Raw genomic sequence first — 445,269 nt, 5'->3', positions numbered from 1 at the left:
ATAAACCTATGCACACAAAATCTATACACGATATGTATAAATGTATAAAGCAGTTTTACATATGCTAAAATATTTCTAATACAGTACTACAATTCCACAGTTGGGTTAAGTTCATGTTAAGTGGAACTATCCAAGAAGGAGCAGTAGTAGCCATGGTTGTTGATCCATGAAAGATATTTTTAGCAAAGTTCTGTAAAGCCTCAAAAGTCAAGACATTGATTACTAGGTTAGACCCATTTCCAAATGACGAGTTATAAACTTCCGATTTAAGAATATCCATACAGTCCTCATACAAGTGACAGGAGAACAAAAGATACTGTGATTTTTAGCGTTTCTTACCAATCATTGAAGTAAAAACGAAAACCAAAAGAAGGAAAACCAACACAGGCTCTCAAATAGAAGTCCCTGACTTAACTGATGCAACCAAACACAGAATCAACACATATTAGATTCCACCCTGCCCGAGGGCACTGCCCTAGAGTAGATGTTGACCCTCAGACACAGCTCGAGGATTTAATGAAGGACTCTTGTAACAGTAGCACCACGGTCCTGCGTGGAGACATCGTGATCCTTTGGAGCAAATTAGAAGCAATCATACTAAATACTGTACTCACCTAGAGTCCGAAAACGGGATTCCACTCCGTGACAGGTACTGTTACCAAGTACACAGGGTGGTTGTAATGTCTAGTGTTACTGTTGGTCGAGGAACTCTCTGACTATCCTACAGGTGTTCAGGATTGAGATTTTCTGGGAGTTCCTTGTAGGTATTCTTTGGGCGACCTATTGCTGCTAGGCCGCTATGTAGAGTCTTTGGCACCATACCGGTGGTTGACACGATGATTGGGATTATTATTATTATTATTTTCTTTTCTTTTTTTTTATTTCATAACCTGCACCACGGGTGTTTTCTCTCTCTCTCTCTCTCTCTCTCTCTCTCTCTCTCTCTCTCTCTCTCTTTCTCTCTCTCTCTCTCTCTCTCTCTCTTTTCTGTTTTGTTTTTCCCTCTGGAATGGGCCCCCAGAGCATACTGGCAACAACAGGTGGGTCAGAGTCTCTTTTGAGACAGTATGTACTTTACTGGGACTGGCCCACCTTCCCGTGATGTGGACGAGTACCCAGAATCATCTCTCCAAGTGATTGATGCTTCTGGGTAGCCAAGCGGCCAGAACAGAACAACAGAATACACACATGATATACACAAACCTACACCAACACATTTCTGTCCCTTTTACAGTTGATTCTGCTCTTCAGAGTGAAACGACGCTGAGTTGATCAGACGTTCTAGGTGCCGCCCTTTACAAAACCACATGTCGACATGTTATGAGTAAAACAGTCTGCGTGGTAGCACAGTGGTATCGTCACCGTTCACCACACACCGGGTGGAAAAGGCCCGGGTTCGAATCCCGTCGATGACGCGAGGAACTTTAATGGCTTTTTTCCTTCCGTGGCTGAGTTGGTCAGACGTAGATAGGAAGGTTTTCCTCCCAGAAATTGGGTTTTTTCATCCAGCAAAACAGGAAAATCGACCAGAGAATACACGTAATTTACAGACATAATATATATACGGGCATATACACTGAGTGATCACTGAATTATGACCATCTACCTAATACTTCGTAGGTCCTCCTTTTGTTCTCAGTACAGCAGCTATCCAACGTGGCATTGATTCAACAAGATGTCGGAAGCGTTCGGGAGGTACGGCCAACCAAGCTGTGTGTAATGCGGTCAGCAATGCAGGTATGGAGGTGATTGTTGTACCCAGACGACTGATTTGCCTTTCCATAATGTCCCACAAGTGCTCTATGGGATTGATATTGATGGAGTTCTGAGGCCAATCGATATGCTCGAGGTCAGAACTGTGTTCCTCTAACCATTCCTCCACAACAATTGCCTGATGGCTCGGCGCATTATCATTTTGGAAGACACCTGCTAATAGGGAAAAAGTGTAAAATAGCGGGTTGTACACAGTCAGCAAGCATTTGACGAAAGCGGACACCAGTGATACGTTGTTCCACATGCACCAGGGGTACAAGTTCCTGCCAGTGAATCATGCCCCACATCATACAACTGCCCCCACCGGTCTGCACGTTTGATACCAGCATGATGGATGAAGCGCTTCATGTTGTTGACGCCAAATCCGTACACGACCATTCACGGTGTGGAGTAAATAACGTGACTCATCCAACCAGCACACCTTCTTCCTGTCTTCTAACGTCCAACTTGTGTGCTTTTTGCCCCAAGCGAGTCTTTTACGCCGATGAACCTTGGTTAGGAGAGGATGCCGTAGGGGTCGTCTGCTGGTATAGCCCATACGTGAGAGAGTGTGTGTGTGTGGTGCATGGTCATGCCAGATATTGTTCTCGATTGGCCCATGTTGCATTGGGCAGTCCACTCTTGAACAGTGCCGCGCCTGTTCGCCTGTACGAGTCGTCGAACCCGGCGCTCACCTCTAACATCAACCTTTCCCTGACCTTTGCAGTTTTGCTGTCGAGTAGTTGTTTGACCATTTTGATGCCAGTCCAGGTACACTTTAACTACGGCTGCTCTCGAACACTGCACCAGTTTAGTCGTTTGTAAAATCGAGGAACCAGCTCGTCAAGCACCCACAATCTGTCCTTTATCAAAGTTTGATTAATCATTCCTTTTACCCATCACGCTCGGAATGTTACCACCAACTGAACCACTGACACCTTATCTATGCTATGTAGGTAGACTAACTGCGCACTCTCGTACCTCACGTGGTCGCATTCAGTTTTCATAGGGTCATAATTCAGTGATCACTCAGTGTATATAAGAAATTATGGGTGGCCCTAATATAATAGCTTGAATTTTTTTTATGAGCAAAACGGTCTGCGCAGGTAGCACAGTCGTATCGTCACCATTCTCCCCAGACCAGGTGGAAAAGGCCCGTGTTCAGATCTCGTCGATGACGCGAGGAACTTTAATGGGCTTTTTTCACTCAGTGGCTGAGTTAGTTGGTCTCAGGCGTAGATAGCGAGATTTTTTCCCAGAAATTCGGTTTTTTTTTCGTCCAGCAAAACAGGCAAATCGACCAGAGAACACACGCCATTTACAGACGTAATACATATATGGGTATATGTTATAAATTACGGATGGCTCTAATATATTAATTTTAGTTGGAGTTTGTTTTATATATTGTCAATGCTGGATTCCGCGTTTGCATCTAGCATAATAATGACATTTTTGCCTGACATCTAAGTAATTCGCAAATGGTTGATTCGAGTCTCTATATCGGGAGCATTGACAATATAATGACGTAACATAAATCTGTATTATTAGAAAAGAATAGCGAAAGCTTAAAAAGCGGTACTCACCTTGAAATTAATCTGCGATGGTTTCCTTAGATAGAGTGGTTAATGTTTAAGTTGAATTGTTAAATTGAAAAATTAAAAGGCAGACTAGGTAGATTTCGGTTCCATTATCCGAAATCTACCTAGCCGCCATTGAAGGCCAAATTCTACACCCCTTTCCCCCTGAACTAAAACTATACATGCGCTATGCCGACGACATTCTTGTAATAGGCAACAGATCCATTATTGATAACCTCTTCGTAAAACTTAACTCTGTACACGATAGACTTAAATTCACCCTTGAAATTGGACAAAATAATCAGATAAATTTCCTTAATCTTACTATCTATATAACAGGCACAAAATTAAATACGAAAATTTTCAGGAAAAATACAAACACCGGCAAATACTTATATTTTTCTTCTCATCACCCTCTAAACACTAAAAAGGCAGTTTTATATAACCAAATTCACAATGCACTAAAGTATAGTTCCTTACCCACTGACTTCACAATGAAATACAGTATATTACTGACAAATTTATATCCAGAGGTTACCCCACCAACTTATTTTAAATACAATCCTTAACGCTAAAAATAAAATTAAATCTAACACCCCAACTAAAGACAAAAATAAAACAAACATCCGCATAGTTCTCCCTTACCACAATGAACTAGCAGGACAGTTCCGACGCCTATTTAACAACACTGATATCTCCCTTGTTTTTTCCACCTAACAAATTAGGATCCTTCTTCAGCACCTATAAAGACACATACAAATATCCTACAAACGACCTTAATAATATTATATACCTCATTAATTGTCAACAAAACTGCGACACATGTTATATCGGAAGTACCACTACTAAATTTGGCTCATCAAAAACATCCAACACCCGTGCCTACTACCATTTCCATAGTCTCATGTCTAACCAATCTGTCACAGAACTTACAACTCATGCCCAGACTCACAACCACAACCCGCTCATCGACTCTGCCATTTCCATCATTAAACTAAAATCCAGCTACAGAATACGTCAATATGAAGCCCTAGTTATTGAATGGTACAAGCACCACTCTAACCTCAAAATTCTAAATTCTAAACTCCCCTTCAATCTTCCCCCAATTTGGAACCTCCCGAGATTAAAGTTCCCACATGTCAAAAAAGGAATCACGAGAGTATAATTTTTTATTCTTAAAATACCATGCGCGTTCTCTCCCCACACATTGCCAACTGAAGACGTTCTTTAACTAACGAAAGTCCTCGTAAAGACTATTGGCTTCACCGGATTCACTTACAGTTTTTAACTATTCTATTCTTTTCTTTTATTTCGATGACAACCAAGGATTGGATGTGTACACTTCTATTTCCTTGCGCCTATTTAACTCAGTCAACTTTTACCTACTTCCCTCCCTTTTAATTTTTCAATTTAACAATTCAACTTAAACATTAACCACGCTACCTAAGTAAACCATCGCAGATTAATTTCAAGGTGAGTACCGCTTTTTAAGCTTTCGCTATTCTTTTCTAGTCTATTAACATGGTACTTGAAGATTTCTAAAAATTTCGTATCTGTATTATTAGCATTAGCATTAGCATTAGTGGAGGCATTTGATGCAAGAAAGCAAGCTTATGCAGCATCAGCCAAAAAAAAAAAAAAAAACCCACTTCCACTTCACCCCTCTGTTCGTTCAAAATATCTGTCCAGCTGAGCCTTAAACTTATTTAGGCTATCAACTTCCACGACAAGGGATGGAAATCTGTTCCACCAACCAACCACACGCTGGCTAAAGGCAAATTTCCGTACGTCTATCCTACATCTGTCTTTCCTCAATTTGAATTTATGCGCTCTCAGGTGATTATTCTGAGCGAGAGGAAGAATCCCATCAGCATTGAGCATGCTCAAACCATTCAAGGCTTTATACACCTCTATCAGATCATCTCGCTGGTGCCTAGTCTCCAGACACTGTAATTTGCAAAACTTAAGCCTTTCTTCATAAGAGCACCCCTTTGTTCCATTCACTAATCTTGTTGCCCTTCTCTGTACCCAGCTCTACATCCTTCTTGAAATGAGGCCTCCAGACCTGTATACAGTACTCTAGGTGTGGCCTGACCATTGCCTTATACAAGGAATAATCTCCTCCTTATCCCTGCTAGAAAAATTCCTATATATCATTGACAATACACCATGAGCTACTCTTGCAGCCCGTCTGCACTGCTCAGAGAACTTCATATTTGCTTGCACAACCACCCCCAGGTCCCTTTCATTCTCTACCACTGTCAGTGTAGTACCACAGAGTTGATACGTTGCTCTGGGCTTGCTGTTTCCCATGTGTAGTACTTTACATTTGTCAATGTTAAACTTCATTTGCCACCTCTCAGCCCATCTGCTCAACCTTTCCAGATCCTGTTGCAGCAGCATAGTGTCTGTAGTGTCCTTGACAAACCTGCCTACCTTTGTATCGTCTGCAAACTTCGTCTGCAAAAATCTGCCCGAACCATCCCTCCAAACAAATGCAGAGAACATGAGAGGAACAAAGGCTAGGATTGATTGATTTAAGAATTCTTGGCGCAAGAGCTACTGCGGCTAAAATTCGCCTGGAAGATTTTAAACAACAGTCTTGTTCTTATTCTTATTTTGCTGTAAATAGTTTTGAAGGGTCACAAAGTGACTATAGCTTGCTTTAGAGATAATATTCGGTTTCATATTTGATTGTAGTAATATATTTTCTTGAGGAACTGAAAAACACCTGCTATTTTTTTCTATCTTCCAGTGTGGTTTTGAGAGTGAGGAAGTGATGTTTGATTAACTCTTTGAAGCAGTTTCGGCGCTCATCTGCAATACCTGGACATATTTGATATTGATATTTATTACTTAAAACGGTCCCAGCCAACCAATGGCAACTCCGCTGTCAGTTACATAAAATTTAGCAGTACTCTTATATACTCCCTCTCCTGTTTGCCCAAGTACAGGGGTGGGGGGAACCTGCCATGACCAAAAAAGATTGATATGAACAAATTGAAAATAATCAAATTACATGAAAAATAAATATACATATAATTATCAGTACATGTTCTACTGTTTGTTATGTGTGACAAATACGACACAGAGGGGAATCCTCTCCTCGCAAAAGGTGAGAGTGGCTAAAATGCATGTGTCCTATTCTTAACCTTGCAAGTATCACTTCATCATGCCTATTTTGCTGTATGCTGGATTTCCATGGTTGTAGTAAACATTTAATCTGATGCTATTTGTTGTTGGTTAGTACTTGCCATTGCTGTTGCCAGTGATATATTCCACTGTTATGAATGTGAGAAAGGCTATGATGAAGAAATGTTGTTGGCTTCTTTAGCAGGTCTGTATGCTTCCTCGTTACCATGTATTCCAACATGACTTGGTATCCAGCAAAATCTAATGATACGACGTTGTTCAAGGAGTTTTGATACTCGGTATTGAATTTGCTGTTGTAGTGAATGTTTGTTAGAATTGAAATTTTGTATTGCCGTCATTGAACTAAGGGAGTGAATGAAATTTATGCTGTTTTGGGAAGTTGAATGGTCAATTTGGTTTAGTGCTAACATAATGGCTTGCAGTTCTACAGTATAAATTTTGCAGTCATTTGAGAGTTTTTGAGCAAATGCGATATCAGAAAAGTTAACTGCTGCTCCATGAGATTCATTTTCGATTCATCTATATATAGAAAGCAATGATCTGAAAGTTGTGCCTTATAAGTAGCATACAGCTGTTGATAGTTTATATGAGAGAGGGTTTGTTTGCTCCAAAAGTGGAAGGAGAAGTCGCATGAAGGCTGTCTGATTATCCATGGTGGTGTAGACTGTTTCGTCAGTGGCGTTGTATTATCCAAGTTAAGCTCTCTACTGAGAAGAAGATTTTTTAATCTCACACTCGCAGGTTTATTGATTATTTGTTGTTGTTGATAATGTTGTTTCCATTCAGATGTAAAAAGAGTTTTCTGTAGGGGGTGACCTGGTAATGATTTTATTTTAGCTGCATAAAAAAGTAATTGATTTTGTTTTCTGATTTGCAAAGGAGGTTTTTGGGCCTCAGCGTACACGCTGTGCACAAGACGAGGTACGGAAAGCTCCAAGGGCTAATCGGTGTGAGCAGTGATGTACCGGGTCGATCCATCTCAGAGCACTAGGTCTTGACGAGTCATCGACTGGGGTACCATAGTCTAGTCTAGACCGAATGAGTAAGCGATGTAAACGTAGTAGGATTGTCCTGTCTGCTCCCCAGCATATAGCGGATAGGGCCTTTAAGATATTCATTTTCTTCAGACAGTGGACTCTTGTGTGACTGATATGCTCTAGAAAAGTCAATTTTTTTCTCAAAAATAAGTTCTAAGGAACGGACACTATTTTTAACTGGAATGATCTATTCTTTCAGCCTGAGTTCGGGGTCAGGATGGAGATTCCTTTTTCTGCAGAAATGTATATATACGGTGTTTTGTACTAAAATTCTATATCCATTTCTTTCTGTTCATTTTATGACTCTGTTTATGGCTACTTGTAATTGTCGTTCTGTTGTCCCTATATGCTGCGGTTAATAAGAAATGCTGAAATCATCAGCATAAACGGACGGTTGTAAAGATGTTGTTAGGGATTTGTTCTATTATTGTGCTGAAGTGGACTGCAAAAAGTGTGGCACTTAATACAGATCCTTGAGGGACCCCTTCTTCCTGATATGTTTTGGAAAGTGTATCGCTCATTCGAACTTGGAAGGACAGATTCTTAAGGAAATTGAATATGTAGAGGGGTAGATGTCCTTTAAGGCCAAGTTGATGTAAACTTCATAGCGCCACGTGGTATTATATGCCTTATCGATATCAAAATTAGCCAATACTTGATTTTGTTTTCTGAGAAAATCATTTCTTACTTGATTTTCCAGTTTTGTATAAGTACATCTAAGGTACAGCGTTTTTTCTGAAAGCCATATTGTGCTTGGTTGAGAAGATCATTATTTTCTAGATACCATGTTAGTCTATTGTTGACCATTTTCTCTAAGATCTTACCTAAGCAGCTAGTCAAAGCTATGGGGCGATGCGATAGTTCTGTGGATCTAATAGGTCTTTTCCCTGTTTTGGGAAAGCTAGTATTATTGCGTAGTACCATTTGTCTGGAAAAGAATTTTCAAGGTATATCTTGTTGAATAGATCTAACAGGGCTAACTGGGATTCTTCATCTAATTGTTGTATCCTTGCATAATGTATTTCATCAGGACCAACTGCGCTGTGTTTCGCCTGTGGCAGAGTTTATTTTAGTTCTGCTATTGTGAGCTGCAAGTTGTATTTTTCGCACTGATTGATGGAAAAGTTTAGTTTTATTTTTTCGGCCTCATTCTTGTGCGTTTTGAAAGCGGCCGAGTATGCACAATTAGCAGATGTGTTGGCAAAATTTTCACAAAGCAAATTGACAATATCTAAGGTAATTGTAATCAACTGTCCTTTCCAGTTTAGGAATGGAGAGGGGTATATTTGAAAATTGTTTGCCATCTTTCGGATCTTTTTCCCGATAAATGTAGTTGGTGTGGTAATCAACTATCCTTTCCAATTTAGCAATGGAGAGGGGTTTATTTGAAAATTATTTGCGATCTTTCTGATCTTTTTCCAGATAAGTGTAATTGGTGTGGAAATGGTTATAGTGGATGCTAATTTCATCCAAGTCGCTTTTTAGCTGATTTTTTGCACTTTCCTGACATTAGCTCTGGCTCTCTTGAATTGTATCAGATTGTCTGTTGTTGGATTTTTGCGAAAGAGGTTCCAAGCTATATTTCTCTCTTTTTTTTAGCTTCCCACCACTCTGTGTTTCACCACGGGTTTGGATATATTCTAATGTTAGAAGATGTCTTTTCTGCAGCTTGAAGAATATTACCTGTAACATAAGCCACTGATACTTGTATTGATTCTCGTTTAATAATGTTGCAGTCTAACTTTATTAGACTCATGAATGTTTCCCAATCTGTATCATATATTTTTCATTTGGGATGCCTACTGGCTTGGCATGGCGTTTTCTTCATGATTTTCAAAATTATGGGGTAGTGGTAGCTGCTCAATGGAGTCTCGTGCACCTCCATTGTGTCATCGGGACAGTGTTGGGGAACAGATTAATAAGTCTATTGCAGAACTGCTTTTTGATGGAATGTGGAAATATGTGTGTGCCATCATTCAAATCATTAGGTTGTTCTTAACTACTAATTTTTCAATTTGCTTTCCCTTCTGGTCTATTTTGGGATCGCCCCATAGTGGATGATGTCCATTTAGGTCACATAAAATGCAGAACGGAGGTAGTAGTTGAGCGATCAGCTCTTCGAAATCTTTCAATCGGAATTCTTGATTAGGGGTAGATATATTGTGCCTATGGTAATATTGAAGCCCATTGCTAGACAGGCTGCGACTGCTTCTAATGGTGTGTTCAATGATATTGTTTGGGAAGGTACATGTCTGATAACTAATATTGCAACTCTCCTCGCGTTGTTCCAGCCATTATGCGATCCTTTCTATATGTGATATAATTTTTTATTATACTGTCATCTTGTGGTTTTAAATAGGTTTCTTGTAGGCAGATGCTTAGCGGATGGTACTGGGTAATGAGGTATATAACATCATTAATGTTTGAGTGAAAACCTCGACAGTTCCACAGGATGATCGTGTCTATCATTTCTGTTTGGATGGTCCCTCGGATTGGTTCCTTGGGGCTGGTTTCACTTTGTCTGCCTTGGTTTTGTCTTTCTTTGAAAAATAGGGTCTAGCCGAACCATTTCTTTTTCAACGTAAATTTGTTCTGACATCTGTTTTCCTGTACTATCTATCCTCTCTCTTTGTTTATTTTTCTTCTCACACTTTCTGCATTATCTGGTGGAAAAGATAAAGGCATATTGATAATTTTTTCTGATTGGTTTTGTGACTGAGATGGTTTGTAAAATTCACGAAACCATTGTGAGATGGATTCTACTGGGGGAATTGTAACATGAACTCAAATCCGTTTGTGTGCCACAACATTTTGAATTAAGCAGTTTCATTTCCGGAGTATTTTTGATTGTGGTAATAAGACGGTTTGATTGCTATGTTTATTGCAATCGCCTTTTTAGCTTCTTGATATGAAACTCCATTTTCTGCTTTGTATTCTTTTTTCTTTCTTCCAAATTCACACTCTCTTGAGTATGCAGTATGTGCCCCTTTACAATTTACGCATTTATGGTTTTCAGCTGTGCAAATAGAAGTGGCATGTTCTTGAGAACCAGAGTTTGCATACGTTAATTTTCCTCTACATACTGTGTGCGAGTGACTACGCTTCTAAGAGTTGAAATAGCGGAGAGGGTTTGGGATATATGGCTTTATATTGCAGTGTAGGTATCCTGTTTTTACTGATCTGGGTATCTTCGGTGTGTTAAAAGTATCAGATTCCGGGTGGGTGTGATTATCCCTTCTTTCTTAATCGTAATTCTTTTAACTCTAGTGACTCCTTGTTCCTGAAGCTCAATTTGAATTTCCTCCTGGGGCACATTTAGATTCCATTCTGTAATGACACCTTTTGATGTATTTAATGTATTTTGTAGGGATACCATCACTGGAGGCCTCCGTAGCCGAGTGGTCAGGAGCGGGAGTGCAGTAGCGCATGCTCTTTCAGTAGACCGGTGTTCAAGCCCCTGACTGCTGAATACGGTCAATCTGCGAACCTGCACTGTACCAGTGTGGCAGATTATGGTCCATTTCCCACAGCATGAATTGTTGAGGAGGCTTCCATCCAGTGGATTGATAATAGCTGCACTTTACTTTTACCGTCACTGGTGTTCCTGCAAAGGTTTTTTAGCGTGTCATTTGTAATAATCTTCCAGTGTGTTTAGCTTTGGCTGTTTCTACCAAAATATAACCTGATTTTAATCTTTTAACGTTTTTTGGTGGGCCGACAACTCTCAAGTCTTTTGCACGAGAAAGGGTGACAATTGGTCCACCGCTTTCTCAGTGTTTGAATGTATAATAATATATGTTGGATAATTTAAAGCTTTAACATCAGTTTTTAATCTATTTGTGGAGACAGAGTCATTTCTATTGTCTTTTCTGGTTTCCTTAGAAGTATCTCTGAAAGAACTTGATTCCTCATATCTTGGATCAGTTGAATTCGGATCCATTGACCTAGTGAATTCCTGTGTATTTGAGTCAGTTCGCTACATTTCACCCTGGAAGGGAAGCAGGAGCAGTGCCACCCTGTGACCAAACACAAGGTTAGCAATTAAGAAATATAAAAGAAAAGAAAAGGACAAGCGGTTGCTTTCCATCTTAATCTAGTAAAGTTGATTTCTTTACTATAGATTATTTAATTGTGAATTAATAAATACTTTAAATAAGGAAACGATTTCTACTTCAAGAAAGAGCGCTAATTCAGATAAAAGTCACTTGATCACAGAATTGCTTGGCACCTGTGGCCAAGGAATTCTGGTAACAGTTATGGTTGTATCCAATATGACAACAGCTGCCCAAATCCAGCATCGAGCACTGCCACCAGAGCAAACAGTAATTGGATCAGATTGGACAGCTCTGTATCGGACAGGAACACCCTTGACTAAGCCTTTATAAGAATAAGGCTCTTGAAGAGCCATAATATGAATTAGTTTTTCTTGAGAGACCCTTGTTAGGTCATTGGTGAGACACATAGACCTTTGGCAGTTTAACTGCAAGAATCTTAACTGATCATGTTATAAAGTTCTTAAATCTGAATCTCGTGTGTTGTACTTATCAATAAGTTTTAGCATGTACAGCTTCAATGGCCTTCAAATATTCTTAGCAACGTGAGTCTTTATATGAGATTGCACTATTTTTCTTCCTTTTACGACAATTAGGGCAATCTGGTGGCTTTTTCTTGTTTGGAAAATTCAAATTATGGCCAACTTGGTGAAGTGACAACGTCTGTTCATCCTGGGAGCAGATTCTGGCAGAATGCCCGTAACCCAGGCATCTGAATCACCTGGGAACAATAGGGTAATCCTTAACCAAGTGCGAGGTTCAACCAAGATAAATTCTAGCTGTCAGCAAGTACTTTCAGAATTCAATTGACCGTAGATTCATTAGGGTTAGGCCCAGTAGTAAAGAGGTTTTATATGGTTCTTATTATCAAGAGTACAAGATTTTCATGGTATACGTCTTCTAAAACTTCTTCAAATTTATAGTCCTGAACATTGTAGTCCACGATAATCGGGCCTTTTTCTAGGCAATTCGGGTTTACGTCCACATTAACGTAATTTATTAAAATTCTGTATCATCTCACCATCCCGTGGCAAGGCAGTTTCAATTAAAACAGTTGGCTTTGATTTTTCACACATATTTTATTTTGACATCTTTTATATCTATAGTCAATTTGGTCTTAATCTTCTGTTTTACTTCACTTGTGGAGAAAGAACTCCCCTCTTGGGCTTTGATGAAAATGACGTGTCATGGACTTACCTGAGACTTCCTTGTTACCAACTTTGTGTTGGGATATAACTGAGTTGCTTGAGCATATGACAGTCTCGGCAGGGTGGTAAAAATCCTGAGAGTGAGCAGGACTTTGAAGTAATTTGTCCAAATGGATTTCCCATTTCCAATTATTTGGAACAGACAGGAGGGTGCATATCTGGCAGAAACTTCACAAAACTATGCACTGTCATGTCAACAAAGAACTGTTCAGGCAGGTGGATGGTACGTAATGGTCTGGGGCGTGTTAAACTGGCACACATTGGGACCTCTAGATACATCTCTGAACGGTCCAGATTATATGTCCATCCTTGCAGACCATCTGCATCCCTTCATGGTCATTGTGCACCCACAGCACAACGGATTCTTCCAGCAGGACAAGCGCCTCCCCACAGAGCCGTGGCGACTAGAACTTGGTTAAAAGAGCATTCTGCAGATTTTAACAGCATGGAATAGTCTCCCCATTCACCGGACATGAACCCCAAGGAGCATCTTTGGGCTGCTGTGGAAAGGTCCATTCGAGCTTCGGATCCTCCACCCAGGAATTATGGACAGCGGTGCAGCAAGCATGGATGGCAATACCTGTGGAGCACTTTCATGAACTAGTGGACTCAATGCCTCACCAAGTGATTGCCCTTATCTGGGAAAAGGTGATGTGTAATAGAGCCACAGAAAAGGTTCGACAGGCAAAAGCAGTTTATGAGAAATTATTAGCAAACAGAGCAAAGAGGGGTGATAAAGAATTCTTCACATATATATATGCCAAGAAGAGCAGGATAAACCAGATCGGACCTTTACGTAAGGGAAAGGGGATAGTAATAAATACACCAGCTGCCGTTGCAGATGAACTCAACAGTTATTTTGCATCGATATTTACAAATGAAAAGCCTTTTGTGGCAATGGGAAATTGTGGGAGCGAAGTTAAAAAATATGTAATTAATGATATTGAAATTTCGCAAGATTATTTAATGAAAAAACTTTCGACCTGTCAGTCTGACTTCAGTAGTAGGGAAAATCATGGAGGCAATGATCAAGGGTGGAATTCAGGATCATTTGGATCGAATTGAAATTCTCAAGGATACCCAGCATGGTTTTGTAAAGGGAAAATCATGTTTAACAAATCTGATTCGCTATTTAGAAAGGGTCACTCACGTGCTGGATTTAGGGAATAATTTCGACATTGTTTATTTAGATTTCAGCAAAGCTTTTGACTCAGTCCCACATGAGCGGTTGCTTTATAAGCTGGAACAGGTTGGAATCACTGGGAAAATCCTTAGATGGAGAGAAGGATGGCTTCAGGGCAGGAGGCAGAGGGTTGTGATAAATGGCTATTCCTCAGATTGGGTTGATGTAAGAAGTGGGGTTTCCCCAAGGATCAGTATTAGGACCACTGTTGTTTTTAATTTTCATAAACGACATTGATGAAGGGATAGATGGCGTGATGTCTAAATTTGCAGATGATGTTAAAATTGGTAGAGTAGTTAATGATCACTGTCTGATCATTGGCAACCAACTGAGCTTCTTCAGAGACCTAGATAGACTTCAAGAATGATCAGAAAAATGGCAGCTGTGCTTTAATCCAACAAAGTGTAAGGTATTACACCTGGGAAACAGTAATCCCAAAAAAACTTATTCACTTGGTGGAGTTCAACTAAACCCAGTACTGGAGGAAAGGGACTTGGGTGTTACAATACGGTCAGACATGAAATTCTCTGAGCATTGTAAACAGGTTGCAAGGAAGGCCCATGGTGTCCTATCGATGATCTATCGAACTTTTGCAAGTAGAGATAGGGTCGCGATAATCCCATTATATAAGGCTTATGTTAGACCACACTTGGAATACTGTGTTCAAGTATGGAGACCGCACCTAAAGAAAGACATCGAGCTTCTTGAAAGGGTGCAAAGAAGGGTAACTCGCATGGTGAGATCGGCAAAAGGGCGTCCTTATGAAGAAAGACTTCGAATATGTGGGTTGCAGAGTTTGGAAACTAGACACCTTAGAGGAGATTTGATTGAGGTGTTTACGGCTCTGAGAGGCATCAGTAAAATGAATGAGGACAAAATTTTCAAGATTATAAATGATGCTAGAACTAGGGGACATAAATTCAAGTTACGGGGGGAAATGTTTAGTTTGGACTGCAGGAAGTTTTATTTTAGCCAGCGAGTTATAAATTACTGGAATAAGTTGCCTTCATGGGTGGTAGAAGCCAACAGTTTGGGGAAATTCAAAGGTCATCTGGATAGTACTTTCGGGTAAGGGAAGCGCATAGGATGATAGGTTTAATTTCCTTTGTATTTTATTTTATTTATTTATTAATTATTATTATTTAGTTATTTATTTTTATCAGTTTTGTTCGCATTTTTTTTTTTTTTTTTTGGCTGGTGCAGCATAAGCCATAGGCTTTCTTGCACCATGCGGCCGTTACTAATACTAAAAACTTGGGTCTACCCATTACTGGGTAGGTATCCCATGATTTGTCCACTCTGTACTATAGGCTATAGCTTCAACAGTATTCAATTCAGAGCACACTTGTCTGCGACCAACACTCATAAATCAATAGCCATAGCTACTCTGTTACACCAAATACTGAAGATATATGAATGTTCTGCTCTTCCAAGACCATACTGCTCACAGGGAAGAATGGCTGGAAGCTCCTAGTCTACAGAAAAGTTCAGATCTCTGGTGGCAATTGTTATAATCAGAAACCTAGATATTGTCATCCCATATATACATTTCCTTACGACATGACAACCAACTGCAACCCTGGCAGACAACTTTGGTCAACTCAGTCCTCTCTTTGGATCCTGTGGGTAGTGAATGCAGTTGGTAGAATTGCTGTCTTCCCCACACAAGGTGGAGAATATCTGAGTTCGAGTTCCATCGATGATGAGGAATTTTTATCAGCCCTTTTCACGACATGGCTGAGTTAAGTCAATAGTATAGTTTTTCATCCTGTAAACTTGTATTTTTGTCCAGCAAACGGAAAATTGAACTCAGAACACACGCAATTTATACAGCATGTAGAGCAATATGGCCTTAGTCGCCAATGCTCAGCAATCATAGCTTAATCACCGATTAGGACTTCAGTGATCAGCATGCCAACCATCGTTGCAAAAATGATATGGTTCAATATGCCACAAGATCTGCAAGACGGAAGATATTCAACAATACTGTCTGGCAAATCCTCCAAGAACTCTCACCAGAAGGCCTGCTGACCATGAGAGAAAGAGGACTTTCTGATTAAACCAATGGCTTAATTTAATTGATTAAATTAAACCAACCAATTTCTGATTAGCATTGCCTGATATGCCTCAATGTAGAGGCATATGATGCAAGAAAGCAAGCTTATGCAGCATCAGCCAAAAAAAAAACAACCCCTTCCACTTCACCCCTCCATTCGTTCGAAATACCTGTCCAGCTGAGCTTTAAATTTATTTAGGCTATCAACTTCCACAACAAGGGATGGAAGTCTGTTCCACCATCCAACTACCCGCTGGCTAAAGGCAAATTTCCGCACATCTATCCTACATCTGTCTTTCCTCAATTTGAATTTATGCCCTCTCAGGTGATTATTCTGAGCAAGAGGCAGAATCCCATCAGCATTGAGCATGCTCAAACCATTCAAGGCTTCATACACCTCTATCAGATCACCTCGCTGGTGCCTAATTTGCAAAACCTAAGCCTTTCTTTGTAAGAGCAACCCTTCGTTCCGTTCACTAACCTTGTTGCCCTTCTCTGTACTCGTTCCAGGAGCTCTACATCCTTCTTGAAATGAGGCCTCCAGACCTGTATACAGTACTCAAGGTGCGGCCTGACCATTGCCTTATACAAGGGAATAATCACCTCCCTATCCCTGCTAGAAAAATTCCTGTATATCATTGACAAGACACCATGAGCTACTCTTGCCGCCTGTCTGCACTGCTCAGAGAACTTCATATCTGTCTGCAAAATTACCACCAGGTCCTTTTCATTCTCTACCACTGTCAGTGTAGTACCACAGAGTTGATATGTTGCTCTGGGGTTGCTGTTTCCCATATGTAGTACTTTACATTTGTCAATGTTAAACTTCATTTGCCACCTCTCAGCCCATCTGCTCAACCTTTCCAGATCCTGTTGCAGCAGCATAGCGTCAGTAGCGTCCTTAACAACCCTGCCAACCTTTGTATCGTCTGCAAACTTGGACATTAAGCTTGATATACCATCATCAATATTATTTATAAATACAGAAAACAACAATGGACCCAACACTGAACCCTGAGGGACTCCACTAATAACATTAGTCCACGATGAGCAGTGTCCATTAATTACCACTCTGTCTTCTGCCACTCAACCATCCCTTTATCCATAGCAACAATTTGCCACCAATGCCACACTGCTCCAATTTGTGCAGCAGTCTTCCGTGTGCAACAGTATCAAAAGCATCATATATTAAATAGCATAATAGCATAAATAGCATAATTAAAGCATCATATGCAGCTTTCAGGCTGAGGAAGCACATCTCAAGTTGCCTTGGTGGACATAAGACTTGTGTACCTTGAATTTGACCTGGAAGCTGTAAAAAAGAAATATCAAAGGATGTATAGAGCAGGCTGGCAAGCAGCCACGCTATTTGAAAGCTTTATAGCTTTCACAGCAGTCAGACTGAGATACTGCAATAATGTTTACCTGCCTACCTCATCTGTCCTTCCCCACTAATATTGATTCCATAAATTGATGCCAGCTAATCACTTCTACACCAAATGAAAGTTTTTTTCAAAGTATCAGTCTCTCTCTCTCTGAATGAAAGCAAATTTTTGTACATCTTTCCAATGACCACCCTTATTCAATTTAAATTTGTCTCTTTTTTTTTTTGTTGTCAAAGAAAGAGTAAGGATGTCATTCTAACATTTAGATATCTCAATAAGATCTCCTTGCTGGCATCTGGTGTCCAAGCCTTGTAATTTGCAGAACTGGACTTTCAGTGTAGGTATTCCCTTCTGTGCATTAAAATAATCATGTTCTTTTCTCTGCACGCATTCCAACCATTCCACATTTTAAAATGTCTTCCAGACCGGTATGCAGAGGTTTAACTGCATCTACTCAACATGCGGCATAACCACTAATTTGTACAATGGGATATTCACATCGCTTTCCCCACTGCCAAAATTTCTGCTTATTATTGACCCCATGAGCTGTCCTAGAAGCCTGTCTGCATTGCTCAGAGAATTTCATGTCAGACTGTACAATTACCACTAAGTCTCTTTCATCCTCCATCACCAAGTATTGTACCACTCAATTGTTATACTATTCTGAGATTACTCATTATGAAATTCCTTGCATTTGTCAATGTTAAACTTTGTCACTTCTCAGCCCATCTGTCTAAAAGTTTCTAGGTCGTGTTGTATTAGAATAGTTTGATTCCTATCATTAACAACCTGCAATCACATATATACAAATGTGATTGCTTACAAGTTATCCCCTTCAAATAATTGGGCTTGCACAGTGTTCCAAATGTTTCTTTAAAGCACGGAAAGATTTTTGGAAGTCATTTTCTGTAAGCACTTTTAACACCTTGGTAATATTTTTTCCTGAATGTTTTCAATGGGCTAAAAATTTCTTTTCTGTTTAGGGAAGAGAAAAATTGACAAGGGCCTAGGTCTCGAGGGTAGGGTGCACTTTCATGCACAGGAATTTATTTTAGCCAGAAGCTGGCAAACAGAGTGCACTGCATGCTGGAGCCATTGTCTTGATGGAACATCTAACCATTGTAAAGAGAATGCTATATTAAACTTGAGAAATGTGGCATTAAGGGCAAGTAACTGCTATAGATAAAAGGATGGTTAAATAAAAGAAGACAGAAAATAGTTATCAAAGGGCACTGCTCTTTCTCGACTGATGTTAATAGTGGAGTCTCCCAGGGTTCAGCACTGGGCCCACTGTTGTTTTCAATATTTATTAATGATACTGATGAAGGTTACCAAACTTAATGTCAAAGTATACAAATACTAGGTTGGGAAGGTTAGCTACTGCAACAAGATCCAAGAAAAGTGGGTCAATGGGCTGAGAAATGGCAGTTGGAGTTTAACATTAACAAATGCAAGGTATTGCATATGGCTAGCAGTAATCCCAGAGTAACTTATCAACTATGTGGTACTACACTTAGGTAGTGGAAAATAAAAAAAAAACTGGGGGTGTGTAGTTAGATATGAAATTCTCTGAGCAGTGTCGACAAAGCTAGTTCAAGGGGTTTTGTCAATGATATACAGAAACTTTGTTAGCAGGGATAAGGTGATTATCCCTTTGTACAAGGCCATGGTTATGCTGCATCTCGAGTATTGTATACAGGTCTAGAGGCCTCACTTTAAGAAAGATGTAGATCTGCTGGAACAGGTACAAAGAAGGGCACAATAGTCTATTCTTACCTAGAAAAGTTCAGTGCTGCAAATTGCAGTTTTTGGAGCCTCTATTTAGGAGGATATCTTCTAAATAGAAGATATCCTCCTTTCACCCACCTGCAGGGTGAAAGTAGGATATCTTCTATTTAGACTATATCCTTCTAAAACTCAGATATCTGAGTTTTAGAAGGTCATGTATCTCTAATGGGGATTACCCTGAACTCCTAATCTCTCTTGACATAAGCACAACACAAATATTGCTTCCGCTGTATCTAAAAAACTGGGTTTTCTCCTTTGCTTTCGGCATTACTTTTCTTCCCAACAGTTGTTCACTCTGTACAAATCATAAATCTGTTCCCTAACATGGAATATTGTTCCCACATCTGGGGCAGTGTCCCCAAAACCTTTGTCAGGATTCTAGATCCCATTCAACATGGGTGGTTAGGTTAATTAATGACTCATCTCAAACAGTCTCTCCACTCTCTGTCTCATGGACATTGTTTCTGCTGCATGCCTTTTCTCCAGATACTTCCATGGGTACTGTTTTGAATTGGCTTCTATAATTCCTGCTCTCCCTTCCAAAGCAGTTTGAACATGTGCCAAAACTAGTCAACATCCTTTTACTGTCCAACTTCAAACTCACAGAACCATCTTTTCTTCTTCTTCAATTATAAATTCAACTTTTGTTTTTTCGAACAACTTCATATGTATTTCCTGAAAATTACAATCTACAGAAATTCAAGTCAATGTCAACAAGTATCTTCTTTCATCTCTTCAATCTTAAGCCCATGTATGGTACTAAGTACTATAGGTGCTGATACTTCTCATGTTTGGGATTTCATTTAAAAAATAAATAAATAAAATCAAATAAAATAAAATGAAGAAATAGATAGAATAACCCTAGGGGCTTATTCTAGCATCATCATTCTACTTCTGACTGTTGTTTTCTATCTCTCTTTCAGGGCAACTCAAGAATTTTTTTTTTTTTTTTTTTTGGCTGGTGCAGCAAAAGCCTCAGGCTTCCTTGCACCAAATGGCTAATGTTGATATACACAAGTTTTATAATCCAATATATTAAACTATAATTCAATTGGATCAATCATTCTTCTATTGCATGTAATTAATGCTGAAATGACAACATATTTCACAGGCAATTACTGCTGTTACCTTATGAAGGGGGGGGATCATGATTAATTTTCAAATCAATAAGAAAATAATGAAAGCATACCCTTACCATGGGAAGAACATCCAGAAATATGCAACATTGGCACAAAGCTGTTGCTGCTGCTGCTGCTTTACAAAGACTATGGAAGCATCCTACAGACAGTGTTGACTCTAAATAAAGAAAATAATAAATAGGAAGAAAGGAAAATTGAAAGATTAAATGGACCACAGACACAATTTCTCCCCTGAAGAAGTCTAAAAAACTCTGTATTTCCATAATGAAATGCTGAAAAGCAGCTAAGTGTTCAAGTGTGCCCATATGACTTGTAACAGAGCAAACCAAAGAATGCATGAACTTAATAGGAAAACTAAGGAAAACACAAATTTAAATATGGCAAGCCCTCTTCAGTTGAACACAAGAATATGAAGTATACAGAATGCAAATATTTATAAAAACAATAAACCGCTAAAGAGAAATCCAATAATTCAACAAAATTTAAATGCCGCACTGCTTTTTCAGTTCAGTATGGAAATAATACCTTTTGGGTATCTAGAGGTGTGAATTCTCCTTTGAAAAAATCATGCATATGATTCCTTAGTCTTTCAATTTTCTTTTCTTATATTTTATTTGAGAGTCAGCACTTGTCTGTAGGATGTGTGTCTATAGTCTTTGTACAGCAGCAGCAGTATCACACGAACCTCAAGGATTTCTGGGATTTTTCCCATGGTAAAGGTAAGTTTTCTTTATTTTCTTATTGATTTGTTAATTAATCATGCTTATTATAGTTATCAAATTGTTCATTGTTCTGCTCTCAGATACGTTATTAATAGTTATCTGTTGTGCAGCTTGTTTTCAATAATATAAAATAAAATACAACGAACCCCCAATGTGGTAATGTGCTGTAGTTTCAGCATTAACTTCACACAGTAGAAGAGTGATTAATCCAATTGAATTATGGTCCATTTATGTCGCTTTCTTCTTCTTAAATATAATTAGTAAATTAATAGGTGATCACGACAGTCGGTCGAAAAGCATTGTCAGCTTCAGGAAGGAAAATCGTTTTGAATATTTTCGTTAGATTCTTTTAATTGCGTTAATTTGAATTTTATTGTTTTGAATTGATTATTTAATTATTTATAATTTACTTTAATTATTTATATTTTACTTTAATGTACCGGTAAGTTGTCGATTTTTTCGTTTTTTCCGTTTTAATTTCTGGAGGGTATCATACGGAAGTGTTCCACGTACTATATTGAGGTAAACTCCTCTTATTAATTTACTAATATCATTATCAACGTAGAACATATTGAGTATTACAGCTCTGATTCATACTATCTAATTAATTTTCATACTCTTATTGACTATTTCATTCACTTCCTGTCTCTCCAGTAGTATACAATCGATACACACAATTATGGGAGATTTTTTGAATGGCTTGGTACAAAATTACATTAAATCTACACTAAGGTACTCGGCCCAAAGTTACCATATTTCTTTCCTAAAATATTGCCTTCAAAACAACATCGTTCCGAAGTTTGCCAGGGTGAATTTAAATCAAAAAATTTCAGGCATAAAACAACTATCACTGGCGACATCACGTAATATTGTCAAGCTTGCCTTAAAATCTCGATATTCGGATAAACAAAAATACCTTTCCCAGGTTAGGAAGCTTCGCGATAAATTAAAAAATTATCTACATCCGAACGATTGGTCTGTATTGAAGACCTCCATAGATTTGCGACGGGAAGCACAAGCCTCAGAAATAAAAAACAGACACGTTAATAAGTTGCAAACATTATCGAATAGTTCAAGACACGTTCATACGAATTCTAACACATTGTCGCGAGCTTGCGACCAAGTTCACACGAGTTGGGTGACATCCCCCCCACAGACACATAACGCACTACCACAGAATATGTCGGCTAGTTCACGAACACCCCCTCACCCAGTATCCAACGAACCGACACATCAACAGGTTACAAATCTTTCCTCGTGTACACTATCGCAGGACCAGATTTCACTTTTATCCAAAGGATTAAATTATAATTTACCACCTCGAAAGCTGCCAAAAAAACAATGCGTAATTGATTTTGAATTTGGACTTCGTAGTGTTCCACAAAAAGATGTATTTATTCAACAAGTTAACCAAGTAGTGAATAACATAAAAGAAACACGACTTCCTAAATTGAATACACATGACAGTTCAGCTTTACGAGAACTTCGAGAAAATAAGGACATTATTATACAGAGGGCAGATAAAGGAGATACAGTGGTAATACTAGATAAACATGATTATATTAATAAGTTAGATTCAGTTGTATCTGATAGCTCCACTTATTGTGAAGTGGACCCGACACTGTTTACCAATTTGGTAAATCGATACAATAAAACGTTAACCACATATCGTAAAAACGACTACATTACTATGGTTCAGTTGAAGGAATTGAAGTCCAGAACATACAATATTCCTGCACTTTTTGGTCAGGTAAAATTACACAAGCCTGGATTTCCGATTCGACCTATTGTTTCCTACAGGAACTCGGCATTTTCAGCCTTAGCCACACATGTATATAACATTATAAAACCTTTTAGACAGGTTATACAATTTGGGATTAAGAATTACGATACATTATTTAATAATCTTAAAGACTGTAGACTCGGCGACAATGACAATTTATTCTCATTAGATGTTACATCATTATATACGAATGTAAACGTTGAATACACATTAGATATTATTTGGGATATGTTAAATAAAAACTCGACACCGATTAATTATACGAAGCTGCCTATAAAGGAGATTTTTCACTTAATTAAACTATTAGTTGAGGCTAACTACATCACCTTTCGAGACAAGGTGTACAAACAAATTTTTGGATTACCAATGGGTTTGAGCCTGAGTGGCTTAATGTCAGAGATCTATCTCTCAACGATTGAGCAGATACATTTGACACCTTTTCGTCCCCGTATCACATACTATGGGAGGTATTTAGACGATGTTCTAGTTATTACCGATAGTAGTACTATCCAAGATATTTTACATTCGTTTAACAATATTCATTCTAGACTCAAATTTACATTGGAAAGGGAAGATACGGATACTAAGTCATTAAACTTTCTAAATTTCACGCTTACCCGGGACTCGAACAAAATACAATTTAGCATCTATCGAAAACCCACAAACACCGGTATGCTTCTACATTATAATAGCTACCACCCGTTCACCTACAAAAGATCGATTATCTTTAATCAATTTCTAAATGCCTATAAATATTCAACGACGGATTCTGCTTTAGACTCAGAAATACAAATATTAACTAGCAGATTCTTGAACAGGGGTTATCCCATTAACACTATAAATCGAATTAGGGTACAAGCTAAGGATAGGATACAAAATACTGCACCAATCAACAATAGTAATATCAAAAAATACTTTATTTCTGTCCCATATGTTGAACAGTGGCACAAACAGCTTAACAGATTCTTTAAAGATACCGAATTTAAAATTATAGCTAGGCCTATACGGAAGTTACACACTATACTGAACAATCGCTCGGTTCTTTCGGCGTTCGCAACACAAATTAATGATCTAGTATACAACATTTCTTGCGGTGATTGCGACTCGTCTTATCAGGGTTCCACGCGGTTTTCTCTTAATATCCGTGTAAATCAACACGAAGCCTCTGTTCGTGCTTCTCGTTCAGCAGCGTCAGAATTAGCCTTTCATGCCATTAACGAAAAACATACTTTTTTATTTAACGAGGCCAAAATACTTAACGTTCAACGTAATTATACGCGACTATTAATTGCAGAAACCGTTGAAATTAAATTACACGAGAATTCTGTTAATGTTCGGCGGCCATATTTGATCTCCGATGCGTGGACCTTTACGCGCATGCGCGAAGACACATAATCACTATTTAAGTTGCAGGTTTAGCCTGATTCGATAATTTTCATTCCTGTGATCACGACAGTCGGTCGAAAAGCATTGTCAGCTTCAAGGTGATCACGACAGTCGGTCGAAAAGCATTGTCAGCTTCAGGAAGGAAAATCGTTTTGAATATTTTCGTTAGATTCTTTTAATTGCGTTAATTTGAATTTTATTGTTTTGAATTGATTTTGAATTGATTATTTAATTATTTATAATTTACTTTAATTATTTATATTTTACTTTAATGTACCGGTAAGTTGTCGATTTTTTCGTTTTTTCCGTTTTAATTTCTGGAGGGTATCATACGGAAGTGTTCCACGTACTATATTGAGGTAAACTCCTCTTATTAATTTACTAATATCATTATCAACGTAGAACATATTGAGTATTACAGCTCTGATTCATACTATCTTAAATATAATAGAAATTGCAAACTATTGAAAACAAAAAAGTTTAAGTTATTTGGCTAAAGAAGATAAATTGCAACATCTGAAATACTATTTTTAGTTTGTACAGCACTGCAACAACTTTTCTTTACAAGTTGCTGCTTTTAATCTTTTTAAAGCAAAATGAAGCCACGTGTCGAAATATATATTTTTTTATTTTCTTTCTATTTTCAAGGCCTTATGAAACAGAAGCACTAGCTGCATAGTCAATGCTGCTGTTTACTGCAAATTATCTACATTAATACTCCTCATTATTCATATCATTTTCTTTTTATGTCAGGGGGTGTCAAGGACTGCAGCCACTGAATTTAAAAGTAGCATGTACAGTTTCAGAATGATTTTTAACTAAGCTGTAAATATATAATTCTGGAATAACCCAGCTTCTGATGAACTTAGGAAGGTGATTCCATTTTTCAAAATTCTCCCTATTCTGTAGTGATGTAAATCAGAAATAATATAAATAAAAAAAGTTTTTAATTAGTATATATAAACTGAAGTATGGAAGTCAGTTGTCCTCCTTCCATATAATGCAAACCAGTTTGGTTCCCCTGAACACATTAAATGTTGCTTGCTGATGTTGGTTCAGGGACCATCAGGAGGGGAATTTTGTAATCCAAATACCATCAGATTAAGAGCTGACAGTACATATCACACTTCCTTATCAAAGGTTTGAAGTATTCAGTCACAGCTAACTCTGTATTGCATTTTGCATTCTAATGCAATACCAAACATAACAAAAATCAAGCCTTCTTAACATTCAATCCATGCATGGTACCAAGTAGTATTGGCTCTAATATCTTTCATGTTTGGGGTTTTCATAAAAAAGAAAAGAAAAAAAAAAAAAACCAATTGCACTACTCAAGAGGAGCTATTAGGCAATACATTACTTAACCAATTTGAACATGAATATGATTTCTGAGTGTGGACTCCTTGTGTTATGTATACAGGCAACCCCCGTATAACACGATACTTCTACAACATGGTTTTGCTCTAACATGGTTAGAGAATTGTGGCAAACCTTGAATAACACGGTATTTTTTAGCTTTTGTGTGGGGAAAACTCTGTTATTATGTTGGATGAAATTTTTGAACATTTCCATTCTTTTTTGTGAATCTACACTTTTGGCTCGCTAATTGTTATGCAAAAAAAAAAAAAATTATTGAGAAGTCCCCGTATTTTACTTTGTTGGGAAATCCCTGTGCTATTGAACTTGTGCTTGTTGAACTTATGGAAAAATCTAGATTTCAAAGTTTTATTACTATTGGATAACATGCCAGTCCATCCAAAAGATTTTTAAGTCATCCAAACTTTGAAGTAATGTTCCTACCACCTAATACAACTTCTTTAATTAGATCAAGGCATTATATCTACTTTTAAAACTCATTACATAAGAAAATCGTTACAATGGATTTTGGAAAAAATTGATTCCGAATTGAACTGATGTAAAATTGCAGTGATAGAGGCATGGAAACATTATTCAATTATGGACTGTATCGGAATCATAGCTTATCACTCAAAAAAGTAAAAGCGTCAACATTAAATGTGCATTGGAAAAATGTATGGCCAGAGTCAGTTCATTCAGGAAATATAATCGAACCCACAGAAAACAGAATCTATGTGATAGTAGAACTTGCTAAGTCAGTAGGAGGGGAAGATTTTGATGATATGACTACTGAAGTCCTTGTGAGTAGCACAGTTGGTAGAATCGGAATCATCCCCATACCTGGTGGAAAAGACCTAAGTTTGAATCCCGTCGATGATGGGAGGAATTTTTATGGGTATTTTTCGCAATGTGGCTGAGTTAGTTGGTCTCAGGCCAGGGTATCATGGTTTTATCTTCGGAAACTCAGGTTTTTCATCCAGAAAACCGACCTCAGAATACACAGAGCAACATAGCCTTAGTTGCCGATGCTCCTAAAAAAAAAATATTATTACTGAAGACGTTCAAGAATTACTGGTAGAAAAGGCTGGCGAAGCAGATTTGGTGGAAATGGCATCAGAGGCAAATCAAATTAATTTAGAGGATGACAGCACATATGAAAATTCTGAACTTACAAATTTTACACTAAAAAGTATACAAAATAGTGGAGCAATTAGAATTTTATTTTTTGAATTCAGATTCTTCGACTGAAAGGAGCCCAAAGTTCAAAAGGGAGCTTCAAAAATGCTTAGTTCCATATGAAGAAATTACAAAGATCTATCAAGCAAAAGCAAACAAACGCAGTTTAATGATTTTTTAAAAAGAGCAGAAGATATACGAAATCTAGAATGGTGTATTTTTGTTAGCTCTTGGAACATAACCCCCTTTTTTGTACTGGTTCTTAGTCCTGTATAACATGGTTTCACACTACAAGAGAATTCATAGGAACCTAACTACCGTGTTATACGAGGGTTACCTGTATATATGTTTTGAAGTACATTTCAAATACTTGTAATGTCTGTTTAGATATCAATTGCCTGGAAACCTTCAACTTGGTGTTGCCATATCTTATCTGTATTTCCACGTAATTGCAGCAATGATTTATAATAAATGGCAGTCAGAAATGGTTTTGGAAATCTGAAGAGAAGATCATGCCTCATAAGTTGTGTGATTTGGGCTTACAAAAACTGGAACACTGATCTATCTAGAGGTTGATGAAATTGGATCACGTGATACACAGATGTAGAGGATATTACTGCTTCAACAAAAAGAACTTTTTTCAAGATTTCTTGATAAGATTTTATTTTATTTTGAATTATGACAATTTCACTAAAGTTGGGCTATCAATTCAAAATAAGAACAAAGTAATATTTAAAAACATTTATGTGAAAAATTTAATTTTTACAAAGCTTCAAAATTCCATAAAGAAACATGGTCTGCAGCACTTGCAAAAAACTTGCTGCAACCCATGGGTGTCCTAATAACTTACTGCCATGAGCATTCTGGGATCTTGCCAATGAAAGAGTTACTATGTCTATACAAAAGGTTTTAAAATAAGTAGCTGTATTCCTGTATTTTAAGAAATCAGAGGTCAAAAAGTTCAATAAGCAGTTTTGTTCTCCATGTTTTTGAAACATGGATCCTAAAAGAGTATTTGTGGGGGATAGGGGAAATTCATTCTGATGACAGATCAAATTAATAGTTCTGTTTTTATTTTTATGTTCTTAAATTTATGCATATACAAGTAGGTACTTATGTTACTTAAAAACATTAAAATGAATTCGCAAAATTTTTACAAAAATGCAATTCTCTGGAATCAACCACTGAGGCAGTAAAAACAATCCACTTAATATTAATATGAATAAATATGAATAAAAATTGCTTACTGTTCAAAGTATGATTCTCAAACATTTTTTTTAAGCCAATAAAATAATTACATATAACTGAGAGGAAAAAAAATTGATTTCTGTCATAAAATTTATAACAGAATAATTATATTTAAGACTATTAAGCAACTCAATTTAGAACAGGAATGCCCTGGTAATTACTTTTTTGCAGTGGAATAAGTTACATCTATACATAAAAATGTCATTATTTAAAGTCCAATTAGTATTTTATATAGAGTTAAAAAAAAAAAAAAGTAAGAAAAGTGCACTCATTCAAAAGTAAGTTGGATTATGGCTACCTTCTACAGCCACAACATTCTCACACTACAGTTATATATGTGATGCAAAATGAGTTGATCTACCAAAGATATATGCTGCCCCATTAAGTCCTAAAGCTTTTTCAGTGTTCAAGCAATTTAGATGGAGTTAGTTTGTTTTCACATATTTTAGTTTCTTGGTGCAGTGCTATTTCCTGGAGTCATGGCCATTTCTCCTCCTTGAGATCCATCTCTTGGGGGGCTCTGTAAATATCAGAACAAAAAACTATTAGTGCATTGTTACTTTTAAAATTGAAACAAGTGACAATTAAAAATATTTCCAATTTGATATGGGTATTTCATATTTCTCAAATTCTTTTGGGTTAGCATAAGGTTGAAGATTTTAACAATAATTTCATAATAGCTAAAATTCTCAATAGTTAAAACATTTTTCATCGTGAAATTTTTCTAATTTTCATGTGTTTTATACTGTACTAGCATTAGTATTAGCAAATGGTACAAGGAAGTAAGCTCATATAGCATCAGCAAAAAAAAAAAAAAAAAAACACTTCCCACATCATCTGTCCAACTCCTCTAATAATTTGTCTAGTTCCTCATTAGATTTATTCAAACTGCTCTTTCATACAGCTAATATCCTGCAACCATCCTTCAATTTAAATTTATGTCCCACTACCTATGTGTATTGTCTGAGCAAGTGGAAAGATGATATCAGCATATAGCTTGCTCAATCCATTCAAAGCTTTCTCAATCAGATCTCCTTTCCAGTGCCCAATTTCCAAACATTATAATTTGCAGACTGAAACTTTTCTTGGTAAGAGTGCCCTTTGTTCTTCCCTCGCTAATCTCACTGTCCTTCTTTGCACCCATTCCAACGTCCTTCCTAAAACGAGGCTTCCAGCCCTGCATGTACTGAAGTTGTAGCCTAACAATTGTCTTATACAAGGGGACAATCAGCCTAAAGCTAGAGAATCTTGCAATAACTGAGAGTAAAGTGGAGGAGAAATTGTTGACGATAAACACAAGAAAGGCACCCGGGGTGGATGGGATCTATCCAGTTATATTAAAGGAGGCAGCAAAGGAAGTAAGCAAACCCTTAGCCATAATTATGAGAGCTTCCTTGGACTCAGGGGAGGTACCCATGGACTGGAAATGTGCAAATGTGACCCCAATTCACAAAGGAGGATCAAAGGCTGACACAAGTAATTATAGACCTGTGAGTTTAACTTCTGTTCCCGGAAAATTAATGGAGGCACTGGTTAAAGAAGCACTGCAGGATCATCTAGACAAGACTTCAGTTATAGCTCAGACACAGCATGGTTTTGTTAAGGGGAAGTCTTGCCTGACCAATTTGATTGGATACTATGATGCAGTCACAAAAGAACTGGATGCAGGGAATAACTTTGATATTATATACTTGGATCTTAGAAAGGCTTTTGATACTGTTGCACATGGAAGACTGCTACACAAATTGGAGCAGTGGGACATTGGAGGCAAATTGCTGCTATGGATAAAGGGGTGGTTGAGGGGGAGAAGACAGAGAGTGGTAATCAATGGACACTGCTCATCGTGGACTGATGTTATTAGTGGAGTCCCTCAGGGCTCAGTGTTGGGTCCATTATTGTTTTCTGTATTTATAAATGATATTGATGATGGTATATCCGGCTTAATGTCCAAGTTTGCAGACGATACAAAGGTTGGCAGGGTTGTCAAGGACACTACGGACACTATGCTGCTGCAACAGGATCTGGAAAGGTTGAGCAGATGGGCTGAGAGGTGGCAAATGAAGTTTAACATTGACAAATGTAAAGTACTACACATGGGAAACAGCAACCCTAGAGCAACGTATCAACTCTGTGGTACAACACTGACAGTGGTAGAGAATGAAAGGGACTTAGGGGTGGTTGTGCAGGCAGATATGAAGTTCTCTGAGCAGTGCAGACGGGCTGCAAGAGTAGCTCATGGAGTATTGTCAATGATATACAGGAATTTTTCCAGCAGGGATAAGGAGGTGATTATTCCATTGTATAAGGCGATGGTCAGGCCACACCTAGAGTACTGTATACAGGTCTGGAGGCCTCATTTCAAGAAGGATGTAGAGCTGCTGGAACGAGTACAGAGAAGGGCAACAAGATTAGTGAACGGAACAAAGGGGTGCTCTTACGAAGAAAAGCTTAAGTTTTGCAAATTACAGTGTCTGGAGACTAGGCACCAGCGAGGTGATCTGATAGAGGTGTATAAAGCCTTGAATGGTTTAAGCATGCTCAATGCTGATGGGATTCTTCCTCTAGCTCAGAAAAATCACCTGAGAGGGCATAAATTCAAATTGAGGAAAGACAGATGTAGGATAGACGTGCAGAAATTTGCCTTTAGCCAGCGGGTGGTTGGTTGGTGGAACAGACTTCCATCCCTTGTGGTGGAGGTTGATAGCCTAAATAAGTTTAAGGCTCAGCTGGACATGTATTTTGAACGAACAGAGGGGTGAAGTGGAAGTGGGTTTTTTTTTTTTTTTTTTTTTGGCTGATGCTGCATAAGCTTGCTTTCTTGCATCAAATGCCTCTACTAATGCTAATGCTAATAATAACTCGCTATCTTCTTCCACTCAAGCATCCCTTTATCCACAGTAGTAGCTTGACCCTAATTCCACGCTGCTCTAATTGTACAGCAGCATCTTTCATGTTGAACAGTATTGAGATGCTGCACCTAAAAATATAATTTTGTGTCTGTATAAATAGTGAACAGAATTCCAGTTCTAGTGACTGGGCTGGGTGCTTATCCAAATCTCTTCTGGATAAGTACTCAGGCAAAAATGGCCAAATGTCTATAAATTCCAGTCAGTTTACTTTCTGCTGGGTGATAAATCCAAATTTCTGGGAGAAAATGTTGCAAGAGTTCCTGCCCAGTAAATGTATCTGAACCAATACTTTTCCCAAAGGGAAAGGAGTAAGTGGCACAATCATTATAAAACAAGGAAAGCAAGTTCTAGCAAGCTATAACAAGAAATACAGAAAAGTGTAATTTATATTAGTCTACTTTTGTAGTTGAAAGACGTATAGATATAAAATACTTAAAGAAGACCAGAAGTTATTTTCTATATAATATGGTTATAAAATGAGTAGAACTTCTTAGAATGTTTAAATGAAACAAACTTTTAAAATAAACAGCTGATGGAGAAAACTGGTTAAAAGCACTTGCAACACTAAGAAATCAATCCTGTTGTTATTAGGCAAAACACATTATCAGCAAAGGTCACTGATAGCAAAACCAATACACGGCAGTCTCCTTCATTTCAACCAAGTGAAAGTGATGCTGTTCTCTAAGTGCCTTCTTAAGAAATCTCGGTATGCAGCACTAATAGGGGGAGGGGGGTCAGGACTGAAGGCTGGTTGTTGTTGTTGGAGCTGAGCTGGAATGTCACAGTGTGAGGTTTGCCTTATCATGGAACTATGCCACACATTAACCTGTTCAGCTTATTTTCCCCACCGCTTTGTTGCGGATGGGTTTTGACTATGGTACCATTCAGCAACAAAGCCATCTAGAGTGATGGCATCAATAGAAAAAGAATATTAAAATCATCTTCTTCAGATATGGAGCAATTTGTTTTTGCTGGTGGTGATGGTTGGATTCAGTATACTTCCACTTCTGACTATGGTATTTGGTCTCTGGGTCAATGACCTGTAATGATGACATTACAGGTCATTTCCTGTGCCAATTTGATCCAATGTTTGCCCTCCTTGTGATATGTTCACTCACTCTCTGGACTCAAAGAATGGCATCTCTGTATGCTGGGCATAATTGGACGTATCCATGATATTCACAGCATGTAAACTGCAACTACCATTCCCATTTATTTTCAGCACATATTGGATATCTGACAATTACACAGCAGGCCTAGAGAGTATTATTACCTGTTTTGTGAAGACAGTCAATTAGTCATTCATTCTGTGTGGATCACAACTGTTTATTCCACAAGCCCATGTTTCATCTGGCCTAGCTGACTCTTAGTAAACAGTACTATATGTGATTACTTATAGTATTAAATTGGTTTTTGAATTTGTTTGAATTAAATTGTCAGCTCATTTCTTTGAATTGTTATTGGACTAAGAATCAACATTACTCAGCAACTGTAAAAAAACCTTGAACCACTATGCATAAATATAAAGTCTCTAAAGCTTTCTCAGATAAATGTTCAACATTACTTTTAAAACATATGGTATAAATTTATTTATTGTAAAAATATTCAGCATTTATAACTTAATAATCATCTGCTAAGAGTTTCCTGAGCATAGTAATAAGTAGAAAACTGAAAAAGGATACCTGTTTGATGTTATAAATTGGGAAATCAGTCAGTATATGTTTAACTGATAGGATTACTTTATAAGTTATGTTAGGGTGTTTTGTTTTTAACAGACATGAGTTTATTAAGTAACTGTGACTGATCTGATGCAGTGCTAATATTACTGTTTCTTGTCACACTTTTCAGAGTCCATTTCCCCATTACTTCAAGTCTCTAGACTATTATAATAATAACAATTTCAACTTTTTTTTTTATATGATTTTTTTTTATGCTTTGTACTGGGATTCTTGTCATTATAAATGGCCATGCAACTGAGTTCTCCTTTTTTACTCTGTTCATGAAACTGTAACATGTTTCTAAAGTAATTGCTGTATTGGCTAATTCACTTTCTTTAATTCCATATATTGGATTTTGAACCATATGAAATGGTTCAAAATGCAATATATATTATTTCCCTATGAGAAGATATAAATTATCCTCTCACAGATACAAAATATTTTAATTGGATGAGAATGAATTTTAATGTCTTGTAAGGTGTGGAGTAAATAGTTTTTATTTATTATTTTTTTTTTAACAGCACCAGAGCCAGTCACTCATATCTGTCTGAGGAAATATGTGTTTGTGGGCTGATTTATGCATTGTGCAGGCTGGAAAACCTGGAATAGGGAAAAATCTTTACTTCTGTCTGAGAGTGGATAACTACAGCCTCAAATAAGAGGACTTCATTGAGGTGAATAAAACTAGACTTTTTCAAAACAAGTGGTATATTGTGGCAACTACACTGCTAAACAGAAGACTAGGTGCAGAGTATAATCAAGAAGTTAATATGGTATACATTCTATTATATATTTCTTTGCTACATTGTTTAAAGAGAATAGTTTCAAAATTAATTTTATTCAGTTGCTAATTCTGCTCTGAAGATTCACTGGAATGTAACATCTTCATATTCCAATGAACCTGATGATATTGTTATTTTGGAAGTAGGCACTAAGGAGTATATAACTGTTGAAAAATTAACATACATATCCTGATTTGCTTCCAATTCAGAAGAGAAAAGTTACAGAAAGGTGGATGTACATTGTTCAGTCAAAATATTATGACCACTCCCTGTGTTTCAGCAATCGGCCATTTCTCCCTGCCTGGTGGCACATGTCACAGTGAGAACCGGTAAATGTGATACTGCAGATTCATAGCATGTGTTCTATATGAGGTAGTTGATTGACATAGGCAAGATATGTGATCTGATGGACTTCAAGGGTGGCAATATTACGGAAATTGAACCTCGTGGGCTGTTCACTGAGTGCTGTAGTTAAGGTGTTTCAAGAGTGGATGGATAGCAGACAAAGCATCGGTCACAAGGCCAATGGCAGGAGCTCAAGCCTCATCAATGGCTGTGGTGAACAACTGCGGAACTCTGCATAAGTCGAATTTTATGTAAGTTGGAATTTCCCTAAATGCTTATGCAGCACTCACAACTATGCTTGCTGAATTTGATTGAAGCAAAAAAGAAATGTTCGACGAACATGTAAATAGAATTATTTATTCAATTTTTTTTTATCTCATATAGGAAAAATTGCAAAAGTGTGCAATTACAAAAATTTCGAAATTATAAAATTACGAAAAAAGGGAGCGGACAGGCATAACGTCATCAAGTTTTACCTTTCAAGCATCGTTGCCAGAATCAATATCTCCAGCTGATAAGTATGCCACTGCAAAGATTTAGAAGGGTTTTTTCCAACACATCACAAAATTTCTCTGCTGTTGCAGGATCAGCAGTGGCGACTTCACTGCATACATACATTGTGGAAACAAGTGTGATGCTTGAATCTATTAAACCACTCGTTGCTTGCCATGAACTTGACTTGGGATTTGCCGTACTTATACTTAATCTTCATAAATACTTGTTGCTTTTTCTTTAATGGCCACTAAACTCAGGATCACTCGCTTCTGAATCTCATTTCCCATCCATATTATTAACACCTTTTCTATCTTCTATATAGCAACTGAACACTGTTTTGTGATCACTGTTGATCTTAAATGCATTGTCCTTTAACATGTTCTTTTATATGCGCAGTCCTTTGAAATAGCATTCTCTGTTGAAGCAGCGAGACCTAATTCCCATGCAATAGATGACAAACTTTGTTCTGCTTCTTACTTCTCAATCATTTTCATCTTCATTTCTAAATCAATTTTGTTTGGTTTCCTAGCACTGACACCACTTGCACTTTCCACTGGTCACTTTCCCTTCATCATTGTAATAAGTAAATAGGAATGAAGAGAAGATGCTGAAAATTTATTTATGTTTCTTATATGACTGAAGATTTCAATGAAGGGGAACACATTTCACCATAATAACGTAAAAACCCACACAATTCCAGTTATCAGGATTATTGAAAATGCAACAAGATCGAGTTTACTACCCGTTTATAATTAGATGCACTAACAGAAAAGCCCAATAAACCAGAAAGTGCAAATTGCTTTGTTTTATGGTTGTGACTTCCAGAAATGTGCTTTAGAAAAATATCAACTAAGCCATTCAAAATTGATTCTTATAATAGAACATATGATGATGAAAGGGTGGTGCTTCATTATAAAAATTATCTTTTAGAGAGATAATTAGCTTAGTTATATAGTGAACATTCAACTTCCAAGGTCTTGGAACGAATTACCAAAAAAAAAACAAAAAAAAAAAACACCACAATGTGTTATTGGGTTCGCATTGTGATGTTTTCACAATAGCTCCATTTATTTCTACGGGATGCAAATTGCATCCATGGTTTTTTTAAGTTTGTACCGGGGAGGGCCTATATATACTGATTTTTTCTATGAATAAGGCTTTTACAAAAAGTTAACTTTCGGTCTGGTGCAATCCTAATAATTTAATTTCGGAGTAACAAAACTAGTTTTCCAATAAACTTTTAAATATGGACCAGGATGAAAAGTTCCTTTTATAACAAAAGTGGATACAAACTGTTCTTTGCATTGATATCACAGCAAAAGAATATTAAAATTATCTGACTTTAATCAACTCAGTATAAAAAAATTATAATTAGTTTTTCATTTATACTTGGATGACAGAAGCATAGTAGTCTGATTGTAATCAAAGTATTATGCATCCGTCCCAAAGTAATCAGAATTATTCTTATAATTTAACTTGTCAAGGTCATTAGCAAACAAGCTATTTGCATAAAAATATGCAAATAACCTGTCTGCTACATCTCCATGTGCATGTTATATTTAGCAATTGATAAAAATAATGGATACCAAAACCGAAAACTCAACTATAACAAAAACATTATTTATTATTTATTATTTTTTTTTTAAACAGAAAAAAACTTAAAATTATCAGTCAAGGAGCTAAGAAATATTGTACTGTAAAGTATTTCTGATTTACACGATAGATATGTTCCTGTAAAGTGCAGCATAAAACAATTAAAACTGTTACATTAAGAGCTTATTTCTCAGAAGAAATAATGAAAAGGGGAAGAAGTTTCATAAAAAAAATTTTTTTTAAGCTAAGTTTTTTTGAAACGTACACTGATTGCACAGGCAGGGATGGCAAACAATTGGCAAATTTGTACAGGAAAATATAAGAGGGATGCAGTAACCCACCATAAATAGTTTATACAATGAACTATTTATAGTGGGTTGCAAAATTTTTTTAAAATCCGGCCTCTCTTGGAAGTGAAATATATCATATTTTTAAATTTTTTGGATTTTAGAGAGGTGCACAGTGGTTAAACAGTTTTGGAGAAGCACATTCTAATGAATATTAAGGAATAATTTATGAGATATGCCCTATCTTTATCAATTTACATAGCATTTTATTTGAATGTACTGTGGAGAAATTCAACCAATTTGTTTGTACATAATAATGAAGATTGCGTTTGTTTTTGTGCCAATGTAACTATAATTATCAAGGATCATTCAAAAGACATGCAGTTTACAGTATATTTGCAATTTTATTTCAATTATTATTGTTAATATAATTATAACAGGGCATTTAATAAAAGTTGAAAGTATCTTCCTTTCCAAATTTAATCAAACTCTTTTTATAATCTCACTCATCTTTGATGAAACTTGACAGTGTCTGAGCAGTTATTACTGAAATTTCTCATTCAATTTTTAATTTTTCAAATATGTGAAGGTTGTTAGTGTTATACTATTCTTTTAAGCAGTCCAAAAAATTAAAATCCAGGTATTGTGGATGTTCAATTATGAACATGAGCTATGCCAGGGAGTGTTATGTGCTGCCTTCATTGTAAACAAAACACTACTAATGAGTAACTGAACACTAATATATAACAAAAACTGTTGGACATTTAGGGATGACCAATGGAATTTGATTCTAACTGCTAATAATAGCAGTTAGAATAAAACTGTATCAAGTTTTTAATGATAAATAACACTTACAGCTGGGGCTGCATGAATATTAGACCCTGTAGTGATGCAGCTAATGAGCTATATGTCAAATGTGTCTAAAATGCTTTGTGGCAGATGCAGGGTTTCTCCCATTGACTGCTGTAGTGCCGGTTGTATATATGTAATGTGTAATTATCACTTTGGTGCAGTGTCGTGTTGGAGTGTTGTGTGACCAGTGCCTGGCATCTTAGCAGACAGGGTGCATCCAACACCCAGTCGGATGCTCCCTGCCTCCTCCTGTCCCTTGCCGCTGTATGTTAAAATAAGTGTCACATTGATTATCACGTATAATTGTGTATACCTGCTAAAGGGAGAGTATCCACATCTTTGGATATTATTTTCTGTTTTAATCCATACAAAAAAAAGGTGACAATTCTCTCTCTCTCTCAGTGCTTTTATTTATTCTGTAGACTTTGTACCTTAGTGTGCACTTTTCTTGTCAATGAGCTTTGACTAGTTTGATATCACTTCAGACAGTTATGAGTAAAGAGATTATAATTGCAGAATTAATTTTTTTTTTGCATGTTTCAATAAGCTGTTATTAATGGAATAGATAATCATGGATTTAATCAAATCACACATTTTTCCGGCCATACCCACACTCCAATGGGCATTTTTTCTGTCTTTTTGCAGAGCACTTTGCAGTAAGTTAGTTTACTGAATGCAATAGCACAAAGAGAAATATCACCCTTTTCTGAAATTAAAGATGAGTGTCAAACAAGGCTAGATTTGTTAATGTGCACTGGATCAAGTTTCACAAGTTACCCAGACAAATGTGACTACTGTAAAGAGGAAGAGGAAAGGTTTTTAGCTTTTAATATTTGTGTGTGTCAGGGCTGACACTACTTAAATTTGGTATGGTGCTGAACTGCTTTCTTAATATTTGTGGATTTTAAAATTATGATGATTACTGTTTTTTTTTTTTTTTTTTTTTGAAAAATATGAGTAAACAAAAGGTTTTTTTTTTTTTTTTTTTTTTTGTTATGACATCTGTTTTACTGTCACATGTGGTGGTGGTGAAACCCATAAGTTTAAAACTATGGGCAGAATTATTCAGCATTGAAGTACTCATTGGAAAACTTACGTATTTTCACCTATTTATAATAATAAATGAATAATAATTTTAATTAGTTTTTTTTTTTTTTTTTTAACTTATGGCATGCAATTCTTTTCTTTTAGCATATTTTTGTCATATTTTTGTTTCAGCCTGTTTTTGGCAACAGAGTGGAAAAGGTTTATAATTCTTGCACAGAGAATACTAAATACAGTATTAAATTATAAATTACAGTTTTAAATAAAGTTATGCTATTTTTTGTTGCTTTTAATTTCATGTTTTCTTTTAGACTTTTGCCCTGCCCTTAGGTTTAACAAAAAGAAAGTCAGAAAGCAATTATATGAGCTATATTTTGAGAACACAATTTTACACACAGAAATTATATGCCAGAGAAACAAATGCAATTTAATACAAGGAAATAATGAATACACGTTGTAATCACCACATTATTTAACTACTGTTAACTGTACTATGCCTAGCAAAGATAACTGTCACCTGGAGGACTGCAAAGGTTGTGTTACCTCCATAGAGAAAGCTGAACTGCCCAATTAGCTAGAGTAGTGCACTACTTGCAGGAGGGTTATAACCTCTTGGTAAATGATGATTACATCATCAATTCTGCACATGGTTTTAAGATCCGATGCTGGTTGGAATCTGCTCCATATGCAGTTCCAGACATAGCCCTAAAGCCTGATAACCCACGAACAACATAGAGGTTACTAATCTCAAGATGTTTCCAACTTTTCTTTCTTCTTGATCCTTTGATATCTATATCCTGTCAAATGGTTGGGTTGATATTCATATTGTATCTTTCCCTCAGCCAATTTTCTTTTCAATTTCTTATAAGTTCTTGAACTATACCTGTCACAATTCCAAGCCACATACATGTATTTATAGTCATTGTTCTGGTGGATTGCTACAGCTAATAAAGTCAGAATACTGACAGAAAGCTCATAGACTTTAGTTTTAATTTTAATACTTAATTTAACATATTTTATTTAACTTAATATATTTTATACACCTTTTAAAAGTTTTTATGCAATATAATACAAGTCTACAACCTGTATTATTTTTTGGTTTTACTGCATATATTTTTATCATAGATACTATTAAGTATGGTTGGTGTTTACAGGAATTATTCATGTATACAGTTTGCAACCTTCACGGGATTGTCAGTCCTCTACTAAAATTTTGATTTCCAAACTACAAACCTTGATGTTATAAACTTTGTTCAACTTCAGCAATTAGAATGGAAAAAAACCTCTGAAGTAAAGGTACCTCTGAAGTAAAGGTACTTTACTTTTTTCAATTTATTTTACTTTTCTTGTAAAATGAACAAGAAGTATTTTCAATATTTATGTTATTGTTTCCCTTATTTTCTTTTACAAAAACCAAAAGGCATTCTGCTACATGAAAAAAAATCCAAGTTTCCAAGAGAGGAAACCATGCAATGCTCACCCGAGACCAATTAAAAAGCCTACAAAAATTCTTCCTGCCTTGACGACATTTGAACCTAGACCTTTCCATGTGGGGTGGGCGGTAAGCAATGATAACCACTGTGTTACTCAAAAGGATCAACATTTATGCATTTGACCTACATTGTACAATAACAACACAGTACAGCAAATTTTATTTGCTTTTGTTGTTACTATGATATTTTCTTTGTCTTGCTAATCAGACTGGTAAATTCTTATGACACTGAGTGAGATAAAAATTCATGAAACAAATAACAACACAAATTAAGTATTGATTCAGTATTATTTAACATTGTAGTATACCTATCATTTTTGAGAAGATAGGGACAACTTCCACTGGTTCTGTTTAGCAAGAAAAATGCTTAATTGATAACCAATATGCAGTACAGTACATCATTATTACAACTAAGAAACTTCAGAAAAGAAATAAATTTTAAATTTATAAATACAGTAAACCCTCGCTATTTGCGGGGGTAACGTTCCTGAGAAATGTCGCGAATACCGAAAACGCAAATACTGAGTTATGGCTCCCATAGTAATAAAGGGGTTCCTTTCCAAACTATGAAATATATAAGAAAAACTAGTTTAAAATTTTGTCTATGTATGTATTATATGTACTTTCATAATATGACTATGTATATAGTGAAATGCAAGCATATGACATCGAAATGAAAATAAGAAACAATTTAATATTAAATGAATATTTATTAGAAATTTCAAACAAATCTTTCAAACCAGCGTCTTTGCTAGCTAAAAAACTTATCCCGGCAGTGCTATCACCAGTTTCGCTAAAGTGTTGATAAAGGAGTTTTGCCTTTTCACGAATGATGAGTGAACTTAACGGAATTTTATTTTGAGTTCGGTCTTCTATCCACAGATTTAAAGCCTTTTCCATTTTTTCTAATTTAACATCACGAGTTACAGAGCAAATTTTTGAAGCAATTAGCACGTTTTCATGGACACTATGGCGGATTTATTCTTCCGATTTTTTGATTGATCGTACCGGAGGCCTCCGTAGCCGAGTGGTCAGGAGCGGGAGTGCAGTGGCACATGCTCTTTGAGTAGACCGGGGTTCAAGCCCCTGACTGCTGAATACGGTCGATCTGCCAACCCGCACTGGACCAGCGTGGTAGATTATGGTCCATTTCCCTCAGCATGAATTGTTGAGGAGGCTTCCATCCTGCAGTGGGTTGATAATGGCTGCACTTATATACTTTTTTTTTTTACCGTTGACTCATTGATTTTATAATGTTTTGCCACTGAGGAGACACTTTCACCATTAGAAATTTTGTCTAAAAACTCAATTTTATTCGCTAATGTCATCACCTTCTTTGATATTTTCACATTTCTCTTGTTATTCATAGCCATATTTTTGGTAGGGGTTAGAAAGAACTTGTCCACAATAAAGTCACTTTCTTCCATTAACACACTCGAAAAAGTCTGTTTTACACTGCAAAACGGTAGATTTATCATTTTTGTAAGCATATCAATTGATATGCGTATAAAAAAGATATGACATTTATAAATATCAATTTATAAATTGATAAATTTATTCAATTTATAATTGATAAATATCAATTAATTGATATTTATCAATTGAAATATCAATTGATAAAAAATTGATAAATTTATTCAATTTATAAGCATATAAATTAAAAGCAAACGACGAAACCTTCCATGACAAGTGCATAACACATACTGAACAAGGATTAACGAGAAACATCCACGCTGGCGATTTTGTCACCCCTCTCCCTCCACCGAGCGCAAAAGATAATTTTAGCCACGCCCATGTTTTTTTATGGTGGAAAATATTCACGGCGCTTTAAAATTCACATTTTTTTAGGTTTCATTTTATATTAAATCGGCGATTGCGAATACGCGAATAGCGGGGGTTTACTGTACACCACAAATTTTCAAATCTGGAAAAATTAGGGCAAGTCACAGCTAGGTTCAGAAAGAAATATTAGTTTGTTATTATTATGTTTTCTCATCATTTTTAAGTTTATGGTGCATCAGCATCTTAGACCTTAAATAATACTTGCTCCACCCGAAATCAGTTAATTACAGATTAAAATGATCTTTAAGACTTCCTCATGTTCTCTGAGAGGGATATTCAAACCCAGGCCTTTCCAAAATAAGTGACAAATCCTTACTGTTATGGAGGACAGGTACTGCCCTATTTATCATAGTGCAATATAAACTATATTGCTAAAAAGTAACCAGACAAGGGCAATAATGTGTTGATCCACCAGTGACCTTAATTATACACTATCCTCATTGCTAGACTCCAAACCACTTTTTAATAACAGGAAGAGGGCAGTATTTTGGTCTGATCCTCCTTCAACATAGCAGTCCATTCAATGGAGTTCAGGTTGGGCTCTGGGCAGGTCAACATGTCGTTGAATGAAGTCATGAGAGGCTATGCAGTGTGACATGGTGCACTGTCATGCTGAAATAAAAAAAGGGCACTTTCCCAATACTATATTGCAGGAAAGAGTGGAACTGTCCAGAATGTCAATGTATTGCATAGCCATTTTTCCAAGAATGATGACGAACAGTCCAATTAAGAGACAACTCTCAAATTAACAGCATCTCCACCAAACTTTGCAGTTGGATAACACACTGGTAATTTTCACCAGGATTCACCAGGCCTAAACCCACAGCCATCAAACTGGAAAACTGTATGTGTGTGTTTCATCACTCCATAATATAGCTTTCCAATGTTCCAGGGAACAAATATGTTGCTTTATGCAACTGGCAAGTCAATGTGTGCTGTGATGTTTGGTTTTTGTGCTGCAGTACATGAAAAAATCTAAAGCTATGCAGTTCCCTATGTTTGTTCTTATCAGTTCCTGTGGCCTTCAAACATTTGGTTGTCAATATTTGATGAGGACTGACGGGATCTATCATTGTTCTGAGTGCCTTCTGATCTCTTTTGGTTCATTTTTACAGCATATCTTAACAGATGTAGCAGCATCAACAGAATACCTATTATGGCATTCCACAATGTCTCTACACTGGAAGTTACTAAGCTTAACACTTTGACCTGTCTACTATATTTTGTTGATCTGCTTACTTCTAGCATTAGCATACTTGCTTTTATACCTATTCTTGACATGTGGATGGAGAATGGGGTTCATTTTGTCCAATTTCCATTGTTTATCAATTATGTTTGGCAATATTTCCAATGCAATATAATGCTGTACTGTATATAGAAATAAAGTACATTAGCACATTTGCTGCCACCTATACTTGAGAGAGTTTATCTAATGTGTTGTAATTTCCAGAATGTTCATGAACAACATTCTGAAATCCTTAACAATACAAAAATTGAAAATAATGGTTGAAAAGTAAAAGTCTGGAATTCGTAGTAAAAGCAGATATTTCTGGGGCCGAGCTTAAATCATAACAAACCTCAAAATTTTATGAAAAGTTTATTTCATGTATATAAATTGAACTCAATGCAAGCAAAGAACAAATAAAACTGTGTGCCAAGTCAATAACAAAAACCAAGTATTGCTGCATATAGCAAAGAGTTAAATCACTGTGTATTCAGCAATTGTTAATTTCATGTGCCTTTACATATACAGCACTCATTTATTGACTGCTTAAGAATGACCATCATACACACTACTGCTTGGATGCCTTTTTAACACTTATATGTGTAATGACTCACTTCTATTGCTGTTGGAAGTGCTCTTTTCATCAAAGAACACTTCCAACAGTTTCCTTGCATCATTTTTTCATTCTAATACTAACCATAACATAACAAAGACATAAAAATTTTTTTGACACACATCTTTCCATTATAACTTTAGTAAGGCCAAATGATGCAAGGAAGCAAACTTTTTCTGCATCACACACACACACACACATATAAACTACTATTCCTATTCCCACAAGGTAAACATCCAATTTTGCTTTAAACAAATTCACTGCTTCTGCCACATTGGGAGGCAACTTATTCAAATGTTTGGTAACCCAAACTGCCATAAGATGAATTCATAAGATCTTCTATTATTCCCTGAGATTTTATATTTGTTTAGTCCACTAGGGAGACCAAAGCTTTGGAAAACTTATACTATATGTATGGAAAAATCACTCTCAATTCATTCTCAACAGACTCCATGCATTTCCATGCACAGTGTTTGTGAAGTTGGAAATTACTGTAGGTTTAACCCACTAATGGATACACTTGATTTTTTTTTTATATACCAAAAACAATTTAAATTTATATTTAAACAATTTTAAGTTATAATTAAAACTTATAAATTTAATTATTTATTAGAATTATATTAGGGTGAATTTAGTATTCCTCCAGTGTGGTATTCATTTTCCATCTCAATTATTATTTTTAAAATGGGAAGCACAGCCTGGAAAAATGTGTCAATGGCACCATGTTTGTCAAAAAAAAAAAAAAAAAAAAAAATACAGCAGTTGTTATGGTAACTCCACAGAGTTTTGGTTCCCTTTAGATGTTTTTTGATCTCATTATACAATTTATAAGAATTAAGATTTTCCATTCTATATTTTTCTTGCTTCCCTTCCCCATAAAAACTAATTGGTGAAAAAGTCATTAAGTTGCCTGTTAATGGTGGTGAACTGACATTAATCACACAGTACAAGGAAGCCACACTTTTTCTGCTACAGCAAAAAAAAAAAAAAAAAAAAAAAAAGCAAAGCAAGCCACTGTTACCTCTGTGATTTGAATATTGGCTTTATTGGTAACTCATTACTGATATAGCCAAAATTCAATTTCTCTAATCATCAGCCTAAATTACCCACAGAGGAAATTTATTCTAATGATTAATAACACACTGACTAAACTAAAATTTGCTGCAATCTGGTCTACTTTAACTCCTTCCTCTTAGTTTGAATTGCAACCCCCCATCATTTATATAATTAATTAATACTATGAAATTTCAACATCATTCATTTTACTATCCTCTGTAACATACCTAGTTACTGTGTGCAACTGACATATTCACACAGCATCCCAAATGCAGTCTTACATCAGTAGGATACCGTGGACACTACTTGTTACCTGTCTGCACTGCACACAGAGAACTTTGTGCTTGCCTGATAGCAACATTCTAAATCGTTTTTCTTCCTCTCCTGCTTTTAATTCGACACCCACAAGTGTAAAAATTATTTAGGAGTTGTAATTTCATAAGTGTAAAACCTCAAGTTTTACAAGATTAATCTATTTTTAAGCTCTGCCAATTTTCACATCAGGTGAAAATTTTGATATCACACCCTGTATCCTTTTGGTAGCGTAATTTAAAAATATTAGCAACAGAAACGATAATCAAGGGATCCCTATTTTATCGTAACACATTTAACAATTGCAACTGACAACTGCAACGTCATGTATTTCATCACCTATTTGCCTCATAATCCATCTAAGGATTTATTCACGATACCAATATTCATAATGCTAATAGAGGCAGAATATACAGCAATCTCTCATGCAAGACTAAGTCCAATGCATTACTGAAGTGAAAATAAACAATAAAAAAAATAAAATTATTTTATGCTTCCAACTTAAGACTGACAACTTCCTAATGGTTTATCAACTAACTAACTAACTTGCATTAACTAACTTGTTCTTCACTGTGAAGAGACATTCCTCTGGAAAGACCAATACAAAATGCAAAGTATCCATTCAATTCATTAGGATACATCAGCTGGGTTAACAGCAACTTTCTCCCTTCATCCATTATTTAGGGATCTGCTCTTACATAACGTGCCAACCTGATTTACTTTTTCTGATTCAACTCTCTGAGTGCAGTGATAGTGCTGGAAAACCATTTTCAAATTTCACATCCACTGTTGAGAGACAAAACAGTCACTAATATTTCAACTCAATGATAATAAACAGAACATTACATTTTGCTGGACTCCAGAGCACAGTGGAATATTGGGAAACGAACATGCAGATCAAGCAGAAAAAAAAAACACTATGGACACTGTGACCCCATTCCAATTCCCTCTACTGATTATAAACCGATTGTGCAATTATGTAATGAACTGTGGAGCACCCAAACTTGTAATAAATTATTAGAAATAAAGCAGAAACCACAATTATGGAAATTCAGCTCCCGACAGAACAGGCCACATTCATTTAACACATCTCTTTTTACTGTTCAGGGATGATCCACCACACTGTTTACATTGTCATTCTCCACTTATTGAAAAACACATTCTTCTGGAATGTGCTCACTACTAACTACTAGAACCTCTTCCTTCCAATCACTTGTTAACCTAACAGAACCACTAAGACTTTTTTTTTTTTTTTTTTAGTATTGTGCTTGGGTTGGAGGTTGAGAAGACGAAAGAAGATATTTGTTGACATTAGATTTCAACTTCTGTAGATTGTAATTTTCAGGGAATATATGTATGAAGGAAGGTTGTTCCAGAAAATGGCAGTTGAATGAATAAACGAGGAAGATGAAAAGTTGGTTCTATGAGTTTGAAGTTGGACAGTAAATGGATGTTGGATGGTGGTGGTACGCATTTGAAATGCTTTGAAAGAGATAGCGGGAATTATAGAAGCCAATTCCGAAGAACAGTGCTCATGGAAGTATCTGTAGAAAAGGCATGCAGCAGAAACAGCATGTCAATGAGACAGCGAGTACAGAGGCTCTGTTAGAGAGGAGTCATTATTTAACCTAACTGTCCACTTCTGAATGGAATCTAGAAGCCTGAGAGAGGTTTTAGAAGCACCACCCCAGATGTGGGAACAATATTCCACGGTAGGACGGATTTGCAATTTGTACAAAGTGAACAGCTGTTTGGAAGAAAAGTAACACCGAGTGCAAAAGAGAAAACCAAGTTTTTCAGATGCAGAGGAGGCCTATATTTGAAATGTGCTTGTGCCAGATAGATTAGAAGTCAAGGTAATCCCCAAAAGAGATACAGTGGTACCTCGGTATACGTCCGTTTTGGAATAAGTCCAACTTGATATACGTCCTGTTTGGACGCAAAAAATTTTGTTTGATATACAACCTTTGTTTGGAATACAACTCGCGTGCATCAAAATGAGTCACGACACCGCACTCTACCCTTTACCTCTCTCGAGACAAAGCCACAACTCAGAGATGCCAGATCTTACCCCCTCTCCAAAAACCGAATAAAAGCTGACCGGGACGGACGCTAGCAAAGTATGCGTGCCCGTCCTCATTCGGCTTTCCGAATAAAACCGACCAAGGACATATGTGCACACAGTACGCGCTTACATCCTCGATCGACTAAATTCGGTTTTTGGAGAGGGGGTAAGATCTGGCATCTCTGCCATGACTGCCCACGAACGTTAGTATGACAGTTTCTACCATTCAGTGAACAACCCACGCTATAACTCTGTGAATTTTCACGTGATTTTGTGTTTTTTTGCGTAAATTTTTTGTAAATTCATTAACCATGAGTTATAAGAAAGTTAATGAGAAGAGCCAAGCAATGAAGAAAATGGTTAGGATCACCATGGAGGTGAAAAAAAGAGATTGTTGAAAAGTATGAAGGTGGCATGCGTATCCGGGACTTGGCTGCTGCATACCGTATGCCGAGAACGATGGTATCTACGATTGTGAAAAACAAAGATCAGGGACATTAAAGTATGTTGAGAATTTGTTTTTGATCTCGATAACAGAAAAACAGTGTGCTGGCGATAGCATATCGGAGGCAATGATTTGCGAAAAGGCAAAACTGATGCATGCCGATCTTTTGAAAAACAAGGCAGGAACAAGCCAAGAAAGTGAAGTGTTTAAAGCCAGCCATGGCTGGTTTGATAATTTTAAGAAGAAGACTGGCATTCACAGTGTTGTGAGGCATGCAGAGGGAGCCAGTGCTGATAAAGATGCTGCCAATGATTTTGTTACAGAGTTTGGGGAATTTGTGGAGGCTGAGGGTTTTTGTTCTCCAACAAGTTTTTAATTGTGACGAAACAGGCCTGTTTTGGAAGAAAATGCCTAACAGGACCTATATTACACAAGAGAAGAAGGCACTGCCAGGGCACAAGCCAATGAAGGACAGGCTAACTCTCTTGTTCTGTGGCAATGCAAGTGGGGATTGCAAACTGAAGCCTCTACTGATCTACCACTCTGAAAACCCGAGGGCCTTTAAGAAACATAATGTGCAGAAAACTCAGTAACCTGTGATGTGGTGGACAAACAGCAAGGATTGGGTAACCAGAGAATATTTCAGCTAGTGGTTTAATGTTATGTTTGGGCCAAGTGTAAAAAGTTATTTAGAGGAGAAAAACCTGCCTCTGAAGGCCCTCCTCATAATGGACAATGCTCCCGCTCACCCTCCAAGCTTGCAGGACTATGTGCTGCCGGAGTTTGACTTCATTACTGTAAAGTTCCTCCGCCCTAACACAACTCCTCTCATTCAGCCCATGTACCAGCAGGTCATCAGTAATTTCAAGAAACTCTACACTAAAGCACTATTCCAGAGGTGCTTTGAAGTGACCTCTGACATAGAATTAACCCTGAGGGAGTTTTGGAAAGATCACTTTATTATCGTCCATTGCATATCTCTCACTGACAAAGCCTGGCAGTAAGTTTCCTATAGTACAATGAACTCTGCTTGGAGGAATTTGTGGCCAGAAGCAGTGACTGAAAGGGACTTTGAGGCTGTGCCTATAGTGGAGGATATTGTCTCTCTGGGCAGATCCATGGGTCTGGATGTGAGTGATGGTGATGTGGAGGGGCACAGGGAAGAGCTAACCACTGAGGATCTGCAGGAACTTGAGAAGGAGGAGCACAAGACTAAGATGGATACACTCTCTTCAAGCTCAGAAGAGGAGGAGATAGAGGAAGCCCCTACATCATTAATCAAGGAAATCTTTGCCAAATGGATGGATGTCAAAAACTTTGCAGAGAAGTACCACCCCAACAAAGCCCAAACAAGCCGTAATGACATTGTCTGGAATGACCAGACAATGTCACATTTCCGAAACATCCTGAGAAGGCAGAAGCAAAGTTCTTTGAACGGATTTTTAGTAAATGTCAAACCTGGCGATCCTCAACCAGATCCAAGTAGGGAAAAGAGACAGAAAAGAGAAAATTAAAGTTTGTTAAATTTTAATTTATTTCATCTAATTGCTTTTGTATTTATGTATTTTAGTATTAAGCAGTGTTTAAATTATTTTATACAACCCCATCAATGTATAATATGCCAATAACAATAGGATTGTTTTTCGTGGGAACGGATTAATCATTTTCCCTTTATTTCTTATGGGAAAAATTCGTTTGGTATACGTCCTGTTCGGTATAAGTCCAAGGATCTGGAACGGATTAAGGACGTATACCAAGGTACCACTGTATATCATTTTGCCTAGAAATTGGAGGGGCACCAAAGATATGCATAGGAACAGAAGAATCCTTTTTGCAAGATATAATAGAAGACTGAGTTTTTGTAGGATTATAATCAACTAAGTTGTCTTTGCCCCACTGGAGAATTACCTGGAGATTGACATTTAAGGAATTGGTAGCGGATATTCAAGAAGTTGAAGCTGATTGAGCAGGACAAGGTTTCTCAAAATGGAAAGTGGAATGCAGTGTGCTATCATCGGCAAAACTAAGGATAAGATTTCCAGTCAATGGAAGAAGATCATTAATATATACAAGAGGAAAAGAGTGGGGGGAAAGAACTGAACCTTGGGGGGCACCGGCATTAGTGGAGAATTTAGAAGACAGAGAGCCATCTACCATCACCCTCAGTGAGCGATCAAAGAGAAAACTGGATAACGAATTACAAAAAACAGTTGGCAAACCATAAGATGGAAGCTTGTTTAGATCGAAACAAGCTTCCATTAAACACAATCGAAAGCCTTTGAGATGTCAAGAGAGCAACTGCTTGTGTTTCACCACACTATTCCATTGAATTTTCCCACAAATGGGTAACATAAGCCAGGATAGACTGACAGAATCCATACTAGATCAGACAGAAGGTTTCTAGGTAGTTTAAGAGTTGGCTGTTAATTGATTTCTCCACTGACGTAATCCATAATAGATCAGATGGAAGGTTTCTGGGTAGTTTAAGAGTTGGCAGTTAATTGATTTTTCCATTATTTTAGAAAGAGTGGAAGTAGTTGCAATGGGACGATAACTGGATGGGAGGGATTTGTCACCCTTTTTAGGAACTGGCTGGATATGAACAAATTTCCAAGCAGAAGGAAAAACACCTTTGGAATAAGAAAGTGAAAAGAGGCAGCAAAGAACAGGTGTAAGTTCAGGAGCACAGATTTTGAGAACAAGTGGAGAAATACCATCAGGACCTGGAGCTTTCTTAGCATCAAGATTCTTCAAAATCCTTCTAACATTCTTTTGATGGAAGATCACAGGAGGCATTGAATGGAGCATGTTGGGAATGGTGGGAGGTGTTTTACCAAGATCATTAATACATGAGTTGGAAGAAAAATGGGATTCTAGCAGGTCAGCTTTATCCTTGGCTGAAGTGACAACAGAACCATCTGGTTTTGAGAGAAGTGGGAGCAGAGATGGGCAAAAGATGCGGCCAATAGCTTTGGCAAGAGACCAGAATGCTTGGCTACCATTAGGGCAAGCAAATGAAACTGAAGAATTGGAAACAAGCCAATTACGATATGCAACATTCTTCTCTTGAACAGCTTAGGCACACTTATCGGAAAACCAAGGTTTAGATAAAGGATGAGATTATTATTATTATTAATAGCTATATAGTGCAAGGAAGCCTGAGGCTCAAGCTGCACCTGCCAAAAAAAAAAAATTCCCTAGTCACCCTGAGAGAGAGAGAGAGAGAGAGAGAGAGAGAGAGAGAGAGAGAGAGAGAGAGAGAGAGAGTGTCAAAAGTAGAAGGGAATCACCAAAAGAGTGTGAAATAAAGGATTCCATTCCTACAAGAATAATTTCACTAACACAATCTGAGCAAACATTGACATCAGAAGTTTTGAAACAGCAATCCGACCAAGGAAAAGAAATCTCACAAGTCATCCCATTTTGAGTTCTTGTAATGCCAAACAATATGAGGCTGGGAATAGCCATGAGATAAAGACTCCATTGGAGAAGAGACAATCACCAAGTTGTGATCTGAGGTGCCTAAAGTACCACTCACTTTGACCATGTACTTAAAAGGGTTGTTTGTGAGAAAAAGATCAAGGGTGTTGGCTGTATGGTTAGGATTGTCCGGTATTCTTGTAAGTAAATGAACAATCTGTGCAGGTCATTAGTAATTGCAAAAGCCTCAGAATTTCGACCATCTGGGTCAGTGTGACTAGAAAATGGAAGGCAGCTGGAGTTGTGAACATTAAAATCATCAAAGAAAATTACCTCACTGTTAGGAAAGTTGGACTGGAGAAAGTCAAGGTGCAAAGAGAGGAAGTGAAAGTGCTCCAAGTGATTAGTGGAGTTGGGAGAATGGTAAAGACAACAGATGAATTTGACACAATGAGGTAGAGAGATTTTAAGCCAGAGAAGATCGAAAAGAGGAGATTTCAAATTACCAAGTCTCTGACAGGGAACATCGGAATGGACATATGCACAAGTACCACCTTTGAGGCAAAACGAATCATACAGCGAATAATTTGGGCAACTGAGATGAGCAGTAGTTGAATCAACCGATAAATGAGATTCTGTCAGAAAAAGTACATGGGGTTTGGCAGACTGCAAGTGGAAATGGACATCGTTGAGATTTAGAATTGCGACCACGTATATTTCTGAAACGAACTAGGAAGTGTTTACTATGAACTAGGAACTAAGACTAAGCCACATTATTGGAGATGACACCAATTTAAACATACTGTTCACTTATCTAAAAAGCAATCAATTTATATAATTACTTCTAAATTCTTTTCTTTACCATCACTTCAAAGTTGGAGGTTTAATTTGGCCATTGCAGCCCTTGCACCATTAAACCTCCACTACAACAACTTTTTCTGAGCAATCAGCTGATTGCTCAGAGCAATTAAAAGAACAGAAAAATATAATATGTCGGGGAAGGGAGAATCCTTGAATGTTTCGATTTAAAGAAAAGATTGGGAAAAGATTTAAACTAAATTTTGAGGATACTCTGAAGGACATTTCAAATTACTTTAGACAACCATTTCTAACAATTTACTCAATTCAATATGATTTTTCAAGATAGCTGCTTTATACAAATTTTGATTTATGATCATGTGTAGACAGGACTAATGTTAGTAAATTTTCAGTGAATTTACTGCCAGTGAAAAATCTTAATGCAGACAACTGGATCCTTTGTAGCAATGACTATTAACAAAAAAATATGGATTTATTTTGTTCTTCTCAATACATACAGATTTTAAGTAATTTAATTAATTTTTTTTATAAGGCCACTAAACTTTTTTAGTCAGAATTCTATCCATTTCACAGATACAATTTTGGACTATTTCACTGACAACATTAAACCTAGAGCAATGCTGGAATTCAAAGAACAGAAAATTGTAATAATCAACAGCAGTGGTCCTTGAATTTCAAAACTTCTTACATTTGAATAGTTGTATCATGTTTTGATTACTGCATAAATCATGAAATCTTGAGACCTCCAGCTCTCAAGATATTTGTTCTGAAACTGAACATTTCCACACTTTTGTTTACTGCAAGGTGTTCAAGACCATTATGGTCTTCTTAACCTAAATATTAAACTTTACTGAAATGATTACCTGTAATGGTGTGCATCTCACCGATGTCTTCAAAAAATTCCTGGAAAGTGTCTACTTCTCAACATTAAAATGGTGTTCGAGATTTGGAGGGTAACTATCTTTATCCAAATAACAGTACAGCTGATGTAATCAGAGTTGTCAATTCTGTAATAAGAACAAAGTCCTATAACAGTTTCTTGAATTTTTGTGGCAAATGATATCACAGAGTTGTGCTGATCAATGGAATGTGTAATACCAGTCCATGTATTAAAAAAAAAAAAAAAAACTATTTTGTACTGTCCTTTCTCTGCTATGTAAAGGAGGGGAAAAAAATATATCAACAATAATTACACTTAAAGGAATTTCACGAATGACAAACAGGCGATTCTTAATTTATTCTTGTAATATAATACTTCCTCACTTCATGTTCTGAGCATACAAACTCAGAGGCTGTGAAGTTAATTGTGTACTGTAACATTTGACCATTAAAAGTTTGTAAAAAAAACAATGATTTTATTTTTAATTTCAGTTCAATTTGTTTCAACTCAGAATATAATACTACCAAATTTAAGCTGGTAACAGTAAAGCCATACTCATGGTGAAGATAAAAACTGGCACAGGTGTTACTTGGTTGAAAAGTAACTTACACTTAAATTGAATATATACGACATACATAATGAATAACAACAATTTCTGTATGCAAAGGTGAACCATATAAGTATGTTAAATCAGGAATTTTAGAATGTAAAAACTGCTAGTTTCCAGTGAATGTATAAGAATTAACAATTTATGATATGCAAATGGCAATGTTAGAATAGACAAAATCTTTGAGAGGGTACGAATGGGTGAATTTTTTTTTTTTTTTGGCTGATGCTATATAAGCTTGCTTTCTTGCATCATTTTTGCCATTGCTACTACTTTCTATACTCTAATCTCATCTAAATATACACTGTTTTCAAACATGCTGTTATAAAAACAAACAGTGTTTCACACTGTTATAAAAACAAAAAAAAAAAAAAAAAAAAAAATTCTTACACAGGTATGCTAATATAAAAATCAAAGTGAATTAAGGATGCCTTTGGTATGCTACAATAACATTCTTACTCTATAGTGATGTCAAAAGAATGTTACATCATTGTTTGTGATGTAACATAAGCATCACAGTGATGTTCATTAGCACAAAATGCTGTGTCATTATTAGTGATGGGCATAATCAATTATGGATTTTTGATAACTGAATGGAAAGGTATAAATGATAAATGTGGGGTGGGGGTAGACATGCACAAAGACAGAGTCTCTACTCAAATATTACTTATATAATATTTGTTATTTTTATTCATTACTGCTATGTTGTGTACATACACATTATATGTAATAACTACAGTAAACCCCCGCTATTTGGGGGGATTACGTTCCTGAGAAATGTCGCGAATACCGAAAATGCGAATACTGAGTTATGGCTCCCATAGTAAAAAAGGGGTTCCGTTCCAAAGTATGAAATACAGTATATAAGAAACACTAGTCTAAAATTTTGTCTATGTATGTATTATACGTACCTTCATAATATGACTATGTACATAGACAGTACATAGTGAAATGCAAGCATATGGCATTGAAATGAAAATAAGAAACAATTTAATATTAAATGTAATATTTATTAGAAATTTCAAACCAGCGCCTTTGCTAGCAAAAAAAAAACTTATCCCGCCAGTGCCATCACCAGTTTTGCTAAAGTGTTGATAAAGGAGTTTTGCCTTTTCACGAATGATGAGTGAACTTAATGGAATTTTATTTTGAGTTCGGTCTTCTATCCACAGATTTAAAGCCTTTTCCATTTTTTCTAATTTAACATCACGAGTTACAGAGCAAATTTTTGAAGCAATTAGCACGTTTTCACGGACACTACGGCGGATTTTTTCTTCCGATTTCTTGATTGATCGTACCGTTGAATCATTGATTTTATAATGTTTTGCCACTGAGGAGACACTTTCACCATTAGAAATTTTGTCTAATAACTCAATTTTATTCGCTAATGTCATCACCTTTGATATTTTCACATTTCTCTTGTTATTCATAGCCATATTTTTGTAAGGGTTAGAAAGAACTTGTCCACAATAAAGTCACGTTCTTCCGTTAACACACTCGAAAAAGTCTGTTTTACACTGCAAAACGGTAGATTTATCACTTTTGTAAGCATATCAATTTATAAATTGATAAATTTATTCAATTTATAAGCGTATAAATTAAAAACAAACGACGAAACCTCCCATGGCAAGCGTATACCACATACTGAACAAGGATTAGCGAGAAACATCCACGCTCGTGATTTTGTCACCTCTCACCTCCCACCCACTGAGCGCTGTTTTGACCGGGAAAGATAATTTTAGCCACGGCCATGTTTTTTTATGGTGGAAAATGTTCACGGCGCTTTAAAATTCACATTTTTTTAGGTTTCATTTTATATTAAATCGGCGATCGCGAATACAGATACCGCGAATAGCGGGAGTTTACTGTATTATGTTATTACATTTTTAACTGTTTTCAATAATAAATATAATTATAATGTAATGCATGAAATAGATTCAAAAAGTTCAGAGAATTTTACTATAAAAGTTTATTGAGTGAATAGTTGAGCCTAGTAACCTAATCACCTTCAAAGTATCTTTCTTTGGCACATACAAAAACACACTTGCTTCACTGGTATTCCCAAGCTTTGAAACATTCTCTAAAATTGTATTTTTTTAGTGCATGTAGGTCACTTTGGTGCTTTCTTTAATGTCATCCACTGTACCAAAACAAAAGTGCCAATTTCAGTTTAGGGAACAACCAGAAGTCAGATGGTGCAAAATCAAGGAAGAAGGGAGGCTGTTGCATTGCCATAGCTGTGTGACTGTGCACATTGTCATGGTGAAGTATCTAGCCATCATTCCATTTTTGTGATTGTCTTCACCTCACATTTTCATGCAAACATGTCAAAACCTCCATGCAGTAATGCTTGTCCCCTTTGTCACAAATTTGTGGTGCACTATGCCCTCATTGTCAGGGAGAAAAAAAAGAAAAAAAAAAACTATCAAATGTCTGTGGGGGACATTTTTGTGCATCACTCAAATGATTTCAACTTGGTTTTGGAGTTGTTGGCAGGCACCCAACTCTCATTCCCAGTGACCACTTTTCTTAGGAAGCTTGGATTCCGTGTAGATTTTTCAAGCATATCACCTGCAATGGCTTTCCCGCAGGTCATTTCATCATGCAACAGCAAGTGTGGAACAAACTTTGCACACATGACACATCCCTAGATCTTCCGTCAGTATTGTGTATACTGAGCCTACAAACAGTCCAACTTCACAAGCAATGTCAACAACAGTCATTCGCCTATTATTTCACACGAGTTCCTTCACCTTCAAGACATTTTTATTGTTTCATGATATTGAAGAGGACATTCACTGTGGGATTCATCTTCCAGTGTTTCTAAACAAATCAAACCACCCATAAACTGCTGTTATCTTCAAAGCATCACCTTTCAAAAACTTTCTGTAATGCTAGCAGAATCTCTATAGCACTTTTCCCTAGTTCAAATTGTGACATTTCACATTCAATCAGCTGTGACACAAGGGTAAATGGGTCAAGCAAGTTCCCACTTGTATGTGTGCACATAAGGTAAATGTCAAAGTCCTGTGAAAACTTATGGTCATAGCACAAATCACTTAAATACTAGCATGTGATTCCGGGAACTTTTTGAATCATAGTCATCATCATAGGTTGACGTCCCATCTGGGGTTGGTGATCAGCATCTGTTGTAAACATTATGAAATAATTGCATGTCCATTCCTTCAAATTATTCAGCCATGATATTCTTTTTCCTCCTCCTCTCACCATTAATTCTTCTTGATATCTCATAATGTGCCCAAAAAAAGAAGTTTTTCGTTTCTTGATTAGAGATGGCAATTTCTCTGCTGACTGAACTCAACACGTCCACATTTGTAACTTTAGCTGTCTATAGTATACGTAATATTTTATACACATACATCTTGAATGACTCCAATTTCTTAATTATTGCTTTCGTTAATGTCCAAGTTAAAGGTCTGTATGGGCCAGGCCTGTCCCTCAGGCCAGTCCGGGTAACATGAAAACACACGACCTCAGCCCAAACATCATGAATGATGTTTGGGCTGAGGTCGGATACAACTATTCATAATAAATTGTTATTTCACACATTTCAGGCTATTTCTTACATACATATATTTCTTAATTTTTTTTATGTATTTAAATTCTTAAAGGCTTTTAGAAAAAAATGTTTATTATTTGTCTGTTGACATTTAAATGACTGGTAAGGTGCACTTCGCCAACGTCTGCAAAATTCACCAAAAAAAAAAATTTGTACTCTTTCGTGGAAATGAGTCGGCAATAGTGCAAGCTCTGAAAGAAGTTTCAGTGCAGCTGGAATAGCAGTGTAAGAGCGTTGAACCAATTTAAGTAGCGACAGTGTTGACTCTATATTTTATTTCTGCACAACAATTTGCAATAAAAAGTGTGTGAAGAGAAGGTGGCTGGTAGAGTTGGATATTGATATTCATTTTGGAATTATATTAAATATGGTAAATCGAAAATTTAATACATTTTTACATTTTCTTTTTTTAATAATTATTTTGGATAGTTATTATTGTTATATAATTATCAATATTGAATTTTGAATCTGAAAGTATGTTTATAATAATAATTATGAAAATTCAAAAACTAATGCTGGCAATTTTATTTATATAAAAAGTTTCAGTCGGGCTGGGACTAAAATCAGCTCGGGTATGGGTAATGATTTTGAAAAACAAATTCGGGTTTGGGTCGGCCCGTCTGGACTTTGGGCCGAGCTGGGTAAAAACAAAAAAAATCGGTCAACTACTGAATGCTGGGCACTCAGGATGAAGGGTCCGTAGTGTAGTATTTCAAATAGAGAGCTTTATGGTAACTGAAAAAAGTTTCTAGTACCTCGGCTTGGCCTAAAACTGAGGAACTAATGAAAACGTTGTCTATTTGAGTCTTTCCAGTTGTTGTGAATGGACAGTGGTGGGAGAAGTGATTAAGATCTTGGGGGAGAAGTGACTGGCAGGTAAGGGCCATGCAAGACTCCACGCAGGCACCTCCCCACCACTGCCGCCTCAACACCGACTCTCTGAGTTCCTCCTTACCAAGACAACACTAGTTTTGAAAATTGTTAAAAAATACTTCTCGTTGCAAAATTTATAAATGACCTTTATAGAATTATTAACTAACTATTTAGCAACCTTTTTTTCGCCAAAAGGAGAGTTACTTAGTACAAAGAAGCGCGCTATCGAAGTGCAATAAAATATTGTTTTTTTTTATTATTTTTTTATTTTTTATTTTAACACAAAAAGTAAATGATAGATTTCAATCGGAATAGTTTTCCCTTTATAAGCATCGAATAACACATAGCAAATGTGATTTTTAAATTTTTAGCTCCATTAGCAACAGAAATAGAGGGGGGGGACACCAAAATTACTCACATTTTCCTGTCTGGTGCCGCCATTTTTAATTCGTTGAGCTCTACTCGTTGAGTCACCTACTCGTTGAGCTCTTTCAAACGGTGTATAAGCTCTAGGTTGTTGACATTTTTTTTGTTCCCCCAACTTCTCAGACAGATTTTTGTCAACAACGATTAATACGCCGTTATGTTGGCTCACATGATGTACAAACCCATGCAAAATTTCAAGCCAATAGGTTGAGTGGTTCCAGAGATACAATACTATGACAGACGGATGGATAAATAGACAACCGAGTGACATTATAAGGGTCCTTCGTTAGACTACGGACCCGAAAAACGTAGGCTGGTGCAGACCTCTAGTCCAAGTCTTGCAACCATAGAGTAGTGTGGACCAGATGTAGCACTCCATTACTCTTAGTCAAAGATTTAGATCCAATTGCAGATTACATAAAACACCTATCATTTTGCAAAAGGCCAATCTTGCTATTGCAACTCTTCTTTTAATTTCAGTTGAATTATCCTCCTTTGTCATTAATTTCTCTTCCTAAATAGACATAACTTTTTCAGTCTCCCATTGAATTTTTGAACTTTTTTCATTCTCTCATTGAACTTTTTGAATAGACTACATATATTTACTTATTTAAGTATTTATCTAATCAACCAGAGTTCTGAGTGTGCTAGACTGATAAGTTTCAAAATTCATGAAATGGAAGGGATGCTAATATTTATTTTCACTTGGGTGACAGAATACCTTGGCATGGTCCTAATCACAAGGAATGTTCGTGCCACAGCTGGAAGAACTGTCCAGCAAAGATTTAATCGAATTGTGTCAACAGGAGGGAAAGATGATGAAAAGGTAAGATTAAAACAATTAAAAGTTAAAACAATTAAGAAAACAACATTCCAAGACCTAGAAATTCACTATCACACCACTAATTTCCTTGCTAGTTTTTTTAAAAATGTGAGAACATTCAGAAAATCACTTGAGATTCATCAAAAATTAGTTCTTGGGTTGTCCACTTACCCAAGTGGCTTGTCAGAGCCACCTTCCAAATTAATACTTGCAGTTGGCCAGTGTGACATTTGTTTTTCATTGATGTTTCTCATGTTTACATTTATTTTTGTGCCTAAAAGAAAAGCAAATTGCAGAGAGGACTGCAGTGTTCAAAAGGCAAAAATAAGTCACTATTTACTGTGGGAATGTTACATTGTTCAAGAAACTTGACAGTGAAACTTTGGTGATGTGTACAATTTCACATTACTTCATGTTCTGTGTATAACATTCAAAAAGCTTGGGGTCCGACTTTGTATGTTGAAATTGTGACATCATTTCAATTATTGAATGTCGCAACATATTCAGTGACTCACGACAATGAGTGCAATTTGAATAGGTGTTTTGTTGCATATTAAAGCAAACAAGCACTTTTATTGAGAAGTGAATTTTGCTTCACATTTTGTTTCAAGGGAAAAGTGAAACAAAAACCACCAAATGTTAAAAACGACATTTAGACCTTTTAGAGGTCTAATCTATTATGAATGGTCTTTTGTCTTTGTACATGAAAGACCCTTCACAGTGAGTAGGGACTGTGCGAGTTTTTGCTGAACAATTGCTCAGAATTAGCATACTGACTGAACTGGTATATTGCAATGCTTGGTTTTTGTTTATAGATTTGGCACAGTTTTATTTGTTCTTTGCTTGTATTAAGATTAGTACATGTACATGGAATAAACTTTTAAGGTTTGTTCTGAGTTACAGGTTAGCCCAAAAGTAAGTGTTTGCTTTTAGCCGTCAATTATAAACATTTACTTTTCAACCATCATTTATGAAGTTTCAGGCTGCTGATGAATTTGGAATGTTGTTATTCCTCAACATTCTAAAAATTATAGCATATTGGATAAACTCGCTCAAATATAGACATTAGTGAATGTATTAAGGCATATGCTAATGCTTATAATTACATAATAATGCAAAGACGTTTCTTTCAATTTTGCAATGCAAATGAACAATCATGCCTCTCAAGTGTGTGTTTCCTGATGAACAGCTTCTCTTCCAAGAAACCTTGTAAGAAATTTACACGTATCTTCAGGTCTGGACTCAAGATTCGACCAAAAATATCCACAACTGCAACGATCAGAATAATAGTATGACAATGTATGAAGGACAAAAAATTGTGTGTAAAAAATCTATCATGATATTAGTAGTATTTAGGGATGATGCCATCTAGCATAAAGAATTTGGTGTGCATGGGAAGATGAGTTGTCATGGTATAGCAGAGAATCAATCTGAAGCATATGTGAGTACTGCTGCAAGTTAAGTTTCACTGAAAAAGATAAACCGTAACTTGACATGGTCTAACTAGATCCTTCTTCTACCCACACTTCTGGTCACTTCCCTCCTTGGCTACTTTACTTTTCTCATGAAGATAGCAAAGAAATTCTGTTTGTTCACAGTTCTATCCAAATGAAAATAAGCTTCACTTGAAAACTAGGTGTCATGTAACACATTTTTCCTCTTTGTCCATACAGAAAATTTAAGTCTTCTCTACTTATCATTTCTGGAAAGTTTATGCAGAACTGAAATCTTGTATGGAAATATTTACAAATCCAGTTGAGGCATTCAACAGAATGAAAAGATATTCCAAGTTCATGAGTTGCTTTTCTTGTTTATTTTCCTGGACTACACTGCATTGCAACTGAGAGGGCTTCAAACTTTTTGGAGAATAACCACTAGAGTTTCCAAAAGAGTTTTGGTTTCTCCTTTAATTTATCTTAGATAACAAGATTGTTGCTATTGAAGATATTATTTGTTTTCATTATTCGATATAGTATCAGAACAAAGAAGAATAGAATTATAAAACATGCACCATTTAAAATATTTTCTTGCCATTTCTCCAAAAAATATTTAGCAAACTAGTGTAACTTTCTTTGCACAACCCTGCTACAGAGGTTTGTTTTTCCACTAACAATAATAAAATAAATCCATGCCAATGGCACAGTAATTGATTGAATCATGCCTACTCTGTCTCAAACGGCACTGCTGCCATTCCCCATAAAGCAGAATGAATCCTCTGTGCATATATTACAAGTGACAGTGAAATATGCTTGCCACTGTTGCTGGTATTAAAAAGCAAAGTATGCAAAATTAGTTGTTGTTGTTATTTGGTTTTTAGGAGCATTAGCAACTAAGGCCATATTGCTCCAGGGATATGCGGTGGTCATTCCCTGACCTTTCTCCATCCTCCAAATTTAGTGGTCACGGGCTCGAACCCCAGTCTAATCAAGAAGCGTGTGCTACGCACTGCTGCCCTGCCCACCTGGCTACGGAGGCACCGCAAAATTAGTAGAGCAGCACTGAATAAAATGCTCAAAGAATTTAGTAATAAATCAATCTCTTCTGGCACTTATGAGGAAAAAGCTGCCAAGAGCATATTGAAAATTTTTTTATTTTCATCTTTTACTACTAAATAGTTAACTAGATGAAAGAATTTCTATAGGTGGATCAAGGTCATTTGCTAGCTACTCACTTCTCATTCAGTATACCTTACACCCACATAATTTGTGGTATCAATTGCTTACAAAAGGAGCACGTTTCTTAGAATAATGGCTGTGGATGAGAAGGGATGGAACTGCTTAAATACAGTGCATATGTGAAAGCAAATGACCTTGACTGCCTATAGAAATTCTTGACTACAGATACCCCCACTCCAACATTTCTGACTGAAGTAGCCAGGACAGCGCTATCAGTGGGAATGCAATGGTTTATTTTATAGTTTCCCTCGCTCTTGTCCTAATTCAATAACCATTTCATGGTTGGTTGAAATGAGGGTGTTTTAGTACAACGGCTTCTAAAGCCAAGATTTGTCTATTGAAAAGTTTCCTGTGAAATGGGACTGTTTACTTTCAAAGCTGTCTTACATTACAGTTGGTTATATAACTGGATTGATTTTAGATATCTGAAAAAATTCATTTAATTTGCATTGTTCCCTATTATGTCAGTGACTGCTGTAAGGTGGGTGAAAAATACAAAGCAGCTCTTCAGATGCTGTTATAGTGACTGCAGTCAACAAGGATGTCTGTATTGTAAATTACCTACAATATTGACACTGGGGTGAATTATCTCCTTTTAACAGAAACAGATGGGTTATATGTGTATGATCAATACACTTGTTTTTTTCTGAAGCTGGAAAGTCAAAGTTGTGATTTCTCCTTTACCTGGAATAGTTTGTTACTAGTTTGTGTTTGCCAGATTTGGAACCACTTTTCTCTCAAAGTTTTTTCTATGATCAATTTATAGTCTGTATGTGGCACTAGAAACTCTGCTGCAGTTAAGGTTGTGGGATGTTTCGTTGCTTTACCTACTAGCTCATTCCCTGGATCTAGCAAAAAGTAATGGACTGATTTGTTGTACTTAACTGCATCAACTAGGATCACACTTGTTTAACACTGTCATGTGAAGATGACACAGTATTTTGCAAGGCAGATATTGTACTTAAGGAATCAGTGTATAAGGTCTGTGGGATTGATAAGTTGTTAACGCATTCCAATGCTAACTGAATTGCATATAATTGTGCAGTATAAACACTGAATTCTACTGGAAGGGAGATAGCACTGTACAATGAATGAGGTATTGCTGCTGCTGCTGCTCCTCCCACGGTAGTTTGAGCTTTTGATCCGTCATTGTATATCTACTTTCTGAGAATTGTCTAGGGAATAGACATGCAACTGCTGGATGCTGAGTGTTTAGCAATTTTTTTTTTTCCCATTGCTGAAAGTAGACATCACATGTCTACCTTCAGCCATGGAAAATGTGAGTGTTCTTGTGTTCCAAGATGGATCTGGTTCATCTGTTTCTTGGTATATACTGTGAAGGCATATGTTCCAGATTTCCATTATTTCTTGTAGTCATATTCCAGCTGACTTGGTTTCATTGGATTTTTTGTTGTAGTAATGAACAAATTAACTAAGGATCCAAGAGATATTTTCGTACTGGATAGGAACAAAGACTGTGGATTTTTGCCACATAATTCAGTAGTAGCATTTCCCTCCTAAGGTGACGTGGGGTATAGGCTTTGAAGTGTTTGTGAAAGCTCCCAAGACAATTCACAGAGCACTGTGTTGTATGGCATGTTTTTCTGGCAGAGTCAAACTGGGGAACCTTAATCTGTGCGGGGTCTGATTAAGGCACAATATAAATGGAATAGCATATACTGATCAGTACTCCATGCCACTGCAAAGAGACTTCTAAGAATGTCCAATTTTTTCATATAAACCATTCATAAATATGTAATATTTGCAGCAGTAGCGTAACTACCCTTTTTTGGGCCCGGAGGCAAAGAACATGTTCGGGCTCCTACTTAATTAATGAAAATTGCAAAAAGAGGACAGAGCGAAAGATGCCAGGCCCCTAAAGGGCCCGGAGGCAACTGCCTTGCCTGTCTACATGGTAGCTAAGCCACTGATGTGCAGAAAACTTAAGTTTACTGCCTAGGATAAATCCTAAGAGGAAGACAGCAGTACTGGTGACCAGAATGACTTGGGCATTCAACCTGAGTTTGGGTCTGGAATGTATGCTGCAATTTTTACAAAAGGGAATTACTGTCACTTTCTGTTCTGAAAGGTGGTAAGTATCACATTTCATACAAAATTCCATTTTGTTAATTGCAGTTTGAAGTTGTCTCTCAATGGTTGCCATGTTCTGCAAAAGGCATGAGATAGTAAGATCATCTGAATATAGATGGTTCTATGGTATTTGGTATATTTTTTATCCAGAGAGCGAGCAGTGTCATGCTGAGTACTGAACCTTGCCAAACACCTTCTTCTTGTACAATTAAGACAAAGCATTCCAATAGCATACCTTGAAGGTTTTGTACAATAAAAAACATTTGTAAAAGCCAAGGAAATTTTCCATGGTACCCAATGGCATTAAAGTCTTGAAGAATGTGAAATCTCCACTTGCTGCCAAAAGCATTTTTTACAATAAAACTCGCCATGACTTGATATTCCTTTCTAATGAACATGTTGTGGATATTTGACTAACTTTGCCCATCATGTTCAGTGTAGATCAATTTTGTCTGAAACCATACTGGTTTTTGTCATTAAATTTTTAGTTTAATGAAACCATGTAAACCACTTAAGTATAATTTTTTTTCTAATACCTTGAATTACTTTATGACTGAGTTTGTCACAGCCTCTCAAATCCAGTTCTGTGACAGACTTTAGTGGTTACTAAAAATGCTTCCTCCTCCATTTACTAAAATCTTATGATTCTTGATAAGATTGGTCTCAAGAAACCAAATCCTTTTTTATATAATTTCTAGTGATTTTATATTGGTTGGCATTTAGTTTTATTAAATTTTATTAAGTTTGACTGTTGTACTAATCAGGATTTACTGAGTAACTGAAATACCCTGACATGCTAGTGGCATTAAAATTTGTTTCAATTTATAAAAAATTTTCGTACTTCTTGAATGCACTAGTTGCAGAGGAGATAAGCCAGTCTCAGCAAGCAAACATGTTTTTTTGCTAGTACTTCTCTCAGAAATATTGTTACAAATAATCTTTCAAAAGGAATTTAGTATAAAACATATACTTTTGTCATTCCTGCATTTTTTTTTTTTAATGTAAACCCCAAACAAGAGAGATTTTTTTTTTTTGTTATTTGGGAGCATTAGCAACTAAGGCCATATGCGGTGGTCATTCCCTGACCTTTCCGCATCCTCCGTATTTGGTGGTGACGGGCTCGAACCCCGGTCTAATCAAGAAACGTGTGCTAAGCACTGCTACTCCTTCCCACCTGGCGGAGGTGCCTGCACAAGAGGTATTAGAACCTATAGTACTGTGCTTGGGTTGGAGGTTGAGAAGACGAAAGAAGATATTTGTTGACATTGGACTTGTAGACTGTAATTTTCAGGAAATACGTATGAAGGAAGGTTGTTCCAGAAAACAGCAGTTGAATGAATAAACGAGGAAGATGAAAAATTGGTTCTGTGAGTTTGAAGTTGGACAGTAAATGGATGTTGGCTGGTGGCGGCATGTGTTCGGACTGTTTTGAAAGAGAGAGCGGGAATTATAGAAGCCAATTCAGAAGAACAGTGCCCATGGAAGTATCTGTAGAAGAGGCATGCAGCAGAAACAGTACGTCTATGAGACAGCGAGTGGAGAGACTCTGTTAGAGATGAATCATTAATTAACCTAACTGCCCTCTTCTGAACGGAATCAAGAAGCCTGAGAGAGGATTTGGGGGCACCGCCCCAGATGTGAGAACAATATTCCATGGCAGGGCAGATTTGCGATTTGTAAAGAGTGAATAGCTGTTTGGAAGAAAAGTAACGCCAAGAGCGAAAGAGAAAACCAAGTTTTTTAGATGCAGAGAAAGCAATATTTGTAATGTGCTTGTGCCATGCAATGAAAGAAAAGGGTTTCTCTTTGGATGTTGGGCAAATAATGCCAAAGTGCAGTGCAGGAGTGAAAGACTATCAAAATTTCTTTGTTTTAAGCCACAGAAGAAAATCTGAAAGTGGTAGTCCAATATGGCCTTTGTTATTTGTAATCCATGGTTGATTGTGTAGTCTTTCCTAAATTCTAAATATTTACCTAACTTTCTTCTATCAAAAGTTATTGTAAACTCAACTGAGCAGTTATCTTTCCATTAAACTTTTGTTACTTACCAAAGAAGTAAGTTTTTCGTGATCCACACTGCACTACAAATTAAATTCCACTGAAACACATATTTTATATTAAAATATACACACAGGATTGTTTACTGTACAGTATGATTTCAAAAATGAGCCTACCTAGGGTTTTTCTACCTGAAGATTTAGGTTTGGATTTTCCATTAGACAAACTAATTTGACTGCTTCAAGAAAGATAGTTTGCAGACTTTGCTCTCTTCAGAAATGTTGAATAAAAGTTTTGTTCCCAACAATGGCCCTACTGTATAGACTTAGTGGCAAGGGCATTTCCAAAGCTTCACCAGAAATAGGAGATTCCACTTGTTTTTCTAACTGGCTCAATATTCTTTCACACTCAACATTTCTATGAGGAACTGTTAAAATGCCAAGTATGGCTAGGTTTAATTTGTTATATTTTAAGCTTGCTTGTGCATTTGCTAGTTCCCCAATCAAGGACCACTGTACATGAAATCTTTCTTCTTTCATAATAACATATATCATTTCTCAGACTGAAACTGACAGAACTGATGCTGCAAAATGCCTATTGAATCTTTTTTTTATCCTTAAAAAACACTAAGTAGTACTGGAATTTTCATAAAAATGTTTTAAAATTTAAAAATGATGCACTGACAATTGATTATATTTGTGCATCACAGTCACATGTGGCAGTAAAATACTTTCTCACTGAACAAAAGAACAGAACCTCTTGTTTTAGGCCAGTGGTTTTCAACCAGGGGTGCTGCAACAACATTTCAGCAGTGTCACGTAATTTGGGTTTAAGTTACTTAAACTTATTATTATTTTAAAATTTATATGTTTATTTCATTATAAAAAGGTGCACAGTATCTTTTTAATTTTCTGGTGATCTATAAATGTGTTTAGTTAGTACCTCTATATAAAGAATAAAATTATTATATACTGTATATATACAATTTGTATTATGCAATGTAATTTTTATAATTACATTACTGTAATAAGTATCATGTACCATATATTTTTTAATATTATATATATATAACCGATAATTCATATAAAAATAAAAACATAAAATAAGAAAATAAATAAATAAATATTAAGCTACCATTAGAGGCAGCAAAATGCACATCCACCATATGATCCCCAGGTATAACTGATAATTCATATAAAAATAAAACATATGCCAGTAGTATGGCAAAAAACAGTAGAGCGAAAGTTAACATAAAAATAAAACAACAGGGAGGGGGGAAGTAAAGGTAACAAGACAGAAACTGTAGCCGACAGTCCCCAAATTATTTAGAGCTTTAAATCCAATTAATAATAATTCCAATTTAAATTTAAAATAATGCCAATTATATGATAATTTAGCGGTACCCTCCTGAAAGGTACCAGTTCCAAAAAATGTGGTGTGGCTCTCTAGAGTGCTGTCTGTTCTATAGTTTATTTCTCGCTGCATAAGGACCACCGCTATGCAAATCCTCTGCATTTGTGGATCGATCAGAGGATGAAGGGATGGTTTGGTTCTTCGATCTGTTTGCCTTTGCGACGATTTGTATAGCGATTGAAATGCAGGAATTCCATGACCATTTTTGGCCTCTTGGTCCTCTGTCGATATGGAGCATAATGGTCAGTCTATATTTTGTTATTTTGTTTTCTTTAATAGTTCTTTTTAGTGATATTTCACGTTTTTTGCAACTTGTTTATTATATAATTGGCATTATATAATAATTTAGCTCTGTCGTTGTGAAAGTTGATAGGTTGAATAAATTTAAGGAGGAACTGGACAGGCATTTGGAGGGAATGGTGTGATTTTTTTTTTTTTGGCTGATTCTGCATAAGCTCATACGCTTGCTTTCTTGCATCACATGCCACTACTACTACTACTACTACTGTTATTTTAAATTTAAATTGGAATTATCATTATTACTAATTGGATTTAAAGCTCTAAATTATTTGGGCCTGTCGGCTAAGGTTTCTGTCTTGTAACCTTTACTTCCCCCTCCCTTTTGATTTATTTTTATGTTAACTTTTGCTCTATTTTTTGCCATACTACTGGCTTATGTTTTATTTTTATATGAATTATCGGTTATCTCTCTCTCTCTCTCTCTCTCTCTCTCTCTCTCTCTCTCTCTCTCTCTATTTTATATATATATATATATATATAGAGAGAGAGAGAGAGAGAATCGGATCTAACAGGCAGAAAATTTTTTTAGAAGTTTTTTAGCCATATTTAGCCGCTTTATTGAATATTTTTTACATCAAATTATTTTCTGTAAGTAGCTTATAGACCTAGTAAGGATCGTTAGTTTATTCTGAATTGAGACAGCGAGATTTGAAAGTTAATTAATACTTAAGTGTCCATAGATTTACCGTTCGTAACTTGCCGCCTTTGTCATATGATACATTATATACCGAACTAGATAGCATTAGTATAGTTATAATATTGTCAGTTGATCGGTAGAATCTATTAAACTTCGCTGCCAATTAAATTGTACTTTTAACTAAATACATATAACAACTTAGATTACAAATGTAACATAATTAATTAATACATAACTGATACGGAAGTTATATAAAGGGAACTTGTAGATAATTAATACTTGACACTGAAAAATATATATACCGTTATAACTGTGTTGGGATACAAGTTCAGGGTTATAATTTTGAACTGAAATTGAAATTAACAGAAATCATGACTCAGGCCAGAGCAGCAAAGCAAAAGGCTCAAGCTAATGGAAGTACTGTGGCTCAGAGGAGAACTGAGGGGAGCAGTTGCCTTCTGAATCACAGCCTTTTAAAATGCACTGCGTGCATTATGTTTGTGGAGCATTCAGGTACGGGACATGATACTGCCATGGGGGATGTCTTTGTGTGTGCGCGATGCAAGGAGTCTATCGAAATCAGGCAACAACTCAGCGTTGTTATGGGCCTATATGAGAGCTTGAAGGATAGGGTGGATGCCCTCGAAGGAACTAAATTGAGGGGCCCCATCAAGCTCTCAGCTGCCCACATCAATGCCAGAGCTTGCACTTGGTCATCACGCAACACAGTGGCAACCTTCAAGGCAGAATGCACTGGTCCCACAGGAACTAGTAGTTGTTGGTGACTCTATTGTCAGGGAAACGGGGAACATGCTTTGTAAAAAGGACAGGTAGAACAGGACCAGGATATGTCTCCCAGGGGTAAAGGTTGATGACGTTGTAGAGCGGATATGATCTTTTAAGGGCACAAAAGGTGATATAGTTGTACACGTTGGCACTAATGATAAAAAGAGTAGGAGACCGGCAGAATAACTTAACAAGTACAGGTCACTGTTGAAAAAAAAGCCGTGAATTAGGGTTGAATTTGAAAGCGTCTGCAATTCTGGCCAGACACGATAGGAGGGAATATATGATGAGAGCCTTGTCGATCAATTCGGCCATGGAAAGATTGTGCAAGGCTCAAGGGGTAGAATTCTTTTCAGCCTGGACTGTACTTGTTAACAGGAGAGACTGCTTCTACAGGGATGGGATACACTTAAATAGAAAGGGTGCTAGAATATTTCCTGATGCTATCGAGGCAGTGTTAGGTGGGTCGGAAAACTGCTAGCTTGGAGTGTGCTATAGTTGTGTTAGAGTAGCTAAGAATAGAAACAGGTGCATGTATACTTGCGTGTACACCAATGCTAGGAGTTTAGTAAATAAATTTGATGAATTTGAGGTATTGCTCAAAACATCAAAGGCAGACATTGTTGGCATATAAGAGAAGTGGTGTCAGACAGATATAAGGAATGCAGAACTGGAATTTGGGGAGTACAATGTGTACAGAAAGAATAGACTGGATAGGATGGGAGGAGGGGTTATGCTATGGGTTAAGAAACACATAAAATCCAAGGAAGTGAAGCCAGTGGACATCGCTGGACAGTGCAGTGTCGATTCAGTTTGGTGTGACATAAGCATTGGGAGATCAAAATTGAGAGTAGGAGTGTGCTATAGGCCTAATGACTCTGATGAGTATAATAAGAAACTGTACAGGGAAATTGATTGGGTCAGTAAATCAGAGAGTCTGATAATGGGGGATTTTAATTTCCCAGATATTGATTGGAATTTGGGGGATGGTCACTCACACACTAGCAAGGCTTTTGTGGATTTATTGGATGATTGTTTTCTACATCAGCATGTTCGGGAGGCAACCAGAGGGAGTAATAGCCTTGATTTGATTATCAGTAGTGATTCTTCATGCATTAAGAATCTGCAGATAAATGAACCACTAGGTGGCAGTGATCACAGTGTGCTGAAGAGGGATTTACTCAAAGAGGTAAATACCATTAGGGGTAAAGGGAAGGGTTATTTCTTTCTTCTTTCGTAAAGGTGACTACGATGGACTGAGACAGTATTTAAATTCTATACAGTGGGACCAACTGATGATGTTACCAACAGCAAATTCAAAATGGGAAGCATTCAAAGAACTTATCTTGGAAGCTACTAGGCTTTACATACCAACTAAGAAATATTGTTCAAGGTTTAGGCCTAAATGGATGTCAGATGAACTAATGAGACATATGGCAGAGAAGAAAAATGCATGGGATACATACAAATTAACATGTGACACAGAAGCCTATGATAGATACAAGTTGATCTGTAACCAAGTTACAAAGGAGGTTAGGCAGGCGAAGGCAGATTACGAGAAATCTTTGGCAAGGGATGCAAAGAAAAACAGCAGAGAGCTGTTTATTTATGTAAACTCCAGAACGAAGGGGATGAATCAGATTGGTCCACTTGATATCGATGGGTCAACTGTTGATGATCCTGCTCAGGTAGCTAACAAACTAAATGAATATTTTGCATCGACATTCACACATGAGGAGTTATTCAGCAAGAGCTATATCAGGAGTGTATTCAACTCTGGCAGTAAACTAGAGAATCTTGAAATAACTGAGAGTAAAGTGGAGGAGAAATTGTTGAAGATAAACACAAGAAAGGCACCTGGGGTGGATGGGATCTATCCAGTTATATTAAAGGAGGCAGCAAAGGAAGTAAGCAAACCCTTAGCCATAATTATGAGAGCTTCCTTGGACTCAGGGGAGGTACCCACAGACTGGAGATGTGCAAATGTGACCCCAATTCACAAAGGAGGATCAAAGGCTGACACAAGTAATTGTAGACCTGTGAGTTTAACTTCTGTTCCAGGAAAATTAATGGAGGCACTGGTTAAAGAAGCACTGCAGGATCATCTAGGCAAGACTTCAGTTATAGCTCGGACACAGCATGGTTTTATTAAGGGGAAGTCTTGCCTGACCAATTTGATTGGATATTATGATGCAGTCACAAAAGAGCTGGATGCAGGGAATAACTTTGATATTATATACTTGGATCTTTGAAAGGCTTTTGATACTGTTGCACATGGAAGACTGCTGCACAAATTGGAGCAGTGTGGCATTGGAGGCAAATTGCTGCTATGGATAAAGGGGTGGTTGAGGGGGAGAAGACAGAGAGGGGTAAGCAATGGACACTGCTCATCGTGGACTAATGTTATTAGTGGAGTCCCTCAGGGTTCAGTGTTGGGTCCATTATTGTTTTCTGTATTTATAAATGATATTGATGATGGTATATCAAGCTTAATGTCGAAGTTTGCAGATGATACAAAGGTTGGCAGGGTTGTCAAGGACACTATTGACACTATGCTGCTGCAACAGGATCTGGAAAGGCTGAGAGATGGCAAATGAAGTTTAACATTGACAAATGTAAAGTATTACATATGGGAAACAACAACCCGAGAGCAACGTATCAACTCTGTGGTACTACACTGACAGTGGTAGAAAATGAAAAGGACCTGGGGATAATTGTGCAGGCAGATATGAAGTTCTCTGAGCAGTGCAGACAGGCTGCAAGAGTAACTCATGGTGTATTGTCAATGATATATAGGAATTTTTCTAGCAGGGATAAGGTGGTGATTATTCCCTTGTATAGGGCAATGGTCAGGCCACACCTAGAGCTGCTGGAACGAGTACAGAGAAGGGCAAAAAGATTAGTGAATGGAACAAAGGGGTGCTCTTACGAAGAAAGGCTTAAGTTTTGCAAATTAGTGTCTGGAGACTAGGCACCAGTGAGGTGATCTGATAGAGGTGTATAAAGCTTTGCATGGTTTGAGCATGCTCAATGCTGATGGGCTTCATCCTCTTGCTCAGAATAATCACCTGAGAGGGCATAAATTCAAATTGAGGAAAGACAGATGTAGGATAGATGTGCGGAAATTTGCCTTTAGCCAGTGGGTGGGTGGTTGGTTGGTTGGTTGGTGGAACAGAGTTCCACCCCTTGTGTGGGAGTTGATAGCCTAAATAAGTTGGACAGGTATTTCGAACAAACAGAGGGGTGAAATGGAAGTGGTTTTTTTTTTTTTTTTATTTTGCTGATGCTGCATAAGCTTGCTTTCTTGCATCAAATGCCTCTACTAATGCTAAAATTGTGTAGGGGTGCCACAAAATAAAATAAATTACTTAGGGGTGACATTATTAAAAAAAAAAAAACGGCCAAAAACCGTTGTTTTAGGCTCTGCATGAACTTGCCAGAAGATATGCCTATGACTAAGTAAGAATCAACTTCCAAAATGAAAGTTGAAGAAGTTTGTGGTTCAATTACCGTATTTCCCCATGTATAAGATGCACGTTTTTTCAAAAACTTTGGGGTTAAAAAACTGTTTGCGTCTTATACGGTGGTTGTAGATTTTTTTACTTGGATTTCCTGCTTTTTCACGTTTGTTGTCTTTGCGCTCATTGTTTCGCACTTGTTACCGGTATATTAGGTTACGTTTTGCCAAGTTCTGCTCAGAAATGGCTCAAAAAAGATTTTTGTACAGTGCTGAATTCAAGTTATGAGGAGTTGTATGCATTTTATGATGAATAAAACTTGAGTTCAATAACTTTATGTAATACATTTTTTTTCAAATTTCGGGCCCCAAAATTAAGGTGCATCTTATACATGGGGAAAAACAGTAATTATCTTGGGAAGTTCATTAATTTGTCAGTTTGTCTTCTTTGAAAACTTTTGGATCATGAAGTGGATTGGGATATGAGTCAATGGCACTCACTATTGATCACTTGCTGTACTTTTCAATTTTGTAACTCTATAAAATACTCATATGGCTTTTCTCACCACTTCTAATCTTTTCTTTAAATATACTTTTCAAAGTTTGTAATTGTTCTAACAGTCTTGTTACATATTTATCCAAATTAAGCCAACATGCTTCTAATCTTTTTTACTTTTGTGTGCGCATCAGTTGAAGTAGTTTAAATCTATCTTTTTCTTTAGCACTTTTTTTTATATAGTATTAAATGTCTAACAAATATTCATCCACTTACACAGCTTCCCTTTTCATCACAAATTAATAAGACGACAAGGATAGCCTATTACTACCAAGTGCTTAATCTCCTCTTTTCTTTGTCAGACAGTTTTGTAAAAGAATCCCACAGACCTCCTAGTTGTTTAGAAGAATATGCCCAATGCTATACCCTGCTAAATCACCATACAATGCTCATACTGAAAACAAGCTGCTTTCAATTTTTTGATTATTTTTGTTGTTTGTTTGTTATTTGGTTTTTTAGGAACATTAGCAACTAAGGCCATATTGCTCCGGGGATATGCGGTGGTCATTCCCTGACCTTTCCGCATCCTCCGTATTTGGTGGTCATGGGCTCGAACCCTGGTCTAATCAAGAAATGTGTACTATGCACTGCTGCTCCTGCCACCTTGAGGCACTATGATTATTTTTATTATGAAAGATCATCACAATGGGATTATAACTAAGAATCATTTTGATTACTTCATTTGTAGCAATCAAAAATGGCCCAATTTACAGAGCCATTATTCCCTCTTATTTCCTATTTGTGAAATTTCACTAACAATTTTTTTGCTATTTTGCTATCAGGATACCTATTTCCGAACAATGCACCTGCATGATCAGCACAACTCAAGGATGATTATATTCTATCACAAAAGATGCAAATAAACATTTGGCATGTATGATATCCTCATCACTACGAAATGCTTCATTTTATAATGAAGATTTTTTTTTTGTTTACAACACTATAAAGGCATGTTTACAACTAGAAGACTGGATTCAAATGGCCACAGTACGATTTTTGCTAGGAGAGTTATCACTGGCAGTACTTGAGGCTTACCATCTGCATGTTAATTAATGATTAAGCACTCTGTAGCCATTCATCCAAGACAAAAATCTAGGACAAGCACCTTAATTACATTGCATGCCCCACTGTTGGAAATTGAAAAAGCACATCTACGTACAGTACACAAAGAGCTAACATGTTACTTTTTCACATTTTATGATGTACTGAAAATCTTACACGTCTTCTGAAAATTTACAGTTTGTTTTTTACATCTTACTGAAAGATATTTTTAATTAACACTGCACTAAAAAAGTACTATAAAACTATTTTAGATCAGCTAATTCATTAATGAAAATAACCAGAAATTTTCAAAATTTAAAATTTTTAACAATTTATTTTTTTGTGAAAACGTAAGGAAAAAAAAAAAAAAAAATCAAGGTTTTGCAAAAAAAAGGGTGAGAAAGCATTGTCAACTACATTACAATAGCTAGACAGAGAAGGGGAGTTGCTAGCTGTGATGATTACATGTTTAATGCACCATTCAATACACAAAGAGGTATTTAAACTATACAGGCACTCCTTGGCTTATGCAATACTTGACTTATGGAAATTCGATTTTATGTAAGTTTTTACCAGCTGGTGCAAACTTAAAAAAATCGTGGAAACGTATTTTGCATCCTGTAGGAATAAATGGAGGTATCGAGAAAATATAATACTATGAATCCAATAACACATTGTTTTTTATTTGGTACTTCTTTCCAAGACTCAGGGCTATTTAACTAAGCTATTTATCTCTCTCAAAGGTCATTTTTATAATGGAAATTGCACTACGCTTTCATTGTTATCATATGTTCATTTATAAGAATAAATTTTGAACACCTTTGTGATATTTTTCTAAAACACATTGCTGGAGGTCACTACCATAAAACAATAAAAACAATTTGCACTTTCTGGTTTATTGGGCTTTTCTGTTAGTGCAATCTATTATAAACAGGTAATAAACTCAATCTTATTGCATTTGCGATAACAGCAATAACTGGAATTCTGTGGGTTTTTATGTTACGGCAGTATGATGAAATGAGTTCCCCTTCACTGAAATATTAATCATATAAAAAACAAATACATTTTCGGAATCTTCCCTTCATTCCTATTTACTTATTACAATGGTGAAAGGAAATGGACCAATGGTGCAAGTGCTGGCAGTGCTAGGAAACAAAACAAAATTGATTTAGAAATGAAGATGATTAATTAAGAAGTACAAAGCAGGACAAAGTTGTTGTTATTATTATTAACTATATGGTGCAAGGAAGCCTGAGGCTTAGGCTGCACCAGCCAAAAATTTCACAGTTACCCTGTGAGAGAGAGAGACAAAAGTAGAAGGGAATCACCAAGAAAGAGAAGAATGATGATATCCAGCTCAGGACCCTGGGTGTGCCAAGCCCATACTCACCAGATGTGAGCCCCTGGGGCTCATCTTATTGCACGAAATTAGTTCTCGCTGCTTCAACAGTGAATAGTATTTTAAGAGACAGTGCACATATAAAAGAACATGTTAAAGGATCAACGCATTCAAGATCAACAGTGATCACAAAACAGCGTTCCGGTGCTATATCGAAGATGGAAAGGCTATTAATAATATGGATGGAAAATCATATTCAGAAGCAAGTGCCCCTGAGTCCAATGGCCATTCAAGCAAAAGCAAGAAGTATTTATGAAGATATTACGGATAAGTACGGTGAATCCCAAGCCAAGTTCGTGGCAAGCGACGGGTGGTTTAATAGGTTCAAGCATTGCACTGGTTTCCAAAACATTCAAGTATGTGGTGATGTCGCCAGTGCCGATTCTGCAGCTGCAGAGAAATTGTGATATGTTGGGAAAAACCCCTCTAAATCTCCACAGCCCTCAACTTCCGCAGCAGCGTGCTTATCAGCAGGAGAGTTAATTCTGGCAACGATGCTCGAAAGGTAAAACTTGCTGACCTTATGCCTGTCTCCTCTCTCTTTTTGTAATTTTATAATTTTGAAATTTTTGTAATTTTGTACACTTTTGTAATTATTCCTGTGCATGAGATAAAAAAAATTGAATAAATAATTCTATTTATATATTTATTGAGCATTTATTTTTTGCTTCAATCAAATTCAGTGCACATAGTTGCGAGTGCTGAATTTAAGCATTTAGGGAAATTCCGACTTATGTAAAATTCAACTTATGTTGAGTTTCGTGGAATGCAACTCTTACGCAATTCGGGGAGTGGTTGTACTGCTCTATACACATTTAAACTACTGGCCAGTGATACCTGGAACACCATATATTTCAGGTAATTCAACAAAAGTTAGTGTGGATGTAGTCCTCAACATACATATGATGGCACTGAGAAAAAATTAATTTAGTCAAAAAATAACCACCAAGGCAAAAGTGGCACAGTCACATATAGAAGAAATTGATCCATACATTGTTTGGTATGATTGCTTCTGTTTAGTACAATCTACTTCAATTGAGTAACATGATTTTCTACAGCAGGGCATGGTATATCTGGTGCAGTGTCCTTCGTATGGCATGTGATACATCTTTCAGATTTGCCAGTTTGTTGTTCTCTCTCAGCACTGTCGTTCATATAAACACACAGCCAAAAGTAAGTGGGGATGAGATCAAATGAATGGGGCTGCCATGTTATCTGACTAAAGTCGTATTCAGTGAAATATAAATTTTATTCACAAGATGTCCTCGCCTTTGAATTTCTGGAATGATTTTGCTCGCTAATATGTCTTTATACTACTGGACTCCAGGTCATGTAGAATGAATCTCTTTGTAAATGAAGGCCCATAATAAAAGTGACTGTAAAGCAACATCATACTCCAAGCTTTGTTCACTACAGGTGTGGGGGGGGGATTTATTCTTCTATACAACATGCAAACGTTCTATTGCCAAAATTTGGCCATTTTGGGTGCTGACATTTCCATTCAGATGGAAATGTATCTTATCTCCACCAAAGAAGGATGTACCAATGGAATGGAGGTAGACAACCAACATATCCAATGGTTGTCTGCTTCTGTGTCAGGAAACTGAGAGCAAATGCAAATCTAGCTTGTGCATTATTAGCTTCAGCTGTTCTGAAAAGTGTCTTGTATGGACTGAAGTACCCATTTTGCCCAATATTTTCCATGTAGCACAAAGCATATTCCTAGAACAGTCCTCTACTGCAGAAGAAGTTTCTTCAGTTTGCATTTGTGGCTAGTTTCCTCCCATTTACTGGCTTAACTGAAAGAAGTTTTCCTTAGCTTTCTTATATTATGCAGGGCACAAGGTATTGTGTGTGTGTGTGTGTGTGTGTGTGTGTGTGTGTGTGTGTGTGTGTGTGTGTGTGTGTGTGTGTGTGTGTGTGTGTGTGTTCATTCTGATAAATATAACTAACTGTGAGTAAATTTATGTGGGTGAACCCCCTTACAATTTGATAGTTAATCATATTTTGTTGCAGTGACATAATTAAATCAAAATTCAAAGTATGATATTTTGCTAAATTTTTATAAGTGCTTGCCATAGGAAAAATATCATCATAGTTAGAAAGCAGAGGTTTGTGTAACTTTATTCAGAAGCATATACAGGGTGTCTCAAAAATACACGGCATAACTTCAGGAATGAGTTCCTCATATGTAGACAATAAAAATATTTTATACCAACATTGTTCCGGAAATGCTTGGTTTCCGAGTTTTGAAGGTCTGTCTATGACACTTAACTGTTCACTTCACCTTATAGTAATTGTTCAAAATGTCCACCTTCTTGCCTGAATACAGGCCTCACATCGATGACTCATGGACTCGCGAAGACGATGCCAAATTGCTGGCATGTTTCGTATTGTCTCACAACCTGCCACAATTTTATTGCAGAGAGTTTCCACATCAGCTACCGGAGTCGAATACACCAATGACTTTAAATGGCCCCATGAGAAGAAATCTAGTGGGTTTAAATCAGGTGAGCATGGAGGCCAGGCAGTTGGTCTACCCTCTAGTTCAGGAGTCGTAGATCTTGGTTGTCCTCTGTCGGCAGCACCTCGTTCACAAAGGCGGTGATGGATACTTTCAAACGCTTTCCTGTCTGGACATCTTCATTTTGGGAACCTTTCGTGGTACAAACGATGAGCCTCCAGAGCATTGCCATCCTCCAAACTGTACATAAAGTGCATATCTGCTTGCTCCTTATTACATGGTCAGAATGGAAAACCAGGAGATTCTGTCAGTACCTTGTGATGAAGGAAATCACCTGCGGGAGATAAGACATTCTGGTCAATAACTCGAGACCCAAGCATTTCTGGAACTATGTTAATATAAAATATTTTTATTGTCTACATATGAGGAACTCATTCCTGAAGTTTTGCCGTGTATTTTTGAGACACCCTGTATATCTGCAATGAGGCCTTTAATCAATGTAATGTTAAGCAGGCAGGAGTGGTCACACCACAGATTGTAACAAAAGAGGTCATGCAGCACCTGACAGGTAACCAACTTTCTTTAAAGCATTTAGCATTTTTATTTCTACTTTGAGCTTGTTAGTTTTTATTTTCCAAATAAAATCAATATCAAGACTACTAAACCATTTTTATATAATAAATCAAACATAAAAAGAATACAATCGACTCTACTCAAAAGAGTTCAGTAGTTTCACATTAAAAAACAACAAAAACTGGGGTATAGTCATTTTTCCTTCACAAGGCTCAACACAATAATAATTACAAGAAGGGTGTTGCAAGGAACAACCTACAGAAAGTTCACACATGTTTCAGCTATTTATACTTGTGGGACTGAATCTACTTTTTTTTTGAAAAAAGAGCATAATGAGCTAAAATGGCAATCTTTTGACATGCAATCAAAATACTGGAGCGGAACATGTGAGGTGATGCACTGTCTAAGCACAAAAAAACGTAATGGAAGAGGTTGACACCTGACAGGTTCTTTTATGAAATTTCTCAGAGAAATTAAAAAAAAAAACAGTGCTTTAAAAACAACTTGTGGCGTAAAATTCTGTATATATTTAGGAAGCTACAGGAAGATTCAGGCATTTATATTGAACAACAAAAAAAATCTGCACTTTTCTCAAGAGTCACATGACAGGTCCTGTGAGACCAATACATGGTTAAGAAACAACAAGTCTGCAATTTTTATTATTATTTTTTTCAAATATATTTACACCACGACTAATCCAATAATAAAATAAAATTAACCTAGCAGATTGAAATATAATTAGGATCTGCCAAGACATTTAGATTCATTTTATATTCAAGAATAGTGTCTGTAAAATATAAAGCGTAAAACAGTAAAGCGAACTGTGACATGTTGTGACACAACATTCCATAAGTATAAAAATGCTTAAGAAACACTGAGACACAAATGTTGCTGATTAACATGTTAATGGGGTTGAAGAAATTAGTAAACTGGAACTGATATTCAGGTGAAAATCTAAGTTTGAATTCAATCATGCGAGCATCAACAATAAGTATCATAGTTGTTATTAAACTAATTTCAGTTTATACAAGCTCGACAATCAGATTAGTTGCCATATATTCCAATATATAAGTAAACCACCAAAGCACTAAAACTCATCTAAAATTTTAAGGTCAATTTACGTGTCAAGTATCAAATTCCAAATATGAATTAAAGTTGTGTGTTAAGCATTATAAAGACATGAATTATATGTCTTTATAATGCTATCAGTCAGGTCCTACTATAACATGCAACATATGTTTCAGCATATGTAGCAATGGCAGCTATAACATAGATACTTCACTGTAAGAGTCACGGTTAGGTTCCATAAAAGCTATAAATTGCTATTATTTAACTGATTTCCAAACTTACTTTTATCAATACACTACATATTATATACAGCACATATTAAAACTCAAAACTTATTAAATAAAATATTTGAGAAATACTGTTTCGTTTTTGATGACTAACTTTTCAATCAAAGGAAGTAGTGTGGGGGGGAAAACACTTTTGTATTTTTTAAGCCTGAATGTAAGGTTAGTTGCCTAGCTTGCTTTTTTCCCTCCCACTTCTAAAATTATACTGATTATAAATTATTAGAGGACACTGACACCTACAGTAAGTACAAACTATCTGCAAACAAGTCACTAAAGGGGTTAGGCAAGCAAAGGCAGATTACGAGAAGCCTGGCAAAGAATGCAAAAAAAAAAAAAAAAATCCCCAGCAGGAAAGAATTCTTTGCTCTTTTTTTTTTTTTTTTATGTAAACCCCAAACACGAGAGGTATTAGAACCTATAGTACTTAGTACCGTTCTTGGGTTGGAGGTTGAGAAGACAAAAGAAGATATTTGTTCACATTGGACTTGAACTTCTGTAGACTGTAATTTTCAGGAAAAGGAAGGTTGTTCCAGAAAACGGCAGTTGAATGAATAAACGAGGAAGATGAAAAGTTGGTTCTGTGAGTTTGAAGTTGGAAGTAAATGGATGTTGGCTGGTGGTGGCACATGTTCGGATTATTTTGAAAGAGAGAGCGGGAATTATAGAAGCCAATTCAGAAGAACAGTGCCCATGGAAGTATCTGTAGAAGAGGCATGTACGTCTATGAGGCAGTGAGTGGAGAGACTCTGTTAGAGATGAATCATTTTAACCTAACTGCTCTATTCTGAATGGAATCAAGAAGCCTGGGAGAGGTTTTGGGGGCACCACCCTAGATGTGGGAACAATATTCCATGGCAGGGCGGATTTGCGATTTATACAGAGTGAGCAGCTGTTTGGAAGAAAAGTAATGCCGAGAGCGAAAGAGAAAACCAAGTTTTTTAGATGCAGAGGAAGCAATATTTGTAATGTGCTTGTGCTATGAGAAATTAGAAGTGAGGGTAATCCCCAAAAGAGATATATCATTTTTCCTAGAAATCGGAGTGTCACTAAAGATAAGCAAAGGAGCAGAAGAATCCTTTTTGCGAGATATATGAGACAAGACTGAGTTTTAGAAGGGTTGAAATCAACTAAGTTGTCTTTGCCCCACTGGAGAATTACCTGAAGAGGGCAGATTTTCGAGAAGTTGAAGCTGATTGAACAGGGCAAGGTTTCTCAAAATGGAAAGTGGAATGCAATGTGCTATCATCGGCAAAACTATGGATAGGATTTCCAGTCAATGGAAGAAGGTCATTAATATACAAGAGGAAAAGAATGGGGGAAAGAACTGAACCTTGGGGGACACTGGCATTAGTGGAGAAGTTAGAAGACAGAGAGCCATCTACCATCACCCTCAGTGAGCGATCAGAGAGAAAATTGGATAACCAATTACTAAAAACAGTTGGCAAACCATAAGATGGAAGCTTGTTTAGAAGACCTTTATGCCAAACACGATCGAAAGCCTTTGAGATGTGAAGAGCAACTACTCGTGTTACACCAAACCTTTCCATTGAATTAGTCCATAAATGGGTAACATATGCCAGATTATCACCAGTGGATCGACACTGACGGAATCCATACTGGCGATCGTTGATCAGACGGAAGGTTTCTCGGTAGCTTATGTTAACATTAGAAGGAAAGGAAAGAATCACACTGGCTTTCTACATATAAATGGTATAATGACTGATGATCCTGTTCAAGTTACATACAAACAAGCCGACCGGGCTAGCCGGGTGGGTAAAGTGCCTACCTGGCAACTCAAAGGTCGTGGGTTCGAATCCTGCCTCAGGCTTGGATCAAAGTATAAAATGCAAAAACCTTGGGAGGTGCAATATGGCCACAGAAGCCAATGCACTAACAAAAAAAAAAAAAAAAAAAAAAAAAAACATACAAACAAAATATTAATAATGTAAATGCACAAGGCAAAATACGATACCAGCATGAAATAACTATATAATATCGGTGTAAATACACCATAGTTAGCTCATAAAAATAAACTACAATCATAGTATAAAAGCATCGATTTAATTGTATCTCATATTGTGACTCCCTTCACAATGAGTTATCATGTACTGAACTATCTTGAATTATAACGCTTCACTAATAGAGAAGACTATTGTTACTTATTCTCAGTGGGCACCACCACCCATTGTGAACACAAAATAAAGATTTTGAATTCACAATTACCTGCAAAGAAGTTTTTACGGATGAGAATAACAGAAGTATACAAAATTATAACTGTGATATAAATGCTTTTATATCTGAAAATAAAATGTTGAAGTCAAGAGTAAAATAAAGCACCTAGAACTGATACAATCTATCAATATATCCAATTACATTAAAAGTAGCAACAAGAAATGTAAGCAGGTCTTTGGCCATAATTATGATAGCATCCTTGGACTCAGGGGAGGCTCCTATAGAATGATGTGCAAATGTATTTTCTATTCTAAATGGGTATCAAAGTGAGCAATGGCTCACTTTGCACTCTGTAATCACAGACCAGTTATCATGACTTCTGTTCCAGGGAAAATAATGGAGTCAATGTTAAAGAAGTATTGCAGGATCATCGAGCATATGGTTATATATGCATGGATTTCTTAAGGAGGGACCTTGTCTAACCAATCTGATTGGATAGTAGGATACAGTAACAAAAAAATAATCTTGACACCATATACAGTAAACCCCCACTATTCGCGGGGGTTACGTTCCTGAGAAATGCCGCGAATACTGAGTTATGGCTCCCATAGTAATAAAGGGGTTACGTTCCAAAGTATGAAATATATAAGAAAAACTAGTCTAAAATTTTGTCTATGTATGTATTATATGTACCTTCATAATATGACTATGTACATAGACAGCACATAGTGAAATGCAAGCATATGGCATCGAAATGAAAATAAGAAACAATTTAATATTAAATGTAATATTTATTAGAAATTTCAAACAAATCTTTCAAACCAGCGTCTTTGCTAGCTAAAAAACTTATCCTGCCAGTGCTTTCAAATTTCGTTAAAGTGTTGATAAAGGAGTTTTGCCTTTTCACGAATGATGAGTGAACTTAACGGAATTTTATTTTGAGTTTGGTTTTCTATCCACAGATTTAAAGTTGTTCCCGTTTTTTCTAATTTAACATCACGAGTTACAGAGCAAATTTTTGAAGCAATTAGCGTGTTTTCACGGACACTACAGCGGATTTTTTCTTGATTGATCGTACCATTGACTCATTGATTTTATAATGTTTTGCCACTGAGGGGGCATTTTCACCATTAGAAATTTTATCTAATAAATCAATTTTATTCGCTAATGTCATCATCTTCTTTGATCTTTTCACATTTCCCTTGTAATTCGTAGCCACATTTTTGTAAGGGTTAGAAAGAACTTGTCCAAATAAAGTCACTTTCTTCCGTTAACACACTCAAAAAAGTCTGTTTTACACTGCAAAACGGTAGATTTATCACTTTTGTAAGCATATCAATTTATAAATTGATAAATTTATAAGCATATAAATTAAAAACGACGAAACCTCCCGTGGCAAGCGCATAACACATACTGAACAAGGATTAGCGAGAAACATCCACGCTAGCGATTTTGTCACTCCTTTCCCCCCATCCACTGAGCGCTGTTTTGACCGGGGAAGATAATTTTAGCAACCCCCATGTTCACGGCGATTTAAAATTCACATTTTGTTAGGTTTCATTTTATATTAAATCAGCGACCGCGAATAGCGGGGGTCTACTGTACCTTAGACTTCAGTAAAACTTATAACACAATTCCACATAAAAAAGACTTCTATACAAATTTGGAACAGTGTGATATTAGGGGCAAGTTACTGCTATGGATAAATGGATGGTTTAGTGGCAGAAGATTGAGCTGGTTATAAATGGACGCAGACAGACACTGCTCTTCTTGGACTATGTCATTAGTGGAGCCCCTCAAGTTCAGTGCTGAGCTGCTAACTTATTAATAATATTGATGAAAGCATATCAACGTACTGTCTAATTTTGCAGATGATACAAAGGTTAACAGGGTGGTTAATGGCAAGACTCAAGGTGGTCTGAGAAATGGCAATTGCAGTTTAACACTGATAAATGCAAGGTAATGCATGTGGGCAACAGTAAACCCAGAAAAAAATATTTAACAGATGGTACCACACTCAAGGTGGTGGAGATGTAGGGGTAATTGTACATTTTCACATATTTTTTAAGCAGTGCAGATAGGCTGCCAGCACAGCTCATAGGGTTTTGTCAATAATACATAAGAATTTTTTCAACATGGACAAGGATGTGATTATCCCATTGCATAAGGCTATGGTTAGGCCACATTTTGAATACTGCATACAGGGCTGGAAGCCTCATTTCAGGAAGAATGTGGACCTGTTGGAGGGTGCAGAGAAGAATAACAAGGTTGATGAGGGGAGCAAAAGGGTGCTCTTACCAGGAAAGGCTTCAATTTTGCAAATGTTAGTGTCTGGAGACCAGGCACCTGCAGGGGGATCTGATAGAAGTGTTCAAGGCTTTGAGTAAACTATAAAAATCCTAAAAACTAAACTAAAATTGAGTAAACTAAAAATGCCGATGGCCTCCTTACTAAGCAAGTTTCCATGAAGTAGAAAACCACAAAACTATAAATAGAATACAAAAACAGGTGTAATCTCATGGGGCACAGGTTATGAGAACAAGTGGAGAAATGCCCTCAAATCTGGAGATTTCCTGGCATCAAGATTGTTCAGAATTCTTCTAACATCCTTCTATCGGGAGGCCATGGGAAGCAACGAGTGGAGTGTAATACAGTACGGGCCAATTTGTAAAGATCATCAATATAAGTTAAAAGAAAAGCTGGATCTTAATAAATCAGCTTTATCTTTAGCTCACAATGCAATAGAGCCATCAGGTCGCAATATATGCAGAGGTATAGATGGAGAGAAAAAACTTTGGAAAAAAACCAGAATGCTCAACTATCACTTTGACAGGAAGACTTGCTTCTTGTCTAGATGACAGTCGAGTTTTGGAGAATTTTAATAGGCTGAGTTTCTTCTACTCTTAAGCTATTCAGAATTAAGCTTGGATTCATTAATAATTGTTTTAAGACTGTTAGAAGCTTCAGTGTAGGCAAAAAAAACTGGACATTTGTAAACAAGCCAATCAATTAGTATTGGCATATGATACAAGGAAACAAAATTATACAGTATCAGTGTAAAAAAAAAAAAAAATAAAGCCCTACTTCATCTATCCATTCCCCACTAATTCTTCCGTAAGGTAATTCGAACATGAAAATATGCCCTAAACTGGAGAGTGATTGCCAGAACAAACTTCCATTCGGTGTCATAGACGTGGGTAGTTACCCACGTGCATGACACCGAATGGAAGTTTGTTCTGGCAATCACTCTCCAGTTTAGAGCATATTTTCATGCCTCTATTTTATGACTGTTCCTTTTTCAATTAAAATTTATGTCCCTCTTAAGCCTGCTGTCAGAAAGATCAGCACTTTTTTTTTTTTTAATTCAATCAATTTAAAGACTAAAACGCTTCAATCAGTTGGTCTTACTGATGCCTAGTTTCCAAAATGCTGCAATCTTGCAAAACTGAAGTCTTTTAAGATAAGAATACCCTTTTGTGTCCTTAACCCTGTACCACACGATGGGTCTAAGAAACTCCATTCTGTCCAACTGATTTTCAGGAAGAAAAATCACCAAAAGGAATGTTCAGTTCAAAACACTGCGTAAAATTTATTTATTTTACTTTAAAGAACCATTCTTTTTGCCTACTCTTTCTTAATAATTTGTCCATTCCTTTCAATAACCTTTCTAGTTCACACAGGTTTATTATTATTATTATTTTTTTTTTTGTTTGGCCAATGGTATACTAATCTTGTTGCTCTTCTCTGCACCCAATTCCAAAAGATCTACATCCTTCTTAAAATGAGGCTTCCAGACTAGGATGCAGTACTCAAGATACAGCCTAATTTACCTTTACCTTACAGAATGGGATAATCTTCTCCTCTAACATTAGCATTAGTAGAGGCATATGATGCAAGAAAGCAAGCTTATATAGCATCAGCCAAAAAAAAAAAAAAAAAAAAAAACTTACTTTCAACCATCCACACTCCAAAAGATTTAGTTCAGCCTTGAATTTATTTAAGCTATCAAACTTCCACAACGACAGATGGAAGTTTGTTCCAGGATTCAACAACCTGCTGGCTAAATGAAAATTTCTGCACATCTATTCACCATCTTTTCTCAATTTGAAATTATGCTGCCCTAGGTGTGGAATTTAAGCAAGAGGAAGAATCCCAACAGCATTGAGCTTGCTAAAACCATTCAAGGCCTTATACACCTCAATCAGATCAACTTGCAGGTGCCTAGTCTCCAGACTCCACAATTGGCAGAACTTAAGCCTTTATTGGTAACAGCAACCCTTTGTTCCACTCACTAATCTCGTTGCCCTTCTCTGTACTCATTCCAGCAGCTCTACATCTTTCCTAAAATGAGGCCTCCAGACCTGTATGCAGTACTCAAGGTGTAACCTGACCACTGACTTTATAAAAGGGGCTAATCATCTCCCTGTCCCTGCTAGCAAAATTCCTATATATCATTGCAGAATATATCACAGAATCTTGAAATAACTGGGAGTAAAGTGGAGGAGAAACTGTTGAAGATAAACACAAGAAAGGCACCCGGGGTGGATGGGATCTATCCAGTTATATTAAAGGAGGCAGCAAAGGAAGTAAGCAAACCCATAGCCATAATTATGAGAGCTTCCTTGGACTCAGGGGAGGTACCCATAGACTGGAGATGTGCAAATGTGACCCCAATTCACAAAGGAGGATCAAAGGCTGACACAAGTAATTATAGACCTGTGAGCTTAACTTCTGTTCCAGGAAAATTAATGGAGGCACTGGTTAAAGAAGCACTGCAGGATCATTTAGGCAAGACTTCAGTTATAGCTCGGATACAGCATGGTTTTGTTAAGGGGAAGTCTTGCCTGACCAATTTGATTGGGTACTATGATGCAGTCACAAAAGAACTGGATGCAGGGAATAGCTTTGATATTATATACTTGGATCTTAGAAAGGCTTTTGATACTGTTGCACATGGAAGACTGCTACACAAATTGGAGCAGTGTGACATTGGAGGCAAGTTGCTGCTATGGATAAAGGGGTGGTTGAGGGGGAGAAGACAGAGAGTGGTAATCAATGGACACTGCTCAACGTGGACTAATGTTATTAGTGGAGTCCCTCAGGGCTCAGTGTTGGGTCCATTATTGTTTTCTGTATTTATAAATGATATTGATCATGGTATATCAAGCTTAATGTCCAAGTTTGCAGACGATACAACGGTTGGCAGGGTTGTCAAGGACACTGCTGACTCTATGCTGCTGCAACAGGATCTGGAAAGGTTGAGCAGATGGGCTGAGAGGTGGCAAATAAAGTTTAACATTGACAAATGTAAAGTACTACACATGGGAAACAGCAACCCCAGAGCAACGTATCAACTCTGTGGTACTACACTGACAGTGGTAGAGAATGAAAGGGACTTGGGGGTGGTTGTGCAGGCAGATATGAAGTTCTCTGAGCAGTGCAGACGGGCTGCAAGAGTAGCTCATGGAGTATTGTCAATGATATACAGGAATTTTTCCAGCAGGTATAAGGAGGTGATTATTCCCTTGTATAATGCAATGGTCAGGCCACACCTAGAGTACTGTATACAGGTCTGGAGGCCTCATTTCAAGAAGGATGTAGAGCTGCTGGAACGAGTACAGAGAAGGGCAACAAGATTAGTGAATGGAACAAAGGGGTGCTCTTACGAATAAAGGCTTAAGTTTTGCAAATTACAGTGTCTGAAGACTAGGCACCAGCGAGGTGATCTGATAGAGGTGTATAAAGCCTTGAATGGTTTGAGCATGCTCAATGCTGATGGGATTCTTCCTCTAGCTCAGAATAATCACCTGAGAGGGCATAAATTCAAATTGAGGAAAGACAGATGTAGGATAGACGTGCGGAAATTTGCCTTTAGCCAGCGGGTGGTTGGTTGGTGGAACAGACTTCCATCCCTTGTAGTGGAAGTTGATAGCCTAAATAAGTTTAAGGCTCAGCTGGACAGGTATTTTGAACGAACAGAGGGGTGAAGTGGAAGTGGGTTTTTTTTTTTTTTTTTGGCTGATGCTGCATAAGCTTGCTTTCTTGCATCAAATGCCTCTACTAATGCTAATGCTAATTGACAAGACCCCATGAGCAACTCTTCTAGCTTGTCTGCATTGCTCAGAAAACTTCATATCTGACTGCACAATTACCCTCAGGTCTTTTTCATTCTCCACTGCCCTGAGCAGTATGGCACAGTTGGTACATTTCCATTTCTTTGGGATTACTTCTACCCATATGCAGTACTTTACATTTGTCAATGTTAAACTTCAGTTGCCACCTCTCAGCCCATTTGCTCAACTTTTACATATCCTGTTCCAGTAGCGTACTGTCCTCACTGTCATTAACAACCCTACCAAACTTCATATCATCTACAGACTTGAACATTAAGCCTGATATTCCTTCATCAATATCATTGATAAATATACAAAACAACAATGGGCCCAACATGGACCCCTGGAGGAGTCACTAATAACAGTAGTCCATTCATTACCACTCTGTCTTCTCCACTTAACCACCCTTTTATCCACTGTAGCAACTAGCCCTTAATGCCATATACTGCTCCAATTTGTACATTAGTCTTCCATTTGTAACAGTATCAAAAGATTTTCCAAAATTCAAGTATATGATATCAAAATTATTTTTTTTTGCATCCACTTCCTTTGTAACCACATTATAGTATCTAATCAAATTGGTCAGACAAGACTCTCCCCTTAACAAACCCATGCCGTGTCTCAATAGTGCAGTTTTGTCTAGATCAATCGTGCAGTGCTTTTTTAACCGACTCCATTATTTTCACTGGAACTGAAGTTAAACTGACAGGTCTGTAATTACAAGTTGTCACCTTCGATTCCGCTTTGTGAATTGGATATATATCTGCACATCTCTAGTCTGTGTGAACCTCCCGAGTCCAAGGATGCTCTCATAATCATGGCAAAGGGCCCGCTTTGCTTTTCTGCCTTTTTTAATATAAATGGAAAGATCCAATCCACCCCAGGTGCTTTTCCTATGTTTCAACAATTTCTCCTCCACTTTGCTCTCATTTATTACAAAATCATTTAACTCCCTGTTAGAGTTTGATAAGCTTCTTGCCTCCACTTCCCTACAGAATTCCTCAGGTGTGAATGTAGTGCAAAATACTCATTCAGTTTGTCAACTAACTGAGCATCATCATCTACAATCAGACCATCAATATCAAGTGGACCAATCTGGTTCATCCCCTTTCTTCTAGATTTACATAAGTAAAGAAGTCCTGACCGTTTTTCTTTACAGCCAAAGATTTCTCGTAATCTGCCTTTGCCTGCTTAACCTCCTTTGTGACTTGGTTATATACTAGCTTATATCATTCATAGGCATAATTTACATGCATCCCATGGATTTTTCCTCTCTGCCACGAGTCTCATTAGTCCATCTGACATCCACTTAGGCCTAAACCTTGAACAGTATTTATTAGTTGGGGCAAAAAGCCTAGTAACTTCCAAGATTAATTCCTTGAATCTTCCCATTTAGAATTTGCTGTTGGTAACATCATCAGCTGGTCCCACCATATTGAATTTAAAAACTGTCTTGGACCACTGCAGTTCCCTTTACAAATCAAAAACCTTCCCTTTACCAATGATGGTAGTTACATCTTTGAGTAAATCCTACATTAGTAAACTGTGATCACTGCCACCCAGTGGTTTCTTTATCTGCAGATTCTTAATGCATGAAGAATCACTGCTGATAATCAGATCAAGAGTATTACTCCCTCTGGTTGCCTCTCAAACATGCTGCTGTAGAAAATAATCATCCTATAAATTCACAAAAGTTTTGCTGGTGTGTGAGTGACCAACCCACAAGTCCTAGTCTATATCTGGGAAGTATAAATCCCCCATTATACGACAATCTGATTTACTGGCCCACTCTACTTCTCTGTACAGCTGTTCACTGTACTCATCAGAGTCATTAGGCCTATAACACACTCCTACTCTCAATTTTGCTTTCCCAGTGCTTATGACACACCAAACTGACTCAACACTGCACTGTCCACCCACATTGACTGGATGCACTTCCTTAGATATTATGTGTTACTTAATTAACAGCATGATCCCTCCTCCATTTCAATCCTGTCTATCCTTTTTGTACACACTGTACTACCCAAATTCCAATTCTGCATTCCTGATATCTGTGACACCACAACTCTGATATCCCAATAATATTTGCTTTTGTTGTCTTGACCAGAAGCTCATATTTAGAAAATTGATTTAATATATTGTTGTTGTTATTTGGTTTTTAGGAGCATTAGCAACTAAGGCCATATTGCTCCGGGGATATGCGGTGGTCATTCCCTGACCTTTTCCGCATCCTCCGTATTTGGTGGCTCACGGGCTCGAACCCCAGTCTAATCAAGAAGCATGTGCTACGCAATGCTGTTCCTGCCCACCTGGCTACGGAGGCGCCTGATTTAATATACTCCCAGCATTGGTGTACATGCAAGTATACATGTATGTTACCCTAACACAGTCTATGTATTTACACATTCTATGATGACTCCCAGCAGTCCTTGAAATCCCCAGCACCTCGCTTTCCAGGCTGCTGTTCATTCCAATAGAAGCAGTGCAAGAATCCCTTTCACCTCTGCCTGCAGCTACTGTTAATCTATTTGTCTGTGAATCCCCCCAACCCAGCAGTTTTCTGACCCAACTAATAATGGTTCGATAGCATTGCCAAATATTCTTGCACACTTTCTATTTAAGTGTATCTCATCCCTGTAGAAACAATCTTTCCTGTTAGCAAGCACAGACCACAGTGAGAAAAATTCTACCCCATGAGCCTTGCTCTATTTCTCCAGGTCCAAATTGATTGATGAGGCTCTCATCATATACTCCCTCCTGTTGTGTCTGGGTAGAATTTCAGACACTTTCAAATTTAACCCTAACTCATGACTTTTTTCAACATTGACCTGTACTTATAAGTTTGCAGATCTTGTACTTTTAATGTCATTAGTGCCAACATGTACAATATTACCATTTGTGCCCTTAAAAAATGATATCTGCTCTACAACGTCATTAACTTTTTCTCTTGGCAGACATACCCTGGTCCTATTCCATCTATCCTTTTTGCACAATATATTTCCCGTCTCCCTGACAACAGAGTCACCAACAATAAATGGACCAGTGCATTCTGCCCTGATAATTGCTGCTGTGTTGCCTGATGCTGGGTTGGACAGCCGAGAGCTTGATGCCCCCATTTTAATTCCTTCAAGGACATCTACCCTACTCTGAAAACTCTCATAGATGCCCATCAGAATGCTGTGTTGCTGCCTCATTTCTTGACACTCTCTGCACCCAGCACACAAAGACATCCTCCTTGGCTAGATCATGTCCTGTTATAGAAAGATCCACAAACATGTCACTTTTCACATTTTTTTTGGCTGTGATGAGTTGGAGAATCGCCCCTTCGATTCTCCCCCAAAGCCACAGCACTCCTGCTACTTTGTGCAAGTTGCTTTGCAGCTCTAGTCTGAGGCATGATCTCCGTTTAAATACAATTTAATTAATTAACAATGAAAATTAATAATCCTTATCGCAGCTGGGAAAATTCCTGCATATCAGGAATGTTAGGCTACTGTGACTTGTTGGTGGTCTGTCTGCACTGATATTGGACTGCACAATTATCCTTAGGTCTCATTCTCCACTAACTTGAATGCACCACCATTTAGTTGTTATTCTACTGCTGCTCATATGCAGTACCTTATATAAATCAATGTTAAACCTTGATTGCCATCTCTCAAGCACATCTGTCCAATTTTTCCGGGTCTTATTGCAGTAGTCGTATGCCTCAATTTCTGTCATTAACTACACTGCTGACCTTAGTATCATCTGCAAACTTTGAAAATTAGCATGATATGCCTTCTTCATTACCATTATTAAATACTGAAAACAGTAAGAGGACCTGGCACTAAACCCTGAGGGACTCTACTAATAATATTAGTCCAAGAAGAGCAGTGTTCATTTATAACCACCCTCTTCTGCCACCCAACTATCCCATTATTCAGAGCACCAACTTGTACATCTAATGCCATAATGCATACCAATTTGTAGATCAGTCTTTCATGTAGAAACAGTGTCAAATGCTTCACTGAACTCTAAACATACCAAAATTACTTTTTGCATTGAGTTCCTTTGTTAGTGTGGTCTAGTAGATATGCAAATTGGTCAGACGAGGTCTACTTGTAACAAATCTATGCTGTGATTTCCATATATAGTTACATGCCTGTTAAGATGATCCATCCTACAAGACCTCAAGAACTACTAACTCCATAATTTTCACCAGAACAGAAGTCAAGTTTATAGGTCTGTAATTATTCACTTCTTAATTCTGATCATTCTTTGTGAATAGGAAAGAGACATTTGTTCATCTCCAATCTTATAAGATCCTCCCCTGAACCCAAAGCTGCTCTTATAATTATGTCCAAAAGTCTGCTTACCTCTCTTGGAGATGGGCTAAGGTATGCCATTCATACCTAGTAGGCCAATGTTTTTCATCCTTTCTTCCTACAGTTAACAGAACAAAAGAATTCTTTCCTTTTTTTCTTTGTATTCTTAGTCAAAGACCTCTCAATCTGCCTTGGTCTGCCTAACTCCTTTAGTAACTTGAATGCAGACTAGTTAATGTATTTTTTATTCTCTGCCAGTGGTCTCATCAGGTCTTGTGATATCCATTTAGGTCTAAACCTTAAACAATATCTCTTGGTATGAAAAGTTTAGTAGTTTCTATGATTATTTCTCCAAATGCCTACCATTTAGAATCTGCAGCTGGTAATGTCATCAGTTGGTCCAACCAAAACAAATTTAAAAACTATCTAATGCCATTATAGTTAGTTTGACAATGGCAGTATCCCCATTCCCTTGGCCTGCCTTGACAGTAATTATATCCTTAAGTAAATCCTACATCAATATATTATGATCACTGCTACCTAGTGATTCCTTTGCCGGGAGATTCTTAATGTACAAAGGGTCATGGCTGATAATCAGATTAAGAGTAATGCTTTCTCTTGTTACTCTCTAACGTGCTGGTGTAGAAATCTGTTATCAAATACATCCAGAAAAGCTCTGTTACTGTGCAAGTCACCTACTCACAAGTTACAGCCAATATTTGGAAAGTCAAAATCCCCCATTTTGCTGGCCTATTCTGTATTGCTCATTGTACTCATCAGCCATTTGGCCTATAACGTATACCAATTATCATTTTTGTGCTTATGTTACACCACAATGACTCATTGCAACAGTCTGCAAGAGTAGCTCGTGGTGTCTTGTCAATGATATACAGGAATTTTTCTAGAAGGGATAAGGAGGTGATTAGCATTAGCATTAGTAGAGGCATATGATGCAAGAAAGCAAGCTTATTCAGCATCAGCCAAAAAAAAAAAAAAAAACAACCACTACTCCCACTTCACCCCTCCGTTCGTTCGAAATACCTGTTCAGCTGAGCCTTAAATTTGTTTAGGCTATCAACTTCAACAACAAGCGATGGGAGTCTATTCCACAAACCAACTGCCCGCTGGCTAAAGGCAAATTTCCGCACATCTATCCGACATCCGTCCTTCCTCAATTTGAATTTATGCCCTCTCAGGTGATTATTCTGAGCAAGAGGAAGAATCCCATCGGCATTGAGCATGCTCAAGCCATTCAAAGCCTTATACACCTCTATCAGATCACCTCGCCGATGCCTAGTCTCCAGGCTCTGTAATTTGCAAAACTTAAGCCTTTCTTCGTAAGAGCAACCCTTTGTTCCATTCACTAATCTTGTTGCCCTTCTCTGTACTCGTTCCAGCAGCTCTACATCCTTCTTGAAATGAGGCCTCCAGACCTGTATACAGTACTCAAGGTGTGGCCTGACCAATGCCTTATACAAGGGAATAATCACATCCCTGTCCCTGCTAGAAAAATTCCTGTATATCATTGACAAGACACCATGAGCTACTCTTGCAGCTCGTCTGCACTGCTCAGAGAACTTCATATCTGCCTGCACAATTACCCCCAGGTCCTTTTCATTCTCTACCACTGTCAGCGTAGTACCACAGAGTTGATATGTTGATCTGGGGTTACTGTTTCCCATATGTAGTACTTTACATTTGTCACCTCTCAGCCCATCTGCTCAACCTTTCCAGATCCTGTTGCAGCAGCATAGTATCAGTAGTGTCCTTAACAACCCTGCCAACCTTGGTATCGTCTGCAAACTTGGACATTAAGCCTGATACACCATCATCAATATCATTTATAAATACAGAAAACAACAATGGATCCAACACTGAACCCTGAGGAACTCCACTAATAACATTAGTCCACGTTGAGCAGTGTCCATTGATTACCACTCTCTGTCTTCTGCCACTCAACCATCCCTTTATCCATAGCAGCAATTTGCCTCCAATGCCACACTTCTCCAATTTGTGCAGCAGTCTTCCATGTGCAACAGTATCAAAAGCCTTTCTAAGATCCAAATATATAATATCAAAGTTATTCCCTGCATCCAGTTCTTTTGTGACTACATCATAGTATCCAATCAAATTGGTCAGACAAGACCTGCCCGTAACAAGATTATCCCCTTGTATACGGCAGTGGTCAGGCCACACCTTGAGTACTGTATATAGGTCTGGAGGCCTCATTTCAAGAAGGATGTAGAGCTGTTGGAATGAGTACAGAGAAGGGCAACAAGATTAGTGAATGGAACAAAGGGTTGCTCTTACGAAGAAAGGCTTAAGTTTTGCAAATTAGTGACTGGAGACTAGGCACCTGGGAGGTGATCTGATTGAGGTGTATAAAGCCTTGAATGGTTTGAGCATGCTCAATGCTGATGGGATTCTTCCTCTTGCTCAGAATAATCGCCTGAGAGGGCATAAATTCAAATTGAGGTAAGACGGTTGTAGGATAGCTGTGCGGAAGTTTTCCTTTAGCCAGCGGGTGGTTGATTGCTGGAACAAACTTCCATCTGTCGTTGTAGAAGTTGATAGCTTCAATAGATTCAATGCAGAACTTGACAAAAAAAAAAAAAAAAAAAACAACAACAAAAAAAAAAAAAAAAAAAAAAGTGTTATTTGGTTCACATTACGATATTTTCACGATACCTCCATTTATTCCTATGGGATGCAAAATACATTTCCACGATTTTTTAAAGTTTGTACTGGCTGGCAAAAACTTATAAAGTTGAATTTCTATAAGTCGAGTATTACGTAAGCTAGGAAGTGGCTGTATTAATAATACTATTTCTATGGTCACCATATTATTTTAGCCTGTTTGGCCTTCCTACTAATCCTGAAAAGTGTGCATTATCTCTTTCTCCATTTCAAATAGTTCTTTGTTGTAAAGATCTCGGTATACTATTCAATAGTAAACTTATTTTTCATTTGCACGTTTTAGAGCTCTAACTCTCCATAAGATGTGGCTTTTGAAACAACAGCTTCTTCACGGCTCCAGCCAGTTACTATCCTTCAATATATAAAAACCTATCTTCTTTCTTCAATCTTATATGCTGCTGAAACCTGGTCAGCTGTTGCAACCTCCTATAATAGTCTCCTCTCGGAAGAATATAGGCTAATAACATGAGCAATCTAAAAACTGGCCAAAAACACACTATCACCTGCACTACAATATTAGAAAACTTAGTTTGGGTTCCATTCAAGAAATTTCTTCAAATTAAATCTTTATAGCACATTCCAAAACCTTTCTCAAATGCATGTCACATACCTGCTATTTGGGATACGGTTGGCTGGCACATTCTTCCACATGAGTACTAGACAGACACTAATTAATCCTCCAATCTTTGCTCTTGACAGGTTCTTTCCATATCCATCGTTTAAACTTATTCAGCATCTCAATGTAGGACACCAATACCTAAAGGATGGCATCAATACCTATTGATGCCATCCTATCTTCTAACCCTTGGGGCTGTGTTTATGTGTCTATTATTATTATTATTTATGTACCTTGTGATCTCATGTAAACCCTTCTGGCCTCAGCTGTATCAGGTATATTATCTCCAGTCAATTATGTATTAACCTGGCACAACAAATAAATGGATATTTATTTATTTAAAAAAGGTGACATTGTACATTGGCACTAAAGATATTAATAGGAGATCTACAGATTTACTTTACAAGTACTGGGCAATGTTGAGAAAAAGTTAAGTTAGGACTGAAACTGAAAGTGTCTACAATTCTGTCCAGTCATGATAGGAGGGAGAATAAGATTAGAGAGACTTGTCAATCACTTTGGCCCTGGAGAGAATGCACAGGGCTCATGTGGTAGAATTTTTCATAGCATGGTCTGTGCTTGTTAACAAGAGACTGTTTTTACCGGGAATAGAAGACAACACTTAAATAGAAGAGGTGCAAGAATATTTGCTGCTGCTACTGTGGCAGTGTTAAGTGGGGTGACTGATTCTTGCATTGCTTCTAAAGGGACATGCAGTACCTTGGAAAACAAGGCCTACTGTAGCCCCTCATCGGTTAAGAAATATTATATGTGATGTGTTAGGGTTACTAAGGTTACATATAGGTGCATATAAATATACCTGTACATTAATGCTAGGCATATGGTAAATAAGCTTGATTAATTTGAATTACTGATTAAGTCATATAATGCAAACAATATAGGAGATATCAGAAACTGGTGCCGCATAGCCACAGGGGATGCGCAATTTGAATATGGCAAGTCAAGGTGTACAGAAAGGATATTGTGTATTTGTCAAGGCAGTGCCGGATGTTTCCCTTAACTGTGCAAGATTTCTCCAATAATGACACTGACAGTCTATAGAGTCAATCGGTGTGTATAGTAAGGGTATGTGTTATGTAACTGGCTTTTCAGCTACCAAAAAACCAACCAACTCAGACAGGAAGAACCACACTTACCAGGCAGAATGGATGGAGAGCAGTGCAGTTGGGGGAAAAATCACTGAACAGATAGAACAGGAAGGAGTTATGCACTTGGTTAAGAAGCACACAGACTCTAAGACAGTGCACCCAGTTGATGTGGGTGGCCAGTATGATGCTGAGTTAGTTTGGTGTGATGTAAGTACTGAGAAAACAAAAATGAGAGTAGGAGTCTGCTCTGCTATAGGCTAAGTAATTGATGAGTATAAGGAACAACTACACAGACAAACAGAATGGGCAAGTAAATCAGAATGTCTTATAATGGGTTAACATAAAGAATTCTTTGTTTATGTTAACAGTAGAAGCAAAGGTTTGAACAACATTGGCACACTAGACACAAATGACATACTTATATGATCCTGTTGTTGATGAACTGAAGAAATATTCTGCATCTACAGGGTGATTCTAAATTATTGTCAGAGGTTTCCATGGCTTATAATTTTTTAACCGGAAACAACAAAATAAAACTGCTTATGGAATATGAAAGTGCAACTCAAAAAGTTTATCTATAGAATCAATACTGCAGAATGCTAAACAACTTCAACGTGCGCACCTTTCATGGCACGTAAGATGTGCAAGTGATATTCAATTTCCCTTCAAATGTTCTCCAGCATTTGCAGTGTAACTGTTTTGATTGCAGTAACAATTCTGAGCTTCAGTTCGTTGAGGGAGGTCACAGGGGTCTTGTACACAATGTTCTTCACATATCCCCACAGGAAGAAATCAAGCGGTGTAAGATCGGGTGAGTGCGGAGGCCACGGAATTGGTCCACCACGCTCAACCCAGTGCCCAGGAATACGCATGTCAAGAAATTCTCAGACAATAAGAGCTCAATGTGGCGGTGCACCATCTTACTGGAACACCACATTTGGCCAATGATTTTCCAACTGGAGTAACAGATACAGCTGTAGCATGTCCAGATAGGTCACCACTGTCACTGTTTTTTCCACAAAGAAAATGGGCCCCAAAACTTCCGAACATGACAAAGCACACCAGACATTGACCTTTGGATTATCTCTTTCGAATTCTCAAATGGCGTGAGGGTTTTCTGATCCCCATATTCTGCAGTTATGATGATTTACTCTCCCTGATATGTAAAACGTTGCTTCATCACTAAATCTACATCTCCGAAGGTAATTTTCATCAGCTTCGACGTTTCACAAAATGTCTTGGGCAAATTGGAAACAGCAAAGTTCATCGTTCGGCTTTAAAACGTGCACAATCTGCAGTTTGTAGGCATGGAGGTGAAGGCGGTTATGAACAACCCTCCAAACAGTCCTTTGTAGTATACCTAACTGCAAAGAAGCTCATCTAGTTTAATTTTTGTGGGTTTTGAGAAAATGTTTCGTGGATTTGATCACCTTCCTGCAAAGTGCTCGGTCTTCCCACTCCTTTTCGGTACAGAACACTACCAGTCTCTTGAAATTGCTTTAACCAACGTCGGATAACATCAACTGAAAGTGGATCTTTTCCATACTGAGTTCTGTATGGAAAAGTGATAACGGCCTTGTTTCAAAAAATCAAAGTACGCACATTGCCTTCTCTTGAACAGTTGCCATTTTGAAGTAATGCCGTCAATATCTCCCAGACATCAATGCGGTGAGTACAGCGTTGCCAGAGGAGAGACAACTGGCAGATTGTTGTCTTCCAGTTGTCTCTTTTTTTATTGTTGTTGAAAAACAACAAAATAAAACTGTGTAAGCAGTTTTATTTTGTTCTTTCCGGTTTGAAAATTATAGGCCATAGAAACCTCGACAATAATTTAGAATGACCCTGTATATTCACACATGAAGTGTTTTGGAAATGAAAAATTGGTTGGGAAATTTTTCAACCTAAAAGTGAATAACATTTGGGGATAGCAAAATATTTCCAATTACACTAAAAGGAGCAAAAGAGATAAGCAAAACTTGAGCCATCAATGTGAGATCATTTTTGGGTTCAGGGGAGGTCCCTACAGAACTGCAGGTGCTCAGAAGTCTCACTTATTCTTAAACAGGGAAAATGAGTAATTATAGACTAAGTTTGATTTCTGTTCCAGGGAAAATAATGAATTCAGTGTTCAAGGAAACACGAGGTGCTACCCAAATGTTCTCGAAATATGAATGTTGCGTGGGAACTACATCTAGTACAGATTTGTGCCACTAGGTAACACTGCATGCATCCTTTATGAATCAGTGTGCCACACAGAGTCGGGCTGGACAGAGTCAATGAATATTTATGAGCAGTTTTTTGGTGATTTGCTTCACGTAGTTTGTGACTGTTGCGATGACTGATGTGAGAGAGCAACGTGCTTGCATCAAGTTGTTTCCTTCTTAATGATACAGCAGCAAAAACCCATAAGAAGTTGAAACAAGCTTTTGGTGACAATGCATTAGGCCAGATGTAGACTTACTACTGGTTTAACCGTTTTAAAAACGGTTGAATGTTGGTTGATGTCGATCGCTCTGGGCGTCCATCATCGAGCATCACCCAGGAAGATCATTCACGATTTTTGTGGCATTGTAGGACTATCATACGGCACGTGTCAGCAGATTTTGTCAGATGAGTTGAACATGAGACGGATTGTGGCCAAGTTCGTGCCATGGTTACTGAGTGAAGACCAAACGCATCATCGCATAATGCAGAGATCTTCAAGAATGGACCAGGAGTGACCAAAACTTCCTTTCTATGGTCATCACTGGTGATGAGAGTTGGGTATGACCCAAAATCCAAGCAACAATAATCCCAGTGGAAGAACCCATCTTCACCCTGACCGAAGAAAGCCTGACAAGGCTTTCTTCTTGAGGAGCAATGTGAAGTCCATGCTAATCTGTTTTTTGGTCATTGATGGGATTATCAATAAGGAATTTGTCCCTCCTGGCCAGACCATCAATGCAAAGTTCTACTGAGACGTCCTGAGGGAAGCTGTCAGGAGGAAATGTCCAGAGAAGTAGCACACAAAGAACTGGGTCCGTCATCATCAACGGGCTGGCCCACACATCTCTCACTGTGGTGCAGTTTTAGGCATACAACGTGACAATCATTCCCCGCTCCCTTATTTGCCTGACTTGGCCCTTTGCAACTTCTTCCTCTTCCCAAGAATGAAAATCAAGCTGAAGGGTTGAAGATTTGACAGCATACAATGATATCAAAACCAAATCGCAGGCAGTGCTGAACACTATGACGAAGGACTTTCAGGATGCATTCAAATCATGGGAGCAGCTCCAGTATCAGTGTTTACACTCTCAAAGGGACTACTTTGAAGGTGACAGAGGTGAATAAGACCCAGAGTGTGTCTAATTTATTTTATAAATACATTTTGGGAACTTTTGGGCAGCACCTCATAATGCAGGACCACCTTTACAGGAATGAAATTATATAGCAATCACAAATCGATTTGTTAAGTGGCAATCTTGTTTAGCCAGTGTGATTTACCAATTTGTCCTAATTATGAAAGCATTCTTGGATTCAGGGGAATTCCCTGTGGACTGGGGATGCACAAATGTATCCCCAATACACCAAGAGGATCAAAGAGTGATGAGTAATTACAGACCTGTTAGTTTAACTTACATTCCAAGGAAAATAATGGAGTCGCTGGTAAAAGAAGTAATGCAAGGTCATCTACACAAGGCTGCAATTATACTTCAAACACAGCATGGGTTTGTTAAGGGAGAATCTTGTTTGACCAATTTGATTCGTTATTATCATATGGTCACAAATGAACCAGATGCAAAAAATAATTTTGATATCATATAATTGGATTTCAGGAATGCTTTTGATACATTTGCACATAAAGGACTACTGCACAAATTGGTACAGTGTGGCATTAAGGGCAAGTTGCTGCTATGGATAAAGGGATGGTTGAGTGGGAGAAGACAGAGCGTGGCAATCAGTGAACATTGCTGCTCGTGGACTAATGTTCTGAGTACAGTCCTCCAGGTGTTCGGTGTTGGGCCCATTGTTGTCTTCTATATTTATCAAAGATACTGATGAAGGCATATTGGGCTTAATGTCCAAGTTTCCAGATGATACTAAGGTTGGCAGGGTGGTTAATGATAGTAATGACAGTATGCTACTACAACAGGTAGAAAAGTCATGCAGATGGGCTGAGAAATGGCAACTGAAGTTTAACACTGATAAATGCAAAGTGCTGCATATGGGTAGGAATAACCCCAGAATAATGTACCAACTGTTTGGTACGATATTCAGGATAGTGATATTGAGTATTGTTGATATAGTGATATGATGTAATTACAAACACAAATAGTTTAAAAATGATGTAAGGAAAGCTTATAAAGCATCAGCCGTGAGGTTATAAAAATATTAAATAAATAATAATAATAAAAATTCATTTTGTTTGGCTATTCCTTCTAATAAATTATGTCCAATTCTCCAAATTTCCATACATATATCTTCTTACATCCTGTTACAATATAAATTTATGTATACTTTGTTTTCTCCAAGAAAGATTAAGGATGCTGTTCGCATTTAGTTTACTCAGCTTTAAACAGTCCCAAATCGGGAGTCAACTTTTAGATTTAGTCAACTTTAAACACTCCCAAATCGGGCCTCTTGCAGATGCCTATTTCTAGACAGTATAATTTATAAACTTAAGTCTCCAAATTTGACTTGTCTTTATTGGTAAAAATACCGTTACCTAATAGTTTGTTCCCCACCCCTGTTGCTTTTCTCTGCATCAATTGTATGAGATATGAAGCAATGCAATCATAACTTGATTAATCAGTCCAATCCCACTAATGTAAGAGATATCTGCAACTACCATGTCCTGTTCTGACACAATTTAAGGTGTGCCACCAGTGCTTTAAGCAAATTTGAGTTAGCTGGTTTGTCTTTAAAGTCACTGATACAGAACCCATTGAAAACAGATGTAGCAAGCCCAGTTTTCTATAGCAGTGGTCTCAAACTGGCGGCCCGCGGACCGCATCCAGCCCCCGAAGCAATTTTACATGGCCCGCGAATACATTTCAATTATGTATTTGTTGTAAATACGGTGCTTATAGTTTTAGAGACAGAGATATGGACTGAGCTTATGTGCGCGACTGATATTGAAGGAAAAGGAGATAGAATGAATAGGTTGGGGCTTTGTCTTTGTCACTGTATGCTTGTATGTCAGGCCACGTAACTGGGGTAAGGTGGGAGAACTTCCCACGTCGGTACAATCAGTAAATTTAGTTCACCAGCCGACAGTTGGTGGCACTTCAGTATTCTGGTGTTTCCGTTTCTTTCTATTGAGTTGGTACTTCTGATATATATTTTCCTTGAGTCAGTCACTAGTTGGTTAGCTGGAGTTACAGCTGAAAAATTCCGGCCCGCCAGCTGCTTTCAGATCGTGCATTCGGCCCACATGCAATTTGAGTTTGAGACCACTGTTCTACAACCTTCCTGAACACTTTGTTTAGGGTGTGTCAACCATGGACTAGCTGTTATTTTCCTTCATACAGGGCATTAAATCCCTTCAATGGTGGCAGTACTATATCACAAAAGTTAAGAACCACTATAATGACACAAAGTTTGCTTGTAGGATTTTTTTATTATTATTATTATTATTAGCCATATTGTTATGAACAATGCCTCCCTGTGATGTCCCCTGAAACAGTACAAAGTCTATACTGTGATGGCACCAAACTGTCTCTCTGGATTCTATAGTGGGAACAAATAACATCAAGCAAAAATGTACTAAGGACATTTGATGACAAAATAAAAGGCCATAAGATTAGTCAAAAAAATTACTTTGTATCTAATTCTGTCCATACAGGAGAGGATAAGTTATATGGCTGTGGGAAAAACTCCACAGTCATTTCAGACCAATCTCTACAACTTCTACTCTGCTTAAGCTTCCAATCCTTACAAACCTTCTTCTACACAAGTTTGCACAAATTCATTATTCCATTCTGACAGCTTTGTACACCAAAGCAGAAATACAAGTTGTGCATGTTGACACAAGCAGAATATAACAGTATCAGTGTTCCAGCTCAATGTCCAGGAGACATGCTGAGATTCTTGAGTTCACTGCTTTATAACAGGATTACTCAGTTCAGAAGAGCTTCCCACCCACACACATTCATGCAGGAGTGTCTTCTTAGGCATTTACCTCAGTGCCATCATTGTGCCCATTGTTAATACAGATATGATAACCTCATTTATGATGGTGATCTAAAATTCCTAATCAAGATCACTCTGACACAGATAATCCAAAATGCACAACGAACAAAATCAGCAAAAAAACTCCTAGCCAGCTACCTATCTCACTCAATTAATGAATTTAAGCCCTTTCAAGATTGTGATGATGATGTTTTTTCTGAAACCTGCCAAAATCCAGCTATGCTTTGGAGGGGGGGGGGGATGAAAGAACAATCACCATAGTTAAGTCTCACATATGTTGGGTCACTTTTGATCTCAAAACAAAGGTTTTCCTTAAAACAAACAAATCTAATTACAAATCTGAGTCCCCACACTGTTTCTGAAGAAGTATGAACATTCCTGGCACCAAGCAAGAACCGACCTTTGATGTAGTCTATGGTTTGTAGAGAAGGGTCAGCACTGACTTCCTAGAAATATCACATTCTCTGGCAATCACAAACACTTGACTAACTATATATATATAAAGTAGTGAATTAAAACCAGTAGAGATAACAGAAAAATAAAAATCGTTTTGACAAATCATATGCATCAAAGCGTGCAAAGCAGCAGCAAAGGATGCAGATGTTAATAATAAATGCCAATGCTAGTAACACTACAGGCCACAAGGAAAAGTAAATTGTTTGTTTGTTCTTTGGTTTTTAGGAGCATTAGCAACTAAGGCCACATTGCTCGGGGGATATGCGGTGGTCATTCCCTGACCTTTCCTTTTGTATTTGGTGGACACGAGCTCATCAAGAAGCGTGTACTACACACTGCTACTCCTGCCCACCTGGCTACAGAAGTGCCTGGAAAGAGTAAATTAACTATAGGTTAAAGATTAAAGCCAGTAAATTAACTATAGGTTAAAGATTAAAGGCTAAATGGCAAAACGGAGTTACAAACAAGACCATCAAGACTGAAAAACATAAATAGGTATATTTTTAAGAATAGTATCGTGCAAAATAGATATCAGCTGCTTTGCACAATAGAGTGATTTTCATAGCTCTCTGTCACATTAGTTGCTGTATTATTTAACAGATTTGTCCCTATTTGTTACTGCTTGGCTTGCAGCTATTGGTTTGACCTCATGTATTTTTCTCGTCGCCATTTTCAGGTATAATTGTTTAATCTTCCAGCTTTTTATTTTCATTTTACTAATTTTTACTTGTATCTTCATTTTTAAAAACTGCGTAGGAACTACCTTGGCCATACTATGGCCAAAGAGATATCTTTGCATTTTTAAAATTTTCTCTTGCATCATCATCATCAGCCATTTTCAATCCACTGCAGGATGAAGGCCTCTCCAGCAACTTTCCAGTTCCTTCTGTTTTGTGCAATGGCCACCAACAAACTCATGAATTTCATTGGTCCATCTCCGTTGTTGTCTTCCAGGTTTTCTCTTAGCTCTTGTTGGGTACCATTCTGTTCCTTTCTTAGTCCATTTGTCATCATGTCTTCGAGCTATGTGTCCTGCCCAAGAAAATTTTAGTTCTTTGGTTTTGATAAGAATGTCCTTTACTTGAATTTGCTACCTAATCCATGTGTTTCTCTTCTTATCTAACAGTCTGATTCCCAATATAATTCGCTCCATTCTTCGCTGTGTGGTTCTCAGTTTCTTTTCCATTCTTTTGGTGAGTGCCCAAGTTTTACTTCCATAAGTCATGGTGGGGAGTATACATTGGTTCATTATTTTACGTTTCAGACAAACTGGGATATTGCTCCTCAGTATGTGACTATATTTCCTGAATGCTATCCATCTAAAAATTTATTCTTCTCTTGACTTCCATCCATTTATCATTATTACAGCTAATGACTTGTCCCAGTTAAGTATATGACTCCACCTTTTCAATTACTGCTCCTTCAATCATTATATCCCTTTCTGTGGCATACTTGTTCATCATTACTTTTGTTTTAGCCATATTCATCTTTAGTCCAAAATCCTAATTAACTGTGCATAACTGATTAAGATTTTACTCTAATTCTTTGGGATCGTGGCTTATGACCACAATGTCATCTGCAAATCGTAAATGGTTTAGGTACTCTACATTGACATTGACTAATTTCTGCTACCAGGCTAATATGAAAGCTTCCTCCAGGGCAGCAGTAAACAACTTCGGAGATATTATGTCGCCTCGTCGAACTCCTTTTTCAATTTTAAATTTGTTACTGTCTTTGTCTAGTCTAATAAAGGAGGTAGCATTCTCATATATTTTCTTCAAAATTATATTTGCTGATGCTATCGAGGCAGTGTTAGGTGGGTCGGAAAACTGCTAGCTTGGGGGAGGGGATACAAGGACTAATAGATTAACAGTAGCCACTGGCAGAGGTAAAAGTGATTCTTGCACTGCTTCTATTGGAATGAGCAGCAGCCTGGAAAATAAGATACAGGGTACTTCAGAGACTGCTGAGAGTCACTGCGGTACAAGTAAACACGTGGGTTGTGTTAGGGTAGCTAAGAATAGGAACAGGTGCATGTACATTTGCGTGTACACCAATGTTAGGAGTTTTGTAAATAAATTTGATGAATTTGAGGTATTGCTCAAAGCATCAAAGGCAGACAAAGCGGTAACTACCATCAGGGGTAAAGGGAAGGATTTTTGCTTTTGTAAAGGCGACTACGATGGTCTGAGACAATGTTCAAATTCTATACAGTGGGACCAACTGATGATGTTACCAACAGCAAATTCAAAATGGGAAGCATTCAAAGAACTTATCTTGGAAGCTACTAGATTTTACATACCAACTAAGAAATATTGTTCAAAGTTTAGGCCTAAATGGATGTCAGATGAACTAATGAGACATATGGCAGAGAAGAAAAATGCATGGGAATACATATAAATTAACATGTGACACAGAAGCCTATGACAGATATAAGTTGATCTGTAACAAAGTTACAAAGCAGGTTAGGCAGGCGAAGGCAGATTATGAGAAATCTTTGGCAAAGTATGCAAAGAAAAACGGCAAAGAGTTCTTTACTTATGTAAACTCTAGAAGGAAGGGGATGAATCAGATTGGTCCACTTGATATTGATGATCCTGCTCAGGTAGCTAACAAACTAAATAATTATTTTGCATCGACATTCACACATGAGGAGTTATTCAAGGAGGGGAATGCCAGAGGTGCATTCAACTCTGGCAGTAAGCTAGATAATCTTGATATTGATGATCCTGCTCAGGTAGCTAACAAACTAAATAATTATTTTGCATCGACATTCACACATGAGGAGTTATTCAGGGAGGGGAATGCCAGAGGTGTATTCAACTCTGGCAGTAAGCTAGATAATCTTGTAATAACTGAGAGTAAACTGCAGGAGAATTTCTTGAAGATAAACACAAGAAAGGCACCTGGCGTGGATGGGATCAATCCAGTTATATTAAAGGAGGCAGCAAAGGAAGTAAACAAACCCTTAGCCATAACTATGAGAGCTTCCTTGGACTCAAGGGAGGTACCCATAGACTGGAGATGTGCAAATGTGACCCCCAATTCACAAAGGAGGATCAAAGGCTGACACAAGTAATTATAGACCTGTGAGTTTAACTTCTGTTCCAGGAAAATTAATGGAAACACTGGTTAAAGAAGCACTGCAGGATCATCTAGACAAGACTTCAGTTATAGGTTGGACACAGCATGGTTTTGTTAAGGGAAAGTCTTGCCTGACAAATTTGATCGGATACTATGATGCAGTCACAAAAGAACTGGATGCAGGGAATAACTTTGATATTATATATTTGGATCTTAGAAAGGCTTTTGATACTGTTGCACATGGAAGACTGCTGCACAAATTGGAGCAGTGTGGCATTGGAGGCAAATTGCTGCTATGGATAAAGGGGTGGTTGAGGGGGAGAAGACAGAGAGTGGTAATCAATGGACACTGCTCAACGTGGACTAATGTTATTAGTGGAGTCCCTTAGGGTTCAGTGTTGGTCCACTGTTGTTTTCTGTATTTATAAATAATATTGATGATGGTTTATCAAGCTTAATGTCCAAGTTTGCAGACGATACAAAGGTTGGCAGGGTTGTTAAAGACACTACTGACGCTATGCTGCTGCAACAGGATTTGGAAAGGTTGAGCAGATGGGCTGAGAGGTGGCAAATGAAGTTTAACATTGACAAATGTAAAGTACTACATATGGGAAACAGTAACCCCAGATCAACGTATCAACTCTGTGGTACTACACTGACAGTGGTAGAGAATGAAAAGGACCTGGGGGTGGTTGTGCAGGCAGATATGACGCTCTCTGAGCAGTGCAGACGAGCTACAAGAGTAGCTCATGGTGTCTTGTCAATGATATACAGGAATTTTTCTAGCAGGGATAAGAAGGTGATTATTCCCTTGTATGTATAAGGCAATGGTCAGGCCACACCTTGAGTACTGTATATAGGTCTGGAGGCCTCATTTCAAGAAGGATGTAGAGCTGCTGGAATGAGTACAGAGAAGGGCAACAAGATTAGTGAATGGAACAAAGGGTTGCTCTTATGAAGAAAGGCTTAAGTTCTGCAAATTAGAGTGTCTGGAGACTAGGCACTGGCAAAGTGATCTGATAGAGGTGTATAAAGCCTTGAATGGTTTGAGCATGCTCAATGCCGATGAGATTCATCCTCTTGCTCAGAATAATCATCTGAGAGGGCATAAATTCAGATTGAGGAAGGACGGATGTCGGATAGATGTGTGGAAATTTGCCTTGATCAGCGGGTAGTTGGTTGGCGGAACAGACTTCCATCCCTTGTTGTGGAAGTTGATAGCCTAAATAAATTTAAGGCTCAGCTGGACAGGTATTTCGAACGAACTGAGGGGTGAAGTGGAAGTGGTTTATTTTATTTTTCCCTTTGGCTGATGCTGTATAAGCTTGCTTTCTTGCATCATATGCTTCTACTAATGCTAATGCTAATAATATATGGGGTATCTATGCCTTATCTTTCCAGTGCCTGAAACATTGCCTTATGCTGTATGGAGTCAAATGCCTTTTCATAATCCACAAATGCCAGGCATAATGGTGTTTTATATTCATTTGCCTTCTCCATTAGCTGTGACATTACGTGAAGGTGATCCGTAGTTGAGAATCCTGTCCTAAAGCCATGTTGCTCTTTCGGTTGATTCTCATCAAGTATTCTTTCTAATCTGTTAATAATGACCCTTGTGAACCACTTGTAGATTTGGGATAACAAGCCAATTGGTCTATAATTTCCAATTTCTGATTTATCTCCTTTCTGATGCAGCAAAACTATGATTCCATTATTCCACTGCTTAGGCATCACACTTTTTCTAATGCACTTTGTGAAGAGTCTTGCCAGTTTTTGTGTCATGTCTCTTCCTCCCAATTTTAACAACTCTATACAGCAACTTCATCTTCTCCCGGAGCTTTGATTCTTCATTTTCTTCAACCCATGTTATACCTCATCAGGAAGGATATCAGGTATTTGTATGTGTTACTAATTTGCGATCCATCTTCCCCACTGCTGGCATCATTCCCTCACTCTTTGTATAACTCTTTATAGTAGTCTTCTGCTATTTGAATTATGCCTTCTCTGCTATTCATAAGTACACCATCACTATTCTTCAGTTTCAGTATCATTTGTCTTTCTGTATTACTGCTCACGACTGCTGATTTAAATCCTTTGTTTTCCCTTAATGCTTGTTCTATTTTTCTCATGTTAAATTTTCTTATGTCCTCTCTGAGACTCTTTCTAATCGCTTTGCATAACTCAGTATACTCAATTTTCTCCCTGTCAGTGTTTTCCTTGCTCTTCATTTGTCGTCTTCGGTTCATCATGACAAGTGTTTCTTGACTGATTTTTTCGTCTTTGGATTTCTTTTTACCTATAGGTTTCTTGGGCTTTATCACTTTCAGAAAGTTGCAATATTCCTCATCGATACCTTGGTCCCAGAAGCTCAAACTTGTTCTTAAGTTCCAGTACATATTGCTTTTTCTCCTCTTCTGTTATCTCAAAGACTTTTGTATTATTTACTTGAGTCAGTTTTTTCCTTTCTTTTCTTACATCTATATCAAGTGTGCATTTTACCATTCTGTGATCACTTCCAACATTTACCTTGTTCAGGACATCATTCATGATATATCTTCTGTTAGTGATGATGAAGTCGATTTCATTAGTTGTTAATCCATTTGGGCTCTTCCATGTACACTTTCTGTTCGCCGTTTTCATGAAAAAGTGTTCATTACTGACATTCCTCTAGATTCTGCAAATTCCACAAGTCTTTCACCTCTTTCATTTCTTTCACCAATTCCAAAATTTCTTATAGTTTCCCTTTCTGCGATGTTCTGTCTCTTTCCAACCTTAGCATAATGATAGTGAAGTGAGTTTTCTGTTCATCTAGAAGACTCTCAATTTCGGTGTACATTTCTTCAACCTCTTCATAATCATGACTCGATGTTGGTGCATAAATTTAACCTTTAGCTTGTACATTTAACCTTTAGCATTATAACCTTTAGCTTGTACCTCTTAGAAATCCTGAGTATTAGTCTTGACACCCTTGGTGATGTACTTTTGAATTCCAAAATGTTGTTTTTTATATCTTTATGGACCAGAAAGCCAATCTACCTTCACTCCTTTCACTGTTTCCATTGGTGTACAGCAGATTTCCACTTGATAAACTTTTAAGTGATTCATTTCTTCTTCTTGTTTCAGCCAAACCAATGATATTCCAATTTACATTTTCTAATTCCTTTTCCAGCTCTAGTATCCTGTCTTCACCGATGAGCAATCTTAGGTTGTAACAGGTCAAGTTCAGTTTCTGCGCATGGCAGCCTGATCGTACCCAGAGATTCTTAGCACCCTCTGATCCTCTCGCTGCCATAAGAGGGGGGGGGGGGGGAGTGAAAGGCGCTGGGGACTGAGGGCCATTTCTCTTGCATAGCTATTGGCAAGTATGGAAATGGAGTCCCCTGATGAAATACCTGATCATGTATCAATATTCACTTTGCCATCATCAGATTTTATTTTAATTTTATTAATTGCTTATTTACTTTTCTTCCGTTTTAAAGTATTTTTGAAAAAAATTTTCCCGCTTTTATCTGATGTAGGCTACAGTTATTTTTTTTATTTTAAAGGTTACTACATTTTCAGCTATCTTCCTTTTTGGCTTTTGGCTTTCCAGATGTTTCATACTACCATCATCTTTATTTTTATTTGTCATATTTTTATAATATGCATATACTTACATTTGCATCCATTGTTGCTGCTTTGCATGCTTCAGTGCATTTGCCATATCTTATCCTGTTTATTTAACCTTCAAATATCTTATCTGTTTTCACTCGTTAATACTATCTCTTAAATATTTTATCAATTTAAGAATTAGTTATCTGCTGCTTTGCATGATACTATTCTTAAAAATACACCCATTTATGTTTTTCAGTCTTTTGATGGTCTTGTTTGTAACTCCGTTTTGCCATTTAGCCTATGCTGGCTTTAATCTTTAACCTAAGTTAATCTACTCTTTTTCTTGTGGCCTTTAGTGTTACTAGCATTGGCATTTATTTTATATATATATATATATATATATAGAGAGAGAGAGAGAGAGAGAAAGAAATGGAAGGGCCCTCCAAAGACAGTATTCACAGGCAGAATAGAGGTATGAAAAATTAGGGAAAATTAAGCTAATTGATGAGTAAAAATCTGTTAGCAAAAAACTATGACCAGAGCAATGTGGCTGGGATGGTGACTGCCGAAAAGGCCAGGAGATTACATGGGGGACCAACCACCCTAGGGATGGCTGATGGAAGAGGGTGAAATATAGAGATATGGTAGAAAAGTAGCACAGAGCCAAAAAAACTAAAACAAAGAGAGAATGACTCCCTATAATGAACAATAATGCAGAATACTAGAGAGCAGGGAGAAAGAATGGACTTTTCTATCATGTCACTATATTTCATCTCCTCCCTTGTAATCTCTGGGCCTTTCGATAGTCACTGTCCCAGCCACATTTGTGCCTTTCACAGTCTATAAAAAGATTTTCTGCTAATAGATTTTTTTTTTTTTTTTGCTCTGCACTTCCATTAGCTTAATTTTCACTAATTTGTTATACTTAAGTATTCTGTCTCTAAGTTTCTGAATTGATGTCAATCTTTTTAGGGTAAGTGTTCCACTGATATTATACTCAGTCATTAGTTTGTTTTATGTCATTGTGTTTTAGCATTTAAAGGATTGATTTTTGCTTGTAATTACTCATTTAATTTTTAATTTGTAAGTTATATTGTAACTCATCTTTGTATATTAGTATTTTTCTGTAAGAAATATTTTTGCAGCATGGAAAGAAGTCTCACTTCACTGCCTGAAAACCTCCGTAGCCAGCCATCCAGCAAAACTTGGAAGATAAGGCTAATACTGAATGAGAAATTATCTGTCTTGGTTATTGTTGTTATTTGGTTTTTAGGAGCATTAGCAACTAAGGCCATATTGCTCCGGGGATATGCGGTGGACATTCCCTGACCTTTCCGCATCCTCCGTATTTGGTGGTCACGGGCTCGAACTCTGGTCTAATCAAGAAGCGTGTGCTACGCACTGCTGCTCCTGCCCACCTGGCTATGGAGGCACCCATCTGTCTTGGTCAATTTATAGGGTATAAGATAGATAAGAAGGATACTGAAGACCTGGTTCAGTCCCATGAAAGGGAGCTCACCTTGAAGACCTGCAGCAGTTACAGTCTATGAGTGAACAGGACAGTGGAGTAGAGAAGAGGAGTTCACAAGATTGAAAGAATACAAGAAACAGCACTGTATTTAGAAGTGAACAGGACAGTGGAGTAGAGAAGAGGAACAAGAGTAGAATGATTATATGACTGCAGAGGTCAAGGAAATTATCACTTGAGCCGGGGGTCTACAGAAAGACATCAATGACCGGAAGCTGTTTACTGAATGTAGTTGCAATTTTTGGTCCTGCTGTGCAGCTAGATCTGAATAACCAACAAGTTGGCATTGAAGGCTCTGCTGCTTTGTACAATGCATTGTGCCATGGCACTAAACTTCATGCTTCTTTGGAATGCAAATTTGAATAGTGTTACTTCAAGGAGCTATTAAAGGAGAAAGGCTGCAACACAATTAAGATTGGATAGTTATTTTTTTACCAGGAAGAGGCCAACACTAGAATTACAAAAATTATATTTCTCCAATCTCATCTTTTCTATTAGCCCCCCCCCCCTTATATAAAATCTTTTTAGCTAAAGTTAAAATTTTTTTGTTGAATTACTGTATTAATTATGTTCACTGGCAAAACTACCATACTGCCAGGTCACCACTCCAGCAGATGGAAGTGGGTTAGCGTGGGAGCCCAACAGCTCTGATTGGTAAGGATGTTAAAGATCATGTGGTGGCAGTTGGAAGTGACAGGGACACAGAATTTATAGTTCTGCTTTATAGATTACATAAAATAAATAAATTTTTTGTTTATGCTCCTGGACAACCACACGTGTAGTCAGAGGAGTTCACAAGATTGAAAGAATACAAGAAACAGCACTGTATTTAGAAGTCAGGCTTGAACCCTGGTCACTCAAAGCATGTGTACTTACGAGTATATATCCTTGCACCTGACCACTGGGCTACCATACGTATTTAACAATGTTAGATACGATAATATTTATTTACTAATATGAAATGTTCAAATATTGTATAGTACTGTATTATAAATGTGGTTTTTGTGCAAAAAAGTTAAACTATCAATGGTCTTGGAATGGATTAAGCCATTAACGCATATTTCATATACAGGGGGTCCCCAGTATCTGAGTATTCATTGTTCGAATACCTGCAGTTATGAGAATTTGAAAATTAAAGCCTTTTTTCCCTTGAGAAAAATGACTAAGAACTTGAATATTTTTTGTGAGAACGATCTTCATGATCGTGCAACAAAAGTTAAGCATGATGTTAAAGACATAACTAAATGCTACGACACAATTTTATCTGAAAAAATACGGCAAAGAAAAAAAAAAAAAAAAAACACGAACAACTCTGGATTCATTCTTTATTCGTACAACTGAAAAATAGTGTAACTTCAATAAACATAAATTAATCTTACATTGTGCAACATATAATAAAAAATGGGTGCTACTATAGCGTGCGGTCTACCACATCTACCGGCTGCTATAGTGTGAGAATGCACTACATTACGCAGATTACCGGCACTATAGCATGCAGTCTACCGAACGCTATAGTGGATGATAAAAATATGATATATGAATGGGTTAAAAATGCAAAATTATGTGGTAAATGATTTTTAATAAAGACTAAATATTAACTTAAATGATATCCTTTATGAACTATAGACAATCTGGTTAAATAGTACATTTAAATGAATGACTTACATTTATTATATTTTTTTAACGATATACACTTCAAATATCATTTAAAAATGTCAAAAATAAATAATCTACATCTTTTCTTAGCACTTTCCAGCAAGGTGAGATTGAAAAAGCTCATTGTTAATGCCTCTCATTTTCTTTAGAATACATGTTTTGGAATCCAACTATGACCATTCAATCACTTGCGTGTTTGATCCTGTCACTGGAGCCGCATAATTTTCTTGATGGTTCACCATAAAATTGCGATAACCAATGACATTTAGACTGCTATATGCAGGCCATTCATCGGAATGAATCACTGAACCAGATTCACAGTTATGCTCAATGGTGGAGATCAAGGTGCCTCTGTCATGGCACTACACATAAAAATACCCACAATCAGGGCCTTGCCTGAGACCAAAAACCCAAGGCTCATCAATTCTTGGTCCATAGTGCCTATTGTTTTGTACAACTGCATTACTATCTTTGGAGAGAGGATCTTGGTCGGCATTTAGCATGCGCTGTACCAACCATCTTACCTTGTGCATTGTAAGAAATAGTTGCTCCAAACACTCTGCACATGTTATACCAGTCGGTTATAGAGTACTGTGTCCATTGGTATTTCCAGTACTAAAAGGACTCTTCTTCTTTCAGTCACACAACTCACTGAGGAGCTGTTGTGGCCACCAACAAATTCCTCCAACTGCATCGATCATGTGCTTTATGAGCAGAATCGCAAAGTGTCATGCCCAGAAGTTCACTAAAAAGACACCAGTTCTAATATTTCGCACACACTCAGATTGCAGCGTAATTTGTTGTTCATGTCCATATAATGGAAGAAGGCATTCCCTTTCTGGACAGAACATGAAGTTTGGAACACTTTTTTATGCAGACAACGAAGTATAGGCATATATTCTCCACCTCTGTCATGTTTTCTTTTTTCTCGCATGACACTACCACATCAATGACAAAGCCCTACATCTTCGGGTACATCCAAAAGATGGTGTTCACAATGAAATACAACTACAGAACCTTCTGTCACTTCTGTAGAAATCTTTCAACAGCATTGCATAGGGTAAAATTTTTAGACTTCTATTCTCAAACTTCAGATCTCTTATTTTTAGCTGAAGGTAGACTGCATGCTAGAGTGTAAATGTCACATCAAAAATCATTCAGTACATAACTTTGTGTTTTGATCATAATACAGCACTACATAAAATTAGAATAGCTAATATTTTAGTCTTTATTAAAAATCATTTAGCACATAATTTTTCATATTCATTCATATAACATATTTTTAGCATCCACTATTGCGCTAGTAGACCGCACACTATAGTGCCAGTAGCGTACTCTCACACGCTAGCATCTGGCAGATGCTGCTGCACCAAACAATGTCTAATAAAATAATTTTCTCATTTTCAGTTGCTTCATCCATTTTTTACTATGTACAAGTACATAAGCATTATGAAAATTCGGTCCCCATTTTAAGTGGAATTTTCTGGAACCAGTTATCCTAGGATAATGAGGATCCCCTGTACTCCATTAATAATAATAATTATGACCATTTTTGAGCAACCGATTATGGTTGTTAATCGAGGAACTATTGTATTATATTTAGCATCATTATGCCCAAATATATATATATATATATATATATTGTGTTCTTATTGAAGATTATGATAATGATATTTGGTTAAGTTTACAGTATTAGGTATTTGTCAGTTTTGCAACGTTAATGCTATTGTACATAGGGCAATTAGACATTATACGTGCATGAAATTATATTGGTCGATTTTATTTAATTAAATGGTATTTATCTGTAGGGAATTAGGTGTATATGGACCAGGCTACCAAGTTAGCAAATGTAAACTAGCTTTAGCCTGGGAGGCCTATAAACATTATATTAATGAAATGGTATTAAAAATAATGATGCTAAATAATGAAAATAACAATAAAAATGATAATAAACAATGTAAATTGCAAATAACATTCCCTCACTTGGCCATCTGTCTGCTACTACATCGGGGGCTTTGAGCAGAACAATAGCCAGCCAGACTAAAGGAATGTCTCATATCTACCCATTTCTGTTGTCCCATACCAGTTTTGCCAGTTATTAATTTTTAAGTGATAGTATTAAACTTAAATTTTAAATTTTACTAATGTAGTTTCAGAAACAGCAAACTGGGATAGCTGACACAAAGCCCAACAGGTATGTATCAGAATAAATGAGAAAGGTTCTTACTTCCTTCTTGTTCTGTGGTGGTCAGACAGAAAATGGGGTCAATTCCTGCCTTCAGGTTGTTTTATATGTTGATAAGATTATACTGCGCAGACATGCCTTTTGTAGATTATGGTGTGACGGTGAAATTGCTGTAAGCAATATATCCTGTGTCAATGCGAGTGTTTTGAAAGCCACGAGAGGGTTTATATTTGTGCTTGTGGGGGGGGGGGGGGTTGCTTCTGATGTCGGAAGGAACCTATATAAATGAAATGATGTGTTTATATCAGTACAAAATGTGTTGTAAAATACAAGAAGTATGTTAATAAAAATGGGTTGCTATCCCCTGGACAGGGCCAGTATAGCTTTTCAAAGGCATAACGACCCGTGTTTGTCAGGGGGGGGATAGCTATGTACATATTTACAGCCTCCTTCAATGTGAATTTTCACCCTGTGTCACCAGGTTTTATACTGTATTAAAATGAAGGGATATAAACGTTATGTGTACAGTATATCTTAGGCACAATTATTTTGTTGTTGGGAGTTTGTATTCGGTGATAATTTCCCATTATTTAGAAAGGGGGGAAGTGTTTGGTAGGCCGGGTTACAGTGCGGTCAGACGACGAGCCTCTTCTGAGCGCAATAAACTCAGGTATCAAAATTGGGAAGTTTTTATCTTATTTGATAATGGACACAGATATTTTTAGACAACCTAGTAGTGGTAAGCTACGGGCCATTTATAGTTCTAAACTGTTTCAGTGTATTTTCAATAAGTGTATAGTGGTTGGCGTTAGGGTGGTGTATGTTGAGGTTCGTAAATATGGCCGCTTTAATATGGTGTCTGCTGTAGTTGGTGGGTTTATTATTCTTGATGAGAGTTTCTATGAGTTTTTTAATTGCTTCCGTTGTGTTATCTAGATTATTGCAGATGTGTATTAACCTGTTTGTTTGATTTCTAATAGTGTTGCCATGGATATGCCTAGCTAGATTGCTCTCCCAGTTGATAAGCTTTATAGCTGGGAAGCTGAAATGGTCTCTCTTACCTAGTGTTGAGTGTAGACATTGTCTTTGGTGATGGTGATTTCGCTGTCGAGATAGTAAGCTTGTAAGTTGCTATTCGGGTTAGCGCGTTCTATGGTTAAATCTGTGGGATAAATTTCCTGGGCCAAAATGCCGAAATTGATGACCAGGACATCATCAATATATCTATAGAATATAATTTCTTCTATGATGTTGTTTTCGAAATAATGCAGGTAAAGGTTGGCCTTGGAGCAGGAACTGCTAACCCCCATGGCTACCCCCCCTAGTCTGTACGTAAATACTGTCTCCCATAAGCAAGTAATTGTTTTTGACATTAAGATTAATAAGGTCGTGCCAATATTGTTTATTGCATTTCATAATGTTTTGATGATTTTCGTAGTAGTGTAAAAGGACTTTAATTAAATTGCCGTGGGATATACTGGTGAAAAGGTTTTTAAAGTCGTAAGTGTATAGGCTTCTGATACTATTGTTTTTGTTTTTGATGTATTCTAAATATTTTTTGTTATTGGAAATAATTTTAGTATTAGTAATTTGGTTGGCTATATAATTTAATTTGTCCTCCATTAAATTACTGGATGGTTTTATGTAGCTGTTTTTACTTGAGGTGATGAACCTTTTTCCAATCGGGACTTTATGGAATTTGGGGATCCAATATATGAATGGGTATTGTGTATTATCTATTTTTAATTTGAGTTTTTTGTGCATAGCTATAATTTTTTTACTAATGCTGCTAAGTGTGTAATTCATAAGCTTGTATGTATCGCTGTGGTTCATCTCCTCTTTAAGCGTGTCAATGTAGAACTTTTTGCAAACAACGCTGAAGTTGTTATTGGCCTTATCTGTATTTGTGATGACGAATTTATTTTGCAGTTCTTTCGTTTTGTAATTAATATTTTTTAGGTTATATTGTTTAACGCATTTTTGTAGTGGTATGATTTCTTTGAATCTGGCCAGAATACATTCTTTGGAAGTATTTATACAACTTTGAAAAGCTTCTACTGGTGTGTTGAATTTGTATGCGGTTTTAAAGGCAAACTGTAGTAGATCCGTGTAAACAGACGTGTGTGTGTTTTTTAGGTTGGATGGGGTGTTGGGTCTAAATTTGGTTCCCTTTTCCATGATCTCTCTTAGTGTGTGATCCTCTACAATGTTAAGGTTGCCTGTGATGATATGGTTGTAATGTGGATCTATGTATTTTTTATATTTGTTTTCCTGGCAGTAGCAGGGTTGGTCTGTGGTGTTCATATTGGCAATGGTATTTTTATAGTTACATGTGGCCATACCACCTATAGGTTTGTTGTATCTGTTTCTAATTTTTATGTTGATGTTTTTAATAGGAAGGTATGTCTTGGTTTTATTGATATCTCTGACGTTGATGTGGTCAAATGAACGATTAAGGAATTTAATAATGCAGTATTCTTGTTTTGTTCTGTCTGGGTAATCAATGCTGATTCTGAATTTAAAAATATCTTCTAGAGTATGGCTGAGATGTATTGTTCTGGATATGGAGTTTTTGGTGAATCTTGATTAATGTTTTTAGTTTGCTGATTTTAAGAGCAAAAAGGGTATTGTGGATGTTTTTTACGTTGATAGGCTCCGTATCCCATTCTGTGAGAAGTTTATCAAAGTCGTTACGGTTTTGTGGCTTACTCCTATTGTTGTTGCTATGTTCTTGTCTAATTTTACAATGTTTTATCCCATTAGTGTGCCTGTTTTTAGTGAGTTGAAAGATAGTATATGTACATTGTTCGGGGCTAGTGTAAGTGAAATTTCTGCAATTAAATCTATTGTTTAATTCATATGGGTAGAAGGATTTATAGAGTAGTATAAACAGGTCTTCCATAATTTCTCTTTTGGCGGTGTTTTCCATTATTGCTAGCATTGCAATGGATATATTAGTGAATTTGTGTTTTTGGAAATGTTTGAGTTCAATTTCATTGGTGTATTTGTCTGTAATGTTGGAGCTGCTGTCTTTCGTGGGGTTTTCGCCGTATTTCTTTATTTGTGAAGGTTTTATCTTATGTGTAGCTCTGTGCTGGTTTGCCCTATATATATATTGTATTCCGCATATTTTGCATGTAATAAGGTATATGACATTTTTTGTATGGCAAAAAAATGGTGTATTATCGGAGGTTTGCTGATGCTGGCTATGCATGTATGGACATGTTTTGCATAGTTTACTGTTACATTTTTTAAATTTTAGCTGACTCTGGTGGCGTAGACTATCAACGTAGTCTTTGATGTGTGGGAAATTGTAGTCTTTAGTTTAAATTTGTAGTCAAAGGGTTTCATTTTATTCACTTGTAGTGTGGCAGCATTGTATGTTATATGACCATTTTCAGGAAATGTTGGGTCCTGTGTGGTCATGTCTAATCCCGAGGTACAATTTATGCTGTAGTACCCATACAGCATGTTGTTCCTATATATAGTATTGTTCATGTTTAATAAGAAATTATGATGTTTTTATGATATACGAAAATATAAGACCCAGGTTCCATGTAATTACACTTTATTACCTTTATTGATGGAGTTTTACAAATTTTGCTCAAATTATTAGTTTTAATTGTTAACCTCATTATCACTGTAGTCCCAGGAGCTGGCTAGCAAAGCTGGGTACTAGCAGAGTAAATTATATTGTGTTCTTATTGAAGATTATGATAATGATATCTAGTTAAGTTTACAGTATTAGGTATTTGTCAGTAGCAGACAGATGGCCAAGTGAGGGAATGTTATTTGCAATTCACATTTTTTATTATCATTTTATTGTTATTTTTATTATTTAGCATCATATTATTTTTAATACCATTTCATTAATATAACGTTTATAGGCCTCCCAGGCTAAAGCTAGTTTACATTTGCTAACTTGGTAGCCTGGTCCATATACACCTAATTCCCTACAGATAAATACCATTTAATTAAATTAAATTAAAACCAATATATATATATATATATATATATATATATATATATATAAAAAAACCCTCAATAGTTACTGGTCCTGTTATGATGTTTTAAGCCTGGCCCATATTTCTTTGGGATTTTTTTATATTAAATGACTTATTGAGATTGCAAAACAGAAATTTTACAAAACACAGACTCAAAGCAGGAAGGAAAAAAGAGGTTTAAGTTTTTTCATCTAATTCTACTTCACATTTCAATAACTATTTAAAACTGCATAAAAAAACATGGAGTCAAGTGTCAATTTTAATAAACTGAGTATTTATTTCACATAATGCCTTTCAGTATACATTTATAACTTGTTATAACTGTGCACCTTTTCAAATAATAAAATATTTTTTACAAATCACCTGTACTGACTGACTGAATTCCTAACTGAGGTAACTGAGGTAAAGAGAATACCAATAATTTTGAATCCTGTTTGTTTGTATCATTTTATATATATGAAACTGTACATTCACCTGGGAAAAACACTAAACCATATAAAGCAATGAATCTATAGTAATATGTGCCACATCTCTTGAGAAAATAAAATAACAGCCATAAAATTTTCCACAAAACCCATTTACACCAATGTGAGAGAGTTTACGATGGCAGAAAAGTATTGAATAAATACCAAAAAAGTACTAATATATGTAACGTTTAGGCCAGTAAAACTGTACACAACAGTAAATGGGACCAATATATTTTATAGAACCAAAAACCAAGTTGTTCAAGCTATGCAATACTCGATGTGAAAATGACTGGACTATATACTTACTACTTTAATTTTCATACCATGAAGAGCCTTATGATTACTTGGTTCCAGAAGATTTGTTTTACTGCAAAGTAAACGAATGTTAGAAGACTCGTTCAGTAGGATCTACAAGAATCTACATATAAAATAATGATAATATTATAACGAATTCCAATTTTCTCATTCAGAATCTGTAAATGAGAATGTGAATCCAAAAGTTAGAAATGGTGTGGTAATAAAAATCTCTTAGAGGAAATTTTTGCACCGAACCTAAAAATTGTGTATACGAAAAACCATGCCCTTACATGCATAAGAGAGTCCTTATCATAAAACAAAATTCAAGTCATTCATTTCATTTAGAAAAGCGGGTAGAAGTATACCCCGAATATTTTCTAACAGAATTTGAATGGAATGGTCATGACAAATGATGACGGTAAATTCTCAAGGTTAAAATGAACTTAAACAAAACTTGAAATAACTGAAATAAAGATGCAAACTCAGGATGTGATAAATACATAGTACAACACCTAAGAAGCAGAAAATACTTCAGTTAACTATTCACTGCATTAACTGGTGCAGAAGTTTAAATTTCAAAACTAAAGAGATCAATAAAATTTTGAAAATCTGCTGCACAAAGTTGAAAATTAAGAAACATTTCTATTTGCTACTAGCTAAGATCCTGGGATTAAAAAATTTTTTTTTCATTAATCAATACATTTCAGAGAAAAATGTTCAAGAGGAAAATACACACTCATCCCTTTTTTTAAATCTTGTTAAAATATACCAGTGCTGAACAAGCACTGGTGTATTTGAACAATGACCACTAGTTACTGACAGACAATAATTTACAACTTCTCACATTACTGTATTAATGTTGGACCACAGTAGTAAGGTATTCTTCTGCATTCTTCCTGAGGAGGGGGGAAGCAAACTATCCTTAGAAAATACATATCCTACAATATCCTACAGCGATAATACAAAACCAACATGTTGACATTTGATTTCAGCTGCTGCCTGTAGAAAAAAATTTCCAATTAGAGAAAGGCACAAACAGTAATAGAAAACTTTCCCTACCAATTTCAACAGATTCTCTAGGACAGTATAATAATGAATTCCAGATAAGAAAAACAAGTTAGTTAATCAACACAGTGCATTAGATTTCAGACACATCAACAAATAGTGATAATCCTTGATTTATAGTAAAAAAATATAAAAAAATAAATAAATAAAACTTTTATGCATGAACTGAGAACAAATATTTGGTTTTGGGCATCCAGCATATTGTCCATTCATTTCTCCAACCAGTACATGGCAACAAACATAATATCCAGCGCTTTAGCTACAATATATGGATAACCTATGCAATATATATGAAAAAAATTTATATATAATAACTGTCTGAATTCAATAAAATTTGGGAAGGCTCAACAAATTGTTCTAACAGTGTGAAATATAAAATTTCATGAAAATCTACCTGCTGGGAGTCAAATTATTACATGTGGATGGATGGGTAAAAAATAATAATTGTCAGGTTTCTATTGATCTGATTTTAATTAAATTTTGGATGGTTTGAAAAATCTAAAAGGCTCAAAGATAAAATTTTATGAAAATCAATGTATTAGGAGCTGAACTGCTACATGCAGGTGGATGGACAAACAAAATGTGAAGACAATAGGTGCATTACATACATATTCGAACATGCCTAAAAAAGCTGTTACATAAAAGTTCCTCTCTGAATACAAAGAACAGTTGATTATCAGTTAATCTCCAAGAAATTTAGGGCTATCCATGTAATATTTAACTTGCCAAAGAGTCTACTGTGTTCCTTGGAATTGGGCATGTGGAACAATTTTTTTGTACAAATTAAAATACTGCATTTATTATGTGGCTATTTACAAATATTTCTTATAATTTTTTCCCTGGTCAATATGACAAAATCTATAAATGAAATTACTTATAAATCAGATAATATGTACCAAAATGCTATTATATTAATTGAATTTCAATTTCTTTGTATTCAATATTTAAAAGTAGCAAAATTATTAAAAGTTTTAGAATAAGGATTATTTTACAACTCACATGTGGCATAACCTTTGTTACAGTCAACAAGACAGTTTTCAATGTGGTTCCATTGTAAATCTGTAGCACTTATTCTAGTCATTTTAAGCAGAGAACAATCTTTTCTCAAAGGAAGTGAAAAATCCTGTATTTGAAACGAATGTTTTTGTTCATTTTCATTAAAAAAGTAATCTATTTTCCTTAAAATATAATTTTTTTTTAAAAATTTGATAATGTAATTTTAAAATCACTTTAAAATTACATTATCAAATTTATTTGTTTTCTTTCCCGTGTCTGCAAAGATGGCTGAAATTTCTAACTTTACAAATGCACTGCTCAAAAAAGTTTCTATGCTTCAAGTTTGGTTTATAGAATTAGATAAACAAGAAAAATGAGTCATGATGGACAGCAAATAATTTCTAACCAAAGAATTTGAAAATATTGCCTTAGCAATGCCAACAGATATAACATCTACAGCATCCAAAGCATCAACATTTTTTAAAGAATCAAAGTTTTTTGGTATAAAACAGTGCTGGCCACAACTGCTCATTAATTTTTCAAAATGGGCTCAGGTAGAAGATGAAAACGCAGGTTGCATATCTGTATAAATGGCTATGCACGTAGAGGCTTTTATACAAGTCTTTTTTAACACAAGAATAAGGCAATGGTATTAGTCCACATCTTGAGTAATGTATACAGGTCTCAAAGTGTCATTTTAGGAACAATGCAGATCTGCTTAAATGGGTGAAGAGGACAACAAGATTAGTAAGAAAAACAAATGAGTACTCTTACCAAGAAAGTCTTCATTTCTGAAAATTGCAGAATCTGGAAACTAAGTACCTGAAGGAGTTCTGATTGAGGTGTTTAATGCTTTGAATAGATTGAATAAGCTACATATTGACAGCATCTTTACTTTTGCTAAGACAACACACACGCAAGTGAGCAAAAATTTAAATTGAAAAGGGGTAATTAGAATAAATTTAAGGATTAGACAAATCATCAGAGGGGATGGATAGATGATGAAAATTTTTTTTTGGTTGATGCTTTATTAGCCTACTTCTTATCATTTACCACTACTAATACTAAGAAAACTTAATTAACCTGACCAAATTTCTCCCAGCCCACATAAGCCTTGTACTAAGCAAGTAATATGGATTGGGTTTGAAGAGAAAGTCTGTAATGTAGCAGCTGCTTTTATCATAAACAGAGCAATGTCACTAACAAAGCTGTAGACTTTTTGAATAGGTTGATTCTAAGTCTGGCCAAAATAACTGCAAATAATCATTTGAAAATCTTGTAACTGTAGAATGACTCACCTTTCTGAGAACCTTACATGCAGGAAAATGCAAATTAAAAGGTTCTGCATCCATTTCCCTACACCAAATGCATAATAATATAACAGATACAAGCATCTATCATTTCATCAGCAGACATGCAGATGAACTTTCTCCGATATCTTGAAGAATTTTGATTTTGTGAATAATGTCATCACAAATAGAACTACAATATTTCTTCCTCAAGTATTTATCCGAAATGTTTTGATTTATATAATTTTTTTTATTCATCATCAAATGATTTTTAAAAACATCATTTGAAAACTCAACTGCTTTATTTATTGAAAGAAATACTACTGCTTACAAAAGTGATAAAGATTCACTGAAAATCATTTTTCTCTTTTCTTGAGATACATGGCAACTCTTCCTTGCTTTTTTTCCCTTTTTGTCGCTACAATCCACAATGTTGCTTTCACATGGATTGCTTGTTACAAACACAAAAAGGCCAACCGGGCTAGCCGGGTGGGTAAAGTGCCTACCTGGCAACCCAAAGGTCGCAGGTTTGATTCCCGCCTCGGGCTTGGATCAAGGTACTGCAAAAACCTTGGGAGGTGCATTATGGCCACAGAAGCCTATTCGCCAACAACTACCAAAAAAAAAAAAAAAAGATAATTACTGCCATCCACAGTAAAATCTTTTCCATGATTCTATAAGTTTAACAGCAGACTGAATTTTGGCATTTTGAAAGCAAGCTCAAACTGCCTATTCTGTTCTACTTTTTTTATAGCAAAAAGGAACTACTACAAATACATGTAAAAAGAATATGCTTTCATCATATGTTAAAATATGATGAAAATCATTCATGGTCGACATGAAAAAACACATTAGTGGTGAATGATCATGTTTTTCCAGAATGTTATTGCAACACTGTGATGTTTTCAATGGCTGAAATCATGATTTTGAGTTTAATATCTAAAAAACTATTCAAATTAAAAATCAAATATGTGGAATGTATTATAAGCATTTATATGCACTAAAGTTTAAAACAGCCATAATATACATTTAGATATGAAAATAAATGCCTAAAAATAACAAATACCCAATGACAGTAGTTTTTTCTATATAACATAAGTTATCACACTATCGATTTTCATACCCTCATTTCTAAGTTTGTAGCAGGGGTGGCCAATCTGTGGCACATGCAACTGTTGTTAGTGGCATGCCTCCTGATGGGAAAAAATAATATAAAATATTATACACCAAATTTAATGAATCAGAAATGAAGCCCCCCCTCCCCCCCACACAGTTTAAATTTTACTTTTATTGCCAGAAATTGTGGCCTGGGGCTTCAATGTGATGGGAATCTAAGACTTGCATCTACTGCCTTTTTAACATTAATTTAGAATAGGCAAGTGGGACCTTAGTAAGTGCCACATAACATCCATTCTGTAAGGACAAACATTTATTCATTAAACTAGATTAAATCGACTTTTTAAATATGAAATTGTTTCATGGTTAGTATTTACTGCTTTTTAGCATAAGTACACTGAAAGGACAGAATTCAAAAGATACCTGGTTCCTGAGCAATGTGCCGCTGTCATCCCTCTCGCTAGTAGACGAACCCACCGCTTGGCAGGTATATAGGTACACTGCATTCACATAGATGGTAATTTGATGTCAAAATGGATAAACGTCGTGAGTTACTGACTTAGAACGATGGATGATAGCGAGTACCCGAAGCACGGGTCACTATCGTGGAGGTGGTACAGAAATTGCACTATCCCCAATCGACAGTATCAAGGGTGTATCGGAAATATGCCACTTCCAGAATAATATCTCATCGTGGACAGCGCTGTGGGTGGAGAAAGGTGGTGGATGAACGTGGTCTGTCTCTCATTGCTTCAGCCAACAGGAGAGCAACAGTCACACAAATCCGCTGACTTCAATGAGGGAGGTGTCAGAAATGTCACCACCAAGACCATCAGGCAATCAGTAGTTGCAATAGGTTATGGGAGCAGCCTACTCACCAGTGCCCCATTGCTAACACCATGACACAGGACTCTAAGCCTCAATTGGGCAAAAGAACAGTGGCATTGGACCTTGGATGATTGGAGACAGGTCTCCTGGTCTGATGAGTCCCGTTTCCAGTTATTTCAAACAGATGGGAGGGTGCATATCTGGCGGAAACTGCACAAAGCTATGCATCTGTCATGTCAACAAGGAACTATTCAGGCAGGTGGACGGTCGGTAATGGTATGGGGCATGTTCAACCGGCACATGTTGGGACCTCTGGCATGTCTAGTCGCATCTCTGAATAGTCCAGGTTACGTGCCCATCCTTGCAGGCCATCTGCATCCCTTCATGATCATCGTGCACCCACAGGGCAATGGACTCTTCCAGCAAGACAATGAGCCTCCCCACAGAGCCGTGGTGATTAGAACATGGTTCGAAGAGCATTCCATAGATTTTACCACCATGGAATGGCCTCCCCCATTCACCGGACATGAACCCTGTGGAAAGGTCTGTTCGAGCTTTGGATCCTCCACCAGGAATGTGATGGAATTATGGACAGCGGTGCAGCAAGCATGGATGGAAATACCTGTGTAATGCTTTCGTGAACTAGTGGACTCAATGCCACGCTGTGTGACTGCCCTTATCTGGGCAAAAGATGGACCTACACATTACTAGGTAGGTATCCCATGATTTCTGTCCACTGAGTGTAAGCAGGGCATTAGTGAGCTCCACATGTAAGGAGAAAAGTTCATTCATTAACAGATTAAATTTATTTCATCATTCATTTTAGTTCATTCATTAACAGATTTAAATTAAATTCATTCATTACCGATATTAAATTTATTTTCTAAATGTAATTTTTTTTACATTTGCTTAGCACAAAATTCCTTTACGTAATTAGAAAAAAAATCAAACCAGGTGGGGGGGGGGGGGTAGTGCACCCAGATATTTTTCTTGGAGGAGGGGAGTCATATGCTTCACATTGGCTGCTTTCACAAGCATCAACAAATTACAGTATAATTATATAATACAAAACAATGTTGTCTTGTGGATGGGAATATCAATTCCAGTTGGTTCTGGATCTGCCTCTAAGGCACTTAATGTATTTCCAATATATGGGGCACACTGCAAGAAAAGGGCAGCCACCCCTGGTTTATAACTTGGCCTCTAATACTATTTTTGCTGTAAAATAAAATATTATACTTAACAGGTTTTTTTCTTTAAACTTAACTTTCATAACCTGAGTTACAAGGTAGTTTTCTGCAGCATCTTGGAAAAACAAAATTATAGAAAAATATTCGTTATTATTATTTTTTTTTTCTCCCCAGAAATACCCATAGTTCTATAACTATTGCGAATCAGACGTTTTGAAAACAGAAAAAAGAGCTATCTGCATGCTGATATAACATTTTTCACTCAGAACAATCTCAGGAATAACCTCCTGAAGTTACATTTAGGTCACTTTGCTTTCTTTTTCTGGGCTGAGTAGCATACATAATAGCTTAAAAAGCACAACTTGACTGACCTATGTGAAGTGTATAACCCATGTAAATTGATTATACGCACTACCCCCCAACCTTCTACTAACTGCCTTACACATATACAATAATTTATTTTTTGATCTTTCTATATCTCACTTGTATCCTGTAGAAAATAAACACTAAATTTTACCATAAGTAATGGTGTGAGCCATCACTTATTATATCTGAAAACTTACATAACTCAAAATATGTCCTTTAAAAGAATTATCTGATATTTTATTCATTCGTTTATTTATATGCATTTAGAGCTGAGCTTCAAGTTTAAATAAATTAAATAAATTTTTGTTTATTCTTGTTATGGCCCAGGTCCAAAGAGTTTATATATTCATTGTGACTGCAAAAAAGTCTGAATGAATTATTCAGGGCAGCCAGGTTTTCAGCAAAACAGTTCACAACGGATCATGCATTTTTTGTGACAGCATATGGGACCAAAACCCAAAATCTCCTTACCTGTGGCTATACAAGCTAACCACTGCACCACATTCAGCCCAATATGGCATATGTGTAAAAAAACTAACTCACTTTGTAAACTGTTCATTTAGATGCGATGAAAGTTATATGAAATGAGTAAAAAGAATAAATTCAAAGTAAAAATTAAATATACATTTTAAGGCAACAAACAATACCAGTGAATGTCCTAATTCATCAAATAAAATTCTAAAAAAACTAGTGCCAATAGCTATTATTCTTTCAATAATACACATGCATATTTACATTTTGCACATTCTAGTACTGGTGAGGACATGTAAATTTATGTTTTCCAAGGTCATTTATATATGATTCAAATATGATTATAATTTGAATTATATATGAAATAACATTTCATATATGATACAAATAAGACATCTGTTAATGTTTTAAAATCTTTAAAAATTTGTTATTTAACTTCTGGCAATAATTTAACTCTAATGTTGAGCAATCAGATCCAAAGCCTTCTTCTTTACAAACTTTCAAAATTTTGTGAAGAAACTCATGAAATTCTGAAGAAACTGCTAATCGAAAAAAATATATGGGGGAAAAGGGGATATGCATGCATGCTACAAATTCACTTGTGAAAGTGACTAAAGTATAACAAAAGGCAACAGGGATTAAAAAAAAGCTATTCTGGTACATGGAGCTCCTCTCACTGGCTGTGGAAAAAGACACATTACACAACTGTGTTATGAAATCAACCTGACTGTACATTTTTAGCAACAATGAAAATTTAGTACAACAGTATTTTATTGTTATTGAAAATACTGAATATATTTAAAGTGTATTAAGACATATTTCACAACTGTCAGATGGGGAAATGTCTGTCTGACTGAGTTTTTACGAAAAAAAAAAAAAAAAAAACCATTCAGTAGATTAGTACTTTATTGACATCGAGATTTGTAAGTCAAAAGTAATCCAATATAAAAAATAATTTATTTGAAAAAGCAGGATGCGAAAGCCAAAGAAACATCAGTTTAATTTAAAGTTCCCCATGGTCAATATTAGGAGAATGTTCTTTTGAGATGCCATATAAACTGATCTTAGTATGACTATAACTAGACATGGAACTTCTTTTGTGGTATGCTAGTGTTTTGTGCATGTTTGGTGGATTTTGCTATCTTCACTATAAAAAAACAGTGAATGTTTCCAGAAGTTGCAAAAGTGCTGAAATTAGTATTATACAGTGTCAGGAAGCCAACTTTGAAGGAGATCCATCTGAATAGCTAGTAAGCTTCATGATTTCCAAAATATAAACTGTTTAATTACACCTCTTCTATTACAGTTAATTCCACTATGTAAAAATTTTCAATGAGGTTCTGCCTAATGCACTTCCTGGTTTTTGTGAATTTGGATATGTTGATTATGAATGACTTTAGATTTGCTTAGCATCAATGGTTTGCCTAGAAATGAAAAAAAAAGTAAATATGCAATAATAATATACCAAATTTATTAATAATGTTCAACTTCTTTCCAAAACAGAGTATTCATGTTTGCTAGAACAAAAAAAAAAAAAACCCTCAAAATTGTACATCTGAATATCTTTGCCTTTTGTGGTCAGTCCTGAACCAAGAACCAGATGTAGTCCCTCATTGTAGTTTTATTCCACCTCTCTGTTAACTCTTCTCCATTGATTGTATGTAATGGTGCAATCCCTCCCCATGCTCTTCACTATAACACTGTCCAGATTTGTCCTGAAAAACTTTTAGAATGACCATACTTGACTTTATTTAACACATGCCTCACATTTTTTTAGTCTTTAATATAAGCGTGAAACAGGAATCAGTGGGTTTGTATTCCCACTGTGAAGTAACACAGCTTTCACACTTTTACCTGAACTGTCTATACAGATTGAACCATTCTGGATTGTGACTAAATACCAATTTTTTTTGTATGTTGTTGTGGGTTTTGTGGTTTAACAGCACAAGGGGCTCTTTGGCCAAGCTGTGCCTGTTCAAGATTTGTTTAATTCTATTAGTCCAAAATATGGTTAGATACAGTTATAGAGATGGATGCACTTTAGATATTGAAACTAGTCATCAAGATGACCTCATTTCCAAGAACAGGTAAACAGGTCTGGAAAACAAGATGCAGGGTATTTCAGAGACTGTTGGGAGTTATTGCGGTACAAGTAAACACATGGGTTGTGTTAGGGTAGCTAAGAATAGGAACAAGTGCATGTATACTTGCGTATATGCCAATGCTAGGAGTTTGGTAAGTAAATTTGATAAATGTAAAGTACTACATATGGGAAACAGCAACCCCAGAGCAATGTATCACCTCTGTGGTACTACACTGACAGTGGCAGAGAATGAAAAGGACCTGGGGGTAATTGTGCAGGCAGATATGAAGTTCTCTGAGCAGTGCAGACGGGCTGCAAGAGTAACTCACGGTGTCTTGTCAATGATATACAGCAATTTTTCTAGCAGGGATAAGGAGTGATTATCCCCTTGTATAAGGCAGTGGTGAGGCCACACCTTGAGTACTGTATACAGGTCTGGAGGCTTCATTTCAAGAAGGATGTAGAGCTGCTGGAACGAATACAGAGAAGGGCAACAAGATTAGTGAATGGAACAAAGGGTTGCTATTACGAAGAAAGGCTTAAGCTCTGCAAATTGCAGCTTCTGGAGACTAGGCACCTGGCGATCTGATTGAGGTGTATAAGGCCTTGAATGGATTGAGCATGCTCAATGCTGATGGGATTCTTCCTCTTGCTTAGATTAAAAACCTGAGGGGGGCAGAGATTCAAACTGAGGAAAGACAGTTGTACAATAGATGTGTGGAAGTTGCCTTTAGCCAGCGTGTAGTTGATTGCTGGAACAAACTTCTATCTGTTGTGTGTGTGTGGAAGTTGACAGCTTAAATAAATTCAAGGCAGAACTAGATAAACATTTGGAACAAATGGATCAGTGAAATGGGAAGGGTTTTTTTTTTTTTTTTTTTTTTGGCAGATGCTGTATAAGCTTGCTTTCTTGCATCATGTGCCTCTACTAATGCTAATCTGATCTACCATACTACATTAAAAACACATGTTTAAAACTAATTATGGATTGCATTAATGGGATGATTTTGTCTTTTAACAGTCCCAGGTAGCTTTCACCTGTCACATTTACTCGGAAGGAAAAAAGTGCAAGAAGACCTCATGTTCAAATTCCAGCACAGACTGTCAAAGCTAGAAGTGCTTAAATCCTTAAATCTTTATTAAAGAATAAACAGGAATTGTTAAAAGAGTAATAAACACAATTATGGAGATTAATAGTTCCAATTAGTTTAACAATTGTTTCATCAGTTGACAAAATGTCAATAATATGTGGGTTTGTAATAATACTCATGGCCAAAAACCGTGCAGCAATTCCACTCTTCTATCTGGGTTCTCCTCATTCAAACTTTGTAGCAATGTGGGATGGGATGATAAACCTCGTATTTAAGTTTCTTTATGATTCTATTTAAGCTTATTTTGGGTATGTATTAGTTCCAAACTTCACTTTCCTTGAGATTTTTCTGGACTTCTTTAATATCATCTCTTACAAGTTTCAAATTGGAATATGTCTTTGAGATATAAGGTCTACCAAGTTCTGGTAGACTGTGCACTGTTTCCACTTCACACGTTGTCATGGTCTTTACTGTGGGAGGTTTATGTTCAAAAAATTTGTTGATTTGGTGTGCAACTTCTGTAGCACTGTCACATTTTGCATACCACTTCACAATTTCAATCCTTTCCATCATTGTGAGGCTCATAGTAATTTCCCTATGTTCCAATTATTCTAAATCAATTTAAAAAAAAGATTTAAAGCAATTTTTCAAATAATTTACACATATTTACATCAGCAGTTATTCAAAAATAATTTTCTTACTTATGGACCATCCTGTATATTTTCTTGGATTCAGCCCAAGAAAACATTTATAGTTACTGCGAAATAACCGAACTGCCAAGTAGTCACTGCTAAAATAACATCCATAATTTTATTACTGCTAATCTTCTGAAAATGGAAAATGGCTGGGAGGACTAACTTGTCTTTCTTATGCTTCTGTGGCTAACAGGATTTGAATTATGTTAAAAAAATAATGCAATGGTCTTATTGCTCATAACAGAATAAAAACTTTGCCTCCTGGCCTTGAAATACTCTCATACAGATTAACAAAAGTAGTGATCACTCATTGTGAAGACAAAGTTTATTTATATTACATGAAGTAGGCAGTTTAAATGCTGTTGGCTTCAAAACACATAGTAATAGTGGCATGTGATACAAGAAAGCAAGTGTATGAGCTTATGTAGCATTAGCCAAAAAATAAATAAATAAATAAAATAATAATAAAAAAAAACAAGAAAACAATTTCACGCAACCATTCCCTCTAAAAGTTTGTCCAGTTCCTCCTTGAATTTATTTAAGATATCAACTTCCACGACAGATGGAAGTTTGTTCCAGCAATTAACCACCAGCTGGCTAAATTCAAATTTCCACACGTCTATTCTATATGAAACAGTACAAAGTCTACACTTGGTAGACCTTATGATAATTTCAACAGATTAACCTTCTGGTAATGCCATTTGTTAGCTTAGCCATTAGTTACTGGTAAACCACCAGTTTAAAAGGATTTAGTTCTAATGAGAGATTCCATTGTCAAGGAAATAGATAATGTTTTTGTAGTAAGGGCACGTGGAATAAAAACAGTGTGAATTAATGATGTCGCCAACAGATTTTCAGATTTGAAAGGAGTAAAGAGAGCATTATAATTCATGTGGGGGTCTAATGATATTTGTTGGATAAATATCATAGAACCATGTTGAAAAATGACATGACCCAGGTCAGAACATGTCCACAATTCTGCCCAAGCACGATAGGACAGAATACATGCTGAAAGGTGGGGCAAGGTATTTTGCCAGTATATTGGCGATACCTTAAGGGTTTAGGGAAACTAATAGTTGGGTGGGGGGGGGAGAAGGGATGATATGAGTCAAAGTAATGCTTGAAGGCATTAGCATTAGTAGAGGCATTTGATGCAAGAAAGCAAGCTTATGTAGCATCAGCGAAAAAAAAAAAAAAAAAACCACTTCCACTTCACCCCCCTGTTCGTTCAAAATACATGTCCAGCTGAGCCTTAAACTTATTTAGGCTATCAACCTCCACCACAAGGGATGGAAGTCTGTTCCACCAACCAACCACCCGCTGGCTAAAGGCAAATTTCCGCACGTCTATCCTACATCTGTCTTTCCTCAATTTGAATTTATGCCCTCTCAGGTGATTTTTCTGAGCTAGAGGAAGAATCCCATCAGCATTGAGCATGCTTAAACCATTCAAGGCTTTATACACCTCTATCAGATCACCTCGCTGGTGCCTAGTCTCCAGACACTGTAATTTGCAAAACTTAAGCCTTTCTTCGTAAGAGCACCCCTTTGTTCCATTCACTAATCTTGTTGCCCTTCTCTGTACTCGTTCCAGCAGCTCTACATCCTTCTTGAAATGAGGCCTCCAGACCTGTATACAGTACTCTAGGTGTGGCCTGACCATCGCCTTATACAATGGAATAATCACCTCCTTATCCCTGCTGGAAAAATTCCTGTATATCATTGACAATACTCCATGAGCTACTCTTGCAGCCCGTCTGCACTGCTCAGAGAACTTCATATCTGCCTGCACAACCACCCCCAAGTCCCTTTCATTCTCTACCACTGTCAGTGTTGTACCACAGAGTTGATACGTTGCTCTGGGGTTGCTGTTTCCCATGTGTAGTACTTTACATTTGTCAATGTTAAACTTCATTTGCCACCTCTCAGCCCATCTGCTCAACCTTTCCAGATCCTGTTGCAGCAGCATAGTGTCAGTAGTGTCCTTGACAACCCTGCCAACCTTTGTATCGTCTGCAAACTTGGACATTAAGCCCGATATACCATCATCAATATCATTTATAAATACAGAAAACAATAATGGACCCAACACTGAGCCCTGAGGGACTCCACTAATAACATCAGTCCACGATGAGCAGTGTCCATTGATTACCACTCTCTGTCTTCTCCCCCTCAACCACCCCTTTATCCATAGCAGCAATTTGCCTCCAATGTCACACTGCTCCAATTTGTGTAGCAGTCTTCCATGTGCAACAGTATCAAAAGCCTTTCTAAGATCTAAGTATATAATATCAAAGTTATTCCCTGCATCCAGTTCTTTTGTGACTGCATCATAGTATCCAATCAAGTTGGTCAGGCAAGACTTCCCCTTAACAAAACCATGCTGTGTCTGAGCTATAACTGAAGTCTTGTCTAAATGATCCTGCAGTGCTTCTTTAACCAGTGCCTCCATTAATTTTCCTGGAACAGACGTTAAGCTCACAGGTCTATAATTACTTGTGTCAGCCTTTGATCCTCCTTTGTGAATTGGGGTCACATTTGCACATTTCCAGTCTATGGGTACCTCCTCTGAGTCCAAGGAAGCTCTCATAATTATGGCTAAGGGTTTGCTTACTTCCTTTGCTGCCTCCTTTAATATAACTGGATAGATCCCATCCACCCCGGGTGCCTTTCTTGTGTTTATCTTCAACAGTTTCTCCTCCACTTTACTCCCAGTTATTTCAAGATTCTGTAGCTTACTGCTAGAGTTGAATACACCTCTGGCATTCCCCTCGCTGAATACCTCCTCATGTGTGAATGTCGATGCAAAATATTCATTTAGTTTGTTAGCTACCTTAGCAGGATCATCAACACTTGACCCATCAATATCAAGTGGACCAATCTGATTCATCCCCTTCCTTCTAGAGTTTACATAAGTAAAGAACTCTTTGCTGTTTTTCTTTGCATCCCTTGCCAAAGATTTCTCGTAATCTGCCTTCGCCTGCCTAACCTCCTTTGTAACTTGGTTACAGATCAACTTGTATCTATCATAGGCTTCTGTGTCATGTGTTAATTTGTATGTATCCCATGCATTTTTCTTCTCTGCCATATGCCTCATTAGTTCATCTGACATCCATTTTGGCCTAAACCTTGAACAATATTTCTTAGTTGGTATGTAAAGCCTAGTAGCTTCCAAGATAAGTTCTTTGAATGCTTCCCATTTTGAATTTGCTGTTGGTAACATCATCAGTTGGTCCCACTGTATAGAATTTAAATACTGTCTCAGTCCATCGTAGTCGCCTTTACGGAAGCAATAACCCTTCCCTTTACCCCTAATGGTAGTTACCTCTTTGAGTAAATCCCACTTCAGCACACTGTGATCACTGCCACCTAGTGGTTCATTTATCTGCAGATTCTTAATGCATGAAGAATCACTGCTGATAATCAAATCAAGAGTATTACTCCCTCTAGTTGCCTCCCGAACATGCTGATGTAGAAAACAATCATCCAATAAATCCACAAAAGCCCTGCTAGTGTGTGAGTAACCAGCCCCCAAAATCCAGTCAATATCTGGGAAATTAAAATCTCCCATTATAAGACACTCTGATTTACTGGCCCACTCTATTTCCCTGTACAGTTCCTTATTATACTCATCAGAGTCATTAGGCCTATAGCACACTCCTACTCTCAATTTTGATCTCCCAATGTTTATGTCACACCAAACTGACTCCACACTGCACTGTCCAGCGATGTCGACTGGCTTCACTTCCTTGGTTTTTATGTGTTTCTTAACTAATAGCATAACACCTCCCCCCTTCCTATCCTTTCTGTAGACGTTGTACTCCCCAAATTGCAATTCCGCATCCCTTATATCTGTGTGACACCACGTCTCTGATATCCCAACAATATCTGCCTTCGATGTTTTGAGCAATACCTCAAATTCATCAAATTTATTTACTAAACTCCTAGCATTGGTGTACACGAAAGTATACCTGCACCTGTTTCTATTCTTAGCTACCCTAACACAACCCATGTGTTTACTTGTATCGCAATGACTCCCAGCAGTCTCTGAAATATCCTGCATCTTGTTTTTCAGGCTTCTGCCCATTCTAATAGAAGCAGTGCAAGAATCTCTTTCACCTCTGCCAGTGGCTACTGTCAATCTATTGGTCTTTGTCTCCCCCCAAGCTAGCAGTTTTCCGACCCACCTAACACTGCCTCGATAGCATCAGCAAATATTCTTGCACCCTTTCTATTTAAGTGTATCCCATCCCTGTAGAAGCAATCTCTCCTGTTAACAAGTACAGTCCAGGCTGAAAAAAATTCTACCCCTTGAGCCTTGCACAATCTTTCCAGGGCCGAATTGATCGACAAGGCTCTCATCATATACTCCCTCCTATCGTGACATCTCAGGAGTTCTTGTTTGCCATTTAAATTAAGCAAGGGGTCAGAAGGTAAAGCTTGGAAACAAGTATAAATAACTACTCTAGAAATTGTTAAAATTAAACAGAGAAAAGGAACGCAGATTGAATGGGATCCATCCAGTTATATTAGGCAGTAAAGGCAGCAAGCAAACCATTAGCCATAATTATGAGTGCATTCTCGGACTCGGGGAAAGTCTCCATGGACTGGGGGATGTGCAAATGTATCCCCAATTCACAAAGGAGGGGAGGATTTCGAAGGGTAACATGAGTAATTACAGCACTGTTAGTTTAACTTCTGTTCCTGGGAAAATAATGGAGTCACTGGTTAAAGATGCATTGCAGGATCATCTAGACAAGACTGCAATAATAATTCAGACTCAGCATGGGTATTTTAAAGGGAAGTCTTGTCTGACCAATTTGATTGGATACTATGATGTGTTTACAAAGGAACTGGATGCAAAAAATAATTTTGATATCATATACTTGGATTTCAGGAACAGTGGGCCCAACACGGATTTCAACAGTGGGCCCAACACCAGGATCCGGTGTTGGGCCCACTGTTGTTTTGTATATTTATAAATGATATTGATGAAGGTCTATCAGGCATAATGCCCAACTTTGCAGATGATACAAAGGTTGGTACAGGAATTTTGTTTGTAGGGAAAAGGCGGCATTATCCCTTTGTATAAGGCAATGGTCAGGCCACACCTTGAGTACTGCATACAGGTCTGGAGGCCTCATTTTAGGAAAGATGTAGAGTTGTTTGAGTGAGTACAGAGAAGGGCAACAAGATTGGTGAGGGGAACGAAGGGGTCCTGTTACTAAGAAAGGCTTACGTTCTGCAAACTGAAGTGTCTGGAGACTAGGCACCTGCAAGGTGATCTGATTGAGGTGTATAAGGCCTTGAATGGGCTGAGCAGACTCAATTCTGATGGGATTCTTCCTCTTGCTCAGATTATAAACCTGAAGGGGCATAAATTCAAATTGAGGAAACAGAAATTTGCCTTTAGCCAGCAGGTAGTTGATTACCGGAACAAACTTCCATCTGCTGTTTTGGAAGTTGATAGTTTAAATAAATTCAAGGAGGAACTGGACAAACTCTTAGAGATAATGGATATGTGAAATGGTTTTTTTCCCCCCCTCCGACTGATGCTATATAATCATGCATCACATGCCTCAACTACTGCTACTTTAGCTTTTAAGAGCTAGAACATTCCACAATTTAGTGATGTCTGTAAAACCAATACAACTGCTTCTACTGTACTGAGAAGCCACACTGGCGAACTGCTATCTGTGTCCACAGCCATTGGCAAAAATTGAGGCAAAATCTGATGTGGACATTGGCTCTTGTCAATACCTGTTTTCTACAGTAAGCATCCTATTAGAGAATTAGGAGAGAGTGATTTTTCTTCATTCCTGAAATTCATCTATTGTTTTTCAGAAATGAGTCATCCACACTTTCACTAAATTTCACCTGTCTCTGTTTACATGGTCCCTAAATTAGTTTTGTTTTAGCTGTTGTGCAAGTAATCTTATAGTGCCTAAAAGAAAATCCTTTAATGTAGTGGAAAAAGTGGAAGTGTTTAATAGTATTGATTGAACTACAACAAAAAATTTTGGATGACAAGTGAAATTTTTGAGCAGTGGATTTTAAATTGCAACAGAAATATGACAAAATAAAAAAAAAAAAAAAATTGTGTTGATCGTCAACAACTGCCCTGCCCACCTTCGCTCAGTAATTTCGAAACTTATGAGTGTGAAACTTGTTTGTTTGTTATTTGGTTTTTAGGAGCATTAGCAACTAAGGCCATATTGCTCCGGGAATATGCGGTGGTCATTCCCTGACCTTTCTGCATCCTCCGTATTTGCTGCTGACGGGCTCAAACCCTGGTCTACTGTACTTTTTCAATAAGTGTGTGCTACGCACTGCTGCTCCTTCCCACCTGGCTATGGAGGCACCTGTGAAACTTGTTTTCTGCCCTCCGAATACCTTGTCTAAACTGCAGTCAATGGATCATGGCATTATAAAGAATCTGAAAAAGCACTACCAAAGGTGCATACTGAAAAAAATTATACTGACAATAGAAACTAACTAACCTGTAGATTCTGTTATAAATTGGCAGATGTGTGGAGTCAAGATGTGATGGAAAGAACGATTAAGAATTGTTTCACAAAAGCAGGTTTTGCTAAAATGCCAATTAACAGCGATGAGAGGATGAACACCTACATGATATTGAGAAATCTTGGGAAGAACTCAAAGAGAAGGGTTTGCTCAGTGGAGAAATTGTTTATTTTTAGTTGATAATGATGTCATAGTAGCTGAATATTTGAGTGACTCCAACATTTTGGAGAGCATTCAAAGAACAAGTGACAATATTGACGATTAATAGGATGAAAATGAGGGCAATATTAAACCTTCCATGAAATATTGGCAGAATTTAAAGCTTTGTGTTGAGGCCTTCAATGTGAAGAAAATGTGCCAGAAAATATGAGGGTTTAAACAAATGCAAATATTTTATGAAATAATTCTTAAAAGTGTACTAATACAAGTACTCATTTCTTATGTTTTAGCTATGTATGTATTAAAAATTAATTGCTTTAAAATGTTAGAAAATTTATTCAGTCTTACTTATTTCTGATTTATTTTCCATCTTTTACTATACAATAAACCCCCGCTATTCGCGGTATCTGTATTCGCGGTCGCTGATTTAACATAAAATGAAACCTAAAAAAATGTGAATTTTAAAGGGCCATGAACATTTTCCGCCATAAAAAAACATGGGCGTGGCTAAAATTATCTTTCCCTGTTAAAACAGCGCTCAGTGGGTGGGGGGGAGAGGGGATGACAAAATCGCGAGCGTGGATGTTTCTCGCTAATCCTTGTTCGGTATGTGTTATGCGCTTGCAATGGAAGGTTTCGTCGTTTGTTTTTAATTTATATGCTCACAAAATTGATAAATCTACCATTTTGCAGTGTAAAACAGACTTTTTTGAGTGTGTTAACGGAATAAAGAAACTTTATTTGGACAAGTTCTTTCTAACCCATACAAAAATATGGCTACGAATAACAAGGGTAATGTGAATGTGAAATTATCAAAGAAGGTGATGACATTGGCGAATAAAATTGCACTGTTTTAAAGTTGGAGGAAATTGTTTGGTAATGGAATTCAGTTTAGCAGCAAAAAGCATAACACTTAAAACTAATCCTTAAGGTCCTCCCTCCTCTTGACAAAAAAGCTGAGAGAGGGTGGTGGTTCCTACATGAAGTTAGAAATATTGACAGAATAAAAAGTTTTCAATAAAACACAGAGGTAACATCAAAGACAGAGGCTTAGAGGTCACCTCCTTAAAATACTCCAAGTTGTGTCGTATGTTTTATCCATATTGAAGGATATGGATACTTGTAAATTGTACATACTGAAAGAACATGTGCAACTTTATATAGCTTTAACATCTTTAGTGACCATGATTTTGCACTAACAGCTAGTCAGAGCAAAAGGGTGATAATTTGTTGGAACTTGAAGATCTTTCCTGGTTTAGGCAAGGATGGTTGCCTTGCATCAGAAATCTGGAAACTGCTCCTTAAGAAAGATTCTGTTATACAGAAAGAGCAGGTGGTTCATAGATTTTTTATGAAAGTTGCTTAATCATTTCACAATAGATGTCATCTGGTCCAACAGTACTAAGGGTTAGTGCTATTTTTAACTTTTCTTCAATAAATAGCCCATTATAAAGATGAAAATCTTTACACTTAAAGTTAATGTGCTTTTAAGATATGCTGAGAATGTCTCCCCAAGAGTACTGGCCATTGTAGTTGGATCTACAATAATGCATCCATTATATTCGAGGACCAATGAATGGTGCAATGTGTATTTTTCCTCATTTTCTGGATTTTTAACCCGCAGACTGTGTTAGTGCTGTCAACTGAGTAACAGAGAATGTAAAGCTGATCCACAATTCCCTTCAGTGTGGAGAGTAAATATAGCATGCTTTGAAACATGCACATTTAAAGGCCAAAAAATGGTCATGGCAGGATATCGTTGGAATATTCCTCAAGTTTTGTTTTGACTGATTTTTGCGGTTGTGCATTTCACCATGGTTTTGTAAAAGATGGAAATAAAGTAGGTGTATGGAATTGCAGTTGCATGGACAATATTTTCTGTGATGTATGTTACTGGACCAATGGCAACATACAGAAGGTTTTACTTCCCATGTTTAGAAGGAAGAAGTCATTGTCAGTGAACATAGAAAAAACAGGAAGGAGCAGCATTTATCCTATGGCACATCCATTTCCACTAATGTCAGCACTGCTCTACAGAGTGATACATCTTTTAAAATCAGAAGAAGAAAGATGGGAGAAGGCAATTGCATCACTAAAGTCTGTCTGGAGGATGTTTCAGGTGGCAAATAAATGGAGCAGGCCGTATAATAAAAGCCCTGCTATATATGTTGGGCATAGCCTCTTTCTGTAGGTGCAATTGGGTTTGCTACTTTGTGCACTACTCTCATAGTGTACTTTCTGTACATAATGAATTTATGTATTATGTTTTTTGTATAAAATGGATTTGCTCATAGCTACATACTGAAAGAATGTGCAAATTTATATATAGCTTTAATAGCTTGAGGCTTTTGCCCTAGACTTAACTATGTCTATAAAAATCCAACTGTAAGGTGAACTGCTAGTGCTGCTAAGTTGGTGGTAAGCATGGGATCTGGTTGCTCACAAGGATAGTGTAGAAAATTCCAACTACTTTCATTTGTATTTGAACTTTTCTGGACTATTAATTTTGACTGCCACAATAGAACTATATTTCTTGGAAGTTTCATAAATCAGCAATCAATATTGTTACATGTGTAGGCCTAGTGAGTGTAATAAAGAGACTCTGGACTGAAAATTACTTTAATATATAATTATATAGAAAAGCTTAACTTTAAATAGTGATGTAATAATTTTGAATTGTATCAGACAATTTATGAAGTATTTACCTGTAATAATATTAAGTATTTATTAGTTTAACTTGCTGAATTTGTGATTATAATTTCCATGCTATAATTTTAGCTGACTTACCTGTTTGTCACTCTAACCTCCATCCAGCACATTATTATTTTGAAACTGATCTCTAATCATTGCTAGCAGTGGAATGATTGAATCATTTAAAAGGTTTGTTTACTGATAATATGGGGAGGGGGAGTTTATGGAGATCATATTTGTATTCTACAGCTGTGAATGAATCAAAAGCTGGAAATGTACATAGAAGTGAAATAGGATTATTTCTTGTGTTATTATTAGACAGATGTAGGACAGACGTGCGGAAATTTGCCTTTAGCCAGCGGGTGGTTGGTTGGTTGGTGGAACAGACTTCCATCCCTTGTGGTGGAGGTTGATAGCCTAAATAAGTTTAAGGCTCAGCTGGACAGGTATTTTGAACGAACAGAGGGGTGAAGTGGAAGTGGTTTTTTTTTTTTTTTTTTTTTTTTTTGGGTGATGCTGCATAAGCTTGCTTTCTTGCATCAAATGCCTCTACTAATGCTAATGCTAATGTTTAGACTAATGTTATATCTCATATTGTGAATGCCTTCACAACGAGTTGCCATGATATTGCACTACTTCGAATAAGTAACGCTTCACCTAAGGAGAAGACTAGTGTTACTTATTCTCAGATAGGTACCACCACCCAGACAGCACTGTTTCAGGGCTATTTGGCCCTTGCCATCATTGCATCACTTGGGTACCTACCCACTCACTGACGAAGGGCCAAATAGCCCTGAAACAGTGCTGTCTGGGTGGTGGTACCTATCTGAGAATAAGTAACACTAGTCTTCTCCTTAGGTGAAGCGTTACTTATTCGAAGTAGTGCAATATCATGGCAACTCGTTGTGAAGGCATTCACAATATGAGATATAACCTAAAACGATGCCACCTTAAAAATTTTCTGTTTATTCAGAAATGGCTGTGTATTATTGATGCTAAGCACTTTATATACATAGTCTAAATTTGTTCGCAGCTTGAGGCTCTAGCCCTAAATGCGCCTTAGTCTAAATACATCATACACCATCAGGCATCTCTCATATTGTGGAGTTATACTTCACAACTGTTTTTGCCATCATTGCATCACTTGGGTACCTACCCACTCACTGACGAAGGGCCAAATAGCCCTGAAACAGTGCTGTCTGGGTGGTGGTACCTATCTGAGAATAAGTAACACTAGTCTTCTCCTTAGGTGAAGCGTTACTTATTCGAAGTAGTGCAATATCATGGCAACTCGTTGTGAAGGCATTCACAATATGAGATATAACCTAAAACGATGCCACCTTAAAAATTTTTTGTTTATTCAGAAATGGCTGTGTATTATTGATGCTAAGCACTTTATATACATAGTCTAAATTTGTTCGCAGCTTGAGGCTCTAGCCCTAAATGCGCCTTAGTCTAAATACATCATACACCATCAGGCATCTCTCATATTGTGGAGTTATACTTCACAACTGTTTTTGCCATCATTGCATCACTTGGGTACCTACCCACTCACTGACGAAGGGCCAAATAGCCCTGAAACAGTGCTGTCTGGGTGGTGGTACCTATCTGAGAATAAGTAACACTAGTCTTCTCCTTAGGTGAAGCGTTACTTATTCGAAGTAGTGCAATATCATGGCAACTCGTTGTGAAGGCATTCACAATATGAGATATAACCTAAAACGATGCCACCTTAAAAATTTTCTGTTTATTCAGAAATGGCTGTGTATTATTGATGCTAAGCACTTTATATACATAGTCTAAATTTGTTCGCAGCTTGAGGCTCTAGCCCTAAATGCGCCTTAGTCTAATGCTAATGTTATAAAAATTCTATTTATGAAAAATTTTGCTATTTTATATCTCTATAACATGGAAAGTAAGCAGTTTATTGAATTTTTCAAATGCAAATTGGTAGAATATTAATGTGGAAGTGATTTTCATGAATAATTGGAGTTGGAACATGATCGTTTGATGTTTTCTGAAAGTGAAATGTCCTGTTAAAAATGCAAGTTATAAAAAACATTGCTGTTCTATGATATTTTTATGTCAAGAGTGTAACAGATAACCTACAAGTAAAATAAAGTTTACTTTGTATTTACAACTTGATTCATTAAAGGATTTTTCTAATATTTGAGTGATGGCTGGAAAACATTCTCTGAGTAGTAAAGAACAATATAGCAAAGTTCTGCAGTAAAGTTTTGAAAGGGCACAAAATCTTTAACTGAACTATTTGTTAATGTTTTTCTCAGAACTTGATCATTTTAAACAAAATATTTTGTTGAATGTACAGATATTTTTATCGCAATATTAGTCACAATATAGATTAAATACTGATGGCCACTTCCTTTAAATGTAAAAGTTAATACACATTGAAAGAATTGTCTCTGAACTTAAAATTATAAAAGGCGTATATTTAAAACATGGAAATTAAGATTATAATGTTTTATTTTGTTTATTTTAGGGAGGCTGTCAAGACCGGGATATTAAAAAGAGACTAAGGATACTCTGAGCTGTGTTGAAGTTTTGGGAATCCATGGGCTAGAACACCACTTAGAACAGTTTAATTTATTTTATATGTTAACTGAAATAAACACACCTACTATTTTTCATAATGGCAAGAGAGGTGCAGTTGATAGTTTAAGACCTTTAGTAAGTTTAGGAACCTGTTCTTTATTATTGTGTTTCTTATCTCAGCTGAATCATATTTTAAACAACACCTCCACACAATAGCAACTCCTTCATGTGCATTTCCATCCCAAATGAAGGATTTTAATTTGCTTTTAGGTATATCTCCTGCAAACACAAGCAAACTGGCTCCAGCTTTTGCAAGAGAGACTTGTCATTAGTATTTTGTTGGAATCCACAATTCCACTGTAGGAATTTAGCCATTATTTAGGCTTGGTGGATCAGCCAGCTTTCCAAGTACTGTGGGTTTGTTTTTCTCAGCTTTGGATTTATCTTTTTTGGGAAGTATGAACACTGTCCTATGTCCGTTTCTTCCTCTGCAAACAGTTCAAAGAGTGAATCATCTGGTGCCTCCTGAATCTCAAAATCCATTTTTTTCTTGTGTTATAGGGGATACAAATACTTCAGGAGATACAAATATAGGAGTGGTAGTTGATTGGTTCTTCTGTGCAGATTTTTGCAAGCTTAGTAAAAGTGTGCTTAGTAATGGGAGTAAACGACTCTTAGAATGAGAGAGTCATATCAGTTTGAGTTCTGATGGAGCATCTTCCCACTACCTTCTGGGCACACAAAGGTTTGTTGGTATTTAGGGGTTTCATAGGTCTTCTTTCCTCTTGGTATGATATGTTCATACTCTGCCTTAAGTCTCTATTTCTTTTTCTTTCTTCAATCTTTGTGGCACGCATGAGTATGCAGGGTGCTTTCCACAGCAGTTAATACAGGTGGATCTGTGGCTTTGATTTAATTTCATGGTCCGTCAACCACATAAAGCAAATGAAAGGACATCAAAATAGGGCATTTGCTTATGTCCATATTTTGGAACTTAAAGCACCTCAGTGGGTTAGAAATGCACAACATCACTGAGCAGTGCAAATACCCAGCTGATTGAATTATAATAGAAGTTGGTATATTAAAAGTATGGATGTGGTTTCTAGATTCACAAGCAAACTGACTCTGCAGATGAATATCACATCTCTACAGATGAATATTAGTTTTGCAGCTATCTCTACAGATGAATATTTGTAGCCGTCACTCCTAGAATTTTTACTTCAGTTTATTTCCACTTCAAACCCTTCAATATTTCATTCTGAGGCAGCAATTTGGCATAATTCAGTGTTTCATGGGGTGACCACAAGTAACCCTCACCCCCCTAATGGATGCAGCAACTCAGAGGAGCTGTTCTGAAATTTTGTCACCCCTAGTCTCCGCAAAGATGTCATATGAGTGAAGTTGCTTGAATGACTTAGTAGAGCCCACCAACCCATCTGGATAAAGAAAGGTTTTTCCCTATGGGCTTCTCACTAGTAGAGTGAATTATCAGGTATCAGAGTACTGGACCTAATGTTTCTTTAGTTCGCTGGCTCTTTTCCAAAGTGCCAGCGAACCATTTATTTATGTCATCTGGGCCATTTATTTGTTTTCTGGTAGGCACCATACTGGGGTTTCAGAAGAAGAATTTAGACTATCAGGATATTCTTAATTTTTTTTTTTTTTTTCTGATGCATGGGCTACCAGCCAACTACAGAGCCTAATGGAACACCTGCAACCTGGCAAAAAACAAATGCAATCAGAAGCAGGACACACCAGGGCTGCCCAGGCACTATATCTATACTACTGCCAGCCTGAATCCTCTCTCTCTCTCTCTCTCTCTCTCAGATCACGAGGGTAAGGGCATGACATTGACATGGTTAACCCTTGTGGACAAATCCACTGGCCAACTGATCCTGGACAAGCCATCCCAGGACCACCTGTTACTTCAGTAGCATCCCTGAGAAGTTTCCACACCATACAGGCACCCATATTGAAGGGCCACACTCCAAGACGCAACCAAATCGGATAGTATATAATCATGCTATCTCTAATCTAACAGGTATGTAATCAGAAGGATTCTGAGAAGTATGTAGGTAGAGAACACTGCTAAGGCCATTTTATGTTGAGGAACTTGGTGTGTCAAGCAAGACACACCAAGTTCCTCAACATGTGTAAATGATATTTAAAATTTTCATCAAAACATAAAACATGTTTCACTCCCAACCCCCCGACTTTTACATCTACATCAATGCATCATGAATAGTCAAATTAATGGAACCATTCAGTTGCAATCTTATTTAAAAAAAGAACTAAATCTCAAAAAACTCAATTCATTTCACAAAATTACACATCAGTTCTAAAACTCAATGATGTCCCACTTCCATCTCAAATCCACCGAAGCTCCACTTATTTTTCTTATAGAATCTTAATTATTGGTTGCCTGAAACACCACTCATTTCATTTGTCTTAATTATTTGCTCAATGACTGCTTCTGCATTACTTTAATAGATATGTTTACTCTGATATTCCTTTTCAGAGACCTTTTAATCTGGATTTCCTTTGCCTGAAAATTTCTTTACCCTGTTCTGTAAATTAACTTTTTGCCATTATTATTATCTTAATTTCACAAGTAATTTGAAAATTTTTGCCTTTCTTTCTCTAAAAATAGAACTGTTCCAATCTGATTCTTTTAACAGCAGTGTAATTTTCTTTGATGATTTAAATATTCACAACTCCAAATGGCAGAGATGGGCTTTTGATATTACTAATGACTCACATAACTTGTCTATTTATTCACTAGAATACCAGATCATCTTAACTGCCCACTTAAAATTTGACTTTTTCTCACTAACAACTCTTCAAAGTACACGATTAATGTTACTTATTGTCTAGATAAAGGGTGGGCAACCTCTGGCCCGCTGGCCAACTTCGGCCCGTGTCGTTTTCGAAATATATATAATAAATGGCCAAACTGAAGAATATATATCATGAAATTATGTTTATTGTAATATTTATTATATTTGCTGTTATCAAATTGTTTTTAACATTTTGATTGCATGATGTCTAATGAATCATTTGAATTTGTGCCATATATCACAACACGATTAGGCAGCAGTGTTGCCAAGCAGTAAGCAAGCATAGCTTCTGGCAACAGTGGTAAGCAGGCATAGACTTGCATGCAATCAGCAGTGGTTCCTGGACTCTCAGCTCTCCAGAACGTGACTGCAGGGCAAATGTATCATGTATTTCAACGGCAAATGTCAGTGAATAATTGACAGATAAAAGTAAATAATTTGGAGAGGATTTACCATTTTACTTTTATAAAGGCCTTTACTGAAACCTATCGCAATGCATAATTGAAAATTTAAGATTATTCAGGTCTTATAAAATCTTTGAAATTATAATAATTTTATTTTGAATTTGTATTTCGTTTTTCTTATTAATAAAATTAATTTTCTGTATGGGTAGGTATAAATATTACAATAAATAACATAACTGTTTATGACAATTTTTCCATTATACAGCATTTTAAAAATCACGGAAAGCTAAAAAAAAAAAAAAAAAAAAATTGGCCAATGTGTACCTCACAGATATTTTAGTTGGCCTGCCATTTAAAAAGGTTGTCCACCCCTGGTCTAGATATCTTGGATTAAAACTTGATGTTTTCTTCTCTAGAGGCACTCTGTCCTATGGCCATTCATTGTCTCTTGCCATTTGGTAACACAAAGGTACAAAATGGGATGATTTTTCATGATTTCTCTGTCTCGTTTCGTTAATTTTGTTACACTACTGTTTTTAAATCTCTGATCCAAATATCAACTCAGATAACGCCAGTGAAATTATTCTTCTAGAAATGAAATCCCCTATTCCTCATTCCACCCCAAACTCTTGTCCTTTATCTAAATCACGATTATGTGCCAGGGCTATTCAGAATAAAAATATAGCATATTGTTATTGCTTTCTATCAAGATCTGCAGCTTCATTTTCTTTCTACACGAAAATTTACAACAGTTGTAAAAATAATTATTATGACTGAAGTACCCCGTGAGGTCGGGAGTTGGATACATAGTATAATTTCTTGCTTGCACTGACCAAGTGAAAAGAACTTTATTACTAAGCGAGAGAGTACACACAGTAAAACATAAAATGGAAACTGACACAAGGCAGAGATATTTGAGAGATAACATATATTAAATTTAGCTATATAGTATCGGTGTAAATACACCATAGTTAACCCATAAACTTGAACTACGTATGTAGCATAGAGGGCATCGTTTTAATTGTATCTCATATTATGGTTGCCTTCACGAGATAGCTGCTATTGCATTACTTCAAATAAATAATGCTTCTCTAGTAGAGAAGACTATTGTTATTTATTTTCAGCGGTACCACCACCCAGACGATCATTTCTATTGGGCTTCATCATCAGTGGTGGTACTGTCTGGGTGGTGGTACCACTGAAAATAAATAACAATAGTCTTCTCTACTAGAGAAGTGTTATTTATTTGAAGTAATGCAATAGCAGCTATCTCGTTGTGAAGGCAACCACAATATGAGATACAATTAAAACGATGCCCTCTACGCTACATACGTAGTTCAAGTTTATGGATTAACTATGGCATATTTACACCGATACTATATAGTTAATTATCAAAACCCATAAGGATTATGCCCAGTGCATTTCATTTTCAAAATTAAATTTAGCACAAACAAAGGACATGACATAGAAGCTTTCGGCACTGGCAATTTGAACGAGACCACACCTTATGTGAGAGGACAAAACTTTCCATGTCAGATATCTGTAAGGCAACACAGCTATGCCTCAACTACTCCATCTTCATGTTCGAGAGCACTGTATACAAACAAACTCTCTCCCATCAGTCCTCACCTGGCAAATCTGGTGATGAAGGAGTTTGAAACCGATTCCCTTTCCAATACCTCCCTTTGCATCACTCTTGGTATAGACACATGGAAGACCTCCTCACCATACTCCCCCGAGGCTCTGAGATAACATTTCTAAGCTATCTCAACAGCAAATCAAAAAAAGTTCACTATTGAAACTGAGGACCAGGCCCTTCTGTTTTCAGACATGTGGTTAAAGAGAGAGGGTTCACAGGTCACAACGTCAGTCAACCAGAAACCCACATGTGCTGGACAATACACCAACTACCATTCCTGTCACTCTGTCTCACAATGTCACAGCATTACCAGTTCACTAATGAACCGGGCTTGGGCACATTCCGGAATGGAACTGGCACACACACGAAAAAATACAAAGGGTCGAGTGTGACCTCAGCAAATGTGGATACCCTCAATTATTGGGAACTATGCATATCATGCCATCATGACACCAGATACTCTTCATCCGACGCCCGCCATCCTGACACTTCTGGTTTCGCAGGCATTGCCCATATCCCACTTTACCCTACTCTATCACAGGGCATAGCCAGAATCCTTCGTAGCTACAACATCCACATCGTTCAAACACCCACAACGGAAGGGAACTGCAATCCATATACTTTAAAACACCGATTCCACCTCTGAATCCATTATTTGGAGGACCAGCTGAGGGACCACCACATCACTAGAGCAGATGTTGCTCATTCGTGCTAGCTGCACACTGTTGGCAGAATGGACACACCCAACGACGCTAAAATCACAGACTTCTCATACAATTTCAAGATCCACCATCAGCACACATCGGTGTCACCAGAATGTGGGTGCTGCAGTCCCTGTTGTTTGTACTTCTGCATGAAAATTTTCCCATTTTTGAGCCCTCATAGCCTCTGAGCTCGGGAGCTGCCTATGACGGCAGCCACCAACCTGAACTTTCTCCCTCTCCCTTGTCATCCTTCGCACATACCCATAAACCACCCTCCCCTCCTGTACTTACGTACTTGCAGGTCAGCCACACACACATAAAAACCACCGCTTTCCAATGCTCAATTAGTTCAAAGTTTCGGCTACATACAGTAGCGAAAGCTTCTATGTTATGTTCTTTGTTTGTGCTAAATTTAATATGTTTTCTTGAATATCTGTGCCTTGTGTTAGTTTCCATTTATGTTTAACTGTGTGTACTATTATTATTATTTATTATTATTACTAGCCATATAGTGCAAGGAAGCCTCAGGCTTATGCTGCACCAGCTAAAAAAAATTTCCGCGTTACACTGAGAGAGAGACAGAAGGGAATCACCAAGAAAGAGAAGAATGATGATATCCATCTCAGGACCCTGGGTGTGCCAAGCCCATACTCACCAGATGTGAGCCCCTGGGGTAATACTCTCTCGCTTAGTAATAAAGTTCTTTTCACATGGTTGGTGCAAGCAAGAAATTATACTAAATAGTAATTAATTAATCCAAACCTTCATTTTGAAAAGAGAGAGAGAGAGAGGAGGAAACATCTATTTGTTAAATGGCACAGACCAGAAATGCCTTCTGGTCTGTGCCATCCATCCATATGTCCATCTTTGTTACACGTTGATGGTTCTATTGCATCTTTATCTAAAGATAACTTTAAGTTCATTTATTAGTATTTTACTTTTCTTTGTGTACTGATGAACTCAATAAATCTCCTACTACCATACGAAACATATTCCCTTCAGTGCATTCTCTGTTCATGACAGATAACAGAAGAATATAGAAAAATCATGATGCCAAGTTGTTTCCAGACCCCAATGGCATTTCTACAGCTAGGTATTAGTATTAACAAATGATGCAAAGAAAAAAAAAAAAAAAAAAACCAAACAAACAAACAAAAAAAAAATTCCCATATCACTTGACCATCCCCTCTCACAGTGTTATCAAAGTGAGTAGTTTAAATAAATTAAAGAAAGAACTAGAGTTCTTCCTTTAATTTATTTAAAGGACTTCCTGCAGTTGATGACATTCTTCCACTTGCTCAGACTACACACACAATGAGGGGCATACATCTATTTTGCAACCATCCTTCCTCAACATATATTTATGCCCCTCGTGTGTGTGTAGTCCGAACAAGAGGATGAATGCCATCAACTGCAGGAAGGAAGGAAGGATGCTATCAATCTCTCCTATTGAAGGATGCCATTAATTCTCACTGACTGAAGGATCACTTGTTCTTAAAACTTTAGCTCCACAAATAACTATGATTTATGGGACCTATTCCACAGTGTTTATCTTTCTGCATGAAAATTTTCTCATATTTGACCAATTTCTAAACAAAGATGACAAATTCCTCCCTTCTCTCCTATTGTATGCCTTCAATTACCTTATTAGGTAAGTGCTTTGTCTCACAGCACTTACCTAATTTTTTCAAAGTAATGATGATCTACCGATCATCAATTCTTGTACTATCTTGAATCATTCCATCTGATTAACAATTTCCAGTATAGATTCTGTCAGTGTTAATCAGCTAGTTATATATTGGCTTAACTCCTTGCAGTCCAGCATTATTATCACTGCCCTTCTCATGCAGTCCAGCTCTAACATTAAAAAATATTAGTTTAAATGTGACATTCAAAAATTATTTATATTCAAGTTTATATGAGCTGATATATAAAACAGCATGACAAAACAGTTTAAAAGCTCTAATATTTCTTATTTCTTACCAGAAGAAAATATTCACAAAACCTTTCATTCCAGAAAAAATGACAATGCTTTTTACTTTTGACCCTCTTCTTTGAATTCTTTGTTTGTTCTTTTGTGGGTGGACAGATATACAAAATATCTGCAGAAATCTCTTCATGTAAATATATTTAATTATGTCTGTCCATTCTTCAGACTATTATATCTTTACATTAGTTTTCTCATTTAGACCTATGGTGATAATAACTCCAAAAAACTTCTTTGGTTCATTTAGTGAAACCTAAATACAGTCACACCTTATGGAACAGTTGGAAACAATCTTATTTGTAAGAGCTCCCCCCCCTCTCCAAATTTATTCAGAAAGAGCTAACAAGTCTTAAATTTTACCACCAGAAAGGACTTTACTAGATTTTGACAGCAAGTCGAAATACTTTATTCTAACGCAGAGCGTAAGCTCTATGACAGTAATGAAGGTATGCTGCTGCAGCTGCTGCAACAAGATGTGGAAAAATTACGCAGATGCTAAATGGCAATTGAAGTTTAACATTGACAAATGCAAGGTTCTATATATGGGTAGCAGTAATCTCAGAATAACATATCAACTGTGTGATACTACACTCACAGTATGAAAAATGAAAAGGACCTGGGGGTAATTGTGCAAGCTGATATGAAGTTCTCTGAGCAGTGCAGACAGGTTTGCCAGTACAGCTCATAGGGTTTTGTCAATGAGATACAGGAATTTTGCTAGCTGGGATAAGGAGGAGATTATCTCATTTTATAAGGTAACTGTTAGGCCACATTTTGACAGCAAGTTGTCAAAAATGACAGCAAAAATATTTCTGCATATAGGTCTGGAGTCCCAATTTTAGGAAGGATGTAGAGCTACTGGAATGGGTACAGAGAAGGGCAATGAGACTGATGACAGTAAAAAAGGGGTGCTTTTACAAGAAAGGCTTCAATTCTGAAAATTGCAGCATCTGGAGACTAGGTGCAGTTCACTCAGATCTCACCTGTGGAGAGATCTGAGTGAAGTGTTTAAAGCATTGAATGGATTGAGTAAGCAAAAGGTTGATGGGATTTTTCCTCTTGCCCACACTATGCACACGAGGGGACAAATTCAAATTAAGATAAATTCAAGAAAGGACTAAAACTATTGGATGGGACAGATAAATGAAATGTTTTAATACCAATACAAATTTCATAATCAGAAATGCTGACATTTGTGGTGGCACAACATTCAACTGAAAGACTACAAAAAAAAAAAAAAAAAAAAAAACACCATGCGCGTAACAATTGAATATAAAGGCCAATCAACGTGGATTTCACTTTTTGGACTGTTTATATAAAATGTAAATAATAGATGGTAGCAGATTAATTGTGCCAACACAGTGGGAAAATAAATTCCATAATTGGAAATGCCGATGAGCACACTGGATGTGACATTGGACTGCAAAGGGTTAAGGTCTTCATGCAATAACTGGAAATCCTGTTCAGTTTTGCTGATGGCATTTCCTCATGTGCTACATAACAGGTCAGTCACCAAACATGTTCTACACAAACAGCTACAACTTCTCGTATATCTACCAACCAGTTCCGCAACCTACCAACCTTTGTATCAACTGTAGACTTATATGATAAGTTTGATATGCCTTCATCAGTATTTTTAATAAATATTGAAACTAGTTAAGGTGCTCACCACTAAACCCTCAGGGACTCCACTAAAAACAGTAGTCTGAGAAGAGCAGTGTCCATTAATGACCATCCTCTGTTTGTCACTACTCAACCAGGCACAATACGGCCTTAGCCATATTGTACAACTACCAACGACCACTACCAACAATAACTACTCAACCATCCCTTTATCCACAGCAGTAACTTATCACTAATGTCACACTGCTTCATTGCTACAACACTCTTCATGTGGAACAGTATCAAAAGCTTTAAGGAAATCTAAGTGTATCATGCTAGAATTATTTTTTTGCATCCAGTTCCTCTGTTTCAGCATCATAATAGCTAATCAGATTGATCAGACAAAGTCTCTCCTTAACAAATCCATGCTGTGATTTCTGTATAACTGTACAAACAAGATGATCCTGCAATATTTCAACTACAGGTGACCCCCGCTTAGCGCTGTTAATTCGTTCCGGAAAAACAGAGAGCTAAGTGAATCCACGCTAAGTGAGCGCCGCATTCCCATAAGGTGACATATGTATTTGTTAATTGAAATCGGTGCCATAGGATATTTCCAAATCAATAATAAACGGTAGTGAAAAGATGCACAAATGTCGGTCAAAATATTTAATATTCAAATATTTGTACATATAAAACATTCTGCATTACATACATATATAATTATGTGGTAACTACTTACGTATCAAAATTAAACTTAAAATTCCAATTAAAATCATGAATTTAATTGATCTAAATTGATTTAATTTAATTGATGAATTTAATCATGAAAAAATGTGTCGATTTTGGGTTGAACTTTGGCTCTCTTCCAAATAAACTAAAAGGGGTATTAATTTTAAATCCCCCGCAGCGTTACCACCCAACAATAAAGTCAACCGATCCTTTGCCGCTTTGAAACTTGGCATGTTTTTTTTTTCTTCTTTCAATATGAAACTTCTTTTATGCATTCATTTCCACAAAAGTCCTGCTTCATCTATGTTCAAAACTTGTTGAGAAGTATAACACATAATACCCCTCTTCAATAATTTTATATTGATAGTTTCGGCTCCGTGATCTGCACTTGCAGCTTCTCCCTGGATTTGAAATCTATTCAACCAGCCCTTACTAGTTTTAAATGGTTCCACTTTTTTTTTTTTTTTTTAGGTGAGTTTTCTTCAGATCATCATACTGGCTCTCTCTCTCTCTCTCTCTCTCTCTCTCTCTCTATCTCTTTTTTTTTTTTTAATAATATTTAACTTAACTGAATTCTGCATTGGATATTATCATCAATAAAATTAGTTAAAGTCTTTCCATTTCAATTCTAATAGCCGGCTTAGCCCTAGTTGCTTTCAGTGGAACAGCTATCTTTCCCACTGCTAAAATTAATTCTTTATTTTTTTATAATTGTTCTTACAGTTAAACTTGCAAGTTCTAAATTATGGCACACATCCGCTTGTCTTTGACCGGATTGATTCGCTTCAAAACGTCTAATTTAATTTTCAAATTCAGTAGTATTTTTCTTACATTTATAGTCTTCGTACTGTGCCCAGACGCTGTTGCTTTTTCATTCTTATTGGCCATTATTAACTCTTCGAAAATGTAACTGCGTTGGTTGCATTAATTATGATACAATGTTCAAGTAAACTGTCCGTTACGCACGATGTCTAATACTGTACTGAGTGATGATGACTTCGGATAAATGCATATAACGCAAATATTACAAGCAATATACTTGATCATTTTTTAAAATGTTGATCTCGGAACTGCGTAACAAGTCACTGCGCTGCAATTAAATTAGTGTGCGAGAAAATTTCACTGAGCGTGGGAAAATTTCTCAAGTCGGTGTGGGAAACGTTTTAATGCTGTTGCTATTCATTTTCAAGCTATTGACTCCATCAAATTAAATGATTTCGTTAAATATGCCAAAAATGCAATCTGTAAAAGAGCGTTATAGTGATCTGTGACAGCGTTATAGTCAGATACGGGTTAAAATATAAGAACAGCATTATAGCGAATCAGCGTAAAGCGAACCGCGTTGTAACGGGGGCCTGCTGTACTGACTCCATTACTTTCTATGGAACAGAAGTCAAGTTTATAGGTTTGTAACAGTTGACTTTGCTCTTTGTTCATTCCTTTGTAATTAGTAGAGACATTTGCACATCTCCAATTTATAGGTAATTCTCTCTTTATGATGCTATCATAATTATGAGAGCATCAACAAAGGTTTACCCACCTCTTTTTGCTGCTGCTTTTAATATAATTGGGTAGATTTCATCAACACCAGACACCTTCTTTACATTTAGCTTCAACAATTTCTCTTCTGTTTTCCTCTCAATTATTACAAAATCATTTAGCTTCCCAGTTTTAACTTCGTTTACTTCTGCTGTCTGCATCCCTAAAAACGTCTTTATTAATGAATGTAGAGGCAAAATATTTTTTCGGTTTGCAGCTATCTAAACAGAATCATTAATAGTTATACCATTCATATCCAGTGGGTCAATGCGGTTCACCCATTTACTTCCAGTGTTAAAAGCTCCTAAAGTGTTTAGTCTGCTATGGTAACCAACTTCCAAAATGGAAGTGAAAGATTAAAACCTTTTGATAACAAAAGGTTGCAAAAGTGGTAAAATTTGTACATAACATTCTTCAACACACCTATGAATGACTTCAGTATATGGATGTAAGGAATGTTGGACTGAAGAGCTGTGTTTGGATCCTGAAATGTTGGCATAATATTTAAGAGGAACTAACAAACTGCTTTATTCAAGCCAGATGAGAAAAATTAAGACTTGCTGAATGAGGATAGCACACAAAGAATTTTCATTATGCTTGGCCTGTTCAGGATTGCTTTCACCAGAAGTTTGTTATTCCTCTACCACTGACTCATATCCAAAATTATTTTGGATACGAGTCAGCGGCACTCATCAGTGACTGCTTATTGTACTTTTCAATTTGGTAGCTCTGATAAGTGCTCAAATGACTTTTCTCACCTCTTTTAACCCCTTCTTTAAAAATATCTTTCTACCAGTCCAGTTACACATTTAACCAAAGACAGCCAACATGTATACTTATGCTTCAATCTATTTTTTGTTTTAGCACTTCTCTTTAGACAGTAGTAAATATGTGCTAAATATTCATCCACTACAGGAAGGCATGCAGTTTCCCTTTTCAGCACACAAATTAATTTGACAAATACAGTCTGTTACTACTAAGTGCTCAATTTCCTCTTTTAATATCCTTGCTATCCCAGTTTATAGGCCAACATAATAAGCACATTATCAACGTTAAGTGCCAGACAGTTTTTTTAAAGGCATCTTAAGGTTTCCAGTTGTTCAGAAGAAGATGTCTAATGTTGTCTGTAGAAACATTTTCCAGTGGTGGCAATGAGAGCAAGCTGCTTATGATTTGATGTTTTTACATTATTATTATTAAGAAAGGTCTCCACAATGGGATATAGCCTGGGATCACGACTACAACCATTTGTAGTAATCAAAAAAATTTCCAATTTTCAGAGCCATCTCTACCACTTCTATTCCTACCTGTGTAATTTTGGTACAGCCTTAGTTACTAATGCACCAATAAAACCCAAACTAACCCTGGGCAATTTCACTAATACCACCTGTTCTTTTTGTTCTTTTGAAACTGTATATTTTTGCTATTTCACTATCGGGAAAAATATTTCTGAACAATACACCTGTATGATCAGCACAACTCAGATGAAAAATAAAGCACATTCAATGACATCACTACAAAATGCTACTTCTTTTATTGAAAGTGTCTGATTAAAATGCATTTTCCACTGTTTGAAACTAAAAAAATCATGTGTATAATGTCTTCTGAAATTTTACATTGTATTTTCAAAGCTACTTAACAATCTTATTGAAAAATTGTTAATAAGCTTTGCACTACACAAATACTATAAAATGACTGCACATAATAGAGAACAAAGGCATCATCCCATGGTTTGATTTTGTAACATAGGCTAGCACAACTGACAACCAATTTGTTAATGAAAACAAGGAATTCAGAAATTTAAAAAAAAAAGAAAAAAAAAAAAAAAAAAAAGGAGAAAAACTGAGTTTTTGCAAAAGGATAGAAAAAAACAACTCCATCCTTTTTCAAAAACCTTTGTAAACACCTATATTATGATGGTGTGGCAGAAAAAGGATCAAACAGTAAAACATACATTCTACATCATAAATCAGGAGTTAGTGGCTATGCTATTCATACATATGGGTTGTTGCTCTTAAAACTTCTTTTAAATTCTTACGCCCAATCCAAAGAGGTCAGCCAGGTAATTAATGATTTCTCTCTTACAAAATGCACTCCACTGTATCATAGACATTCAGTTTCTGCTATGTGCTATTTCTATGTACATTTTTAGGCACTGTTCTGATTTATCATCTATAATTCGACCTCCCTCTTCCAAAGCAGCCAGAATACATGCTTCAACTAGCCAGCATCAATTCAGTTAAACTTGAAAATCACTAAATTAACTCAACTTCATAATTTAAACTTCTACTCTTCAGAACAAACTGTCGTCACATGTATGAAGAAAATGTTGAAAGCAGAAAAGAGTGATGTGGATATCAGAATCTGCAAAAATTCAAGTCTAACATCAAGCATTATCTTCTGTCTTCCCAACCTTCAACCAGTACATGATACTAGAGTACTACAATTCTGATACCTTTCATGTCTGGAGTCACTTTTAAAAAAACTAACAAAGATACTTTTATCTGGTATTTTCGCATTAGCATTTGTTGAGCTATGTTCCATTTTTCTCTTCCAAGTTATTGGCATTCTCTGGTTTCTTTATGTAATCCAGCAATATTATCATTACTAGAATTTGGGATGGAACAGGATTGTTATTGTTAATTGTTTTTTTTTTTTTTAAGAGCACTAGAAACTAAGGCCATATTGCTCCAGGATATGCGGTGGTCATTCCCTGACCTTTCCGCATCCTCCGTATTTGGTGGTGATGGGCTCGAACCCCGGTCTAATCAAGAAGCATGTGCTACGCACTGCTGCTCCTTCCCACCTGGCTATGGAGGTGCCTGGAACAGGATGGGAAGAGATTAAAAATAAAGCACATTCATTGGTAATACTGCCTGGTTTAAATAAGTTTAGTGTTTTATAGTATCATATTCAGCTTTCTGCTCTTTTTTTTTTCCTTATACTTTTGTTGATCTGTTATTAGCATTAGCATTAGTAGAGGCATATGATGCAAGAAAGCAAGCTTATTCAGCATCAGCCAACTAAAAAAAAAAAAAAAAAACACACACACACACCACTCCCATGTCACCCCTCCGTTCATTCGAAATACCTGTCCAGTTGAGCCTTAAATTTGTTTAGGCTATCAACTTCAACAACAAGTGACGGAAGTCGGTTCCACCAACCAACCACCCGCTGGCCAAAGGCAAATTTCCGCACATCTATCCAACATCCGTCCTTCCTCAATTTGAATTTATGCCCTCTGAGGTGATTATTTTGAGCAAGATGAAGAATCCCATTGGCATTGAGCATGCTCAAACCATTCAAAGCCTTATACACCTCTATCAGATCACCTCGCTGGTGCCTAGTCTCCAGACTCTGTAATTTGCAAAACTTAAGCCTTTCTTCGTAAGAGCAACCCTTTGTTCCATTCACTAATCTTGTTGCCCTTCTTTGTACCCGTTCCAGCAGCTCTACATCCTTCTTGAAATGAGGCCTCCAGACCTGTATACAGTACTCAAGATGTGGCCTAACCATTGCCTTATACAAGGGAATAATCATCTCCTTATCCCTGCTAGAAAAATTCCTGTATATCATTGACAAGACACCATGAGCTACTCTTGCAGCTCGTCTGCACTGCTCAGAGAACTTCATATCTGCCTGCACAATTACCCCCAGGTCCTTTTCATTCTCCACCACTGTCAGTGTAGTACCGCAGAGTTGATATGTTGCTCTGGGGTTACTGTTCTCCATATGTAGTACAGTAATACCCCGACTTACGCTACCCCGACTTACGCGAACTCGGAGTTACGCGGTTCTTGATTTTTTTTGTTTGGCAACGCTGCCGCCCACTATCTTCAAGGTCGTTTTTCGTATGTTATCGATATACGGTGCAACGGCGGAGAATGAAAGCGAAAGATGAACAAAATTCAACTTTGCTGCTTTTATGTTTTTTTTTTTCAGTGAAGGGGAAACACATTTCACCATAATAACGTAAAAACCAACACAATTCCAGCTATCGGTATAATCGCAAATGCAATTAGATCGAGTTTACTACCAGTTTATAACAGATTTCACTAGCAGAAACGCAACTGGATTTTTATTGTTTTATGGTAGTAACCCCTAGAAATGTGAGGTGTTAATAGTGTATCTCTGCCTTTATGGTGTTGTTTATTCAGTTGCTACATGCGCGCAGCTTTGTTTATGCGTATCAAGCGTGCCTCCTCGTTTTGAAATTGTGCTTTATTCCCTAAAAATGAGTAAAATACTTAATTAAAAGGTGTGAAAAGGAAGCGTCCTGGCTAAGACACTGCAGATTCAGAGAGAAAAAAAAAAAGAAGCAAAACATCGATAAACAGAGGCGGACTGGGTCAAAAATTCTTACCCGGGAAAATTTATAGTGGCCTCATACTATGGTTTATGGCCAAAATCACACTGGCCCACCGGGGTTTCCCCGGTAAGGCTTATGGCCAGTCCGCCTCTGTCGATAGAGAAAAAATATGAAATTGTGAAACACTTTGAGCGAAATGAAAGACCATGTGATATTGCACGTGTTACAGGCCTAAATGAAGCAACGGCGAAAAGCACATGACAATTGCAAACTTGAGAGGTTGAAAATTGAAAAGGGCTCAATTGTAAAGGGCTTAAAATTTTTAGAAAACATAGACTCCAACGAAGAACGTGTTATAGCTACAAAGCAAGGAATAAAAAAATTATTAGCTTGCTACGAAGAAATTCTGAGTGAAAAAAAGAACGCGCTGTGTCGTCAGACGAATTTGTTAGATTTTATGAAGCCATCGACATCGAAATAACTTTTTAACGTAAGTCATTTGTTTTTTTAATACATATTTTGTATTAATATGTATAAAGAACTGCAATTTTATTAAATATTTTTCTTCTAAACTAGTGTTTTTGTTAGTCCTTGGTCCCAATTAAGCAAAATTTATATGCAAAGTTGTACCCCGACTTACGCGAATTCGACTTACGCGATTTTCGTCGGACCCACCTATCGCGTAACTTCGGGGTATTACTGTACTTTACATTTGTCAATGTTAAACTTCATTTGCCACCTCTCAGCCCATCTGTTCAACCTTTCCAGATCCTGTTGCAGCAGCATAGCGTCAGTAGTGTCCTTAACAACCCTGGCAACCTTTGTATCATCTGCAAACTTGAACATTAAACTTGATATCCTATCATCAATATCATTCATAAACACAGAAAACAACAACGGACGCAACACTGAACCCTGAGGAACTCCACTAATAACATTAGTCCACGTTGAGCAGTGTCGATTGATTACCACTCTCTGTCTTCTGCCACTCAACCATCCCCTTATCCATAGCAGCAATTTGCCTCCAATGCCACACTGCTCCAATTTGTGCAGCAGTCTTCCATGTGCAACAGTATCAAAAGCCTTTCTAAGATCCAAATATATAATATCAAAGTTATTCCCTGCATCCAGTTCTTTTGTGACTACATCATAGTATCCAATCAAATTGGTCAGGCAAGACCTGCCCTTAACAAAACCATGCTGCGTCTGAGCTATAACTGAATTCTTGTCTAGATGATCCTGCAGTGCTTCTTTAACCAGTGCCTCCATTAATTTACCTGGAACAGAAGTTAAACTAACAGGTCTATAATTACTTGTGTCAGCCTTTGATCCTCCTTTGTGAATTGGGGTTACATTTGCACATCTCCAGTCTATGGGTACCTCCCCTGAGTCCAAAGAAGCTCTCATAATTATGGCTAGGGGTTTGCTTACTTCCTTTGCTGCCTCCTTTAATATAACTGGATAGATCCCATCCACCCCAGGTGCTTTTTTTATGTTTATCCTCAACAATCTCTCCTCCACTTTCCTCTCAGTTATTACAAAATCATCCAGCTCACTGCCAATGTTTACTTTACCTACATCATTCTCCTTCCTGTATAACTCCTCATGCGTGAATGCAAAATACTCGTTTAGATTGTTAGCCACCTGAGCAGGATCCTCAACTGTTGAACCATCAATATCCAGTGGACCAATCTGATTCATCCCTTTCCTTCTTGAGTTTAAATAGGTAAAAGAACTATATTACGTTCTTAGCGTTTTTTCACCAACCTTTCATGGAGTAAAATAAAATTAAAATAAAACAAAACAAATCTTGATAACTATATTTACAATAACCTGTATTTACAAAATTAATATACGTATTACAATATTAAAAGTATTAAAACACAAGATTAAAATGCATTAAAATATACTAAGTTAAAAGCGATAAAATCCCGTAGCTTTCAAAGGCTCCAGCCTTCTTCTTCAGCAGTACTCTCTATTATTCAGTACACCTTTTAAATATCAGCAGGGTAATGGTAGGCATCACATGTTTCCATTCTCACGTGTTCCGCTCTCTTGCATTGTGGAACCGGAAGTGGCTCGAACGGAAGTCGTACGGAACCGTTCATCCTTTTTTAGGATAATAGTCTCTAAAAGGGGGTGAATCCGTACACCCCTATCCCTATTAATGTTGGTTGTAGAGCTGAAGCGCAAACTCTCGAGCCACTTACGGTCCCAGAACCTATGCGCCCGATCGGTGATAGTGGCATCGTCTGGGGAGATCTGGTGCTGCTTCTCCCAAAAATGTTCGGCCACGGCGGACTTGTCATATTCCGCATTTCTTATTGCTTTTTTGTGTTCCCCCAGACGATCTTTGAGACGACGTTTTGTCTCCCCTACATAACATTCCCCACAATCCGGGCATCTAATATTATATACGACCCCACTAGCATCCTCTTTTTGAATGGGGTCCTTAACTTGAGACACAACTGTGCGCAGTCTTCGTCCCGGAAGCTGCACACAGCGTGTCTGATATTTTCTTAATACTCTAGTTATATAATCCGTCAAGCCCGGATAATAGGGAATGTATGCAGTAGATACTGGTATAAAAGATTCATCTCTCCTCTGATTTTCATTAATAAATTTATCTATAATCCTCTGGGGGTAACCACATTTAGTAAGATCCGCCGTGACACGTTCATACTCTGCTTTCCTATCATCGGAGTTACTGCAATGTGATTTCGCTCTATTAATTAGCGTTCTTATCACACTGTTCCTATGATGGCTGGTCAGGGCTGAATTATAGTGCGTATATTGCCCTTTACACATCGTTTTTCTAAAGACTTTTGTCTTTAACTGCTGGTCTTCCCTACAGACCAACACATCCAGGAACGGCAGAACTCCTCCATCTTCAACTTCCGATGTAAATTGTATGAATTGGGAGAAGCCATTTAAGATATTCAACACATGATCTTCACTCCCCTTCCGAACAAATGTAAACGTATCATCCACATACCTTTTCCAGGGGCGCATAGGGAGAACACTAGCATTAAATATTCTGGTCTCGAGCTCCTCCATAGCTAGATTTGCAATAATTGCGCTAATGGGGGAGCCCATAGCTGTACCATTAACCTGCTTATATATAATGTTATCAAAAACCATAGTGTTACTTGAGAGGCACAATTCTATACCCTTCCTAATATCTTCTGGATTAAGTTGCGTCCTAGTATTTAGGGTAGTATCCCTCTGTAAAACTATGTTTGCACACCACACTCCATGGTCAATAGGAATACAAGTGAATAACGATTTTACATCAAATGATATCATAACTTCATCCTCTTCTATACGCTGGCTCCTAATAAAGTGCACAAATTCTTTACTATCCTTAATGCTATATTCAGAGAGTCCTACTAGTGGAGACAATAGTTTGGCTAGGAAACCCGAAAATGCATACGTCGGACTACCTATAAATGAGACTATGGGTCTGAGTGGCACGTCTACTTTGTGGATTTTGGGTAAGCCATAAAACCTTGGCATTTGGCTACATGTAGCATGTAATGTCCAATATTGTTCTTTAGAAATCTTATTAGATTTAAGCCAACTCTGCAACATTCCGTTCACTTGTCGCTCCAAACTAAGAAGTGGACTCTTCTGGATAACCTTATAGGTTGTCTGATCTTCTAATAAGCTCAACGCTTTGTTCTTATATACTTCTTTATTAAGAACCACCGTTGCTTTGCCTTTATCCGCGGGTAAAATTATAATACTATCATTTTGTTTAAGGTTTCTTAGTGCTAGTTTTTGCTTCACATTAAGATTGGAAGGAGCACTCTTAGCTTGACTAAGGATGGCTGCTATTTTCACTCGAGCTTCATTAGCTATATCTATGGGAAGTTTATTTATGGCCCTTTCCACACCCATTGCAATTTCTGCAACGGGTATTCTGGGCGGTATCATGGCAAATTTTGGTCCTAGATTTAGGACCTCCAACTGCTCTTTAGTTAGTTGTTTATTACTCATATTAATTACAAAATCCTTAGTAATATTATCATTATTGCCTCTCACCTTACTTTGTTCTTTAAGCCTGTCAAACTTCCCTATTTGTCTCCGTCTATAGCTATCAGAAATATGCTTTACTTTAGCTGTCACTACACTAATCACACCTGATAGGTGCATCGGTGTCAATATATCCCTTATTCCTTCAAAGCACTGTCTTTTTTCTTTCCTAATATTATGTAAGTCCCTATGTAATTTTCCAATCCATATATTTAAGATCTTCTTATGATACCATCTGGCGACTTTAAATAATCGCTCATCCTCAAAAGGTAGCTTTGTTAAAAAGCCTCGCGGTATAAGTTTGTGTGTCTTACATTAAGTTTGTGGGACTTACATAATATTAGGAAAGAAAAAAGACAGTGCTTTGAAGGAATAATATGAATATACCCAACCTCAGAGGCCTATTTGAGGAGGTAAAAGAACTCTTTTCTGTTTTTCTTTGCATCCTTTGCCAAGGATTTTTCGTAGTCTGCCTTTGCCTGCCTAATCTCCTTTGTGACTACGTTACAGACCAACTTATATCTATCATAGGCTTCCATGTCACCCATTAATTTGTATGTATCCCATGCATTTTTCTTCTCTGCCACATGTCTCATTAGTTCATCTGACAACCATTTAGGCCTAAACCTTGAACAATATTTCTTAGTTGGTATGTAAAACCTGGTAGCCTCCAAGATTAGTTCCTTGAATGCTTCCCATTTTGAGTTTGCTGTTGGTAACATCATCAGTTGGTCCCACTGTATAGAATTTAAATACTGTCTCAGACCATCATAGTCACCTTTACGAAAACAAAAACCCTTCCCTTTACCTCTGATGGTAGTTACCTCCTTGAGTAAATCCCACTTCAACACACTGTGATCACTGCCACCTAGTGGTTCATTTATCTGCAGATTCTTAATGCATGAAGAATCACTACTGATAATCAGATCAAGAGTATTGCTCCCTCTTGTTGCCTCACGAACATGCTGATGTAGAAAACAATCATCCAATAAATCCACAAAAGCATTGCTAGTGTGCGAGTGACCAATCCACAAATTCCAGTCAATATCTGGGAAATTAAAATCCCCCATTATAAGACTCTCTGATTTACTGGCCCACTATTTCCCTGTACAATATCTTATTATACTCATCAGAGTCATTAGGCCTATAGCACACTCCTACTCTCAATTTTGATTTCCCTATGCTTATGTCACACCAAACCGACTCGACACTGCCCTGTCCATCGATGTCGACTGGCTTCACTTCCTTGGACTTTATGTGTTTCTTAACTAATAGCATAACCCCTCCTCCCCTCCTGTCCTGTCTATCCTTTCTATACACATTGTATTCTCCAAATTCCAGTTCCGCATTCCTTATATCTGTGTGACACCACGTCTCTGATATCCCAACAATATCTGCCTTTGATGTTGATGTACATGCACCTGTTTCTATTCTTAGCTACCCTAACACAACCCATGTGTTTACTTGTACCGCAATGACTCCCAGCAGTCTCTGAAATATCCTGCATCTTGTTTTTCAGGCTTCTGCTCATTTCAATAGAAGCAGTGCAAGATCACTTCCACCTCTGCCAGTGGCTACTGTTAATCTATTAGTCCTTGTATCCCCCCCAACTAGCAGTTTTCCGACCCACCTAACACTGCCTCGACAGCATCAGCAAAAATTCTTGCACCCTTTCTATTTAAGTGTATCCCATCCCTGTAGAAGCAATCTCTCCTGTTAACAAGTACAGTCCAGGCTGAAAAAAATTCTACCCCTTGAGCCTTGCACAATCCCTCCAGGGCCGAATTGATCGACAAGGCTCTCATCATATACTCCCTCCTATCGTGTCTGGGCAGACACGATATTGGTACACTCCCACCCAAAAGTTTGGAATGGCAGGACTTGACGGTCTAGATCAGGAGTGGCCAACTTAATTTGTGATGCGATCTACTTTTTTCCTTCAAAATGTGCTGCGATCTACCATCTTAAAAATTTCATTGCACAAATCGAGGGATGACTGTATATTTAAAATTCATCGTGATCAACCGAAATTAAATCCGCAATCAACTGGTAGATCACGATCGACTCGTTGGCCACCCCTGGTCTAGATGATTCCACAAAAGCTCTATTGGGTTTAAGCTGGGCAATTTGGGGGGGGACCCCATAATTTGCAATACCCACTCCTGTGTCAAAGTCCAGAGGATATTGCATTAATAGTGAATAGTTCAAGAATATTTTTATAGCCTTCTTTGCTTAAAATTCCTTCAATTCTGAAAAGGTGACCACTTCAAAAAAACAGAGGCAACCCCCCAGATCATGATGGAACCACCACCACCACCATCATGCTCAACTGTAGTTTCTTTAGTTGATCATCTCACATAAACTCTATACCCTGATACAAAAATTTCAAATTTGGATTCATTCGTCCACAGTGTTTTTCCATTCTTCAATTGTACAATGCTGATGGCTCATAGCCCAAGCCAACCATTTCTTTCAATTTTTCAGTTTTAATAAGGTTCTTCAGACTGCTACACAATCATCAAGTCCTGCTTGTTTAAGATTAAGTTTTACAGTGGATGTAGGTAGGCCAGCTTCTCTGTTCCTATTGAACTCAGTGTTATCTTGTGCTTACATTATTATGTGTGGCGGCGCCTCCGTAGCCAGGTAAGCAGGAGCAGCAGTGCATAGCACATGCTTCTTGATTAGACCGGAGTTCGCGCCCGTGACCACCAAATACGGATGATGCGGAAAGGTCAGGGAATGACCACCGCATATCCCCGGAGCAATATAGCCTTAGTTGCTAATGCTCTTAAAAACCAAATAACAAACAAACAAGCAATATTATGTGTGGTCATTTTGATCATGGTTTGTCCTTTAAATTTCCAGTCTCCTTGAATTGTTGAAAGGTATTTGCACTCCTTTAAATGAAAAACCTAGTTTTTTTTTGCCAATACTTCTATTGGAATAACTTGATTTATACAGAGTTATAATAGCACTTCTTTTTTCGATATTCAATTCCTTATTTTTTGCCATGTTTATACGAACAAACACAAAACTTACCAAACACTCTTTCTGAATGACGGGTGTTTGATGTTATAAGTTACAGCTCTTACTCCTGAATTTATATTATTGTAAAACACTCTAGAACCATCAACAATCTTCTACAATACTGAAATGATACTCCCACTTTCTAGAATATTCTAGAATCATCTACAACATTCTACCACATTCAAGAATCTTCCACAATGTTCTTTCACATTCAGGAGGTTTCTACGCCTTTCTGGAATATTCTAGAACTTTCTTAAATATTATTTAAGTTTTTTTTTAAATTTTTATACATAATAGAAAATATTTTAATAAAAATTGATAAACAAATTTGTCCTATTTTAAAAAAAACTGACAATTTAGAAAACTGTAACATGAAACTTTTAGGTAGGAGTGTATACTGGCTGAAAAGATTTTCAATACTCAATGAAATAAAAGTTAAGTAATACAGAATTAAATGACATAAAAGAACAGTATATTAAATCAATGAAAAAATAACAAAATAATCAGTTCCACATTTCAGTAAGCTGAATAAATTGACTGTATACATTTGTTCACAAGACATTAGCACCAGTATGTAATGAGATCAAATGCCTAGTAACAAGTGCTTTTTTAATTAACGATCTGTATAAATATTGTATGTATATTTCCTGTGGAGGGATGGAGGGGGGAGGAAGAGAGAGAGAGAGAGAGAGAGAGAGAGAAACAAATATTAAAAGAATGGGGGTTGGCTGTCTCACTTTATGATACACTGGCAAATAAGGTTACATAATGCCTCAAAAGGCCACGATTAAATTAAATTACAAAACATTCTATTAAAATATAACAACTACAAAAGATGTATATGTAAAATAGAAAACAAGTAAAAACTGGTGAAAAAGGACAAGTGTAATGTCAGTCACTGATACATAAATTTGGTGATTAAATATTCTTTGCAGAAAGGAAAAGATGACTAGGATATTGGCATCATCTGACTAAGTGCAAAATGTTCATATAAGTATTTAAAAGTGGTAAAAATAATGGTGTTCATTAATAAAATGTGGGAAATCTCTCAATATATGTTGTACTGTTAAAGAAATATTACAGCAAATGCATACCGGAGGATCATGAGCACTCAGCAAAAAGGAGTGTGAGATAACCTGTGAACATCTTTGCTTCCTACTTTGTGAAAACTGGAGTGGCATGCTTTTATTATGGGTTTGATCTGATATAGCATATTCCTTTAACTTGTGCCACATCATCTGCAATGTTGGCAAGCATTTGGATTAGATTAATTGTTGGTAATTAATATATAGCACTGCTGGGCAAAAATTCTTTTTTAAGGGTTTGTGCATTTGTCATCCTCATAAGCCATGTCAAAGGAATGGCATTTTCTTTAATCCCAGAGTGACTATTATTATTATTATTATTGTTGTTGTTGCTCTTATATTATTTCTCCCTGATTGGGGGATTCCGCTTCGTGATGGGTACTGCTACCAAGTACACAGGGTGGTTGTAATGTTTGGTGTTACTGTTGGTCGAGGAAATCTCTGAGTATCCTACAGGTGTTCGGGATTGCGACTTTCTGGAGTTCCTTGCAGGTGTTCTCTGTGAGATCTATTGCTGCTAGATTGCTCCATACCGGTTGTTGACATGATGACTGGGATGGTTGATACTTCTTGCATATGCCACATCTCCTTGATCTCGTGTCTCACGTTTGTGTACTTCCTAATTTTTTCCTCATGGGTTTTCTGGACATTGCTAGTGTTCGGCATCGCTATGTCAATCAGGTAGGTAGCCTTTTCAATCTTGTCCACAAGGGTTATGTCCGGTCTGTTGTGTGGGATGGTCTTATCTGTTATTATGGCGCGCTCCCAGTACAGCTTGTGGGTTCGGGTCTCTAGTACTGCCTGGGGTTCGTACTTGTAGTACAGTATAATTCCTTTGGTCAACTGGTATTTCCTCGTTAGCTTCTGATGTATTATCCTGGCTACCTGGTCGTGTCTATGAGTGTACTCAGTCTGGGTGATCACCTTGCATCCCGCGATGATGTGTTGGATCGTTTCTGAGGCCAGGTGGCATCGTCGACATGTGTCATCTGACATTCCGGGCTCCTTTGCGATGTATTTTCTATAGTTTCTGGTGTTGATTACCTGGTCTTGGATGGCCAGCATGAATCCTTCAGTCTCAGGGAAGAGCGTCCCGCTTGTGAGCCATGCATTGGAAACAATGTTATCGATGTGATCTTGATGGAGGTCATTGTAGTGTCTGCCATGGAGTGTCTTCTTTGCCCATCTTTCTATCTTCGTTTCTTGAACTGTTCGGGTGGGAGGGGTTTCCTTGTTTAGGTGGAGTGGGGTATACCATTTATCTATCTTACTTATGGCCTGGTGGAGTGGTGCTGTGTTGTGCTGGAAGTAATCCTTCAGGTTAACTATTGCTGTTTTCTGTTGTTCTGTCAGGTCTATCAGGCCCCTTCATCCCTCTTTCTGAGGTATTGTTATTCTCTCCACTGCTGACTTCGGATGGTGTTGGCGACTCTTGGTCATCATTGTCCTTGTCTTTCGCATGATATCTTCTAGCTCAGTGTTAGTCCAATCTATGACCCCGAATGTGTATGTTATTACTGGAGCTGCATAGGTGTTTATGGCTTCAACTGTGTTCCCTCCGTTCAGTTTTGCTTTCAGCAGGCTTCTGAGTCTCTGATGATATTTTTCGGTCAGGCACTTCTTGATTTGCTTGTGTTCCAACTGTTCAGCCTGCATCATCCCTAGGTATTTGTAGGTCTCTCCTTCTGTCATAGCTTCGATCTATTTACCAGTCAGCAGCTGGTAGTTTCGGCCAAGCAATTTTCCCTGGTGCAGTGTGTCGGTCTTGCATTTTTCTAGACCAAATGCCATCCTGATGTCCTTGCTGAATTCTTCGGCGATCCAGAGTAGTTGCTGGAGTTGCTTCTCGGTTGCCGCGTAGAGCTTGATGTCATCCATGTACATCAGGTGGGTGAGGGTGTACAAGTTCTTTCTTCCTTCTTTGAGGTTATATCTATACTTGCTGCCGTTGAGTATGGTGGATAGTGGGTTGAGTGCTAGACAGAACCATAGTGGGCTCAGAGCATCTCCCTGAAATATTCCTCTTCTAATGGGGATTGGCCTGGTTGTGATGTTCTCGACCTTAATGGTGGAACTCCATTTCGCCATTGTTGCTCCTAGGAAGTTCATCACTATCAGATTGACCTTGTAGATCTTCAGGGTATCTATTAGCCAGCTATGAGGTACGGAGTCGAAGGCCTTGCGGTAATTGATGTAGGCTGTATATAGGTTGCAGTGCTTCTTGAAGGCTTGCTCCATAACTGCGGCATCTATGGTTCATTGCTCCTTGCATCCTTTGCTCCTCTGCTTGAATCCTTTCTGCTGTTCGGCCATTATGTTCTGACCCTCTAAGTAGTCTGATGTCTTCTTAGTTATGCAGCTGGTCAGGATCTTTTACATCATTGGGAGGCATGTGATTGGCCTGCATTTTGCCAAGTTTCTTGTTTCTTCATCTTTAGGCTTCAGATATGTGACTCCTTCAGTGAAAAACTTCGGGATTGTCTCCGGGTGCCTTATCATTCGAGTGAACTGCTCTGCTAGGTGCTTGTGTGTGTGTGTGTGTGTGTGTGTGTGTGTGTGTGTGTGTGTGTGTGTGTGTGTGTGTGTGTGTGTGTGTGTGTGTGCAGGTGAGCTTCTTGTACCAGTAGTTGTGGATGTTATCAATTCCCGGGGTTTGCCAGTTGTGGATGTTCCTGATCAACTGTTTTACTTCTTATTTGCGAATCTCCCACTCTCTCATCTCTTGTATGTCCTTCATTTTCTTCCGTTCTACTTCTATCCAGGGTGCTTTGCTGTTATGTCTTACTTCACTGCTCCAGATATTTCCCCAGAACTCTTCGATTGTCTTCTTCTTGGGTGGTCCGTTTCCTGCTTTCTCATCTTTTCCCAATTTCCTGTAGAAGGCTCTTTGGTCCTCATCGAAGATTTGGTTGTTTATTTTCCTCTGGGAGCTCTCTTTGTATCGGTGTAGTCTCTTGCTGAGTGCGAGGAGGTTCTGCTTCAGTGTGTCTAAGTATTCTCCTATTCTCTGATTTCTGGTCTCATGTTTGCTGTGGACACAGTCTTTCTTGAGGATGCTCTTCACCTTTCCAATCAATTTCTTACTTCTATTGCACTGTTGGTACTGGATCAATTGACCTATCTTGACTCTTAATTCTTCCATAGGTGCCTCCGTAACCAGGTGGGAAGGAGCAGCAGTGTGTAGCACACGCTTCTTGATTAGACCGGGGTTCGAGCCCGTCACCACAAAATACGAAGGATACAGAAAGGTCAGGGAATGACCATCGCATATGCCGGAGCAATATGGCCTTAGCTGCTAATGCTCCTAAAAAAAAACCAAATAACAATAACAATTCTTCCACCTTCTGCTAAAGTCTTCTTTCCCAAGCTGGTGGTTCCTTCTGTTTTCGGTTCTTCCGCTGCTGGTCACTCATTTCTTTCCCATTAATCCTAGTGGCTGCTATGGCAGCACAGTATTGCCTCCAGCGTTGCACCATTGTTGTCAAGGTAATGCGGCATTATTTGCCAATTGAAGTGGTCTGTTACTCTCCACAGGATTTTGTTTGGCCTTTGCTTAGGTATCATGTGGGTTCTTCTGGGGTCCATTCCTTCGAATTCTGTTAGGGCCTTCTTCCACTTGTCTTCTATTCTGGATAGCATGACTTCGTCTCTTTCCACTTCAGCTACTCTGAGTTGTATTTCTTCTTGCTATTCCTCCTCCGGTTCCATGGTATGCTGTTCCGCCTCTTGTTCCATATTGACCATATTCTTTGTGCTTTGTAGCAGATCGCTGACATCCTGCTTGATTTTTTCCAAGATGGCAGGAGCTATTAGGTTCTTCATGACGATGGTCATTCTCTGATCTGCTAATCGCTGTTCGGTGACCTGAATATCCGGGTATCATTCTAACCACTTGGTATGTAGTCACGATCTGTACATTGTGATATCGGTCTCTAGCCTGGTTATTTCATAGTATGCTTGCATGATGTATGTATTCATTTCAATGCTCCACTTCATGCGTTGGCATTTTCTTCCTTCCTGGGTGTCACTAGTGCAGTTGCGCAGGAAACACTTCCAGTTGGTGAGGCTGGATGGTCTTGCCCTTCTCTTGTGGTAGCCATACGGTGGACAGCGCCACTTGCTTCACTGTCTTGCTTGGGAGACAGTCTCCAAATTTTCGAACTGACCCCTCTGCCTAAGGCCTGAACGCGAGTGACTTTATCCTGTGCCACACTCGATGCCGTATGAATAATACAGGTGACCATGTAGGAATTTCAATTTATATGCATACTGCAGTGATAGTTGCATTTAGCAGAGTGATAGAGGTGGCTTACTGGCTTCAACATACAAACTGGATACTGGAGATGTGCAGAAAGCATCAGTGGCAATACGTATGGTACAATTATGGATAGGGTCCAGCAAGAGAAGGGTACTTTCTCAAGCAGAGGCATATAAGCTGGTCATCACAGTCTAATTTAGATCTAATAAGAGCTTGGTACAAATAAAGAAGACTGCAGTGGTCTGTGCCCTAGAATTTGGAAGATATTGTATGAAGAATGTTCATGCTCCTCAAACATTTTGTTTAGTTGACTGATATGCTCAAGAAGATTAACTTATTATCAAATATTATCCTGAAGAATTTAGTATGTGACTAAACCAGGATATGTCCATTTAGCAACAATTATGGATATGGAAGGAAATTCCTCTTTCAGAAAAAATACCCACAGGTCATTTTTAATGAAGAAAACTTAAACCAATGGCCACAAAATAATGACATGCTACATTTGTCTTTCTAGCATCCTAATGTACGACTGGCAGAATATTAAATTAATTGACATAAAGGATGGTAGTACAGATAGATGAAGAAAGCTATTCTATGATAAAAAGTTAATCTTGACTGCAAAGGGTGTAACATTCAGAACAGATAACTGGGGATGCACTTCTCTTGACCAATGAATTGGGAAAGACTGGGAAGTAAAAAAGTTTTTAATAATTTAATATTTAAAAATTTCATAAATAATTAAATTCTTAGATTAAAAGTTTTTAATAGAGAGGGAAGATGCTTAGGTTAAAACTGAGGTTTTTTTCAGGATATCAAAAAAATTGCAAAGATATCATAAGCTTTTCAATGTCCAAAAATGATGTTGAAAAGCATACTTAAAGCATGTGATATGGATACTAAATGCTCTGACTTTAAAAAGGCCATCTTGGATATGTGTGCTTGGAGTCTAAAACAGTCTAATGTTGATCAATTTCACTGAAAGCCACGTTTGATTTTAAAAAGTGTATAATTTTTTTTATGAAGTACCATACTAGTTGGGCAGTGACATTCTTGCTAACACTCTGCAGAGGCAACTTGTTAGTGCTATATTATGAAAATTACTTTGAGTGATGGGTCTTTGTGGATTTTTAAATATTACATTAAAAGTTTTTAATTTACTATTTAAAAATTTAATAAATTAAAGTCTTATAATAAAAGGTTTTAATGCAGAGTGTGGCCACTTAGGTTTTTCAGGATACAAAATTGCAAAGCTATTATATGCTTTTCGATGTAAAAAAAAAAATGTTGAAAAGCATACATAAAGTGTGATTTGAATCTAAACCAGATAAATGTTGATCAATTTCTTTGAAACCACATTTGATTTTAGAAATTGCATAATTTTTTATTATCTACAATACTAGTTGGGAAATGACCATTCTTACTAACACTCCACAGAGTGAACTTGTTAGTGCTATATTATGGTAATTACTTGGGTCTTCATGGATCTTTGCCTCGTTTTAGAAAATCAGGTAGAGCTGCCTTCCTCCATGAGTGTATTGGAAATATCACCCATGAAATTTTCAGTTATACAGGAAAAGTAAACATTTCAGAGAGACTGCTACAAGATGTTTAAGCTCTTCATAGTAAATAACATCTGGACCAAATGAACTTGCTTTAGATTGAGAAAAAGTACAATCAGTTCATCTTTAGGAAAAGGCTTCTTGTGTGGTTCAGATCCTTTAGAAGTAAAATTCCAAGCATTTTAGTCCACCCCTTCAAGACAAGTTGGTAGAGTGAGAATCTTTTGCTAAGATAGTTAAAAAGTTAGTATTAGCATTAGCATATGATGCAAGATATGATGATGATATGATGATAGATGATACTAAATGCTCCATCTTTAAAAAGCCATATAGGATATGTGTGACTTGAGTCTAAAAGAGATAAATGTTGATCATTGAAACCACATTTGATTTTAGAAAGTGTATAATTTTTTATTATCTACAATACTAGTTGGGAAATGACCATTCTTACTAACACTCCACAGAGTGAACTTGTTAGTGCTATATTATGGTAATTACTTGGGTCGCCACGAATCTTTGCCTCGTTTTAGAAAATATGGTAGAGTTGCCTTCTTCCATGAGCGTATTGGAAATATCATCCATGAAATTTTCAATTATACAGGAAAAGTAAACATTTCAGAGAGACTGCTACAAGATGTTTAAGCTCTTCGTAGTAAATAACATCTGGACCAACTGAACTTGCTTTAGATTGAAAAAAAGTACAATCAGTTCATCTTTAGGAAAAGGCTTCTTGTGGGGTTCAGATCCTTTAGAAGTAAAATTCCCAGCACTTTAGTCCACCCCTTAAACAAGTCAGTAGAGCGAAAATCTTTTGCTAAGACAGTTAAAAAGTTAGCATTAGCATATGATGCAAGAAAGCAAACTTATACAGCATTGCCAAAAAAAAAAAAACTACCCTTCCCATTTCACCCATCCATTCACTCCAAATGTTTGTTTAGTTCTGCCATCAACTTATTTAAGTTGCTGACCTCCACTACAACAGATGGCAGTTTGTTCCAACTATAAAAACCCACTGGCTAAAGGCAAAATTCTGCACCTCTGTTCTACAATTGTCTTTGCTCAATTTGAATTTATGCCCCCTCAGGTGAGTAATCAGAGCAAGAGGAAGAATCCCATTAGCATTGCACCTGCTCAATTCATTCAAGGACTTATACACCTCAATTAGATCACCTCACAGGTGCCTAGTCTCCAGAAGCTGCAATTTGCAGAACTTAAGGCTTTCTTGGTAACAAGAAAGCCTTAAGTTTGTTCCCCCTCACCAATCTCACTGTCCTTCCCTGTACTCATTCCAGCAGCTCTACATCTTTCCTAAAATAAGGCCTCCAGACCTATATACAGTATTCAAGGTGTGGCCTGACCACTGCCTTATAAAAGGGGACAATCACCTCCTTATCCCTGCAAACAAAATTTTTGAATCATTGACAAGACAAGTTCCCATGAGCTACTCTTGCAGCCTTTTTGCACTGCTCAGAAAGCTTCATATCTGACTGCACAATTGCCCCAGGTCCTTTTCATTCTCCACTACCTTGAGTGTAGTACCACTCAGTTGATACGTTACTCTGGCGTCACTGCTACCCATATGCAGTACTCTACATTTGTCTATATTAAATTTCAGTTGCCACCTCTCAGCCCATCTGCTCAACTTTTTCTGATCCTGTTCCAGTAGCACACTATCATTACTGTCATTAACAATCGTGCCAACCTTTATAATCTGCAAACTTAGACATTAACCCCAATATGCCTTCATCAATATCACTGATAAATATAGAAAACAACAATGGGCCCAACACCGAACCCTGGGGGGGCTCCACTAATAATTAACATTAGTCCATGAAGAACAGTGTCCATTGATAACCATTCTCTGTCTTCTCCCACTAAACCATATTTTTATCCATTGTAGCAACTTGCCCTTAATGCCATACTGCTCCAATTTGTACAGTAGTCTTCCACATGCCACAGTATCAAAAGCTTTCCTAAAATCCAAGTATATGATATCAAAATTATTCTTTACATCCAATTCCTTTGTGACCACATCATAGTATCCAATCAAATGTGCCAGACTACAATTGACTACAACTGCCCCTTAACAAACACACGCTGTGTCTGAACTATAACTGCAGTCTCGTCTAGATGATCCTGCATCGCTTCCTCAACCAGCGACTCCATTATATTCCCTGGAAAAGAGGTTAGACTAACATGTCTGTAATTACCGAGTCACTCTTTGTTCCCCCCTTTGTGTATTGGGAACACATTTGCACATCTCCAGTCCATGAGGATCTCCCCTGAGTCCAATGAAGCTTTCATAATTACAGGCGACCCCCCGTTTAACGCTGATAATTCATTTCAGAAAAACAGAGCGCTAAGTGAATCCGCGCATGTATTTGTGAGTTGCGGTCGGTGCCATAGGATATTTCCTAATCAATAATAAACGGTAGTGAAAAGATGCACAAATCGGTAAAAATATTTCATATTCAAATATTTGTACATATAAAATTACATATATAATTATGTGGTAACTACTTAAGTATCAAAATTAAACTTAAAATTCCAATTAAAATCATGAATTTAATTGATCTAAATTGATTTAATTTAACTGATGAATTTAATCATGAAAAATATGTCGATTTTGAGTTGAACTTTGGCCCTCTTCCAAATAAACCAAAAGGGGTATTAATTTTAAATCCCCCACAGCGTTACCATCTAACAATAAAGTCAACCGATCTTTTGCCGCTTTGAAACCTGGCATGTTTTTTTCTTCTTTCAATATGAAACTTATTTTAGGCATTCGTTTCCACAAAAGTCCTGCTTCATCTATGTTAAAAACTTGTTGAGAAGTATAACATAGAATATCCCTCTTCAATAATTTTAACAAGTTCTTTTTTGAAAGTTTCGGCTCCTTGATCTGCACTTGCGGCTTCTCCCTGGATTTTAAATCTGTTCAAATAGCCCTTACCAGTTTTAAATGGTTCCACATTTTTTTTTTTTAGGTGAGTTTTCTTCAGATCATCATATTGGCTAATCTCTCTCTCTTTTATTATATATTTAACTTAACTGAATTCTGCATTGGATATTATCTTCAATAAAATTAGTTAAAGTCCTTCCATTTCAATCCTAATAGTCTGCCTAGCCCTAGCTGCTTGTAGTGAAACAGCTATCTTTCCCGCTGCTAAAATTAATTCTTTATTTTTTTATAATTGTTCTTACAGTTAAACTTGCAAGTCCTAAATTATGGCACACATCCGCTTGTCGTTGACTGGAATCGATTCGCTTCAAACTCCCTAATTTAATTTTCAAATTCAGTCTTTTTCTTACATTTATAGTCTTCGTACTGCATCCAGACACTGTTGCTTTTTCATTCTTATCGGCCATTATTAACTCTTCGCAAATGTAACTGCATTGGATACATTAATTATGATATAATGTTCGAGTAAACTGTCCGTTACGCACGATGTGTAATACTGTACTGAGCGATGATTAGTCTTTGGATAAATGCATATAACGCAAATATTACAAGCAATTTCCTTGATAATTTTTTAAAATGTTGATCTCCGAACTACGTAACAAGTCCATGTATTGCATTAAATTAGCATGCGAGAAAATTTCACTGAGAGTGGGAAACGTTTTAATGCTGTTTTGCTATTCATTTTCAAGCTATCGACTCCATCAAATGAAATGATTTCGTTAAATATGCCAAAAATGCAATCTGTAAAAGAGTGTTATAGTGATCTATGACAGCGTTATAGTCAGATATGGATTATAATATAAGAACAGCATTATAGCAAATCAGCGTAAAGCGAACCGCATTATAACGGGGGCCTGCTGCATGGCTAAGGGTTTGCTTACTTCCTTTGCTGTCTCCTTTAATATAACTGGATAGATCCCATCCTCCCAGGTGGATTCCTTATGTTTAACTTTGCATTAGCATTAGTAGAGGCATATGATGCAAGACAGCAAGCTTTTGCAGCATCAGTCAAAAAAAAAAAAAAAAAAAAAACCCACTCCCATTTCACTCCTCCGTTTGTTCCAAATACCTGTCGAGCTCAGCCTTAAATTTATTTAGACTATCAACTTCCACTACAAGGGATGGAAGTCTGTTACACCAACAAACTACCTGCTGGCTAAAGGCAAACTGTCACACATCTATCCTACATCTGTCCTTCCTCAATTTGAATTTATGCCCTCTCAGGTGATTATTCTGAGCAAGAGGAAGAATCACATCAGCATTCAGCATGCTCAAACCATTCAATGCCTTATACACCTCAATCAGATCACCTCGCAGGTGCGTAGTTTCCAGACACTGTAATTTTCAAAACTTAAGCCTTTCTTCATAAGAGCAACCCTTTGTTCCATTCACTAATCTTGTTGTCCTTCTTGTTGTCTGTATTTGTTCCAGCAGCTCTACATCCTTTTTGAAATGAGGCCTCCAGACCTGTATACAGTACCCAAGGTGTGGCCTGACCATTGCCTTATACAAGGGGATAATCACCTCCTCATCCCTGCTAGAAAAATTCCTGTATATCATTGATAAGACTCCATGAGCTACTCTTGCAGACCGTCTGCACTGCTCAGAGAACTTCATATCTGCCTGCACAACCACCCCCAGGTCCTTTTCATTCTCTACCACTGTCAGTGTAGTACCACAGAGTTCATACATTACAATGGGGTTACTGTTTCCCATATGTAGTACTTTACGTTTGTCAATGTTAAACTTCATTTGCCACCTCTCAGCCCATCTGCTCAACTTTTCTAGATCCTGTTGCAGCAGCATACTGTCAGTAGTGTCCTTAACAATCCTGCCAACCTTTGTATCATCTGCAAACTTGGACATTAAGCTTGATATACCATCATCAATATTATTTAAAAATACAGAAAACAACAATGGACCCAACACTGAACCCTGAGGGACTCCACTAATAACATTAGTCCATGATGAGCAGTGTCCATTGATTACTACTCTCTTTACCCATAGCAGCAATTGCCTCCAATGCCACACTGCTCCAATTTTTGCAGCAGTCTTCCATGTGCAACAGTATCAAAAGCCTTTCTAAGATCCAAGTATATAATATCAAAGTTATTCCCTGCATCCAGATCTTTTGCGACTGCATCATAGTATTCAATCAAATTGGTCAGGCAAGACTTTCCCTTAACAAAACCATGCTGTGTCCGAGCTATAACTGAAGTCTTGTCTAGATGATCCTGCAGTGCTTCTTTAACCAGTGCCTCCATTAACTTTCCTGGAACAGAAGTTAAACTAACAGGTCTATAATTACATGTGTTGCCCTTTGTCCTCCTCCATGAATTGGGGTCACATTTGCACATCTCCAGTCCATGGGTACCTCCCCTGAGTCCAAAGAAGCTCTCATAATTATGGCTAGGGGTTTGCTTACTTCCTTTGCTGCCTCCTTTAATATACCTGGATAGGTCCAATCCACCCCGGCTGCCTTTTTTTAAAGTTTATCTTCAACAATTTCTCCTCAACTTTCCTCTCAGTTATTACAAAATCATCCAGCTCACTGCCAGAGTTAATTCAACTCTGGCATTCTCCTCCCTGAATAACTCTTCATGTGTGAATGTAGATGCAAAATATTCATTTAGTTTGTTAGCCACCTGAGCAGGATCATCAACAGTTGAACCATCAATATCCAGTGGACCAATCTGATTCATCCCTTTCCTTCTAGAGTTTACATAGGTAAAGAACTCTTTGTTGTTGTTTTTTTTTGCATCCTTTTCCAAGGATTTGTCACAATCTGCCTTTGCCTGCCTAATCTCCTTTGTGACTTGGTTACGGACCAGCTTATATCTATCATAGGCTTCCATATCACCCATTAATTTACATGTATCCCATGCATTTTTCTTCTCTTCCATATGTCTCATTAATTCAACTGATATCCATTTAGGCCTAAATCTTGAACAATATTTCTTAGTTGGTATGTAAAGCCTAGTAGCGTCCAAGATAAATTCTTTGAATGCTTCCCATTTTGAATTTGCTGTTTGTAACATCATCAGTTGGTCCCACCATATAGAATTTAAATACTGTCTCAGACCACCGTAGTCACCTTTGCGAAAGCAAAAACCCTTCCCTTTACTCCTGATGGTAGTTACCTCTGAGTAAATCCCACTTCAGCACACTGTGATCACTGCCACCTAGTGATTCCTTTATCTGAAGATTTTTAATGTATGAAGAATCACTGATAATCAGATCAAGAGTATTACTCCCTCTAGTTGCCTCCTATACATGCTGATGTAGAAAACAATCATCCAATAAATCCACAAAAGCCTTGCTATTGTGTGAGTGACCAAACCACAAATTCCAGCCAATATCTGGGAAATTAAAATCCCCCATTATAAGACTCTCTGATTTACTGGCCCACTCTATTTCCCTGTACAGTTTCTTATTATACTCATCAGAGTCATTAGGCCTATAGCACACTCCTACTCTCAATTTTGATCTCCCAGTGCTTATGTCACACCAAACTGACTTGACACTGCACTGTCCAGTGATGTCGACTGGCTCCACTTCCTTGGATTTTGTGTGTTTCTTAACTAATAGCATAACCCCTCCTCCCTTCCTATCCTGTACACATTGTACTCCACAAATTCCAATTCTGCATTCCTTATATCTGTGTGATACCACGTCTCTGATATCCCAACAATATCTGCCTTTGATGTTTTGAGCAATACCTCAAATTCATCAAATTTATTTACCAAACTCCTAGCATTGGTGTATATGCAAATATACATGCACCTGTTCCTATTCTTAGCTATCCTAACACAACCAATGTGTTTACTTGTACCGCAATTACTCTGAGCAGTCTCTGAAATACTCTGCATCTTGTTTTCCAGGCTGCTGCTCATTCCAATAGAAGCAGTGCAAGAATCACTTTCAGCTCTGCCAGTGGCTACTGTTAATCTATTAGTCCTTGTATCCCCCCCAAGCTAGCAGTTTTCCAACCCACCTAACACTGCCTCGATAGCATCAGAAGCAAATATTCTTGCACCCTTTCTATTTAAGCGTATTCCATCCCTGTAGAAACAATCTCTCCTGTTAACAAGTACAGACCAGGCTGAAAAAAATTCTACCCCTTGAGCATTGCATGATCTCTCCAGGGCCGAATTGACAAGGCTCTCATCATATACTCCCTCCTATTGACACTTTCAAATTCAACCCTAATTCACGGCTTTTTTTCAACAGTGACTTGTACTTGTTAAATAATTCTGCCGGTCGCCTACTCTTAAATAATTTCTCCTCCACTTTGCTCTCAGTTATTACAAAATCACTTAGTTCTCTTTTAGAGTTTGATAAAATTCTGGCAATCCCCTCCTTGAATAACTCCTCATGTGTGAATATAGATGCAAAATACTCATTCATTTTATCAGCTACCTGAGCATGATTATCAATAGTGAAACCATCTATGTTAAGTGGACCAATCTGATTCATCCCTTTCTTTTTAGAATTTACATAAGTAAAGAACTCTGTTTTTCTTTGCATCCTTTGCCAATGATTTCTCAAAATTTGCCTTCGCCTGCCTAAGTGACTTGATTACAGATTAGCATATCTGCCATAGGCTTCTGTGTCCGCTGATAATTTATATGCATCCCATGCATTTTTCTTCTCTGCCACAAGCTGCATTAATTCAACTGATATCCATTTAGGCCTAAACCTTGAATAGTATTTCTTAGTTGGTATGAAAAGCCTAGTACCCTCCAAGATTAAGTCCCTGAAGGCTTCCCATTTAGAATTCACCATTGGTAACATCATCAGTTGATCCCACTGTACAAAATTTAAAAACTGTCTGAGACCACTATAGTCACCTTTACAAAATCAAAAACCCTTCCCCTTACCCCTGATGGTAGTTACATTCTTAAGTAATTCCCACATCAGTACACTGTGTTCACTGCCACCTAGTTGTTCCTTTATCTGCAGATTCTTAATGCGGCACCTCTGTAGCCAGGTGGGCAGGAGCAGTAGCAGTGCATAACACACGCTTCTTGATTAGACCGGGGTTCGAGCCCGTGACCACCAAATACAGACGATGCGGAAAGGTTAGGGAATGACCACCGCATATCCCTGGAGCAATATGGCCTTAGTTGCTAATGCTCCTAAAAACCAAATAACAACAATAACAACAGCAAGAATCACTTTCACCTCTGCCTGGAGCTACCATTAATCAATTAGTGTGTGAATCCCCCCAAGCTAGTAGTTTTGCAACTTACCTAACATTGCCTCAATGTCATCCCTTTGTGCCCTTAAAAGATGATATCTGCTCTACAATGTCATATATTTTTGTCCCTGACAGACATACCCTGGTCCTATTCCACCTATCCTTTTTTGCATTATATATTCCCCATCTCCCAGACAATAGTCACCAACAATAACTAGCTCCTGTGGGATCAGCACATTCTGCCCTTAACGTTGCCACTGTGCTGCCTGATGATCAAGTGCAAGTCTGGAATTGATGTGGGCAGCTAAAACCTTGATGATTCACCCCAATTTAAGTCCTTCAAAGGCATCTACACTGTCCTTCAAGCTCTCATAAAGGCCCATAACACTGAGTTGGCACCTAATTTCTTCACACTGCTTACATTGAGCACACACAAAGACACCCACCTTAGCAACGTCCTGTCCCATCCCAGAAAGTCCGCAAACCTTTCACATGTTGCATAAATCCAATGCATCAATGTTCTCCAATGCATCACAGCTTTAGGCTGTGATGCATTGGAGAACTGTCCCCTTCAGTTCTTCCCCAAGCCTATTTTCATCGTCTTCTGTATTCTTTACACTTTCCTACCATTCTATATCTTTATTTATTGTGAGCCATTAGTTTACCGAATGCAATATAGAGATGCACCTTTTCTACCTTAACACACTTTTCTTGCCTAAACAAAGTTTAGCGACTATTTACTGCTACTTTGTAAGCTTTATTCCTTTCTATCCTGGGATGTATTATTTCATGTATTTAATACCTATCTGCAATATACATTCATAATTTTAATTTGATTTAATTGAATTAAATTGAATTGATTTTAACTATTTTCTCTAACCTACAGTTCCAAATCTATAATGCGTGGGGTAGCTGGATTTTATTAATCTTAATTTTATTATTTCTTTAACTTACCCTTTTTCTATTTCTTACACAAAGCGTTGCTAGTGCATAACAAAAATACTTATTTGAAACATTTTCGTGATTCTCCACTGCAGTATAGACTCTCTCACTCGTCAGTCATAGTCATATAACTTACCAAGGCATGACCTTGGTAAGTTATATTCGTTCATTTTAACTTTTCTCTTTGCATTCTGCCTTTGTCGGGTCAGCCATGAAATACACACAAGCCTTATAATTAAAACTTTAACCCTCAACTTACATACCGGCTTTTCAAAATCTATCACGTGCTGCATATATTTCACGTCAGAAACAGAGACCTTACTTCTTGCTGTGCATTCCTTTGATTTCGGCGACTGGTCCTTGCACATTCCTTCAGGCTGTGATGCGTTGGAGAATTGTCCCCTTCGGTTGAAGGGGACGATTCTCCCCTTTGAAGTCATAGGATACATAGCATTTAGTACTTCTAATTTACTTCTTTTTAACTTCTGTCCTTTCCTTGTTCTCCCTAGTTACAATTTCAGTTCTGATAGCCTTTTACCTATTCCTTGCTACCTACAAACGTATGTACCCATTATGGTTGTTGGGTTCATTCTGCCGAATTTTTGGCAGTGTCCTTGGTCCATAAACCATTACTTATTAATAATATATACTGTTACATTATTCGTAAATAATTCATTCTTATAAATAACTTATATATAAATAAACATGCCTAAAAACAAAAGCAAACTACTTTATTATTTACTTAACTGCTTTTTGGATTTTTGCAGATCTTAAAGCAGAGGCACTAACATATCACTTTTTAGCATTAGCATTAGCAGAGGCATATGATGCAAGAAAGCAAGCTTATTCAGCATCAGCCAAAAAAAAAAAAAAAAAAAAAAAAAACACCCACTCCCATTTCACCCCTCCGTTCGTTCGAAATACCTGTCCAGTTGAGCTTTAAATTTGTTTAGGCTATCAACTTCAACAACAAGTGATGGAAGTCGGTTCCACCAACCAACCACCCGCTGGCCAAAGGCAAATTTCCGCACATCTATCCGACATCCGTCCTTCCTCAATTTGAATTTATGCCCTCTGAGGTGATTATTCTGAGAAAGATGAAGAATCCCATTGGCATTGAGCATGCTCAAACCATTCAAAGCCTTATACACCTCTATCAGATCACCTCGCCGGTGCCTAGTCTCCAGACTCTGTAATTTGCAAAACTTAAGCCTTTCTTCGTAAGAGCAACCCTTTGTTCCATTTACTAATCTTGTTGCCCTTCTCTGTACCCGTTCCAGCAGCTCTACATCCTTCTTGAAATGAGGCCTCCAGACCTGTATACAGTACTCAAGATGTGGCCTTACCATTGCCTTATACAAGGGAATAATCACCTCCTTATCCCTGCTAGAAAAATTCCTGTATATCATTGACAAGACACCATGCGCTACTCTTGCAGCTCGTCTGCACTGCTCAGAGAACTTCATATCTGCCTGCACAATTACCCCCAGGTCCTTTTCATTCTCCACCACTGTCAGTGTAGTACCGCAGAGTTGATACGTTGCTCTGGGGTTACTGTTTCCCATATGCAGCACTTTACATTTGTCGATGTTAAACCTCATTTGCCACCTCTCAGCCCATCTGTTCAACCTTTCCAGATCCTGTTGCAGCAGCATAGCGTCAGTATTGTCCTTAACGACCCTGCCAACCTTTGTATCATCTGCAAACTTGGACATTAAACTTGATATCCCATCATCAATATCATTCATAAACACCGAAAACAACAACGGACCCAACACTGAACCTTGAGGAACTCCACTAATAACATTAGTCCACGTTGAGCAGTGTCCATTGATTACCACTCTCTGTCTTCTGCCACTCAACCATCCCCTTATCCATAGCAGCAATTTGCCTCCAATGCCACACTGCTCCAATTTGTGCAGCAGTCTTCCATGTGCAACAGTATCAAAAGCCTTTCTAAGATCCAAATATATAATATCAAAGTTATTCCCTGCATCCAGTTCTTTTGTGACTACATCATAGTATCCAATCAAATTGGTCAGGCAAGACCTGCCCTTAACAAAACCATGCTGCGTCTGAGCTATAACTGAATTCTTGTCTAGATGATCCTGCAGTGCTTCTTTAACCAGTGCCTCCATTAATTTACCTGGAACAGAAGTTAAACTAACAGGTCTATAATTACTTGTGTCAGCCTTTGATCCTCCTTTGTGAATTGGGGTTACATTTGCACATCTCCAGTCTATGGGCACCTCCCCTGAGTCCAAAGAAGCTCTCATAATTATGGCTAGGGGTTTGCATACTTCCTTTGCTGCCTCCTTTAATATAACTGGATAGATCCCATCCACCCCAGGTGCCTTTTTTATGTTTATCCTCAACAATCTCTCCTCCACTTTCCTCTCAGTTATTACAAAATCATCCAGCTCACTGCCAATGTTTACTTTACCTACATCATTCTCCTTCCTGAATAACTCCTCATGCGTGAATGTAGATGCAAAATACTCGTTTAGATTGTTAGCCACCTGAGCAGGATCCTCAACTGTTGAACCATCAATATCCAGTGGACCAATCTGATTCATCCCTTTCCTTTTCGAGTTCAAGTATGTAAAAAACTCTTTTCTGTTTTTCTTTGCATCCTTTGCCAAGGATTTTTCATAGTCTGCCTTTGCCTGCCTAATCTCCTTTGTGACTTGGTTACAGACCAACTTATATCTATCATAGGCTTCCATGTCACCCATTAATTTGTATGTATCCCATGCATTTTTCTTCTCTGCCACATGTCTCATTAGCTCATCTGACAACCATTTAGGCCTAAACCTTGAACAATATTTCTTAGTTGGTATGTAAAGCCTGGTAGCCTCCAAGATTAGTTCCTTGAATGCTTCCCATTTTGAGTTTGCTGTTGGTAACATCATCAGTTGGTTCCACTGTATAGAATTTAAATACTGTCTCAGACCATCATAGTCGCCTTTACGAAAACAAAAACCCTTCCCTTTACCTCTGATGGTAGTTACCTCCTTGAGTAAATCCCACTTCAACACACTGTGATCACTGCCACCTAGTGGTTCATTTATCTGCAGGTTCTTAATGCATGAAGAATCACTACTGATAATCAGATCAAGAGTATTGCTCCCTCTTGTTGCCTCACGAACATGCTGATGTAGAAAACAATCATCCAATAAATCCACAAAAGCCTTGCTAGTGTGCGAGTGACCAACCCACAAATTCCAGTCAATATCTGGGAAATTAAAGTCCCCCATTATAAGACTCTCAGATTTACTGGCCCACTCTGTACAATTTCCCTGTACAATATCTTATTATACTCATCAGAGTCATTAGGCCTATAGCACACTCCTACTCTCAATTTTGATTTCCCTATGCTTATGTCGCACCAAACTGACTCGACACTGCCCTGTCCATCGATGTCGACTGGCTTCACTTCCTTGGACTTTATGTGTTTCTTAATTAATAGCATAACCCCTCCTCCCCTCCTGTCCTGTCTATCCTTTCTATACACATTGTATTCCCCAAATTCCAGTTCCGCATTACTTATATCTGTGTGACACCACGTCTCTGATATCCCAACAATATCTGCCTTTGATGTTTTGAGCAATACCTCAAATTCATCAAATTTATTTACCAAACTCCTAGCATTGGTGTACACGCAGGTATACATGCACCTGTTTCTATTCTTAGCTACCCTAACACAACCCATGTGTTTACTTGTACCGCAATGACTACCAGCAGTCTCTGAAATATCCTGCATCTTGTTTTTCAGACTTCTGCTCATTTCAATAGAAGCAGTGCAAGAATCACTTCCACCTCTGCCAGTGGCTACTGTTAATCTATTAGTCCTTGTATCCCCCCCAACTAGCACTTAAAGTAGCTGTGATCATTAATACACTTGCATAGCATTGAGAATAAATTATGGGGAAGAAAGTGAATGATGGCATTTACACTGGAGTACTGACTGTCTCTCCACTTTTATTACAGTAGTATTAAGTCTTTTCATGCTGCTTTAATAAAATTACAATCTTATGTCGGCTACAAATTTGCCAAATCTTTTATACTCATGAAAAAGAAGCAATGAGTAATGATTTAGTATCCAAAGGTCCATAACTCAGTTGTAATAAAATACAGAGGTCAAACATTAATATGACTAATCTCTCGCAGATCTCAAAAATCTAATTTTTATACAGAATTCTCTAGTCCACAAATCCACTGTGCTTTATGATGAACATGTTAATGAAGTAAAATAAAAGCTTTCCTTTTGGTATAATGAATATGTACAGACAACTTGAAGAAATCCAATTTTTATTATTATCCAATTTCATAATTTGTTCCTTTTGTTTTTTCACAAGATGAAACAATGAAACATGATTTAACATGAAAAAATTATATTCCAAAGATTAATTTAAAAGAGAAATCTTATATACTGTAGCTTTGAAAATTTGGTAAACACTTCCCACCCAAATACAAGGAGCCCAGGAAACTACACCCCCATAGGCTAACCCACATGAATAGGATAGCTACTGCATGCAATTCCCCAGAAATATTAAGAAAAATGCTGTGTCTAGTATTAAATGAAGTCTCAATTAACATTATATAACTTAATGTTTACATTAAATATAGCATAACATTACAACACATGCACAATGGAAACTTCAAAAACTATGGAATAACTTGTGTTTATAAACATTTAAAGCCTATCTGGCCCACTTATGTAGAAATATATTCATAACACAAAACTGAACATTAATTTGGTCAGAAGTTGCTGAATGAACTGCATATGAAGTAGAAGCTCAAAGAAGGTGAAAATAGCAGATTACCATTTTACGTAATATGTAACAACAAACAGTTCAGATGTGAAAGTCTCTTTTCAAGGTGATATGGTTGAAACAATAGTAAGTACCAAAAGGTGCAATCCAAATGACTAAAAGGAAGTCTATTTGATACAAGGCACTGGACACTTAAAGCGGAAACCTATGTAAAAAAGGTTAAAATTGTGTAGGGAAAAAATATTGATTCTATTAGTGGTGGCAAATGATGCAAGAAAGCAAGCATACAGAATCATCATTTAAAAAAAAAAAAAAAAAAAGAAAAAGAAAAAAACCACACATTTTCCATATCACTGTTCAACTCCTTTAATAATGTCTAGTTCCACCTTAAATTTATTCAAACCACTTACTTCCACAGTACGAGACAGAAGGCTGCTCCAACAATTGACTACCTGCTGGCCAAAACTAAATTGCTGCACACCTATCTAGCAACCATCCTTTCTCACTTTAAATTTATGCCCTCTCATGTGTGTTGACTGAGGCAAGAGGAAAGATGCCATCATTGTTTAGCTTACTCAATCCATTCAAAGCCTTAAATATCCCAATCAGAAGTCCCTTGCTGGTGCCCACTTTCCAGATGCTGTCATTTGGAGAACTGAAACTTTTCTTCATAAGAGTACCCTTTCGTTCCCTCACTAATCTCACTGCCCTTCTCCACACCATTTCAACAGATCACATCCTTCTTAAAATGAGGCATCCAGACCTGTATACAGTACTCAAGGTGTGGCTAACCATTGCTTTATACAATGGTTATGTTGGCTACAAATTTTCCAAATCTTTTATACTCATGAAAAACGAGTAGTCAGTAATGATTTAGTATCCAAAGGTCCATAACTCAGTTGTAATAAAATATAGATGTCAACCATTTATATGACTAATCTCTCTGATATCTCAAAATCTAATTTTTATACAGAATTCTCTCATCCATAAATCCACTGTGCTTTATGATAAACATGTTAATGAAGTTGATCACCTCCTTATCCCTGCTGATAAAATTCCTTAGTATCATTGACAAAACCCCATGAGCTGTCCTGGCAGCTAGTCTGTACTGTTCAGAGAACATCATATCTGGCTGCACAATTAACCCAGATCCTTTCCATTCTCCCCTATCCTGAGTGTGATACCACACAGTTGGTATGTTATTTTTGGATTACTGCTACCTATATCCTACCAAATATATTTACCATGGCACTACAAATGCAGTACCTTGCATTTGTCAATGTTAAGCTTCAATTAGCACTTCTCAGCCCATCTGTCTAACTCTTCTAGATCTTGTTGTAGTGGCATACCCTGGTTACTGTCATTAACCACCATTCCAACCTTTGTATCATCTGCAAAATTAGACGTTATCTCCAATATGCCTTCCTCAATAAAATTAACAAATATTGACAACAACAGACCCAGAACCAAACCCTTGTGGTAAATGCATTTAAAATTATTTCTATTTAAACAAATATGAGAGAATACAATAAAATAATACAAGAAAAAAAGAAGAAGTTAAATGACAACTGTCACTGCTGAAAGTCCTTTACCAGTGCAATCCATACTAACTGGAGCTGAATTTATCAGGCATGAGAGAACCATCTAGTCAAACCTGGATCCCAGGATCAGTATTAATCAGATCTACCTATATGCAGACTGTTTTAGCGTACGGATCTACCAACAAATTCGAGGTGTCATGGTCTTGACTGATGATTATGCAGTATCCTTTGTTTGTACATTCAATGCAGACCCAACTTCTTGAGGCCAACATCCAGAACCTAAATGTACAATAGCACCTGCTACGTAAAAATTAAGTCAGACAGGTGAAGGCAGGCTCAAGACGGCACAGCATTAAAATGAAAGTTTGAGGATGATAGTAGGTACTTTAAAAACAATTCTCTCCCCTCCCACCTAGTTGTTGTTATTTGGTTTTTAGGAGCATTAGCAACTAAGGCCATATTGCTCCGATCTTCCACCTAGTGCATGCAGCTGAGATCTGAGCATCAATGGCACTCTCCATTATCAAATCTATTCTTTGCATCCAGGCAATGACTTCTCAAATGGATTTTCCATCAGATGTGGACTACCTCATGGCCAATGTCATTAACATTCTGAGACTGTGGCTTACTGACGAAAGGTGACTATTTTTAACAGTGATTCCTGGTTGATTTCATCTCCTCTTTCTAAAACGGCTGTGCCTGCCTGGAGGAGCCCAGTATTTGACAGACCAAATTGCTTAAAGAATATGGACAATGATGAGAAAGTAGTTATAAGTTCTTGCGTGATGGTGGAAATCTCGACCTGCTTTGATTGATCTACCGATTTTATGTCATCAGCCAATGTATTCAAGCCCCAGGCTAACCAGTGGGTCAATGAGGACAGTGAAGAGAAAGGCCAAACAGTATGGTATCTTGTAGAACCATAACCATGATCATTCTGGAGTACTGAAATCTACTCATATGCAGTTTAATTATGTGGTATAAGAGATGCAAGATATCACCTACCTATCTAGGAGTAGCTCTCAAGCATCTTTGAGAGAGAGAGAGAGAGAGAGAGAGAGAGAGAGAGAAAGAGATGGAATGTTTACAGCATCAAATGCCACGTGAATATCCAAGTAGGTGACTGCCAGTTCTGTTTTCAAATGTTGTGAGGATCTTATTAGTGGCTGCTAGAATGCTGGTTACTATTTTGCAGTGCATAATGACTAGGGTAAATTGTTTGGAAAATATCTATATAGGTTTTGGCACTTGGAGGGGTCTGGGTTTGAATCCCAGTGAAAACTGGAAGAATTCTTACAGAGCTTTTCAATAAGAGCTGTATTTAGTCAATCTCAAGCAGGACTAGCTCCCCACCGCCTTGAGTTATTCTGGATTTTCCAGCCTGCACAACATACAAACTTGAATGGACAATACATTCGGTGCAACATGACCTCAGATGCTAATGCACTAAATAAATCACAACAACCACCAAAACAAAAGCTGTCTGGTGAGGATTGTTAGCAATATTTTTCACACAACTTCAGTAGGGTTGAGAAGTTAGAAACTGGCTTGTGATTTGCATGAGTGATGGAGTACAGACTTTTTGCACTGGTCTAACAAGGTATTTCCACCTCCACTGGTATGGGAAGAAATGGTTTACAAGCAATGTATTAAAAATATACAACAGAGTCTGTAAAATGTACAGACTCAGGCTCTTTTAACATAAATTTTATAGTCAATGAATCAGAGATAGAACAAAGGCTGTTGGACAAGGCTGCTCTACTTGGCAGTAATGGCAAACTTAATGATGAAGAAACACCAGAATTGTGGATCAAGCTGCACCAGAAAACCCAAAGGGGTATCTTTACGAGGAGTTTTTCTGATGTGTATGGTTCTGAGGATATTCTCTACACATATTTTCCCTTATCGCGCTTTATTAATACTGCACTTTTCAGGAATGCATCCTCAATAAATCAGGGTATACCCATATTTACATCCCAAGTAGGGGTGTGTGTGTGTGTGTGGATGTTTGTGAAATTACATAGTATAGAGATTTATTTAAACAAGCATAAATAATATATGAATAGTTCCACTTTCTATAGTTCAGTAAAAGGACAACAAAATGTTATTTTACATATTTATTACTCTAGCATTCTTGTTATTAGATTTTGCTATTTATATTTCTTTCAGAATGATAATATTAATGTTTAAAAATGCATCTGAGTAAAATAAACAAATCATATTATATTGTTATCCAAATTAAAATTTCAAAATTTTATTTTATTTATTTTTTTAAAAAATAATTAATTTAAAAAAAAAAAATAATTTTAAATTCATAATTTCTGTTGGTATGAAAGCTAGGAAGTTCGAAAATGGTGAAAGCAAGAGCAAGATGTAAATAATTAATAATAACAAAAAAGTCCATACCTTTACATGTATCTGATTCCTCAGCATTGCTGACCTTAGTACTAATGCCTGCAAATTTAAAATTTATAAAATTTTCTTTAAAATAATGCCTACCATTATTTTTAATATTATAGTAATATTTTAATATTACAGTGAATTCGGGTTATTTGGGCCACCGGTTAATCAGGGCAAATCTTAAAAAACAGAACCCAATCAAGAAAATATCCAATGTAGTGTTTACTTCACTTGATTAGGACAACATGCCGTTTAATCGGGGCAGGATACTGCAACACTGGAGATTACCCTATGATTGTCTCCGAATGTACCATGTGGTTTGGTCAGATTTATGGAGGCCACAACCATAAAACAATAAAAACAATTAGCAGTCACCTGTTTATTGGATTTTTCTGTTAGTGCAATCTATCATAAAAGGATAGTAAACTCGATCTTATTGAATTTGCGATAATACCGACAGCTGGAATTCTGTGGGTTATTGTGGCGAAATGTGTTTACACTTCCGTGAAATTTTCAATCATATAAAAAAATTAATTTTCAGAATCTTCTCTTCATTCCTATTTTTAAAGCTTTGTAACTTGTTACTCCGTTCTCACTTGCGCGTATCGTGTTACTTGAAATTGTGTGTGGCATGTGCTTTTTTATTGATTGCTTATCTTTTTACTGTTTTAAATTTTAACACCCACCCACAAATGCCAACTAGTTAGTATGTACAAATTACAGTACGTATTAATTATTGCGATTATCACATATATTCTTCCGATTTTTACGTATTTAATTTTTTAATTGGTAAGGTAATAAATGGTAAATATGTGCTTAATATATCGTTAATTTTATGGCCTGTGGATAATATTCCTCCTATTTTCTCTAATTAGAATTGCTGTTTAATAGAATTAAAATTCAATTCACATATGTGATCACAATGACCGGCATAATAGAATTAAAATTCAATTCACATATGTGATCACAATGACCGGCACTTACTACACATCGTATAGTGAACAGTACTTTTCTGTGGTGACTCCATCGTATCATGATTTGATTATACAGTGAACCAATTGTAAAGAGGGGGTCCATTATATTTTTAACTTTTATTATGTGAAACTTCGGATAATTGGGCCAAAATGCAATAGTCATGATGTGTCCCAAATAACTGGAATCGACTGTATTTATAAAATAGCACTTAGATAACTTGTTCACAGCAATTTAAAATTTGCTCACTTCAGCCAATGTTACAATACTTATTTAATACAAATATATGACCTTTTTTGAGCATACAGGTACGGCTATTAAATAATGACTGTTGCAATAAAATAAATATAATGAAATTTTTTTTACCTTACAAATTATCCCCTTCAAAATAACTGCCTTGGACCTGCACACACTATTCCATATTTATTCCAAGCACAGCAACATTTCTGGAAGTCATCTTCTGTAAGCCCTTTTAAAAATCTTCGGTCATTTTTTTTTCTGAATGTTTTCAATGGACTGAAGACATTCAGAAATATCTTATGCAAAAAGGATAGTTGGAATAGGACTACGGTACGTCTGCCATGGCCAAAAGTTGATGGCATTGTAGGGCAGATATCTTTTAAGAGCACAAAAGGTGATATTGTCATATATGTTGGCACTAATGACATTAAGAGTAGGAGATCTGTAGACTTACTTAACAAGTACAGGTCAATGTTGAAAAAAAAGTCACGTGTTAGGGTTAAAACAGAAAGTGTCTACAATTCTGCCCAGCCACGAAAGCAATGAGTATATGACGAGAGCCTTGTCAATCAATTCAGCCCTGGAGAGATTGTGCAAGGCTCACGGGGCAGAATTTTTCTCAGCACGTGGCTGTGCTTATTAACAGGAGAGATTGTTTCTACTGGGATGAGGTACATTTAAATAGAAAGAGTGCAAGAATATTTGCCAATATTATCGAGGAAGCATTATGTGGGTTGGAAAACTGCTAGCTTGGAGGGTTTCACAGCCTAATAGATTAATATTATCCATGGGCAGAGTTGAAAGTGATTCTTGCGCTGCTTCTATTGGAATGCGCAGCAGCCTGGAAAGCGAGATGCCAGGGATTTCACAGAACAAGTAAATACTTGGGTTGCATTAGGGTAACTAAGAGGAAGAATATGTGTATGTATACTTGCATGTACACCAATGCTAGGAGTATAGTATATAAATTTGATGAATTTGAGGTGCTGGTCAAGACAACAAAGTCAGATATTGTTTGGATATCAGAGAAGTGGTGCCACTCAGATATAAGGAAGGTAGAATTGGAATTTGGAGTGTAGAGAAAGGACAGACAAGATAGAAAGGGAGGAAGGATCATGCTGTTAGTTAAGAAACATAAAATCTAAGGAAGTGCATCAAGTTGACATGGGTGAACAGTGCAGTGTTGAGTCAGTTTGGTATAACATAAGCACTGGGAAAGCAAAATTGAGAGTAGGAGTGTGTTATAGGCCTAATGACTCTGATGAGTATACCAAACACCTATACAGAGAAACAGTGGATCAGTAAATTAGAATGTGTTATAATGGGGGAATTTAACTTTCCAGATGTTGATTGGAATTTGTGGGTTGTTCAATCACACACTAGCAAGACTTTTACAGATTTCTTGGATGACTATTTTCTACAGCAGAATATTAGAGAGGCAACTAGAGGGAGTAATACTCTTTATCTGATTATCAGGAGTGATTATTCATGCATTAAGAATCTGCAGATAAAGGAACCACTAGGTGGCAGTGATCACAATGTACTGATGTGAGATTTACTCAAAGATGTAACTACCATCAAGGGTAAAGGGAAGCGTTTTTGTTTTCATAAAGGTGACTACGGTGGTCTCAGACAGTTTTTAAATTCTATACAGTGGAACCAACTGATGACGTTACAAATGCAAATTCTAAATGGGAAGCATTCAAGGAATTAATCTTGGAAGCTACTAGACTTTTCATGCTAACTAAGAAATACTGTTCTAGGTTTAGGCCTAAATGGATGGAAGTGGAGGGAAATTGTTGAAGTTAAACATAAGGAAGGCACATGTGGTGGATGGGATCTATCGAGTTCTATTAAACCAGGCAGCAAAGGAAGTCAGCTAACTCTTAGCCATGATTATGAGGGCATCCTTGGACTCAGGGGAGATCCTCACAGAATGGAGATGTGCAAAAGTATCCCTAATTCACAAAAGGGATAGAAAGGTGACACGAGTAATTACAGACCTGTCAGTTTAACTTCTTTTTTGGGGAAAATAATGGAGTTTTATTGATTTGGTTTTTAATGGCTAATTGGCAGCAAAGGCCATAATGCGCCAAGTCAAATTTAACTGTCTACTAAACATTTTGATAGGCTAGGCTACCACATCAAGCAATTAACTATTATGTAAAAAAGGTATAAAACAAAGTATAAAACTTAGATCTTTGTATATAATTTAATAGTGTAAAAAGTTAAAAAGTCAGACGTTGTCTCTGTCACCTATAATCTGACTGAGTGTAAATGGTTCAGTCAGATTATTAAATGTGGTAAAACACAAGCGTCGTGCTTGTATAAAAACAGGGCATTCTATAAAAAGATGACCGATGGTTAAAATACGTTACACATCTCACACATAGGTGGGTCATCCGCCCTCAGCAAATAGGAATGTGTTAGATGACTATGACCTATGCGGAGCCGAGCAAGAACAACTTCCTCTCTTCGAACCCTGTGTAGACTGGACTGCCATTGTGCGATTACAAGCTTAAATGTGATGTAATTTATTTATAGCTTGTCTGTGCCAAAAATCTTGCCACTGGGAATGTAATTTAGAGCGTATTGTTTGCCTGTAGTCTGTATAGGGGACTAACAGGAAATGATTATCCAGGGAAGTGGCTGATTTGGCAGCGGTATCAGCTAATTCATTTCCCTGGACCTCAATGTGGCTTGGGATCCAGCAAAAACGAATATCAAATTCTAATTCCAGGAGAGAAAAAAGAATCTGCTGGATCCTGGACAGGATCGGATGAGGGTTATACCTCATCGATACTAGAGCCAGTAACACGCTCAATAAATCACAATAATTATAAAACAGGTCTTGTGTGTCGGGTCGCATTATATCATCAAAGTTTCTTGTGACGACCGACTAACTGGTTAAAATAAATTTATTAAAATAAAAATGATCATCACATGTACATAATTCTGCTTTACCGACACCAGACTCATGATACATGATCATGCCCAGCTGACTTGTGCTATTGACCATCCTTGTGGGACTTGACAAAATACTCTAGACAAAATACTCTAGAGAGTGTGGATCCTAAAAGGACTTGCAATTGGAGATTTGAGAGAAAGTTTTTAATAAAGAGAGGTAAGTTACCCCTAAGACCAAAGTTACAGAGGTCTTTTGATAAGCCAAATCACCAGGCTGTGTTGTACGCTTCTTCAATATAAAAAAAACTGCTACCAGATGCTTGGATTTAATAAAAACATCACGAATGTAAGTTTCAAGTCAGATTAAATGATCCAAAGTGGGTCTCTTCAGAAGCTGCACTGTGTTCTGGAAAGCAGACCATTTGTTTCTAAATACCATTTAAGGTGAGAATTAACCATTCTTTCCAGGACCTTGCACAAACAACTTGTCAGAGCAATAGGACAGTAGTTATTTGGATTTCTAGAATCATTTCCTGGTTTAGGGAAGGCAAGAATGATTGCTTTCGCCAGGAATCCGGAAATTGTTTATTAAGAAAAATTCTATTAAATAAAATTAAAAGGTGATCCTTAGATGGTTGTGAGAGGTGTTTTATCATTTCGTAGTGGATGTCATCTGACCCAACAGAACTTGCATGCATGAGAAATAGTGCTGAATTTAACTCTCCCCGTGTAAAGGGCTTGTTATATGGTTTATTCCCTTTTGAAGAGAATTTCAATGGATATTTCTCATATTTCTCTTTCAGGGCCAAAAACTGTGGAGGGAATGATGTTATTGCAGAGGTTTTTGCAAACGTTTTCCCTAGAGTGTTTGCAACTAGTTCAATCTGCAATTGGACATCCATTGTCCTCGAGGATCACTGAAGTGCTTGGTGGATATTACCCCTTCATTTTCTGGATCTTATCCCAGATTACTTTTGAGCTAGCTGCCTGAGTTATGAATAATGAAAAACGGATCCAAGATTTCCTTTGGCTCTGGCGTCAGACATAGCATGCTTTATGAATGTGCACGTTTAAATGATATTAAACTTTCAGTTGTGGGATATCGGCGGAAATTTCCCCAAGCTTTATTTTGTGCTTTTTTCGCTGCTGTGCATTCTGAATTCCACCAAGGTTTGGGAAAAGGCGGAAACCGGATGGATGTTTTTGGGATTGCAATTGCAGCTTCTTGGACAATTGTTTCTGTAACATACATGACTGATCATTGATGGGCTTCAGACTGACTGTAGCGATGTCAAGATTCGCCAGATGTTGCAAGGCATTAAAGTCAGCCTGATCAATCTTCCACCGTGGTAAACTAAATGGCAGACACAGTCTACCACTGTTAGGGTGGCTATCACGGGGAAGTGGTCGCTTCCATGTGGGTTTTCTTCCACCTCCCAAGTAAGTGAAGGAAGGAGAGAAGGGGAGCAGATAGAAAGATCAATGGCAGAGAATGTACGGGTAGGCATGTGGAAGGTATTTGTTCCCACATTTAGAAGGGAGAGGTCATTGTCAGTGAGCATATGCTCTATAACTCATCCCCTTCCATTGATATTAGCACTACACCACAAAGTCTTGGGGATGTCCAATGAAATCCCCAAGGATTAAACAAGGGAAAGGCAATAAGATCATCAAGGTCTTTCTGGGGGGGGGGGGATGTCAATCCCAGGTGTAAAATAAATAGAGCAAGTTAATAAGAACCCCACTGTAGAGCAAATTGCTACAGCCTTAATGCTAGTTGTAAGCTACAAAGGCTGAAATGGAATCTGGTTGCCGATGAGGATTGCGACTCCTCCATGAGTAGGACCATCCACAATTCTATCCTTATGAATGATGGTAATGTTATGCATGGCGGGGTCATCATTTGCCTTTAAATAAGTCTCCTGTATGCAAAAGCAAGCTGGTTTATGCTTTTGCAGGAGTGCCTTGATGTCAGCAGTATTTTGCCGGAATCCACGGCAATTCCACTGTAGGAATTTAGCCATTATTTGGGCTTGATGGGGCCATCAGGCGGCTTCTGAGGTGCTGAGGGCTTAATTTTGTCAGTCTTGGATTTATCTTTCCTGGGGAAATATGGACACCGTCCCGTGTACATTCTTCCTCCGCAAAGAGTTCCAAGACTAACTCATCATATACCTCCTTGGTTTCGACATCCATTATTTCTTGCCCCAAAGTGGACAGTTCACTTTTCTGTGATGTTATTTTAGTGCTCACTGTTGGTAATGCTGGAGCACTGGGAGGTACCAATATTGGAGTGGCAGCTGACTGCGATTTTTGGGCTTTAGAGAACTCAACAGTGGGCAATGGGAGTGGAAGAGTCCCTTGGGGGACAGTCATATCAGTTTGGGTCCTGATGGTACTCTTACCAGAAACTTTCTGGGAGTATGAAGGCTTCCTGCTATTTATTAGTTGGATGTGTTTTCTGGCCTCTGGGTAGGAGATGTTCAGCTCCATTTTTAATTTTTGAATCTCCTTTTCATCTTTCCACCGCTGGCAGGCTCAAGAGTATGCAGGGTGCTCTCCTTGGCAGTTAGGACAATTAGGCTTAGGAGCTAGACATTCCTTGCTCTTGTGATCATTAGCACCACATCGAGCACATGCAGGGTTACTACGACAAGCTGTTTGTGAGTGGCCGTACTTTTGACATTTAAAACACCTCAGTGGGTTTGGAATGTAAATCCTCACTGGGCAGTTTAGTACCCTGCCTTGATGGAACTTGGAGGCCGAGGGGTGTTAAATGCTAGGATGAGAACTCGGGTAGGGACAAGATTCCCATCTTTTCGCATGGATATTCGCATGACAGCTGTCACTCCTTGTTCTTTTAATTCAGAGCAGATCAGAAACGTGAAGAAGATCCCACTCTGATATGATACCTTGTGACAAGTTCAGGGTTTTGTGAGGGGTTACGATGATGGATATTCCTCCAATAGATGTGGCTTTCAAAATTTTTTCAGCATGCACTGTATTTGATGCTTTAAGTAAAATATCTCCAGAATGCAGTCGTTTTACGGATTTAGGTGATCCTGACATCCCTTCTAGATAAAGAAGGGTGACGTTTTCCCAACTAACTACTCTCCGGTGGAATGGAGAATGAGGAAAAGAGGTGTCAGAGATGTTTTCTCCTCCGTTCTGGCTCTTTTAACAGAATTGGTGTCATTATTATCTGATGATTGATTAGGTAGGGCCTTGTTGGGGCCCCAGAAGAAGTAGGATTTATATTACTCATAGGAGTAAGATAAAAATTTCTGATGCCCTAAGTACCTCACCCACCACAGAGCCCTACGAGGGGACACCCACTTGTGAACTAGCAGGTACTGCGTACACTAATTGGACACCAAGTCGCTTAGGAGCACCATACCCACGTTTCCAAAAAGCCTTGATCCCGTCCCAGGACCAAAGGGAGGGAGACTTATTGGAACGCAGTTGGCCCTAGCAGCAAGAACCACCCACCGATTGATTACAGTCGGGTCAGCCCGGGATCACCCATCTTGTCGAAGCAGGGGCCAAAGTGGTGTATTAAGGCTGGGACCCTCAACCACCAGGATCCCCCTTTCCGAGTTTCCATGGGTCACGGCACACGGCTGCACAAGTTGGATTCCAACGATGTAACCCTGGAACCAAGGTATGGGCGTTAAATCCCAGTGATGCTAATCTGGAAGTCCAGCAGCATCATGGGAGGTCCCCTCACTATGTACAGGTGCCCACGTCAAGGGGTAAATAATGGAGTCACTGGTTAAAGAAGCACTGCAGAATCATCTAGACAAGACTGTAGTTATAGTTCAGACAGCATAGGTTTATTATGGGGAAGTCTTGTCTGACCAATTTGATCGGATACGATGATGTGGTCACAAAGGAACCAGATGCAAAAAATAATTTTGATATCATATACTTGGATTTTAGAAAAGTTTTTGATACTGTTGCACATGGAAGACTACAAGTTGGAGCAGTATGATATTAAGGGCAAGTTGCAGCACTGGATAAAGTGGGAGAAGACAGAGAGTGGTAATCAATGGACACTGGTCTTCACTGGATAATAACATTAATGGTATTAATGTTATTATCCAGGTCTGGAGGCCTCATTTTAGGAAAGAGGCCTCCAGGTACAGAGTACAGAGAACGGTAACAAGATTAGTGAGTGAAACAAAGGGTTACCGTTACCAAGAAAGGCTTAAGGTCTGCAAATTACAACGTCTGGAGACTAGGCACCTGCGAGGTGATCTGATTGAGGCCTTGAATGGTTTGAGCAAGCTCAATGCTGATGGGATTCTTCCTCTTGCTCACATTCTGCACCTGAGGGGGCATAAATTCAAATTAAGGAAAGATAGTTATACAACAGATGTTTGGAAATGTGCTTTTAGCCAGTGGATGGTTGATTGCTGGAACAAACTTCCATCTGCTGTTGTGGAAGTGGACAGCTTAAATAAATTCCAAGCTGAACTAGACAAATGTTTGGAGTGAATGGATGGGTGAAATGGGAAGGGCTTTTTTTTTTTTTTTTTTTTTGCTGATGCTGTATAAGCTTGCTTTCTTGCATTGTATGCCTCCGCTAATGCCAATTTTTTTTTTTTAAAACATTGACAAACTTGGAGTTTTCTCATTCTGATCTTCATTTAAAATTTTTGGCACCATCTTGGTAAAATTGTTTCTCATCTAAATTTTCAGTTAAAATTTTGTCTGTCCATTGAGTTTGGATGCAACCATTCTAATGGCTGAAGAATATCACTTCTAATCAACATCCTTACTACGTCCACATTTTCATCAGTTTTGATGGATATCAGATGGCCTGATCATTCAGTCTTCCACATTCTCTTTTCCTTCTAAAAATTTTTTATGCCATCCAAACATGAGAACTCTTGACATAGTATCTTCTCCATAAACATAACTTCCCTATTACATAACTCATAACTTTCAGTTTGTGTTTTCTTTAGTTTTGTTAAAAATTTAAGGTTGATTTGTTTGATTCTTTTGTTTGTCATTTTTCTTCTAGGAAACTGCAAAAAAACAAGGTAATGAAAACCTGCCTGATGAGCAAAGCAAATGAGCTGTTGGAAAGTAGCTTGGCAGACAAAGAAAGGTTCAAAATCAACTGATGTGCCTTTGTTTCACAGGTGGCACTTAGTGTGTAGAAGTGCTTTTTTTGTAAAAAAATAGGTGGTGTCAGTACTCATTCTTTGCTATCAGGAAAAATTGAAAATTAAAAGGATATGAAAAGTACTCGTTGTTCCTGATATTGTTACTTTAGTAGGAATATTTTTGGAATAAGAACAACAAATTTAGTATATTTAGTATATTAAGCATAAATTTATTATTCAAGTATATAAAAAAGTAAGTAAAATGTGAGTAAAATAAGTAAATAAATCAGCCAACTACTGAGTGCCGGGCACTCAGGATGAAGTGTCCGTAGTCACGAATTGTAACTGGAAAAAGTTTCTAATACTCCGGATTGGCTTGAAACTGAGGAACTAACAAAAATGTCTGAGTCTTTCCAGTTGTTGTGAATGACGAGGGTGGGAGAAGCGACTGGCAGGTGAGGGCGTTCAAGACTCCGGCAGGCACCTCTCCACCACCGCTGCCTCAACACTGGCTCTCTGAGTACTTCCTTGCCGGGACAACACCAGCTTTCAAAACTGTTAAAAAATATTTCTCGCCCCAAAATTTATAAATGACCTTTGTAGAATTATTAACTAACTATTTAGCAACCTTTTTTTCACCAAAAGGAGAGTTACTTAGTACAAAGAATCAAAGTGCAATAAAAAATTGCTTTTTTAATTTTAACACAAAAAGTAAATGACAGATTTAAATCGGAATAATTTCCCCTTGATAAGTATCAAATAACACACAGCTAATGTGATTTTTAAATTTTTAGCTCCATTAGCAATGGAAATAGAGGGGGGGGGAACACGAAAATTCCTCAAATTTTCCTGTCTGGTGCCGCCATTTTTAATTTTAAAAATATTTAAAAATCATATTTTAAACCTACTCATTGAACTCTTTCCAACGGTGTATAATGAGTATAATAATGTTGTTGACTTTATGTCCCCCCACATCTCAGACAAATTTTTGTCATCAACAATCAATATGGCATTATGTTGGCCCACATGATGTGCAAACCCATGCAAAATTTCAAATCAATAGGTTGAGTGGTTCCAGAGATACAATGCTGTGACAGACGGACAGACAACCAAGTGACATTATAAGGGTCCTTCGTTAGACTATGGACCCTAAAAATAACAAGTAAAAATAATTTCATAATAAAATTTTTGTAGAATATTCCAAATTTTTATCAAGTTTTCATCCGACACACTATGCAGACTTCTTTTCTTTCTCTTTGTGTGTCTCTTGCTGAATGACATTTCTGAAGCAGCTACGAATTTTGCTGGATCGAAGTGGGTCAGCGGTGGGCCTACAATTTTAAGAAACAGTAGTGAAGAAACTGTTTTTGTCATCAACAAAGCTCTGGTTGGGCTGGCGATGAGATTCATTTGTGAAAATCCTTGTTCACATTCACTCGATGAATTTGGTATCGTACTCAGAGCGTTCATCAAATGCTTCAATTCTTCCGAAATATCTTTTCAATTAGGTATTCCCAAAATCCACGAATTGTATCTCTTTCATTTACCTGATTGACAATTTTCTAATTCATTCTCGCCAAATGCCAACATTTCGTGTTTAGAAGGATTAATACCTTCATTGTCCTAATTTTCCTTCTCTCGTCATCGGTATTGTTACTAGTTCTTAAATTTGAATTTTTTCTTTTCTTTTTTGAAACTGTCCAAAATGTCAGTGTCATTGGGATATTTAGGTACTGTGACCATAAGAAAAAATGTGGATAACACACTTCCGTGAAACAACAGATGATTATTTGTCGGGGTAAAAGAAAATCACTTTTCTAATTCTCGAACGGGGCGCTTACAGCTGATTCACAGAGGTGTCCAACCTACGGCCCATCCGGAAAGTGAATTAAAACAGCATTTTAAATTTTGTTAATTATAAAAAAAATTCTCATTAAATGTTTTGTTCAGTAAATGTAATTGTGCATTGTATTTAATAAAATTTTCGAATATTTTCAATTTTACTTTTACATGCAACAAGATATTAAAAATGTAACACACTAAAGAAATCTAACTTTGACTTTTTTTTTGAATATGCCTGTGTACTGGAAAAGGTTGGACACCACTGCAGTAGAAGGTGGACCAGAGACCATTGGAAATACCCCTTGATCTGCCTGCTCACCCTTGACCAGAGTGACTTTTCCATATGTGGGACAGGTGGTCAGATAGGTTTTTACCACGTACCACTAAGTTGTAGAATCCTTTAGCTCTCTTAATATGCGCAGCAGCACTAATTGTCTAAATTGCCGAGTTAATCTCTCCTAATCCGTTCGCTATATGAAAATTTTCTCGCTCAACAGAAACTATTTTAAATCAAAATAATTAAACAGAGGTCCGACTGAGCAATTTAGAATTATAAAAATGGTTATACAGTTTTATATGGAAAATATGTTAACAATAGAGAGTAAAAAATCAAATTTAGTTAAAAAACTTTAAACTTATTTGTATAGTAGGCAAACATGTGAAAAAAATTTACGGAATATTATTATTATTATTATTATTATTATCCATATGATGCAAGGAAGCCTGAGGTTTATGCTGCACCAGGAAAAAAAAAAAAAAAAAAAGTTCCCGAGTAACCCTGAGACAGAGAGAGAGAGAGAGAGAGAGAGAGAGAGAGAGAGAGAGAGAGTCAAAAGTAGAAGGGAATCACCAAGAAAGAGAAGAATGATGATATCCAGCTCAGGACCCTGGGTGTGCCAAGCCCATACTCACCAGATGTGAGCCCCCGGGGTTATTACAAATTTCGAAGTGCACTGCATCCGAATGTCACGCGTCACTGTGAATAAAGGTGCCAGTATGCCGTACGGTTGCTTACTGTCCGAAAATAGGCCCTGGTGTGTAGTATCCAATCACAGTTTGTGAGTGGATTTTAAAAATTTGATTGGATACTATGATGTGGTTACAAAGGAACTGGATGTAAAAAATAATATTTATATCATATACTTAGATTTCAGGAAAGCTTTTAACACTGTTGTGCATGGAAGACGACTGTACAAATTGGAGCAGTATGGTATTAAGGGTAAGCTGCTACAATGGATAAAAGGGTGGTTGAGTGGAAGAAGACAGAGAGTAGTAATCAATGGATGCTGATCTTCGTGGACTAATGCTATTAGTGGAGTCCACCAGGGTTTGGCGTTGGGCCCATTGTTGTTTTGCATATTTATCAATGATACTGATAGAGGTATATCTGGGTTAATGTTGCAGTTTGCAGATGATACAAAGTTTGGCAGGGTTGTTAATGACAGTAACGGCAGTGTGCTACTGCAACAGGATCTAGAAAATTTGGGCTGAGAAGTGGCAACTGAAGTTTAACATTGACAAATGCAAAATACTGTATGGGTAGAAATAACCCCAGAGAAAATAACCAATTGTGTGGTACTATACTTAGGGTGGTAGAAAATGAAAGATCTGGGAGTAATTGTGCAATCAAATTTGAAGTCTTCTGTGCAATGCAGACAGGCTGCCAGATCAGGTTATGGAATACTGTCAATGATATACAGGAATTTTATTAGTAGGAAAAGGAGGTGATTATCCCTTTGTATAAGTCAATGGTCAGGCCACGCCTTGAGTACTGCACACAGGTCTGGAGGCCCCATTTTGGACGGATTTAGAGTTGCTTGAGTGTGTACAGAGCAGGGCAACAAGATTGGTGAGGGGAATGAAAAGCTTAAGTTCTGAAAATTGCAGAGGCTGGAGACTAGGCACCTACAAGGTGATCTGACTGAGGTGTATAAGGGCTTGAATGGGCTGAGCAGCACACTGAATTCTGATGGGATTCCTACGGTTACTCAGATTACGAACCTGAGGGGGCATAAATTCAAATTGAGGAAAGACATTTGTAGAATAGATGTGTGGAAAATTTCCTTTAGTCAGTGGGTGGTTAATCGCTAGAACAAACTTCCATCTGCCATTGTGGAAGTTGATAGCTTAAATAAATTCAAGGAGGAACTGAACAAACTTTTAGAGGGAATGAATGTATGAAATGTTTTTTTTTTTTTTTTTTTTTTTGGCTGAGGCTACATAAGCTTATATGCTTGCTTTCTTGCATTGCATCCCTCCATTACTACTACTACATTTAATAGCCATACCACATATTTTTAACTCTCAAGCATAAGAATACAGTACCTTAAAAATATTTATCATGGTGATATAGATATACCTGTTTATCATTTAGTTTTCAATTTCTAGACCTGAATTCCAGAAAAATTCAACTTTTTAAAAAAATTCAAATCGAAGCAATTGCAATTTCCTCCTCCTCCTCCTATGGTTTAAAAATCTACTTCCATGTTGCATCTAAAAAACTGTGTCTACTCTTAAGACACAGTTAGAAACTACTCTTAGAAACACTAAGAGATTACATCACCTTTTGGAAGATTTCAAAACAATCTGTACATTTAATGGGCCCTCTAAATGAATTGTATATGGAAAAATTTTGACAAACGAATTTATGTACGTACAGTCAGTCCTCGTATAGCACGATAGTTGTGTTCCTAGAAACCCTCGTGCAATGCAAAATTGTGCAATATAAATAACAGGCCCTATGGGAAAAATAGGGTTAGGTGCCGATCACCCAAAATTGAAAACACATTTGTAACCAAAACATTAACCAAACACAATAAATAATTATGTATTTTATTACGACCATTACGTAATAAAATATTACTAATGCTTTTGCTTCTATCGTAAGCAAACTTGTTCTTTGATTGTTTTTCTATCCAAACAGATGACAGCCGTTCCATCTCTTCCAGTTCTTTGTGTCTTGATCTAATGGATTTTAATTACATTTTGAGTTGCTCCTGCTATGAAAGTTATTTTTTTTTCTCTGCATTCTTTCTAATTCTTGGCATTGCCTCATTTTGGCCTGTAGCACATGCAATATCACATGGTCTTTCATTTTGCTAAAATTGTTTCACAATTTCATATTTTTTCTCTATCGACAGAGGCGGACTGGCCATAAGCCTTACCGGAGAAACCCCAGTGGGCTGGAGGCCAGAAGACGATGGAGGCCGGTGTGATTTTGGCCATAAATGTTAGTATGAAGCCACTACAAATTTTCCCGGGTAAGAATTTTTGACTCAGTCTGCCTCTGTCTATCGATATTGCTTTTCTTTTTTTCTCTGAACCTGTAGTGTCTTCACCAGGATGCTTCCTTTTCACACCTTTTAAGTATTTTACTCATTTTTAGGGAATAAAGCACAATTACAAATGAGGAGGCATGCTTTGATACGCATAAACAAAGCTGCACACGTGTAGCAACTGAATAAACAACACCGTAAAGGCAGAGACACACTATTAACACCTGAGTAGCTCACATTTTACTAAAGCACATTTTTGGGGGTTACTACCATAAAACGATAAAAACAATTTCCAGTTGCATTTCTGCTAGTGGAATCTGTTATAAACTGGTAGTAAACTCGATCTAATTGCATTTGCGATAATAGCAATAGCTGGAATTGTGGGTTTTTACATTATTATGGTGAAATGTGTTTCCTCATCACTGATATAAAAAACATAAATACATTTTCAGAATCTTCTCTTCATTCCTATCATTGCGTTCAGTTGGGGTGATTCCATGTTTGACTGCCATTTCTTGTAAACACAAAGGCGAATCGTGCATAAGCAAATTCGGTTCGTGTTATATACGATATTGTTCCCCTATTTATAAATTGTGTATGATCGAATTCAAGTAGTGTAAACACGTGTTATATGAGGACTGACTGTACTTCCTACAGCCCACCCATGCAAAATGTAAATTACATATATGCTCTTATGTTATTTGGTTTTTTAGGAGCATTAGCAACTAAGGACATACTGCTCCATGGATATGCGGTGGTCATTCCCTAACCTTTCCATATCCTCCGTATTTGGTGGATCACGGGCTCGAACCCCAGTCTAATCAAGAAGCGTGTGCTATGCACTGCTGCTCCTACCCACCTGGTTACGGAGGCGCCAATATATGCTCTTAAACAGGTTAAAAGCCAAGGTAAATTCCTAACTGTCCCACTGATACTTGACAATTCAATTTCAGGCCACTTTATTTTGGGAAAAATGGTCTTCTCAAGTTAGCCATTTGTCCCTGCAATGCATCAGAGCTAGTTGTGCATGGTGGAGATTTCACCTGAACATAATAGTTGTTACCCCAACCCCATTTCACCTACTTTGGATTGCACACACAGTAATGTGCAATAAAGAATATAATCAAAAGGTTTGGATGCTATTTGGATGTATCACCTTGACACCATATACACATTAATAACATTTCTGCAACTTTTGTAAGCATTCCTGATAGGGTTTTTTTTTTTTTTTTTTTGAAGCTGTTAACAGTTCCTGTATTACATTCTGAATAACTTCCTCAATCTTTGTATCCCTGTAACTTTTCATGAGAAGGCTTTAAGCTTGCGATAAAAAAAAATTAATTAATTAAAAGAAATCGTAGGGATCTAAATCCATTAAGTATGGAATATGGCAGACTACAGCGATGAAGTGCTTCACAAGAAATTCTTGAATGTTAAACACAGTGTGCAGGGGCACTGTCAATGCAAGTATGTACCAGTTCTATGAAGCCAACTTTTCTGGCTGGTTTCTCCAGATGTGGAGAAACCAGCAGATGTGGACAGAAACCAAAATGATGTGGACAAGGAATTTCAGAATTCCTTGTTCTGTTTGACCATGTGGAACAAATTTATAATAAATAGTGCCCTGAGAATCAAAAAATATGACAAAATAATGTTAAGTGGTTGGTGAAAGCTGGTGCTATGAGTGCTACAAAGTATCATTTTAAGTGATCATCAAAGTTGTTTTTCATACATAGTGTCGAGGCATCTTTGACATGAGATGCCTTCATACTGCAGTACTCTAAATAAAACACAATGCTCCAGTGGAGAAGTATATTGCTATTTTACTTAGTGTTTTCCACTGCCCAGGCTGAAGTTTCAACTCTGCTTGAAGTTTCCTCGGTAAGCAGGTGGGCAATGTGAAAACCATTGCAACCCAATGCTGAGAAGTATCCACAATATGAGATACAGAGGGCTGGACAAAAAAAAAAAAAAAGATTAAGTAATACTTCTTCCGATAAGACTCCATATAGAGTAGAGATTTGAGTCTGGGCAGTGCCAAACACTTTAAATAAAATAGCAATATACTTCTTCAGTGAAGCAGAGTATTTTATTTAGAGTCGTACAAAACAAAGGCAGCCGACCAGGCTAGCCGGGTGGGTAAAGTGCCTGCCTGGCAACCCAAAGGTTGCGGGTTCAATTCCCGCCTCGGGCTTGGATCAAAGTACTGCAAAAACATTGGGAGGTGCATTATGGCCACAGAAGCCTATGCGCCAACAACTACCAAAAAAAAAAAAAAAAAAAAGGCAACTCATGGCAAAGATGCTTCTGCAATATGATATAAGTGAAATAAGTAATGAACTTAGTTTGTTCAATGCTATGTAAGAAAAATAGCTTTCGCCACTGCTTGTAATGATAATGTAATATTTTTTTTATCTCACATTCTTTATTTTCCAAAACTTATTCTTAGATTATAACTCAAAACAAAGAATATGCATTTCTGTAAAATCCACTGATTTATTCCTCATTATTCAGATTCTGACATATGTTGTTTGTTTGTTTGTTATTTGGTTTTTAGGAGCATTAGCAACTAAGGCCATATTGCTCTGGGGTATGTGGTGGTCATTCCCTGACCTTTCTGCATCCTCCGTATTTGTTGGTGACGGGCTTGAATCCCAGTCTAATCAAGAAGCGTGTGCTAGTGCTATGCACTGCTGCTCCTTCCCACCTGGCTACGGAGACGCCCTGACATATGTAAATAAATACATTTCTGAAAGACCATTCACAGAAGAATAAATGACAATTTATTATTCCTAAGAATGAGACTTTTTTTGCAGATTATTTTGATGTTTTTCTTAGATTTTATCTATTCAAGAAAAACAGTTAAAATAACAGCATTACACAAAGAACTTCTCAAAACTCTACACATTTATATGCCAAACCAGCATAATGACATGCATCATACATAGCCACTTACACCAGCTCTCAACAAGCATTCATATTTTGCTTGCAGAATGAATGCTCTCAACAAGCATTCATTCTGCAAGCAAAAGATTGCCAAAATTTCCAAACCTTCAGCAGTCACTGGCAAGAAATGATTTTTTTTCCCTTCAAAAATTCACTACAATCAATTTCAGCTCCTTTTTTCTACTTTAATCTGAGCAACAACCTGCTAAACTGTCTCACAGGAAAAATCTTCTGTAGAACAGCAAAACACTAGAGAAATAAAGTTTACATACTTTTTCTCTTAATTTTTCATCTTTTCAATACAAATGAAGTATGTGCAAAATGGTAGATCAAACTGACTTTACTGAATGCTGAGAACACATCAGCTGAAGGATCCAAAACCACTTTAAATACTTGTGTTCCTCACCAAAGGAAATTATCCTATGGATTTTCATGAAATGGGCAGCAGAACTAAAAGTGCAGAATTACTAATTCCAATACATTAATCTTCCACAAAATGTAAAAATACTACAATAAAATCATTTTACATTTACAACTGTTCTATATTACTTCATAATTAACATTCTTCTCCCTTTCCCATTGTAATAAGCTGCTTTGTTCTGTTAGTGATAATCACATGAGCTCTCGTCAATGTTGTGAGCATATTTTCTCTTTATAAAAGTGTGCTTAATAACATCATGAACACTTTTAAAGGAAACAAAATTAGATTAATAAACGTAGGTGTATCATTAATTTCTTTTTATCTATAAGTGCTATGTATGGTAAAGTAACAGTTTCAAAATAACTACTTTTCCAAATAAAAGTCAATAACTACTGACAATTTTATTAATGTGGAAGAAATCAATGCCAACTTATAACATACACGATTAACATCAATAAACCAAAATGCATTTCTTCTACATACCTCCCACGTTATTTTTAAAAAAAAAAATTATTTAATGTTTTTAAAATTAGAAAAAAATAATTTAATTTTTTCTACATACTTCTAAACACTAAACAAATTACTCAATTCTTCAAAACAAACAATTATAAACATAAGAATTAATTTACAATGACAAATATCTTTTGTCACAAAACACGTATATCACACAAGATATTCAATCCTCAAAATTCAATCCAAAAGTTTTGATTCCCTTTAGATATTCCAATACACACAAACAAGATTAAATCAACTGTAAATTTGCTATTGATTTAATCTTGAACTTAGAAATTACACATACATTGGCATAAAATTAACAAGGTGGACATACTTCGTGCCCACAGCGATACCCGAGACAAATAAAACAAATCAGAATACACTGTATTTTAATTTATCAAGCCTTGTGGTTTCTCTGAGACATACTGAGCACCTTCGATGGTTGCAGCACCATTAAGTGATGAACTGCCTTCAGTTGAATTTGTAACACTTTTGTGACTTAAAGCACACACACATCATCACCTTGATCTGTAGGTTCAAGACTACATCTTGGCATTCAAGTATATCTGTTACAAGCAGTGATAAAGTGAATATAACTTTATCAGTATGACATTTTTATTGCCACTAACAACCTAAAAACTATCCACTTCTTCAGTATTCCTAGCTTTATCTAGCATCTCAATCTCTGAAGATTTCACCAATTGGTAAAGATTCAATATCGGGTACAGCCACCAAAAATGGCGGCGAGGAGAGGAAGGGGGAAAAGCAGTGATTGAAGGGTTTTGACTCCACCCACTCACTGCGTTCCCCCTCCTCTCCTCGCCCGGTGGATGCAAAGTGACACGCAGATGGCACGTGGCACAGCAACGAATGTGGCGGCTGAAAACAAAGAATAAATCCGATAATCAGAAAAATACAAATACCAAAATTCACGTTTCTACGGTTTCGCGAAATGTCACGTGACATTTGAATAAGTCTGATTGAGCTAAAAAGAAGATTAAAAAGGAAAGGGGAAAAGGTAATTTAAACCGAAATTTCGCTAAAAGGAAAGGCAAATAAACTGAACAATTTAAAAAACTAACCCTTTTCTCGACCGCAGGTAATACAGCACAATGTAAAATTCGACCGGGAATTGCAAAAAAGACTATTTCGCAAACATCAATTAACCACGAAGAAACACCACGAAATTGAAAATTGCGCAATAAAAATAAGTTAAACCCAGAACAAAAAAATTATTTTGTAGTTCGCCTTTACTACCTTTAAAAAACTAACCCTTTAAACTAAAATTAAAAAACTAACCCTTTTCTCGACCGCAGGTAATATAGCACAACGTAAAATTCGACCGGGAATTGCAAAAAATACTAATTCGCAAACATCAATTAACCACGAAGAAACACCACGAAATTGAAAATTGCGCAATAAAAATAGGTTAAACACAGAACAAAAAAATTAGAATACATACCTAAAACAAAGGAATACGACAAAAGCACTACAATTCACACCTGCACCCAGCGTGGCTGAACAAGAAAGAAAATCACAAGGAACTACAGAAATTGGGGATATTAGGAATTACTAATCAGTGATTAGTAATGAGAAGGCTCAGAAGAGGAGGAAAGTGGCCATGTCACTTTTATCAGTCGACATTTAAAAATTAATTTAATTTTTTTTTCTGGGGGCTCTGCCCCCAGACCCCCGTCTATGTGGGGACTCCTGCCCCCACACCCCCGGATTTTTTAACTTTACCTTTAATTTACGAATGAAATTAAGACCGATTATTATACAGCAACCACGTGACATCAAAACACTATAAACACGTGCGGCACAAGATGACACACACAACTAACATGGCGCGGCATAAGGTGACACGCACTGCGTGTCAGTTGTGATCGTCTAGACGTCATTGACTCCGCCCACTGGGTGGAGCCGGCTGCCTTCTTTCACTTCGTTCTCATTGGCTGTACCCGATACTGAATCTCGACCCACCAATTTTAAATATATGGGTCTCCTTCTCTATCAAATTACATTGGGATGTACAGTCTGGGTTTTTGTGCTAATACATTGCTTCTGATGCAATTGTACCTTATAACTAGCGATTACTTGTTCACTATGCCACTACAGTGTTACATAGATCACTACTTTCATTACTACTGTTAGCCTCAATTTTCTTTATGACAGACTCATTGTATGTCTCCTAATCATGCAACTTAGTAACAGGAGGCTTATACTCTGTTGGAAATTTATCAACTGGCAAGCTATATTGAGACTGTTTACATTTTCCTTTAACATAAGATTTAACGTTTGTAGGCACAGCTACTTCCTGAGCTTCAAATCTATTCAGTTGAGGTCTACTGAATTTTATTAATCATTTTATCCTGAGTATAAAAGGCTTCTTATGCCTTTTATACTCAGGAGATATACAGTTTAGGTGAAATACCCACCTCTTCAAAAATATTCTATCAGTATTTGGCATTGCATAGATATTCTGTCTGTGTTGATCAGCAACATTACTTTGCGATATGCCATTCGTTATCACACCTAACATTTGCTGCTGTAAACACTGCACTGACTGCAATTAAGACAATGTAACATAACATCATACAAACTTTTAGAGGAAAAGAAATTATTCAACCTTCTTTAATAAGCACAAGTATAATGTTTATGGTAAAATAACAGTTTAAAAATAACTCAACTTTTCCAAACTCAATAACATAACAAAAACAAACTAGATATCACCATTTTTATTCACATGGAAGAAATTGATGCCAACTTACAACATGTACAATTAACATTAATGAAAATGAGGATGCATTTCTTCCGCAGAGAGGACTGGGCCTTTGTTTCTGAGTCACAGCCATATAGGCATGATTTTTCACTAGTAATGACGGAAGAAACAAATGGGTCAGTTTCAGAACATTGGCAGAGACGCTGACATGCAAGAAATCGTTGCTTTCTGTGATCATCAGTTAGGATACTAGATTCAAAATTGGTCAAAACACACTGAATTTTAAAATTTTGTAGTAAAATCAATTAGTAGGTTCCATGTGAAACAAGCAACTGAATCACTGATTTTGAAGTTAAAGGGCAGCCAGAGCAAGGATCATGTTCTATGACAAGTAGCCTCTTTAAACTTTGAAAACCACCAAAAAGTCTTCAAACAACATATAGCATCTTCTCTGAAAGCTGTTTCAGCATTTTGTGGGTTTCTGATGCCACTTTTTTCACCACAAGTCATATCCATTTTTGCAGTATAATAAGACCAGATTGTAGCATGTGTCATTTGTTGTTTTTGCCAATCACATAAAATGATGATATTATCTGAATATATTTTCATGGTAATTGAGAGGCTATGGTAAAGATATTACGTAAAAATAGATTAAAAAGGTTAGCTCCAGAGCAATGCCATGTGGAACAATTCCGCAAATTTTCTGAATATGAGGTAACTTTCCATAACTTTGTGTAATTTGCCTCTGATTTCATAACCATACAAATTTTTAAGCAACAGGATACATTAATCATGTCATATGCCTCAGTTAAATCTAAAAATGCAATCAAAATAAAATTGTTGTTTAAATGTAGGGTGGAGTGAAGAATTCCACAATTTTTTAAAAGTTGAAGTTTTGCTTTTGGACTTTTGATAGACATACAGATTTGAATTCAGAATAGAAAATTTGCTCAAGTAAAAAAAAAAAAAAAAAAAGTTCATGTTTATACTCTGGCACAGCCGCCGGTCAGTGGGGTTTACAATAAATCATAAATACAAACAATAAACATATTTAGCAGTTACTAATGTTACTCTATAATTCTGTTTAATGCAGATTGTATGTGGATAAGCCTGTAATTAAGAGTATTTCAAAAGGGAAACTGCCTTATGAATAGGAATGAGTTCGAAAATGTTTAAGCCACGTGGGCAATTTCCTTCTAACAGCATAACTATAATAGGTTCTGTTAAGAACTTATGTAAGAAAATAATCTTGTTATATTTTATTTTCACCATAGATATTTTGCAATTCTAGAATTCAAGACATTAACAATATCTTGAATGCTAGGGTTGCAAAATCATATGTCTGAACAATACCAGAAGAAATACAAGAACTGTTTAGTCCATTACAGCAATTGTGACTGGTCAGACAGCCTACTATATTCAAGAAAAAAATTTGGCAAAATTGTTTGTCATCACTTCCTGCCTACTGGGCTCCAAGAGCCTACCTATTAATAGAGATAAGTTTATAGAGATAATAACAGAGATGATATGATGATATCATGCCTGAATTTGAAAGATTTCACAATATTAATACTAATTTTAATACATTTCCACTTATAAAATGTTTCTTTGTTGAATGCAATTTATATTGTTCATTTTTATATACATTTGTTATTTTAGATTAAAAAAATTTTTTTTTATCAACCAAGCTTTTGTAAGACTTACTGTTGTTCTCCTCTGGTACTCTTTTCCCATTGCTAAAGCCCTCTCAAATGTGGTACTCCTCTGGTCTATGTCTTTTGCATATAATATCTGTATTAAATATTTCAAAAAATAATTTTCATAATTCAATACACTAACCCTTGATTTAAAGAACCTCAATTTAACAGGCTTCAGAAATAATGGACAACATCCAATGAACCAAGGCTTACGTCAATAGAGAATATAATTTGGTGCCATAACTGCCACAGTTTGATAGTATTTTACATCACTTCAAATATTTTCACAATAAAGCATTGTGCTAGGGAGCCAGGATTTTCTTCATCACCACTTTTCATCAGGCTGCCAAGCATGTTAGACATCAGTAGGAGTCATCTGTACCTATTAGTAAGGGTACTTGATGGCTCTACTGACTCTGAATAAGCTTTAGTCAGTTTCCATTACAACACAGCAAAGTTTCAATTTATATTGTTCTACATTACAAAATAAATGCAGCAAATTATAGCATTAAAACATTTAATTCTTTTTATTTCATAGCACAGTACTTTTTTCATATTATGGCAATGCTGGAAACTATGTACTTCTTTTGATTTTAATGGACAACCAGATTTAGCAGAAAGGCCTTATCACATACAGTCCATTAAATTGAGGTTTAACTACAATAAGATCTTTTAATATTAGACATTTACTAATGTACTATAAAAGTTTTCAAAATCGATATACAGTAATAGTTTGATTAAGCTACATAAATGGGATCTGGAGGGTACTACAATACAGAAATATCAGTGAAAATGCAGCAGTAGTAGTAGTGGCAAATGATGCAAGAAAGCAAGTTAATATAGTGGTGTGGTAACATTAACATCATCAGTCGGTTCCACTGTATAGAATTTAAAAACTGTCTAACACCAATGCATTCACTCTTACGGAAACAAAAGCCTTTCCCCTTGACAGTAGTTATGTCTTTAATTAAATTTCATGTTAATACACTACGATCGCTGCCACCCAATGGGTCTTTTACCTGCAGATTCTTAATGTACATAGAATCACCGCTGATAACCAGATCAAGAGTACTGCTTCCTCTTGTTGCCTCTCTAACACGCATCCAAGAAATCCCCAAAGTCTTGCTAGTGTGTGAGTGACCAACTCACAAATTGTAATCAACACCTGGAAAGTTAGAATTCCCCATTTTGAGATATTCTGATTTTCTGGCCCACTATTTCTCTATATAGCTGTTTGGTATACTCATTACAGCCATTAGGCCTATTATACACTCCTACTCTCAATTTTGTTTTCCCAGTGCTTATAACACACCTAACTGACTCAACATCACCCATGTCCACTGCCTTAGATTTAGTATGCTTCTTAACTAAGAGCATAAGCCCTCCATCACTCCTGTCCTTCCTGTACACATTGTACTCCCCATATTCAAATTCAACATCACTTATGCCTGAGTGACACCATGTCTCTACTAACCCTATAATGTCTGCTCTTAATCACTACTTCAAATTCATCAATCTATTAAAAATTACTCCTAGAATTAGTGTACATGCAAGTATACATTCACATGTTCTTACTTTTATTTACCCTAACACAGCCTCCAGGTCACCCTTGAAGGGTGGAAAAATTATTCCTGCAGTGTAATGAAGTGTTTTTGATGTTGATGTCAAAGGCTGCCTCCAGATCAAAATATAGAATGGCTAATTCTGCTTTATCTCTGAAAGCTTTGAGTGCAAGGTTAGACATTTCTAGTAGATTTCTTATGTGAAGCAGTTAGCCAATGCACAGGGACACTGTAGAGGCTGTAGCGGAAGGCAATGCTTTGTTAACATAGCCAGAATTTAGTTTTCAGTATTTTGAGGAGGGATGATGCTGACAATATAGGCTTGAAGTGTTTGGGGGTGCTGTGGGCAATAACGTCTTCTGTAGAGGTTTGAGGGAGTATTTGATCCATGCACAAGTGAATGTCTGTTGTGAGAGAATAGCATTGAAAGCATGAGTTTAGATACTTCACAATAAAATGCAGCATTGCACTGCTTTCTGCAGATGATGTTGCACGAATGCCATTTATGGCAAAGGTTATGTCTGTAAAAAAATTGGAAGTTCTGTTCGGTCTGCAGAGAATCTAGTCATAAAATTCATCCAATCTTGTAGATCTAAATTTGTAGATAGATTTTCAGAGAAGTTCAGATATGATTTCCCCACCCCCCCATTTCTTTACAGTTGTGTCCAGTGCTTCTTTATTGTTGCTGATTTGTGCCTATTAAAGACAGCCCACGCTTCTGTCTTTAGTGGCAGGTTTATGTGCATTTACATATGTAAATGCCAGTTAAAAATAATGTGATTACAGGAATGTTTAATAACAGTATATGGGAGAGAAACAGGTGATTTTAAAAACTCAGTAATTAAATAAAGAATCTGTATTTGCCAAATTACAAATATTCCATCTGTACACAGCATATCATTTATTTTTTTAATATACCTTCAAGGTGACCATCTCTGTGCAGGCATTCTTCTAATCTTCCAAGTATGTTTCCCATGATACAGCATAGCATCTCCAAAGGAATTCCAGAAATTTAGGATCTTCAATTTTGTGTAGCAATGAGAGTACACCTTGCTTTTTAAATGATTCCATAAAAAAAGTCATATGCTGACAGGTCACATACATGTATAAAAGGCAATTATGAAATCTTAATAGCAGTGCTACTTTAATCAAAAACATAGCTAAAACAAAGTTTCATTCATGATAAATTCATTTAAGTGATCTCTGTAATCCTGAATTTAGAAAGTAGCAGTCAATCATCATCACCAGTGTTCTACCCACCCACTCCTAGTAAGTAAATAAACCAGGAGCAGCTGTCTGTGCAATTTAATGATACTATAATCTCTGCAGCTAAGAATAAAAGTATTATGTATTTATGCCAAAATTCTTCACTCCTGTGAAAACTCATCTAGTAAATCTATTTTGTAGATCTAGTAGATTAATTTATCATTAACTTCCTCGTGAGATGTATAGCATCACTCCACATATTTATTAAGAGAATTCATAGTCTGCTGCTCTCTTACAGAAGTCCCTCACAATTAACAACATTTATGATGACAGCATCGGATCTCCCCAGAGGATGCGGTTATTGTTGACTGGGTGCATGGGTTCTGGGACCGTAAATGGCTCGAGAGCTTGGGAATCTGCTCATCCGATAACAATACTATCAATAGGGACAGAGGCATGCATATGCATCCCCTCTTTGAAATTGTTGTCCTGAGTAAGGATGAGCGGTTCCTTTTGACATGCTCCCAAGCCATTTCCGCTTCGAGTTCGGACTATGCGCTGGTTGAACCACATGTGGAAGCACCGTGAGCCTGCTATTTAAGGAGATGTTGCAAGAAGCTTTGATACTGTTGAGGAAGGAAGCCAACGCTTCCGAAAGCTACAGGTTTTATTACTTTTAATTATGCATATGTTTTATAGTATTTTATTGTAACAATGTTTTAATTCATATTATTTTATTTTATATTTATTGTAAATACAGTTATCACATTTTATTATTTTATGATCAGTTTTTTGTATTAACATTTGGTTTACAGTAATAACTGAACTTAATGGCTGGTGTATGAGTTATCTATTTCGTTGACATGATGACAGTTATTGGCTTCATCTTCCGCGACATTTCTTTTCATCCTGAATGAAACTGCTTCACATCTAAATATTTAAAAACTATTGAGTATGACAAGTTCTTGTAACACCGGAACTAGTTTTGTGCTGTACCAATCTTCCATCAATAGCACCACCTTTAATATATATTCACAGCAGGCATAGTGAAATGGCTGCTCACACTGTTATCTACTAAGAAAACCCAGCATATCTTTCTAACTGCAGTGAGAGTTTTGTTAATAATCAAGGTGCCATTCTTCGAAATGTGCATTTTTTGCAACTGCCTATAACAAATGATATGCTTCCAAGATACTCAGGAACAAACAAAGCAAGCCTATGCTACATAAGTTTGTCTTCTTGAATCACTTTGGCAATACTAAGTAAACTGATGAAGGAAATGAAGGGTAGTACAGTCGAAGCTCTATATAGCGACTCCGTAGAGGAATGAGAAAAACGGTCATTATATCGATTGTTCATAAAATCAACAACAAAACAAGTAAAAGCTTGAACATTTAATGTAATTCTACTAATACAATATAGTATAATCTTATTTATAATATGTACTACAGAATTACACAAGAAAATTATGACTGTAAATTTTGCATTGATTGTAGAGAGTAGTAAGATTACAATTAAATTGGAAATTTCACTATATAGGCTACATACCTATCAAGAGAATTGTTTCATACTTTAAAATAATCCATTCAAACATGCTGTTTCAATGGTAGAGCATGTTTTAAAAGAGAATTATGAAGGTGCACAAAGCAGTTATTTCACTTTTGCAGCTAGGCTGCACTTGAAAAAAAAAAAATCGACACAAAAGTTCTAATCCTTGATGAGCATCTTTCACTAAAACTTCTTGTTCAACCACAGTAGGTTCATCATCTCCATCACTACAAATTTCAGAAGGATACATTACACCTGCAATGAGTTCCTCTACATTTGTGCATATCCTTAAATGTTCAATGTCCACATCCACCTCTCCGTAATCTTTGAAGCTTAAGTTTTCCTGTAAGTTTAGGTGATGACCACATGCTCAAATATTTCTTTCCTATCATTGGACTATTCCTCACAATTAATAGAGAAAGAAGCAGGCAAAACTTCACACAATGCATTATTCAAGGCAGTAAATCCAGCATGCTTGAAGCAGTAAGCAATCGATCACTTTTTCATCAACTTCATCCCATGTGGATGTCGATTTCACATTGAATTTCGTTTTCAAGACAATACAATTTTGTTTAATAGTATTCTTCGGTAGTTCTTTAAACATTGGATTACACCTTGGTCGAGTGGCTGAAGAACTGACGTCATATTAGGTGGTAGGTACTCGACAGTGAATGCACGTGGGTCATTTACTTGACACTGAGGGGTGCATTTATCCACAAATAACAGAATTTTTCTATTCTTCTCACTCACCCTGCGATCTAAGTCTCTTATCTATTCTTCATAGATTTGTGATATCATCCATACCTTGTGGTTTGCTCAATACATATTCGGTAACATCTTCAAACCTTTAAGGCATTGAGGCTTCTGGGATTTCCCAATGATTAAAAGAGGGAGCTTGTCTGTGCCAGACATGTTTCTGCTAGGAGAATGGTAATCCATTGTTTGGCCTTTTTTTCTGCCACTACATTTCTTGCCTTTAAATGTGTTTCATCTGGTAGCAATTAAAAAAAAAAAGTCCAATTTCATCAGCATTAAAGATGTCATTGTGGTCGTATGTCAGCAAAACATTTTTTAAATGATTTTTCTTCCATTCATTTGTAGCATCAATGGCCACAGCTGCACTTTTGCTATACACTTTTTTGAAAGACAGGCCATGACAAGTCTTAAATTTCCAGAACCATCCATCTGAACTTTTAAATTCTTCAATATCGATGAGTAAACAATTCACCCTTAGCTTTTAAAAGATTACCATCTACTGGAACATTTTTTGCACACGTCATCATTAGCCATTCCAAAAGTACCTTTTCAAGATCCAGATACTTTGCCTTTCGTGATCGAATCCTACCCGATATAGCAGATTTCTCTAAACCTTCAATCTTTTTCCGATCTTTCAGAATAGTGAACAGAGTAACCTTAGGAATGCTGAAATGTTTGGCAATGTCAAATGCAGTCTTAGAATGCAAACCATTATGTACAACTTGAAAATCCTCACGTTATCTGTAACTGGAAAAGCTATCTGTTTTCTTGAAGCCATACCAATAAACATACACTCGAGCTAATGAAATGAACTTCTAGCCGATGTTCATTTCATTACCGCACTCCGAGAAAAGAGTGTGGGAAATCTTAACATAAGATTTCTCATGGTCAGGCTGCAAGCTCGTCAGTTACTTCAATATATTTGAAGCATTGTCATTTTTAAGCGTGAATATTGTAATAAAAAAGTAAAAATTCAGATTAAGAGGTAGAAATTTATGGTGGTTATAAGGAAATCCTTTTGCTTTCAAAGTCGGTATAATGAATGTAATATAGCATTAGGTTAATGACAAATCGGCCGGGTCCAACCACATAGGAAGTTATAATGTGTTGGGATGTTGAAAAGAGGGTCGCCATAAAGAGCTTCGACTGTGATATTTCAGTTCCGCAAATTGCAGCATCTGGTGACTAGGCACCTGCGAGGTGACCTCAATGAGGTGTTTAAGGCTTTAAATGGATTGAGCAAGTTCAATGCCAACACATTCTTGCTCAGACTAGACTACACACGTGAGGGGGCATAAATTTAAATTGATTGTTGACACAAACTTTCATCTCTTATTGTGGAAGTGGGAAGTTTGAATAAATTCAAGGTAGAACTAGATACTGGAGTGATGGATAGGCGATGTGGGAGTGGTTTTTTCCCCTTGTTTTGGCTGATGCTTCATAAGCTTGCTTTTTTGCATCATATGCCAATACCACTACTACATGGAACTTTTTCCACTATTTCAAACTTTGTAACATAAAATTAGATGGCCTATTATCCTAATTAATATAAAAGAATTATAAAGTGATTAATATACAAATCAAGATAAGTAACAAAAGAAATAAACATTTCACATTATAATTAACATCTAACACATGGCAGCTGTTTTTTGTAAGGTCGGTGTCCATAGATCTAGTTGTTTTTGTTAAAGTTGGTGGCACAATAGAGCCTCAGATGCAAAATATTGAGACTCTATTACACTTTTCATATATCTAAAAGATGCACGTATTATCTCAAATGACTAATCTGAATGTGTTTAAGGAAGGTGACCAGCTCATCACATTTTGTCTATCCTTAAGAATTTGCTTCATGGTCAAAGAGTAAAGGAAAAAGTTAATTGTCACTCTTTGAAATACAGTGTCTGCTCACTGTATTTCAAAAGAGTGACAAATAACTTCCACCATCACTACGTGTATATTATTAGATGCTTTACTGTAAGTTGACAATGCCAACCAGGGCACTGTGGAGGATGATCTCTGGCAAACAGAAACCAACTCCCATTCTTAGACATTTTAATTACAAAACAAGGCTGAAAAGTGTATAAAGAACACCTATGGGTACTGGCATTATTCTGAATTTCAAGTCATCCCATCCTTACTCATCCAAAGTGAGAGTAAGTCTTATATACTCAGAGCCCTAAAAGTCTGTAGTGGATCTGATTTCCAAGAACTAAAATACATTCAGCAAACAGCCAAGAGGAATTAATATCCAAAAATGAAGGTGCCCCACCACCATTCCTGTGATCAGTAACAGTTGGATATTCATTGAGCATTCAATGGATGATGTATTATAACTAAAAGAATAAGTCTTGGTAGATTAATGAAATGCAATGGTAAAAATGAGGGATAAGTTCACTTTAGAGCAAATTTTCAGTCCAAACTAAATAAAAATTGTCAGTATAAATAAATGCAAATATGCATCTGAAAAAATGATTTAAAAAAAAAAAATTCCCACGCAAGCAGTATTCAATCTCACACTTACCTTATTATGAGAATCTATACGTGCTTGAATCTGACCATCTAAAATCAGCTGCATCAATTCATCCTCTAAAGCAGCAATAGTGGTATTAAAAGCTGCTGCCATCTTATTCATGTCAGCTGAGAGATATGGACTAAAGTACTATAATGAAATAAAAATTGAGAATATACCTTCCTTTTGAATGATTCATATTATTGTTCCTAAACTGCTCACCATTATGATAATATTAAATAGCACTGAATATATACATCAACATCAATCACCTAGATAAAACTGGCACTAAGGATAATTGTAGATTGACATAAAATAAGATGTAATGTGACACAGCAAAATATGTACAGGCAGTTCTCATATTTTAAGTGAAAACACTGTTATGTTTAAGTATATTTTCTCCTAAGAGCAATGCTAAAATTTTGGGTTATACGAGGTACTACCAAAACGTTCCCGAAATTTGAATGTTGCACGGGATCTATGTCTAGTGGGGACTTGCGGCACTAGGTAAAACTGCATGCATCCTTTGTGAATCAGTGTGCTATGTGGCATTGGGCTGGATAGAGTCATTGAATATTTATGCGCAGTTCTTTGGCAGTGTGTTTTGCATAATTTGCGATGGCTGATGTGAGAGAGCAACATGCTTGCATCAAGTTTTATTTCCTTCTTAATGATACAGCAACAGAAACCCATAAGTTGAAACAAGCTTTTGGTGACAATGCTTTAGGCCAGACACAGACCTACTACTGGTTTAACCGTTTTAAAAAAGTTCGAATGTCGGTTGATGACGACAATCGCACTGGGCATCCATCATTGAGCACTACCCTGGAAAATGTTGCAAAAGTTCATGTGGCAATCCGTGAAGACCACATCAAAGGCAGACCATCCACAAAATCTGTGGCATTGTAGGACTATTGGTGTCAGCCTAAATGAACATGAGAAGGATAGTGGCCAAGTTCGTGCCATGGTTACTGAATGAAGATGAAAAGCAGCATTGCATGGAAGCAAGCAGAGATCTTCAAGAATGGGCCAGGAGTGATCAAAACTTCCTTTCTACAGTCGTCACTGGTGACAAGAGTTGGGTATGACCCAGAAACCAAGCAACAATCATCCGGGTGGACGAGCCCATCTTCGCCCCGACTGAAGAAACCCCGACAAGTGAGGAGCAGATGTCCATAAGGAATTCATCCCTCCTGGCCAGACCAGCAAGGCAAATTCTACTGCGACTTCCTGAAGCGGTTAAGGGAAGCCGCCAGGAGGAAACGTCCAAGAGTGGTGCACAAAGAACCGGGTCCATCATGATAACGCACTGGCCCCACCTCTCACTGTGATGCAGTTTTTGGCATCAAACAATACGCTTCCCAAGAATGAAAATCAAGCTGAAGGGTCGAAGATTTAACAGCATAGAGGATATCCAAACCGAATCGTAGGTGGTGCTGAACACTATGACGAAGGACTTTCAGGGCGCATTCAAATCATGGGAGAAGCACTGGTATCAGTGGCAAATAAGACACAGGGTGAATCTAATTTATTTTATAAACACACTTTGGAAACTTTTGGGTAGCGCCATGTATTTCCATCCTAGCAGCCAGATAATTTATCTTTATAAAATGATCCATATTATACTCAGACAAAAATAAACATGAGTTGGGAATAATAAAGAATAATAATAATAAACAATTATTAAATTAGCAACATACCTCTATTATAGCAAAGCTTAATTTCTCAAAACTTACCACCTAATTCATGTGGCTGAATTCACTTAGTTAATATTAGAGCCACGGCTATTGAGTGGTTTGGCAGCACTCACAAGACAATGTTCTTAATGTGAACTACCTGCAAAATTATCATCCATATGACAGTTGAAACAAGTAAAATTTCCCACAAGCACATTAAACATTCATTATGGGAGCTAGAATTCACCCTTTAAAAAATGAAACCATCTTTGCCAGAACCAACTGGTGACGTGTAATGGAAGTCCCATGCTACAACTCTTGATTCTTCCCTTTTCCATATCCTGTGATTTTAGTTAATTACTTACAAGCTAAGAAAAAAGGAGGCATTCTTTTCCTAAGTGAGAATTTTAAGTAGGTTGTTTTAATCTTTGCACATTTTAATTTCTTCATTCTTATTTAACCATATGGAGTAGGAGGTAAGTGTTGAGAAATTAAGCTCTTTGCTATAATAGTGACATGGATGTAACAGTAAAAAGTCATAATTACAGAAGAGGAACAAAGTTCTTAGGGCATTAGCACCCCCCCCCGCCATTCTTTAAGATGCTGACAAAGACTCCTGGGTTTCTTTTGAACAAGGGTTAAACTCAATGATACAGAGCACTAAGTTTGATCCAGAATCCAAAGGCCCCCTCACTGCAGCAAAGTTCTTATCATAATCCTTAACTCTTACCTCATCTTTTATGACTGTCACCATCACCAACATACAAGGAATGCTTAAGGCCAGAATTTCTCAGTGTTTAATAATATCAAGCTTTATGTCTATTGTTATGGTTCTACACTTCTTAGACCCATAATCATCTTCAGCACTTTATTTTCTCTTTATTTATTGGCCATTTTTAATGGGCATACAGATTAAAGGGGGGAAATGCAAGTAATACGCTTGCATTTGTCTCCTTCCATGTTCATATAGGCACCATAAGATAGACTAAATGACTCATGAGTTGATCACCACTAAAAAAAAAGAATATGCTTAGTAATCACTATTTCATAATCACCATTTTCTTTGGATTTAATCCTATAGTTGCAGAAAACTGAATTATACTATTTTCTTGTTTTATTTCTGAAAAAAAGTATTTGGTTTTTCTTTTTTGAAATCTCCTTGCAGTATACCAATGCTTGACCTTTTACTAGACAGTGAGCTGAGTTTCATAAGTGTGGAGCAGTGCTTCATGCTGGAGCATTTATACTGAAGAATCGCTATATTTATACATTCTTCAGAACATTATTAATACAACAGCCAAGTATAACTGATCCAACTCAAGAATGCAAAAATAAAGTGGAACAATGATACCAATTTACTGATTTAGGATAACCAAATTTACTGCATAAATAAAAAAAAATATAAAAATAAAATCACTGTAAAACAAAACCACTGCAGATTAAATAATTAAAAACTAATAAAATATAAAATGGAAGTGATCAAATACAAAATTTGTATTTAATTAATAATGCACAAATGGGTAACCATGTGTATATTATTAAAAAATTAAAAAAGAACTAATACAAATATACAAATTTTTTATATATACAAATTTGTATATATAAAATGATAAGTCTATCTGGTGGAGGGCAATTTTAGATCTGCTGTTGCAGATCTAAACAGCATCTCTGGTTGAATACTTTGTAAACAATAAGCAACTCCATGCCAGTGGAAGATAGCACAAAAAAAAAAAAAAAAAACTTTAACGTTGACAAGTATCAATATTTTAGAAGGAATCCACCATCACTATGCTTGCATGACCAGAGTACAATTTACAAATGGTATCAAAAATTTGTGGAAAACCTCAATCTTGTAAACTTTTGATCATAATTACTACCTTCACAAGATGTGATGCTAATGGGCAGGCGCCCCGTCATGTTGAAACCAAATGTTGCATCCACATTTGCTGGAACATCATCAAGTAACCCTGGTAGAACTTGTCCAAGAAAGATCCGATATTTAGTGGAGTTCATGCAGGATGGTAACAGGTATGGGCCGACTAACCAGTCACTGACCATACCTGCCCACACATTTATTGCGATCTGATGTTGTGCCGCATGGGGGCGCACACCGTGTGGGTTGTTGCGAGCCCACACGAGCACATTGTGCTGATTGAATAAGCCTTCCCGAGTGAAATAAGCCTCATCCGTGAACAAAACATAGGCTAGAAAATTCAAGTCTCGAACACTTTCTTGGAGAAACCACTGCGCAAAAGCCACACGTGCAGGATGATCTTGGGAGAGCAGTAATTGAACCCTTTGGATATGAAAGGGGGTGTAAGGAATCGTCGTGCCAGACAAGCTGTACACTGCAACGAGACACTCCTAAGGCAGAGGCAACGGCACGTGTGCTGGTAGTAGGATTATTCTGGACGGCATTCAACACACTTTCTTCCATGGCGGAAGTTCACGTAGAACGTGGTCTGCCCGCACTACTCCTGTTACCTCTAAATGACCCAAAAATCGCACAAATTTTGATGCACATGCGCAAACAAACTGTGATCTGGTATATGCCTGTCTGGGAAGTGTTCTCCATAAATCGTTGAGCAGCTTGTCCATTGCCCTCTGCTAATCCATACACTAGGTGCATGTCTGCCAGCTCACAGTCCGTATATCGATGCATGCTCTCCGTGCGGAAACTACTGCTTGAATGAGTAAACCAGAAATTTTCCTTCTTGCAACTGATGAACAGCGCCATGTACCGACTTATGGTGACGTTTCCGGTTATGGGTTCCTATGCGATTCACATTCCTTTAGATGTTACCTACCTCCCCTAAATGTTTGTACCAATATTTTTGAGACACCCTGTATATGTTTATCACCATATGTTAAATCCCAAGAAGATTTAGAAGTCAGGTGATCCCCAGTAAGGATCGCTGAAGATGGCATTGGTCAGTAGACTGTTTGTTTTTTTTTTTTTTTTTTTTTTTTTTGCAAGAAATAATACAGGACTGAACTTTAGAAGGAATAAAATATAAAATTACCTAAGTATTATCTATATGTTTATCCCGAGAAGATTTAGAAGTTAGATGATCCCAGTAGAGATCGCTGAAGATGGCACTGGATAGTAGACTTTTTTTTTTTTCCAAGAAATAATACAGGACTGAATTTCAGAAGGAATAAAATTACCTAAGTGTTCATCACCCCATTAGAGAATTACCAATTCCTTAAAGAATTTAAGGACTTGGTGTTTATTAGATCAGAATTTAAGGAATTGGTGCTGAATGTACAAGCTGAAGCTGCCTGTACAATGCAGGGTTTCTCAAACTGGAAATGGAATGTATTGGAAAAACTATAGAAAAAATTCCCAATTAGTCGAGAAGTTAAACTACACACAGCCATTTACCTTCATCTGCACTGAGCATTTAAAGAGAAAACTGGCTCCATAGCTTAAAATAAGGTGGAAGCTTGCGTAGAAGGCCTTTATGCCAAACACACAATCAAAAGCCTTAGAAATCAAGGGCAACTACTTTAGTTTTACCAAACGTTACAGCTAAATTTTTCTGATGACTAACATAAAGCAAGATATTACTAGTGGATAGACAGTATTGGCAATCACTGATTAGATGGAAGGTTTCAAGATGAGGTAAAAAAAACAGTTGGCAGCAGTTAGAGGGATTTCTCTCCTTCCCCGGCAAATCTTCACCAGTTCATTCCTTTACATTACGTTATTACAGTGGTTTTCAACCGGGGTGCCGCAACACCATTCTTGGGTTCCCTATAATTTGGGTTTAAGTTACTTAAAATTATTTAATTTTATATTTTTTTGAAATTTATATATTTATTTCATTACAGAAAGGGTACAATATCCATTGTACAGTATCTTTTTAATTTTGTGGTGATCTATAATTGATCTTTATTTAGTATCTCTATATAAAGAATAAAATTATTATATAGATACATATTAAAAGGTTGAAAACCACTGTGTTAGGTGTTTCTTTTGGCCTAGGGGTGCCGTGAAAAAATTACTGAGACAGTAAGGGCACCGTGAACCGAGAAAGTTTGGGAACCTCTGTGCTATTAGCAGAATTTGCCTAAAAAAAAACTTCTATTTTTCTAGTCTTTTTTGCCACAGTTCTGTTTTCTGTATCTTTCTCTCTCTCTCTCTCTCAGCACTCGTCTTTCCATGCCTTTACAAACTCCATCCATCCACACCTCCCTTGGTCTTCCTCTCTTCCTGGTGCCACCCAAGTCATAATCATTTTTGGAAGTCTATCCACCATTCTTTTGGTATGTCTATACTACCTCAGCTTTTTTGTTTCAATTACCCAGATTATATCAGTTTTCACTTCCATCATTCATCGAATCTGTTCATTTCTTATTTTCTCCAGTCTTGATTTTCTTGCTGCTCTTTTCCATTAGTCCAATTCTGTTGAAAGCAATTTCCCCTATTGTCTTTTATTCACTGTCCGTGTTTCTGCCTCATAGAGCATAATGCTCTGTACTATTGTTTGGTAGATAAGTCTCTTTGTCTTACTGAGTATATTTCTACTGTACAGGATTGCATTCAGCATACCCATCACTTTTCTTCCATCGCTAATTCTCTTCTCAACCTCCTGTTTAGACAATCCATCAGCCTGTATTATTGATCCTAAGTATTTAAAGTTATGTACTGTTTTAAGTTTATATCCTTATATCTCCAGAACTTCTTCTGCTTTCAATGTTAAGTCCATCTTATCATAATTTATCTTTAATCCCCATATTCTATGTCTCCACCAATTTCCTGCACATATACTCTGTGCCATCCATGTCTTGTGCTACTACCACCTGATCATCAGCGAATAGTAAGTTGAATATGTACACATTGTCCTCAACAGGCATACCCATATTGTTGCATTTTCTTGATGTGGTGAAACCCATGTTTAGTCTCTAGAGCAAAGTTTCTGGCATTCCCCCCATACTTCTCTTTCAACCCATGCATGGTACTAAGTACTATAGGTTTTGACACCTTTCGTATTTGGGGTTTCCATAAAAAAAAAAAAAAACAAACCCATTCTCTTAGACATATATATAGATCTTAAAAGAAGTTGGTGACATACAGCAGCCCAGCAGAAGGCCCTTTGAAGACAAACTCTTGGGATAGTCTTTTCCCCATTTTGACTCTACATATGTTGTTCTTATACATGGTCTAATTGATATTTATCAGTGGTTCACTGATAGATGCCCACTTTAAAGCTTCCCATAGCAGTTTTCTAGGCACATTGTCATATACCTTTTCTAGATCTACGAAGGTCATCCCAAAATCTTGACATTTTCTCATACTTTTTTCCAAGAATTTGTCTTAGTGTGAATATATGGTTTACACATGATCTGCCTGCTGTAAAACCACATTGTTCTTCTGCTCCCTAGAATTCCTTTTCCAATCGACTTCTTATAATCCTTCCCATGGTTTTCATAATGCAGTTTATTATGCAGATACCTCTATAATTTGAACAAGTTTACCTGTCTCCTGTTTTTTAAAAATTGAGACCATATACCCCAAAGTCATTTCCTTTGGTATTTTATTTCCTTTAAATATACCACATGATTAAAGAGGCCTGTGTGCCCTAGATTCATTATTAATATTGTATTACTGCGGACATAGAGCGAAATGGAGACAGAATAAATGATGACAAGTTTAATAATAGGAAAAAAACACATACATACAAAAGCTTTCGGTTAATTTGTTAACCTTCCTCAGTCAAATTGACAGTTAAGAGTGGAACATGAGGGCATGTACTGCGTGATTAATTGTTGGATGTTGAAGCCTGTGGCTGTGATGCATGTGGAAGTTGCCAATGTTTGTCATTCATCAAAATGGTCGCTTCGATGATAGGGTGGCCAAGACATCCACTGCTCCTATTGACCGAGGTATTAGTGCAATGTTAAACGACTCCAACCAGGTGCGTCGTCGGTAGTGGCGGGACCTACCTACAATCACGACATTGCAGTGTGGGTCAATGTTGTGGTGGGTTGACCAAACGTGTTCGGCAACAGCCGCGTGTTCTATATCCGCTAAGCAGATTGCTCTTTCGTGTTCCGAAAGACGTTTTCCGAGTCGTCTCCCAGTTTCCCCAATGTAGCAGCTAGTGCAGTCACGGCAAGAGATAGGGTAGACTAGACCACTTTGTAGTAAGGTGGGAACCGGTGTTTTCACTTTAGAGATGAGGGATTGTAACTTTTTGCCTGGGATTGTACGCATTTTATCACATATGATTTTAGGACCCTAGAAAAGTGTTGTGATAGGTTTGGGTAGTATGGGATAAAGGCATTCGTGGTTGAGTCATTACCTTGGATGTTCCTGTTGGTCGCTACATAGTCATGTGTCTGTAGGTCACACCTGTCAAGGATATTGGTGGGATAGCCACACCTCGCAAGATCTGCCTTGACCTTAGCATCAATGCACCTCTCATCTACAGAACTAGAGTAGGTCCAGGCACGAGTTAGCAAGGTTCGTGCAGTGGCAAGAAGATGGCTACCTGCATGTGCTGACCGGAAGTTGGTAAATTGGCCAGCACACATTGGTTTACAACAGACAGTTGTCTTCAAGCACATGCCCTCGCGTCAGACAAGGGTGTCTAAGTATGGTATGGTATGGTGCTGTCCGATTCTAGCTCGATGGTGAATTTTATGAAAGGTGACAGAGAATTGAGGTGGTCTAAGACTCGGTCACCCAAATTTCTGGGGATAACCATAAACACATTCGTAAATGCACGACCCTCTAATTCTTCCAAATATTTGCGTGACTGAACTAACTGGGGAACCCATGGCTGTGCCATGCACCTGTTGGTAAATGGAGTCGTTGAAGTTTTGCTAACCTCCTCCGTCCACAAGTAGTTTTCCTTATGTCTTCCCTTATCTTTGCAACTCAGTACCTCCTGTGCTACCTTTTTTATGTTTTGTGTCAGATATTCATAAATATCTGTGCTTCCTTCAAACTCTTCATCCGTTTCATGGTCCATTCTCTGAACATAGAGTCCTTATACTTTCATCATGAAGCAACTCAATATTAAATTTTTTTTATCACGCACTCCTCTTCCTTCACTTCTCTTTGTTGTACTGTATCCCTGTGTCTGTGTTCAAGGAGTTTTTGCTCTGACATGATAGTGGTCTGATCCACAATCAAATCCTCTGTACACTCACACATCATTTAATATAACTGAACTTATTTGTTTTGATATGACATAATCAATGATAGATCTACATGGCTTAGTTGTTTGAGTCCATGTAAATTTGTGAATATTTTTATGCTGAAAAAATGTGTTATTGATTATAAAATAGAATTGTCCACATAGCTCTATTAATCGATCACCATTGCCATTTTTTTCTTATTCCCCAAATCTTCACACCATCTAGACTTTGATCTTCCCGTCCTATCCTAGCATTCATATCTCCCATCATGTAAACTTCCTTTCTTCTTAGTATAGATTCCACAGTCTCTCTCAGTGTGTCCCAAAACTCATCTTTCTCTTCACCTGATTTGTCATTAGTTGGAGCATATGCATCGATTATTGGAACTTCTCTTCCATATATCACCAGTTCTATCACTATAACTCTTTCATTCGCATATCTCCAACTTCTTATCTTCTATTAGCAGTTTGGACTATTGTAAATTCTGATCTTCTAGTCTAAAAAAGTATGTCACATGCTATGGTTTACTAAAATTACTTTGTAACTGAATATACCACAATTTACAAATAAAGTAGTTAGTTTCCTCCTTAGATGTAAATGTTTAATTCTGCAAGTTTTCTGCTTGGAATATTTTTTACTGCATCTCTAGCTGAGGGGAGAGATTGTGAATCTATACAGTAATTAATCTCGGATGAGTTGTGTTGGTTATAAAATTTTCCCTGTAACTGAACATCTATAGAAGAGGGCATAGTAGCTTAATGGTTTCTGAATTTTATGCAATGGCACCCTGATTAGATTAGCAAAACTTTTATTTCACATTCTCTTCTTCAATTTGTTTAACTGAATTTGTTAGCAGGAACATTCATTTGCAGCCCCTGTCAACATGCCTCATACTTTGAAAACAACTGCAGTAGATAGTTTCTCTCTAAGAGGTACAGACTTTTGTCAGTTTCTATCATGAAATTTATGTTTGCGAAAAACTGCATCTTTTTAATATCTGGCTTGGAGGCGTGATCACATCCACGTTATATCCGAACACAGTATAATGAGAAGCAACATACTGAGGATGCATTATATTATAATGGACAAAGATTAGAAGTGAGTATTCAACTACTTTTCTGTGTTTCTTCCAGCATTTATGCATTTTTAAACTGGTAATCTGGTTATAATGAAAATTTTTTAAATTAATTTTTACAAATTTCTCAACTCTCGTTATAAGTCTTTTACTACAGTTTATAATTTTTTTTCAAAGTTTATATTATCAACAAAAGAGATTTTAAAAAGTTATATAATGCTATATAAATAACATTACTGAAAACACTTACTTGAATTAGTGCTCTGTTCCTAATTTGTGTATATAATGTATTAACATGAGGTGCCAAATACATATCAAGAAGTAGATTATCCTTTAAAAAAAAGAAAAACCTTTTTCAAAATTCCCAATTTTTGTTATTAAGAAATATTCAAAAACAATTTTTTTTTTTTCATTATGTTAATTCTTTGAAGTAATGTTATCTTTTACTACACCAGAAGTGGTATTTAACCAAGTCACTTTATATTAGATGAAAAATTAGAGAAACTATTGCTATAATAGTTGAAATTATAGTAACTGTTGCATTTACATTCTGGAATATTGCTCATCAATTACGGTAATTATCTTCATGGTTCATATTAGAAAAAATTCCACTTGATGTAGTCAAATCCCTTTTTGGCATACAATTACTAAAACATCAAATAAATATTATATTTTATTTATTTTAATAAAAAACCTCTATAGAAAGTAAAAAATACATTATATTCAATGTACTTTTTATGCAAAGAAAGGTACATTCAATATAACATATGCTTTATTTTTTAAACATCACATTTCAAATTAAGGGAAGTAAAAAACGCAAAACTAAAATAATTACAAACCACTTGGTTTGTCAATTTCTTTTTGACTTGTTACAAACTAGTGGTACCTGTTATATAAAGTTCTATAATTATTGTAAAATACTATATAATAATTATAGTTTTTTTTTTTTTTTTTAAATATAAAAATAAGATTAAATTTTAAATATTATTTCAATTGCCCTATACAGACTTCTGTTGATTACAATATGGTTTACATTGATACATATCCAAAATTGTAGCTTTACTATTATCCAGCAGTTTTTTCCTAGACTGATGGAATGCTCAGTTAACCAGAAAATTTAGGTATATGGGAGAAAATGAATAAAACTGAAATAACACGATGTGGCTTGTTCAGTGTGTGCACAAGAAAACAAATTATATTGAAATCTGTTCTGAAAAACACCTGCACTTAAAGAAAATCTTCAGAAAAATTTTAACCATATATAGTATTTCAATATGCAAAAACAATATACCCTATATGGGCTATTAATGGAGGCCACCTGCAAATGTAGACTACCACAAAACATTATAACCTTCTACATGACTCAAGCTTCTTAGATACAGAGGGTTCTCTGACTCATCATTCAGCATAGACTGTATAGTTGTAAAACTCTTTGCTGGCATTATCTCATCACTGGTACTTTGGGAAACCTACACAAGGAGGAACTCAGAGGCATGCCTTAGAAGTGCTCCAACATGACTTTATTTATTGGATAGTGCTTCCCCTCTAGGCTGTTATCAAAGTGCACTAGTGACAGGAATTATCAGAATCAAGTTGGGGCACCTTTTGACCTATTGAAAGCTTTTGACACTTGCGCATGGAAGACTATTGTACAAATTGGAGCAGAATGGTATTAAGGGTAAGTTGCTACAATGGATAAAAGGATGGTTAAGTGGGAGAAGACAGAGGGTGGTAATCAATGGGTGCTGCTCTTCTTGGACTAATGTTATTAGTGGGGTCCCACAGGGTTCGGTGTTAGGTCCACTGTTGTTTTGTATATTTATCAATGATATTGATGAAGGTATATCAGGCTTAATGGCGAAGTTTGCAGATGATACAAAGGTTGGCAGGGTTGTTAATGACAGTAATGGCAGTGTGCTACTGCAACAGGATCTGGATAATTTGGGCAGATGGGCTAAGAAGTGGCAACTGAAGTTTAACCTTGACAAATGCAAAGTACTGCATATGGGTAGAAGTAACCCCAGAGAAACGTACCAACTGTGTGGTACTACACTTAAGGTGGTAGAAAATGAAAAAGACCTGGGAGTAATTGTGCAGGCAGATATAAAGTTTTCCGAGCAATGCAGGCAGGCTGCCAGGGCAGGTCATGGAGTTTTGTCAATGATATATAGGAATTTTGCTAGCAGGGAAAAAGGAGGTGATTGTCCCTCTGTATAAGGCAATGGTCAGGCCATGCCTTGAGTACTGCGTACAGGTCTGGAGGCCTCATTTTAGGAAGGATGTAGATTTACTTGAGCGTATACAGAGAAGGGCAACAAGATTGGTGAGGGGAATGAAGGGATCCTCTTACCAAGAGAGGCTTAAGTTCTGCAAATTGCAATGGCTAGAGACTAGGCACCTGCGCAGTGATCTGATTGAGGTATATAAGGCCTTGAATGGGTTGAGCACGCTGAATTCTGATGGGATTCTTCCACTTGTTCAGATTACGAACCTAAGGGGGCATAAATTCAAATTAAGAAAAGACAGATGTAGAATAGATGTGCGGAAATTTGCCTTTAGCCAGTGGGTGGCTAATTGCTGGAACAAACTTCCATCTGTCGTTGTGGAAGTTGATAGTTTGAATAAATTTAAGGAGGAACAGGACAGGCATTTGGAGGGAATGGTGTGATTTTTTTTTTTTTTTTTGGCTGATGCTGCATAAGCTCATACACTTGCTTTCTTGCATCACATGCCACTACTACTACTACCTCCCAACTTTCTCCAACACCAAGGAAGAATGTTGTGTTCAATTCAAGGTTATTTGATAAGATTACTTGGAATGGAAAGAAATAAGATTAAAAGTTATTATATTATATAACATATTATATAACTGGTTCTTTAAAGCTATTTAAATTATGTGCATTTTTTTATTGAATATACAGTCAAAAAAAAAAAAAAAAAAAAGCCTGCCAAGAGTGCATAGCACGTGTTCCTTGAGTGGACTGGGGTTCAAGCCCGTGACTACTAAATACGATAAACATTTGTACTGACGTGACGATTTATTGTAAACTCTACTGACTTGGTTGTCATGCCAGAGTATAAACAGAAAATTTAATTTAAATTTGGTTATAATGAGCATCAAGGGACTGACAAAAAAGTACAAATTTGAATAGTACAAAATTCGATTTGGTGCAAATTATAAAATGATACCAGAACTTATTTAATAAGAGTCAAAATTTGGTTAATAAAATTTTTTATTCCAAACTGCGCCAAAAATTACACGTGAGTTATCGATGACTCCGCATTGCACCAACCAAACTCACTGGTCAGTCCACACGTGGATATTGTCATGTAAAGACATGCTGCAGCTTGTTATCCTATATACATGTACAGTACTGTATTATATTTTAAATTTTAATAAACCACCCTTAGCAAATATGGACAAATGGAAGAATACTTGCAGTGCAAATAATGCAAGCGCAATAAAGAGGAGGCTTGTTGTTACATTAGAGCAAAAATTTGATATAATAAAATGAAATGCACGTAGTGATAGCAATTCTAAAATAGGCTGAGATGTTGGAATGCATGAATATACAGTACGGAATATTATAAAACATGCAGATGAAAAAAGGAAAAAGTAAAGTTGTATCAGCTTTTTGTGGCTTGCAAACAACTACGTGTATTAGGAATAGAAGCATTACAATGATAGAAATGGAGTGTCTCTTATCATCCGTGTGGGTGGAATACTGCAACCAAAAACGTATTCCTCTAGCAAAGCAGCAATTCAAACCAAAGCTTTGAGTCTCTTTACAGCAGTGAAAAAAAACGGAGTTCATGCAGAAACTGAAGAAATTTTTATTGCAAGCAATGGTTGGTTTGACCGTTTTAGAAATCGAATTCAATTGCATAATGTTAAAATTACAGGCGAGTCTGCATATGCAGATAGAGAAGCTGCAGCTAAATATCCTGATATTTTGAAGAAAATAGTGGAGGAAGGTGGATAAACAGACCAACAAATTTTTAACTTTGATGAAACCGGTTTATTTTGGAAAAGAATGACTTCCAGAACTTATATTTCCAAAAAATAAAAAAGTCGACCTGGATATAAAGTGGCTAAAGATTGTTTAACACTTTTATTGCGAGGCAATGCAGAAGGAGATTTCAAATTGAAACCAATGCTTGTTTATCGTTCATTGAATCCTCACACTCTTAGAGGCTACAATCAGCAGTCACTTTCAGTTTTCTGGCATTCAAATAGTAGCGGCATGTTATGCAAGAATTTTTTTTTTTTTTTTTTTTTTGGCTAATGCAAAAAAAAAAAAAAAAAAAAAAAAAAAACAAATAACACCATTCCATCCAAATGCCTGTCCAGTTCCTCCTTAAATTTATTCAACCTATCAACTTCCACAACGACAGATGAAAGTTTGTTCCAGCAATTAACCACCCACTGGCTAAAGGCAAATTTCCTCACATCTATTGTACATCTGTCCTTTCTTAATTTGAATTTATGCCCCCTTAGGTTCGTAATCTGAACAAGTGGAAGATCCCATCAGAATTCAGCGTGCTCAACCCATTCAAGGCATTATACACCTTAAATCAGATCACCTCGCAGGTGCCTAGTCTCCAGCCTCTACAATTTGCAGAAATTAAACCTCTCTTGGTAAGAGGATCCCTTCATTCCCCGCACCAATCTTGTTGCCCTTCTCTGTACATGCTCAATAAAATCTACATCCTTCCTAAAATGAGGCCTCCAGACCTGTACGCAGTACTCAAGGCGTAGCCTGACAATTGCCTTATACAGGGGGACAATCACCTCCTTTTCTCTGCTAGCAAAATTCCTATATATCATTGACAAAACCCCATGACCTGCCATGGCAGCCTGTTTGCATTGCTCAGAAAACTTCATATCTGACTGCACAATTACTCCCAGGTCTTTTTCATTTTCTACCACCTTAAGTGTAGTACCACACAGTTGGTACGTTTCTCTGGGGTTACTTCTACCCATATGCAGTACTTTGCATTTGTCAAGGTTAAACTTCAGTTGCCACTTCTTAGCCCATCTGTCCAAATTATCTAGATCCTGTTGCAGTAGCACACTGCCATTACTGTCATTAACAACCCTGCCAACCTTTGTATCATTTGCAAACTTCGACATTAAGCCTGATATACCTTCATCAATATCATTGATAAATATACAAAACAACAGTGGACCCAACACTGAACAATGTGGGACTCCACTAATAACATTAGTCCACGAAGAGCGGCACCCACTGATTACCACCCCTGTCTTCTCCCACTTAACCATCCTTTTATCCATTGTAGCAACTTACCTTTAATATCATTCTGCTCCAATTTGTACAATAGTCTTTCATGTGCAACAGTGTCAAAAGCTTTCCTGAAATCCAAATATATGATATCAAAATTATTTTTTGAATTCAGTTCCTTTGTAACCACAAATAAGAAAGAATGGGTGAACATTTGAAGACTGGTTTTCAACATATTTTTGCCCAGCTGTTGAAAATGCAGAAGGATATTTCAAATTGAAACCAATGTTTGTTTATCATTCATTGAATCCTCGCACTCTTAGAGGCTACAATCAGCAATCGCTTCCAGTTTTCTGGTATTCAAATAAGAAAGAATGGGTGACTAAAGCTCTTTTTGAAGACTGGTTTTCGACATATTTTTGCCCAGCTGTTGAAAATTATTGCAAAGATAACAATACTGCTTTTAAAGCATTATTGATTTCAGATAATGCCCCTGGTCATCCAACTATACTTGGTACATAGTGTGAGAATGTAAAAGTCATTTTTTTTTTATCAGCAAACACATCTTTATTGCAGCCCATTGACCAAGGAATAATTGCAACATTTAAAGCCTACTACCTAATAGTGGAGGAAGGTGGATAAACAGACCAACAAATTTTTTAACGTTGATGAAACTGGTTTATTTTGGAAAAGAATGACTTCCAGAACTTATATTTCCAAAAAATAAAAAAGTCGACCTGGATATAAAGTGGCTAAAGATTGTTTAACACTTTTATTGCGAGGCAATGCAGAAGGAGATTTCAAATTGAAACCAATGCTTGTTTATCATTCATTGAATCCTCGCACTCTTAGAGGCAACAATCAGCAATCGCTTCCAGTTTTCTGGTATTCAAATAAGAAAGAATGGGTGACTAAAGCTCTTTTTGAAGACTGGTTTTCGACATATTTTTGCCCAGCTGTTGAAAATTATTGCAAGGATAACAATACTGCTTTTAAAGCATTATTGATTTCAGATAATGCCCCTGGTCATCCAACTATATTTGGTACATTGTGTGAGAATGTAAAAGTCATTTTTTTTTATCAGCAAACACATCCTTATTGCAGCCCATTGACCAAGGAATAATTGCAACATTTAAAGCCTACTACCTAAGAAGAATTTTCGCACAGGGAATTGCTCAGACAACAGGAGACAATGCAAGAAATAATAGACATTGGAAGACAGCTTGTTTTAGATGAACTGGACACTACAAATGTCTGTAGCTTGCTCAAATCACACTCGGAAGAAATGACTGATGGAGACCTTAATTTATATCAACAGCATGCGTTTGAAGAAGCTGGTAATGCTGATGAAGCAGACAATGTGCAAATGAAGAAGTTCACCATCAAAGAATAAAAAAAATATTTCAAATTCTGGAAACTTTAAAACAACAAGTTATGGATGCTGACCCCAACATCGACCGAAGCATGCAAGTTGGCAGAGATATAGATAAAGTTTTCAACAACTACAAGCGCACGCATGAAGACTAAAAGAAAGAGAAGACAGTTCAATGTAGCCTGCTAAAATATTTCGATAAAATGTAATAACGTTTTCTTTGCTTAGTTTATAATAAACTTGAATCAGAAATACATTTTTAGTATCCTTTTGTAATATATATGTTAATAAACAGATAAAAAAATTTGGTTAAAAATTTTTATTGCACATTTTCATTAGGGTGGGACCAATTATCATACTTTATGTGTTATGATAGCTTTGAATAGTAAGAATCTCACGTACATGATCACGCAGAATTACGTACACCAGACTCGTGATACATGATCATTCCCAGCTGACTTGTGCTATCTGGATATCACCATTCTTCTTTTTCTTGGTGATTCCCTTTTGACTCTCTCTCTCTCTCTCTCAGGGTAACTTGGGAATTTTTTTTTTTTTTTTTTTTTTTTTTGGCTGGTGCAGCATAAGCCTCAGGCTTCCTTGCACCATATAGCTAATAATAATAATAATAATAGTAATAATAATTGTAACCATCAATATATATATTCTGATGTACACCATTCACAGAATTAGCTGATGAAGAGGCACTTCGCTTCGAAACTATGTATTTTACATAGTTCGCTTCGCTACTATGAATTTTAACGCTTTTATAATATTATATTTTAACTCTTTTATCTTATTGTATTTTAACGCTTATCTTATTTTATTTCTGTTTTATCTTATGTATATATCATTTTATTTTAATAAATTTATTTTAACCAATTAGTCGGTTGTCACAAGAAACTTGGATGATATAATGCAACTCGACACACAAAGCCTGTTTTCTAATAGTAAGAATCTGTTTAATACGATGGTTTTGCAGGATTCATTATTTGTACTAATCGAGGCTTTGCTGTACACCTTACTGCTTGTCACCATCCTTTCTAATAATCTGCATTTAATTTTGCACAATAAATTATTACAGAACTTGAAGAGAGGTGTGCTTGCAGTGTGAAAAATTATTGATTCATCAATCATTGATCCTTGTTCTATATATTCTTACTATTTCTTCAATAAAAATGTTCTCTCTCTCTCTCTCTCTCTCTCTCAATTAAATTGATTTAATCCAGAGCATGGTGTGAAACTGCATGCGGCCAACCAGTTGGTTTTGTGTGGCCAATGAGAGTATTCTTCCATCTCCCAAATGTGTGTTATCACTCTTCTCTTTAAAACTAGAAGCAAATCAACAAAAAACACTTCACAAAAAAGTACCCTTTAAATATTGCATGAAATTTTCAATTGACTTCATGGTATGTCTAGTAAAATCTAGTAAATAACTTCTTACTAGATGCAATCTTTTCTTTATAATTTTGGTATGTAACTTTACAATAAATTAAATTTAAATACAGGAAGTCCTTGTTACTTTTTTTTTTTTTTTTTTAAGGAGCATTAGCAACTAAGGCCATATTGCTCCGGGAATATGCGGTGGTCATTCCCCAACCTTTCCGCATCCTCCGTATTTGGTGGTGATGGGCTCGAACCCCGGTCTAATCAAGAAGCGTATGGTATGCACTGCTGCTCCTTCCCACCTGGCTACGGAGGCGCCCCTTGTTACTTGTCTCCCCATTGTTTGTTGTTTCGTTAATACATCATTGCTCATCTAGCAAGGGCATACCTCAGTCCATGATAACTTACATCCAGAACCACTGCTACAAAATCAGTTTGCTTTGTGTATTTATTGAAAATTTATCATAAATTTCATGCAACCTTAAATGTTAATTTCAATTATTAAAATGTCTTTAGTAATAATTAAAAAAAAAAAAAAAAAAAGCTAAAAATATCTTCAAACATTTTAATATACTTCTTACCCATAGTTTTGTGTTAGAAAAGAAAAGACTAAAAAACATTACTCCAATGGCCATTGCATGAGACTCACTCATGCTGCCAACTTCAGTGAGATTTGCTTGCGGTGGGGAAAAAAGAAAAAAAAAGCAGAAGTCTTTAAGAAGTGCTGTACAAAATGCTACTTCCACAAATGCCATCAAGGTAACGAGAAGCAAAATTATGGGAAGGATGGATAACCATTAACCATCTGAATTAAAAATATGAATCACCAAATATACCCATTAGTATGATGACAATTATGGACAAGGCACAAGTTTACATATCAAGAAATTGGCAAGTGAAAAAAAATTCTTTTAATGCAATTTCCTGTTACAAAGAACTTTACAAAGAGAAAGAAAAGCAAATAAAATGAGTGAAAAATCAGTTCTTCCTCTATGAAAAATAATGCAGCATATCTGGGTTCTTGCAGAAATAAACTGCAGACTTTTTTAAAATTTATTTGTAGCTTACATCACATGAAGTTTTATATTAAGGAGAAAAACAGTTGGTCACTCAAGGACACAAATTATATATGAGAGGGCAAGGCATTTTACAGGGATGAGATACCCATGAATAGAAGGGGAGCAAGAATATTTGCTGATGCTATCGAGGCAGTGATAGGTGGGTCGGAAACTGATAGCTTGAGGGGATACACAGACTAATAGTTTAACTAGAACCGCAGGCAGAGGTGAAAGTGATTCTTGCATGCTACTATTGGTATATACATCAGCCTAGAAAGCAAGGTGTCTGGGATTTCAGACCCTGCTCTGGGTCATCATGGAACATATGGCTTCGTTAGGGTAACTAAGAGTAAGAACACATGCATGTACACTAATGCTAGGAGCATTGTTAATAAATTTGATATACTGATTAAGTTGTTGAATGCAGAGACACTGTAGGAATAGTGGAGATGTGGTGTTGCTCAGACATATGTGATGCTGAATTTGAATATGGGGAGTACAATGTATACAGGAAAGACAAACAGGACAGGAAAGGGAGGTGGAGTAGTTATTCTTCCTTAGTTAGGAAGAATATTAAATCTAAGGCAGTGCATCCAGTTGTCATGGGTAACAAATGCAATGTTGAGCCAGTTTGTGTGATATAGGCACTGGGAAAACAAAATTGAGAGTAGGAGTATGTTATAGGCCTAATGACTGAACAATATACCAAAGAGTTATACAGGGAAATAGAGTGGGCAAGCAAATCAGAATGTCTCATAATGGGGGATTTTAACTTTCCAGATGTTGACTAGAAGTTGTGGATTGGCCATTCACATACACAAGCGGAAGCAATACTCTTAATCTGGTTAAGAGCAGTGGTTCTTCATACATTAAGAATCTGCAGGTAAAAGACCCACTGGATGGCAGCGATCACAGTGTACTAATGTGGAATTTAATCAAAGATATAACTACTGTTTTTGTAAGGGTGACTACAGTGGTCTCAGACAGTTTAAATTCTGTGCAGTGGGACCAACTGATGTATTACTAACAGCAAATTATAAATGGAAGTATTCAGGGAAGTAATCAAAGAAGTTACTAGGCTTTTTATACCAACAAGGAAATATTCTTCAAGGCTTAATGGATGACAGATGAACTACTGAGACACATGGCAGAGAAGAAAAGTTCATGGAATACATATAAATTATCAGGCGATGCCAAGAAAAATAGCAAAGACTCTATGCTCATATTAACAGTAGAAGGAAGGGGTCAAATAGCATTGGTCCACTTGATGTTCATGGATTAACTGTTGATGACTCTGCTCAGGATGCAGACAAATTGATTTAAGAATTTTGCATTTACATTCACACATGAGGAATCCTTTAGGGTAGGAGATGCCAGAAGTTTATCAACTCTAACAAGGAGCTAAATGACTTTGTGATAACTGAAAAGAAAGTGGAGAAGAAATAACTGGGGATGGACTTAAGAGGAACCTGGGGAGGATGGATTGTATCCAATTATATTAATGAAGGCAGCAAACAGGTAAGCAAACCCTTAGCCATAATTATGGGTTCAGGGGAGATTCCTATGGACTGGAGAAGTGCTAATATATCTCTAATTCATGGGAGAGCAAAAAACAGCATGAGTAATTAACAGACCTGTTAGTTTAATGTCTGTTCCAGGGAAAATAATGGAATCACTGGTTAAAGAAGTAAGGCAGGACCATTTGGACAGGTATGTAATTATATTGCAATCACAGCATGGATTTTTTCAAGGGGGGGTAGCCTTGTCTGACAAATCTGATAGATTACTATGATGCAGTGACCAAGGAACTGGATGCAAAAAAATAACTTTTGACATCATATACTTTGATTTCAGTAAGGCTTTTGATACTACTGCATAAAAGTCTGCTATACAAACTGGGGCAATGTGGCATTAAAGGCAAGTTACTGCTATTGATAAAAAAGGATGGTTAAGTGGAAGAGGACACAATGGTTATCAATGAGCACTGCTCTCTGTGCACTAATGTTATCAGTGGAGTTCTGCAGGGTTCAGTGCTGGGTCCATTGTTGTTTTCAATATTTATCAATGATATTAATGAAGGTATATCAGGCTTAATGTCTAAGTTTACAGAGGATACAAGGGTTGGCAGGATGGTTAATGACAGTCATCATCATGAGCTACTGCAACAAGATCTGGGAAAATTGGGTTGATGGGCTGAGAGATGACAGTTGAAGTTTAACACTGACAAATGCACATGGGTAGCAATAACCCCAGAGTAACTTATCAACTGTGTGGCACTATACTCAGGGTTATTCGTTCGTTATTTGGTTTTTAGGAGCATTAGCAACTAAGGCCATATTGCTCCGGGATATGCGGTGGTCATTCCTTGACCTTTCCGCATACTCCGTATTTGGTGGTGACGGGCTCGAACCCCGGTCTAATCAAGAAGCATGTGCTACGCACTGCTGCTCCTTCCCACCTGGCTACGGAGGCGCCCCACTCAGGGTAGTGGAGAATGAAAAAGGCCTGGAGGTAATTGTATAGTCAGACATGAAATTCTGAGAGCAGTGCAGACATGCTGCCAGGACAGCTCATGGGGTTTTGTCAATTATATACAGAACTTTGCTAGCAGGGATAAAGAGGTGATTATCCCTTTGTATAAGGCTATGGTTGGGCCACAACTTGAGTATGTATACAGGTCTGGAAGTCTTGTCTGACCAATTAGATTGGATATTATGATGTGGTTGCCAAGGAACTGGATGCAAAATATAATTTTGATATCGTATACACATGGATTTTAGAAAAGCTTCTGATCCTGTTACACATGGAAAACTACTGTACAAGCTGGAACAGTATGGCGTTAAGGGCAAGTTGCTACAATGGATAAAAGGATGGTCGAGTGGTAGAAGACAGAGTGGTAATCAATTTACACTGCTCTTCATCGACTAATGTTATTAGTGGAGTTCCCCAGGGGTCTGTGTTGGGCCCATTGCTGTTTTCTGTATTTATCAATGATACTGATGAAGGTATATCGGGCTTAATGTCCAAGTTTGCAGTATGCTAATGCAAACAAGATCTAGAAAAATTTGAGTGGATGGGCTGAGAGGTGGCAACTGAGGTTTAACATTGAAAAATGCGAAGTACTGCATATGGGTAGCAGTAACCCCAGAGTAACATACCAACTGTGTGGTACTACACTCAAGTTAGTGGAGAATGAAAAAGAACTGGGGTTAATTGTGCAGCCAGATATGAAATTTTATGAGCAGTGCAGACAGGCAGCAAGAGTTGCCCATGGGGCCTTGTCAATGATATACAGGAATTTTCCTAGCAGGTATAAGAAGGTGATTATCCCCTTGTATAAGGCAATGGTCAGGCCACATCTTGAGTACTGCAAACAGGTCTAATAGCCTCATTTTAGGAAAGATGTAGAGCTGCTGAAACAAGTACTAAGAAGGGCAACAAGGCTACCGAGTGGAACAAGGGGTTGCTGTTATCAAGAAAGGCTTAAGTTCTACAAATTGTAGAGTCTGGAGTGTAGGCACTTGCTAGGTGATCTGATTGAGGTGTATAAGGCCTTGAATGGTTTGAGCAAGCTCAATGCTGATGGGATTCTTCCTCGTGTTCAGATTCTGTACTTGAGGGGGCATAAATGCAAACTGAGGAAGGACAGTTGTAAAATAGGCGTGCAGAAATTTGCCTTTAGCCAGAGGGTGGTTGATTGTTGGAACAAACTTCCATCTATGGTTGTGGAAGCTGACAGCTTAAATAAATTCAGGGCTGAACTAGACAAACTTTTGGAGTGATGGATCAAACAGGAAGGGTTTTTTTTTTTTTTTTTTGTTGATGCATCATATGCCTCTATTAATGCTAATGTAAGATTTAGGACCTTAATCTTCCAACAACAAAGCTGAAACAACATCTTGCAGTTCTGAAAAGGCAACTCAAAGTAGATCTGAAGTGCATACAGATAAATGTGCTTAGATATTTTAGTTTGGAGATCTACATGATTCCATTAAACTAAATATAAAGCATAATATTCGCATGAGTTTGTGTGTTATTTTCAATCTTTAGAATTGAAAACAGTTTTAATTAATTAGAATTTGCATAATTTATTCCACTTTTCATTTTTAGAAAATTACAGTGCTGTATGGGTTTCCCCTCTCCCCTCATTTTCTATTTATATTACCAGTTATTTAGTTACCAGTTTTTCACCTGATAATTCTCATCCAATGAACAAAAGGAGAAAAAAAAATTACGATGGGTAAAAATAACAATATTAATAATATGCTCTTGACTTGAAATCTGTTATCAGTAATAAATACCAACTGTCCCTACAGGACAGGTGGAGAAATGGTCCAATGAGCACTGTTTGTACACTGATTAATTTAAAGAGAGAAAGAACACAAATAATTAAAAAAAAAAAAAAAAAAAAAAAAAAAAATGCTCATGTGGCTTCATTCAAATATCAAGCAAAATAACCACTTGTAACTCTTAATAAATTTAAATAAGAGAAATTAAGCAGTACAGACTGGCCGGGATGGAGAGCCTATGATGTCCTACTCATGGTTATCGAACATTTGCTTGTAGTGATAGGAAGACCAGATTACTGTTGTATAACGTAGTTGTGAATACTGGGTATGGGTGCAGAGACTGCACCTAAAAAAAGACAACAAGCTTCTTGAAAGGGTTCAAAGACAAGCAACATGTCTGGTGAGATCAGCAAGTTGGAACTCATGAAGAAATACTTCAAATATGTTTGCTGCAGAACTTGTATGATTGGGGCTGGTAACTTTAGGAAATTCAGCTCACTCACGAAGCTAAGTGTATAGGTAATTACACGAGGGGAGAAATCAAACAGATAATTTATTAGTTTTTTTTTTTTTTAGCTGGCACAACAAAAACCAAAGACTTCCTTGCACCATACAGATAATACTAATATATTTTAAATCCGTTCCTAATGCATTTATAAATGCATCTGTTGTCTTCTCAGATTACCTTTGCACTATATGAGTGGTATCAACATTGTGATATGTACAAATTTTCCAGATGAAAGAAATTCATTTATTAAGATTGCAAAAAACTTAAGAAGCTTAGATCCTGATTCAGATGATATCTCTGGTATTAGAGATCATTATGCTAAGGAACCTAAATTTAGAAAGTTTGTGTCTGGCTGACTCTGTTGCCTATAGCAAAACACAGAGGCAACTAAGTAAAGACAATGCAAATGAACATGATATAGGTACTGAATCACAGTTTGAGGAAAAGCAATCATTTAATAAAGAAGTTTCGATAACATAGCCAGCAGAAAATTATTACATACTGGAATTACCAGCTTTCACAATGCCCATATTACTTTTACAGGGAGTTAGTCAAACTTCATAAGCCATGGCAGAATAAGGAAAAATAACTAATTAATGTCAATTGTCATGATGTATTCCAGTCTTACAAAGAAGAAACAGCAATTCAGGAAGTTATATTTTGTTCAGATGAAGTTTTTGAAAGATTTTGTTCAGTAGAAATCGATCACAAATATCAAACATTAGATTCTGACCCAAAAGAAATGTAAACTAGATGATAGATGACTCTCATCATCTGGTGCAATACCACCACTTTTCTTAGTGGAAGCGTGAAGTGGTGGAACCCATTTTTAGTCTCCAGAGCAGCAAAGCGCTGGCAAACCTCCCTTCTCTTCCATCATGCAAATGTCTTTTGAGGATATGATGGACATCATCTTGAGATCCAATCTTCCTTACATTTTGAGGGTACAGCTATAAAATGGTGTTCGCAGATCTGCTGCTAGATAGTCCACTGGACCGAACCTATTGGTAACTCTCTAGGATTTCAATCAGCTAGTGCAGTGGTTCCCACTTCTGCTCTGCAGATCCCTTTGGATCCGTGAACAGTTCCCAGGAGATCCATGATACATTTCTGTAATGCTACTTTGAATTTTATTTATTTATTTTTTTTAATTAAAGCATTAACGTTTTGTTAAAAATACTTGTGAAACTTCTTTAATTCATAGTATTTTTATTTTGCATGACCGTTGAAATATCTGGTTAAGAAACCACTGTACACACGAAAGATGTGCCAATCAGTTTAATTAAGGTGAAATCATGTAATGCATTGTTACGTATACTACTTATATATATTCAAAGCTATCTGATCACAAAGCATGTTGCATGAGGACACAGAAAAAAATGTGCATGTCAAATTAACATGCTTGCATTATTGCACCTGCTATGAATTTTAGTAATCTCTCGCAGTGATTTACACCACCACAGATCACCAGTTCAGTTTAGTTGTTCATACAGTGTTAACATAAGTACAAGGGAAGGGAAGTGAAGTAATTATTTTTATTAGCTACACTAGTGTCAGTGAAATAACATGCAGTAATAACATTAATGTCAATTTGTTTTTATTTACAATGGATCAGAGGCTAAAAAGAGGTAGTTTAAGTAAACAATCAAGCACTACTACAGTAAGTACAGGTCTAACTGATGTAAGTGAATCTTAACATTTTTATGTTGCCATCCAGTATTGCCAGTACTAAAACTACAGAAAGTAGTATAAAACGGAAGTACAATGTACTTCCGTTTTATACTACTTGATCTGATTGAGGTATATAAGGCCTTGAATGGGTTGAGCACGCTGAATTCTGATGGGATCCTTCCACTTGTTCAGATTACGAACCTAAGGGGGCATAAATTCAAATTAAGAAAAGACAGATGTAGAATAGATGTGCAGAAATTTGCCTTTAGGTGGTTAATTGCTGGAACAAACTTCCATCTGTCGTTGTGGAAGTTGATAGTTTGAATAAATTTAAGGAGGAACAGGACAGGCATTTGGAGGGAATGGCGTGATTTTTTTTTTTTTTTTTTTTTTTTTTTGGCTGATGCTGCATAAGCTCATACATTTGCTTTCTTGCATCACATGCCACTACTACTACTACTTCCTATTTGTTTCTGAGGTTTATGTATACAGGTGATGAACTTGCCACTGATGCCCTATGGGTCTTGTGCAACAAAGTGTTATCAAACAGTTCTATGTTACCCGCCAAACTTAGTAGACATTGTGAAACTAATCACCATGAATATAAGGGCAAAGATATTAGTTTTTTCGAACGTAAGCTTGAGGAATTATCAAACTGTCAGAGCCTTAGAGTGAAAGTCGAAAAAGAAACTTGAAACAGTTCCATAATCTAATAATACTGTTAAACATCGCATTCAAGATCTGTCAGCAAATATAGAAAAACAACTGTCATAACTTAAATCTAGCTTAGCTTTTTTGTTGCAACTTGATGAATCAATGGACATCTCGGGGCTAGCAGTATTACTTATATTTGTACGTTACTTGTCCCAGAACAAAATCAAGGAAGATTTACTGCTCTGTAGATCTCTTTAAAGCTGCATGACTGGAGAAGAAATGTTTAAAAACATGGTACCAGGTGAGAAAAGCGTGCTGATGTGTGCACTGATGAGGCCAGTACAAGGACAGGAAAAACAGCTGGGATGGTGGCACATATCACAGTTGGCACCGACTTCTTGGAGTAGTTACTGTGTGCTCCATCGACAAGCACTTGTGGCCAAAACGATGGAAAGAGACCTAGAAACTGTATTGGATGATGCTGTAAAGTTAGTGAACCATATTAAATCTAGGCCACTTAATAGCAGGGTGTTTAAATTACTTTACGTGAACACACACACACACACACACACACACACACACACACACACACACACACACACACACACACACACACACACACACACACAATGCTGCTGCTTCATACAGTAATAAAGTGGCTTTGTAGGCAAAAAGTTCTTGTTAGGGCATTTGAACTTCGCTCAGAAATTTATTCTTTTTTTTATTGATCACCCATTTTATCCTTCTCATTGTTTCATAAATACATCTTCACTGCAGAAATTAGTATACTTAACAGACATTTTTACAAGAATTAATGAATTATATCTCTCATGTGAAGAAAAGAGTGTGTCGATATTCACAAGGGACCGCTTCCAAAATTTGAATTTTGGAAGCGGTCTGTAGAAAAAAGGCAGTATGAATGCTTTCCAGCTCTGAATGAATTTTTTATAGAAACAGAATCTAGTTTGGAAGAACCTATTTATGGTTCTTCCAACTTTCCAACAACAGTTGTTAGACAAAGTTGTTGCAAACCACTGTTGAAATGGTTTGCAACAACTGTTTCAGAAATTCTTCCCATCTTCTACCAATGACGCTACCTGGGTCCGAAATCTATTTTGTGTTGCAGAGAAACTAGATGCACATCTGTGAAAAATTATGAGTGTTTGACAGATATTACATCTGATACTAGCTAGAAACAAATTCAGTGATCTTCCTCTGCTTGAATTCTACCACAGTCTTCTTCAAAAATAACTACAAATGTCTAAATATACAGTGCTCAAACTTCTTCAGTGTCCCACAACTTAGTAGCTGGATTTTCAAGGTACGTGGCAAAAAAATCTAAATATCATTATAGACCATATGCTGCACCAGACATGACAGCGTGAGATGAAGAAACAACACCATTCTTCACACTAGTAGCAAATAAGGTACGACTGAATATATACTCAAATAGTGGCAGTTTATTATTCAGTTATTTTTTATAAGTCTGCAAAAGGTAGATTGTAAACATATAAATCAGTTCTGAATATAAATTTTTAATTTTGGATAACTATCATCCGGACATGCTATATTTAAGCGAGCAAGGATGCGAGGATCAGTGGTTATTTTTCGAAGCCAAAAAGGGTCCACGGGCAAAAAAATTTGAGAAACACTGAGCTAGTGTATAATCTCGCTGGCTCTACTCAGCCAGATAGCGACTGGAGGAAGTCCAAGTAGTGTGTAATTGGGGAAGGAGGTCACTGTTGAGGCCACAGACAAGGAGCCTGGGTATATTCTTGATTTGTGCATGCCATATGCAAAAATTTCATTATTTCACACCAGCACGTCCCCCCCCCCCCCACCTTTTCTCACTGCTGAATACATCATGAATTGTCAAATTAATAGAACAAAGTTATCTGCGAAAAGATCTAAACCTTAAATGCTTCCCTATTCATTTCAAAAATATATGTGGTCTCGGTTCTAAACTATCTCCACTCAGTCTGCCAAAACCCAATGTACTTTTTCTGACAGCATCCCAGTTATTGATTGATTTGACCACTGCTAATCTCAGTTGTCTGAATTATTCACTGTATTATTCCATTCGCTTCAAAGGTGGTACTTGTCCGTTCTGATATTCTCTGTCAGACACTTAGTAATTTGGGATCTCCTCTGGCTTAAAATGTCTCTACCACATTCTGCCAAATTCATCTGTTGCCTCTATAATTCTCCCAACTCTACTAATCACTTAGAACTCTGACTTCTTCTCTTTGAAACTTGACTTTCTCTAATACAACTTTCCTAACAGTGAAGTAATTTTAATGTTCCCAACTCTACCTGGCTTCCATTTTCTAGTCAAATGGACCCAGCTGCTAGAGATGTTGGGTTTTTTGCAATTACTAATGACACTGCACAGATTGTTCATTTACTTATCAGAATACTAGACAATCCTTCTACCCACACAGTCGAGGAAAATGGTCCTCTATGCATCTCAGATCACAATTTTGTGATCATCTCTTCTACAATGGAGCCTTTCTCTTGTGGCCATTCTCAACCTCGTGTTGTTTAGCATTACAAGAAAGCGAAATCGGATGATCTAGATTCATTTTCTTCTTTTCCTTGATTGGATTATTGTTTCAAATCGTCTGATGTCAACATTTGCTCAGATCATGTCAGTAAAATTATTCTTGTGGGGATGAAATCCTTTATTCCACATTCCATCTTGTCCAATGGTAGGTCGAGCATTCTGGTCTCTTGCCAAAGCTGTTGGCCAAAACTTTTGCCGATCTCTATTCCAACTTCTGCCAAAACCAGATGGTTCTATTGCACTTCAGCCAAAGATAAAGCTGACCTGCTAGAATCCTACTTTTTTCCAACTTGTGTATTGACCTTGGTAAACCACCTACTACGATTCCCAGTACACTCCATTCAATGTCCTCTGTCGTCTTCCATTTGTTGCCATTCTAAGCCTGGAACAACAAAAAATGATTATTGAAAATGCTCAGTATCAATCAATGAATGTGGAGCAAAAGTTCTCGATTGAAGAAGTTAGTGAAGCCATGGGCCATGCAAAGGATGGCAAGTCACTGGGCCCAGATAAAATTGAAGTTGCTGTTATGAAAAAGTCATATGAATTGAAACCTGAATTGTATGTTGAGTTATTTAATAAGTGTTTAGAAGAAGGAGAGTTCCCCCTAATGCTGGAAGAATGCTTAGGTGAAATTAATTGTTAATGGCATGGATAGAATGCTTAATGAGAAAGGGTCATACTGATCTATTGCTCTGCTCCCTGTTATAGGCAAAGTGTATGAACGGATGTTGATCAACAGCGTAATGATTATGTATGATGCAGAAAATTTGTCCTCTAGATATCAATTTGGTTTCAGAAAAGGATTATTCACAGAGGATGCTGTGTATCAATTGATACACATGGTGGAGCAGAGTGATACTAGGTACATCCTTGCTATATTTGTGGATTTCAGGGGAGCATTTGACTAGATATGGTGGGAGGGTATCTTGAGTAGAATAAGGATTTCTAATTGCTCACAGAATTTATATTCTGTATTTAAGAGTTCTTTTTGCCCTAGAGAAATAATTGTTAAGACAAGCTATACTCAAATTATTAAGGTTTCATGTGGATGTCCATAAGGCTCGGTGATTAGCCCCTTTGTGTGGAAAATCGTATTAGATTAATTTTTAAAGAAACAGATTTCTGGCATAACATTTTTAGCATATGCTGATGATTTAGCTGTATTAGTACAGGGAAACCCTTGTTCTTTGATTGAAAACAGAGCAGGTTTTAGGTATGCTAGCAAATTAGTGTCAAAATTACAAGTAAAAAATTTCCAAGGGAAAAACTGTTCAGATATTCTTTTGAAGGGGCACCTTAGTATAAATTGTGCCCCTACTGTTAGGCTTTATGGGGATGCGGTTCAGTATGTTAGAGTCACAAGGTATTTAGGTTTATATCTTGAGGAGCATCTCTTTTTTACTGAGCATGTCAAGTTTTTGAAAACCAAAATTCGAACATTATATGCTAAGCTTCTGAGGATCGTTAGTACTGATTGGGGAATCAAAGGACAATCATTAAATTTATTATATGACTGTTTTGTTCCTCCCAATCATGACCTATGCATCTGGAGCTTGGGTTCACAGAATTAAAAATGTTATTATAGGGAAATATTTGATTCAAGCTCAGAGATTTGCTCTTCTCGAGTTGACGCATGCATGCCTAACTGTCTCCAATTAAGCTTTACATTTTATTTCTGGGCAGCTTCCTGTTCAGTACAGAGTTTTTCTGGCTGAATCATTATATTACAGAAAACATAATATTAGAAGGACTATTCTGGGCATAACATCTGAGAAAAGTCTTAAAAATAATGGACATGTGGCAAGATAATTGGGAAAATGTAGGAAAAAAAAGGCCATTAGGTCTTTTTTTTCCTACATTACTAAGACCAAAAAAAAAGGTCTTTAGGTTTTTCCCTAATAATAAAATTATCAATCCAAAGTTAAACCATGATTTCAATTCGGTTTTCATGCCACAAGCCTCATTACTGGACATGGATTGGCATATAAATTGTCATTGTTAAGATTACGTCAGCAAGGGTCACGTAATCTTAACACCCGCCTGATTAAGATGGTGTGGTGAACTGGAAACATCTGAACATGTTATGCTGGATTGTCATTGTTATTTGGATGTCAGATCTAAATTGGAAAGATCAGTTGGTATTTTAGAGAAAGAGCAACTCTGGGTTCTGTTCACAGATCATCACCTATTCGCATATTTTAATGACTTCGTGAGTGAAGTATTTAGAAGATGGAAAACACTAATAGTGATGGCCCACCTCCTTGTAGAAGGGACGGGAACCAACCTGATTAAGATTTACAAATGGGAAGCATAAAGTCGATTTTTCTCACTTGGGGCCTAGTGGCCAAATTGAAAGTTCAAAAACAAAAATAAGGAAATTATGTATTGAGCTCTTTTCATTGTCTATATCAATCTACTGTAAACTCTGAATCAGTTAACATTGCAGTTGACAGCCATGGATAGGCTGCGGCCTAGGGAGTGGCCTTTATCATTAATGGAATCTTAAATGTATGTATGTATGTATGTGTATCGTGGCCCCTCTGTAGCCAGGTGGGAAGGAGCAGCAGTGCGTAGCACACGCTTCTTGATTAGACCGGGGTTTGAGCCCGTCACCACCAAATACGGAGGATGCAGAATAGGTCAGGGAATGACCACCACATATCCCGGTGCAATATAGCCTTAGTTGCTAATGCTCCTAAAAACCAAATAACAAACAAACAACATGTATGTCGTCTTCCATTAAAAGGCTGTCAGAAGAAGATTTTTAAAAAATTTCAATGGTAAGAAAGCAACAGACCCTGATGGTATTTCTCTACTGTTCTCAAAACCTGTGTTCTTGACTTTACTTCTGTTCTGTGTTGCCTTTTTTTCACTTTCTTATTCCAAAGGTGTCTTCCCTTCTGTTTGGAAACATGCTCACATCCAGCCAGTGACTAAAAAGTGTGACAAATTGCTCCCATCCAATTATCGCCACATTGTATTTGCTTGGTCCTTGAGGTTGTCAAAGACATTCTCTCAGATATGCCAGACAAGCTGCACTTGCTACCTGGGAGTCTAAAATGCTGATGGAACTGATATTCGGGTGACACCCAAGTCAAGTGGATCCAATTTCGGCAAAGTCCGGACAGCCTGTGACAGCCAAATCCTCTGCTTGCACCTTCACGATGGTTGGGCTGTTAATAATCCTGGGGATAACCTCCATGTACAAGTACATGGTGGGTGACCACCCAGGTGCGAACCAACGTAAGCAGGGGTCGAGGTGTGGCACCCACACCACATGGAGGAATGCCAACCCTCTATGTTACCAGGCAGTACTGGTAGATAACTCTCATCAACAGGTGCAATACCACCACTTTGCTCTTGGAGGCTTGAAATGTTTAGTCTCTAGAGCTAAGTTCTGGTCAACCCTTCCCAATCTCTTCCATCCTGCAGTATGATTGATGACTTTTGAGTTATGATGAACATCGTGGCGAGATCAAATATTCCTTACATTTCAAGGGTGCAGCTCTAAAACGGTGTTCGCAGGCTGGCCGCTAGTTAATACACCGGACCAAACCTATTGGTAACTCTCTAGGAGGCTTCTGGATCAGCTAGTGTTTTTTTTTTTTTTTTTGATTTGGTAGTTGTTGGCGCATCGGCTTCTGTGGCCATATTGCACCTCCCAAGGTTTTTGGCAGTACTTTGATCCAAGCCCGAGGCGGGAATCGAACCCGCGACCTTTGGGCTGCCGGGGAGGTACTTTACCCACTCGGCTAGCCCGGTCGGCTCAGCTAGTGTATAATCTTGCTACCTCTACTCTGCCAGATAGTGACTGGAGGGAGTCCGAGTAGTGTATATGCAGGGAGCATTGTCGATGCCACGTTATGTCAAGAATCTGGGTATATTCTTACCATGTGTACGCCATATCCAAAAATTTCATTACTTCATACAGCATGTCCCACCCACTTTTTCTTACTATTGAATACACCATGAATTGTCAAACTAATAGAGTAAGCTTATCTGCGAAAAGATCTAAACCTCCCAAGCACTTCCTAATTCGTTTCACAAATATACGTGGTCTCAATTCTAATCTCAACGATGTCCATTTCCACTTGCAGTCTGCCAAACCCCATGTACTTTTTCTGACAGAATCTCAGTTATCGGTTGATTCAACTACTGCTCATCTCAGATGCCCAGATTATTCGCTGTACGATTCCTTTCGCCTCAAAAGTGGTACTTGTGCATATGTCTGTTCTGATATTCCCTGTCAGAGACTTGGCAATTTGGAATCTCCTCTCTTTGATCTTCTCTGGCTTAAAATCTCTCTACCTCATTGTGTCAAATTCATCTGTTGTCTCTACCGTTCTCCCAACTCCACTAATCACTTGGAGTCTTTGACTTCCTCTCTTTCCAACTTGACTTTCTCCAGTCCAACTTTCCTAACAGTGAGGTAATTTTCCTTGGTGATTTTAATGTTCAAATTCCAGCTGGCTTCCGTTTTCTAGTCACACCGACCCAGCTGGTCGAGATGCTGAGGCTTCTGCAATTACTAATAACCTTGCACAGATTGTTCATTTACCTACAAGAATACCGGACAATCCTAATCATACAGCCAACACGCTTGATCTTTTTCTCACAAACAACCCTTCTAAGTACACGGTCGAAGTGAGAAGTCTTTTAGGCACTTCAGATAGGCGCTTCTCCAATGGAGCCCTTATCTCATAGCTATTCCCAACCTCGTGTTGTTTGGCATTACAAGAATGCAAAATGGGATGACCTGCGAGATTTCTTTTCTTCTTCTCCTTGGTCAGATTACTGTTTAAAAACTTCTGATGTCAACGTTTGCTCAGATCGTGTCAGTGAAATTATTCTTGCAGGAATGGAATCCTTTATTCCACACTCCTCTTTAAAATCTCGTCCTTTATCTAAACCTTGGTTTTCCAATAAATGTGCTAAGACTGTTCAAGAGAAGAATGTTGCATATCGTAATTGACTTGTTTCTAATTCTTCAGTTTCATTTTCTGCCTACAACAAAGCTCGTAACAATTGTAAAGCAGTTATTAATCTTCAAACTAGAGTTTGAACAGGCTAAGAGTAGAAAACTTGCTTCTTGCCCTAATGGTAGCCGAGCATTCTGGTCCCTTTCCAAAGCTATTGGCCACAACTTTTGCCCATTTCTGCTCCCACCTCTGTCCAAACCAGATGGTTCTGTTGTCACCTCAGCCAAGGATAAAGCTGACCTGCTAGCATCCCATTTTTCTTCCAACTCATATATTAATGATTTTGGTAAAACACCACCCACCATTCCCAACACGCTCCATTCAATGCCTCCTGTGGTCTTCTCTCAAAAGGATTTTGACGAATCTTGATGCTAAGAAAGCTCCAGGTCCCGATGGTATTTCTCCACTTGTTCTCAAAACCTGTGCTCCTGAACTTATTCCTATTCTTTGCCGCCTTTTTTCACTTTCTTATTCCAAAGGTGTTTTTCCTTCTGCTTGGAAATTTGCTCATATCTAGCCAGTTCCTAAAAATGGTGACAAATCCCTCCCATCCAATTATCGTCCCATTGCAATTACTTCTATTCTTTCTAAAGTAATGGAGAAATCAATTAACCGCCAACTCTTAAACTACCTAGAAACCTTCCGTCTGATCAACGATCGCCAGTATGGATTCCGTCAGTGTCAATCCACTGGTGATGTTCTGGCTTATGTTACCCATTTATGGACTAATTCAATGGAAAGGTTTGGTGAAACACAAGTAGTTGCTCTTGACATCTCAAAGGCTTTCGATCGTGTTTGGCATAAAGGTCTTCTAAACAAGCTTCCATCTTATGGTTTGCCAACTGTTTTTAGAAATTGGTTATCCAGTTTTCTCTCTGATCGCTCACTGAAGGTGATGGTAGATGGCTCTCTGTCTTCTAACTTCTCCACTAATGCCGGTGTCCCCCAAGGTTCAGTTCTTTCCCCCACTCTTTTCCTCTTGTATATTAATGACCTTCTTCCATTGACTGGAAATCCTATCCATAGTTTTGCCGATGATAGCACATTGCATTCCACTTTCCATTTTGAGAAACCTTGCCCTGTTCAATCAGCTTCAACTTCTCGAAAATCTGCCCTCTTCAGGTAATTCTCCAGTGGGGCAAAGACAACTTAGTTGATTTCAACCCTTCTAAAACTCAGTCTTGTCTTATATCTCGCAAAAAGGATTCTTCTGCTCCTATGCTTATCTTTAGTGACACTCCGATTTCTAGGCAAAATGATATATCTCTTTTGGGGATTACCCTGACTTCTAATCTCTCATGGCACAAGCACATTACAAATATTGCTTCCTCTGCATCTAAAAAACTTGGTTTTCTCTTTCACTCTCGGCGTTACTTTTCTTCCAAACAGCTGCTCACTCTGTATAAATCGCAAATCCGCCCTGCCATGGAATATTGTTCCCACATCTGGGGTGGTGCCCCCAAAACCCCTCTCAGGCTTCTTGAGTCCATTCAGAAGAGGGCAGTTAGGTTAATTAATGATTCATCTCTAACAGAGTCTCTCCACTCGCTGTCTCATAGGTACTGTTTCTGCTGAATGCCTCTTCTACAGATACTTCCAAGGGTACTGTTCTTCTGAATTGGCTTCTATAATTCCCGCTCTCTCTTTCAAAACAGTCTGAACACATGATGCCACCAGCCAATATCCATTTACTGTCCAACTTCAAACTCACAGAACCAACTTTTCATCTTCCTCGTTTATTCATTCAACTGCCGTTTTCTGGAACAACCTTCTTTCATACGTATTTCCTGAAAATTACTGTCTACAGAAGTTCAAGTCCAATGTCCACAAATATCTTCTTTCGTCTTCTCAACCTCTAACCCAAGCACAGTACTAAGTACTATAGGTTCTAATACCTCTTGTGTTTGGGGTTTACATAAAAAAAAAAAAAAACTTCTATTCTTTCTAAAGTAATGGAGAAATCAATTAACCGCCAAATCTTAAACTATCTAGAAACTTTCCATCTGATCAACGATCGGCAGTAGGCCTTCTGTCAGTGTTGATCCACTGGTGATATTCTTGCTTATGTTACCCAACTATGGACAAATTTGGTGAAACTCAAGCTGTTGCTCGATGTTTCAAAGGCTTTTGATTATGTGTGGAATAAAGGTCTTCTAAATAAACTTCCATCTTATGGTTTTTGTAACTGGTATAAAGTTTTCTCTCTGACAGCTCACTGCGAGTGATGGTAGATAGCGCTGCCTTCTAACTTTTCCATTAATTGTGGTGTTCCCCAAGGTTCAGTTCTTTCTCTCCCTCTTTTCTTCTTGTATATTAATGACCTTCATCCACTGACCAGAAACCTATCCATAGTCTTGTTGAGCACACTGCATTCCTCCTTCCAGTTTGAGAATCCTTGCTCTGCACAAACAGCTTCAATTTCTTAAATGCTAATCTCCAGGCTCCTATGCTTATCTTCAATGACACTGATTTTTAGGCAAGATCAGATATCTCTACTGGATTACTCTGACTTCTAATCTCTCTTGTCATAAGCACATTACAAATATTGCTTCCTCCACATCTAGAAAATAGCTGTTCGCTCTGTACAAATCCCAAATCCATCCCAAACAATGGACAGTGCCCCCACAACCTCTCTCTCTCTCTCTCTCTCTCTCTCAGGCTTCTAGATTCCATTCAAAAGAGGGCAGTTATGTTAATTACTGACTCATCTCTAACAGCCTCTCTCCACTCTCTATCTCATAGATGTTTTTATTCTGTATGCTTTTCTGTAGATACTTCCATGGGCACTGTTCTTGTGAATTGGCTTCTATAGTTTCCACTCACTCTCTCTCTTTTCCAAAGCAGTCTGAACATGTGCCGCATTGAGTCAAAATTCTCTTACTGTCCAATTTCAAACTCAGAGAACCTATTTTTTTCTTCCTCTTTATTCATTCAACTTGTTTTTTGGAACAACCTTCCTTCGCACGTATTTCCTGAAAATTACAACCACTTCTACAGGAATTCAAGTCTAATGTCAACGAGTATCTTCTTTCATCTAATCAACCTTCAGCCCATGGTACAAAGTATTATAGGTTCTATTATTTTGCATCTACATTCACACATGAGGAGTTATTAAGGGAGGAAAATGCCAGAAGTTTATCTAACTATAACAGGGTGCTTAATACTTTTGTAATAACTGAGAGCAAAGTGGAGGAGAAATTGTTGAAGTTCAACATAACATAGGCACCTGGGGTTGATGGGATCTATCCAGTTATATTAAAGGGGACAGCAAAGGAAGCAAACAAACCCTTAGCCATAATTAGGAGAGCATCCATGGATTGGGTATGTGCAAATGTATCCTCAATTCACAAAGGGGGGTTTTCAAAGGGTAACACGAGTAATTACAGAACTGTTAGTTTAACTTCTGTTCCTGGGAAAATAATGGAGTCACTGGTTAAAGATGCATTGCAGGATCATCTAGACAAGACTGCAGTAATAATTCAGACACAGCATGGGTGTGTTAAAGGGAAGTCTTGTCTGACCAATTTGATTGGATACTATGATGCACTTACAAAACAACTGGATGCAAAAAATAATTTTGATATCAAATACTTGGATTTCAGGAAAGCTTATGATGCTGTTGTGCATGCTGTATAAATTGGAGCAGTATGGTATTAAGGGCAAGTTGAATTGGATGCAAAATATAATTTTGATATTGTATACTTGGATTTCAGGTAAGTTTTTGATACTGTTGCACATGGAAGACTACTGTACAAATTGGAGCAGTATGGTATTAAGGGAAAGTTGCTGCAATGGATAAAAGGGTGATTGAGTGGGAGAAGACAGAGTGGTAATCAGTGGATGCTGCTCTTTGTGGACCAATGTTAGTGGAGTCCCACAGGGTTCAGTGTTGGGCCCACTGTTGTTTTGTATATTTATCAATGATATTGATGAAGGTATATTAGGCTTACTGTCAAAGTTTGCAGATGATACAAAGGTTGGCATGGTTGTTAATGACAGTAATGGCAGTGTGCTACTGCAATACGATCTACAAATTTTGGGTGGATGGGCTGAGAAGTGGCTGGTGTTGTTGTTGTTATTTGGTTTTTAGGAGCATTAGCAACTAAGGCCATATTGCTCCGGGATATGCGGTGGTCATTCCCTGACCTTTCCGCATCCTCCGTATTTGGTGGTGACGGGCTCGAACCACGGTCTAATCAAGAAGCGTGTGCTATGCACTGCTGCTCCTTCCCACCTGGCTACGGAGGCGTCGAGAAGTGGCAACTGAAGTTTTGCATGTATCAATACTTTGCATTGACATATGCAAAGTATTGCATATGGGTAGAAGTAACCCCAGAGGACTGTACCAACTGTGTGGCACTACACTTAGGGTGGTAGAAAATGAAAAAGACCTAGGAGTGATTCATCAAAGATATGAAGTTTTCTAAGCAATGCAGACTAGCTGCCAGTGCAGGTTATGGGGTATTGTCAATTATGTACAGGAATTTTGCTAGTAGGGAAAAGGAGGTGATTATCCCTTTGTATAAGGCAATGGTCAAGCCACGCCTTCAGTACTGCGTACAGGTCTGGAGGCCTCATTTTAAGAAGGATGGAGAGTTGCTTGAGCATGTACAGTAAACCCCTGCTATTCGCGGTATCTGTATTCGCGGTTTCGTGATCACCGATTTAATATAAAATGAAACCTAAAAAAAATGTGAATTTTAAAGCACCGTGAATATTTTCCGCCATAAAAAAACATGGGCGTGGCTACAATTCTTCTCCGGTCAAAACAGCGCTCAGTGGGTGGGGGAGAGGGATGACAAAATTGCTAACGTGGATGTTTCTTGCTAATCCTTGTTCAGTACGTGTTATGAGCTTGCCATGGAAGGTTTCATCATTTGCTTTTAATTTATATGCTTATAAATTGAATAAATTTATCAATTTATAAATTGATATGCATACAAAAATGATAAATCTACCGTTTTGTAGTGTAAAACAGACTTTTTCGAGTGTGTTAACAGAAGAAAGTGACTTTATTGTAGACAAGTTCTTTAAATATGGCTACGAATAACAAGAGAAATGTGAAAATATCAAAGAAGGTGATGACATTAGCGAATAAAATTGAGTTATTAGATAAAATTTTTAATGGTGAAAGTGTCTCCTCAGTGGCTAAACATTATAAAATCAATGAGTCAACGGTACGATCAATCAAAAAATCAGAAGAAAAAATCCGCCGTAGTGTCCGTGAAAACGCGCTAATTGCTTCGAAAATTTGCTTTGTAACTTGTGATATTAAATTAGAAAAAATGGAAAAGGCTTTAAATCTGTGGATAGAAGACCGAACTCAAAATAAAATTCCGTTAAGTTCACTCATCATTCGTGAAAAGGCAAAACTCCTTTATCAACACTTTAGCGAAACTGGTTTAGTACTGGCGGGATAAGTTTTTTAGCTAGCAAAGGCGCTGGCTTGAAATTTCTAATAAATATTACATTTAATATTAAATTGTTTCTTATTTTCATTTCAATGCCATATGCCTGCATTTCACTATGTACTGTCTATGTACATAGTCATATTATGAAAGTACATATAATACATACATAGACACAATTTTAGACTAGTTTTTCTTATATACTGTATTTCATACTTTGGAAAGGAACCCCTTTATTACCATGGGAGCCATAACTCAGTATTCGCGGCATTTCTCAGGAACGTAATCCCCGCAAATAGTGGGGGTTTACTGTACAGAGAAGGGCAACAAGATTAGTGAAGGGAATCTCTTACCAAGAATGGCTTAAGTTCTGCAAATTGCAGTGGCTGGAGACTAGGCACCTGTGAAGTGATCTGATTGAGGTGTATAAGGGCTTGAATGGGCTGAGCACATTGAACTCTGATAGGATTCTTACGCTTACTCAAATTACAAACCTGAGGGGGTATAAATTCAAATTGATGAAAGACAGTTGTAGAACGGATGTGTGGAAAATTGCCTTTAGCCAGAAGGTAGTTAATCGCTAGAACAAACTTCCATCTGTCGTTGGAAGTTGATAGCTTAAATAAATTCAAGGAGGAATTGGACAAATTTTTATAGGGAATGGTTGTATGAAACTGTTTTTTTTTTTTTTTTTGGCTGATGCTACATAAGCTCATATGCTTGCTTTTTTGCTTCACATGCCTCTATTACTACTATTACTATTACCTATCGTTTTTGGGGTTTTCATAAAAAAAAGAAAAGAAAAAAAGCAACTAACAATTTTCACAAAAAATTGCAGACAGAGCTTAAAAGAGAGTTTTGATAGATTCGAATTGCCAATCAGAATACATAAAGAGGAACACCTTAGTTTAATGAGATGACTCAATAAAAGACTAGCTTTCATTCATGTGTTATGTTTTAAGATACTCCATTATTGTTATTTGTTAGTGGTCCTACAGGGTGTGAGAAGGCTACAAAAATTGAAACTCTTGTATGTGACAAAAGAGGATCTTCTCTGATGAACCAACTGTTCTAGCAACTCTAACAGAAAGTGGCTAATGCTACATGTAGAATTACTATGTATGCAGCATTTTCTATTCCACTTAATTATCCAACATAAAAAGAGAGAGAGAGAGAGAGAGAGAGAGAGAATTATCATCAGATGTGGCTAACACCATTTTATGTAATTTCAGAAATGTAAATACAATCACAGTTGACTGTGATCACCTTTAGTCACACAGGTGACAGAAATTTGTTTGGTTCTCAACAGCTTAAGAATGTACACCTAAGGCTGAAACAGATATTCGAGAACAAGAAGGATTTTGGTGGCTTTTTTTTTTTTTTTTTTTTTTTTGCAATTTCCAACAGCTTCTACCACTTGGAGAGAAGCATGTTTTCTATGTACCTCCATTTGATCCAACTTAGGAGCTAGCATACAAAGCTGTGAAAAAAATCTTACTCTATATGAAACTTGAAATTATGAAGCACAAAAATAGCATAACTTTTGCTATAGCATTAGATCATATGGCTGATGGAACTATGAGCACTGATAACATTACATTAAAATTGCATCTCTAGAAGCCTTTGTTCCACCTCTGAAGGCTTACAGAGATGCAATTTTAAAGACTGTCACGGGAGATTACAATTATAAGACGTGTATGGACTTCCCAAATTCTGTGTTACTTGGAGTCAGACGTCATTACTCTAATAATGTAGATATGATTGATGGTCTTGTCAATGGAATCACAGGTATTATTACAAAAAATACAATATGCTAAAATAAAGAATAATGGAGAATTGAATTGAAGATAATTGTTGAATTGAATAATTGAAGATTCAGAAACATGCAGTAAATGTAAATGTACAAAATATGGAAGATAGTCATAACTCAGCAATAATAATCCCTGTAGACTTCATACAAGAGCAATCACCACAAGCAAAGAAAATAACTTACACATATGAAGAAAGCAATTTCCTGATTATTATAAATCTCAAGGAGAAACATATATTAAAGTAGTTGCAAATTTAAAAGCTAGAATGCCTTGATCACAAGTATACCTTACATGTTCAAGAATGATGATAGCCCAGCTGCAAGGGAAACAAAGTGCCTGCAAGAACATAAAAATTAATTCCTAAATTCAGCTTTTTATAAGATGCACAAAATACAGATATGTTCCACAATGTACAGAGCTTCCATTGCCACCAGAAGGACATTATTACTCATTGAGCTGTCCTATTAAGCAATGTGTTGCTATTCATTCAGAACATGGACAGTCAAGAACAATTTGTTCATTATACCAGAATTCAGCAAGATCAAATGCATTGACTGTCCATGTCCTGTGTCCAATTGTCCAATGTGAGAAAACCAACTGGTGTGGCTATTTTCAGAAAATAGACACATGTCAACATTATTTTTGCAAGTTACTTGTAAAATCTTATTCCAAGGACATTCAGCAAAGCAAATTGAAATCTACACTTCCTTTAGCAATGAAATTAAAATTATTACAATTAACTCATCACTAGGAGCATTAGGGCACTATTTTTGGATATGTTCTGTATATCCAAAAAAAAGTACTCTTCATGAATTTCTTATTTCAACAGAGCTAAAAATCTATAGCTTGTAACTTTAACATACGCTTTCAAAGTAACAAGGCTTCGAAAACCATGTTTCAACAGTATGATATGAGATTTGCTTCAGATTCATCACAATCAACAATATACAAACACACTACCACTGACACTATTTTTACTTCCTGTGAAACAGAAGTAGGAATTCACAAAAGCTTCTTCAATTAACAAAAACCATCATGGGCATATTTTAAGACATGAGATATTGCATGCCTAAGAATCATATATCGCCCATTATTATTTCAAAGTGAAAATGTCTAAACAAAAGTTGAAGAGAGATTCCACTATTAAAACAGCATTTTATACAACTATTAAAGAATGCATCAGTAAGTTTGTTATTCTGGAAGAAGCAGACAAGTCTAGCAATTCATTTCTCATAACTTTCTAGTTTTTATGTTGCACCATTATATGTATATACTCCATTTCATTTTTAAGGAGTTTATTTTACATGGTCTCAGTTCAACTATAAAGCTAGGAGAGTCTTGAATAACGAGGTAAATGAGGTTTAATAGTGCATTATAATAGTTTGGCACATTTACATATAAATAAAGTTCTTTTTCTGTTTAAACATATAGGTGTTTTATTTATTGTACCTTAATCAGGTACATGCTTTACATATAAATGGAATACAACTGAATGTTATGATCCAGTTGGAAAAATATTTTTTACAGTGTGTATTTCTGCTTCAGTAATTTAGCATATGTTGAGTCTCTGTGGGAAGGAAGAGAAAAAAAAAAGGATAAGAACTATTTCATCCTTGGAAAATTTGTAAAATAATAAGAGAAGTTTACCTAAACATAGTACATAGAACACTTCCGTATGATACTCTCCAGAAATTAAAAACAAAAAAATCTCCAGAAACAAAAATTTCTGGTGAGTATCATACAGAAGTGTTCTACGTACTACACTGAGGTAAACTCCTCTTATTATTTTAAAAATATTAATATCAACATAGAACGTGCTGAGCATTACAGCTCTGATTCATACTATCCTTGGGAAATGTAAACTACTGAATTTATTCATGTGCCTAAGTTCTGAAACTTCTACGTAGTAATTAAAATGCACCTAAAATGTAATGCAATGTGTACATAACTTGTGTAATTTGTAATTTTGTGACATCCATACCATAACATGTTACTAAGCGGTGATCATATTTCAGTGGCTGAGTTTATAAATCAGACATATGCACTTCCAATAATAAATGCTACTATAACTTACTTTGATATTAAATTTGATAATTGAGAACTATTAAAATAATTGATAATTCCTATATTCTATTATATTATAAATCAACAGGGATTACCTTTATTTTAGATATAGGAAGCTTCTTTTCCAACTCTCCTAGTCCAACTCGCTAATAATTCTTGAGGATGGCAATATCTATTTTGTAAACCAGGTGGGACATCTTCCCCCCTGTCAGAACCATAGTGTTCAGACTGTGCGGTCTGAACACTATGGTTCTGACAGGGGGGAAGATGTCCCACCTGGTTTACAAAATAGATATTGCCATCCTCAAGAATTATTAGCGAGTTGGACTAGGAGAGTTGGAAAAGAAGCTTCCTATATCTAAAATAAAGGTAATCCCTGCTGATTTATAATTTGATATTAAAACATGAAACCTTATAAACAACTTGAGAAAGAAAATATTTATTCATTAAGCTTCCCAACTATAAATTAAAATATTAAGTTTTTTAAATAATGCTGATACATATAAGCAGTACTTACTTTTATTTCATCTAAATGCTTTAGGCACGAAGCATACTTTGACTCATAGAACCTAAAGATAATGTCACGTAGCTGTGGCTCTAATTCAAGAAAGAGCTTGAAGGAACTAAACAAACAAGCAAGAGATTAAAATTTAAAAAAAAAAAAAAAAAAAACATTGGTATTCAAGTAAGGAAAGTATTATTAGTAGCTTAAAAAGTATCACTTCCTATGGTTTCCTAACAGGACTATTAAAAAAAGAATGATCATAATTTTTTAATTATTTATTTGCCATAATGGTATAAGTAGAGCTTAGTCTCAGCCTGAAAATAGCATTGGGCAACTAAGTTTGATACTAAGTGCATCAATCTCGCTGTGGAGGCCTATTATTTCATACTGCAAGTACTGAAGTAAAGGGCCTCCACAGTTTATTTATGCACTTTAAATAAAATGCACTGCTCCATGGACAAGTATATTGCTATGTATTTAAAATGTATGTCATTTCCCACATGTAGGTTTTGACCCTACTTGGAGTCTTATTGGTGAGTGAATGACCTAGCAATGAGAAATATCTGCAATATGAGATGCTTGATGATAGAAGTTTACTCAACAAGTTTAAGGCAAAGGCTTTAAGGTATATGAAATCTATAAAAGAGTTTTACAACTAAGGTGTAGCCTGAGCCTGCATGCAGCATTAGAAATACATTAAGCATATTTCTATAAAATAAATAGCAGCAAACTTCTCCAACAGAAAAGTGTGATTTTTTATTTAAAAGCATATCCATAGCATTCTCCAAAATCTTGTGAAAATCTACCTTTTGGCATATTTCTCAAAGCATCCTGTGTTGCTTCTGTTTGCTGTTTCTGAAGAGGTAGATTTATGTTCCCTTATTTATTATTATATATTTTTTTAATGTATGAAAAATACAAAAGTCACAGGGTGCCAGGATTATACAAATAGTTTAATACACATCTGATATTTATAGAAGCTTCTACACAACTTCCCTTTTAAATTGTAGCAAAATTTAAGTGGCTTGCAATTCATGCATATTAGCCATAATTAAATAAGTGAAAATAACTGTCTTTGGATTAGTGATATGCCAAATGTGTGTAGTGCTGTACAGCAGGGTTCCCAATCTTTTGCCACTCAAGTCGCATGAAAAAAGATGCACATTCACAGCACACCTAAATAACATTGCCATTGAAATTAATGGAGTTTTTCCTAATCTTGAGGCACACTTGAAAAGGATTGCAGCACACCAGTTCTGCTGGACTGCAAATTATAAATCTACTGCATGATGGCAGTCTTAAATGCTTAGTTCATGCATTTTTAGATTGATAAAAAAATAAAGTGTAAACAATTGAAGAACTGTTGCACAACTATAAAAATTTAGGTGGCAAATCTCTTAAAATACATTTAGGAATGAACAAGGTGAAAAGTTCATCAGAATATATTTAAAATGGAACAAACCATCACAAGTGATTGTTGATTTTTGAAAAGAGAAGTGGCAAAAAAAAGTATCTGAAAACAATGATAAATAAAATAAAAAGGGGAAAAAATAACTTTTAAATTATCTTTTTGAAATTTTAGAACTTTTGTACTTACCTTTTCTATATAATTAAGATCAAACAGCAAATAAAAAGAATGGGGTGAAAAAAAAAATCCAACTGGGAGAAATGAAAAGACACTATCCACAAATGCATTCTATATAAGATGTTAGCATTAAAACACCAGAAACAGTATATAAAATGGGGGGGGGGGAGAAATTACACTTTATTTTTTTGTGTAATTTTTATGAAATTACACTTTATTTTTGATTGCCATATGTGTATGAATTCAAGATCATTGATAGTTTATCACCACAATGAAAAACTTAACTGTGCAGTTATCAGAAGCAAGTTACTTATATTAAAGAAGCTCTGCTATTTAATCTTAATTGATAGTAATACAGTAACTAGAATCCTTCCTCACTATAATCCTATTGTTGTTGTTAGATTCAAATTAACAATGGACCACATTGTGGTATTGTGTATAATATCCATACAAGCTCATGAGCTGATTCACATGTGAGCTGAAAAACTCACAAGGGAAAAATCATACTCAATCCACCTGAGATCGGCTAACAATACAACCTCAATCAAATAGGACTTGAGAAATTCCTCCAATCTTCAATGGGAATCGAACGCAGACTTCTCCAAATGAATGAGAAGTAGCAAAACCAGTAGGCTGTCAAGTAGAGCTATAATCCTAAGAATATTTCTATATGATATAAAGATATGCTGTTTAATTAATAAATAAAAGTTTATTCCCTTTTAAATAATATTATTTTTATTTTTTACATAAAAGAAAAAAATAAAATAAACTGTGCATGCTTCAACTCTTTGTATATCATCACATGTTGCTGTGTGGGCAATATGTAAATAGTTGTGGGCAAATAAAATATTTTTGTGGCAAACAGGTTTGGTTTGGTTTATTTTTTTTTTTTAGGAGCATTAGCAACTAAGGCCATATTGCTCCGGGATATGCGGTGGTCATTCCCTGACCTTTCCGCATTCTCCGTATTTGGTGGTGACGGGCTCGAACCCCGGTCTAATCAAGAAGCGTGTGCTATGCACTTGCTACTCCTTCCCACCTGGCTACGAAGGCGCCTGTGGCAAACAGACATAAATAGTATTCAATATTAGTGAACAGAGAAAACAAGACATGTTGATTATTGGCTGATAAGTATTTTTCCACCTCCGACAAAAACCTGATGCAATTAACACCTTTTAAGAATCTTTATTGCAAGATTTTAATACACTACTTTAGGGTGAATAATATAAACTCCATTTCAGCTCATTTCCAAAACGGTATGGAAAAGCAGTTGAGAAACTTCCTTTTATCACAAAAGTATGTTGTGTTAATCGGGAAATAAGTGCATTATGTTATCTTCAAGTGTACGTATGGGATAGTACAATGTTTGGTTGTTTTGGCTCATCAACTTATTACTTTGATCAGAGTGTGTGTGTCTATCTGTTCAGAAGAAAAGTAACACCAAGCAAAGGAGAAAACCCAGTTTTTTAATGTCAAATAAGCAATATTTGGGGTATGCTTATGCCAAGAAATGTAAGAAGTTAGTGTTAGTGCCAGTAAAGATGTGCTCTATGTCTAGAAATATTAGTATTGTTGAAGATGAGCATGGGAACAGTAGTCTTTGTTCTTTGAGAAGTAAGACAAAAATAGGTTTTAGGAGTGAAGTTAATAAGTCCTTCTTCCCAATGGAGAATTACCTGGAGACTATTACTTAAAGAATTGGTGGTGGACATTCAACAAGTTGTAGTTGTTCATGTAGAGCAGATCTGGTCAAATTGGAATTTAAACAAATAAATGTATCTTTACTGTGAGAATAGAAACGCATGGTATATACAATACCACAGTAGCCAAAGGCCAGGGCTTAACAACAGAAAATGATCATGTTATCATGCACTAGAAAGAATTAAATAAATAAAATTTACAATGAAACTGAACAGGCTTAAGAATAGTAAAATTACAAAACAACAGTAATTAGTAAGGTGCTCAGGTAGAATCGCAACAATTTTGATCTACAGGAATGAACACTGGTGCTTACTATGTAAAGTGGATGCAAGGAGGCAGCATCTTCAGGATTCCACATTTTCAGAAGTCCAATATAAATTGTTCATAAATAACACACTGTGGAAAGGGAGGAATCTGTCCACCAAGGTCAGCTTGTGTTTGTTTGCTATGGGCAACATGAACCCAAGGCAGTTCTGAGGAATTTTCCAAGCACAGGTATTACAGATACTGAGTCCAGTAACTTTCCTGGTGAACATTTTTACTGTGAATGCTAGTCTGCATTCATGAATCAAGATCATAAATTCAAATTGAGTAGTCAGTTGTAGAATAGAGATGTGCGGAAATTTGTCTTTTGCCAGTGGGTGGGTGGTTGATTACAGAAACAAATGTCCATCTGTCGTAGAAGCTGACAGCTTAAATAAATTCAAGGCTGAACCTTAACAAACTTTTGGAGTGAATGGATGGGTGAAATGGGAAATTTTTTTTTTTTTTTTTTTTTTGGCTGATGCTCTATATAAGCTTGTTGCATCATATGCCTCTACTAATGCTAATCTGGTTGGGCAATCATTGCACTGACCAAAGCTTTAGTCAATGACATCCTAAGTCTTGCTTGTGGTCATAAATTTAAATTAAAAAAGGATGGCTGTATGACAGATACGTGAAAATTTGCCTTAAGACAATGACTGATTGTGAGAAAATTTTCCATCTGATATTGTGGAAATAGGTGCTTGTAATAAATTTAAGGAAGAATTAGACAAATTATCAAAGGGGATGGACACATGAGATGCATTCTGGTTTTTTTTTTTTTTTTTGCTGATGCTGTATAAGCTTGCTTCCTTACATCATCAGAATTCTGCAGGTTAAGCCTGCTTAAATGTGTGAACCAGTTTTCAATGTGAAACTTTGAAGGTAGTGAATTTTTAGCTCAGTAATAGATGTTTCTCCACCCCCCCCCCCTTTTAGGTTGATAGAGTGTGTGATGGCAGACCTTTTTAGTTTGTTAAATTTTGTCATGGCTTGTGAAAAAGAAGTTTGAATAGTCTGTGTCAGACAATGATTTCCTATATGCTCTATAACATTTGTTCATGTTTAAAAGCAAAAGAAAAAAAAAAAAAAAAAAAAGCCTTAGAAATGGAAGAGTCAGATGAAAGTTTGGAGGCTGAAATCTTAACAAATGATGAAAGCCATGTAGTAAAAAAAACCAAACAAATCGCTATCCCAATGGGACAGGTGAGAAGACTGTTCCAGGAATAAAAATTTAGAAGGGCAGCACATGAGCTTGGTTCAAAAATTTTATTTTTAAAGCATCTCCTTTTAATTTTTGGCTTGTCATTACTTTTGCACTGAATACTGGGGGGGGGGGGAATAATAATTAACAAGATCTTGGTCAAAATTAAGAGAGGCACAAAGGTAGATCACAGATGAGTGTGTTATTCTATCCAGTCGGAGAAGAAATAATGGACTCAAGATTGGCACTTTCAAATTGTTTTTAACATATTTACTAAGGAGGGGAACTTGGACAAGTTGAAATTACCATAAATGATAATTCTATTCTTTTTAGCAGGACACAATGACATAAAAGCAGCACATTTCAAATATTGGATTCGGAGAAATATATACACACCAATAACGTTAATGAAGGTGAAGTGGAATTTAATTCTGATATGTAATGCCTTGAAACTAAATTAACGATATTTATTTTCAAGAAATAATTCATTCAAATTTCGTTTTTTTAATGAAAATTGTAATTCATATGCCTTCTTTTGAAGTGTGAAACAGGAAGCAGAGTTGTATACAGTTAAGTTGGGAACCAGGATTTCATTCTGCTCAAGGGTAGACCATGATTCAGTTAGGACCATAAGATGAAATGCCTGAGAGAATATGATAATGCAAAATACTTTTCTTCATGACTGTACAGGCACTCATAAATCAGGTTACTATACCCTTCCACATCAATAGAAAACTGCTATTTATGTGACATAATGCAATACCAAGGCAACTTGTAGTGAAGCTGGCAAGTGCTATAATAGTGATCTCTTTGGGGCAGAAATTTCATTCAGGTCAATTCTGATTGGTCTATTGTGCAACCGATTTTCAAGTAAGGTGAATATTAGGCAGGTGTCAAGTAAGGTGAATATTAGGCAGTTACTAATTATAAAGGGCAAGTGAAGTCATCTTACAGAAGAATATTTTAACATAGCCTAAGAGTGAATGTTTGTTTTACACTTCTGAGCACTTTATCAGTGGGTCATTCATTTAGTAGAAATGTCAAGATATATCCTCTGCTGCAATAATTTAGTAAGCATGCAAATTATTTTTACTTACCTACTAGATATAACATTCTTTAATAATTCTTGTCTATCGAATGAGGCTAATGCACACAGTCCACCATACATGGCAACATTGTTTGGAGACAGCAACTGAAACAAAAAAAAAACTACATCTTTCATTTTTTCTAATGGCTATCCAACCCGAAAGTAGCTTTTCTTGTAAGGATTGTTTACTGATATGTTTAAGTAAGTTAAAGAAATGCAAAGCTTCTGTTTTGACTACTATAGAGACTACCATTAACCCAACAATATATCAGATTTGATTAATGAATGTTTTGTTTATAATTAATTTTATAATTTAATTTTAATTTTATAATTATAAAATTTCTCATATTGTGTTCCATAATCAGTATGTTCAAAATAAGTCCCTTTGAATTTGGGATGCACTGAACATTGTCAGTGATCTTTCTCCACATCAAAAATTAGAAATCACAAGGTAAAAAATTTCTGCTAGATTCACCCTTCTGTGAAACACACTGGAAATTAAATGCTTCTGCCAAAAATTAACAATGATTAAAAAAAAGTGTCCAACAGAACAATGGAAAAATTACTCCATCATTCTGAGGAGTACATAACTAGAATAGGCAACAGATTACTAAAAATTCTTACTTTTATATATAATTAGGAAATTAATAATTAATCTCTAAAAAGATAATTAGTTTTCTACTCTACACTTCTATTAATCACAAAAAAAAAGCTGTTAATTTAAGAAATAAAAATCAAATGAGCCTGAAGTGTAGCAACCTGTGTACATTACTTCACATATTAAATTTACTAAAAAAAGAAGTGAACAAGCCCTGCTTTTCTTGGATGAGTTGGTGCACAGAAATAGCACACATTTGACAACTTCTACATCTGCTGCTTCTACACCTGTTTAATTATTATGTTTCATTTCACAAACCAGCACATAATAGAATAGCATGGGCAATTATGCACAGGATTTTATAAGGGCAGACAATTATGATTCAAAAGGCAGGTGTTACAGAGAAACTGGTGCAATTGGGTCAATGCAATTTAATCTCCTCCCCCTATACACTTACTCATTATGATATTATATTGAGGGAGAGTATTAGCTGTACATCTTATGCTCACACTGTGTTTTTGTCCAACTATCTGAGCTTACTGGATACGTTTCAGATGCTGCTTAAGCAAAAAAGATATTCTGATGAAGTTTCTGAATATTTTTCTTATCAAAATGAACAACACCCCTATATTCTGTTTCCACTATATTTTATCTCAAGCTGCAATTGTATATTAAATTTCCAACTAGGACATCCTCTGTTTCATGTTGTCAAGTATTAAACTCAAGCAATTAACAATTAACCAAGCATTAGTACTTAATTACTTGTAATGGAATGATATGTAATTTTTCACAGCAAATGATATTAATGCAGAGAAAGATAATATTACATCACATGCAATGTTAAGTAAGCTTACTGAAACAGTTACAATTATTTTTAATGAAAAATGTAAAGTAACTAAATAACTGCAACAATGCAAGCACATAATAACACCAAAGTACTGTTTTGAAACTTAACTGAATAACACCACCAGGCCTACTAGGAGAATAAAAAAAATACTAAAATGAATAGAAGTATTTACAACAGAGCTATATAAGCTAAACTACAAAGGTAGAATAATTACAAAGCGAAATCAGGATTGAATAAAGATATTTAATCCCAATGCAAAGTAGTGCACTATAAGCTTAAATTGCAAGGTACAGTAATTACAAAGCTAAAATTAGGTTGCATACATAAAGCTATTTAACCCAGAAGCAATACAGTGCATTAATTGAAAACATACAGTCATTACAGAGTTGCACTAATTATTACAGAAGTGCTGAAGCTGATAAGCTAGGAAGAATTATTAAAAAAACATACTATGGAGGTGATCAGACTCAGTCCACAGGTGGGTCCACCAAGGCAATCAGGCACACAGTCAAGAGCCCAGTGCATAAAACAAAGAGAGAAATTGCTGCCTTACAATAAACTTTTAAAACAAAGGAACTGAATCAGGCAGTGTTGAGAAAATTCTGCCAAAATAATATTAAATTCAAAAGTATAAAAGGTTTGTTTGTTATTTGGTTTTTAGGAGCATTAACAACTAAGGCCATATTGCTCCGGGATATGCGGTGGTCATTCCCTGACCTTTCCGCATCCTCCGTATTTGGTGGTGACGGGCTCGAACCCCAGTCTAATCAAGAAGTGTGTGCTACGCACTGCTGCTCCTTCCCACCTGGCTACGGAGGCGCCAGTAGTATAAAAGATACTAACATATACAAGTAAGGCCAAATGGAGGTTAACATAAGACCAAAATACACAGATTAACTAGGAAGACAAAATTAATAAAATTTTGGCATCCTGCTAATAAAAAAAAACAACTTACCTGGAGAGCAGCAGGCTACAAGTAGTATGAAGGCAGACAGTGAAAATGTAGTGTAGAGATCTAAAAAATGGATTGAGAACAAGGACAGTAAATGGAACAAAATTTCCAAGAAATACTACTAGGAAGAGATGGTATATAGCAGAGCACTGGCAACCAAGGGGAGGAGATCAGGATTCGTAAAGTTGCATACAGCCAAGTAAAAATAATATTAAACATAATTCACAATAATGTACAACCATGGAGAATTAAAAATCTGTCAGGGAAGGAGACAGAGGAGGTATACTTCTCAATTAGAATATAAATCACTGTGGAAGTACATTTATACTTTGGAATTTAACATTAAGTTTGAACATAATGTTTGGGGCAAGGTTAAAATAACACCAACAAGAAATGTCAATATAATGATATCCCTGGTATACTGCATAAATAAATGCAGAAATTTGGGAGTGGGGGAAGGTCCACTCTCTTGCAGAAATTGGGGATGAAGATGGAGTAATACTGTACATTTCTCTGAGTCTAGGGTTACCATCCGTCCTCTTTTAACCAGATTTTTTGTCTAAAATTTTTGTCCAGGTAGATTTTTATAAATTTGTCTAAATGTCCAGTTTTTATATTATATGCCATTTTTTTATGCAAGCTTGATGAAAACTACTGAGTTACGTTATACAGAATCTTTTTCGGAATAGGAGACGATTCTTCAATTCGAATTTCCTTGTTCACAATTAGGCAGAAGACCCCGACGACGCTCAGTTTAGTGCATTGAGATTGTTACCAACCCACACCTGGTTCAGAATTTACACACATATAAATTTTTTTTTTTTTTTTTTTTTGATTTGGTAGTTGTTGGCGCATCGGCTTCTGTGGCCATATTGCACCTCCCAAGGTTTTTGCAGTACTTTGATCCAAGCCCGAGGCGGGAATCGAACCCACGACCTTTGGGTTGCCGGGCAGGTACTTTACCCACTCGGCTAGCCCGGTCGGCATATAAATTTTATATAGTCTAGCAATACAATATGTTGGTTAAGAGAGTAGATAATGTGTGAAGATTAGATGGTGTGCTAGAAAAAGATATATAAATTACAGGAATTCCAGCATGTCAAATAAATATTGACAGTTAGAGGGACTGTTTTCTCTAGAAATTGATTGCAGCATATCAAAATGTGGATTTGAGCTGTGTGCACACCAAACTGATCGAAAGTTGTGTACTGTCCACTAAATTTGGTATACTTATCAATGATCTAATCAAGAGGCAGACACTAGTTTATTTAATACCAAAGTTTACCTTTTTTTAAAATACTGTTTTTCATTTTAATTACAAAAATATTTATTATCCATCTTTATACCTGTAGGTACTTTTCTGCAATTAGGTTAGTTTAGTTGTGAACGTAAAACATAACCTAACCTTAATAAAATTTATGCTTCACTACTTACAATAAAAAATATTTATTATTATTTCAATTATAAAAATTAATATTATAAAGCCTATACTTCCCCTAAAATGCCTAAAAGGAAGTGCATGTTTACAGAAGAGATGAAAACCAAATTTCCATGTTTTGTATCTGGCCGAAAGGAATGGGAAGCTGAATGTAAAGTTTGCAGAATGGGGACATATGTTTCAGCAGCCAATAAAGGGGTTGGTGATTTGAAGCATTACACTGAAACTCAGAAGCACAAGAAAGCAGTTCGAGGTGAGGCCTCTTCGGGAAAGGTTACAGATTTTTTTGTCAAAGCTGTCGGTAAAATAGAATATGATCTGGCTGCTGCAGAGGGTACCTTTGCTTTTCACACTGTTAAACGTCATAGTAGTTACAAATCAATGGACTGCACAACTGTCATGTTAAAAAATGTATTTTTTGATTCTGAGATAGCAAAAAGATTTTCCTGCGCTAGAACCAAGACAGAAGCCATTGTAAACTTTGTACTTGCAAATCATTCTCTTAATGTTACTGTAAAAACTTTAAAAGAAAATAAAATTGCATACTGTGGAGTCTCAACTGATGGAAGTAATCATGGTTCTGAAAAAACCTTCCCATTAATTATTCAGTATAATTATTCAGTATTTTGATGTAAATGAAGGAGGGTTACAAACAAAATTAATTGAATTACAGAAGATGCCTAATGAGACTGCAGATACCATTTCTACGTATGTTAAAGAAACTCTTGAAAAAAATGGTTTGTGTGGAAAATGTATTGCATTCACTGGGGACAATTGCAATACAATGTTTGTAGGACTGAGACAAAATGAAGAAGGAAATAATGTCTTTGCAAAATTAAAGAAATTGTTGCCGTCTTGGTGGTGGTACCTATCAGAGAATAAGTAACATTAGTCTTCACCTTAGGTGAAGGTATATTTGTGTCAGACGGCACCTGGGATTTCTCCCATCTCCGCTCGCCTTAGGTGAAGCATTACTTATTCGAAGTAGTGCAATATCATGGCAACTCGTTGTGAAGGTATTCATAATATGAGATATAACTTAAAACGATGCTGTTATAAATATTCTGTTTACTCAGAAATGGCTGTGTATTAATGATGCTATTGCACTTAATATATACATAGTCTAAATTTGCTCGCAGCTTGAGGCTTTAGCCCTAAATGCATCTTAGAAATTGTTGCATAACAAGACTTTGATTGGAGTGGGCTGTCCTGTACATATTTTGAACAACTGTCTTCAGAATGCCGCAGAACTTTGGGAAGTTGATGTAGAGAACATTGTTTTTAAAATTTACCAGTATTTTCATAATTATACAGTCCGGACTGAATAGCTTAAGGAATACTGTGAGTTTGTTTAGATTGAATATAAACAGCTCCTTTCTCACAGCAAGACAAGATAGCTTTCATTATTTCCAAGCATCACAAGGCTCATAGATATGTTTCCAGTTTTACAGGCTTATTTTCTGTCCCAAGAAAAACCTCTCATTGTGATTAAAAGGTTCTTTGAAAATGGATTTAGTGAGATTCATCTTTGGTTCATGCAATCACTTATGAATGTATTCCATACACACATACAACGAATTGAAAGGGAAAGTAACTCAGCTGCAGAAGTGCTAGATGTCTTAGTCTCAGTGAAAGAAATTATCTCGAAATGGATGGATCACAACTTCATGCCATTAAGAGTAAAGGAAATGCTATACAAAACACATGAAGGACTTGTACTTGAATGTGAAAAATTTTCTAGTGATACAAAAAATCTGTATAGAAATTGCATGGAATATTTAGATTTGTGGCGTCACCATATGGAATCCATTTCCTGTTTTATGTGGATGAAAATGGATGCAGTACCAAGCTAGAACGATGTAGAATGTTCTATTTCCTACTTGATTGACAAAGGGGTAACAATTGATGATGTTAAGTATTTTGACCAATTTAACAATTTGGAGAAATTTTTTGAGGGTCAAATGAATAATAAAGACTTTAAAAAAATGCTTATGCATGAAAAGTGCGCTAAATATTTTAGTAATTCAAAAAATATTGAATTCCATTCGGAACTGTTGAAAATTGCCCAGTTTTTCTTTGCAATTCCTCCTCACAATTCAAATGTAGAGAGAGTATTCTCTCTAATGCAAAGTCAGTGGACGAAAGAAAGGAATAGGTTAAATGTCAATTCTGTAAAAGGTATTTTGTTTTTGCAGTACAATTTCAAACATATGTCATGCGTTGATTTTTGCACATATTTGAGAGGCAATCCAGAGCTATTGAAAGAAATAATTTCTCAAGACAAATATGAATGTACTAATCCTAGACATCAGTAAATGTGGTTTACATTGTCTTTATTTTATTATTTGCATAATATATTTGTCCTCTTTTTCTAATCCAAGATGAACTTTTTGTCCTCTTTTTATTCTCCCCAAAACATGTAAATGTCCTCTTTTTATGAGTGCAGAAGATGGTAACCCTATCTGAGTCACATTCCAACACAGAATTTCCCAGGATTTTGTCTGTTCTCCAGAGTTATATTTCCATTTCAACAGCATTTGAGAGTATGACTAAAGAAGAAATTATATCCTGTTGATAAAGATTCCAAGGGTGTTTTTTTTTTTTTCCATTTTATTTTAATATTTTATGCATACCCAATTTTTTTTTCCTGTTTAGTCAGTGTCATAAAGAACTTACATATGAATTCTAATCCACTCTTTTCTGAGGTTTGTTGTGATCATGAATCTTGTCAGCAGCTGTGTGGAAGCTCAGCTACAGAGGAAAAGTTCTCTCTTGATGGATCAGTGATTTGAGTAAAGGCTTAAAAGGTACAGAACTTGTCTGTACCTTTTCTTACAGTACGTGTTCTGTAGGAACACTTACTGCAAGAAAGTGTTCTGTAGGAACATTTACTGCAAGAAAAGGTACAGACAAGTTCAACAGCAGCTGGTTTTATAATTATAAGAAAAAATTCAGTCTTCATGGTGTAAAGTTGGTTGGGAGGATTGGCATCAAAAGACCACGAGGCTGCAAACGTTTCTTGCTCAGCTAACAATTTAGAGAGAGAGATAACAAGTCAAGAGTTTTAGCTTCTCCACCTCCTATTACTCTTTGTGTCAGTTAAACACCTGTCATGGATGAAATTTACAACTAATAAAGATAGATACAAACAGTAATCACACTTATAGTCATCTGATAAAAATGTTGTTGCCACAAGTAATCTACAGATTTATTTCCTGGTAAGAAAAGTGCATAAACTAATGGCAATTATAGAGAAAAGAAATATCATTATGTCTGCATCCTATTACCATTTATCAACAAAGGAACTGACATAGAAGTCTTGAATATTAAAAATCATATTATAAAAATGGTAAGGAACTGAACCCCAAAGGTTATCACTAATAACATTAGACCAAGAAGGGCAGTATCCACTGATAGCCACCCTCTATCCGTTACTACTCGACCATCCCTTCATTCATAGTGGTAAATTGCCACTAAATGCCATACTGCTCTGATTTGCAGCAGTCTTTCATTTGGAACTGTCAAATTTTTTTGCTAAATCTAAGTATATGATTGTCAAAATTATTTCTTGCATCCAGTTCCTTTGCGACTTCATCATAGCAGCTAATCAGATTGGTCAGGCAAAATCTCCCTTAACAAATTATTTATTTATTTTTATTTTTTAAATTTTTATTTATTTATTTATTTTTATCATTGTTCTATTCGGATTTTTTTTTTTTTTTTGGCTAGTGCAGCATAATTGTGATTGCCATATAACTAAATTCCTGTCAAGATGATACTGCAATACTTCTTTAACCACTGACTCCATTACTTTCTCTGGAACATGTTGACCTTGCAGGTCAGTAATTACTACCTTTTGACCCCTCTTTGTGAATAGGGGAGATATCTGCACATCTCCAATCCTTAGGAATTCCCACCCCCTGAATCGAAGGATGCCCTGATAATTACGGCCAAAGGTTTGCTTGCTCTTTTAATATAATTGGATAGATTCCATTACCCCCTAGATGCTTTATTTACTTGTGGTATCAACAGTTTCTCTTCCATTTTTCAGTTATTACAAAATCATTTAACTCCCAGTTACAACTTGATATACTTCTGGTTCCCTTCCCTAAAAACTTCTTAACACATGAATGTAGATGCAAAATACTTATTCAGTTTATCAGCAATCTGAAAAGGATCATCAGTAGTTTATGCCAATCATAGCCATTGAACAAAATGTGGTTCATCCCTTTCATCCTAGTGTTAATATAAGTAAAGGAATTCTTTACTACCTTTCTTTGCATGCAAGGACCTCTCATAATCTGCTGTAGCTCGTCTAACTATCCTTAATTGTGGTTACTTTTATATTAGTCCTCCAGACCTGAATACAATATTCCAAAAGAGGCCTCACCATCATTTTATAAAGAGGAATAATAAGATCTTTCTCTTTGCTGGTAAAAGCCCTATAGTGACCAATGACAGTAAACCCCAAGCCTTCCTTACCACAATGCAAGAAAAACTTCAAATATCTAGCCGCATCATAATAATCCCTTGCTTTATTGGGTCTTTCAAATTAATGAGATTTCTGTCCTGCAGGTTTCTTTTTCTCAAATGCAAAACCTTACAATTAGGAGGATTAAACTTCAGTTGCCATCTTTCACATCACATATGTAACCAATCCAAGTCATTTTGCAGCAGCAGAGCTAGGTCCTGATTATTAACTGTCCTATCTAAGACTGGATTGCAGTTTATTTTAGCTGGAAAGTTGTTAATTACTGGAATAATTTACTTCCATGAGTGGTGAGGCTGACAGCTTAGGGAAATTAAAAGGTCAGCTAGATAGGTACTTACACAAGGAGGGAGTCAAATAGGTATTTTATTATTAATTATTTTTTAAAATTAATTAATTATAGTACTAATACCATATTCTTTGCACTATATGGCTAATACTGTTTCTGTATTACCTACTTAATCATCAATTAATTTACCTTATTCGCTACAGTGATAAAACACACAGAACTAGAGTTTACTATTTTCCAACTTATGAATGGGTGAGACGCTTGTTAAGTCTGCTGATGATTACAGTAGCAATTCTAATAGTATGATGTGTTTTCTTACTGCTTTCCTCTATCCTATAAGCCTTACTCCCTCTCTCTGTTTCTTTCCTCATTCAAATGTGCTTTCAATTTAAAAATGGATGCAAAATATCAGTTCGACTCACCTGCAATTCTGGTTGAACTGTCTACATCATTCTGGACCTGATATGAGACCCATAAGATTTAGTGCCTTCTTTTTTGCATTAACATATTAAGAAAAACTCCTTATCCCTATTCTTATTTCTTTTTTGCCAGAAATTTCTCACAGCTTTTCCTTTTTTATATTCAATCTGTATTATTGTTATGTAACTGCTTATAGTTTTTATATTTTAGCATTTATATCCACTCATATCAAGCTTTTAACTTTTGTTGATTTATTATCTCCAGTTTCACTGAGCATGTTTCATTTTTATTTTATTTGTTTATTAAAGCCACACTTACCTATTCCACACTTACCTATTTCACTTAATTTATGTAAGCCCATCAATCCTGATTGTACCAAGACTTACTTACTTTAATGGATGACATATATATATATATGTGGCTTGAAATATATATACAGGGTGATTCACTACCAGTCGACAAACTTGCAGGAGGTGTAGGGGGCACAAAGATGAATTGGAATCACATAGCATTGCAGGGTCCGAAATGCCTTTGTCATGCGGTAGAGGACGTTGAACAGGAGGTCGCGTGAACAGCGATCCTGCTGGAAGTCAGCATTTGCGAACCGTTTCTGTTGAAGAAACCAACCAAGTAGCAAAAGTCCTCCGGAGTGGATAATCTGCAGACTCCAATGATTGGACGCGTTGCAGATGATATGAACTCATTTGGTTTGTTGACAGTATCCTCCATACAGTGGATTGGGAAATGCCCAATCGTTGGCCTATCGCTCGAGTACTCGTACTCGGATTGCCTTCAAGATGTAGGACATTCTTCTCATTGTCTGGCGTCCTTGTCATTCGCTCTCGATTCATGGTACCTCTCGTGAAACAACCAGTCTCATGTAACCTTTCCGCACAGGTGTGCTCCTCATCATACGATTAAAATCGTATGATGAGGAGCACGCCTGTGCGGGAAACGTTCCTGGTACAAGAGCAGAGCGGCGTGCCCGTTACATTCCGCAGCTCCATACGCGAGGTGCATGTCGGCCAGTTCAACGTTTGAATACTCGTCCATCCTACTGCCTCGGGAACCAGTTCGCAAATGCTGACTTCCAGCGGGATCGCTGTTCACGCGACCTCCCATTCAACGTCCTCTACCGCATGACAAAGGCATTTTGGACCCTGCAATGCTACGTGATTCCGATTCGTCTTTGTGCCCCCTACACCTCCTGCAAGTTTGTCGCACTGGTAGTGAATCACCCTGTATAGATGGAAGTCTTACAAAGTTCCAACCAAAATTCTGATGGGAACTTTTAATGGTGGTATGTATAATAAGTTAATAATTAGTTAAATAACTGAAAACAAAAATAAGCTTACCTGTGCATTACAGCCCTTCACAATATTCCTTTATTATAATTTGCAACATTAGTTAAAGAAATAAAACCCATCAAGATTCTCGTAAATTCAAAGTAACTGCTAAAAATATGGAAGGAATGGTTGTATGTGTAGTAAGCTGCACATTCACCTGTTCAACAATTATTCAAATAAGTACAAAAGTAAGCTAATCTGTATGATTACGGCTTAATATTATAGCTATTTTTTTACTATGGTTCATGATCACAGCTTTAGTTAATGAAAAAATAAAATTACAGCTTATGAAATTCCCACCAAAAGATGGGATTCATCGTGATATATGTATTATTTAACTATTTAAATATGTAGATAAATACAAAAATAAGTTAAGCTAGATGATTAGGGCACTTAGGTACTATTCCTTTACAACTTTTGTTACTAATTTCAACATATCAGAAAAAGTACATGAGGTGTAAATATCCTTTGCAGTGCAGAAACCACTAGCAGATAGCGACAATGGAGAGCATTTCAATAAGAGGTAGGGCTGTAGTGGGTTGGAGGGCTTCTTATGCTCTGTCAGTTGGTGTGGTAATTTCAGGTCACTGGATACAAATGCTCTCTGTGAAATGTTCAAACAAATTATCATGGAAGTTACAAATATATTTGCTTCAGTGGTAAAATATGACAAAAGGATGTTGCCAAAATGGATAACAAGAATATACAGGGCGATTCACTACCAGTGGGACAAACTTGCAGGAGGTGTAGGGGACACAAAGACGAATCAGAATCACATAGCATTGCAGGGTCCAAAATGCCTTCGTCATGCAGTAGACGATGTTGAACGGGAGGTCGCGTGAACGGCGATCCCGCTGGAAGTCAGCATATGTGAACCGGTTCCCGAGGCAGTAGGATGGACGAGTATTCAAACGTTGAACTGGCCGACATGCACCTCGCGTATGGAGAAGGCAATCCGAGTACGAGTAATCGAGCGATAGGCCAATGATTGGGTATTTCCCAATCCACTGTATGGAGGATACTGTCAACAAACCAAATGAGTTCATACCATCTGCAACACATCCAATCATTGGAGCCTGCGGATTATCCACTCCGGAGGACTTTTGCTACTTGGTTTCTTCAACAGAAATGGTTCGCAAATGCTGACTTCCAGCGAGATTGCTGTTCACGCGACCTCTGGTTCAACGTCCTCTACCGCATGACGAAGGCATTTCGGACTCCGCAATGCTATGTGATTCCGATTCGTTTTTGTGCCCCCTACACCTCCTGCAAGTTTGTCATACTGGTAGTGAATCACCCTGTATGTATGTATATAAAATGCTTAGGTGTGGGCAGCAACACCTAAGCATTTTATTTATATATATATATATATATATTAATAGTTATATTAGTGATAAAAGGAAAGAAAGTTAAAAGACAATAATGCAGTTGCGTTAGTTGTGTTATGGGTTAATGCAGTTGCAAGCAATCATGCAATACACCCATAATGTCTATAGAAAATTATTAGAAAAAGTAAATCAATCCAATAATAAGAATACCATCAGGGACTTAAGAAAACGCAAAAAAAAAAAAAAAAAAAAAAAATTATTATTATCGCTTTTTACCGACAATCTAGATGACTTCAACTGGGGCCAACCACACAGAATGAAGGCAAAAAACGACAAGAAGTTCTCTGTTTCTGTGATGATCAATATATGCTAAGTAATTTAAATCTAAACCAAATATAAACCAGTATAGGCTGAATATAAATCGAATATAAATAAATCGAATGAAGATAATTAATTAAGAAAAAATTTTGAAATATTAGAATCAAAGGTAAGAAATATAAGTAAAATATAAATGTAAGCATATATTAATCATCGTTGACCCGACAGAGAACGTAATTTAATGATTAAAATAAGATTAAATATATAATACATACTACATTTGACCGTATCTAGGACATAATGTAATAGTCGTCAAAATAATAAGTGGTGCCCCCTATGTGATGGATATGGTAAAAATAAATAAATAATTAAATTAACGCAAAGAGAAACATGCAGATAGTAAGAAGAAAAACTAAAGGAGTAGGAAAAATAGAACCTGAACTCCACAAAGGCGAAAAATAGTGGTATAGATAAGAAATAGTTTCTCCTACGTCCTCGGATTGCCCTAATAATTTCGGAGAAATAAAAATAAAGAGTGTAGGACAGCTTAAAGGCATTACAAGATATAAGTTGTGGCTCGGGTATGCCCGGGATCGCAAACCCGTTCCTATAGTAGGACCCTGAGCTGAATTTGCATGTTATCTCAGCGTGAATTTAAGTAAATTTAAATGAATTTAACTATATGTATTAAAAAAAAAAAAAAAAAAAATATGATACACTGTAATTTGCAAGCCGGTGGGTACAAGTTTTCTACGCCGTAAGACACCAAAGTGTATCCTATTTACATATATACATGGCACTAAATATAACGATTTTATTGAAATTATATTGAAACGATAGGTTCAGAAAACAAATTTTTGAAATTAATTATGCTTATTGCTTTCCTGAAGTGATATTTCAGGTAAGCGATAGGGAAATTATTATTAATCAACTTGCCGTACAATGCTGTTAAGCCTGTTGAACAATTTTTATTACTATTGCAGATATAAGCAATCCTTAAACATTGCGATAAAATTATATTAGCATGCACTGATTTTGATACATTAGATTTCCAATTTGTAAGGCTGACTACGTTAAAATTAAATGCATCTCTTTTATTATATACGTTTACGTCTATTTTATTATTATGGAATATTTCTATATGAAGATCCAAGTAATTTGCTATAGTATCGGAACTATTAGTTTTTTCCAATACAAGTTCTACTGGATATAATTTACTGTAATCCTGGACAAAATGTGGACAATTAAAAACACATATATCATCTACGTATCTGTATATAAGTAGGTTATCTTGAAATTCTCTTTCTGTATAATACAGATAAAGGTTTGCGATTATGCTTGATGTTGGACTTCCCATAGGGGTGCCAGTCACTTGTAAGTATAACGAAGTTCCGTCATATACATAATTATTAAAGATGCATAATTTTATTAGAGAATCCCAATAGGTTAAATCCTCCAGAAACTATATTTAGAAAATAAAAATGCTATAAAGGTTGATTTAACCTATTGGGATTCTCTAATAAAATTATGCATCTTTAATAATTATGTATATGACGGAACTTCGTTATACTTACAAGTGACTGGCACCCCTATGGGAAGTCCAGCATCAAGCATAATCGCAAACCTTTATCTGTATTATACAGAAAGAGAATTTCAAGATAACCTACTTATATACAGATACGTAGATGATATATGTGTTTTTAATTGTCCACATTTTGTCCAGGATTATAGTAAATTATATCCAGTAGAACTTGTATTGGAAAAAACTAATAGTTCCGATACTATAGCAAATTACTTGGATCTTCATATAGAAATATTCCATAATAATAAAATAGACGTAAACGTATATAATAAAAGAGATGCATTTAATTTTAACGTAGTCAGCCTTACAAATTGGAAATCTAATGTATCAAAATCAGTGCATGCTAATATAATTTTATCGCAATGTTTAAGGATTGCTTATATCTGCAATAGTAATAAAAATTGTTCAACAGGCTTAACAGCGTTGTACGGCAAGTTGATTAATAATAATTTCCCTATCGCTTACATGAAATATCACTTCAGGAAAGCAATAAGCATAATTAATTTCAAAAATTTGTTTTCTGAACCTATCGTTTCAATATAATTTCAATAAAATCGTTATATTTAGTGCCATGTATATATGTAAATAGGATACACTTTGGTGTCTTACGGCGTAGAAAACTTGTACCCACCGGCTTGCAAATTACAGTGTATCATATTTTTTTTTTTTTTTTTTTTTTAATACATATAGTTAAATTCATTTAAATTTACTTAAATTCACGCTGAGATAACATGCAAATTCAGCTCAGGGTCCTACTATAGGAACGGGTTTGCGATCCCGGGCATACCCGAGCCACAACTTATATCTTGTAATGCCTTTAAGCTGTCCTACACTCTTTATTTTTATTTCTCCGAAATTATTAGGGCAATCCGAGGACGTAGGAGAAACTATTTCTTATCTATACCACTATTTTTCGCCTTTGTGGAGTTCAGGTTCTATTTTTCCTACTCCTTTAGTTTTTCTTCTTACTATCTGCATGTTTCTCTTTGCGTTAATTTAATTATTTATTTATTTTTACCGTATCCATCACATAGGGGGCACCACTTATTATTTTGACGACTATTACATTATGTCCTAGATACGGTCAAATGTAGTATGTATTATATATTTAATCTTATTTTAATCATTAAATTACGTTCTCTGTCGGGTCAACGATGATTAATATATGCTTACATTTATATTTTACTTATATTTCTTACCTTTGATTCTAATATTTCAAAATTTTTTCTTAATTAATTATCTTCATTCGATTTATTTATATTCGATTTATATTCGGCCTATACTGGTTTATATTTGGTTTAGATTTAAATTACTTAGCATATATTGATCATTACAGAAACAGAGAACTTCTTGTCGTTTTTTGCTTTCATTCTGGGTGGTTGGCCCCAGTTGAAGTCATCTAGATTGTCGGTAAAAAGCGATAATAATAATTTTTTTTTTTTTTTTTTTGTGTTTTCTTAAGTCCCTGATGGTATTCTTATTATTGGATTGATTTACTTTTTCTAATAATATTCTATATATATATATATATATATATATATATATATATATAAATGCTTAGGTGTGCTGCCCAAATTTTCGAACTGCTAATTGTTGCCAGCACCTGTTCATGCAGTTCACCTCACATGACCACCATATAGGGCATTCTTTATTAATTTTTGTACTAATGTTTTTCGACCAAACAAAGGCAACATATGCCTGAAAGCTATCGATGTACATTTATTTTAACTGTCTTCAATTTTAATAAACTGTTCTAAGTTTTAAAAAGTGTAAAAATGGCTGAACAACGTGTAAGAACTTAGAAAAAATGTAGAAGAAATGCTAATGAAACATTAGAGGAGAGATCTAATAGACTAAGAGACCGAAATGAGACTCTACGACTAAAAAGACAGACAAAAAACATTGAAGAAAGAGAAGCAAGATTGGAAATGAGAAGACGCTGTAGGACTAATCTACTGGAAAGAAGTACTGGATGCAAATAATCAACAAGCTGTAATTAACATGGAACAGAATGACATAGGAAATATGTTATAACTGTGAGTATTGCAATGCATGGTATCGGGGACATGAGTTAAACACATCGAATAAATACACTAAATGCTGTCACAATGGAAAGGTTTCACTTGACCCACTGTTTGAGACACCTACTCTATTACAAGAGCTGCTTACAGGGGATATACGTGAAGCAAATAACTACAGAGAACATACACGACAGTACAACTGAGCAACGGTGTTTGCATCAATGGGTGCAGAGATTAAATCACCAACTGGAAATGGTCCATACTGTTTTAGAATACATGGTCAGATTTACAATTTGGTCTCACCACTATATCCAAATGAGACAAATAAGCCAGGATAGACAACTTTATACTTTTGATTCTGCTGAAGCAACAACAAAACGGCTTGAAAAACAATCAAACCAAGGGGTGTATGGCTGAAGTAATGCAACAACTGGATGAGATGCTGTGACAAGTTAACCCATTTGCTGAGTCATATAAACAAATGCATCAAATAACCCAGGCCAATCCAACAATGAATGTGCCCATGGCGTTTATAGAAGACCCAGACTTAGATAAGAGAAGATATAATGCACCTACATCCAAAACAGAGGTTGCTACAAAATATTTGTTGGAAAAGACTGGGAACCACCAGCAAATAGAGACATATGCATATATCCCACAGGTGACTGCTGTAGAATTATATCACTGCTAAACAAGAATGGTGAAGACTGAAGGATCTAGATTAAACTATTTATGCCATAATCAGAAAGATGACATATGATGCACTGGGTACATCTAATTGTTGCAGAATAGAGTTTCCCAAAGTCTGGTAGATACCTAGTATCCGTCCTTAGAAAACATACAAATAACTATATGATCCTATTATTATAGAAAAATGTTGGCAAATGTAGAAAGTCACAACTTAAGTGTTAAATGAGTTTCTCACCTTTGGTTTTCTTGAAAATCAAGTATAAAAATAGACTGAAAATTGAACCAGATTTTAGGATAACATTTCTTCTTTTTCTGCCAACAAAGTTTGTGTGTGATTTTAAATAACCTCATCATTCACACTAGCTATTGAAAAGCTATAAAGTGAATGCGTAATAAATGACTCATTGTTATAAGATTAAATAAAGAACAAAAATTTATTATTATTTTTACGCTTCTATTTTTGGATTGCAAAAAACAAAAAGGTATCGAAAAAAAAAAAAAAAAAAAGATCCTTGGCTACATAGAGTTTGAGAAACACAGTTAAAGAACATTCTTTAATAGACAAAGTATCTAGATATATCATTAATCCCTAGGTAGAAATATAGGTGTATGACTAGGAATAGAACTGCAAAGAAGGAAAAAATGAGAAACAGAAGAGAGTAGGTTATGGCCTGCTGGTCTGTCATGGCTGATCTCAGCTTTTTTTTTTTTTTACAGGTCTTTGAATCTAAATAATGGCATAATAGGTAAATAATGCATTTTTTGTTCAAGGTAGGGAGTGCAGCTAACTTAATATAAAGCTTGGCATGTTAATGCACAAAAATGAATCTCTGAGGAATAAGAGAAGATGCTTCAAGAAAGTGTTAAAAAGAGTGCTTGGCAGATATCCAAGTGTCCAATAATGTATCAAGCTGAACACTATTTCGGCTTCCTACAAAATAGTTTGATTCTCTCCTTAAAAAGAGGTAAAGAAGCAAAGGAATAAAATCAAATTCCGCTTGACAGGTATGTCAACGGAATTTGATTTTATTCCTGTGCTGCTGCCTTGTCATATAACTGCCTAAGAGTGGATAGCTACTAAACACTTCTCATTTTGACCCACTTAACATTTTCTTGATTGTATAAAAATCTTATAAAATCAGTCTCAGTTTGACTGCTGCCAGTGATTTATATTCTTTTCTAATTTGTAGAAGAATAAGAGAAATTTACCTCTGCGTAGAACACTTCCGTATGATACTCTCCAGAAATTAAAACGAATGTAACATTCATGCAAAATGACCACAATAAAAAATAAATTAAAAAATCAATTGAACAAAATTAAAAATTAATCCTTTGTTAGAGAAATGAAAATAGTTTTTCAAAATTTACGTTAACTTTTTTAATTAATTTTTAATTGTGGTCAATTGATTTTTTAATTGTTTAAATATATTTTTTACTGTAATCATTTTGCATTAATATTATATTCATTTTAATTTCTGGAGAGTATCATATGGAAATGTTCTACATATCATAATCAGGTAAAATTTTTCTTATTCTTCTACAAATATTGAAATCAACGTAGAACATATTGAGCACAAGCTCTGGTTAATATTATCAAAAAAATTGTGCAAGGCTCACAGGTTAGAATTTTTTTCAGAGTGGCCTGTGCTTGCTAACGGAAGAGACTGCTTCTACAGGGATGGGATACACTTAAATAGAAAGGGGCAAGAACATTTGCTGAAGCTGTCGAGGCAGTGTTAGGCGAGTCGGAAAACTGCTAGATTGGGGGATTCAGAGACAAAGATTAACAGTAGCCGCAGCCAGATGTGAAAGTGATTCTTGCACTGATTCTATTGTAATGAGCAGCAGCCTAGAGAGAAAGTTGCTGGGGACTTCAAGAGCTGCTGGGAGTCATCATGCAACAAGCAAATATATGGGCTGTGTTAGGGTAACTAAGAGTAAGAACAAGTGCATGTATACTTGCATGTACACTAATGCTAGAAGTATAATAAATAAAATTTATGAATTTGAAGTGCTGATCAAGACATCAAAGGCAGATATTCTTGGGATATCGGAGACATGGTGTCACACAAATATAATCAGTGCAGAATTGGAATTTTGGGTGTGAAATGTGTACAGAAAGGGCAGAAAGGGTAGAAAGGGAGGAGGGGGTTATGCTGTTAGTTAAGAAACAAATAAGACCTAAAGAAGTGCACCCAATTGACACAGGTGGACAGTGCAATGTTGAGTCTGTTTGGTGTGATAAACACTGGGAAACGGAAAATGAGAGTAGGAGTATGTTATAGGCCTAATGACTCTGATGAGTACAATGAATAGTTGTGCAGAGAAATAGAATGGGCCAGTAAATCAGAATGTCTTGTAATGGAGGATTCTACTTTCCAGATATTGACTGGAACTTTTGCTTTGGTCACTCACACGATGGCAAGACTTTTGTGGATTTATTCGAGGATTGTTTTCTACAACAACATATTCGAGGGACAACCAGAGGGAGTAATACCATTGATCTGATTATCAGCAGTGATTATTCATGCATTAACAATTTGCAAATAAAGGAACAACTAGGTGACAGTGATCACAGTGTACTGATGTGCTGACACAAGTAATTATAGACCTGTGAGTTTAACTTCTGTTCCAGGAAAATTAATGGAGGCACTGGTTAAAGAAGCACTGCAGGATCATCTAGACAAGACTTCAGTTATAGTTCGGACACAGCATGGTTTTGTTAAGGGGAAGTCCTGCCTGACCAATTTGACTGGATACTATGATGCAGTCACAAAAGAACTGGATGCAGAGAATAACTTGATATTATATACTTGGATCTTAGAAAGGCTTTTGATACTGTTGCACATGGAAGACTGCTGCACAAATTAGAGCAGTGTGGCATTGGAGGCAAATTCCTGCTATGGATAAAGGGGTGATTGGGGGGGAGAAGACAGAGAGTGGTAATCAATGGACACTGCTCATCATGGACTAATGTTATTAGTGGAGTCCCTCAGGGTTCAGTGTTGGGTCCATTATTGCTTTCTGTATTTATAAATGATATTGATGATGGTATATCAAGCTTAATGTCCAAGTTTGTAGACGATACAAAGGTTGGCAGGGTTGTCAAGGACACTACTGACACTATGCTGCTGCAACAGGATCTGGAAAGGTTGTGCAGATGGGCTGAGAGGTGGCTAATGAAGTTTAACATTGACAAATGAAGTTTAACATTGACAAATGAAGTTTAACATTGACAAATGTAGTGTACTACATATGGAAAACAGCAACCCCAGAGCAACGTATCAACTCTGTGGTACTACACTGACAGTGGTAGAGAATGAAAAGGACCTGGGGGTAATTGCGCAGACAGATATGAAGTTCTCTGAGCAGTGCAGACCAGCTGAAAGAGTAGCTCATGGTGTCTTGTCAATGATATACAGGAATTTTTCTAGCAGGGATAAGGAGGTGATTATTCCCTTGTATAAGGCAATGGTCAGGCCACAATTTGAGTACTGTATACAGGTCTGGATGCCTCATTTCGAGAAGGATGTAGAGCTGCTGGAACGAGTACAGAGAAGAGCAACAAGATTAGTGAATGGAACAAAGGAGTACTCTTATGAAGAAAGGCTTAAGTTTTGCAAATTACAGTGTCTGGACACTAGGCACAAGCAAGGTGATCTGATAGAGGTGTATAAAACTTGAATGGTTTGAGCATGCTCAATGCTGATGGGATTCTTCCTCTAGCTCAGAATAATCATCTGAGAGGGAATAAATTCGAATTGAGGAAAGACAGATGTAGGATAGACGTGCGGAAATTTGCCTTTAGCCAGTGGGTAGTTGGTTGGTGGAACAGACTTCCATCCCTTGTCATGGAAGTTGATAGCCTAAATAAATTTATGGCTCAGCTGGACAGGTATTTCAAACAAATGGAGGGGTGAAGTGGAAGTGGGTTTTTTTTTTTTTTTTTTTTTTTGGCTGATGCTGCATAAGCTTGCTTTCTTGCATCATATGCCTCTGCTAATGCTAATGTGGGATTTACTTAAAGATGTAACTACCATCAAGGGTAAAGGGAAGGGTTTTTGTTTTCATAAAGGTGACTACAGTGGTCTCAGACAGTTTTTAAATTCTATAGAGTGGGACCAACTGATGATGTTACCAACAGCAAATTCTAAATGGGAAGCATTCAAGGAATTAATCTTGGATGCTACTAAGCTTTTCATACCAACTAAGAAATACTGTTCAAGGTTCAGGCCTAAATGGATGTTGGATGAATAAATAAGGCTCGTGGCAGAGAAGAAAAATGCATGGGATGCATATAAATTACAAGGCGACACAGAAGGCTGTGGCAGATATAACCTATCTGCAATCAAGTCACAAAGGAGGTTAGGCAGGCGAAGGCAGATGATGAGAAATCTTTGGCAAAGGAAGAAAAGAAAAACAGCAAAAAAGTTCTTTACTTATGTAAACTCTAGAAGGAAGGGGATGAATCAGATTGGTCCACTTAACACAGATGGTTCGACTATTGATGATCCTCCTCAAGTAGCTTATAAACTGAATGAGTATTTTGCACCTACATTCACACATGAGGAATTATTCAAAAAGGAGAATGCCATGTGAATTTCATAAACTCCCTATTAGAGTTTATGAAACTCTAATAGGGAGCTAAGTGATTTTATAATAACTGAGAGCAAAGTGCAGGAGAAGTTGTTGAAGTTAAACATAAAAAAGACACCTGGGGCAGATGGAATCTATCCAGTTATAATGAAGGAGGCAGCAAGGGAAGTAAGCAAACCCTTAGCCATAATTATGAGAGCATCCTTAGAGTCAGGGGAGGTCCTCATGGACTGGAGATATGAAAATGTATCCTTAAATCTCAACGGGGGTTCAAAGGGTGATACAAATAAATATAATTATAGACCTGTTATTTTAACTTCTGTTCTGGGGAAATTAACGGAGTCACTGGTTAAAGAGGTGATACAGGATCACCTAGACAAGACAGCGGTAATAGCTCAGACACAGCATGGATTTGTTAATGAAAGTCTTGTCTCACCAATCGGATTGGATACTATGATGTGGTCACAAAGGAACTGGATGCAAAAAATAATTTTGATATCATCTACTTGGATTTTAGGAAAGCTTTTGATACTGTTGCACATGGAAGACTATTGTACAAATTGGAGCGGTATGGCATTAAGGGCAAGTTACTGCAATGGATTAAGGGATAGTTGAGTGGGAGATGGCAGAGAGTGGTAATAATTTTGATATCATCTACTTGGATTTCAGGAAAGCTTTTGATACTGTTGCACATGGAAGACTATTGTACAAATTGGAGCGGTATGGCATTAAGGGCAAGTTACTGCAATGGATTAAGGGATAGTTGAGTGGGAGATGGCAGAGAGTGGTAATAAATGGACACTGCTCTTCGTGGACAAATGTTATTAGTGGAGCCCCCCAGGGTTCGGTGCTGGGCCCATTGTTGTTTTGTGTATTTATCAATGATATTGATGAAGGTATATCAGGCTTAATGTCGAAGTTTGCAGATGATATAAAGGTTGGCAGGGTTGTTAATGACAGTAAAGACAGTATGCTACTACGACAGGATCTAGAAAAGTTAGGCAGATGGGCTGAGAAGTGGCAACTGATGTTTAACATTGACAAATGTAAAATACTCCATATGGATAGCAATAACCCAAGAGAAACATACCAATCGTGTAGTACTACAATCAGAGAGGTGGAGAATGAAAACGACATGGGGGTAATTGCACAGTCAGATATGAAGTTCTCTGAGCAGTGCAGATGGGCTGCCAGAGCCATGGAATTTGGTCAATGATATATAGGAATTTTGCTAGTAGAGACAAGGCAATGTATAAGGCAAATGGTCAGGCCACACCTTGAGTACTGTATACAGGTCTGGAGGACTCATTTTAGGAAGGATGTAGAGTTGCTAGAACGAGTACAGAGAGGAGCAACAAGATTGTTGAGAGGAACAAAGTGGTGTGCTTACGAAGAAAGGCATAAGTTCTGCAAGTTGATCATCTGGAGACTAGGCACCTGCGAGGTGATGTAATTGACACGTATAAGGATTTGAATGGTTTGAGCAGGCTCAATGCCGACGGGATACTTCTGCTTGCTCAGATTAAGAACTGGAGGGGGCATAGAATCAAATAGAGGAAGGGCATTTGTAGAATAGATGTGCGGAAGTTTGCCTTTAGCCAGCGGGTAGTCGCTTGCTGGAACAGACTTCCATCTGTTGTTGTGGAAGTTGATAGCTTAAATAAATTTAAGGCTGAACTAGACAAACATTTTGAGTGACCAGATGGATGAAATGGGAAGGTTTTTTTTTTTTTTTTTTTGTTTTTGACTGATGCTGTATAAGCTTGCTTTCTTGCATCACATGCCTCAACTAATGCTAATGCTAAATTCTTCTTTAATTATTCTGTCACAGCCTACCTCATTCTCGTAGAAAAATACTTACACGCATCTTGCAACAAAGCGAAGTGTGTTCATCATGATAATGTTATAAGGTCTTAAATATACAGAGTCAGTTCTTCCAAACCTTTTCTAGCAAAAGATGCAAAGTTCAATCTTCCAAAGTGTATACATACAGAGTGTCTCAAAAATACACAGCATAACTTCAGGAATGAGTTCCTCAAATGTAGACAATAAAAATATTTTATATCAACATAGTTCCAGAAATGCTTGGTTTCCGAGTTATTAACCGGAATGTCTTATCTCCCGCAGGTGATTTCCTTCATCACAAGGTACTGACAGAATCTGGTGGTTTTCCATTCCGATCATGTACTCAAATCAGGAGCAAGCGGATATGCACTTTATGTATGGTTTGGCAGACGGCAATGCTCTGGAGGCTCATCGTTTGCACCATGAAAGGTTTCCAGAACAAAGATGTCCAGACAGGAAAACGTTTGAAGGTATCCATGGGGGCCTTTGTGAACATGGGACCTTTACACCTCGTGCTGCTGACAGAGGAAGACCAAGATCTACGACTCCTGAAATAGAAGGGTGGACCAACTGCCTGGCCTCCACACTCACTGATTTAAACCCACTAGATTTCTTCTTGTGGGGTCATTTAAAGTCATTGGTGTATTCGACTCTGGTAGATGATGTGGAAATTCTTCACATTCGAACTGTGGCAGGTTGTGAGACAATACGAAACATGCCAGGAATTTGGCATTGTCTTCGTGAGTCCATGAGACGTCGATGCGAGGCCTGTATTCAGGCAGAAGGTGGACATTTTGAACAATTACTATAAGGTGATGTGAACAGTTAAGTGTCATAGACAGACCTTCAAAACTCGAAAACCAAGAATTTCCGGAACTATGTTGATATAAAATATTTTTATTGTCTACATATGAGGAACTCATTTCTGAAGTTATGCTGTGTATTTTTGAGACACTCTGTATATATGCTTTTCAAGTACATTTTATTGTGTCAATTTATTTGACTCGGCGACAATGACAATTTATTCTCATTAGATGTTACATCATTATATACGAATGTAAACGTTGAATACACATTAGATATTATTTGGGATATGTTAAATAAAAACTCGACACCGATTAATTATACGAAGCTGCCTATAAAGGAGATTTTTCACTTAATTAAACTATTAGTTGAGGCTAACTACATCACCATTCGAGACAAGGTGTACAAACAAATTTTTGGATTACCAATGGGTTTGAGCCTGAGTGGCTTAATGTCAGAGATCTATCTCTCAACGATTGAGCAGATACATTTGACACCTTTTCGTCCCCGTATCACATACTATGGGAGGTATTTAGACGATGTTCTAGTTATTACCGATAGTAGTACTATCCAAGATATTTTACATTCGTTTAACAATATTCATTCTAGACTCAAATTTACATTGGAAAGGGAAGATACGGATACTAAGTCATTAAACTTTCTAAATTTCACGCTTACCCGGGACTCGAACAAAATACAATTTAGCATCTATCGAAAACCCACAAACACCGGTATGCTTCTACATTATAATAGCTACCACCCGTTCACCTACAAAAGATCGATTATCTTTAATCAATTTCTAAATGCCTATAAATATTCAACGACGGATTCTGCTTTAGACTCAGAAATACAAATATTAACTAGCAGATTCTTGAACAGGGGTTATCCCATTAACACTATAAATCGAATTAGGGTACAAGCTAAGGATAGGATACAAAATACTGCACCAATCAACAATAGTAATATCAAAAAATACTTTATTTCTGTCCCATATGTTGAACAGTGGCACAAACAGCTTAACAGATTCTTTAAAGATACCGAATTTAAAATTATAGCTAGGCCTATACGGAAGTTACACACTATACTGAACAATCGCTCGGTTCTTTCGGCGTTCGCAACACAAATAATGATCTAGTATACAACATTTCTTGCGGTGATTGCGACTCGTCTTATCAGGGTTCCACGCGGTTTTCTCTTAATATCCGTGTAAATCAACACGAAGCCTCTGTTCGTGCTTCTCGTTCAGCAGCGTCAGAATTAGCCTTTCATGCCATTAACGAAAAACATACTTTTTTATTTAACGAGGCCAAAATACTTAACGTTCAACGTAATTATACGCGACTATTAATTGCAGAAACCGTTGAAATTAAATTACACGAGAATTCTGTTAATGTTCGGCGGCCATATTTGATCTCCGATGCGTGGACCTTTACGCGCATGCGCGAAGACACATAATCACTATTTAAGTTGCAGGTTTAGCCTGATTCGATAATTTTCATTCCTGTGATCACGACAGTCGGTCGAAAAGCATTGTCAGCTTCAGGAAGGAAAATCGTTTTGAATATTTTTGTTAGATTCTTTTAATTGCGTTAATTTGAATTTTAATTGTTTTGAATTGTGTTAAATTGATTATTTAATTATTTATAATTTACTTTAATTATTTATATTTTACTTTAATGTACCGGTAAGTTGTCGATTTTTTCGTTTTTTCCGTTTTAATTTCTGGAGGGTATCATACGGAAGTGTTCCACGTACTATATTGAGGTAAACTCCTCTTATTAATTTACTAATATCATTATCAACGTAGAACATATTGAGTATCACAGCTCTGATTCATACTATCAAATTAATTTTCATACTCTTATTGACTATTTCATTCACTTCCTGTCTCTCCAGTAGTATACAATCGATACACACAATTATGGGAGATTTTTTGAATGGCTTGGTACAAAATTACATTAAATCTACACTAAGGTACTTGGCCCAAAGTTACCATATTTCTTTCCTAAAATATTGCCTTCAAAACAACATCGTTCCGAAGTTTGCCAGGGTGAATTTAAATCAAAAAATTTCAGGCATAAAACAACTATCACTAGCGACATCACGTAATATTGTTAAGCTTGCCTTAAAATCTCGATATTCGGATAAACAAAAATACCTTTCCCAGGTTAGGAAGCTTCGCGATAAATTAAAAAATTATCTACATCCGAACGATTGGTCTGTATTGAAGACCTCCATAGATTTGCGACGGGAAGCACAAGCCTCAGAAATAAAAAACAGACACGTTAATAAGTTGCAAACATTATCGAATAGTTCAAGACACGTTCATACGAATTCTAACACATTGTCGCGAGCTTGCGACCAAGTTCACACGAGTTGGGTGACATCCCCCCCCACAGACACATAACGCACTACCACAGAATATGTCGGCTAGTTCACGAACACCCCCTCACCCAGTATCCAACGAACCGACACATCAACAGGTTACAAATCTTTCCTCGTGTACACTATCGCAGGACCAGATTTCACTTTTATCCAAAGGATTAAATTATAATTTACCACCTCGAAAGCTGCCAAAAAAACAATGCGTAATTGATTTTGAATTTGGACTTCGTAGTGTTCCACAAAAAGATGTATTTATTCAACAAGTTAACCAAGTAGTGAATAACATAAAAGAAACACGACTTCCTAAATTGAATACACATGACAGTTCAGCTTTACGAGAACTTCGAGAAAATAAGGACATTATTATACAGAGGGCAGATAAAGGAGATACAGTGGTAATACTAGATAAACATGATTATATTAATAAGTTAGATTCAGTTGTATCTGATAGCTCCACTTATTGTGAAGTGGACCCGACACTGTTTACCAATTTGGTAAATCAATACAATAAAACGTTAACCACATATCGTAAAAACGACTACATTACTATGGTTCAGTTGAAGGAATTGAAGTCCAGAACATACAATATTCCTGCACTTTTTGGTCAGGTAAAATTACACAAGCCTGGATTTCCGATTCGACCTATTGTTTCCTACAGGAACTCGGCATTTTCAGCCTTAGCCACACATGTATATAACATTATAAAACCTTTTAGACAGGTTATACAATTTGGGATTAAGAATTACGATACATTATTTAATAATCTTAAAGACTGTAGACTCGGCGACAATGACAATTTATTCTCATTAGATGTTACATCATTATATACGAATGTAAACGTTGAATACACATTAGATATTATTTGGGATATGTTAAATAAAAACTCGACACCGATTAATTATACGAAGCTGCCTATAAAGGAGATTTTTCACTTAATTAAACTATTAGTTGAGGCTAACTACATCACCTTTCGAGACAAGGTGTACAAACAAATTTTTGGATTACCAATGGGTTTGAGCCTGAGTGGCTTAATGTCAGAGATCTATCTCTCAACGATTGAGCAGATACATTTGACACCTTTTCGTCCCCGTATCACATACTATGGGAGGTATTTAGACGATGTTCTAGTTATTACCGATAGTAGTACTATCCAAGATATTTTACATTCGTTTAACAATATTCATTCTAGACTCAAATTTACATTGGAAAGGGAAGATACGGATACTAAGTCATTAAACTTTCTAAATTTCACGCTTACCCGGGACTCGAACAAAATACAATTTAGCATCTATCGAAAACCCACAAACACCGGTATGCTTCTACATTATAATAGCTACCACCCGTTCACCTACAAAAGATCGATTATCTTTAATCAATTTCTAAATGCCTATAAATATTCAACGACGGATTCTGCTTTAGACTCAGAAATACAAATATTAACTAGCAGATTCTTGAACAGGGGTTATCCCATTAACACTATAAATCGAATTAGGGTACAAGCTAAGGATAGGATACAAAATACTGCACCAATCAACAATAGTAATATCAAAAAATACTTTATTTCTGTCCCATATGTTGAACAGTGGCACAAACAGCTTAACAGATTCTTTAAAGATACCGAATTTAAAATTATAGCTAGGCCTATACGGAAGTTACACACTATACTGAACAATCGCTCGGTTCTTTCGGCGTTCGCAACACAAATTAATGATCTAGTATACAACATTTCTTGCGGTGATTGCGACTCGTCTTATCAGGGTTCCACGCGGTTTTCTCTTAATATCCGTGTAAATCAACACGAAGCCTCTGTTCGTGCTTCTCGTTCAGCAGCGTCAGAATTAGCCTTTCATGCCATTAACGAAAAACATACTTTTTTATTTAACGAGGCCAAAATACTTAACGTTCAACGTAATTATACGCGACTATTAATTGCAGAAACCGTTGAAATTAAATTACACGAGAATTCTGTTAATGTTCGGCGGCCATATTTGATCTCCGATGCGTGGACCTTTACGCGCATGCGCGAAGACACATAATCACTATTTAAGTTGCAGGTTTAGCCTGATTCGATAATTTTCATTCCTGTGATCACGACAGTCGGTCGAAAAGCATTGTCAGCTTCAGGAAGGAAAATCGTTTTGAATATTTTCGTTAGATTCTTTTAATTGCGTTAATTTGAATTTTAATTGTTTTGAATTGTGTTAAATTGATTATTTAATTATTTATAATTTACTTTAATTATTTATATTTTACTTTAATGTACCGGTAAGTTGTCGATTTTTTCGTTTTTTCCGTTTTAATTTCTGGAGGGTATCATACGGAAGTGTTCCACGTACTATATTGAGGTAAACTCCTCTTATTAATTTACTAATGTGTCAATTTATGTATGAATTGTCTTAAAATCCTCAAGTGCTACCATCTCTTGTGTGATCCTCTTACCTAAAAATTGAATGCAGTAAGGTGTAAAAAAAATTGATTTCAACTAATGTGTTGAATTATTCCTTCCAATCTTACAGTATTGTATTTCACAGAGCAAGCACAACCCGGTTCTAAAGGTTGAAGGTCCACTGTAACAGTTGTTAATTGTTTGAATGCAAGTGTTACCTTTCATGCACTGCTTGGCTGTTCATTCAGACAAAATACATTATTCACATTTCATTGTAAATTGACTAGCAGAGACTACCTGACAGCTGATGAGAACTTAGCAGCTTCAAAATAGCTACCATGGCAGTAACTCAGTTTTTTAAATGTTAGATCCCTTGTTCAGGTAATGCTACGAAATTTACAATGACGTCATGAACTTAGGCAGATCTCTGGATAATGGTATTTGTCACTCAGTTGAAGAGCCAAGTGTATATGGAAGTGAACTTCCATTTAAACACATATTGTCATTCAGTGCTGATGTAGTAGAGTGCTTATGACTACTTGGCCTTTTCTTCAGTGGGAGCAGAATGATCCCATGATCAAAAACTAAATTCAGTTTTGTTTTTGTTTGTTATTTGGTTTTTAGGAGCATTAGCAACTAAGGCCATATTGCTCCGGGATATGCGGTGGTCATTCCTTGACCTTTCCGCATACTCCGTATTTGGTGGTGACGGGCTCGAACCCCGGTCTAATCAAGAAGCATATGCTACGCACTGCTGCTCCTTCCCACCTGGCTACGGAGGCGCCCCTAAATTCAGTGAAGTGTATGAATTTTATATTATTTCATCTTCCAAAAACGTTTTTGCAAAATCCCCTCTGTGTGTAGAATGACACAATAACATTTCACCTGGTAATGCTCTACCATCTCTGCTAATTCTGTCCAGATGAGGTACTTGATTTGAAGCTGTTTCATTTAATCAACCAAAATCTATGTCCTGAAAGAGAGAGATTTAACTTAATTTGAGTGATGCTGTTTTTATTTTTATGCTCCGATGCAACATCAAATTCAAAACCTAGATATTATTCACACTTATTATTCTGTTTAGCCAGTATTAGAATTATTTGAGAGACAGTGCTTCCTTACATGATTTTTTAGTTGTTATGGACACTGTTCACAACAATACAAAATGGGAACTGTGTAACTAAATTGCAAGACGTAGGTTACTTTAAAAAATTCTGGTTCCAAGAAAGTGGTCAATCAGTTATCATCTAGATCAGGGGTGGGCAACTTTTTTCTTCAGCGGGCTGAATGAAATTTTCGTATCATGATGCGGGCCGAATGAAATTTTTGCATCATGATGCGGGCCAGAATAGATTGAACGATTTAATAAAAAAAATCAGAACCTAAAAAATGTTATATTACTTGAATTACCAAATTATTAATGTATTTTTAAAAAAAATATCTGAATGTCCAATTATCATTGAAAATGCGGCATTCGGCATCAATTTTTCTTTTTTTTTTTAATTGGCTCATTTTATGGGCTATAAATTATATTAAATTAAAAATTGTAATAATTAGAAAAGGCATAAAACATAAAATATCTCCCAATATTATTTTTTTTGATAAGAAGTCAAACCCAAAGGAACTTCGTTCGATCGATGCTACAATAATAATTAGGAAATAACTCTTTGACGCTGCGTAGAATCACTTGGTTACTGTTGTACTGGCCGCGATTCCCGATTGAACCGAATTAAGCCGAACGTTTACGGCAAGTGTAGTCAGGTATGGATTTTCTATATTTATGCATTTACCGAGGGGGCCGGATTCAACATCGTCGCGGGCCGGCTGTTGCCCACCCCTGATCTAGATGGTACCAATGCCTTCCTTTGATGTATCTCCAACTGTCCTCCACAAATGTATAGTGGTTTCACCACAGTCACTCGTTTGGAGAGATCTGGGTGCAAATCTCACAAGAGACTGGAGGAATTCTTAAAGGCATCTTCAATTATTAAGGCTGCAGTTACTCAAGAAAAGGGATGAGGGGTTTTCCTCTGAGTTATTACTAGTTTTTCAGCCCACACCATGTACAGACCAGTCTATGCATATTCACACAGATAAAACATACCAGCACAAGAGGGCCCAAGATGCTGATGTACTGTAAAACCAACTAACCTGCATCTCCAATAGTTAGCATTGTGCTATTAATACTGTTTGATCACACCTGATGATGCTGAAAGACCTTTCTGCTTACAAATTAATTCTTTCTCACAAAAAGCACAACCTCACTTCTAACAATTTGATAAACATTATGGCATGTTATTGTAATATTAAGATATGAATTAATTTTAATTATTTTAGTAAGAATATCTAATTCTTTTCTTTAAAAGAAAGACTAAGTTATTAAAGCATTTCTGGAATTAAATGTGCATAAAAATGCACATATAATCCCATTTTTAGGGCACAGATCCTATCTGTACTGATTGAATTTTGCCTTATGCAATTTTTCTTTTAACATTGCTTTTTTATTAAAAAAACAAAAACAAAAAAACAACACGTGAATAGTCCATTTTAATAAGATGTGATAACTTCTGAAATTATACTGGTAAGTTGTTTGCATAACCTGTTCCATCCTGATATACCTCTCTCCTCACATGAATCTGCATGACTTTATAGGAGTGGAAACTAAAGCACCCTTAATTTGCATCTTACGATTAGAATATGCTTATGGAAGCACTTTAATAATGTATTTCAGATGCCCGCAGTCTTCACAAAACATTTTAGTGCAATAGTTTTTATAATCAAGATAATCCTGACTAATCTAAACTTAATTTTATCATTTCACACATATACTTGCACACATGCAAAATGCATTCTTTCCTTCTTTTCATAACAAGCTTTCCACCCCTAGCCACCAAGGAGAGAAGCAAATGATGAATATTTTTTCGGGGAGGGAGGATATAATGTTCATTTCTGGATGTTAGTTGATTATTAAGAAAAAGTGCATAAAATTTTTAACTTACATCTGGAAAGTCACAATGGTCAAAACTAGCTTGTAAGAAATTTTTTGCAGCAGATTTATATTTTTTTGTTGCGAGTTCAGCTAATCCAGCTGCACAACGCAACTTAGTCAATACAACCTGATTTGTGTCTTTTCCATGACCCTGTTCAGAAGAAAAAAAAAAAAAAGAGAGAAATGAGAAATAATTTAGAATATATCTACTAAATTCCATTTCAATTTATTTATTTCATAGTGAAACATAATTTAAGAAAGTTACACAAGTATATTTATTGCTTTTACACCCCAAATTGTTTAATAATGTAGTATTAACTACTGGGACCTTTCTTCATTGAGAGAAAAGGGGGGGACGGGTTAGAGCATCAACACATGTCAAAGGCTAAAATACTGATACCTAAACTACAATGAAATAAGACATTACAAAAAATAAATCTTTATTAAAGTTTCTCCAATATAAACAAATACACACGTCAAAACCTATACAAAATATGAGATGTTTTTCTTTACCTCAGACCTTATGTGCTTTATATCAGATGTAAAGAAGATCTGATGTAAAGAAGAATGTTAAGAGCACCTTAAAGAAGTAGAACTAGACTTGTTTATTTTCTTCAGAAAATTTGCACTAAACATAATTCATGGCTGTTTTTGTCCCGCCAGATCCAAAAACGGTTTTCTAAAGGGGAGGGCCAACACAATCCTGTTAGTCATAAACAATTATTCTACCAAAAAAAGGAGAGAACACACAACACTTCTGTTGCCTTCTTCACACTTTACGGTAACAATCTGTTTCACAAAATAGATAGCAATAATATGTAACATGTTTTCCACCATGTGCATATTAATAACACATGGCACAAATTACAAAAAACAAACCTGCTAAGGTTATTATTATATTAAAACCACTTAAACCACGTGAAAATTAATAATATGGTTTATTAGGCTGTTTGCCTACATCACTATATATTAAGGTGACATTTCAAGTATCTTACCGATACCCATCATCAGACCAAGCTGTTGGGCAGACAGGAAAATAGAAAGAGTTACAAATTTGAATATTTTATAATATTACAATTACCAATTTACAATTACAATATTACTATTAACAATTATGGTTTTAAAGCATTAAATTTTAAGTTTTGAATTACCATTACAATAGAAAACAGGAAATCTAAGAAAATTACAAAGAGATTAAATTCTTACCTGCTGATACAACTCCTCTTGCCAATGCTCCAAGAAACCAGATGCGCATACAGGCAAGAGGCACTGCCAGCAGATAATTTATAGGAGAGGGATTAACTCCAATTAGCCAATAGGATATTGCCAAGTTTTTATCTTGGATCCGGGGTTCTTAGAAGCCTGGGATGACCTTTGGTGTGCAGGTTGGTTCAGGATCTTACCGATACCTATCATCAGATCATGCTGCTGGTGCCAAGTTTTTAAACTGGATCCGGGGTGCTTGGGTAGTGAAAGCCTGGGGTGACCTTTTCTCCCATCTTGACATCAAGGTTGGTGTGCAGGCTGGTTCGGGGATTTTGCTGATACCCATCATCAGACCATGCTTCTGGTTGAGGTGGACTGGAGGAAGATGTATCTGGTCTATTTTCTTTTCCTGGTTTTTCATTCATTCTCTTCTATTTGAATTTGCTGTTTCCTATTGCTTGCTGAGGTTCCAATCATTTTTGTGAAGAACAAGTAGTGGGAAGTCACGAATGAGACTGACTATGGTTGGTCCGTACCTAGATCCAATATAGTTAGGGAAAGATGCTATATGGTTGTTTTTCATTAAGGTAATTATTATATTAAAACCTTTCTCTTTCTATTTTTCTGTTCACCCAACAGCTTGGTCTGATGATGGGTATTGGTAAGATACCCGAAAAGGCACCTTAATGTATAGTAATGTAGGCAAACAACCTAATAAACTATATTATTAATTTTCACGCAGTATACGAGTGGTTTCAATATAATAATAACCTTAATGGAAAACATCCATGTAGCATCCTTCCCTAATATAACTATATTGGATCTTTTTTTTTTTTTTTTTTGTTAGTTGTTGAAGAATCTGCTTTTGTGGCCATAATGCCCCTCCCAAGGTTTTTGCATTTTTACTCTGACCCAAGCCCGAGGCGGGATTCGAACCCGCGACCTTTGGGTTGCCAGGCAGGCACTTTACCCACCTGGCTAGCCCGGTCGGCATATTGGATCTAAGCACGGAGCAACCACAGTCTCTTATTCGTGACTTCTTCCCACTACTTGTTCTTCACAAAAATGATTGGAACCTCAGCAAGCAAGAAAAGTGGATGAAGGTTGGGTGTTTGTCTATAACCCAAAGACCACAGTGGAATCATCCAAACACAAAAATGTCCTCATGGCCCAAGAAGTCACAGGAAACAAAATCCAATATCAAAGTCATGTTGATTGTTTTATTCGACAGTGAGGTCATAGTGCACCACAAATTTGTGACGGGAGTTAAGCACACCTCCTGTTTACTACACTGAGGTTTTGACATGTCTGTGTGACAATGTGAGGTTAACACAACCTCAAAAATTGAAGGGAGATGGATCCTGCACCATGGCAATGCACTCAGTGACACGGTGATGGCAGTTAAGTTCTTGGCTGTGAAAAAAATCAGTCATCAGCACCCTCCCTACCTCCTCTGACTTCTGGATGTTTCTTAAACTAAAAATGGGACTTCACGGTCATCATTTCGTAACAGTGAATGACATGAAATAAACGGCATAGCAGTCCTACACATGCTTAAAAAAAAAAAAAAAAAAAATACAAGCTTGGGAAGAGCAAGAATGTGTGTGTGTGTGTGTGTGTGTGTGTGTGTGTGTGTGTGTGTGTGTGTGTGTGTGTGTGTGTGTGTGTGTGTGTGTGTGTGTGTGTGTGAAAGGTGATTAGATTAGTAAGAACTTCCTGAATGTACCTTGTATATCCTCTCATGTGCAAAAACTGATGTCCATACATGAACCAACAGCATAATGCATAAAAGAAGTCATGACTTGGTTGGGGGAGGAATGGAAGTCATGTTGGAAAAATGTTGCAAGATAAGGGAAGATGTTTTTGAGCTTGCAATTCTGCTGACATGACAGGATTACAAGATGAAAGCCTTGTAGATTGACCATGAGTGAATTCTGCAAGGCTTACTGGGATGGGTTTCATTTTTATCGGCATGCCTGCACTAGTTAATAAAAAGGAATTTGTTTTGTAAAGATGAAATTCATTTGAACAGAAGAGGTGCAAAAGTTCTTGTTAATGTCACTGAAGAGGCTTAACAGTTCAGGTAAACTAGCAATTAATGGGGAGAGGGGTGGTAGGGGAGGTCGAGGATAACACAGGTTAGTAGTTAATACAACCAGCATTCACAGAACACAGGAGAAAAACATTTAAATAGCTATAAGGGATGTATCAAGTTTAATTTTAAAAAGCAATAAAATGCAAAATTTAGTTTGTCCACATGGTAATTCCAGGATTATTATAAATAAATTAAATGAATTTCAGTTTTTGATCAATATTATTGAACAGTCAACTCAAGAACAATGTTTCTGAACCTAGTTCCTGTGAATCATATGATGATGTGAAGACCCCAAACAATATCCCTGTTTTGACCAATTTATAATATGACCCAGTTATCATAATTGGGCAGCTACTTCTGTAATTTCAATTTAGCCAAGTAATTTAAAGTTGGAACAAGTATTTTGAAGCATAAATGACTAAATAAAACAACTTCTATTATAGTGGTTTTCGACTGGGGTGCCCCAACAATATTCCAGGGGTGCCCCAACAATATTCCAGGGGTGCCAAGTAATTTGGGTTTAAGTTACTTAAATTTATTTTTATTTAAACTTATATATTTATTTCATTATAAAAAGGCATACAGTATCTATTTAATTTTGTGGTGATCTATAATTGATGTGGTAATCTATTACTCTATATAAAGAATAAAATTATTATATATATACAGGAACTCTCCAGCTTACGTAATACTCGACTTACAGAAATTCAACTTTACATAAGTTTTTGCCTGCCGGTGCAAACTTAAAAAAATTGTGGAAATATATTTTGCATCCTGTAGAAATAAATGGAGGTATTGTAAAAATATCGTAATGTGAATCCAGTAACACATTGTTTTTTTGATAATTCGTTCCAAGACCTCAGAAGTTGAAATTTTCGCTTTATAACTAAGCTATTTATCCCTCTAAAATGTCATTTTTATAATGGAAATTGCACTACACTTTCATTGTTATCATATGTTCCGTTATAACAATAAATTTTGACGCCTTTGTTGATATTTTTCTAAAGAACATTTCTGGAGATCACGACCATAAAACAATAAAAAACAATTTCCACTTTATTGGGCTTTTCTGTTAGTGCATCTAATTATAAATAGCTGTAAAACTCTATCTTATTGCATTTGCAATAATACCAATAACTGGAACTGTGTGGGCTTTTATGTTATTGTATTATGGTGAAATGAGTTTCCCCTTCACTGAAATCTTCAGTCATATAAAAAACATAAATAAATTTTCAGAATCTTCTCTTCATTCCTATTTACATATTACAATGGTGAAGGGAAAGCGACCAACAGAAAGTGCAAGTGCTGGCAGTGCTAGGAAATGAAACAAAATTGATTTAGAAATGAAGATGATTAAGAAGTACGAAATGGGACAAAGTTTGTCATCTATTGCACGGAATTAGGTCTCACTACTTCAGCAGTGAATATTATTTTAAAGGACAGTGTGCGTATAAAAGAATATGTTAAAGGATCAACACATTTAAGATCAACAGTGTTCACAAAACAGCATTCAGGTGCTATATTGAAGATGGAAAAGCTATTAATAATGTGGATGGAAAATCAGATTCAGAAGCAAGTGCCCCTAAGTCCAACAGCCATTCAAGCAAAAGCAAGAAGTATTTATGAAGATATTAAGGATAAGTGTGGCAAACCCCAAGCCAGGTTCGTGGCAAGCAATGGGTGGTTTAATAGGTTCAAGCATTGTGCTGGTTTCAAAAACATTAAAGTATGCGATGAAGTCGCCAGTGCCAATTCTGCAGCTGCAGAAAACTTTTATGATGTGTTGGAAAAAACCCCTTCTAAATTTCCACAGCCCTCAACTTCTGCAGCGTCGAGCTTATCAGCTGGAGAGTTAATTCTGGCAACAATGCTCAAAAGGTAAAACTTGCCTGTCTCCTCTCTCTCTTTGTAATTTTATAATTTTGAAATTTTTGTAATTTTTCCTGTGCTTGAGATAAAAAAATTGAATGAATGATTCTATTTACACTTTCCTCAAACATTTTTTTTTTGCTTCAATCAAATTCAGCACACATAGCTGTGAGTGCTGCATAAGCATTTAGGGAAATTCCAACTTATGTAGAATTCCGCGGAACACAACCCTTGCGTAAGTCAGAGTGGCCGTATATATATAATTTGTATTATGAATTGTAATTTTGTTTATAGTTATATTATTGTAATAACTATCACATAACATAGTTTTTTTAATATTAGATATAGAGGTAGTCCTCGATTTACATCGGGGTTAGGTTCCTGGGGAGACAGGCACAAGAATCAGCGCAAGTGGAACCCTTTATATAATAGAGTCAATCGGAAATAACAGGGTTAGGTTCTGGACACCAAAAATTTTACCTACCACTTTGCATCGATTTTTTTATTTTATTAGCATTCTTCATAGTTGTAGTAATAGTCGATGGAGACATCATAGCCCTACACACATTAGGGCGGCTTTCATCAGATTCAATCCTTCGAATATTGCACTATGATTCAATTAACTACTTTTACCAGACATGGCGCGTCTTTATTCTATTAAATTAAAAACTTTATAACAGGACTGGAAAAAACTGCACACAGCTATCACTATTATTATTATTTAATTTATTAATAGCACAATTAATAAAAAAATGTTAGCATAATAAATTTCCAACATGTGTAAATAGTGTACACAACAACCAAGTGAATGCTTCAATGCATGGACCTTTACTACCCGCATCCACGAGTGGTTACTTGGAGGGCAGGAATATTTCTCGTCTCTGATACAAATGCGTTAATTGCTGATTGGCTCAGATTGTCCTAAATCATGTGAACAGTGCACGATACATATCACAGTACGAATGCCGATAAATTTTGTCTGACGATTTGAAACTTTCAATTTATAAAAAACTTGCAAAAAAAAAAAAAAATTGCAAAAATAAATAAATAAAATTCGTGTTGTGGTTAGTGACAGCACTATTGCGAATCGGTGCAAAATGAGAGCTACCTGTGTGTGCGGCGCACACGCATCACAAGCACGCAAGCACACGCACACAGAGAATCGGATCTAACAGGGAGAAAATTGAGTTGGGGTGCCACAAAATAAAATAAACGACTTAGGGTTAGGGGTGCTGTTATTAAAAAAAGGTCGAAAACCACTGTTCTATTGTATAAAAAGAATTTAAACTTGAAATATCTTACCTCAGCAACTTCAGGTGTAGCCTCTGCTTTATTAACATAAGTTAAAACATGAGACCAATTTTGTAAATATACACTGACCTGTATAAAAGGAAAAACTTTTAAAGTACATAAGCTATTTATGAGATGCAACAGGGATTACCTTTATTTTTTTGTTATAGAATGGCTTCTTTCGACCAACTCTCCTAGTGCAACGTGTTAACAATTAATTTGTAACCACAATATATTTATAACGTTAATTAAACGTTTTTCTCACTGTCAGAACAGTAGTGGGACAACTGTTTAATTAATTAAACCTATGATACAATGGGATTTAATTAATTAAACCTATGATACAATGGGGTTTAATTAATCTTATAATTATATCGTTGTTACAAATTAATCGTTAACCCATTGGACTAGGAGAGTTGGTCGAAAGAAGCCATCCTATAGCAAAAAAATAAAGATAATCCCTGTTGCATCTCATAAGATAACAGAATATAGGAATAAGTGAGCATTTAATAGCTCTCATTGTCAAATAAGCAATTTAAAATGCAAAAAGTGTAAAAATTCTAAAACTAAAATAATTGTAGTCAAATTTTATAATAAAAAAATTAGGCACCTACATAATTTATATAATCACAAAGCTTACAGTAATTGAAGATTCCATTTTTTATGTTGTTTCTAAGGAAGTGGCAAAATATCATAAAAATTCTTACCATACTTCTGTTCAAAGAATTATCTTTTTAAGGTTTTTATTAATCAAACTCTTCTCATAGCAGTGTGAACAGCATATGATATTTAGCCATACAATAATAAAAAAAAAAAGTAGTGCATTTCACATGGCAGTATGCCATCAGATTTACTATACAATATCGGTGTAGATACACCATAGTTAACACAAAATTAAACTACGTATATAGTGTAAAGGCATAGTTTTAATTATATCTCATATTGTGGCTACCTTCATGAGATACCATGTATTGCACTACTTTGAATAAGTAATGCTTCTCTAGTAGAAAAGACTACTGTTATTTATTCTCAGACGGCACCATTTCAAAGCTTGTTGGCCTTTCATTGGTGGGTGGGCAGGTACCCAAGTAATGCAAACATGCCATCACAGTTGCGAAGTTAATTCCACAATATGAGAGATGCCAACTGGTGAACAGAATGATACTGTATTTAAAGACTAGATGCACAAGGCATAATTCCATATTGGTTTAAATTAACTATATAATATCGGTGTAGATACACCATAGTTAACCCATAAAATTAAACTACGTCTAAAGGCATCATTTTAATTATATCTCATATTGTGGCAACCTTCACAAGATACCAGGTATTGCACTACTTCAAATAAGTAATGTTTCTCTAGTAGAGAAGAATACTGTTATTTATTCTCAGACGGCACCATTTTAAAGCTTGTCCTTTCATCCCATGAGAATAAATATGAGATATAATTACAATGCCTTTACACTATATATGTAGTATAAAAGCATTTTAATTATATCTCATATTTATTCTCAGTGGGATGAAAGGACAACTTTATGGGTTATTTTTGGGTTCAATTTTATGGATTAACTATGGTTAACTATATAACACCGATATTATATAGTTAATTTAAACCAATATGGAATTATGCCTTGTGTATTTAGTCTTTAGCCATCATATTTAACACTACACAATCAAGGTAAAATTCCTTGATTGTGTGGAAGAAAATGTATGGCTGATACTATAATCAGCCATACATTTTCTATAATGTTTCACTCTATGACATTCTAAAGTGAGGTCAAAATGATTACAGGCCATGCAAGCACTATACAAATGGCTTACATAACTGTAAATGGCAAGAATAGTTTATGTTAAGTTATGCACTTTACTGAATACTCATTTATTTATTGTTGCACTTTCATATTATACTTGATGTAATTTACAGGCATATTTTTTTTTTTTTTTTTATGTAAACCAAAACACGAGAGGTGTTAGAACCTATAGTACTTAGTACCGTGCTTGGGTTGGAGATTGAGAAGACGAAAGAAGATATTTGTTGACATTGAACTTGAACTTCTGTAGACTGTAATTTTCAGGAAATACGTATGAAGGAAGGTTGTTCCAGAAAACGGCAGTTGAATGAATAAACGAGGAAGATGAAAAGTTGGTTCTGTGAGTTTGAAGTTGGACAGTAAATGGATATTGGCTGGTGGCAGCATGTGTTCAGACTGTTTTGAAAGAGAGAGCGGGAATTATAGAAGCCAATTCAGAAGAACAGTACCCTTGGAAGTATCTGTAGAAGAGGCATTCAGCAGAAACAGTACGTCTATGAGACAGCGAGTGGAGAGACTCTGTTAGAGATGAATCATTAATTAACCTAACTGCCCTCTTCTGAATGGACTCAAGAAGCCTGAGAGGGGTTTTGGGGGCACCACCCCAGATGTGGGAACAATATTCCATGGCAGGGCGGATTTGCGATTTATACAGAGTGAGCAGCTGTTTGGAAGAAAAGTAACGCCGAGAGCAAAAGAGAAAACCAAGTTTTTTAGATGCAGAGGAAGCAATATTTGTAATGTGCTTGTGCCAAGAGAGATTAAAAGTCAGGGTAATCCCCAAAAGAGATATATCATTTTGCCTAGAAATCGGAGTGTCACTAAAGATATGCATAGGAGCAGAAGAATCCTTTTTTGCGAGACATAAGACAAGACGGAGTTTTAGAAGGGTTGAAATCAACTAAGTTGTCTTTGCCCCACTGGAGAATTACCTGAAGATCGGCATTTAAGGAATTGGTAGCAGATTTTCGAGAAGTTGAAACTGATTGAGCAGGACAAGGTTTCTCAAAATGGAAAGTGGAATGCAATGTGATATCATCGGCAAAACTATGGATAGGATTTCCAGTCAATGGAAGAAGGTCATTAATATACAAGAGGAAAAGAGTGGGTGAAAGAACTTAACCTTGGGGGACACCGGCATTAGTGGAGAAGTTAGAAGACAGAGAGCCATCTACCATCACCCTCAGTGAGCAATCAGAGAGAAAACTGGATAACCAATTACTAAAAACAGTTGGCAAACCATAAGATGGAAGCTTGTTTAGAAGACTTTTATGCCAAACATGATCGAAAGCCTTTGAGATGTCAGGAGCAACTACTTGTGTTTCACCGAACCTTTCCATTGAATTAGTCTATAAATGGGTAACACAAGCCAGAATATCACCAGTGGATCAACACTGACGGAATCCATACTGGCGATCGTTGATCAGACGGAAGGTTTCTAGGTAGTTTAAAATTTGGCGGTTAATTGATTTCTCCATTACTTTAGAAAGAGTAGAAGTAATTGCAATGGGACGATAATTGTCACCCTTTTTAGGAACTGGCTGAATATGAGCAAATTTCCAAGCAGAAGGAAAAACACCTTTGGAATAAGAAAGTGAAAAAAGGTGGCAAAGAATAGGAGTAAGTTCAGGAGCACAGGTTTTGAGAACAAGTGGAGAAATACCATTGGGACCTGGAGCTTTTTTAGGATCAAGATTCGTCAAAAGCCTTCTGACATCCTTTTGGCGGAAGACCACAGGAGGCAATTTTGTTGTTGTTGTTGGATTTAAAGACATAAGGGCAACTGAGGCCAAATTGTGTCTATTCATCGTTTAATTGCATGACCCTATCTTTATAGTTGTTAAATTATATACTTTTGTATAGGCCAATACATTTTAAGTATATTAAAAGTTCTTCAATATTTGCATTGTTTCCTAGGATATGAGATAAATCAGGTGATACGTTAAGCCTGGAAACTGATTGAAAAGTGTTTGACCAGATGGTTGAATGCAAGGGACAATCAAGCAGAAAATGGCGGACCGTAAGCCAACTGTTACAGGATGAACACTGAGGTGGGATTTCTCCCAATAGCAAGTAGAGATAGGTATGATGCGTATGTCCAATTCTTAGCCTTGCCAACACCACTTCCTCACGTCTGTTTGGTCTGAAGCAAGAGAGCCACAGCTTTGGTTCTTGTTTTATTTGGTAAAGTTTGCTGTTAGTATTCCTTTTCCATATCTGTGACCAGTTGTCGTAACATGCTTTACGAATAACAGGTTTGTAATCAGTGTATGGAACCTGAGGATGTTGTGAGAGAGTGGGTTGAGGATGTTTAGCGGCAAAGTCTGCACTTTCATTTCCCGGAATGGCAGAATGGCCAGGGATCCAGCAAAAGCTGATTGACTGATTGGACGCACTAAAGGAAAATAGTTGGGAATGAATTTCTTTCAATGTAGGATGAGAAGAGGAGAAATTCTTCCTTATGGCATTGATAGCACTGAGGGAATCCGTGTAAATTATTGCGGGTGAGATGTAAAGTTCAAAAATCTTACTTAGTGCTAACTTGATGGGCATAAAGTTCAGTAGTGAAGACACTGCATGATAAAGGTAGTGTGGCTGAAATTGTACATGTAACGAAAAACAGCTGCAGCGCCTACCATACTATCAGTTTTCGACCCATTGGTATATATTTTACAGAAATCGGAGTTAAGAGTAGCATGACCTGAGTGCAACTGTCTCATGTTATTGGGAGGTATCACATTCTTCCCCCCCACTGGAGAAAATGTGTGCCATGTGAGGCACAAACATACGTCCAAGGTGGAACAGGTGCAGTTGTGTTCTGAAAAATATCAGCTAAATCAATGTTCCAACTCAGAATAAAATCTTTGATCCTGAGTGAAGCAGGTCGATTTTCATATGGCTTATTCTCATAAAAGGAATCCCACCGAGTGTGATAGAGATACTCCCAACTGGGGTGTGATGGAAGACTCTGGATCTTAGAAGCATAGAAAAGCAATAATGTTTTTCTACGAAGATGTAATGGAGGCTCGTGGGCTTCAATATAAAGACTTTGCATGGGAGAAATCCTGAATGCGCCCAGAGCAGTCCTCAGGGCACTGTGCTGGATGACATTTAGCCGATCTAATGTGCTTTTCCTAGCTGAATCATATACGGGAGAACCATAATCTAAGCGTGAACGGATCAGAGATTTGTAGAGGTGAAGTAAGGAGTACCGATCAGCTCCCCACGACATGGATGAGACTGATCGAAGCATGTTAAACTGTTTTAGACAAGTAGTTCGTAGATATGTGATATGTGCTTGGAAGTTAAGCTTACTATCTAATATCAGACCAAGAAATCTGATGCTGTTTACAACTGGTATTGGACAATTGTTTAGCCGTAATTCAGGATGGTGGTGGACAGCACGTTTCTTACAAAAGTGAGTGGTGGTAGACTTTTGTTCAGCTAGTCGATATCCGTTGCGTGACATCCAGGATTCAATTCTGTTAATGGCAAGTTGGAGTTGACGCTCAATGGTGTTCATGCTTTGCGATTGGCAGGAGATGGCGAGGTCATCCGCGTACATATAAGCCTCCACAGTTTTGGGGATGTCTCTAGTTATGCTGTTGACTCGAATTGCAAATAACGTTGCGATGAGTATAGATCCCTGTGGTACTCCTTCTTCCTGAATATGGGGTGTAGACAGTACATTCTGATAACGGACCTGAAAAGAGCGGTGGCACAGAAAATTCTGAATTATCTGAGGGAGATGACCCCTTAGTCCTAGGTGATAAAGGTCCATAATAATACCATGTTGCCAGGTAGTATCAAATGCCTTTTCAATATCTAAATTGACCATGACTAGATGTTGCTTCATGACAAAGGCGTTGCGAATATTCGATTCAGCTTTGATAAGGACATCAAGAGTGGATCTGTTCTTACGAAAGCCACTCTGATGATCTGTTAAAAGGTTCTCTGCTTCTAAGATCCAGGTATGCCTCGTATGTACCATTCTTTCAAAAATTTTCCCCATGCAGCTTGTGAGAGATATTGGCCTATAATTGTTAACCAAAGAAGGGTCTTTGCCTGGTTTTGGTATGGCAAGTATGAGAAAATGATGCCAGGAAAGCGGATAGGCATTTTCTGAGAAGATTCGATTATAGAAAATTAATAGGGTACATAAGTCCTCTTCAAGTAATTGTTTTAGTATGATGTAATGTACGTCGTCTGGGCCGGCAGCACTATTTGAAGATTTATTTAAGGATTCTTTGAGTTCTGTTATATTAAATGGTTGATTGTATGGAAGTGAGAGCCGTGTGGAGAAGTTAATTTTGCGGCGTTCTGCATCTGCCTTGATGCGCTGAAAGGAGATCGAGTAGGAAGCAGAAGCAGATATTGTAGAGAATGATTCTGCTAGCGCATTGGCGATTTCCTTAGGTGCCGATAGATCTTTCCCATTCCAACAGAGTATTGGAGAGGGTGGTCGAGTGAATTTTCCATTTAGTGCTTTAAATCTTCTCCAAATGAATCGTGGGTCAGTGTCTTTGGTGATAGTTGAGGCAAATGAGATCCACGAGTCACGCTTGGCTTTTCTCCTAATCTGCCTTGCTTTGGCTTTAAGTCTTTTGTATTCTATTAGATTATTAGTTGTCGGAAACTTACAGAATTTGTTCCAAGCACGGTTTTTCTCACGCTTGGCATTAGAACAATCTGTATTCCACCAGTTGTTATGGTGGGAGTACTTGTGAGGTTGTGACTTCGGGATTGAATTTTTTGCTGCATTTAGTATCTGATTGGTAATGTAATTAGTTACGTCTTCAATTGGGTGTTGCTGAACATAACTCCTGTCTAACTGGACCTGAGTACAGTAGCTCTCCCAGTTTGCCTTCTTGAACTTCCAGGTGGATCGGACCTCGAGATTTGCAGTTACCCGTGTTTGTAATGAGCAAAGGATTGGAAAGTGATCGCTGTTTAGAGGATTGTTTAGCACTGACCATGACATACTTGGGAGAATTGCTGGTGACCAGATAGACAAGTCTATTGCAGAAGTAGATCCTGTAGATAGGTTAATATAAGTGGGAGATCCAGAATTTAGTATAGTTAGGTTGTTATTATTCATGGATGTTTCGATTAATTTTCCTCTTGTGTCAATCGCAGGCGACCCCCATAATGGATGGTGGCCATTGAAGTCACCAAAAAGGCAGATTGGAGATGGTAGTTGCATAACCAAATTATCAAGTTCTGTATTTGAAAATGGTTGAGAAGGGGAAATATATATAGAAGTTAGGGTAATTGATATACCGATTGAAATACGTGCTGCCACAGCTTCTAGACTAGTTTGTAACTGAATTTGCCTGGACGGTATGTTTGATTTTATAAGCACAGCTACTCCTCCGCGAGCAGGAGACTCCGAAATCCTGTCTTTTCTATATATTGTATAGTTTGTAAATTTTGGTGACGCTTCAGATGATAAGAAAGTTTCTTGTAGACATACTCCTATCGGATTGTATTGAATCAGTAAATCTTATGTCATCAGAATTGCTTCTTAGTCCTCTGCAGTTCCACTGTATGATATTAGACATTATTTGAGTTTAGTTGTGGTCGATTGTTCTGACTGTTTTTTTAGAAGTGGAGCATTTCGATCTGTCTTGCTTTATTTTATCTTTTTTCGGGAAATAGGGGCGAACAGAATCCATGGTGTCATTTGCATGGAGTTCCAAAATGGGCTCCCCATTATCTAAACGCTCAACTACTTCCATACTGTTGGTGGGAGTTTCCATTTGTTTTGAACCTGTGTCAGATTTCCTTTGCTCTGTGTCATATGGGACCGATTCAGTTTTTTTTTTTTTTTTTTTGTAGTTGTTGGTGCATCGGCTTCTGTGGCCATAGTGCACCTCCCAAGGTTTTTGCAGTATTTTGATCCAAGCCCAAGGCGGGATTCGAACCCGCGACCTTTGGGTTGCCAGGCAGGCACTTTACCCACCCGGCTAGCCCAGTCGGCACTGATTCAGTATCACTAGGGATACTGATTGGGGTATTTGTAGCTTCGCTAGTTTTATTTTGAGGATTTTCTTTTTTTGAATTTGAAAGAGTAGATTTAAGCCAATTAGCCATTGAGGTATTAGGCGGGATTGATACATCTGTTTGTGCTCCAGTAGATACATAGTTTCTAGTGCGTACAGCGTAGGATCGACTGCTAGGTATGCTCAACATAACTTGCCTACGTGCCTCAGGAAAAGTAACTTTATTTTCTATTTTATATTTTTGAATTTTTTTCCCTGTAATCCATAATTCGGAAGATTTGGGAAAGGCAGGGTGACTTCCCTTGCAGTTTGGACACGCAGCGGTTGCGGCCGAGCAATCAGCTTGAGTATGTTCTTTAGATCCACAGATGGGACAAATGGAGTCACCTCTACATGCCTGCTGTGAATGACCATATTTCTGGCATTTGAAGCAACGAACGGGATTCGGAATATATGGTCTAATACGACAATTCAAATAGCCAGCTTTGATTGAGGATGGTAAGTCTGGAGTACTGAATGTTAAAATGATGGTTCTAGTTGGAGTTAGATTCCCATCTTTTTTACTCATGATTCTTTTTACACTTGTTACCTTTTGACTACTAAGTTCTTGGAGTAGTTCTTCTTCGGAGACTGTAATTAGGTCCCACTCACTGATCACACCTCTTGATGAATTTAAGGTTCTGTGGGGAGTAACTGATACTGTCAGCCCCCCAAATGATGTTGTATTTAACAGCCGCTCAGAATGTTTTGAGGTGGCTGTTTCGATCAGGTCTCCAGATTGTAGTCGCTTCACCATTTTTGGTGACCCTGCAATAGACTCTAAACACTTTTGTATCAAGAATGGTGATAACTTGCCTACAGATTGGGCAGATAACGAATGTACCACCAAGAAATTCAGTATCTCATTTGGACATTTTGCTTCCGTTCGAAGCCTTTTTGGGTGAACGCAGTCATGGTCAATGTTGGAAGTCTCTTGTCTTGAGCTCAATGGCTCTAAAGGGGGATAACTATTTGTATCCATGTTAGCTCCTTTTGGCCCTGGGGGTTTACCTTTACCACCCAGATTACCAGCCCCGCCACGGGGAAGCAGGAGCAGTGCCGCTTGTGGCCAAGCGTAGAGGTTAATATAGTTAGTTATATTTATTAGTTATATTAGTTAGTTAGTTATAGTTAATATAGTTAGGAGTACTAAATTAAAGAAAAAGGTTCTTTCTTTCTTCTGGGCTCACTTCTTAGTGTTTTTAAGAAAATGAAGCTACTTAAGTAAAAGGTTTAATAAGTACGGGAGAAAACAAAATAGAACCTAGTTGCTTACCAAAAAATGCTCTAAACGCACGAGAATCGCTTGGCCACGGAAACGTTTGGCACCCGGGGCCACAGGAGGCATTGAATGGAGAGTGTTGGGAATGGTAGGAGGTGTTTTACCAAGATCGTTAATGCAAGAGTTGGAAGAAAAATGGGATGCTAGCAGGTCAACTTTATCCTTGGCTGAGGTGACAACAGAACCATCTGGTTTGGACAGAGGTGGTAGCAGAAATGGGCAAAAGTTGCGGCCAATAGCTTTGGCAAGAGACCAGAATGCTCGGCTACCATTAGGGCAAGAAGCAAGTTTTCTACTCTTAGCCTGTTCAAACTCTAGTTTGGACTGGTTAATAACTGCTTTACAATTGTTGGGAGCTTTGGTGTAGGCAGAAAATGAAACTGAAGAACTAGAAACAAGCCAATTACAATATGCAACATTCTTCTCTTGAACAGCCTTAGCACAATTATTGGAAAACCAAGGTTTAGATAAAGAACGAGATTTTAAAGTGGAGTGTGGAATAAAGGATTCCATTCCTGCAAGAATAATTTCACTGACACGATCTGAGCAAACGTTGACATCAGAAGTTTTGAAACAGTAATCCGACCAAGGAAAAGAAGAAAAGAAGTCTCGCAGGTCATCCCATTTTGCATTCTTGTAATGCCAAACAACACAAGGTTGGGAATAGCCATGAGATAAAGGTTCCATTGGAGAAGAGACAATCACCAAGTTGTGATCTGAAGTGCCTAAAGGACCTATAATACCTTATAGACATGTCTTTTCAACAAAGATCATTGTGCATTAGACCAGTCAAAATTTTTTTTTTAATCCTTCACTGTGTGCAATGCTTTTTGAAATGAAACTGAGCACAATGTGTTTGAGAGACACGTTAAATTGTTTGGCCAGTGTGTGGCTTCTGATTGGGCGACAGTGTAAGTTCTTCACACATGTATACTTCAATATATTCCCTACGTTTTTCAGTTCCATTGATGGAATATTTTTTGAAAAAACATGGTGCCATTCTAAAGCTCGAAATTAGACCTCCATCATGTCCATTTATTACATCATGGGAGATAAAGTAACAGCAAAACTATACAAATGGTCAAATCATAAAACTACAGAGAATAAGGGGTAAAGATAAAGGAATTTTTCAAAATTTAAATTAATAAAAATGCATTTAAGGACAACAATGACTCAGAAAAGATTGGATGGGATATCAACTGAACAGGATTTGTTGAAAGAGAATGATTTGGAAGATATGATAATAAATTTTGCAGGCATAAAAAATAAAAAAGTTTTGCTTTAAATGTCGAATTGTCAAAACTTTTAATAAATTTTGTCAAATTTTGTTAATTGTCGACAAGTTCAGCTTTAACGTGTTGTAGACATTATTTGTTTTGTATACTGGGTGCTTGAAAGTTCGATTTCTCATTTTTGTTTGAAATATATTATTTTATGAAGTTTTATTTTTATTTTAAATTTAATGTTATATTGCATTTTAGATTTTGTGATTAAATAAAGTGTAAAATTAATCATTCTAAAAAATTAAAATATTCACACCGGCAGAGGGGGTGCCATCAGTCAATGAGGCCTAGGGGTGCCATATACCCTTGAGCCAGCCCTGGTCATAATAGCTAATCAATTTGATTAGTTAAAATGAGGTAGTTATAAAGGAACTAGATGAAAAAATAATTTTTACATGAATATATTACTTAAGATTTCAGTAAAGGTTTAATATTTTTCCACATTAAAAACGGATACACAAATTTGAGGCAGTGTGGCATTGGGGCAATTTAGTGCTATGGGTAAAAGAATGGTCGAGTGAGGAGACAAAGAGTGATTAGTAATGGCCAATGGACTACTGTTATGAGTGGAGTCCTAAGGGTTTGGGATTAGGTTCCTTACTGTTTGCAATATTCATTAATGATATTGATGCCAGCATACCAAGCTTAATATCTAAGTTTGTTGAAGACACAAAGGTGGGCAGGGTGTTAAAACAACAGTAATCAGGATATGCTGCTGCAAGAGACCTAGATAAATTAGATGGTGCACTGAAAAGTGGAAACTGAGGTTATCAAGGTTAACAAATTGGTAGAAATAATCCTAGAATTGCAAACAATTTGGATGGTAACAAAACCCATGGTAGTGGAGAGAGAAAAAGAATGAGATAATTGTACAGTCTGCCATAAATTTCTCCAAACAGTGTAGAGAGACTGCCAGGACAGCTTATGGGGCGCAGTGATATACAGAAATTTTGACAGAAGGGATAAAGAACTTATTTTCTTGTACAAGACAATGGTTATGTTGCATCTTGAATACTGCAGTGATATACAGGAATTTTGACAGCAGGGACAAAGAACTTCTTTTTTTTTGTACAAGGCAATGATTATGCTGCACCTTGAATACTGCATACAGGTTCAGAAGCTTCATTTTAGGAAGGATGTAAACCTATTGAAACAGATCCAGGGAACAGTACCATTAGCCAAAGGCACAAAAATTAAAGCAGAACTCAAGTCTCTCTTATCAAGAAAGCCTTGAGTTCTGCAAATTGCAGTGACTTGAAACAAAGTATCTGTGAGGATAAGTTAAGTTTGGTTTGTGTTAAGTGCCAAAGAAACTAAGATTATGTGGCATCAATCTATTGTGTTTGTAGCTGCTTTTACTCTTTTGGGGTTTGCATTTATTGGAAGAAAAACCTGTTTCTGGGAGAAAAAGCCACAAAACCCTCTACTATCTCAGCCATATGAAAAAAAAAAAAAAAAAAAATCATAAAAATTCCAAATGTCACTGACAGGATTTGAACTTGGGCCTTTCCCAATCAGTGTAAGAGGATAGTGATTATAACCACTGTGAGAATGCCCTAAGTGTTTAAGGCTTTTAGTGGGTTCAGCAAATGCTAAAATCATCCTTACTCTTTCTCAGATGATACATACAAGGGGATACAAAATTAAACTGGAAAAGGGCGGTTGCAGAACGGATATGCAGAAATTTTCTCAAGAACCCAGGTTCCCATACGCCCTAAAAATGGCACTCTGCAATTCCTTATCAAAGAATAAGTATCACTTGTTTCTGCATTCTTTTAGTGGCTTGATTTCTCTTCCTTTATAGTTAAAATACACCTTCCTAGCATTTTTTTTTTCCTTTCCTTTCTTTATAAACTTTCCTTGCACACTTCGTTTCAATGTTTTGAACCAGGCTCTTGATCTACAGGTTTCTTTTCACAACCCACAGTATCATTGTCTACAGAAACCAGTGGTGAAAAAGCTTCAAAGTTATTTTCTTCTTCACTATTATAAGTTCCATTTTTCTCCACCATGTGATCCTTGTTTTGAACAATAAGCTAAAGAAGAGCACTGAACATTTTTTAAATTACTGCAACTGGATCAATTTTCACAATTAACTGATTTAGCCCACATATCAAGGTCTAAACTATCACAGTTATTACTATCTTAAAACTTTCTTTTTACCGTCTTTAACAAGTCTCTTTTTCTTAATTTTTACACATTCTTCATCACTGCTTTCATTTTCTACAAAGGAGATGTACGCTTTGCCGTTTTCATTATCATCTTGCACTTCATCAAACAGGAAAGATAACTTTACATTACTCTGCAATGATAACGGTTTATAAGATTTTTTCTTTGCACCTTCACAATATTCTTCCATGTAGTGCAATAATTCAGTGTCCAATTGTGCAGGAGGGGATGAACTCGCAGAGTTCATTTCGGTAGCATTCACATCTGAAACAACAGATTAGCAGACAAAGAAGGCGAACACAAGTCAAATTAGTTTTGAAGAACATAGTAAGTTATGGTTCTTTAAATTATTACACATCTTAAGGTCAGGTTTTGTTAGATTAGATTAAAATAGGTTATAACAGAACAGACTTGCATTTTTAGATGGTTTAGTTAAATAATATAGTATGATAAATTTCTATTTAAACAAATGCATGTAAGTTAGTATCAAAGATAATGTCCAAAGATACTAACCTGCTCTTTCATTTGCTGTGTTAATATTTTGTAAAGCCGTGTTTAAAATTAATTTGCCACATTCTCCCATTTTTCACAATTACAGTAAGAACCTCCAACATATCAGGTGAAGAATTACAGGCTTAAAACATGAGTTCTGTAATTAGCTATGAGACTATATTGATGTATGAGACAGGACATCTAATGGGTTATATTAAGTTATAAGGCTAGGAGATACCTAAACCATATTTACCAGCATTAAAAAAGGTAGGTATAAAAAGTATAACATGACTTATGCCTTTTATACCAGCCATAAAGCTGAAAATTTGACTTGCCGGTAAGTCTTTTAAGGCAAAGCTCATAACATTCTCTCTTAATATGAGTAGACTTATTCCCTTTACATCATCCAAAAGAGTGTATTTATTTGTTTATTTTTTTTTGAGTCAGACTTTTGATTCATACTAAAAAAAAAAAAACTGGCTTTTGTTGATTTAAGCCCACCATACACGTTATTTCTCTATTAAACAAAAGAGGAAGATCTGTCACAGTTATCTTCTCCTGGCAACTGCTAGATATGCACACTCAGTTAAAACTTTATGATTATTGTGCATTCACCATTGAAATCCAACATTTTTACAACACGTTCAATCTTCTCTTTAATTAATTCAATCTTCTCTTTAATTAATTCAAGTCAATTGTTTAATGAAATGTTATGATTATTAGCATATTATTATAAATCAAATGTCTTAAACAATCCTCACTGAAACTGCCCATTCTGGCAATGCTTCCATATCTTCTGGGTCTTCTTTTCCCACTCAGCAGCCACATAGCAAAGTATGTGGCTACTGAGTGGCTTCCATTCAGTAACCACATACTTTGCAATGCTTGCTCAAAAAATCCTTATGCCTGTGCTGCTCATTCAAAAATAGATGAAACATTTAGTAGAGGCACTCCATTTTCATTTTCCTTCACGAAATAGGCCTGGCGCCTCCGTAGCCAGGAGCAGCAGTGCGTAGCACACGCTTCTTGATTAGACTGGGGTTCGAGCCCGTGATCACCAAATACGGAGGATGCGGAAAGGTCAGGGAATGACCACTGCATATCCCTTAGTTGCTAATGCTCCTAAAAACCAAATAAACAACAACAAACAAACAAACGAAATAGGCCATCACATTTCTCAACATAATTTGAGCTGTTGATTGTAAGCTTTTTCTTTTCAGTGATACACTATTGCATGCCTTTGCCATCTTAACTATTTACTATTTGAAGAAGGGCTGGGCTTATTTCAACCAACCAATCAGGATCTTTTCTTATAACACATTTTAAAATAAAATATAGAAGAATTAATCGATCAAATTTACTTCCAATCAACTTCAACACAAAAAATTCACACGTAAGTGCAGCCTGTTATATGTCATTTGCCCATTATTCCCATAATAATGACTTTCCGCAGAAGAGCGTCAAAAGTTATTGAGATGGACTATACCCGATTTCACTTTTTTATGGTGGTAAGAAAAAGAAAAAAATAAAGTTACTCGAAATCAAATGTTAACTTGATCAACAGTAAAGGTTACTGTTATAGGATTATGGAATTATAGTAATGTATATGATTTGAGAGTGCTTGTTGATACAGGACTGAATTTTTGCATATTGCAATTTTTAGAAAATACATCAAAGGAGGTTTGTTAGAGAGAAACAAAATAGGAAGGATTAAATGAGGAAGAGGAAATATAATTTAGTGAGTAAGCATGTCAAAAATCATATTACATAATATGATGTTATATCAATTACATATTTTTCACCTGCTGTTAAGGTTCATAACAGTGTATCATGAAAAAAAAAAAAAAAAGCTGCTTAAAATAACCAACTTGCTGATAACAAATTTACAAGTTTTACAATGTTTGTCAAAGCACAGAAAGTTGCAGGTACTGCATTATTTTGGAAAAACATCATTCAATATTCCATTGAAGTTCTAATATATAAGGGAGGTGGTTGTTTGTAAACACACAAAACACCCAAGAGAGAAAAAAAAAATCTTGTTAATCCAGGAATTGAGGTGTTCACAAATCTACTAAAAATATCCATTTACAGAATTCACATAAAATGCTACTGTTAGTAGTACAAGCTGTTACACAACCTTGCTGGAACTGATATTCTCATTCCATTTCTTCAAATAATGATATTCTCATTCCATTTCTTCAAATATGGTTCAAGTCAATGTCTTTTGTGACTGTGGCAAAGTAAACTGTTATGAATATTAGCAATATACGAGAGGCATATACTTTGGCATATTAATATAATATGTTTTGCAAATTCTTTTATATTAAAACTGTGTAGTTTTGGTTGCATGACTTTACATTTCCCACCAGTATAATGAATTCTTGCTATATGCTGCATTAACTATAAACAAGCATTTAGATTCTCACTATATTATAAACTGTAGTATTATAATAATAAGTACCTTAATAACATTAAGACACATGTTAACAACATGTTTACCACTTGTACAATAGTCACGTGCTCTAGAGTAACACTTCAAAGCATTGCTAAGATCTCCACAGTCTAAGTAATGGTCTCCAAGGTCATCATGTCCTCTTCTACAAACAAAAAATAGTTCATACAGAATTTTTAACATTTTGAAAGTAGGAGATGGTAATGAGAAAAGAATTATGAAATAACTTCTACTCATCTTAATCTGAATATTTCAAGATATAAAATTAAAACACAGACAACTATGAAGGTTCTTCAAATGAAGCAGACTTTTAGAATAAACAGCAGAAGAGCTGTTTATTTCTAGTCTTCAAAAGAGTTAACATCCTCTGTAGAGGGAAATTGTACATACATATACTGGATTTCTGCAATATGATAGTTTGTGTGCTACAAACAATCTTTAAAAGTATCTCCAGTTATTTGGAAGCACATATAGATGTCAGCACCTGGAAGGATCATGGCAATTCATATATCAACAGACACATAATGACCTCTGAACCTACCCTGAAAACCTAAATATATACAAAGGGTACTAGGAAAGTTTTGCAATATGACGCAACAATGAATCACAGGAAGCTGCTTGTTGCTGCATGTTGAGACATGTTCATATGTGCATAGTAGCCGCTGCGCCAAGTCGATGGGCTCAGTTATTCATTAGTAGTGAGAGTGTAAAGTGCTTGCGATGGCATCGTGGTCACGAAATGAGATAAGGACAGTTTTGCGGTATAATTTCGTGCGTGGTTTAACCATAGACCAGTGCTTAGAAAAAATGACTCTTGCACTAGATGATGATTGTCCACATCGTACAACGATATTCAGGTGGTATAGAGAATTTTCACTCTGGAGGATTCTGAGAGGCCGGGAAGGCCACGAACGTCAGTTACGGAGGAAAACGTTACTGCTGTGAGGAAAATGCTTGACGAAAACAGGCGAGTGACCTACCAACAGATAGGGGATACTTTGGGCCTAAATGCACCAGCAATTCGTTCAATTCTGCAAGATCATTTGCACGTGAAGAAACTTTGTTCTCTCTGGGTGCCGCATCAACTGACTGAAGAGCAGATGACACGACGTGTGACTTGGTGCCGGGAGATGTTAAAAAAGTTTGATAAGGGACAATCTCGGTATGTGAACAACATCGTGACAGGTGACAAGACTTGGCTGTACTATTACGATCTGCCGACCAAGGCTCAAAACAAAGTTTGGGTCTTTGATGATGACGACACACCCGTAATTGTCAGAAAATCCCGATCTGTAAAGAAGAAAATGATAGCTGTATTTTTCAAATCGAGTGGAATTGTGGAACGTGTAGTTTTGGACACGCAGAAGCGGGTCACAGCTAAGTGGTATACTGAACAATGCCTGCCTAAAGTCATTGGATCTATGAAGAACGTGCGGCCAAAGTCAAGAATGGACACCTGGTACCTCCATCACGATAATGCTGCAGCTCACCGCGCCAAAGCCTGCACCGAATATTTGACCACGACAGGACTGAAACTTCTCGAGCACCCTCCCTACAGTCCATACCTTGCTCCCTGCGACTTTGCACTGTTCCCACATGTGAAAATGAAGCTAAAAGGGAGGCAGTTTTCCAGTGATGAGGACCTTCTACGGGCTTGGGACAACAAGTGTGCTTTACTCCCTAGTGAAACGTGGCAGAACTGGTTTAAAGATTGGTTTCGGAGGATGGAGAGGTGTATTGAATGTAGAGGAAATTACTTTGAAAAAATTAAATAAACAAAGCTGTATTGCAAAACTTTCCTAGTACCCTTTGTATATATGTACTCCTCAATGAGTTAACTAGTATTATGATTTCCTAGTGGCTGTCTGATAGGTTACTCTAGTCACAACTTTTAAATCAACTCATGATTATGTCACCTACGTTACGTACAACTGGGCCAATTATGCACATAAAAAGGCACAAGAGGCCCCACTCTACGCCATGTCACTGCTAATGGCACAGTTACATCATTATATCCTCTTGGCATAAACTACACAATTCTATCAAAAAAAGTAAACCTTTAAGGAAGAGCAGGATCTCATCATTTTTTGTACCTTTTAAATTACAAACTTTTTTCTTTCTTATAATATATATACGCTCACACAGTGATCACTGAATTATGACCACCCCATCCATAATGGACTATGCCACATAACTCACAGTATAAAAACTGAACAGCTTTGTACACTAGAGCAGTGGTAATTTGCATCTGGCCGTGCAAGTCAAAGCAATAAAGTACCAGTTATGGGATGTAGTAAAGATATCAGAGTTTCAAAAGGGTATGACTGTGAGAGCCTGTGCACTGGTGCATCCACATCAGAAACAGCACATCTTGCATCTTGATGGTTGCTCACAGCCCACTGTGATTAAGGTGTACAAAGAATGAGTTGAATGAGTTGAACCACTTCCCACTAACAGAGCTATAAAGGATTATGCAAGTTGGATGTTCATGGTAGGCAAACAATGCAGTGCATTGTACAGTCTCAAAGGCAGGTCGTTGTGTGATAGTTGGCATCACAATACAATATAGGGAATGCAAGACCAATATCCAAAATGGCAATGTACTGTGCACTCGGACATATGGGGGTTCCAAAATGGACAACCCAAGAGACAACCTTTTCTTATTGCTGATCATCATTGATGACAAATGCTGTGGTGTCAACAACATGTTGCTCAGGAAGACTGGAAACAAGTGTGCTGGTCGAATGAATCCAAATATCTGGTGAAACATACCAACAGACTCATTGTACATGATACCCACTATCCACACAGGTGGCAATGGTTGCTTAACATGAAGCATGTTTTTGCTAGCAAGGACTTGGACTAGCGATTCACTGGTGAGGTTACCAGCAGCTCTTTGGAGACCATGTGTGCTCTACCATGTTGCATTTTTTCCCGGACAGAAACAGGATCTTCCAAGATGATAATGCGGCATGATCATTGAGCCTACACTATGCATGAGTGGTTCGAGGAAGACAGTGAAGATATCGTCCATCTTGATTGGCCTCCAAATTTGCCTGACTTCAATCCAATTGAACACTTGTGGAATATTTTGGAATGGGAAGCAAGGCGTATGGACATGCATCTAGTTTGATACAGTTGAAAGCCTTGCAGGCAGCATGGCTGCAGATCTCCATGGACAACTTCAGACATCTAGTGGAGTCAATGCCTAGGCAAATAGCGGACCAACATGATATTAGGTAGATGGTCACAATTAAGTGTGTGTGTGTGTGTGTGTGTGTGTATTTCTCAAACCAGGATTTCTATTAGAAAAAGTTTTTTTTTTTTCTTCTGCCAATTGGCATCAACTTGCCATAACCAGCACTTTCCGCCACTGCAAGTTTCCTCAGTAGCATGACTTCAAATGCTGCTTTCTAATCTCAACAGGAAAATGTTTGAAGCATTTCAATAACATGCAAACTCATTACATAAGCAAGAAGTGCTCTATGATCAAATCAACAATATTTTTCTAGTCAACAGGGAAATGTTATACTAAGACAACTTGTTTTGATGGTGAACAATGCTCATCTGAAAAATTTATACCATTACATAAAAAAAAAAAAAATTTTTCTTCCCTAATATAAATCTTGGTTTATCAGTCCAGAAAAGGCCTATGTCCAATTATGTCATGTGGAAGTTGAATAGGTATTGTGAATTAGTCAGTTAGTAGCCAGTCATGAGATAGATTACCATCTCAGGTGAGTGGGAAAAATATTGATTATGTAAAGGCTAAATGAATTTCATAAGACTGAAATATTTTTAAACATTTTAAATATAAAATGCATTAAACTTATAAAACATTTTTCAAGCTCTGACAATTTCAGGTGCCTCCATAGCCAGGTGGGAAGGAGCAGCTGTGCGTAGCACACGTTTCTTGATTAGACCGGGGTTCGAGCCCGTCACCACCAAATATGGAGGATGTGGAAAGGTCAGGAAATGACCACCGCATATCCCCAGAGCAATATGGCCTTAGTTACTAATGCTCCAAATAACTAACTAACAATTTCAACTTCTTAAGGCAGGATTCTCACCGCATTAAAATTCTAATCTTATTTTCCTGCAATTTGTGTAGCGTCATATAATTTTTTCACTATTTTTAACTTACCTAACTTCTCTGGATATTTTTTTGCCTTAAAATTAACAGTTATGCAAAATCCTTAATTAGCACTAGTAATATCTTAAACAAGATAAAATCTCAAAAGTTGTTATAATGCTAAAAATACAGATAAAAGGGCCAGCTTAATATAAAAAGTTATTTTTTACTAACCTGATGCTTTCTTTGATTGAATTGCTTTTATAATTCTTCAAATCTATATCCAATTTTTCTAATTTTAGTGCAGCTTTTTTGCTTTTGGTCTCAATCCACTGAGTATCTAGAGGAAGAATGTTGGCATTAATTCCTCCTGTCACATCTGGTAGATTAGAAGCCCTATATATAAAATGAAATAAATGCAATTTTTCTTTTCAATGTAAATGAAAAACTGAATACAACATGTGTTCTTAATATCTAACTTAAATCCTTTCTCAAAATTACAAAAAGTACTCTTTGGTAAAGGAAATCTGTGAGTAATTCTGCTTTGAGCTTCTGAATTCCGGCATCACAAACAACCTGAATTTTTCGGTAATTTTTTTCTTTAATTTATCAGTGTTGTTATGAAAGTTTATTAACTTAAGCATTATCACAGGGTGGAAAATCAACTGCATTTTAAAATACTCTATATCAATGCAGCTTTGAATATCTCTTGCTGAATTTCTTTTTCTTTATTTTTATGGTCAATGCAATGCTTTGATCCATTGCCATTCAAACATAAAAATAATGGCAGTAGTTCTTTTTGTTTCCATTTTTTATTATAACTTAAGTGCTATTTTTCATTCACACATGCCAATTTCATGCAGAAGCTTGTAACTACCATGTGAATATTTTTAATGAATGTATTTTTTTTCTGGTTATGGGCAGTATTATCTATTTTAAAAAACTATCATGTACAAAACTTAGTTTTGGAAAAAAAAAAAAAAAAACATTAAAGCATTTTTAAATCCAATTATACCTGAAATCTTGTAATAACTGAGAGTAAAGTGGAGGAGAAATTGTTGAAGATAGACATAAGAAAGGCACCTGGGGTGGATGGTATCTCTCCAGTTATATTAAAGAAGACAGCAAAGGAAGCAAGCAAACCCTTAACCATAATTATGAGAGCTTCCTTAGACTCAGGGGAGATACACATGGACTGGAGATGTGCAAATGTCCCAATCCACAAAGGAGGATCAAAGGGAGACACAGGTAATTACAGACTTGTTAGTTTAACTTCTGTTCCAGGGAAATTAATGGAGGCACTGGTTAAAGATGCATTACAGGATCATCTAGACAAGATTTCAGTTATAGCTCGGACACAGCATGGGTTTGTTAAGGGGAAGTCTTGTCTGACCAATTTGATTGGATACTATGATGTAATCACAAAGGAATTGGATGCAAAGAATAATTTTGATATCATACATTTGGATCTTAGAAAGGCTTTTGATACTGTTGCACATGGAAGAGTGCTGAACAAATTGGAGCAGTGTGGCATTGGAGGTAAATTGCTGCAATGGACGCTGCTCTTCGTGGACTAATGTTATTAGTGGAGTCCTCCAGGGTTCAGTGTTTGGTCCACTGTTGTTTTCTGTATTCATTAATGATATTGACGATGGTATATCAGGCTTAATGTCCAAGTTTGTAGATGATATGAAGGTTGGAAGGGTTGTTAAGGACACTAATGACAGTACGCTGCTGCAACAGGATCTAGAAAAGTTGAGCAGATGTGTTGAGTGGTGGCAACTAAAGTTTAACATTGACAAATGTAAAGTACTTCATATGAGAACCAGTAACCCCAGAGTAAAGTATCGACTGTGTGGTACTACACTGACAGTGGTAGAGAATGAAAAGGACCTGGGGGTAATTGTGCAGGCAGATATGAAGTTTTCTGAGCAGAGCAGATGGTCTGCAAGAGTATATCACGGTGTCTTGTCAATGATATACAGGAATTGTCAATGATATACAGGAATATACAGGTAATGGTCAGGCAACACCTTCAGTACTGTATACAGGTCTGGAGGCCTCATTTTAAGAAGGATGTAGAGCTGTTGGAATGAGTACAGAGAAGAGCAACAAGATTAGTGAATAGAACAAATTGTTGCTCTTACGAAGAAAGGCTTAAGTTTTGAAAATTAGAGTGTCTGGAGACTAGGCATCTGCGAGGTGATCTGATTGAGGTGTATAAAGACTTGAATGGTTTGGGCATGCTCAATGCTGATGGGATTCTTCCTCTTGCTTAGAATAATCGCCTGAGAGGGCATAAATTCAAATTGAGGAAAGACAGTTGTAGGATAGTGTGCAGAAGTTTGCCTTTAGCCAGTGGGTGGTTGATTACTAGAACAAACTTCCATTTGTTGTTGTAGAAGTTGTTAGCTTAAACAGATTCAAGGCAGAACTAGACAAACATTCGGAGCGAGTGGATGAGTGAAATGAGAAGGGTTTGTGTATTTTTTTTTTTTTTTTTCTTGCTTGATGCTATATAAGCTTGCTTTCTTGCATCATGTGCCCTTGCTAATGCTATCTGATTTCTATAATATGGAGAAAAATTTATGTTAATAACATAAAATAATTTTTTTAATATTACCAAGAAAAAAGTTAAACAAAAGAAAAACAAAAGGCAGCAATTTAATGAAGCCCACTTTACCTGTTTTCTGCAAATGGATAAAACCAGCATGGAAGGATTTATCTATTGACATCATTAAAATATGCATTTTTAAAATGTGGCATTGGTAATATTATAGATGGAACTGAAGACAATGTTATTCTGATGAATCAAATAATGACAATAAGCTTGAAACGAGTGAACTCATTTGACGTGTACGACAATCATCTAGAAATTACAAAATATGCAGCAAAACTATTTTTTGGCAACAACGATGAAGACGAGGCCTTTCATAGCTCTGAATGAAATTGCATTTTCAAAGTTTTTGCAATTAAAATAATTTTTCACACAATTGCTTATCATTTAATATTTAAGCTAAGTGGATAAACAGTACCTTTGATTTTATAAAATACATTTATTATAAATATTCTATTCTTTTACTATAAAAAAAGCTTTTGGCCTAAACATTTTTGCACACTTCCCCCATTTCATTATGCTAAAATATATAAAAGTGGGCAGCATTAGCTATGCCCTTAAAGCCCATTTGCTGACTTCCTATGGTGCAAAACTAGAAGTCAACTTGTAATCAAGTATCTACTATAATACAGGTTCACACTGATTTGCCTCTCTATTTAATACCTTTACTTATTCAAGTTGTTATCTCCAGTAGTTCTCTACAATGTGACTCAGATAAGCCTTGAAATGTTGCATTTAAGTTAGGTACTTGTATTGTGTGAATGGTGATTTTATAGTTTTTATGTAACTATTTAAATAAATTTACTGCACATGGTATAAAAGTGGCTTTCCTTAATATTATTTACAATTTATAACTATATATTGGCATGTAATGCAATGCACATGGGGGCAGTTAACTAACAATTTTTCTAAAACAATTAATTTCAAATAAAATGATCAAAATACACACATGCCTTTTGAAAAAAGAAAAAAGAAAAATTACACTCTGCTAGTAGGAAAGTCTAATTTTCAGTCACTGTTACTGTAGAAAGCAATGAGCATCACCGCCATATTCAATTCACTGCACTACAGGAAATTTAACCAAGCCTGCTCTCAAAAATTCTATGAGTATATGGGCCAAAGGGAAAAAATTACATATAGGGTTTCTGATTGCAACTCTGTAAACAACTGAGTAACTTAAATGATGTAACTGCAATAATCCACGACCCATCCTTTTAAATTTCTTTGAATGGTACTGTACCGAAAAGTCAGATAATTTTTTATGTGAAATATATCCCCCCCCCCACTGACAGGATGGAAAGTCCATACTATGCTGATAATGACTGGTTAACACTTTATATCCGAACTTTCATATAAAATTTCCAATTTAAGTAAAAAACAAAGTAGTGTAATATAAAGTCAATTGCCAATTGTGATTTAATGGAGATATTCAAAATGCTTCCTCTCAACTGTAACCCATACAATTGTTACATTCATTGAAAGAGCTGCTGTTATTGCTGAAATAATTTCTTGAATTGAAGATGTAAGTTAATCTTCAAATACAAACTGTGTGATGAACACATACTGAGGAATATAAACTGTGTAGTGAACACATACTTTCATAAGTTCACCCTCCCATCAAACATGTAAACAACTATACATACTTAATGTAAGTGAATTGCCAAGCAGTTACTAGGGAGGGGGGGGAACAAAAAAACTCTTGTTGCAGCACATAACCATTTGTGTGTGGTGGTGTGCACGCGTAATTCTTCACATGCTCATCACAGGTTTGACAACAGAGGCCACCCACTGGCCAATGAGAAGCCTGTGCGTGCATGTGCAATTGTTCACATGCTCAACACAGGTTTGACAATAGAGGCCACCCACTGGCCAATGCAGCGTCTCCGTAGCCAGGTGGGCAGGAGCAGCAGCAGTGTGTAGCACACGTTTCTTGATTAGACCAGAGTTCGAGCCCGTGACCACCAAATACGGAGGATGCGGAAAAGTCAGGGAATGACCACCGCATATCCCCGGAGCAATATGGCCTTAGTTGCTAATGCTCCTAAAAATCAAATAAACAAACAGCTGGCCGATGAAAAGCCAGTGTGTGCGTGTGCTCACCACAGGTTTGACAATACAGGCCACCCACCCACCTGCTGATGAGAAGCCAGTAATCTTCAAAATACCTGTCCTGGTGGCGTCATTGATTTTTAAATGCATAGCAGATTTGCCTACTGGGTTATGCGATGCTGAACCAAGGATAACAATATTTGTCTAAGGTGAACACATGCTTAATTGATCTTTAATAGGAACAAAACAATCCCCACGATCAAACTAATAAAGTAATGCACTTAAGAACTTGTATTTATTGGATTAAATATAAATATTCCCTCGACAATCATATAAAATCACAGGCATTTAGAAATGAACTTGTCAGCAGGCATTAAAAATGCTTCCTAAAGAAAGTATTTAATGCCTCTTGACGATTTCAGAGGTCAGAAAGCCACAATAATGGAATTTTTGTTCAGAGAAATTATATGTAAATATCGATTCATAAATTAATAATAATGGAATTGTTAAAGTTAAATAAATGGAAAATTCATTATATATTTCAAAAATTCAATATAAATTAAAATACAACCCGTAATCCTATGAACCCACCTGGACAAAAACATGACTAGCAATGAATTTAACACAGAACTCTATTATGTAGAATTTATATTAAAGAGGTAGCCCTTAAAAATGAGTAGTATTAGTAGTACCAAATGACACAAGGAAGAAAGCATTTATAGCATCAGCAAAAAAAAAAAAAAATATCCATGTCATTTGTCATCCTTCCTAATAATTTATCTAATATCCTTCCTTAATTTATTAAATACTACCCGCTTCTGCTACACTGGATCAAAAATTGTTCCAATAACACCAGCCAACACGATTTTTACCTCCAAGAACTTAATGCTATTTTTAACCAATTTTTATGCATAGATTTCGAAAATCACCATGATAGTTTCATATCACGTCACAGTTATTAAATATAGAGGAAGTTATGTTTACCAAAATATGCCAATTTCGCATAATCTAGTCAGTAATGTATGACATATTGATTTATTTTAAAAGATATGCTAAAAGATTGCTAATTTTCTTAATTTTAGCAATCAATAGGGTTTCTAACACAGGCCTCGGGTTTCTTGTGATAAACATAATCAGACTTCTACCTATGGTTCTTAGGTAGTTCTTCAAATTCTGATGCAACAATTCACAATTTGAAGAGAGCACACTTAGCATTTTTAGTGAGGATTTTTGTAGGCTATGCCAAGGTTTTCCAAGTATTAACTGATCATGACATGTTCTCAGGGTTGTAAATCTATCCTCCAAACATAAACAATATAAACAGTTAAATTATAAACACTTGAATTATACACACATATCCCTTTATTTTAACATTTAACATTGGTACATCTTTTGATGTAGACATAACAGACTTTTTATGGCGATTTTCGGAATCAGAGAGTTTATTTATTCCAGAATCACACATTTTCATTGTGGTGGTATGACAAAAAATATTTTTTGTTGGCTAGTGTAATCAATCACTCTCTATATCTAGGAAATAAGTGAACTCACTTATTTTCCCTCTTTCAAGAAATCACTCTCTAGGTGAAAGCAAATGTTGTCCAAAAAAGAGTTAGGATGCCATCAGCATTTAGGTCACTCAGATCTCCACACTTGTGCCCATTTTCCAAGCACTGCAACTTGCAGGACTGAGTCTGTTGTTGAAAGGGTACCCTTGTGTATCATTAACTAATCTTGCTGTTCTTCACACCCATTCAACAGATTCAAATCCTTTCTAAAATGAGCTTTGCAGACCTATATACAGAACTCAAGATAGGACTAACCATTGCCTTTTGCAGAAGAATAATAACTCTTGTGCCTGCGAGTAAAATTAATGTATATCATTGTCAGAACCTGATAAACAGTTACAGGCATTAAGAGAAATAACTAAACATTAATAGGAAGGAACGTGAGGAGTTAGTGCAGCAGGCTACTAGGACAGCCTGTCTGCAATATTCAGAGACCACAATGTACTGTAGAATTACCAATTATCCAAAGGTATTTTTTGTTTTCCACTATCTTGAGTGTAACACTACACAAATAGTATGTTATTCAGAGATTGCTAATATCCAAATGCAGAACCTTGCATTTTTCAAGGCCAAACCATATTGTCACATTTCAGCCCATCATTCTAATTTATCCAAGCCTTGTTGCAATAGCATACTCTGATTATTGTTATTAACCACCCTGCGTATCATTAAAAAATAATGAAAACAATAATGGGCCCAGCACCAAATCCTGAGACTTCACTAATAACATCAGTCCAAGAAGAGCATTGGCCATTAATAATCACCCCTGTCTTCTATCACTCAACCATCCCTTTATCCATAACAGTAACTTGCTCCTAATGTCACATTGTCCAATTTGTAAAGCTGTCTTTTATATGGAAGAGTATCAAAAACGTTGCTAAAATCAAAGTATGTAGAATTCATTTATTTTTCATCCAATTCCTTTATGAGTCCATCATAGTAACTAATCAGACAAGATCTTACCTTAACAAATATGTGCTGTGATTTTCATATAACTGTATTCTTGTAAAGACTATTCTCATTACTTCTTTAACCGCAAGCTCCATTATTTAGGTTGGCACAAAAATCGAGCTTACAGGTCTGTAATTACCCACTTTGCTATTTGATCTCATTTGTGAACAGGTGAGATATTTTGCACATCCCTGAAGTGTAGGGCCCTCCGCTGAATCCAAGGATGCTATCATCACCTTCAGCCGTTTTCAGTCCACTGCAGGATGAAGGCCTCTCCAGTAACTTTACAGTTCCTTCTGTTTTGTGCAAAGGCCACCCATTTACTACCCACAAACTCATGAATTTCATCTCTCCGTCGTTGTCTTCCAGGTTTTCTTTTAGCTCCCCTTGGGTACTAAAAGAAAGTTCCATTTCAGTTCTTTAGTTTTGATAAGAATGTCCTTTACTTGTGTTTGCTGCCTAATCCATGTATTTCTCTTCTTATCCAATTGTCTGATTCCTAATATAATTCATTCCCTTCTTTGCTGTGTAGTTTTCAGCTTCTCTTCCATTCTTCTGGTGAGTGCCCAAGTTTCACTTCCATAAGTCATGGTGGGGAGAATATACTGGTTCATTATTTTACATTTCAGACAAATTGGGATATTGCTCCTCAGTATGTGACTATATTTCCTGAATGCTATCCATCCAAAATTTATTCTTCACTTGACTTCCAGCCATTTAACATTATTACAGCTAATGACTTGTCCCAGATAAGTATATTAATCCACCTTTTCAATTACTGCTCCTTCAATGATCAGTGGGTGGGCAGGTACCCTGGTATTGCAGACATGACGACTCAGTTGTGAAGATAATCACACAATACGAGAGTTGCCAAAAGGTGTATATGACAATATTTCGTCATATCTGCAATACTAGGGTACCTGCCCACCCACTAATGATAGGCCAATAGCCTTGAAACATGTCTGGGTGGTGGTACTCACTGAGAATAAGTAACAATAGTCTTCTCTATTAGTGAAGCGTTACTTATTTGAGGTAGTGCAATATCATGGCAACTCGTCGTGAAGGCAGAGCACAATATGAGAAAGAGCAAATGATGCCTACAACAACTACTTTCTAGTTTCTTAAGAGTTGTCTATGGTGTATCTACACATCGATATTATGTAGTCAATAAGAACTAATGTAACGTATATATATATATCTAGAACTGAGAGTGTAAGGTATAAAGTAAAACTAGATAGCATAGCACTCAATGAGGAATGTTAGATTATTACAGTGTTATCGATTAATCAAAAATATTATTAATCATATTAAATTTCATTACTAATTAAGTTGTATTTAAACAGAAAAAATGACCCAGACTAGAGATGCGAAACAAAAAACACAGACTAGCAAGAGTGCTGTGACTCAGGGGAGAAAGAAATGGGGTGATTCTCCAATGCATCACAGTCTCAAAAAATGTGCAAAATATGAAATGTTTGCTGAACTTTCTAAAACGGGACATGATCTAGCCAAGGAGGATGTCTTTGTGTGTGCTAGATGCCTAGAGTGTCAAGAAATTAGGCGCCAACTCAGCATTCTGATGGGCATCTATGAGAGCTTGAGGTGTAGGGTAAATGCCCTCGAAGAAATTAATATGAGGGGGGCCCTTCAAGCTCTCAGCAGCACAGCTCAACAGCAGAGCACACTCCTGTGCATCAGGCAACACAGAGGCAATCTCCAAGGCAGAATATACTGGTCCCAAAGGATCTAGTTATTGTTGGTGACTATTGTCAGGGAGATGGATAATATACTATGCAAGAAGGATAGGTGGAACAGGACCAGGGTATGCTTCATCCGTAAAGCTACTAAATAACACTGACTCGAATCTGTAAAACGTCTTTATTATGATAATATAAAATAAAATAAAATACATGCGTACTGAACGTATAACTGTATATTAAAATATTGAATCAAAATAAAATAAATGTTGCATAACAAGAATAAAATACAATAAAATATATAAACTTAAAAGTAATAAAAGTTGTTTAAAATCACTAGAACCACTAACACAGGAGCTTTCAGCAGCAGCGGCCGCCTTCATCAGCTGTAGTTGATGAAGGGTATGTCTGCCGGGGGCAAAAGTCGATGGTGTTGTAGAGCAGATATCTTTTAAGGACACAATGGTGATATTGTTGTACACATTGGAACTAATGACATTAAGAGTAAGAGATCTGCAGATTTACTCAACAAATACTGGATCTGGAAAGGTTGAGCAGATGGGCTGAGAGGTGGCAAATGAAGTTTAACATTGACAAATGAAAAAGACCTGGGGTTATTGCGCAGGCAGATATGAAGTTCTCTGAGCAGTGCAGACGGGCTGCAAGAGTAGCTCATGGTGTCTTGTCAATGATATACAGGAATTTTTCTAGCAGGGATAAGGAGGTGATTATTCTCTTGTATAAGACAATGGTCAGGCCACACCTTGAGTACTGTATACAGGTCTGGAGGCCTCATTTCAAGAAAGATGTAGAGATGCTGGAACAAGTACAGAGAAGGGCAACAAGATTAGTGAATGGAACAAAGGGTTGCTCTTACAAAGAAAGGCTAAGTTTTGCAAATTACAGTGTCTGGAGACTAGGCACCGGCGAGGTGATCTGATACAGGTGTATAAAGCCTTGAATGGTTTGAGCATGTTCAATGCCGACGGGATTCTTCCTCTTGGTCAGAATAATCACCTGAGAGGCCATAAATTCAGATTGAGGAAAGAGATGTAGGATAGATGTGCGGAAATTTGCCTTTAGCCAGCGGGTAGTTGGTTGGTGGAACAGACTTCCATCCCTTGTGGAAGTTGATAGCCTAAATAAATTTAAGGCTCAGCTGGACAGGTATTTCGAACGAACGGAGGGGTGAAGTGGAAGGTTTTTTTTTTTTTTTTTTTTTTGGCTGATGCTGCATAAGCTTGCTTTCTTGCATCATATGCCTCTACTAATGCTAATAACTGTTACCATCCTGCATGAACTCTGCTAAATATCAGATCTTTCTTGAACAAGTTCTACCAGCGTTACTTGATGATGTTCCAGCAAATATGAGACACAACATTTGGTTTAACATGAGGGGGAGCCTTCCCATTATGGAAGGTGTGTTCGTGACCATTTGAACAGGCATTTTGGGCGTCGATGGATTGGCCGTGGTGGACTCGTTGCCTGGCCCCCACACTCACCTGATTTATCGAGCCTTGATTTCTTTCTGTGGGGGGGCCCTCAAATCTATCGTGTATGAATCGCCTGTGGAGACGGAAATGGATCTCGTGGCGAGACCCGTCTGCACTGCTGCTGCTACTGTCAATGAAACTCCAGGTGTGTTCGACCGTGTCCGCCAATCCATGCTGCATCTGTGTCACGCATGCATAGCGTCTCATGGTGGAACCTTCAAGCATCTGTTGTAACATCATGAAATGCATCCATCTTGTACTCCATTGTTAATGTTATGTCCAATAAATGTTTGCCACTAATTACAGTCTTGTGTCATTTCTGCTTCTTGTGCCTCTGCTACTACTTTCCCGTGACGTTTCCGGTTATGGATTCCTGTGCGATTGACATTCCTTTAGATGTTATCTACCTCCCCTAAACGTTTGTACCAATATTTTTGAGACACCCTGTGTATATATAATAAATAAATAATTCTGCTGAAACTTTAAAAAAAAAAAAAGTTTTAGACATAAAACAAACACCAATCTCTTATTCTCTTCCATTTTTCAGTTTAGGCTACCTTTAAGTGCACAAAATTTCAGACATGCACATGCACATATATTTCTGCTTCTTATTGTCTGATGGGATTCTTCCATTTGTTCAGATTACGAACCTAAGGGGGCATAAATTCAAATTGAGGAAAGACAGATGTAGAATAGATGTGCGGAAATTTGCCTTTAGCCAGCGGGTGGTTAATTGCTGGAACAAACTTCCATTTGTCGTTGTGGAAGTTGATAGGTTAAATAAATTTAAGGAGGAACTGGACAAACATATAGAGGGAATTGTTTTGTAAATTTTTTTGGCTGATGCTGCATAAGCTCATACACTTGCTTTCTTGCATCACATGCCACTACTACTTGTGCATAACAATGGTCCTTGAGAATCAAAAAAAAATTAGTATGGAAAACATGTTTATTTAACGTAATATACTGTAGGAGATGTGGTTTCTTTCTTTGGCAATTCTTTAATTTTTATTTAATTTGATTTTACTTTATTGTTTATTATTAGTTATATTTTGTAGTTTACAATAATATACCTATGTAAATCTAAGCAGACGCCATTATAGAATTTTTAGTGTGAACCCCCTGGAACACTTTTGCAAACCCCCAGGGGCTTGCGATATATTTTTGTTAATAAATTGAGATAATTACTATTTATATTACGCTGTGAAACTCCACAAACTCAAATTATCTGGAGAAATGGGCTCACATCTGGTAAGTGTGGGCTTGGCACACCCAGGGTCCTGAGCTGGATATCATCATTCTTCTCTTTCTTGGTGATTCCCTTCTCTCTCTCTCTCTCTCTCTCTCTGGGTAATTTGGATTATTTATTTATTTATTTTTTTTTTTTTTTTGGCTGGTGCAGCATAAGCCTCAGGCTTCCTTGCACCATATGGCTAATAATAATAATAGTATACAAATATAAAAAAAAATTGGTTTTTTTCAAAATTAGTTACTTATTTTTATTTCAATATTTATATGAAACTTGGCACATTCCCGGAATGCAAAATATGAAAACACAAGGGGCATTTGAAAAGTTTGTGGCCTGATGTTGTTGTTTGGTTTTCAGGAGCATTAGCAACTAAGGCCACATTGCTCCGGGAATATGCGGTGGTCATTCCCTGACCTTTCCGCATCCTCCGTATTTGGTGGTGACGGGCTTGAACCCCGGTCTAATCAAGAAGCGTGTGATGCACACTGCTGCTCCTTCCCACCTGGCTATGGAGGCACCCTTGTGGCCTGAGTATGAAGGGTTTATATGAGGAGGCTGGTAACGCTACTTTTCAACACTGTCCCCTTTGGAGTCAATTATCATTGAAATTATCATTGATTCCAGCTACAAAGAAAGTTTTCTCTTGTGCCTCCAGGAATGCATCCACTGCAACGATGGTGCCATTGTAGAAAAACTGATGCCAATCAAGTATTTTTTGAAATTAAGAAATAGATAAAAGACTGATTATGCTAGATCTGATGAATATGCAGGATGGCCCAAGATTTAAAAACTGCACTCATGCAGTGCAGCCATTGCAAGAAGGGCCGGATTTACATATAAGCTAAGCAAGCTACAGCTTAGAGCTTCACATTACAAGGGGCCTCTCACCATCTTTAATACTGTCACAGGTGAGTAGTAAGAGAGAAGGGCCTCATACATATTATAGCTTAGGGCCAAAACAAGTTTAGATCTGGCCCTGATCGCAAGGGCAGATTTGTGAGCAACTGAGCTCTAGTGGTGGAAAAAAGACTCCTTTGCGGAAAATGATGCAGTTTATAATACAATTTCCTCAGTGTTTGTCTTTGATGTTTTCATGCAAATGCCTCACATGGTCTGCACAATATGCCTCTGTGAATTTCTGGCCCTTCTGAATGTAATCTGCTAGCAACGCTCAAATCAACAACCCAAAAAACCAATGCCATCAACTTGCAATTAGAAGGAATTGGCTTGGCTTTCTTTGGAGAGGAGAAAAGCTGCGTTTCCACTATTTTGATTGCTCCTTTGTCTCTGGCTGAAAGTGATACGCCCACATGGTCACAAACCTTATAAGGAAATTTGCTGGACCTGCTTGAAAGTGATGCAAATGTTTACTTGATTTGACAAGTCCTGTGCATTTTTAATCTGCTGTCAACAACATTGGGACCAACAACATTTCAATTGAATTATCAGTTGAAAAAGAGACTTTGTCAGTCTTGAAAGCTTCTGCCATTGTATATTTTATTGTATTATATTAAACAGGGTTATCATTGTATATTCTTCACAACATTGGAACCCATTGGGCAGGCACCTTTTTCATAGTGAGAATCTCTATTATTATGTGGTACACATGATCAAATGAGATGCCCAAGACGTTGGCAATGTACCAAACTGTTACTCATCAATCACTGATCACCAAATCATGCACGCTGTCAACAACTTCTGGAGTGATGGACACTGCAGGTTTTCCACAGCTTGGAAGACCTGCAGTGTTCATCTCCCTCCTCTAGCAGTGTCCATCTCCCTCCTTTATTTAAACTCTATTATACTCTTCTTAACTGTGGAATGGGAAGGGAAATCTTCACCCAATGTTGTAACCATATCCTCATGAATTGCCTTTGACATTACTACCTCTTTGCCCCCCACACACTGGAAGACTGCACGGTGAGTGATTTTGTTCACCTTTTCACATCCACACAACACACTGAGTTCAGGCCCAATAATAATAATAATAATAAAGTTTCATTACTGAAACTACATGAAACTTGGTGGGTTCATATTTCAAGTGATATAGTAGTAGTAGTAGTGGCATGTGATGCCACTACTACTACTAATGTATGAGCAAATGTATGAGCAAATGTATGAGCTTATGCAGCATCAGCCAAAAAAAAAAAAAAAAATCACACCATTCCCTCCAAATGCCTGTCCAGTTCCTCCTTAAATTTATTCAACCTATCAACTTCCACAACGACAGATGGAAGTTTGTTCCAGCAATTAACCACCCGCTAGCTATAGGCAAATTTCCGCACATCTATTCTACATCTGTCCTTTCTTAATTTGAATTTATGCCCCCTTAGGTTCGTAATCTGAACAAGTGGAAGGATCCCATCAGAATTCAGCGTGCTGAACCCATTCAAGGGCTTATACACCTCAATCAGATCACCGTGCAGGTGCCTAGTCTCCAGCCACTGCAATTTGCAGAACTTAAGCCTCTCTTGATAAGAGGATCCCTTCATTCCCCTCACCAATCTTGTTGCCCTTCTCTGTACACGCAAAAGTAAATCTACATCCTTCCTAAAATGAGGCCTCCAGACCTGTACGCAGTACTCGAGGCGTGGCCTGACCATTGCCTTATACAAAGGGATAATCACCTCCTTTTCCCTGCTAGCAAAATTCCTATATATCATTGACAAAACCCCATGACCTGCCCTGGCAGCCTGTCTGCATTGCTCAGAAAACTTCATATCTGCCTGCACAATTACTCCCAGGTCTTTTTCATTTTCTACCACTTTAAATGTAGTACCACACAGTTGGTACGTTTCTCTGGGGTTACTTCTACCCATATGCAGTACTTTGCATTTGTCAAGGTTAAACTTCAGTTGCCACTTCTTAGCCCATCTGCCCAAATTATCTAGATCCTGTTGCAGTAGCACACTGCCATTACTGTCACTAACAGCCCTGCCAACCTTTGTATTATCCACAAACTTCGACACTAAGCCTGATATACCTTCATCAATATCATTGATAAATATACAAAACAACAGTGGACCCAACACCGAACCCTGTGTGACTCCACTAATAACATTAATCCAAGAAGAGCAGCACCCATTGATTACCACCCTCTGTCTTCTCGCACTTAACCATCCTTTTATCCATTGTAGCAACTTACCCTTAATACCATTCTGCTCCAATTTGTACAATAGTCTTCCATGCGCAACAGTGTCAAAAGCTTTCCTGAAATCCAAATATACGATATTAAAATTATTTTTTGCATCCAGTTCCTTTGTAACCACATCATAATATCCTATCAAATTTGTCAGACAAGACTTTCCCGTAACAAACCCATGCTGTGTCTGAATTATTGCTGCAGTCTTGTCTAGATGATCCTGCAATGCATCTTTAACCAGCGACTCCATTATTTTACCCGGAACAGAAGTTAAACTAACTGGTCTGTAATTACTCGTGTCACCCTTCGATCCCCCTTTGTGAATTGGGGATACATTCACATCTCCAGTCCGTGGGAACCTTCCCCTGAGTCCAAGGATGCTCTCATAATTATGGCTAAGGGTTTGCTTAGTTGCTTTGCCGCCTCCTTTAATATAACTGGATAGATCCCATCCACCCCAGGTGCTTTTCTTACGTTTAACTTCAACAGTTTCTCTTCCACTTGGCTCTCAGTTATTACAAAATCATTAAGTATCCTGCTACAATTTGATAACCTGCCATTTTCAAACCTTAATAATTCCTCATGTGTGAATGTAGATGCAAAATACTCATTCAGTTTGTTTGCTATCTGAGCAGGATCATCAACAGTCGAACCATCGATGTCTAGTGGACCAATCAGATTCATCACCTTCCTTTTAGAGTTTATATAAGTAAAGAAATCCTTGCTGTTTTTCTTAGCATCTTTTGCCAAGGATTTCTCATAATCTGCCTTCGGCTGCCTAACCTCCTTTGTGACCTGATTACAGACTAGCTTATATCTGCCATTGGCTTCTGAGTCGTTTGATAATTTATATGCATCCCATGAATTTTTCTTCTCTGTTACGAGTCTCATTAGATAACCATTTAGGCCTAAACCTTGAACAATATTTCTTAATAGATATGAAACTTTTAGTAGCATCCATGATTAATTCCTTGAATGCTTCCCACTTAGAATTTACTGTTGGTAACATCGTCAGCTGATCCCACTGTACAGAATTTAAAAACTGTCGGAGACCACTGTACTCCCCCTTATGGAAGCAAAAACCCTTTCCTTTACCCCTGATGGTAATTAAATCTTTAAGTAAATCCCACATCAGTACACTGTGATCACTGCCACCTAGTGGTTCCTTTATCTGCAAATTCTTAATACACGAATGATCACTGCTGATAACCAGATCAAGAGTATTACTTTCTCTGGTTGCCTCTCGAACATGCTGCTGCAGAAAACAATCATCCAATAAATCCACAAAAGTCTGACTAGTGTGTGAGTGACCAACCCACAAGTTCCAGTCAATATCTGGGAAGTTAAAATCCCCCATGATAAGACATTCCGATTTACTAGCCCACTCTATTTCTCTGTACAATTGTTCATTGTACTCATTCGAGTCATTAGGCCTATAACACACTCCTATTCTAATTTTTGCTTTTGCAGTGCTTATGTCACACCAAACTGACTCAACAGTGCACTGTTCATCTATATCAACTGGATGCACTTCTTTTGATTTTATATTTTTCTTTATTAACAGCATAACACCTCCTCCCTTCCTATCCTGTCTATCCTTTCTGTACACATTGTACTCCCCAAATTCCAGTTCGGCATTCCTTACATCTGGGTGGCACCACGTCTCTGATATCCCAACAATATCCACCTTTGATGTCTTGACCAACACTTCAAATTCATCAAATTTATTTACTATACTTCTAGCATTGGTATACATGCAAGTATACATGTACCTATTTCTATTCCCAGCCACTCTAACACATCCCATATACCCACCTGTTTCACGATGACTGACATCCGTCCCTGAAACCCCCAACACCCCTCGCTCCAGGTCGCTACTTATTCTAATATAAGTTGTGCAAGAATCACCTTCACCTCTGCCTACGGCTACTGTTAAACTATTAGTCCTTGTATCCCACCAAGCTATCAGTTTTCCGACCCACCTAACACTGTCTCGATAGCATCAGCAAATATTCTTGCACCCTTTCTATTTAAGTGTATCCCGTCCCTGTAGAAGCAATCTCTCCTGTTAACAAGTACAGTCCAGGCTGAAAAAAATTCTACCCCTTGAGCCTTGCACAATCTTTCCAGGGCCGAATTGATTGACAAGGCTCTCATCATATACTCCCTCCTATCGTGTCTGGGCAGAATTGCAGACACTTTCAAATTCAACCCTACTTCACGGCTTTTTTTCAACAGTGACCTGTACTTGTTAAGTAATTCTGCCAGTCTCCTACTCTTAATATCATTAGTGCCAACGTATACAACTATATCACCTTTTGTGCCCTTAAAAGATGATATCTGCTCTACAACGTCATCAACCTTTGCCCCTGGCAGACATACCCTGGTCCTGTTCCACCTATCCTTTTTACACAATATATTTCCCGTTTCCCTGACAATAGAGTGACCAACAACTACTAGTTCCTTTGGGACCAGCGCAATCTGCCTTGGGAGTTGCCGCTGTGTTGCGTGATGACCAAGTGCAAGCTCTGGCGTTGATGTGGGCAGCTGAAAGCCTGATGGGCCCCTCAATTTAGATCTTTCGAGGGCATCCACCCTGTCCTTCAAACTCTCATATAGGCCCATAACAACGCTGAGTTGTCGCCTGATTTCCTTACACTCCTTACATTGCGCACACACAAAGACATCCCCAATGGCAATATCATGTTCCGTTCCAGATAGTTCGGCAAACATTTCACAAGTTGCACATTTTTTTAGGCTGTGATGCATTGGAGAATCGCCCCCCGCAGTTCTTCCCCGAGTCACAGCACTCTTGCCACTTTGTGCCCGTTGCTTTGCTGCTCTAGTTTGGTGGCATATACCTTATAATTGGTTATTGGCATATACCTTATAATCTGATGGGAGGCAGCAAATGAACCACTGAGGCTAATTATGAGAACATCACTGGACTCGGGAGTGATTCCGTTGGATTGAAAAAGTGCCAATGCATCTCCAATACATAAGGGCAGTTCTAAGACTGAAGTGGGAAATTCCTGGCCAGTTGGTCTAACTTCAGTATTTGAGAAAATCATGGAGACAATGATCAAGAGTGAAATTCAGGATCATTTAGACAGAAATGGAATTCTGAAGGATACTCAGTATGGTTTTGTAAAGGGAAAATCATGTTTAACAAATCTGCTTAGCTATTTTGACAGGGTCACTCAAGAGCTAGACTTAGCGAATAATTTCAACATTGCTTACTTGGATTTCAGCAAAACATTTGACTCATTCTCACATGAGTGGTTACTTCATAAGTTGGAACAGGATGGAATCATAGGAAAAATCCTTAGATGGATAGTTGGATGGCTTCAGGGCAGGAGGCAGAGGATTGTGATAAATGGTTATTCCTCGGATTAGGTTAATATAAGAAGTGGGGGTTCCCGAAGGATCACTATTAGGACCACTGCTGTTTATGATTTTCATTAATGAAGTCGATGAAGGGATAGAGGGCGTGATGTCTAAATTTGCGGATAATATAAAGATTTGTAGAGTGGTTAATGATCACCACCAAGCAGAGCTTCTTTAGAGTGACCTAGATAGACTTCAGAGATGGTCAGAAAAATGGCAGCTATGCTTTAATCCAGCAAAGTGTAAGGTAATGCACCTGAGGAACAGTAATCCCAGAATAACTTACACGCTTAGTGGAGTTGAACTAAAGCCAGTAGTGGAGGAAAAGGACTTGGGTATTACAATACAGTCAGACATGAAGTTCTCCGAGCATTGTAGACTGGTTGCAAGGAAGGCCCATGGTGTCCTATTGATGGTTTATCAAACAACTGCTAGTAGAGATAAGGAGATCATAATCCCATTATATAAGGCTATTGTAAGACCACACTTGTAATACTGTGTTCAAGTATGGAGACTGCACCTAAAGAAAGACATTGTACTTCTTGAAAGGGTCCAGAGATGGGTAACTCACCTGATGAGATCGGCAAAAGGGCGTCTATATAAGGAAAGGTTTCGAATATGTGGGTTGCAGAGCTTGGAAACTAGGCACCTTAGAGGAGACTTGATCAAGGTGTTTAAGGCACTGAGAGACATAAGTAAAATGAATGAGGATGAGATTTTCATGGTTATAAATGATTCTAGAACTAGGGGCCATAATTTCAAGTTACAGGGGGTGGGGGAGATGTTTAGACTGGATTTCAGGAAGTTTTATTTTAGTCAGCGAGTTATAAATTACTGGAATAAGTTACCTACATGGGTAGTAGAAGCTGACAGTTTGGGGAAATTCAAAGGTCAGCTGGATAATTACCTAAGGGAGGAGGGAAACATATAGGTTTTCTATTTCCCTTTCCCTTATTAATGACTATTTTTTAAAATTTTCTTCTTATTATTTTATTTATTTTTTGTTATTTTATTTTATTTATTTATTGTTTTTGGCTGGTGCAGCATAAGCCATAGGCTTCCTTGCACCAGGTGGCCACTGCTAATGTTGTTGTATGTTTTACAGTGCAAAGGCAGCTAAAGGCCATTATGTGCCCCCATTGCTAATACTGATATTAATTTTATTTTCAACCATAACATGCTTCCTTATAACGTGGGTGTTATTGTTTTCCCCGACACTGGATTTGCATCGAGGCTATACTGTACTTGCATTTATATTTAATTTTGTATCATTTATTTGTTTTCTTATAACCAAAAATAACATGTAAAACACAAGAAAACTTCTTAATTTAAAAAGTTTACTTATTATATTTTTAATCTTTTTATAAAAAATAAATAAAATTAATCAGATAAATCTATCTAAAAGTTCAAATATTGGAATGCTACAAACAGTATTAATAAAAAATCCAAAGGGAGTTTTCATTTGTGGAAAAAAAAAAGATTTTTTTTTTTTTTTCACAAATGAAAAAGGTTTAGAACAACCACTTTTCATAAAATAGGGAGCACAACTGCTCAGTTAACAATTTTAAAAAGGAAAAATAATGCAAGCAATATTGCTGGAAATTAAATTATACATTACTAAGCTTTTTGGAAGGTGAGGGACATGCTTCCATTAACCCTTCATCCATACTAGTGTCTGCCAAATGGCCTTTTGATTTTTTCAATTATTTTTTAAAATTTAGAAATAAAACCATATCCTACCACGTACCTTTCCACCAATATTTGCTAAATGATAATACTATATTTCCTGTTTTTGTTCCAATTTACTAGAACAGACAAAAACCATAATTTATCTAGCTACCACAATAATTTGGCTTTTTGTAACCATTTCTGAAAATTGCTTTTTTTTTTTTTTTTCTTTTTTTTTTTGCTGTATGAAAAGAAGGAAACTGAGGGGAAGGGGAATATTATAAAGGTGAGACATCAGAAGATACACAGCATAAGAAATTTCAAATAATGAGAAATGGGATAAAATCTGTAAATAGTAATTCACAAAAAGATAATTTTCAACTCAATAAAAAAAGCTAAAAATATATTTTTCTTAATAAATGCTCATGTTGTCTGCACCCTAAAGAGAACACACATGCTCCTGTTGCATGTGTTTTCTCTTTAGGGGCACAACCCAGAGGATCAAATGCACCTTTTAATACTGTTTATAAAATTTCAAGGTATATTTTTTAAATGAAGTATAGAAAAATACAATTGCCTTACACTTGATATTCCAGAGTGCAACATGAGCATAAGACAAGGAGTGCCTATGTGCATTTTTGCAAATTAGGTATATTCAAACATTTATCTTCTCGCGTAAAAACAATAAAAATATTATTTAACTTACAAACAGAAGAAACAGTTTAGATTCTAAGCATGAACATGGTAAACTAAATGCATGCCCACAGACAAAGCTATATATACATAACACATATACTAATGCTTACCCAGCAGCTTCTAATAATTTCCTATGTATTTGTTGATACATGTTAACATTGTAAGTGGTCTGAACATATGCAAGTGCCATTTTTAATGCTTCAATCCTAAGAGACAAACAGTGATCTGAGATGTATAATAATCGATATAACTTTGCCAAGCCCGTATAGCTATTAATGTATGCTTCCAAATCCTAATACAGTAGGTGGAGAGACAAGGAGAAAGTGGGGAGAAAAAAATGATTCAGAACAAATTTAAAAACATTCATTATTTCAAGTTAATTATATAAAGCAGAACCTCATAAATCTGGCATCCCTGCAACTTAAACATTTATGTGTTTCTGAAATCTAATACTGCACAGCTTTGTTAATAATAAAGGAAACAAGTCCTCAAACATAAAGAGTATGCAATGATCTGATAAGGGTGAAGCCAAGTAATCTTGCCACTATGGCAATTATAGTGTACCTTTCGCTTAGGGAAATTTTCCTGAACATCACAATGAAAGCTCTTAGTTTAAAAAAAAGAACAAAAAAAAAAAAAAAAAAGCAGTCATAATGGCAACTGTATTAATTGAGTGAATACAATCATGGGAAACTTTGCTACAGCACAAAGCAGCATATCCCCCCCCCCCCCACACACACAAGATATTAGAACTGTGTGAAAACAACACCATGGGAAACTTTTCCATAGCTTAAGGTAGCATGTTTCACAATAAATATATATACATAGAGTCGGCTCTGCATTAGCGAACCTTAATTTGCGGATAATATAAATTATTATCCGCAAATTAACTTAGGTAGAAAGGGACTGGTCTGTGACACTCATGAAAACTAAAAGCTGGGAATGGCTAATATAAGATTGTAGTTCATACACAGATGGTGATCAGTTTTTGAGTGTCTAGGAGGAAGAATGGGTCAGCATCAACATCTTTCTGACTTCGAACATGGAATGATTGCTGGAGGAAAGACATGTAGGTGTCAGTATCTCAACAGCAGCCAACATGATTAAGTGCTCCTGTTTTGTGACGTCATGGGTCTATCATGACCGGCTCAACAGGGTCAAACCACCATACAAAGGTCACATGCAGGACAATCAAGTGTGGTTGACTCTCATGATGAGCACTGTGTCTCATCTTGTAACACAGCACAGTAGTCTAGCTAACCACCCAGTACAATGTAGGAACAGAAAACCAATATACACTTGGACCATGCACTGGCCATTAGCTCATACAGACTATGGCAGTCGGCAGCCATAATGGGTAACCATGCTCTCTCTCTGAGACCCAAGAAACTGTGCATGTCTTGCTTGGCCTTGTCAGCACCAACACATGACCATCAATATGTGAAAATTTGTCACCTGGTCTGGTGAATCCAATTCCAAACTATCACGCTGATGGCATATCTGCATTTGGAGAGAGCAACATGATGACATGGCACTCGGATGCACTGTTGGTGTTCAGCATGCTGTACACAGGGTGACGTGTAATTACAGCCAGGTTATTTTAATTTCTGTTAAACTAACAGATCTGGTCTGTTCCAGGGAAAATAATGGGGTCTCTGGTTAAAGTTTGATTTTGATTTGATTTGATTTTTTATGGCGCATTGGCAGCTAAGGCCATAATGCGCCAAGTCCAATTTAAAATGCTACTAAACATTTTGGTAGCCAAGGCTACCACGTCAAGCAATTAATTTTTATGTAAAAAAGATACAAATTAAAAGCATAAAAAGTATAACACTTAGATCTTTGTATAAAAATTAAAAGATTGTAAAAATTTAAAAACGTCGGACATTATTTCTGTCACCTATTATCTGACTGAGTGTAAATGGCTCAGTCAAATTATTAAAAGCGGTAAAACACAAGCGTCATGCTTCTATAAAAACAGGACATTCTATTAAAATATGATGGACGGTTAAAATAATGTTACACGTCTCGCACATAGGTGGGTCATCCGCCCTCAGCAAGTAGGAATGGGTTAGATGACTATGACCTATGCGAAGCTGAGCAAGAACAACTTCCTCTGTTCGGACACTGCGTAGACTGGACTGCCATTGCATAATTACAGGCTTAATGTTATATAGTTTATTTGTGGCCTGTCCTTGCCAAGAATCTTGCCATTGGCAAAGTAATTTAGAACGTATTATTTGCCTGTAGTCTGTATAGGGGACTGACAGGCAATGATTATCCAGGGAAATGGCTGATTTGGCAGCGGCATCAGCCGATTCATTTCCCCGGATCCCAATGTGGCTTAAGATCCAGCAAAAGTGAATATCGAATTCTAATTTCATGAGAGAAAAAAGAATCTGCCGGATCCTGGACAGGATCGGATGAGGGTTAAAACTCACCGATACCAGAGCCTGTAACACGCTCGATGAATCGCAATAAATCATATACCTCTTGTAGTCGCGATTTTTAATGTGATCTAGGGCTGTTTGTATTGCATGCAACTCGGCAGTATAAATGCTAGTTTCTTGTGGGATCTTATAGGATAATGTTTTGTGAGGGAACACAACAGCAGATCCCACATAACATTCTAACTTTGAGCCATCTGTGTAGACTGGCAGAAAGTCAGAATACTGCTATGTGATGCAAAGAGTTGCTGGTAGACAGATGGCAGTTTAGTAGCCTTCTCAAAAATCTTAAGGGAGAAGTCGCAAGTTGGAAAATAAGCATGCCAGGGTGGAAAGAATTGCCTTGGTGACTGGGCAACATTGTCTACCGTCAAGATTAGTACGTTCAACAGCCCTTGGATCCGAATACCAAAAGGTTTGTTGGCAGTCCGACGGGTGTTAAAAAGGTTTTCCCAGCGCGGCTCAAAAACGGATGGCCACGTGGGATGATCGGGCAGGGATTTCAATTTGAAGGCGTACTGTAAGGACAACTGCTTACGTTGAAGAGACAGAGATGGTCCATTTGCTTCAACGTAAAGGCTTTGGACAGGAGATGTGCGAAATGCTCCAGTGGCTATCCGGATGGCCTGATGGTGGATTGGAGCTAACCACCGAAGTGCACTATCTCTTGCAGAACCATAAACCTGAGACCCATAATCGAGTTTCGAACGGACAAGTGCTCGGTAAAGACGAAGAAGGGTAGAACGATCTGCGCCCCATGAAGTTGACGAAAGGGCACGAAGGATGTTTAGCCCTTTAACACATCTTGTCCTCAGCTGACGAATATGTTGTAAAAATGTCAGCTTCTTGTCGAAGATAAGTCCAAGGAATTTGAATTCTGCTACAACTGGGATGTTATTTTGCCCAAGCCTTAATTCTGGGTCAGGATGAAGATTACGTTTGCGACAGAAGTGTACACAAACAGTCTTCTGTGATGAAAATCTGAACCCATTAGCCAAAGACCAAGCTGTAAGATGAATGGTTTTCTGCAGTTGCCTTTCAATGACCCTCATATTGCATGAATGACAAAATATAGCAAAGTCGTCAACACAGAGGGCGTTGTTTACAGTGGGTGGAAGTTGTTCTGTGATAGTTTATTTTGATTACGAAAAGCGTGACACTTAGAACGGATCCTTGTGGGACTCCCTCTTCCTGAGAGAAAACTCGAGAGAGGGTGGATCCTAAACGGACTTGAAATTGGTGATTCGAAAGAAAGTTTTTAATAAAAAGAGGAAGGTTACCTCTAAGACCAAAGTTATAGAGGTCTTTTAAAATTCCAAATCGCCAGGCTGTGTCGTACGCTTTTTCAATATCAAAGAAAACTGCTACCAAATGCTCGGATTTAACAAAAGCATCACGAATGGACATTTCCAATCGGATTAAATGATCCAGAGTGGCTCTATTTCTTTGGAAGCCGCACTGTGTCCTGGAAAGCAGACCGTTTGTTTCTAAATACCATACAAGTTGTGCATTAACCATTCTTTCCAGGACTTTGCACAAACAGCTTGTCACAGCAATAGGACGATAGTTACTTGGCTTGCTAAGATCTTTTCCTGGTTTTGGGAAAGCAAGGATGATAGCCCTTTGCCAGGAATCCGGAAATTGTTTGTGAAAAAAATTCTGTTAAACTGAATTAGAAGGTGATTCTTAGATTGTGGTGAGAGGTGTTTTAACATTTCGTAGTGGATGTCATCAGGCCCCACAGCACTTGCATGCATGAGAAAGAGTGCTGCATTTAGCTCTTCCTGTAAAAAGGGCTTGTTATACGATTCAAGCAATTTTGAAGAGAAGTTAGGTGGGGTTTTCTCAACTTTCTTTTTCAGGGCCAAAAACTCTGCAGGAAAAGATGTTATTGCAGAAATTTTTGCAAATGTTTCCCCTAGGCTATTTGCAACTGCAGTTCGATCTGCAATTGGGCATCCGTTGTGCTCGAGGATCACTGAAGGGCATGGTGAATATTTTCCCTTCATTTTCCGGATCTTATCCCAGACTACTTTTGAGCTAGCAGCCTGAGTTATGGAAGATGTAAAACGAACCCAAGATTTCCTTTGGCTCTGACGTCGTATATAACACGCTTTCGCATGTGCACGTTTGAATGATATTAAATTTTCAGTCGTGGGATATCGGCGGAATATCCTCTCTGGTTAAAGAAGTAATTCAGAACTGCCTAGTATTAGGTTTGGGGACTGTTTTCATGGTATGCCTTGGGTCCTCTGATCACCAATAATCAATGGCTCAGTTCAAACACCTGCCTTTCTATTATCACAGACCAAGTATACCCCCTTCATGGTGACAGTGTATATCCAGAAAACTCTAGTGTCTATCAACAAACTCACTATGGCACAATGCCCAGCAGGTTGCTAACTGGTTTCAGGAACATGACAATAAATTCTGTACTCTCCCCCCCCCCCCCATGACCAACAAACTCATCAAATCTCAACCCAATTGACCATGTCTGAGACCTAATGGAAAAGGACATTCAATGCTATAACCAACCACCTGGCAAAGGCAGGCATTACCAAACACACTGTGAATTCATAGATAACACTACCAAATGACACCAAGCAACACCTTAAGGAGTCCATACCAAAATGTGTATGGGCTGTATTAAGTGCAACAGGTGGGCCCCTCCCACAAGATATTAGGAAGGTGTTGCAGGTGTAGGTCTTTTCCTACAATCTTGATAGTGGACACCTGATGAAGACACCAGGGCTGTAAGTTAGGCAACAATATTCTTTTCTAGAATACTTGTATTTTTTTTTTTTTTTTAATATTTTGATTTATTTCATTTCCTTATACTTTCTTCATTCCTCCGCTATCTCTCTTCCATTTCTCTTTCTCTCTTTGAAGTTAAGCATAAGAAAGCACTTGGGATGGATGGAATCTATCCAGTTATATTAAGGGAGGCAGCAAAGGAAATAGGCAAATCCTTGGCCATAATTATGAGAGCATCCTTGTATTCAGGGAGGTCCTCACAGATGGAGATGTGCAAATGTATCCCCAATTCACACAGGGAAATCAAAGGGTGACATGTGTAATTACAGCCATGTTATTTTAATTTCTGTTAAACTAACAGATCTGGTCTGTAAAGGGAAAATAATGGCGTCTCTGGTTAAAGAAGTAATGCAGAACTGCCTAGACAGGAATGCAGTTATACTATTGGTCCTTGATGCTGTCGCAGAAAATCTGTCTACCTCAAAATAGGCTTAAAACCTGTCTACCTCATTTTGTCAAATCCCAGATATACCAGACAAGCTGTGCTTGCTACCTGGGAATCTAAAAAGTTGATGGAACGGATATTCGGGTCCACATGACACTCAAGACAAGTGGACCCAATTTCAGTGAGGTCCGGATGGTCTGTGAGAGCCATATCCTCTGCTGGCACCTTCACGATGGTGGGACTGTTAGTAATTCTGGATATAACCTTCATGCACTTGCACACTATGGGTGACCACCCAAGTGTGAACCACCATAAGTAGGGGTCAAGGTGTGAAACCCACACCACACGGAGGAATGCCGCCCCTCTGTGTTACCAGGCAATACTATGTGGTAGATGACTCTCATTAATTGCTGCAATACCACCACTTTGCTTATTGCAGGCTTGAAGTGGTGGAACCCATGTTAGCCTTCAGAACTAGGTTCCAGTCAACCCTTCCTTAACTCTTCAATCATGCAGTATGACTGATGTCTTTTTAGGTTATGATGACCAGCATGGCGAGATCCAAACTACCTTACATTTCAAGGGTACAGCTCTAAAATGGTGTATGCAGGCTGGCCGCTAGTTAGTACACTGGACCGAACCTATTGGTAACACTCTAGAAGGCTTCCAGACAAGCTAGTGTATAATCTTGCTACCTCTACTCTGCCAAATAGTGATTGGAGGGAGTCCGAGTAGTGTGTATGCAGGGGGAATTGCCGAGGCCACGTTATGTTATGGATCTGGGTATATTCTTACCATGCGTACGCAATACCCAAAATTTTCATTACTTCATATAACATGTCCGCTACCCCCACTTTTTCTTACTATTGAATACACCATGAATTGTCAAACTAATAGAACAAATATATCTGCGAAAAGATCCGAAACTCACAAACACTTCCTAGTTCATTTCACAAACATATGTGGTCTCAGTTCTAATCTCAATGATGTCCATTTCCACTACAATCTGCCAAACCCCAAGTACTTTTTCTGACAGAATCTAAATTATTGGTTGATTCAACAATTGCTCAACTCAGTTGCCAAAATTATTCACTGTATGATGCCTTTCATCTCAAAGGTCGAACTTGTGCAATATGTCTGTTCTGATATTCCCTGTCAGAGACTTGGTAATTTGGACTCTCCTCTTTTCGATCTTCTCTGGCTTAAAATCTGTCTACCTCATTTTGTCAAATTCATCTGTTGTCTCTACCGTTATCCCAACTCCATCATGGCACTTTTTGACTTCCTCTCTCTGCAACTTAACTTTCTCCACTCCAATTTTCCTAACAGTGAGGTAATTTTCCTCGGTAATTTTAATATTCACAACTCCGGCTGGCTTCCATTTTCTAGTCACACAAAGTCAGCTGGTCGAGATGCTGAGGCTTTTGCAATTACTAACGACCTCTCTCAGATTGTTGATTTACCTACCAGAATACAGGACAATCCTAACCATACAGCCAACAAACACACTTGATCTTTTACTCATAAACAGTCGAAGTGAGTGGTCCTTTAGGCACCCCAGATCACAACTTGGTGATTGTCTTTTGTCCAATGGAGCCTTTATCTCATGGTTATTCCCAACCTCCTGTTATTTGGCATTACAAGAATGCAAAATGAGATGACCTGCAAAATTTCTTTTCTTCTTTTCCTTGGTTGGATTACTGTTTCAAAACTTCTGAGGTTAACGTTTGCTCAAATCGTGTCAGTGAAATTATTCATGTAGGAATGGAATCCTTTATTCCACACTCCACTTTAAAATATTATCCTTAATCTCAACCTTGGTTTTCCAATAAATGTGCTAAAGCTGTTCAAGAGAAGAATGTTGCATATCATAATTGGCTTGATTCCAACTTTTCAGTTTCATTTTTGGGCAAAACTTGTGGCCAATAGCTTTGGCAAGAGACCAGAATGCTCGGCTACCATTAGGGAAAGACAAGTTTTCTATTCTTAGCCTGTTCAAAATCCAGTTTGGACTGATTAATAACTGCTTTACAATCTTCGCAAGCTTTGTTGTAGACAGAAAATGAAACTGAAAAGATAGAATCAAGCCAACTCTGTCAAAACCAGATGGTTCTATTATCACTTCAGCCAAGGATAAAGCCAACCTGCTAACATCCCATTTCTCTTCCAACTCATATATTAATGATCTTGATAAAACACCTCCCACCATTCTTGGCATGCTCCATTCAATGCCTCCTGTGGCCTTCCCTGAAAACGATGTCAGAATGATTTTGACGAATCTTGATGTTAAGAAAGCTCCAGGTCCGGATGGTATTTCTCCACTTGTTCTCAAAACCTGTGCTCATGAACTTACTCCTGTTCTTTGCTGCCTTTTTTCACTTTCTTATTCCAAAGGTATTTTCCCTTCTGCTTGGAAATTTTCTCATATCCAGGCAGTTCCTAAAAAGGGCAACAAATCCCTTCCATCCAATTATCGTCCCATTTGCAATTACTTCTACTCTTTCTAAAGTAATAGAGAAATCAATTAACCACCAACTCTTAAACTATCTATAAACCTTCAGTCTGACCAACGATCGCTTGTTTGTTTGTTATTTGGTTTTTAGGAGCATTAGCAACTAAGGCCATATTGCTCCGGGGATATGTCGTGGACATTCTCTGACCTTTCCGCATCCTCCGTATTTGGTGGGCACAGGCTCGAACCCCGGTCTAATCAAGAAGTGTGTGCTACGCACTGCTCCTGCCCACCTGGCTACGGAGGCGCCACCAATGATTACCAGTATGGATTCCATAAGTGTCGATCCACTGGTGATATTCTGGCTTATGTTACCCATTTATGGACAAATTCAATGGAAAAGTTGGGTGAAACACAAGCAGTTGTTCTTGACATCTCAAAGGCTTTCAATCGTGTTTGGCATAAAGGTCATCTAAACAAGCTTCCATCTGATGGTTTGCCAACTGTTTTTTGTAATTGGTTATCCAGTTTTCTCTCTGATCGCTCACAGAGGGTGATGGTAGATGGCTCTCTGTCTTCTAACTTCTCCACTAATGCAGGTGTCCCTCAAGGTTCAGTTCTTTCCCCCTTTTCCTCTTGTATATTAATGACCTTCTTTGATTGAAAGATAATCGTATCCATAGTTTTGCTGATGATAGAACATTGCATTCCACTTTCCAGTTTGAGAAACCTCACCCTGCTCAATCAGCTTCAACTTCTCAAATATATGCTACCAATCCCTTAAATGCCGATCTCCAGGTAATTCTCCAGTAGGGCAAAGACAACTCAGTTGATTTCAATCCTTCTAAAACTCAGTCCTGTCTTACATCTTGCAAAAAGGATTCTTCTGCTCCTATGCTTATCTTTGGTGACACTCCGATTTCTAGACAAGATGATATATCTCTTTTGGGGATTACCTGAATTCTAATCTCTCTGGGCACAAGCACATTACAAATATTGCTTCCTCTGCATCTAACAAACTTGGTTTTCTCTTTCGCTCTCGGCATTACTTTTCTTCCAAACAGCTATTCACTCTTTACAAATCGCAAATCCACCCTGCCATGGAATATTGTTCTCATATCTGGGGCAGTGCCCCCAAAACCTCTCTCAGGCTTCTAGACTCCATTCAGAAGAGGGCAATTAGGTTAATTAATGACTCATCGCTAACAGAGTCTCTCCACTCTCTGTCTCATAGATGTACTGTGTCTGCTGCATGCGTTTTCTACAGATACTTCCATGGGCATTGTTCTTCTGAATTGGCTTCTATAATTCCCACTCTCTCTTTCAAAACAATACGAACACGTGCTGCCAACATCAATTTACTGTCCAAGTTTTCATCCTCCTCATTTATTCATTCAACTGCCGTTTTCTGGAACAACCTTCCTTCATATTTATTTCCTGAAATTACAGTCTATAGAAGTTCAAAATGTCAACAAATATCTCCTTTTGTCTCAAACTCCAACCAATGCACGGTACTATATGTTCTAATACCTCTCGTGTTAAAAAAATACTACAGACAGCATGGGTTTGTTAAGGGAAAATCTTGTGTGATCAATTTCATTGGATACTATTATGTGGTAACAAAAACTGGATGCAAAAAAGAATTTTGATATGATATATAATGTACTTGAATTTCAGGGAAGCTTTTGATACTGTTGCATATGGAAGCCTGCTGTCCAAATTGGAGCAGTATGGCATTAAGGGCAAATTGCTGCTATGGACAAAGGGTTGAGTGGGAGGAGACAGAGAGTGGTTTAGTGGAGTTCCCCAGGGTTCGGTGTTCGGCCCATTGTTGTTTTCTATATTTATCAATGACACTGAAGAAGGTACAGTAGACTGCCGAAATAACGGCACCCTAAATAATGGAGCATTCGGGCTAACGGCACATTGAGATTGCATATTTACACACTGTCGAAAAAAGAAAACGACAAGTCACAATATTACTGTATTTGTATACACTAGCTATTTTAAAAATTAATTCTGTACTGATATCGTGGATTATACTGTTTTGCATTTATTTTAAATTAAAAACCCCTCACTATAGCTAAAGTTCATAAACCTCATACAGAGAAGTAAAGAAAAACAACATTAAAGCTTAGTGACAAACTTGATATAATCCAAACTATTAGATTAGGTCACGCAGAAAGTTAATTCATATACCCATGTGTATTGTCTCTAAATTGCAAGTGTTCTCTGGTCGAGTTGCCTATTTTGCTGGATGAAAAAGTCCAGTTTCTGGGGGGGGGGACCTTGCGATCCACACCGAGATCAACTAACTCAGTCAAGGAGTTAAAAAAATCCCACAAAAGTTCTTCGCATCATCGACGGGATTCAAATCCTGGCTTTTTCCATCCTGTGTGGGGAGGGCAGTGATGGTACCAGTGCTACCCACACAGACTAAACTTGATATAATAAAGAAAATAGAATAGAGCATAAGCAGAAGTGTATTAATGGCAGAATATAACACTGAATAATCAACGTGTTTGTTTTTTATGTGCAGTTAATAAAATTGTATTCTTAGTCTCTCTACTTCTTATTTAGCCTCATTAAATATATTAAAAATGAAACTTTCTAGATAATGGAAAAATTGAAATAACAGCAACTTGAAACACAGAAGGTGCCGTTATTCTGAAAGTCTACTGTATATCAGGCTTAATGTCCAAGTCTGCAGATGATACAAAAGTTAGCAAGGTTTTTAATGACAGTAATGATAGTATGCTACAGCAACAGGATCTAGAAAAGTTGAGCAGATGGGCTGAGAAGTGGCAACCGAAGTTGAACATTGACAAATGCAAAGTACTGCATATGGGTAGCAGTACTATACAGGGTAGTGGAGAAATTAAAAAGACCTGGGGTTAATTGTGCAGTCAGATATGAAGTTTTCTCAGCAATGCAGACTGTAGCTAAGCTACCAGAACACCTCATGGGATTTTGTTAATGATACACAGGGGCTTTGCCAGCAGGGATGAGGTGATTATCCCTTTGCATAAAGCAATGGTCAGGCCACACTTTGAGTACTGCATACAGGTTCGGAAGACTCATTTTAGGAAGGATGTAGAGTTGCTGGAATTGATACAAAGGGCAATGAGATTGGTGACAGGACCAAACAGGTGCTCTTACCAAGAAAGTCTTAAGTTCTGCAAATTGCAGCATCTGGAGACTAAACATGTGTGAGGTGATCTGACTGAGGTGTATAAGGCTTTGAATGGTTTGAGCAAGCAATGCTGATGGGGTTCTTCCCTTGCTCAGCTTACACACTTCGGGGTCATAAATTCAAACTGCTGAAAGACAGTTGCAGAACAGATGTGTGGAAACTTTCCTTTAACCGGCAAGTGGTTGATTGCCGGAACAAACTACCATCTGTCATTGTGGAAGTTGACAGCTTAAATAAATTTAAGGAAGAACTGGATAATGTTTGCAGCAAATGGATAGGTAAAATGGGAAGGTTTTTTTTTTTTTTTTTTGCTGATGCAGTATATATAAGTTTGCTTTGTTGCATCACAGGCCACTACTAATACTCTCCATTATCATTATTTTTATCACCAGACTATATATATACACATACACAGTCGAAGCTCTTTACAGAGACCCCCTTTTTAATATCCCAATACATAATCAGTAATGATAGTATGCTACTGTTTATACATACATGTTTACATGTTGTGCATTTATCGGTATGGCTCCAAGAAAGCAGATAGCTTTCCAATCAGAGATAAAATTAGAATTTTGCAAGCTATAGATAATGGAGTGCATTCTAAGACTGATATCGCCAAAGAGTTCGGCATTCCTAAGAGTACTCTGTTCACAGAGAAATAGAGTGGCCAGTAAATCAGAATGTCTTATAATGGGGGATTTTAACTTCCCAGATATTGACTGGAACTTGTGGGTTGGTCACTTACACACTAGTCAGACTTTTGTGGATTTATTGGATGACTGTTTTCTGCAGCAGCATATTCAAGAGGCAACATGAGGGAGTAATACTCTTGATCTGGTTATCAGCAGTGATCATTCGTGTATTAAGAATTTGAAGATAAAGGAACCACTAGGTGGCAGTGATTACAGTGTACTGATGTGGGATTTACTTAAAGATATAACTACCATCAGGGGTAAAGGAAAGGGTTTTTGCTTCCGTAAAGGTGAGTACAGTGGTCTCAGAAAGTTTTTAAATTCGGTACAGTGGGATAAACTGACGATGTTACCAACAGTAAATTCTAAGTGGGAAGCATTCAAGGAATTAATCGTGGATGCTACTAAAAGTTTCATACCTATTAAGAAATATTGTTCAAGGTTTAGGCCTAAATGGTTATCAAATGAACTAATGAGACTCGTAACAGAGAAGAAAAATGCATGGGATGCACATAAATTATCAAGCGACTCAGAAGCCTATGGCAGATACAAGCTAGTCTATAATCAGGTCACAAAGGAGGTTAGGCAGGCGAAGGCAGATTACAAGAAATCCTTGGCAAAAGATGCTAAGAAAAACAGCAAGGATTTCTTTACTTATATAAACTCTAAAAGGAAGGTGTGAATCTGATTGGTCCACTAGACATCGATGGTTCGACTGTTGATGATCCTGCTCAGATAGCAAACAAACTAAATGAGTATTTTGCATCTACATTCACACGTGAGGAATTATTAAGGTTTGAAAATGGCAGAAGGTTATCAAATTGTAGTAGGATACTTAATGATTTTGTAATAACTTAGAGCAAAGTGGAGGAGAAATTGTTGAAGTTAAACATAAGAAAAGCACTTGGGGTGGATGGGATCTATCCAGTTATATTAAAGGAGGTGGCAAAGCAACTAAGCAAACCCTTAGCCATAATTATGAGAGCATCCTTGGACTCAGGGGAGGTTCCCACGGACTGGAGATGTGCAAATGTATCCCCAGTTCACAAAGGGGGATCGAAGGGTGACATGAGTAATTACAGACCAGTTAGTTTAACTTCTGTTCCGGGTAAAATAATGGAGTTACTGGTTAAAGATGCATTGCAACGTCATCTAGACAAGACTGCAGCAATAATTCAGACACAGCATGGGTTTGTTAATGGAAAGTCTTGTCTGACAAATTTGATAGGATATTATGATGTGGTTACAAAGGAACTGGATGCAAAAAATAATTTTAATATCATATATTTGGATTTCAGGAAAGCTTTTGACACTGTTGCGCATGAAAGACCATTGTACAAATTGGAGCAGAATGGTATTAAGGGTAAGTTGCTACAATGGATAAAACGATGGTTGAGTGGGAGAAGACAGAGGGTGGTAATCAATGGGTGCTGTTCTTCGTGGACTAATGTTATTAGTGGAGTCTCACAGGGTTTGGTGTTGGGTCCACTGTTGTTTTGTATATTTATCAATGATATTGATGAAGGTATATCAGGCTTAATGTCGAAGTTTGAAGATGATACAAAGGTTGGTACAGGGTTGTTAATGACAGTAATGGCAGTGTGCTACTGCAACAGGATCAGGATAATTTGGGCAGATGGGCTAAGAAGTGGCAACTGCAGTTTAACCTTGACAAATGCAAAAAAAAAGTACTGCATATGGGTAGAAGTAACCCCAGAGAAACGTACCAATTGTGTGGTACTACACTTAAGGTGGTAGAAAATGAAAAAGACCTGGGAGTAATTGTGCAGGCAGATATGAAGTTTTCTGAGCAATGCAGACAGGCTGCCAGGGCAGGTCATGGGGTTTTGTCAATGATATATAGGAATTTTGCTAGCAGGGAAAAAGGAGGTGATTGTCCCTCTGTATAAGGCAATAGTCAGGACACGCCTTGAGTACTGCGTACAGGTCTGGAGGCTGTTGTTGTTGTTGTGGGGGTTTCATGGCGCATAAGCAACTTTGGCTATAATGCACCTATTCATTTATATTAAAGGAAAAGGGAAACAATCGTACTGTCTGAAATGTCCTTAATCAGAAAAGATTAAAAATTCTAATTTGCTTCAGAAAACGGAAGAATTCAGATATATTTGCCTTGTCACCTATCAAATTCTCTAGGGTTATTGGTTGTTGAAGGTTAACCAGTGATTGCAGGGTTGAAATTCTGTCTTGTTTATAATAGGGGCAGTCAATGAGATGTGTTTAACAGTCATATTTATATAGCAATGTGGACATTGTGGTGGATCATCTCCTGTGAGTAAATGAAGATGGGTCAGGTAAGTATGACCTATTCTTACTCTTGAAAGAATTACTTCTTCTCGTCTTGATGTCCGGACACTGGAGGGCCAGATTTTCGGAACCTGTTTAATCTTAAAGAGTTTATTTTTCGTTTGGGAATGCCATAGTGCTGTCCATTCTGTTAGGCATGCAGCATGAATCATTAGTGCATAGTCTGAGGCTGGGACAGGGATATTGGTTAAATCTAAGCTGGTTGGGTTTTTTGCAGCTTTATCAGCCTGTTCATTGCCTAAAATACCAGAATGTGCTGGTATCCAGCAGAAGGCGACCAGTTGGTGACGTTCTTTAATCTTTAGTAATAATTTTCTAATTTCAATTATAACAAGGTGAAATTTATCTGAGGAACTACACAAAGCGTTGATTGAGCTGAGGGAATCCGTGTAAACTACTGATTTTAATGAGCAGTCAGGAGGGAGATTTTTTTAAAGCTAGTTTAATTGCGAATAACTCAGCTGAGAAGATTCTGAATTCAGGAGGAAGGGCTGCTGATACAATTGTATTCGGAAACACTGCAGCTGCTCCAACTTTTGAATTTGATTTAGAGCCATCTGTGTATATTGGTAAAAAATCAATATATTTTTGAGTGTGAACAGCATGAACTTGTCTGATATTTGATGATTGCAAAATATTCTTTCCCCACTGAGAGAGGTGAGTGTCACAGGTCGGTATAGGAGTTTGAACCCATGGTGGTTGGATACAAGTGGCTACTTGTTGTATGGAATGGATGGATATATTCCAAACCTACAGTAGTTCAAGAAGGCGATGACCAGCTGGTTTTACTATGCTAGGTTTATTTCTGTACAGATTTTCTAATGGTGGATTGAAAAGATACGGCTGAATGGGATGCGAGGCACAACTTTGTATCTTGACAATATACTTTAGCAATAGCAATTTCCTATGTAAAGATAGTGGCGGTTCATGAGCATCAATGTAAAGGCTATGTGCTGGCGATGTTCTGAATGCGCCAAGTGCAATCCTCAGTGCACTGTGTTGTACTGGATCAAGCCAGCGTAATGCACTCTTTCTGGCAGAGTCATAAATGGGAGCTCCATAATCAAGACGGGATCTGATTAATGCCCTGTATAATCGAAGAAGGCAGGTACGGTCTGCACCCCACGTTTGTGCAGATAAAAATCTGAGTATGTTTATCGTTTTTAAGCAGGCAGTACATACTTTTTTAATGTGCTCTAAAAAATTTAGCTTGTTGTCCATGATTAAACCTAGAAATCTAATGTTACTAGTGACTGGGATGGAAATATTAGAGATGTGAAGTTCAGGATCCAGATGAAATTTGCGTTGTCTACAAAAATGGATAGCAACTGTTTTCTGCTGTGATAGCCTATAGCCGTTAAGGCTGGCCCATTGCTGTATTTTATTTAATGATATCTGAAGCTGTCGTTCAATAGATCTCATATTTTGGGAAGGACAGGAGATGGCAAGGTCATCCGCATAAAGGTAAGTTTCTACAGTATTTGGAAGTTGTTTAGTGATAGAATCTATTCTTAGGGCAAAAAGAGTGGCACTCAGTACTGATCCCTGTGGAACACCTTCTTCCTGAATGTAAGTTGCAGAGAGGGCATGTTGGTATCGAACTTGAAAAGATCTAGTGTGTAGAAAATGCTTTATAAATATAGGAAGGTTGCCCCGCAGACCAAGAGAGTAAAGGTCTCTTAGTATGCCATGCCGCCAGGTGGTATCAAAAGCCTTCTCGATATCTATGGAAACCATTACTAGATGTTCATGCTTAATAAAGGCATTACGAATGGCAAATTCAGCCTTAACCATAAGGTCCAGGCATGACCTGTTTTGGCGAAAGCCATACTGACTATTGCTCATTAACTGTTCTGACTCAATGATCCAGACGAGTCTACAGTGGACAATTTTTTCTAGAATTTTGCTGAGGCAGCTTGAGAGGGATATTGGTCTATAGCTATGGGGATTGGTTGGATCTTTTCCAGGGTTTAGGAATGCCAAAACGGTAGAATGATGCCAAGAAGTTGGATAGACATTTTCCTGAAAAATACGATTGTAAAAGAGCAGAAGGAGATGCAAAGCTCTGTCGTCAAGATGTAGCATGACGTAATAGATTCCATCTGGTCCGGCAGCACCATTGTGGGCTGTTCCGATAGCATGCAAGAGTTCGGAATATTGTAGGGGTTTGTTATACGGCAGAAGGAGAGAAGTTTGTAAGTTAACAGAGTGCTGTTCTGCAGTGTTTTTAATTCTCTGGAAAAGGAGTATAAGCTGTGCCGCTGAGATTTCAGCAAATGTGTTGCCCAAAGCATTTGCGATATCTAAAGGACTAGATAGATCTTGCCCATTACAGGACAGAATTGGTGAAGGTAGGTGGGAAACTTACCAGAAAGCTGTCTAATTTTTTTCCATATTATTTTGGTGTCAGTGTTTTTGTTAATGCTTGATGCAAAACGGATCCAGGATTCTTTCTTGGCTTGCCTTTGTATGAAGCGTGCTTTTGCCTTTGACTTCTTATAGTTTATTAGATTGGGTGTTGTTGGATATTGCCGAAACAAATTCCAGGCTTTATTTTTTGCTTTTTTGGCTTTTGTGCATTGCTCATTCCACCAATAATTATAATACGAACCGAGGGATTTGATAGTGGTATTGTTTCTTTAGCCACATTTAGGAGATGTGACGTGATGTATTCTGTCACATCATCGATAGGCTGGAGACGGATTTTTTTCCTCATCAAAAGATATTGATGACCGGAATTTTGTCCAGTTTGCTCGGGCAAATTTCCATTTTCTACAGGGTTGAGCTGGTGGAGCCTGTGCTATTAATAGGTTGCATACAATTGGGAAGTGATCACTACCCATTATATCATTTAAAACATACCATTCTATGGTCGGGACCAGTAATGGAGAACAAATGGAGAGAGCTATGGCTGAGGTATGTCCATTTGGGAGCTGAACGTGAGTGTGTGTGCCAGTATTGAGTATAGTGAGGTTTACTGCCTCTATTAGGCTCTCAATGAGTCGACCTCGTTTATCTAATTTAGGATCGCCCCATAAGGGGTGGTGCCCGTTGAAGTCCCCTAACATACAGAGAGGTGGAGGTATCTATATAAGGAGATCTTCAAGATCTTTTAAACAGTAGGTACGGTTTGGCTGTATGAAGATTGATACTAAAGTTATTTCAATATGGAGTGTTATATGCACAGCAACAGCTTCTATTTCAGTTTGAAGTGGAATATGTTTAGTTGGGATCACTGATTTATCAGGATTGCTACACCACCATGGGCAGCATTTGTTGTATTACGATCCCTTCGATAAAGGCAATAGTTCTTTATCGAAGGAGAAATTTGCAAAGTTAAGTAAGTTTCCTGAAGACAAAGGGCAACTGGAGAAAATCGATTTATTAGATCTTGGATATTGACTGTATTGCAACGAGGCATTATTAGTGTTTAGTTGATGGAGCTGATTCTGACTGCTTTTTGAAAGTGACTGGTTTATGGCGTTCCAATTTGTGTTTGTCTTTTTTTTGGAAGACTGGCCAACCAGTGTCCATTTCTTCTTCTTCGGCATGGATCTCTAAAAGAGGATCTTCCTGTATAGATGTGCCATCTGTGTCCATGGTTGTGTCTCGAATATTTTTGATTATATTTGAATTTGTAATACATGGTGTGGTAGCACTCATGGGAGGAGGAGATTCCGCTGGTATTGTAAGAGGAGTATTATTTGCTTTGTCTGAGAGTTTGGGTTGTTGTTTACGTACATTTGGTTTTTCCTCAGAGAGGACAGTTCTAGCCCAATCTGAAATTGCAATATTATTAGGAACTGTAACATTAGTTTGAGTAGAGACTGTTTGGTATTTTTTAACTGCATTAGCATAGGAAATATTTTTATTCATAGTAGGTGCCATTAGTCTTCTCGCTTCTGGGTAACTCACTTTGTTCTCGACCTTGTATTTTACAATTTGTTTCTCCGTTTTCCATTTTTCACAAGTTCTGGAATAGGCAGGATGATCACCTTTGCAATTTGGACAGGTCATTTTTGTAGTCGTACAGTCACTTCGTATGTGATCCGAGGAACCACAGTTGGGGCAGACAGGAACTCCTCTGCATACAGTTTGTGAGTGGCCATACTTTTGGCATTTGTAACACCTTAAAGGGTTTGGAATGTAAGGGCAGATTCAACAAAGTAAATAACCTGCTTTTACAGAGGAGGGTAAGTTGGGTGTATTGAAGGTGAGAATAATATTTCTTGTAGGTGTAAGTACATTATCTTTTTTAATCATTATTCGTCTTGCTTCAATTACGTGTTGTCCCTGCAGCTCTTGGGTTATTTCTTCCTCGGTAACGTTTAATAAGTCCCAACTGGATATCACACCCTTAGATGAATTTAGGGTTGTGTGCGGAGATATTTTAACTGGAATTCCAGCAAAACTTGTAAGCTGTAACAGCTTCTCAAAATGTCTGTGGTTGGTGGTTTCTACTAGTAAGTCTCCTGATTGCAGTCTCTTCACCATCTTGGGAGATCCTGCAATACCCTCCAGATGTTTTTGTATGATAAACGGAGACAATTTATTAATTGGCTGACTAGTAAGAGAGTGGATAATTAAGAACGATGGGCAAGGTTGCTCCATCCGATCAGTCTTTTGTCTCTATGGATTATCGTTCTCAATATCCTGATGGTCTGTGTTTGCCATGTTTGCTCCTTTTAGCCCTTGGCAAGTGGACTTACCTGCCAAGATTTCCGGCCCCGCCACGGGGAGGCAGGAGCAGTGCCACTAGGAGGCCAAGCGGTTAAAGTGTTAGTTGGTTAGTGGAAATAGAAATATATGGATAAATAAAGAAAGGTGAGTTTCCTTTCTCTGTTCTAACTTGTGGCTTTTAAGTGTAGAATGATATAAAAATAAATCTGCTAATAAAAACGTAGGAAATTAGAAATAACTTTAATCGCTTTTGATGAGCACTCTATATATAGCAGAAAAATCGCTTAACCTCGAATTCGCTTGGCACCCGGGGCCAAGTCTGGAGGCATCATTTTAGGAAGGATGCAGATTTGCTTGACCGTGTACAGAGAAGGGCAACAAGATTGGTGAGGGGAATGAAGGGATCCTCTTACCAAGAGAGACTTAAGTTCTGCAAATTGCAGTGGCTGGAGACTAGGCACCTGCGTGGTGATCTGATTGAGGTGTATAAGGCCTTGAATGGGTTGAGCACATTGAATTCTGATGGGATCCTTCCACGTGTTCAGATTACGAACCTAAGGGGGCATAAATTCAAATTAAGAAAAGACAGATGTAGAATAGATGTGCGGAAATTTGCCTTTAGCCAGCAGGTGGTTAATTGCTGGAACAAACTTCCATCTGTCGTTGTGGAAGTTGATAGGTTGAATAAATTTAAGGAGGAACTGGACAGGCATTTGAAGGGAATGGTGTGATTTTTTTTTTTTTTGGCTGATGCTGCATAAGCTCATACACATGCTTTCTTGCATCACATGCCACTACTACTACTATTCTGAAAGATCGGAAAAAGAGTGAAAATTTAGAGAAGTCTGCTACACCGGGTAGGATTCGAGCACAAAAAGCAAACTATCCATTTCTTGGAAAGATACTTTTGGAATGACTAATTATGACGTATGCAAAAAACATTTCTGAGTAATCTTTTGAAAGCTAAGGTTGAATCATTTGTGCATCAAATGGATACTGAAGAATTTAAGTTCAGATGGATGGATGGTTCCAGAAATTTAAGACTCATTATGGCATGTCTTTCAAAAAAGTGTGTGGCAGAAGTGAACATTGATGCTACAAACGAATGGAAGGAAAATCATTTAAAAATTGTTTTGTTGGCATCTTCAATGCTGATGAAACTGGACTCTTTTTTAAATTGCACCCGGATAAAAAAAATTTGAAGGTGAGAAATGTAGTGGCAGAAAAAAGGCCAAACAACAGATTACCGTTTTCCTAGCAGCAAACATGTCTAGCATAGACAAGCTCCCTTTTTTAATCATTGGAAAATCCCAGAAGCCTCAATGGTTTAAAAGTTTGAAGACATTACTGAATATGTATCAAGCAAACAAAAAGGCATGGATGACATCAAAAATCTACGATGAATAGATCAGAGGCTTAGATCACAGAATGAGTGAGAAGAAAAGAAAAATTTTACTGTGTGCAGATAACTGCACCCCTCGGTGTCAAGTAAACAACTTATGTGCAATCACTGTCGAGTACCTACCACCAAATATGACGTCAGTTCTTCAGCCACTTGATCAAGGTGCAATCCAGTATTTAAAAAAATACTACCGAAGAATGCTATTAAACAAAATGGTATCATCTTGAATGCAAAATCGACAGCCACAGGGATGAGGGTGATGAAAAAGTGATCGCCAACTGCTTCAAACATGCTGGATTTACTCGTTTGAATGATGCAATGTGTGAAGTTTTGCAAGCCCCTTCCTCTATTAATTGCGAAGAACAGTCCGATAATAGGGAAGAAACATTTGAGTGTATGTGTCATCACCTAAATGCACAGGAAAACTTAAGCTTCAAAGATTACACAGAAGTGGATGTGGACACAATGTTTCAGGATATGCACAAATGAACTCATTGCAGACATAATAGAATCTTCTGAAATTTGTAGTTCTGAAGATGAGCAACTTACAGTGGTTGAACAAGGAGTTTCAGTGAAAGATGTTTAACAAGGATTAGAACTTGCACATCGATTGTTTTCAAGAGCAGCCTAGCTGCAAAAATGAAATAACCGCTTTGCAAAGCTTCATAATTCTCTTTTAAAACATACTCTACCGTCGAATCTGCATGTTATTTATGAATTATTTTAAAGCATGAAGCAATTCTCTTGTTAGGTCTTGATAGGTATGAAGCCTAATTTTCTTGTGTAATACTGTAGAATGTTAGTAGAATTTTTACTTGTTTTTGTTCTTTTACTTGTTTTTGCAAAACAAGTAAAAGCCTGTAAAAACAGGCTTTTACTTGTTTTGTTGTTAATTTTATAATTGATCAATATAACATCCTTTCAATATAACGACCGTTTTTCTCATTCTTCTACGGGATCATTATATAGAGCTTTAAGTATATACATATAAAAATTCATGCTACATATATGATCTGACAATTCATTAATTAGCTGATTAATCAAATTTCTTCATACCTGATGTCTCTCTCTCTCATTGCCTCTTTACCGACAGCTATTGTTATTCGAAATAAATATCATAGAAACTTTTAAAAGTGTGCATTTTTTTTTTTTTTTTTTTACTTAAGGCTTAGTAAGATGATGCTCATCGAAATTTTTTTGCGGCCACTATCTTTGCAACCATGGAAAAATAATGTTAATTTTTGTGCACGGGGAACAATACACTAAATTAGCAAGCCCAGTACACAGAAATGAATGTCTCTCTCTCTCATTGCCTCTTTACTGACAGCTATTGTTATTCGAAATAAATATCATAAAAACTTTTAAAAGTGTGCATTTTTTTTTTTTTTTTTAGTTAAGGCTTAGTAAGATGATGCTCATCGAAATTTTTTTGCGGCCACTGTCTTTGCAACCATGGAAAAATAATGTTAATTTTTGTGCACGGGGACCAATACACTAAATTAGCAAGCCCAGTACACAGAAATGAATGCACAATTACAAGAAACATGGAGTGTGATTCACCTTGGGAGACATGCTACTTCAAGAGGCCGAGATAAAGTTTCTCATGACCATATACACACATGAAAATTATATTGTCCCCCACGTACAAAAATTAATAACAGACAAATTAATAAAAAAACACCATTAGAAACAACAGTTTTGTTATACATAAAGAGAAAAAAAGAAAAAGAAATCCCAACTACTTCATGGACAAATCTCAGAGTAGTAAAGAAAAGAAAAATAATGGAAACTGCAGCATTAATTATACTTGAGGACATTATGTGAAGTACTACTAAACATGAAAGACTTAATAAATACGCTTTTCCATGTGAAGTATTTTAATTAGTTCACTGGTATGCAAAGGACAATTGGTCCAATTAGTTCCCAAATAATCCCAATAACTAAACATTATTATAACTAAATATTTAGTTACTGAATTTTGTTATTATTTATTTATTTGGATTGTTTTTGTTCTAAGCATACCAAGTGCCCTTTGCATACCAATAAACTAATTAAAATACCTTCATATGGAAAAGTGTCTTTATTAAATCTTTCTATGGAAACTTACCATAGCATTGGGAATTTTCTGATAACACACATAGTGCTGTCACAAATTTCTTCATATGGATATAATTTTCCAATTAAAATATAATTAATGATGGAGCTTGAAAGTGAATACCATTCTAGTAGAAAATTTGCACCGAATACAAAATATTAAATATTTAAATTTATAAGGTTTACTGTTTTTGATGTACAACACACACAAAGCACACTCATTGGGGTATTAATATAATACAAATAATTTATAACAGTAAAAACAACAGCACTTGAAGCAGGAGACTTGAGTAATTTCTAGATTAACTTTTATTATCTTCTCAACTAAATTTTCAAAACATTTAAGAATTTCAGAATCCTAGATGCCACACTTATGGGGTTTTACTGTACTTACAAAAAATAAATTATTGAAATGATTCTATTAAGATCAACTATTTTTATTGAATTCCTCATTTAACTTTGAAAGAAGACAATTCTCTGCATTGAAACTAACAGAATTTATTAAAATAAAAATAAAGAATAAAATGCTCAATGAGCTTAACAAATAATTATATATTTGTCTAAAACAGGAAAACATAAAAACAGGTCCATCCTTAAGACCAGGAATTGTTGATCCCTATGCAGATGCAGGATATAGAAAAAAAAATGTACATTAAAACTGGTGCCTCCATAAAAGGCACCAGTTTTGATGTACAAAACTGGTGGGAAGGAGCAGCAGTGCGTAGCACACACTTCTTGATTAGACCGGGGTTCGAGCCCGTCACCACCAAATACGGAGGATGCGGAAAGGTCAAGGGAATGACCACCACATATTCCTGGAGCAATATGGCCTTAGTTGCTAATGCTCCAAAAAACCAAATAACAAACAAACAAACATCAAAACTTTGAAATATATATATGATTATGCCACCTCTGTAAACAGGGGAATTAGATAAGGAGATATGTTATCACCAAAACTTTTCTAAAATCACACCGGAACAGACATTTCATGACTTAAAATGGAAAGAGGTAAGAATTAAAATCAATGGAAGTACCACTAATTTTAATGCACCATTCTACAATTTGCCAATGATATACAGTGAAACTTCTCCTAACCGACAGCTCTCGTTAACGGACATCTCTCTACAACGGACATTTTCAAATTCCCCAACTGACCTCTATTGGTTTTAACGTGTTTGCAGCTTCTGTCTAGCGGACATTCTCTGTAACGGACGCGGGCAGGCAATCTGCACTGTTTCGTTTAGATTAGCACTTAATTTGATCTCCCCATAACGGATAGCGGGCGAGCTCACGGCCCTTTTTCTAGGAACGTTTCTTCCACGTATTGCCTCAATCGTGTGTTTATTTTCTATTTCCGATTCTCTGAATTTTATCAAGATTTACGTTGTGGTTCTAAACCCCTTTTCAAGAATTTTAAGGCACGTGTAAAACTTCTGATGAATTCGGTGTGTGCAGGGGGGGGGAATACGGTCGGCCTTTCGTCTTTTCAGTTTTCAGTTTTGTTCAGTGTTGTGTGAAGTGCACAATGTCTTCTCGTAAACATTTAACTTTAAAAGATAAAGTCGAACTCATTAATGCATATGATTGGCAAAAAAATAGTGTTCGCAATCTCGCTGCAAAATTCAAAATCGGGAAGACGCAGGTAAGCGACATCCTAAAGAAAAAAATGAACTGCTCAAGCAATTTTGGCAACACGGAAATGATCAGGTTCAAAAATCATTTCCGAAAACTGTTGGACTTCAAATTGACAATGTTACGTATGAGTGGTTTTGTCGCGCACGTGCTAAAAAAATTCCCATTAATGGGCCTATTATTAGGGAAAAGGCTTTGGAGGTTGCGAAATCTATGGGAGTAAATGAGTTCAAAGCTTCTGTGGGATGGCTAGACAAGTTCAAAACTCGGCATAACATTTCTTGGAAACCCGTAAGTGGTGAAGGTGGATCTGTTGATACTGAGGTTGTAACAGAGTGGACCATCAAATTGGAAGATTTATGTCGTGATTTTGAAGCTAAGGATATTTACAACTGTGACAAAACAGGGTTGTTTTTTAAAGCTCTTCCAGAAAAAACAATGAGTCTTAAAAACAAAAAGTGCCAGGGCGGAAAAATTTCTAAGTAACTCTTGACCGTACTATTGTGTACAAATATGCTGGGAGACTTTGAACAACCTCTTGTTATAGGAAAACCACAAAATCCTCGTTGTTTCGAGGGCATAAAGTTGAATCTTTTGAATGTTGACTGGAAGTCTAATAAAAAAGCGTGGATGACACGAGATATCATGAGCGAATGGATAAGTCACTTTAACCAAAACATGATTCGTCAAAACAGAAAAATTATTCTTTTCGTGGATAATGCTGCATCTCACCCGCACATTGAATTGTCCAACATTCAAATTGTTTTTCTGCCACCATCTGCAGAGTGTCAGCCCTTGGATCAAGGGATAATAAAAAATTTTAAACTTCACTACAGAAAACATGTTTTAAGACATCTCATTGCAAACATGAACGATGTAACATGTGCGAGTGACCTTGCAAAGTAACTCAGCATCCTAGATGCGATTCAATGGATTTCCTCTTCAGTAAACGCAATTAGAAAACAAACTGTCGTGAACTGTTTTGTAAAGTCTGGCTTCTCAAACGCAAAAATTGAAGTTGTGAACAGCAATGTGGAGCACCAAGAAGAACAAGAACTTCAACATCTATTGATAATGTACGATACTTCCACTACAAGTGACCCTGGCTACAAAGATATAGACTCGAACCTCACTACAGAAGACGGTGCTCTAGATATCAACGACATTATCATCGATATTTTTCAAGAAGTTCCTCATGAGGATGAAGAAATGGGAGGAGGTCATTCTGTCGAAGAACATATTAACAACGAACCACCGATGAAAATAGAAGAAGCGCTCATACAAATCAATCGTTTAAAAATGTTTTTCACCGCTGAAGAAGATACTGAAGGACTTTCGATGGTTTCTTCACTACAAACAAATGTTGAAAACAAAATTATCGGCCGGAAGAAGGTGCAGAAGAAAATAAGTGATTACTGTATGTATTTTTCTTAAGATAAAGTCATAATATGCATAGCACAATTGTATGTATATTATTTACAAAAATATTGTGCAAAATCTGTATATAATTTAATTTAATTTTACATTAAACGTTTAACGATTTTTCTTTATCTCTTGTGTATGTAATTGTATATTATTTACAAAAATATTGTTCAAAATCTGTATATATTTTAATTTAATTTTACATTAAACGTTTAACGATTTTTCTTTCTTTCTTTTTTTTTTTTCTCCCTCAGACTTCTTGTTAGCGGACACCTCTCTAACGGACACATTTTCATTCCCCATGGCTGTCCGTTAAAGGGAAGTTTCACTGTAGTCCTTTTGACCCCAAAACACAGCAGAGATGAAACAAAAAGAACTGAGTCAGTATTCAAGTTAAATATTTGAATTAACATTAGTAAAACTAAAGTAATGTTGAACAACAATATAACACGAATTTTTTTTTTTATTCCTTGGCTGGTGTTTGTCTTTAATTATTGCAGTATGGAATTTCCCAGCCCCATAGGCCTGTTTGAAGACATAACACCAAATTGTTTTATCCTGGAGGAGAAAGAGAATGAGAGAGTGAATTCCTAAATCTACCTTGGACAACTTATTAAAACTGATGATAGACTTCAAATGACTGAGAGGAACACCAAAGAAAAGGTGATGTGATGTTATAGTGTGAGAGTAGAGTGGATGAGAGAAGCCAAGGTGAAGATAGAATTAAATATTTTAGGGAAGACCTGCTGTTGTTCGTATGATGTTTAACAACACAAGGGCTACTGAGGGCAAATTATGTCAGTTCGTATTTACTTAATATACTAAAAACGGTTTAGGGCTGAGAGCCTCAGACTACAGGAAAATTACTTACTTGATGAACATTTAATAGTTTATTTAATATATTATAGTTACTGAATTATACTGATGCATATAGGCCAATAGGCTTCTATTATGTTGAGTTCTTCTATGTTGGCTTGATTTCCAAGGACACTGGATAAAATCTGAGCTTTGTTCAATCTGCAGAGTGATTGAAAGGTGCTAGAGTGGATGGATGAGTAAAGAGGACAGTCTACAAAAAAATGATGCACTGTGAGTTGAATGTGACACAACGTGCACTAGGGTGGATTTTCTCCCAATAATAAAAACAAGTGCGCAAGATGAGTGTGTGCCTAATTCTCTGTCTGGCCAAACCACTTCTCGTTTTTTTCATCTGAATCTGGAGAGCCACAACTTTGGATCTTGTTTTATCTAGTAGTTTGTTGTTGATATTACTTTGCCAGATCTGGCAAAGTAATACCAACAACAAACATATCATAACATAACATGCCTCATGAATTATAGGCTTGTAATCTGTATAAGGAACCTGAAGTTACTGTGAGAATGTGGGAAAAGGTTGTTTAGTGGCAAGTTCAGCACTCTAATTTCCTGGAATCATGAAATGTTGTGGAATCCAGTAAAGCATTACTGATTAACAGGACTCACTGCAGGAAAGTAACTGGTAATGAATCATTTTCAGTGTGAGATGAGATGAAGAGAAGTTTCCCTTTATGGCAAAGACTGTACCAAGAAAGTCAATATAGAGTTGAGCATGTGAAATGGAAAGTTCAACAATCTGGTCAAGTGCTAGCTTTATGGCATACAGTTTGGCATGGAAGATACTGCATTCAGCTGGTAATGAAGTTGTAATTGTGAATGAAGGAAAAACTGCTGCAGCACCTACCACAGTGTCAGTTTTTGATCTGTCTGTGTATATTGTACAGGCATTGGAACTGAGAGTAGTGTGAGCTGCATGCAACTGTCTGATATTGGAGGAAGATAAAATATTCTGCCCCCCATGAGTGAAAGTGGTGATCATGAGAAGCAGGTGTGTGAAACCAGGGTGGTACAGAGAGAGTTGTGTCCTGAAAAACGTTACTTAAATCAACATTCCATGTCTGAAGAATTTCTCTAAGTCTGAGTGCCGCAGGTTGGTTTTCAATTGGCTTACTATCATAAGAGGAATCCCAACAGGTATTATACTGGTATTCAAAACTGAGATGTGATGGGAGACTCTGGATCTTGGCAGCATAGTGGGATAGTAATGTTTTTCTTCAAAAGGTGTAATGGGAGATCATGCACTTCAACATAAAGGCTTTAAACTGCAGAAGTCCTGAATGCTCTCAGGACTGTCCACAGAGCACTGTAATAGATGTCGTTTAGCCATTCTAATGTGCTTCTCCAGCTGAGGCATATACTGGAGAACCATATACGAACAGATTAGACTTGTAAAGGTGAAGTAAAGTGTACCGATCAGCTCCCCACAACATGGTTGAGACTGACCAAAGTATGTTAAACTGCTTTAAACAATTAGCTCATAGATGAGCGATATGTGCTTGGAAACTTACTTGCTATCCAATACCAGGCCCAGAAAGCTGATGCTATTAATTAGTGTTTTTGGACTAATGATTAGCTGTAATTCAGGATCGGGGTGGAGAGCACATCACTTACAAAAGTCAGTGGTGGTAGATTTCTGTCCTGCTGGTCAACATCCATTGTGTGAGGTCCAGAATTCAGTTTTGTTTATGGAAAATTGGAAATAATATTCAATGATGTTCATGCTTTGAGACCAGTAGGAGATGGTGAGGTCATCTGCATAAATGTAAGCATCAACAGTTTTAGGGATGTCTTGTCTTATGCTGTTGACTCGAATTGTGAACAAGGTTGTACCGAGTAAGATCTCTGTAGTAATTCTTTCTGAATGTGAGATGTAGACAGTATGTTTTGATAGCATATCTGAAAAGGCTAGTACTTTCGGGTAAGGGAAGCGCATAGGATGATAGGATTAATTTCCTTTTTATTTAATTTTTAATTTCATTTTATTATTTTTATTTATTTATTAATTATTATTATTTATTTAATTTTTGTTTTTATCATTGTTTTGTTCGGATTTTTTTTTTTTTTTTTTTTTTGGCTGGTGCAGCATAAGCCATAGGCTTTCTTGCACCATACGGCCGTTACTAATACTAATACTAAAAAAAAAAAAAAAAGGACACAAGTGAAGAAAACTGAATTATCTCAGGGAATGGCTCCTTAAGCCCTAGATGGCAAAGGTCCATAATAATACCATGTTGCCTGGTAGTGTCAAATGCCTTTTTGATATCTAAGTTGACCATGACTGGATGTTTTGTGACAAAGGCATTGGAAATGTTGGATTCAGCTTTGACAAGCAAGTCGAGAGTTGATCTGTTCTTACGAAAGCCATACTGAAGATCTGATAAAAGATTCTATGATTCTAAGATCCATATAAGCCTCATATGAACCATTCTCTCAAAATTTTTTCCATGCAGCTTGTAAGAGATATTGGTCTATAATTCTTAACCATGGAAGCATCTCTGTCTCATTTTAGCAGGGCAAGAATGAAAGAATGGTGCCAGGAAAGAGAATAAACATTTTCTGAGAAGATCCAATTACAGAAAATCAGCAGAGCACTTAAGTCCTCTTCAAGTAACTATTTAGCATAATGTAATGAATGGCATCTTGGCCTGCAATGCTATTTTAAGATTTAATTAAATATTCCTTAAGTTCTGTTAAAGTGAATAATCAATTGTGTGGAAGTGAAAGATGTGCGAAAAAGTTATTTCTGTGGCACTCTGCATCTGCCTTGCTGCACTGAGAGTAGGTGGAAGCAGATATATTATAGAGAATGATTCTGCTAATGTATTGGCATTTTTTTTTTTTTTTTAGGTGCAGACAGATCTTCCCCAATCCAGAAAAGTATTGAAGAGGGTGGTCAAAAGAATTTTTCATTTATTGCTTGTATCCTTCTCCTGATAAACCATGGGTCAGTGTCTTTGGTGATAGTTGAGGCAAATGTTTTTCTTCAAAATGATGTATATATCATTTGATAAAGGTACTTCAGAAGTGCAGTTCATCACTTTAAATAATAAAAAAATGCATTTTAGATAAAAATCTACAAAGTTCAATGAAAACATAATTATAGTATATGAACAAAGCACTGCTTTTTTTTTGCTCTAGCTATGCTTACAAGAGTTGGATTTTCCACTATATATGACTCTTCCTCTGGTGCTTCATTTTCATCAGGTGGTGCATCAACTTGCATTGGCTCTACAGAACTCTATGGAGAGAAAACAAAATTGAAAATTAACAGAAAATATACATATAACATATAGATTTAGTTATACACACTGGATTGACACACCAATCAGATACTACACAAATAATAAAAAGTAAATTAATCTATCTAATAACAAATAATGGTCACAGGTATTAAGTAAATACTCCTATCTAGTTCATCAATTTATACACATCCTCCCCCACCACTTTTACCTTATCTATTCAATGTTCATAAATGGTCAAACAAAAACCAAATTTATCTGTGAAAAAACCTAAACCTCCCAAAAAAATTCTTGATTTCACAAATATATGCCATCTTGGTTCTAATTTCAATGATCTCTATTTCCACCTACAATCTGCCAAGTCCCTCTTATTTTTTTCTAAAAGAATTTCAATTATCAGTTACCTTAACAATCACTCATCTTTACAGCCCTAATTGTTTAGCCTATGATTCCTTTTGCTCTAAAAGTTGTTCTTAGGCATGTGTCCAATTTGATTTTCTGATTTTTGATATCAGAAACTTCCTAATCTGGAATCTCCTTCTCCTTTTGCTCTTCTTTCTTGCTTAAATTCCCCTCACATCTCTGTAAAATTCAACTCTTGCCTCCATCATTCTCCCAACTACACAAATCCTTCAGAACTTATGACTACATTTTTTTGAAACTCCACTTTCTCAAATCTAAGTTTCCTAACAATGAGGTAATTTTCGTTGGTGATTTTAATGTTCATTCACACTATAGCTGGCTTTAATTTTCTAATTACTCAGACCAGTACACCGAGTGGACCGAAATCATGGGATACCTACATAGTAACGAATAGGCCCACCTTTCGCCTGGATAAGGGCAGTCACATGGTGAGGCATTGAGTCCACTAGTTCACGAAAGTGCTCTACAGGTATTTCCATCCATGCTTGCTGCAGCATTGTCCATAATTTCATCACATTTCTGGGTGGAGGATCCAAAGCTTGAACGGACCTTTCCACAGCACTCTAAAGATGCTGCACAGGGTTCATGTCCGGTGAACAGGGAGGCCATTCCATGGTGATAAAATCTGCGGAATGCTCTTCGAATCATGTTCTAGTCACCACGGCTCTGTGGGGAGGCACATTGTCCTGCTGAAAGAGCCCATTGCCCTGTGGGTGCATGATGACCATGAAGTGATGCAGATGGTCTGCAAGGATGGACACGTAACCTGGACCATTCAGAGATGAATCTAGATATATCCAGAGGTCCCAATGTGTGCAAGTTGAACATGCACCAGACCATTACTGACTCTGTCCACCTGCCTGAACAGTTCATTATTGACATGACAGGTACACAGCTTCATGTGGTTTCCGCCAGATACATATCCTCCCATCTGCTTGAAATAACTGGAAATGGGACTCATCGGACCAGGAGACCTCTCTTCAATCCTCAAAGGTCCGGTGCCGATGTTCTTTCGCCCAGTTGAGGAGTAGAGTCCCGTGTTGTGGTGTTAACAATGGGACTCTGGTTGGTCAGCAGCTCTCTATACCTATTGTGGCTAATGATTACCTGGTGGCCTTGGTGGAGATGTTTCTGGCACCTTCCTCATTGAATTCGGCAGTGATTTGTGCCACTGTCGCTCTCTGGTTGGCTGAAACAATGCGAGACAGACGTCAATGCCATGTTTATCCACACCTTTCTCAGCCAAAGCGCTGTCCATGATGAGATATTATTCTGGAAATGGCATATACCCGATACACACTTGACACTGTCGAACAGGGATAGTGCAATTTCTGTACGACCTCCGCGATTGACCCATGCGTCGGTATCCACTATCATCCCTCTTTCAAATACTTGTATACTTGTATACAAGTATTTGAAAGAGGGATGATATACTTGCCAAGTATCAGGTATACTTGCCAAGCGGTGGGTTCGTCCACTAGTGAGAAGGGGTAACAGTGTCACATTGCCCAGGAACCAGATATCCCATGAATTCTGTCCTTTCAGTGTAATCACCTTACACAATTTGTGCATTACATACCAGAATACCAGACAATCCTAACCACATACTGATAGTCCTGATCTTTTCCTCATCAATGATCCTTCAAAATACATTTTCATTCAATGTCAGTGGTTCTCTAGGTAACTCGCATAAGGACTTGATCTTGATCTTGATCTCTCTCTCTCTCTCTCTCTCTCTCTCTCTCTCTCTCTCTCTCTGTGTGTATGTAATGCCAATTCTCAGCCATTTATCATCTGCCATTATAAGAATGTAAAAGGGAGTGCTGCATAATGGGTGGATCACTGTTTCAAATCTTAGGATCGAAATGTTTGGATCCAAAACTACTAGCAAGAATAAAATCCTTTATTTGGCATTCCACCCTAATATCTCATCCCTTTATCTAAACCTTGGTTTTCCAATAAATATACTGTCTGTTTTATATATATCGTATTTTTATAATATTATGGGGAAGATTATAGTAAGATAATCCTATTAAGATATATACCCATTGCTTACCCACAATCTAGGTGACCAAAATTTAAAATAGAACAGTGATTAGGGGATTCTCTATTTCTGTGATGATCAATATGCAATATGGCAAAATCAATTTTGAGGTTGAATAACCAATACTATAATTTGGTGTAATATAACATATAATAGAATTTAGAGGCTAAATAAATTGAATTATCTAAACTATAATACATTAAGAAACGTGAAAAGGCCGTTAAGCATAGTTAATGCATTTCCATCATTTCTACTACCCAGGTAGTATGTATGCATCATTTTATTATATCTCATATTGTGAATACCTTCACGAGTTGCTTAGGTATTGCATTACTTCGAATAAGTAATGCTTCTCTGGTAGAGAAGACTACTGTTACTTTTCCTCAGATGGGCACCACCAACCCAGACGGCACCATTTCAAAGCTGGTAGGCTTCATCATCGGTGGGTGGGCAACTTCGGTTCCGGTTCCAGCACACATGAGAATACTGCCCATGCTCCTGTGGAACCACATGCTGACAGCATGAGCCTGCTGATATTTAAGGATGTGCTGTACGATAAAACCTTACTGTTGAAAAAGGAGGCGGATGCCTTTGAAAGCTACGGTATATTTTAGCGCTTTTATCATCTAGTATTTTAATTGTTTTATTGTAAATATATTTCATTGTAAATAGTATCTTGCAGTTTAATTTTATATTTTATTTTATACATAGTAATCGTATATTTATTCAATTAAACTTTATTTGTTCTATCTAGTCATTTCAATATTTTAAACAGTACAAAACTACAATTTTAATACGGTTGGTGTACGGCGGCATAATATGAGTAGGGTGGGCAAGTACCCTGTTACAATAGTGACAACCCAGTTATGAATTATAACACATTGCCTTATGCTGTATGGAGTCAAATGCTTTTCATTAATCCACAAATGCCAGGCATAATGGTGTTTTATATTCATTTGCTTTCTCCATTAGCTGCAATATTATGTGAAGGTAGTCCATAATTGAGAATCCGGTCCTAAAACCAGCTTGCTCTTTCGTTTGATTCTCATCACACATTCTTTCTACTCTGTTAGTAATGACACTTGTGAACAACTTGTAGATGTGGAACAACAAATTAATTGGTCAATAATTTCCGATTTCTGATTTATCTCCTTTCTTATGCAGCAAAATTATAATTGCATTATTCCACTCCTTAGGCATCACGCCTTTCCTAATGTATTTTGTGAAGAGTCTTGCCAGTTTCTGTGTCCTGGTTAAGCATGGTTTCTGATCCTTCATTTTCTTCAATGCATATTCTACCTCATCAGGAAGGATATCGGGTATGTCGTACATGTTGCTAATTTGTGATTCATCTTCCCCAATGCTGGTATCATTCCCTCGCTCCTTACATAATTCTTTATAGTAGTCTTCTGCAATTTGAATTATGCCTTCTCTGCTATTTACAAGTATACCATCACTATTCTTCAGATTCAGTATCATTTCTCTTTCTGTATTACTGCTCATGGCTGCTGATAGGTCCTTTGTTTTCCCTTAATGCTTGTTCTACTCTCTTCTTGTTTTAATCTCCTTATGTCCTCTCTGAGTCTCTTTCTAATGGCTTTGCATAGTTCAGTACCCTCGATTTTGTCCTTGTCAGTGTTTATCTTGCACTTTATTTGTCATTTTATCATGACTAGTGTTTCTTGACTAATTTTTTCTTCTTTGGATTTCTTTTTACCTATAGGTTTCTCAGGCTTTATCACTTTCAAAAAGTTGTGTATTCCTTGTCAATAACTTTGTCCTCAAAGATCTGCAGAAGCTCAAACTTGTTCTTAAGTTCCAGTACATACTGCTTTTACTCCTCTTCTGTTATCTCAAAGACCTTTGTATTATTTACTTGAGTCAGAGTTTTTTTTCTTTTCTTACATCTATATCAAGTGTGCATCTTACCATGCTGTGATCACTTCCAACATTTACTTTGTTCAAGACGGTAATGTTCACAATGTATCTTCTGTTAGTGAGGATGAAGTCGATTTTATTAGTTGTTAATCCATTTGTAATCTCTTCCATGTCCATTTTCTGTTCACTCTTGACATTAATTGAGATTCTGCAAACTCCACAAGTCTTTCACCTCTTTCATTTCTTTCACCAACTCCAAAATTTCCTATAGTTTTCCATTCTGTGCTGTTTTGTCTCTTTCCAACTTTAGCAATGAAGTGCCCCATAATGATGGTGTATATTTCTTCAACCTCATGGCTCAATGTCAGTGCATATACGAGGGTGGTTCAATAAAGAATTTTCCTGACCTAACTGCAGAGGTGATAGACTGCTGATTCTTGGGAACAGAGTATAGTCCTTCTCTACACAGCCACCGTACAGATTTACACAATTTTCCCATTGATGGATGAGGCTACGGATACCGTTTTTGTAGGAGTGGTGAAGTTGGTCTTTGAACCATGACTCCATTGCAGAAATGAGTCTCATTGTCAGGGAAGTGGAGCCCCGGAAGAAATGATTTGAGGGAAGGAAACAAGAAGAAGTCTGCTGGTGCAAGATCGAGTGAGTAGGCTGGATGGGGCAGTATCTCATATCCACAAGTGGCTGCTTATGTTGTTGCAATTTCAGAAGTATAAACTGCGGCATTGTTTTGAAGCATTCTCACACCTTTAGACAGCATGCCACACACACGTTTTGATTTTCTCCCGTAATTTTGTGAGTAAGTTGGCATAATAGGCACCTGTAATTGTTCTACCTTTCGGCAGTCATTATCACGGCTTTGTCATCCCAAAACACTGTCAGAAAGACCTTTCCTGCTGATGCTTGGACCCTTGCCTTCTTTGGGGAGGGGGGGGGAAACATGATATTGCCATTCCATGGACTGCTTTTTACTTTCAGGGTCATTACAACTTTCATCCTGAGTGATCAGACAAGAGAAAAAGTCTTCCTCAATTTTTTGGCACAGACAACTCTTGTGATTTCTGTTGTCGATCAGCCTTCTGGAAACCAGTGAATAATCAAGAAATCCATCTTGCACTCAATTTCCGTAAATGAGTTGGTCATGAAGGACTGTTTCGACAGAGCCCACACTAATCTTCACCTCCTAGGACAATTCACGCACATATATCCGGCAATCTTCCATGATTAACGACTCCACTTTTCTGATCATGATATCATCAATGGCTGAATGGGTATGACCTGGAATGGGCTCGGATTCTACTGATGTCTGACCACACCTAAACTGTCTATGCCAGTGCTTCACAATGCCATAGGATGAGGCTTCATCCTTATATACAGCAGTCATCTCCTCGTGGATTTCTTTAGGAGATTTCCCCTTCAAGAAAAGATACTGGATTACAGCTCTGGCTTCAACTTTGTCCATGATGCTACTTTGTCACACGTTCAGCTCTGTAAGAGAAAAACAAATTAAGACACAGGGCTGAAATTTTACACCTTTAGTACAGAGATATGTATGACGCTACACACAAGATATCATGACTGTGATATGTGGAAGTGAGGGCATTTCTTTATTGAACCACACTTATATCATTATAACTTTTAGTATGTCCTCTTTGAAATCCTGAATAGTAGTCTTGACACCTTTGGTGATGTACTTTTGAATTCCAAATTGTTGTTTTTTATCAAATATTTTTTTCATTTTTTTTATTACTTTTATTTTATATTTTTTATCACTTATTATTTTCAAAAAAAAAAAAAAAGAAAAAATTAGTTCTGAAAATTACAAAAAATTACATGAAATATTGAGATGAATTTGTTAGCTTTGTCCATTTTTAAGTTAAAAAGACTATTAGGAGTGTGAAATTTGATACCTACATATCTTGCTTCCCACAGAGTATGTCCATCTTAGGTGAATATTGTGTTTCGTTTCTGCATCTTCATTTATATGAAAGCAATAATTAAAGACGAAAATGAGTTATATTACAGGAGGCAGCAAAAGAGGTGAGCAAACATTATCCATGATTATGAGAGAATCCCTAGATTTAGAGGAGGCAAGCTAACACACCTGTTAACTTGACTTCCTTTCCAGGGAAAATAATGGAGTTGCTGGTTAAAAAAGTAATGTAGATATACTGCAGTCGGGGCATGGATTTTTTAAAGGGAGGTATTCTCTGACCAATTTGATTGGATAACATTATACAAAAACAAAGGAACTGGATGCAAAAAATTTTGACATCATATACAAAGATTTCAGAAAAGCTTTGGATACTGTTGCACATAAAAGATTGCTATACAAATTGGAGCAGTGTGGCAAAGGACAGGTTTCTGCAATAAATAAAGAGATAATTGAGGGGAAGAAGACAGAGTGGTTATCAGTGGGCACTGTCCTTTGTGGACTAATATTATTAATGGAGTCCCACAGGGTTTAATGCTGGTTCCGCTATTATTTTCTATATTTTTTAAAGATATTGACTAAGGCATATTGGGCTTAATTTCTAATGGACAGAGAAGTGGTAATTGAAGTTTAACGTTGACAAATGCAAGGTACTTTGCATTTGTCAATATTACAGAACTGCAAAAAAAATAATAAAATAATCTCGAACTTTCAACAAACACAATAACTTGAAACTTAACCTAACAGGTGCTCACAACTAATTACTCTGTGAAACCTAAAAAAAAAAAAAAAAAAAAAAAAAAAATATCAGGAATTATTGCAGTAAAAGTTTTACCATATTTAGAAAGCTAGGAAAAAATTCAGATTTTTAATCATTAATTAAAGGGTAACACAGAAGCATTATTTTTGAGAGGCCCTGTCAGATTTCGCAACACCCTCACTCCGGATTAACTTAAATCCTTCTAAATCTCAGCACTCTTATTTTTCACGAAATATTATTACTGTTGCTTTGCTCGTCTTTGGAGACACGCATCATTCTAGACAGGATTACATATTTCTATCAGAAATTACACTGACTTCTATTTTCTCTTGTTGGCATAAGTACTTAACAAATTTTGCTTATTCTGTATCAAAAAAAACTTAGTTTTATTTTTCCCTCTCAGCATTACTTTTCTTCTGAACTGCTATTGACAGTAAAAACAAAAAAGGTAAACTGCAGCCATTATCAACCCACTGCAGGATGGAAGCCTCCTCAACAATTCATGCTGAGGGAAATGGACCATAATCTGCCACGCTGGTCCAGTGCGGGTTGGCAGATCGACCGTACTTAGTAGTCAGGGACTTGAACCCCAGTCTACTCAAAGAGTGTGCTACTGCACACAGCTTCCACATGTGGGATGGATTCCTCAAAACCTCTCTCAAGCACCATGATTGGCAGAAAGGTTAATCAACAACCCATCTCTTACAAAGTTGCTCCACTCTCTGTCTCACATACATTCAGTTTCTGCTGCATGCCTTTTCTACAGATACCTTTTTTTCTTAATGAAAATTCCAAACAAAGGATATTTGAACCTATAGTACTTACTACCATACATGGGCTGAAGGCTAAGAAAACCAATGATACTGTTCAGATTAGATCAGAATTTCTGTAGACTGTAGTTTTATGGAAATATGCATAAAGGATGGTTGCTTCAGAAAACAGAAGTTGAAGGGGTAAATGAGGAAGAAGAAAATCTCGTTGTGTGAGTCTGAAGTTAGACAGTAAATACATTCGGAACTCTCTTTAATGAACTTCCATATAGCAAATTTTTCTATGTAGCGAACATTTTTGATTTCCCCCTGGTCATTACATTGAAAACAGTTTCTGCATAACAAAGAAAATTTCCATAGAATGAACTGATTTCGAGAGACCTGAGTACGCATTGTTCGCACCTCTGGCCTTTAGGCAATAAAGCTAATGCTGCAGAAAGTACGAAATAAGAACTAAAATGATTAACAAGTAAAACCTATACACTCCTGTACCAAGAAGTCTCGCTGGTCAACTGCTATTTGTCCATGGTCACTGGCAAAGATTAAGGCATATTCCAAAGGCTGACATTGGCTCTGCTAAACCTGTTTTCTACTGTTAGCATCCTATTAGAGAATTGGGAGACAGTGATTTTTCTTTATCCCAGAACATCTGTTGTTTCGAAGAAATGAGTCATCCAAGCTTTCACTAAATTTCACCTGTCTCTGTTTACATGGTAGGAACAAGCAGTCCCTAAATCAGTTTTGTTTTAGCTGCTGTGCAAGTAATCTTATTGTGTCTAAGAGGAAATCCTTCAAGTGTTGTTTGAAAAAGTGGAACTGCTTAATAGTGTAGATCAGGGCATTTAAAAAAAAGTAAAAGAAATTGCTTTAAAATTTGGTATTCCTGCTAGTAGCATGTTATCCATTCTGAAAAACTTGTGTTTCGATTTTCCAGCTGTCCGAAGAAATGAGACCCAGTTGGAACCATACAAAATTATACCTGTGTGAAGAGGTAGATGAAACAGTTTAAGTGGATGAAGTTGATTCAAGACCAAAATGTGCCTTTTCTTTAATAAAAGAAAATGCTATGGAATATGCATCTTTTCTAGGGCATAAAACATTCCAAACCAGTTCTGGTTGGCTGGACAAATTTAAAGAGTGCCATGACTTACTAAGAAAAAGTTATTACTGATGAAAGTGGAGTTGCAATCAAAAAAGACTATACCCATTGGAAAGAAACAGTTTTGAAAAAAATATGGAGGCCAATGAGCCCAAAGACAATTCAACATTGATGAAAAATGTCTATTTTTTTTAATTTTTTTAAATTTTTTTTTGTAGTTGTTGGCGCATCGGCTTCTATGGCCATATTGCACCTCCCAAGGTTTTTGCAGTACTTTGATCCAAGCCCGAGGCGGGAATCGAACCCACGACCTTTGGGTTGCCGGGCAGGTACTTTACCCACTCGGCTAGCCCGGTCGGCATTTTTTTTTTTTTAAATGTTTTCTGAACAAGACACTGACTATTAAAGGTGATAAAAGTTTAGGTGGTAAAAATAGTAAGGAGAGAATTAGTCTTGGTTGGTGCAAATATGGCTGGTAACAGGCAAAAGTAAACAACCCTGTTGTTTCAAAGGAGTAAAGTCAATGGAGTTGGACCACAACTACAACAAAAAATCTTGAATAAGTGAAATATTTGAGCAGTGGATTTTTAATATTGATCGAAAGATGAAAGAAAACAGAAAAATTGATTGTCGACAACCACCCAGCCCACCTTCACTCGGTAATTTCAAAACTTCCAATTGTGAAGCTTGGTTTTCTTCCCTCTGAATACCTCATCTAAACTGCAGTCAATGGGCCAAGGATTTGAAAATGCACTACCGAAATCGCCTACTGAAAAAAATTATATAGTCAGACCTCTCTTTAACGAACTTTTCTATGTAGCGAACTTTTTTGATTTTCCCTTAGTCATTACATTGAAAATTGTTTCCCTATAATGAAGAAAATTTCTAAATAATGAAGTAATTTCAAAAAACCTGGGTACACATTGTTCGCACCTCTGGCCTTTAGGCAATAAAGCTGATGCTGTAGAAAGCACGAATTAAGAGCTAAAAGGATTAAGAATTGATCCCTTTAGCTTTTAAGACCTAAAGGGATTAATTCCAAGAATCAAGAGCTAAAACATTCTACAATTTAATGGTGCCCATAAAACCCTGCAGGAGGAATCTGCCAGCCATGCGGGACAGAAAAAGATGGAAGGCAAATGCTAAAAAGAAGAAGCAAAACCTATACAACCTATACAGTCTGCACGGATAGCAGAGTGGAATTGTCACCATCTTCCCCACACTAGTTGGAAAAGGCCTGGGTTCGAATCCTGATGATGATGCGAGGAACTTTAATGAGGCTTTTTTCACTCTGTAGCTGCGTTAATCTGTCTCATGAATAGATAGAATTTTTTTGTATTTACAGACACATTACATAAATGGTATATGTAAGAAATTACGGGCAGCCCTAATATAACAATATTCGAATATACAACCTATACATTACTGTACTGAGAAGATGTGCTGCTCAACTGCTATCTTTGTGTAAGCAAAGATTAAGGCATGTTCCCGACACAGACATTGGTTCTGGTCAACCTGTTTTCAACTTGTAAGCATCCTATTACAGAATTAGGAGAGTGTGATTTTCCTTTTTCATGAAATTCATCTGTTGTTTCGAAGAAATGAGTCATTCACACTATCAACTAAATTTCACCTATTTCTGTTTACATGGTAGGTACAAGTGGCCCCTAAATCAGTTTTGGTTTAGCTGCTGTGCAAGTAACTTCATACTGTCTAAGAGGAAATCCTTGAGTGTGAAAAAGTGGAAGTGCTTGATAGTTAAGATCAGGGTGTTAAAAAAAAATAAAAAAGAAATTGCTTTAAAATTTGGTATTCTTGCCAGTAGTGTGCTAATCATTCTAAAAAACTATTTTGATTTTCAAACTGTTTAAGGAAACGGGAACCAGATGGAAGCATGAAAAATTATGCCTTTGTGAAGATGTAGATGAAGCAGTTTTTAAGTGGATGAAGTTGATTCAAGACCAAAATGTGCCGATGTCAGGGCAATTAATAAAAGAAAAGGATATGGAGTACGTATCTTTTCTGGGCATAAAACATTCCAAGCCCGGATATTGATTGGAATTTGTGGGTTGATCATTCACAAACTAGAAAGTCTTTTGTGGATTTATCAGATGATTGTTTTCTACAGCAGCATGTTCAGGAGGCAACTAGAGGGAGTAATACTCTTGATCTGATTATCAGTAATGATTCTTCATGCTTCAAGAATCAGCAGATAAAGGATCCACTAGGTGGCAGTGATCACAGTGTGCTGAAGTGGGATTTACTCAAAAAAGGTAACTACCATCAAGAGTAAAGGGAAGGGTTTCTGCTTTCGTAAAGGTGACTACGGTGGTCTGCGACAGTATTTAAATTCTATACAGTAGAACAAACTGATGATGTTACCAACAGCAAATTCAAAATGGGAAGCATTCAAAGAATTAATCTTGGAAACTACCAAGGCTTTTCATACCAACAAAGAAATATTGTTCAAGATTTAGGCCTAAATGGATGTCAGATGAACTGATTACACATGTGACAGAGAAGAAAAATGCATGGGATACATATAAATTAACATGTGACACAGAAGCCTATGATAGATATAAGCTGGTCTGTAACCAAGTTACAAAGGAGGTTAGGCAGGCGAAGACAGATTACGAGAAATCTTTAGCAAAGGATGCAAAGAAAAACAACAAAGAGTTCTTTACTTACGTAAACTCTAGGAGGAAGGGGATGAATCAGATTGGTCCAATTGATATTGATGGGTCAACTGTTGATGATCCTGCTCAGGTAGCTAACAAACTAAATGAATATTTTGCATCGACATTCACACATGAGGAGCTATTCAGGAAGGGGAATGCCAGAGGAGTATTCAACTCTGGCAGTAAGCTAGATAATCTTGTAATAACTGGAAGTAAAGTGGAGGAGAATTTGTTGAAGATAAACACAAGAAAGGCACCTGGGGTGGATGGAATCTATCCAGTTATATTAAAGGAGGTGGCAAAGGAAGTAAGCAAACCCTTAGCCATAATTATGAGAGCTTCCCTGGACTCAGCGGAGGTACCCATGGAGATGTGCAAATGTGACCCCAAATTCACAAAGGAGGATCAAAGGGAGACACAGGTAATTACAGACCAGTTAGTTTAACTTCTGTTCCAGGGAAATTAATGGAGGCACTGGTTAAAGAAACATTGCAGGATCATCTAGACAAGACTTCAGTTACAGCTCGAACACAGCATGGGTTTGTTAAGGGGAAGTCTTGTCTGACCAATTTGATTAGATATTAGATATGGTCACAAAGGAACTGGATGCGGTGAATAACTTTGATATTATATATTTGGATCTTAGAAAGGCTTTTGATACTGTTGCACATGGAAGAGTGCTGAACAAATTGGAACAGTGGCATTGGAAGCAAATTGCTGCTATGGATAAAGGGATGGTTGAGTGGGAGAAGATAGAGAGTGGTAATCAATGGACACTGCTCTTCGTGGACTAATGTTATTAGTGGAGTCCCTCGGGGTTCAGTGTTGGGTCCATTGTTGTTTTCTGTATTTATAAATGATATTGATGGCTTAATATCATTGAACCTGAATTCAGGCTTAATGTCCAAGTTTGCAGACGATACAAAGGTTGGCAGGATTGTTAATGACACTAATGACAGTACACTGCTGCAACAGGATCTAGAAAAGTTGAGCAGATGGGCTGAGAGGTGGCAAATGAAATTTAACATTGACAAATGTAAAGTGCTACATTTGGGAAGTAGTAATCACAGAGTAATGTATCAACTCTGTGGTACCACACTGACAGTGGTAGAGAATGAAAAGGACCTGGGGTAATTGTGCAGGCAGATATGAAGTTTTCTGATCAGTGCAGACGGTTCTGCAAGAGTAGCTCGTGGTGTCTTGTCAATGATATACTGGAATTTTTCTAGCAGGGATAAGGAGGTGATTATCCCCTTGTATAAAGGCAATGGTCAGGCGACACCTTGAGTACTGTATACAGGTCTGGAGGCCTCATTTTAAGAAGGATGTAGAGCTGTTTGTTTTGTTGGTTTTTAGGAGCATTAGCAACTAAGGCCATATTGCTCGGGGATATGCGGTGGTCATTCCTTGACCTTTCCGCATCCTCCGTATTTGGTGGTGACGGGCTCGAACCCCGGTCTAATCAAGAAGCGTGTGCTACGCACTGCTGCTCCTTCCCACCTGGCTACGGAGGCGCCTGGATGTAGAGCTGTTGGAATGAGTACAGAGAATGGAAACAAGATTAGTGAATGGAACGAAGGGTTGCTCTTACGAAGAAAGGTTTAAGTTTTGCAAATTAGTGTCTGGAGACTAGGCACCTGCGAGGTGATCTGATTGAGGTGTATAAAGCCTTTAATGGTTTGAGCATGCTCAATGTTGATGAGATTCTTCCTCTTGCTCAGAATAATTGCCTGAGAGGGCATAAATTCAAATTGAGGAAAGACGGTTGTAGGATAGATGTGGGGAAGTTTGCCTTTAGCCAGCAGGTGGTTGATTGCTGGAACAAACTTCCATCTGTTGTTGTAGAAGTTGATAGCTTAAATAGATTCAAAGCAGAACTGCACAAACATTTGGAGTGAGTGGATGGGTGAAATAAGTTTTTTTTTTTTTTTTTGGCTGATACTATATAAGCTTGCTTTCTTGCAGAATGTGCCTTTGCTAATGCTAACGCTAAGCCAGTTCTGGTTTGCTCGACAAATTTAAAGAGCGCCATAGCTTACTTGAAAAAGTTATTTCTAATAAAAGTGGAGTTGCAATCAAAGAAGACTATACCCATTGAAAAGAAACAGCTTTGAAAAAAATTATGGTGGACTACAAGCTCAAAGACATATTCAATGTTGATGAAACATGTCTATTTCTTAAATGTTTACCAAACAAGACTGACTTTTAAAGGTGATAAATATTTAGGTGCTAAAAATAGTAAGGAAAGAATTAGTCTCGGTTGGTGCAAAAACTTAGCTGGTAATGAAAAACTGAAGCTCTTGGTAATAAGCAAAAGTAAACTACCGCAACGTTTCAAAGAAGTAAAGTCATTAGAGTTGGACTACAACTACAACAAAAACTCTTAGATGACAAGTGAAATTTCTGAGCAGTGGATTTTAAATTTTGATAGAAAGATGATGAAAGAAAACAGAAATATCGCGTTGATTATCGACAACTGTCCTGCCCACCTTCGCTTGGTAATTTCGAAACTTAAGTGTGAAGCTTGTTTTCTTCCCTCTGAATACCTCGTCTAAACTTCAACGAATGGGCCAAGGATTTGAAAATGCACTACTGAAGGCACATACTGAAAAAGTTATGCTGAGAATAGAAACCAACCAACCAACCTATAGATTCTGTTATAGATTTACGGGTGTGCATATCAGAGTTGGCAAAAGTGTGGAGCCAATTTGTGACAGAAACAACAATTAGGAATTGTTTCGCAAAAGCAGGTTTTGCTAAAATGCCAATTAACAGCAATAAGAGGGATAAAGTACTACAAGACATTGAGCAATCTTGGGAAGAATTCCAAGCGAGGTTTGATCAGTGGGACGAACTTTTAGGAGTTCATAATAATTGATAATGATGTCATAGTAGCTGAATATCCGAGTGACTTCAATATTTGAGCATATTTAAAGAACTAGTGCCAATATCGACGATCAGTTGGATGAAAATGAGGGCAATATTATACCTTCCAAACAAGAAATGTTGGCAGTATTTGAAACTTTGCATCAAGGCCTTCAGTGGGAAGGAAATGTAACAGAAGATATATTTCAGTGTTTAAACGAATGCGAACATTTTTATGAACAGTGTACAGTAGAATCCAGTGTACAACAAAAAATAACCAAATATTTTACGACATAATTCTTACGTGTATTAATATATTGTGCACATCATTTAAGCAGTCTCTTCTTAATATATATTAAATTGGTTTAAAATGTTAGAAAATTTATTCATTCCCACTTATTTCTGATTTATTTCCCATGTTTTCCTATATTTCTGAATTTACAGTATTTTTCATTGTTGAAAAGGTCATTTTATTTTATTTATTTATAACAAAATTTGTGTTTAACGAATTTTTTCAAGCAAATGATTGATTTCGTTATATAGAGGTCCAACTGTACTGAAAATAGAAACCAACCAATAGGTTTGTGGATGTGCATATCACAACTGGCAAAAGTGTGTAGTCAAGATGTGACAGAAACAATAATTAAGAGTTGTTTCACAAAAGCAGGTTTTGCTGAAACGCTAATTAACAGGGATGAGAAGGATGAACTACTACAAGACATTGAGCAATCTTGTGAAGAGTTCCAAGTGAGGTTCGATCAGTGGAGAATTTGTTCTTGACAAATTTTTAGGAATTCATAATGATGTTATAGTAGCTGAATATCTGAGTGACTCCAACATTTTGGAGCATATTTAAAGAACTAGTAACAATATTGATGATGAGTTGGATGAAAATGAGAGCAATAATAAACCTGCCAAATAAGAAATGTTGGCAGTATTTGAAACTTTGCATCAAGGCCTTCAGTGGGAAGAAAATGTAAACAGAAAATATATTTCGGTGTTTAAACAATTGCAAACATTTTTATGAACAGCATACAGTAAAATCCAGTATGCAACAAAAAATAACCAAATATTTTACAACATAATTCTTAAAAGTGCACTAATGCATCATGTAAGTAGTCATTTCTTAATATATATCTATTAATAAATTAATTGTTTTAAAATATTAGAAAATTTATCCATTCCCACTTATTTCTGATTTATTTTCCATCTTTTACTATATTTCTGAATGTTGAATTAGTATTTTTCATTGTTGAAAAGGTCTTATTTCTTTATAATGAAATTTCTGTTTAATGAATTTTTTCAAGGGAACGAGCGATTTCATTATACAGGGTGTCTCAAAAATATTGGTACAAACATTTAGGGGAGATAGGTAACATCTAAAGGAATGTGAATCGCATAGGAACCCATAACCGGAAACATCTCCATAAGTCGGTAGACGGCACTGTTCATCAGTTCGCGAGAGGGAAAATTTCTGGTTTACTCATTCAAGCAGTAGTCGCCGCACGAAGAGCATGCATCAATATATGAACTGTGAGCTGGCAGACATGCACCTAGTGTATGGATTAGCAGAGGGCAATGGACAAGCCGCTCAACGAATTTATGGAGAACGTTTCCCAGACAGACATGTACCAGACCACCGTTTGTTTGCACGTATGCATCAAAATTTGTGCATTTATGGGTCATTTAGAGGTAACAGGAGTAGTGTGGGCAGACCACGTCCAACACAAACTCCTGCCATGGAAGAAAGTGTATTTTTTTTTTTTTTTTTTTTTTTTATGAAAACCCCAAACACAAAAGGTATCAAAACCTATAGTACTTAGTACCGTGAATGGGTTGAAGGAGAAGTATGGGGGGAGGGGGATGCCGGAAACTTTCCTCTAGAGACTAAACATGGGTTTCACCACTTCAAGCCTCCAATAAGCAAAGTGGCGGTATTTCACCGGTTGATGAAAGTCATCTACCACCTATTAATTGAATGCTGTTCAGAATAATCCTACAACCATCACACGTGCCGTTGCCTCTGCCTTACGAGTGTCTCGTTGCAGTGTATAGGGTGTCTGGCACGACAATTCCTTATACCCCTTTCATCTCCAAAGGGTTCAGTTACTGCTCCCCCAAGATCATCCTGCACGTGTGGCTTGTGCGCAGTGGTTTCTCCAAGAAAGTGTTCAACACTTGAATTTTCCAGCCTATGTTTTGTTCACGGATGAGGCTTATTTCATTCAGGAAGGCTTATTCAATCAGCACAATGCTCACGACAACCCACACGGTGTACGCCCCCCATGCAGCACAACATCGCTTCGCAATAAATGTATGGGCAGGTATGGTCGGTGACTGCTTAGTCGGCCCATACCTGTTACCATCGCGCATGAACTCCACCAAATATCGGATCTTTCTTGAACAAGTTCTACTAGGGTTACTTGACGATGTTCCAGCAAATGTGGATGCAACATTTGTTTTCAACATGACGGGGCGCCTGCCCATTATGGAAGGTGTGTTCATGACCATTTGAACAGGTGTTTTGGGCATTGATGGATTGGCCATGGTGGACCCGTTGCCTTGGCCCCCACGCTCACCTGATTTATCGAGGCTTGATTTCTTTCTGTGGGGGGGAAGCCCTCAAATCTATCACGTATGAATCGCCTGTGGAGATGGAAATGGATCTCGTGGGGAAACTTGTCTGCACTGCTACTGTCAAAGAACTCAAGGTGTGTTCGACCGTGTCCAACAATCCATGCTGTGTCGGTGTTATGAAGCATCGCGTCTCATGGTGGAACCTTCGAGCATCTATTGTAACATCCTGAAATGCATCCATCTCGTACTCCATTGTTAATATTATGTCGATTAAATGTTCGCCACTAATTACTGTCTTGTGTCATTTCTGCTACTACTTTCCCGTGACGTTTCCGGTTATGGGTTCCTATGCGATTCACATTCCTTTAGATGTTACCTACCTCCCCTAAACATTTGTACCAATATTTTTGGGACACCCTGTATAGAGGTCCAACTTTATATGCTGACTGGTTGCATCACATGTTCAGACTGGTTTGGAGGTGAGAGAGAGAGGAGGAATTACAGAAGCGAATTTAGAAGAACAGGGTCCGTGGAAGTGTCTATAAAAAAGGAATGTGACAGAAACAGAACATCTATGAGACAGAGTGGAGAGAATTTGTAAGAAATCATCATCCTTTCAAGGGTTTAGGCGAGATGGTCTGTTCCGGTCTTAGTCCATATTTACTTCGGATGTCCTGGATCTCTTCTTCCAACTAGCCGATATTTCATAACCTTCTTTGGTAACCTTGCTGGATGTATCCTAACCAAATGATTAATCCATTTTCCTCTGTATCTGTAGATTCTATCAATTATTGGATTACCTAATTCTTTACAAATCTCAGAACTTTTCTTCCAGTCCAATAATCTATAGTCACTGGTTCGGCAAATAAATTTCATTTCAGCATTTTCAATCCCTTTCTCATCTTTTGATTTAATTGTTCAAGTTTCACTTCTATAGAGTAAAGTGGGTCTTGTTATCACCTTATAAGCATCTATCCTTGTATGCTTTTGAACTTTATTTGGTTTTAGGATATTGTCAATTAAACCTGTAACTTTTAGAAAATTGGAAAGTTTTAATTCTATATCTTTTTCTTCGACATAAGAAAGATAACATCCAAGATACTTGAATGAATTTACTTGTTCCAGGATTGTATTTTCTATTACTATTTTACTTCTGATTGGATAATTAATTTTAAATGCCATAACTTTTTTTCATTTGAAATTTCCATTCCAAATGTTTTAGCAATTTGTAAGAGATGTTTTATTTTCATTTTTGAAAACATCTTTTACAAATTGTAAGATGAAAATTTGTACGAGATGTCAATTAACCTGACTACCCTCTTTTGAATGGAGTTAAAAAGCCTGAGAGACATTTAGAATTTTATAAAAGTTACAGGTTTAATTGAATGAATTTTCTAAAATTTAAGTAAACAGCTATTTACTCTGTACAAATTTGAGATTTGTACAGAGTAAATAGCTGTTTAGAAGAAAAATAACACTGAGGGCAAAAATGAAAACAGAGTTTTTCAGATGCGGAGAAAGCAATATTTGTGATGTGCTTATGCCAAAAGGAATTAGAAGTCAGGGTAAATCCTAATACAGATATGTGTTTAGATTTATGAGTGTCATCAAAGGTAAGCATAGAGGCATTAAGGCTCCTTTTTGAAAGACATAAGACAAAACTGAATTTTAGAAGGGCTGACATTAGCTTAGCTATCTTTGTCCCATTGGAGAATTACCTGGAGATCAGCATTTAAGGAACTGGTTATGGATATTCAAGAAGTTAATGTTTGGCAGGACAAGGTTTTCTAAAACTGGAAGGTGGAATGAAATGTGTTATCGTCGGCAAAACTATGGACAGGATTTTCAGTCAGTGGAAGAAGGTTATTATTATACAAGAGGAAAAGAGTGGAAGAAAGAACTGAATCTTAAGAAACAACAGCATTAGTGGAGGAGTCAAAAGACAAAGAGCCATCACATGCAGCAAGTGGTCAAAGAGAAAACTGGATGCCGAACTACAAACAAATGGCAATCCACAAGATGGAAACTTGTTTAGAAGACCTTTATGCCAAATGCAATCAAAAGCCTCAAAAATGTCAAGAGCAACCACTTGCGTTTCACCAAACTTTTCATTAAATTTTCCCAGTAGATGGGTAACATAAGCCAATATATCACCAGTGGATCAACACTGACAGAATCCACATCGGTGATCAGATGGGAGGTTTCAAAACAGCTTAGGAGTTGGAAGTTAATAGAACAACAGTTGAACAGGAGAAAATTTTCACCCTTTTTTAGGAACCAGCTGGTTATGAGCAAATTTCCAAGCAGAAGAAAAACCACCACTGAATAAGAAAGTGTAAAAGAGGACACATAACAAGAGCAAACTCAGGAGCACATTCTTCTGACATCTTTTTGATAGAAGACCAGAGGAGTCATTGAGTGGACTGCACTGAGAATGGTAGGAAGTGGTTTACCAAGATCATACAATAGCTAGACGAAAAGTACGATGCTAGTGGCCTTTATTTTTAGCTGAGGAGGTAACAGAACCCTCAGGTTTTAACAGAGGTAGGAGTACAGAATGCAGATGTTGTGGTCAATAGCTTTGAAAATAGACAAGAATACTCCACTATCATTTGGAGAAGAAGCAAGTTTTCTACTCTTAGTGAGATCAAAATCTAGTTCAGACTGATTCATAACTGTTTTACAACTATTGCAAGCTTTAGTGTAGGCAGAAAATCACATCCTCGAGATTTAGATGTGAGCCATTGGCAATATACAACATTCTACTCTTGAATGGCCTTAGGGTGATTCCATGTCAAGTGGCCTAATTTTGAACATGGTCCCTACTCAACCATCTTCAATTTTGTTGGAACTTGGTGTAGATGCTTAAACAGGTTTCAAATGAAGCTGTGCAAAAAATTCAGTTCAAAATATAGTATGCTTGAGGCACCAGCACCTTTTTTGTGGAGGTCACTTATGTTATGCGGAATAAATCACAAAAAATTTTCAAAGTTTTAAGTGTTACTGTTGTACAACGGTGAGAGGTAGTGCCCTGAAACTTGGTATACCTATTTAACGTTTGGTGTCCAGGCTCGAAAACCTTCACATTTTTTACAATGCGGTCTAAAACTGGAAAAAAAAAAATTTGTCGCAACAAATTTAAGCAAGACTTTTGAAATTCATGACTTTGAAATAAAAACCTTTGGTACCTTCTTCTTTGGAAATTCCATTTAACATCTACATGAATTCAGCCTAACTAAATATGAGTTCTTATACTTGTTTGCTGGCTGAGAAATTTTCCTTTAAAGATAGACTCAAAATTTGACCTATCTTTAGGGGCAAATATCTTAATGTGGGACACCTTCAATTCTCTCGTTTTTGCCACCATTGGAAAGAGCAGGTTTTAAGCAAGAAGAAACAATGGTTTTTTTCAGTTTTGTGTCTTGCTACTTAAGGCCTAAAAAATGGCCTTAAACATTTTATATTGCATTTACTCTTGTAAATGCAATAACTATTGCATTTACAAGAGAGAAATTTTCTGTAATTACTCTGCCCTTTAGTTTAAGGAGAAAGGATATATTGCCAATGCACAAAAAGATCTGTATTTTTTACAATGGGGGTACAATTGGCAAGAAAAGAAATTGCATGGATTTCTTTAGTGCAAGTTTCCAAGCCTGAAAAGTGGTCTTTATTCAGGATTCCAAGCATAAAGATGATGTTCTATTGGTTTCTAAGCTTGAAAGAAGCTATAACTGCAACAAAATTTATTTAAAACACAATACAATTTGAAATAAGCAAGTGAGTGTGAAGATATTGAATCACTGCATTGTAATGGACTGGAATTTTTCATTGATGGTTGATATTATTACTTCAGGCAAGCTATACTATCGTCTCCCAATGCTGTTGTTTCTGGAGCTGGAAGATTGGCAATAATTTGTTGTTCAGGAATCCAACAGGTATCTTGTCTAGCAAGCCAGTGAAATGAGGCAGCTGCTCCATGAGGATGCATGAAATTTACCAATACATCATGTTCTTCAAATGAAATTTCACAAATATTTCCAAACCACCAATTATTGTCATAAATACAGGCAATGTATTGGCCAGGTTGTAAAGTAACAATTGGCACATATTGAATATTGGTTTCACTAGTCTGATCTACATGAGCTACAAATTATGGTGTGTCATTTGATACTCTGCAAACATGAATCCATCTTGCATCAATAGGAATGAAGTGATGGTTTTCTCTTGTTCCAGCAATAGTATGACCGTCTATGAATATTTTCTCTTGAAATGGTCTTACTTGCTCAATTTCCTCTTTAGAAACAAAACAGAATTTTATTCCAGTCACATAATTCAAACATGTTTCTTGGTGTCAGGATTAGGTTTTCAACTGAGCACTGGAGACCTGCACATACTGCTAGTCGTTTTATTGTTCCACCAATTCCATCACATGATGATTTAGTGCCAAAGAAATTCCATTCAGCACTGATATCAAAATCCTTCTGATGATGACACAAGTTAATAAAATTCTTGAAATTCTTGTATTGAGCTGCAGAACCATCATTGAAGTAGTAAATGTGCCTGATTTCTGTAATGAAACTCTTCAAATATTCAATTAAGTTGATCAGAAAAACATGCACTGCAATTGTGTCATGTCAAAGGCAGTCACTGATTATGCATAAACTTATATTCTGAAGTTCAACATCCTTGTAATAAATGACAAATGGATGCAATGTAGCCTGGCTATTCTCCCAGTGGAACCCTTGAACAGCATCTTGCACAACAAATGAATAATTTTCTGCAAAATCCATCATGACCAATTCTCCTGTCATTAGGCTTTCCTTTGTTGACTTCAAATGGTAGCTTTGATATTTAGCAATGTAGTGATGACAGGAAAGGTTAAATATCTTTGTACTCAACTCTTCAATAAAATCTTCCATTGTTAATTGCTTTGTGTCCAGTGTATCTCTGTCAGTGTGTATCCATTGCTTGAATACAATAATATCTTCTGGGTCATTGTTTTCAAAAATATTCTCTAGAAACTTTTTTAATTCATCTATTCCAGGACATTTTTCACACCGATGAAGCATACAATCTTTTCACTCCAAATCACAGACTGTTTTACCAATGTGAACCTTGTAATCACATTCAACAGGACTTGCTGCTAGCATTAACTTGACATTTTGATGAACTGTGCATACACATACAGAGTGTGTTCCTGGTGCACCAACTGTGACACACCACTTGAGTCGAAGTTCACAAAATTTAGAAAATCCAATGTCAGATCCATTTCAACCTCGATAAGTTATACACATTTCCTTCAAGTTGCTGAATAGTAGATATGCAAACTTCTATGCAGAAATCAAACAAGTAATGACAGACCTATGAATCTCACTTTGTGTCAGAGAAGATTAAGGAGTCCTTAGTAAATATGTTATACAGGATCATCTGGATAGGGATGGAATCATAAAGGAAGCACAGATTTGTTAGGAGGAGATCATGTCTAACTAATCTCATTTGCCACTATGAAGCTGTCACAAAAGAACTTGATGGTAAGAATAATTTTGACATCAATTATGTAGATTCAGTGATACTTCTGATACTGTCCACATAGAATTAGCAACAAATTACTTGTAAAGGAAGGGTTAAGTGCTAAGAAATAAAGTATAAGGACCACTACTATTCATGCATTAATACCATTTGGATCGCACAAGGTTTGGTGCTGTATCCCCTTACTGTTTCAAATATTTATAAATATTAAATAATTATGTAGTAGTAGTAGTAGTAGTGGCACATGATGCAAGAAAGCAAGTGTAGGAGCTTATGCAGCATCAGCAAAAAAAAAAAAAAAAAAAAAAAAATCATCACACCATTCCCTCCAAATGCCTGTCCAGTTCCTCCTTAAATTTATTTAACCTATCAACTTCCACAACGACAGATGGAAGTTTGTTCCAGCAATTAACCACCCGCTGGCTAAAGGCAAATTTCCGCACATCTATTCTACATCTGTCCTTTCTTAATTTGAACTTATGTCCCCGTAGGTTCGTAATCTGAACAAGTGGAAGAATCCCATCAGAATTCAGCGTGCTCAACCCATTCAAGGCCTTATAGACCTCAATCAGATCACCGCGCAGGTGCCTAGTCTCCAGCCACTGCAATTTGCAGAACTTAAGCCTCTCTTGGTAAGAGAATCCCTTCATTCCCCTCACCAATCGTGTTGCTCTTCTCTGTACACGCTCAAGCAAATCTACATCCTTCCTAAAATGAGGCCTCCAGACCTGTACGCAGTACTCAAGGCGTGGCCTGACCATTGCCTTATACAGAGGGACAATCACCTCCTTTTCCCTGCTAGCAAAATTCCTATATATCATTGACAAAACCCCATGACCTGCCCTAGCAGCCTGTCTGCATTGCTCAGAAAACTTCATATCTGACTGCACAATTACTCCCAGGTCTTTTTCATTTTCTACCACCTTAAGTGTAGTACCACACAGTTGGTACGTTTCTCTGGGGTTACTTCTACCCATATGCAGTACTTTGCATTTGTCAAGGTTGAACTTCAGTTGCCACTTCTTAGCCCATCTGCCCAAATTATCTAGATCCTGTTGCAGTAGCACACTGCCATTACTGTCATTAACAACCCTGCCAACCTTTGTGTCATCTGCAAACTTCGACATTAAGCCTGATATACCTTCATCAATATCATTGATAAATACACAAAACAACAGTGGACCCAACACCGAACCCTGTGGGACTCCACTAATAACATTAGTCCACGAAGAGCAGCACCCATTGATTACCACCCTCTGTCTTCTCCCACTTAACCATCCTTTTATCCATTGTAGCAACTTACCCTTAATACCATTCTGCTCCAATTTGTACAGTAGTCTTCCATGCGCAACAGTGTCAAAAGCTTTCCTGAAATCCAAGTATATGATATCAAAATTATTTTTCGCATCCAGTTCCTTTGTGACCACATCATAATAACCAATCAAATTTGTCAGACAAGACTTTCCCTTAACAAACCCATGCTGTGTTTGAATTATTGCTGCAGTCTTGTCTAGATGATCCTGCAATGCATCTTTAACCAGTGACTCCATTATTTTACCCGGAACAGAAGTTAAACTAACTGGTCTGTAATTACTCGTGTCACCCTTCGATCCACCTTTGTGAATTGTAGGTAATTCAAGTTTAATGTCTAAGTTTCCCTGATGATGCAAATATGGGCAGGGTAGTTAACGACGGTAATCTGGTATACAATTTCAACAACTATAAAATTATCTGGCAAATATAAAAATCGAAGCTGGGGCATAAACACTGGAAAATGCAAAGTCTTACAACTGGAGAGTGGTAATCCTAGAATAATATACCTTTGGGTCATACTAAACTCAAGGCAGTTGACAATGAAAACAGCTTATAAGCATCAGCAGTATAAAAAAATATCCATTTCATTTGCCCATCCCTTCCAACCATTCTTCCAATTCTCTTAAATTCCCACTACCACAACACCGGGTGAAAGTTAGTTACAACAATCAATTACTCAATGGCTGAAATAAATTTATATACATCTATTCTGTTGCCATCCTTTTCCAATTTAAATTCATGTACATGTGTGTGTTATCTGAGAAAGAGTATTTAGTTTACTATTCAAATAATATTCATCCTTAAAAACAATTTAATCAAGTCTCCTCGCAGATGCTTAATTTCCAAAGAAAGACTTGGGGGTTCTGTAATTACAGAAAGCAAGTCTTTCTCAATAAAAGTAACCTTTTGTCTCCTCCCCACACACACACACACACACACACACTAATTTTGTTGCTCCTCTGTGCATCCATTCCAACAGATATACTTCATAAAATCAGTATACAGAATTCAAGATGTGGCCTAAGCCTCACCATTTCCATTAGGGAAATAATAAACTAGGTTTTTTATTCTCAACAAACTCAGTTTACTTCTACTCAAATAGTATATTGGCTGACACACCCATATTAATGTCATTAATATTAACATGCTATCCAAATGCTAAAAGAAAAAATTATACAGAGCTGCCTTTTTTATTATTATTATTATTATCAAGCTTAACCTGTGTATGTCACCTAAAAAAAACATAGAAAAATAAAAATTTCTAACAATTTTTTTTTCAGACACTTCACATGTCACAAGGCCCAACTGTAAAAAATGTCACTCTCGACCATGTACCACATATCTCACACTGCTTGTCCCTTACTGCTTATTTATATGTATGCTGTTTATTTTATTATTATTATTATTAGCCATATGGTGCAAGGAAGCCTGAGGCTTATGCTGCACCAGCCAAAAAAAAAAAAAATCCAAATTATCCAGAGAGAGAGAGAGAGAGAGAGAGAGAGAAGGGAATCACCAAGAAAGAGAAGAATGATAATATCCAGCTGAGGCTCCTGGGTGTGCCAAGCCCACATTCACCAGATGTGAACCCATTTCTCCAGATAATCTGAGTTTGTGGAGCTTCACAACGTAATATAAATAGTAAATATTTCGATTTATTAACCTGTGACACTACTGTGTGCAACCTCCGGCCTGGAAGCTGCACACAGCGTGTCTGAAAGTCGCGAAGCATCCTCGCAATGCGATCTGACAGGTCTGGATAGTAGGGAACATACACTGTGGTAAGTGGTACAGGCGGAACTACCCGATTGAGCTCTTCCTCTCTGTTGTATTCATCAATGACCCTCTGGGGGTAACCGCACCTCATAAGATCCGTCGTGATTTGCCTAATTTCCTTCTCCCCCTCCTCAGGGGTACTGCAATGTGTTCTCACCCTACCCAAAAGTGCTCTGGCCACACTATTTTTATGTTGGGCAGTCTGTGCCGTCCTATAATGTGTGTACTGGCACCTACACATTGGTTTCCTATAAACCTTAGTTCTAAGTCTGGGGCCTTCCCTATATACCATTATGTCCAGAAATGGGAGGGTACCATCTATTTCTACCTCCGAGGTGAATTTTATAAAGGGGGAGAAACCATTGAGGTTGCACACAGTAGTGTCACAGGTCAAAGACCCCATTACTAGGGATTCTAGTAGTGGGGTCGTATATGAGATCACATGCCCGGATTGTGGGGAATGTTACGTGGGGGAGACAGGACGGCGTCTCAAGGACCGTCTGGGGGAACATTCATGAGCGATACGGACCGCAGAGCTCAATAAATCCGCCATTGCCGAGCACTATTGGGAAAAACAACACCAGATCTCCCCCGACAACGCTGTCATCCTTGACCGGGCGCATAGATTCTGGGACCGCAAGTGGCTGGAAAGTCTGTGGATTGGATCCTCTGGTAACAATAGTATGAACAGAGACAGGGGAGTTAGGCTTCACCCCCTTTTTGAGGCGGTGGTTTTGGCCAGAGATAAACGTTTTAATTTTCCACGTCTCCAGACCACTTCCGGTTCTGGTACAAGTGAAAGGAATGCTGAGTATGCGCTTGGTCATCCACGTGTGCCGTGAACCTGGTATTTAAGGATGTGTCACTTAAGTCTCACTATTACTGAGGAAGGAGGCAGACACCTCCGAAAGCTCTAATAGTATTTTTTATCGTCTTTTTATAGCTTTTATATTTATATTTTAATGCATTTTAACTTATTTACTTATTTTATTTTTGTTATAGTTTAGTTTTTTGTAAATAATTAAAAGTTTTTTGTAAATATTATTTTACAGTCTTTTTTATCATTTTATTTTATTTTATTTCATTATTCAATCAGTCATAAACGGTTGGTGTGTGTGTTTAAAATTGGTGGAACAAAAATATCACTGAAAAGTATATATCAGAGGTTCCCAACTTGTTCCCAAGTGTTCCAGGGGGTTCACACTAAAAATTCTATAATGGCGTCTGCTTGGATTTACATAACTATATTATTGTAAACTACAAAATATAACTAATAATAAACAATAAAGTAAAATCAAATTAAATAAAAATTAAAGAATTGCCAAAGAAAGAAACCACATCTCCTACAGTATATCACGTTAAATAAATATGTTTTCCATACTAATTTTTTTTGATTCTCAACGACCATTGTTATGCACAGGTAGAAGTAGTGGCATGTGATGCAAGAAAGCAAGTGTATGAGCTTATGCAGCATCAGCCAAAAAAATTTACAAAAAATTCCCTCTATATGTTCATCCAGTTCCTCCTTAAATTTATTTAACCTATCAACTTCCACAACGACAGATGGAAGTTTGTTCCAGCAATTAACCACCCGTTGGCTAAAGGCAAATTTCCGCACATCTATTCTACATCTGTCTTTCCTCAATTTGAATTTATGCCCCCTTAGGTTCGTAATCTGAACAAGTGGAAGAATCCCATCAGAATTCAGCGTGCTCAACCCATTCGAGGCATTATACACCTTAAATCAGATCCCCCCGCAGGTGCCTAGTTTCCAGTCGCTACAATTTGCAGTAATTAAACCTCTCTTGGTAAGAGGATCTCTTCACCCTCACCAATCTTGTTGCCCTTCTCTGCACACACTCAAGAAAATCTACATCCTTCCTAAAATGAGACCTCCAGACCTGTATGCAGTACTCAAGGCGTGGCCTGATCATTGCCTTATACAGAGGGACCACCTCCTTTTCCCTGCTAGCAAAATTCCTGTATATCATTGACAAAACCCCAATGACCTGCCCTGGCAGCCTGTCTGCATTGCTCAGAAAACTTCATATCTGACTGCACAATTACTCCCATTTCTTTTTCATTTTCTACCACCTTAATTGTAGTATCACACAGTTGGTACGTTTCTCTGGGGTTACTTATACCCATATGCAGTACTTTTCATTTGTCAATGTTAAACTTCAGTTGCCACTTCTCAGCCCATCTGCTCAAATTTTCTAGATCCTCTTGCAGTAGCACACTGCCATTACTGTCATTAACAACCCTGCCAACCTTTGTATCATCTGCAAACTTTGACACTAAGCCTGATATACCTTCATCAATATCATTGATAAATATACAAAACAACAGTGAACCCAACACCGAACCCTGTGGGACTCCACTAATAGCGTTAGTCCACGAAGAGCAATACCTTTTGATTACTACCCTCTGTCTTCTCCCACTCAACCATCCTTTTAGCCATTGTAGCAACTTACCCTTAATACTATTCTGCTCCAATTTGTACAGTAAGCTTCTATGCGCAACAGTGTCAAAGCTTTCCTGAAATCCAAGTACATGATATCAAAATTATTTTTTACATCCAGTTCCTTTGTAACCACATCATAATATCCAATCAAATTTTTCAGACAAGACTTTCCCTTAACAAACCCAGGCTGTGTCTGAATTATTGCTGCAGTCTTTTCTAGATGATCCTGCAGTGCATCTTTAACCAGTAACTCCATTATTTTACCTGGAACAGAAGTTAAACTAACTGGTCTGTAATTACTCGTGTCACCCTTCAATCCCCCTTTGTGAACTGGGGAAACATTTGCACATCTCCAGTCCGTGGGGACCTCCCCTGAATCCAAGGATGCTCTCATAATTATGGCTAAGGGTTTGCTTAGTTGCTTTGCCACCTCCTTTAATATAACTGGATAGATCCCATCCACACCAGGTGCCTTTCTTATGTAATTTTAGGTACTTTTTTTTTTTTAGAACCTATAGTACTTAGTACCATGCATGGGTTGAAGGTTGAAAAGTTGAAAGAAGATACTTGTTGACATTAGACTTGAACTTCTCTTGATTGTAATTTCTAGAAAATACATAAGAAGGAAGGTTGTTCCAGAAAACGGAAATTGAATGAATAAATTAGGAAGAAGAAAAGTTGGTACTGTGAGTTTAAATTTGGACAGTAAAAGGATTATGACTGGTTGCGGCACGTGTTCGGATTGCTTTGAAAGATAGAGAGAGTGGGAATTATAGAAGCAAATTCAGAAGAACAGTGCCCACGGAAGTATCTATACAAAGGCCTATGAGACAGAGTGGAGAGACTCTGTTAGAGATGAGACTGTTGCGCAGTAGCACAGTGGTATCATCACGGTCCTCCCTACACCAGGTGGAAAAGGCCCGGGTTCGAATCCCATCAATGATGTGCAAAATTTTAATAGGCTTTATTCAACTCTGTGGCTGAATTAGTCGGCTTCAGATACAATAAATATATGGGTAAATGTAATCATTTGCGGTTGACCCTCATATTATAATTTGGTTTTTCTTTTTTTTTGTTAGAGATGAGACATTAATTAACCTAACTGCCCTCTTTTGAATGAAATCTAGAAGCCTGAGAGAGGTTTTGGGGGCACCGCCCAAGATGTGGGAACAATATTCCATGTAGGCCGGATTTGCAATTTCTACAGAGTCAACAACAGTGTGGAAGAAAGGTAATGCCAAGAGAAAAACAAGTTTTCTAGATGCAGAGGAAACAATATATGTAATGTGCTTTATGCCAGGAGAGATTAGAAGTAAGGATAATCCCCAAGATCTTGCCTAGAAATCAGAGCGTCATCAAAGATAAACATAGGAGCAGAAGAATCCTCTTTGCAAGATATAAGACAGGACTGAGTTTTAGAAGGATTGAAATTAAGTTATCTTTGCCCCACTGGGGAATTACCTGGAGGTCAGCACTTAAGGAATTGGTAGTGGATATTCGAGAAGTTGAAGCTGTTTGAGCAGGGCAAGGTTTCTCAAACTGGAAGATGGAATGCATTGTGCTATCGTCAGCAGAACTATGGATAGGATTTCTGGTCAATGGAAGCAGGTCATTAATATACAGGGGCTCACATCTGGTGAGTATGGGCTTGGCACACCCAGGGTCCTGAGCCGGATATCATCATTCTTCTCTTTCTTGGTGATTCCCTTCTACTTTTCTCTCTCTCTCTCTCTCTCTCTCTCTCTCTGTCTCTCTCAGGGTAACTCGGAATTTTTTTTTTTTTTTTTTTTGGCTGGTGCAGCATAAGCCTGAGGCTTCCTTGCACCATATAGCTAATAATAATAATAATAATAAGAGGAAAAGAGTGGAACTGAATCTTGGGGAACACCAGATTAGTGGAGAAGTTAGAAGACAGAGCCATCTACCATTAACCAGTGAGGGGTCAGAGATAAAACTGGATAACCAATTACAAAAAACAGCTGGCAAACCATAGGATGGAAGCTTATTTAGAAGACCTTTATGCCAAACATGAACAAAAGCCTTATAGATGTCAAGAGCAACTTCTTGTGTTTCACCCAACTTTTCCATTCAATTTGTCCATAAATCGGTAATATAAGCCAGAATATCACCAGTGGATTGACATTGACGGAATCCATACTGTCGATCGCTGATCAGAAGGAATGTTTCTAGATAGTTTAAGCGTTGATAGTTAATTGATTTCTTCATTATTTTAGAAAAAGTACAAGTAATTGCAATGGAACAATAATTGGATGGGAGGGATTTATCACCCTTTTTAGGAACTGGCTGGATATGAGCAAATTTCCAAGCAGAAGGAAAATAACCTTTGGAATAAGGTAGTGAAAAAAATTGGCAAATAACAGAAGTAAGTTCAGAAGCTCAAGTTTTGAGAACAAATGGAGAAATACCATCAGGACCTGGAGCTTTCTTAGCATCAGATTCATCAAAATCCTTCTGACATCCTTTTGACGGGAGACCACAAGAGGCATTGAATGGAGTGTACTGAGAATGGTTTGAGATGATTTACCAAAATCATCAATACATGAGTTGGAAGAAAAATACGATGCCATCAAGTCAGCTTTATCTTTGGCTGATGTGGTGACAGAACCATTTGGTTTTGACAGAAGTGGGAATGGAGATGAGCAAAAATTGCAGCCAATAGTTTTGGAAAGATATACCAGAATGGTCGGTAACCATTGGACAAGAAGCAAGTTTTCTACTCTTAGTCTGTTCAAAATCTAGTTTGGACTGATTAATAACTGCTTTACAAAGTATAAATGATACTTAATAATAAAAAATTCAGAAATATTATACGATTTCAGAGAATACAGGCTTAGTGATTCGCTTTAAAAATATTATGTTGAAAGGGGTTTGCGAGTCAAATAAGGTTGGGAACTGCTCGTGTATATCATTTCTGCCTGCAGCCAACTACTAAGTACAGTAGACTCTCGATTTACTGGGATCGGATTAACCGGGACACTTCAAAGCTCTAAATTATATAAAAAAAAATTTTAAAAAATCAACCAGAAATCATAAAATTCAAGTAATAACTAGAAGAGGTATAAACAGATATTTTGCAAGTCATAAATAAGCGACAAGAAGTGGCGTTATAAGTCGTCATTGGGAGATTAACGTGCCTATTATCTTGCAACCGCCGCTAAAAAAAAAAAAAGAAAGAAAGAAAAGAGAGACTAAATGCAAATGTTTAGTTTGATTTAGTGCATTGCATCAATTGTTGTGTTCCGTCGCACAGCAAAAATACAAATTTTGTTTCGTTATTTATGTCAAGAATGTTGAAATTTTTTTATAGTAAATATATATATATATATATATATATATATATATTATTTTTTTTTTGTTTAGAAATCATGAAAATGATGGGTAAACGCAAAAGAGTTGCGCTTTCAGTTAAACAAAGACTTGAAATTATTCAAAAGTTTGAAAACGGTGCATCCGTTAAATCTCTAATAAACATTATAATGTTGGTGCCCAAACCATATGCTACACTGTAAAAAAATAAAGGGAAGCTATTAGATTTAAAATAGACATTGCAAAATATAAAGGGAAGTTTATACTGGACACACAAGTAGTACATGGTAAGTTTTTCATCTATCGCCATATTTTTTTACGTAGGTTGCTGAACATTTTTTGATACGGTAAGTCTCCAACTTACGCAACTACAGATTTACGTAAATTTGTTTTCACTCAATTTTTATTTTTAGGATTGTAAAATTTAAAAAAACAAAAAAAAAAATAATAATAAGCAATCAATAACGACGATCATGGCACATATAAATTGCACAAGTGAGATCGGAGTAACAAGCAAAAAAAATAGGAAAAAAATATTCTTACATTTGACTGAAGATTTCAGTGAAGGGGACACACACTTCACCATAATAACATGAAAACCTACAGAATTCCAGCTATCGGTATTATCGCAAATGCAATAAGATTGAGTTTATTGCCCGTTTATAATAGATTGCGCTAACAGAAATGCCCAATAAAATGGAAAGTGCAAATTGTTTTTGTTTTTTGTTGACCTCCAGAAATGTGAACTCGCGTGGGGTGATAACAGTGAGTGTTCACCTTAACACTGAAGTTCTTTTCAGAAAATTTCATTTTGACCGCTATCATAAGAGAATAAGTGACAGTGCTACCTACTAGTACATCTACCAACAAAAGGAAAGTGATCGATTTGGATCACAAAATTAAACTAATAAGAATGTATGAAAATGGTCAAACTTTAACAAGTATTGCACTGAATTCAGATTTATCAATAATAATATAGTAGCAATATGTTACTAGTCATTACCGAGTTACATAAAACATGACGAAGTAAGGAGTCCTGGAACATATCTCTTATGTACGTTGGGGACTTCTGTATTTTTGGATTAACAGGGAAATCGATTATCAGGAATTTGTTTTTTAGCATCTATCCCTGAAAATTGAGAGTCTACTGTAGTAAAAAATTGGCATCATTTAAGTACAGGTAACCCTCGTATAACACGGTAGTTAGGTTCCTATAAAATCTCGTGTAGTGCAAAACCATGTTATACAGCAGGGGTGGCCAACCAGTCGATTGTGGCTTTAATTCCAGTCAATCACGAAGAATTTTAAATATATATATAAATAGATTAGTCAAAATTTAAATATTATTATTATGCGCCCCACTGCATACACTTATTACAAATCAGTTGAACCAAATGACTACTAGGTGCCTCCGTAGCCAGGTGGGAAGGAGCAGCAGTGCGTAGCACATGCTTCTTGATTAGACCGGGGTTCGAGCCTGTCACCACCAAATATGGAGGATGCGGAAATGTCAGGGAATGACCACCGCATTTCCCAGAGCAATATGGTCTTAGCTGCTAATGCTCCTAAAAAAAAAAAAAAAAAAAACCAAACCAAATGACTACTCTTGTCGCCGCTAGGCTTGTCTAGTGAAAATTCCTGCAGTTACGTTGTGGAGAGCATAGTGTATGTGTTGAATTCCTATTTAGCTTACTTAATATTAATAACTGGACAGTATTTACATGTTAATTTAATACCTTTTGATTTAAAATGAATACTACGAAAAGGAGTAAAACTTATCGTTTTCATGAAGAGTAGGAAATAGAATACTTTTTTGTAATGATAAAAGAAAAATGTTGTTTGATTTGCAATGCTTCCGTAGCTGTATCCAAAAAAGGAAATTTAGAAAGGCACTTCACGGCAATACTGGTAAATACCAATAGGATTTTCTGCATAATAATGACCTTAGAAAAAATAAATTAAAAGAACGTAATCCCAATTATTCGCACAATAAAATTTCTTCGTGACACCTAATTTACAATCTAAAGCAGTAACTATAGCATTATTTAAAGTGAGTCATTTCTTGCAAAAAAATTCAAACCATTTTCTGATGGTCAATTCATCAAAGACGCATTTTTAGAAATAACATTTTTAGATTATCTTTTTGAAAAATTTAAGAAAAAAAATGAAATTAAAAGTGATCTTCATGATCTGAAATTATCTCGAAATACTGTGATGCAACGAATCGTAAAAATGTGAGCGAACAATGCGTGTTCAAATTGCTAATTGTGTGTCCTCTTCTTTACAACTGGATGAATCTACAGATGTCAGTGATACAGCCCAGTTGCTGGTTTTTGTTCGTATAGTTTTCGATGATTCTGCCACTAAAGAACTGCTGGGTATGGTTTTGTTAAAAGAAAGAACTAGATCTTGATGTATTTAATGAATTCAAAATTATTATTGAAAAAATTAAATTACTACTTTTTAAGCATGTATCAATAACAACAGATGGAGCTAAGGCAGTGGTTTTCAACCTTTTTTTAATAACAGCACCCCCTAAGTCATTTATTTTATTTTTTGGGGCACCCCTACTCAATTTTCTGCCTGTTAGATCCGATTCTCTCTCTCTCTCTCTCTCTCTCTCTCTCTCTCTCTCTCTCTCTCTCTCTCTCTCTCTCTGTGTGTGTGTGTGTGTGTGTGTGTGTGTGTGTGTGTGTGTGTGTGTGTGTGTGTGTGTGTGTGTGTGTGTTAAAAAATATATAAAGGTACTAAGTAAACATCAATTATAGATTACCACAAAATTAAAAGGATACAGTACAACTTTTTATAATGAAATAAACAAATTTTAAGAAAAATAATAAGTTTAAGTAACTTAAACCCAAATTACATGGCACCCCTGGAATGTTGTTACGGCACCCCGTTGAAAACCACTGAGCTAAGGCAATGAGGGGACATCTTAACAGATTCATCGTATTGTGCGAAAAGGATGAATTGCCAGATTTGAGTTACCACTATATCATCCAGCAAAAGATTAAATACTAAAAGTGTTATGGACATAGCTTTCAAAATCGTGAATTCCATCAGACGACAATCTCTTCAAAAGGAAACTTTTCAAAATGCAACTCGATGAAAATGAAACAGATCTGACATTACACACAGATATGATGTGGCTGAGTCGGAGTAAGTTTCTACAGAGGTTTAGAAATTTGCTGAATAAAGTTAAAAATTTGTTGATCAAAGGGTAGATGATCATCAGCAGCTACAAGATACAGAGTGGTTGTGTAATCTGGCTTTTTTGCCATATTTTACTAGTAAATTAAGTGATCTGAATTTAGAATTACAAGGAAAAAATAAAAATGTGGATGACATGATTAGCAGTATTTCTGTATATAAATATCAATTTTTGGCAATGACTAAGGATCCCAAAGGGAAAAAAAAACAATCTATCATTTTGCAAATATGCAGGATCATTTGCAAAAATATCCTATTTTTGAATTTAATAGTAAGAAATATGTTTCTATAATTTAGAAAGTTGTCTATGATTTTGAAACCTGATTCAGTGATTTTAAAACAAATGAGGACATTGTTCAATATATTTCTTATCCATTTAATGTCGACTTAGTTATGAAACAAATTGCAGAAAAAAAATCGCTAAGATTTTTCAAATGGTGAAAAATTACTTGAAATTGAAATTATTACATTGCGAAATGATATCTTCCTAAAAGCCAGATCATCAGAAAAAGACTTTTGGAAATATGTTTACTGAGAAAAGTACTCAAATGTAAAAAAAATGCAGTGAACTTTAATTTCATGTTTTGGTTCCACATATCTGTGTGAATTGGCCTTTTCGTATTTGAAGCAAAAAAAATACAAAGAATCGCTCTACTCTTACGGACTTGCATACAGAAGATTCTTTACGGTTGTCCTTATTACAGTATATCCCCATTTTGAAAGCCTGGCAGATGACATTACGACAAACTTCACAAATTAAAAATAGGTATGAATTTAAAATAAGAATTCTGAATTATATTCATTTTAAAATTTATAAACATTTTTTCAATATGTGTTGATTAAACTTTTTAACCATGTGCAATGAAATTCTTGAGACGGTGGATCCTGGCACATTTTGAAGAAAAAAAGTCGATTGCATTACAAATTAAGTTAGCCACCCCTGTTATATAGGACTAAGAATCAGTACAAAAAGGGGAGTTATGTTCCAAGGACTAACAAAACTACACCATTTCATTAACAAAATGTTTACAAAACTGACAAAAATACACCATTCTAGATTTCGTGTATCTTCTGCTCTCTCTAAAAAATCATTAATCTTGATTTGTTTGCTTTTGCTTGATAGATCTTTGTAATTTCATCGTATGGAATTAAGCATTTTGAAGCTACCTTTTGAACTTTGGGCTCCTTTCAGTTGAAGAATTTGAATTCAAAAAATAAGATTCTAATTGCTTGGCTAACTTTATGCCTTTCTGTATACTTTTTTAGTGTAAAATTTGAAGTTCAGAATTTTCATCTGCGCTATCATCCTCTGAATTTATTTGATTTTCCTCTGATGCCATTTCCGCCAGCCTCTTTTTCTACCAGGAGCATCGATGATTAAGGCTACGTTGCTCTGTGTATTCAAATTGTGCGTGTGTTCTGAGGTGGATTTTCTATTTTTCTGGATAAAAACCATGCTACCCAAGTCTGAGACCGACTAACTCAGCTCATAGTGAAAAACACCCATAAAAATTCCTCCCGTCATTGACAGGATTCGAACTTAGGTCTTTTCCTCCCGGTGTGGGGAATGAGGGCAATTCTACCAACTATGATACTCACAAGGGCCTCAGTAGTCATACCATCAAAACCTTCCCCTCCTACCAACTTAGCAAGTTCTACTATCTCACGGATTCTGCTTTCTGTCGGTTCAACCATATTTCCTGAATGAACTGGCTCTAGCCATACATTTTTCCAACATGCATTTAATGTTGATAGTTTTACTTCTTTGAGTGATAAAGCTATGATTCCGATACAGTCCACAATTGAAAAACGTTTTCATGCCTCTACCACTTCAATTTTCCATCAATTCAATTTGGAATCAATTTTTTCCAAAATCCATTATAATGATTTTCTGATGTGATGAGTTTCAAAGGCAGATATAATGCCTTTATCTAATTAAACAGGTTTGTCTAGGTGGTAGAAACAACTATTACTTCAACATCTGGATGGACTGGCACATTATCCAATAGTAATAAAACTTTGAAATCTAGATTTTTCCACAAGTTCAATAGCACAGAACCTAACACGGGAATTTCCCAATATATATATATATACAGGGTGTTTCAGTTAAACGTTTCAGAACTTCTAAGAGAGGTAGGGTACATCCTGACAACTCGAAATCATATAGCAATGTGGGGTCGGAAATGCTTTCCTGAAGCGGTGTTGTACACAGAAGCACCATAAAGAAAAGAGACCGTAAGTGAGAAATCGTTTTAATATAATACATGAAAAGAAGCAAAAGGTACATGGATTACCGTAGGTACATGGATTATCAAGTAGATAGGTCTAACCGGACCTATCTACTTGATCTTTCTGCAGCAAGTATTGCCACAACTTTTGAGAGATGAACAGATTTCTGCATCGACGCAACAGACAATGTGGTTCCAACACGATGGAGCCCCTGCCCATTATAGCGGAGATGTTCGTAACTACCTGGATGTCACATTTGGTCAACAGTGAATCGGACGTGGTGGTCCCGTGCATTGGCCTGCTCGGTCACCCGACCTATCATGTCTTGATTTTTATTTCTGGGGTCATATGAAATCGCTAGTTTATGACACCCCTGTTGACAATGCTGAGGAGCTGGTTGCAAGAATCGCAGTAGCTGCCGAAGAAATTCGAAATTCGCCTGGAGTATTCCAGAATGTTCGGATGTCCATGCGTCGGAGATGTGAGGCGTGCATTGTAGCCCGTGGAAGAAACTTCGAACACTTACTTTACCTTTTGCTTCTTTTCATGTATTATTAAAAGGATTTTTCACTTACGGTCTCTTTTCTTTATGGTGCTTCTGTGTACAACACCGCTTCAGGAAAGCATTTCCGACCCCACATTGCTATATGATTTCGAGTTGTCAGGATGTACCCTACCTCTCTTAGAAGTTCTGAAAAGTTTAACTGAAACACCCTGTATATATATATATATTTTTTTTTTTTTTTTTTTTTTTTTCACCCTTTTATCTTAATTATATTTTCATTATAATACTGCGTAGGGACTACCTTGTCCATACTTTGTAAGAGATACTTTTTCGTTTTTTTTTTTTTACATTTATTTATTTATTTACATTTATAAATTTTCTCTTGCATAACTATGGGCAAGTATAGAAACGCAGTCCGTTGATGCTATGTCAGGTGTAGTCCCCCGATGAAATACCTGATCTAGCATCAATATTTACTTTGCTGACATCAGATTTCATTATTTATTAATTTCATATTTTCTTCCCCGTTTCGGAGTACTGTATTTAGCAAATTTTTCCCGCCTTTATCTGATGTAGGCTATCGTAACTTTCTTTTGACGTTTTGATGTAATTTTTTAAGCTTTCCGGAGTTTCGAACTGCCATCTTTACTTTTATTTATCATATTAATTATAATATACATATTTACATTTGCATCCGTTGCTGCTGCTTTGCGCGCTTCGGTGCATTTGCCATACCCAGTTTATTTAACTCTCTGATGTTTTCTGTTTTTACTCTTTAATACAATCTTTTATATATTATATTATTATATCAATTTAAGAATTAGTTATCTGCTGCTTTGCGCGATACTGTTCTTTAAATTACACCCATCTCTGTTATTCAGTCTTTAGATGGTCTTGTTTTTAACTCCGGCTTCAATCTTTATTCTATAGTTAATCTATTTTTTCCTTGTGGCCTTTAGTGTTGCTTGCATTGGCATTTATATTATTTTATATACATCTGCATCCTTTGCTGCTGCTTTGCACGCTTTGGTGCATTTGTTTGTCCAGACAATTTTTATCAGTTTTATCATTCTGTTATCTCTATTGGTTTTAATGCACTATTTATATATATATATATATATATATATTGCATTAAGATTAGCAAGTCAAAAGCAGGGATTCACAAAAAAGAATGGAAACGTTGAAAAATTACATCCAACATAATAGCAAAGTATTTCCCCCACACAAAAGCTCAAATATACCAGTTTATGCGAGGTTGCCACAATTCTCTAACCGTGTTAGAGCAAAACTGTGTATACAAGTACTGTGTTGTGCGTGAATTTTCGCACTTTATCAATCATGTTAGAGCGAAACCATGTTGTAGAAGTACTGTGTTAAGCGGGAGTTGCCTGTATATCTTATACTGTGAATACCTTCAAGAGTTATCACGATATTGCAGTACCTCGAATAAGTAATGCTTTAGCAGAGGAGAAGACTATTGTTACTTATTCTTGGCAGATACCACCACCCATACAGCACAGTTTCGGAGCTTATTAGGTGGGCAGGTACCCTGGTTCAACTTGTACATAAGTTAATTCTTTTGCAACCTGAGGCTATAGCCCTAAATTTGAATTGTAACTTAAATTACTAGTACCAAGGTACCTGCTACCCACTGATGAGGAACCAATAAGCTCCAAAATGGTGCCGTATGGGTGGTGGTATCTGCCGAGAATCAATAACAATAGTCCTATGGTGAAACATTACTTATTCGAGGTAGTGCAATATCATGATAACTTGTTGTGAAGGTATTTACAATATGAGATATACTTAAATGATGCCAATTTTTCCATGCAGCCAACTTAGTAGTTGGCTGCATGTTTACTTACATATAAGTTAGCATAATTACACTAACTTATATGTAAGTTAACTTCTTTTGCAACCTGAGGCTATAGCCCTAAATTTGCACTGCAAAAATATCACTGTAGTGTGAGATAATATTTTAACTCCTCTCTAGGCCACCAAACTTGAATTGTCCATATCATAACAATGGGGAAAATTAGCGAGTGTGCAGATTTGGCTATAGTTGTGGATTTTGGTGCTCCTGATTATTGAATGTTTTTTCTTATTTGAAATGTAATTCAGTGTTAACTTAAGTGCTGCAGTAATGCCTATGTGGTTACATATATGTAGATGCTAATATCTTTCAGTTTTGCATCTTCTACAGCTTATAGTTTGCTTTACGTTGTTCTGCACAGTTACTCTTTTGTGTGGTGATAGCCATTTTCCAATACATCACGGCTTGTCATTTCTGCCTTTCCATCTTTGGGACTGCTGCTGTCAAGGTCAGTAGGACTATAATCCTCCCTCAGGGTAAAGTTTCAAAATACTGTACACAAATTCCTTCAGTATTGTTTATGCTTAAGCCTATCACGGGACACCTAAGTGGTTTCACTCTGCTGAGGGCATGAGTTCAGATACCTCAAAGACCCAGAAGTGGAGTCTTTTATAAACTTTTCTCCCACTTATTCTGTCTCTCAATAATATCTTAGAACCATCTTGTATTTCTTATTGTCATTATAATGGATGGAAAACTTCCACAGTTAGAAAATTTCCCACCATCGGCTGTAGCTATAGCTGACTGTCAAAGACAAGACTATATTCAGGACATGTCCTATCAGTATGATCGTATATCTAAGATGAGAAAAGATATCATTAGCTTTCTAGCCTGTGAAGCTAAAAAGGTCACCATAATTTCTGGAAATCTTATCATGAAAAAGTGGTTGAACTTAGAGACAACTGCTATTGCTCTACTAATTGAAAATGAAAGGCTCAAAGTTATCAATGAAGAAGTAAATATCAGAGTAAAGTTACTTGAAAGAGTAGTAGACACGTTTTCTCCTTCCACTCTCACCCAATCAAATTATTCTCCAGTGTCGGCTCAGGAAATTCCTGTCAAGAGTGATGCTATTTATGCACAGTCATTAACTCAGAGCCCTACCATCAAAATCTTTGCAGATGCCACTGGTAGTGGGTTGCAAATGAATGAGAAAACTAAACAAAGTAATAATGTTATCATTATCAGAGCCTCTGAGAATAGTGAGTGCAAGAAGCACTGAGGTCAAAAACTTAGCCACTAAAACCTTAAAATCTGAACTTAAGAATATAAAAGTCAAGTCCCTTAGATTAGTTCGAAACTGAGGCATCATTCTGGAAACGGTGACAAAGTCAGATATTGAGTGTACTTCTGCTTTAGAAACCTTTACCACTGCTGGTATCTCTGCAGGAGCTCCTCGGAAAAATAATCCTTCTGTAGTAATTTATGACGTCCCTATTATTTCATCTTTCAAAAGAGGAAATAATAGAAACTCTGTACAATAAAAACTTAGCTGCTTTCAATTTTATCCTCGATGAAATCAAGCACGGTACTACATTCAGATTCACTACAATGTCAAAATCCTCTTCACACGTGCACTGGGTGATAAGTTTCTCTCCAAAGATATATAACTGTATTTCATCGTTAGAAAGAATTTTCCTAACCTGGAGCTCCTACAAACATTGTCCATTTACTATAATAACCAAATGCTATCTCTGCCTTGGTTTTGGTCACACTACATGGTATTGTACCAATGATTCCCCTCTTGCGGCCACTGTGCACATAATGGTCACGTTTTTGCCGAATGTCCATTTAAAGAAGAACCTGCTTGCTGTGTAAACTACAAATTAGCATTAGTAGAGGCATTTGATGCAAGAAAGCAAGCTTATGCAGCATCAGCCAAAAAAAAAAAAAAAAAACCACTTCCACTTCACCCCTCTGTTTGTTCAAAATACCTGTCCAGTTAAGCCTTAAACTTATTTAGGCTATCAACCTCCACTACAAGGGATGGAAGTCTGTTCCACCAACCAACCACTCGCTGTCTAAAGGCAAATTTCCGCATGTCTATCCTACATCTGTCTTTCCTCAATTTGAATTTATGCCCTCTCAGGTGCTTTTTCTGAGCTAGAGGAAGAATCCCATCAGCATTGAGCATGCTCAAACCATTCAAGGCTTTATACACCTCTATCAGATCACCTCGCTGGTGCCTAGTCTCCAGACACTGTAATTTGCAAAACTTAAGCCTTTCTTCGTAAGAGCACCCCTTTGTTCCCTTCACTAATCTTGTTGCCCTTCTCTGTACTCGTTCCAGCAGCTCTACATCCTTCTTGAAATGAGGACTCCAGATCTGTATACAGTACTCTAGGTATGGCCTGACCATTGCCTTATACAAGGGAATAATCACTTCCTTATCCCTGCTGGAAAAATTCCTGTATATCATTGACAATACTCCATGAGCTACTCTTGCAGCCCGTCTGCACTGCTCAGAGAACTTCATATCTGCCTGCACAACCACCCCCAAGTCCCTTTCATTCTCTACCACTGTCAGTGTAGTACCACAGGGTTGATACGTTGCTCTGGGGTTGCTGTTTCCCATGTGTAGTACTTTACATTTGTCAATGTTAAACTTCATTTGCCACCTCTCAGCCCATCTGCTCAACCTTTCCAGATCCTGTTGCAGTAGCATAGTGTCAGTAGTGTCCTTGACAACCCTGCCAACCTTTGTATCGTCTGCAAACTTGGACATTAAGCTTGATATACCATCATCAATATCATTTATAAATACAGAAAACAATAATGGACCCAACACTGAGCCCTGAGGGACTCCACTAATAACATTAGTCCACGATGAGCAGTGTCCATTGATTACCACTCTGTCTTCTCCCCCTCAACCACCCCTTTATACATAGCAGCAATTTGCCTCCAATGTCACACTGCTCAAATTTGTGTAGCAGTCTTCCATGTGCAACAGTATCAAAAGCCTTTCTAAGATCCAAGTATATAATATCAAAGCTATTCCCTGCATCCAGTTCTTTTGTGACTGCATCATAGTATCCAATCAAATTGGTCAGGCAAGACTTCCCCTTAACAAAACCATGCTGTGTCCGAGCTATAACTGAAGTCTTGTCTAAATGATCCTGCAGTGCTTCTTCAACCAGTGCCTCCATTAATTTTCCTGGAACAGAAGTTAAGCTCACAGGTCTATAATTACTTGTGTCAGCCTTTGATCCTCCTTTGTGAATTGGGGTCACATTTGCACGTTTCCAGTCTATGGGTACCTCCCCTGAGTCCAAGGAAGCTCTCATAATTATGGCTAAGGGTTTGCTTACTTCCTTTGCTGCCTCCTTTAATATAACTGGATAGATCCCATCCACCCCGGGTGCCTTTCTTGTGTTTATCTTCAACAGTTTCTCCTCCACTTTACTCCCAGTTATTTCAAGATTCTGTAGCTTACTGCTAGAGTTGAATACACCTCTGGCATTCCCCTCGCTGAATAACTCCTCATGTGTGAATGTCGATGCAAAATGTTCATTTAGTTTGTTAGCTACCTGAGCAGGATCATCAACAGTTGACCCATCAATATCAAGTGGACCAATCTGATTCATCCCCTTCCTTCTAGAGTTTACATAAGTAAAGAAGTCTTTGCTGTTTTTCTTTGCATCCCTTGCCAAGGATTTCTCGTAATCTGCCTTCGCCTGCCTAACCTCCTTTGTAACTTGGTTGCATATCAACTTGTATCTATCATAGGCTTCTGTGTCATGTGTTAATTTGTAAGTATCCCATGCATTTTTCTTCTCTGCCATATGCCTCATTAGTTCATCTGACATCCATTTTGGCCTAAACCTTGAACAATATTTCTTAGTTGGTATGTAAAGCCGAGTAGCTTCCAAGATAAGTTCTTTGAATGCTTCCCATTTTGAATTTGCTGTTGGTAACATCATCAGTTGGTCCCACTGTATAGAATTTAAATACTGTCTCAGTCCATCGTAGTCGCCTTTACGAAAGCAATAACCCTTCCCTTTACCCCTAATGGTAGTTACCTCTTTGAGTAAATCCCACTTCAGCACACTGTGATCACTGCCACCTAGTGGTTCATTTGTCTGCAGATTCTTAATGCATGAAGAATAACTGCTGATAATCAAATCAAGAGTATTACTCCCTCTAGTTGCCTCCCGAACATGCTGATGTAGAAAACAATCATCCAATAAATCCACAAAAGCCCTGCTAGTGTGTGAGTGACCAGCCCCCAAATTCCAGTCAATATCTGGGAAATTAAAATCTCCCATTATAAGACTCTCTGATTTACTGGCCCACTCTATTTCCCTGTACAGTTTCTTATTATACTCATCAGAGTCATTAGGCCTATAGCACACTCCTACTCTCAATTTTGATCTCCCAATGCTTATGTCACACCAAACTGACTCAACACTGCACTGTCCAGCGATGTCGACTGGCTTCACTTCCTTGGTTTTTATGTGTTTCTTAACTAATAGCATAACCCCTCCCCCCTTCCTATCCTGTCTATCCTTTCTGTAGACGTTATACTCCCCAAATTGCAGTTCTGCATCCCTTATATCTGTGTGACACCACATCTCTGATATCCCAACAATATCTGCCTTTGATGTTTTGAGCAATACCTCAAATTTATCAAATTTATTTACTAAACTCCTAGCATTGGTGTACACGCAAGTATACCTGCACTGTTTCCATTCTTAGCTACCCTAACACAAATGTAATACCCCAATACAAATGTAAAAAGCGAGAGTATCATCACTCTGTTAAAGATTTAACCTGCCCAGAGTACCTACGAGCACTTGAAACAGCACGTTTGAGAACTACTAATGAATAATGCCCATTCCAATCCTACATATAATGTAAATAACTATTCTCAAAAGCCTTGTAAATTATGAATTATGCAAATTAACGGCCACCACTGCAGGGCTGTTGCCGATGAGATCAGAGTGTCTGAGGAGGAAAATGAAATTGATATTATATCAATACAGGAACCATACTATGGAAAGATTCACTTAGGCCAAACTTCAAAAATAAAGATTTTCCCTCTCCACCAGAGTAATTCAACCAGTACAAGACCCTAAAACTTGTATAGTCATTTTAAATGGAAATCTAGATATAACTGTTAACAACGGAATCTGCAATCATCGAGCAGCTTGTGTTTTAGTTACCTATCAAACCCTAACTTTTAACCTTCTGTCTATATATTGCCCTCCCTCTGAGGATTTTAATAATTCCCTGGAATCTGCATTAAACTTACTGGGATCAAAATATCATAATCACATCTGATGTAAATGCTAAATCTAGTAAGTGGTTTCGTACTAGATCTGATACAAGACACCTTCTGGAAGAGTTCATAATTAATCATAACTTATCTATTGTTAACAGACAATAATTTAATACGTTTTCGAGTTATTCAGGGGAGTCAAATATCGATGTGACCCTGACTACTTATAATTTCAGTGTTAATATATCTGATTGGACCATTTTTCCTAATTGGACAACAAGCGATCACCAAGTTATCTCTTTCTACATAACTCTCTCCAGTACTTCCAGAGAAAATTATACTCCTCAACCAGACTAGGTTTTCAATAAAAAATATTAACTGGCAATCCTTTGACACTTCAATCTGCATAGATTTTCCTGAGAAAGATAGACATTTTTCAGGACTTTTCTATTTTAAACTGCTATTGCAATCCAAAGTGCGATTATTAAAGCCTCATACAAGTCTTCAAGGGAAAAAAAGATCAATTTAAAAATGTGTTCATGGTGGTCCCAAGAACTCACAACATTTAAAAAATCTGTCCATGAGGTCCATCGAAGATACCAACGACATCGGCCTTTGGCTGATGCAGAGCATTTTTACTCACTATATACATATCTTTAAAAAGATACGTAAAAGCTATAGCCTCTCAAAAACAAGAGACTTGAATGAATTTCGTCAACAGCTCTGGCAACACAAACCATGGGCCTTCTCTACAAAATCTCAAGGAACAAGACCTCTTCATTAGAAGTTTTTGATACTGTGGTTTAACAATTCTGTTGAGACATCTGACTGGTCAGACTGTTAACACTATTTTGGACAGATTATTATCAATTGATGACTCCTCAACTGACACACAAGCTCACTCAAACACTCGTTCTGCAAACTCTGAATATAAATCTAACAAAGCTACTCCTCCATTTACTTCTGTGGAACTTGAAACTGTCACAAAGAAAATCAATACTAAAAAATTTCTAGGTCTGGATCTAGTAGAAAACTTATTTGTTTTAAGGATTATTAAATTAAGACCACTATTACACATTAATCTTTATAATAAACCTTTGCAAGAGGGCCTCTTCCCAGACGTATCGAAAACAGCACTACTAAAACTTATTAAAAAACCTGACAAACCACCTTTGAAACCAAAGGTGGGTTTTGCCAGAAGGGCGATAGGTCCTATAGACCTATCGCCCTTCTGGCAAATCTAGGAAAACTGTCAGCACAGCTCATGGCTTTACGCCTTATGAATATCCTACAGTCGCAGAATTTACTGTCATCCAATCAATATGGTTTTATGGCAGGCAGGTCCTGTGAAGACACTCTGGTTGAATTTACCTCTCATATCGAAAATTCAACATCTAAATATACTCTTGCTATTTTTGTCAACTTTGAGGGTGCTTTTGATTCCCTCTGGTGGAAAAGTGCCCTCGAACGTCTCCACACCAACCACTGTCCTCAACAACTTTATCTTCTGTTCAGAAGTTATTTCAGCAACCGGCATGTGCTAGTAAAATCAAAATTCTGTCAGGTCTCCAGGCAGGTGTATCCAGGGATCTTGGGCCCCTCATCTGGAACACTGTCCTTCAGGGGTGGATTTCCAGATCTTTTGACAACACCAAAATCATTGCCTATGCCAATGATGTAACCATTTTGATCAGTGGTCACTTGTGCAGCTATCAAAGTCTCTGCTAACGCTGTTCTTGCAAATCTTTTTTGGTTGGACTCTAGACAACAAACTATCCATCAGTGCTTTGAAGACTAAAATGATGATTTTTGGCTCCAAATTAAATATTCAATGCCCACCACAAGTCAAAGTTAACAATGTTCGACTCCCAATTGTCATGGAAACCAAATATTTGGTTGTGATTGTGGACTGCAGATTAAATTTTTTCTCACACCTTAATCATGTAACTGCCAAAATTAGAAAATTTACTGGTGCCATCGTGAAGGTATCCAGAACTGATTGGGATCTCTCGTGTCAGACCATGCAAGTTTACTACAATGCAGTCTTCCTCCCTATGGCAACTTATGCAGCTGGCATATGGTTCCACAAGGCAAAAATACATATGGTTCCACAAGGCAAAAGGGCATCCTTATGAAGAAAGACTTCAAATATGTGGGTTGCAGAGTTGGGAAACTAGACACCTTAGAGATTTGATTGAGGTGTTTAAGGCTCTGAGAGGCATCAGTAAAATGAATGAGGACAAAATTTTCAAGATTATAAATGATACTAGAACTAGGGGGACACAAATTCAAGTTACGGGGGGAGATGTTTAGATTGGACTGTAGGAAGTTTTATTTTAGCCAGCGAGTTATAAATTACTGGAATAAGTTGCCTACATGGGTGGTAGAGGCTGACAGTTTGGGGAAATTCAAAGGTTATCTGGATAGGATCTTCGGGTTAGGGAGCGCATAGGATGATAGGTTTAATTTCCTTTTCTTTTATTAATTATTATTATTTATTTATTTTTTTTTTTTTATCATTGTTTTATTCGGGGTTTTTTTTTTTTTTTTTGGCTGGTGCAGCATAAGCCATAGGCTTTCTTGCACCATGTGGCCATTACTAATACTAATGTGGCCTATGTTGAAATTTAACTAAAAAATAGTTAAATTTCAAGCAAAACTAGCTAGTTTACAGAGAACTATGCTCCTTAGCATGCTAAAAGTATGCAGAACCGTATCTACACCGGCATTTCAAGTTATCGCTGGCACGTTGTCCTTGGATCTATATCTAATATACAGAGGTCTCTGCTTTTGCATTAAGAGACAGATTCCAACTGAACTTTTCAATATCACCATCGATCCTCAAACAGAAGTTAAGCATGAAAGAGCTAGGTGTTGGAACGAACTTTTAAATATATGGCAAAGACATTAGGACACCACATCTCTGAGTACCTTCATGTCAAGTAAGAAAATTAAAACCTGGTTCTCTATGAATCTGCACATTTCTTATTTATTAACAGGACAGGGATCTCTAAATGAGAAATTATACAAATTTAGGTTATCCCAAACTGATCTCTGTGCTTGTAGTAGAATTGAAAATTGGAAACGTCCTCTATGAGTGTCAACTGAACAACGACATAAGAGATGGTTTATCTAAGTCAACTGAAAATTTTTCTCCCAGTCAAGACTCTCTCTCTCTCTTAGTTCAAAACGTTAATGCTTTTCATGTGCTCCAAATGTTTGCTCATGATGTCTTTGCTAGAAGACTATCTCTAAATTCTGACATAAATAGTGCAACTTCTGTTGCCATGGACACTTCAACTGTTCCTACAATAACTACAGCTTCATTGACCACTGCTGCATCTACTTCATCATCAGAAATCAGTGCATCACCTCAAAGTGTAAACTTGGGCTGCAACAACAACTACACTTGAAATGAGTCCTTCTGTACCACCCTCCCTATCTTCTATTTTCTGAGAAGGGATAATCTCCTACCATAAAATACACCGTAAAGATAGACACTCGGTTTGGCTCCATGGCTACAAAAAAAAAAAAAAAAAAAATTATGTATCTATACAGACTCAGTGTATATTGCACAAACTATCCCCAGACAACATACTTTAAATGGTCATACTATACGAAGCACAGTGAAAAATGTCTACTATCTCATGGAGCTTAAACAAATAAACAGCATGTGATATGACTATCATGTCTAAACAGGTAGTTAACATCTTATACACAGTAACAGACCCAACACCAAACCCCAAGGGACCCTACTCATAACATTAGTCCATAAAGAGCAGTGGCCATTATTAATAACCACTCTGTGTCCTACCATTCAACCAGCTCTTTATCCATAACAGTAACTTCACCCCCCAATGCCACATCACTCTAATACAGTGTTTCTCAATCTTTTTTTGCTTATGACCCTCTTCTGAGAGCTTTGTAGCCCTCTGTGGTCCACCCCTCATAGTCACTATTAGTTGGGAAAACTTTTGTCACCCCCTTCTGGGGTGGCCACAGAAGTTGGTGTGGCCCATGTTGAGAACCACTGCTCTGATCAGTACAACAGTTAGCATGAAGTAGTATCAAAAGTGTTACTGAACTCTAAATATATGATGCAAAATTATTCTTGGCATTTAGTTCCTTTATGAAGACCTCATAATAATTAATCAATATCAAAGAAGTTAAGCTTACAGATATGTAATTACTCACTTTGCTATTTGGTTCCCTTTTGTGAACAGGAGACAGTCACATTTCCAACCTGAATCCAAGGTTACTCTTATTATTATAACAAAAGATCTGAATACCTCTTTTGCTGCTTCTTTTAATATAATTAAATAGTCCATCAGCTCCAGGCACCATATTTACTTTTAGATTCAACAATTTTCAACTTCCTTTAAGTTATCAAAAAATGATTTAAACTCCAATTTATCTGATGTCCATTCCAATCTTATTAGGTATCAATTAATCGGTAACCATTTATTGCATCAGATCAACACAGAGCATTTAAAAAACTGACAACAATCAAAGTTACAAAAACACAGCTTGGGCAAGTAATATCTTACTCAAATGCATAAACAGAAACCACACAAGTAGTATAGAGGCAACAAATAAGAAATTGAAAAGACTGCTTAGCCCTGTTACAACCATAAACAATGAAGGAAGGGTGAACACTATAAATGTTGAACTAAATTTTCTAACTAACAAAATTACAGGTGGTAGATGACTTTCATCAACCGGTGAAACCCATGTTTAGTCTCTAGAGCAAAGTTTCCAGCATCCCCTTCCCCCCATACTTCTCCTTCAACCCATGCACGGTACTAAGTACTATAGGTTTTGATACCTTTCATGTTTGGGGTTTTCATAAAAAAAAAAAAAAAATTAAATAAAGAATATATATTAATAACTAAGGGTAACTAGAATATATTAACATAATATGATCATATGGAAAGAATGGACAGAGGTTTTGCTAGACTACTGACAGCTATTTATACTTTTATAAAGAGATTTCTTGGCATACTCAGCTAGGAATTTCTTATTAGATTGGTGACTGGTTAAATCAATGTTATGATCATAGCTCAAAATGGAAAATTTTATGAAACTGAATGTTTGTTAGGAACAATAGATGCAGAAGGCAAATAATGTATGTGGCATCACTGATGCCATGATGAACCAAAACAGCATTCCAGTGCCCATTCCAATCTCTGGTCAAAAACTTGGAATGGAGACTGGCACCACTTTCTATTTAAAATTACCACTGCAAATTTTAAATAGAAAGGGATGTTTCATCTAAAGTATGTTACTGATGAAGATTAGGAAGAGTTTAATTGCAAATGATCTGCACAGAATTTCCAATTCACAGCTCTAGGTAATTATGCTGAAAATGTAATTTTGACAAGGTCTAAATTGTTCATTACAATGGAAATGTGAAATTACATACCACCAAGGCATTTGATCATGAGCATTCTGGATCTCATGGTTCAATATTATATTTAAAGTATGTACAACATTAAAAAATATTCAAAAGCAGAAATCTTTGTGCAGTTAAGCAAACCAAAATTAAACACCATGGGACAGGCACATAAAATGTTCGGTTTAAGCATTTTACTGAAGTATGTAATAATTAAATTAGAGAAATGAACATGTCCTAACTGATGTTTTTAACCTAACTGGTGAAAGTAGAGATCAAACTGCTTCAGTAAATTTACTGGCCAAACAGTTACAATGTGAGCAAAAGTAATTTGGTCCTAAAACACTCCAAAGAAACTGAAAATAGAGCAGGTTTATAAGTTCTGGAGATGTTGATATTTAGAATAGTTGAGAAAATTTTTAATCTCTTAGGACAAACAGAAGTTGCAGGTGTGTCACAAAGAAATTTTTGAGACTGTTCAGACACAAAATAACAAATAGAAATAATCTTAACATCATATACATAGAAAATGACATTTGTATAGGATTAGGAAAAAAAGGTTGAAATAAGAAAAAAAAAAAAGAAAAAGAAGAGTGCCAGATAAAGTAGCACCTTGAGGAATTCCTGTTGAAATAACGGAAGGATCTCTTCACATTCTTGACAAAAAATAACAAATGTTCTGGAACAGTTTTCGAAAAAAGTTTAAAAATCACCAGCTGTGTGAAAATGGTCCCTGAACAGGGTTACGAAAGCCTCAAAGGCTGAATTGATATGTGCACATAATATCAACTTGTTTACAAAAATGTACGACTTAAAAATCACGGGCTTTGTAGTAAGCAAAAAGACTGTGGACTATTCGTTTGTTTGTAGGATTTACAGCACAAGGGCAGCAAGGCTATAATGCCCCTAACTATTGTGGACTGACCAAGGATATTATAATGGATGTAATCACATGAAAGATCTGTTTGGATAATGCCGGAAGAATGGATCGTTCTACCAGTTTAAGAATGGATGATGACACAGACATGGGGCAAATGTTTGGATTTTGTTGATTCTTACATTCTGAAAGTGGAAACAATTTATGCAACGCCCATTCAGCAGGAAAGAATTTATTTGTGAGCGAGTGATGAAATGAAAATCTGAACGAAAAATCAAGCATATAAGCACTAGATATTTCTATAGAAAAAATGAATATTATCTGGGCCAGCAGGCCCTTTCAAAGATACAGTATTTAATTAGAGTTATGTATACTTCTGGTCCCCTAGCCATAAAAACTTCGGGCTATACTCAAGATTATTGGTACACCTCCGGAGTACGTGGCTTCTTTTGCTTGAATCCGTCCCTAATTACTAGCGTAAACTAACCTAACCTTTTTGCACTGGCCAAAAATGAAAGTCAATTTAAAAACCCACACTTCTTTTGCTTGAATCCGTCACGAATTTGGCCATGACCACAACGCGGTAACAAGGTGTACCCTAATCTGGAGTTCACCCAAACTTCGTTACATGCGAATGACGATGCGTTCTCACGATCGGCGAAAATTATACTGCCTCTTTTACATTTAACATTAGAAAAAAAAAAAAAAAAAAAATGCAAATCGCTATAACCCGAAATTACGAACGTCTTCAAGTTAATACCATCGAGGGTTAACTATTCTGAATGAAAAGATCCTATTCAGTGACGATTTATAAAACTTGAATTTGCAGAACGATGTAATCTGTAAGCCTACCTGAAACAAACCTGACACTTGGACTGGTAATGGCATTGCTCTTACTACTGTAAAGTTTATTTTAATGGTCGTAATGCAAAGTTAATCATGTAGTTTCTTGTTGCTTACTTTTCCAGCTTCCAATATAAGATATTTCATAACACAAGACAACTAGTAATCAAAATTCAGCAAACAAAACCCAAACAAAATTTCACACCACCAGCATGGCGTAACTTACAAACAAAAATATGAAATTTTACACCCAGCTGACAAGTTTCTTATGGAGCAAAGAAATTATTTAAAAATAAATAAAACTAACAAAAAACATAGCAGAGAGAGAGAGAGACAGACAGATAGAAAGAATATCCCAAATCGATTCTGGATCAGTTTTTCTCATATGGTGTGAATATGCTATTCTCTAGATTGCAAACAGCAATAATTTTTTTCTCGATGGATTATTAGTATTAATATTAATAGTGGCAATGATGCAAGAAGGCAAGGTTATAAAGCATCAGCCAAAAAAAAATCCCATTTCACCTATCCATCGCCTCCAATAGTTTGTCTAGTTCTTCCTTGAATTCAGCAAGTGAGAATGTCATGTGCATAGCCTGAGCAAGAAGGAATCCATTAGCATTGAGTTGCTCAAGCCATTCTTGGTAAGAGCGTCCCTTTTTCCCTTCATCTCGCTGTCCTTTGTACCCATTCCAATAGCTCTAAATCCTTAGGCTATATATATATATATATATCATTAATATCTAAACAGCCCTCCATTGATGGAGAACAGGTCGAATGCATGTAACGCTGGGCATTGAACAGACAAATGCAAAAGTGGGCATGCAAGATGAAATATTCAAAAGAATTACTTCGACAGTTCAACAGATCACTTCAACAAATGCTAGACACCGATTAATGTGGTGTAAGAAGCGCGAATCCTGGACTGTATAGCAATGGTAAACAGTCCTATGGACAGACTAGTCGAGATTCTCACTCTACCAGTCTGATCCGTTCCTGGGTGTGGCGAATCAGGGGAACAGTATCTTCCTGATTGTATGCTCAAACAATGAAGTTTAGTGGAGGCAGTGTCATGGTATTGGGACTTCTTTCATGGTTTGAATTGGGCCCATTAGTCGTTATCGACAAAACCATGAATGCTGTGCAATATCAGGACAACCTGGACAATTATTCACTTCCAACATTATGGCAATACTTCGGGGAAAGGCCCATACCTGTATCAGCAAGAAAATGCGCTATGCCATACTGCTCGGGTCGTAAAAGAGTGGTTTGAGGACATGGATGTGGAAAAGATGAACTAGCCAGCCCCAGAGTTCTATCTGAACCCTATCGAGTATCTTTGGGATGTAATTGGATTGTCGGGTACATGTACTTCGAGATGGTCCAAAGAACAAAGCGGAATTGGTGGTTGCGTTAAAGGCCGAGTGGATGAACATATCACCTGACATTTATAAAAAGCTGGTTGAGAGTATGCCACGAAGATTGACGGCCGTCATAAAAGCAAAAGGTTTCAGCACAAAATATTAAATGACACAATGAAAGCTCTTTTTTTTTTGTCTAAAGGCAGGTGTCTGGATATTAATGGCAGGGTAGTGTATATAGGAGCATGATCCTATTTATTTTTGGGTTTATGCATGTTGGGTAATTTACGGCTACGTTGTGAAAGACGCAGATAAAAATACCTCCCAAAATTGAGAGAATCCAAATCCTTGCTTTATACACCCAATGTGGGGAAGTTGATGCTTACATGCATTGGTCTAGTCGTAAGGTCTTGTTAATGGGTAAAACAGACCATACCGAAGATATTCAAAAAATCTCCTGTTCATGTGTTCAATGTTCACAACCGTGTAATGTCCTAGGATATAGGTGGAGTAGCTGCTCCAGGACCTGACTTCGTAGGTCTCAAAAAGAAAAGGAAATTTCAGAAAGTAACATAAAAAAAAAAACCAAAAAATAACACTGAGCCAGGCTCAACCAAAGCAGGAGAAAAAAATAAGAGAAACCATACAATTCATTGGATCATACCAGATGTTATCACAAGATTATCGAGAATGATTAGACAACAATGCATATCCACGCCCACAACGAGTAATCTGCAGCATGCAGTCATTACTATGGGAAAGCAAAGAACAAACTATAAAGAGACTGGCTGATTGTATGAATCACAATTTACGTTCCTCATAGTCTTAGGAATGAAGTCGTCAACCTCAACAGTTTTGGCATGGTACTGCAATTTGGAAATAGTCACCACAAGAAGCGCACCGCGTCAATTCCTTATTGTATACCCATAAAGATTTCTCTCGCTAGAAATTTTCATCAGGGCAAGATAGATTTGATAGAGATAAAAATATTAAATTGACAACGGAATCGTTTTAAACTCTATTGATATATCCATTCAAAACTAATAATTTAGCTGGAAATGTTATCAAACCTTAAAATCTATAAAGAAACATTATTATTATTTTATTCTTCATATCAGAACAAAATCTCACCTCTAGTAGCATTACATCTCGTTATTCTATAGCAGGGATGCATGCAAAACGAAGAATATCGGTTCATCCTCGGTTAACCGTTTCGTTAAATTTACATGGGTCTGACCAGTCGATAAATGGCGTTAAGATACCATCTCAACTTCAGATATGCATTACATAGGAACCACAGAAACTAACAGTCTAGGGAAGAATATAAATATCACCTAAAAACATTGTTACAAGTGGTATGAGGATGAACATTACCAGTGAAAATAAAGGGCCATCTAACGCTTGGAGAAACGGCAAAAGCATAATGTTAAGTTAATAACATAAACATTAAGTTAATTTAAAAGAAAATGGTAAACTTGTGAGAGTACCTTGTACTGAAACGAATAATAACCGCCTATCGTAAGAAAATGGAAGAGTAGGAGATCTGCAGACTTAAATAACAAGTACAGTTCAAAGTTGAAAAACGTCGCGAGTTAGGGTTGAATTTGAAAGTGTCTGCACTTCTGCCGAAACACGATGGAAGCGAGTATATGATGAGAGCCTTATCAATCAATTCGGCTTTTGGCAGATTGTGCAAGGCCCATGGGGAAGAATTTGTCACAGCGTGATCTGTTCTTGTTAAGAGGAAAGACTGCTTATTGCTTTACAGGCTGCTGCTCATTCCAATAGAAAGGGTACAAGAATAACTGCTCATCTTATCGAGGAAGTGTTAGGTTAGTCAGAAACTAATAGCTGCAGGCAGAGGTGAAAGTGATTCTTTCACTGCTTCTATTGGAATGAGCAGAAGCCTGGAAAGTAAGGTGATTGGGATTTAAAGAACGGCTGGGGTAGTCATTGAACAAGGAAATACATCGGCTGTGTTAGGAAAACTAAGAGTAAGAACAGGAGCATGTATACATGCATATACACCAATGCTAATGGGACTCGTGGCGGAGAATAAAAATGCATGAGACGCATATTAATTATCAGGCGGCACAGAAACCCATGGTAAATATAAGCTAGTCTGTGAAGAAGTTACAAAAGAGGTTAGGTATGCGAAGGTAGATTATTCGAAATCTTTGGAAAGGACGGAAAGGGAAGCAGCAAATACTTCTTTCTTTATGTAAACTCTTAAAGGAAGGGGATGAATCAGATTGGTCCACTTGACAGCAGAAGTGTATTGCTAAAAAAAAATAGTACCGGAACTCTCGTCGATTAACTAAAAATAGTTACCTACGCTTTTTTTTTTTTTTTTTCCATTTAAAAAAATAAATAAGTCAAAGATTAGAATATTTGTTCAGTATTTATTTATAACTATTAAATAAAAATTTTGAAATTAAAAAACAAAGTCAAAAAATTTAAAATATCAGAAAAGAAAAAAACGAAAACAAAACTCCAAAATAATATAAAAAATACCGTGCAGAAGAATCATAGAAATTCCCATACAGGATTGATTACGTATTCTTGGGTGACTGCCCTTTTTGTTTGTTAGTCAACAGCAAAACAATGAGACAGCAACCAAGTTCGAACATAAAAATTTGCATAATTCTAATGGTGGACCGTGTAGTTTAATAAACAACAAACTTGCCAACAAACAACAAACGTTTTTATTCATGTTTGACAAGAATACGGGATCTTTTCTCATTTTCAATATTAAATTCATACTGCTGAAGCCACGCTCACATTCAGAAGAACTGCAAGCTATAATTTTGGAATAAGTTTTAAATGTTCCAGATCTGTGAGCACGTTACGACCACCATCAGCTAAATAATCCCTGTAGGCATTCAAACATTTTGTGAAACATAAATTAAAACGTTTACAAAGCGATTCTATTTCATTTTCTCCAAATCCAAGATCAGTTTCAGATGGTCATTCGCTTGATTCAAGAATTCACAACTCTTTTATAATGTCTGAAGTTGAAATTCCTTCAGTAAATTCAGTAGAATCTGGACTAAAGCTCACCCTATGCTTCATATTATTAATAATACTGTTTAGAAATTGATTTCTATGAATTAATGTTACTTTGTCATTGTCACTGAAAATAACTGCATTTTTAAAATATCTGAGTCTTTTAACAACTTTTTCATTTTTGAGGATCTTTTAAAAATTCCAAGTAACGAATTGCACGACGAATCAATTTGTGTGCATATACTATTGTCGTATCTCTTTTTTGCAATGACTCTGAAAGAATCGATAGCTCAAACAATACATCAGGGCTCAATATATTTCAAACTGTTTGGATGAAATTATGTAATCCGTTGAACATGGATTGTTCAGTTTTGTTTGGGTTGTTATCTTTACTGGCATTTTCAAAATGATTGCATAAAGATGCAAAATTTTGCGAAACTGCTGATACGGTCCTAAAGGAGCTGGCCACCCACCTTATATAAATACCCGTCCAATTATTTTAATTTCTTCGCCGATGCTAGTAGCGCATGCTTCTATTTCTCTCTGGTTTTTTGGAGATTGACTGTAAAAAGTGTACAGCTTGTCCATAAATATTTGAAAATGATTAATTCCATGAACTTCTGATATTGCATTTCCAACTGATAACTCGAGCCGATGATTTAAACAATGCCATATGATCAAATTTGGATATTTTTCTAATAATTTATTTCCATCTCCAGATTTTCTGCCCAACATAACACTTGCCCCATCGCTCATAAAATAAATTAAAGTGTTTTAAATAATTGTCGTCAAATCCGTATTTTTCAAAACACTTTAAAAGACACTCTGTTATTGCGAAAGCTGTTTGATCTGTTAAATCAATAAACAAAGTAATGGGAATCTTTCATTTTAATGGTTTCACATTTTAAATAAATAATCAGAGTAGATTTCTGGCTTAGAGTGGTAGACTGATCAATGAGAATTGATAAGTTTCCACGTATGTCCACAATTTTAATTTCATTTGCCTTGCGACATGCTCTATTAGCTTGAACTTAATCTTGAACGTAAACCGTGAGCAATAACAGTGCCATTCAATTCTTGAAGTTGTAACAACTCAAAATGGTGAGGATATTGTCGATAATCTTTTACAATATAATATGCAGGTCTAAAAACCTTACAGATGCTAGAAATTTCGGAGTCATTTATTTGATCAATTATCGCTTTTAAATGTTGTCCATTTGCAGCTTGCAAGATTTTTTTCAGCCTGTATATGTGAAGTACTTTTTAAATGTTCATAAATTTTCTTACGCAAAGTTGTTATTTCTGCACTATCTTTGCCATAAGATGATACCACTACCAAACTCCATTCCTTTGAAATGCTAACTCCCAGCGTTTTAGATGGCCCTAATTTTTTTTTCAGCATCACAAGTCAAACATCCTAATTTTCCGGCGGCGCATGTAACTTTTTTCTTCTCAGTCGACATGTCAGCATTCGAAACGTGGGGCCAATCAAATTTTAATTCTGTGTCATTGTTTCTCTCATCTTTACGGAAAAGAAGAGGTCATGTCGTTATCATTTCCACATGTTTGTACATTTTCTTGCATAGTTTTCAGTTTTTTTATCAAAAAATCTATTTAATGTTGTTTGCTTGCGTTTTTCGCTCATTTTGTGTTTAATGAAAATTTCTTCTTTTAATTTTTAAATATTGAAATTACGTAAATTTATATTAATATGTTTAATAACGTAAATTTATATTAATATATTTAATAACGTAAAAAAATAATTTTTACCAGGAAGAAACAGTAATAAATAAATTAATCTGAATAGTAGAGATCGATCATAAACTCACATGTACATATTATATATTAATACATATATGAATGACAAAAAAAAATCCTGTATATCGTTCTCCAGAAGACTATATGATCAAGCCACATCGACTGTACAGTAACTGAATCAGCCTTCAGACTCATGGTTCACAGAACAACCAGTTCTAGCGTTCAGCTCAGGGAGAATCAAAATGCAGCGTTTGCACGCATCACAGTACTGTATATCTCATTCGTTGGATCTCTTTACCTAACACATTGTACTTTAGTAAGAAACGCTGAGTTTCATTGCGAAATGTTTTCTTTGTTTTTAAATACATTTTTAAAGAAATCTATTAATTTTAAAGATTACTATTAATATATATTTTTAATAGCAATCGGTTAAATAGATATTATTTCTCCCTCCCCTTTGATTATGCCATTGGTTCTTACACTGAGTGATCACTGAATTATAACCACCTACCTAATACTTTGTAGGTACTCCTTTTGTCCTCAGTACAGCAAATATCCGACGTGGCATTGATTCAACAAGATGTCGGAACGTTCGGGAGGTACGGCCCACCAAGCTGTGTGTAATGCGGTCAGCAATGCAGGTATGGAGGTGACTGGTGTAACCAAACCCCTGATAAGCCTTTCCATAGTGTCCCACAAGTGCTCTATGGGATTGATATTGAGTTCGGAGGCCAATCGATATGCTGGAAGTCAGAACTGTGTTCCTCAAACCATTCCTGCACATAAAGTGACGATGGCTTGGCTCATTGTCATCTTGGGAGACACCATCGCCATTCGGGAAAAAGTGTAACGTAGCGGGGTGTACACAGTCAGCAAGCATTTGACGATAGCGGAGACCACTGATATGTTGTTCCACATGTACCAGGGGTCCAGGTGCCTGCCAGTGAAACATGTACCACACTATACAACCGCTTCCACGGGCCTGCACTTTTGATGTCGTGCATGATGGATGAAGAGCCTCATGTTGTTGACGCCAAGTCCGAACACGCCCATCCATGGTGTGGAGTAAATAACGTGACACATCCGACAAGCACACCTTTTTCCAGTCTTCTAATGTCCAACGTGCATGCTCTTTGCACCAGGCGAATCTTTTACACTGATGAACCTTGGTTAGGAGAGGATGCCGTAGGGGTTTGTCTGCTGATATAGACGTGCGATGCATGGTCATGCCAGATATTGTTCCGGGTTAGCCAATGTTGTCCTGGGTAGTCAACTCTTGAACAGTGCTGTGCCTGTTCGCCTGTACGAGTCGTCGGAACCGGCGCTGATCTCTAACATCAACCTTTCGCTGACCTTTGCAGTTTTGCCATCGGGTCGTTGTTTAACCATTTTGACGCCAGTCCTGGTACACTCAAACTACGGCGGCTCTCAAACACCTCAACAGTCAGCCGTTTGGGAAATCGAGGCACCAGCTCGTAAAGCACCCACAATCTGTCCTTCATCAAAGTCCAATAAATCTTTCTTTACCCATCACGCTCGGAATTTTACTACCTACTGAACCACTGACACCTTATCTATGCTATGTAGGTCGACTAACTTCGCACTGATGTACCTCACGTGGTCAACGGGTCGCATTCAGTTTTCATAAGCGTGGTCACAATTCAGTGACCACTCAGTGTAATATTAGGTATAAAAATGTAATGATTTTCTATTATGATATTTAGAAAAAAGTACCGGAACGACGTTCCGGCCCGAATACACCACTGCTTGACAGACTGAATGAGTATTTTGCAACCGCATTCACAGAATTAGAATTATTTAGGGAAGGAAGACTCCGAAGTTATACAAACTCTCACCGGGAGTAAATTATTTTGTAATAACTGAGAAAAAATTAGCGGAGAAATTGTTCATGTTACACATAAGAAAGACACTTGGACTGGATGAGATCTATCCAGTAATATTAAAGGAAGCAGCAAAGGTAGTTAGCGAAAACTGACATAATTATGAGAGCATCTCTCCCTGGATTCAGGGGAGAGCCCCACGGACTGGGGAAGTGCAAATGATCTCCAATTCACAAAGAGGGATTAAAGGGTGACACGAATAATTAAAGACCTGTTAGTTCTGTTCTGTTCTGGGAAAAATAATGGAGTCACTGATGCAGGATCATCTAGACAAAACTGCAGTAATAATTCAGAGAGAATGGGTTTGATAAGAGGAAGTCTTGTCTGACCAATTTAATTGGGTATAGTAGTGACATAGTGTTTTTTGACAGGCGGCACCGGTGCTTTCGCACAACTCCTCATTTGAATCTCTTGTGAAGTAAGACAGTACTGTCAAGGCCAGATAGCATATGTTAGTGTATGTTCATGTTTGCTTAGTGCGGGTTATGTTGTTCATCTGGCCGCTTAGCCTAGGGTCTGTGGAACACCACAGACTGCTAGTTACCGTCACTGGCACTGGGAGCCGGACCAGGTAAGTGCGAAGAGAACTCTGGCTGGCCGACCCTGGGATTAGCCTGAGCTTCCCAGGGAGGGCCAAAAAAAAAAAAAAATAAATAAAAAAATTAAAAATAATAATAATAAATAAATAAATAAATAAAATAAAATAAAAAAAAATAATAAATAATAAATAAAAAAAATAAATAATAATAAATAAATAAATAAATAAAATAAGATAAAAAAATAAATAAAAAAATAAATAAATAAAAAAATAATAATAATAATAAAAAAATAATAATAATAATAAAAAAATAATAATAATAAAAATATATATATATATTTTTTTCTTTTTTTTTGAAATAGGAGAAGGTTTGAGAGATTGAGGAGAAGAAAGAAGGTAAGCAGAAGTAAGAGGGCGAGGTAGGGTGGGCCATCCCAAAGGGGAGCCCACCTTACCTCAGGAAGAAGAGAAAAGATTGTTTGGTCAAGTGACTCACAAAGTCAGGTTGCCTTATAGCATGACCCTGCATTTGATAAGTCAAATGCCAGTCCCACTCCCAGAGGAGTATTTATGTGAGTTCCTACACAAGTAGGGAAATCAGTATTGTCCTACACCTCGAAGAGAAGAGGTGCCAGCAAGTGAGTGGGTCCCACATTGGGCAAGAGCCCAGTGTCAGCAATTTAATCTTCTTCAGCCAAGGATGACTTGTAGGCAATGAGCCGTGTCCCACACTGGATAGAGGACTCGGATAATCTTCTCTTAGGGGATGAGAGGAGGCAAATGGATTCATGAAGCTCAAGGATTGCTTGGAGTTCTTGTGTCTACTGTAGAAAAGTCCTTTTTTGGGTTGGTGGGGTTGTCAGATAGCTTCCTTTGTGAACGTCGAGAGATTCCTGTTAAGTCAGGATAAAGATCAATATCCTGTTGGTGTTTTCTTTGATTCCATTCAGGATATGTTCTGTGAATTGAGTTTTGGGTTCATTATAAGATTGGGGGTGCGCTGAACAGTTTGCTGTAGGTGAATTTGACGCATTTCAAATACAGTCTGGGCAAAAGTAGTGAAGGCTTTGTAGTTGGTTTCGTCAATTGTGTAGAGATGTTCCTGCCCACTAGGTATATTTCCAGTTCTGGTAATTAGGAGACTTCTGGGTAAATCATAAAGAGGGCAATTATACATGAGGTGAATCCAGTCTTCATTGTCACCACATGTGCAGAGAGGAGAATCGGTCAGACCCAGGGTGTGCAGCTTGGCCCGAAACGATCCATGACCAGTGAGGAAGAACGAGACGTGAAGGCCTGGTGAGTACCACGGAGGAGGTTTTGGTGCAGTTATCATAACTTGTGAAAGAAATCTTTTAGTTGTTTCACCTTTGGCTGTTTGCTCCCAAGATCTTTGCCAATGCTGGAAGAGCTTAGAGTAAATCTGTTTCATTTCGTTTTTTGGATCATTAGCTAGATCGAGTGTTATATCCAGAATGGTGGTGGGAATTCCTCTCTTTATGCGGTATGCAAGGCCGCGACGAATAACTTCCAGGTCCAGAGGAAGAGTACCTGCTAAGACCTGCAGGGCAGGATTACTGACTGTGCAGCAAGCTCTAGTCACGGTGAGTAGGATATTGCGTAGAATTGAATGCAGCTTTGCTTTATTACGTGCAATGATGGCACGAGGGAACCATACGGCTGCACCATAGCACACAGCTGGTAAGAAGATGGTTTTGTAAAGTAGCATGAGAGTCCTCCTCTTCAAACCCCAGTCTGCTCTGCTAATTCTTACAATCATGGCAGTATAACGACGTATTTTGTTGGAGAGGTAATTAAGATGAGGTAAGAATGTTAATCGGGAGTCGAAGGTTACTCCTAGATATTTTAGTTCTGTTTTGAGTTGCAATGTCTGCCCAGAGATTTTAATTTGGGGCGGTCTTCTTATGCCCAAGGATCCTTTGAGGAGGATAGTCTTCGTTTTTTCCCCAGAGATGACTAACTTGTGGTTGTTTGCCCAATTTTGGAGGATCGTTAAGGCAGGGGAGGCAATTTGCTCAAGCTGAGTTCTAGAATCAGCTTTGATAAGGAGGATGACGTCATCTGCATAGGCCATGCAGTCCACAGGATCTAGGTCCATAAGAAGAAATTCATCTAGTATTAAGTTCCAGAAGCAGGGCCCAAGAATTGAGCCCTGTGGACACCCTCTAACAACTGGTCGGGAGGTTTTCTGAAAATTTGTTTGACCGGTTACTGAGCGGTTGAAGAGGTAGTTCTGGAGACAGCGGGAGAGGTTGAGTGGAATATTGAGTTGACGTAATCTCCTGACAATGCTGGGCCACCAGATGGAATCGAAGGCACCAGCAAAGTCAATGGAGATAGCCAGTAGATATTTTTCTGTGGTTGAGTTTGCTGTGTTGAGGAGATTGTTCATAGCGTCTTCAGTGGCGCATCCTGGCTTAAAGCCATACTGCTTTGGAGAGTCTAAGTTGGCTGTCTGGTAGAATGTGGATAATCTGGATTGAAGCAGCCGCTCCATTACCTTTCCCAAGACCGGGAGAAGAGCAATGGGGCGGGTAGATTTGGGTTGAGTAGGATCTTTATCTGGACCTTTTAGGATGAGTCGAAGCACCGCCTGTTTCCAGGAATCAGGGAATATTCCTTTTGCAAGGCATTTGTTGAACAGTGCTAATAGGTGGTTCGGGAGATGTGTTGCTGCTTTCTTGATGACCTCAGCCGCAATATTATCATGACCAGGGCATTTATTTATTTTTGTTCTGTCAAGTGCTTTGTTCATTTCCTCAGAGGTGAAAGGAGGTTCTATTTTATTGTTGGAGAAGGCCTGGTTGTCTTGTTTAATTTGCTTTTGTAAATCATTGACGGGACTCTCATCAGTCTGAAGTAGGGCATTCAGAATATTATCCATGGATTCAGCCCATGTATGTGTTGGATTGCCATCGGGAGTCAGGGTTGCATTTAACATCTCTCCCCTGGGCAGCTTGTTCATAACAGTGCGATAAACGACCCCTCAAGGATCTGTGTTACCAGTAGTTGTCACAAGGTTCTGCCAAGACACTTTCTTTTTCTGCCGAATGAGGCTTGTGTAGTCGTTACGATATCTTCTATATATTTCCCGTAGAGCCTGGACCTCAGCAGGAGGCCAGGAGTGCCTCACTCTCTGGAAGGCTTTTCAGGCAGTGTGGACTTGGAGCCTTAGGTTTTCTAGTTCCCTGCATCACCAAGGGACTGCTTTTAGGTGCTTCTGACGTTTTTTCATAGTTCTCTCACATGCTTGTTGGATTGTAGTTGTTAAGAGGGGAGGTGCTCCTGTGGAACAAGATGGTTTAGTTGGGACGTATCCATTTGTAGTTTTGATTTTATATTGTCCTTGAAGGCATTCCAATCAGCTGTTTTGGTGGAGTATCTAATGATATCGTGGTATATGGGAGGAGTACTATCAAGTTGTCTAGATAGGTGGAAGAAGATGGCCCTGTGGTCTGAGGTGGTTCAGGCCTCATGAACCATCCATGATGAGAACGTTTGTGCTATGGACCTTGTGGCGAGGGTAACGTCAATGTTGCTTTCCCACAGGGTATTGCTGAAGGTAGAAAGGTGATGTGGTTGGTTAAGGACCTCAAATGGAGAAGATGAAAGGAAATCTTCTAATCGCTGTCCATTCTGGGAAACTACGTGCCATCCACCAGGCTATGCCACAAGCGAAATCTACAATTGGCATCCGTCGTTACTAGGATTTTGCTGGAAGGTAAGAGAGTTATGACTGACTGGAGATATTCAATATATATGGTGCAATATCAGTTCGTGGTCGGCAGTACAACGAGACTACGTGCAGAGAGCCTTGTTGGCAAATAATGTGTGCACAAACACCAAAGGGGGGTGCATAAGGAGTCGATCTTTGTGACTGTAATTGTAGTATTCCTAATCATGATGGCTGCCCATGGAGTATCTGTAGTTGTCTCAATGATCCTATATGCTCGAGGGTAGCCCTGTACCCGTCCCTTGTGGGTGTAGGGCTCCTGAGCACAGAGGATATCAATTTTTTCTTCATCCATTTTCATTCTAATTTGTTCAACCACATTTCTGGCTCATTGGGCATTCAGTTGGAGAATCTTGAGGACGTTGGTGGAGTGGCGATTATGGTGTATAGCCATAGTCGGTTTTGTTCTGGATTGTTCTCAATACCCTTAAATAGATTGGACATTTGACATCCCGGACGGAGTGATTCGGATCCATTTTTGCTGCTTAGCAGTTGGCGCAGTTAGGGGCTCGATTTTTGTTTCAGTTGTTGTAGGTGTGTCCGCTTTCGGCACAGTGGCTACAGGTGAAGTCTTGTCGGGCACAGACATGGGATGTGTGTCCGAATCGGAGGCATTTAAAGCACTTGATGGTAGGTATGTGCTCCTTGAACCGGCAAGAGCTCCAGCCAATAAATATTCGTTGTTGTTGGGATAATATTTTCCATATCTTCGGGGAGAGTTCGACTACCCAATTGCAACAAGTACCCGATCTGGATTTGGTCGAGTACTTGATTTTAAATTCACGTTGAATTTCATGTCTAGTGATATTATCAGCACAGTTTCTGTCATATATTTCCTCAAGGAGGTCATCTTTGGAAATTCCTTTTTCGACATCAAATATTACAATAGATGGGCCTTTTGGTTTGGGTATCTCAGCGTTAAGACCAAGTTCATTTATCTGTGGGATTTGGATAATGTTTTCTGCATCTTTTTTGGAAGCAGTCTCAATGATGATTCCAGAATTACGGATTTTTCTGAGGCTTTTAATTTTTATGGTTTTCATTTGAGGTTTCAGGTTGGTAGTAACAACCTCCTTGACAGCCTCGCTTGAAGTGAAGCAACCTTCTTGGGTCGCGCGAAGGATGACTAGGTTTTGTTCTCTATTCTGTCTGGAATTGATTTAATTGGGTATTACGATGTGGTCACAAAGCAACTAGACACAAAAAATAATTTTAATATCATATCCTTGGTATTCAGGAAAGCTTTTCATACAGCCACACATAAAACACTACTGCACAAATTCGAGCAGTATGGCATTATGAGAAAGTTTCTTGTAATGCCGTAACAGGAAAAGACAGAAAGTTGTAATCAATGGACACTGCTCTTTGTGAACTACTGTTATTAGTGGGGTCCCACAGAATTCAGTGATAGGCCCATTGTTGTTTTCCATATTTGCCAATGATATTGATGGTTTATTAGGCTTAATATCCAAGTTTGCATTAAAATGTGGGTTGTAGAGTTGTTAATAACAGTAATGATAGTACGTTACTGCAACAGGATCTAGAAAAGTTGGGCAGTTGTGCTGAGAGGCGAAAACTGAAGTTTAACATTGATAAATGCGAAGTGGCTAGCAGTAACCCCAGAATAATGTACCAACTGTGCGGTAGTGGAGCACGAAAAATACATCAAAGTAATTGTGCAGGCAGATCTCAAGTTTTCTGAGCAATGTTTTCAAGATTCTGTTACCAATGTTTTCAACATTCCATTACCAATATTTTCAAGATTCCATTACCAATGTTTTCAGGAACCCATGTGCTGTTCTTGCAGACAGCATTCCAGAGCAGCTCACGGGATCTTTTCAATGATATACAGGAATTCTGATAGCACGGATAAGAAGGAAATTAACCCTAGGATGGTCAGACCACACTTTGTGTACTGCATACAGATCTGTAGGCCTCATTTTAGGAAGGATGTAGAGCTGCTGGAAGGATTGCAGAGAAGTGCAATGATATTGGTGAGTGGAACAAAGGTTTGCTCTTAACAAGACAGGCTTAAGTTCTGAAAATTGTAGGGTCTTGGAGACTAGGCACAGCGAGGTAATCTGATTGATGTTTATAAAGCTTTGAATAGCGTGAGCGAGCTGAATACTGATGGTATTCTTCCTCTTGCACAGATTACACATATCACAGGGAATAAATTCAAACAGAGGAAAGACTTGGATAATATATGCGGAAATTTGCCTGTAGCCAGTGGGCAGTTGATTGCTGGAACAAACTTTCTTCTGTCGTTGTGCAAGTTGATAGCTTAACTAGATTTAACGAAGAACTGGACAAACGTTTGTAGTTAACGGATAGGTGAAATGGGATTTTATTTAATTTTTTTCGGCTGATGCTGTATAAGCTTGCTTTTTTGCATGTGCCTCTATTAATGTTAATGCTAATACACTGATGACTCAAAACATTATGACCACATACCTCATATGAGGTAAGGTGTAAGGTAAGGTGTATTTAGTGTCAGACGGCACCAGGGGTTTCCTCCATCTCCGCGTTGCTTTCATTGTGGGTGTACCAGTTCACTGGGAAATGCCAGGGATTTAAAAGTGTGTGGGCTTTGTATCTCTGTGATGTCGTGTACTGTTGTTCATCTGGTCGTTTAGCCGCTGGACCCCTGCTGAGGCCCGTTTCCCCACCTTCGCCCTGTGGAAGCAGACCAGGAACCCAGTAGTTTTAGTTTCACTCTGGCAGGTCCTGCCACCTAATTTCCTGAGATTTTAGAGGCTAGGACCTTAAAAAGAAAAAAAACAAAAAAAAAAAAAAAAACCCCGTGCGCTCTTTTATATGCACGTACGTACAGACAGATACATATATCCATCATCGTCGGTTTGATGATCGTTATGTGAGGGGGATAACGCTTGATATAATAAAAGCCGAAAGAACGGGAATTTTGACATAATTAAGTTTTTGTGTGTGGGACATTTGCTAGCATAAAGATAGAGTGGGTAGGAGACTGAAGGCTGGGGGGGGGGGTTAAGGCAGAAATATGGGGATGATAGAGTAGGCAACCCCAGAAGTCTGAGGCAGGCACATGCCTCACCAGGAGAAAGCAGGGGGCGCCGGTCCCAGGGGAGGGGGCGGAAAGGCACCAGGTAAGGGAGCCCGGTGTGATCGTCAACAAGCATCTGCAGGAAAACTATACAATGACCTTGTTGGTGGTGTCCAATCTGGTGTCATGTCCGAGTTGTCATCCTTGGGACCTGGGTCCCCTCCATGTTAGTCCTTTACCTTAGTGTGGTTTATTTCCTAAACTTTCCATTTCTTAGGAGTGTGTCTTGTTTACATAGACCCAGCTGGTGGGGTGTCTAAGTTTGGTAGTCACCTCCATTTGTCTTTCATGGAACATGGGTCCCATCCATGTTAGTCTATTTTGGTATAGTTTGTTTCCTGAGTTTTCTAATTCTTGGGGGTGCATCATTTCTGGTGTCCCAGTCCTAGCGAGCTGAAGAACAGATGTTCTTTGGTTATAAAGGTAGTGGGTTGTGGGCTGCGGCCATTTGGTTTCTCCTCCTCCTTGCAAACAGTGCCTGTGCATAATCCGAGGCTCGATACTCCTCCTTCGTGTCTAGGTGACGTTCTTGTCCCTGTGGTAAGTAGTGGATTCTGGTGAGTAAAACACCACGTAGGTCTTCATAGAGCCTGCAGTCATACATTAGGTGCTGCCAGCTCTCCGGCCCCCCGCAATTGCAAGCTGGATCAACCTGAATCCCAAGTAGACTGTTTGGCATTAATCGCTCCGTGTCCAGTTAAGAGGTACGTTGCTTGTAGACCTGGGGAGAACCAGTTGGGTGAGGTTGGGTAGAAATTTCTCTCTCCCTTTTGAGAGTTGCACCAACTTTCCTGCCATGCCTGCTGCAGGTGTTTGTATCCTCTTCTTTTCCACATTTCTGTTGCTGGTT

The 445,269-nt window shown here is 37.1% G+C and overlaps 1 protein-coding gene across 6 annotated transcripts; it reads right to left on the bottom strand.

The window, feature by feature from the left end:
* Nucleotides 1-28,246: 28,246 nt before the first annotated feature.
* On the bottom strand, nt 28,247-429,242 carry CSN1b (COP9 signalosome subunit 1b). Of its 6 annotated transcripts, XR_016547831.1 has the most exons (15): nt 429,029-429,229; nt 377,327-377,416; nt 347,875-348,056; nt 327,482-327,643; nt 323,185-323,320; nt 307,658-307,735; nt 301,196-301,336; nt 269,873-269,967; nt 263,995-264,100; nt 230,719-230,799; nt 220,581-220,718; nt 212,995-213,081; nt 190,366-190,413; nt 52,179-52,322; nt 28,247-28,521 (listed from the first exon to the last, which is right to left on the bottom strand). XR_016547831.1 is itself a non-coding variant. In XM_090387802.1 (14 exons), the coding sequence occupies exons 1-14, from the start codon at nt 429,164-429,166 to the stop codon at nt 28,447-28,449; spliced, it is 1,449 nt and encodes a 482-aa protein (XP_090243928.1). In that variant the 5' UTR covers nt 429,167-429,242; the 3' UTR covers nt 28,247-28,446. The 6 variants fall into 6 exon arrangements, 5 of the variants coding, with proteins under 5 accessions (XP_090243928.1, XP_090243927.1, XP_090243930.1 ...); XM_090387802.1 differs by lacking the exon at nt 52,179-52,322 and having other exon boundaries at nt 429,137-429,242; XM_090387801.1 differs by lacking the exon at nt 52,179-52,322.
* Nucleotides 429,243-445,269: the final 16,027 nt, after the last annotated feature.

This window comes from Mastigoproctus giganteus, chromosome 13, assembly GCF_048544385.1.
Source record: "Mastigoproctus giganteus isolate SK-2022 chromosome 13, ASM4854438v1, whole genome shotgun sequence".
Taxonomy (NCBI): Eukaryota; Metazoa; Arthropoda; class Arachnida; order Uropygi; family Thelyphonidae; genus Mastigoproctus; species Mastigoproctus giganteus.
This window is presented reverse-complemented; position numbering and strand designations above follow the sequence as displayed.

Coding starts and splice junctions, on each gene's coding strand:
- CSN1b (XM_090387801.1), bottom strand. CDS start 429,064: ATGCCATTACCAGTCCAAGTGTCAGGTTTGTTTCAG. Junction 307,736..323,184: donor TGTGTCTTAATGTTATTAAG/GTACTTATTATT, acceptor CCTTTTATACAG/GTCAGTGTATATTTACAAAA. Junction 28,522..190,365: donor GGAATCAGATACATGTAAAG/GTATGGACTTTT, acceptor TGATATTTACAG/AGCCCCCCAAGAGATGGATC.